The following is a 443406-nucleotide window of genomic DNA, read 5'->3' as shown; positions in this document are numbered from 1 at the left end:
CAGACATGCTCAAATAACCCCCTTTAGAGCTGGAGCCCCTTTATGGAGCAGGGTTGGCCCCACCCTCAGCCTCATTGGCCACACCTGGGGCTGCCCCAGCTGCAGTCCCACAGCACATCACCCCCTCCTCTGCACCTGTCCACAGCCATGGGTTCTGCATCCAGTGGCTACAAACTCATCCAGACGCGACAAAAAGTTTACTCATTTGTGCACATAACAAATCCCAGCAGCAAGCTGGCTACAAGGTTCGGTGCCCAAATGCAGCAGGAGACAGAGAAAGAAAAATCAAAAGCAGGAGGAAGGATAGAGGGACATAGAAAAGAGTTGTGGGACAGGGAGATGGAAAGCAGAACATTGCTAACAAGAGAGGAATTAAACCTGATATGGAGTTAAAAGAACCACACAGCCATTAGCTGGCTTGCTCCTCTCTAGTAAAATGGGGGAAGAGGATCAAAAAGAAAAACATAAAACTTGGTTCCGGGTCTCTCTGGAGGCACCTAGCCTGGGCTGGTCCTGCTGCTGCACCTGTCAAGTAAGTTCATTATACCTGAGACTCTGCTGTGCAAAACCTAAGGTCAAGCTTGAAAGAGGAGGAAGTGCACCCACGTGTGTGTGCAATGAATACGAGTGTGAATAATGCATGAATGCTCAGGCAACAGCTATTAAGGGCAAGGCAGGGGAGAGGGAGGAAGAGGGTCTGGGAACTAGTCAGAGAGATGGAGAAAGAGTATGTCAGAAGGTATGGGCTGCATGTAATAGAGGTACTAGGTGGACTCGGCTGTGCTAGGCTCACATTTGGACCTGATAATAAAGGTCTTTTCCAACCCTAACAATTCTAGGAGTTAATAAATAAATAAAAACAGGATCTTGAGCAACACAGAAGGAGAGAGATGGATAAAACAAAACCAGCCATAGGCAACAGGGCAAAGACAGAGGAATCAAAAGGTGGAGAGAGGGAGTTGTACTGGAGAGTAAGAGGAAAATGTGTCCTGATGGACTTCCACGGAGCAAGGGAGGAAATAGAAATTAGAGAGAGATGGACAGAGAAAGAGAAAGTTAAAACAGTGGTGGTTGACAGGGACTCAGAAGGGCAGAGCAGGAAGGAGAAAGAAAAGAAGGGACAGGCAATACAGCAGAGAGGAACAAAAAAAAAAAAAGAGAAAGGGATCCTGACAAACTGAGAGGGGAAAAGAAAAATCTAGCAGTGGGCTACAGATTAGAGGGGAGAGGCTTTAGAAAAACAGGGACAGGGAACAAGACAGGGGGTGCAACAGAGAAAGGGGAAAATAGTGACGGGACAGAGAGGAAAGAATTAAAAATGAGGGGCAGAGAACAAGATCAAGAGAGACAAAGAAATTGAAATGGGGTGTTACACTCTCAAACAACAGGAACACTGAGCCAGACAGAGCCAAAGATGGCAAAAATACCAACGGGCTACAAGGGAAAACGCAAAAATAGTGGCTGAGGGCCCTACGTGACAGAGAGAGGGAACCAGAGAGAGATGGAAAAAGAAAAAAAGACCCCTTTCTTTGGCTCAAAATACTTGCCCATGTCAACTGTTGCTTCCAGGGAGGGGGGTGGCCAGCAGAGCTGGTGTCTGTGACAGACCTGCCAAAACAAAATTACGTCCCAGACCAAAATGCCCCCGAACTAATCACACAGTCACAGTATCCAGGCAGCATTCAGGGACCGTTGCATTTCATTGGGGTATTTCATGCTCCAAATTTTAATCTTTATGGTATTTCAATGGTAAAATAGTCCCTGGAGAACTTCCGACCATAAACACACACACACACAAAATCAAAATCTGCTATCTTGGTAGTTAAACGGCCTCCGGAGGACTTTCGGCCAGAGATGAAACTCACTGCGGCATTTCGGCGGTAAAATGGCCGCCAGAGGACTTACGATCATAGAGAGGAAACCGCTGTGGCGCTTCGCCACTAAAATGGCCGCCGGAGGACTTCCGATCATAGAGGGGAAACCGCTGCGGCGCTTCGCCGCTAAAATGGCCGCCGGAGGACTTCCGATCATAGAGGGGAAACCGCTGCGGCGCTTCGCCGCTAAAATGGCCGCCGGAGGACTTCCGATCATAGAGGGGAAACCGCTGCGGCGCTTCGCCAGTAAGGTGAGGTTCCATCTTCTGTACGGTCAGGAATGTCAGTAAAATGCCACACACTTAGAACCAACGATCAATAGATAACCGTATAGCGTCATCTTACAACCCCCTAAAAATACAATACTAAATAAGTAAAATTTTTTTTTAAAACCCATATTTGGAATGAAAGACTGATTATCAAACCCCACAAGCAAGGGATGCCTGCAACCCTCACCTGCAACGCAACACTGGCCCGCTGGGAATGGCTCGCCTGGGCCGAGTTGCCTTCCCTGGAAATGGCCCCCTTTCCTCCTCGCTTTGCATCTTCAAAAGGGAAACTGCCACACACACAAAAATCTTACAAGGTGGCACAGAGCTGCGCACCATTTCATCACGCTGACACCACTGGCCAACCTACCTCCTTGGGGTCTTCCCCTCGACTCCTCTGTCGCTGCATTGGTATGCATCGCCTCTGGCCCCATCTGAAAAACCCAACAATTTATTAAGCAAGTCTCCATGATGCCAACTCATTGCTGCACCATTGCAGACCTCTCGCTTCCATTTAGGAACCCTATCTGGAGTCTAACTGCAAGCAGCCATTAAAACACAAACAGAAAAAAAACCCAGCCGGCATACCTCAGAGCCCCACAGCCTTACACCCCTGCAAAATCCCATCTGCTCCTTCCAACGCTGAAGGGTCCCACCCAGGCAGCTCCCATCATCTCCCAGGAACGGGACGGAAAGGACGGTCTGCACACCCTGCTGACGGTACCGCCTTTACCAAGGCCTCCCGGGCAGAATCCGGCATGCTAACCCTAGACTCTTACTGCTGTGCCATGTCACCCCGACTCCACAGCCCCGGGCAGAGCAGCTCCCAGCCAAACACGCACAGAATGACACAACACAGAACCCTGTGGACGATGCGACTCCAAGATGGCCAAAGACTGTCAGCAAGAAGGGCTCCTGCACAGGCAACTGTCAAACTACGCCACTGAGAGCGAATGGGAGGAAGCTTTATGGCAACCCCAGAAGAGGGGGGACTGTACAGTAAGTCCTTCCAGCGAGCCGTTCAAAATTGTGATGACGGATGCTCAAGAACACCATCTTCAAGACCTAACAATGGAAAGATGCAAGGAAAAAGCCTCGGGATGTGAGAATAGGTGACCAGAGAACAGAGCTCCCGCCAGAGCCTGCAATGATGCCCTAAGAGAGGACCGACCGGAAACTTCCAAGACGCAAGGACAAACCGTGCCATGACCCTGCCAGGCAAAGCAAGAAGAGCCCCATGGGCACTATGTTGATGAGCGAGCGTGGGCATCCGAGACCCTAGAGACTATGCCCAAGAGGCACGCTGTGCCCCTTTGAGCGCAAAGAGGATGCTGACACCCAGAGAGGGACTAAGACACAGAAGACACACAAGACACACCACACAACAAGAAGCGCACAGACAGACACGTGCTGGAGCTGCCCTGCCCGGCACACCCTGGCATTGTGCTGACAATTGACCTGCTCCTCCCCATGCAGCCTTACCCAGCCTCACCCCCACCCCTCCCATTTTTGCCCTCTTATCCGGCTCCTCCTACTTAGCTTTGAGGAGTCCGGAGAGCCAAAATCCTTTCTTGACAGGGTAAAACATCTACTGCATGTCTGCTTACTGGGACGCTTTGCTGTGTCAAGCCTCGGGTAGCTCCTGTAAAGCAAAAAGAGATGGTTAGAACTTCACAGGCACAGTCACCCCTGAAAAAGCGATTGCTGCTTTAGCCCGCTACTCTCAGCTCACCTGGCCGAGGTCACCGCTGGTGCTGACCTCTGGCTTTGCTTGGCAGTTTGAGAATTCAGACAAAAAAAATCAGACCCAAACGGATAAGCTACTCATACAGCCACCGGTGGCATCTTACCATGCGTAACATACGCTGACCTGCTTTCTTAGGGCGCTCCGCTCATCCTGCTGCATCTGCAAAGAGCATTGAGCGAGTCACCCGGATGCAGACCGACAGTTTACCGATTCCTCAGGTCTCCGCAGGAAGCCTCCCTTCCTCCCAGGCTCCAGTTCCCTCATTATTTATCTCCCTTGCTCCCCGGTCCCCAGTTGGCACAGTTCCCCAGAAGCCGCAATTGCGGGGCATACCTCATCTTTTGCAGGCAAGTGCTATGTTTGGTCTTCCACTGAACTCTGGGCTCTGCTACGGGCCTGTGAAATAAAGGGCTAATGCTTACAGTTCACGAGGGGCCATGGTTACCACCACAGGTAACGGCCGCCTCACCTTCTCTGTGTGCCATGGCCATGTCCCACCACCGCCTCCAGGGCCTGAAAAAGAAACAGGTTCCCACCTTCCATTACCATACCTTAACAAATCGCTCACCTGGCCCATGCCATTTACTGGTAGCTGCGCAGACGCTCAGGCCTGGCCTATAAACACACAAACAATGGATGCCTGTAACACTCACGTGCAACACAACACTGACCCGCTGGGAATGGCTCGCCTGGCCCGAGTCACCTTTCCTGGAAACGGACTGCTCTCCTCCTCGCTTCGCACCTTCAAAAGAGAAACAGACACACACACAAAAATCTTACAAGGTGGCACAGAGCCGCTGATCATTTCATCACGCTAATGCCACTGGCCGACCTACCTGCTTGGGGTCTTCCCCTTGACTCCTCTGTCGCTGCATCCGTATGCATCGCCTCTGGCCCCGTCTGAAAAACACTAGTGTCTATTAGGCAAGTCCCCCGATGCCAACTCATTACCGCACCATTCCAGACCTTTCGCTTCCATTTAGGAACTCCCGTCTCACATGGCACACGACAAGCGTAATACAGAGGCAGACGGCGCACAACAAGCGTAATACAGAGGCAGACGGCGCACAACAAGCGTAATACAGAGGCAGACGGCGCACAACAAGCGTAATACAGAGGCAGACGGCGCACGGTGAACACAATAGAGACACACTATGCATTATACCACCCCAATAGAGAGGCGCATGGCACAAGGCAAGCGCAATACAGAGGAACGCTATCCCTTAGACCACCCCAATACAGAGGCACACGGCGCAAGGTGACTGCGCAGCATCTGCAAAATCAGAGCCAAACGCTCCATCTACCTGCCATGTCATGCTTTGGTGTTAGACACCAACACAGACGACAACCGCTTCACCTTCTCAGTGCGCTCAGACACGTGGCTATGTCCCAACGATGCTCTCCATGGGGCCTGCAGGAAACAAAGCAGAAGGCCACATGCCAAGAGACCGCCCAAAACCTGTTCCCATCTCCCATTCCCTTACCTGACCGATTGCTCGCAGCCTCCGCCATTTACAGGTGCCTGCGCTGAGGTTCGTGCCGGGGCTATAAAATAAACAAGCGATGCCTATAACTCACCTGCAACGCAGGCACCCTCTCCATTGCCGCTCCCCATCTTGCCCTTTTCTCCTACTCCCTCGACTTAGCATTGAAAAGTCCAGGGATCCCAAATCCATTCTTGAGAGAAACGGAGATGCACACTGGAGGCGACCCTCAGGTGCCACCTGTAAAACGTAAGAAACAGCAGTTAGACCTTCACTGACGGGATCTGCTCAATGGAGCCACGCTTCGGGTATTGCGTACAACACCTTCCACCAAAGTCTAAAGCCAGTAACATGCCGTAGGAGAAATCAAGTCCCAATACTTATAGCCAACAAAGGACCTGCTGCAAACTGCACTGGTTCTAAAAGGATCACAGTTCTGAGAACAATGAGGAAAAGCCATAAACTGTCCCGTAACCCGGAAGAGAGTTGCCTTTGATACCCATGACTTTATTAGGAAATGCTAAAAGCCTATACGCAAGCAAGAAGCTTACTCAAGCCCTAGCCGGATAAGCTTATCATCAGACCTAGTAACAGAAGTGGTGCTAACGGCTTACAGTTTGAAGAGCAAAGCTGGTGAAATAAAACCCCAACAGTCCATCTTGTGCAAAGTCAGGAACGCCGGTAAAATGCTGTGCACCCAGAAGCAAAAGACCAACAGCTAACCTGATAGGATTGAGTTGCCCTGGCAAAGGCAACACAAAAGACACAAACTAAACGCAACTCAAGTTTCATCAATAAGTACATTTGACTAGGTAGACACTGGCCACACTTAGCTAGTTGCAAAACACTTACCTTGAATGCACGAACCAAGACAACAGCAGCAACTCCAATGCTTCAGCTGCAGAATGAAAACCAGAACACTATGACAGGAGACAGAGAGTAGAATGAGCTGCCAAAGGCAAGGCAGGTGCCTTATATACCCCAGGCTCCACCCACTGCCCTTCCCACAGTGGCCTGGGAAAGGGGATGATGCTGCCTGCAGAGGGATTAAAAGCAGCTGGAGGAGCAGGTGTGGCTCTTGTGACCCAAGTTGTTTATCAGAGAATCAATGCTGAATGGAGAAAAGGATTCTTGCTAAAAACATTCTCTACTCTGCCTTAATAAAGGGCTAATGCTTATAGTCCATGAGGGGCCTGCTGTGACCTCCAAATGAGCTAAAAAAAAAAAAAACCACGGTGCTCTGGGAACTGTTAGGAATGTCGTGAGCTGACCGGGAACCAGGAAAATGCTACGTATTTGGTCCCCGTTATTTTGTTGGGAAAGGCTAAGGCTCTACAGGCAGATAAAAGGCTCATCCTAACCCCACCTAGACAATCTCATCATTGTGCCTGCTAGGAGAAGCGATGCTCAGGACTTAAACATTACAGAGCAATGTTAGTTAATAAAAGGTGAGGTTCTATCTTCTGTATGGTCAGGAAAGTCAGTAAAACACCACACACTTAGAACCAAAGACCAATAGATAATTGTATAGGGTCATCTTACAACCCCCTAAAAATACAATACAAGATAAAACTTTTTTAAAACCCCATATTTGGAATGAAAGACTGATTATCAGGCAAAGTGGCACAGACAGATGTGGCAAGAGATTAATATTTAAGATTTGGGGAACCGGAAAGGTAGATGGGCTGGCAGAGAGAGCAAGAAAGAAGCAGATGATCATAGAATATCCTGAGTTGGAAGGGACCCATAAGGATCATCAAGTCCAACTCCTTGCTCCACACAGGACCAGCCAAGTCAGAGCATCTGACTCAGTGCATCATCCAGACACTTGACCTCAGTCGAGTGGGGTGCTGTGACCACTTCCCTGAAAAGCCTGTTCCAATGCCTGACCGTCCTATGAGTAAAGAGCCTCTTCCTAATATCCAACCTAAACAACCCCTGTTGCAGCTTCACAACATTCCCTCAGGTTCAGTCACTAGTCACCAAAGAGAAACCAGTGCCTCCCCCCATAAGGAAGCCATAGAATATGAGGAGGTCTCCCTCCTCAGTCTCCTTTCTCCATGTTGGGGAAAAAAAGAAAAAGGAATGGGCAGGAGGCAGGTAGAGATCTGCACGGCAGCAGAAAAAGCAACTCCCTACCAGCTTCTAACACCAGCAAGAGACCTTCACCACCTTGATGCTTCTCTCCACCTCCGCCCTTTCCTCCTCCATAGCGATGCCTGCCAGACCCTTACCTGGTCTGATGTCTTGATTGTCCTGTTTTACAAAACTTCCTCACTACACAGCAGCTTAGTACGTAGTCAACAGAGGCACTGAGCTCCTATCATCATGTGCTAGTCGACTACCTTGTAGGCAGCTTCAGGAGATTCTTCCTCACTGTGAGGACCAGCCGTCCTTTCCCAGAGGCAGCTGCATACCTGCAAGACAACAACACACAACACACACACCTTTTTGGATCTTCTCCTCAGCCCGTTCCCCCTTGTCAGCTCCCACAGACATGCTCAAATAACCCCCTTTAGAGCTGGAGCCCCTTTATGGAGCAGGGTTGGCCCCACCCTCAGCCTCATTGGCCACACCTGGGGCTGCCCCAGCTGCAGTCCCACAGCACATCACCCCCTCCTCTGCACCTGTCCACAGCCATGGGTTCTGCATCCAGTGGCTACAAACTCATCCAGACGCGACAAAAAGTTTACTCATTTGTGCACATAACAAATCCCAGCAGCAAGCTGGCTACAAGGTTCGGTGCCCAAATGCAGCAGGAGACAGAGAAAGAAAAATCAAAAGCAGGAGGAAGGATAGAGGGACATAGAAAAGAGTTGTGGGACAGGGAGATGGAAAGCAGAACATTGCTAACAAGAGAGGAATTAAACCTGATATGGAGTTAAAAGAACCACACAGCCATTAGCTGGCTTGCTCCTCTCTAGTAAAATGGGGGAAGAGGATCAAAAAGAAAAACATAAAACTTGGTTCCGGGTCTCTCTGGAGGCACCTAGCCTGGGCTGGTCCTGCTGCTGCACCTGTCAAGTAAGTTCATTATACCTGAGACTCTGCTGTGCAAAACCTAAGGTCAAGCTTGAAAGAGGAGGAAGTGCACCCACGTGTGTGTGCAATGAATACGAGTGTGAATAATGCATGAATGCTCAGGCAACAGCTATTAAGGGCAAGGCAGGGGAGAGGGAGGAAGAGGGTCTGGGAACTAGTCAGAGAGATGGAGAAAGAGTATGTCAGAAGGTATGGGCTGCATGTAATAGAGGTACTAGGTGGACTCGGCTGTGCTAGGCTCACATTTGGACCTGATAATAAAGGTCTTTTCCAACCCTAACAATTCTAGGAGTTAATAAATAAATAAAAACAGGATCTTGAGCAACACAGAAGGAGAGAGATGGATAAAACAAAACCAGCCATAGGCAACAGGGCAAAGACAGAGGAATCAAAAGGTGGAGAGAGGGAGGTGTACTGGAGAGTAAGAGGAAAATGTGTCCTGATGGACTTCCACGGAGCAAGGGAGGAAATAGAAATTAGAGAGAGATGGACAGAGAAAGAGAAAGTTAAAACAGTGGTGGTTGACAGGGACTCAGAAGGGCAGAGCAGGAAGGAGAAAGAAAAGAAGGGACAGGCAATACAGCAGAGAGGAACAAAAAAAAAAAAAAAGAGAGAAAGGGATCCTGACAAACTGAGAGGGGAAAAGAAAAATCTAGCAGTGGGCTACAGATTAGAGGGGAGAGGCTTTAGAAAAACAGGGACAGGGAACAAGACAGGGGGTGCAACAGAGAAAGGGGAAAATAGTGACGGGACAGAGAGGAAAGAATTAAAAATGAGGGGCAGAGAACAAGATCAAGAGAGACAAAGAAATTGAAATGGGGTGTTACACTCTCAAACAACAGGAACACTGAGCCAGACAGAGCCAAAGATGGCAAAAATACCAACGGGCTACAAGGGAAAACGCAAAAATAGTGGCTGAGGGCCCTACGTGACAGAGAGAGGGAACCAGAGAGAGATGGAAAAAGAAAAAAAGACCCCTTTCTTTGGCTCAAAATACTTGCCCATGTCAACTGTTGCTTCCAGGGAGGGGGGTGGCCAGCAGAGCTGGTGTCTGTGACAGACCTGCCAAAACAAAATTACGTCCCAGACCAAAATGCCCCCGAACTAATCACACAGTCACAGTATCCAGGCAGCATTCAGGGACCGTTGCATTTCATTGGGGTATTTCATGCTCCAAATTTTAATCTTTATGGTATTTCAATGGTAAAATAGTCCCTGGAGAACTTCCGACCATAAACACACACACACACAAAATCAAAATCTGCTATCTTGGTAGTTAAACGGCCTCCGGAGGACTTTCGGCCAGAGATGAAACTCACTGCGGCATTTCGGCGGTAAAATGGCCGCCAGAGGACTTACGATCATAGAGAGGAAACCGCTGTGGCGCTTCGCCACTAAAATGGCCGCCGGAGGACTTACGATCATAGAGGGGAAACCGCTGCGGCGCTTCGCCGCTAAAATGGCCGCCGGAGGACTTCCGATCATAGAGGGGAAACCGCTGCGGCGCTTCGCCGCTAAAATGGCCGCCGGAGGACTTCCGATCATAGAGGGGAAACCGCTGCGGCGCTTCGCCAGTAAGGTGAGGTTCCATCTTCTGTACGGTCAGGAATGTCAGTAAAATGCCACACACTTAGAACCAACGATCAATAGATAACCGTATAGCGTCATCTTACAACCCCCTAAAAATACAATACTAAATAAGTAAAATTTTTTTTTAAAACCCATATTTGGAATGAAAGACTGATTATCAAACCCCACAAGCAAGGGATGCCTGCAACCCTCACCTGCAACGCAACACTGGCCCGCTGGGAATGGCTCGCCTGGGCCGAGTTGCCTTCCCTGGAAATGGCCCCCTTTCCTCCTCGCTTTGCATCTTCAAAAGGGAAACTGCCACACACACAAAAATCTTACAAGGTGGCACAGAGCTGCGCACCATTTCATCACGCTGACACCACTGGCCAACCTACCTCCTTGGGGTCTTCCCCTCGACTCCTCTGTCGCTGCATTGGTATGCATCGCCTCTGGCCCCATCTGAAAAACCCAACAATTTATTAAGCAAGTCTCCATGATGCCAACTCATTGCTGCACCATTGCAGACCTCTCGCTTCCATTTAGGAACCCTATCTGGAGTCTAACTGCAAGCAGCCATTAAAACACAAACAGAAAAAAAACCCAGCCGGCATACCTCAGAGCCCCACAGCCTTACACCCCTGCAAAATCCCATCTGCTCCTTCCAACGCTGAAGGGTCCCACCCAGGCAGCTCCCATCATCTCCCAGGAACGGGACGGAAAGGACGGTCTGCACACCCTGCTGACGGTACCGCCTTTACCAAGGCCTCCCGGGCAGAATCCGGCATGCTAACCCTAGACTCTTACTGCTGTGCCATGTCACCCCGACTCCACAGCCCCGGGCAGAGCAGCTCCCAGCCAAACACGCACAGAATGACACAACACAGAACCCTGTGGACGATGCGACTCCAAGATGGCCAAAGACTGTCAGCAAGAAGGGCTCCTGCACAGGCAACTGTCAAACTACGCCACTGAGAGCGAATGGGAGGAAGCTTTATGGCAACCCCAGAAGAGGGGGGACTGTACAGTAAGTCCTTCCAGCGAGCCGTTCAAAATTGTGATGACGGATGCTCAAGAACACCATCTTCAAGACCTAACAATGGAAAGATGCAAGGAAAAAGCCTCGGGATGTGAGAATAGGTGACCAGAGAACAGAGCTCCCGCCAGAGCCTGCAATGATGCCCTAAGAGAGGACCGACCGGAAACTTCCAAGACGCAAGGACAAACCGTGCCATGACCCTGCCAGGCAAAGCAAGAAGAGCCCCATGGGCACTATGTTGATGAGCGAGCGTGGGCATCCGAGACCCTAGAGACTATGCCCAAGAGGCACGCTGTGCCCCTTTGAGCGCAAAGAGGATGCTGACACCCAGAGAGGGACTAAGACACAGAAGACACACAAGACACACCACACAACAAGAAGCGCACAGACAGACACGTGCTGGAGCTGCCCTGCCCGGCACACCCTGGCATTGTGCTGACAATTGACCTGCTCCTCCCCATGCAGCCTTACCCAGCCTCACCCCCACCCCTCCCATTTTTGCCCTCTTATCCGGCTCCTCCTACTTAGCTTTGAGGAGTCCGGAGAGCCAAAATCCTTTCTTGACAGGGTAAAACATCTACTGCATGTCTGCTTACTGGGACGCTTTGCTGTGTCAAGCCTCGGGTAGCTCCTGTAAAGCAAAAAGAGATGGTTAGAACTTCACAGGCACAGTCACCCCTGAAAAAGCGATTGCTGCTTTAGCCCGCTACTCTCAGCTCACCTGGCCGAGGTCACCGCTGGTGCTGACCTCTGGCTTTGCTTGGCAGTTTGAGAATTCAGACAAAAAAAATCAGACCCAAACGGATAAGCTACTCATACAGCCACCGGTGGCATCTTACCATGCGTAACATACGCTGACCTGCTTTCTTAGGGCGCTCCGCTCATCCTGCTGCATCTGCAAAGAGCATTGAGCGAGTCACCCGGATGCAGACCGACAGTTTACCGATTCCTCAGGTCTCCGCAGGAAGCCTCCCTTCCTCCCAGGCTCCAGTTCCCTCATTATTTATCTCCCTTGCTCCCCGGTCCCCAGTTGGCACAGTTCCCCAGAAGCCGCAATTGCGGGGCATACCTCATCTTTTGCAGGCAAGTGCTATGTTTGGTCTTCCACTGAACTCTGGGCTCTGCTACGGGCCTGTGAAATAAAGGGCTAATGCTTACAGTTCACGAGGGGCCATGGTTACCACCACAGGTAACGGCCGCCTCACCTTCTCTGTGTGCCATGGCCATGTCCCACCACCGCCTCCAGGGCCTGAAAAAGAAACAGGTTCCCACCTTCCATTACCATACCTTAACAAATCGCTCACCTGGCCCATGCCATTTACTGGTAGCTGCGCAGACGCTCAGGCCTGGCCTATAAACACACAAACAATGGATGCCTGTAACACTCACGTGCAACACAACACTGACCCGCTGGGAATGGCTCGCCTGGCCCGAGTCACCTTTCCTGGAAACGGACTGCTCTCCTCCTCGCTTCGCACCTTCAAAAGAGAAACAGACACACACACAAAAATCTTACAAGGTGGCACAGAGCCGCTGATCATTTCATCACGCTAATGCCACTGGCCGACCTACCTGCTTGGGGTCTTCCCCTTGACTCCTCTGTCGCTGCATCCGTATGCATCGCCTCTGGCCCCGTCTGAAAAACACTAGTGTCTATTAGGCAAGTCCCCCGATGCCAACTCATTACCGCACCATTCCAGACCTTTCGCTTCCATTTAGGAACTCCCGTCTCACATGGCACACGACAAGCGTAATACAGAGGCAGACGGCGCACAACAAGCGTAATACAGAGGCAGACGGCGCACAACAAGCGTAATACAGAGGCAGACGGCGCACAACAAGCGTAATACAGAGGCAGACGGCGCACGGTGAACACAATAGAGACACACTATGCATTATACCACCCCAATAGAGAGGCGCATGGCACAAGGCAAGCGCAATACAGAGGAACGCTATCCCTTAGACCACCCCAATACAGAGGCACACGGCGCAAGGTGACTGCGCAGCATCTGCAAAATCAGAGCCAAACGCTCCATCTACCTGCCATGTCATGCTTTGGTGTTAGACACCAACACAGACGACAACCGCTTCACCTTCTCAGTGCGCTCAGACACGTGGCTATGTCCCAACGATGCTCTCCATGGGGCCTGCAGGAAACAAAGCAGAAGGCCACATGCCAAGAGACCGCCCAAAACCTGTTCCCATCTCCCATTCCCTTACCTGACCGATTGCTCGCAGCCTCCGCCATTTACAGGTGCCTGCGCTGAGGTTCGTGCCGGGGCTATAAAATAAACAAGCGATGCCTATAACTCACCTGCAACGCAGGCACCCTCTCCATTGCCGCTCCCCATCTTGCCCTTTTCTCCTACTCCCTCGACTTAGCATTGAAAAGTCCAGGGATCCCAAATCCATTCTTGAGAGAAATGGAGATGCACACTGGAGGCGACCCTCAGGTGCCACCTGTAAAACGTAAGAAACAGCAGTTAGACCTTCACTGACGGGATCTGCTCAATGGAGCCACGCTTCGGGTATTGCGTACAACACCTTCCACCAAAGTCTAAAGCCAGTAACATGCCGTAGGAGAAATCAAGTCCCAATACTTATAGCCAACAAAGGACCTGCTGCAAACTGCACTGGTTCTAAAAGGATCACAGTTCTGAGAACAATGAGGAAAAGCCATAAACTGTCCCGTAACCCGGAAGAGAGTTGCCTTTGATACCCATGACTTTATTAGGAAATGCTAAAAGCCTATACGCAAGCAAGAAGCTTACTCAAGCCCTAGCCGGATAAGCTTATCATCAGACCTAGTAACAGAAGCGGTGCTAACGGCTTACAGTTTGAAGAGCAAAGCTGGTGAAATAAAACCCCAACAGTCCATCTTGTGCAAAGTCAGGAACGCCGGTAAAATGCTGTGCACCCAGAAGCAAAAGACCAACAGCTAACCTGATAGGATTGAGTTGCCCTGGCAAAGGCAACACAAAAGACACAAACTAAACGCAACTCAAGTTTCATCAATAAGTACATTTGACTAGGTAGACACTGGCCACACTTAGCTAGTTGCAAAACACTTACCTTGAATGCACGAACCAAGACAACAGCAGCAACTCCAATGCTTCAGCTGCAGAATGAAAACCAGAACACTATGACAGGAGACAGAGAGTAGAATGAGCTGCCAAAGGCAAGGCAGGTGCCTTATATACCCCAGGCTCCACCCACTGCCCTTCCCACAGTGGCCTGGGAAAGGGGATGATGCTGCCTGCAGAGGGATTAAAAGCAGCTGGAGGAGCAGGTGTGGCTCTTGTGACCCAAGTTGTTTATCAGAGAATCAATGCTGAATGGAGAAAAGGATTCTTGCTAAAAACATTCTCTACTCTGCCTTAATAAAAGGCTAATGCTTATAGTCCATGAGGGGCCTGCTGTGACCTCCAAATGAGCTAAAAAAAAAAAAAACCACGGTGCTCTGGGAACTGTTAGGAATGTCGTGAGCTGACCGGGAACCAGGAAAATGCTACGTATTTGGTCCCCGTTATTTTGTTGGGAAAGGCTAAGGCTCTACAGGCAGATAAAAGGCTCATCCTAACCCCACCTAGACAATCTCATCATTGTGCCTGCTAGGAGAAGCGATGCTCAGGACTTAAACATTACAGAGCAATGTTAGTTAATAAAAGGTGAGGTTCTATCTTCTGTATGGTCAGGAAAGTCAGTAAAACACCACACACTTAGAACCAAAGACCAATAGATAATTGTATAGGGTCATCTTACAACCCCCTAAAAATACAATACAAGATAAAACTTTTTTAAAACCCCATATTTGGAATGAAAGACTGATTATCAGGCAAAGTGGCACAGACAGATGTGGCAAGAGATTAATATTTAAGATTTGGGGAACCGGAAAGGTAGATGGGCTGGCAGAGAGAGCAAGAAAGAAGCAGATGATCATAGAATATCCTGAGTTGGAAGGGACCCATAAGGATCATCAAGTCCAACTCCTTGCTCCACACAGGACCAGCCAAGTCAGAGCATCTGACTCAGTGCATCATCCAGACACTTGACCTCAGTCGAGTGGGGTGCTGTGACCACTTCCCTGAAAAGCCTGTTCCAATGCCTGACCGTCCTATGAGTAAAGAGCCTCTTCCTAATATCCAACCTAAACAACCCCTGTTGCAGCTTCACAACATTCCCTCAGGTTCAGTCACTAGTCACCAAAGAGAAACCAGTGCCTCCCCCCATAAGGAAGCCATAGAATATGAGGAGGTCTCCCTCCTCAGTCTCCTTTCTCCATGTTGGGGAAAAAAAGAAAAAGGAATGGGCAGGAGGCAGGTAGAGATCTGCACGGCAGCAGAAAAAGCAACTCCCTACCAGCTTCTAACACCAGCAAGAGACCTTCACCACCTTGATGCTTCTCTCCACCTCCGCCCTTTCCTCCTCCATAGCGATGCCTGCCAGACCCTTACCTGGTCTGATGTCTTGATTGTCCTGTTTTACAAAACTTCCTCACTACACAGCAGCTTAGTACGTAGTCAACAGAGGCACTGAGCTCCTATCATCATGTGCTAGTCGACTACCTTGTAGGCAGCTTCAGGAGATTCTTCCTCACTGTGAGGACCAGCCGTCCTTTCCCAGAGGCAGCTGCATACCTGCAAGACAACAACACACAACACACACACCTTTTTGGATCTTCTCCTCAGCCCGTTCCCCCTTGTCAGCTCCCACAGACATGCTCAAATAACCCCCTTTAGAGCTGGAGCCCCTTTATGGAGCAGGGTTGGCCCCACCCTCAGCCTCATTGGCCACACCTGGGGCTGCCCCAGCTGCAGTCCCACAGCACATCACCCCCTCCTCTGCACCTGTCCACAGCCATGGGTTCTGCATCCAGTGGCTACAAACTCATCCAGACGCGACAAAAAGTTTACTCATTTGTGCACATAACAAATCCCAGCAGCAAGCTGGCTACAAGGTTCGGTGCCCAAATGCAGCAGGAGACAGAGAAAGAAAAATCAAAAGCAGGAGGAAGGATAGAGGGACATAGAAAAGAGTTGTGGGACAGGGAGATGGAAAGCAGAACATTGCTAACAAGAGAGGAATTAAACCTGATATGGAGTTAAAAGAACCACACAGCCATTAGCTGGCTTGCTCCTCTCTAGTAAAATGGGGGAAGAGGATCAAAAAGAAAAACATAAAACTTGGTTCCGGGTCTCTCTGGAGGCACCTAGCCTGGGCTGGTCCTGCTGCTGCACCTGTCAAGTAAGTTCATTATACCTGAGACTCTGCTGTGCAAAACCTAAGGTCAAGCTTGAAAGAGGAGGAAGTGCACCCACGTGTGTGTGCAATGAATACGAGTGTGAATAATGCATGAATGCTCAGGCAACAGCTATTAAGGGCAAGGCAGGGGAGAGGGAGGAAGAGGGTCTGGGAACTAGTCAGAGAGATGGAGAAAGAGTATGTCAGAAGGTATGGGCTGCATGTAATAGAGGTACTAGGTGGACTCGGCTGTGCTAGGCTCACATTTGGACCTGATAATAAAGGTCTTTTCCAACCCTAACAATTCTAGGAGTTAATAAATAAATAAAAACAGGATCTTGAGCAACACAGAAGGAGAGAGATGGATAAAACAAAACCAGCCATAGGCAACAGGGCAAAGACAGAGGAATCAAAAGGTGGAGAGAGGGAGGTGTACTGGAGAGTAAGAGGAAAATGTGTCCTGATGGACTTCCACGGAGCAAGGGAGGAAATAGAAATTAGAGAGAGATGGACAGAGAAAGAGAAAGTTAAAACAGTGGTGGTTGACAGGGACTCAGAAGGGCAGAGCAGGAAGGAGAAAGAAAAGAAGGGACAGGCAATACAGCAGAGAGGAACAAAAAAAAAAAAAAGAGAGAAAGGGATCCTGACAAACTGAGAGGGGAAAAGAAAAATCTAGCAGTGGGCTACAGATTAGAGGGGAGAGGCTTTAGAAAAACAGGGACAGGGAACAAGACAGGGGGTGCAACAGAGAAAGGGGAAAATAGTGACGGGACAGAGAGGAAAGAATTAAAAATGAGGGGCAGAGAACAAGATCAAGAGAGACAAAGAAATTGAAATGGGGTGTTACACTCTCAAACAACAGGAACACTGAGCCAGACAGAGCCAAAGATGGCAAAAATACCAACGGGCTACAAGGGAAAACGCAAAAATAGTGGCTGAGGGCCCTACGTGACAGAGAGAGGGAACCAGAGAGAGATGGAAAAAGAAAAAAAGACCCCTTTCTTTGGCTCAAAATACTTGCCCATGTCAACTGTTGCTTCCAGGGAGGGGGGTGGCCAGCAGAGCTGGTGTCTGTGACAGACCTGCCAAAACAAAATTACGTCCCAGACCAAAATGCCCCCGAACTAATCACACAGTCACAGTATCCAGGCAGCATTCAGGGACCGTTGCATTTCATTGGGGTATTTCATGCTCCAAATTTTAATCTTTATGGTATTTCAATGGTAAAATAGTCCCTGGAGAACTTCCGACCATAAACACACACACACACAAAATCAAAATCTGCTATCTTGGTAGTTAAACGGCCTCCGGAGGACTTTCGGCCAGAGATGAAACTCACTGCGGCATTTCGGCGGTAAAATGGCCGCCAGAGGACTTACGATCATAGAGAGGAAACCGCTGTGGCGCTTCGCCACTAAAATGGCCGCCGGAGGACTTACGATCATAGAGGGGAAACCGCTGCGGCGCTTCGCCGCTAAAATGGCCGCCGGAGGACTTCCGATCATAGAGGGGAAACCGCTGCGGCGCTTCGCCGCTAAAATGGCCGCCGGAGGACTTCCGATCATAGAGGGGAAACCGCTGCGGCGCTTCGCCAGTAAGGTGAGGTTCCATCTTCTGTACGGTCAGGAATGTCAGTAAAATGCCACACACTTAGAACCAACGATCAATAGATAACCGTATAGCGTCATCTTACAACCCCCTAAAAATACAATACTAAATAAGTAAAATTTTTTTTTAAAACCCATATTTGGAATGAAAGACTGATTATCAAACCCCACAAGCAAGGGATGCCTGCAACCCTCACCTGCAACGCAACACTGGCCCGCTGGGAATGGCTCGCCTGGGCCGAGTTGCCTTCCCTGGAAATGGCCCCCTTTCCTCCTCGCTTTGCATCTTCAAAAGGGAAACTGCCACACACACAAAAATCTTACAAGGTGGCACAGAGCTGCGCACCATTTCATCACGCTGACACCACTGGCCAACCTACCTCCTTGGGGTCTTCCCCTCGACTCCTCTGTCGCTGCATTGGTATGCATCGCCTCTGGCCCCATCTGAAAAACCCAACAATTTATTAAGCAAGTCTCCATGATGCCAACTCATTGCTGCACCATTGCAGACCTCTCGCTTCCATTTAGGAACCCTATCTGGAGTCTAACTGCAAGCAGCCATTAAAACACAAACAGAAAAAAAACCCAGCCGGCATACCTCAGAGCCCCACAGCCTTACACCCCTGCAAAATCCCATCTGCTCCTTCCAACGCTGAAGGGTCCCACCCAGGCAGCTCCCATCATCTCCCAGGAACGGGACGGAAAGGACGGTCTGCACACCCTGCTGACGGTACCGCCTTTACCAAGGCCTCCCGGGCAGAATCCGGCATGCTAACCCTAGACTCTTACTGCTGTGCCATGTCACCCCGACTCCACAGCCCCGGGCAGAGCAGCTCCCAGCCAAACACGCACAGAATGACACAACACAGAACCCTGTGGACGATGCGACTCCAAGATGGCCAAAGACTGTCAGCAAGAAGGGCTCCTGCACAGGCAACTGTCAAACTACGCCACTGAGAGCGAATGGGAGGAAGCTTTATGGCAACCCCAGAAGAGGGGGGACTGTACAGTAAGTCCTTCCAGCGAGCCGTTCAAAATTGTGATGACGGATGCTCAAGAACACCATCTTCAAGACCTAACAATGGAAAGATGCAAGGAAAAAGCCTCGGGATGTGAGAATAGGTGACCAGAGAACAGAGCTCCCGCCAGAGCCTGCAATGATGCCCTAAGAGAGGACCGACCGGAAACTTCCAAGACGCAAGGACAAACCGTGCCATGACCCTGCCAGGCAAAGCAAGAAGAGCCCCATGGGCACTATGTTGATGAGCGAGCGTGGGCATCCGAGACCCTAGAGACTATGCCCAAGAGGCACGCTGTGCCCCTTTGAGCGCAAAGAGGATGCTGACACCCAGAGAGGGACTAAGACACAGAAGACACACAAGACACACCACACAACAAGAAGCGCACAGACAGACACGTGCTGGAGCTGCCCTGCCCGGCACACCCTGGCATTGTGCTGACAATTGACCTGCTCCTCCCCATGCAGCCTTACCCAGCCTCACCCCCACCCCTCCCATTTTTGCCCTCTTATCCGGCTCCTCCTACTTAGCTTTGAGGAGTCCGGAGAGCCAAAATCCTTTCTTGACAGGGTAAAACATCTACTGCATGTCTGCTTACTGGGACGCTTTGCTGTGTCAAGCCTCGGGTAGCTCCTGTAAAGCAAAAAGAGATGGTTAGAACTTCACAGGCACAGTCACCCCTGAAAAAGCGATTGCTGCTTTAGCCCGCTACTCTCAGCTCACCTGGCCGAGGTCACCGCTGGTGCTGACCTCTGGCTTTGCTTGGCAGTTTGAGAATTCAGACAAAAAAAATCAGACCCAAACGGATAAGCTACTCATACAGCCACCGGTGGCATCTTACCATGCGTAACATACGCTGACCTGCTTTCTTAGGGCGCTCCGCTCATCCTGCTGCATCTGCAAAGAGCATTGAGCGAGTCACCCGGATGCAGACCGACAGTTTACCGATTCCTCAGGTCTCCGCAGGAAGCCTCCCTTCCTCCCAGGCTCCAGTTCCCTCATTATTTATCTCCCTTGCTCCCCGGTCCCCAGTTGGCACAGTTCCCCAGAAGCCGCAATTGCGGGGCATACCTCATCTTTTGCAGGCAAGTGCTATGTTTGGTCTTCCACTGAACTCTGGGCTCTGCTACAGGCCTGTGAAATAAAGGGCTAATGCTTACAGTTCACGAGGGGCCATGGTTACCACCACAGGTAACGGCCGCCTCACCTTCTCTGTGTGCCATGGCCATGTCCCACCACCGCCTCCAGGGCCTGAAAAAGAAACAGGTTCCCACCTTCCATTACCATACCTTAACAAATCGCTCACCTGGCCCATGCCATTTACTGGTAGCTGCGCAGACGCTCAGGCCTGGCCTATAAACACACAAACAATGGATGCCTGTAACACTCACGTGCAACACAACACTGACCCGCTGGGAATGGCTCGCCTGGCCCGAGTCACCTTTCCTGGAAACGGACTGCTCTCCTCCTCGCTTCGCACCTTCAAAAGAGAAACAGACACACACACAAAAATCTTACAAGGTGGCACAGAGCCGCTGATCATTTCATCACGCTAATGCCACTGGCCGACCTACCTGCTTGGGGTCTTCCCCTTGACTCCTCTGTCGCTGCATCCGTATGCATCGCCTCTGGCCCCGTCTGAAAAACACTAGTGTCTATTAGGCAAGTCCCCCGATGCCAACTCATTACCGCACCATTCCAGACCTTTCGCTTCCATTTAGGAACTCCCGTCTCACATGGCACACGACAAGCGTAATACAGAGGCAGACGGCGCACAACAAGCGTAATACAGAGGCAGACGGCGCACAACAAGCGTAATACAGAGGCAGACGGCGCACAACAAGCGTAATACAGAGGCAGACGGCGCACGGTGAACACAATAGAGACACACTATGCATTATACCACCCCAATAGAGAGGCGCATGGCACAAGGCAAGCGCAATACAGAGGAACGCTATCCCTTAGACCACCCCAATACAGAGGCACACGGCGCAAGGTGACTGCGCAGCATCTGCAAAATCAGAGCCAAACGCTCCATCTACCTGCCATGTCATGCTTTGGTGTTAGACACCAACACAGACGACAACCGCTTCACCTTCTCAGTGCGCTCAGACACGTGGCTATGTCCCAACGATGCTCTCCATGGGGCCTGCAGGAAACAAAGCAGAAGGCCACATGCCAAGAGACCGCCCAAAACCTGTTCCCATCTCCCATTCCCTTACCTGACCGATTGCTCGCAGCCTCCGCCATTTACAGGTGCCTGCGCTGAGGTTCGTGCCGGGGCTATAAAATAAACAAGCGATGCCTATAACTCACCTGCAACGCAGGCACCCTCTCCATTGCCGCTCCCCATCTTGCCCTTTTCTCCTACTCCCTCGACTTAGCATTGAAAAGTCCAGGGATCCCAAATCCATTCTTGAGAGAAATGGAGATGCACACTGGAGGCGACCCTCAGGTGCCACCTGTAAAACGTAAGAAACAGCAGTTAGACCTTCACTGACGGGATCTGCTCAATGGAGCCACGCTTCGGGTATTGCGTACAACACCTTCCACCAAAGTCTAAAGCCAGTAACATGCCGTAGGAGAAATCAAGTCCCAATACTTATAGCCAACAAAGGACCTGCTGCAAACTGCACTGGTTCTAAAAGGATCACAGTTCTGAGAACAATGAGGAAAAGCCATAAACTGTCCCGTAACCCGGAAGAGAGTTGCCTTTGATACCCATGACTTTATTAGGAAATGCTAAAAGCCTATACGCAAGCAAGAAGCTTACTCAAGCCCTAGCCGGATAAGCTTATCATCAGACCTAGTAACAGAAGCGGTGCTAACGGCTTACAGTTTGAAGAGCAAAGCTGGTGAAATAAAACCCCAACAGTCCATCTTGTGCAAAGTCAGGAACGCCGGTAAAATGCTGTGCACCCAGAAGCAAAAGACCAACAGCTAACCTGATAGGATTGAGTTGCCCTGGCAAAGGCAACACAAAAGACACAAACTAAACGCAACTCAAGTTTCATCAATAAGTACATTTGACTAGGTAGACACTGGCCACACTTAGCTAGTTGCAAAACACTTACCTTGAATGCACGAACCAAGACAACAGCAGCAACTCCAATGCTTCAGCTGCAGAATGAAAACCAGAACACTATGACAGGAGACAGAGAGTAGAATGAGCTGCCAAAGGCAAGGCAGGTGCCTTATATACCCCAGGCTCCACCCACTGCCCTTCCCACAGTGGCCTGGGAAAGGGGATGATGCTGCCTGCAGAGGGATTAAAAGCAGCTGGAGGAGCAGGTGTGGCTCTTGTGACCCAAGTTGTTTATCAGAGAATCAATGCTGAATGGAGAAAAGGATTCTTGCTAAAAACATTCTCTACTCTGCCTTAATAAAGGGCTAATGCTTATAGTCCATGAGGGGCCTGCTGTGACCTCCAAATGAGCTAAAAAAAAAAAAAACCACGGTGCTCTGGGAACTGTTAGGAATGTCGTGAGCTGACCGGGAACCAGGAAAATGCTACGTATTTGGTCCCCGTTATTTTGTTGGGAAAGGCTAAGGCTCTACAGGCAGATAAAAGGCTCATCCTAACCCCACCTAGACAATCTCATCATTGTGCCTGCTAGGAGAAGCGATGCTCAGGACTTAAACATTACAGAGCAATGTTAGTTAATAAAAGGTGAGGTTCTATCTTCTGTATGGTCAGGAAAGTCAGTAAAACACCACACACTTAGAACCAAAGACCAATAGATAATTGTATAGGGTCATCTTACAACCCCCTAAAAATACAATACAAGATAAAACTTTTTTAAAACCCCATATTTGGAATGAAAGACTGATTATCAGGCAAAGTGGCACAGACAGATGTGGCAAGAGATTAATATTTAAGATTTGGGGAACCGGAAAGGTAGATGGGCTGGCAGAGAGAGCAAGAAAGAAGCAGATGATCATAGAATATCCTGAGTTGGAAGGGACCCATAAGGATCATCAAGTCCAACTCCTTGCTCCACACAGGACCAGCCAAGTCAGAGCATCTGACTCAGTGCATCATCCAGACACTTGACCTCAGTCGAGTGGGGTGCTGTGACCACTTCCCTGAAAAGCCTGTTCCAATGCCTGACCGTCCTATGAGTAAAGAGCCTCTTCCTAATATCCAACCTAAACAACCCCTGTTGCAGCTTCACAACATTCCCTCAGGTTCAGTCACTAGTCACCAAAGAGAAACCAGTGCCTCCCCCCATAAGGAAGCCATAGAATATGAGGAGGTCTCCCTCCTCAGTCTCCTTTCTCCATGTTGGGGAAAAAAAGAAAAAGGAATGGGCAGGAGGCAGGTAGAGATCTGCACGGCAGCAGAAAAAGCAACTCCCTACCAGCTTCTAACACTAGCAAGAGACCTTCATCACCTTGATGCTTCTCTCCACCTCCGCCCTTTCCTCCTCCATAGCGATGCCTGCCAGACCCTTACCTGGTCTGATGTCTTGATTGTCCTGTTTTACAAAACTTCCTCACTACACAGCAGCTTAGTACGTAGTCAACAGAGGCACTGAGCTCCTATCATCATGTGCTAGTCGACTACCTTGTAGGCAGCTTCAGGAGATTCTTCCTCACTGTGAGGACCAGCCGTCCTTTCCCAGAGGCAGCTGCATACCTGCAAGACAACAACACACAACACACACACCTTTTTGGATCTTCTCCTCAGCCCGTTCCCCCTTGTCAGCTCCCACAGACATGCTCAAATAACCCCCTTTAGAGCTGGAGCCCCTTTATGGAGCAGGGTTGGCCCCACCCTCAGCCTCATTGGCCACACCTGGGGCTGCCCCAGCTGCAGTCCCACAGCACATCACCCCCTCCTCTGCACCTGTCCACAGCCATGGGTTCTGCATCCAGTGGCTACAAACTCATCCAGACGCGACAAAAAGTTTACTCATTTGTGCACATAACAAATCCCAGCAGCAAGCTGGCTACAAGGTTCGGTGCCCAAATGCAGCAGGAGACAGAGAAAGAAAAATCAAAAGCAGGAGGAAGGATAGAGGGACATAGAAAAGAGTTGTGGGACAGGGAGATGGAAAGCAGAACATTGCTAACAAGAGAGGAATTAAACCTGATATGGAGTTAAAAGAACCACACAGCCATTAGCTGGCTTGCTCCTCTCTAGTAAAATGGGGGAAGAGGATCAAAAAGAAAAACATAAAACTTGGTTCCGGGTCTCTCTGGAGGCACCTAGCCTGGGCTGGTCCTGCTGCTGCACCTGTCAAGTAAGTTCATTATACCTGAGACTCTGCTGTGCAAAACCTAAGGTCAAGCTTGAAAGAGGAGGAAGTGCACCCACGTGTGTGTGCAATGAATACGAGTGTGAATAATGCATGAATGCTCAGGCAACAGCTATTAAGGGCAAGGCAGGGGAGAGGGAGGAAGAGGGTCTGGGAACTAGTCAGAGAGATGGAGAAAGAGTATGTCAGAAGGTATGGGCTGCATGTAATAGAGGTACTAGGTGGACTCGGCTGTGCTAGGCTCACATTTGGACCTGATAATAAAGGTCTTTTCCAACCCTAACAATTCTAGGAGTTAATAAATAAATAAAAACAGGATCTTGAGCAACACAGAAGGAGAGAGATGGATAAAACAAAACCAGCCATAGGCAACAGGGCAAAGACAGAGGAATCAAAAGGTGGAGAGAGGGAGGTGTACTGGAGAGTAAGAGGAAAATGTGTCCTGATGGACTTCCACGGAGCAAGGGAGGAAATAGAAATTAGAGAGAGATGGACAGAGAAAGAGAAAGTTAAAACAGTGGTGGTTGACAGGGACTCAGAAGGGCAGAGCAGGAAGGAGAAAGAAAAGAAGGGACAGGCAATACAGCAGAGAGGAACAAAAAAAAAAAAGAGAGAAAGGGATCCTGACAAACTGAGAGGGGAAAAGAAAAATCTAGCAGTGGGCTACAGATTAGAGGGGAGAGGCTTTAGAAAAACAGGGACAGGGAACAAGACAGGGGGTGCAACAGAGAAAGGGGAAAATAGTGACGGGACAGAGAGGAAAGAATTAAAAATGAGGGGCAGAGAACAAGATCAAGAGAGACAAAGAAATTGAAATGGGGTGTTACACTCTCAAACAACAGGAACACTGAGCCAGACAGAGCCAAAGATGGCAAAAATACCAACGGGCTACAAGGGAAAACGCAAAAATAGTGGCTGAGGGCCCTACGTGACAGAGAGAGGGAACCAGAGAGAGATGGAAAAAGAAAAAAAGACCCCTTTCTTTGGCTCAAAATACTTGCCCATGTCAACTGTTGCTTCCAGGGAGGGGGGTGGCCAGCAGAGCTGGTGTCTGTGACAGACCTGCCAAAACAAAATTACGTCCCAGACCAAAATGCCCCCGAACTAATCACACAGTCACAGTATCCAGGCAGCATTCAGGGACCGTTGCATTTCATTGGGGTATTTCATGCTCCAAATTTTAATCTTTATGGTATTTCAATGGTAAAATAGTCCCTGGAGAACTTCCGACCATAAACACACACACACACAAAATCAAAATCTGCTATCTTGGTAGTTAAACGGCCTCCGGAGGACTTTCGGCCAGAGATGAAACTCACTGCGGCATTTCGGCGGTAAAATGGCCGCCAGAGGACTTACGATCATAGAGGGGAAACCGCTGCGGCGCTTCGCCGCTAAAATGGCCGCCGGAGGACTTCCGATCATAGAGGGGAAACCGCTGCGGCGCTTCGCCGCTAAAATGGCCGCCGGAGGACTTCCGATCATAGAGGGGAAACCGCTGCGGCGCTTCGCCGCTAAAATGGCCGCCGGAGGACTTCCGATCATAGAGGGGAAACCGCTGCGGCGCTTCGCCAGTAAGGTGAGGTTCCATCTTCTGTACGGTCAGGAATGTCAGTAAAATGCCACACACTTAGAACCAACGATCAATAGATAACCGTATAGCGTCATCTTACAACCCCCTAAAAATACAATACTAAATAAGTAAAATTTTTTTTTAAAACCCATATTTGGAATGAAAGACTGATTATCAAACCCCACAAGCAAGGGATGCCTGCAACCCTCACCTGCAACGCAACACTGGCCCGCTGGGAATGGCTCGCCTGGGCCGAGTTGCCTTCCCTGGAAATGGCCCCCTTTCCTCCTCGCTTTGCATCTTCAAAAGGGAAACTGCCACACACACAAAAATCTTACAAGGTGGCACAGAGCTGCGCACCATTTCATCACGCTGACACCACTGGCCAACCTACCTCCTTGGGGTCTTCCCCTCGACTCCTCTGTCGCTGCATTGGTATGCATCGCCTCTGGCCCCATCTGAAAAACCCAACAATTTATTAAGCAAGTCTCCATGATGCCAACTCATTGCTGCACCATTGCAGACCTCTCGCTTCCATTTAGGAACCCTATCTGGAGTCTAACTGCAAGCAGCCATTAAAACACAAACAGAAAAAAAACCCAGCCGGCATACCTCAGAGCCCCACAGCCTTACACCCCTGCAAAATCCCATCTGCTCCTTCCAACGCTGAAGGGTCCCACCCAGGCAGCTCCCATCATCTCCCAGGAACGGGACGGAAAGGACGGTCTGCACACCCTGCTGACGGTACCGCCTTTACCAAGGCCTCCCGGGCAGAATCCGGCATGCTAACCCTAGACTCTTACTGCTGTGCCATGTCACCCCGACTCCACAGCCCCGGGCAGAGCAGCTCCCAGCCAAACACGCACAGAATGACACAACACAGAACCCTGTGGACGATGCGACTCCAAGATGGCCAAAGACTGTCAGCAAGAAGGGCTCCTGCACAGGCAACTGTCAAACTACGCCACTGAGAGCGAATGGGAGGAAGCTTTATGGCAACCCCAGAAGAGGGGGGACTGTACAGTAAGTCCTTCCAGCGAGCCGTTCAAAATTGTGATGACGGATGCTCAAGAACACCATCTTCAAGACCTAACAATGGAAAGATGCAAGGAAAAAGCCTCGGGATGTGAGAATAGGTGACCAGAGAACAGAGCTCCCGCCAGAGCCTGCAATGATGCCCTAAGAGAGGACCGACCGGAAACTTCCAAGACGCAAGGACAAACCGTGCCATGACCCTGCCAGGCAAAGCAAGAAGAGCCCCATGGGCACTATGTTGATGAGCGAGCGTGGGCATCCGAGACCCTAGAGACTATGCCCGAGAGGCACGCTGTGCCCCTTTGAGCGCAAAGAGGATGCTGACACCCAGAGAGGGACTAAGACACAGAAGACACACAAGACACACCACACAACAAGAAGCGCACAGACAGACACGTGCTGGAGCTGCCCTGCCCGGCACACCCTGGCATTGTGCTGACAATTGACCTGCTCCTCCCCATGCAGCCTTACCCAGCCTCACCCCCACCCCTCCCATTTTTGCCCTCTTATCCGGCTCCTCCTACTTAGCTTTGAGGAGTCCGGAGAGCCAAAATCCTTTCTTGACAGGGTAAAACATCTACTGCATGTCTGCTTACTGGGACGCTTTGCTGTGTCAAGCCTCGGGTAGCTCCTGTAAAGCAAAAGAGATGGTTAGAACTTCACAGGCACAGTCACCCCTGAAAAAGCGATTGCTGCTTTAGCCCGCTACTCTCAGCTCACCTGGCCGAGGTCACCGCTGGTGCTGACCTCTGGCTTTGCTTGGCAGTTTGAGAATTCAGACAAAAAAAATCAGACCCAAACGGATAAGCTACTCATACAGCCACCGGTGGCATCTTACCATGCGTAACATACGCTGACCTGCTTTCTTAGGGCGCTCCGCTCATCCCGCTGCATCTGCAAAGAGCATTGAGAGAGTCACCCGGATGCAGACCGACAGTTTACCGATTCCTCAGGTCTCCGCAGGAAGCCTCCCTTCCTCCCAGGCTCCAGTTCCCTCATTATTTATCTCCCTTGCTCCCTGGTCCCCAGTTGGCACAGTTCCCCAGAAGCCGCAATTGCGGGGCATACCTCATCTTTTGCAGGCAAGTGCTATGTTTGGTCTTCCACTGAACTCTGGGCTCTGCTACAGGCCTGTGAAATAAAGGGCTAATGCTTACAGTTCACGAGGGGCCATGGTTACCACCACAGGTAACGGCCGCCTCACCTTCTCTGTGTGCCATGGCCATGTCCCACCACCGCCTCCAGGGCCTGAAAAAGAAACAGGTTCCCACCTTCCATTACCATACCTTAACAAATCGCTCACCTGGCCCATGCCATTTACTGGTAGCTGCGCAGACGCTCAGGCCTGGCCTATAAACACACAAACAATGGATGCCTGTAACACTCACGTGCAACACAACACTGACCCGCTGGGAATGGCTCGCCTGGCCCGAGTCACCTTTCCTGGAAACGGACTGCTCTCCTCCTCGCTTCGCACCTTCAAAAGAGAAACAGACACACACACAAAAATCTTACAAGGTGGCACAGAGCCGCTGATCATTTCATCACGCTAATGCCACTGGCCGACCTACCTGCTTGGGGTCTTCCCCTTGACTCCTCTGTCGCTGCATCCGTATGCATCGCCTCTGGCCCCGTCTGAAAAACACTAGTGTCTATTAGGCAAGTCCCCCGATGCCAACTCATTACCGCACCATTCCAGACCTTTCGCTTCCATTTAGGAACTCCCGTCTCACACGGCACACGACAAGCGTAATACAGAGGCAGACGGCGCACGACAAGCGTAATACAGAGGCAGACGGCGCACGACAAGCGTAATACAGAGGCAGACGGCGCACGACAAGCGTAATACAGAGGCAGACGGCGCACAGTGAACACAATAGAGACACACTATGCATTATACCACCCCAATAGAGAGGCGCATGGCACAAGGCAAGCGCAATACAGAGGAACATTATCCCTTAGACAACCCCAATACAGAGGCACACGGCGCAAGGTGGCTGCGCAGCATCTGCAAAATCAGAGCCAAACGCTCCATCTACCTGCCATATCATGCTTTGGTGTTAGACACGAACACAGACGACAACCGCTTCACCTTCTCAGTGCGCTCAGACACGTGGCTATGTCCCAACGATGCTATCTATGGGCCTGCAGGAAACAAAGCAGAAGGCCACATGCCAAGAGACCGCCCAAAACCTGTTCCCATCTCCCATTCCCTTACCTGACCGATCGCTCACAGCCTCCGCCATTTACAGGTGCCTGCGCCGAGGTTCGTGCCAGGGCTATAAAATAAACAAGGGATGCCTATAACTCACCTGCAACGCAGGCACCCTCTCCACTGCTGCTCCCCATCTTGCCCTTTTCTCCTACTCCCTCGACTTAGCATTGAAAAGTCCAGGGATCCCAAATCCATTCTTGAGAGAAACGGAGATGCACACTGGAGGCGACCCTCAGGTGCCACCTGTAAAACGTAAGAAACAGCAGTTAGACCTTCACTGACGGGATCTGCTCAATGGAGCCACGCTTCGGGTATTGCATACAACGCCTTCCACCAAAGTCTAAAGCCAGTAACATGCCGTAGGAGAAATCAAGTCCCAATACTTATAGCCAACAAAGGACCTGCTGCAAACTGCACTGGTTCTAAAAGGATCACAGTTCTGAGAACAATGAGGAAAAGCCATAAACTGTCCCGTAACCCGGAAGAGAGTTGCCTTTGATACCCATGACTTTATTAGGAAATGCTAAAAGCCTATACACAAGCAAGAAGCTTACTCCAGCCCTAGCCGGATACGCTTATCATCAGACCTAGTAACAGAAGCGGTGCTAACGGCTTACGGTTTAAAGAGCAAAGCTGGTGAAATAAAACCCCAACAGTCCATCTTGTGCAAAGTCAGGAACGCCGGTAAAATGCTGTGCACCCAGAAGCAAAAGACCAACAGCTAACCTGATAGGATTGAGTTGCCCTGGCAAAGGCAACACAAAAGACACAAACTAAACGCAACTCAAGCTTCATCAATAAGTACATTTGACTAGGTAGACACTGGCCACACTTAGCTAGTTATAAAACACTTACCTTGAATGCACGAACCAAGACAACAGCAGCAACTCCAATGCTTCAGCTGCAGAATGAAAACCAGAACACTATGACAGGAGACAGAGAGTAGAATGAGCTGCCAAAGGCAAGGCAGGTGCCTTATATACCCCAGGCTCCACCCACTGCCCTTCCCACAGTGGCCTGGGAAAGGGGATGATGCTGCCTGCAGAGGGATTAAAAGCAGCTGGAGGAGCAGGTGTGGCTCTTGTGACCCAAGTTGTTTATCAGAGAATCAATGCTGAATGGAGAAAAGGATTCTTGCTAAAAACATTCTCTACTCTGCCTTAATAAAGGGCTAATGCTTATAGTCCATGAGGGGCCTGCTGTGACCTCCAAATGAGCTAGAAAAAAACCCACGGTGCTCTGGGAACTGTTAGGAATGTTGTGAGCTGACCAGGAACCGGGAAAATGCTACGTATTTGGTCCCCATTATTTTGTTGGGAAAGGCTAAGGCTCTACAGGCAGATAAAAGGCTCATCCTAACCCCACCTAGACAATCTCATCATTGTGCCTGCTAGGAGAAGCGATGCTCAGGACTTAAACATTACAGAGCAATGTTAGTTAATAAAAGGTGAGGTTCTATCTTCTGTATGGTCAGGAAAGTCAGTAAAACGCCACACATTTAGAACCAAAGACCAATAGATAATTGTATAGGGCCATCTTACAACCCCCTAAAAATACAATACAAAATAAATAAAACTTTTTTAAAACCCCATATTTGGAATGAAAGACTGATTATCAGGCAAAGTGGCACAGACAGATGTGGCAAGAGATTAATGTTTAAGATTTGGGGAACCGGAAAGGTAGATGGGCTGGCAGAGAGAGCAAGAAAGAAGCAGATGATCGTACAATATCCTGAGTTGGAAGGGACCCATAAGGATCATCAAGTCCAACTCCTTGCTCCACACAGGACCAGCCAAGTCAGAGCATCTGACTCGGTGCATCATCCAGACACTTGACCTCAGTCGAGTGGGGTGCTGTGACCACTTCCCTGAAAAGCCTGTTCCAATGCCTGACCGTCCTAGGAGTAAAGAGCCTCTTCCTAATATCCAACCTAAACAACCCCTGTTGCAGCTTCACAACATTCCCTCAGGTTCAGTCACTAGTCACCAAAGAGAAACCAGTGCCTCCCCCCATAAGGAAGCCATAGAATATGAGGAGGTCTCCCTCCTCAGTCTCCTTTCTCCATGTTGGGGAAAAAAAGAAAAAGGAATGGGCAGGAGGCAGGTAGAGATCTGCACGGCAGCAGAAAAAGCAACTCCCTACCAGCTTCTAACACTAGCAAGAGACCTTCACCACCTTGATGCTTCTCTCCACCAGTTAAAAGCTGGCAACAGGAAAAATGAACAGACTAAAATACCCAAAGAACCCCCACAAAGCCCAAAACCCAAAGAAGCTACAAAACCCATTTAGAAACACCCACAAACCTCAGACCCCACAAGAAAAGTCACAAAACCCTGTGACTCTGGGAACATCCAGGAAAGCCATGAGCTGTCCTGAAACCCAGAAGATACTACACCTTTGATACCCATTACTTTATAGGAAAAGACTAAAACTCAGTACGTGGACAAGATGCTCGCCCTAATCCCAACTAGAAAAATCTCATCATTAGGCCTGTTAGAAACAATACTCACAGCTTACAGCATACAGAACAAAGCAAAAATAATAATAAAAAAGTCACTTTACAATCCCCTGAAAACATAAACACTCAAAACTACACACAAAGATGCTTTCCATTATATACATGCTGCTTAACCTGAAGTTCTTACCTCAGATATATCTCCCCAAACAGCCAAGCCATCGCAGATACACGTTCCTAAAAAGCCAAGCCAACTACAAAGCTCCATCTGCCAAAAGACAGAGAGAGCACTAACCCCAAAGAAAACCTTCAGGAAAGTAAGCAGCCTAGGCCAAGGCCAGCTGCTCATATACCCCTGGCCCCACCCACCACCCTTCCCACAGTCCCCTGGGAAAGGGGAGAGTCCTGTCTGCAGAAGATTCAAAGGCAGGAATGGGTTTTCTGACTTAAATTGATGGATTGCAAAGTGCTGAATGGAGAAAGGGACTCTTACTGAAACCAATAATTGCCACTTTTACTGCATCTGTCATATTGATGCTGCAACTTGGTATGTAAATAGTTTTTATTTGTACAGCTGGAGCCCCTTCATGGACCAGGGCTGGCCCCTCCCTCAGCCTCATTGGCCATGCCTGGGGCTGCCCCAGCTGTAGCCACACAGCACATCATCCAGCACATCATCCCTGCACCTGTCCACAGCCACAGGCTCTGCATCCGAGGGCTGCAAACACATCCAGAAGTGACAGGAAAATTTTACTCCTTAGTGCACATAACAAATCCTGGTAGTGAGTTGGATACAAGGCTCGGCACCCAAATACAGCAGAAGACAGAGAGAGAAAAATGAAAAGCAGGAGGAAGGATAGCAGGATGTAGAAAAGAGTTGTGAGACAAGGAGATGAAAGCAGGATGTGGCTAATGAGAGATGGATTTAACCTGGTAGAGAGTTAACTACACAGCCATTTGCTGGTTTACTCCTCTCCAGTGGGGGGGGGGGGGGGGGGGGGGGAAGCTGATCAAAAAGAAAAGCATAAAACTCATGGCTTGAGATAGAAACAGTTTAATAGGAAAAAAATTAAAGACAATAGTAATAATAAAAGAATGTACAAGCAATACACAGCACAACTGTTCACCAGCCAGAGCCAATGCTCCTGAGTTGCCTGCCCCCCTCAGTTATACTCAGAGTATGATATCATACACTTGGATTATCCCTTTGGCCAGTTCCAGGCAGCTGTCCTGGCCCTGTCCATTTCTGACTTCTCAGGTGCCCCTAACCTTCTTGTCAGCTAGCTGCTATGAGACACTCAGGAACCCTTGACTGCTTGGCAAGAACTAAAATACTAGTGATATATCACCATTGTTCTTATCCTAAATACAAAACATCACACTATACCATCTGCTAGAAAGAAAACTAACTCTATCCCAGATGAAAGAATGACAAATGAGGACACAAAAAATGAGATGCTGCAAACAAGAGAGGGAAAGAACAAGCAATTCATCCATAGAGAGGACTGTATCTCTCCTCAGACAACAATCCCATCTTCTGCCAGAGCATTTTGAGATGCCACTGTTTCCCCAATCGATGCTAATGACAACTGTAGCCCTTTTACAGAGAGGGGCCTTCTTCATCACCCTCACTGCCCACCCACCCCCTGCCAGGCTCCTCTGGCACCAGCCCACAGCTGCAGCAGTGGCCCTTATACTCACTGTGTAACCTGACTCTGTGACAGCTACTTGCAAGCACAAAGGACTACAAACACAGCCATGAGTGCAAAAAGGACAGCAAGTGGTTATTGATTAGTGTGTGTAAAGCCCAGAAGTGAGTCTGCTCTGGGGCTTGGTGTCTGTACAGTAACCCTTCCTTGAGGACAACTTGTCAGCTGTTACTGGAGCAGCAGACACAGAGAATGAAAATACAGCAACGGGGAACAAAACAGAGGAACAGCAGGAGAAAAAAAAATGAGCATTATTAAGGAACACATAAAGAGGTACAGGAGAAATGACAACAAGATGGAAAATAATTCAAAAGGCATGAGGAGACCTGCAGGGATGTGGCAAAAGAAAAACACGGTCAGAGAGCAGAAATGAGGGAAAGGAAATGACAAGAAGGGAGCAGAACACATAGATTAAAAAGAAAAGAAAGAAAAAAGGCAGGAAGAAGAGAAAAGTACAGAACAAGTCAGAAGGAGGTGGAGCAGGGAGGCGGTGCTGGGCGGAGAAGAGAGAGACAAATCAAACCAAAGAAATGGAAGGGAAAAAACAGTGATGAACTGTGGTAGAAGAAAAATAGACCAGGAAGCAGGACAGGAGGGAATAATGGGACAGTGAACTGGGCAGGAGGATATAGCAACAAATGATAGGACAGCCAGTGGGGTGGAAATGTACAGACATAAAGTTAGGGAAGAAAAGAAAATGGACAGGAAAGGCATTAGAATGAAATATTAGAGATGGAGAGAGAGCAGGACAGTAACAGGACCGAGGCAGAGAGATGGACAAAGGGGGGTGGGGGGGTGGGGGGGGGGGAGGATGAGGAAAAAAAACACATCACCATCACTGGCAGAAGGCCAGAGGGACAAGGAAAGACAGAAAGACACAACAAAGGGCACAGAAAACATGTGAGGGACAGGTAGATAAAAAGTGGGACAATACAAAAAACAGGTGGACTCAGAGGAGGATGCTGGGAGAGAGCCAATGAAAGTGCCAGTGAAAAATGACAGAAAGATGGAACAGGAGAGGAAAAAACAGAAACAGGAACAGAAAGCAGGACAAAGGCTCAGAGAGAGTAAGAGAGAAGACCAGTGAGATGCAGAATGAAAATGACACCAAACTGCAGAGAGAAGGATAAAGATAAAAATGAAAAGAGAAATTGAGGGCGGGGGGGGAGAGAGAGATAAAAAGCCAGGACATGGAGTGGCATGTACAGGTATAGAGAGGAAAAGAACAAGTAAAAAAAAAGGGTGGTAGGAGTGGTGGGGGATAGGGGGATAGGAGAGGGGTGCGGGGGAGGCAGGGGGATATGGAAAGGTGAGAAAGAGAAAAAGAAAAAAGAAGATAGATTGATGCAGTTCAGGGCAAAGAAATGGAAAAAGAAGAAACAATGAGCAGCTACAGGACCGAGATAGAGGATGAGGAAAAAATGCTGAGAGAAAGCAGGGCAAAAGCATAAAGGTTAAAATAAAAGGGAGAATGAGTACAAGAGGGATAGAGAAAGAGGAAGCAGGGCAGAAGAAAAGAGAGAAGAGAAAAGGTAAAGGGAAGCAAAGAAAATCACAGCAGCATGGGAAAGAGATGGGGGCAGGGCAGATGGGGCCAGTGGCACTGCCTGATCCTCAACAGCTCATCCCCTGGCCTCCCTCAAAGCCCTTTCCCCAGGACAAAGGACAAGCAGATGCAGCCAGGAGGTCAAAGGCTGCAGGTGTTTATTCAGCATGGAACCAGTCCTGGGAGTCACTTTGTTCCAGAGGCCACTCCAAGGTACCTCAGCACTCGTTCCCAGAGCTGTGCTCCGCAGTCCAGTGGGAAACGGACAGCTGGCCTAGCAGGCTGCTGGAGATATGGGCTGCTATGCCAAGGTGGAAGACGCTACCAACAATTGAGGAGCAGAACACTAGAGTACAGAATGTTAGAAAAGTGGTGCCAGTGTGATAGCTGGGCTGTAGCAAGAAAGCAGGACATGGGGAAGGGGACGGCCAGAGAAAGATGGAGACAGGGAGCTTGTCAGATACGGAGAAAGAAGCAGCAGGCAGATAGGAAGAGAGGCAGGAAAAAGTCCATACTGTCTTAGACAGGTAGAGGAAAAAATTAAAAAATAGGGACAGTCAGTCAGAGAGAGATGAACAAAACAAGTAAGCAAAAATAGCCACAACCAAAGTAAACCCTGTCCTGGTTCCAGCCAGGACAGAGTTAAGTTTCACAAGGAGCCAGCACAGTTGACCTGAGGTGGCCCAGACTGCTTTCCATACCACGTGACACTACACCACCCATAAAAGGGGCAGGTCAAGGAGGAGTGGGGCTGTGTGGTGCTGACACAGTCTGTGTGTGGTCCAGCATCCATGAAGTACTCTAAGTTATCAGAGGCTGATATGTTTTCTATGTTTGTCTATGTTTTCGGTCACAGACTCTGTTGTTGCTCCCCTCACTGTGCCGTGTCCGTAAACTCACCTTATCCCAGCCCGTGACGCCTTTGTGTGTTTCTCCTGGTTTAGTAGAGGACACGTATGGTTGGACTCCATGATCTCAAAAGTCTTTCCCAACCGAGTAATTCTGTCATTCCTGCTGTGGTAGGGGGGAGCGAGCGGCATGTGGAGATCAGCTGCTGCCTGGGGCTGAACCAGGACACCCTACAAACTGCCAAACCCCACAAGCACACACAATCCACCAAGGCAAAAACCAAAAACCAATTTAAAAAAAAAAAACAAAAAATTTACACAAACCCTAGACGCAAATAAACACACAACCCCCCAAAAAAACTCACAAACAACAAAAAAACTCCACACAAACCCTCAACTCACCTAAAAAAAAAAAAATTCAACCTCTCCCAACTCAACCTCGTCCCCGAGCACACACACAAAACAACTATGACATACTAAAGAGCAGAGAGGGAGCAATTGATGACTGGGAAAAAGAAGCTGGTAAGACAACATAAAACCCTACGATATCTCTCCAGTAAAATGGCCGTCAGACATCTTCCGAGCATAAAGATGAAGTTGTCTGTGGTACTTCGGGGGCAAAATGGCTGTCGGAGGACTTCCCGGAATAGAGAGTAAACTCTCGATGGTGTTCCATCGGTAAAATGGGCATCGGAGAACTTCCGGGGATGGCGGCGCCCATTTCCGTGCGTCTGCGGCGGAAAAATGGCCGCCGGGGGGCTTCCGGGCATGGCGGCGCCCATCTGAGTGCGGCTCCGGCGGAAAAATGGCCGCCGGGGGGCTTCCGGGCATGGCGGCGCCCATCTCCGTGCGGCTCCGGCGATTAAATGTCCGCCGGGGGGCTTCCGGGCATGGCGGCGCCCATCTCCGTGCAGCTCCGGTGGAAAAATGGCCGCCGGGGGGCTTCCGGGCATGGCGGCGCCCATCTGCGTGCAGCTCCGGTAGAAAAATGACCGAGGAAGGCTTCCGGGCAGGGCGGCGCCCACCTCCGTGCGGCAGCGGCGGAAAAATGGCCGCCGGGGAGATTCCGGGCATGGCGGCGCCCTCTTCATGCGGCTCCGGCGGTTAAATGGCCGCCGGGGGGCTTCCGGGCATGGCGGCGCCCATCTGCGTGCGGCGCCGGTAGAAAAATGGCCGCCGGGGGGCTTCCGGGCATGGCGGCGCCCATCTCCCTGCGGCTCCGGCGGAAAAATGGCCGCCGGGGGGCGTCCGGGCATGGCGGCGCCCATCTCCGTGCGGCTCCGGCGGAAAAATGGCCTCCGGGGGGCTTACGGGCATGGCGGCGCCCATCTCCGTGCGGCTCCGGCGATTAAATGTCCGCCGGGGGGCTTCCGGGCATGGCGGCGCCCATCTCCGTGCGGCTCCGGCGGTTAAATGGCCGCCGGGGGGCTTCCGGGCATGGCGGCGCCCATCTCCGTGCGGCTCCGGCGGAAAAATGGCCGCCGGGGGGCTTCCGGGCATGGCGGCGCCCATCTCCGTGCGGCTCCGGCGGAAAAATGGCGACCGAGGGGCTTACGGGCATGGCGGCGCCCATCTCCGTGCGGCTCCGGCGGAAAAATGGCCGCCGGGGGGCTTCCGGGCATGGCGGCGCCCATCTCCGTGCGGCTCCGGCGGAAAAATGGCCGCCGGGGGGCTTCCGGGCCCCCGTTTGGGGGCGCGAGCTTGGGGGGGGCTACACAGCACAGCTGCCCCGTTCGGGAAGCTAAGCAGGTACCAGCTCGGTCAGCGCCCGGATGGGCGACCTCACCCCGTCTTCGAATCCCCGCACATGACAGTGACACCCCCCCCCGCGCGCCCCCTCCCAAAATCTGCCCCCCCGAGGGAGTCCCATCGCCTTCGGGGGTTCCCCGGACCTGACAGTGCCCCGGCCGACCCCGCGACGGGCGGCGGAACCCCCCCCTCACCGGGAGGGAGCGGCCGCCCCGCAATGGCGGCGTCCCTCGTTAAAGCGCCCTGCCGCTCGCGCTGCGCCGCCCGGCCGCAGTCCGCACGCAGCGGGCTCTGCGCGCACCCGCGCAGGAACGCGGCGAGTGTGCACGGAGGCAGCAGAACGCGGCGGCTTCCGTGCGCTGCGCCACCCGGGCGCAGTACCGCTGCGTGTCCGCAAGGCGGCAGCACCGAGGACCCCCGTGTTCGAATCCCCGCTCGGGCCTTTCCGCCAGTGCTCGGGCCTTTCCGCCAGTGCTCGTATCTCTCCGCCTCTGCTCGTATCTCTCCGCCTCTGCTCGGCCCTTTTCGGCTCCCCCTGCCCCACTAATTACCCGTCTGCCGCTGACCTGCGCTCATTAACAACCCCCCATCTCCTCCAGCGAATTCAACCCCCCTCCCAACCCTACTGCGACCCCTCTGAGAGCCCTCGAACCCCAACATGGCCCCTGACCCCCTAGAAGACCCCCGAAGGAACCCCCAACACCCCAAAAATAGACCCTAGAGAGACCCCCCCAGAACCCCTCAGAGACACACCCCCCCCCAAAGAGCCCCCCCACGATCCCCTAAAAAGGCCCTTAGGGCCCCCCAACTCCCCAAAGCCCACAAAGAGCCCCCCCAAAAAACCCAGACCCCCCAAACAGACCCCATAAAGAACCCTAACCACCCCCCAAAAAACCTGAGACTCCTTAAAGATGCCCCCAAGCCCCTCACATCCCCCCCAAAATGAGACCCCATAAAGATCCCCTCAAAGAACCCCACACCCCCCCTTAGAGAAACCCCCCCCCCCCAAAAGCCCTAGACCCCACCAAAAAGAGACCCTGTAAAGACCCCATAGTCCCCCAAAAAGAGCCAACCGCCCTGACTCAGCTGCTGCCAGCCCCATCGATGGAAAGATGCCACAACAACAGTGGCCTTGGCCACGCTTTCTTGGAAACAACTGGTTCCCTCATCACCTCTGAATAATAAAAATTCGAAGGCATTTTACAACAATGTCCAATACAACAGTAAACTGCTGCCAAGTATAACCCAGAAAATTGTTAGCCGATTCTCCTCTGTCGAAACCGTTGCCAGCTTTGGGCTGAGATGCCTCCAAGGTTTGGTCACCTTCGTCTTCAGCCAACATTGCCAAGTCTCTTGGCTGTTCTTCTGGATCCCCTGGAAGAAGACTGGTGACTGCCTGGAGAAGTGACTCAATCTGCTCTTCTGTTAGTCTTTCCTCACTTTCTTCCACCATCTGCAGGTCAAAAACCAATACATTGTTATTCAATCCATACTTCCTTCCTCAGCTCCAAACAGGAAGACTCAGCCCCAGTAAATACTGCTTTCAATGGATGCAAGACGTAGCCTGAACTCATCACAAAAGCATTTTACAAAGTGGAACTCTTGTAATATTGATAACAACACAAAACAAAAAAGCTCCCTTGTTAGCCACGACAGCTGGCATGCCACAGTGAGACCCTGCTTCTGTTACAAGGAGAACACCACGCTCAGAACAGGCTTTCCTCCTAAAGCCTCTCAGCCTAAGAAAAACCAAACCAAAATACCCAAAGAATTCCCACAAACTAGAAACCCCCACAAAGCCCAAAAACCAAAGAAGCCACAAACCCCCATTAAAGACACACACAAACCCCAGACCCCACACGAAAAGCTGCGGGAACTCAAAACACCACAGAAGCCCCTAGCCCTCCCCCAAACCCGCAACCCACAGAACCCCAAAGCCTTCAAAAGGCAGAGAACCAAAACCCCCCCTTAGAACCCCAGTTAAAAAAAACAAACCAACAGAAAAACCTCACAAGCCCACACTAACCCCACAAATCCCAGACCCTGTCAAAAAACCAACCCACCCAACCCCTATAGCCACAAAAACCAGGAAAAAAAAAAAAAAAAAAAATCAGTAAAACTACAAACACCTTACCAACCTCCTTGGCTCATTTTCTGAGAGGAGCCTGCACCAGCAGACAGACTAACACATTTTAATCCGAAACTCGGTTCTCTGCGTTCTTTCTCTGCCCCTTCTCTACATCCTTTTCTTTCAACTTCCTCTTCCTACCCACAAGGCTGTCTAAACCAATGGATAGAAACACTAACCCAGGTAACAGCACATCCAGTTCAGATAAAGGCAATGAAATCACCAGCGCCAATACTACGACCTTCTTACAGGTACCACAAGCTCCCAAGAACTCACCTGTAACAGGAAAAGAGGAGAAACCATAGAGACCTTAAATGCAATACGCCAAAACCCGAAAGAGACTTATTCTTGTATATTGAATGTTAAAATCACATGCATAATTACTGAATTCTTTACAGCTGAAAAAATATTTTTAGAAGACGACCCTGACAGTCTACCTGCAACTGCTGCAAGATGTCTATAATAAACCCCCACAATTTTCTGTAATTAAAAACAAAACAAAACAAAAAAAAAAACCAGGAAAGAATGCAATCAATCATCCAGGTAATTCTGAGTTAACTGATGCCCTGAATGGGACAAGTCGAACCCAAGCTAACACCAGCCAGTTTACTGCAATGCTTGTCTAGCATACACATATATAAATCAAAATGACATGTGGCTAGAGGCCAGGTGCAAAAAAAATAAGACATTTGCACACCACAGCAGACAACCTGCCGAGGGCCACGATATGATATGCTGCAGCAGAGTCTTGTGGCTGTTGGCTCAAACACGCTGGTGGAATAGTCTGCATAACCGGCCCTGTGCACGATTTACATGGGGTTTTCTAAGCTATGCCTGATGTGGCTAAGGGATTTTTACTGGGCAATCCTGGTTTAAGACCAGTCTCGGCTCCTAAGGAATGCCAGCCAACAAAGATGTTTTCAGCCGTTAACAAGAGGAACAGAAATCCAACGACGAGCTGCTGCTTTTAAAACGTGGAGTCATCATTGTGACAAATGGCACCACACAGATCTCTGTTAACACATTTGTAGACAAAGTGGAAGACCTGGGGTTGGGGACAGCTGTGCAACTCAGCCTTCATTTCCCGAGGGCAGGTATGCTCCGTCAGCTGCTGCCAGGTGTCGTCGACAACAAGAAACGGGCTGCACTCTGCCGGCTTGTCCACCTCGAACTTCTCAGCGCAGAGCTGGCGAACATCTTCGGTGGTTATAGACAGTCTCACCAGGAAAGATCTTTCCTGTACACCCACAGTACACTCCCTGGAACGCAACATGAAGGTGGTTCTGTAGAATGAGAAAACACACATCAGCAACTCAAAAACCCCAACAGCTGAAGCGTCAGCAACAAACCTGTCCCCACACTGAGACTCACCCCCGCGATTCCCACGCCCGACAGCCACCTCGCCAACTGCAATACTGGTGGCAAAACTGTGGCAAGCGGAACAGAAATTCCTAAGCCAACACCCTCCTTTCCTCATATTACACTCTAACCCTGCAATTACAGCCAAACAGGACTTGTCCTGCCGAGCAAAACCAGGAAACAAAATGCAGTGAGGCTAAGCAATGTCTGAGGCAGCAGGGTCGAGAGATGGTGCCGCTGCACTACTGCCACAAAACAGGCACCTCCTATGGCCGTGTCAGTCAGAAGGAATAAGAAAAAAGCCTCTGCCAGTGGCAGCAAACGGTGCTGATCCCCAAGTTACTGCGTGATAAGCCATCTGCATTCTTATGCTGCAGCACGCAAAGTGTTTTAGGGTGCTTCAGTCCAGTCAGGACACTTTCATTGCATTAAACCGGTGACCATCTGGGGTCCGAGCCCGATTTAACCGGCTTTCCCATGACAGCTTTTTTTCTTTTTTACAGTAAGGCTTAGAGGGAAGCAGAAAGAAAGCTTCCTCGGCAACATTAGGCTAAACCCTAATGGCAAAAGCCTCGTGGCAAAAGCTGGACCTTTTTTCTGTGTTGAAACTGACATGTTCTTACAACTCCGATAACATGGAAAAAGTCTAAGTGCACCCTACAAGGAAATGCAGTTCTACCTTTCAGAAAGCATTTAAAGAGGAAAAAAAACCAAGCAACAACTGGGGGAAAAGCAACCACAAACATCTTTTGAACACATGAACAAAGCAAGCTGCTGTAGTGTGCTTTTTTTTAAAAAAAAAGACATTAACTGTGGTTACAGACTGAAAAAGATACAATTAAAGGAAGTGGAAAAATGGCACAGTGAGAAAGACCTGTTTATCAACTCAGCGGGTGCCAATGTCTGTATGCTAAACCAATCAGGCACGCTAAATCACAATGGCAAAGATGTACATTGCACAAAAGCAAGCCAGCAAAAGCTACCATTGAGAAGGCGGTTCTACCACTTAAGTTCCAAGAAGCACTCTTATCTTTAACAAAGTATTTTTACAGCTTGCAAACTGAAACACTGAAGCTTTGCAGCAGCATTTAAACGAGGTCAGGACTGACCCTGACGAAACAGGGCCTATCCGTTTCTGTTACCGGGGTGAAGCAATTATGAAAAATCAGCCCTAGAGGAGGAAAATCAAGCTGCAGTTTTAGTTCCTAATGTATGTAACACACAGATGTTTTTAAAAGCACGCGCTTTAGACAGACGGGACTGCTTCGAGAAGAGGCTGAAGCTCCCACAAGCACTCCTAACATATACTAAGTATCAAAGTTATTTATGGAGCGGCAGAAAATTGTACTCAATCATCCTCACAATATGGCATGTTTTGCCTTTTCATCCTAGAGACGGAGGGAGGATGAAGGCCTTCCGGGCTCCGATAGCTGATAAAACTGCAGGAGCCCATCACAAGTGTAGCTACCACATTGTTAAGTCACGATGACTCCCCCTGCTCGATCGAAAATATCTCACCTCATAAGGCAGAGTCCATCAGTAGATTCCCAGGTCACACAGGCCTGCACTCTGCGAGCTGAACAGCTTTCTGTACTTCCACTTTACAGCGGAACCATGAGACTCTCTTGTTATGCTACTGATGTTGCCAACTTTAGGACCACCCTTGGATGGATTTCTACTCCAACAATGTCATCAAAATCTGCGCTGTGAAGAAGAACCCAGCTTCCCTAGTCCTTTGCTTCATTTTAAGAAAAATAAACGAATGGCAGGTTACCTTCTCCATGCAGAAAACACAGATCCATCGATTCCACCACGTACTCAACTTCAGTATCCAGCTCCAGCACGTCACGCCTACTCACCCAGTGTGATAACACAGTCAAGAAGTCATCATTTTCATTCAGCCTCCCTGAGACAAAGGGAATAGAGACAGTCAGAGACAAACTGCGCTTTCCTTACCAGCCTCACCGTTTGAAAGGAAAGTGTTGCTTCGCTGCCTTCGCTGAGAAGTACATCTGTATTACTCTAGATCCTCCTGTAACCAGTGCGCAGCAAAGTGGGTGTCACCTGACACTGGCTGGACAGGACGCCAATGCCAGCTTCGTCCCATACTCTCTAGCGAGCGCAAATCTGACGATGCACACTTTGAGGCGTGCTCTCCTCAGGCAGCAACTCTGTCTTCTACAGGATCTGCTGGAGATGCCCCTCGTTTCATGAACTGCTGCCAACAGCACCTGCATTTATGGAGAATAAAGCATATTCAAGGGCCAGCTTGCTGCCTGGGACAGTGAGATATAGAATGAAAAAAAAAAAAAAAAGAACACCAGACAACAGGCTAGAGAAATTTTTGGAGAAAACAAGACAGGTGCAGATCACGACAAAGAGATGGAAAAGGAAAGTAACTGCAGTGGCCTGCAGGACAGAGATGGAAGACGAAAAAAGGAGGAAGAGAAAGCAGGAAAAAAGCACAGAGAGAAAAAGAAAAGGGAGAGGGAGATGAAGAAAGAGAAAGGGAGAGAAGAAAAGGGAGCAGGACAGTAGAATAGAGAAGTACAGGCAAGGGGGAAAAAAAAAAAAAAAAAAATCAGAGGAGTAGTAAGAAAGGGCAGGGGTCAGTGGAGGGCTGGGAAGGACCAAGACTCACAAGAAGGACAACAGGTTCTGGATGGGTAACCACCCAACTCTTAAACTTTTGGGGACTTAATGGGTACAAGGTATCCAAGAAGAAAGCTCAAATAGCAAGCCAAACAGTAATGTCTCCAATGGGCTTGGACATTTCACAAGGGCAACAAAGGCTGACAAGGAAACAAAAGGCAGAGCAGAACCTGTGCTCCATTTTCATTTACCATAAAAAATTATAGAAACCCTGCGAGCCACGGAACCCCCAAAAACCCAATTAAAACCACAAAAGAAACCCAAACCAGAAAACCAACAAAAGACCAGAGCAAAATAACCACCGAGCCGAAGAAACCAGCAAACCCGGAAACCCCAGACACCACAAGAACCCCCGATAACCACTGAACGCCACAGCAGCCACAAGAGAAGCCCTAAGCCCTCCTCTGCCAAAACAGCCCCGCGAGACAGAAAACCCACAAGCCGCAACTAGAGAGAGACACAGACCCACGCAAAGCCCCAAATCCCCCCAAACCTGCCAGCCCCGCGGCCCGGACACGCTCAGACTGACCGGAAGAGTCCAGTCGCGCCCCGCCCCGCCGGCCCCTTCGGTGCCCCGTGTCTCCCGTGCCGGCTGCTCGGGGAACGGGAGCTCTGGCCCGGCCGCACCCCCAAGCCCCCGCCGCGACCCCCTCCGCGCACTGCCCGCGCGGCGCGGAGCCCCCCCTCCCTGCCCAGACACCCCGCCGGACGCCGCGGAGACACGTCCCGGCACGGACCGGCGCCGGCAGAAGGCCGGCCGCGGCTGGGGGGGGGTGGAAGGCGCGGCGCCTCGCCGCCCGCGCGCCCCGCACCGACCCCCGGCCCGCCGCGACCACTCGCGCCGCGACCCGCCGACCGCCCGGCCCCGGCCGACCCCGCGACGGGCGGCGGAACCGGAGCCTCACCGGGAGGGAGCGCCGGCATCCCGACGGGCCCCCTCATCGCCGCGGAAAGCACGGGCAGGCTCCTCGTGGCAGCTCCGCGGTTATACTGCCCGGAAAGGAGCGGGGCATGCCGGGATATACTGCCCCGGAAAGGAGCGGGGCATGCCGGGATATACTCCCCCGCAAGGGAGCGGGGCATGCCGGGATACATTACAGTGCGGCTCCGGCGGAAAAATGGCCGCCGGAGGACTTCCGGGCATGGCGGCGCCCATCTCCGTACGGCTCCGGCGGTTAAATGGCGACCGAGGGGCTTACGGGCATGGCGGCGCCCATCTCCGTGCGGCTCCGGCGGAAAAATGGCCGCCGGGGGGCTTCCGGGCATGGCGGCGCCCATCTCCGTACGGCTCCGGCGGTTAAATGGCCGCCGAGGGGCTTACGGGCATGGCGGCGCCCATCTCCGTGCGGCTACGGCGGAAAAATGGCCGCCGGGGGGCTTCCGGGCATGGCGGCGCCCATCTCCGTACGGCTTCGGCGGTTAAAAGGCGGCCGGGGGGCTTCCGGGCATGGCGGCGCCCATCTCCGTGCGGCTCCGACGGAAAAATGGCCGCCGGGGGGCTTCCGGGCATGGCGGCGCCCATCTCCGTACGGCTTCGGCGGTTAAAAGGCGGCCGGGGGGCTTCCGGGCATGGCGGCGCCCATCTCCGTGCGGCTCCGGCGGTTAAAAGGCGGCCGGGGAGCTTCCGAGCATGGCGGCGCCCATCTCCGTGCGGCTCCGACGGAAAAATGGCCGCCGGGGGGCTTCCGGGCCCCCGTTTGGGGGCGCGAGCTTGGGGGGGGCTACACAGCACAGCTGCCCCGTTCGGGAAGCTAAGCAGGGACCAGTTCGGTCAGCGCCCGGATGGGCGACCTCACCCCGTCTTCGAATCCCCGCACCTAACAGTGCCCCCGCCACGTGCGCCCCTCCTCCCAAAATCTGACCCCCCCCGAGGGAGTCCCATCACCTTCGAGGGTTCCCCGGACCTGACAGTGCCCCGGCCGACCCCGCGACGGGCGAAGGAAACCCCGCCTCACCGGGAGGGAACTTTCGGAACGCTGCGGCTTCCGTGCGCTGCGCCACCCGGGCGCAGTACCGCTGCGTGTCCGCAAGGCGGCAGCACCGAGCGATCCCGCGAGGGCGGGGGGGGGGGGGTACCGGCGCCTCTCCGGGAGGGAGCGTCCGGTGACCTCACAGCTTCCCCGTCCGGGAAGCTAAGCAGGTACCAGCTCGGTCAGCGCCCGGATGGGCGACCTCACCCCGTCTTCGAATCCCCGCACATGACAGTGACCCCCCCCCCCCCCGCGCGCCCCCTCCCAAAATCTGCTCCCCCGAGGGAGTCCCATCGCCTTCGGGGGTTCCCCGGACCTGACAGTGCCCCGGCCGACCCCGCGACGGGCGGCGGAACCCCCCCCTCACCGGGAGGGAGCGGCCGCCCCGCAATGGCGGCGTCCCTCGTTAAAGCGCCCTGCCGCTCGCGCTGCGCCGCCCGGCCGCAGTCCGCACGCAGCGGGCTCTGCGCGCACCCGCGCAGGAACGCGGCGAGTGTGCACGGAGGCAGCAGAACGCGGCGGCTTCCGTGCGCTGCGCCACCCGGGCGCAGTACCGCTGCGTGTCCGCAAGGCGGCAGCACCGAGGACCCCCGTGTTCGAATCCCCCAGTGCTCGGGCCTTTCCGCCAGTGCTCGGGCCTTTCCGCCAGTGCTCGTATCTCTCCGCCTCTGCTCGTATCTCTCCGCCTCTGCTCGGCCCTTTTCGGCTCCCCCTGCCCCACTAATTACCCGTCTGCCGCTGACCTGCGCTCATTAACAACCCCCCATCTCCTCCAGCGAATTCAACCCCCCTCCCAACCCTACTGCGACCCCTCTGAGAGCCCTCGAACCCCAACATGGCCCCTGACCCCCTAGAAGACCCCCGAAGGAACCCCCAACACCCCAAAAATAGACCCTAGAGAGACCCCCCCAGAACCCCTCAGAGACACCCCCCCCCCCGAAAGAGCCCCCCCCCCGATCCCCTAAAAAGGCCCTTAGGGCCCCCCAACTCCCCAAAGAGCCCCCCCAAAAAACCCAGACCCCCCAAACAGACCCCATAAAGAACCCTAACCACCCCCCAAAAAACCTGAGACTCCTTAAAGACGCCCCCAAGCCCCTCACATCCCCCCCAAAATGAGACCCCATAAAGATCCCCTCAAAGAACCCCACACCCCCCCTTAGAGAACCCCCCCCAAAAGCCCTAGACCCCACCAAAAAGAGACCCTGTAAAGACCCCATAGTCCCCCAAAAAGAGCCAACCGCCCTGACTCAGCTGCTGCCAGCCCCATCGATGGAAAGATGCCACAACAACAGTGGCCTTGGCCACGCTTTCTTGGAAACAACTGGTTCCCTCATCACCTCTGAATAATAAAAATTCGAAGGCATTTTACAACAATGTCCAATACAACAGTAAACTGCTGCCAAGTATAACCCAGAAAATTGTTAGCCGATTCTCCTCTGTCGAAACCGTTGCCAGCTTTGGGCTGAGATGCCTCCAAGGTTTGGTCACCTTCGTCTTCAGCCAACATTGCCAAGTCTCTTGGCTGTTCTTCTGGATCCCCTGGAAGAAGACTGGTGACTGCCTGGAGAAGTGACTCAATCTGCTCTTCTGTTAGTCTTTCCTCACTTTCTTCCACCATCTGCAGGTCAAAAACCAATACATTGTTATTCAATCCATACTTCCTTCCTCAGCTCCAAACAGGAAGACTCAGCCCCAGTAAATACTGCTTTCAATGGATGCAAGACGTAGCCTGAACTCATCACAAAAGCATTTTACAAAGTGGAACTCTTGTAATATTGATAACAACACAAAACAAAAAAGCTCCCTTGTTAGCCACGACAGCTGGCATGCCACAGTGAGACCCTGCTTCTGTTACAAGGAGAACACCACGCTCAGAACAGGCTTTCCTCCTAAAGCCTCTCAGCCTAAGAAAAACCAAACCAAAATACCCAAAGAATTCCCACAAACTAGAAACCCCCACAAAGCCCAAAAACCAAAGAAGCCACAAACCCCCATTAAAGACACACACAAACCCCAGACCCCACAAGAAAAGCTGCGGGAACTCAAAACACCACAGAAGCCCCTAGCCCTCCCCCAAACCCGCAACCCACAGAACCCCAAAGCCTTCAAAAGGCAGAGAACCAAAACCCCCCCTTAGAACCCCAGTTAAAAAAAACAAACCAACAGAAAAACCTCACAAGCCCACACTAACCCCACAAATCCCAGACCCTGTCAAAAAACCAACCCACCCAACCCCTATAGCCACAAAAACCAGGAAAAAAAAAAAATCAGTAAAACTACAAACACCTTACCAACCTCCTTGGCTCATTTTCTGAGAGGAGCCTGCACCAGCAGACAGACTAACACATTTTAATCCGAAACTCGGTTCTCTGCGTTCTTTCTCTGCCCCTTCTCTACATCCTTTTCTTTCAACTTCCTCTTCCTACCCACAAGGCTGTCTAAACCAATGGATAGAAACACTAACCCAGGTAACAGCACATCCAGTTCAGATAAAGGCAATGAAATCACCAGCGCCAATACTACGACCTTCTTACAGGTACCACAAGCTCCCAAGAACTCACCTGTAACAGGAAAAGAGGAGAAACCATAGAGACCTTAAATGCAATACGCCAAAACCCGAAAGAGACTTATTCTTGTATATTGAATGTTAAAATCACATGCATAATTACTGAATTCTTTACAGCTGAAAAAATATTTTTAGAAGACGACCCTGACAGTCTACCTGCAACTGCTGCAAGATGTCTATAATAAACCCCCACAATTTTCTGTAATTAAAAACAAAACAAAACAAAAAAAAAAACAGGAAAGAATGCAATCAATCATCCAGGTAATTCTGAGTTAACTGATGCCCTGAATGGGACAAGTCGAACCCAAGCTAACACCAGCCAGTTTACTGCAATGCTTGTCTAGCATACACATATATAAATCAAAATGACATGTGGCTAGAGGCCAGGTGCAAAAAAAATAAGACATTTGCACACCACAGCAGACAACCTGCCGAGGGCCACGATATGATATGCTGCAGCAGAGTCTTGTGGCTGTTCGCTCAAACACGCTGGTGGAATAGTCTGCATAACCGGCCCTGTGCACGATTTACATGGGGTTTTCTAAGCTATGCCTGATGTGGCTAAGGGATTTTTACTGGGCAATCCTGGTTTAAGACCAGTCTCGGCTCCTAAGGAATGCCAGCCAACAAAGATGTTTTCAGCCGTTAACAAGAGGAACAGAAATCCAACGACGAGCTGCTGCTTTTAAAACGTGGAGTCATCATTGTGACAAATGGCACCACACAGATCTCTGTTAACACATTTGTAGACAAAGTGGAAGACCTGGGGTTGGGGACAGCTGTGCAACTCAGCCTTCATTTCCCGAGGGCAGGTATGCTCCGTCAGCTGCTGCCAGGTGTCGTCGACAACAAGAAACGGGCTGCACTCTGCCGGCTTGTCCACCTCGAACTTCTCAGCGCAGAGCTGGCGAACATCTTCGGTGGTTATAGACAGTCTCACCAGGAAAGATCTTTCCTGTACACCCACAGTACACTCCCTGGAACGCAACATGAAGGTGGTTCTGTAGAATGAGAAAACACACATCAGCAACTCAAAAACCCCAACAGCTGAAGCGTCAGCAACAAACCTGTCCCCACACTGAGACTCACCCCCGCGATTCCCACGCCCGACAGCCACCTCGCCAACTGCAATACTGGTGGCAAAACTGTGGCAAGCGGAACAGAAATTCCTAAGCCAACACCCTCCTTTCCTCATATTACACTCTAACCCTGCAATTACAGCCAAACAGGACTTGTCCTGCCGAGCAAAACCAGGAAACAAAATGCAGTGAGGCTAAGCAATGTCTGAGGCAGCAGGGTCGAGAGATGGTGCCGCTGCACTACTGCCACAAAACAGGCACCTCCTATGGCCGTGTCAGTCAGAAGGAATAAGAAAAAAGCCTCTGCCAGTGGCAGCAAACGGTGCTGATCCCCAAGTTACTGCGTGATAAGCCATCTGCATTCTTATGCTGCAGCACGCAAAGTGTTTTAGGGTGCTTCAGTCCAGTCAGGACACTTTCATTGCATTAAACCGGTGACCATCTGGGGTCCGAGCCCGATTTAACCGGCTTTCCCATGACAGCTTTTTTTCTTTTTTACAGTAAGGCTTAGAGGGAAGCAGAAAGAAAGCTTCCTCGGCAACATTAGGCTAAACCCTAATGGCAAAAGCCTCGTGGCAAAAGCTGGACCTTTTTTCTGTGTTGAAACTGACATGTTCTTACAACTCCGATAACATGGAAAAAGTCTAAGTGCACCCTACAAGGAAATGCAGTTCTACCTTTCAGAAAGCATTTAAAGAGGAAAAAAAACCAAGCAACAACTGGGGGAAAAGCAACCACAAACATCTTTTGAACACATGAACAAAGCAAGCTGCTGTAGTGTGCTTTTTTTTAAAAAAAAAGACATTAACTGTGGTTACAGACTGAAAAAGATACAATTAAAGGAAGTGGAAAAATGGCACAGTGAGAAAGACCTGTTTATCAACTCAGCGGGTGCCAATGTCTGTATGCTAAACCAATCAGGCACGCTAAATCACAATGGCAAAGATGTACATTGCACAAAAGCAAGCCAGCAAAAGCTACCATTGAGAAGGCGGTTCTACCACTTAAGTTCCAAGAAGCACTCTTATCTTTAACAACGTATTTTTACAGCTTGCAAACTGAAACACTGAAGCTTTGCAGCAGCATTTAAACGAGGTCAGGACTGACCCTGACGAAACAGGGCCTATCCGTTTCTGTTACCGGGGTGAAGCAATTATGAAAAATCAGCCCTAGAGGAGGAAAATCAAGCTGCAGTTTTAGTTCCTAATGTATGTAACACACAGATGTTTTTAAAAGCACGCGCTTTAGACAGACGGGACTGCTTCGAGAAGAGGCTGAAGCTCCCACAAGCACTCCTAACATATACTAAGTATCAAAGTTATTTATGGAGCGGCAGAAAATTGTACTCAATCATCCTCACAATATGGCATGTTTTGCCTTTTCATCCTAGAGACGGAGGGAGGATGAAGGCCTTCCGGGCTCCGATAGCTGATAAAACTGCAGGAGCCCATCACAAGTGTAGCTACCACATTGTTAAGTCACGATGACTCCCCCTGCTCAATCGAAAATATCTCACCTCATAAGGCAGAGTCCATCAGTAGATTCCCAGGTCACACAGGCCTGCACTCTGCGAGCTGAACAGCTTTCTGTACTTCCACTTTACAGCGGAACCATGAGACTCTCTTGTTATGCTACTGATGTTGCCAACTTTAGGACCACCCTTGGATGGATTTCTACTCCAACAATGTCATCAAAATCTGCGCTGTGAAGAAGAACCCAGCTTCCCTAGTCCTTTGCTTCATTTTAAGAAAAATAAACGAATGGCAGGTTACCTTCTCCATGCAGAAAACACAGATCCATCGATTCCACCACGTACTCAACTTCAGTATCCAGCTCCAGCATGTCACACCTACTCACCCAGTGTGATAACACAGTCAAGAAGTCATCATTTTCATTCAGCCTCCCTGAGACAAAGGGAATAGAGACAGTCAGAGACAAACTGCGCTTTCCTTACCAGCCTCACCGTTTGAAAGGAAAGTGTTGCTTCGCTGCCTTCGCTGAGAAGTACATCTGTATTACTCTAGATCCTCCTGTAACCAGTGCGCAGCAAAGTGGGTGTCACCTGACACTGGCTGGACAGGACGCCAATGCCAGCTTCGTCCCATACTCTCTAGCGAGCGCAAATCTGACGATGCACACTTTGAGGCGTGCTCTCCTCAGGCAGCAACTCTGTCTTCTACAGGATCTGCTGGAGATGCCCCTCGTTTCATGAACTGCTGCCAACAGCACCTGCATTTATGGAGAATAAAGCATATTCAAGGGTCAGCTTGCTGCCTGGGACAGTGAGATATAGAATGAAAAAAAAAAAAGAACACCAGACAACAGGCTAGAGAAATTTTTGGAGAAAACAAGACAGGTGCAGATCACGACAAAGAGATGGAAAAGGAAAGTAACTGCAGTGGCCTGCAGGACAGAGATGGAAGACGAAAAAAGGAGGAAGAGAAAGCAGGAAAAAAGCACAGAGAGAAAAAGAAAAGGGAGAGGGAGATGAAGAAAGAGAAAGGGAGAGAAGAAAAGGGAGCAGGACAGTAGAATAGAGAAGTACAGGCAAGGGGAAAAAAAAAAAAAAAAAAAATCAGAGGAGTAGTAAGAAAGGGCAGGGGTCAGTGGAGGGCTGGGAAGGACCAAGACTCACAAGAAGGACAACAGGTTCTGGATGGGTAACCACCCAACTCTTAAACTTTTGGGGACTTAATGGGTACAAGGTATCCAAGAAGAAAGCTCAAATAGCAAGCCAAACAGTAATGTCTCCAATGGGCTTGGACATTTCACAAGGGCAACAAAGGCTGACAAGGAAACAAAAGGCAGAGCAGAACCTGTGCTCCATTTTCATTTACCATAAAAAATTATAGAAACCCTGCGAGCCACGGAACCCCCAAAAACCCAATTAAAACCACAAAAGAAACCCAAACCAGAAAACCAACAAAAGACCAGAGCAAAATAACCACCGAGCCGAAGAAACCAGCAAACCCGGAAACCCCAGACACCACAAGAACCCCCGATAACCACTGAACGCCACAGCAGCCACAAGAGAAGCCCTAAGCCCTCCTCTGCCAAAACAGCCCCGCGAGACAGAAAACCCACAAGCCGCAACTAGAGAGAGACACAGACCCACGCAAAGCCCCAAATCCCCCCAAACCTGCCAGCCCCGCGGCCCGGACACGCTCAGACTGACCGGAAGAGTCCAGTCGCGCCCCGCCCCGCCGGCCCCTTCGGTGCCCCGTGTCTCCCGTGCCGGCTGCTCGGGGAACGGGAGCTCTGGCCCGGCCGCACCCCCAAGCCCCCGCCGCGACCCCCTCCGCGCACTGCCCGCGCGGCGCGGAGCCCCCCCTCCCGGCCCAGACACCCCGCCGGACGCCGCGGAGACACGTCCCGGCACGGACCGGCGCCGGCAGAAGGCCGGCCGCGGCTGGGGGGGGGTGGAAGGCGCGGCGCCTCGCCGCCCGCGCGCCCCGCACCGACCCCCGGCCCGCCGCGACCACTCGCGCCGCGACCCGCCGACAGCCCGGCCCCGGCCGACCCCGCGACGGGCGGCGGAACCGGAGCCTCACCGGGAGGGAGCGCCGGCATCCCGACGGGCCCCCTCATCGCCGCGGAAAGCACGGGCAGGCTCCTCGTGGCAGCTCCGCGGTTATACTGCCCGGAAAGGAGCGGGGCATGCCGGGATATACTGCCCCGGAAAGGAGCGGGGCATGCCGGGATATACTCCCCCGCAAGGGAGCGGGGCATGCCGGGATACATTACAGTGCGGCTCCGGCGGAAAAATGGCCGCCGGAGGACTTCCGGGCATGGCGGCGCCCATCTCCGTACGGCTCCGGCGGTTAAATGGCGACCGAGGGGCTTACGGGCATGGCGGCGCCCATCTCCGTGCGGCTCCGGCGGAAAAATGGCCGCCGGGGGGCTTCCGGGCATGGCGGCGCCCATCTCCGTACGGCTCCGGCGGTTAAATGGCGACCGAGGGGCTTACGGGCATGGCGGCGCCCATCTCCGTGCGGCTCCGGCGGAAAAATGGCCGCCGGGGGGCTTCCGGGCATGGCGGCGCCCATCTCCGTACGGCTTCGGCGGTTAAAAGGCGGCCGGGGGGCTTCCGGGCATGGCGGCGCCCATCTCCGTGCGGCTCCGACGGAAAAATGGCCGCCGGGGGGCTTCCGGGCATGGCGGCGCCCATCTCCGTACGGCTTCGGCGGTTAAAAGGCGGCCGGGGGGCTTCCGGGCATGGCGGCGCCCATCTCCGTGCGGCTCCGGCGGTTAAAAGGCGGCCGGGGAGCTTCCGAGCATGGCGGCGCCCATCTCCGTGCGGCTCCGACGGAAAAATGGCCGCCGGGGGGCTTCCGGGCCCCCGTTTGGGGGCGCGAGCTTGGGGGGGGCTACACAGCACAGCTGCCCCGTTCGGGAAGCTAAGCAGGGACCAGTTCGGTCAGCGCCCGGATGGGCGACCTCACCCCGTGTTCGAATCCCCGCACCTAACAGTGCCCCCGCCACGTGCGCCCCTCCTCCCAAAATCTGACCCCCCCCGAGGGAGTCCCATCACCTTCGAGGGTTCCCCGGACCTGACAGTGCCCCGGCCGACCCCGCGACGGGCGAAGGAAACCCCGCCTCACCGGGAGGGAACTTTCGGAACGCTGCGGCTTCCGTGCGCTGCGCCACCCGGGCGCAGTACCGCTGCGTGTCCGCAAGGCGGCAGCACCGAGCGATCCCGCGAGGGCGGGGGGGGGGGGGTACCGGCGCCTCTCCGGGAGGGAGCGTCCGGTGACCTCACAGCTTCCCCGTCCGGGAAGCTAAGCAGGTACCAGCTCGGTCAGCGCCCGGATGGGCGACCTCACCCCGTCTTCGAATCCCCGCACATGACAGTGACCCCCCCCCCCCCGCGCGCCCCCTCCCAAAATCTGCTCCCCCGAGGGAGTCCCATCGCCTTCGGGGGTTCCCCGGACCTGACAGTGCCCCGGCCGACCCCGCGACGGGCGGCGGAACCCCCCCCTCACCGGGAGGGAGCGGCCGCCCCGCAATGGCGGCGTCCCTCGTTAAAGCGCCCTGCCGCTCGCGCTGCGCCGCCCGGCCGCAGTCCGCACGCAGCGGGCTCTGCGCGCACCCGCGCAGGAACGCGGCGAGTGTGCACGGAGGCAGCAGAACGCGGCGGCTTCCGTGCGCTGCGCCACCCGGGCGCAGTACCGCTGCGTGTCCGCAAGGCGGCAGCACCGAGGACCCCCGTGTTCGAATCCCCCAGTGCTCGGGCCTTTCCGCCAGTGCTCGGGCCTTTCCGCCAGTGCTCGTATCTCTCCGCCTCTGCTCGTATCTCTCCGCCTCTGCTCGGCCCTTTTCGGCTCCCCCTGCCCCACTAATTACCCGTCTGCCGCTGACCTGCGCTCATTAACAACCCCCCATCTCCTCCAGCGAATTCAACCCCCCTCCCAACCCTACTGCGACCCCTCTGAGAGCCCTCGAACCCCAACATGGCCCCTGACCCCCTAGAAGACCCCCGAAGGAACCCCCAACACCCCAAAAATAGACCCTAGAGAGACCCCCCCAGAACCCCTCAGAGACACACCCCCCCCCGAAAGAGCCCCCCCCACGATCCCCTAAAAAGGCCCTTAGGGCCCCCCAACTCCACAAAGAGCCCCCCCAAAAAACCCAGACCCCCCAAACAGACCCCATAAAGAACCCTAACCACCCCCCAAAAAACCTGAGACTCCTTAAAGACGCCCCCAAGCCCCTCACATCCCCCCCAAAATGAGACCCCATAAAGATCCCCTCAAAGAACCCCACACCCCCCCTTAGAGAACCCCCCCCAAAAGCCCTAGACCCCACCAAAAAGAGACCCTGTAAAGACCCCACAGTCCCCCAAAAAGAGCCAACCGCCCTGACTCAGCTGCTGCCAGCCCCATCGATGGAAAGATGCCACAACAACAGTGGCCTTGGCCACGCTTTCTTGGAAACAACTGGTTCCCTCATCACCTCTGAATAATAAAAATTCGAAGGCATTTTACAACAATGTCCAATACAACAGTAAACTGCTGCCAAGTATAACCCAGAAAATTGTTAGCCGATTCTCCTCTGTCGAAACCGTTGCCAGCTTTGGGCTGAGATGCCTCCAAGGTTTGGTCACCTTCGTCTTCAGCCAACATTGCCAAGTCTCTTGGCTGTTCTTCTGGATCCCCTGGAAGAAGACTGGTGACTGCCTGGAGAAGTGACTCAATCTGCTCTTCTGTTAGTCTTTCCTCACTTTCTTCCACCATCTGCAGGTCAAAAACCAATACATTGTTATTCAATCCATACTTCCTTCCTCAGCTCCAAACAGGAAGACTCAGCCCCAGTAAATACTGCTGTCAATGGATGCAAGACGTAGCCTGAACTCATCACAAAAGCATTTTACAAAGTGGAACTCTTGTAATATTGATAACAACACAAAACAAAAAAGCTCCCTTGTTAGCCACGACAGCTGGCATGCCACAGTGAGACCCTGCTTCTGTTACAAGGAGAACACCACGCTCAGAACAGGCTTTCCTCCTAAAGCCTCTCAGCCTAAGAAAAACCAAACCAAAATACCCAAAGAATTCCCACAAACTAGAAACCCCCACAAAGCCCAAAAACCAAAGAAGCCACAAACCCCCATTAAAGACACACACAAACCCCAGACCCCACAAGAAAAGCTGCGGGAACTCAAAACACCACAGAAGCCCCTAGCCCTCCCCCAAACCCGCAACCCACAGAACCCCAAAGCCTTCAAAAGGCAGAGAACCAAAACCCCCCCTTAGAACCCCAGTTAAAAAAAACAAACCAACAGAAAAACCTCACAAGCCCACACTAACCCCACAAATCCCAGACCCTGTCAAAAAACCAACCCACCCAACCCCTATAGCCACAAAAACCAGGAAAAAAAAAAAATCAGTAAAACTACAAACACCTTACCAACCTCCTTGGCTCATTTTCTGAGAGGAGCCTGCACCAGCAGACAGACTAACACATTTTAATCCGAAACTCGGTTCTCTGCGTTCTTTCTCTGCCCCTTCTCTACATCCTTTTCTTTCAACTTCCTCTTCCTACCCACAAGGCTGTCTAAACCAATGGATAGAAACACTAACCCAGGTAACAGCACATCCAGTTCAGATAAAGGCAATGAAATCACCAGCGCCAATACTACGACCTTCTTACAGGTACCACAAGCTCCCAAGAACTCACCTGTAACAGGAAAAGAGGAGAAACCATAGAGACCTTAAATGCAATACGCCAAAACCCGAAAGAGACTTATTCTTGTATATTGAATGTTAAAATCACATGCATAATTACTGAATTCTTTACAGCTGAAAAAATATTTTTAGAAGACGACCCTGACAGTCTACCTGCAACTGCTGCAAGATGTCTATAATAAACCCCCACAATTTTCTGTAATTAAAAACAAAACAAAACAAAAAAAAAAACAGGAAAGAATGCAATCAATCATCCAGGTAATTCTGAGTTAACTGATGCCCTGAATGGGACAAGTCGAACCCAAGCTAACACCAGCCAGTTTACTGCAATGCTTGTCTAGCATACACATATATAAATCAAAATGACATGTGGCTAGAGGCCAGGTGCAAAAAAAATAAGACATTTGCACACCACAGCAGACAACCTGCCGAGGGCCACGATATGATATGCTGCAGCAGAGTCTTGTGGCTGTTCGCTCAAACACGCTGGTGGAATAGTCTGCATAACCGGCCCTGTGCACGATTTACATGGGGTTTTCTAAGCTATGCCTGATGTGGCTAAGGGATTTTTACTGGGCAATCCTGGTTTAAGACCAGTCTCGGCTCCTAAGGAATGCCAGCCAACAAAGATGTTTTCAGCCGTTAACAAGAGGAACAGAAATCCAACGACGAGCTGCTGCTTTTAAAACGTGGAGTCATCATTGTGACAAATGGCACCACACAGATCTCTGTTAACACATTTGTAGACAAAGTGGAAGACCTGGGGTTGGGGACAGCTGTGCAACTCAGCCTTCATTTCCCGAGGGCAGGTATGCTCCGTCAGCTGCTGCCAGGTGTCGTCGACAACAAGAAACGGGCTGCACTCTGCCGGCTTGTCCACCTCGAACTTCTCAGCGCAGAGCTGGCGAACATCTTCGGTGGTTATAGACAGTCTCACCAGGAAAGATCTTTCCTGTACACCCACAGTACACTCCCTGGAACGCAACATGAAGGTGGTTCTGTAGAATGAGAAAACACACATCAGCAACTCAAAAACCCCAACAGCTGAAGCGTCAGCAACAAACCTGTCCCCACACTGAGACTCACCCCCGCGATTCCCACGCCCGACAGCCACCTCGCCAACTGCAATACTGGTGGCAAAACTGTGGCAAGCGGAACAGAAATTCCTAAGCCAACACCCTCCTTTCCTCATATTACACTCTAACCCTGCAATTACAGCCAAACAGGACTTGTCCTGCCGAGCAAAACCAGGAAACAAAATGCAGTGAGGCTAAGCAATGTCTGAGGCAGCAGGGTCGAGAGATGGTGCCGCTGCACTACTGCCACAAAACAGGCACCTCCTATGGCCGTGTCAGTCAGAAGGAATAAGAAAAAAGCCTCTGCCAGTGGCAGCAAACGGTGCTGATCCCCAAGTTACTGCGTGATAAGCCATCTGCATTCTTATGCTGCAGCACGCAAAGTGTTTTAGGGTGCTTCAGTCCAGTCAGGACACTTTCATTGCATTAAACCGGTGACCATCTGGGGTCCGAGCCCGATTTAACCGGCTTTCCCATGACAGCTTTTTTTCTTTTTTACAGTAAGGCTTAGAGGGAAGCAGAAAGAAAGCTTCCTCGGCAACATTAGGCTAAACCCTAATGGCAAAAGCCTCGTGGCAAAAGCTGGACCTTTTTTCTGTGTTGAAACTGACATGTTCTTACAACTCCGATAACATGGAAAAAGTCTAAGTGCACCCTACAAGGAAATGCAGTTCTACCTTTCAGAAAGCATTTAAAGAGGAAAAAAAACCAAGCAACAACTGGGGGAAAAGCAACCACAAACATCTTTTGAACACATGAACAAAGCAAGCTGCTGTAGTGTGCTTTTTTTTAAAAAAAAAGACATTAACTGTGGTTACAGACTGAAAAAGATACAATTAAAGGAAGTGGAAAAATGGCACAGTGAGAAAGACCTGTTTATCAACTCAGCGGGTGCCAATGTCTGTATGCTAAACCAATCAGGCACGCTAAATCACAATGGCAAAGATGTACATTGCACAAAAGCAAGCCAGCAAAAGCTACCATTGAGAAGGCGGTTCTACCACTTAAGTTCCAAGAAGCACTCTTATCTTTAACAAAGTATTTTTACAGCTTGCAAACTGAAACACTGAAGCTTTGCAGCAGCATTTAAACGAGGTCAGGACTGACCCTGACGAAACAGGGCCTATCCGTTTCTGTTACCGGGGTGAAGCAATTATGAAAAATCAGCCCTAGAGGAGGAAAATCAAGCTGCAGTTTTAGTTCCTAATGTATGTAACACACAGATGTTTTTAAAAGCACGCGCTTTAGACAGACGGGACTGCTTCGAGAAGAGGCTGAAGCTCCCACAAGCACTCCTAACATATACTAAGTATCAAAGTTATTTATGGAGCGGCAGAAAATTGTACTCAATCATCCTCACAATATGGCATGTTTTGCCTTTTCATCCTAGAGACGGAGGGAGGATGAAGGCCTTCCGGGCTCCGATAGCTGATAAAACTGCAGGAGCCCATCACAAGTGTAGCTACCACATTGTTAAGTCACGATGACTCCCCCTGCTCAATCGAAAATATCTCACCTCATAAGGCAGAGTCCATCAGTAGATTCCCAGGTCACACAGGCCTGCACTCTGCGAGCTGAACAGCTTTCTGTACTTCCACTTTACAGCGGAACCATGAGACTCTCTTGTTATGCTACTGATGTTGCCAACTTTAGGACCACCCTTGGATGGATTTCTACTCCAACAATGTCATCAAAATCTGCGCTGTGAAGAAGAACCCAGCTTCCCTAGTCCTTTGCTTCATTTTAAGAAAAATAAACGAATGGCAGGTTACCTTCTCCATGCAGAAAACACAGATCCATCGATTCCACCACGTACTCAACTTCAGTATCCAGCTCCAGCACGTCACGCCTACTCACCCAGTGTGATAACACAGTCAAGAAGTCATCATTTTCATTCAGCCTCCCTGAGACAAAGGGAATAGAGACAGTCAGAGACAAACTGCGCTTTCCTTACCAGCCTCACCGTTTGAAAGGAAAGTGTTGCTTCGCTGCCTTCGCTGAGAAGTACATCTGTATTACTCTAGATCCTCCTGTAACCAGTGCGCAGCAAAGTGGGTGTCACCTGACACTGGCTGGACAGGACGCCAATGCCAGCTTCGTCCCATACTCTCTAGCGAGCGCAAATCTGACGATGCACACTTTGAGGCGTGCTCTCCTCAGGCAGCAACTCTGTCTTCTACAGGATCTGCTGGAGATGCCCCTCGTTTCATGAACTGCTGCCAACAGCACCTGCATTTATGGAGAATAAAGCATATTCAAGGGCCAGCTTGCTGCCTGGGACAGTGAGATATAGAATGAAAAAAAAAAAAAAAAGAACACCAGACAACAGGCTAGAGAAATTTTTGGAGAAAACAAGACAGGTGCAGATCACGACAAAGAGATGGAAAAGGAAAGTAACTGCAGTGGCCTGCAGGACAGAGATGGAAGACGAAAAAAGGAGGAAGAGAAAGCAGGAAAAAAGCACAGAGAGAAAAAGAAAAGGGAGAGGGAGATGAAGAAAGAGAAAGGGAGAGAAGAAAAGGGAGCAGGACAGTAGAATAGAGAAGTACAGGCAAGGGGGAAAAAAAAAAAAAAAAAAATCAGAGGAGTAGTAAGAAAGGGCAGGGGTCAGTGGAGGGCTGGGAAGGACCAAGACTCACAAGAAGGACAACAGGTTCTGGATGGGTAACCACCCAACTCTTAAACTTTTGGGGACTTAATGGGTACAAGGTATCCAAGAAGAAAGCTCAAATAGCAAGCCAAACAGTAATGTCTCCAATGGGCTTGGACATTTCACAAGGGCAACAAAGGCTGACAAGGAAACAAAAGGCAGAGCAGAACCTGTGCTCCATTTTCATTTACCATAAAAAATTATAGAAACCCTGCGAGCCACGGAACCCCCAAAAACCCAATTAAAACCACAAAAGAAACCCAAACCAGAAAACCAACAAAAGACCAGAGCAAAATAACCACCGAGCCGAAGAAACCAGCAAACCCGGAAACCCCAGACACCACAAGAACCCCCGATAACCACTGAACGCCACAGCAGCCACAAGAGAAGCCCTAAGCCCTCCTCTGCCAAAACAGCCCCGCGAGACAGAAAACCCACAAGCCGCAACTAGAGAGAGACACAGACCCACGCAAAGCCCCAAATCCCCCCAAACCTGCCAGCCCCGCGGCCCGGACACGCTCAGACTGACCGGAAGAGCCCAGTCGCGCCCCGCCCCGCCGGCCCCTTCGGTGCCCCGTGTCTCCCGTGCCGGCTGCTCGGGGAACGGGAGCTCTGGCCCGGCCGCACCCCCAAGCCCCCGCCGCGACCCCCTCCGCGCACTGCCCGCGCGGCGCGGAGCCCCCCCTCCCGGCCCAGACACCCCGCCGGACGCCGCGGAGACACGTCCCGGCACGGACCGGCGCCGGCAGAAGGCCGGCCGCGGCTGGGGGGGGGTGGAAGGCGCGGCGCCTCGCCGCCCGCGCGCCCCGCACCGACCCCCGGCCCGCCGCGACCACTCGCGCCGCGACCCGCCGACCGCCCGGCCCCGGCCGACCCCGCGACGGGCGGCGGAACCGGAGCCTCACCGGGAGGGAGCGCCGGCATCCCGACGGGCCCCCTCATCGCCGCGGAAAGCACGGGCAGGCTCCTCGTGGCAGCTCCGCGGTTATACTGCCCGGAAAGGAGCGGGGCATGCCGGGATATACTGCCCCGGAAAGGAGCGGGGCATGCCGGGATATACTCCCCCGCAAGGGAGCGGGGCATGCCGGGATACATTACAGTGCGGCTCCGGCGGAAAAATGGCCGCCGGAGGACTTCCGGGCATGGCGGCGCCCATCTCCGTACGGCTCCGGCGGTTAAATGGCGACCGAGGGGCTTACGGGCATGGCGGCGCCCATCTCCGTGCGGCTCCGGCGGAAAAATGGCCGCCGGGGGGCTTCCGGGCATGGCGGCGCCCATCTCCGTACGGCTCCGGCGGTTAAAAGGCGGCCGGGGGGCTTCCGGGCATGGCGGCGCCCATCTCCGTGCGGCTCCAACGGAAAAATGGCCGCCGGGGGGCTTCCGGGCATGGCGGCGCCCATCTCCGTACGGCTTCGGCGGTTAAAAGGCGGCCGGGGGGCTTCCGGGCATGGCGGCGCCCATCTCCGTACGGCTTCGGCGGTTAAAAGGCGGCCGGGGGGCTTCCGGGCATGGCGGCGCCCATCTCCGTGCGGCTCCGACGGAAAAATGGCCGCCGGGGGGCTTCCGGGCATGGCGGCGCCCATCTCCGTACGGCTTCGGCGGTTAAAAGGCGGCCGGGGGGCTTCCGGGCATGGCGGCGCCCATCTCCGTGCGGCTCCGGCGGTTAAAAGGCGGCCGGGGAGCTTCCGAGCATGGCGGCGCCCATCTCCGTGCGGCTCCGACGGAAAAATGGCCGCCGGGGGGCTTCCGGGCCCCCGTTTGGGGGCGCGAGCTTGGGGGGGGCTACACAGCACAGCTGCCCCGTTCGGGAAGCTAAGCAGGGACCAGTTCGGTCAGCGCCCGGATGGGCGACCTCACCCCGTCTTCGAATCCCCGCACCTAACAGTGCCCCCGCCACGTGCGCCCCTCCTCCCAAAATCTGACCCCCCCCGAGGGAGTCCCATCACCTTCGAGGGTTCCCCGGACCTGACAGTGCCCCGGCCGACCCCGCGACGGGCGAAGGAAACCCCGCCTCACCGGGAGGGAACTTTCGGAACGCTGCGGCTTCCGTGCGCTGCGCCACCCGGGCGCAGTACCGCTGCGTGTCCGCAAGGCGGCAGCACCGAGCGATCCCGCGAGGGCGGGGGGGGGTGGGTACCGGCGCCTCTCCGGGAGGGAGCGTCCGGTGACCTCACAGCTTCCCCGTCCGGGAAGCTAAGCAGGTACCAGCTCGGTCAGCGCCCGGATGGGCGACCTCACCCCGTCTTCGAATCCCCGCACATGACAGTGACCCCCCCCCCCCGCGCGCCCCCTCCCAAAATCTGCTCCCCCGAGGGAGTCCCATCGCCTTCGGGGGTTCCCCGGACCTGACAGTGCCCCGGCCGACCCCGCGACGGGCGGCGGAACCCCCCCCTCACCGGGAGGGAGCGGCCGCCCCGCAATGGCGGCGTCCCTCGTTAAAGCGCCCTGCCGCTCGCGCTGCGCCGCCCGGCCGCAGTCCGCACGCAGCGGGCTCTGCGCGCACCCGCGCAGGAACGCGGCGAGTGTGCACGGAGGCAGCAGAACGCGGCGGCTTCCGTGCGCTGCGCCACCCGGGCGCAGTACCGCTGCGTGTCCGCAAGGCGGCAGCACCGAGGACCCCCGTGTTCGAATCCCCCAGTGCTCGGGCCTTTCCGCCAGTGCTCGGGCCTTTCCGCCAGTGCTCGTATCTCTCCGCCTCTGCTCGTATCTCTCCGCCTCTGCTCGGCCCTTTTCGGCTCCCCCTGCCCCACTAATTACCCGTCTGCCGCTGACCTGCGCTCATTAACAACCCCCCATCTCCTCCAGCGAATTCAACCCCCCTCCCAACCCTACTGCGACCCCTCTGAGAGCCCTCGAACCCCAACATGGCCCCTGACCCCCTAGAAGACCCCCGAAGGAACCCCCAACACCCCAAAAATAGACCCTAGAGAGACCCCCCCAGAACCCCTCAGAGACACACCCCCCCCCGAAAGAGCCCCCCCCCGATCCCCTAAAAAGGCCCTTAGGGCCCCCCAACTCCCCAAAGCCCACAAAGAGCCCCCCCAAAAAACCCAGACCCCCCAAACAGACCCCATAAAGAACCCTAACCACCCCCCAAAAAACCTGAGACTCCTTAAAGACGCCCCCAAGCCCCTCACATCCCCCCCAAAATGAGACCCCATAAAGATCCCCTCAAAGAACCCCACACCCCCCCTTAGAGAACCCCCCCCAAAAGCCCTAGACCCCACCAAAAAGAGACCCTGTAAAGACCCCATAGTCCCCCAAAAAGAGCCAACCGCCCTGACTCAGCTGCTGCCAGCCCCATCGATGGAAAGATGCCACAACAACAGTGGCCTTGGCCACGCTTTCTTGGAAACAACTGGTTCCCTCATCACCTCTGAATAATAAAAATTCGAAGGCATTTTACAACAATGTCCAATACAACAGTAAACTGCTGCCAAGTATAACCCAGAAAATTGTTAGCCGATTCTCCTCTGTCGAAACCGTTGCCAGCTTTGGGCTGAGATGCCTCCAAGGTTTGGTCACCTTCGTCTTCAGCCAACATTGCCAAGTCTCTTGGCTGTTCTTCTGGATCCCCTGGAAGAAGACTGGTGACTGCCTGGAGAAGTGACTCAATCTGCTCTTCTGTTAGTCTTTCCTCACTTTCTTCCACCATCTGCAGGTCAAAAACCAATACATTGTTATTCAATCCATACTTCCTTCCTCAGCTCCAAACAGGAAGACTCAGCCCCAGTAAATACTGCTTTCAATGGATGCAAGACGTAGCCTGAACTCATCACAAAAGCATTTTACAAAGTGGAACTCTTGTAATATTGATAACAACACAAAACAAAAAAGCTCCCTTGTTAGCCACGACAGCTGGCATGCCACAGTGAGACCCTGCTTCTGTTACAAGGAGAACACCACGCTCAGAACAGGCTTTCCTCCTAAAGCCTCTCAGCCTAAGAAAAACCAAACCAAAATACCCAAAGAATTCCCACAAACTAGAAACCCCCACAAAGCCCAAAAACCAAAGAAGCCACAAACCCCCATTAAAGACACACACAAACCCCAGACCCCACAAGAAAAGCTGCGGGAACTCAAAACACCACAGAAGCCCCTAGCCCTCCCCCAAACCCGCAACCCACAGAACCCCAAAGCCTTCAAAAGGCAGAGAACCAAAACCCCCCCTTAGAACCCCAGTTAAAAAAAACAAACCAACAGAAAAACCTCACAAGCCCACACTAACCCCACAAATCCCAGACCCTGTCAAAAAACCAACCCACCCAACCCCTATAGCCACAAAAACCAGGAAAAAAAAAAAATCAGTAAAACTACAAACACCTTACCAACCTCCTTGGCTCATTTTCTGAGAGGAGCCTGCACCAGCAGACAGACTAACACATTTTAATCCGAAACTCGGTTCTCTGCGTTCTTTCTCTGCCCCTTCTCTACATCCTTTTCTTTCAACTTCCTCTTCCTACCCACAAGGCTGTCTAAACCAATGGATAGAAACACTAACCCAGGTAACAGCACATCCAGTTCAGATAAAGGCAATGAAATCACCAGCGCCAATACTACGACCTTCTTACAGGTACCACAAGCTCCCAAGAACTCACCTGTAACAGGAAAAGAGGAGAAACCATAGAGACCTTAAATGCAATACGCCAAAACCCGAAAGAGACTTATTCTTGTATATTGAATGTTAAAATCACATGCATAATTACTGAATTCTTTACAGCTGAAAAAATATTTTTAGAAGACGACCCTGACAGTCTACCTGCAACTGCTGCAAGATGTCTATAATAAACCCCCACAATTTTCTGTAATTAAAAACAAAACAAAACAAAAAAAAAAACAGGAAAGAATGCAATCAATCATCCAGGTAATTCTGAGTTAACTGATGCCCTGAATGGGACAAGTCGAACCCAAGCTAACACCAGCCAGTTTACTGCAATGCTTGTCTAGCATACACATATATAAATCAAAATGACATGTGGCTAGAGGCCAGGTGCAAAAAAAATAAGACATTTGCACACCACAGCAGACAACCTGCCGAGGGCCACGATATGATATGCTGCAGCAGAGTCTTGTGGCTGTTCGCTCAAACACGCTGGTGGAATAGTCTGCATAACCGGCCCTGTGCACGATTTACATGGGGTTTTCTAAGCTATGCCTGATGTGGCTAAGGGATTTTTACTGGGCAATCCTGGTTTAAGACCAGTCTCGGCTCCTAAGGAATGCCAGCCAACAAAGATGTTTTCAGCCGTTAACAAGAGGAACAGAAATCCAACGACGAGCTGCTGCTTTTAAAACGTGGAGTCATCATTGTGACAAATGGCACCACACAGATCTCTGTTAACACATTTGTAGACAAAGTGGAAGACCTGGGGTTGGGGACAGCTGTGCAACTCAGCCTTCATTTCCCGAGGGCAGGTATGCTCCGTCAGCTGCTGCCAGGTGTCGTCGACAACAAGAAACGGGCTGCACTCTGCCGGCTTGTCCACCTCGAACTTCTCAGCGCAGAGCTGGCGAACATCTTCGGTGCTTATAGACAGTCTCACCAGGAAAGATCTTTCCTGTACACCCACAGTACACTCCCTGGAACGCAACATGAAGGTGGTTCTGTAGAATGAGAAAACACACATCAGCAACTCAAAAACCCCAACAGCTGAAGCGTCAGCAACAAACCTGTCCCCACACTGAGACTCACCCCCGCGATTCCCACGCCCGACAGCCACCTCGCCAACTGCAATACTGGTGGCAAAACTGTGGCAAGCGGAACAGAAATTCCTAAGCCAACACCCTCCTTTCCTCATATTACACTCTAACCCTGCAATTACAGCCAAACAGGACTTGTCCTGCCGAGCAAAACCAGGAAACAAAATGCAGTGAGGCTAAGCAATGTCTGAGGCAGCAGGGTCGAGAGATGGTGCCGCTGCACTACTGCCACAAAACAGGCACCTCCTATGGCCGTGTCAGTCAGAAGGAATAAGAAAAAAGCCTCTGCCAGTGGCAGCAAACGGTGCTGATCCCCAAGTTACTGCGTGATAAGCCATCTGCATTCTTATGCTGCAGCACGCAAAGTGTTTTAGGGTGCTTCAGTCCAGTCAGGACACTTTCATTGCATTAAACCGGTGACCATCTGGGGTCCGAGCCCGATTTAACCGGCTTTCCCATGACAGCTTTTTTTCTTTTTTACAGTAAGGCTTAGAGGGAAGCAGAAAGAAAGCTTCCTCGGCAACATTAGGCTAAACCCTAATGGCAAAAGCCTCGTGGCAAAAGCTGGACCTTTTTTCTGTGTTGAAACTGACATGTTCTTACAACTCCGATAACATGGAAAAAGTCTAAGTGCACCCTACAAGGAAATGCAGTTCTACCTTTCAGAAAGCATTTAAAGAGGAAAAAAAACCAAGCAACAACTGGGGGAAAAGCAACCACAAACATCTTTTGAACACATGAACAAAGCAAGCTGCTGTAGTGTGCTTTTTTTTAAAAAAAAAGACATTAACTGTGGTTACAGACTGAAAAAGATACAATTAAAGGAAGTGGAAAAATGGCACAGTGAGAAAGACCTGTTTATCAACTCAGCGGGTGCCAATGTCTGTATGCTAAACCAATCAGGCACGCTAAATCACAATGGCAAAGATGTACATTGCACAAAAGCAAGCCAGCAAAAGCTACCATTGAGAAGGCGGTTCTACCACTTAAGTTCCAAGAAGCACTCTTATCTTTAACAACGTATTTTTACAGCTTGCAAACTGAAACACTGAAGCTTTGCAGCAGCATTTAAACGAGGTCAGGACTGACCCTGACGAAACAGGGCCTATCCGTTTCTGTTACCGGGGTGAAGCAATTATGAAAAATCAGCCCTAGAGGAGGAAAATCAAGCTGCAGTTTTAGTTCCTAATGTATGTAACACACAGATGTTTTTAAAAGCACGCGCTTTAGACAGACGGGACTGCTTCGAGAAGAGGCTGAAGCTCCCACAAGCACTCCTAACATATACTAAGTATCAAAGTTATTTATGGAGCGGCAGAAAATTGTACTCAATCATCCTCACAATATGGCATGTTTTGCCTTTTCATCCTAGAGACGGAGGGAGGATGAAGGCCTTCCGGGCTCCGATAGCTGATAAAACTGCAGGAGCCCATCACAAGTGTAGCTACCACATTGTTAAGTCACGATGACTCCCCCTGCTCGATCGAAAATATCTCACCTCATAAGGCAGAGTCCATCAGTAGATTCCCAGGTCACACAGGCCTGCACTCTGCGAGCTGAACAGCTTTCTGTACTTCCACTTTACAGCGGAACCATGAGACTCTCTTGTTATGCTACTGATGTTGCCAACTTTAGGACCACCCTTGGATGGATTTCTACTCCAACAATGTCATCAAAATCTGCGCTGTGAAGAAGAACCCAGCTTCCCTAGTCCTTTGCTTCATTTTAAGAAAAATAAACGAATGGCAGGTTACCTTCTCCATGCAGAAAACACAGATCCATCGATTCCACCACGTACTCAACTTCAGTATCCAGCTCCAGCACGTCACACCTACTCACCCAGTGTGATAACACAGTCAAGAAGTCATCATTTTCATTCAGCCTCCCTGAGACAAAGGGAATAGAGACAGTCAGAGACAAACTGCGCTTTCCTTACCAGCCTCACCGTTTGAAAGGAAAGTGTTGCTTCGCTGCCTTCGCTGAGAAGTACATCTGTATTACTCTAGATCCTCCTGTAACCAGTGCGCAGCAAAGTGGGTGTCACCTGACACTGGCTGGACAGGACGCCAATGCCAGCTTCGTCCCATACTCTCTAGCGAGCGCAAATCTGACGATGCACACTTTGAGGCGTGCTCTCCTCAGGCAGCAACTCTGTCTTCTACAGGATCTGCTGGAGATGCCCCTCGTTTCATGAACTGCTGCCAACAGCACCTGCATTTATGGAGAATAAAGCATATTCAAGGGTCAGCTTGCTGCCTGGGACAGTGAGATATAGAATGAAAAAAAAAAAAGAACACCAGACAACAGGCTAGAGAAATTTTTGGAGAAAACAAGACAGGTGCAGATCACGACAAAGAGATGGAAAAGGAAAGTAACTGCAGTGGCCTGCAGGACAGAGATGGAAGACGAAAAAAGGAGGAAGAGAAAGCAGGAAAAAAGCACAGAGAGAAAAAGAAAAGGGAGAGGGAGATGAAGAAAGAGAAAGGGAGAGAAGAAAAGGGAGCAGGACAGTAGAATAGAGAAGTACAGGCAAGGGGAAAAAAAAAAAAATCAGAGGAGTAGTAAGAAAGGGCAGGGGTCAGTGGAGGGCTGGGAAGGACCAAGACTCACAAGAAGGACAACAGGTTCTGGATGGGTAACCACCCAACTCTTAAACTTTTGGGGACTTAATGGGTACAAGGTATCCAAGAAGAAAGCTCAAATAGCAAGCCAAACAGTAATGTCTCCAATGGGCTTGGACATTTCACAAGGGCAACAAAGGCTGACAAGGAAACAAAAGGCAGAGCAGAACCTGTGCTCCATTTTCATTTACCATAAAAAATTATAGAAACCCTGCGAGCCACGGAACCCCCAAAAACCCAATTAAAACCACAAAAGAAACCCAAACCAGAAAACCAACAAAAGACCAGAGCAAAATAACCACCGAGCCGAAGAAACCAGCAAACCCGGAAACCCCAGACACCACAAGAACCCCCGATAACCACTGAACGCCACAGCAGCCACAAGAGAAGCCCTAAGCCCTCCTCTGCCAAAACAGCCCCGCGAGACAGAAAACCCACAAGCCGCAACTAGAGAGAGACACAGACCCACGCAAAGCCCCAAATCCCCCCAAACCTGCCAGCCCCGCGGCCCGGACACGCTCAGACTGACCGGAAGAGCCCAGTCGCGCCCCGCCCCGCCGGCCCCTTCGGTGCCCCGTGTCTCCCGTGCCGGCTGCTCGGGGAACGGGAGCTCTGGCCCGGCCGCACCCCCAAGCCCCCGCCGCGACCCCCTCCGCGCACTGCCCGCGCGGCGCGGAGCCCCCCCTCCCGGCCCAGACACCCCGCCGGACGCCGCGGAGACACGTCCCGGCACGGACCGGCGCCGGCAGAAGGCCGGCCGCGGCTGGGGGGGGGTGGAAGGCGCGGCGCCTCGCCGCCCGCGCGCCCCGCACCGACCCCCGGCCCGCCGCGACCACTCGCGCCGCGACCCGCCGACCGCCCGGCCCCGGCCGACCCCGCGACGGGCGGCGGAACCGGAGCCTCACCGGGAGGGAGCGCCGGCATCCCGACGGGCCCCCTCATCGCCGCGGAAAGCACGGGCAGGCTCCTCGTGGCAGCTCCGCGGTTATACTGCCCGGAAAGGAGCGGGGCATGCCGGGATATACTGCCCCGGAAAGGAGCGGGGCATGCCGGGATATACTCCCCCGCAAGGGAGCGGGGCATGCCGGGATACATTACAGTGCGGCTCCGGCGGAAAAATGGCCGCCGGAGGACTTCCGGGCATGGCGGCGCCCATCTCCGTACGGCTCCGGCGGTTAAATGGCGACCGAGGGGCTTACGGGCATGGCGGCGCCCATCTCCGTGCGGCTCCGGCGGAAAAATGGCCGCCGGGGGGCTTCCGGGCATGGCGGCGCCCATCTCCGTACGGCTCCGGCGGTTAAATGGCGACCGAGGGGCTTACGGGCATGGCGGCGCCCATCTCCGTGCGGCTACGGCGGAAAAATGGCCGCCGGGGGGCTTCCGGGCATGGCGGCGCCCATCTCCGTACGGCTTCGGCGGTTAAAAGGCGGCCGGGGGGCTTCCGGGCATGGCGGCGCCCATCTCCGTGCGGCTCCGACGGAAAAATGGCCGCCGGGGGGCTTCCGGGCATGGCGGCGCCCATCTCCGTACGGCTTCGGCGGTTAAAAGGCGGCCGGGGGGCTTCCGGGCATGGCGGCGCCCATCTCCGTGCGGCTCCGGCGGTTAAAAGGCGGCCGGGGAGCTTCCGAGCATGGCGGCGCCCATCTCCGTGCGGCTCCGACGGAAAAATGGCCGCCGGGGGGCTTCCGGGCCCCCGTTTGGGGGCGCGAGCTTGGGGGGGGCTACACAGCACAGCTGCCCCGTTCGGGAAGCTAAGCAGGGACCAGTTCGGTCAGCGCCCGGATGGGCGACCTCACCCCGTGTTCGAATCCCCGCACCTAACAGTGCCCCCGCCACGTGCGCCCCTCCTCCCAAAATCTGACCCCCCCCGAGGGAGTCCCATCACCTTCGAGGGTTCCCCGGACCTGACAGTGCCCCGGCCGACCCCGCGACGGGCGAAGGAAACCCCGCCTCACCGGGAGGGAACTTTCGGAACGCTGCGGCTTCCGTGCGCTGCGCCACCCGGGCGCAGTACCGCTGCGTGTCCGCAAGGCGGCAGCACCGAGCGATCCCGCGAGGGCGGGGGGGGGGGGGTACCGGCGCCTCTCCGGGAGGGAGCGTCCGGTGACCTCACAGCTTCCCCGTCCGGGAAGCTAAGCAGGTACCAGCTCGGTCAGCGCCCGGATGGGCGACCTCACCCCGTCTTCGAATCCCCGCACATGACAGTGACCCCCCCCCCCCCGCGCGCCCCCTCCCAAAATCTGCTCCCCCGAGGGAGTCCCATCGCCTTCGGGGGTTCCCCGGACCTGACAGTGCCCCGGCCGACCCCGCGACGGGCGGCGGAACCCCCCCCTCACCGGGAGGGAGCGGCCGCCCCGCAATGGCGGCGTCCCTCGTTAAAGCGCCCTGCCGCTCGCGCTGCGCCGCCCGGCCGCAGTCCGCACGCAGCGGGCTCTGCGCGCACCCGCGCAGGAACGCGGCGAGTGTGCACGGAGGCAGCAGAACGCGGCGGCTTCCGTGCGCTGCGCCACCCGGGCGCAGTACCGCTGCGTGTCCGCAAGGCGGCAGCACCGAGGACCCCCGTGTTCGAATCCCCCAGTGCTCGGGCCTTTCCGCCAGTGCTCGGGCCTTTCCGCCAGTGCTCGTATCTCTCCGCCTCTGCTCGTATCTCTCCGCCTCTGCTCGGCCCTTTTCGGCTCCCCCTGCCCCACTAATTACCCGTCTGCCGCTGACCTGCGCTCATTAACAACCCCCCATCTCCTCCAGCGAATTCAACCCCCCTCCCAACCCTACTGCGACCCCTCTGAGAGCCCTCGAACCCCAACATGGCCCCTGACCCCCTAGAAGACCCCCGAAGGAACCCCCAACACCCCAAAAATAGACCCTAGAGAGACCCCCCCAGAACCCCTCAGAGACACACCCCCCCCCGAAAGAGCCCCCCCCACGATCCCCTAAAAAGGCCCTTAGGGCCCCCCAACTCCACAAAGAGCCCCCCCAAAAAACCCAGACCCCCCAAACAGACCCCATAAAGAACCCTAACCACCCCCCAAAAAACCTGAGACTCCTTAAAGACGCCCCCAAGCCCCTCACATCCCCCCCAAAATGAGACCCCATAAAGATCCCCTCAAAGAACCCCACACCCCCCCTTAGAGAACCCCCCCCAAAAGCCCTAGACCCCACCAAAAAGAGACCCTGTAAAGACCCCACAGTCCCCCAAAAAGAGCCAACCGCCCTGACTCAGCTGCTGCCAGCCCCATCGATGGAAAGATGCCACAACAACAGTGGCCTTGGCCACGCTTTCTTGGAAACAACTGGTTCCCTCATCACCTCTGAATAATAAAAATTCGAAGGCATTTTACAACAATGTCCAATACAACAGTAAACTGCTGCCAAGTATAACCCAGAAAATTGTTAGCCGATTCTCCTCTGTCGAAACCGTTGCCAGCTTTGGGCTGAGATGCCTCCAAGGTTTGGTCACCTTCGTCTTCAGCCAACATTGCCAAGTCTCTTGGCTGTTCTTCTGGATCCCCTGGAAGAAGACTGGTGACTGCCTGGAGAAGTGACTCAATCTGCTCTTCTGTTAGTCTTTCCTCACTTTCTTCCACCATCTGCAGGTCAAAAACCAATACATTGTTATTCAATCCATACTTCCTTCCTCAGCTCCAAACAGGAAGACTCAGCCCCAGTAAATACTGCTGTCAATGGATGCAAGACGTAGCCTGAACTCATCACAAAAGCATTTTACAAAGTGGAACTCTTGTAATATTGATAACAACACAAAACAAAAAAGCTCCCTTGTTAGCCACGACAGCTGGCATGCCACAGTGAGACCCTGCTTCTGTTACAAGGAGAACACCACGCTCAGAACAGGCTTTCCTCCTAAAGCCTCTCAGCCTAAGAAAAACCAAACCAAAATACCCAAAGAATTCCCACAAACTAGAAACCCCCACAAAGCCCAAAAACCAAAGAAGCCACAAACCCCCATTAAAGACACACACAAACCCCAGACCCCACAAGAAAAGCTGCGGGAACTCAAAACACCACAGAAGCCCCTAGCCCTCCCCCAAACCCGCAACCCACAGAACCCCAAAGCCTTCAAAAGGCAGAGAACCAAAACCCCCCCTTAGAACCCCAGTTAAAAAAAACAAACCAACAGAAAAACCTCACAAGCCCACACTAACCCCACAAATCCCAGACCCTGTCAAAAAACCAACCCACCCAACCCCTATAGCCACAAAAACCAGGAAAAAAAAAAAATCAGTAAAACTACAAACACCTTACCAACCTCCTTGGCTCATTTTCTGAGAGGAGCCTGCACCAGCAGACAGACTAACACATTTTAATCCGAAACTCGGTTCTCTGCGTTCTTTCTCTGCCCCTTCTCTACATCCTTTTCTTTCAACTTCCTCTTCCTACCCACAAGGCTGTCTAAACCAATGGATAGAAACACTAACCCAGGTAACAGCACATCCAGTTCAGATAAAGGCAATGAAATCACCAGCGCCAATACTACGACCTTCTTACAGGTACCACAAGCTCCCAAGAACTCACCTGTAACAGGAAAAGAGGAGAAACCATAGAGACCTTAAATGCAATACGCCAAAACCCGAAAGAGACTTATTCTTGTATATTGAATGTTAAAATCACATGCATAATTACTGAATTCTTTACAGCTGAAAAAATATTTTTAGAAGACGACCCTGACAGTCTACCTGCAACTGCTGCAAGATGTCTATAATAAACCCCCACAATTTTCTGTAATTAAAAACAAAACAAAACAAAAAAAAAAACAGGAAAGAATGCAATCAATCATCCAGGTAATTCTGAGTTAACTGATGCCCTGAATGGGACAAGTCGAACCCAAGCTAACACCAGCCAGTTTACTGCAATGCTTGTCTAGCATACACATATATAAATCAAAATGACATGTGGCTAGAGGCCAGGTGCAAAAAAAATAAGACATTTGCACACCACAGCAGACAACCTGCCGAGGGCCACGATATGATATGCTGCAGCAGAGTCTTGTGGCTGTTCGCTCAAACACGCTGGTGGAATAGTCTGCATAACCGGCCCTGTGCACGATTTACATGGGGTTTTCTAAGCTATGCCTGATGTGGCTAAGGGATTTTTACTGGGCAATCCTGGTTTAAGACCAGTCTCGGCTCCTAAGGAATGCCAGCCAACAAAGATGTTTTCAGCCGTTAACAAGAGGAACAGAAATCCAACGACGAGCTGCTGCTTTTAAAACGTGGAGTCATCATTGTGACAAATGGCACCACACAGATCTCTGTTAACACATTTGTAGACAAAGTGGAAGACCTGGGGTTGGGGACAGCTGTGCAACTCAGCCTTCATTTCCCGAGGGCAGGTATGCTCCGTCAGCTGCTGCCAGGTGTCGTCGACAACAAGAAACGGGCTGCACTCTGCCGGCTTGTCCACCTCGAACTTCTCAGCGCAGAGCTGGCGAACATCTTCGGTGGTTATAGACAGTCTCACCAGGAAAGATCTTTCCTGTACACCCACAGTACACTCCCTGGAACGCAACATGAAGGTGGTTCTGTAGAATGAGAAAACACACATCAGCAACTCAAAAACCCCAACAGCTGAAGCGTCAGCAACAAACCTGTCCCCACACTGAGACTCACCCCCGCGATTCCCACGCCCGACAGCCACCTCGCCAACTGCAATACTGGTGGCAAAACTGTGGCAAGCGGAACAGAAATTCCTAAGCCAACACCCTCCTTTCCTCATATTACACTCTAACCCTGCAATTACAGCCAAACAGGACTTGTCCTGCCGAGCAAAACCAGGAAACAAAATGCAGTGAGGCTAAGCAATGTCTGAGGCAGCAGGGTCGAGAGATGGTGCCGCTGCACTACTGCCACAAAACAGGCACCTCCTATGGCCGTGTCAGTCAGAAGGAATAAGAAAAAAGCCTCTGCCAGTGGCAGCAAACGGTGCTGATCCCCAAGTTACTGCGTGATAAGCCATCTGCATTCTTATGCTGCAGCACGCAAAGTGTTTTAGGGTGCTTCAGTCCAGTCAGGACACTTTCATTGCATTAAACCGGTGACCATCTGGGGTCCGAGCCCGATTTAACCGGCTTTCCCATGACAGCTTTTTTTCTTTTTTACAGTAAGGCTTAGAGGGAAGCAGAAAGAAAGCTTCCTCGGCAACATTAGGCTAAACCCTAATGGCAAAAGCCTCGTGGCAAAAGCTGGACCTTTTTTCTGTGTTGAAACTGACATGTTCTTACAACTCCGATAACATGGAAAAAGTCTAAGTGCACCCTACAAGGAAATGCAGTTCTACCTTTCAGAAAGCATTTAAAGAGGAAAAAAAACCAAGCAACAACTGGGGGAAAAGCAACCACAAACATCTTTTGAACACATGAACAAAGCAAGCTGCTGTAGTGTGCTTTTTTTTAAAAAAAAAGACATTAACTGTGGTTACAGACTGAAAAAGATACAATTAAAGGAAGTGGAAAAATGGCACAGTGAGAAAGACCTGTTTATCAACTCAGCGGGTGCCAATGTCTGTATGCTAAACCAATCAGGCACGCTAAATCACAATGGCAAAGATGTACATTGCACAAAAGCAAGCCAGCAAAAGCTACCATTGAGAAGGCGGTTCTACCACTTAAGTTCCAAGAAGCACTCTTATCTTTAACAAAGTATTTTTACAGCTTGCAAACTGAAACACTGAAGCTTTGCAGCAGCATTTAAACGAGGTCAGGACTGACCCTGACGAAACAGGGCCTATCCGTTTCTGTTACCGGGGTGAAGCAATTATGAAAAATCAGCCCTAGAGGAGGAAAATCAAGCTGCAGTTTTAGTTCCTAATGTATGTAACACACAGATGTTTTTAAAAGCACGCGCTTTAGACAGACGGGACTGCTTCGAGAAGAGGCTGAAGCTCCCACAAGCACTCCTAACATATACTAAGTATCAAAGTTATTTATGGAGCGGCAGAAAATTGTACTCAATCATCCTCACAATATGGCATGTTTTGCCTTTTCATCCTAGAGACGGAGGGAGGATGAAGGCCTTCCGGGGTCCGATAGCTGATAAAACTGCAGGAGCCCATCACAAGTGTAGCTACCACATTGTTAAGTCACGATGACTCCCCCTGCTCGATCGAAAATATCTCACCTCATAAGGCAGAGTCCATCAGTAGATTCCCAGGTCACACAGGCCTGCACTCTGCGAGCTGAACAGCTTTCTGTACTTCCACTTTACAGCGGAACCATGAGACTCTCTTGTTATGCTACTGATGTTGCCAACTTTAGGACCACCCTTGGATGGATTTCTACTCCAACAATGTCATCAAAATCTGCGCTGTGAAGAAGAACCCAGCTTCCCTAGTCCTTTGCTTCATTTTAAGAAAAATAAACGAATGGCAGGTTACCTTCTCCATGCAGAAAACACAGATCCATCGATTCCACCACGTACTCAACTTCAGTATCCAGCTCCAGCATGTCACGCCTACTCACCCAGTGTGATAACACAGTCAAGAAGTCATCATTTTCATTCAGCCTCCCTGAGACAAAGGGAATAGAGACAGTCAGAGACAAACTGCGCTTTCCTTACCAGCCTCACCGTTTGAAAGGAAAGTGTTGCTTCGCTGCCTTCGCTGAGAAGTACATCTGTATTACTCTAGATCCTCCTGTAACCAGTGCGCAGCAAAGTGGGTGTCACCTGACACTGGCTGGACAGGACGCCAATGCCAGCTTCGTCCCATACTCTCTAGCGAGCGCAAATCTGACGATGCACACTTTGAGGCGTGCTCTCCTCAGGCAGCAACTCTGTCTTCTGCAGGATCTGCTGGAGATGCCCCTCGTTTCATGAACTGCTGCCAACAGCACCTGCATTTATGGAGAATAAAGCATATTCAAGGGCCAGCTTGCTGCCTGGGACAGTGAGATATAGAATGAAAAAAAAAAAAAGAACACCAGACAACAGGCTAGAGAAATTGTTGGAGAAAACAAGACAGGTGCAGATCACGACAAAGAGATGGAAAAGGAAAGTAACTGCAGTGGCCTGCAGGACAGAGATGGAAGACGAAAAAAGGAGGAAGAGAAAGCAGGAAAAAAGCACAGAGAGAAAAAGAAAAGGGAGAGGGAGATGAAGAAAGAGAAAGGGAGAGAAGAAAAGGGAGCAGGACAGTAGAATAGAGAAGTACAGGCAAGGGAAAAAAAAAAAATATCAGAGGAGTAGTAAGAAAGGGCAGGGGTCAGTGGAGGGCTGGGAAGGACCAAGACTCACAAGAAGGACAACAGGTTCTGGATGGGTAACCACCCAACTCTTAAACTTTTGGGGACTTCATGGGTACAAGGTATCCAAGAAGAAAGCTCAAATAGCAAGCCAAACAGTAATGTCTCCAATGGGCTTGGACATTTCACAAGGGCAACAAAGGTTGGGGACAGACCGAAAACAGGCAATTTGTGCTATTCCAGAGCCTCGGGCAGTACATGAACTGAGAGCCTGTCTGGGAATGGCGGGATGGTGTCGGGTCTGGATCACGCATTAGGGTCTAACAGACAAACTGTTATATGAAGACCAGAAATCTATCCCTTTGATATCTAAGGGACACCAAAAAAAGGCTTTTTGGAAACTTAGACTAAAGCCCAGGTCTGGAGGAGCATCGGAGAACTCAAGCCACGCGAAGCACCGTACCTGACTTATTCTCCAGAGCCCCTAAACCCGTCTGCAGACTCTCAGCAGCAGCAAGACTCGCTTTTCCAGTCAATGCTTCGAATCTGTTCGATGTCTGGCTGGGGAACAAGCACTCCCGGCTCCTGAGCATTCCTCTGCCGCACCAGCTGCAGGTTTTCCTGTAGCTCTTTCCAAGAGCCGTCTGCGGCATGAAACCCTCTCGACGGGGCTTCAGTGGGGCCCTTCAACGGCTTCAGAACGCGCTTGCGCACGGCCTTCTCCAGGACGGCATCTGCAAGGGCAAAGCACAAGTCCAGACCAGCTCCTCCTCTCCAGCAGAGCCGAGACCAACGCAACCATTCCCAGAACAGGCACTGGAGTGCAAGACCTACTTGCCAGGGCCCGTCTGTTACAGTAGCTGAGGCTGCACACGTTTGCTGACGAGGAAACAAAAGGCAGAGCAGAACCTGTGCTCCATTTTCATTTACGGTAAAAACTTTTAAAAACCCTGCGAGCCACGGAACCTCCAAAAACCCACTTAAAACCAGAAAAGAAACCCAAACCCGAAAACCAACAAAAGACCAAAGCAGAATAACCACCGAGCCGAAGAAACCAGCAAACCCGGAAACCCCAGACACCACAAGAACCCCCGATAACCACTGAACGCCACAGCAGCCACAAGAGAAGCCCTAAGCCCTCCTCTGCCAAAAGAGCCCCGCGAGACAGAAAACCCACAAGCCGCAACTAGAGAGAGACACAGACCCACGCAAACCCCCAAATCCCCCCAAACCTGCCAGCCCCGCGGCCCGGACACGCTCAGACTGACCGGAAGAGCCCAGTCGCGCCCCGCCCCGCCGGCCCCTTCGGTGCCCCGTGTCTCCCGTGCCGGCTGCTCGGGGAACGGGAGCTCTGGCCCGGCCGCACCCCCAAGCCCCCGCCGCGACCCCCTCCGCGCACTGCCCGCGCGGCGCGGAGCCCCCCCTCCCGGCCCAGACACCCCGCCGGACGCCGCGGAGACACGTCCCGGCACGGACCGGCGCCGGCAGAAGGCCGGCCGCGGCTGGGGGGGGGTGGAAGGCGCGGCGCCTCGCCGCCCGCGCGCCCCGCACCGACCCCCGGCCCGCCGCGACCACTCGCGCCGCGACCCGCCGATCGCCCGGCCCCGGCCGACCCCGCGACGGGCGGCGGAACCGGAGCCTCACCGGGAGGGAGCGCCGAGCCGGGAGGGAGCGCCCGGCACGCAGCCGGGACCGGCGGCGAGAACCGAGGCGAATTCCGCGCGCTCCGCGGCGGATGCCGGGACCTGGGCGAGCCTCACTGCGCGTGCGCACGGCGCACTTGCCGGCATCCCCACGGGGCGAATTTCGCGCGCTCCGCGGCGCGGGGGACACCTCCCGGCACGCACTTTGAACGGATCTGTTCCGCAACGCGCATGCACAGGGTTCGCCTTCCGGCATTCCGCGGGGCTCCACATCGCCCCAAAGCGCATGCGCAGGGAACTCCTGGCAGCTCAGTGCGCTGTACTGCGCATGCTCCTCGGTCCCGCAGCGCTACCGCGGCGCGGTCGCTAGGCAACGGCGGCGCCCGGCCTTGGAACGCTCCTCCTTTTTCTTTTATTTGAGCTGTTGCGAGTTTTCAACTTGCTGTAGTATTTGTTTGTGGTACAGCCGTGGGGTTAGCGATGTGGAAAAAAACATCACCTAATTTTCAGCTTTGTCTCATTTCTACAACCCAGTGCTCACTGGGGGGTGCAATGGCGGTGGGTGACTGTGCTGAGCACCCCTGTAGTTTATTACGGTGTCGGTAGCACGCAGCATTTCATAAAAGCATTAATTGTCATTTATACACACAAAGCCCAGCGCGGCAGCAGAAAGCAGCGCGGACCCGGCCAGGAAGTTTCTCTCCTCAGCTGCGCCGGCCCTTAAGGCGAGAGCAGCGCTGCTCACGCACCCCTGCTTTCACCTGCTGCCCAGCAGCCACACACTTGCCAGCTTCTCGTACTGCCCGGCTTCGGAACAGGCCGGAAGGCACCCAGGAAGCTGGCAGGGTACAGGGACAGGGCACGTCACCCAAAATAAGCAGAGGGCGACGCCACACCAATGACACCGTGCCCAGCGTAAAGGGAGGCTGGGGGAGGGAGGAGCGCACGGCTCCAGGATGTGCAGATTGGAGACAGGCCGGCTCTGGGGCAGCTCTGAGCTGTAGATCCTCAGCTGTGCAGTTGGGGGAGAAACTGCCTCCCAGCCCCAGCAGGGAGCCAGATGGGGAGACACGGCCAAATAAATGAAATCACGGGACAGGGAAAGGGACATTCAAAACGAGGGGCACAGAACAGGCTCAAGAGAGATGGAGAAAGAAATCGACTGGTGACAAGGTGCTACACCCTCAAACCCCAGAAACACAGAGCTGGGCAGAGAGAGAGAGACAGCAGCAATACCAACGGGCTACAGAACTGAGAGGGAGGAATGTAAAAATAGTGGCTGGTGCCCAGGCAGAGAGAGAGGGAGAGACAGATGGAGAAGGCAGAAAAGAGCCAGGGGCCATGGGGCAGAGAGAGCGGCAGGAGGATCTCAAAGACAGCAACTTGGAGCCCATCCGAGCGAGATGGAGAAAGCAGGAACGGGCATCAGAACGCAAGCCAAAACTTCCCACAGCAGCAGGGGGAGGAGAGGGGGGCAGGGGAGGGCTCAAGATACAGGAAAAGGGTGATGGGGTCCCAAGACTCACAGCAGCTCTTGCACTAGGTGCTGCCAACGCCTCTTTCTCCTTCTCTCCACCCTTCCTTTTTGATAACTCCAGAAGCTTGGCTCACAGCTCTGAGGAGACATGGCTCCACAGACGCGCAGCCTTGCTTGAGTGGTTCGCGGGTACAGACCTGGCAACACATGTGGCGGCAGCCTGACCTGCTGCAATCTGCGAAGAGGGATCCTTTTTCCCCCAGTGAGCCTGGCTCTCTCTCACCTGCAGCAGGAGCCAGCTGCCAGCCTGCCCTCCTTTCTTCTTCACCTTCCTCTGGCCTCTGCAGCTTCCCCTGCGGCCCACGGCTAGTACGTGCTCCTCTGCCCATCCCTATCCATGCACTACCATAGAAGACCTGCCAAGGGCTGAGGAGAGAAAACTATGGGCAGCATGCAATTCAATATGAATCAAGGTGAAGACATTTATTAAGAGACATCACAAACTTTATATGCTTTTTACTGCAAATGTAGCATTTAGATGACTGCTGACTGGTTACATATGCTAATCACAGACAATACATGCACTATGTCCATTAAGTTGATTGGTTAGTAAATATAGAAGGTTCTGATATGCATATTCTATACCTAAGCATTAATAGTTTCTCTTTGAGGTCTAAAACTATCTGCACACCTGCTGTGCCGACCATTCATCATGGCTGGTTCATGACATGTTCACTTACTCCCAAATACATTCCCACAACTCCTTCAACTCCTCCCTGGTTGAGGGCGGTCCGCAGCCCTGCCTTCAAAGCCACCGTGTCATAGAATCACAGAATCACAGGTGTTGGAAGGGGCCTTGAGAGATCATCAGGTCCAACCCCTCTGCTAAAGCAGCTCCCCAGCTCATATTGCACAGGGCAGTGTCCAGATGGGTCTTGAATATCTCCACAGAAGGAGACTCCACACCCCCTGGGCAGCCTGTCCCAGGGCTCTGTTACCCTCCCTGTGTAAAAGTTCTTCTGCATGTTGGTGCAGAACTTCCTGTGCTTCAACTTGCAGCCATTGCCCCTTGTCCTGTTCCCACAGACACTGAAAAGGGGCTGTCCATTTCCCCCTGCATCCCATACTTAAGATATTGATAAACATTAATAAGGTCCCCCCTTAGTCTTCTTTTCTCCAGGCTGAACAGCCTCAGATCACTCAGCCTTTCCTCATAGGGGAGATGCTCCAGGCCCTTCATCATCTCCATGTCCCTCCTCTGGACTCTCTCCAGGAGATCCCTGGCTTTTTTGGTGTTAGTAGTGACAAATGACCAATAGTACATGGACCCCCTACCATGGCAGATAGAAGGCCTGACCATGCCCATTCTCCACATATTAAAAACACCCCTGGGGGTAACCTCTGTGATGATGGAACTCCCAACATACCTGTTGTGCTACCACACGAAGCCGAGGCGTTACAAAACACCTCGGTACTTGGCGACACATCCTGTGTTGGCAAGGTGCGGCCACCCTTACAGCATGTCCCAGTGAACAGCACACACCAGAGGCTGTGTGTGCTCCCCAGAATCTGCAGCTCTTCTGGCTCTGCAGCCACAGGCAGCTTGGGGTAGTTGTCAATAAGGCTCCATAGACTGTTGGAAGAGCGATACCACTTCCCAGAACCACTGGTATTCACGTAAATCTGTGTGTTATTTGGAAGTGGAAGCCCCACCAGACACGTATGAAATGGCTGTTCTGGCATCGCCAGCGATGCACAGAAGGTTGTCTGGTTCAGTGCTCTAGACAGTCACCCATACATTCGTGCCGTTCCATGGCGTCAGATGGTGAGGGTGGTAAAAGGAGGAGCCACTCCCCACACTCGCTGCGTTATCAGGAGTGTCAGGATGCAGGTAACACTGGCTCCATGTTTTGTGCAGACACCCACTGTGGTCCACAATCCTTGGTCAGATAGATGTCGCCACTTCCCTGATCACAAACACAGGCGTATTCCAAGGACTGTCATATGGTTCAATGTGTCCCACAGCAAGACCCGTATTTCGCAGTGGTTGCACTTAGAACACTCAATTTTGGTTACTGGGACCAGGATCTAGTCCTGGTTCATGCAGGCTTGCTCTCTGCTGCAGCACAGCTTTATCCACTTGGTTCCTGTATCTGTAATGACACAGGAATATCCCCTTCCCCAAGTCAGTAATTTAATCATTCTTTCTCATGTACCTGTAATTTCACTTTTTACTAACACCTGACATCGACTTTCCTTGATCCCTTCCAAACCTCCTTTCAAACCCACTCCACGTTTCACCATCAGAGGTACCAAACTGTCCTATAGCAGACATAAATAGTTCAAAACACAGAGAGCTTTGCTAAGTCGATCAGCTGGGGAGATGCCCTTCTCTCCCCATTTTTTCTCAAGCAGACGCTTGAGAGTTTGATTCACACATCGCACCATGGCTTGGCCTGTAGGCAAATGTGGTGTCCCTGTGACATGGGTAATGTCCCACAGTTGGTAAAAGGTTTGTGTTGCCTGTGCTATATATCCCAGGCTGTTGTTGGGTTTGATTTCATGGGGTACCCCAAGGGCTGCTATGGCAGAGCATGACAGAGAGCCACAGTGTAACAGGCTGCAGGAGAGCCGGCGGGACGAGACACTCAGACTCCCGGCCGCGCGCTCACAGGCGCCGGAGGAATATTGTGCCTGACTGGCCCCGCGTGGGGCTGATATGGGGTTCTGCAGCTGCGCTGTGAGCGGCTGGGGGCCTTTTACTGGGCGTTCCTGGTTTAAGGCCCGTCTCAGCTTCCTGAAGGAAGCCAGCTGTTAACATGCTTGTAAGGCAAAGCCAAAGACCTGGGCTTGCGGACGGCCATGCAGCTCGGCCTTTGATTTCTGAGGGCAGGTATCCTCTACCAGTCGCTGCCGGGTGTCAGAAACAAGAATCGGGCTGCATTCTTCTGGCTCGTCCATCTTGAGCTTTTCAGCACAGAGCTGACAGACGTCTTCGGCAGTGACGTGCAGTCTCCCCAGTCAGGTCTTCCCTCTGCATCCATGGTCAACGCCCTGGAGCGCAACGCAAAGGAGGCAGCTCTGTAGAACGAGAAAATACACATCAGCAGCTCAAAAACCCAAACCTCAGCCTCTGCCAGTCGAAGCGTCAGCACCTGACAGCAAGCCTCTCCCTGTCCCCGTCCTGAAACTCACCCCGTGACTCCCAGACCTGACACCCACCTTGCCCATCACCACATCTGTCGGTGGCAAAACTGTGGCGAGCGGGACAGAAATTCCTAAGCCAACACCCTCTGCTCCTCGGCTCATGCTCTGACCCTGCCATTATGGGCACATGGGGACAGCCTTAACGCCCTAGGGGGCTAATGGGGAGGGTCTTCACGGGGGTCATCCTGTGGGACAGCACAGTTAGCAAACAAAAGGCACCAAGGCTGCAGCACTCTGATGCTGCGGCATATGAAGCGGAACCCCTTTGGGACGCTCCGGTCCAGTCAGGACACCGGCATCGCATTAAACCGATGGCGATTTGGTGTCCGAGCCCAACGTAACCAGGTATCCTGGGACAGTGCTTTCTTTTTTCTTTACCCCAAAAAAGGATGAGAGGGAAGCAGGAAGAATCACAGAATCACAAGGTTAGAAAAGACCTTTAAGATCATCAAGTCCAACCATTCCCATCCTGAGCCAAACCAGATCCCTAAGTACCTCATCAACCCTTTTTTTGAACACATCCAGGGAAGGTGACTCAACCCCCTCCCTGGGCAGCCTGTTCCAGCCCTGACAACTCTTTCAGTCAAAATTTTTTTTCTAATATCCAATCTAAACCTGCCCTGGCACAGCTTCATGCCATTTCCCCTTGTCCCATCTCCTGTCCCCTGGCTGAAGAGACCATTGCCCATTGCTCTACAACCTCCCTTCAGGTAGTTGTAGGTGGTAATAAAGTCTCCCCTCAGCCTCCTCTTCTCCCAGCTCAACACCCCCAGCTCCCTCAGCTGCTCCTCAGAGGATTTGCCCTCCAGCCCCTTCCCCAGCCTGGTTGCCATTCTCTGCACTTGCTCCAGGACCTCCATGTCCTTCTTATGGTGGGAAGCCAAGAACAGGATATGGTACTCGAGCTGCAGCCTCACCAGGGCACAATCCACTCCCCAGAGGGGAGGGCCACACTGTTTTTGATACAAGCCAGGATGCCATTGGCCTTCTTGGCTGCCCGGGCACACTGCTGGCTCATATTCAGCCTGCAGTCACCCAACACCCCCAGGTCCTCCTCTGCCTGGCAGCTCTCCAGACAGTCTCCTCCAAGCCTGTAGTGCTGCATGGGGTTGTTGTGTCCCATGTGCAGCACTCTACACTTGGCCATGTTAAACTTCATCCCGTTGGGCTCAGGCCATCGGTCCAGTCTGTTCAGATCCCTCTGGAGAGCCTCCCTACCCTCAGGCAGATCAACACTTGAAAGCTTCCTCTGCAACATCAGGCTAAACCCGGATGATCTTGAGGCGAAAGCTGGACCTTTTGTCTCTGTTGAAACCGAGGGGTGCGTGCCAATGGCTCTGATAACGTGGAAAAAAGTCCAAGTAGAGCCCACAAGGAAACGCATCTCAGCCTTTCAGAAAGCATATAAAGAGGGGATAAGAATCAAGCCAGGGCTGGGGAAAAAGCGACCACAACCAACCTCCGAATGCGTGAACAAGCAAGCTGCCCTCACCTGCTCTTTTTGAGAAGGAATTAACTGCAGTTATAGCCTAGAAAGCAGGACAATTCAAGGAGGCAGAAAAAAGTGACAGTGGGAAAGACCCCTTCCTCAACTCAGCTGGCACCCAGCGCTGTACGCTCAGTTGAGCACGCTGCAAACCCTCGGCAAACATTTACATTGCACAAAAGCAAGCTGGTAAAAGTATCTGAATGAGAACATGCAGAGATGCAGCCAGCCAAAAGCACCAGGGCAGAGGCTTCCTCACTCCCCTTATTAACAGTGGGCCCTGGCAGCCATCCTGCCACAAACATGTTACTGAGCTGCAACTAAATACAGGCTGTCCCCTCTGGTACCATTTGGGGAGAAACGCTCGCTTATAACCGGCGTCAGAGTCCAGCCTCACGGGACAGACGGCCTTTCCCACAGTGAACTGCAAAAGCTGACAGGCGAGAGGAGCTGGACATTTCCTAAGCTACTGCACAGCTCTGCTTCGCCCACGAGCTCTACAGTGCCCTGCCCAATGCATCACAGAGGGCAGGAAAGAAACAGAGAGAAAGAACTCCACGCAAAAGGGAGAATCAGGCAGCTTGGTTTCCTCCACCGAAAGGCAAAGCCCAGGTCTGGAGGAGCATCTGGGAACTCGAGCCACGCGAAGCACCGTACCTGACTTATTCTCCAGAGCCCCTAAACCTGTCTGCAGACTCTCAGCAGCAGCAGGACTCGCTTTTCCAGTCAATGCATTTTCTGCACGGTCACCGACTTGACTCGAATCTTTTCAATGTCCACAAAGTCTGGTGTGGGAACAAGCACGCCCGGCTCCTGAGCATTCCTCTGCCGCACCAGCTGCAGGTTTTCCTTTGGCTGACCTGCAGCATGAAACTCCAATTTCAATGAGTCTCTCTCCTCCTTTTTGTTTGTGAAGCAAAGGCTTGAGAGTTTGATTCACACATCCCACCATGGCTTGGCTCATAGCCAAATGTGGTGTCCCTGGAACTTGGGTAATGCCCCATAGTTGGAAAAAGGTTTGTGTTACCTGTGTTATATATCCTGGGCCATTGTCAGTTTTGATTTCATGGGGTATCCCCAAGTGCTGCTATGGCAAAGTGCATGTGGCATTGGACGTTTACTAGACTCCCCTGTTTGTGCAGTAGCCCCACACTGCCAGAGAAAAAGTATCTATACACGCATTGACATACTTTTGTCAAACAAACTCTGGGACATGCGCAACATCCATTCGCCAAACTTCCAGTGGACCTGTGCCACGAGGACTGACACCAGGGGCAAGGCCACTGGTGAACTGCTGAGAGTCCAGGCACGACTGTACAATCCCTTTAGTCTCGGCAACCAACAAGTGGTGTTGTCATTGAAGCACCTTAGCAGATTGGTGAAACAATTCATGCCACATTCGAGCTTGTGCAAAGCGGTTTGCTGAGGGAGCAGCCCATGCCGGTGCTCCTGGCCTGGCTGCTCTCTGGTTTCCTTTTGCCAGACCTTGAGTTAATCCAGTGTGGCTGCGAATATGGGTAATAAAATACTGATGCTGTCAGTTAGACATTAGGAGCCATAATTCCTTAAACAATCTATACAGTCTTTCATCTGAAATCCCTTTCAATAGTGCCCGTTCCATTCGGGTCACTATTCCCACCACACACAGTGAGTCACAGACTATAAGAACCAGTTCAGCTTTCTGCTTGTCACACACTTTCACAACTACCTGCAACTCCAACTGCTGAGTTGAGGCTTGGGCTCCTTTAAATATCAAATTCTGCCATTTCCCATTCTCTTGCCATGTCATTGCAGCCTTCTGAGTTCTGCCTCCTGCATCAGTAAATACTGTAACACCCCGAACTGGTGCTCCTTGCTTTAAAAAGGACAGGGATCTCCTGGAGAGAGTCCAAAGAAGGGCCACAAAGATGATTAGGGGCCTAGAACATCTCCCCTATGAGGAAAGGCTGAGTAAGTTGGGACTCTTCAGCCTTGAGAAGAGAAGACTAAGGGGGGACCTAATTAAAGTTTAGAAAGAAACCACACTGGTTTCTTTTGAATTTCCTCTGGAGCAATCTGTAACCCCTTGCTTTTCAAACACACTGTTAACTCATGAATCAAACTTTCTGTGTTCAAGTTTTTTCCCCCGCAATCAGTATATCATTCATGTAACAATAAAAGATTACATCAGGATGCACTTTTCATACTGGAGCAAGTGCCCAGGCTACATAAGCCTGGCACATAGTTGGTGAATTTCTGATGCCTTGTGGGAACACTATCTAATGATATCTTTTCATGGGTTTGTTTTTGTTTATAGTAGGGACTGAAATAGCAATTTTTTCATATGCATCAGGGTGTAAAGGAATAGTGAAAAAACAGTATTTTAGATCAATAATTAAGATGTCACAGTTTTTAGGTATCATATTTGGAGATGGCAACCCAGGCTGTAGAACTCCTGTATCTCCCATGACTTCATTGGCTTTTCTTAAATCATGCAACAGGCGCCATCTCCCGTCCTTTTTAGGAATGGTAAAAATAGGCGTGTTCCACAGACTGGTGGAAGGCTGAGTATGTCCCTTACTGAGTTACTCCTGTATTAAATCTTGTATGTGGGCAAGTTTTTCTTGAGGTAAGCGGCCACTGATCAGCCTAAACAGGGGTTTCTGTTTTCCAGGTCAATTTTAAAATGGGCTGCCCACTTTCAACGGCCGCCATCAGACATCCTTTTGCCTGGTAAACCAGCCTTGCTCCCAGTTGGCTGAGCGCATCCCTTCCCAACAGGGAAATAGGAACCTGCATCACATACGGACGAATGCTGCACACTGACCCATCAGACAAATGACACTGCAAGACATGAGCACTGACTTTTGTAGCCTGTATCCCCCCCACCCCCATGATGCTCGCCTCAGACATCTCCAAGGGCCAATGCGAGGGCCATAGGTCCAGACTAACGACTGTTACATCCGCACCTGTATCAACTAACATGTTAAAGGTACATTTTCCTCGTTCAGGATTAATCAGAGTTATTTTTTCTATGGGCTTTGCTTTGTTAATCTCCGTGGCCAAATTAATATTTGCTTGGCCCGTAGACCCACATGCCCCCTCTCCCCTACAGCGGTTTGCAGCAGTAGGGGCTGCTGCCCGAAACGGGACCAGCTGAACAACTTTCATCCCTTCTGGTACATGCATGGGGTTAGGGGTCCATACCATGGCTTGAATGTGTCCCGTAAAATCAGTGGCAATGACTCCGGGTAGCACAAAGAGTCCTTTGTTTGTAACAGACAATCTTCCAAATAATCGGGCGCTAAGGTTATGGCCCAGGGGTCCGTGCATGTTAGTGGGGATGCAGGTTACCTGAGAGTCGACCAAAGTTACTGCTGTTGTTGTTGCCACACCCTCCCTGGCACTGCCTGTAGTAGCGGCAGCGATGCTATCCAGGCAGCTAGAGACCCTCCTTGTGTCATCGTGCGGGGTCTCATCGCGCTCCGTCTCCAGTTTCCCAATGGTGTGTCACCTTTCACGAAGGAGGACCGGCATTCTGCTGCCTTGTGCCCTATCTTATGACAGCAGTGACATTCTCCCGTAAATGATTTGTTCTTTCTGTTATTACATCCCCTTTCTGCTCTGCACTGAGCTTTTAGGTGCCCAGGTTTCCCACAGTTATAACACCGCGGACCCTGATCTCCCTTTCCCTGTCTAGATCTCCCCTTTCCAGCTAGTGGATCTTCTGCTATCATAGCCACACCTTCAGCTGGCGTACCTATCCATTCACAAGCATCCATCACGTCCACAATACTTGCAGTGTGAGGAAGCGTCTGCAAAGCATGTTTGCAGGCACTGTTGGCATTCTGCACTGCAAGAGACATGAGCAGAAGCTTGCGTGCAGCCTCTGGGACACTGACTTTCTCAATGCTTTCTCTCAGGCGGTCAAGGAATCTGAGAAATAACTCCCCAGGCTCCTGGACTACTTTTGTATAGGGCGGCACAAACTTTACATCCTCTGGGAGTGATTTTAACGCCTCTCTGGCTGCTTGGGCTGACTGTCCTAAAATACGATCGTTTAATCGACTCTGTACATGGGCATCAGCATATGGCCCAGTTCCCAACAACATCTCCAAAGTGGCTGTCCTAAGGGGGTCCCCCTCAGCTCTATGTATATTTTGCACAGCGAGGGCAGTACAAATATCCTGCCAACGGGCTTGCCACAACATCTGCTGCATGGGGGTTAGTAATAAAGTCATTAACTGCCTTGAATCCCATGGAGTCATAAGAGTAAAGGCAAAGATATTATTAACAAAGGTTTGAGTGTAAGGATTTGTTAACCCATACTGCTGTGCTGATTTACAGGCTTCTTTAATAATCTCCCATCTTATTGGTTCCAAATTTATAGGCCTTCTACCATGGGCATGCAGTTTTCCCATTACTACTGGATGTGGGCTTGCATGAGGGATAAATTCCCCTTCAGTCAGCACATTTTGAATAACACCACTCCAGCGATTTGTGAATTCTGAATGTGGCATCAACGGTGTCCCATGCCCTCTGCCTCCCACTGCCCCACTATCAACCCTCTCCACCAACCGCTCGTCCCCACATAAATTTATCCCTGGTAATTTCCGCAACTGAGTAGGACTAGAGGTCCCTTCAGCTTGAATCAAAACACCCTGATTTAGCCATTTCTCCCGTTCTGACGCCACCTTACGATCCCAGGCTTCGTCGATCAGTCTCTGCAGAGTCTCTCGGTCGACGGGGGGCAGTGGTGTATCGTTGAGTTCGTTGGGAGGTGTGGGTGGTAGCTGTGGGTATAGAGACGAAGTGGGTGCCTGATCCAGGGGTTGGTGAAGTGGATCCTCTTCCATATCCATAAGACTCTTGTCCATGTCCACAGGCTCCAGAGGTGCTGTGGGGGTGACTCTGGCAGGTGCTTCAGTTGTTGATTCCTTATCTACGCAGTCTTCGTGTGGGGGGCTGGGTGGTCCTGAGAGTAGAGGCTCAAACACTTTGACAGCAGAGCATGCCATCGCCACGAAAGCCTTAGCAGCTCCTGAGGCAGTTGCCTGCTCTGTTTTTATGTCCTCCAGAGTGGAGGTCACGAGTCTCCAAGCAGTGGCAAGTCCCTTTGCCTCCTTGTCTCCCCTACTGACTGTATCCCATAACTTATCCCCCACCCCTTGCCAGGTGTTTACACTGAGCACCAAGTGTGGTTTGGTTGAAAATCCATGATCACGACACCACGGCAACAGATGCCTCAGTGTTGGCTCATTGTATTCTACACCTCTCTCTCAGAGGATTCTTACTAGTACCTTGACTATGGTCCCTTCTTCACTAGTTAAATGGTTCCCCACAGCTGCACCAGCTGCTCACCTTCTTAGGTGTAGCACTGCAGTGTACCTTTTTTCCTCCTCCCAGGGTTCTCTTCTTTTCCCCGTCTCTGAGCACAGTCCAGCCACCTCAGTGAATTTTCCAGCTGGTCGTCTCCTTCAGGGTTTCACTGACTTCTTCAGTCCCAGTTTCAGGATCACGTCGGGGTCACAATCTGAGGAGAGAAAACAATGGGCAGCACGCAATCAATATGAATCAAGGTGAAGCTGTTTATTGAGAGACATCACACAGATCTCTACAGTGCCCTGCCCAACGCATTGCGGAGAGCAGGAAAGAAGCAGATAGAAAGAACTCCACGCAAAAGGGAGAATCAGGCAGCTTGGTTTCCTCCACCGAAAGGCAAAGCCCAGGTCTGGAGGAGCATCTGGGAACTCGAGCCACGCGAAGCACCGTACCTGACTTATTCTCCAGAGCCCCTAAACCCGTCTGCAGACTCTCAGCAGCAGCAGGACTCGCTTTTCCGGTCAATGCATTGTCTGCACGGTCACCGACTTGACTCGAATCTTTTCAATGTCCACTAAGTCTGGTGTGGGAACAAGCACGCCCGGCTCCTGAGCATTCCTCTGCCGCACCAGCTGCAGGTTTTCCTGTAGCTCTTTCCAAGAGCCGTCTGCAACGTGAAACTCTCTCAATGTTGCTTCAGTGGGGCCCTTTGATGGCTTCAGAACGCGCTTGCGCACGGCCTTCTCCAGGACGGCATCTGCAAGGGCAAAGCACAAGTCCAGACCAGCTCCTCCTCTCCAGCAGAGCCGAGACCAACGTAACCATTCCCAACAGAGACACCCGAGTGGAAGACCTACTTGCTAGGGCCCGTCTCTTACAGTAGCTGAGGTTGCAGGTGTTTGCTGACAAGGAAACAAGAGGCAGAGCAGAATCTGTGCTCCATTTTCGTTCATGGCCATGTGGTAAACAAATTAAAACCCCCATCAAACACCTGAATCCACTGAGACCAGAAAAAAATAATAAAATTCAAAAACCCCAAGCCACAGAAACCCCCAAAACCCAATTAGAAAAACCCAAACAAACGCACCAAACCCGGAATCTCCAGACACCACAAAAACCGCAACAGAACCCCGCAGTGCTCTTGCACCAAAACAACCCCATGTGCCAGAAAACCCACAAGTAAAAAAAGAGATGTAAACCCACACCCCCAGATCCCCAAAATCCAAGAAAACCCACAAGCCCCACCAACCTCCCATATCCAACTATAAACAACCCCAGAAGCAATGCCTCAAAAAGCCGGAATCAAAACTCCCTGGCCTGGGTGACTGTTCAGCAGGATCCTTTATTGCAGCGCTGTGCACACGGGATGGATCGCTCCTCCCAATGTGTGTGCCCATTAAAGCCCAATTTCTCCTATTTATACAGATTAACTCTACAGATTCATTATCGTTTCTAGGAAAAGGCAGAGTTGTGCAAATTATTTCCAGGAAACAGTCTGTTCCCAAAACATTCAAATTCTTCTTATATTAAAGCTATATTAATTAATTGCCTCTTAAGCTACATCTGTATCAGTCTACTCAGCGTTATTATATTTCACTGAATCACAATCCTGCACCGACCCCACTCACCCCAGCCCCAACGCAAAGCCCCACAGAACCCCGATACCCCCAAAACCCAGCGAAAACCCACACGCCTGAAAAAATCCCGCACCGCCTCCTTCCCCCCCACCCCGACCCCGCCGGGCACCAAAGCCAAACCGCTGTGACGGGCCGCAGACAGACAGGGAGGGCAGAAAGCCGGCCCCGGCAGGGAGCCGGGCGGGGAGCCGCGGCCAAGGAGTGAAATCGCCAGAGCCAGCTGGTAAACGCTAAGGGGGAGAAGAACGTACCGGCCGGTTCAGTTCCAAGAGCGGGCTCAAGCCGTGACCTCAAGGAAAGGCTGCCTGGCCTCCCCTCCCCTCCCCCTGCACTTGGAGCGCTGCCCCAGGGATGCCGAGTCGGCATTTCCTTCGGACACGCAGCGACGAGGGGGTTGTGCAGCCCCAGGCGGGTGCCGAGCACCACACGCCGCTCGCTCGCTCCCGCAGAAGCGGCAGCCGGAGCCCCCGAGGCTGCAGATCAGGACGGCTAACGACAGGCACCCCGAGCACAGGGACCCGAGACAAAGCGCGCAGCCCCGGCGAGAACGCGGAGCGCTTCACTCGCCCGAGGAGGCGGGAACGCTGCTGAGCGCCGCCCCAACGCCAGCCCCGACCCCGCTGCCCTGAAGCACCCTGAAGCGCCCCTCCCCGCCCGGCCCCTTCGATGCGGGAGCGATGCCAGGCGGTGACTCACCTCACCCGTGCCGGCTGCTCGGGAAGAGGAGCTCTGGTCCGGCTGGATTGCCAAGGCCCCGGCGCGCAATGCCCTCGGAGCCCGGACACCCCATCGGGGCGGCGGAGGCGGCGCCTCTCCGGGAGGGAGCGCGGAGCGGGCGTCACGCAGCCGGGATCGGCGGCGAGAACCGAGACGAATTTCGCGCGCTCCACGGCGCATACGCCATTTACCCGCCAGAAAGCGCCTGCGCCGGGCACACTGCCCGGCATCCCGCAGGACCCCATGTCTCCTCAAGGCGCATGCGCAGGGTACACCTCCCGGCATGCACTAGGACATAACTGCGCCACAAGGTGCATGCGCAGGGTACTCCGGGCGGCTTCGGCGCGCTCTACTGCGCATGCTCCCCCGTCCTGCGATGCTACCGTGTCGCGGTCGCTAGGCAACGCACTCACACTCACACCAGCGGTAGCTCATTCCACTCACACAAAGAGTTCGTCAAATCTAAATCAATATGAAAAACTCAGTTCCTTGTAACAATACGCCAAGTCAGTATCAATACATCAGTGCCACCAGGGCAGCGACTCCCCTTGGGAAGCAGAGCCCAGCCTCCTGTGCGACAGGCAGCAGTTCTCCCTCTCTGACCAGTTTTTCTCACATTCACCACACCAAAAACCGTTTCGAAATTGTACAGCAACCCCCCTGTTTACATATAAAACATTCAAACACAAACAACAGTTTACACAGAAAGTTTTCAGAGTTTAAATCTGTCACACACTCTGTCCGTCTCCAGCCAGTCTCCTTGGGGAGATTCGGAACCGTGGAGCTGGACTCCACATTCGCTTCCCAGTCAGACTGTCTCTCGCTCACTCCAACACTCGAATCATTCAAACAACATGCTGTACCAGGCACAACAATTTCTTGCATATGCAAAGCGTAACAATGGTTATGAAAAATCCCAATTATAACCACAGTGATGTAAATTTCAATCCCTATGGGCTGCAGGATATTATAAATTATAGCTAGCCAAGTGGTAATTTGCCAAGAAGGCTTGCTTGTCCTTCCCCTGCTTCCTATACAGTCATTAGCAGGTCCACCCTGGATCATCCTGCATCAAGTTGCAGCGACAACCTCAGATTCACTTGCTTTACCAACAAGATCACTAGCAGCTGCTCTATCAGTCAGCAAATCCCAAAATACCACAGGGCCCAGACCACTAAAGGGACTCACCTATTTCCCTAGGAGATTCCTGCAAACCTTCTGTTGGGCAGAGTTGTGGACAGCCCTCAGAGATTCCCTTTACAGGATTCGAATGCACCCAGAGGCAAGCATTACACTCTTTACCATGTATAGGACATCTCCTTACAGCTTATAGGTAACCCCTCCCAAGTACAACATACCTTAGTCCCCTGGAAATGGTCCTTGGCTGTCCCCGCGGTGATCTGAATGAGTAGGGGAGTCCTCACAAGAAGTCTAGGGGATGCCCAGAGCAGTTCTGTCCTCAGCAGGTCCCGCAGCCAGACAGAGTGAGTCCCATCTGGGTCGCCAACTGAAGCACAGAAACCGACTTCACAACTCACAAGGAGTTACAAAGAAGGTGCATGGGGGAATCACTCCACCACAGACGAGCATCCCAAACACAGCAATTCACCGGAACTATATACAGTAGAACGTTACATATGCATGGAATTTTGCAATACTCTTATACATATTCATAGCCTGTCCCCGCTTCATATTAAAATTAGTCCAGGAAGTCATTTCCATAAACTCCTCCCAATTGCACCTGCGCATTGTCTCCTGGTGGTGGTCGTCAGGGGTCTCAGCGATGAAGGCTCAAAGTCTTCATCAGGTTGAACTTTTCACCTCCTCCCCCTGGCACATGCGTAGTTGTGATTGTTCCAGATGGGCACAATTATCCTTGGGATGTTTCCTTCTTATCTATCCCACGCACCACCTTCCTTGGGATGCTTCCTCCTTATCAGTCCTGGGTCTGCTTTAAATTCTTTCAAGAATGCTAATCACTCAAGAATAATTATACTAGAGTTGTTCAGAGGAGACATTGTTTATGCAAGCTCACCTCTGACATAAGGCACTTCAAACTATCCTGTTAGCCAGCCTCCCCTTCGTAAGCATCTTGTTAGCAAGCACCCTGTTTCAAGATCACTATGCTCAAAAACTTTTATGAAGCGTAAAGACTTGAAAACCAAGGCTAATTTCCCATCCCTATTTCAGCACTGCTTCCCTTCTGGCCACAGGGGAAGCGTTATCAGTTACACCTCCCAAAACGGGGACTTCCAACAACACACTCCTCACCAAGGGGCTTTTTTGGTGCAGGGGTTTGTGATGTGGTTTGGTTTATAGTGTGTGGGTTTTGTTGGTTTGTTTTTGATTTTTTTTTACCCCAGCCCTAAATCCTACCTGAAAATAGTCAGCTGAAAATCGTCCTGTGCCTTGTCCTCTTCTTGTGCCACTGCCAGAGAGTGTCTCTGCCTTCTGAACTGAGCAGTCAGGCAGCTTGTTCTTCCTGGGACTTCTCAATCAGCCAAAGTGAGCTCCTTAAGTGCTGGTCAAGCAGTAGCCTCCTGTGAAGGGCAGCAAGGGAAGAACTTTTCAGCGTGGTCACAAACACTGCCCTTTCAGCCAGCCGAGAGAGCAGGAATGGGAAACTTACACATAGACCTAAACTGATACCTGAGCTTGGCCACAACAGCCTTAAAACTTCCTCATAAACCGGTTGATTCTGAGGCCAACCAAGGCAGAACACCTCTTGGCTAAAACAGTCATGAAAACAAGAAAGCAGGGAGATTTCTTTGCCTCCAGCAGACTCCAGCTGCGGTTCAAGAACACTGCAGAAAGTATACCCCTCAGGCTCATCAAAATATATTCTCAGAAGAAAGTCCTGGTGAAAACCAAATACTATGGGGGTGAGGGGTGCAATATAGGGCACCCAATACAGTGCCCTATGTGCTTTTTCAGCTCTAACAGCATCCACTTTCAAAAATGCTCTGAGTCCAGCAATAGCTCCCAAACCAAACATACAAGCACTGAACGATGCTCCTGTTCTGAAACCTCCTCATGTAGCCCACAAGCACCCCTCCGACCCTGGGGCTCAGGGCTTTCCTAGCTGAGGGAATGGTCCTAACAGTGCCCTACATCATTTTGCAGCTTTACCAGCATCAACCTTCAAGAATGCTGTAAATCAGTGTCACCAGAGCAGTGATTCCCCACTAGGGAACGGAACCCCAGTCTCCCCTGTGAGAAGCAGGAGTTCTCCCACTCCACTGAACCACAGAGTAGTGTGTGGTTTCCAGTAGCCTGGAAAGAATACAGGGATGCTGTTCAGACTTGCAGAGATGGGATCAGGAAAGCTAAGGTGCAGATGGAACTGAACTTGGCAAGAGATGTTAAAAACAACAAGAAGGGATTTGACAGGTACATTGGCCAGAAGAGACAGGCCAAAGAGAACGTACCCCCCTTGGGAAATGAGAAAGGAGAATTGGCTGTGACTGATGAGGAGAAGGCTGAAGTACTGAATGAGTTCTTTGCCTCGGTCTTCTCTGGCAGCCAGGATTCTCATCATTCTCAAATCCCAGAACCTTGCATCCCTAGAACTCAAGGTGGGAAATGGGGGAGTAAATCCCCCCCCACTGTAAGAGCAGAGCAAGTCCCAGACCGCCTCATGAGACTGAATGTCTACAAGTCTCTGGGGCGGATGACAGGCATCCCAGGGGCCTGAAGGAGCTGCTGATGGGGTTGCTGAGCTGCTCTCCATCATATTTGAAAAGTCGTGGCTGTCAGGAGAGGTCCCTGGGGACTGGAAAAAAGGTCATGTCACTCCCATTTATAAAAAAGGGAACAAGGACGACCCAGGGAATTACAGGCCAGTGAGCCTCACCTCTGTGCCTGGGAAGATCATGGAACAGATCCTCCTGGACGACATGTTGGAGCACATGAGGGAAGAGCATGTGATCCGGGACAGCCAGCAGGGCTTCACCAAGGGAAGGTCATGCCTTACCAATCTGGTGACCTTCTATGATGGAGTGACAGCACTGGTAGATAAAGGGAAGGCGACCGATGTCATCTACTTGGACTTGTGCAAGGCCTTTGACACGGTCCCCCACCACATCCTTCTCTCTAAATTGGAGAGAAGTGGATGTGATGGGTGGACCATCCAGTGGATAAGAAACTGGTTGACAGACCGTAGCCAAAGGGTGGTGGTCAATGGGTCTGTGTCCAGGTGGAGGCCGGTGACAAGCGGGGTCCCCCAGGGGTCTGTCTTGGGACCGGTGCTCTTGAACATCTTTATCAGTGACATGGATGATGGAATTGAGTGCACCCTCAGCAAGTTTGGGGGTGACACCAAGCTGAGTGGTGTAGTCGACACCCCAGAAGGAAAGGAAGCCATCCAGAGGGATCCTGACAGGCTGGAAAGATGGGCCAGGGGAACCTAATGAGGTTCAACACTGCCCAGTGTCAGGTGTTGAACTTGGGATGGAAGAATCCCAGACACAGATACAGACTGGGAGAAGAGCTCCTGGAGAGCAGCCCTGCTGAGAAGGACTTGGGGATTGTGGTGAATGAGTAGCTTGACATGAGCAGCAGTGGCTCTTGCAGCTTGTAGGGCCAATGGTATCCTGGGCTCCATCAGCAGAGGGGTGGCAGCGGGGACAGGGAGGTGATTGTCCCTCTCTACTCTGCCCTCGTGAGGCCCCATCTGGAGTCCTGTGTCCAGATCTGGGGCCCTCAATACAAGAAGGATGTGGAACTGTTGGAGAGGGTTCAGAGAAGCCACAAGGATGATTAGAGGGCTGGAGCACCTGCCCTACGCAGAGAGGCTGAGGGAGCTGGGCTTGTTCAGCCTGGAGAAGAGAAGGCTGCGGGGGGACCTCACTGCAGCCTCCCCGTCCCTGAAGGGAGCTTATAGGCAGGAGGGGATTCGACTTTTTAAAAGAGCAGATAATGGCAGGACAAGGGGGAATGGACTAAAGCTAAAGGAGGGAAGGGTTAGATTAGATATTAGGGGGAAGTTTTTTACAGAGAGAGTGGTGAGGGGCTGGAAGGGGCTGCCCAGAGAGGGGGTGGGTGCCCCGTCCCTGGAGGTGTTCAGGGCCAGGTTGGCTGGGGCCCTGGGCAGCCTTGTGTAGCTCCAGGCCTGGAGGTTGGTGTCCCTGCCTGTGGCAGGGGGGTTGGAGCTCTATGATCCTTGGGGTCCCTTCCAACCCAGACCATTCTATGATTCTATGATTCTATGCTGTTATACACTGCAGCCCTCCCAATTCCCCTTCCCTTTTCCTCCTCTTTCTCCCCATGCTCTGAAGGCCGCCCATGTGCCACATCATGCTGACCCTGGGCTCCCATCAGATGGTGCCCCTGATTTACAGGGAGATGTCCCATAGCTCCTGTCCCAGATTCTCAGCCTGTGCCCTTCCCTTGCCCACGTTGGGCAGCCCTGCCTGCCGACCGAGGAGGGGCTGCTGCCTGTGGGTCCCACTGGCGGGGCCAAGCTGCAACAGGGTGTCTTCTCTCTCGTCCTCTGCAGGGAGAACATGGAGACATCGATCATGAAGCGCCTGTCCCTGTGTGCTCCACTGGCCTCCATGGACTCCCTGAGGGACAGCAGCTCCACTCTCTATTCCTTCCCAGAGCCCTGGCCTGGTGCATTGGCAGAGCTGGAAGCCTTCAACCGATCTTGAGCCCTCCAGAGCCATAAAGCTGTTGAAGGGCCAGTGACAGAGGCAGGGCCAGCCCTTGTCAGGGACCCCACTCTGGAGCTGCTGCATGAGACTATCCAAGAGCAGGTCCTTGGCCAGGTCAGAGGCAGAGTTCAGAGCTGCATGAAAGTGGAGCCTTGTCCCAGCAGACACCCAGCCATGGCCACGGACAAGGTGCAGCTGGTCCTCAAAGTCATATGCACTCTGTGCAACACTGAGGAGGGGACCTAAGAGTGCCACAAGGAACTGCAGAAAGCTCTATCCCTTTGGCAAGGAAGCACCTCCCTCCAATCAAACATGCAGGAGGTGTTGGCCCAGATGAGGCTGCTGTGGATCAGACTGTGTCCCCGGTGCCTTAGGAAGCTCCTCGGATCCCCTTTGTCAGCACCACCAATGGCTGTGTGCCTCCTGAGCTGCATCCTGCCCCATCCTCAGCAGTCTGATGGGCAGGGTCTGTGCAAGCCTTGGGCCCCGGATCAGCATCAGGTCCCATAGGACAAGGCAGAACCCTAGGCAGGACAGCACCTGCACCCAGGTCAAAATAAAGGCAACTTATCCAACGGGGGTTTCCTGGCCATCGCCTGCATCTGCGCTGCAGGGCGGGGGGGGGGAGCAGGTGAGCTGGGTGCTCAGGGGGTTGGATGTTAAAAATAACTGATGGGTGGGGGCTGGATCTGGGCCTGAGCAATCCTGGCCAGTACTGCTATAAAAAGAAAGGGCATCTGGTTATCATCTCTCCTGCCAGCAACGGGTGAGCACCAAGAGACTGGGTGCTACGGGAGCTGGAGAGCCGCACCCTGAGCCTGCAACGAGACACAGGTATGGCTTCTCACTGGTGTTCCTCCAGGGGTTTGCTTCTGTCAGGAGACACCACAGACCATCAGGCTGTCAGGGCTGTGGGACCAGGCACTAGGGACACCAGCCTCTTGGCAGGGTCTAGTGCAAGTAACGGTGTTGGGGGCTTGGCCAGTGCTGGGGTTGGGGTCTCACCCAGTGCCAGATGTGCGGCCGAGCAGGGTGCAACTGCGGGTGCTCGCCCCAGCCTGTGCTGCTTCACAGCCAGCCCCCTCTCAGGCAGTGGCCCCCCCTGAGCTGACCCTGCTCTTGCTCCCCCACTTCTCCAGCCACCTGTGGAGGAACCAGCTGCTTCCCTGCACGCAGCACTGCAGATTCTCCCAGGATGGCTCTGCCTGCCATGGAGCATCTGGCACTGGGCTTGGCACTGCTGTCTGGGATGCTGGCCACTGGCAGCACCCCATGCCGGCGGGACCTCAACCCAGTCACAGAGGTGGCACTGGACATGGCCCGCACCTCCTTTGATGACCAGTACCAGGGCTGCAGCCACATGATGGAGGAGGAGCTGGAGGAGCTCAATCGCACCGAGTTTGACACCAACAGCAACTATGCCAAAGCCTGGACCCTTGCTGCTGCTGAATGGCAGAGCCGGAGGGGTCACATGCCCCAGTCGCTGGTGCTGCGGCCGGCACAGGCCATCGCCCTGATGGCGTACACCCTGCACAACCCTCCCCTCTACCGGGACTTCAATGTGGCCGTGCGTGAGGCTGGGCGCTCCCGCGAGCAATACTTGGGCACCTTCCACTTCAAGGTGCTGCATTTCCTGCTGAGTGAGGCCTTACGTGCCCTGCGGGATGCCCGGCCCCACCATTGCCACCACGTCTACCGGGGTGTCCAGGGCATCCGCTTCACCGCCCAGCACCATGAATCCATCCGCTTCGGGCACTTCGCCTCTGCCTCCCTACAGAACAAGAGCACCCAGCACTTTGGCCAGGACACCATCTTCTCGGTGGAGACCTGCTACGGTGTCCCCATCAGGGATTTCTCTTTCTTCCCTGAAGAGGAGGAGGTCCTCATCCCACCCTTTGAGAGCTTCACGGTTACCAATGTCACCCGCAAAGGGAACAGAGCCCTCATCGAGCTCCGCTCCCAGGCCACACACAGCACCTACAACTGCGAGTTTGTGAAAGGTGATGTCCTGGGGGATGGTCCTTCCCCACCAATGGGGTGTGGGGGACAGTGTGGCCCCATTCCACCAAGTCTGCAGGGAAAAGGGGATGTTGACTGGGAGAAGAGTGATGGGAGCAGCTTGACCTTGGGCACACAGCCTGGTACATCTTCCCAGCTGCTCTCCCCTGAGGTTTGCAACAGGGCCCTTAGCGGCAAACGCAGTGCAGCGTGGCACAGCATGGTGCCACACAGTGTGGCACAGTACAGCATAGCACAGCACAGCATGGTGCCTGGTGAGGGGTGGCACAGGGCACTGCGTGCAGCAGCCATGCTAATGGTTGGTTTCTTTGGCAGAGAAGCGATGCAAGAACCAGCCGTGCGTCTTCAGTGCAGGTGAGCTGAGAAACCCCCGGCAGCTGTGGAGAGCAGACCCTGTCCGGGCACCCTGTGCCCCCCCAGCTGCTCCTGACGGCTCCTCTTTGGCACCCCCAGGCAAGAATGGTCCTGGGGACCCCCCACGCCTCTGGGGATTCCTCCTGGCAGCCACAGTCCTGGCAACCGCCGCAGGAACCTGAGCTGAGACACCACCACTCTCGGCACCACGGTGAGGGAAAGGTGTCCATTTCCACCGGCTTCATGGAGACGCTGGGACAAGCTGGGGCAGCCGGAGGGCTGGGGGCATGGGGACAGCCATGCTGCTCAGTCCTGCTGTGCTGCCATTGGCCCTGGTATGCCACAGCAGGGCCGAGACATCAGTGGAGCGGGCATGAGACCTTTCCCTGCCTCACAGAGCAATAAAGACTTGCTCCAGGACTGGGGAGTCTCCGGCTGTTTCCTACAGCACCCTGGCGGCACCCTGGGGGCAGCTGGGGTGGAGCTGCAGCCCACTCACATCCCCAGCCCTCCCACAGCCAGCGCATCCCACAGAGTGGTGCCCACAGTGCAGCTCTGCTCAGGGGGTGAGGGGGGCATCTCCAACTGGGGGTCTGTGCCCCTGCCTACCCGTGGCTGCCTGCAGACCAGGGAGGGGGGCGGTCACAGCCCCTGTCAACACCGAAGGAGCAGGGAGGGGTGGGCACCAGCAGAGCCCTGACAGGACAAGACGGGTGTGTGGCTGCCCCATGGAGCAGCACATGGGACTCAACAGCACCGTGCCAGGGGACAGCCCCAACCCCGCCAGATGCAGAGGGGGACATGAAGGGCCCTGCTCCCTGGGGTGTCCCTGTGCCCTAGAGCTCCCCACATTCCTCCTCCCCTGGCACAGGGTGCAGCTGTCACGCCAGGAGCCTCTGGGACAGCAGCAGTGAGGTGGCCAGCACGGTCAGGAGCAGTGGCCACAGCTCTGGGTACTGTAGGGTTTCATGGGTGACGTGAGTCCCCTGAGCTGCAGTGACAGTCAGACACTCATAGAATGCTCAGGGTTGGAAGGGGCCTTAGAGAGCACCTTGTTCCAACCCCCAGCCATGGGCAGGGACACCTCCCACTAGACCAGGTTCCCCAAAGCCCCATCCAACCCAGCCTTGAACACTTCCAGGGATGGGGCAGCCACCACCTCCCTGGGCACTCTGTGTCAGGGCCTCACCACCCTCACAGTGAACGATTTCTTCCTCATATCCAGTCTAAATCTACCCTCTTCCAGTTTATAGCCACTGTCCCTCGTCCTATCGCTCCATGCCCTCACAAACAGTCCTTCCTGGCTTTCTTCTAGGTCCCTTCAGGGGACACACCCCCCCCCCCCCCCCCCCAGGCAGAAAGGCAGGACACGTGCTACATGGTTTATTTCCAGCTTGTTGGATTTTTTGGGCTCAGGGTACAATGGGGGGGATGTGGGTGCACACCCTGGCACAGCTGCCCCGGGTTGGCTGGGACCCCTCAGCTCTGCAGCTGGAGTGGCCTCAGCCAATGCAGGGTTCCTGCTGTCAGGCTCCTGTCTCTCCATGGGGGACTACCCTCATGGGGCACCCGTGGACACTAACTGTCCCTGGGGAGTATTGTGGGCAGTGGGTGATTCAGGGTGGTGGGTTCACAAAGCCATCAGGTAGCTTTGCCCAGGACCAGCACACTCATCAGGAAGACCATGAGGAAGAAAACCCACATGAAGAAACGGTCCATCACTTTGGCCACCTTCTTCCACTCGCCGGTCCGGCGCTGGGTGGCTCGGTGGCGCCGGAAGCAGCCAGCGATGTAGCCAACATTCTTCAGCAGGCCATCGTGGTGGCACAGGCAGCGGTCCCGGGGGCAACCCTCTGCCTCAACACCCACCTCCCCTTTCCCGGTGCTCTCTCTCGGAATCTCGGCATCCTCCCTGCCCGCCCGCTCGCCCAGCACCCGCTGGGGACTCTTGCAGCTCTCGCCCACCTCGTAGACGCAGCAGAGCCGGGCCATGTGGTGGAGGATGAGCCGCCTGGCCCAGGGGGGCACAGGCCGGGCCCCGGGGCCGCAGTGGTGGATGTTCATAATGAAGATGGTCAGTGCGGTGGAGGCCGTGATCATGGTCATGGTGGCGATGTAGTATTTTCCTGCGTGAGCAATGGGCTGTGACACTGAGGCAGAGTGGGGTTAGAGACCCACAACCCTCCCCGCACCACAGCCACCCTGGTGTGGGTGCTGCCCGTGTCATACCGGCGCAGACCCAGATCAGGTCCTGGGTGCTGTCAAGGCTCACCGATGAGTGGGACGCTCTCCGAGGGGGGCATGCTCTCTGCCACCAGCAGCTGGAAGACAGTGAGGGCCAGCAGCACTGTCACCCCCAGTGAGACCTTCTCCCCCGAGTCAGCCGGCAGGTAGAAGCCAAGTGGCGCCAAGAAGGAGACCATGATGCAGGGCAGGAGCAGGTTGAAGATGTAGAAGGAGGCACGGCGGCGAAGGAGCAGGGTGTAGGTGACATCAGGGTAGGGCTCAGAGCAGCAGCCATATGTGATGACATTCCTTGTGGCCGGCATGCCCAGCACCTCCCACTCCACGTTCTCCACGAAATCTGTCAGGTCCCCGGTGTCCAGCCGGTTCTGGAGGTCAATCTGGTTCCCATTGTAGGTCCAGGAGCCAAAGGTGAGTCTGCACTGCTGCCCATCAAAGGGAAAGTAGGAGACATCCACCTTGCAGGAGCTCTTGGTGATGGCGGGCGAGTCCCACATGATGTGCCCATCGGAACGCAGCACCACGTTGGTCTCCATTGAGCCACCAAAGCGGTCGTCAGCACTGGAGAGGGACAGCTCTGGGGCTGGGATGGCCCCAAGCCCCACGTGGGGCAAGGGTCTTTGGGGCCAGGGCCAAGCATCAGCCCCTAAAGCCATGTTCCCTCCACAGGTCACCCTGCCCCTCAAAAAGGGGGCTCGGTGCCCTGGCTGTCCTCACATCCCAGCTGTCAGGTCAGTGCCAGGCACACCTCACTGCTGCAAATCCCCCGCACATCCTCTGACCCCCATGCATCACCCAGTCAGGGTGACCCATCTCCCTGTGTCACCCACACCGGGACCCCTCACTTGTGCAGCCATGCAGCCCCAAGGTTGGCGATAGGGGGGTGCAGGTGCGTCCCCCCCAGCTTGATTCCCCCCAGCTCCAGGAGCAGTGCGGGGGTCTGAGCACAACCCACTTGTTGTAGAGGATGATGTCCGGCCGCCAGACGTAGCTGCTGGGGATACGGATGCTGTCAATGCCGTCGTAGGCGTCCTTGTCCCAGGTAAGGTGGGCGTCCAGCCAGGCCTGGCGGACCCACAGGTAGGAGGTGAGGACCTGGTTCCTCTCATCCTGCCAAGGGAAGAGGGTGGGCACAGGAGATGGACCCCAGCACCACCCCCTGCCTCCCCTGGCCCCCAGCCCGGTGGCCTCCCTGAGTGTCTCTGGGGGCTGAGCTGCCTTTGAGGGGGCTGAGTTGGTTTGGGGGAATTGGAGAGGTCTGAGCTGGCTTCAAGTAGTCTGAACTCACTGAGGCAGGGGGAGCTGTTCTGGTTTTAGGGTGTCTGAGCTGACCTGGAGGGAGCTGGGCTGGTTTTGAGGGAGGAGCATCATCTCTGGGTTGAGCAGGATCCATGGGGGGAGCAGAGCCCAGTTAAGCTGCAGGAGGAGCCTGACTGGGATGTTTTAGTTTTGGATGAGCATGGGCTGCCAGTGCTGGTGCTGTGCCCAGTCACTCACCATGTCGATGATCTGGGAGAGGGTGACCTGGAGGGTGACATTGAGGGCCCGGTCCGTGTCGTCCACGGGGCGCAGGGCACTGGAGTAGTTAGCGAAGAGGTCGTGGAGCAGCTTGTAGGCAAACCGTCCCTGCGCTCCCTGGCAGCCTGTGGGGACCCAGACCGTGAGCACCAGCGTTGCAGCCGGGCCCCTCCCAGGGGACCCCCAGCACACAACTGTGGGGACCCACTGGCAGCAGAGAGGAGTGGGGGAGCACACTGGGACCCCCATCCCTCCTCACCGTCAGCTCAAGTCCCCCATCCCACCGACCCCTTTCCCCAGAGGGGACTGCTGTGGCTCACAGAAGGCTGGGGGACGCTCCTCTCCCTGCACCCAGGGCTGGGTGGGGGTCAGCGCCCCTCTCCACCCCTCCACCACTTACCTGGGGCCAGGAGGCAGCTGGCGAGGCAGAGGGCGAGCAGCGGGCGAGCTCCGGGCTCCATCCCGCCACGCTCCCGCCCCGCGCAGGTCCCAGGGGACACAGGGGGGCCGTGCTGCCTGCAAATGCCGGGGTGACGTCAGGGCTGGGACCTGGCGGGGGATGGGGGGGGGCACGGCCCCTCCCAGGGACTGACCGTCTCAGTGCAGCAAACCCCGTGGCGGGGGGTAAGGAGAGAGACCTCTGAGGGGCCATGGCTGGGTCCTGGTGGGGGCCGGGGCAGTGTTTGGGGGCAGCTGAGCCCCTTTGGGCTGGGTCTGGAGCTTCTGCCTGTCCGGAGCTGCCGATAGCTTCAGTCCCAGCCGGGGGCCTGTGGGGAGGGGAGGTCGCTCTGGAGCTGAAAGGGAGACGTCGGGGCACCGAAGCCCACCGAGTCCATGGCAGCAGGCGCTGGGAAGAGCTGAGGGCGGATGCTGCGGCCCCCAGGGTGGTGGCAGCACCATGCACAGCAAGGGGGATCCTGTTCTCCAGTCTGGGGAAAAGAGCAAGAAAGGGGAGAAGAGAATCCGGGGAGGTTAAGGAGAGACAAAGCAGCAAGTGGCAGAGATGTGCCTACACAGGGGCTCTGGAGCATCTCCCCAGCTCCGGCCATGCAGGAAGCCACCGGCTCCCACACTCGCACCTCTCTGGCACCTTTCCCACAACGATCCCTGGCAGCAGATGCCAAGCAGGGCACTGATCGGTTTTAAGGCTCAAGGTTTTGTTTCCAGGCAGTGAATTATTCATCCTCAGCCCAACGTCCCAGTCACACAGCTCCTCAGCCCCGGACAGCATCTGGGTTTGCAGAGACACAATTACAGTAATGGAAGGAGGCGAAGCCGGTGTGACCTGGCCCCCTGTGCAGCACGGCACAGCCGGTGTCATGTTTACCATGCAGCACAGGACAGCCACTCTGCATGGGCAAGAGACACCAATTGCTGCTGCTTTTACAGGGATTCCTGCCCAAGAGCTGGTCCTGGGGAGTGGGACCCCCCCCAGCCCCATTCTGCAAGTGACTGCCAGACTGCCGGCATCACCCACCTTGGGGAGAAGAGGTTGGGGTTTGTGCCCACATGAGGATCTTTATCTGTGGCTTATTTAACTCCTTTTTGAGCACACACATAGTCAGCTTTCAGCCCAACACCAGCCTATTCTGTGCCACCTTCTTCCAGAAATGCACCTTCAGAGGCATCTCCCACTCAGCACCATTCCTGGCCCTTCAGCCTCTGTCAGCCCCGCTCCTTCCACAGGATGTGATCCGTCCCTGAGGGAGCGGGCTGAGCCTGCAGCTCCCCCCATCCTCCTTGAAGCCAGGGGTGACTTTCTTTAGTTCCAGCTGTTCTTGGCTCCTTCCACAGCTCTGAAGGAACCTCCCCTGGTTGCCAGGACCTGTCAAAGGAGTCAGAATGGGCACACAGTGGCAGGGGCCGGGTCCCTCAGCCCTTAGAGCTGCACCCTACCGGGTCCACATCATACCAGTACAGACCAGCTGAAAAATGACATCCAGAACCTGTTCCCCATTCCCATTCCACACCAAGCCCCCTTGCCCCTGCTCTGCCAGCACTAACACCTTTCCAGCTGCTCTTTGCTTCCCTCAATAGACTCCACTCAGGGAGCAAGTCCAGCTGCCCCAGCACCATCCCTGCACCCTGGTCCTAAGAGCATTCCACCAACCCAGTGAGACAAACCCCGCCACCTTGTCAGCAGCGCTGACAAGGACCTGGGAGTGCTTGTGTCACCAAGCTCTCCATGCCCAGCAATATGTCCTCGTGGCCAAGGGGCTGATGGGACTTGGGAGCCTTGAGCAGAGCGTGGTCGGGAGGTCCAGGGAGGTTGTTCTCCTCGTCTCTGCTCAGCCCTGCTGAGCCAAGCTGGAGCTGGGTGTCCAGGGCTGGGCTCCCAGTTCAGGACAGACAGGGAGCTGCTGGGGAGTCTGGGGAGGGTACAATGTTGAGGAGGCTGGAGCATCTCTGGTGGGAGGGAAGGCTGAGAGAGCTGGTGAAGAGTGAGAGGGGATCCCATCAACACTGACCCATATCTAAAGGGGGTGTCAGGGCCCAGTGACAGGACAAGTGGCAACGGGCACAAACTGGAGCAGAGGAAGGTCCATCTCAACAGGAGGAAAAACTGCCCTCTGTGGGTGCCCAAGCCCTGGGCCAGGCTGCCCAGAGGGGTTGGGGAGTCTCCTTCTCAGCGGAGATGCCAGCCCCAGGATCCTGTGTGCCCTGCTCTAGCAGGGGATGGATGAATGATCTCCAGAGGTCCCTCCAAGCCCCGGGCCAAGGGTTCTGTGAATCCAAAGGACACATAAAACAAATTACCTTAAAAAACTAAAGGAAACAGCGGGAATACTATAAACATTTTATTTATTGTTTTCAAAAAGACAGGAAAATAATCTAGATCATTTATTTATAATTTTGTCTTTTTAATAAAAACCTTTACATAATCCTCATGCATAAAAGACCTTCCATGAGCCAATGCAGGGCAGCACTAGGCAGGCCAGAAGCTGTGCCTGCCTGCGGCAGGAGGTGCTGCAGCAGCCCTGAAATCAGAGCAGAGCCACAGCCAACTTCTCATCTTCTTCTTCCAAAAATAGTTGGTTTCTAAACACAGTGGGGGTAAAGACCGGACATGCCAGAGCACAGCGCTGCAGGCAGCTGTTCACTCACTGAACATTTGTGTGGTCCGCAGCCAAGACACTCCACTCGCCCGGGGCTGCCCGGCAGAAGCAAGGGGACAGCCCAAAGCGCAGGGCTCTGCTCCCTGGGCACCGGGTCTCTTCTGGCAGTTCTGCTTTCAGCACAGAATTTACCCCCTCAAGCAGCCTGGAGTCTTGGAACACGGTGAGGGTTGGGACAAGCTCCTCGCCGTAGCGGGTGCAGGTCCCTCCTCAGAGACCGGTGCGGAGCTGGCCGTAAGGCACACGCGGAGGTGCTGCCTCCCTGCTCCCCATCAGGGAGAGAGCTGCCTTCACTTTGGAGACAGAGAAATTAAACCACATTCGCAGCCTCCAAAGCAGCAACAGAACACAGGAAAAGACACTTCTGAATGTCAGTTCTTCCCCCCTCCTCCCCACCAAGCAAATCTCCAAGACAAAGCCCCAGTTAAAGCTTTTTGGGTGCTAAAGGTTCATCGTGTTGCCAAGTGCAGTCCCACCAAAGCGGGAGTCTGCAGAAACACCGCTTTTCCCAGGGAGAAGCGTCCCAGAACTTGCTTCACCATCCTCTGTGCTGCAACAGAAGGGGTGAAAAGGATCTCCCAGGAGATGAAGCCCACACCGCGCCCCCCTCCACAGGTACAAGCTCACCTGCAGACAGCTTCGGCAAGAGGCGCTTTATTGATTCTAAGAGAAGGTTGTGTGGTTGAGGGTGCCAGCCAGCAAGGTCCAACCAGTCCCAACGCTCCCCCAAGTTACAAAACTTTCTGCATCCCCCCACACACTAAAGCTGGTTTACACCTCTATACAACAACTTGCGTGGCTCAAGATGTTGTTCGCCCTCAGAAAAAGGATAAAGGTTAACAAACAGGAAAAGGTGTCCACCCGTGGAAGGGATCCCTCCTCAGTGAGTCTCGACTGTCAGCTCCCGCAGGTAAGACTGGGTGAGGCTGCGGAGCTCCTCCAGGGCGTAGTCCTCCGGCATGGGCAGCCGCCCGATGTGGGGAGCCAGCAGGCGAAGCGGGACACGCTGCAGGTCGGGCGTGGAGTCAGAGATGGGCTCTGGGGCGTGCTGCAGGCTGAGGACCACCCGCAGCAGGTTAGCTATGCGCTTGGCCATATCTGAAAGAGGAGGAAGAGGAGCCTTTCCACATGCTCTGGAGCGGGAGCTGACACACAGAGCACCTGAGCTCACCCTGCAGATCCTGAACCCTGGGGCAAAGGTGTTCTGAGCAAAGGATTGACAGAACCGCTTTCTCAGCTGCATACAGCCTTCCTCCACAAGCATCACTGAAATCTGGCCTCATTCATTAGCCCAGGCTGTTTTCTGCCAGCAGGCTCATGCTTTATTTGGCACCCGGTATGATGGACAGGACACTTTATGAGGCCAGACACTGGGTGCTGCATCAAGTGGGCAACAAAACCCACCTGAAACGGGGACCGGGTAGCGCTCCCAGAGCAAGAGGAGCCCACCAGCCACAGACCTCCCTCTCAGCAAAGGGACAGAGCCAGGCCCAGCCCAGCACTAGCTGGTATAAGCTTGGCTTCTCCCAGGGGCTGCCAGACACTGCTGCCACCATACCTGACTGCGCCAGGCGATCCTTCGCGTTGTGGCACTGGATCTGATCGATCCTGTTGCACAGCGACGTCACTTTGGTATGTAACCGCTCCAGCTCATAGGGGGAACAATCCAGCTGGGAACAAACGCAAGACTCAGTGCCCGAATCACTCGCAGCCTCTCTGACCACCAGCTCTGTCCCTTCTCCTCCTCCTCCTCCCATCACGCTCCACAGACCACGGCTGCAGCTTATTTTGACCAAACCTCTCTGTATTTTCAGAGAGGTACCATATCCTGTTTGTGCCCCAAGGGACACACGAACATTAGCACTACACAGTGAATAAGAGGTTAAAAAGCGGGACTGTGTGAGCTTCCAAACTGTAGGAAAACCCCCACAGCTGGTTTAGTTTATTACCTGTTGAATCCTATCAAGCATTTCAATAACATGGATGTAATCCAGGTAGACCAGCCCTGCCATCTCCCAGTCCTGGATGAGTGCACTGCGCTCTGGAGGGGCAAGATCTTCTAGGAATCCTTTCAGGTACTTGTAGTTTTCATTAATAATGGCATCTGAAATTAACACACATGTTACTAACAGAGCGGGAGTTTCTCACAAGTCAGGAACATGGACTGGTAAAGAAAAAGCAAGTACCAGACCGCACTCTCAGTCCTGTAACTCAGCCACGTCCGGAAACACTCCATTTATGACCCGAACAGCAGCAGTGCCCTGGTCCCTTGGGCACAGGAAGGCGGATGTGCAGAGGGCAAGTGCTGCCTGTCTTGCCTGACCATGGAATCGTCGTGCCAGGCACTAAGCAAGAGCTGGTTTGGAAGAGGCAGCCACTCTCCTGCTGCAGGAACATCCTCCTCCCTCATGCTACTTGCCACCCAAGGACTTTGGATCCTACCAGTACACATGCCATTCAGAGTGACAAAAATCAGGAGAGCAGACTGACCTGAGGCTAGGTGCCTGACAACCAGCCTGTGACACTGGTTCCAGTGCCCAGCCTTGAACAAGAAGAGGGCTTCTTTATGCTTGTCGCCTTCCATCCTCGCTCGAATGGCCTTTGCTTCATGAATCCACTCCGGGGGGATGCAGAGCCTTTGTGTCAGGAAAGTCTCCTTGGCCCAAGACTCTGGTGACTCGGCGAGGACGCAGTGCCGGTTTAGGAGCTCGCGCACTGCCTTCTCCCGCACGCTGGAGAGGAGAGGGGGAGGCGTCAGTCCAGCGATCAACCCTTCGTGTCACGCCACCACAACATGCCTCAACACAAGCAGCCAAGGACTAGAGGAGCAGCAGGGAATTTTTAGGAGAAATTTCTTTTCTGAAAGAACAGTTGGGCATCGGAAGGGGCTGCCCAGGGAGGTGGTGGAGTCACCGTTCCTCGGGGTGCTCAAGGAAAGGCTGAATCAGGCAGTTAGGGATGTGGGTTAGTGAGTGATAGAGGTGGGGCAGGGGGGATGGTTGGCCTGGATGATCTTGGAGGTCTTTTCCAACCTTAATGATTCTGTGATTCTACTTGCATTACCACTGGCCCCCAGAAGTAATACACAGGCTCTCTTTGGAGTGAGGGGCTGGAAAAGACCTCAGTCTAGTGCTATGTGTTATGGTAGCTGGAACCCTTAACTACAGAAGGCTCCTTCCACAGGAGTGTTACTTACAAGTTCCAGGTAATTTTCTAGTGACTAAGAGATCTGCTCCACAGCACTGGTCAGGAGTTGCAGCCACTACAACATAGCCCTATTCAACCTCCTGAAGATGTTTAACTAGCAGGATGATTCACTCCTTTGGCCATCTCAGCACACAATTTTTACGAGGGGGTTGAAGTTCACCAGCCCCACAGAGAAGCCAGGGTAGTTACAGTACCCACAGCACACCAATGAAACAGGCACCGTGCTATTTTTAAGGCAAAAACCACAAGCAGCTGTCACTCACTGCAAGTCAGGCTCGTGCAGCTGCACAAACACAGCCCATTCCCAAAGCCCCTCGCTCTCCAGCTGGGCAGCGTAGCTAGCGTTCAGCACGCCTCGGCTCTGCTTGAAGAGGTGGGTGTAGTTCAGGGTCCGGAGCACTTCCCACAGGTGCCAGCTCAGACGGTAGTCCAGAGGGTCGGATGTTATGCTCCTGGGATCGAGGAGCTGGTCAAGGTCATAGTGCCTGTAGGGGCAGATATCTGCAATGTAAACAGCTGATTATGTCTACATAACCCAGTCAGAAATGGGTGCTGCATAATTCCTTCCCTCCCCCACTCCAGTTATTCCACAGATGGGATTTACAGGGACAGGAGGCTTCAGTTTTGCTTTTTAAAAGCAAAGAGAGAGAAAAAAAAGGGGAGAGGGAAGAGGTGTGGGGAAGGAGGAGCAGCTGTTGAAACCTTTTGCTCTCCCTTTGAGTCTGTCACAGCCTTTTCTTTTGTATGTGTTCCTCCTGAAGAGCTCTCAGTGCCTTCCAAAGAGGCAGCTAGGGTAAAACACCATTTCCACACTCTTCAGACACAGGAAGCACCTTAAGAAAAACCCCACCATCGTGCTCCAAAGCTCAAGAGGCATCACCTAAACCCTTACCAGCCATGGGGGTGTCACCGCACCCTGTAAGGGTGTATGTGCAGGGAGGATTTCTGACAATGGTACGTGGTATGACAAACACTGAAGTCAATTACTCAGCCCTGCTTTGGGAACTCACAGATCAAGGCTTTTCCAAACAGTTTTTGAACTTTTTACCCATTTACCTGTCACTGTAGAGCTTTAACAAATGGAAACAGACATCTCTCAGAGGTCGCCCTGCGTTGTCGTCTTCCTCCATCACACAGCCAGAATCTTCCAGGTAAGGAGGCAGAGGGCAGCAGGCGTATTTCTGAGACTCTGATGTGTTCTAAAGGAGGAGTTGTACCAGTGAGGTTAAAAGACAGGACTCTGAACAAACCTGCGCTCCCGACTACACACAGCTCAGCTGCTTTCTGCTTCTACACACTCACACGACATTCAAAAGAGAGACCATAACCCCAAAACGCTTTGGCAGGCTTAACTTCACCTCATGCAGAGCTCTCAAAAGCCACTGTGTGCAGCGACAGTCAGTTCTCAGCCGGTATTCCACAGTGTCCAGTAGCTGGGAACCCCCACTGACCCCACGGCATCCCCAGCAGTGCCTCCCTGCAAGCCTCCTCCTCCTCCACACCTGAGCGAGCGGCACTGAACGCACCGAGTCATCAAGACCCATCGTACAGGGCCCTGAACTGCAGGGGAACTCGTGTCTTTCATCTCATCTCACCAGCCCAGGTCACTGAAACCCTCCCGACACATCGGCTGACGGACAGAGCAGCAGCCCTGAGTTCAGAGGAGCAATTCCACATCCTGCTGGATCCCAGTTATCCACCCTCCAGCCAAGCTCTGGAGTCAGGCTGCAGTGTGACCATCCCACTTCCTCAGTGTGAAGCACCACCTGAAGCTCAGTGCTTGACAGAGCTGCAGACTGGTACTCTGGAGCTCCAGACACATCACACTGACACAACTAACACAAGATACTCCTGTGGCGTTACACACACATCAACAGGGAGTTACCAGACATGATGCTGTGCTCGGGCTGCCTCAGGCCTACAGATCAAGGGCCAAACTATCATTAGTTAAATGATTAAAGGTTTTTTTTCACAGAATCACAACATTGGAAAAGTCCTTGGAAGATCATCAAATCCAACCAATCTAAACCAGATCCCTGAGCACCTCATCTACACTTTTTAACACATCCAGGGAAGGTGACTCAGCCCCTCCCTGGGCAGCCTGTGCCACAGCCCCACAACTCTGCCAGGGAAGAACTTTGCCCTCCCAGCTGAGCTGACCCTGCCCTGGGGCAGCTTCAGCCCATTGCCCCTTGTCCCATCTCCTGGCCCCTGGCTGCAGAGACCATCGCCCACCTCGCTGCACCCTCCTGGCAGGGCAGGGGAGGTGGGGAGGTCTCCCCTCAGCCTCCTCTTCTCCAGGCTCAGCACCCTCAGCTCCCTCAGCTGCTCCTCAGAGGATTTGCCCTCCAGCCCCTTCCCCAGCCTGGTTGCCCTTCTCTGCACTCGCTCCAGGACCTCAGTGTCCTTCTGATGCTGAGGAGCCCAGAACTGGACCCAGCACTCCAGCTGCAGCCTCCCCAGTGCCCAGTCCAGGGGCACAATCCCCTCCCCAGACCTACTGGCCACGCTGGGTCTGACACAAGCCAGGATGCCCTTGGCCTTCCTGGCCCTCTGGGCACACTGCTGGCTCATGGCCAGTCCCCCAACACCCCCAGGTCCTTCTCTGCCTGACAGCTCTCCAGACAGTCTCCCCCAGCCTGTAGCACTGCATGGGGTTGTTATGTCCAATGTGCAGGACTCTACACTTGGCTTTGTTAAACTTCCCAGCAGAACCCTTTGTCCTGCATACAGCAGCTGGGAGCTCTACACCCAAGGCCCTGCACAAGGCACACAGCCACGTGCTGCCTGCAGGGAGGTTCCCAGGTTTGCTGTGGAAACACCACGTACAACAGACGAGCAGTTTGGCAAAGGGCATTTTAGACACGGGGCAGCTGGGGATTAACATGACACTGGGAAGGCACACTGGCTGCCTAGCTCAAGCGGCCTTCCCACTGCAGCCACTGCCCATTGTCCTGATCACGTGCAGCCGTCAAACCCCTGCCAACACCCCATCATCCGGGCAGACAGGTTTCAAGTCAGCCCCTGCCAGACATCCTAAAGAGCAGGCCCTAAGCGCCTCGAGCCACCAGCATTACAGTGCTCTATTTCCATTCCAGAAGGGGGGAAGGTTCATTCCTATCAGAACAAACTGCTGCAAAAACTCATCAACAGAGTTGAAATAATGAACCCAGAGGCAATGCCACACTCAGCACCTCCACAGTGATACTGACAGCTCACAGAAGCCTGAGCGCAGCATCAGACTGTACCAAGAGAGATCTCCTTTCACCCAGGCGTGCCTGACCTACCTGAAATGCCAACTCATACATGGCAAGTGCCTTGGAAATGGAAGCTGTGGGAGGAAGCAGGTACCAGAGGTGGACAGCCACGCAGCGCTTCCAGTCCAGCAGGGAGCACACGTTGATGGATATTCTCTCTGATAACTGCCACACCTAAAGAAACATGTGGCTAAGTCAAACTTCACAGACAATGGTTGGTTCCAGACTTGTGACAGTGTGACATTGTGCTTTTCCTCCCGCTGGGATGGAGCTTCCCCTGCTCCAGTTTGTGCCCGTCACTGGGCACCCTGAGGAGAGTCCAGCCCCTGACACCCCCTTTAGATACGGGTCAGTGTTGGTGGGATCTCCTCACCGTCTTCTCTCCCACCAGAGATGCTCCAGGCCCTTCTCATCCTCGTACCCTCCCCAGCAGCTCCCTGTCTGTCCTGAACTGGGAGCCCAGCCCTGGACACCCAGCTCCAGCTGTGGCTCAGCAGGGCTGAGCAGAGGGGAGAACAGAACCTTCCTGGTGCTGCCAGCCACACTCTGCTCAAGTCCCCCAGGTCCCATTGGCCCCTTGGCCATGAGAACACGCTGCTGGGCATGGAGAGCTTGGTGACACCAGCACTCCCAGGTCCTTCCCAGCAGTCACCCCGACCTATCAAGATGGGGAAGTGATACCCATGACCCAAGAGCAGAGTAAGACAACTCACAGGCTTTCCTGCGAGCAGGGCAAAGATCCGCAGTCTCTCCTCCTGGATGAAGCAGTCTGCCTGCAGCCTATGCCAGTCCACAAGCTGCATGGTGAGGAGGTCCCGCACGGGCTGGCTGCCTGCTAGCTGTGAGAGGAGCAGAGCAAGCCTGTGGTCACCTGCAACGGGAGACAATGCATCAGGCGAGGCCTCCCACCCACACACAGGCTGCAGCTAGCTGCTTTGAGTTGTGGGATGCTCTCATCAGCCTACGGCAGCACAACTGGGGGCCCTGGGCAGTTTCTTATGAATTAAACCACTCCATAAACACCTACCAGGATGGTGGACGGGGGAGAAGACAGAGGAATGGGAAAGACAGACTCCCCTCTCCCCCCACCCCACCCCAAAGGATGTAAACGAATGGAAAACCTGTGAGATTTGAGCTGACCTAAGAGACTGAGCTGAAACTTGCTGTTAGGCTCTGCAAATACACAGTTTTAAAACAAGTGTAAAGCGCTGAATAGAAGCTTAATTTAAAATTGCAGTAATTAAAAACCCTTCCAAAGGAGATAGCATGCCAAAGAATAAAACCCCAAACCCCCCCAGTTCTAAAAGCAACACTGCACGCCGCCTAACTCCAGGAAAGCTGACAACTTAAGGCAACATGATAAGGCAACGTAAGTATCATGAGAGCTCAAGCAGCACAGCCACCAGCCAGTTCCCTCCTTCATCACCGCTTGGGACACCCCAAACTCTGAGCAGACAGTTACTAAGCACTCTCAAGGGTTAAATTCTCTTCAGGCCAGTCCCTTCCTCCTCCCCACAGAAAGCTGAGATTCAAGCATCTTACCCGACTGCTGGGCCAGCCTGCAAGCTTCACCAATTCTCTTCCCAGTCAGGCAGCTGAAGACAGCCTCCACATGATTCCCGTGTCGGGACAGAGAGACTTCCTCCTCGATCCGTCCCGCAGCGGTCTCGGACAGCCAGCGGGAGAAGGCTTTCCTGCGCTCCAGGGCCTGGATGTACTCACTGGGCTCCTCCAAGCCGGCCTCTAACTCCTTCAGGTCCCCCCAGATTGCTTCACACAACGTCCAGGTCAAGCACCAGTGCTTCACAACAGCTGCCAGGACAAAGTTAGTCAGAGACACACAGAAAGGACTGAGAGGGGACTCCTGTAAGACCACAAGCACAACCCTGCCGGCAACCTTAACAGATCCCCCGCTGCTAAGAGGGCCCCTCTTAACAGGGCTGCAGGAGGCCAGCCAGCTCCCCAAAGGCAAATCAAGCCACTTTCAGAAAGCAAGCCCGGTCCGTTTTCCTGTTTTATTCACGTGTCACTGCTCTGATGTGACCTCAAATCAATCCAAGAGGACAATCTCTCAGATGCATTACCATCACTGTGAAAGGAATTATTCCCCACTCACTCTGTGCCGCAGTGGGATCCTCAGATGCCTTCCGAACCCAGTCAGCATAGTCATGGATAGCAGAAACTCCCGGGTTGGGCGCTAGAAGAGGACAGGGCTCATCCATATGGACAGTGCTGTGTTTCAGCTTTATCTCCAGAGGGATGAGGTACAGCTGTTTGTCCACCTTCCGTTGTTCTAAGCTCAACTTCTCCACATACACCTTGAAAGAGGATTCTGAGAGTCTGGAGGGAAAAAGGAAGGTACAACCAGGTAGCAACATTCTGAACTCTTCTCTGTGCAAGTGAGCTGTGTCCACCATGGAGCAGCTGCACCGTGCAGCTTGTCCTAACTTTAACATCAAGACAGGGAGGCCTATGAGCCAAGATTCACAGCAAAGTACAAAGAACCTACTCACACCTCCTGGGATTCAGAGCCAGATTCTGGCAGAAAAGCTCACTGAAGCAGGTGCTTCCAGCTCCCAAAAGGCCTTCAGCACACCGTGCCACAGCATTCTGCGAGAGCTCCTTGACATCTCATCATCAGGTGTGTTGGGGAACACCAAACTTCATGAAACACTATAGCAGAACAGCTATATTCCAGCATTACACAGCCCAGGAAAGCTTTATGTACAAGCAGAATTCAAAGGCACCTGAATTCAGGAGCTGAATGAGAACCATTTCTGAGGTGGTGCAGGCAGATACCCTGGGGGGAGCTCAGCACCAGACGAGGGGCTTCCTGAACTTTAACCTGTTGCTGGGTGACAGTGCTATTTCCTTGTTACAGAAAATCACTGCTCTTACTCAGTATCCCAGCTGAGATACTGATTTTAAACATCAGCACCCCGAAGGGCACTTCACTGGCTGACCTGACCTCACCCCACACCAGTGCCACAGAAGGAACATTAGACTGAATTTAAAGAAGGTATCAACCTGCAGTCGAGATCCTTTCAAAAATGAAGGGAGTGTGTCAGAATCACCCTGAAGGAAATGACTACTCACAATTTTGGAGCAACAGGAGTTGGCAGGAACCCATATTCCATGGACTCACACTGAGGATCTTCCACATCACTCGATCTACTCAAGTGATCTCCACAATTGACCAGCGTCCAGTTGGGTCCCCACCCCACGCGGAACGAGCGCCCCATGAAGAGCGCCATGTCCATCAGCAGCTTCCCTCTCCCGTAGGTGACAGACTTCTCCAGAGGCACCAGGCCCTGCTGCCTGCGGACACCAACTGTTTTCATCTGCACCTCAGGGGCCGACAGAGGCACAGAGAAGGCAGATGCTATCGGGGAAGTCGATGGCCAAAGGGCAGCAGACGGGGGGCTGCTCAAAGTCCTCGGTCCCTTGAAATCTTGCAGAGCCGCGCTCGGTTGGAAGATGACATTGGCGAATTTGGATTGCAGCAGCCCACCCACTGGAGGGGAAAAAGCAGGAAGAATCATAGAATCGTAGGGGTTAGAAGGGACCACCAGAGCCCACTGGGTCGAAAACAGCTCCCCAGCTCATATTGCACAGGTTAGCATCCAGACAGGTCTGGAATCTCTCCAGAGAAGGGAGACTCCACACCCCCCTGGGCAGCCTGTCCCAGGGCTCCCTCACCCTCACTGGGTGGAAGTTCTTCCTATGGTCCAACTCGAGGCCATCGCCCCTTGTCCTGTCCCCACAGACACTGAAAAGGGGCTGTCCATTTCCCCCTGCATCCCATACTTAAAATATTGATAAACATTAATAAGGTCCCGCCTTAGTCTTCTTCTCTCCAGTCTGAACAGCCCCAGCTCACTCAGTCTTTCCTCACAGGGGAGATGCTCCAGGCCCTTCATCATCTTTGTAGCCTCCTTTGGACTCTCTCCAGGAATGGTTAAGTGAAGGATGTACTCTCTCTGCAGCACCTTTCCCATGCTTTAAGGTGCTTCCGGAGTGGTTTGTGATGCTAATGCATAGCTAAGTGCCATTTGCACCACAGAGAACTGCAAACCCCAATCAGCATTATGTAAGCTCCAGCACAGGGTGCTACACCAAGAACAGTACACTGTCTCAGTCTCACCCCAAAACTTGCAGGTCCTGCTACACAAGTCACTAATTTAATAGCTATTGTCACAGAAGAGCACCAGAACAGAACAGCAGCTTCTCAGAGAGCAGGCACCAACTGCTATTGACAGGAACAGGGCTGAAACTGTCCCCACCAACACCCCAGGTCTGCCTGCAGGATTCAGGAAGCGGCAGTGCCTCTCAGAGGTGTTACCCCTATGGAAATCCCCAGCCAAAGGACATACTGGGTGTAAATGGCAGAGTTTTGGGAGCAGGGGTAGTCTCTGGAAGGAGAGGCTGGGAGCTACCCTGTGCTGGACACAACTGTGTCCGCAACAGACCCACCATCCCAGCTCAGCCCCTTGGGGAGTTTCTCGCACCTCTGAACCCATCTGCAAAGCTGGCAGTGCCCCATGAGACCTTAAATGGCAGAAACTACAACACAGGCACAACAGAAAAAGAGGTAAAAACAGCAGTGCCAGCACCATGGTCAGAGGAGACAGTGGCACTGGAGCAGGTATTTTCCCACTTGTGCTGGAGCAGGGGAAAAGACAGGAGAACAGTGGGGAAGAGTCGCTGCGGACTGGCCACAAGCCCTGCTGGGGTGGGGAAGAGGTGAGAACGAAGGAGTCAAGCTGAGCCCAGCATATGGGGTGGTGGGAAATGGACAGTGGTGTTTTCATTTGGGTTCATTTCTCCCTACCCAAAACTAATGAACCATTTTACTGGAGATGAGCCTGCTCACCAGTTACTGCCATGGGCAAAACCACCTCCCCATCTCTCTCCACCCAGGAGCCTTTTTCCCCTCCAATTCTCTCTCCACCCTCACAGCGAGGAGGAGTGAGAGGTGGCACCTGTGTGCTGCTCACCACAGCCCACAACTGTTCTGCCATGTGCTCTGCCAGGGTGGGGTTTGTCTGTTAGCATTAAACACTGCACACGATCTGTGGTTTCTCACAGTACCTGAGTATCTTTTCTGTCCTTGTGATTTTGAAATAGGGAGCCTTGGAGAACAGATCTCCTGGGAAGTGTCTGCTTTTACAGGTTGCTTCCCAGGATAATGATCCAGGATCAAATCCAGGTCATCTTCATCAGCAAGGAAGGACGCTTTCATAATCTGAGGTGAGAAATCAAGGCTGCATATTAGCAATCACTCACAGCAGCAGCTAGCTGATCCAACCGGCTCCTTTCCTGGCCAAAATCACTTCTCCGTGTTGCCCGTGACCCAGCACCACACTCACGCTGCAACCACTCCAGTAAGGGTGAGGGCACACAGGTCAGGAGAGCTGAAAGCAAGCTTGTCTGCTGCTGCTGAACTCCTATAAGCTACGAGTTACACCAACATCACAGTACGTGTTAGTATGGGGGTGAAGTCCCCAAACAATCGTGTTTCTTAGTGTTTAGCTCAGTCTACATGTTTTCCAGCTTCAGTAACAGCTTTGTAACTCTTCTTTCCTTACAAAGGATAAGCATGGGTAGAAGCCCTATCCTTTGCCTGTACTAACACACGTCCCCCTGATCCAATGAAATGCAATCATGCTGAGTGGATTGATGTAGGTGTAGCTTAAGAGACAATTAACGTAACTTTAATATAAGAATTTTCATGGTTTTAAGAACAGATGAGTTTAAGAGAAAGCTGTAACTGTGTAAGCTGCTTGTGAGAGCAGCTGCAAAACTTAACCATAACAATGCAATAGTAACAGCCTTGAAGACAAAGTAAGAATTTGTGTGTTTTTAGGAGTAGATTAGTTTTGGAATTCAGCAGAATCTGGCTGTAATCACATAAGCTGTTTCATGAAAGCAGCTGCAAAACTTAACCATAATAGTCTAACAGCCTTGAAACTAGAGGCAGTAGGAGATAGGGGAGTCATAAATAATGAGACTAACGACCAATTAAGAGACAGAGTATATCTTGTTTTCAGCAAAAAGCTAAACTAGTCAGTGCAGGTGTTGGGAGCCCAGATAAGCATGGAGAGGAGAGGTGGGGAGTGTACGCTGAGAGGAGGGTGTTCAGCCTTCATCCCTGGGGACCACCGAGGGACCCCCTGGCTGTCACTGAGCATGCTCTATCTGTGGGGAATTAATATAAATTACTTCTTAGAAATAACTTGCACAACTCTGCCTTTTCCTAGAAACAATAATGAATCTGTAGAGTTAATCTGTATAAATAGGAGAAATTGGGCTTTAATGGGCACACACATTGGGAGGAGCGATCCATCCCGTGTGCACAGCGCTGCAATAAAGGATCCTGCTGAACAGTCACCAAGGCCAGGGAGTTTTGATTCCAGCTTTCAGAGGCTTCACCCTCACCACAACCCAAATCAACTTATCCTGTTACCTTGTCTCCCACAAACCGGGCCCACAGCAGTCCTGCCTGTGTGCTGCCCACGCTCTGAGATCTGGGAATGTGAATTCCAGCCATCAGAGGATTTTCATTTCTGCACTAAGCTGTCTGGAAAGGTTCACCACAGATACACACGTAGGTAATGCCTCAGTTTTAACCACACAACAGGCATGAGGTGTTGTTTGTGACATGCCAGTGTGTAAGTGCACTTGGGGAGGCAAACTGGGAATTCAGTGAGAGTTACCACAAAGTCCTCACTTTTAGGGAGGGGAAGCTGCAAGACACTGACCTGTAGGACGTGAGGGTTAATACCCAGGGTTGATGCGATGTGAGTTGAAGCAGGCACCACCTCCTGCTCTTTCATCCTGTTATCGTCTGCGAGGGGCTCCTGGGGGGGCTCCTGGGTGATGTCTGCCATATCGCTGTCCAGTTCCACAACCCTGCCCAGCTGCTCCACTTCTGGGCTCTGTGGACACAGGCAGAGGTCACATCAGATGGCAACAGACAGCAACAGCTTGCAGAAAGCATGTTTAATAGGTTCAACAATCACCTGCAAGCGAGGCGGAGCGCTCCCTTGCGTGTGTCAGGGCTCCACATTAAGTTTAGAGATGAATACACATAACCCACTCCCGTTCTCTTCAGAGTTGTAACGTAAGAGGGCACATTAACGTGAAGGAGAAGTCACGGTTTAGTGATGTCCTCCTGACGTTTGACAAGTGCTGCCATTCAGTTTAAGAAGCTACTCTCCAGCTTTCCATTTTTCAGGTGATCAAGAGAAAGGAAGAGTTTTGCACACCCCACTTTCCCCCCTCCTTCCTCAGAACGCATAAAGAAAAGTTCCCTGTGCCCCAGTTCAACCTGGAGCATTTTAGATGAAAGGGGGGCCAGGTTAAGAGCAGTGATTTTCCAGCACCAATGTGCAGTACCACTGGTGGGGGCTGAGCAGGAGTCTCCTGCCTCGTTTTCCTGGCTGTGATGTAGCACAAAGTAAAAACACTGAGTCCATGTTCCACGAAGAGCCCATCAAGAGGACAAGAGCTCCCTCACCATCACATATGGCTGGGACACAGGGGTGTGCACAGGTCAAATTGCTGTATTTTTTTTAAAGCCAGGACACATCTGTCGTTGGACTGGGAAGTTGTGGTGTTTCCCTGATGATACTCTACACCTATCCCTAGCACACCAGTGCTATGGAGTTAAGTACAGGGGCTCTCTTCCAACCCACAGCTACACTTCTCATCTCTGCTGCCAGCCCAGGGCAGGAGGAACAATCGATTCAATGGTTTTCCTGAGGGCAATCACAGTGCATCCCCTTTGTGAGGAGCCTGAGGTGATCTCCACTGGGCTCACACTCTGAGCAGGGCCAGGACAGCAGAAGTTAACTCTGACCATCACCACCACCTCCAGCTGTGCCCTGCTTGGTGAGAGCGACGAGGCCCTGTGCTGGTACCAAGCAGGAGCATGCCAGAGCCCTGCAATCCCTTCAACCATCTGTCAGCTCTGTGTTACCAGAAGCTGCTGGAAAGGACAAACCCCCTGAAGAATGACATTCACTACCAGCATTGTGTGGCTAACGGGCCTGCCCGAAAGCAGCGCCTGGCTCAGGTGTGGAGGGGCTCTAACCCCAAGCCCAGGCTCCAGTGCATTGGTTTTGCTCCAATTAAGCCATCCCCAGCAGAAGGGTCACAGGCACAGGCTGAAGCAGTACATAGATATGAGCAAGGGAACTGCGGCAGGCAGCGCACTGGAGGTCATGCCAAGGAGGCTCAGAGCATATTCATACTGAGCTGCTGCATAGCTCATTAGGGTCAGGCAAGGAACCCGATGAAGGTGATCAGATGAGGCAGATAAAATGAGCCAAGGGGGGCTGTAGAGACAGAGCTCAGTGGCAGCCACAGGAAGTGCCTCCGCCACTGGTATCCGAGTATGCGGAACAGATTTACAAGTCAAATATGGTTACAAACACAGCAGTTTCACTGCTGCCTTCATTGTGCTGTAATGCTGCCAGGTCCCTGGTGTAACTATTTCCTGGGGACCTTGAAACATTAACAAATTCATTAATAGTCAAGTTAGTGAGGGAAGAAAGAAACCCCTAAATGCTTCCTACAAACCAAAGTAGATTATTTTCAGATGCTTTATGCACCAAGACTTTGGTCAGTTTTTAAGCCCTGACATGTTGTTTCTCAGAGGTCTGGGAAGGGAAGCTAGAGGGTTTTCCTAGTCTCAGGGAAAAAACCCAACCCTGAGCTAATGGCATGCAAGTCAAAGAGGTTAATTAACCCAGAGCAGTTTTTGCTAGACACATTTGAATCCATAAAACAGGCCTGAATAAAGCACATGTATCCCTGCTATTTCTGACTGCTTAAAGCATCAGCTCTGGTCCCCATTAATCCAAACAAGAACAAAGGAGGAAAGCTGAAACACACTGTCAGCCAGCCACATCTGCATCTCCAATGAAACACAGCTACATACAGAGAGAACTTCACAGCAGCTCTTTGTTAGCCAGGAGGAGCAAGGAAGCAGGAGCTGGGCACTGCTTTGGGATTCCCTAAACCACAAGCTCACTTCATCATTTGTGGTACGGTGTTTCTACAGAGGCTCTAACTACATCAGGCTGCCTAAGACTGAAAGATTGAAAGCAATTCCCAGGTGATTTAATGTTTTCCTTCTACACCAGTATGGCCAACAAAGAGCAGTGCTGCTGGAACAGCTCCTGGTTTCAGAAAGACTCAGCCCAGCACAAAAACCCCAAAAAAATTCAAGAGGAAAAGAGCATCAATCAGCCTATCTGACAGTAATGCCTCAAGCCATTTGTCATGCTATGACTTCAAAGGCCAGAAATAAAACTCCTCCTCTGCTCCCCCGTGCTATGGGGCATCAGGAGTGTGGGCTGTGTGCCTGGCAGCACCTCAGCACAGGGTGCAGGCTGCAGAGCCTTTCACCACACTCTCAGATTACCCAGGGTAAACCAGAACACCCGCTTCTGCAAAGCCTCAAGAGCCTCTCCACACGTCCTGCCCCGCAGCTGAAGGCTCTGCACAGCCCTCCCACACCACCCCACTGCTGAGGGATTACTGGCATGGCTGGGCAACAGAGAACCCTAAAAATCCAATGTGCTCCTGGCACTTGCTTTGTTTCATGACAAGTTACTTCAAGAAGCTACAAGGAGTTCACCAACGTCTACCATTAACACCTGACAGAGTAACTCCAACCCATCAGCACCAAAATACCTTCCAAATGGGGTGTTTCACCCACAACGAGGATATCCATGCTAATTACATTTGGAAAGCACAAGTCTATCAGCTGCAACTAGACTGACCTTTAAACACAATTAAAGAAGTTTTTTTTGGAATTATGTTCCCATTAGAGCTCAAGAGGTTCCCAGAGAACTGGATGGAACGCTCCCCTCCTTCCGTCAGGCAGGGGAGTGCTGCTGGGGATGTTTTACAGAGCGTTAGAAGCAGTCACATCGAACCCAAATACACTTCAATACCCAGCGTGTAACCAGCCTTAAAAAAGTAATTTTAATAAAAATAGAGCACATTCTTAAAATATAAAGCGTACAGTCTTGCATACTAAATGATGGTCAAGGCAGCTTAATGCACACGGTCATTCTCAAGGCAGGCAGCACGAGGCGTTACCATGCTCTAGCACGTGCCCAGCGTTCACAAAAACAGCGCTTCTTCCCCAAGTGGGGCAGATATGCCAAACCCAATCTAGAGCTGAGCTTAAAGAGGAGACAAGGGTGTAAAGCCTTCCCAGCCCCACACATCCTCAATACAAAACGTCAAGTATCTTAACGAAAAGGAACATGCAAACACTCATCAGGAGGTCAGAAGAGCTACTGAGGAGATGCAAGTTTGCTCTTCGGTTTCCAGGCTACTGGTTAACGTCAACAACCCCTCCCTCGGCACCAGCTATTCTTCACATTTCCTTCTAGGAATCCCCTTTTAGTCACAGTCCTCCTTCTACCTGAGATGGGAGTGTTGGCTTGCCGTTCAGGGCCATTTGCTGGGGTGGCAGATGCCCTGGGGGTGGCATGGGTGTCGTTTTTAATTTCTTTGTGTCCACTTTTGAGGGATGCTCTTCCTCTTCCTCATCTGAATCCTGCAAGCCGTACTTGGAAAAGTGTACCACCTGTGTAACAAGAAGGGCAAGCACGTCATGCTTTGGAAGAAACATTTTGGGAGAGGGGAACTTCAGATTGCTTCTGACACTCTACAGCCAGAACAAAATCGTTACCTTAAACACCCAAGATCCGGTCTCCGGGCGGTATTCCTTGAACCGAGCGCCCTGCTTCCGAGACACAGACTCCAGTCTGCCTTCGTAATTCATCTCTGCCAAGCGCTCCGGGCTTTTTATGGGGCAACGAGATGTTTTATCCGTAGGCCAGACTCCATCCAAGGTAACTTCAGCTCGCCTGTTAATAACAGACAAAAGCATATAAGCTTGGCTTTGAGGCCAAGCTGCTGCGTGCAGGAGCTGAACACAAACTGGGCTCCTCACCATCAGAAGGACATGGAGGCCCTGGAGCGAGTGCAGAGAAGGGCAACCAGGCTGGGGAAGGGGCTGGAGGGCAAATCCTCTGAGGAGCAGCTGAGTGAGCTGGGGGTGCTGAGCCTGGAGAAGAGGAGGCTGAGGGGAGACCTTCTCCCCACCTCCCCTGCCCTGCCAGGAGGGTGCAGAGAGGTGGGCGATGGTCTCTTCAGCCAGGGGACAGGAGATGGGACAAGGGGCAACGGGCTGAAGCTGCCCCAGGGCAGGGTCAGCTCAGCTGGGAGGGCAAAGTTCTTCCCTGGGAGAGTTGTGGGGCTGTGGCACAGGCTGCCCAGGGAAGGGGCTGAGTCCCTACCCCGGGTGTGTTTAAAAAAGGGTAGATGAGGTGCTCAGGGATCTGGTTTAGCTTAGGATTGGATTGGTTGGACTTGATGATCTTCCAAGGTCTTTCTGAGAAACCAGCATCTAAATCCAGTTCCAGGCTCAGAAACTTGCAAGGACCTAGGAGCTGTATAATGCTGCAATCTGAACTCACTCCTCAGGTTTGGGTAGCTGCCCCTTCCCCCCGGCAGACAGACAGGACTCTCAAGCCCATCCCCACACAGCGCAGATTTAACCATTACCTGTTTAATCCTTCACCAACGGGTGGTTTTCTGTCGTCATCAGGGTAAACAATCACTTCTTTTCTACGGATATGTACGATGTCATCCAGGTTTAAGTTAGTCAGATTTACTTCTCCTTCAAAGTAAATTGATCCATAGCCTGCAAAACAAGCCAAAGCATCACAGCTTGTCCATGAAGAGGCCCACGTTCCTGTTATAACTCCTCTTCCTTTCCCCACCTTGCCACCTAGCTCTGTCACATCCCCAGAACAGCACATTAGTGACAACCTCACTGGTGCCAGAGTGCCAAAGGTGTGTTACCAACTTTGTTATACCCAGTTCTTTGGCACAGCCAGCCTTTTTGTTATTGCTTCACACTGCCAACACAAATTCCAAGTGGGCCCTCAGCAGATTTAGAAACCACCTGAAAACCACTGTGCACCAGATTATTATTCTTTCCTAAATAAAAGCAGGGAATAAGTCAGTTTGGGCTGAAGGTCCTTTGCTAGAGCTTGTCCCGCTCCAGCAGAGGCAGCAGCCAAGCCAGAAGCAGCAATGACCAGTTCTGCATCAATGCTCCACCAAGTCTGGACTTCCCAATCTTCACATTTAAGGACAGAAAGTGTCTTAAAAGCTACAGGCACCTGTGTTCTTATCAAGCTTCTCAAGTCATCCCACACCACAGGCAGTGCAAGCTGCCAATCCCAAAGATGACAAGCCTCAGATGCAAGCTGTTTGTGACAGCAGGGCACCGTTTGTGATCCCACAGAGTTCTGTGTGCTCAGACTCGGGCTGCCAAGCTCTGCAATCCCTGCTTCAGCCTGAAGGAGCGAAGCAGCTGCAGGCGCTCACCTTTGCGGCCGATGGTGAAGTCAGTCACCACACACTCGTTTCTGTCATTGGTGAGTCTCGCCAGCTCCTCCATGGACGGGATGGTGTAATAGCCGGCTCTGGTCAGGACAATTCCTGCAACAGAAGCAGCACTGAGAACTGGGCTGGCTGACAGTGGCCAGCTCCAGCCTCCCAGGAGTTTTACTCCGTTTCTTTTGCAAGCTCCAAGGTCCCAAAACAGCTGAGATTCAGGGTAATGAAAGCAAGGGTGGAAATGAAAACACCTTAATTCCACCACCCTCGTGATTGCTACTGCAGGCTCTCCCTGCCTAGCGACCTGCCATCAGAGATCAGCGGTGAATGGGTAGGTAAGAAGAAAAATGCAAACATATATAGCAACACCTGAGTGTCTCTGAGCTTTGATAACTTGGAAGCTCAGGCACCTGCTGACCAAGAGGCAGCAGCCTTTAACAGCTTCCAGTGTTTTTTCATCTACCGCATTGTCTAATGATCTCTTCACCATCTGCAGATCACTCACGAGTTTGAAAGCCTAACACACACCCTCACCTTTTCACCAGCTACAAACTCAGTTAAGGGAAAGGTTCTCAAGACCTCTCATTGTGTTTTCACACTTCTCTATCTTTCAGCTTTACTAAACCCTGAGACCAGCACTGAAGAGTGCTGAAAACAGATCTACACGGACTGCTATGTACAGTCTGTTCCCTTCCTGGTAAATTCTACAGTGTAGTTTGCATGTCAGTAACTCCTGAGCATCACATTTCTAACTCTAAGGTCTTGCTCCTGAGCAACAGGCAGTTACAGATTGGGTCCTCCTCTTTCTCTGCCTCACATATCTCACCACCTCAATCTAATATCAACTTGGGTGATGAAATTTCACTGCACAGCAGATAAAAAACAATCTGCACTAGGTAAGAGAACGAAGAGCAAGATTTGTGTTCTGAAGGAAAAGGTACAGAGAGGAGGCAGAGAGAAGCAGCCAAGGGTCCAAACCAGCCAACGACAGCACGAATGCAGTGTTCAGGAAGTGCTGCCAGGGGCTGCAGGTCTCCAGCCTCACACAGCCTAACCTGCAGGGTGCAGGTGATGCACAGTTTCAGGCTCCTCTTCCCGCTCATCCTGAAGGGAATCATCATGGAATGAGGCATCTTCACTGCTGCCTTCCAGACCGTTCCGCAACGCCACCCGCATGTTGAGAGCCACGATGGTATCGTCTGTGCTGCTGTTCTGGTGCCTGTGCACGCTGTTCTCTGGGGTCTGTGGGATGGGCTTGGCAATGGGGTTGGTGTAAAACCTTGTCACTTCATGATGATCCTCCTCCTCCTCTCGCTCGCCCTCTTGCCTGTGGTTTTCATCGGGAGGTACTGACAAAAAGAACCTGGAGAAATGAACAATCATCTGAATTTAGTACTCAGGTGTTGGGGAAGGCAGCGGGACTGCCAGCAGCTCTCCTCACAGCAGACACAGGCCCTGACAATACCCTCACATTCCCGTGAGACGGGAAAGTTCCTCATGCTGAGATGTTTTTGGTAATCACATTCTCAAAACACGGCGGCCTTGAAGCCAGGGGTACAGCTGCCCTGAACCAAGCAGGAGCTGTGGGAAGGGATGTGGGAGCGAGTGAACATGTCATGAACTAGCCATAATAAGTGGTCAGCACAGCAGGTGTGCAGATACTTTTAGACATCAAAGGTAAACTGACAATGTTTAGCTATAAGATATGCTTATCAGAACTCGTTATAATCACTAACTAATCAGCTCAGTGTGAACAGTGTGTGTAACCAATTAGTAGTTTTTTTAGCTTGCCACATTTGCAGTAACAAATGTATAAAATCTGTGTGATTTTGCTCCATAAATGGCTTCACCTTAATTCTTACATCAAGATAAAAAAATGTGGTGTCTTTTCAGATAGAAATCAAACAGGATCACCACACAAACCGCAGAGTCAGCGGATTGAGGGGAGCAATTGTTCTCCTTCACTCTGCCCTTGTTAGGCAGCTGCTGCCATTCAGCATCAAGCCAGGGCTCCACTAGTGCTCAAAGCACTAAAGCACATGCCCTGTGAGGAGAGCTGGAGTGGAATGGCTTGCTCAGCCTGGAGAAGAGGCTCATGGCAGGGTGCAATAACAGCCTTCCAACACCCAATTCAAAATCCAGGCTCTCCATGGATGTGTGTGCCAGAAGGCTGAGAAGGAACAATCAAGTTAAAACAGGGAAATCAACGAGGACAGTCAGGCACTGGAACAGGGACCCAGAGAGAATGTAGAACGTCTAACCACAGAGGTCTGAGCCCCACCAACTGGCCAAAGTCCCAAACAACCAGATCTGAGCTCAGTGTTGAGACTGCTTGAGGAACAGAGACGTCAACAAGGGTGCTTCCCATCTATAAAATCTAACAATTTGAACCAAGCTGTTCCAGACTTCAGTGCCCAGAACACAACCTGGTTTAGAAGAGGGTGAGGAAGTCCTGCAAGCACCAGGACCTCCCCAAACCTACTGAGACAGTCACTGCAAGGTGCCAGCTCCAGACAGCTGCTTGTACCTGGCTGCTGCCAAGACAGCTAACAAACACCTCTGCCCCGTCATTGTCTGTCCAGGTCAGGACTTGGGTCACCAGAAACAAGGTTCCCCACTTCCAGAATCAGTTCTTACTTGTAGTAGCTTTAAATAAAAAATCAAACTGTTGAGCTGGTGGGATTTTTTTCTCAGATAAAACCCACCCAAACCAGATGTTCATCTGAAATACAGATGCAGATTTTGAGAGGAAGAAATCATTCAGGCTGCTGGGGAAAAAAAAGAGACAGCCCTACAGACTCCTCATTTACCACACAGAAAATACCTTCCCACTACAAGACATCTGGATCAGTGGAGCTTCCCAGGGACACCCACATTAGTGAGGGCTAAACAGGTGGAGAGGTTGTGCTAACCTCAAGGTCAGGTTTATCACCTCCCTCAAAAAAGGGCCCATCTCTTGCTAGAGGGAAGAGAACCATAGCCCAAAGAGAGGCTATTCCTCTTTGAAGCCTGGAGTTTGGATGGAGTGAATGACCACCCAGGCAGAATACAAGCCTAGTTTAAGAGGAAATGAACCTTAGTAGGTCAACCTGCTTCCACCAAACAGCTAAGACATCCCTGTAAACAACAATGTATTCTATTTACAGTAACTTAGAGACTGGCCTAACCAGTTTGTGTGTCTCAAGCACCTTCATGACAAATCAACATACCCATCTCCGTTCTCTGGATACTCCGATGGAGAGGCCAGGTCTTCATTTTCACGGTTCACAGGTGAGAACAGATTGCTGCTGCTGAGATTCTTCAAAACCAACTTTTTGATGCTCTTCCTAAAAGAACAAACAATAAAACCCACCCCCAAGTGAAATCTGGATACAGAAAGGTGCTTTTCCAGCCGAAGTGCAGAACACCCAGCCCACAGATGCGGGTGGTTCTCCGCTACAGGGTCACTTCAGAAGCAGCTCCACGCCAGGCTAGGGCTGGCTGCCTGCACCCCAAGCCACAGTTACGCTCAGCCCAGGCACCCCTTTGCTCTCATCTTTTGTCCATTTGGTGCTTTTCAACAGAAACTGAGTAATTCCAGACTCTGCTCCCTCTCTGGGATGGGTACAGATGGTTCAGGCTCAGTTAAAGACAAACCATGTTCACAGGGATTACAGAATGGTTTTAGCACCCTGTGCTTGGAGGGATTTCTGTGACATGCATCTCTCCCCACAGGTTTGTGTTAACTGAACTCAAAGCTTTGCAAACCCCTTTCCAATCCAATTGCCGTGGATGCCCTCGAAAGCTGAGACTAAAAAAGCTTCAGCAGGGCAGATCCACAGCTTCATTATTAATTTCTCACAGAAAGATCTGTGTGCCTGAGAGAACCAGTGTCAGGCTATGAAAATGTCTGGCATCTGTCTTCATACCCACTGCGTTCACAAACCTAGTGTCACCTGTATTTTAGAAGTAGGAAGGATTGCACTGTACAAGCTTTCCTTGTAATATTCTTCACTGACCTTACAGAGCTTTGCTCCACTCTGGGGATGACCTCATTTTACAGCTTACTTAGCCCTAACAGTTTAAGCTGAACACTTTTATCTCCTCTGCAGAAAACTGTCCTATCCAGGTTTTACAGAAAACATGATTTTGTTATTCAGATTTAAACCAGGTGACAAAAAGAGCCCTGGGATTTAGGATACTGTACAGGAACTTACTGCACCCCACCATAAGATTCCTGCACCACCTCCCCCCTCAGACATACACAGCAGGAAAACTAACTTTGGCATGAAGGCGCCGTTGGACAGGGAGGGCTCATCGTCATCGAGACCATCGAAGAGCTGAGACTTGGCAGAGCCAGCTGACTGCAAAGCTTTGGGTCGCACTCTGGTTGCTGGACGCGGAGTCAGTTTGTAGTGGGTGGGTGTCGTTAGGGCCTTCTGGGCTGCTGGGTTAGTTGGTTTCAGCCTCTGGAACAGTAAGATGGAGACTTAGAATTCTCACACTACTTACGTGAGGGTTGGTGGAGAGTAAGAGCGCCTGCCACTGCTCAGGCTACCCACTCACAGGCCCTGAGCAGAGTAGAAGAGAAAGCAATAAACAAAACAGACATACAAAGCTGGTTGACAACCAGGCATGGAAACTGCCACAGCTCAGTGGCCAACAGGCCACTAAGAAACTACAGGAGAGGGCAACACAGAGCAGCCCTGGAGCCAAGACCAGGGATGTCAGCAGCCAGAGCGAGGGGAAGCCTCAGTGCCTGGGGCAGATGAGGGTAATCCATGAATGTGCAGTGACCATGTGTGCTTACACTAGGGAACATTGACCCTCACCCACCCAAGAGCAGGAAGGGGACTTGGCCGTGGGTCCTCATGTTTTACACGGGGTCTGGCAGCGTTACACTGAAGGCAGCACCTTGTCTGTGGCTGTGCAGCCAGCAGTGTCACTGTGCTCTGTGTGTGTGCACCACAACATGTGCTCAGCCTTGCTGACTCTGTCTGCCAACAGACACCTCAGCCACATCTATCAGGCTTGGAAGCAGACCTCCATGGATCCCCAGCTCCTGGAACTTCCTGGGCTCAGCAGCTGTGTATGACATCCCTTAACATGAAGCCTGAAAAGCTTTTTGTGGTCTTTTGTAACAAATCCCCAGTCATAAGCAAAGCTCAAGGCAAGCGGTGACATTTTTCCAAGCACAGGCCATGGCCCATGTTTATTTTCAGCTCACAGCAGTAAACTCAAGAGCTCCAAAGCTCCAACACTTGTAAAAGCAGTAAGCAAAGCCCAACATGAGCGGCCGGTCCTGGGGCGCAGGAAACCACCACGCCGCTACGAGGGAAACTTACTGTGACGCTGGCAGCGAGCACAAGAGTCATTTCAAACCACACCCAGAAAGCAAGCTTAATGTTTACGTGCATGCACCTCCTCTTTCTTCTTTGGGTCTGACATAGGGTTTCGGAAGAGTGGAGAATCTCCAAAGGGTGAGTAAGTCAGGGTATTGAGATGCTGCTGCAGGACGGCTTGCTGGGCGGCCGATGCATTTGGGTCTGTCAGCGCTAGAAAAACAACATCATGTTTTAGTTTTAACAGCTCTGATAATAAAACCAAGGTAGGAGATGCCATCCTTCCAGTCAGAGGAGCTCTGTGTGGGGATTCACATATCTGTACAGACATCAGCTCCTATCCTCCACTCTGTGGTCACCACTGCTGCTGCAGTCTGAAGGAAGAACTCAGATTCTGTTCCTTCACTAGAACGTGCAACCACAGGCAGCAGGTTTTTACCAGTGAAAAGCCCATGAAGAGCTGCATCAGTCCACTGAGCCTGGCCTGCCAAACCCTCTGACACATCTGACCTCTAAACTATTTTCCAAGGGCAGTGAGAGGGAAATAGGTCATGCACAATTTTGCCATTCACGCTGCAGCAACCAAACGTACAGCTCTAGCGTCCTCCCTACAGCGACCTCAACAGCGTCTCACCATGTCCCAGCATCAACTTTTAATGGCAACTAAAATACTCTAAATGTTCATGCTTCAAAGCGTCCGCCCAACCTCAAGCAGCTTCACTCTGATTCCAGAATTAACCAAACTGAATCCATGCACGCCCAAAGAACAACAAAACCATTCTCAGAAGCAACAGCCTACTGCCAGGCAGTCTGCCAGGAGAGGGACACCAAGGGAGCCCCCAGCATTGTGCCCTGCGTGTGTCCTTGTTCCCCTGCCCCAAGTTTAAAAGCATTTTCCTGGAACTGCAGCTTCAGGGGGCTAGAGCATCAGGTACACAAGTTCCTCTAAAGCCCTCAGATCTGCCAGGAAGGTGGACACTGCTACAAGTTGCAGGCATTTTAACTCAGAAGCTAAAGACCATTCCTTTTACAGCACACTCTCTGAGTCCCTCTAGCGACCCTGTCCACAAGCAGCAAAGAATCTAACCCTCCATCTCCCTCACAGTTTTCCTGGAAACACCTACTGCTGCTGCCCCAGATTTAGAGATGAGAAATATGTTAGTCACCCTGAAGACAAAGCTCTACAGTAGCCCAAACTACTACTGGTGTTAAGCAACTCTGAAGTACTTAAAAACCCCAACACATATTTAGCACCAGAAGTCATTAACATGGTCCCAGTGGTACCAAGAACAGAAGTGGCCTCAAACACACACTCTTCCCTTCCCTCCAAAGGACTCTGGTGGGACATGCTGCTGTGCCCAGGCATATCCAGAACACAGGGAGAAGCAGCAGTTGAGGTGAGGGTCCTGCACACTTACCTACAGCAGGCTGAGGGGCTCCAAAGCCCAGAGTAGCTGTCGATGTGTTGAATCCTGGTGCTCCAAACACTCCTGTTCCCAGTGTTCCACCCAGTTTGGGCTGGGTGTTTCCAAACAGCGAAGTCTGTCCTGCCCCAAGAGCTGCAGCAGGAGAGATGACTGTCATTTACTCCAAGACTAGGACAAACACACAACCCAATCCATCCCACAGCAACAAGTAACAGTTTACAAAACTCCAAGAGCCATTTAACGTGTCCACGAATGCTACAGATGCTCAAGACTCTGTGATCAGTCCAGAAGCTTCAAACACAGGGGACACAGTATTTGAGGAACAGGCTTAGGCTGACATGAAATAAGCTGGTAAAATGTTTACCTGTTCCAAACCCTGTCCCAAGTCCAGTTCCCAGGGTCCCAGTTGCAGGCTTATTTCCAAACAAACTACTCCCAGCATTGTTGGCACCAAAACCTTCAAGAACAGAAGCAGCATCTTGTTAATCTAACACTATTAATGATGAAATTAAAAGCTGTATTTAAACATACAAGTGTATCTAGCTTAAAGACAGCTCTGCCACCGGAAACAGACACAGAAAAATCCTGGTTTGCCTTTTTAAGCTTTTCAGTTCATTATGATCTTCAGCGTGTGACAAAGCCAGAAGAGACAGGATGATGCCTAAGAATAAAGCATGTGAAGTTTCTTCAACTGCCTGGAAGGAGCAATTCCCATTTTATACTGTTTATACCACACACATACTTCTCTGATTCCAACCAACCAAGCAGGTAACAAGTCAGCTTGGCATCAGCACACAGTTCAGAGACACATCTCAAACTGTACCTAAGCACCAACATTGGGCAGAGCAGCTCAATGAAGGCTGTGAAACCATCCTCTGGTTCGTTAGCATGCAAAAACAGGACTCAAGTAGAAAACCGCTGTCAGGGACCAACACCAGGAGCACCTTAGAACCAAGCTGTTTTTCCTCAACTGCACCACTGCAGGTAATACAGGCCAGTTAAAACTGCACTACAATCAGTATTGCTGACTAGGGCCATGAAGATGATTAGAGGGCTGGAGCAGCTCCCCTACAAAGACAGGCTGAGGGAGCTGGGCTGTGTCAGCCTGGAGAAGAGAAGGCTGTGGGGGGACCTCACTGCAGCCTCCCCGTCCCTGAGGGGACCCCAGGAACAGGAGGGGAATGGGCTTGTTAAAGGGCAGAGACTGGCAGGACAAGGGGCTGGAGTGAAGCTGGAGGAGGGAAGGGGAAGAGGAGAGACTGGGGGGAAGTTCTGTGCAGAGAGAGTGGTGAGGGGCTGGAAGGGGCTGCCCAGAGAGGGGGTGGGTGCCCCAGTCTGGGATTCTGTGACTGCTCAGTGTCACCACGCTAACTCCTGTGGTTGTGATGGTCTTAGAGAACAAAAGAACAAGGGACTTGGAAGCAGCTCTCATGAACGGCTGTGGTAATGGTTTGCTCAAGGCTCCTCACCACAGGGGAACTGTACTTGCTGTGGTGCTGCCCTGGCACTAAAAGCTTGTCAGTCTCTTCCCTCTGCCTTGTCCTGGCAGGCTAATCACACACTGGCCTTCGTTGCCAACACAATACAAACAGTTTTCAAGAGAAGTCCTGTGACAGAAGACTCATTTTCTTGGGTTGGTGTGTAGTGATAGCTCATCACACACCAACACCAGCTCTCCAACATTCCTGCCAGAGGCCAACATCAAGACCCAGTTCTTGTCACACCACCAAGGACAACCACCACCACTAAAACAGAGCTAAAATAGAACTGACTGTTTCACTTCACCCTCACTCCAGTGCACTACGCCTGCCAGCAAGGTATACAGCCTCTGGGTTTACCCTGCATCCTTCAAGCACTCCTCAGTCCATTTACAGCCTCTGAACAGACCTCTGTCTTCTGAATTCTCTGATTTCAATAGTTTTCAGCAACAGGTGACACCTGCTCTTGCCCACCCACTGAAAAAGCAGTACTTCAGCTCCTTTAGTCAGGAAGTACCCAAGAGTGAAGGCAGAAGCCAGCAGGCAGGATGTTTCCCTGCAGCAAGGTGCAGCAGGAGCGTGGCTTACCTGAGAATTTTAACATTCCCACTCATTACCACGCGGCATTCAGCAGCCAGGTGTGCAGTACAGGCAGTATAGTTTTAAGGGATGGAAATCCCACTTTTTGTGTATGTACCAAAAAGGGAAGTGTTTGTATTGGTTCCTAAAGTCAGGGTTGGTTTGTTACCAAAGAGCCCGCCGCCAGTGGTTGTACCAAACGAGGGAGCACTGGTCGTGGTGGTTCCGAATCCAGCAGGCTTGTTCCCAAACAGGGTCTGAAAGGAAGAAAACAAGGACGTGGAAACCTGAAAGAGTGGCACGCAAAGAACTGAGTGTTTCATGGGAAGCAAGAAAACAGAACCAAAGCCAAGCGCAGCGTAACCCAGACACCCAAGAGTGATGTGTTATTTGCAAGCCACATGCACTGGTGTTGGGCAAGCACCTCCTGGAAACAAGCATCCTGGCTGGACATGATTCTGAGGGTCTTTTCCAACCTAAACAAGTCCACAATTAAAAGCAAAATGACTGAAGATCAAGTTGATTTCTGGTGAGGTCAGACTTAAAACGCAGCCCACAGAGGCATCTCCAGCAGCATGTAGCCAGCAAGATACTCAGTCACTCTCACTGTCTGTTACTACTCAGGACATCCTGCAGCTCGAGTCCTGTTACACACGCTTACGCTGCACGCCTTGATCCACAAACCGCCACACCACCTTTGTATCCGGGGCATCCTGACTCTTAACACTACTCCCATGGAGGCCAACACCCAGGAACTACCCACCTCTGAGCTATCTGGGTTTACTTTCCTTTTCAAAATGTTTGTTGTATTTCTATTACTAAGGTGCAGACATACCGAACTGCCAACGCCAAATCCTGTGTTAGCTTGTCCAAAAAGTCCAGTTCCAGTCCCAAATCCTGTACTGGCGTTTGTATTGGCAGTGGTTCCAAAAAGGCCTCCGGGCTGTGAGGGCTGGGTTACCCCAAAGAGACCCTGCAAAGGAGAGCAAGGTTAGGAGAATGCAGCAATGCTTTTCCAAGCCTGGCACTGGTGATAACAGAATCGATGCACAAAGTCAGTTAATAAAGTGATGCTCAGCATCACCCCTTCTTCTGGGGGGAATCACAGGGGTTGGAAGGGACCTCGAGAGATCATCAGGTCCAACACCCTTGCCAAAGCAGCTCCCCAGCTCATATTGCAAATGATGCAATGGGGGATGATTGGAGAAAAGCATTTCAGCAGCTTTAGTCATTCTCCAAGATATTACTTACAAAAAGGAAATTAAAAAAAAAGCAAAGCATTTATGCTCCTCATCACTCTGAGGGAGATGCACACAAAGCGATTCACAGGCTCTTCTGGGAGAAGTCACAACTATCTCAGAAAGAATACAGCATACCTGGAGTCAAAGTCTCAAGCTACACAACAAGTTAGAGCTGTGCAACACCCTCCCCTCAAAGGGGCCCAGGAATGCTGCACCTGAGTCACCAGGAAGTAGAGCAGTGCTCCTGAATTACCACAGAACGATTGATGGAACTGTGTCAGCCCTGTGATGAGATGGGAAACGCGTGACCTGACAGAGCAGACTGCTCAGGGAAGAGAGGAGTTACTTGCTAAAAGCTGCATTGCTGCCCAACTGCCCTGAATGACTAATCCTGACTGGGAAGAAGTTGCTAGCTCAAGACAGCATCTTTGCATCCCGGATTTATGAAGGGACAATTTAAGGAAGATCTACATTTCTGTATCACAGCCTCTTTCCTGTGCATAGCTGGAGTAGGTATGTCACAACTTATACCTCTAAGGGCTCTCATAGTTTATCTTACCATTGTGTTGGTGTTTGGCTGCCCGAGGGTGCTGGTGTTCCCCAAAGAAAAGCCGGTGTTCTGAGTTGTTGTGGCTTGGCCAAACGGCTTGTTAAACAGACTTGTAGTCTGAGATTGCTGACCAAAGAGACCCCCTGTCGTCCCTGTTCCAAAGCCAGTTGTGCCTACAACACAAATACCCTGGTTAAAGCCACCCTCAAGTCTTTATCCAGACACACTACACTTCCACACTCAGCACGTTCAAACAGGGGAATAAAAGCAGCGTTAATTCCACAAGCAGCAAAACACCCAGTGTCATTGGTACAGCACAGCCTCTGCATCCAGATGAGGCAGGGCACACATGGTTATTCCATCAGGTTCTCCTTGTCCTGAAGTCAGTGTGAGGGTAACACATGAGAACATAGCAAGTTTACCTCACAAACCCACCAAAAAAGATATCAGCTTTGGTATGGCCAGTTTGTTCTCCCCTGCACCCAAAAAACATACCAGGAATACCCAAGAGCAGCACGTAGGGCCAGAGCTGGGCAGCAGCCGGCCCCCCCACAACCAGCTCTGTTCTGTAACCCACACAACTCCTACTCCAGGAACTCAGACACATCCTCCCTTTTCCTTCCCAAAGGCAAAGGGCCCTTTACACAAGAGCTTTTGCTCCTCACTACTACTGGTCCTGTCTCCGCAGAACCAGGGTCTTTCCTGGGCTGCAGAAGTGTGCGAGCAAAGCTGCCCAGGTGGGCAGTGGCTGTACCTTCAGCCATACCTTCACAGGGAGCAGAGGACACAGCCCCCTGTATGCTCATCTCTGTTCACAACAGACAATTCTATCCCCAGACAGTGCAGCTTTCCTTAGAGCAGCCAGTCATCTGTGTCTACAGACTGTAGGATTTTGATCTTCTGTTTACAGTCCAATTCCACAAATACAAACACCTCCTTGCTTTCTGTTAGCAACAGAAGCTAGGAAAAACAGCATTTGTATTTCACCTTTTCAGTCCTACTGCTTTACACCAAGTTGCAAAGGGTACCCAGACTGGCTAGCACAACTGACCTGCAACACCAGACATACAACCCCTTGTATGGGCTATTTCACACCTGGCTTTCACTCTTTGACCAAGGACGCTAAAATGGACAGTGTGAAACCAGGATGGCACATCCCAACCCTGATGCACTGTGGAGAAAACCTCCTGGCAGAGCCTCGTTAGAGGCTAGAATATCAGCTTGAAATCAGCTTGGCCCTTTCCAGGGAATTGATGTTTGCTCCTTAGCAGTATTAGCCACTTACGCAATCACCCTACTGATCATTAGCAACAGCCAGGTGGTTTTCCCTCACACAGCGTCACTGGCTCATGTGAACTAGCTGCTCAGCCAGACGCTCTAATAAACAGTCTTCCTGCAAACCTTGGGGGATGCAGAGAAGCCTGCAAGCCCTGAAGAGTCAGTGCACAGAAATTTCTATGGCAAAGAACCTGCTTATTCATTGCTGATAACCCAACTAGTAACACCAGTAGTAACCAGCTCACGCCAGCGTTCCTCATCTTTAATGACAGACTGTTGAAGAGCTGGACAGAGTATTCGCATAGCCAGCCACAGTACCAACAGGCAGCACTTACTGGTTCCAAAAGCAGTCTTGTTCTGCCCGTATGAAAAGCCAGTGTTGGTCGTAGAGCCAAACAGTCCCGTCGCCGTACTTGATGTGGCAGTGGAAGACCCAAACAAGCCTGCAGCTGCTCCGGCGCCAACGGGATTTGAGGGCCCTTTCCTGTTTGCCTGGTAGTCTTCCAAACGGAGTTCCTAGTGAAGGACAATCCAGTTCTCTTTACTCAGGTGAGGCCAAAGCAGTGTCATTAGCATGCTTACACAGCACTAAGCCAGCTCCAGGGTGAACCTGCAACAGCTGTATCTCTAACAAGGACACCATAAACAGGACCAAAGCTCAGAGGCACCTCAGCAGTTAAGGTCTGTGCATCTTTACTTCTACTTTTCAGACCTCTTGAGTGCAAGTCTGGTTTTGAAGCATCAAGCAAGCCATCCCTAATGGAAAGGCTTCGGGGTTAAATGCTTGGGAGCTCCAGCCTCCAGGACACATCTGAGTGTTGTTGTGCACGCCTCTGCCATGATGTCAGCAGCACAGGACTGCTCCTGACAGGGTCTCTCACCCTTCTGGTACAGGCAGAGATGGAATTTCAGCTTTTCAAAAACTGCAGTGGAGCATTTAGCAATAAATGACCTTAACATAGCAGTGCATTGCTGACAATGCCTCTCTTCTGCGAGCAACACAGACACCGAGGGCTGCACTCATTAATAAGCATACAAGATACTATAGTCAAAAAAAGGTCTTGTAAACCAGTGCTAACGAACAGCCAAACAAGGTAAACGAGTCTGAACACTCATCAACTGACCTCAAGGGATTTGCTTTCGTATTCTTTCATAGCAGTGATACACTGGTGCTTGGTATTGATGTTGGTGCTCACTCCAGATTTTACCATGGTATCTGTACCAGTTGGAGGCTGCAAGAGAATCACAGAATCACAGACTGGTCTGGGTTGGGAGGGACCCCAAGGGTCCCAGAGCCCCAACCCCCTGCCACAGGCAGGGACACCAACCTCCAGGCCTGGAGCTACACAAGGTTGCCCAGGGCCCCAGCCAACCTGGCCTTGAACACCCCCAGGGATGGGGCACCCACCCCCTCTCTGGGCAGCCCCTTCCAGCCCCCCACCACTCTCTCTGCAAAGAACTTCTCCCAATGTCTAATCTAAACCTTCCTTCCTTTAGTTTTAATCCATCCTCCTTGTCCTGCCATTGTCTACCCCTTTAAAAAGTTGAATCCCCTCCTGTTTATATGCTCCCTTCAGGAACTGAAGAGAAGAGGTTAGAATCCAGCCAGACTTTCGTTAACACCGTTCAGGTCCTGTGCTGAGGGACTGTGAAGCAGCGTGGCAGCCACACAGCCGTGGCCTCAGCCAGTGGCAACTGCAAAATCTACCCCAGTAACAACCACCCAGCTTGATTCCATCTTCAGTTTCACTCGAGGAGCAGTTACCTAAACTTGTGATAGGAACCCTCCAGTTATGCATGGACTTCGTTACATCCACTCCCCCTCCCCGGCCTGTTAACTTGCACCATGGAAGACTTGTACCATCAGACTGCCCAAGCTGCCACCACAGCCCTGGCTGCATCCCAAAATACCACACTGTGCCATATCAGGTCAGACTGGAAATGAAGAGGGACAGGATTTGCAGGGACAGGAGCTCTTCCCAGCAGGCAGCAGTTACCCTGTTTCCACGATGGCATCCTCTAGGAGCCAGCCTCCATCTTCAGCTGCCACAGAACTTTCCAGACAATAGTCAACCCCTTCTTAAAGGGGACTCAGCCAGGAAGTACATGTGGCATCAGCCTCCACGTCTCAGCTTACACCTCCAAAGCCATGCTGACTTATTAGAGAAATGCATTTATTTTGGCCTGTTCACCCCAACAGCTTGTTAGAAACCTTACATCGATCCCCGTGACTTCTGTGGCACTTCCCCCTGCCCAAGGCAGCTCGATTTTAAGAGCTGCTTGACCTCTTGGGGCTGTTACGCAGCTCTGAGCCCCACAGGTGCAGGCAGCTTGAGAAGCCTGACAAGTTCAGAGCGAGGAAAAGGCAAGCTCTCTGGCGTTAATGACACAGGCTATTTCCACCACAAGAGCTCCACTACAGGGGATGTTCCCAAATCTTTTCCCAACACCACATGCTTGCACACAAACCACTCATTCCTTCAGCTCGGTGACCAAGGCAGCACTCTACACGAGTAACTGCAAAGCACGATGCTTCCTACAGTAAATAGGCTTGGTTAGGAATGAAAACCAGAACTTACGTTAAACTTAATAGTCGTGCCAGTTGGAGCAGTGGTGAAACTAGTCGGGCCAAAGAGCGAGCCAGAGGTACTCCCAAAAGGATTGGAAGTAGTGTTAGTGGTTCCAAAGAGGCCCCCACTGCTGGTACTGGTGCCAAAGTCTTCAAAAAATAAAAAAATAAAAGGTCAGTATTAAACCAAACCTTAAACCCAAATATCTTACTCAAATAACAGAGTAGAAAGGGATTCCAGCAGTGCTGGAGCCCAACACTCTGCTAAGGTGAGACTCCGCTGCAGCAGACTGCCCCAACTCCTCACCCCAGGGAACACCAGACCCCCCCACCAGACCCAGCATTGGAGCAGATCGCTCCACTCCTGACAACGCCACAAGAACTACATGTGAGAGTGACATCCTGCTCTGAAGGGTCTGCAGAGACCTGCTGCTGCTTTGGGGAGTTACTGCGGTGTTTGAGGGGCGTTTCAAGCATTCCAGCACTGGCAGCAAACCCAACTTATAACTGCTCAACAACCAGTGCTACAATCAAGCTGCACCAACAGGTAGAGGACAACAGAAAACGCCAGCCAAGCACCTTCTCCAGCTTGTTCTAAAACTGACAGCTAGCATGGCAGCTGCAGGGTTTGCAGCTTGTCAGGCTCCCTCCTGGCTACCACAGTAACGCCACTCTGTCCTTCAGGAGAAAAAGCCAACACCAACCCCCCCAACAACACACGTCCTGCGCCCTCCCATCAGAGCAGACAAGAGAACTGCAGCAGTTCCACTCACTTCCGAACCCAGCAGGCTTGTTCTGAGCGAAGGCATTGCTTTGGGATGAGAAGAGGCCTCCGCCAGTGCTGGTGGTTCCAAACAGGCTGTTTGACGTCCCGGTTGATGTTCCAAACCCAAAGCCAGTGCTTGTGGAGGAGGTGGCTGGCTGATTAAATGTAGTTGAACCAAATAATCCTCCTGAAGACAGAAACAGGCTGTTAACCATTTGCAATCAATTACTTGGGTAGATTTTTTGGTTGTTTCCCCCCTGTTGTTTTTTGCATTAAGTTTATCTCTTCCCCCAATTCCTTAATACCATATTTCCCTCAGGATCACCTCCTGCACTGCAGCCCCAACACAGCGATACCTGGTTTTGTCTGTGTGCTCCCAAAGAGGCCTCCGGTGTTGCTGTTCGACCCGAAGGCCGATGTTCCAAACGCTCCTCCACTGGTAGTACCGAAGCCAGCATCTGAAACCCAGCGTTGCAGTTGAGAAGAAACCACATCCAAAACACACGCACCAGAAGCTAAAGGCTGGTGCTGCCCTGGTCACTCTCTGAAGGATCACAGAATCACAGGGGTGGGAAGGGTCCCCCAGAGCCCATGGGATCCCACCCCCTGCCCAAGCAGGGTCCCTAGGACAGGGTGCACAGGGTGGCGTCCAGACGGGGCTGGAATCTCTCCAGAGAAGGAGACTCCAGGGCTCCCTCACCCTCACTGGGTAAAAGTTCTTCCTGTGCTCTAACTCGCAGCAACCACCCCTTGCCCTGTCCCCACAGAGCACTGAAAAGGGGCTGGCCATTCCCCCTGCATCCCACCCTTAAGATATTTATAAACATTAATAAGTTCCCCCCTTTGACTTCTTCTCTGCAGGCTGAACAGCCCCAGCTCCCTCAGTCTTTCCTCCCAGGGGAGATGCTTCAGGCCCTTCAGCATCTCCGTCCCTCCTCTGGACTCTCTCCAGGAGATCCCTGGCTGTTTGATCCCAGGGAGCCCAGAACTGGACACAACACTCCAAGTGGGGTGTTTGTGCCCAGCTGCCTACAGATGGATGTCTGGGATATGTGCAGTGGTGCAATTCACACAGAGCCAGCCGAGCCGGGTGCTTCTCCAGCACGCAGACTCCCCCGCAAGGCCTCGGCCACATCTTACAGCCCCTGGAAGCTGTTCTGCTCACACCTTGGTGTAGGAGCAGTGTGGGCAGCATGACTGTGCTTCCTCCCTGACACACAGTCGTACACAGCACCTTACAGCTTGCCCAAACCCTCGCTCCCTGGGGTATTCACACCACCTATCTCTCAAAGCCACTCAGATCACAGGCTTTTTCCTCCTGTGTGTTCCCAACAAATCTACTCCCAGCTGAAAGGATTTCCCCACCGTGCCCTTGGAAAAACAGCCTTCATTGAAGTGTTTGAGCTTCCACTCTTTTTTAACAGGGACTAAAAGCTTGTGTTAAAGAAGCCCAGGGCTCCCAAACCCGATCCACAAACACTCCTCCTATCCCTGCAGAGCCGCCCTGTTCCATCACACACCCCTCACCCCCCAATTCTCTGGCTGCACCTTGAGGAAACCACAGAATAGTCAGTTTGGAGGCATTACTTACTTTGCCCAAAAGTTGAAGTTGTCCCAAAGCCGGTGCTGCCTCCAAAAGGCGTTCCAAAGGATTTGTTAAACATTTTCAGGATGTATCAGGTCTTCCCCAAACCTGGAAAGAAGTTTATCTTGAGAATTGATGTTTGCATCTTCCTCGTTGTTGGGGTACACAAGCTGAGTACATGAACCATAAAACACACAGCAGTGACATCACAAGTAAGCTGCCTTCCCCCAGGCATGCTCTGTGGTGGGGGACAGGCAGGAGGGACACGGATGTCCCCAGAGGGGCCTGGCCAGGCTGGAGAGGTGTGACTGTGGGACCCTCATGGGGTCCAGCAAGGCCAAGGGAAAGGTCCTGCCCGAGGGTCAGGGTGATCCCAGCACAGCGACAGGAGGAAGGCAGAACAGCCCCGAGGAGAAGAACTTGGGATGTAGTGGGGGATGAGAAGCCCAACCTGACCCAGCACTGTGCACTGACAGCCCCAAAAGTCCCCCGTGCCCTGGACTGCACCCCCAGCAGCGGGACCCTGGGCTGGGACAGGGGGATTCTGCCCCTGGGCTCCGCTCGGGGACACAGACCCCAGGGCAGCGCTGCCCCAGCTCGGGGGTCCCCAGGACAAGGGGGACATGGAGCTGTGGGAGCCAGTCCCCAGGAGATGATGGGAGGACTAGATCCCCTCTGCTCTGGAGCCAGGCTGGGAGAGCTGGGCTGGCTCAGCCTGGAGAAGAGAAGGGAAGACTGCTTGTGGGGAGAGCTCTGAGCCCCTTCCTGTCCCTCGAGGGGCTCCAGGAGAGCTGGAGAGGGGCTGGTGCCCAGGACAGGGAGGGCCAGGCCCAGGGGAACGGCCTCCAACTGCAGGAGGGGGATGGAGAGGGGCTGGGGGACAGAAATCCTTCCTGGGGAGGGGGGAGGCCCTGGCACAAGGTTCCCAGAGAAGCTGGGGCTGCCCCAGGACCCCTGGCAGGGCTCAAGGCCGAGCTGGATGGGGCTGGGGCCACACTGGGGGGGTGTCCCTGCCCATGGTGGGGGGGCGCTGGAGGCCTTGGGATCCCTTCCCACCCACACTTGTCAGGGGTTCTTACCCTCCATTATGGCCAGATTTTCTACACATCTCAGACCAGAACCAATTAATAAGCATCACTCCTCCCCTGACCCAGGCATTCTCAAAGCCCCTGGAATCCCTCACCCTAGTAGCACTTCCCACACCCGATCCTGCCCCTGCAATGCTCCCCAGACCCTCCATGACCCATCTGCTGTTAAACTGTTTGCCAGCTTCTCCAAAGCTGCAGGAATACATTGTGCATCTGCTCCCCCTTTGCTGCTCACAGGGTTTTCTTGACTTTCAGAAAGTTGTTGGGTTTAAATGGTTGTTCACTGAAGTTTTACCCCATTTACAATGCCCACCCTTTTACCTACAGATACCTTCAGTAACCCCACCTGCCCCAACCTCTCCTCCAAATAAAACCACAACGTTATAGCTCCCCCCCCCAGCCCAACAAAATAATTCCCTGAAATTAGTTGCCTGCAGATCCTCAGCTGTACTCCAGAGCAAACCGTGGCCTCTTCCTGTGTTGGGCTAACGGCTGTTGGCTCCACTCTTACCCAGAAAGAAATTACCTGTCAGCAGCATTAGCCAGCCCAGAGCAGCGCAGGGCTAACCTTTAGAAAGCTGTAAGACATGGCCCACCCTGAGGATATTTACAAAGCACTAGGTACTACCACACAGGGTAACACTGCTTTATGGGATGTCACACTAGCTTTGAGCACTTCAGCCTTTTCCAACCTCTGTGTAGGCTCTCCAGGACAGCACCACGTGCCTAGCAAGTATCCTCCATCCGATCCCCGATGACTGATGTGAAACTCCAAGCCCCACCTTCACCTCTGTCCAGGCTGACAGCTTCTCCAGAGCTTCCTACCCCCAGCCCCTTCTGTGCCCTCCTGACCAAACGGAAGCAGGGACAGCCCACACGTACTGCCCAGCACAGCCACTCCAGCCACTCCACCTATCCATCCACAAAGCCACATTTGTTCTCCCCAAAGCCCCATCCCACCTTCTAGAAACAGCCTGATCTAGATTTTGAGTGGCTGTAGCTACTCACCAGGGGCTACAACAGCAAAGAGCAAATCAGTATCCAACACTTCTAGTAAAGAGTAACTAAAATATACTTTGGGTAATTGTCAACCTCTCAGGACAACAGCACATGGCAAATCTGTGGCGTTGAGAGTCTCCCCACTCAGTCACACACACACGAGTCCTCAGGGACAGCCCTGTGCATGTTAAGAGCACTGTAAATATATTGTAAATATATGGTAAATATATTGTAGGAAACAAAAAGCTACTCTGAGAAACTATCAGAGCACCCAAAGCCTGGAGCTGCTTCCTGGAAGATCGTGCAACTGGACCCTTCCAGGCTGCATCCCGCAACATGAGGCAGCCCCTGCACCTGCACACCCCAGCTCTGCAGAAGGATGTGGCATTCACAGCACCAAGGATGTTTTCTGTCTTCCAGCAGGACCTGGCTTAGGTCAGCAGAGCAAAACACCTCCTCAAAATCCACCCTACCCCAGGATTTGCTCTCAGGCCACCCCAGGGACTGGGATGCCTTCAAAAGCCCCTCCTATCCTTTCACTCTCACACCATGAATTTCACCCTGACAGCCGAACCCAATGCCTCCTTAGGCTCCACACACCTACCTCTGCCAACATCCTTCTCCATGTCTAGGGGTGTTCTCAGCTCACTCTGCCCCCAGTGATCTCACCAGAGGCCATATACAGTGTCCACTCCTCTCAGCTTTGCTCCATCTTCCGACTCTCAAACACATCTGCAATTCACAGACCCCTCTTCTGCCACCCATCCCTTTATTTACACCTCTGACTGTTCAGTCAGCATCCTGAGGGTTGTTACACACCAGGTTCTATTACAGATGGAATTTGAAACATAATTTTCTAACCACAAGCAAGTTATTAAACCCCTCCCATGGAGTTTGAAGCTTCCTCATTTCCCTCTGGCACTCACCCCTCCTCACACACAGACCCTCAGCAGCTCAGGTCCAGTCAGCCCAGACCTTGGGCTTTCTCTAGTGCCCAATGCCATGGATGGGCTGAAATCCCTTTAACCAAGGCCAGCAGTCAGGGTTTGAGGTGGGGGTGGGTGGAGACAACAACACAGACTACATGCAGACCACTGGCTCACACCTATGCACAAGCTGGATGTGGAAGTGCCCTTGGAGCCCCTGATGGTGGGGACAGCAGCACCTGCCAGGGGCTGGAGCAGGATTAATAGAAGCTGAGGTATAGTACAGAATCAATCACAGAATCGCTGAGTTGGAAAAGACCTTTGAGATCATCGAGTCCAACTGTAGCCATCCCCTACTAAACCAGATTCCTCAGTACCTCATCTACCCACCTGTTAAACACACCCGGGGTTAGTGACCCAACCCCCCCCCCCCCCCGCTCCGGGCAGCCTGTTCCAGCACCCGATAACCCTTTTGGTGAAGAACTTTCCCTTCCTCTCCAGCTCCTTCGCCACCCCGACTGCCCTTCTCCAGCACCTCGACGTCCTTCCTGTAGTGAGGGGCCAAACGTGGACCCAGCACTCGAGGTGCGGCCTCGCCAGCGCCGGGCACAGCCCCTTCCCTACGAGACTCGCTCCCCCCGCCGGCCGCCACGCCCTCGCTCCCTGAGAAACGCACCCAGGCCGCTAACGGGACTTCCCCGACCCGCCCGGCCGGTACTCACCCCCCGCAACAAGAGCGCGGAGCCGGGCCCACCGTTACCCCGGCCCCGCCGCTCGCCGCTGCCCCCGCGCCCCGCCCCGCGGCCCAGCCCGGCCCCTTCTCCGTCAGAGCGCGGAACGCGAAACCAAAACGGCGCCGAGGCCGCGGTAACGGCCGGGAGGGCCGGGCCCAGCCCCGCGCGCCGCCGCGGCCCGCCCGCCCCTCCCGCTGGGGACTCGCGGCAGCCCCGCCGGGCCTGCGGCCTCAGCCCGCAGCGGCGCTACCGAACAAAGGCCGGCGGGCGGGAGGGCAGCCCCGCGGCGCCCCGGTACTCACCGCCGGGCCCAGGGCCGGAGGCCGCGCCGCGGGCGGGCGGGTTCTGCCGCCGCCTCGCGCAGGAGGGAAGCTGCGTCACAGAGCGCCGCGCGCGCCTCCCCGACGCCGCCGCGCGCCGCAACCGCCCACCCCAACGGCTAGCCCCGCCCCCGCGCGGCGCCCACCCATTGGCGGCCGCTCTTTGAAAACGAGGCGGCGCCACCGCTTCCGTTCGGGAATGCGGGAGCGCTCCACGCTCATTGGACGAAGCGGCGCCTGACGCCCGCCGCGCTCTTAGCGGCGATTGATCTGGAGCGGAGGAAGGGGTGGGGATGGAGGCCTGCGGAAGGGTCCTGAACGCCCAATCGCAGCACCGCTTCGCATCCGGGGCTTTGGGCGGGCGAGGCCTTTCCCGATCGGCCCAACCCGAGAGCGTTTAGGCGTTGGCGTGACGCAGCGCAGCGGGCGGGGCCGTGAGGGGGCGCGGGTGGTTTAGCGCCTGGGGGCGTCACCTCCCCCCACCCCCTCCCCGTGTCGCGACACTCCGCTAGCGAGCCGTTCCCCCCGTGTCGCGACACTCCTGTGCCGTGACCCCCCTGCTCCCGCGCCGCGGCGCCCCCGTATCGCGACATCCCCCGCCGCGCCCCGCTAGGGCTGCGAGGCCCCGGGCGGGGGAGCGGGGCCCGGCCGAGCGGCAGGAAGGGGCGGGCGGAGGCGGCCCCGGGCCATGGAGCCGCGCGGAGCCGGCTGAGCGGTGCGGAGCCGGGGGGCTCACGGGGCTGCGGTCAGGCGGGGGACGGGGGTCCTGGGGTCTGGGCCGCGGGGGCGGGGCAGGCTCGGGGCCGTTGGGGCGGGACCGCCGTGGGATGGGGCGCACCGGGGACCCCGCCGCCAGCCCGCCCTGCCCCCCCCCGCCGCGGGTCCGCCCCCGGCACCGGGGGAGCGCGGCGGGCTCTGACAGCCCCGTGCTGCCCTTCGGGAGCCTCCTCGGGGCTGGGGTCGCGGCGGGGGGGGCGGGGGGCGGAATCCTGGGGAGGCGAGCCTGTGGGGCCGGGCGTCCGTCCCGCTCTTCGGTCCGGCCGGCCGCAGGGTCCGGCAGGGGCTCCGGCAGGACCGGCCCGAGCTGCCGCTTTCCTCCGGCAGACACGGTGGCCCCGCGCTGCTGGGGCGGCTTCTGGCGCCTGAGCGGGGTTGGCGGCGCTGCCCAGCCTGCTGCCCTCGCCGGTACCCGGCCTCTGCCGCACTGTCCGCAGATCGGGGCTGCCCTGGAGCCGGCACGGCGGGTGAGGTGAGGCGAGGCGGGGACCGCCGGGCGCTGGCCAGGGCAGAACGGCGCAGCTCCCCGTTGGGGCTCGGCGCCCCTTGCCCCGGTGGAACCGGGAAGAGCTCGGGGCCGGGCGCGGCGGGACGAGGGCCTGAAGGAACACACCCGGCGTGATCCGGGCTGATTTAACCTGGGTCTGACCCCCTCGGCGGTCCGAGGGCAGCTGGGCGCGCCGGAAGGTCAAGGGGTGTGCGGCCGAGGCGGGTTCGGAGCCGGCAGGAGCCCTGAGCTGGCCGCGGGCCGCTGGGTTTGATGATCGGCGTGTCCTGGCTTGCCCGAGCCGATGAGCAGCCGCCTTACCGTGGTGCGAGGCGCCGGGCTTGCGAGGTCCCGGCCCTGCAGCCCGAGCCTTGCCCGGACGGTGCCGAGGGGCGGTGCTGGGTGCGGGACTGCGGAGTGAGGATGGTGCTGTGGGTGGCTGGAGAAGGGCCCGGCGAGCCGCAGCACCCTCCCCACGTCACCGCTGTCCTGGGCGGCAGCGCCGAGCGCGGCCCGGAACAGTCTGGATGGAGGTAGCCGGCTCACGTGCCCCTCCAAACAGACGGGTCTCGTGGTCCCCACACCATTGCTGCCTGCAGGCCGCTGCTCTGACTGCTCGCTGTTGTACGTGGGCCTCGGGCGTCCCACACCCCCAGGACGGCTCTTTTGGGCTGCCTGCCTTGGGCTGTGCAGGCCGTAATGCGGGTGTGAGGGGCTGCCTCTGCCCCGGTCCCCCTGCCTCCCCTGTGTGTGCAGCCCTGTGTGGGGCTGGACATTGCGGGAGGGTGGAAAATCCCTGTCAACCCTGTGCTTGTTGGCTTGTCCTCAGGTTCATCAAGATGTTGCAGGTGCCGCTGCCCCTGGATCGAGACGGGATCCTCTTCCGGCTCCGTTTCACCACGCTGGCCGTTGGGACTGTGCTTTGCCCGCTCTTTGGTTTCCTTTTCTGTGTGATCTGGTCACTGCTGTTCCATTTCCAGGAGACGACAGCAACTCACTGCGGGGTAAGTGACTCAGAATGTCCTCTGACATTGGGGCTGCTCAGCTGGGGTGGGTTGCAGGGTGGCAGGGATCCTCTCTTCGCCTGGGCTTTCCCACCAGACATGTTATGGGATCCTGAGCAAGCTGCTTTGTCGTATTCATGACGCCTCAGGACTGGCAACGGGAGGTTTTGGCTTTTTAAAAGGGGCCAGGGGAGGTCCACGCTGGTGAGGCTGTACCGAGCACGCTCGTGGGGACTGTGGTCAGGGATAAATCTGGTGAAGCTACAGATCAATATACTGTCTGGTACGAGGGTTGGCGCAGCTTTTAGGAGAGGACTCGCTGCCCTCAGGTCTGTAATTCCTCCGTGGAGTCACAAGCACGTGCCTGGGCAGCTCAGGTGGAGTGGGGCTACCAGGTGGCCTCTAGCCCAGCCCTCAGGTTCTACCTGAGGAACCAGCTCCTCCTCGGATGCCTCCAGAGCAGCCAACCTGGGGAAAGCGTCTCTGCAAGGCACTGTGGGTGCACGGGGCTGCCTGGGCTCCAGGCTGGACTGAGCAGGGCTGTGGAAGAGCGGCTTACCCAGTGTGTGGCTTGGGAGATGCCCAAGCTGTGAAACAGGTGATTGGGAGTTAACTTCTCCTGCTGCTAAGCTGCTCCCTGAACACCCTCTGCTGTTGCTGTCAGTTCTTCCCTTCAGAGTTTTTACTGAAAGAGTTGTCAGGGCCTGGCACAGGCTGCCCAGGGAGGGGCTGAGTCACCTTCCCTGGATGTGTTCAGAAAAAGGGGAGATGAGGTACTTGGGCATATGGTTTAGCTCAGGATGGGATTGGTTGGATTTGGTGAACTTCAAAGGTCTTTTCCACCTTGTGATTCTGTGTTGGGCTGACAAGACCTTGTGCCCTTCTCTCCTGGCCCAGACCCAGGGGCAGGGAACGCGTGGGGGAACGTGGCTGAGTAAAGGCGAGGAGTAAAGCTCGGGAGGAGCCTGAATGGGGCCCTGAGCTGGGCACCCTGCTGCCCGGGGACTGTCCCAGCAGGGCTGGAAGGCAGCGTGGATCTGGGGCATGAACCAGAGTTCCTCCCACCATCCATTCCCTGGCTTTTGTGAAGCCTCTGAAAGCTGGAATCAAAACTCCCTGGCCTGGGTGACTGTTCAGCAGGATCCTTTATTGCAGCGCTGTGCACACAGGGTATGGATCGCTCCTCCCAATGTGTGTGCCCATTAAAGCAAAATTTCTCTTATTTATACAGATTAACTCTACAGATTCATTATCATTTCTAGGAAAAGGCAGGGTTGTGCAAATTATTTCCAGGAAGTCATTTGCTTTAACTCCTCCCAGATAGAGCATGCTAAGTGACACTCAGGGGGTCTTCTGGTGTCTTCAGGGATGAAGGCTGGACGTCTTCCTCTCTCTCAGCGCCTCCTCTTTACAGTTTTCTCCATAGTCTCAAAAGCACGTTCCTGCCCAGACCATTAGGAACCCCTTTTTGCTGAAAACAAGGTGTACTCTGTCTCTGAATTGGCTGCTGGTCTCGTTAATTGTTACTTCCCTATCTTCACTTTACCTTCAAGGCTGTTCCACTGTTAGTGTGACATTTTGTACCTGCTCCAGTGAAACAGTTCACACGCTCACAGCCACGTTCTACTAAAATCCCAAACACACAAGTACTGTCTGTTCTCAAAACAGGCCAATTCTCCTTATATTAAAGCTATATTAATTAATTGTCTCTCAAGCTACATCACAGAATCATTTGAAATTGGAACAAATTTATGCAGCAAAAAAAGACACCCCCCCCACCAGTATTAGCATCAGGGAGGTACGCCAACGCTGCACAGTCCCTGTGCCCTTCCCCACGAGCTGCTGTCTCCCTCCCAGGTCCCTAACTACCTCCCCTCCATCAGCGCCGCGATCGGAGGCGAGACCCCGCAGCGCTACGTCTGGTGCCTCTGCATCGGCCTCCACTCGGCTCCCCGCTTCCTGGTGGCCGTGGCCTACTGGAACCACTACCAGAGCTGCCACTGCTCGCACCCTCGTTACCTGCGCTTGTGCCACTGCAACCTGCTGCTCAACCTGCTGGAAAACTTCGCCCTCCTCATCCTGACCTACGTGTCCTCGTCAGAAAACTATGGTAGGTGTCTCCTGGCGCGCGCCGCGCCAGCCGCCGAGCCCCGGGCTCTGTGCTTAGAATCACAGAATCACAGAATGGGCTGGGTTGGAAGGGACCCCAAGGATCACAGAGCTCCAACCCCCCTGCCACAGGCAGGGACACCAACCTCCAGGCCTGGAGCTACACAAGGCTGCCCAGGGCCCCAGCCAACCTGGCCTTGAACACCCCCAGGGATGGGGCATCCACCCCCTCTCTGGGCAGCCTGTTCCAGCCCCTCACCACTCTCTCTGTAAAAAACTTCCCCCTAATATCTAATCTAAACCTTCCCTCCTTTAGCTTTAGTCCATTCCCCCTTGTCCTACCATTATCTGCTCTTTTAAAAAGTCGAATCCCCTCCTGCCTATAAGCTCCCTTGGCTGCCAGGGCTTTGCATGCCTCTGCTGCTCCATGCCAGTGCTTTGGGAGGCGTCAGGTGGGAGGGAGGAAAGACGAAAAATAAAGAGGTTCTACTAAAATCAGTATTTACAGAGCAAAGTGAGGTCTGTAACATGCAAATAGCAGCCTTCTGCCCAGAATCCTGAGTTGCTGATTGTTGGCCAAGACCACGGGCTGAAGTTTTGGGTCGAGCCCAGGACTGGACCTCAGCGCTCGGTGCCCACTCGTGTGCCAGGCTGTGTCAGTGTGTCTCACCTCTCTACTGAGCTTTGGCCTTGGCTCTGAGCTGGCTTCCCAGCCGCACCTTGTTCCAGCTGCCTTTTAAACACCCTCTGACAACGCTGTTGGGGTGACATTTCCTGTGATGGCCTGAAAACCAAATCAGGATTTTTTTTTTAGGTTAAATCTGTGTGTGCAAAATGCAGTCATGACAGGCTGGGAGATGTTCTTCTGCCCGTGGTCTGGTCTGAGATGGGTTTAGGTGCCAGTGACGGTCCGCAGCGGCTGCGCGGGCCTGAGGTCTGGAGGAGGCACTGGGCAGTGACTTGCGAGGGCTCAGAGACCTGAGCCAGCAACGTGATGCTGTGTCAGCAGAAACAAACCCAATTCTGGGTCAGTTCAGCAGGAGAGTCGGGTGTCGGCTGCGCTCTGAGGGTGGCGATGATGGGCCTGGTGGAGGATGTGATTGTGCCCCCGGCCCGAGCACTGGTGGGGCTGCCCCTCGAGCGCTGGGGTCAGGGTTGGGCTCCTCACTCCCAGAAGGATGTGGAGGGGCTGCAGTGTGTCCAAAGAAGGGCAACGGAGTGGGGAAGGGGCTGGAGCACCAGGCTGATGGGAGCAGTTGAGGGACCTGGGGATTGGTCTGGAGAAGGCTGAGGGGAGCCCTGATGTCTCTCTGCAGCTCCCCAGAAGGAGGGGTACTGAGGAGGAGCTGTATCTTCTCCCAAGTAACCAGTGATGGGACGAGGGGAACCAGCCTCAAGTCAGGCTGGGGGAGGTTTGGGTGAGAGACTGGGGGAAATTCCTTCCCTGAAGGAGCGGTTGGGCATCGGACCAGGCTGCCCAGGCAGTGGGGGGTCCCCGTCCCTGGAGGGTTCAGACGTGGGGAGACATGGCACTTGGGGACGTGGGTCAGTGGTTATTGTGGTGTTGGGCTGGTGGTTGGACCTGATGGACGTCAAGGTCTGTTCCAGCCTTAATGATTCAATGGAGTCACAGAGTCTCACAAAGAGCCAGAGCTCCAAGAGAGAGTTGGAGCAGTGCTGGGAACAGGGTCCAACACAAGAGAGGTTGTCCCCTCATGGCAAGGGATGCATCTGGTTTTGTGCTGAGAGTATCTTCTACTTGCAGTGAGTGGGCAGATCCTCTCTTGAGTAGGTGCTTGCAGGGGGGACAGGGAGCCTGGGCAGACTCCCCAGTTCAGGACAGACAGGGAGCTGCTGGAAAGAGTCTGGGGAGGGTACGAGGATGAGGAGGGGCTGGAGCATCTCTGGTGGGAGGGAAGGCTGAGAGAGCTGGGCAAGAGAAGAGTGTGAGGGGATCCCATCAACACTGACCCGTATCTAAAGGGGGTGTCAGGGGCTGGACTCTCCTCAGGGTGCCCAGCAACAGGACAAGGGGTGATGGGCACAAACTGGAGCAGGGTAAGGTCCATCCCAACAGGAGGGAAAACTTCTTCCTTCTGTAGGTGCCTGAGCTCTGAGCCAGGCTGCCCAGAGAGGGTGGGGAGTCCCCTTCTCTGGGGAGATCCCAGCCCTGGGGTCCTGGATGGGATCCTGCGTGCCCTGCTCGCAGTGACCCTGCTCTGGCAGGGGATGGATGGATGGATGGATGGATGGATGGATGGATGGATGGATGGATGGATGGATGGATGGATGGATGGATGGATGGATGGATGTTGGGCCTTCTCCAGGACATGTGGTGGCTTCGGTGCTGCAGTGTGCTGAACAGAGTCCAGGGACGTCTCCAGCCTTCAGGATGAGGATGGAGACCTGCAACAGAGCCCGCTGACCTGACATCTAGGCGTGAACCTCCAGCCAATGGGGGTCTGTGGTCCCGGGGATGTTCCTGCCCAGCTTGCCCACCTCATCTCCTGCCAGCCCTCCCTGTTCCCACAGCAACTGTCACCGGAATGGCTCTGCCTGAGCTGCATTTCACAGCAGAGCAGCAGGGAGCTGAGGCTAACCCACTGCTCTCAGATTCCTTGTTACAGACTGATCTCAAGCTGGTGGGGAAGGTTTCAGACCGTAGCTGCCCTGCTGAGGATGAGCAGGGTCTCGGGGGAAATCATCTCAGCGGGATGTGGCTCACGTCTTCCCTTCTAACAGCTGCCTTTGCCATTGCTCCTCGCGTGGTTTCCCTTCCCCTGGCGTCGGGGCGGAAGCGGGGAAGGTCGTTTGCATTGGGGTGGTTGGGAATTGGGCCAGAGGTTCAGTTCCTGGAGAAGAGGCTGGGAAGCTCTTTTTAATATAACTACCTGGAGTTCATGGGCTTTGTGTGTGGCTTTGGGGGTTCGTGAGCTGCTCTGGCTTCAAGTTGTGTTTCCAGCCTGACCCTAAGTCCGTGCTGGCTGGGTGACATGGCTGCACTGCTGCTGGTGAGGCTGATAGCTGTTAATTGCCAGTAGGTAATACAGGAGGCTGGAGGACAGACCTTTCTGGATGTTGGACTGGCTCACTGTTCAAACCACCCTCGGTGCCTCAGTTTCCCTACCCCTGGATCAACGGTGGTGATGCTGAGCTGCTGGCGAGGGTGCCAGCAGCTTCCAGCAGTGTGAGGCAGTGGAGGCCCTCGCAACAGGTCCCAGAGCATGTAAACCCCCTCCTGGCACCTTTGGGATAGATTTCCCAGCAATGTGCTTTCCCCTCCAGTGCCAGGCTGACACGAGGCACACAGGAGCAAATCCATCATTAAATCCCCCTTCCCCTGCTCTGCGTGGGCATGGGGGGTACAGAGCCGTGCTGTGCCTGTCTCCTGCCAACACCCTGGTCCCTGGATGTTCGCGCAGCATCTCCCGCATACAGCAGTCCTCTGCCCTCACAAAGCCTGCCCCGCATTCCCCTGGTGCTGTTGGCTCAGCTCTAACAGGAAACCTGTTGTCTCGTTGATTCAGCAATCCACGAAAATGCCTTCATCGTCTTTATCACGTCGGCTCTGGGCCACATGCTCCTGACGTGCATCCTCTGGAGAATGACTAAGAAACACACAGTAAGTCCCGAGGTACAGAAACTTTCCTTTCTCCTCTCTGCGCAGTGCTGGGTGCTGGGGAGGGGACTGTGGGCTGTGGTGGGGGGCTTTGGCTGCCGCTCGCCATAGCTGGGCACTAAAGGAGTTAATGCCACCAAGTGAAACTGGGAAACAGGGTCACTGAAATTCATGGTTTCCCAAAGTGGGGAGGAATCTTTTCATTTCCTATTTGCTGGTTTTCACTTAGAGCTGATGTCTGAAACTGCCCCATTAGTGTCCCCTGGGTCGGGCTGGCCAAGCCCGTCTCCCTGCCCAAGATGCCCGTTTCCGAGCTGAAACTCTCTGTGCTGGGGAGCTGGGAACCTGCTGGTCCTGCAAACTGGGCAGAGCGGGTGGCGGGCAGCAGGTGCTGTGGTACCCCTTCCCCCAAGGGCTGCTGCACTGAGTGGGCTGGCTGTGGGGCTTCTCCCCTCCGAGGGGCCTGGTGGGCTCGGGACTCGCTAGTCATGCAAGTGGGGTCAGGCAGAAGATCCAGCCAGCAGCTTCTGGCTCTGTCTCCTGGACGCAGCTCTGGTGCCGCGCTGGTTTGTGGTGGGAAGGCGAGGCCGTGGGTACCGGCACAGCCACGGGCAGGCAGGGCTGGACATTTGGCTTTGCATGTGTGAAAGCTGCTTCTGCGTGCGTGTGCCTCTTGTGTGTGGCTTCGCCTGGGGCTCTGGGCTCCCTGGGCACCCCTGTCCTGACCTTTCCTCCCTGGACACACGTCTCACCCAGCTGACCCCCAGTCCAACCCAACCCAGAGTCCCCAGTATGAGATGGGGCAGGGTTCCCAGGGCTCCCTGGACTGTGTTGCCTCAGGAAGGTGATTGCTTCACAGAGCAGAGACCTTCAGGGGATGCGGTCAGAGGTGTGTGCCCTGATCCCAGGGCCGTGGCAGGGCTGGCAGTGAGCCTCTCCGAAGGCACGGTGCCTTTGCAGTCTGTAGCATGGCAGCACAGCCCCGAGTTCCGTGTGCAGTGTGTAGGCACAGCGCTGCTCTCAGCTCCTGGGAGCCCAGGGCTGGGCTGGGGCTGGGAGCTGGGCACGGCGGCTGTTCTCTGAGCTGGTTGCAGTGTGCGATGGGCTGTGGGCAGAGCACTGGGGTGACGCGCCCCTGACCCATCGGAGCCGGAGGATCAGGTCGGGGCAGAGAGCAGCCTGACACTAAGTGTCTGGCTCTTCTCTGGGTGGGTTTCCCCAGGTTCATGTTGGGGGACACCGTGAACATGGTCCTGCCAGCGGTGTTTTGTCCTGGTGTGCCCTGCTGCCGTCGGGCAGCACTTCTACCTGCCAGTTGCCCTCCTCTGCTATGCCACGTTCCTTACCCACGCCAGGGAGCTGAGCAAAGGGGGCAGGAGTGGCTGGAGGGGGTGGCATGGCCATCCCAAGCCCATCCCGTGTGCCTGCGCACCTGCAGCTGGTCTATGCAGCTGCTGTGGGGTGGTGGCCTTGCTAGGGCTCTGCTGGGGGAGCAGCCTGTGCCCACAGCTCCTCTGGCTTGGTGACGCTGGTGGCTGTCACCTGGGCCCTTGTGTGCCCACTGGCTCTGGAGCAGCCTGTGCATCTCCTGCTCCGGCACTGCTGGGAGGCTTGCTTTGGGTGTGGGGTGAGGGGCGCATCGAACCTGCCCCCATCCCTCAGGACTCTCTTGGGTTGGGGGCTGCTGTCAAGCTGCCACGTCTCCAGCCGTGTGCTGCAGTGGCAAGGTGGCAGCTTGTCCTAGTTACCATCTCCTGGGTGCTGCAGGGCTTGGGCTGTGCTGCTGTGCTCCTGTGTCCTGGCACACCATACCCCAGCCCAGCAGAGGAGCGTTTGCTCCCCCCGCCTCCTGTCTGGACACGCTGACCACCGCACATCCCTGGGTGGTGGTGCAGAGGGCACTGCGATGCCCTGGCTGAAGGTGCCACCACCACCCAGCATGGAGCCACCACCCAGCCTAGCTTCCTCCTCCCACCTTGTAAAGGCCCCGCTGATGGCAGGGAGCTGTCTGCAGGGGGACGTGGTGTCCCCCCAAAGCTGTGTGTCTCCCCACGGAGAGAGGACCCGACTGGGACCTGGAGCTGGGACTTGCCCATCCCTGCCCAGGAGCACGATGTCCCCTGCACCAGGTCGCTGCTGGGCCCCGTGTCAGCAGATGGAGCTGTCGCCCGAGGAGCGAGCGAGGGTGGCGGGCGACTTCCTGCCAGAAGGAAAGGGCCGTGCTGTGGCGGGGCGGCTGTGGGGCCGCGTGTGCCTGACCCAGGCGGGCCGAGGGCTCGCCGGGCGTGCAGCCATGGGCACCAGCCCTGGGTGCATCCAGCACCCCTGGTCATCACCATCTGCTCGTCTGTCGTGTCACTCTGCTGGTGTCCCCCCGATGCTCAGCTCTGGCTGTGAATGGCTCCCACGGGGCTGGGCAGGGGCTCCTGGGGCTTATCCCACCGTTGGCACTCAGCTTCCTGGGGGGCTCTGGGCTCCTGCACCGTGCAGGGGCTCGGCTCAGAGTGGGGGGGGGGTGGTGGGGCTGCACGAGGCCACGGCGAGCGTGGTGCTTCTGCCACATCCTCCTCGCCCCGAGCCGAGCCCATGGCTGGTGGGAACTGCTGCCTCAGCAGGAGCGGGGGAATTCGGGCAGTGCCTGCTGAGCTGGCTGGGCCAAAGGCTTTAGTGGGGTCTCAGTGAGCCCTTCTGCAGGTCACGGCATCTCAGCCCCCAATTCTGGCTCCATTTATGTCATTTGTGGCAGCTTTTCATTTGCCCTTGCTGCCCCCAGCCCTGGAGCCAGCGGTGGCAGGAGGGGATGGGCAAAGGGGGATGACTCTCTTCCCATGGTCCTCCCCCCTCTTTAGCAGGAGGTACCAGAGTGGAGGAACCCGCTGATGGTCCCCAGAGGGATTTAGGTTCTCCAGGGCCAAACCCACGACTTTTTTCAGAACAGACTCTGTGAGAGGGGCTGGAAGGCTTGGTCCATCCTTCCTCCTGCTCGGTCTGGAGTGGGGAGCAGGGAGTCCATGCACAGCCCTCGCAGGGAGCCGAGCTGGGGCTGGGGAGGGAGGATGGGGCCAGCAGAGCCCCTCTCAAGCCCCGTGTCCCTCCCCGGGGCTGGAGGGGGCAAAGCTCCCCAGGTTTGCTGGAGTTGTCAGCGTTTCAGCGTGTGAGTGACAGGAATTGGTCTTGCAAAAGCCTTGCGTTTGTGTTGCAACTGCTTTCCTGCAAGGGCAGGAAGGTGCTGAGGAACTTGTTTGTAATGGGGAAGTACAGGCGGTTTCCAGTTGCAAGGTGGCAAATTGTGCGAGAAAGGAAAATAAAGCTCTGCAGGAGGGAAGGAAGGAGAAAGGCAGCTGGGAGGAGGAGGGGAAGGGGCAAAGCAGAAGAAGCCTCAGGGGAAAAGGGAAATGGAGCTGGAGAGCCTCCCACTGCGGCCCCATCGTAGCCGACTGGAGGCAGCACACCGGGTTCTTGGTGCTCTGGGGTGGCGTTGCCGGCCCTGGCTGGCATCTCCGCACTGGTTCTCTGTGCCTGGCCGGCTGCACACCCTCTAAAACCCTCCACCACAGCTGCCTCTGCCGCGGCGGAGCTGGGGAGCGGTGCAGCAGAGCGAAGCAGTTTCACTTCTTGTTTGCAAACATCTCCCCCTGGCCCGGCGGCTGCTGGTGCCTTTGGCCAGGGTACGTGTGTGTCTGCGTGCGGCCCATGCCGGGCTGGCTGCGCCAGGCCCATCGGCAGAGCAGGTCCCGGGTGCTGCCGTGCTGCTGGCGCCGGGGAGGGGCCGCTCGGGTCTAACCCCATCTGTGTGCGCATGGGGGGTGACACCCTGCTCACTCCGCTGCCGTGCCTGTCCCCCTCGGCGCTGGTTAAGCCGTTTCTGGTCTGGAGCAGCACAGCTGAGCTGAGTTTCCAGCTGCTGCTGGAGCTCTGCTGGCACTGCAAGCAGACAGTGAACACACGGTTTCAGCCCGACTCCTCGGTCGCACTGTTGCCTAGCCAGTGGTCTGGTGAGAGCAGCCCATGGGGTGGTGGTGGTAGCTCACACAAGCCCTCTATAACTGTCACAGAATCACACAATGTTGGAAAAGACCTTTGAAGATCAAGTCCAACCATTCCCATCCTGAGCTAAACCAGACCCCTAAGTACCTCATCTCCCCTTTTTTTGAACACATTCAGGGAAGGTGACTCTGTCCCTCCCTGGGCAGCGTGTTCTTGGTGCAAAGCTCTTGGTGCTGGGGCAGTTTGTCTTTGGGTGCATGGCAGGGCAGCCAGGAATACTCAAAGGGAGCGGGGCCCCGTGTGCGGCACATCACCTCAAGGGTGCTGCCATCCTATGGGAAGGGATGGCTCCGTGACCAGCCCTGGTGCTCGAGCTGCCCCAGGAGAGCAAAGCTATTGCACTGTGAATTAATGTCAATCCACTGTCCCTTTGCCTGTCCCCACTGAGAACTGGGCTGGGAATTCTGCAGGGTCCCTCTTCTTGTTCCTCTCTGGAGGTGGTGGAAGAAACATGAGGCTCAATGCCTCCTTGCTGGTGTTTCCTACCTGCAGCCAGCCATCCGCCAGCCCTTGGAGCCCAGGTTTAGCGGGTTGGGGGCTCCCCCAGGACAGGGGATGGAGATGCCAGGTGCCTTCTGCAGGCTTGGAGCTGTGTCCCAGGCCAGGGCTGCCATCTCTCCTTGCCAGGCTGCCTTTGTGCAGCCTGTCCCTTCTCTTCACCTCCATCACCTGGCCTTCTGCTCCTGACTCACCTTTGTGTGCAGGGAGAACGTGCCTCAGCTCAGAGCCTGCCAGCTGCCACACCGAATATAATTTGCCTGTGGTTTTCTGGGCCAGGCGTGTATCCAGCGCCGGGGGGCTGTGAGACTGGGGTGGTTTGCAGGAACCCTGGCTGCCCAGGTCCAGCTTGCCAGGAGGAAGTTGCAATGCTGGGGTTGGCGCCGCGTGTTGCCAGCTGCAACTGTGGCAGCCCCAGCAAGGGCCTCTGGGAGCCCGAAGCCAGCTGAGCTTGGAGCATCCCATCCCCAGGTGGCTGATGCCTGTTGCCTGTGCCAGGCATGTGAGTGCCCTGCCCCAGCATCACCCTGCCCCGGCATCCCCTGCCCTGGCATCCCCCTGCCCTGGCATCCCCTGCCCTGGCATCCCCCCGCCCCAGCGTCCCCCCGCCCCAGCGTCCCCCTGCCCCAGCATCCCCCTGCCCCGGCGTCCCCCTGCCCCGGCGTCCCCCTGCCTGGCCCTGCAGGGGAGCAGGGTCTGTACTGCCCAGCGCTGGGTCAGGCTTAGCATCAGGTTTAGGGTCAGGCTTAGGGTGAGGGTTCTTCCTTCCCTGGGAGGAAGGCGTGCATGGCTCCCCCTCTGGGTCTGCCCGGCTGTAAACCATCCTCCCTGCTTCGCTGTGTGTCCTGAGCGTTTCACGGCCACTCATCCCACGTCCTTGGGATCTTCTCTTTCCTCACTGGGAGCTGGAGGCTGCAGGGCATTAATCTGAGGGTCTCCTGCCCACACTGCCCCTCCTCCTGCCACAGGACCCCTCTGGGTGTCCCGGTAGGGGTGACCACCCTGACCTCACTCTGCAGCACCTTGTGCTGCCCTCTGCTTCTCCCCAGGCTGGCCCAGCCTGAGCCAGGATTAGTGAGGTTGATTAGGCGCTAATCCCTCATGCCAGGGCATGTCAGGCTCAACCCGGTGCCCCGGGATTACGCCTTTGGGGTGCTCTGTGCCAGGGCCCTCCCTGCGTGCCCCCTGGGCAGATGCTGCGTCGGTGGGTTGAGGTTTCTCAGTGGCCACTGTCTTGGAGTCTGGCGCCGTGTGCTGCTCCTCAGGGAAGGTCCCTGCAGCAGCGTGGGCAGGACGCCCAGCCGCAGCGGGGAGGAACACGGGGACCGCAGGGGAGGTGTGGGTGCTGGAGCATTACGCCCTGGTGTGGGAGGAGAAGGAGGCAGGAGCCGTCCTGCCTGCACTTCAGGCAGCATGGTGGGAGCTCTGGTAGCTGCTGGTGCCCGATGGAGATGAGCTGCCTGTCTGCTCGCCCGCGTGGACCCAGGCAGTGCCGGGCGCTGTTGGTGCTGCCCACAGCTCCAGCTTTGCTGGGGTTCCCCCTCACGGTGCTCCCTGGAGATGTCCCGGGAGGTTGGACTGCCTTTGGTCACGGGGAGCCCCTTGCAAGGAATTGGGGGGTGCCTTAAATCCCCACAAGCAGCAGCCTCAGGCAAGGCAAGGATTCGGGGCTGGTGCCGCTCGGCGCAGTGAGTTGCTGTGTGGTGCAGTGCAGTGGCGTGGCACGGCGCGGCTCGGAGCACATCGCAGTGCCACGTGCTGCAGCGCGGTGTCCCGGGGTGCAGCGTGATGAGCACCACGAGGTGTGGGATGATGCAGGGCAGCACCACGCAGTGCCATTGGGCGTGGTGAGGCGCCGTGCGGCGCGGTGCAGGGAGCTGCCGCTCACCTTGCTGCCAGGAGCGGGACGCTGCTGCCGCTTCGTAGCGCAGCCGTTTCCGCCACCACAGGACCTGGATGAAAACAAGGCTGTTTTGTGGCCCGCTCTTCCGGTGTGAAACTTTACATAACGCCTCAGCCCCGCCGCTCATTGTTACTGAGCCCCTGCCCCACCCCGCGCCACCAGCCCTGCACCCTCACGGCTCAGCGCGCACGGGGCTGCCCGCTCCAGAGGGACCCTCGTCAGCCTGGGCACCTGCCCAGACCCCGTGGGGTGGAGGAGATGGCGGTGTCCCCGGATGGTGAAGATGCCTATGAGACTGTCCTTCCTCTCTGGGTTTTCCTCCCTGCCGTAACCTGCTTGCGCTCATGGGGCGGCTGGCTGCGCCTGCTGGCGTGCTTTCCGGGGGGTAATGGAAAGTGTGATGTGGTGGTTTAAATTTTCCTTATTCTCAGCAGTCCCTGAAAATGGAGTTTTTATCTCACGTTGAAACATCAGACAAGGGGGAAATTCCCCTCCCACCAGAAACGGGAATAACGGCTCGTGTCTGGGCCGTCCGTGGCATCCCCAGGCCCCCCGGATGGGGCTGGCCGCCCCCGGGCTCGGCACGCTGCCAGCCCAGCACTGGCATGGAGTCAGTGGGGTTTCCCCTGCCACCCCCCTTGGTGTTTGGCCGCAGTTTGGGGTTCCTCTGCCGCAGGTCTCCCTTCTCACCCCAGGGCTTCAGATCTCTCTCTCCACAGTGCTCTAAGCAATGGGAGAAAGAGAAGAAGGGGGCTGGAGGCAGTGCCCGCCGCAGCCCAGCTGTGCATGGCTGGGGGGCCACTGGGAGCAGCCCTGGGCTCCAGTCCCACCCATAGCTCTGTCAGGGGTGGTGCTGGCGGCAGGATGGGGCCCCTCCAGTGCCAGGGCGGCTTGCACGATGTCACCAGCACGGCGCCTGCCCCAGCTGCCAGCCCTTCATGTGGTTTCCTCCTCCCCGGTGCAGTTGTGAGCGAGGGGGTGCAGCCGCCTGCACACCCCAGTGAGTTCCCCGTGCCAGGGCGGTTGGGCAGCGCCCGAGGGAGCCGGGGCCACCTGCAGCTGCCCCATCCACAGCCAGAGGATCTACTGTCTGGTAGAGCCGTTGGCCTGTCCTGGGGGAGCGGCAAAGGCCCCGTGTGCGTCCCGGCACTGCTGCGGCCAGTTGGGTGCTCCTGCCTCTGGCCTCGCCCATGTTTGTTGGTGTCAGATGGTGCTGGAGGGTCTCATGGCTCCTGTCGCCCCTCACTCGCTCATGGCAGCGAGTCCCAGGGGGAGAAAAGCCAGGTGGGAGCTGGTGGCATGATGCAGCCCCCATGGCAGCCTGCCCTCGGGCAGCAGCTCTGGTGCTCTCCATGTAGGAAAGATCCCCTGCCCAAAGCAGCTGCTGTGGCCTGCGGTCCTCACCCAGGTGGCTCTGCAGAGGGGCTGCCTGTGCTCCTGGGGCTGCAGTGGGGCCAAGACAAAGCTTCCCCAGGGAGGGGGATGACTACCTCAGCATAGCCAGTGTCTGTGGGGGTGAGGGCTGAGTCCCTTGCCGTGCGGGAGGGATGGGGCTGTGACACAACTCTCGGCCTCTTCCAGGAGCGCAAGTCATACAAGTGGAAGCAGCTGCTCTTCTTCTTCACCTTCATCACATTTGCATTTGCCGTGTGTGTCTACTTCCACCACAACTGGTACTGCAGCCCCGGAGGTAAGGGGGCCGGGCTGCCATCCCCCTGCAGCTCAGCTGTGCTGGGGCTGGACGTGCCTGGGGAAGGGGCTGGGGTGGCACCTTGTCTGCCCAATCACAGCCTGAGGCCAGGACATCCCCCCAGGGGGGACGATGCCTGGCCGCTCTCCTGCCTGGGTCCAAGCAGGGGACGAGCCCCGGGCGAGCCCCCGGCCCTGATGCAGCTGCAGGTTCCCTTCCCTGCTGTGTTTCCTCCACCAGTGTACACCATCTTCGCCTTCCTGGAGTACCTGGTTGTCCTCTCCAACATGGCCTTCCACATGACTGCCTTCTGGGACTTCGGCAACAAGGAGCTGGTGGTGAGCTCGCTGCTGGAGGACAAGCACTTCTAGCCGGCCCCGTGCCGCTGCGTGCCACGTGCCGCCCCGGTGTCCCGCACGTCTCCGTGGGAGGTCCCTGCCAGCGCCTGGAGCTCTCTTTCAGGGGAGCTGGGGGCTCTTGCTGGGGACCCTGGGGGCCAGTTCCCCTGCCCTGGCTCCCTGACAGCCACCCAGGGTGGGCAGGGACCTGCTGCCTGTTTCTTTGGAGGATGCTCTGGGCAGGGCAGAGTTCTGCTCCCAGGGCTGGGGCATGGAGGGGGCAGCCCTGCCCTGCCCCAGCTTTGCCTGGGTGGGCACATGGTTCCTCCTCCAGGCTGGGGGTCCTTGGCCATGGCCTTCGGGAAGGGCTGGCAGCCTTTAGAGCCTCAGAAGAAGGAGCACTTGGTTCTCCCTCATCTCTCTGTTGCACCCCCAAGGCAGAGCAGAGGCAGCCGTGGCTGCTCAGGGAGACTTTGCCGCAGGGCTGGGGCGAGGGCCAGGCTCCTTGTGAGCACCAGCGCCGCGGGCTGGCCCCCGGCACTGCGCTCCCACCCGGGGCAGGGTCCCGGCACGGCCACGCCTGCGCTGCCGGGAGGGGAGCGTCTTTGGAGGTGCTGGCCCTGCGCAGCCTGCGCAGGAGCAAGGCAGGAGAGGACCCTGCTCCGCCTCTCCCAGAGCCCCCTCCAGCGAGCGATGCTGCACTTCAGTTCCAGCCCAGTTTGGGGAGGAAGAGCCAGTGGGATGGTGCTGGAGGTCCCTGATCTGATGTCTGTGTCTGCACGGCTTCTTCCTCACCATCAGGCTTGAGCTGGGAGCTACTGGGGTTTAGTGGTACTGCCCTGGGAGGAAGGTGCTGGTGGTGACTCCCCAGCTGTGGGCTCTGGCTGCTGGGGCAGTGTTGCAGTTGCGGGGGGGACAGAGCTGGGTGCTGGCAGCGTCCCCAGGCTCCTCCTGGTGCACAGTGCTGTTGGGGGGTGCTGCTGCTCAGCGCTGGAGGGGCTGTGGCTCCCGAGGGCTTGGTCACATCCTGCACCAGGCAGCACGGCACAGGGCTTGTTCCCTGAGGCTCTGGGGGCCAAGGGTGGTGGGCAGGACAGGGCTGAGGCCGTTGGCACCAGGAGCTCTGGATTTGGGAAGCTCTGGGCTCACTCTGTGCCACGCTGGGCTGTGAAGGGCCGACGGAGGTCCCTGCTGCTGCCCTTCCACCGCCACGCTGGGACATCCCAGCCGCGCCCCTGCAGTGCTGGTTCCAGAACGCAGCCCCCTGGCCAAGCCGGGCCGGGCTGCCTTGGAGCCGCTCCGTCCGTGAGTGGCCCCGCCTGTGACATCCCCGCTGCGCCGGGCTCCATCCATCCATCCATCCATCCATCCATCCATCCATCCATCCCTGCCTGCATGTGTGTGGTGTGCTGTCCGCCGGCAGCGGCTGCGCCTTGGGGTTGAGGCTGAAATAAAGCACTGAGTATTTTTGTGAGCTCTCCGCGAACTCTGTGGTGCTCCCACCCAGCTCGGCCAGTGCACAGCGCCCGCCCCATCCCTTCCCAGCGCCCGGGCTGGGATGCGGGACGTGGAGCCTGAGTGCTGGGGTGTGGGCTGTGGATCCCTGGGGCTGGGGTGCAGGATGTGGGCCCTGGGAGGGGGACATGAGTCCTGGGGTGCTGGGTGCAGGATGTGGACCGCGCCTGCTGGGTGAAGCCGGGGCGGGCTCGGGGGGCCGGAGGGAGCCGGAGGTGCCGCTCCCGGGCTGGGCCCGCCCCACAGCTGGCGGCTCCGCTCCCCGCCCAGCCCCGGGGGCCGCTGACTCGCTGCGGCGCCGGGGCCAGCGCAGCCCCGGGCCGGGCGGGTACGGGGCGAGGGGGCCGCCTGGGGCCGCGGCTTCTCCCTGCCCCGTGCTGGGGAGTCCCGCGGGCCCTGACCTCACAGCCCCGGGCCGGGGAGCGGCTGGGAGGGGACCAGCCGTGAGCTCATGGCGCTGCTCGGGGCCGGGCCGCATCCCGCTGCCTCCTGTCGCGTCCTGCCCCGGGTCCCCGCTCGCCCCCGCACCCCGCCGGGTGGCACCTCGCCCCGCGGGGGCCGCAGCCCCTGCCCGCACGCTGCCGGCCCGGGAACGGGGGTCTTCGTCGGTGCCCTGGCAAGAGACCGCCGGCGCCGGGGACATCCCTGCCGTGGCACCCTGGGCATCTCCCCAGCCAGGGAGGGGTCCCGGCGCCGCCCAGCTCTGCCCCGCGCAGCCCACACCGGGCACCCCCTTTTGCTGCCAGCGCTGCCCCCGGGAGCTCGAGGGGTGGCACAGCCCCTCAGGGCCCTTTGGGCCCTGGCCCCAGAGGAGGGACTCCCCAGCGCAGCCCCCCGGACAGTGGCGGGGACGAAGGTCGGATCCTGCTGTAGCGGGAGCTGGATAGAGCCCTCACGGGACCGGAGCAGGACGTGGCCGTGGGGATCCCCGGCGGAGGGAGCGGGATTTGGGGCAGCCAGGACCCACCAGCCCACCGGCGTGCAGCCCCCGGGGATGGGCTGTGTCACAGGCTCCCCGGCCGGGGGTCCGGAGGGGCCACGCTGTGCAGTGCAAGGCGCAGCCCTGGGACGGCCGGAGCCGCCCTGCCCCACGGCACCATCGCCCACGCCGGCCCTCGGCGGCCCCAGCTCCGGCCGGGAAATGGCAGCGGAGAACAAAGGCGGCTTGTGGCGGGTGCCGGGTCTCTGCCCTTCCTGCAGGAAGGCTCCGGGGCCGGACAAGGGGCCCGTGTGTGCGGCGGCGGGGGCCCTGCCAGGCCCGGCTGGATCCGGCCGCCGGCCAGCACGTGCCGGCAGCCCGCGGGCGCTGGCGAGGGGGTGGCGAGTGCGGCCGGGCAGCCGGAGCTGCGGCCGGGCGCTCGCTGCGGTCAGCAGCCTCAGCGCTCAGCCAGCTGAAGGACACAGGGTCCCCCCGGACCCCCCAGGACACCCAGCCCCCCGGTAACAGGGCTCTGGCTGCTGCCTGCAGCTCTTGAGTGGGGCAGGATGGGGCAGAGCCCGAGCTAGGGTGGCAAAGGGGCTCCCAGGGACAGGACCTGCCTCTACAGCCCCCTGTGCCCATCCCTGCCATGTCCCCATCCTCAATGTCCCCCTTCCCATCCCGTGCCACATCCCCACGATGTCCCCATTCCTATCCCTTGCAATATCTCCAGGGTCCCCAGAGGGGAACTCGGTGCTGCCCCTGAGGGGACATGGGGGCAGCTAGGTGTCAGGGCTGGCCATGGCAGGGGCACCCTGGCCTTCCCCGGGCACAGCCCCCCCCCCCAGGGCAGAGACCACCCCCACCAAGGTGGTGGCAAGGCCACCAGCACCCTCAGCTCAGCCCTGGCAGCATGAGGGGTCCTGGCCTCACTTGGGGGGGCCACCGTGTCACCCAGGGGTGGCTGCAAGGGTGTCCCCGTGCCTGGGGAAGGTGGGTGCATGTGGGAGAGCACAGGAGACAGGGAGCCTGGGCAGGTCTCTTTATTTAAGAAGAAGCAACTCGGGGAGCAGCTGGTTACAGGCGAGTCCCACTGCCCTGCAGAGCCCCGGCCAGCACGGGAACACACTCCTCCATCAGCGCCGGCTCTGCTCTCTCCAGGGCTGGACTACCCTGCTGCCATCCCTGGCGAGCCAGCCATGCCACACCAGGCTGTGCTTGCCATAAACACCCACCTGGGAGACCCCCAGTGCAGCCACCGGGACCCTGCGGCAGGACGTGGCCATGCCAGTGGGATGCTCGGAGGGGGCTAAGAGCCAGGCATGGCACAGAGAGGCTGAGGAACTTGCCTCACACCCCAGCTGGCACAGGGGAAGGGGCTGGTGGGTCCCCATGGGCTGCTCGGGGTGGGGGTGGAAGGTCCCTGTGGGGTGCTCAGGGCGGGGGGGAGTTCAGCCACCCTGGGTACCCCCTTCTCAGGAAGCGTTGCTCGGTGCTGGGACCGGAGAGGCATCACCCAAAAGCGAACGCTGACAGCCAGGGCTGGGATGGGGTCCCGCAGGGCTGGGGGAGCCCCGCTGCCCCCGGGGCAGATGGCCAGTTAGTGCAAACGAGGTCGGTATTATTAAAGCTGGTGGCTTCGGGCTGGTGGCCCCAGTCCCACCACCTCTGGGGGGGGCAGCAAGGCTCAGGGAGGTGTCGGGATGGGCAGGGGGTTCTGGCGGTGCCGGGCAGTGTCTTGGGGGGTGTCGGGGCCGGGGCAGGATCGTCTCTTGCTGGTTGCCGCAGCCCCGTCACAAGAGGACACAGGGCTTCTTGGGCTTGGCTGGGACGGGGTTGAGCACGGCCCTCACCGCCTCGGTGAAGACATCCTTGATGCCCTCCTGGTTGAGCGCCGAGCACTCCAGGTACTTGACGGCGCGGATCTGCTTGGAGAGGCTGATGCCTTGCTGGGTGGTGATGGGCACCTGATTCTGCTCCTTAAGCCGCTTCATGGTCTCAGGGTTGTTTCTCAGATCCTTCTTGGTGCCGACGAGGAGGATGGGCACGCTGGGGCAGTGGTGGCACACCTCTGGGTACCACTTGTGCTTGACGTTCTCATAGGAGGGAGGGCTGGCGATGGAGAAGCAGATGATGAAGACGTTGGTCTGGGGGTAGGAAAGTGTCCGGAGGCGGTCGTACTCCTCCTGGCCGGCCGTGTCCCACAGGTTTAAGTTAATAGTCCTGCCATCCACCGTGTTCTGGGCACTGTAGTTGTCGAAGACAGTGGGGATGTACTCCTTGGGAAAGGCGTTGGTGGTGTAGCAGATGAGCAGGCAGGTCTTCCCCACCGCCCCGTCGCCCACCACCACGCACTTGATGCTCTGCATCCCCTCGGCTCACTGTCCCTCGCGTCCCCCTTCAGCAGCCTGCGGGAGAGGAGAGAGGTCAGGGGAGGGGGATGCGCTGGGGATGGGGGTCACTGCGGCCCCCCCCCACTCCAACATGCTGAGGGGGTGAGGAGGGGAGGTCACACTCAGCTGCTCCTCCAGCCCAAAGCCTGGATGAACTATTCTATGATCCCCTGGCAGCCCCCATGGTGTGCAGCAGTCCAGACCCGCCCCCGACGGGGAGCTGCAGCCCCTGACCCAGGGCATACGTGTGTGCCACCATGGTTGCCAAACACAGGGACCGTGTCCTCTCCAGGACAGTGCTCCCCGGACAGCCAGGCTGCCGCAGCACCCTGTGCCGTGCTGTGCCATGCCCTGCCTGCAGCCCAGCATGCAATGGTGGGCAGGAGGGGATGCAGCCAGGGGCAGATCTGGGCTGGGGGAGCCGTGGGCTGCCACTGCGCACCGGTGCCGCACACACCACGCAGGGCAGAGCCAGGTCTGGTGCCAGAGCAGGGCTGGAGAGCAGCCCTGGCGCGGCCCTTCGGGCTGATGTCCGCTCCAGCAGCTGTGTTTATCCCCAGGCCCGGCACGCATTTCCCTGTTTGCCTTCCTCGGGTTCCCTCTGCAATTGCCATTAAGGGCTGCATCCTGCTCCCCTTCCTGCTGCGGGCTGGAGCCCGGCCGAGGCGTGGGGCACTGCACGGTGGTGGGGCGGGAGGGTGCCCGTCCGCGGGGCCAGGCTGGGGCCCACAGCCCCCTTCCCTGGTGGGGTCCGGCCATTGACGCAGCGGCTCAGGATTTATCACTGCCGGAGGGTTATCACGGCCGGGCAGCGGCTCACGTGCCGCAGTGATGGGGACGGAGCAGAAGCACTGGGGATGCTGCACTGGCCCAGAGCACCAGTCTGGGGGCACAGGCCCCTTCCTCAGAGCGGCAGGGCCTGGCTGGAGAAGGGAGAAGGGGCTCGGCCCCCCGTCCAAGCCCCTTCCAGGCCAGACCCTGCCCCCTCGGATGGGGAAGTCGCTCTTCCTCTTCCCGCCCTGACACCCGGCTTCCTGCCCACAGTGGGGCCGGGTGCGCTGTGACCCCCGCCCTGCCTGGCACCCTGCCTGAAAGCTGCACCCCTGTGGAGGGGCAAGACAAGCGGGACTTGGCCCGAACCCCCACCGAGGTCACCCAGCAGGGTTATGCCTCAGTTTCCCCACTGCAAAAGCGCTTCCCCAGCAGAGACGGGGGATCCCCGGCTCTCCAGCCTGTGAGCGCAGCTGCAGCAGCAGCAGGCCCATGGCAGGCAGCCCTGGCCGCAGCAGGAAGGCAGCTGGCCGCAGCAGCAGCGCCGGGGCTGCTCGCACAGCGTGGGATCCCGGACGGGTCACACGCGCACGCCCAGCCCTTGGCCTCAGGTTTCTCCTCGTTTCAGTGGCAAGCGCAGCCAGAAGGGTTCCCTCCCTCCAGGGGCTGGGGCCTCAGCAGTGGTGCAGGCTGGCAGCAGCAGGCAGTGAGATCCCGGTGGGGTCTGCGGTGCCTGGAGCTACGGTGGGGGGGTCAGGGTGGTGGGAGAAGGGGCGAGGGGCAGCAGCAGGGTGATGGGTGCAGGATTGGGGTGTTGGGCTCCAGAGCTGGGTGGTGGGAGACCTGTCTCTCAGGGCTGTGCAAGGATGCTGCCCCCTCACTCCTCTCCCCGCTCCCCAGCACCCCTGCCCCACTGCATCGTGCCTGAACATCGGCCGGGCACCTGTGGGACCATGTGTGTGCAGCAGGGCCATGGCACCCCACACCTCCCCTGCCCCTCCGAGCTGCAGCACTCCATCACTTTGCCCAGGGCTGGGGGTACGGGGTAAGGGGTACCCCGGGGCAGCCCCCAGAGCAGCACGTGGCCACTGTTGCATCACGGCAGGGGCCTGGCTGGCGCGGTTGGGGCCTGGCTGGCCTGGTTTCTGCCTGTTTCCCCCTGCTGCTGTCCACGAGGCTGGGGGGCACAGGCATCCCCCTGTCCTGCTCCCCTACAGGCAGCTGGCCACATGGGTTTGGCTTTTCCTTCCTGGTGAGTCCAGGCTGAAGAAGAACATCCGTCTGTCCGTCTGTCCTTCAGATGTACGTTCCTCATGCTCCCAGCCAGGTGCTGCGGGGGCTGAACCCAGCCAAAATAAACCCAACCCGGGCAAGACCAACATCTTTGTACATCCCAGCCTTTGATTTTCTTTGCAAATCCACCCCCAGGGTGGCTGGGGAGCAGCCCTGTCCCCAGGGACGCCATGGGGCAGGGCGGGAGGTGCACCGAGCAGCACTGGGCTCAGCTGGGCAGGGGGCAGGAGAATGAGGTGGGGGGAGCAAGCAGCAGGTTTAGAACCCCCCCAAACCCAGGGGTGCAGAAGCTGCAAAGTGTGGGTACAGCGTCCCCAACACAGGGTGTCACTGGGGGGTCCCAGCCAGGGGGTGCAGGATGAGATAGGTGGGGAGGGCAGGAGGTGGAGGGGTCCTGGGGGGGCAAGGGGCAGCACCCAGCAGCAGGAGCCACCCCGAGGTATCACTGCACCCAGGGGTGCTCTGTGAGCCCCCAGTGAGGCACGCAGGCCCCTTGGGCATCCCAAGGTCAGCGGTGTCCCCAGGGACACCAACCGTGCCAGCCAGGCCCCACAGCTACCTGCATGCTGGGCAGCCATCCTGCAGCACATGGTGGGGCTCGGTGGAGGGTCCCTGCTGCCCCCCAGGCTGGGGTCTCCTGGCTGCGACACAGGGTGTGGGGGGGATCCCCCAGGGTTAAGGGAGCGGATGCTGGGTGCCAACCTGGGTCACCCTGCTGAGCTGGGAAGGAGAGGGGTCCCGCAGCACCCCAAGACCCCAGGTCAGGGGTGTCAGTCTGCTGCTCTGAGAGGCTGCCCGGGCCCCCCAGGGAGTATTGGGGCCCTGGGGACACCCCGCTGGCAGAGCAACCAGATAGACACAGCCAGATCTCATCCCTGCCTGTAAATACCAGGGGAAGGACACGGGTGGAAGAGCTGCTGGATTCCCAGGACAGTGCTGGCAGCAGGACAGACAGACAGGAGCCGGCCCGGGGGGCTCAGGCAAGTTGCCACGGGCAGAAGTGGGGTGTGAGGGACAGCTCTCCTGGGGCATGAGGGGGAAGCAGTGACCCCCCTGCCTGCAGGTCCCCATCCTCTGGGGAGCAGGGTGGCCCCTGAGCACCAGCCAGGGCCCCACAACCACCCCGTGGTGGGACATGACACCATCACAGTCTGGTGGTGGGACTTGGCACACTGGTCACGCTGAGCTCAAGCCTCACACTCCCAGACTGGCTGTGGCCACCCTGGGGTGAGCTGGCACCTGTGGAGCACCCACCCCCATCCCATCCCAGCCCATCCCCGGAAAGGCCCAGGCAGAGTCAGCGGAGCTGCTAAGGAAGGGACAGGGCGCAAGTGGAACCACTCCTGCCCATGGGAGCATCGCTGCTGCAGGGGAATGGGGGCAGTGGGTGGGGGGCAAGGGGCACTTCTCTATGGTTTAGGGCCCCATGGGCTGTGACACAGGCAAGCAGTGAACGTGGGTGCACAAGCCGCCCGTGGAGGGGCCACGGCAAGATCTGGGTGCTGGTGAGGGACTGTGTTGCTCTCGCCATCGCGGCACCGCCAGGTGCGGGGCTGGGGCTGGTGGCACCGCAGACAGAGCCCAGGCACAGCCACCACCCTGCCCGGCAGGGACAGCGGCTTACCCAGAGGGGCTCAGGCAGGTCAGAGCCCCCACAGCAGCCAAAGCCCCGGTGCCAGGGACGGGGCTGTGCTGCCCCCCACCCCAACCCTTCCAGCTGCAGCCCCCAGCCCCAGCCGTCCCTCGGCTGCCCCGGGAGGGTGAAGGGTGTTGCAGGAGACACCCATATCCCCAACTGACAGCTGCATGGGCTCTGTGCCCCCCCCCACAGCCTCCACTGCAAGACACAAGAGAGGAGGTGGGAGCTGTGCGGACGGGGGCCAGGACCCCCCAGCCCTGAACTGGGGGTCACACGGTGGCATCTCTGCGGCTGGAGGTTGCCCACAGTCCCTGCAGCATCCCAACACCGGGGCACCCAGGGTTCCTGCAGCCCCCGGCCCCCAGCCGGGCCAGCCCCCGCCCTCGGCAAGCACAGACTGCCCACCCTGAGGCACTCGGGGGGGATTTGGGGTGCTGGGCAGAGGGCGCGGGCAGGCGAGCGGGGCTGCGGGTGATGCACCGCGACCTCTCCCCCATCACCAGCCCCGGGGACGGGAAAAGCGACTCATCTCTTCAGCAGAAAAGGGAAGCAAAACCCGCGCTCGTCTCTCGCAGGCAGGGCATCCCCCCGCTGGGTTTTTCCGCCGGGGGAGGGAGCGGAGCGGCCGCCCCCATGGGCTCCCCTTCCGCTGCCGGTCCTGCAGCACCCCAACCCGGCCGAGCCAAAGCGTGCGGCGCTGTGTGCCCCAAGCACCCTGCCCCTCACGTACCCCACACCCTGCACCCCACTACCCCACACCCTGCCCCCTGCCCCTCACGTACCCCACACCCTGCACCCCACTACCCCACACCCTGCCCCCTGCCCCTCACGTACCCCACACCCTGCACCCCACTACCCCACACCCTGCACCCTGCCCCTCACGTACCCCACACCCTGCACCCTGCACCCCACTTACCCCACACCCTTCACCCCATGTACCCCACACCCTGCACCCCACGTACCCCACACACTGCACCCTGCACCCCATGTACCCCACACCCTGCACCCTGCGCCCCACATACCCCACACCTTGTGCCCCACATGCTGTGTGGTGAGGCCCACGCTGCACCCTGCCCCATGCGCCCTGCACCCCGCTCCCCACCGCAGGCTCCCCACACCTGGCATCCCACCCCTCACGGGCCAGACATCGGGTCCAGCATGGACAGATAGACAAGCCCAGACAGACGCTGGACAGTGGGGCTAGGGTCAGCGCTGGGATGGCTCCTGCTGCATGGGGAGAGCAGCACAGCACAGCCCCCCCCCCCCCCGCCCCAGAGAGCAGAAAGAGGAAACTAATAAAATCTATAAATACCCCGAGGGACCCTGCGGGCTGAGCACACCGGACGCGCCGTGGGAGCTGGGGGGGGGGGGGCTTCAGCTGCACCGTGGGAGCTGGGGGGCAGCCACGGCTGGGATGCGGTGCTGGTGCAGCTGCCATGGGGCCCCCACCCTGTGGGACGTGTCCCCAGGAGCATGGTCACCGGTACCCCGGCTCTGCCCCGGGGCTCTGCTGGCGCGGCTAAAATAACTCCCATGCTGAGTCGCAGGATTCTGATTTCCCTCATTTTCCAGCTGCTGCGAGCTGGTCGTGACCAATTTCCTCATTTTATTTCCCTCCTGGTGAGCTCGGGCGCCGGGTCCCGCTCTGCCCTCGGCACAGCTGCTCCCTGCCCTCACCCCTGCTCCAGGCGCTGCCCAAGCCAGCAGCACAGGGGGCCCGAGCCGGCTCCAGACCCCCATAGGGTGACGACCCCCCCCCAGCAAACCCCCTCCCCAGCCCAGCAGTGGAGTGGGACCAGCATTGGCCAGGGCTGCTCCTGGTCAGACACAGGATGGACAGAGGGATGATGGAGAGGATGGGCGGACAGATGGACGGATGAGGACATGCTGCTTGACCTCAGCATCGCTTGTCACTCGCACCCACAGCCGAGGCATGGGGTGCTGAGCATACCAGCACGAGGCCGGTTTGGCACCTCTCGACTCCACCAAAGCCCAGGCGTGATGCCTGAGCCCTGCTCCCCACCCACGTGTCGTGCCATCACGCTGACACCCGCGGGCCCGCACCGCTGCTGCCATGAGGGTGCCGGCCCCTGGCACCTCCAGCATCACCAGAAATGCCTGCAGATGCTCCCAGAAACACCTCCCTCTCCCCGGTTACCCGTGCACTATGGTCCCAGCACCAGCCCCGCTGCCCACCCCAGCCAAAAGACCTGCTGGAGCTCAACCCCAGCAGTAGGGGCCGGGCAATGTCCTTCCCGTGTCACCGTCAGCTTCTCCTCGCACCAAGAGCAGTGATCCCAGTGGGACCCCGGCCCCTGCACCCACCCACCGGGCCGTGGCCACACCTTGCCCCTCAGGGGAGATGGTCTCCAGGCACTCAGGCACCCATGGGTGCCCCTGCTCTGCAGCCACAGGCAGCAGGACGGCACCGAGCTAACCTGGGAGCTGGTCCCACGGGCACAGCGCAGCCCCCTGCCCCGCGCCAGGAGGGGCAGCAGGGGAGGGCTCCCCAAAGCCCCTCCGAGGGTGACCCCGAGCCCAGGCGGGTCTCCCGGAAGCCAAGTCGCGGGGCCGCGGCACAGAGTCGCCTTCTGTCCCCGGGGGTGGCCCCGCGGCAAGTGTCCGCCACAGCCAGCCCGGGGCCAGCCCTGCCCCCCGGCTGCGCCCCCGCACCCCGGCACCCCGCGGGCCGGCGCCCCCCGCCCGCGGCAGCACCTCTCCACCCCGCAGCGTGTCGCAACGGGTGTTGCAGCGGGCGTGTGGCGCGACGCGTGTCGTAACGGGCGTGTGGCAAGGTGTGACGGGCGCCGGGCCCGCAGCGGTGCGGGGCGCGGCGGGGGACCCTGCAGCGGGGCTCCTGCGCCGGGCGCCGGGGCAGTGCCGTCGCGGGTCCCCGGGGCCGGTCCTGTCCCCGCTCCGCCCCGGCAGCTGCCGGCCCCGGTCCCGCCGGCAGCTCCGCTACCCCGCGAGCCCCGTTAGCGCCCGTCCCGCTCCGGGACGGTCCCGCTCCCGCCGCACCCGCCCTGGCCCCGGCGGGCGGCTCCTCCCACCGCCCCGACCCGGTCCCGGCCAGGGCTCCCGGCAGCGGGACCCCCGTCCCGCTCCGGGTCCCGTCGGCTGCCCCCGTCCCGGCAGCGGAACCCGCTCTCCCCCCACTCCCCGCTCGCCCGGACGGCGGCCCCCGCCCACCGGAGACCCCGGCCCCGCACTCACCCCGGGGCATGGCGCGGCGGACGCGGGGCTGGAGGAGCAGCGGCGGCGGCAGCAGGAGCAGCAGGAGCGGGAGGAGGAGGAGGAGGAGGAGGAGGAGGAGGAAGTCTGCGGCCGCCTCCTCTCGCCGCCCCGGGCGGTCCCGCGGAGAAACTTCCCCCGCCGCGCCCGGCCCCCGCCCGCCCCGCCGCTTCCTTCCTCGGCCCGGGCCGGGGGCCGGGGCCTTCCCTGCGCCGGGGCGCGGGGCCACGGGGGGGGGTCCTCGGGGGGCATCGCCGCGGGGCCGCCCCGCCCGGAGCGGGGTCCGGCTGCCGCCCGGGGAAGGGACGGGACGGGGCGCGGGGGCGGCGGGACACCGGGGAGGACGTGAGAGCCGGGTGGGGTGCAGGACCCCGGGCCGGGGTGCAGGAGCCCACCCCCTCTCCAGCGCCAGGCTGTGGGGCCGATGCAGGGGCTGTGGCAGGTCCGGGACAGGTCCCCAGAGCCCTGCAGCCCCTGGCCACTTTTGGCTCCAGCCCCTGGGACACGCTGCCCAGGGTGGGGGGCTGGCTCCTGGTGCTGGAGCTGTGCCCCCCCCCCCTCCTAGGACCACCACAGAACAGGGATCTGCAGCACCCCGGGGCCAAGCTGGAAGCAGAGACCCTGCCCTTGGCAGCCGGCCTGCCCCCCTGTGCTGGCACCCACCTGCTCCTGCCTTCCCCCTGCCCTACAGCTGCCTCTGGGCTCGGGTGCAAGTGGTGCTGGATGGCAAGGATGGGGACAGGGATGGGGACAGCAACGGGTGGGGCTAGGTGACTGCCAGCCCAAGGGTGGGGGGATGTATGGGGGGCTGAGGAGGGGGAGACCCCACACGGGCCATTCAGTGCTCCCTGGAGACTCGAGGGGGGAAGGCAGGTGGGGGATCTGGCAGCCCCTGGGGACAGGGACAGTGGGACCAGCTGCTGGGAGGGAACAAAGGCCACGCCACCGCTGCACGCTGAGGGGGAACAGCAGGGTCCCAGGGCTGCTGCAGGGACAGAGCCCCCCAGGCACCCTGCTGGGCCGGGGTCAGAGGAGACCTGGCTGCCCCAAAGGCCCTTGCGAGGGCCAAGCCCCCCAGGCTGGGGTCCCCTCAAGAGCCAGGTTCTCCCAGCAGCCTGGTAGTGCCTGCAGCCCATGAGGGTCACTGGCTGCTGGCTGTGGGGCAGGGGGGAATCAGGGCAGAGACGTGGCTGCTCAGGGTAGAGGCAAGGCTGTCTGGGGAGCAAGTGGGCCTGTCCTGATTCCGGGGACTCTGTGTGCACGGGACGCCTTGCCCACGCCCAGTACCTTCCCCAGGGCTGGGGCTGGACCCAGAACCCTCTGCCTTGCAATATCTGGCAGCTGTCTGTGGCTGGGGCTCCTCTCCTCCATAGCCAGCCCTGGTTTCCATCCCAGGACATGCCACGGCCAGGGCTCCCCGTGCAGCAGCCCCACACCCCTCGGATGCCCCTTGTCCTGCATCACCAGGACAGAGGCGTGGGGCGCTGCCCGGCTGGCAGATGCCTGCTCTGGGGCCAGGGGTGATGATGGCAGTGGGGCTGGAGCGGGAAGGGGGTCTGCTGCCGGGCTGGTGGCCCCGATGCTGTTCTGGGGCTGGATCCGATCCCCGCAGGGCGCGTGGCTCGCAGCCGCAGCGCCCGGGGAACGGGACGCATGGAGCCTTGTCCCCTGACCTCCCGCTCCGCTGGGAGGGCTGGCGGGTCGCGGCACCAGCCCGGCTGGGGTGTTGCAGGCCTTGGGGGTGTCGGAGTGTCACTGTCAGCCCAGGGCTGGCTGACACACGTTCGGGTGTCACCGTGGCTCTGCCCTGGTGCATCGAGGTGCTCCGCCGTGTCGGGATGCTCTGACGAGCCGGGCGCCCCAGTGAACCGGGGTGCTCTGACGGGCCTTCCCCGGGGCTGGAGGCGGTCAGTCGCCGCTGGGGACACCGATCCATCCGCTACACCCGCGCGCCCCGTTGGGCTCCGGCGCCGCGCCCGCCGCCCGCCCACGCCCGGGCAATGCCCACAACGGCCGCCAGAGGCCGCTGCGGCTCAGCGACGGGCGCGGGGAGCCCGGCGGAGGCGGGGACGGAGCGGGAGGGGGCGTGGTCACGCGCCCGCTCCGGATTGGGCGGGCGGCGGCGGCGGGGGGCGGCCCCGCCTCGCGGAGGGTCTCGCGCGGCGGGCGTTGGCTCCGCCCCCTGTCACCGAGCGCGCGGCGGCGGCAGCGGCGCCAGAGTCCCGTGCGCAGCGCGAGCGGAAGAGCCCACCGCGGCGGGGGGGGCCGGTCCGGCAGAGCCCGCCGCCGGGGAAGGTGCGGGAAGGAGCGGCCCGGCGGGGAGAGGCGGCGGCGGAGGGGTTGTCCGGGTAGAGGCCACTGCTTGGGGGGGGGGGGGGACGGGGGGACGGGACCGGGGCTGTCCCGGGAGAGACCACTGCGGGGGGGGGGGGGGGGCAGGGCTATCCCGGGAGAGACCACCGCTGCCTGGGGGGGAGGGGGGGGAGGCTCCCCGGGGCAGACCGCGGCGGGGGGGGGGGGGCGGGCCGGGACCGGGACCATTTCCGGGGGCGGGGGGGGGCCCGGTGGCTGTACCGGAAAGTAACCCGCGGTCCCTCAGCTGGTGGCGGCTGCCGCTGCCCCGGAGCGACCAGCGCCAGCGGCGGGGCCGATGCCGAGGAGGAGCTGACAGCGGCGGGGGAAGCGGACGCGGAAATGGATTTGCGGCCGGGAGTGGCCGTGTGGGTCCTGTGCGGCTTCCTCCTGCAGCAGGGCCGCGCCGAGCGCCCGCCCGGCTCCCACCTGGACGAGACGGCCATCGCAGGTGAGAGGCCCCTCCCGCCCGGCCGCCCCAGCCCCCTCCCCGCCGGCGCCGGCCCGACGCCTCCGCCACCCTCCCGGGCCCGTCGGGGCTGAGCAGCGCCCGGGGGATGCGCCTGGCGCCGCGTTCCCCGCCGGCCGGTCCCTCCGCAGCCGGGGTTGGGCTCCGCGGACCGGCCGCAGCTCCGGTCGGAGCCCCGAGCTCGGCCGGGCGGAGCCGCCGCCGAGCCCGGCCCGGCCCGGCCCGGGAGCCCCCGGCGCTGGGGGGGCTGGAAGCGCCCGGCCCTGCCGGGATGTGTCCGTGTGTCCGTGTGTCCGTGTGTCTGTGTGTCCGTGTGTGCGCGGCCGGTCGCTCCGGGCAGCGCCGGGGCTCGGCCCGGCTCGGCACCGCGTGCCGCCGGTGCGAGCCGGTCCCGCCCGGGCAGGGGCACCGAGGCCCAGCGGCCGGCCAGTCTCCCTCCTCCTCCGCGCCCGCAGCCCCCCAGAAGGAGGAGGGAGCAGCCCGAGCCCCCGGCGCGGCTGTGGGCGCCCCCGGGAGCCGCGCTTGGACGGTCCGTTGCTGCCGGGGCCGGGGGGGAACCGCCGTGGGCACCGGCGGGCGCCGCGTGTCCTTGTGACGGCCCCGAGGTCAGGGCCGCGGGCCCGCTCCAGACAACGAGCTTTAGCTGTCGGCCGCGGGACGGGAGCGCCCGGCCCTGCCCGGCCCTGCCCGCCGCAGCGGCGCGGGGGCTCTGCCCGCCCGCCCGGCGCCCGGCCCAGCCCTGGCCCCGTCGTGCCCTGTGGCGCGGCAGGTGGGGGGCGGGGGGGGGGGTTTGGGAGGTGCAGACTCCAGCTGAAGCTGAGGCAGGGGCGCGGGGCGTCCCGCCGGGGCACGGCAGCGAGTGGAGTGGGGGCGTCGGCACCTGGGCAGCTCTGCACCTTGGTCACCCGCAGCCTGGATCCGCTCCCCAGGGTCCTGCCTGGCTCGGGCTTCCACGGGGGAAACGTGTGGGACGAGGCGGTGAGCGCCCGGGGACCCCGCGGGTGGCCGGGAGGCGCCGTGCTGGGCGCGGGGCTCCTGGGGGGACCCAGCTCACGGAGGGGTCTGGTGAGGGCGGGCGGTGCAGGCGTTGGCGCGCAGGGACGGTGCCGTGGCGCCGCTCGGAAGGCGTTCCGCTTCGTGCGCAGGGCTGGCTGGTGGGAACAGGGCACGTCCCTGGAGCCACCGTATCGGGCAGAGGATCGGGAACTGGGTGTCTGGTTCCTGGGCAGGCAGATTGTTTCGGATTGTTTCATCTCGGTGATTTATGTGGCTTGCTTCTTTTCCCTTTCTTCTTTCCCCTTCCCTCTTAACCCTGGCCTGTGCCAGCTCCTCTCTTAGAAGTTTCTGGTTTGTATTTACATGCCATCTTCAAAGTCCTCAGGCCAGTTTGCATCCAGTCTGCTCCATTAAGGAAACTGGATCTCCGCAGTCCTGATGAAGCAAGGTTTATGCCTCCAAGGAATTTCCAGATGAGTTATTTTTGGAGGCCCTGCAGAAGTGTGGCAGCCCTGGTGATTCAGCTGCTGACTTGCTCTTCTCTGGGAGCGGAGACAGGGCAGGCGGGGAGCCGGCCACAGGCCCGGTCTCCTCTGTAGAAGTGGGCTGCTCCTGGAGAGGTGCCTTTCCTTACCCATGGGCTCTTGCAGCCGGAATGCTCTAGTTCTGGGTTGAAACCCCTGCAGAGCAGCACGTGTGCCCGTGCGGGGCGGTGGGTTGCAAGCTGAAAGCCCAAATGAAGGCGGTCGTCAGGAAGGGGTTTGCTCTGCATGTGGAGCTCATGGCATCTCTGCACTGCATCCCTTGCTGGGGTATCAGCGAGTTTGGGATGCTCCCTGCGCTCTGCTGACACAGCTTGAAGTTAATGTGTCCTCTGAGGTCCCTGGGCCGTGGGCTCTTCAGCAGGCAGAGCTGCCGTGTGCGGATCGGCGCGGTGACTGTCCCAGGCAGCGCCTGACGCTGTCCTGAGGGCTCCCCTGGAAGCGGGGCGGGAGGGCTGCTGGCAGCACGCGTGTCAGCAGAGGTGGGTGTGTGGCCAACGTGGAAAGCGAAAGGGTTTAGTTGTGATGGATTCCTGAAAAGGAAAGGGTGGCTCTCTTTGTTGGTTTTGTTTTGTTTTTCCTCTGACACGGCAGGATTTGAAGGGTGACAGACTTGACAGTGCCTGTCACTTGTCCCTGGCACGGTGACTTCTTTCAGGGAAGTGCTTGCAGGGAGCAGAAGCGTGAGGTTTGGTTTGAGTGGTGTTTGCTGGGTTGCCTGGATTCCTCTGCACGCTCAGGGGATGCAGTGGCGTGCTGTGCTGCTGAGTGTTCGCACGTCTTGCTGATTCCCAGAGGTATTACCTGTTGAATCATAGAATGGCACGGGTTGGAAGGGTCCCCAAGGGTCCCAGAGCCCCAACCCCCTGCCACAGGCAGGGACACCAACCTCCAGGCCTGGAGCTACACAAGGTTGCCCAGGGCCCCAGCCAACCTGGCCTTGAACACCCCCAGGGATGGGGCACCCACCCCTTCTCTGGGCAGCCCCTTCCAGCCCCTCACCACTCTTTCTGTAAAAAACTTCCCCCCATATCTAATCTAAACCTTCCTTCCTTTAGTTTTAACCCATCCCCCTTGTCCTGCCAGTCTCTGCCCTTTTAAAAAGCTGCATCCCCTCCTGTTCATGAAGCGGGTGCTTCTGTCCACGGAGGTGGGATGTAACCCAGGTTTTCTCCTGGCTCTGACTCGTTCCTAGGAAAGTGTTTGTGGTGCCTAATCTGTCTCTTCCTGCCCCTATCAGATGTAAGTCTGGTCGCTGAGCCATTTCTAAGGCCTGGGGATGTGTGTGTGTGTTCTGGAGCTGAGAGGGGACAGCCAGTCTGCAGCTGAGCCCCAGGGGAGCGCAGACCCCAGAGGGGCTCGACCTCCCTGCTGTCCCGGCTGCCTGTCTGTGCCCTGAGCGGTGTCGTGGGGAAGGTGGATGTGCTGACCGTCACCCAGCCGTTATTGTTCTCACCCGATGGCAGTTATTTTTAGCATGAACCTGTCTTGCTGCAGCTTCCAGCCCTGGGGTCCTTCCCCCCCCCCCCTCAAAAAGGGGCAAGAGGAGCTCCTGAGGGAATTGCTACAAACGCTGCTTCAGGGGATCGGTGTTTTCTCTGGGTTGATGTTTTCAGTGGGAGGAGGGCAAGGCAGGCTCTGCTCACCCTTCTGATGGCAGTATCAACGCAGCATTGGGGTTTGGAGCTCTATGATCCTCGGGGTCCCTTCCAACCCGTGCCATTCTGTGATTCTATGATCACCTGGGGTTGCATCAAGTGTTTTGTAAAAGTTTCACATGTGTCACCAGCTGGTTTGGTCCAAAGTTTCATGATTTACTCTCACTAAAACCAGAGAGCTTCCCTGACAGCCTATTTTCCATTAAAGCCCCTTAACTGGTACCAAGGAGGCCCCTGAGCTGTGTGGGTGGGCTCCTGGGTATAAAACAGCCAGGGATCTCCTGGGGAGAGCCCAGAGGAGGGCCAGAGATGCTGAAGGGCCTGGAGCATCTCCCATGTGAGGAAAGGCTGAGGGAGCTGGGGCTGTTCAGCCTGGAGAGAAGAGCCTGAGAGGGAATCTGATCACTGGTTCTCAAGAGCTGAAGGGTGGGACCCAGGGGGCCATGGGCAGCCTCTGCTCAGTGTCTGTGGGGACAGGACAAGGGGCGATGAGCTCAAGTTGGAGCACAGGGAGTTGCCCCCAATGTGGGGAAGAACTTCTTCCCGGTGAGGGTGAGGGAGCCCTGGGACAGGCTGCCCAGGGGGTGTGGAGACTCCTTCTCTGGAGAGATTCCAGCCCTGACCTTTCCTGAGGACCCTTCTTGGGCAGGGGGTGGGACCCCATGGGCTCGGGGGGTCCCTTCCCACCCCTGTGACTCTGTGATTCTATGATCCTCGGTGTTGTGGTGGCACAGGGCAGGGACTGGCATTTATTGAAGCACGGCACAACTGTTCTCCCTCCCTTTCTCATCCTCCCCACGCCTGTTCTCCTGCTTCCCTGCCTCCAGCACAGGCTTCCTGGAGTCTCAGTGTGCTGTTGAGCAGCAGGATTCTTACTGCAGCTGGGGATTCATTCCGTGCCACTGGAACTCAAGTCACTGAGCCAGGCAGGTGGTCTCAAAGGAAAACCCGTCTGTCTGTCCTCAGTTATCACCTTTGCCCAGAGTGCTCTGAGCCTGAGGAGCTTCGTGGGTGTTTAACAAAGCGACTGTGATCGGGTGAGGGTGTGGGGGGGCTGCAACAGCGAGGCTGCGACTGGCGATTTGTTGGAGCGGGGGCAAGCAGAGTTCTGGCTGAGGATGCTGTGTCCAGGTGCTGCAGTGGAGACTCCTGTCCTCCCCATTCCAAGTTGCAGGTTTTGTTTGTTGGAGGGGCTTCCTCTGTCACCCAGCCCCCACCCGGGGAAGGGGACCAGTGCTGGACTTTGTGCTTGTGGTGAGATCTTCTGGGGCCTGCAGAGGACGTGGGCTGGGTGGTGGCTTTGACACTCTGCTCTCTGCAAGGTGGGAACGCAGACGGTGGCTTCTTTATCTACCCGTTTGCATGTGTTCATGGCTGGTTGCTTAGTTAACCAGACGTTATCTTAGTGTGTTTGTTTCATGGTGCTGAAGTTTAGTCACCCACTGCCATGCCAAAATCCATACTTGTCCTCTGATTGCAGCCGCTTTTCCTGGGAAAAGCCTTATCAGTTGAAGTCAGGAGAGCAGCATAAAGTCAGTGCTGGTAAGATACCTTTGATCTGGCTGCTCTCTGCTGTTCATTAAGCTCCCAGAGCTTTGTAGCCAGATCCCTGGTGGGGTTTCACCTCCCTTTTGGGGTGCTGGAAACCTCCAAATCCTCCTGTAACCTGCTTAGGACTGCAGCCTCGAGGAGGCACGCAGTTCTGCGTGTGGGGACTCACCTTCCCTGTGGTAACTCACAACCCTGCCTTTCCCACAGAAACACTTTGTAGGCTTTATCTCCAGGACCAGAAGGAATTTGCTACTGTGCAACTTGCTTCAGGTGCAGTAAATGTGCTGGAGGAAGGTTTGCATGGGCAAGTAGTGGCTCAGGGCTGGGCGCTCACTCGTGGGGCTGGGCACTCAGAAGGAATCTCAGTGGAAGGGAGAAGTAGTTCTGGAGGATACTCAGGAAACTGCTGGGAAGCAGTCGGTGTTCTTGATTGGAAACCTTGGCAGAGTGCAGAGAATGTGTGAGAATGAATCTCCTCTTGAGGAGTCAGGGTTCTGAGACCTGAGCAATTGGGTTTTGATGGTATCCAAGTGCAGCCTCGTAGCAGAGGAGGATGGATGGATGGATGGATGCATGCCAGGGGCTGGCTGGCTGGCTGTGTGCTGGGTGGGGGCTGGCTGTGTGCTGGGACTGGATGGATGCATGCTGGGGCTGGTGGTGCTGCTGGGGCTGTTGGCCACCCCTTGGCTGACTGTTCCCTGTCTTGGCTCAGGAACTTGGAGCGATGCTCAGCTGGATTGGAGAGTGGATTTTTTAATTTCCTTTATTTATTACCTTGAAGAGCAGCCGTCTGCATGCCTGAGGTGCCTCCCAGGCAGCCCTCGGAAACAGGCAGCGTTGCTGGTGGGGCTCACGGTGCCGGAGAGCAGAGGCTGATGGCGGTTGTTGAGCCTTTTTGGCATCTTGGTTGCTTAATCCTCTTTTCTCAGGGCTGCGTCTTCCAACCCCACGTCTTTCCATCTGTGGCTGGGGCCCGGGGCAGCTCTGGCTGTGCCATCACATGCCGTGTGGATCGAGGTGTAACGGGTGGTCCTGGTATGAAGTCCCTCTGGCAACTGTGGCAGATGAATGTTCTTTGTGTCCCGCTCCAGAACATGCCTTTTGGGGGGCCCTTCCTGCAGTGAGGGGGACACATGTCCATACAGGCGGGCAGCCCCGGCAGCAGTCCTCGGGCTGTGCTGTCTCCTGTGGAGGGAATCGAGCTGGAAGTGTGTGGTGAGGCCTCCTGCCACGCTGCCACGCTGCGAGGGCCGTGCTGAAACGGCACCTGCCTCACCTGAAAGGCACCTGAAGCGCAGTTTGTGTTTGGCTCGTGGTGTATATTGGTCATCATAATTAGCTCATTCTGCGTGCTCTCCCTTTCCTCCAGGCAGGCGACAGATGTCTGTCTGTCTGGCACATGCTGGGCCTTAGGTAGATACCGCAGGGGATCTGCGTTACCGTGCTGGGAGTTTTAGGTCTGCCTACTGAGGTTTTTGGTGAGGGAAGTGGAAGGGCATTCTGGTTTGTCCTTTGAGAGAGCGTGCGTGGGGTTGAAAAGCAGCAGCCTTCCCTGGGGTCATCCCTCCGCTCCAGAAAGTCCTTTCTGCTCCTTCAGCCGCTGACGAGGCACCAGCGGTGGCACTCGTCCTGGGTTCAGCGCCCAGCCTGCTCGCCCCGTTGGTTCTGCTCACCCAGGCTGTTGCTGCCTCCAGCTCCTTGGAGGTAACTGACCGCGTGTTTGAGTTCTTTTGCACGAAGAAGGAAACTCCAGGGCGGGCAGAGCAGACTGGAGACTGGGGTGCTGTGGTTCATACTGGGGCAGCGCTGGGTTCCTGCTGGATGAAGCCCTCTTGTTCTGGTGTATATGTTTTCCTGGGCATCCCGGCTGTGTTGGGCCACACTCTGGGTACTGGTGCAGGGACACGGTACCCGAGCAGCTCTTTGGGTGCAGGTCTGCAGCAGGCAGACCCTCCAGGCTGTAGAGGGAGGTTCAGTCACCCTTTGTCACATCATAGCTGAGGGCTGTTAATGACCTGGCTTTTTGGCATCCCTTGTGCCCTCCCCTGTTGCGGAGGGCAGCCTTCACAGCCCTCTGTCCCCCACCACCTGCCCTGGGGACTTTAATTTGTGGCTAGAGCTCCAGAGAAGTTCTGTGCACGCGTGGGCACCGGCCGCCTCGCTGACCCATCTGTCTGTGTGATGGGATCCAAGTGGGTCTCCCCAGCAGGCTTTAATTTTGCTGTTACCTTCGTTTTAATCAGCCCCCGCAGTCCTGCCTGATTAATTTCCTGGCGCTGCCAGAACTCGGGTTCATTTCTCAGCGGCTGATGCTGGTCCTCAGGCAAGTGTCGCTGACGGACTCTAATGAAAGCTGCTGCTCCGTTACTCCTGCAGCGTGTGTGAGCCTTGAGAAGCTTCTGCCTCAGACCGGGAGTGTCTGCCAGCGTGGCCTGGGCACCGGGGTGGGCATGTTGCTGGTGTATGGTTCCTCTAGTTTATAAACCAAAACAAACCCCAGCCCCTGGGCACTGCAGTGGGGTCGGTGCTGAGGTGAGGCTTTCGGTGCCGTCCCTGCCACAGAGCTGCGTGATAACGGGGCCGTGGCCCAGTTGCAGCACTGGTTTTACTGGCAGGCGCAGGAGGAGGCACCCGCCTCGCCGGGCGATGGGAAGGTTGTGGGAGGAGCAGGAGGAAGTCATTAAGATAACCCTGGGTGGCTGTGCACTTGGATTGTCTGTGCCTGCTTGTTTTATCTTCGTGAAACAGCACCGGGCTGCTGGCTTGTTTGGATTAGGGAGCTATTTTTAAGTAACCTATTTTTCCCCCTTGGGAGAGGGGTTAGCTTGCTACATGTGGACATCTGTGAGAGCTGATGGGGAACCACTGAACCCGGGGCCTGAGGCTGCCCCTGCCCGGCAGGAACGGGAATGGGGAGGCTCTGCCGTGGGGGATCCACAGAGCCCCTGCTGAGCAGCGAGCTCTCCGTGGATTGAATCGTGCCGTCCCTTCACCTTCTTCAGAGCTGGGAGATGCCAGGTGGCTTCACGGGTCCCAGCCGGCCTCCGGGAAGCGGAAGCAGTGGAATAGGAAGCGGTGATGTTTGTTAACAAACAGACTCTCATGCCACGTGTGTTGCAAGAAAGGACATTATGTCTGTACCTAGGGATTTCTTACATCTTTTTCCCCCCAAGGGCTGAGTTTTTAGGGTCAGTTTAATTCATTCCTTCGTGGTTTGAGCTCCGGTGCCTGAAACTCTGCTTCTCCGAGGACAGAAACCTAATAAACAGGAGAACTTGAAGAATGTTCCTCGTCCGAGTTACAGATGAACAGCTCGCTTGTTTGCACAGCCTGCCCCGTGCTCCTGAGCAAAGCTTTGTGTGGCAGGAGAGGGAGAAATAATTGGGGATTAAAGCTCCCAAGCAGAGTGTGTGTTTCGGTCTGTACGCGTGCCAGCGCAGAATTAATGTGTGGGTAAGCCAGGGAAGAAGGGGGGGGGGGGATGTTTTTTCCCTTGACACAGGATTAAACTTTTTTTTTTCTCTTTCTGAAGGGGGAGAAGTGATTTCTGGAAATCTTCTGTCCCAAGTACCTGCTGCTTTGAACACTGCCTGGGTGGGTTTTGTTCTGGCTGCTGGGTGGTTTTCAGGCAAAGATCAGAGTGTGTCACCGTGTGCTCCTTCCTGAGGAGATGGTGGGTCTGGGAGGGTAACCCCAGAGCAGTCAGCCCTCCTCACCCCTTAACCCCACGGCCGCTGTTGCTGCTCACTGCTGAAGGAAGAGCAGCAGAGTTCAGGGTGTGCAGGGTCTCGGGCAGCCCTGGAGCTTGCCCTGCATCTCAGTGTCTCCAGCCAGGGCAGGGTCTGTCAGCAGCGGCAGCTTTAAGCTTGTAGGAAGGGAGGGGGTTGGGAATAAGGCATCTGTGGGAAAGTGGGTGTCTAAAGATCATCTCTGAGTGTCTGGTAGAGGACAGAGCGATCTGGTGCTGTCTGTTGTTATTTCACGGTGTGTCTGTTCCTCAGAATACAAAACGAGGAGCAGAAGAGGATTGTGTGTGTTGTAAAACCAGTGGGAAGGGTCTGAAAGGCACTTGTCTGTGCCCGTGCTCTTAGCTGCAGGATTTGTGACCCCCTGCACGCCCAGCTGCCCCCCTGCACAGGAGGACACGGGCCAGTGTCCCCTGGAGAAGCCCCAGCACCATAAACCAGGACGGAGGCACAAACACTTTGCAACTTGGTGAGACTGGAGGGGTTTGGTGGTGTAGGGTTGTGCTGGGCTCTGCCAGAGCAGCCCCTGGCCCTGCTCTGCAGCACAAGCCAACAGGCTCGGAGGGCAAGCATGGCTTTTTAGGTTCAGATGCTGTTTCTGTCAGCCAGGCTGCATGGTGGGGAACCCTGGGATGGCTTTGGCTGGGGGTCCCCAGAGGTTGCTGGGAAGATGAAGAGGTTCCTGATCCTCTGTCAGTGGTCACAGCTCAGAGCAGGACTTCAGGAAGCAGCTTTAGGAAGAGTCGTTTAATTAAGTGGTGTCCGGGAGGGCCCCTGAATACACAAGGAAATGCTCCAGAAGGAGGGAAACTGGGGAGTGTGAAAAACACAGGTGCTGACCTGTGGGGATTGTGATGGCAGCATGCCCGGTGGGCAGCGGGACCTCTCAGGATGGGGTGGGGACAGCAATGGGTGCTGCCTTCATCCCCACCTCAGGTGCTGTCCTGGCTCTGGCAGAGCACAGAGCTGCTGGGGCCACTGCACAATGGCTGGAAACTGGAGGGCGCAGCTGCTTCCAGTGCTGCAGTGTGTGCCCACCCGTGTGTGCCACCCGTGTGTGACTTCCTTCCGCCCTTGCCGAAACTGCTCCCAGAGGCTCCTGGGCGCGGTGGAGCGACCGATGGGTTTGATAGCATCACACAAACCTTGGGAAATCGCCCAGCCATCCAAAAAGCTCTCAGAGAGCAGGGAGGCTTCTGCAGCTGCAGGGCTCGGGGGTCTCTCCCTGCAGCCAGGGGGACACGGAGCACCGCAGCTGCCATGCGTCCTGTGCCGTGCTGGGGGTTGTGCTGCTGTTGTGGGCTGTGTGTCCCCTCAAGACTTGCCCTCTGTGTTTTCTACATGAGCAGGCTTTCCTGTTGGCCTTTGTGGCCTTAAACAAGAGGAGAGGTGGGAGGGGGTGTTTGGGACACTGGGTGCATGTCTCCACTCCGCACGCCGCAGGATGAGCTCCTCAGGCGTTTGTCTTGCAGCTCTTGGGATGGTGCGGGGGTGGGAATCTCTCAGCTTTTCTCCTGACTCTTTATTGCCCCCACCCTCCTTCTTGGGAAGGGAGAAATGCTGATTTGTGGCCCTGTGACTAAGGGTGAGGCTCAGCCCTTTGAGTCTGTTACTTAGAAGTTGTATCTTGATCTAAGATTGCTCTTGATCAAGACCTTGACGACTCTGTGCCGTCACCGCAGAGACGAGTGTCTTTGGACGGTTGTTCCAGCCGGCTGTGCTGGATGGGAGCTGCTGTCGGGAGAGGCCTGCTCCCTTCCCTGGGGTACAGAGGTGCTGGAGCAGCCGTCCCGTTGCAGAGCTGCCGAGTTCTGACGCCGCCGGAGCTGCGGCACTGCGAGTTGGCGTGGGGAGGCGGCTGGCTCTGGGTCCTGCAGCCTGCCCCAGCTCGCTGTTTGCTTGAGCGTTACCGTGCGGGTGAGTTGTCCAGCTGGCGTGGTTTTCAGCTCGTGGCTATTTTCAGCCGCTCGGCCTAACAAGGTGAAATGTTTGAGATGCTTTTCCGCTCCCTGTGACGGGTGGTGGGGAGGCAGAGCCTGACCCTGCCGGCCCCGCACCGGGAGCCGCTCTCTTGGGCAGATTTGGCTGCCCTCTGGCCTGGCCTGTGTGCTCCCCTCAGTCAGGTCTTTTCCAAGAGCAACAGTCTGTCTCTGCACAGACATCCTGAGCCCCAGGTCCTGGTGCTGTGGTCGCCTGGTCACCCCCAGGGAGGCTGAGACTGGGAGCGCTGGGAGGGTCTGGCAGCTCGGTGGGATCCGGCTTTGCCGGGCTCTATGTGGGAGAAGCAGCAGGAAAGGCTGGCTGTAACCACGTGTCGTGGGCTGTGTCTGTCCAGAGCATCTGCGTGGAGTGGGGCTTGCCCCAGGCACCAGGGGACCAGAGGTTTCACCTCTCCTCTTCCTCCTCCCAGCTGCAGCGGTGCAGGGTGTTCACTCTCACTTTGGGGCTGGGAGCAGTGCTCAGGCTGCCCTTCACTCAGGTGGTTAAACCAAACCCAGCTCTTGCTCCTTGTTAAAGCCCAGGCAGGACCTGCGAACCAAGGTGGTTTCTCTCCCCCATCTCCCAAACAACTGCACCGGGACGTCGCTTCAGACCCCTTGGAGTTCCTCGCGGTCCCTAGTAGATTCATTTACCCCCACATGGGATGTGGAAGTGTGAGTCTTCCTGTTTCAGATGAGGGATTAGAGTGCAGAGATGGCACTGCCGGACAGAGGGGACTTGAGCCCTCTCACAAATGTCAGCTTGGTGGCCCAGTCTGCAGGACATCCATCATCTCCTGGGCATGAGTGAGATGTGATTCTAACAGGGAACTCTGCTGAGACCTGCATTGGCTTGTGAAGTAAATCCAGCACCTTGATGTGAATCTGTTCATCTGCTGGCTCGGAGCCTCTCCCACCCTGTTGGAAACGGGTCCGGGTGGGAAGCGGCTGGTGTTTGAGAACAAACTGCAATGAGCTGCTGCTCCGCCAGTGTCTCTTCCTGGAGGCTGCAGCTCCTGGCACGGGGCATCCTGGGCCTGGTCTGTGTGTGCTGAGCTGGAAACAGATCCTGGTGGTGGGTGCCCCGTCCCTGGGGGTGTTCAAGGCCAGGTTGGCTGGGGCCCTGGGCAACCTTGTGTAGCTCCAGGCCTGGAGGTTGGTGTCCCTGCCTGTGGCAGGGGGTTGGGGCTCTGGGACCATTGGGGACCCTTCCAACCCAGACCAGTCTGATTCTATGAACAAAAGCAGGCTGCTTGGTCAGCCAAACTCTGGCTGTGCAGGCGGGGTGAGGTTTGCTTTGGGTGTGAAGGTGCGTTGGCCAGCAAGGACACTGGGATTGCTGGAGGCTCGTTCTGACTGATGAAGTGGTTGGCCTGTCCCTCTGGGATGCAAATTTCTGAGGGGGATGAATGTTTTGATGGCATTTTGTACCTGTTTTGTTGTTCCTTTGTACAAAGAGGGTGGCAGGTTGGGGTGTTGCAGAGCTGGGCAGCCCGAGCGTCTGCCGACGGGTGCATTAGGTGTGTACCCACGGAGGTACAGCCCTGCTGCCACGTCCAAGGAAGAAAATCAGCCATTCAGTGCCCCTTCTCATGCAAGTTCTCATCTGTAATAGCCTTAGAGGGTGTGTCTGTGGATGAGAACCACAGGAAGAGCCGACAGCTCGGACCTGTGTCCGCCCACCCTTCCTCCAGTGTGGCAGTGGGGACGCTCCTTGCGCACCGCACGCCTCCGGAGAAGGTCCTGTTCCTCACTCGTCCAGACCTGTCTCCTGCTTGTCATGCCAGCCTCAACCAAGATAAAGAACAAATTCCAGAGAAGGGTGACTAATGCAGGAGAGTGCCTTCACTTCGTTACCTTTAATTGCTGCCTCCTTCCAGCACTGTTTATTCAAACCCCAAGCGACCATGTTACCACCATTATAAACCCATTTTACAGCTGTCTTGTCTCCAGTTCCTGTCCCTATGGGCTGGTGCCTGTGGTATTGGTGCCGTCTCCTTGTGACAGCAGCTAAACTCTCCCCAAGCTCCTGAGTGCTTAATGAAGCTTTGCGTGGTTGAGGCGAGCCTGGGAAATGCTCAGAGGCAGCGGGTCCTTGCACCAGCGTACAGCTGTCATAAGGAAGAGGAAGTCTGTGTCTGAAAGAAGCATGAAAAAGGTTTTATTGCTCGACAGGGTCTTTGTGTAAGTGCTGGTGACAGTCCATGAAGGGCTTGGTGAAGAAGGTTGGGAAGAGGCATGGGGAAAGTCACCCAGTAGGAAAGGGAGGTGATGAGCTCGCTGTGCTGAAGAGCCTGTTCCCTCTGCTGATCCTGGAATTAGTGGGAGAGTATCTATTTCCCTATTTAATGAGGTACTAGGACAGAATCAGAGGGGTCCTGGCTCGTGTCCCTGAAACACGGATGTGTTTGTGACGGGGCCTGGCAGAGCGTTTGCTGGTAGCCTCAAAGAATTGTGTTTCCTAACCCTGAGCACAGCCGATGCTGGTTAATGCGTCGCTGTAACCCCGATCCAGGACAGCAGAACAGAAAGAACCCAGCACTAACAGATAAAGCACTAAGATTTTTTCAGCCTGACATTTCCACGTGTTCCTGCTCAGATCGTGGTGCTGCTGCTCCTCTGGTCTCCGCAGAGGCTGGGAGGGCTGCGAGGAGCCACCGCTCGCCAGCGAGGACTTGGAAGCGATGAGGTGTGGGGTAAAGAGCGATTTGTAGGTCATCCTCAAGCGAGCTCCTGTCATCGGATACGAAAAGCAGCTCTTACTTGTCAGCTGAAGGGAGAGAAGAGCAGCCTCAGCCTGCAGACAGCCGGATGTGGGTGCTGTAGCAGCCGGTACAGCTCCTGGCGAGTAAAAGCCGCTGAAATAGGCAGTTGTGCTTTGCTGGAGTTCCCAGCTCAGGTGATGAGTTCAACTGGACGACAAACAGGGAGGTTTATTGAAAGCCTGTGATGGCTAAACTTGATCCCTTGCTCGCTGACTGGGGCTCTGTGAAGTGCCGCTCCTGGGACCGAAGTATCACCAGTGTGTCCAGTGGCAACGGGCCTGTGCTTGTACCGGTCCAGTTTGGTCAGGTGGGGTTACCGGGAGAAACACAGGACATCTGGTTTCCTTTTGTCTTCCTGCTTATCAGTGATGGAGCCGGAAAAAATTAGACAGGCTCTTTCAGCCCAAATGCTGTTTTCTTTCCCCAAGTGAAGTTGCCAAAATGTTGGTGCATGGAGCTTCCCTGTTACAGCACCAGCTGGGGCACGGGAGTGGCTGGGGCGGCTCTGGGGGAACCAGCTCTCCTTCAAACAGAGATACAGGCTGTGGAGCGGTGCCTCTCCCCAAGGGAGAGGTGAAGGGGTGTCTGCTCATGTCCCCACTCTGTTACCCGTCTCTTGCAGTGGGTTTGGGGGATAAATGGGGGCAGTGGGCACCCACCAGCAGCATGGCTGGAGCTTTGCCGACCACTCGAGCAATAGGGCAGCTACAGGCGACTGGGGAGGGGTTGGGGAGCACTGGCTGTGGCAGCTGCTGCCGCAGGGGCTGTGGTGGTCCCACAGCCAGGGTGAGGGTCCCGTGCCTTTCTAAATCCTGCCTGGAGCACGGCTGCAGTGAGGCCGACACTTGGAGCAGGACCAGAAGCTGGTGGTGCTGCTGCTCCTCTGTAACTCTTGCAAGAGTGGAGACGTTCCCCACTGAATTGGCCAGCCTGTGTCCCTGAACCCCGTTCCTTACGGATGGAGTGGGGCGGTCACTCACCCCATGGCTGCTGCAGTCTCTCTCAAGCAGAGGCCAGATGCATGTTTCTGATAGGATTTAGCTCCTCCTGAGCTCTCTGTGGCAGCAACGCTGGGTTTTGGTGTCTTCATCATTGGGCAGTAATAATTGCAGTGGTTTTATTTCGGATCCCTAAAGCTGCTCTTCTCCTCTGGTTCGTGGTTTGTGCTGTACAGGAGGTTATGGTCCCTCCATCGGTGTTCTGAAATAATCCTCATTTTTAAAAGCAAGTGAAGACTGCTCTTTCTTGCTGAGAAATCCACAGCATAAACCGTCTTTCCTGCTGGTGGGGGCTGCAGAGCTCTGTGATGGAGTCAAACCTGAACTCTGAGCACAGCTGCCCAGCACTCAGATTGGTGATAAACCCTTACAGCCCTCTTCCATCCACTCAAAGCTCATACTGAGCATACAAACAGGAAGGGAGATCAACCTTTTAAAAGGGTAGACAATGGTAAGACAAGAGAGATGGATTAATGCTGAAGGAAGGAAGGTTTAAATTAGATATTAGGGGGAAGTTTACAGAGAGAATGGTGAGGGGCTGGAAGGGGCTGCCCAGAGAGGGGGTGGGTGCCCCGTCCCTGGGGGTGTTCACGGCCAGGTTGGCTGGGTCCCTGGGCACCCTTGTGTAGCTCCAGGCCTGGAGGGTGGTGTCCCTGCCTGTGGCAGGGGGCTGGGGCTCTGGGACCCTTGGCGTCCCTCCCAACCCATGCCATTCTATGATTCTGGTGTCCAGCCTCTTCAGCACTTGTGTGCTTGGGTTCAGGGGCCTTAAAGCTCAGAGAGACACCCTTGGTAAGAGCTGTGGTGCTTGGGGAGGGGGAGCCTGTAACATGCTGTCTCCATGAACCTGTGGGCAGCCCGGGGTGGGCGCTGGGGCTGTGGCGGGTGTGCCTGGCAAGATGGGGAGCACGGGCGCGGGTCGGGACACAGCGCATCCCGCTGGGGCAGCGAGCGGCCCCGGTGCCCGTGTGCGTCTCTTCCACTCCCCGTGTCTGAGTCAGCCGCCTGCCAGCCGCGAGCTGCGCCGCAGGCACCCGCAGGCGTGGGAGGGAGAGTGACTTCCCCCATCCCAGCCGAAGGGAACAGCTCTGCAGGGATCCTTCCTTCGCCAGAGGCCGGGCAGAGCGCCGCATGCAGAGGGCTGGTACCTTCCTCCCTGAGTCGTGGGTTCTGAGCCGTAAATGTGGCTGTGTGCAGGGTTTGTGGGGTGCTGAGGAACCAGCGTCCAGAATTTATGCGTTCACCCTCCTTATGCTGCCCCACACCCCCAGCACCCACCGTGCCCTTGGAAGCACACCCAGCCAGCCACTTGCTTTGGGGACCAAGCCTCTGGCATTTCTGGGCTCAGACTCCCCTGTCCCCTCCCGCTGAAACCCCGTGGGGTGAGTTTCTCCCCGCGTACGTGGTTGTGGAGGTGGTGGTGTTTGTTCAGCTGAAGCAGTGACGCACGGGACGAACCCGACTCCTGTCCGTTGGCGCTGCGCTCGGCGTGGCTTTGGATGGCAGTTCCCATCCGTGGGGTGGAGGAATATGGGGAGATCGATTGTGTCTGTCCTGCAACGAAGGCTTGTGGGGAGCTTGGGAGCTGGGGTTCAGCTGGCCCATGGGCAGGGTTCTGTAGCACGCCTGATGCCCACCTGCGTGCCGTGCTGTAGGTGCTTGTGTTACCATGGGGCAGCAGGAGGTTTGGGTGCATGTGACACGGAGCCATGACACGGAGCTTGCTCGGGCAGCTGGTGTCACCTGTGAGCAGACACCCTCGTGGAGAAGACAGAAGGTAAAGAGACAGCGGTGGCTGTGTGGGGTTGTGGGGAGCCTGAAAGGCGGGTGGGCTGGGGTGGTGGGACGCTCTCCTGGGCATTCTCTCTTGCTTCCTCTGGCGCTGCCGTGACTCCTGCATGCTCCCCACGTTACTGCCAGTGCACCTGGGTGTGTTTTTCTGTGGTCAGACATGGTGATTGTGGCTTTTGGGCTGTGCCAGCTGGAGCCTGGGTCTGGATTAAAGCCCTGAGTGCTGTGTTACCATGCTGCATGGTGCCCGTTGGGCTGCTTGTCTGACACCCCAGCTGACAGGTGCTCTGCACACCGCCTCTCTCCTGCTTTGGAACCTTGGAACCACGTCCTGTCCACACACACCGGCAGCAGCATGTTAGAAATCTTGGGATGTCACCTCTTGGCCCTGCATAGCAGGACACAGCAGGGCAGGCAGCAGCAAAATGTGGCTTAAACACGGTGCGGGGAAAGGCGAGCTGTGGGGATCCCCAATATCTGGCCAAACCCCAGTATCTGGCCAGACATACCAGGGTGGCTCATGCATTCAGCAGGTCCCACGCTGCCAGGTTGGAGTGCAGACATGGGGACTTTGGGTCAGCCTGGGGAGGATTTAACAAAGCCTCTGGGACAGGGGCTGTGTTGGCAACGGAGCTGTGCTGAGGAGGAATTGGGCATCTCTGGCCTCTTCCTTGCGTTATTCTCTTGTACACCGATGTTGCCTTAAAATGCAGCATGTCAGCAGGCGTTCACCAGGCTGAACCTGGTCCCTGCGTGTCGCTGAGCACCACGCTAGCCAGGGAGTTATAGAATCATAGAAGCATAGAATGGTCTGGGTTGGAAGGGACCCCAAGGATCATAGAGCTCCAACCCCCCTGCCACAGGCAGGGACACCAACCTCCAGGCCTGGAGCTACACAAGGTTGCCCAGGGCCCCATCCAACCTGGAGTTGTCAGCTTGCCTTTTAAAGCCATTTTCCTGCTGCAGGTAGCCTTGAGGACTGTTGAGGGGCTGCCTTTGGGGAAGGAGCAGAAGCGGTTTGTGATGGCTCTGCGATTGCTGCTGCTCAGAAGGTGCTGCTGGCCGTGCTATCCCTGGGTCTGCAGGCCAGCCAGGCTTGGCTGCTCGCCCCTTGGAGCCCTGGCCGCGTCTTTTCAAGCCAAGGGTGCGGTTTCAGCAGATGCTGAGCTGACTGACTAACAGCTTGCCGTTGCTGGACAACATTTCCTCCTTCCCTCCTGGCTTTGGCAGTGTCCGTTCTGCAGCCCCAGCAGTCTGGTGCTCAGCAGGAGTCGGGTCTCACTCAGCCCTGAGGCTGGGGAGGTCTTGGTGTGGTGGTCTTAGGTCTGTGAACAGGTAACACTGAGGAGGGTATCTCTGAACAACTGTCTGAGCTCTGTGTGCTTGGTGTGGCTGCTCGGTCAGGCTGGACAGACAGGCAGACAGTCTCACAGTCCTCTGCTGTGGTAGCTGGGAGGTGTTGGCAGAGGCGTTGGTGGGATGTGTGCCGCTTTCTGCTGCCCGGGGCTGAGGGACCCCCGGAGCCTCACAGTTCTTGTCTCTGTGCTCACCCCCGATCTCTGCAGTGAGTCATCACAAGGCTGCCTCAGTGAGGTGGGATCAGCTCTGCTCCCAGCCAGGCAGGACACATTTCCTGGCAGCCTGGTGCAGGCTCAGCGGCGCGGTGCCAGCACAGCACATGCCTCCCCACACCTACAGTGCTGCTTGAAGAGGGGGGTGTTATTTTGCCTCTGTGTTCAGAGGGGGCAGCTCCTACTTTGGGGCATGAGACCTCTGGCTTTAGCCTCCCTGCCCAGCAGCACGCTTGGGGTTGATGCTGTTGGCAGTAATTGCCTGACAGATGCTTTCCTCCTGGTTCTCCTTGGACATCCTCATCGCTGTGTGTGTTCTCGTTACCTGGGACTGGGATTTTTAAGGAGGGAGAAGGCAGCCAGGCACAGGGAAATGCAGCTCTGCCTCCTCCCTGGCCATCCCTGTCTCCTGCCCATCGCAGACGTGGTGTTTTCCAGCGGTGGATCCCCGTTGGGCAGAGACTGGGCTGGCAGTTGGCTTCCTCCCTCCCTGTGTCGCTCCTCGGGGTGAGTCCCGTTTGGGTTTATGGGGAAGCTGGCCTCTGAGCTTCGAGCATCCTGTGCTTGGGCAGCTGGCAGGCAGGATAAAAAAATAATGGAATAAAGAAAATATTGTTCCTCTGATGATCTTCACTCAGTAATAGAGATTTACTTTAACTTTTGCCACTGTTGCTCCTCCTAATTACTGCTTTTCTGCTGTGCTGGGCTGTGCACGGAGCATTGTTGCCTGGCAGTGACTAGTCACGGGCAAGTGAAGTCCCTGGGGATTCAGTTAATTAGCACAATTAGTGGGAGAGAGGTGTTTGGGAAGAGCCTTTCCCCAGCCCATGGGGCTGCCAGGGGTCGGGACCACAGAGGGACCCTCGTGAACGCTGTCCTGGCTCTTCACCTGGAGCGATGCCATCCCTTCTCCCTGTTCCTTGCCGGGAAGCTGTGAGGTGTGGAGGGAGGGGGCTGCTGAGAGCACTTCCCAGGCCGTGCCTGACACGTCAGGTCTCGCTCTGGTGCTGAGGTTCCCAAGTGCCGCCGTTGCGTGTGTAGAACCGAATGGGTCTGTGAGCACTCAGTGTTCCTGCAGGTTTGTGTCCCTGGTTCAGGAACCGTTTCCTCTTCCTCCTCCTGCTGCTTTCCTCACCCTCTTCTTCCCCTTCCCACCCTGTGCCGTCAGCTCCCTCCTCTGCTGCCTGCTGGGACTGTGGGTGGCTGTGTCCTGTCTGCCTCTGGTCCTGCCTTCACCAGCATCCTGATCCTGGAAAGCATTAGAAAACCACGGGAGCCGTTGCTTTGGTTGAGCTTGGGGAGTAGGAGGATGGCAGGACAACCAGGAAGGGTTTTTTCCAGCAGTTGAGCCAGCAGTTGCGTGTTGTCCCTGTGGTCTAATGATTAACATGTTTTCCTGCTGGGTCTGCTCGTGGGCGCCGTGACGGCGAGTGAGCAGCATCTCCCCTTGAGCATGGCCTTGCCCTGGCAAAGAGTGGTGATCTTAAACCAGGGGAGAAGGACCTGGCTGGTTTCTGAGGGCAAAACCCTCCTGTAAAGGAGAGGATGCTCTGTACTACAGGACGGTGCTTCCACTGCGCTGTGCGGTGGTGCTGTTATCCCACGGGTGGTTTGTCTGCAGCCGATGGCTCCTCGCTGTGGGAACGGCCCATGGTGTGGAGTGTGTACCATCCCCAAAAGGGCACCCTGAGCAAATAAGGTTAAAAGCAGGAGGAGCTGCTGTTGTCTGGCAGTGTGGGCAGGGGGATGCTCCGTTTCTGCAGGGACTGGGGAGTCCTGGATCGCTGGCTGTCAGGAGAGGAGGAGGATGGATGATGGGGGTGAGAGGTCCCTGTGTCCTGTAGTCATGACCTCTCCATTCTGGGGCAGGGTGCTCCTTCAGCCAGCCTCTGAGCCCCTGGAGATGAGAGATACAGGCTTTTGGCTCAGGGGCTGGGGGTCTGGAAGGAAGAGCTGAGGAGGAGGATGCCACTGGAGAAGCTGCGATTCAGGAAACGTTGTGTTGGCCCAGGGATTGAGGGCGGCTGCAATGCTGCTCAGCCAGAGCCCTGGCTGTGAGCCTGGCCTGGGGCTGCTTCCAAAACCCTCCACCCCACTCTGCTCCAGCTGGAGGTCTCCCTTGGAGTTCCTATGGAGGATCCCCAAAGTAAGGGACAGAAAATGGAACAAAAACTTAACAGGAATAGGTTGGTGTGAGCCACCTGCCCGAGGAGCTGGAGATGTCAGCCCTTGGCAGGAAGGAGCCCTGAAAGGAAGGCTCAGCTGGACCTGCTGCTCTGCTCACCGAACCCAGGCTAGTCCTGAACCCAGGGCTTAGTCCTCTGAGGGTAAAAGCAGCTTGGATCTCCCTGCCCTCCCTGCAGCAAGGGAGTGTTGGGCTGGAAGCAGTCTGTATGGCTGCACCGCTGCAGGCAATAAGGGTTTAATCCTGCTCTGAGCAGGCACATTTTACTTCAAGCTGCCTGAAATCTTCCTCAGCCTCTTTAGTTCCAGGGACCTGCCCAGGCAGGCGCTTCAGTAGCAGTCTGTGGTGATTTCCCCTTTCCTGAAGTCATCAGCTCTACTGCTTAAGGCATCCGGCTGCCCAGGAAATCTGCTCCTGGCAGCTGGGGAGACATGAATTGAGGATGCTCTTATCTCTCTTTCACCCTGTACACAAGCCCAAGCGAGAGATAAGAGGAAGAGAAGGATTGTTTCTATGGAGCAGGTGATTGCAGTGCTGCCTTGCAGTACTGGTAACTTACTCCTGCTCTGTGCTAGGTGGGAGCCGCCCCACGGACCCAGCCATGCCAGCTCAGTGAAGCACTGCTGATACCTGCAGCTCCTTTAGGGAAAGCTCCTGCAAAGAAAACATGACCCTTTTCCTGCTAGAAGTGATTTTAAGTTTGAAAAGTGAGGGTGTGGTAGCATTAAATGATGAAAGCAGGTCCCTGGTTTGTGTTGTGGGAGGATACAGGGAGGATGGAGTGAGACTTCCCAGGTTTGCAGGGCTGGGGTGTGAGGTGGTGAATGCTGACTGCGGTGGTGGCAGTTCTGCTTGGAGGCTGGGAGATCCCAGCAGCCTTTTTGTGCCAAAGCTTGCTGCTGCTGCTGCTGCTGGCAGCTGCTCTCCCTGGGCACGCTGTGCAGGTAGGTCTACAAGGGAGTGAATGTTTCCTCCTGGGAACCCAGCTGGAATGAGGGAAGAGCCCCAGACCTTTGCCCGTAACTCCTGGAAGCAGCTTTAGTATCAGCATGGATCTGGGACACACCCCTACTGCCCACCCAGTCCCACCCCAGCAAACGGGAGAGCTGGACCGTGCTGTGCCAGCGAAAGCCAAAGCTGAGACGCATCTTCACCCTCATTTGCTGGTGTGTTTGGTTCTGGCTTCGGAGTTGGTGCCGTGACGGGGTGGGTTGTGTCACCACCAGGATGACGTAATTCAGGAGACCACGTTCAGCCCCAGAAGGGTCTGAAGGGGAGGAAAGTTGTGTTGGGAGTGTGAGTGATGGGGAAAATGTTCACTTTGGGGAAAAGAATCAGTGTTTGGAGCAGGCTGGGCTGGCTGCAGGGTGTGTGTGGCGCTCAGGATGTGAGCTGCAGCCTGTCCCAGCCCCAGCACCCCAGGGCTGCTCTTCAGTGAGTGTATGTGGGACCCAGAGCCTCTGCCCTGGGGAAGGGGGGTGAGAGAGGAGAGGCTGTGTGTGTTGAAGGACTGTGTTGATGTGAGGGGTTCTGTTCAGCACCCGTGTCGAGTGATGCTCTGCTTTGCACTCAGTTTCTGGATGGCAGTTTTTAAAAGCCTCACAGCCAGGGTGCCTGCTGCAGCCAGCCTGCCCCGTGCCTCCCAGGGCACTGGTCAGTTGTGGGGCTCCAGGGAAGCTGCTGTCCGAGCCTCTGTGTCCAAGTGGGTCTGAGGTGGTTGCAGGGCCAGCCCGTGTCACGGTGGTGGCAGCAGGGTCTCCCCTGCTGGGACCCGTCTGACTGTGGGACCCTTTTGCCTTGTGTAGCTCCAGGCCTGGAGGTTGGTGTCCCTGCCTGTGGCAGGGTGGTTGGAGCTCTGTGATCCTTGGGGTCCCTCCCAGCCCAGCCCATTCTATGATTCTGTGATTCTATGACCCTCCCAGGGACCTGTGCTGTGTCCCTGTATCCGGTGAGTCACTGTGATTCTGCTGATTCTTCTGTCATGCATTTCTTTGCCTTCCTGGATGCAGGAGGAGGTGACCATCCCCCTGTGCTCTGCTCTGGTGAGGCTGCATCCTGAATACTGGGCCCCTTGCTCCAAGAAAGACGTTGAGGCCCTGAGGCTTGTCCAGAGAAGGGCAACCAGGCTGGGGAAGGGTCTGGAACACGAGTGTGATGAGGAGCGGCTGAGGGACCTGGCACTGTTCAGTCTGGAGAAGAGGACGCTCATGGGAGACCTTATTTCTCTCTCCAGCTCCCTGGCAGGAGGTTGTGGGGAGCTGGGCTCAGCCTCTTCTCACAGATACCCAGCGACAGGACGAGAGGGAATGGCTGTGAGTTGGGCCAGGGGCGGCTCAGGTTGGAAAGGAGGAGAAATCTCTTCTCAGAAGGAGCGGTTGGGCGTTGGAAGGGGCTGCCCAGGGAGGTGGTGGAGTCACCGTCCCTCGGGGTGCTCAAGGGAAGGTTGGGTGAGGCACTCAGGGACATGGCCAGCGAGTGCCAGAGGTGCTGGGGGGACAGTTGGACTGGATGATCTTGGGGATCTTTTCCAACCTGAATGCTGCTGTGACTGTGTTGAGGTGGGGACTGGTGGTACAAGCTCATTAGGCTTGGGATAAGACCATGTCCCACCTGGTTCTGTGCAGAAGCTGAGCTGGCTCCAAGCTGCTCTGGTGTATTTGCTGCTTGTGGGGACAGCTGCAGCACTGACAGGTTCCCCTGTAGCCTGCAGACATCTGGGGCTCCTCACACTCCCCTGAGCAGTGGGGTTCTTTGAAGCGCTGTGCCTCCTTTGTTTGTAGGGCTGGTGTCTGGAAGAGACCTCTGGTCAGGGCACATGGAACAGCTCTCAGATTTGGGTGCTGTGGGGTGAAGGGTGCTGCCCCCCCCATGCCTCCAGTGCTGCCCCTGACCCCCCATGCCTCCGGTGTAGCTCTGTGCTGTCGGGCAGCGGTGCGGTTCAACCTGGGAAGGAGCTGGATGTGAGTTGCTGCCATCTGTGCAGGTCTTATCTACTCCTGGGCAGAGTTGGAGAGCAGAGGTGTCCCTCCAAGGTGTGGTGCTGGGTGGGCAGGAGCCTCTGCCAAGCCTCAGTGCTACCAAAGGCAAACACAGAGTCTTGTGTCTGGGGTGGAATAGCCCTGCCCAGTGGTGTGGGCTGGGGTGGCTCCAGGAGGCAGCTTTGCAGAAGTGGATCTGGGGATCCTGGTGAAGAAGCTGCCCCTGGGCCTCGCACCCCTGGGTGAAGGAAGTGGGGATCCCTCAGGTCCAAGGAGGACATCCCTCCCTTTCCCAGGCAGTTGTGATGCTGTGCCTGCAGCCCTGCATCCACTTCGGGGCTCAGAGAAGGTGTGAGTGGAGCAGAGGCACCGCAGCAGCTGGAGCAGAGGGCAGGGAGACCTCACCACCATCTGCACCACCCCATCGCAGTGCCCAGAGACAGCCAGGCCCAGCGCTGGTAGGACAGCAGCAGAGACTGAAGTGGGAACCCCAATTTGTGGGAGTACTGCAAGAATAAATTACTGTGAGAGTGGTCAAATGCTGGAGGGGTCTGGGGAGGTGGTGGGGTCTCCATCCTGAGCGACCCGATGTCATCAGAGCCGCCTCGGGCAGGAGGTGGAGCCTGGCCCCTCCATCCCTGTGGTTTCCATGGTCAGGATTTCACTGTTCCATCAGTTTAATTGGCATCCTCGTTGAACAGGGAGCTGCTCTGGGGTTGGCTCTGACCACCTTGGCTGAAGGTCTGTTCTGGCCTTGGCTGGATTCAGAGATGTTTGGGTTGGGTGTGGGGTGCCGGTTGATGAACACTCCATGCGTGGGGGGGTCTGTATCCTGCTGCCTTTGAAGAGCTACTGGTGTTTTTGTGGTTGCAACACCACATTGTGTATCTCGGGCACTTCTTGCTCCCAGTACATCTTGCAGCATGTATCACATTCCGGAGTGCCAAGGGTGGGACTGGGAATTCCTGCCTCTGGGAAGCACCGATGTGGCTCACGTGGTGCAGGACAGAGAGATGCAGCAGCAGGAGGATCCTGGGGTTTCTTCCCTTCCTTCTCCAGAGCTTTCTTGGGCGTCTCAGATTCTTCAGGCACCAGTGACTCACTCACCCATTATGTGGTTTCCTGACTTTTAGCAATTTTTCTTTCACTTTAAAAGTAATAATTGCTAGCTTTGCCTCGCTGTGTGAGGCAGCCAGCCCTGAGAGCCGCGTGCCGCGGCTGGCTGGCACGGCTGACTCATGGCTCCTGCAGATCCACGGTGTTTCCTTCCCACCCAGCAACGAGTCTCTGTGTCTCAGGGTATCTGTTGAGCTGGTGCTGGTCATGTCACGACCTCCTTGTCTCCTCACAGAGCAGGAATGTTGATCCCAGGTCTTGGAGAAGGGGAGTGGGTACCACAAGGTTATCCAGCCCCCTTGATCCCCTCTGGCACAGGGAACCCAGTCCTGGTACTGCTGGGCATCGGAGGCTGCTGCCTGTCGCTCCCCAAAGCATCACCTCCCACAGTGCAGGGTGTGTCTCCTTTGTAGGCTCCAGCGCTGGGCAGACCATCAGTGCTAGGGCAGCTGGGGCAGGACAAGGGGCTGCAGTGCAGCTGGAGGGGGGAAGGGGGAGAGGAGAGACTGGGGGGAAGTTCTGTGCAGAGAGAGTGGTGAGGGGCTGGAAGGGGCTGCCCAGAGAGGGGGTGGGTGCCCCGTCCCTGGGGGTGTTCAAGGCCAGGTTGGCTGGGGCCCTGGGCAACCTTGTGTAGCTCCAGGCCTGGAGGTTGGTGTCCCTGCCTGTGGCAGGGGGTTGGGGCTCTGGGACCCTTGGGGTCCCTCCCAGCCCAGACCAGTCTATGGAGCTGGGGAGGGGTGATGCTTGTCAAGCTTGGGACACTTTGGGAGGTGGATGTGGGCTTTATCCCCTGTTGTGCCTCTCCCACTGAGAGCTGTTACTTCGGCAGCACCTGGTGCTGATGGTCACAGACAGCCGGTGTGCTGGGTGCTGGGTCCTGGTGTGGTGGTTTCTGTGCTGCCAGAGGTGGTTGGATCTGGTGTGGGAAAAGATCTGACCTCCCTGGTCTGGCGAAGGGGCACGATGGGCAAGGGAAAAGCTGGATTTGGTGTCTGGGTGCATCTTGAGAACAGCTTTGTGGCTGGTTTGGAGCCCTGGGGGAGGGGGGGGGGAATTGCTCTTGAGAAACCCGAGGCATTTCTAAAATATTTTTATACTGAGCAGTATTTACGCCTCAGAGTTGATAAACATCCGCTGCAGCTAAAAATAAGTAACAAATTTCAAGTGAAGAAGGTCACTTGTGCCTAAAAATGTTAACTGAACCTGCTGGTTGTGGCCAGGGGACGCGGAGGGGCAGGAGAGGACCCGTCCCCCTGTGACCCCTGCCTTCCTGCCCGGCTCCGGGGTGGAGAAAGGCTGCTGGGCTGGGGAAGCAGAGGAGTGATAAATCTCATATGTGACCCATGAGTTACATTTACAACTCCAGCTATAATTCGCTAAGCATGTTAGGAGTTTTTTGGGGTGCATTGAGCTGGATCCTGAGCTGGATCTGGAAGTGACAGATCTGCACATTGTGCACTTAAAAGCAGAAGTTAGGGAAAAAAAAAAACATAGTTGTGCTTGGTAACGTGTGTGTGGTGACTGGCAGCACTGGGAGGAAGCAAAGGTGATCAGAGGGCTGGAGCAGCTCCCCTACAAGGAGAGGCTGAGGGATCCGGGCAGGATCAATCCCTGTGTCTTGTTGGCTGAATGTGGGTCTGGGGCGCCAAGACAAGGAAGATGTGGGGCTGTTGGAGAGGGGTCAGAGGAGCCCCGGGGATGCTCAGAGGGCTGGAGCAGCTCCCCTAGGGAGAGAGGCTGAGGGAGCTGGGCTGGGTCAGCCTGGAGAAGAGAAGGCTGTGGGGGGAGCTCACTGCAGCCTCCCCGTCCCTGAGGGGACCCCAGGAACAGGAGGGGAATGGGCTTGTTAAAGGGCAGAGACTGGCAGGACAAGGGGCTGGAGTGAAGCTGGAGGAGGGAAGGGGGAGAGGAGAGACTGGGGGGAAGTTCTGTGCAGAGAGAGTGGTGAGGGGCTGGAAGGGGCTGCCCAGAGAGGGGGTGGGTGCCCCGTCCCTGGGGGTGTTCCAGGCCAGGTTGGCTGGGGCCCTGGGCAACCTTGTGTAGCTCCAGGCCTGGAGGTTGGTGTCCCTGCCTGTGGCAGGGGGCTGGGGCTCTGGGACCCTTGGGGTCCCTCCCAGCCCAGCCCAGTCTGGGATTCCATGATTCTGTGGTCACTCCCTTGATAAAAGCCGCGTGCTGTGTGGTGACGGGGATGTCAGTGGGTGTCGGGTCTGTCTGCAGCTGGTGAATCGTGGTGGTTTGCTGATAGCCAACAGTAGGAGCAGATTGACACTCTCCCTGTTCCCAGTGAAGGTGCTTCTGAAGAGCATCAGTTGTATTCAGTGAGGGATGCCCTTGAAGTCAGATCTGGATTCCTTCAGTTTTAATTGCTCATTTTTGTTCAGTGTGAAAGGGGAGGGATGTGTAAGCAGTTTGTTTTTAGTTTATTATTAGGAAGTAACCCAATCTCTAGTTATTTCAGCTCATCAGAGCCTTTTCCTGCCTGTGGGATGTCTCTGCTGAGTTCGGTCTGGAGGCTTTGAGAGCGGTGGGGTGGCAGAATTGTGCCCCCATGCTCCATGGGTGGTGTGGGCAGGAATTGGGCTGCTGTCTCATAGCTGGAGAAGTGTCCTGTGCTGGACACTTCTGGGACACCAGGTCCCCAGGGTGTGTGGGAGGGGTTGGCAAGAACCTCTGGAGACCATCAAGTCCAACCCCCTGTCAGAGCAGGATCCCCTCCAGCAGGCTGCACAGGATGGAGCCTGGGATCATAGAATTACAGACTGGTCAGGGCTGGAAGGGACCTTAAAGCCCATCCAGTCCCACCCCCTGCCATGGGCAGGGACACCTCTCACCAGCCCAGGCTGATCAAGGCCCCAACCCATCCTTGAACAGCTCCAGGAATGGGGCAGCCACTCCTGTGCCAGGGCCTCACCACCCTTGTAGGGAAGAATTTCTTCCTAATACCCAATCTAAATCTACCCCCTTCCATTTAAAACCATGTCCTGTCACTCCCTGCCTGTCTAAAAAGTCCCTCCCTGGCTTTCTTGCAGGCCCTTCAGGTACTGGAAGGTGCTGTGAGATCTTCTGGAGCGTTCTCCAGGCTAAACAACAGCAACTCTCAGCCTGTCTCAATAAGAGAGATGCCCCAGCCCTCCCATCATCTTTGTGGCTCCTCTGGACCCGTTCCAACAGCTCCATGTCCTGAATCACGGGGTTGGGATGGCTCCAGAGATGCAGTGAGACTCCCCAACCTCTCTGGGCAGCCTGGCCCAGGGCTCTGACACCCTCCCAGCACACAAGTTCCTCCTCAGGCTCAGGGGGAACTTCCTCTGCTCCAGTCTGTGCCCACGGCCCCTTGTCCTGTCCCTGGGCCCCCCGGAACACAGCCTGACCCCTCCTCCTGAGCCCACTCCTCAGGGGTTGCTCAGCACTGAGAAGATCCCCTCAGGCTTCTCTTCTGCGGGCTGAGCAGCCCCGAGTCCCTCAGCCTCTCTGCCCCAGAGAGATGTTCTGGTGCCCTCAGCATGCTCTGTAGGTGGTGTGGGAGGAGGGTGCTTACCACCTTGGTGGGGAAATACAGTGGTTGTGTGGGAGGGAACGGGTTCTGTGGTCTGAAACGGGCTGGAAGGGGCCCAGCACTTGAGGGGTGGGACAAGAAAGGCTTGGGGCAGAGGGGCTTGGCTGGAAGCAGGGGTTAAGAAACACTTGCTGTTGTGGGGAGGAATGAGGATGTCTGGAAAATGGGATGAAGCTTTGCTGGTGTCACATCAGGAAGTTGTTGCATGGGGAAGATGAAGAGGGCTAATTGCAAACAGTTCTGCGGGAATTAATGTTAGTAAATAAATGCTGGGCTCATGCCAAGGAGAGAGACCTGTCTGTGGAGGAGACAGCTCTGAACCCAGTAAGAGCCAGCAGCTGGGGAGCGCTTTGTGTCCCCTGGCTGCTCAGTGCCAGAGGGTGGGGATGAAGTGCCTGTGGTGCCAGGAGCCCGGCTGGATCACAGAGGGCTTCCTCCTTCAGCCCTTTCACCTTGAGTAGCTTTGTCATGCGGATGCAGAGAGATCTGGGGATGGGCATTTTCCTGAGCCAGTGGTTTGGCCCATGGATTCCCCATGGAATTCCCTGTTACTGGGTGGCTCGGCAGCTGCTGTGGTTGGACCTGAGGCACGGAAGGGCAGTGTTACTTTCTTTTCTGCCAGAGATCAGATGCTCACCTCTGCTTGTATTTACATTTCTTCCAGACTGATAATTGGAGCTGTGTATGGGGGAGGTTGCATCAATCCAACCCTTTCATTAGAGATACAAAGGGTATCTTTGAACTCCTGATCCTCCGCAGGGAGCACTGGAAGGGTTTCTGGGGAGACTCACTGGTTGGGTTACTGGTGCTCTGGGGAGGACCCAGGACCTCTGCTGCAGTTTGCAGTGTTTTGTGTCAAGTGGAGAGGAAAATGGGGTGACTGCAGTCAATTTCTGTTCAGCTGCACCCCTCCCCACCCCAGCCCCCACCCTTTCAGAGAGGATGAAGATATAACGCTGCGGAGGGAGGATGTGAATAATTTAGTGGTGGTGAGATAGAGATGGTTGCTTGAACACTCCCCTTTGCTCCCCATGAAGCTCCCTTCAGCTGGAGTCTGCTACAGACACCCTATGGAAGCAACAGATCGGAGTCCCCATGCTCCAGGGGACGGGGAAGCTGGATGAGCTCCGTGCTTGCAGTGCTGGTGAATTGTGGCCACGGGTCGTACTGCCTAAATGTGTAGTAACAACACGTTGTATGACAAGCCTGTGTGACAGTGGGAATGGCTGTGTGCTCTCGAGACTTTGCCAGGCTGTGTGGGTTGGTAACTGAAGCTGGAGATGGATCATGCCTGTGCCTTGCTCCCTGTGCCGCTCTGCTGTAGCCTTGCGGTGTCCGGGTTCCCCTTCCATGCTCCTTACCCCTCGGGGGGTGGCAGTCCCTGTTTGTGTCCCTTCCTCACCCTCATCAGAACTTAGGCTAAAGTTGTCCTGTGGTGTTGGGCTTTTTTAACTGAAAACCCGAGTTTTACAGGGAGGAACCCCGAGCAAGGAAGCTGAGCCGGGAAGCTGAGCCGAGCCCTTGTTTACATCAGTAAAAATATGTAAACGATCCTTTTCCCCAAATGTAGGGCTCCTCTTTGGCTGCCATTCCAGTGTTTATGGAAGCAAGTTATGTAAATGACAGTTCTTCTAATTAAACCCCTGTCTGATCCTATCCCCATGGCTGCTCTTGCTGTAAAGCCTGGCGCTGCCGGGGGCAGCAGTGGCAGCAAGGCCACCGTCGGCGTTGCTGCAGATAATGGGCCTGCCTAGAGGGAAATGGAGAGAACCTGAGATTAAACAAACAGTTTTCATCAGAGAGAGTCTCCTGCGAGACAGGAAAGATCTGGAATGCAATGCTCTGATGTTACAGTGTCGCTGGGCCTGGCAGGGCCTTGTGGAGATCCTCCTCTCCACCCCTGCTCAGGCCGAGTCGCTCGGAGCTGGTTGTCCTGGGTTACATCCAGTTGAGTTTCCACTCTCCCGGGATGGAGACTCCAGATGTGGCACCTCGTGCCAGTGCTTGGCCACCCTAAAATGCATCATTTGGCCATGAGCCAGCAGTGTGCCCTGGGGCTGAGAGAGACAATGGGATCCTGGGGGCATCAGGAGGAGTGTGGGCAGCAGGTGACAGGAGGGGATCCTCCCCCTCTGCTCTGCCCTGGCCAGGCCCCACTGGAGTGTTGTGTCCAGGTCTGGGCTCCCTGGGATCAAACAGCCAGGGATCTCCTGGAGAGAGTCCAGAGGAGGGACAGGGATGCTGAAGGGCCTGGAGCATCTCCCCTGTGAGGAAAGGCTGAGGGAGCTGGGGCTGTTCAGCCTGCAGAGAAGAGCCTGAGAGGGGATCTGATCACTGGTTCTCAAGAGCTGAAGGGTGGGACCCAGGGGGCCATGGGCAGCCTCTGCTCAGTGTCTGTGGGGACAGGACAAGGGGCGATGGGCTCAAGTTGGAGCCCAGGGAGTTCCCCCCAATGTGGGGAAGAACTTCTTCCCAGTGAGGGTGAGGGAGCCCTGGGCCAGGCTGCCCAGGGGGTGTGGAGTCTCCTTCTCTGGAGACTCTGGGGGTCCCTTCCAACCCCTGTGATTCTATGATGGATGAAAGGTTAAAAACCCCTTTCTGATGTTAGAAGCCAGATTTGCTTTATTCTGGTTTGTGGCCTTGGCTCTTGTCGGAGTGGGCTGGAGGCAGTCCCAGCAGGAGAAGGGAAAAGACTGGGAAGTGTCATTTTTGTGGGTAATTTTTGTCTCTTACTGTTCATAAAACCAGCCCAAACTGGTTTGGTGGTTGATATCTCTCCAGCTTTGCTTAGGCTCATCCAGCACTTAGGCCCAGGTGTCTCCTGGTGATCTTCTTCCATTGGGGTGGCTGCAGGGCCCTGTGAGTCCTTTGGAGGCCACTAAACACCTTCCCTGGGGGAGAGGGAGCCCAGGGGCTGGGTGGGGGGAGTCCAGAGCACTGGCAGCAGGGGGGATGTGATGGCGTGTGGGGGAAAAGGGGCTTTACCTTGGGAAAGGAAAGACTTAAGAGCTGATGGGGGTAGATAAAGAACAGGACTGGAGGCGGCAAACAAGGAGGACACAAAAGGCTCCTGATGACTGGGAGAGGTGGGGTGGGTGAAGATGATGGTGTTAGCCCTCAGGGGAGCAGCAGGCTCATCCCTAAAGCCTGTTGTGCTCTGCTGCCTAGGGACAAGCTGGGACAAGTGATGGGCACCAGGCTCTCTGTGGGAAGTGCTGTAGCTGAATCGGCCTTCTGGAAGAGGCAGAAGTTATGTAAACCCGATTTCTCACTCCTTTCAAGTTATTTAAACCCCATTTCTCCCTCATTTCAAGGCTCTAGCTCACTGAAGCTGCTGCCCACTGTGACTGGGTGGCCTGGCAGGGGGTGTCCAGGTGTGTGGGGTGGGAGTGGGGCAGGCAGGCTGGCTATTAAGCCCTCATTTACCTTATCATGGGTTGACCCGGCTCTTGAATAGGCTTTTTGTTAGTGGGTTTAGGGGCTTTTTGTCTCCCTTTCCGAGGCAGGGGTTAATATTGGTTAATCTCCCATAAATCTTAGGCAAGGGCCTGGCCCAGGTCTTTGTTTCTTCCCTTTGGGTATTTTCCCACCTGGGGCCTGTCTTCCCCTTGAGATAAGGGGAATGGCGAATGTTCAGGAGAAACATCAGGGCCATTCTGTTATCAGCGCCGATTAAATCACTTCATTCAGAGCATTTGTGCCCTAATTCAGGCCCTTTCTGACCTCTATGCGAGCGAATTCCTCACTATTTACTGGCTGGGTGGCTGTTGATGGCCGATATCAACACCCGCCCTTGGTGGGACCCTGGTTTGTGCTCCTCTTTGGCCTTTCTGTGCCCAGCACCCACCCTGGGTGTGAGAAATCCGGGCAGGATCAATCCCTGTGTCTTGTTGGCTGAATGTGGGTCTGGGGGCCCAAGACAAGGAAAATGTGGGACTGTTGGAGAGGGGTCAGAGGAGCCCCGGGGATGCTCAGGGGGCTGGAGCAGCTCCCCATGGAGAGAGGCTGAGGGAGCTGGGCTGGGTCAGCCTGGAGAAGAGAAGGCTGTGGGGGGACCTCACTGCAGCCTCCCCGTCCCTGAAGGGACCCCAGGAACAGGAGGGGAATCAGCTTGTTAAAGGGCAGAGACTGGCAGGACAAGGGGCTGGAGTGAAGCTGGAGGAGGGAAGGGGGAGAGGAGAGACTGGGGGGAAGTTCTGTGCAGAGAGAGTGGTGAGGGGCTGGAAGGGGCTGCCCAGAGAGGGGGTGGGTGCCCCGTCCCTGGAGGTGTTCAAGGCCAGGTTGGCTGGGGCCCTGGGCACCCTTGTGTAGCTCCAGGCCTGGAGGTTGGTGTCCCTGCCTGTGGCAGGGGGTTGGGGCTCTGGGACCCTTGGGGTCCCTCCCAACCCTTGTCATTCTTTGACTCTGTGAATGCTGGAGGGACGGACAGACCTTTTGGACAGACGTGATCTGGGCTGGAGAGTTCCCTGGTTATGGGAGCGTTAACAAGACGAAAAACACTCTTGTTATAAAACATGACCTCTCCTTCCTATAACTTGAACTTTGCCAGAGCCATGCTGGGTTCATGGCTACAATAACAAGCATGGGCTCAGAACAAGATGATCATGTAACATTTGGGGAGGTCTTTCAGCCTGATTTCACTTTCCTTCTGAAGTCGAGCCCAAAGGCAGTGTAAGTACAATGACCATGACGTGGTCTTGCTCTCTGGTGCTGAGATGGGCACGATGAATCGTTGCAGAAACGGCCCAGCCCAAACTTCTGCACTCATTTTGCAAACTCAGAGGGTAGGAGAGGAACACCAAACCTGCACCCATCAGTGTTGGGGCATCCTGAGCAATGTGGGGAGAGGGCAGCGGTGTGGGGAAGGGGAGAGCTTTGCTGGCTCGCTGACCAGTTTGCAGGGCTGCTGGACTCTCCTGCTGCAGGACACCCAGGAGTTGGTGCTGAATAAACTCCCTGAAGTTTGTGAAGCAGCAGGACACCAGCCCTGCCTCTTCAGGAATGCACTAGTGCTCTCCATCCCTGCCCAGGTCATGGTGCCTGATCTGTTGGGAGGAGCAGCGTGTCCCAGTGCTTATTTTCTCCTCCTTCAGCTAGTGAATGCTGAAACCTGACAGTGCCGATGGAGCCTGCTGCCTATCTGAGTGCTGCGCCCACTGGGAAGGGTCTTGTTCTGGCTTTGCTTGACTCATGGGAACTGGTGTGGGGATGCAGCTCCATCTCTGTTAACTGGGGCATGGCGCCTCAGCAGAGGGAGGAATCACAGAATTGTCTTGGATGGAAGGGACCTTTCAGATTTTTAAATCAACCCAACCTGCCCAACGCACCCCTAAGCCAAGCCCCTTGGCACCTGCCCATCTTTTAAATCCCTCCAGGGAAGGTGACTCTACTACCTCCCTGGGCAGCCCCTCAGATGCCTGACCACCCTCAGTTCTGGCTAATTTATATACTTTTTAAAGTCCAGGCCCACAAAGGCTGAATGGGTGGCGATGGGTGCATGAGGTAATTTGGAGGGGGGAGAGAAAACAGCTGTTCATCTGAGGTCGTTTGGTAGAGAGCGGTGAGCCTTTGCAACCAGCTCGTGGCTTAGTGCCCAGCAGCAGGGTCACATGCTGGGTCTGGACTCTCCAAAAATCAACTTTTTACATTTTTTCCTGGTTTGTTTTTTCTTTTTTTTTAATTTTCCTTTGTGGGTGTTTTTTTTTTTTTTTCAGCTGCACAAGTGGAAGGAGGAGAGCGAGACTGTAATAGCAGGAATAGTTATAACAATAATAGGAGCAAAAATTGTCTGTCACACAAAACGTGCTGTCATTGGTCACAGTGTCCTAAAGAGAATCATAGAATCCCAGACTGGGCTGGGCTGGGAGGGACCCCAAGGGTCCCAGAGCTCCAACCCCCTGCCACAGGCAGGGACACCAACCTCCAGGCCTGGAGCTACACAAGGCTGCCCAGGGCCCCAGCCAACCTGGCCTTGAACACCCCCAGGGACGGGGCACCCACCCCCTCTCTGGGCAGCCCCTTCCAGCCCCTCACCACTCTCTCTGCAAAGAATTTCCCCCCAGTCTCTCCTCTCCCCCTTCCCTCCTCCAGCTTCACTCCAGCCCCTTGTCCTGCCAGTCTCTGCCCTTTAACAAGCCCATTCCCCTCCTGTTCCTGGGGTCCCTTCAGGGACGGGGAGGCTGCAGTGAGGTCCCCCCACAGCCTTCTCTTCTCCAGGCTGACCCAGCCCAGCTCCCTCAGCCTCTCTCCGTAGGGGAGCTGCTCCAGCTCTCTGAACGTCTCTCTGGCTTCTCTGACCCCTGGGGGGCTGTGGGTGGCGGCACTGGGAGGCTGTGGATGCTGGAACCATGAGGCTTTGGCCGGGGCTCAGCCAGTGCTTTGCAAACAGGAGAAGCTTAGTGAGGAAACGGGTGGTTGTGCTGGGTGCAGCTGCCTAACCGTGGTGTTTGCTCCCCTCAGCAGAGTTCTGCCGCATCGACAGGCCCCTGTGCCACGATGAGGACGAGCAGCTCAGCTTCGAAGCCGTCCGCAACATCCACAAGCAGATGGACGACGATGCCAACGGCAACGTGGACGTGGAGGAGAGCGACGAGGTCAGTGCTTTGCTGTGCTCCAGGGCTGTTCTCTTAGGGGTGATGCTGCTGTGACGGGTGCCTCAGGGTCGGTGTGCGCTCTGAGGCTGCTGGCTGCCTCCTGCACCTGGGATGAAGCAGTGTGCTGTTTGGAGCCACGTGTCCGATCCACACAGTGTGTTTCAGTGCTGTAATCCCTGGTGCGTCCCCTGTTCTGGGGGCACCTACCCACTTAAACATTACTGACCCACAAGGTATTGCTGTTTTAGTCCAGCACTGAAAGACAAGGAGACCTGTCGAGGTGATTATTGTAATTACTGCTTCATCCCTCTGGTTTTTAGTTGTGGGGTTGGGAAACGCACCCGGTTCTGATCGAGCCCCCATGTCGTGGTTGAGCCAACACACCAGCTGCTGTACCCCTCACTTCCACCAGCCCCACAGTGTGTGTGTGCCTGCTGCAGAACAGGTTCTTGCTGCCTTGGACACAAAGATGTTATCATGTAACTCACCCAAGAGAAATAAAATGGGTGTTCTCTTGCATGAGCACTGATAAGAGCCTGCCAGGAGAGGGGAGGCGGGCTGCTCTGGGTACAGTTGCCTCAGTTCACAAGGCCAAGGTGATGAATTCTCTCTTACCAGCAGGCTGGTGAAATAAGAAACATGAAGTCTGGAAGCTGAAGGCAAGCAGGCTGGTGAGGGGATCCACTGTTGTCACGGGGTCCCAGTTCTCCCAGCCCCTCGATCCACAGCCCAACCAGTGCCCAACTGGGAGCACACTGCCCAGCCTGGGCTTGTGGCTGGGCTCAGGATTTCTTGAAGGTCCCCGCCACATCCAGGCCCTGTGGCTGAGCCTGGGAGCGAGCAAGGGCTGTCAGGTGATCGAATTCCTGACCCCGGGAGGCAGCGAGCCGGGAGCTGCTGAGCTGCTGCTGACCCCGTCTGCAGCGCGTGCCTGGCCAGCAGCACCCCGTTGTACGGAGCCAGCGGTGTTGTACGGAGCCAGCGGTGTTGGTGGGCTGTTCCCAGGTGCTGGTGTTGGTCCCTCTGCCCAAACCCCCTTTGTGGGGTCATTTAAAACAAATGAAAAGCTTGTTGTTGCTTTTCCCAGGCTGTGGCAGTGCCCTGTGCAGCTCTGCTGCTCCTGTTGGGTTCGACTCGGGCACCTGGATTCACTCAGTGCCTCCTACTCACCTCTTACTACAGTGAGTATGAGCCTCATGCTGTCAGGGCTGGGCACTAATGAGCAGGTTTATGTCTCTACTGGCTCCACAGACTAGTCAGGAGTTTGTTGTCCAGGCACTAGTGCTGTTACACCACACTGAGCATCATGCCCTCGTGTCACAGGTTAGCTCTCACCAGGGCCCGGGCACTACCTGGTGTTACCACAGCTGCCCCTTCCTGCTTCTGCCCCTTCAGCACCATTTCCTGTGCTCCCCAGGGCAGGAGCTGTGTCTGGTTGGTGGTTTGGGGGATTCTGCTGTTGTCAGAAGCTTCCCACCGAAGGGAGGTGGTGGCTCTCCCCAGGAGGGAAGGAGATGATGGTTACCTGTTGTTCGTGAAAGAAGCTTTCCTCTGCTCTGTCTGCAGTAAGTGCTGGGGGGGCAGCCTGGAGGAGTGGGACAGTGCAGAAGTGTTCATATAATGAAGTTTGGGGCTTGTAAAGCCTGGTTTTGGCTACTGGGGACAGCCTGTGCTGCTCAGCATCTCCCTGTCATGTGCAGCAGGACGGGTACCCAACCCGCTGATGCTGCGGAAGAGCATTTGCCCCTCCGGCCCCGCGTGTGGCAAACGCCTCCTGGCCGTCGGTGTGTGCCATGCCCTGGGATTCCACTGGCAGCGGGAGGAAGCCTGGAGCTTGGCAAGGGCAGAGGGGTGTTAAACCCAGCCTGGAGAGTGCTGAAACCCCGGTGAGTGCTACAGGCTGGGGGAGACTGGCTGGAAAGCTGTCAGGCAGAGAAGGACCTGGGGATGTTGGGGGACTGACCACGAGCCAGCAGTGTGCTCAGGGGCCAGGAAGGCCAAGGGCATCCTGGCTTGTGCCAGAGCCAGCGTGTCCAGTTGGGCTGGGGAGGGGATGGTGCCCCTGGACTGGGCACTGAGGAGGCTGCAGCTGGAGTGCTGGGTCCAGTTCTGGGCTCCTCAGCATCAGAAGGACATGGAGGTCCTGGAGCGAGTGCAGAGAAGGGCAACCAGGCTGGGGAAGGGGCTGGAGGGCAAATCCTCTGAGGAGCAGCTGAGGGAGCTGGGGGTGCTGAGCCTGGAGAAGAGGAGGCTGAGGGGAGCCCTTCTCCCCACCTCCCCTGCCCTGCCAGGAGGGTGCAGAGAGGTGGGCGATGGTCTCTGCAGCCAGGGGACAGGAGATGGGACAAGGGGCAATGGGCTGAAGCTGCCCCAGGGCAGGGTCAGCTCAGCTGGGAGGGCAAAGTTCTTCCCTGGGAGAGTTGTGGGGCTGTGGCACAGGCTGCCCAGGGAGGGGCTGAGTCACCCCCTGGGGGTGTTTAACAGAGGGGAGATGAGGTGCTCAGGGATCTGGTTTAGCTCAGGATGGGATTGATTTGACTTGATGATCTCCAAAGGTCTTTTCCAACCTGGTGATTGATGACCCTGGTGAGGGATCGGTGACCCCAGTGAGGGATCATCTGGGGGTTGGATGGCAGGAGTGGAGCTGCTGGGAAGTGTTGCAGTGGGCTGGTGTACATGGTGGTGAGAACAGGAGCATCTCTGGGATGGTTGTGAGGGCTCCTGTCCTGCTGCGTTTCGCAGGTGACCTGTGACAGTCCTTGAGAGAAGCAGCAAGTAAAATACAAACTGCAGTTCAGGGCACAACCTGGCACTTTAAATACACGTTTTTCCTGGGAATGGAAGGTAGATTTGGTGTGGCCTCCTGTTTGTGCCCGACACGCTCTGCGTGTCCTGCGCTGGTGCTGCTCTCTGGGGAGGGTGCTCGGTGCAGCTTATGGAGGTGTGGTGACCCTGGTGACATTGCCGTGGCACACGGTCGGTCTGGTGGCCTTGGCAGCATTGGGTTATGGTTGGACTCAATGATCTTAAGAGTCTTTCCCCACCTAAACGACTCTGGGACTCTGCCAGTACAGGCAGGAGCCTTGAACCGTGTGGGCAGAGGCTTTCGGGCGTCTCCAGCATCCTCCTGGGCGAGCCAGCCACTGCCGGGGCGCGGGGGCTGCACTGGGGGCTGCCGGCTGTACCGCCGTGCACACCCTGCTGCCACCACACCACCCTGCCCGTGCTGGTGCCACAGCAGCCAGAGGTGTTACCAGGTTCTAGAAGGGCCCGTGGAGGACAGGAGGCGATTCCAGACAGCCAGCACAGCTTCTCCAAGGCCAAGTCCTGCCTGACCAACCCGGTGGCTTTCTATGAGGGGGTGGCTGTGGCAGGGGACAAAGGATGCCAATGGATGTCATCTCTCCTGGCTTCTGCAAGGCCTTGGACATGGTCTCCCCAACGTCCTTCTCTTGGAGCTGGAGAGAGATGGATTTGATGGGCAGACTGATAAGGAATTGGCTGGGTGGTCGCAGCCAGAGGGGAGTGGTCGACAGCTCAATGTCCAGATGGAGAGGGTTGACAAGGGGTGTCCCTCAGGGGGTCCGTACTGGGACCAGTGCTGCTTAATATCTTCATCAGTGACACAGTGGGATCAAGGGCACCCTCAGCAGGGCTGAAGGTGACAGCAAGCTGGGTCGACATTACAGAGGGGTGGGATGTCACCCAGAGGGATGACCCAGATTGAGAGATGGGATTCTGCCCATCTGCTCTGCTCTGCTCTGCTCTGCTCTGGGGAGACCCCACCTGCAGTGCTGGGTCCAGCTCTGGAGACCCCAACACAAGGAGGACATGGACCTGTTGGAGTGAGTCCAGAGGGGGACACAAACATGATCCAGGGTCTGGAGCAGCTCTGCTGTGAAGCCAGGCTGGGAGAGCTGGTCTGGGTCAGACTGGAGAAGGGAAGGCTCCAGGGGGACCTTACAGCCCCTTCCAGTCCCTGAGTGGTGCCTGTAGGAAGCTGGGAAGAACTGTTCCCAGGGCCTGGAGCAAAGGGACAAGCAGGGATGGGTTAAACTGGAACAGGGGAGATTTAGGGTGGGTGTTACGAAGAAGTTCTTCCCTCTGAGGGGGGTGGGACACTGGCCCAGGGTGCCCAGAGAAGTGGAGGAGGCCCCATCCCTGGGGACATCCAAGGTCAGGGTGGATGTGGCTCTGAGCACCCTGCTCTAGTGAAGATGTCCCTGTCACTGCAGGGGGGACTGAGTGGGCTCGGAAGGGCCCTTCCAGCTTTACATATTCTATGATTCTGTGTCACCCAGAGGCATGGTATGTCACCCAGAGGGACAGGCTGCCACCCATTTCCCCGGTGTTTTTAGACCTCGATGTGGCTGATGATGCAGGAGGAGGAATGTGTCATGGCACAGTGCTGGTGCCTCCCTGGCAGACAGACCAGGGGAGCACCGGCTGTGCCGGCACGGCCAGAGTGGCTGCGCCACCTCCCTGCCTGGGAGTCAGTGGGCTCTGGGGAAGCTGGGGAGGGACTTGGGCTGGTACCAGTGCCCTATGGCAGTGCTGTGCCAACAGGAGTTGCTCTGAGAAGTGTCCTTATGGGACCTCGTTAAGGGTGGGATTCTGTCCCAGCCCCTTCCTTAGGCTGTCGCTGCATTTCCCCTTTGTGCAGTGAATTTTCAGTGCAGTTTGAGATGCCACCGGTGACCTCGATTGAAAGGAAGGAGCTGTCCCTCCTGGGGAGCTCTTCTAATTAGCGATCTATTTCTGCTCTTCACCCCGGCTGCACAGCAGCTCCAGCTGCTCTGGGCAGCTCCCACGTAGGCTCAGGCTGCCGGCGCTCTCGCCCGCCATTACCTGGTTTCCCCAGGTCGCCAGCTCCTCACGAGCCCCAATCCCAACTCTGATGAACAACACAGCTCAGGAAGCTGTTCAGGTTGTCTGGGAGCTGAGGGAATGATGCAAAGTGAACTCTGTCATCGCTTGGGTGGTTCTGGCCCCGGTGCACACCCATGTGTCGCTCAGGAGGAGAGATCCCGGGATGCAGAGGGCTGTAAAGCTTTGGGGTGATGGGGGATGTGGAAGCTGTGTGAATAGTTGCAGTTTCTCCTGGGGGGCATCAGGAGGAGTGTGGGCAGCAAGTCACAGGAGGGGATCCTCCCCCTCTGCTCTGCCCTGGCCAGGCCCCACCTGGAGTGTTGTGTCCAGGTCTGGGCTCCCTGGGATCAAACAGCCAGGGATCTCCTGGAGAGAGTCCAGAGGAGGGACAGAGATGCTGAAGGGCCTGGAGCATCTCCCCTGGGAGGAAAGGCTGAGGGAGCTGGGGCTGTTCAGCCTGCAGAGAAGAGCCTGAGAGGGGATCTGATCACTGGTTCTCAAGAGCTGAAGGGTGGGACCCAGGGGCCATGGGCAGCCTCTGCTCAGTGTCTGTGGGGACAGGACAAGGGGCGATGGACTCAAGTTGGAGCACAGGGAGTTCCCCCCAATGTGGGGAAGAACTTCTTCCTGGTGAGGGTGAGGGAGCCCTGGGCCAGGCTGCCCAGGGGGTGTGGAGTCTCCTTCTCTGGAGAGACTCCAGCCCCTGTCCTAGGGACCCTTCTTGGGCAGGGGGTGGGACCCCATGGGCTCTGGGGGTCTGTGATTCTATGATTCTGTGGGTTAAAAGACATGAGAAGACTCTGGAACACTTCACTTGGTGGAACCACTCATTTTTGAGCGTGATTTCAGCCGCTGGGATGTTGGATTCCTCCTGACTGAGACCTGTGCAACTCAGACCTCTCCCTTTTCCAGACAGGGAAGGGGGTGCTGGTCCCAGGGCTCTGGGGGGGACAGTAAAAATGCAGGTCGCTCTGCATCCACCTGCCAGGGTGGAGGGTCAGAGATGTGGGCGGCCTCATTGGGGATGGGATGCGTTCACTCTCGCCAGCACTGCTGCTCCCTCTGGGTCTGCACATGGACCAGCTCCTTGCTGCCCTGGGTCTGCCCAGGGACCCTCTCCTTGCTGCCCTGGCAGGGGTGCTGAGCCATGGATTGCTGTTTTGGAAGGGTGCTTTGCGTGCCTCGGGTTCTGGTGCCCCTCCTCACGTACAGAGACCCACCAGAGCATGAAAGGAATCCTGGCCTTGAGCAGCGTTTGGGTGCTGAGTCTTCTTGCAGCGATGCTGCCTCTGTCAGTCGATGTGGCCGTGGGTCCCGTTGCTTTTGGGGGTGTAGCTGTGGTTTGGTTTTCTCTCTGCTTGGTGGTGAGACTCTTGGCTGACTTAATTTCCTTCTGGTTTTGCTGTGGAGGCGCAGGCTGGAGGGGGTTGCTCAGGGGCTCAGTCCTGTGCACACAGGGCCACCCAGGGCTGGCTGCCTGGGGTTTGGGTGTCTCCAGGGTGGATCAGTGTGGTCTGTAATGCTTTGGAGTGCTGCTGCCTAAGGGCTTGCTGTTGGGCCAGTGGCTCTGTGCAGTGTTCCTGTGCCCGGTGTGTGGGAAGTACTGCTGCGCCCGTCATGTGTTGGGAGAGAGTCACAGAATCACCAGGTTGGAAGAGACCTTTGAAGATCATCAAGTCAAATCAATCCCATCCTGAGCTAAACCAGATCCCTGAGCACCTCATCTCCCCTCTGTGAAACACCCCCAGGGAAGGTGACTCAGCCCCTCCCTGGGCAGCCTGTGCCACAGCCCCACAACTCTGCCAGGGAAGAACTTTGCCCTCCCAGCTGAGCTGACCCTGCCCTGGGGCAGCTTCAGCCCATTGCCCCTTGTCCCATCTCCTGGCCCCTGGCTGCAGAGACCATCGCCCACCTCTCTGCACCCTCCTGGCAGGGCAGGGGAGGTGGGGAGAAGGGCTCCCCTCAGCCTCCTCTTCTCCAGGCTCAGTACCCCCAGCTCCCTCAGCTGCTCCTCAGAGGATTTGCCCTCCAGCCCCTTCCCCAGCCTGGTTGCCCTTCTCTGCACTCGCTCCAGGACCTCCATGTCCTTCTGGTGCTGAGGAGCCCAGAACTGGACCCAGCACTCCAGCTGCAGCCTCCCCAGTGCCCAGCCCAGGGGCACAATCCCCTCCCCAGCCCCACTGGCCACGCTGGGCCTGGCACAAGCCAGGCTGCCCTTGGCCTTCCTGGCCCCCCGGGCACACTGCTGGCTCCTGGTCAGTCACAGTCACCCAACAGCCCCAGGTCCTTCTGTGCCCTCCTGTGAACAGAAAGTGGGAGCTTTAGGCCTTGAGAAGTGGGCAGACACGGGCTCCGACAAGCACTGCGAGTGCCGCTGGCGTTGGGGCCGTGGGCGTGTTCTGGCCTGTGCAGCGGTTTGGGTTCCCATCAGCATGGGGAGGTTGGAGGAATCATCTTCAGCAGAGGTCTGTGGGGACCAGGCTGGAGCGGGCGGCACTCCGCTGGGAAGGCCTGGGTGCTGTAGTGGGGGTCAGAGGAGCAGAGCCGAGGCGCCCGCACGGCGCCGGCAGCGCGGCAGAAGCCGTCGCCTCCCTCCCAGGCCCTGCCAGGCGAGTTCGGCTGGCTCATGGGTTTGCCCTGTTCCTCTTCCCTGGGGCTCTGCCCAGGAGGTGCTAAGGGAAGATCTGCTTCGAGGGTTTCCTTGGGCTCTGGCGTGTGCAGCCCAGCGCCTCCCGCCGCATCCTCCTGCGGTGCAGTGTGCTCCCCGCAGGCAGCGCCGCCCCTCCGCAGCGCCCTTGGGGGTTGTTTTGGTGACGGTGTGCTGAAGCCGGCCTGCGAGAGATCACTTTCCCTCTCTGTGCTCCCCGAGCTAAATATACAGAGCAGCAGCTGATCCCCCGTCCCGGTGGGAGTTGGCAGCCGTGCGCCGGGTGACATTGCCGCGTTCCCTCCCGGTCACCAGCCGATGAGCCGGGAGGCCGACGGCGTCGCCTCGGGCTCAGCGAAGCTGCCCGGATGGTCCCGTTTCCTCCCGTTGATCTGCAGGATGGGGGAGCGCTGAGGCTTCGGGGGGCAGAGGGACGCCTGGCTCCGGCTGCGTGTGCCCCTGGGGCCTCGGTAGCGCCCACAGAGGGTTTGCAGAGAGCCGGGGAAGTTCAGCCTCACTCAGATCGTTTTGCTGCCCTGTCTGATAGTAAAATGCTCTCTGCTGACCTGGAGGTTACTTAGGATTTGGGGGATTCCCTTGCACACTTCAGAGACCTGTACTAAAGGCACGGTGTGTGCGTGGGGATGGGATGTCTGTGGGGGTTGACCTTTCATTTTGTTGTGTGTGTCAGGAACTGGGCTGTGAGCACTTCGTTCCCACGCATCGCTTGCCCTGTGGATCTCTCTGTTGCTCGGGGTGCTCTCAGATATGTCACTTCCTCACTCTCCTGTCATCATTACTTCTCCTGATACAATTTTCTTTGGCGTTTTCTGTTTCTGGCCCATCCGCTCCTGAGCTGGGGGAGGTGGTACCCCACCAGGGCACGTCACGGGGACAGGTGTGTTCACAGGTGGGTACAGTTCAGGGCTCACCAGCTGTGTCCATACCTCTGTGTGTGTCAGTGGCTCAGCCTGCGGCGGGCACGCCGGTGGTGGTTGGGTCAGCTTTGATTTGAAGGCACCGATACAGCTAGAAACAGAGGTGCTGTTGCCTACACACTCTACAGACACACACATAGAGACACACACAGACACACACACACACATGGTAGAGACACCTATAGCTTCTTCTCTGTACACACCCAACGCAGGGCTCCAGTTACCTACAGAGCTGGTGGTGCTGCCAGTGCCCTGAGGCCCCTCACCAGGCCCAAGGGACCTGGTGGTGCTGTCAGTGCCCCAGGCTGCTCGCCAGGTGCCCTCGGGCTGTCCCAGCTGCTGCAGCTGAGCCGCTTCCACTGCCCAGCGCTGCGTCTGAATTATATGGAATGATCCCTGGAAGAACCCCCATGGATGTGGCACTCCTGCAAACTCTGGGAGGGTGGAACTGGCAGCGCTGGGCTGTGAGAGGGGCTGTGAGGTCTGGCAGAGCCGGGAGGGTGCCCGCAGCTGGCACACTGCTGCCTGTGCTCCAGAGGTTGGGGATTTGCTGAACCCTGAAAACCTGTCAGGAAGCTTTGAGCAGGGAGCAGCCCGAGTGTTGTCAGGCCGCGCAGTGTCGGCTTTGGGGTGAACCAGGGTGACTCCCCCGAAGGCACACCTTTGCAGTAACGAAGAGGTTGACAAAAAGCTAAAACTCTTCTGTTTTATTAAACCCCCCCATGTTGCTGTGCGTGCACACAGCAGTTTGTATCTTGCCTTGTTTTCTGAGGACCTGGAGAAGGTTTGTGTGGCATCTCTAACCCTTACCTGGTGATTCCAAGGCGAGATCCCGGTGCTGGAGGTGGCTGCTGTTGGGTCTGCCCCAGCTCTCACAGATACCTGGCCCATGCTGGTGCCATCGGCTGGCTCTATGGATTCCTCCCGAGGAGAAGCCTCCTGCCCTGGTTCCTTAGCTGCTCTCTGCTTCCTAGCCTCTCCCCAGAGCCCAGGGATGGCACAGACCCCATCACTTGGCTTTCTTCTCTCCATCTTCCCAGCATTACTGGGCTGCTGTTTGTGTTGCACGCCTCATTCCCGGTACCCTGCCTGCCGGCACCGCGGGTCGCAGCCGTGTAGTGGATTTGTGCTGCTCGCTGTGTCCCCTGGCAGAGCCTGTCCTCTCAGTCCTCCCCAGACAGCTCACACTGTGCTGTAGCTACCAGGCTATTCGGGGGTGGGGGGTGGGGGGGAGATGCCTCAGGGAGGAGCTCAGAACTCCTCCCTCGTTGCCTGGATGATGAGGGATGCTCAGGGGTTACGGGGTGGGCGCAGGTGGCACAAGACCTGTGGTTGTTGCTGTGCCAGGAGAGGGGGGATTGCTGCTCTTTGCCTCGTGGCAGTGCTGTGGCTGCTCGTGCTGGGGTGTCAGGGGAGGACGTGAAGGCGGTTGATGGGAGCAGAGCAAGTGGACTGCATTGGGGTCTGGCTGCCCGAGCTGCTCCTTGTCAGCACGGCCCCAAGAGCCAAACTCCTGAAGCTGGAACTAAGAAGCAGGTGTCCAGCTGGAGGGAGGGCGCAGGTCTGTGCTCAGTGGGGTGACCTGGCAGAGCAACTCAACTGCTCAGGGGTCCAACTCCGGGGTCCCCAGGGCAAGGGGGACACAGAGCTGTGGGAGCCAGTCCCCAGGAGCCACGGAGATGATGAGAGGACTGGATCCCCTCTGCTCTAGAGCCAGGCTGGGAGAGAGGGGCTGGATCAGCCTGGAGAAGAGAAGGGAAGAGAAGGCAGCTTCTGGAGAGAGCTCTGAGCCCCTTCCCGTCTCTTGAGGGGGTCCAGGAGAGCTGGAGAGGGGCTGGTGCCCAGGGGAACGGCCTTCAGCTGCAGGAGGGGGGTGGAAAGGGGCTGGGGGGCAGAAATCCTTCCTGGGGAGAGGGGAGGCCCTGGCACAGGGTGCCCAGAGAAGCTGGGGCCGGTCTCTGGCAGGGCTTAAGGCCGGGTTGGATGGGGCTGGGGGCACCCTGGGCTGGGGGTTGTGTCCCTGCCCATGGTAGGGAGGCACTGGGGGGTCTGGGGTCCCTTCCCACCCACACCAGTCAGGGGTTTGGTGAACTTAGGGAGATGATGCAGTTTTAATCTGAGGGATTAAAGACTGGAGAGGCTGCATCTGAGACTTCTTAGGACTTTCCCATAGGCATCATTATGTGACAGTCTGTGGGTGCAATAGGATGGAAGTGGAAGATGTGTCTTTTTATGGCTTCATCTCTAAAAGATGGATCAAGGACTAATCTCCCTGTTTATTCCTCTCCTAGTTCTTGAGGGAGGACTTGAATTACCATGACCCAACAGTCAAGCACAGCACCTTCCATGGAGAAGACAAGCTCATCAGCGTGGAGGACCTCTGGAAGGCCTGGAAGACATCTGAAGGTAAGAGAGGAGTCAAAGCAGCCTGCTCCCTCTGCCTTGCCATAGAAGTGACAAACACTGGGGGACTCCTACAGCCTTGGCAGGGTGTGGGTACCTCCCAGGTGAGGCATGCTGCTCCTGCTCTGGCTGCCTTCTGTGATCCCAGCTTCCTTTTCCTGGGGGGCTCTTGCAGGATTCCTTTGGTCCTGGTACTTCCCGATGCTGCTAGCAGCGTGTGCTCGTGAAGGTTTTAGTTGGTTTTCTCTGCCTCTCAGTGTGCCATATCCCCTCCTGTGCCAGGTTCTCCTTCAGGTACCCAAACCCGGTGTTTTTATGGGGTAACAACATCCTGAATATTCAGGGAGCTCTGTGGGAGCTCCTCCACGTCGTGTTTTCCTTAGAAGAAATGTGCTGAACCACAAAAGCTCTTTAATCTGGCGAAAAGAGGGGAAGTTCCTGCAACTTCTGAATCTTGGGAGAAACTTGCACTTCCCTGCAGCGAGCAGTCAGCTTGTGCAGTGCCAGAAGGGGTCCAGGGGGTCAGGAAGGGGCTCAAGTTCCCTCCTGCTTTTTCCCCAACTGGAATTTGGGAATTTCTTTTTTGGAGAGGTCTCAGAAGGGATTTCTTCCTTTCTAGTTGGGCAGCTGTTTATCCCCAAGCATTGGGCTGTGTCACAGAGTGCCAGTCTGTCTTCAGACCGGTAGCTCCAGGCCTGGAGGTTGGTGTCCCTGCCTGTGGCAGGGGGTTGGAGCTCTGGGACCCTTGGGGTCCCTTCCCGCCCAGCCCAGGCCAGTCTGGGATTCTGTGATTCTATGAGATGTCCAATGTGGTGAGGACGCTGGGGTGTGTGTGTGTGTGTGTCTGTGTGTGTGTGTGTGTGTGTGTCTCTGTGTGTGTGTCTCTGTGTGTGTGTGTGTGTGTGTGTGTCTGTGTGTGTGTGTGTGTGTCTGTGTGTGTGTGTGTGTGTGTGTATGTGTCTGTGTGTGTGTGTGTGTGTGTGTGTAGAGCCCAGCGGGGCAGTGGGACTGTGCTGGTTTCCTCAGCGCTGTGAGTGGTGTCTTGATGTGGATCAGTCACATCGGTGCAGCGGGACGTTGCTGCTGCTGGCTGCCTCTTGTGCTGCTCTCCAGACCAGGAGCATCTCTTCTTCCAGTGCTTTTGTTGTGGCTTTTGTGGTGAGGTTCTGGTGGAGGAGGAGAGCTGCAGGGGTGGGTTCTGCAAGGAGCAGCCAGAAGCTCTCTGCAGCCCCACAGAGCAAACCCCAGCCGGCTCCAGGCCGGAGTCGCTGCTGACCAAGGCCCAGCCCATCAGCCATGGTCACAGCGCCTCTGGGAACCACAGTTCAGAGGAAAAACCCACCAGCAGCCGCTTTGTGCCCCAGAGAAGGGAGTGAGAAGGTGTGAGGAGCTGTGCAGGCACCAGGGGCAGGGAAGGGGGGAGGAGGCGCCCCAGGTGCCAGCAGAAAGATGCCCCTGAGCCCCTGGAGAGACCCATGGTGGAGCGGGTGTCCCCCCACAGCACGTGGACAAGGCCCAGACCCGACCTGCAGGGAGAGGGAGCTGCTCCTCTTCATGCTGTTGCTGCACACAGGGATTCTTCCCAAAATAAAGAGCTCTGGATGTGTACAGCCAGAAGGACAGAGCCCCTGCCACTCCGGAGCGCGCCGCCTGTCCTGCCGCTGTCCTCTGCTCTTGGGGCGCTGGGCTCCGGCTTGGTCATCGCTCCAAGGAAAGCTGGAGTGAGCTGGAAGATGTTTCTCATATTTGTGGGCCAAGTCACTGTTGACATTTAGGAAGTGGGACAGCGATGCAGCCCTCAGAGCCGGGGGCAGAGGGGCCTTTTCTCCCCTTGGCTGCGGGAACGGGCGCGTGGGAGCGGGCGGTGGTGATGTCAGCACTGCGTGCTGTCCTGCGCCGTGCTGGGCTGCTGAGCTGGGTCGGTGCTGCAAGAGCTCAGCCTGTGCTAAGCAAACCCAAGAAATCAATGAATTGAAGCGTAGCAGCTCTGTCTGGTGGGGAAGGTCAGTTGCAGGACGCTTGGCTTTCACACCCCTGCAGTAAGGACGACAAAGCGACCGAGGCAGCATCGTGTCCAGAGGTTTCCTTCCTTATCTGTGGCTTTGGAGCTGCACAATGGCCTGAATCCACTGATGAGACAGTAAGGACATCACCTGACTGACATGGTGCTGCAGCCACCCCGCCTCCTCCCGCAGGTCCCGCTTGGGCGCTGGGTGGACAGTTCCTGACAGAGTTTCTCCACTGAGCTTCCATAATCATAGAATCACAGAACCCCAGACTGGGCTGGGCTGGGAGGGACCCCAAGGGTCCCAGAGCTCCAACCCCCTGCCACAGGCAGGGACACCAACCTCCAGGCCTGGAGCTACACAAGGTTGCCCAGGGCCCCAGCCAACCTGGCCTTGAACACCCCCAGGGACGGGGCACCCACCCCCTCTCTGGGCAGCCCCTTCCAGCCCCTCACCACTCTCTCTGTAAAAACTTCCCCATAATATCTAATTTAAACCTTCCTTCCTTTAAACTGGTATCCATGTGGTCCATGGGCTTGGAGCAGGGGTGAGGTGCCCAGAGCCTGGCCAGATACTTGGGTGTCCAATGCAGGTTGCCAGGGGTTGGGCATGAGGGTGCATTGTTGGGAGTTCAGAGGTGTCAGCGTGGCTCAGGGACAGAAACCATGCTGATCTCCCTTGCCCACTGGCTGTGCTCCGGGTGTTGCCCTCAGCCCCGGGCCCTGCTGATGTTGCAGAAGGCCCTGGTGAAGCATCACCCGCTGGCTGAGGCTGTGCCTGTGTCTGGTGTGCCTGTTTGCCTTTGGTGAGCTGGAAGCACCATGTGAAACAACCGCCGGGAAACGCTTGTCAGAGGGGACAGCTCCGGCCCTTCGGTGGTGTCTGGGCAAACCCACTGCAGCACATTGTGTCACAGCCCATCGTGTGGTTTGCGTTTGCAGGGCAGGGGTTTGGGGGGTGGGCTGCAGGGGTGGCTTCTGTGAGCAGCTGCTGGAAGCTTCCCCGGTCCCAGAGAGCCAACACCAGCCGGCTCTGAGACAGACACACCACTGACCAAGGACGAGCCCATCAGTGACAGTGGCAGCACCTCTGGGGAGCAGAGTCAGGAGGAAACAAACCCACAGAGAAACTGGGGCCAGAGAGGAGGGGGAAGGTGTGAGGAGCTCTGCGGGCCCCGGGGTCGGTGCAGGAGGAGGGGAGGAGGCGCCCCAAGTGCCAGCAGAAAGATGCCCCTGAGCCCCTGGAGAGACCCATGGTGGAGCGGGTGTCCCCCCACAGCACATGGACAAGGCCCAGACCCCACCTGCAGCCCGTGGAGAGGCCCCACGCTGGAGCAGGGGGAGGCAGACAGGAGACACTGTGACCCACGTTGGAGCAAACCCCTGCCAGCACTTGCAGCCTGTGGGGAGAGAGAGAGAGAGACCAATGCTGGAGCAGGTTTGCTGGGGAGCTTCTGACCCCATGGGGGGCCAGGCTGGAGCAGTCTGGGCCCAAAGGTCAGCACCCCATGGAAGGAGCTGCACTGAGGCACGTGGTGAGGAGAAGATGCCCTGACCCACACTGGAGATGTTTGGGGAGGACTGTCTGCCGTGGGAGGGACCCCACAGTGCAGCAGGGGCAGGGGGTAAGGAGCCCCCTCCCCTGAGGAGGCAGGAGCAGCAGAGACAGCATGTGATGGACTGACCCCAGCCCCCATCCCCCCGAGTCACTGGGGGAGGAGGGAGCTAAGTGGGGAGTGCAATAGAGCCCAGGAAGAAGGGAGGGGTGGGGGAGAGGGGTGAGATTTGGTTCTATCTCATTATCCTGCTGTGATTTCATTGGGTAATACATCAGATGAATTTTCTTCCATGCTGAGTGATGCTAATTGCTGAAGGATCTCTCCCAGCCCTTACCCTGACCCGTAGCCGCTCGTTAGATATCTTCTCCCCTGCCCAGCTGAGGAGGGGGTGACAGAGCAGCTTTGGGGGCACCTGGTCCCCAGCTGGAGTGACAGAATCACAGAATCACAGCATCCCCAGTTTGGAAAAGACCTTTAAGATCATCAAGTCCCACCAATCCCTGAGCACCTCATCTCCCCTCTGTTAAACACACCCAGGGGGTGACTCAACCACATCCCTGGGCAGCCTGTTCCAGGCCCTGGGGAGTTAGCCCCCACAGTAGGACCAACTACCAAAAGTAGTCACAGGAGCAGCCAGGTGGTGGCTGAGGACCTGCAGGATTGCCTGGAGTGTCCCAGGGGATTGTTCCTGGTCTAACAGTCTGTGGCTGTAATGGCCCATCCCAGCTCCCTGCGTACATCTCAGCAGGGTGTTCAGCCTCCGCCGGTGTTTGCTTTTTGCAGGTGCTGGGGTGAGGTGTGTGCTGGAGTTCTGGCACAGCCTCTGGCTCGGTGGGGTTTGGTGCTTGGGAGGAATGTTAAAGCTGCCTCTTGCTCTCTGCCCCCCCTGCAGTGTATAACTGGACAGTGGATGAGGTGGTTCAGTGGCTCATCACCTACGTCGAGCTGCCGCAGTACGAAGAGACCTTCCGGAAGCTGCAGCTGAGCGGACACGCCATGCCCAGGTCAGTGCTCCCTGCGTGGTGCCTGTTCCTCTGGGACGTGTGTCCAGGTGACAGTGAGATCTGAGGCGGCTGATAATGTCCCGTGTGGTGCTCGGGACGCACGGAGCCACGTCCCGGTGCCACGTCCCGGTGCCACGTCCCGGTGCCACGTCCCGGTGTCACGTCCCGGTGCAGTTCCGCTTCGGGGATGTGCAGAGGCTTCAGCTTTGCTCTCAGGGGCTGTTGAGCCGTGAGTGTGTGTCTGTGGAGGGGGAATCACAGAATCACAGTGTCATAAGGGTGAGAAGGGCCCCCCAGAGCCCATGGGGTCCCACCCCCTGCCCAAGCAGGGTCCCTAGGACAGGTCAGGGCTGGAATCTCTCCAGAGAAGGAGACTCCACATCCCCTGGGCAGCCTGTCCCAGGGCTCCCTCACCCTCACTGGGAAGAAGTTCTTCCCCACATTGGGGGGAACTCCCTGTGCTCCAACTTGAGTCCATCACCCCTTGTCCTGTCCCCACAGACACTGAGCAGAGGCTGCCCATGGCCCCCTGGGTCCCACCCTTCAGCTCTTGAGAACCAGTGATCAGATCCCCTCTCAGGCTTCTTCTCTCCAGGCTGAACAGCCCCAGCTCCCTCAGCCTTTCCTCCCAGGGGAGATGCTCCAGCCCCTTCAGCATCTCTGTCCCTCCTCTGGACTCTCTCCAGGAGATCCCTGGCTGTTTGATCCCAGGGAGCCCAGACCTGGACACAACACTCCAGGTGGGGCCTGAGCAGGGCAGAGCAGAGGGGGAGGATCCCCTCCTGTGACCTGCTGCCCACACTCCTCCTGATGCCCCCAGGATCCCATTGTCTCTCTCAGCCCCCAGGACACTCTGCTGGCTCACGGCCACCCTGTCACCCACCAGCACCCCCGTCGTCCTTCTCCGCAGGGACAGGAGAGGCTGTGCTCTGATCGGTGTGGTTGTGAGCACTGTCCTTGCTTGGCTTCCCCAAAGCTGAGTGTTCAGAGCCAAAAGCCTGAGGGGAGCAGAGCAGGGGGTGCGCTGTGTCCTGGCTCTGCCGCACCCCACCCGCCCGGCCACGGAGCTTGCGTGTCACTGCTCATCGCCCGCAGCGAAGGAGCATCTCCCCTTTCCAGGCTGCACCCAAGCGACTCTTCACTTCCCAGTCCCAGGGCTCCTGGCTATGCACCTCCACACTGCCCAGCACTGGTCTGTGCTGGTGTTCGTTTCGCCCTTTGATGCTCAGCAGAGGAGAGGTCAGGCCTTGTGTTCCTCTGGAGGAACACGGGCTGTGAGTTGGCCTGAACTCATCAGGTCTGGAAGGTCTCAGGGCAGCTTTTTGGATGAAGGGTTTTGTCACTGCCAAGGGGGCTGTGAGCTGGCTGGGAGGGGGGAGCTGGGAACACAGAGAGGTTTCCTGTGCAGAGCGTGGTGTGCCCACACTTCCTCTAAGAGAGAAGTACAGTCTCACGGCCTGTGACCTGAGATGTCATGGTTTAAATTAGATATTGGGGGGAAGTTCTGTGCAGAGAGAGTGGTGAGGGGCTGGAAGGGGCTGCCCAGAGAGGGGGTGGGTGCCCCGTCCCTGGGGGTGTTCAAGGCCAGGTTGGCTGGGGCCCTGGGCAACCTTGTGTAGCTCCAGGCCTGGAGGTTGGTGTCCCTGCCTGTGGCAGGGGGCTGGGGCTCTGGGACCCTTGGGGTCCCTCCCAGCCCAGCCCAGTCTCTGATTCTGTGTCAAAGGCCAGTGGTGTGGATGTGATTAGTGAGGACACCATGAGATTGGACTTGATCTTCAAAGGTCTTTTCCAACCTTGTGATGCTGTGATTCTGTGAGATGGGTTTTGTTGGGAAAGCAGTAACTGAGGTTATCAGGGTAAATGAAATTGGCACAGCCTTGGCTTTTCCTTCTCTCTGAGTACAGCCAAAAGCAATGCTGCTTAACGCTTTCATAGAGGGGTCCTGGATCCAAGATGACAATATTTGGGGGTTTCTTTTGTCCTGGCAGCCTAAGCAGGGAGCTTTCTGGTTCTGCTCATCACTTTTCTCCTGCTGTAGTCTCCATGTTACTCATTCTTGGTGAGCTGTTAGCCCAGGTGGATGTGAGCACACCTCCATCTCTCTTCATGTCTCTTTCTTTACAGGCTAGCAGTGAACAACGTGACCATGATGGGAAGTGTTCTGAAGATGACAGACCGAAGCCACCGGCAAAAGCTGCAGCTGAAAGCCCTCGACACGGTGCTGTTTGGGCCTCCCCTCTGTAAGTACCCCCGTTCCCAGTCCTTTGGCTGCTTATCCAGAGGATCTGCCCCTGCTCAGTGTTCAACAGCAAAGGCAGCCCCCTGTGAGCCAAACTCGGCCCTACACAGCCTCCCCTGCCACAGGAACAGGATGCAGCTCTGGACCCGAGGCACATCCTGCCTACTCTGGCCCGTGTCTGCTGGGTAAAGCTCCCCCCATCCCCCTGGTCACTGTGGTGCTGAGTCCCTGGTGAGGGTTCGGCTGCCCAAAGGGGATCTGATGTGTCGGAGGGCGGCTGGTTGCAGCGGCTGCTGGGGGCCCGTCCGTGCCTCAGGCTGCAGATTGTCCATCTCTGGAGCAGGGAGATGGTGATGCGGGCTGGGTGGGAATGCTGCCCATGCTGTCAGGATGGAGGGGAGGGGGCACTGAGCTCCTTTGATGCTGGTTCTAGGCCTCTCTTGGCATGGTCTCAAATTCCTCTGATGTTTATCTCGGTGCAGCTGGAGGTGCTCCTTTTGCATTCCTCCCTCTGGCTCCTGTCTGCTGACTCTTTATTAGAGGTACTTCTGTCCCGCCCTCTTACTCACGTCTGTCTCATGAGCTTTTGATGCTTCAGTGAGGTGAACAGGAGCATCACTCCATCAGGGCCCGTCTCTGGCAGCGTGCAGGCGAGATGGGTTTTGAAGGCAGACTGTGTCGCCCGTACACAATCTGAGCCCTCTGACACCGTGCTCCTCTCCCCCTTCTAGTCAGCTCCTGTTCCCTGTGTGGGTGGGTTAAAATGAATGTGAAGGGGCACTTCATAGAGTCATAGATCACAGGATGGCGAGGGCTGCAAGGTTAGAGCTTAAAGCCCATCCAGTCCCACCCGCTGCCATGGGCAATGACACCTCTCCCCAGCCCAGGCTGCTCAGGGCCCATCCAAACCATCCCTGACACCCCCAGGGATAGGGCAGCCATCACCTCCCTGGGTACCCTGTGCCAGGACCTCATCACCCTTGTAGGGAAGAATTTCTTCCTAATATCGAATCTAAATCTACCCCCTTCCAATTTAACCCATTCCCTCTCATCCTGTCACTCCCTGCCCTTCTGAAAAGCCCCTCCCCAGCTTCACGTAGCCCCTTCAGGGACTGGAAGGGGCTGTGAGATCTCCTGGAGCCTTCTCTTCTCCAGGCTGAACAGCTCCTTCCCGGGGCTGCTAATGCAAAGGTCCTGGCATGGATTCTGGCTCAGATAGCTGGCAGCAGTGACAGTGCCACTTGGTGCTTCCTCTCCTCTTGACAGGGTGTTGGTGAGCAGCTGTGGAGCAGCGGGCAGCACGTCCCTCTGTGCTGCGGGACGGGGCGCGCAGGCTGGCAGAGAAGTTGGGGTTCTGTGGCCTTTCTCCCTGCCTGGGAGTGAGAAGCCGCTCCCATTACATCTACAAGTTGCATTAATTTCTAAGTCCCACTGTTGGCTGGTCCTGTCCTGGATTCAGTCTGTGCCCAGACACTGGCTGTGCAGTGTGAGGCGAGTGGAATGCCTGCGGCGTGGCAGAGGGAGCGTCGGGAGCCCTGGCTGTGCACAGCCAGCCCTTTCTTCACCCCAGTGACTAAGAAGCACAGGCTGAGCCGGGCACAGGGAGCTGGTTGTATGTAGCCTCAGCCTGTGTGGTGAGGCAGCTTGTGGTCGGTGCCCGGCGTGGCACAGGCTGGCAGAGCTGCTGTCGCTGCCTGGCCAGCTGGAGCCCAGTAACCCCGGTGCTCACAGGGGGATTATCCAGCCAGTTCCTTGGGGCTCCGTAAATGGCCAAGGAAGTGACTTCATGGCTGGGGATTAGTGACCATTCCCCCTGCTTGAGGTCCTGTTCTGCCACGAAACTCCTCGTGTCCCTCTGTGACCCGTCGGGGGGTTGTTTCAGGTCAGCGAGGGTCAGTCCTGGTGTTGGGATCTGCATCCTGTCTAACCATGTCCTGGGGCCAGGAAAGCCAACGGCATCCTGGGGGTACCAGGAGAAGTGTGGGCAGCAGATCAGGGGGGTTGTCCTGCCCCTCTGCTCTGCCCTGGGGAGGCCTCATGGGGAACAGGGTGTGTGGGGCTGGGCTCCCCGGGGCAGGAAGGACAGGGAGCTCCTGGGGAGGGGACAGCAAAGGGCTGTGGGGATGCTGAGGCCACCAGAACATCTCTGGGGCAGAGAGGCTGAGGGACTCGGGGCTGCTCAGCCTGGAGAAGAGAAGCCTGAGGGGATCTTCTCAGTGCTGAGCAACCCCTGAGGGGTGGGCTCAGGAGGAGGGGTCAGGCTGTGTTCAGGGGGGCCCAGGGACAGGACAAGGGGCCGTGGGCACAGACTGGAGCAGAGGAAGTTCCCCCTGAGCCTGAGGAGGAACTTGTGTGCTGGGAGGGTGTCAGAGCCCTGGGCCAGGCTGCCCAGAGAGGTTGGGGAGTCTCACTGCATCTCTGGAGCCATCCCAGCCCCTGATCCTGGGCGCTGTCCTGTGCAGCTCGAGGGGACCCTGCTCTGGGGGGTGGGACTGGGTGGTCTCCAGAGGTCCCTGACAGCCCCTCCAGTCTGTAGGTGTTGGGTGTGTGAACAGAGGACAGAGCCTGTAAGATCCAAGCCGCAGTGGAGGTGTAGTAGAGCTGGCTGCTCCCTGGGCAGCAGAAGGGGTTTCTGTGGGGTTCCTGCTGTGGGGGTGGGAAGGTGTTTGTGGCTCCTGAAGGCCCCGATGGTCCAGTGGCTGTTGGCAGCTGCCAGTCATGTTTGGGGAAGTGCTCAGTGACCTTTTACGCTGCAGAAGCAGCTGGGCTGGATCAGTTCAGTGTGTTCAGATACCTTCCTGACATGGTTCTTTCAGAGGGGCAGTGCTGGGGGTCAGCAGAAGGGGTCTCCCATCATCTGCCATGGGGAGAGTGAAACTGCTGGCAGTGGATGTGGCTCAGGGGCGCAGGAGTTTGAGGGCTGGTCCTGCCTTTTGACAGGGGTTTTCCTTCTCCCCTGAAGGTATCTTCTGTTCACTGCAGGTGTAAAAGCATGGATCAGCCTGCATGGGAGCACTGTGACTGCTTCCTGCAGGCAGGTACCTCCAGAGCCCTCTTGCTGTTGGTGAGATTGTCACACACGTGCAGAGGTGTCCATGTCCTCGCTGCTGTCAGAAGCTGGGGGAAGCCTTTTCCCCCCCTGGGGCTGGAGAGATGTTCCCTGAGCAGGAACATCCCCTTCGGGGAGCCGAGTGGGACACCGGCTGTTCCATGTGGCATGTCTTGTTTCCCATGCCAGGCTCCAGCCGTGCTGCTGCCTCCTCAGACAGCTCTGCCCCTCACAGGGCTGCAGCTCTGGAGTGAGATGAAGTGATCATTGCCGCTGTGCCCCCTTGGTGTGTCCCCTTGGTGTCCTGTTGCTGTGGTTCAGGAGTGTATCCAGCACAAAATGCCAGAACTTTGGGTGAAACAGGAGCAGGGAATTGAGGCAAACAAGCAGTGAAGTTCAGGAGGAGATGGGACATGTTTTCAGTGAGAAGTGGATTTAAATCTGTATGACTCTGAAGCGGTGGAGACCGAGACACATCTGTGTCCCCTCAGAGGTGGCTCCAGGCTCCGTCTGGGCTCAAAAGGGACAAGGTGCTGTGTGCGGAGTTCACCACCCTGGGGACTGCTGCCAGCCACTTCTCCCAAGGCCAGTGGAGACCTGGAGACTGATGTGGGATTTCAGGAGAGAATCACAGAATCACAGGGGTTGGAAGGGCCCCCCAAAGCCCATGGGGTCCCACCCCCTGCCCAAGAAGGGTCCCTAGGACAGGTCAGGGCTGGAATCTCTCCAGAGAAGGAGACTCCACACCCCCTGGGCAGCCTGTCCCAGGGCTCCCTCACCCTCACTGGGAAGAAGTTCTTCCCCACATTGGGGGGAACTCCCTGTGCTCCAACTTGAGCCCATCGCCCCTTGTCCTGTCCCCACAGACACTGAGCAGAGGCTGCCCATGGCCCCCTGGGTCCCACCCTTCAGCTCTTGAGAACCAGTGATCAGATCCCCTCTCAGGCTCTTCTCTCCAGGCTGAACAGCTCCAGCTCCCTCATCCTTTCCTCCCAGGGGAGATGCTCCAGCCCCTTCAGCATCCCTGTCCCTCCTCTGGACTCTCTCCAGGAGATCCCTGGCTGTTTGATCCCAGGGAGCCCAGCACTGGACACAACACTCCAGGTGGGGCCTGGCCAGGGCGGAGCAGAGGGGGAGGATCCCCTCCTGTGACTTGCTGCCCACACTCCTCTTGATGCCCCCCAGGTTTCCGTAGCTCCAGTTCCCAGGACAGAAGTACCCCAGCAGTAATTCCTTTCAGAGCCAGGCACCTTGTGCTGTGGCACTTGCCTGAGCAGTGTCTGCCCCAGGGAGGGAGCTGGCCTGGGAGTGGGGACCTCAGTCCCCAGGGACCACCCAGGCACCCTGATGCCCATGGCCCAGGTTTTGGTGCATGTCGGTGCCTCCTGCACTGCACTGAGCTGTGTGGGTCCTGCAGCACCATGGGACAGGGGCTCTGCATTCCCCCAGCCCTCCTCCTTTGCTGTAGCCTGGATGTTCCCATTTATTTTCTGACCCTCTGTGGGGGGATTAACAGAAGCGCCAGGACCAGGTGCCTGGACAGGGTGATGCTTCCCAGAGAGGAGCTGCCCCTTCTTGGAGGCTTCTGGACAAAGTGTCCTGCTCTGTGTTTCAGTAAGCATCTGCTCCTTGGTGCCCCCTGAAGCCGTGTTTCCTTTGCTCACAGCTTCCAGGATAGCTCTTTGTTTCCCGTTATTACAATTAAAAGTGTGTTTGACAAGCTCCCTGAGATCCGCTGAACCATTATTTGTTTAAAGCAATAGAATTCCTTAACCAAATACCAGATTAATTTATTGCTGGGACATTTACCACCCACTTTAAATATTTACACTCAGCTGGATTGTGTTTAGATTACGTGCACCTAGACAGGAAAGCAGCTCTGTCCCATTAACAGCCCTGATGGGCTCCGTTAGCGTTATCCTATAGCTTCCTCGTGCCGTGTGCCGGCAGCCGCGGGGCTTTGGGTCTGGGGGCCGCTGGGGGAGCATCCGAATCAGAGTCACAGAGTGGGGGGTTTGGAAGGGACTTTGAAAGATCATCTAGTCCAGATCATCATCCCTGAGCCAGGACAGCCAAGGAGTGGGTGATGCAGCGACCTGCTGCTCCTGGAGCCCCAGCACAGAGAGAGAAGCATCTCCCGGTGTTACCTGTGAGTGGATGGGGGGGAAGCACCCACAGGCAGACTGCAGGCCCCATCAGGGGAACTTGGGGAGATCTCACCTTGTTTTGGGGGCTTTTAAGAACTGAGGTGGTTTTGTGTTTCCTTTCACGCTCAGGGCAGCGCTGGAGGGAGCAGAGCCTGTCCTGGAGCTGTACCCCAGGCTTTTCTTCTCCCCTCTCTCAGGACTGGAAGCACGGGGAAACCAATGGGTTTGTGATTCCTGCTCCTGGGGGATTTTCCCTGATCTTTCAGTTTTAAGGTGCAGGATTTACTGAGACTGGTTTGATTTCACAAGGGCTTACAGGAGCTGCTGTAAAGCTGCTGCTTTTCCAATGGTCCAGCCTGGTTCTATTCCCAAAGTAAAACCTGGGGAGAGTTTTTGTTTGAGAATTGAGGCTTTGAACTGGCATCTTTCCCATCGGGACTGAGTTACTGATAAGTTTGCAGTGTGGCACAGCCTTCTGCCTTGCTGCTTGAAAACACAGACCAAGGTGGCGCCGCAAGCCTGAGGTGACGTGTCCTCGTCTCACAGTCAGTGTGTGACAACTGCTGTCCCTGGGAAAACTGCTCGTTTTCCCAAAAAGACAAAAACTAAGCCTAGAAATGAGCTTTCCCTGGTGCATGTCGCTTTTCCCATGGCTTTTGCAAGCGGGAGGCACGGCCGGGGCTGCCCGGTTGCCGGTCCCGGCAGCGAAGGGGTGAAGAGCAGAGGAGGCCCCAGGCGAGCAGGGAGAACAGGCTGTGCCAGCAGCGTGATTTAAGTTGTGATAAACTGGATGCAAACAGCCCGAGCTGTGGCTGTAAAACCTCTGCTCAGCCCCTGAGCCTCTGCTCTGCCCTGGGGCCTCTGCTCTGCCCTGGGGACTCTGCTCTGCTCTGGAGCCTCTGCTCTGCCCCGGAGCCTCTGCTCTGCTCCGGGGCCTCTGCTCTGCCCTGGGGCCTCTGCTCTGCCCTGGGGACTCTGCTCTGCCCTGGGGCCTCTGCTCTGCCCCGGGGGCTCTGCTCTGCCCTGGGGCCTCTGCTCTGCCCTGGGGCCTCTGCTCTGCCCTGGGGACTCTGCTCTGCCCCGGGGGCTCTGCTCTGCCCCGGGGGCTCTGCTCTGCCCTGGGGCCTCTGCTCTGCCCTGGGGACTCTGCTCTGCCCTGGGGACTCTGCTCTGCCCTGGGGCCTCTGCTCTGCCCCGGGGCCTCTGCTCTGCCCTGGGGCCTCTGCTCTGCCCTGGAGCCTCTGCTCTGCCCCGGGGGCTCTGCTCTGCCCTGGAGCCTCTGCTCTGCCCTGGAGTCTCTGCTCTGCTCCGGGGCCTCTGCTCTGCCCTGGAGTCTCTGCTCTGCTCCGGGGCCTCTGCTCTGCCCTGGAGTCTCTGCTCTGCTCCGGGGCCTCTGCTCTGCCCTGGAGCCTCTGCTCTGCCCTGGGGCCTCTGCTCTGCCCTGGAGTCTCTGCTCTGCCCTGGGGCCTCTGCTCTGCCCTGGAGCCTCTGCTCTGCCCTGGGGCCTCTGCTCTGCTTTGGGCCTCCCTGTGCCTCCCTGACGGAGCCTGAAGAGGGAAAATAACACCAAGTTCTGCTACAGCAAGTTAAAAAGCTGCAAGAAAAGGGGAAGTTCAAAGGTTGTCTGGTGTTGCTGTGGCTGTAAAACACCCAGCTGGCAGCCAGAGGCAGACGTAGATCGATGCCGCCGCAGGACTGCCCGGTCCCGTCCCTCCGCACGCCAGCAGTGGTGATGACAGGCGGACGTCACACATGGCAATGCTGTCGTCTTCTGCTCGATGTAGGGTTTTTGGACAGGGATCACAGGAGAGGGGCAGAGAGCTGGACATGCCCTGGTTCTTCTGACCCACGCCAGGCAGGGCAGGGCAGCCGCTGCAGCTCCTCGTGGGTGGCCTGTGCGTGGCGGGTCTGTCCCAGAGAAGGGTGTTCAGAGCCTCTCCTGCCCTCATCAGACCTGCCTGCTGTTCCCTGGGAGAAGAGGGGCCGGTCCTGCAGCGCTGCTCTCGCTGTCTCCTGACGCAGCAGCGGCACTTGCATCCATTTCCTCGCGCTGACGAGAACCCCACGTGATCTGCAGAGATGCGGGGGGTGCCCGTGGCTCTTAGAATGGTGCTGAGGTGGGGCTGGTCCACCTCGGGGAAGGAAGGAAGGAGGAGCTGGAGCTCAGACCAGTTGTGTCACTGTGGCGTTAGTGTGTGACAGGGACTCAGAGCTGGACATGAGGCAGCAACGGGCACTCGCAGCCCTGAGGGCCGATGGCATCCTGGGCTGCATCCCCAGGAGTGTGGGCAGCAGATGAGAGAGGGGATTGTCCCCTCTGCTCTGCTCTGGGGAGACCCCTCTGCAGTGCTGGGTCCAGCTCTGGAGCCCTCAGCACAAGGAGGACACGGACCTGTTGGAGAGGGGCCAGAGGAGCCACAGACATGACCCAGGGGCTGGAGCAGCTCTGCTGTGAAGCCAGGCTGGGAGAGCTGGGCTGGGTCAGCCTGGAGAAGAGAAAGCTCCGTGGGGACCTTACAGCCCCTTCCAGTCCCTGAAGGGGCTACAGGAAAGCTGGGGAGGGCTGTTTGTAAGGGCAGGGAGCTATGGGACGAGGGGCGATGGTTTAAGCTAGAGGACAGCAGGGTTAGATGAGATTTTAGGAAAAGGTTCTTCCCTCTGAGGGGGGTGGGACACTGGCCCAGGGTGCCCAGAGAGGTGGTGGAGGCCCCATCCCTGGGGACATCCAAGGTTAGGGTGGATGTGGCTCTGAGCACCCTGCTCTAGTGAAGATGTCCCTGTCACTGCAGGGGGGACTGGGTGGGCTCGGAAGGTCCGTTCCCACCCAGCACAGTCTGGGATTCCATGACAATGACCATCCTTGCCCCCTCCTCGGCGTGTGAGCGGTCACCTCGCTCTGTGCACCCAGCGCCTCTCCCAGCAGCCACTCAGGACCCCTCCAAGGTGATTTAAGCTGTTTGGAAACTACAGTAATTGTTGATTTCCCAGCTGCCAGGCACTGGGGTTACCCAATTCAGACCCTGGGGCTTGGTGGGTGTATTCAGGGTGGCTGGTGTGTTTAGGGTGGCTGGTGTGTGGGGCTTTGGAGAGGTTCCTGTTGTGCAGGACTGGGAAGCACCTCCCACTGCCTGACCCACCGGCTCTGTGCTGCTCGTTGCTGAGCTGGTTGATGGTGCTGAGAGGTAAATTTCCAGAAAAAACTGGCACATCTGTTTCTCCTGACCTTGAGTGCAGACTGCAACAGCTGTTACCAGCTGTACTTCTTCCTCCTGTCCTTTTTCCCCTTCTTTATCTTCCCGAAGTCCCTTTGGAAGTTGCAGGGCTCTGTCTGCCCTGTGAGGCGACGTGCTCGGCCCCGCGATGCCCGGAGAGCCTCGGCAGTGCAGGAGAGCACGTGCAGGGGGTACAGGGTCTGGGCTTCAGCCCCCTTGGAATTCAATTCACTCTTGGAATCGCTTGTGCAGAGGCAGAGACCGGGCTGGGTGTGGGAGTGGGAGCCCCGGTGCTGGCTGCCCTTGGTGGGAAGAGGCAGGTTCCTGGCTCAGAGCAGCCAGCTTCCTCCCAGGGTGAGGAAGAGCTCTTACTTGTCCTGGGAGAGGTAGGGAGAGAAGCCACCTCTGCTGAATTGAGCCTTTGTGGGATGACCTGCTGGAGAGGAGCTCTGTGGAGAAGGACCTGGGGGTGCTGGTGGGTGACAGGGTGGCCATGAGCCAGCAGTGTGTCCTGGGGCTGAGAGAGACAATGGGATCCTGGGGGCATCAGGAGGAGTGTGGGCAGCAGGTGACAGGAGGGGATCCTCCCCCTCTGCTCTGCCCTGGCCAGGCCCCACCTGGAGTGTTGTGTCCAGAGCTGGGCTCCCTGGGATCAAACAGCCAGGGATCTCCTGGAGAGAGTCCAGAGGAGGGACAGGGATGCTGAAGGGGCTGGAGCATCTCCCCTGGGAGGAAAGGCTGAGGGAGCTGGGGCTGTTCAGCCTGGAGAGAAGAGCCTGAGAGGGGATCTGATCACTGGTTCTCAAGAGCTGAAGGGTGGGACCCAGGGGCCATGGGCAGCCTCTGCTCAGTGTCTGTGGGGACAGGACAAGGGGCGATGGGCTCAAGCTGGAGCACAGGGAGTTCCCCCCAATGTGGGGAAGAACTTCTTCCCAGTGAGGGTGAGGGAGCCCTGGGACAGGCTGCCCAGGGGTGTGGAGTCTCCTTCTCTGGAGGAGAAGGGCTCCTTCTCCAGCCCCTGTCCTAGGGACCCTGCTTGGGCAGGGGGTGGGACCCCATGGGCTCTGGGGGGCCCTTCCAACCTCTGTGATTCTGTGATGATTTGTGAGCCACACGTTCCCTCCTGGGAGCAGAGCTTTGGAGTCTCCCCATCAGGCTGCACCTTGCAGAGCAGAGCTGTAGGAAGCAGAGAGGAGATGTTTGCATCCCAGCTGAGGCGGAAGGATGTTTGCCAGGCGCTGGGAGCAGGAGATGAATCAGCTCCAGGTGGGGCTGGCAGGGACCTGATTTCCCTCTGCAGCACCTGGCTTGCCTGGGGCTGGGGCTGGGGCTGGAGCTGGGCAGGGCAGGGCAGCGGTGGAGGACACAGGGAAGGAGGGGCAGCTCGATGGCTGGGGGTGGGCTGGGGGGGGAGCGGGTCAGCCAGCCCTGCTGTCCTCTCACTGGGAACTGAGAGAGATCCCAAGAGCTGGATGGGCAGCCCTGCGCCGTGGGAAGGGGATGCTGTGCCCATCCCTCCGGCACGGGGAGCGGGGCCAGCGCTGCGCCTGTTGATTTCCTGCTGTGCGACTCACAAGTGAAGGTTTTCTGAGGGGGCTGAACTCTGAGCGCCTCGGTGGGGGCCACGGGGGTTTGTGCAGAGATCAGGGGATGGTGCTGGGGGGTCTGCTGAACGCTTGGAGAGGTCCTGTCCCCCTCCCACTGTGCTCTGGGGACAGCTCCCCGTCCCTGCTCCCCGCAGGGCTGCTGGGCAGCCCCAGCCCCTTGCCCCACAGTTTGCTGTCCCTCACCAGGCCTCCACCTCCTGAGTGAACCATCTGTCCCCTCCTGCCCGTCCCACTGGCCCCAGCTCCACGATACGACACTCGGATTGTGGCTGTGATCAGAGGACCCCCAACCTGGGGGGTTGGGCAGGCAGGGACCTCAAAGCCCATCTCGTTCCCCCCAGCCAGGGGCAGAGACACCCCCCCAGCCCAGCGTGCCCCCAGCCCCATCCAACCCAGCCTTGAGCCCTGCCAGGGCAGCCCCAGCTTCTCTGGGCACCCTGTGCCAGGGCCTCCCCCCTCCCCAGGAAGGATTTCTGCCCCCCAGCCCCTCTCCATCCCCCTCCTGCAGCTGGAGGCCATTCCCCTGGGCCTGTTGCAATCCGTGACCCCAGTGAGCCCCTCCACTTGTCACCCCTTTGGTCGTCCCTCACACAGGAGGACCCCAGAACCCACATCCCCCCCACAGTCTGTCTGTCCAGTGGTGCTTCCCAGTGTGGGATCCCGCTGCCTGGGCAGGCAGGTTGGGTTCCCTTGTGTCGCTGGGCTCGGGGTGCTGCTGGGCTCGGGGTGCTGCAGGAGGGAGGGAGGGAGGACGCTGCAGGTCCCTGCTCCAGCCCCAGCTGCCCTTCTGCTCACTGCAGGGTGTGGAGCTCCTGGCCTGGGCCACTGAGCATCCGATCTGACCGCAGGACCCATCTGCTGGGAAGATGCTGCCAAGTCACGGCAGGAGTGTTCCCTGAGAGGGTGGCACTGGAATGGAGGGATGGGGATGCTGCCTGGGCTTCAGGCAGAGCAGCCTGCCTCACTGGGGAGCAGCCAGCGTTGGGAGACGAGATGGTGCTGGGCTATTTCATGAGCTGGGGAGCTGCTCTGGCAGGGGGGTTGGCCAACCCCTGTGATTCTGTGACCTGCTGATGGAAAAAAGGCAGCTCCCGGCACAGCTCGTTGGCAGCAGCGTCTGAGCGCGGGATCGCTGGAGAGCTTGTGCTGAGTGGCGATGCTGGGCCTCTCCTTCCCTGGGCATCTCCTTCCCTGGGCCTCTCCCTCCCTGGGCCTCTCCTTCCCTGGGCCTCTCCTTCCCTGGACATCTCCTTCCCTGGGCATCTCCTTCCCTGGCACGTGCATCCGATGCAGCAGCGGCCTGTGGGCAGGGTGGGCAGCCGTTCTGTCCCCGTGTTGGGGTGTGGGGTCCCTCCCTGAGCTGGAACTGTGTGTTCACAGGGTTATGTTTGCGTTGGGTGGGAGCTCTTCGTGCTGTGCTGAGGTGCTGGTGGGCTGGGAAGAGCAGTAGTGGGGCTGCATCGCCGCTCGCTGAGCGGCAGGTGGCACCGAGTCCTCTGCAGCCCTACGTTGTGTCCACCCCTGAGGGAAATGCCACCTTTATTTACAGCCCCCAAACTTCATGGTTCTAAGGTAGAAACACCACACGCTGCCTCGTAAGCTGCAGCGGGCCCCCAGGGCTCAGTCCTGGGTCTGGTCTTGTTCAACATCTTTATCCATGACCTGGATGAAGGGATTGAATGCTTCCTCAGTAAGTTTGCAGTTGACACTGAGCTGGGAGGAGGTGTTGAACTGCCTGAGGGTGGGGAGGCTCTTCAGAGGGACCTGGCCAGTAGGGCTGGGGAGGGGATTGTGCCCCTGGGCTGGGCACTGGGGAGGCTGCAGCTGGAGTGCTGGGTCCAGTTCTGGGCTCTCCACCATCAGAAGGACATGGACCTGGCACTGGGCTCCATCTCACCACCTTCAGACACAAGACAAGTGCAGGTGAGTCACGAAGGAGCTGGAACCATGAAGGAGCTGGAACCATGAAGGAGCTGGAGCGGGAGCCTGGCCGCTCTAGCTGCTGGCATCGGGGTCAGCAGCAGCTGCTGCAACACCCCGTGCCAAAGCCACCAGCTCCCAGGGAGGGAGGAGGAGAGTCAGAGTCACAGTCCCTCTGCAGGTCGGTCCTGCCCAGCATCACAGGCTTCTGTGCTTCAGTTCACCCTTGCAAAGTGCCCCAGAGCTGGTTTACCTGGGCTGGGTCCTGGCATTTCTCTTGTTCAGAGAGGAGCGAAGCCTCATAGCTGTAAAACTCGCTGTTGTCCTCTTCAAAGTGTTGGCTGTTGGCTTTTCCACATCTGCTCAGTCTGGAAACAAGGGGGTGGGATTCCTGTCCAACCTCCCCTCCCTGCTGTGATGTCCCAGTGTGGGGACACCCCTCTGTGCAGCGCTCATCGTGAGCCTGACGTGCAAGGAGCTCGGTTCAGGGCTGGTGAGGATCCGCAGCGAGGACTCGCTAAAGCATCTTCCTCTGAGCCTGGGTGCTGCTCTGGGTGCAGCCTGAGGTGTCCCCCAGGCCGGTGCGAGGCAAAGGGAGGGGAGGTGCATCACTTTGGGGCAGACAGCCTTTCAGACTCCTTTGGGCATCGCTGTGCAGGGCGTTCTGCACGTAGCGCTCGGCTCTTCATGTGGGGATGACCTGGCAGCGGCTCGGGGTTGGCACCCCTGGGGAGAAGCAGGTTGTGTACAAACGTTCCCATCTAATAAAACCCCCCCTCCTGCTTCAGGGGAAGCAGAGAGGTTTCTACAGGATGGCTGGGGGCTGCTGGCGCTGCCTTTGCTCTCTGTAAGCCCCCTCTGCTCCCCTGGGTACATGAAGGCGGATGCAGAAGCTGCCAGGACTTCAGTGCAGGTGCTGGGAAGCAGGGTTGGGTCACTGGTGAGGATGCTGCCTGCAGTGGCTGAGTGCAGCCCGTGCTGCTGGGGGCTGTGTCGGTCCCTCTGATGCACGTAGCTGGGGGTTGGCCTGCCTGGGCTGAACCTGCAGTTCAGTACCACAGAGCCATCAGCTCTGTGCAGAGTGCGAGGGGAAGGTTGTGCTGGGGGGTTACAAAGTGCCAGATCCCAGACTGGGCTGGGTGAGAAGTGACCCCAAGGCCCCCCCCCTCCAGTGTCTCCCCCTGCCACGGGCAGGGACACCCTCCCCAGCCCAGGGTGCCCCCACCCCATCAACCCAGTGTTGAGCCCTGCCAGGGGTCCTGGGGCAGCCCCAGCCTCTCTGGGCACCCTGTACCAGGGCCTCCCCACTCCCCAGGAGGGATTTCTGCACCCGCAGTGAAAACATTTCTTGTATCCAGCCTGGATTCTCTGCAGTTCCCCAGAAGGAGGGGTACTGAGGAGGAGCTGTATCTTCTCCCAAGTAACCAGTGATGGGACGAGGGGAACCAGCCTCAAGTCAGGCTGGGGGAGGTTTGGGTGAGAGACTGGGGGAAATTCCTTCCCTGAAGGAGCGGTCGGGCATCGGACCAGGCTGCCCAGGCAGTGGGGGGTCCCCGTCCCTGGAGGGTTCAGACGTGGGGAGACATGGCACTTGGGGACGTGGGTCAGTGGTTATTGTGGTGTTGGGCTGGTGGTTGGACCTGATGGTCCTCGAGGTCTGTTCCAGCCTGATCAAGCCTGATGCTCCGATAACATCCCCTCAGTTCCAACCCAGGAGGTGCTGGCTGGGCAGTCACAGCTCGTGTCACTCATCTGCTCCTTCTCTTCAGCTTCCCCTCTACGTGCATGTTTGAGGTTTCACTCAGTAAAAAAGCCTTGACCTGTGGTTTTGTTTTGCACCCCCTGAGCTGCTCTGGTTCTCGCCCATCCACGCTTTGTCGGTACCCGTGTCCTGCCTGTGTGAAGGGCGTTTCCACACCGACTTGTACTTCTGGTGCAAACTTCTGCAGCTGCAGAGTTTGGTACCTGCTCTGCCCCATCTCTACGATCACAGTGGTATTTTTTCATCAAAGTTATTTTCTTCTTATCTCTTGCACCTCCCTGCAGTGCTGGGGGTATCGTCCCGGAGGAGCCCCACTGCTCTGGGCTTCCCTGGGGTTCCTCCGTCCCATGTCCTGCCAGCAACTTAGATCTGGGAGGATTTGTAGTTTCATCTTCCTTTATTCTTTTCTCCCTTTCCCATTATAAGTGAATAAAACCTGTCAAAGTTCTTTGTCTTTTTCCCCCTTAAATACCCATGTAGCTGATCTCTTCCCTCTGCAATGCCTGAGCCACCATCCCTTCTAGCCCTGTCCCAGGTTCTCCTGCCCAGCTCCGCTGCGGGTGAAGCACCGTGGAGTAACCATCACGTTCCTCTGAGCTCAGTGCTGTCCCCTTCTCTTCCAGTGACCCGGCACAACCACCTGAAGGACTTCATGCTGGTGGTGTCCATCGTCATCGGGGTGGGTGGCTGCTGGTTCGCCTACATCCAGAACCGCTACTCAAAGGAGCACATGAAGAAGATGATGAAGGACCTGGAGGGGCTCCACAGAGCGGAACAGTCTCTGCACGACCTCCAGGAAAGGTGGGTTCAGCACTGGCTGGAGCTCCCAGCTGTGGGTCCGGTTACTCATTAGTTTCCCTTTAGCTGCCGTGCCCCGGGGCAGTGGTGACATGGGGCCACATATCCCAGCCAGCACCTTCCCATGGCAAGCCCACCAACCCAGCTGTCATCACCTGGCTGTGGGGCCAGGGGTGCACCCCAGCCAGGGAGCGAGTGCAGAGAAGGGCAACCAGGCTGGGGAAGGGGCTGGAGGGCAAATCCTCTGAGGAGCGGCTGAGGGAGCTGGGGGTGTTGAGCCTGGAGAAGAGGAGGCTGAGGGGAGCCCTTCTCCCCACCTCCCCTGCCCTGCCAGGAGGGTGCAGAGAGGTGGGCGATGGTCTCTGCAGCCAGGGGCCAGGAGATGGGACAAGGGGCAATGGGCTGAAGCTGCCCCAGGGCAGGGTCAGCTCAGCTGGGAGGGCAAAGTTCTTCCCTGGCAGAGTTGTGGGGCTGTGGCACAGGCTGCCCAGGGAGGGGCTGAGTCCCTATCCCTGGGGGTGTTTAACAGAGGGGAGATGAGGTGCTGAGGGAGCTGGGGCAGCACAGGACTCGATGAGCTGAAAGGGCTTTTCCAACCCTGTGATCCTGTGTCCAGCTCAGCAGCTCCCGCTCCAAGCTGGGCTCTGGTGCACGGCCCTGTGTGCTCCTGTGCAGTTTTGTTCCCTTCCCTCGTGGTTTTTACATCGTGTTTTGTCTGTTTGGGTCCAGTTCCACTCTTAATGGTCGTTACTGGTTGATAAAAAGAGTTTCTGAATGTCTGGGCAGACGTGGCTCTGCTCAGTTGTGCTGCTGGTGCTGCTCTCCTCCTCCTCCTGGCTCTGAACTGGCTGCGTTAAGGAGCAAAACATCCAGCTGGGTGGAAGGGATGGGAGTGCTCCCTCTGTACCTGCCTCCAACAGGTACTTCCCATTATTGACCACATTTAATTATAGAGCAGAGTGGTTTCTACTCCCAGTCTGACTCACACTGAAAGTATATCCAGATCCTCACCCCCCGAAATGAGGGTGTAAATCTGTGCCCAGGGGGGAGGAAGAGCCCCTCAGAGGGGTGTCAGGAAATTTGGCTCATATTGAATTGGTCTCCCAGGCTGATCGGGAGGTTTCACCCTGGCTTTTGGTGGGGAAACAGCACGTTGGTACAGTCCAAGCCTTCAGGAGAGGAATTACACATCCCTTCTTGAATTCCTCCAGCTGTATAGAACAGATTCAGTGAGACAGGGATGGGTGTGGGTGGGAAGGGACCCCCAGACCCCCCAGTGCCCCTCCCAACATGGGTAGGGACACCACCTCACCCCAGCGTGCCCCCAGCCCCATCCAGCTCGGCCTTGAACCACGCCAGGGATCCCAGGGCAGCCCCAGCTTCTCTGGGCACCCTGTGCCAGGGCCTCCCCCCTCCCCAGGAAGGATTTCTGCCCCCAGCCCCTCTCCATCCCCCTCCTGCAGTTGGAGGCCGTTCCCCTGGGCCTGGCCCTCCCTGCCCTGGGCACCAGCCCCTCTCCAGCTCTCCTGGAGCCCCTCGAGGGACAGGAAGGGGCTCAGAGCTCTCCCCACAAGCAGTCTTCCCTTCTCTTCTCCAGGCTGAGCCAGCCCAGCTCTCCCAGCCTGGCTCCAGAGCAGAGGGGATCTAGTCCTCCCATCATCTCCTGGGGACTGGCTCCCACAGCTCCATGTCCCCCTTGTCCTGGGGACCCCCGAGCTGGGGCAGCGCTGCCCTGGGGTCTGTGTCCCCGAGCGGAGCCCAGGGGCAGAATCCCCCTGTCCCAGCCCAGGGTCCCGCTGCTGGGGGTGCAGTCCAGGGCACGGGGGACTTTTGGGGCTGTCAGTGCACAGTGCTGGGTCAGGTTGGGCTTCTCATCCCCCACTACATCCCAAGTCCTTCTCCTCGGGGCTGTTCTGCCTTCCTCCTGTCGCTGTGCTGGGATCACCCTGACCCTCGGGCAGGACCTTTCCCTTGGCCTTGCTGGACCCCATGAGGGTCCCACAGTCACACCTCTCCAGCCTGGTCAGGCCCCTCTGGGGACATCCCTTGCCCTTTTGGCAGCGTGCTGAGGGTGCTCTCCATCCTGCTGTCCCTATGCAAAGGTCATGCTGCCCTGCCTGTGTGCTGACACCCAAACCCAGCAGTGTTGTCTGGGAATTTGTTGTGTACAGATCAATGTACATGATGCTCCTCTACGGAGAGAGGCTGGGGGAGCTGGGCTGGGTCAGCCTGGAGAAGAGAAGGCTGTGGGGGGACCTCACTGCAGCCTCCCCGTCCCTGAAGGGACCCCAGGAACAGGAGGGGAATGGGCTTGTTAAGGGGCAGAGACTGGCAGGACAAGGGGCTGGAGTGAAGCTGGAGGAGGGAAGGGGGAGAGGAGAGACTGGGGGGAAGTTCTGTGCAGAGAGAGTGGTGAGGGGCTGGAAGGGGCTGCCCAGAGAGGGGGTGGGTGCCCCGTCCCTGGGGGTGTTCCAGGCCAGGTTGGCTGGGGCCCTGGGCAACCTTGTGTAGCTCCAGGCCTGGAGGTTGGTGTCCCTGCCTGTGGCAGGGGGCTGGGGCTCTGGGACCCTTGGGGTCCCTCCCAGCCCATTCTATGATTCTCTGATGCCCTGGGGCAGGACACTGCAGCTGTGGGAACATGACCTCTACTCACAGCAGTGATTGCCATGGTCCTGGGAGAGGGGGCTGAGAGGAGCCTTCTGTGCAGACAGGACTCTTCCAGGAGAGGAGGGACCATCCAGGGCCGCCCGCGAGGCAGCGCTGCGGGTCTGTCCCTGCGGCGTGTGGGGCAGAGGCAGCAGATAACAGAGCATGGCAGCCTTGGGCTGCAGCTGGTGTTCCTTCACTCCAAGGGTCGTTACAGGGGATAAGCCTTCCCTTGGCTGCCACAGGAGATGGCAGTTCCGCTCCCAACGCTGCTCAGACAGTGGAGCCCAGTCCTGGCACGTGTCCTGCGTGCTCACGGGCGCTGCAGCGAGTGACTGGTGCAAACACCAGCACCAGGATCCCAGGGAGGTACATCTGCCATGGAGCTGAGTCCTGGGGAACCCACAGCACCCCCCAGAGCCACAGCCTGATTTCCTGCTCCTGACACCCTTGGGGACTCATCCCACCTGTGAGTGTTGCTCGAAAGCCTTTCCCCTTCACCTGTGACCCCATCAGCTGGTGTCCATGTGGAGGGCAAACACTTGAGAGTACCAAGGTGATGGTGCCAAACTGGGCATGTTCCCCTGGCACGGGTGCAGATCCGTGACCTGCTTTCTTTTTGGCATGGGAATAGAGTAATGGATGTTTCCTCTCTGCCTGCCACGGGGCTGGCCACGATCTGCAGCTGGTTTCACAGAGCTTTGTGGAATTTCACTTTGCAGCTCGGATGTACCCCAAGAAAAAAGGCTTGTTGGGGTTTTTTATACAGCCAGGAAGACACAGGAATTCCTTCCCAACTTCCATCCCCAAGCAGCAGAGCTGTTCCTGGGGTGGGACATGACACCAGAGGTCCAAACACTGGCTGCTGTGAATGTGCCATGTGGGGAACGACCTTGGGATCTGCTGCTGAGGGCAGAGCCCTGTAAACAACTCGATGTGCCTGGAAGTTCAACTAATGCTCTAAAGCCAGATAGGAAGAAACCCAAAACCTCGATCGCTCAGCATAGCTGGAGCCTTAAACCAGAGCAGCTTGTGGTGCTTTTGCAGGGTGCAGAGCTGGGGGGGCTTGTCCTCTGCAGAGGGACTTGCTTGTCCAGCTGCAGCTTCAGGAGAAGGACACGAATTCCTGGTGCTTGGGGGGCTCTTGGCAGAGGGTTGATCTGAGTCTCCTCTGAACAGGGGGATGGAGCTTTGCTTCTTCATCCTCAAGACCCAGCAAGGTTCAGCTGTGCTACTCTGCCAGGGTAGAGACAGCAGAACTACCTCCAGCCCATTCCCATGACTTGTTCTAAAGGCCTGCTCAGAGATTTCCCCTTCTGGAAGGTTCTCTGGAGCCTGAAGGAACCTTCTGCCCTGGCTCTTTGGACTTCAGGGCCGAACAGACCTCGGAAAGCACGTGGTGCCTCTCGGTTGCTGCTAGGGCTGGTCTTGGAGCAGCTCTGATGCCTTCTTGACACGTTGGGAAGGGAAGATTGATATAAAACACCTTTTTTTGGTTCATCTTCGAAATACTGTGAAATCCTCTTCAGCACCAGGAGGTCCAGGAGCGAGTGCAGAGAAGGGCAACCAGGCTGGGGAAGGGGCTGGAGGGCAAATCCTCTGAGGAGCAGCTGAGGGAGCTGGGGGTGCTGAGCCTGGAGAAGAGGAGGCTGAGGGGAGACCTTCTCCCCACCTCCCCTGCCCTGCCAGGAGGGTGCAGAGAGGTGGGCGATGGTCTCTGCAGCCAGGGGCCAGGAGATGGGACAAGGGGCAATGGGCTGAAGCTGCCCCAGGGCAGGGTCAGCTCAGCTGGGAGGGCAAAGTTCTTCCCTGGCAGAGTTGTGGGGCTGTGGCACAGGCTGCCCAGGGAGGGGCTGAGTCCCTACCCCTGGGGTGTTTAACAGAGGGGAGATGAGGTGCTCAGGGATCTGGTTTAGCTCAGGATGGGATTGGTTGGACTTGATGATCTTAAAGGTCTTTTCCAACCTGGTGACTCTGTGATGCTTTTTGACAAGTCCTTCAACAGGGACGCCTCCTAGTGAATCAATGACCCATCAAGATAAAAAGGTTGATGCCTTAGCACGTCCTGCTGATGACTGAAGATCGTATGAAGATCCATGTTGAGGATCTACTGATCATATCGAAGAACAAATTCCCCTGTGTCAGGGGGGTTGGGGCTCTGTGATCCTTGGGGTCCCTTCCAACCCAGACCAGTCTGGGATTCTATGATCTGCCCCTGAACTGTGAAGCCCTCAGATGGACCTCGCCTTCCCCTTTCATTGCAGGAAGCTCTGGAGGCACGGTGTCAGCTCTGGGAGCTCAGTGCCTGTGCAACCCTGGCTGGGTCCGACCGGGGCCGCACAGGCGAAGCGTTGCCCACAGCCAGCGTGGAAGGAACGGGCTCAGCTGCGAGGGGAAGCCAGCAGTGAGAGAGAAGGGGATGTCAGAGAGCCTTTTACAGTTATCTTAAGGATAAAATTCCTTCCCTCTTCTGCGTCACAGTATAGGGAATTTCTCCTTTAAACAGAGATATTTTGGTGGTTGGGGATGCTTGCAGTCCTAGTATGGAAGAGCTGCAGCACGGATGCACGGGGCAGAGAGCGTGGGTTGATCTGAGAACTCGGAATGCCTTGGCAGGAGGCGCTTTGAACTGGAAAGAAAAACACTTGAGTTTCTCAGCAGAGCTGTAAATTGGAAATGAGCCTTTTCCAAGGAGAGAGCCAGCATCAGGGCTGATGAGAGCCCAGCCCCTGCTCCCTGCTTTGCACTGCCAGCTGCATGCTGAGGCGGCAGAGGAGCCCTTGGCTGGGACGGCGAGTGGCGGCGCTCTGGACCCGAAGGGTGGCGGTGGGTCCTGCTGCCCACCGGCGCCTGGGCTGCACCCCGACCCCCTCGCTGGAGGCACAGCCAAGGGCCAGGCTGGACGATGGACGCTGCAGGGAGTGACCGGCGATCAGCTCTTCCCCTGGTCCGGGATGAGCGGGAGTCACACTGGACCATCCTCCTGAGACACATCACGTGTCACAGCCCTGGCACGGCACCCAGAGCCAGACCTCACTGTCACCTCTCCTCTCTCTCCCACACATCGCTCCCTTGGCTCGCTCTGCGGTTTGGATGTTGATGGTTTTGAGTGGGAGAAGGTTTTATGGCGTCATAACCCTTCGTTCTGGCTACGATGGTTCCATCTGGGGCCTTCTGGCAGGTTTCTTCATGTCATTTCACAGGTAATTTTACTTGTCCCTGAAAACCCACCTGCTGTAGGCTACTCCTGTTTGCTGCTGGCTCCTGCAGTGTGAGACACTGCACCTTGTTCTGCTCAGTCCAGCAGGGCAAGGGTGTGTCTGGAAGCCCTTCACACCTTGGTCTGAAGTGAGCCAGAGAGGAATGCACCACGCTCCTCAGAAACATCATCAAGGGTTGGACTGTTGCCAGCATTTAAAAACCAAAAGACCCCAACACCTCCCCCAAAAACCCCACCACAACCCAACCACCAACACTACACAACCCCAACAAGGAGACCTTTGCCTTTTGGACCAGCAAGCTGGCTCTTGCAAAAAGGCCTTTGATGCTCCTACTTCTCTTGGTAGTTCTTGCTCAACGTGGTGTCTGAACCTCCGTTACGATGTGACTCTTCATTCCATTTCACCAAATATTTCCCAGATTTTATTTCCCTTGTGCCAGGATTTTCCTTGGCCCTTGGAGGGCCGCAGCTTTCCAACCTGAAGGGCTGAACCTTCCCTGGTGTTACTGTTTCTTGTTGCCAGGTGTAATTCCTACCAGTTTAATCCCGTCCGAGTGAAAACTCATCACTGCCAGGAGGGATTAACAGACCTGGAAGTTGGGAGTGCTTTTCAGGTGGAGCACGGAGGCGTCCCATTGGGGTGGTCATACCTGGGTGTCACACCTGCACAGGCAGACCTTCTCTTTTGCATGTTTTATTTAAGGCAAAGGTCTTTGTTTTTATAAAAACACTGATAATTTGAGTTAATTTGGGGCTTAACAAAGGAGATCTTGATGTGCTGTGTGGAGTTAAGAAACTTAAGTGGTATGAAGTCTTATGGGCCTGGAGCATCTCCCCTGGGAGGAAAGGCTGAGGGAGCTGGGGCTGTTCAGCCTGGAGAAAAGAGCCTGAGAGGGGATCTGATCACTGGTTCTCAAGAGCTGAAGGGTGGGACCCAGGGGGCCATGGGCAGCCTCTGCTCAGTGTCTGTGGGGACAGGACAAGGGGCGATGGGCTCAAGTTGGAGCACAGGGAGTTCCCCCCAATGTGGGGAAGAACTTCTTCCCAGTGAGGGTGAGGGAGCCCTGGGACAGGCTGCCCAGGGGGTGTGGAGTCTCCTTCTCTGGAGAGATTCCAGCCCTGACCTGTCCCAGGGACCCTGCTTGGGCAGGGGGTGGGACCCCATGGGCTCGGGGGGTCCCTTCCCACCCCTGTGATTCTGTGAAGTCGAGACTCTGGAGCCACCTGTTTAATCTCTCCCAGGCAGGGTGATGCTTCTCCTTGGCCTCTCCCAGCACAGACCTGTGTTGATGCAGACACAGAGTACCTACGAGCAGGGCTGGCACTGAGCGTGTCTCTGTTGCAGGCTGCAGAAGGCGCAGGAGGAGCATCGCTCCGTGGAGGTGGAGAAGGTGCACCTGGAGAAGAAGCTGCAAGATGAGATCAGCATCGCCAAGCAGGAGGCTCACCGGCTGCGGGAGCTGCGGGAGGGCACGGAGAACGAGCTGAGCAGGCAGAAATACGCCGAGCAGGAGCTGGAGCAGGTACGGGCAGCCGTGCACACGCCCGGACACAGGGGCGGTGTCCTCGCTCTGCTTCACCCCCTGGGCAATCCCACCATGTTCTGCTCATAACGCTCCTCTGCCTTTGCATTCCCACTCCCGTTGGTAGGGGAAAAGACACAAATACTCCTCCACATTGTGTGTCCCCATCCTGGTGCTGCTTGTGCCTTGGGCAGTGGGGACCCGGGCGGTGCCGCCTGGGAGTGACGTGCTGCCAGCACACACCAGAACTCCCACCCCAACCCACAGGCACTTCCTTGTTTCTCTCTTCTACATTGGTTGGTTTAGGAGAGATTTGGGATGGCTTTGGTTGTACTCGTGGTGTTTTGTGTGGATCAGAGTTTGGGATGGGTTTGGTCGTGCTTGTGGTGTCTTGTGGGCACGAAGGAAGCTTCCTTCCAAGGAGAAGTGGCACTGGATCAGGAGCTGTTCACTGGAGTTCCCATGTGGTTCTCAGCATCCCCAGCTTTAAGGTTGGGCTGGCAGGAAAATATGTCCCCAGGTTACACATTGTAACGCAGAGCGCGGCACATAGTGCTGCCAAACAGAACGTGTCCTCTGCTGAGGGATACACAGAGCGTTTGTAAAACCATCTGCTGCAGGGCAGGAGAGGCTTTCCCAGTCCTACATCTCAGAACACTGAGACCTCTAATGAAAGCTCCAGGGCAGTCAGGGAAGTTGGAGGTGTCACACACGGCACCTGCCTGGGGTATCAGAGGGCAGAGAGCCTGAGAACTGCACCTCAAACCACCCATGCCCAAACCCACAGCTTCATCCCCACTGTTTCACCCACGGGACAATTCCAACACGACTTCAGTGCACAGATCAGGTGAAACTGAAGCCCTGAGCCAGGATGCAGGGGCTGAGCACCCTCACCAGGACAGGAAGGACAGGGAGCTCCTGGAGAGGGGACAGCAAAGGGCTGTGGGGATGCTGAGGGCACCAGAACATCTCTCTGGGGCAGAGAGGCTGAGGGACTCGGGGCTGCTCAGCCTGGAGAAGAGAAGCCTGAGGGGGATCTTCTCAGTGCTGAGCAACCCCTGAGGGGTGGGCTCAGGAGGAGGGGTCAGGCTGTGTTCCGGGGGGGCCCAGGGACAGGACAAGGGGCCGTGGGCACAGACTGGAGCAGAGGAAGTTCCCCCTGAGCCCGAGGAGGAACTTGTGTGCTGGGAGGGTGTCAGAGCCCTGGGCCAGGCTGCCCAGAGAGGTTGGGGAGTCTCCCTCCATCTCTGGAGCCATCCCAGCCCCTGATCCTGGGCGCTGTCCTGTGCAGCTCGAGGGGACCCTGCTCTGTGGGGTGGGACTGGGTGGTCTCCAGAGGTCCCTGCCACCCTCACCAGTCTCTGATCTTCTGAGCCCACCAGTCTCTGATCTCTGTTTTGCTGTCATGAAGGATGGGGAAGCAGATGAGATGAGGATCTGGGCTTTGCCCTGGCAGGCAGGAGGAGGTGTGTGCTGGGCTCTTGGGCCATGGGGCGCTGTGGCCAGCTGCAGAGAGCCAGCACAGAGCACATTGCAACCCCCTGCAGAACCTACTGCTTTGCTCCCTGACCCAACTTCACTGTCCACCCTGGTCCTCCAGCCTTTCCCCAGAGCCACGGAGCTCTGTTTCAGGGAACACATGAGGATGTCTGTGTGCACACATGCAGGGATCTAGTCAGTGTCTGTTGAGGGTGTGTAGGAAGGGTGTGTAGCCTCCCTCCTGTAACCCCCAGCCCTCAGACCAAACCTGCTCCTGGCTTTTGGAGAAGGCAGGGTCTCACCCATCCCACATCCCACCCCCTGCCCCTGCCCCCTCTTACGAACTGGTGACTTAATGGCTCTGTTGTTTTTAGAGGCCCTCGGGAGGGATGCGGTGCCAGGGTGAGTATTGGTGTTACCCCTGACCCACACCGTGTGAGAATAACACCGTCACCATCCCAGCGAGCTGTAGACCACAGATAACATTAACCAGCCACTCCCACTGACCATAAAGTCACCTGGTTTTGGGATAATTTGGGTCCCAGGGAATATTAAACCAAGACCTTCTTGAGCACTGATGCTGGAGGGTTTGGAAGCTCCTGAGTGTGGGGTGTGCGATGGAGAAGCAGTGTCTTTTGGGGGATGGGGTCATCTGTACCTGCCCTCTCCTCGCTGGGTCATCCTCCCCTAGGCCACGGACCCAGAAGGCATTCCTGGCTCTTAGGAATCGAAGTGGGATCTTGGGAATCTCCCCAGGAGAACGTAGGCACCCAGAGTAATTCCTCTTTCACTGATCCCCGCGGAACCAGAGGGTCTGTGTGTGGGACGCTTCTGGATGGTGGCTTGTCTCCACCTCAGCTGCTGCCCTGCACCACTTCCCTGTGCCTCTGTTCACACAGAATCACAGAGTCACAGAGTCACCAGGTTGGAAAAGACCTTTGAGATCATCAGTCCAACCAATCCCATCCTGAGCTGTCCCAGATCCCTGAGCACCTCATCTCCCCCCTGTTAAACACCCCCAGGGGTGGGGACTCAGCCCCTCCCTGGGCAGCCTGTGCCACAGCCCCACAACTCTGCCAGGGAAGAACTTTGCCCTCCCAGCTGAGCTGACCCTGCCCTGGGGCAGCTTGAGCCCATTGCCCCTTGTCCCATCTCCTGGCCCCCGGCTGCAGAGACCATCGCCCACGTCTCTGCACCCTCCTGGCAGGGCAGGGGAGGTGGGGAGAAGGTCTCCCCTCAGCCTCCTCTTCTCCAGGCTCAACACCCCCAGCTCCCTCAGCTGCTCCTCAGAGGATTTGCCCTCCAGCCCCTTCCCCAGCCTGGTTGCCCTTCTCTGCACTCGCTCCAGGACCTCCATGTCCTTATGCTGAGGAGCCCAGAACTGGACCCAGCACTCCAGCTGCAGCGTCCCCAGTGCCCAGCCCAGGGGCACAATCCCCTCCCCAGCTCTACTGGTCATGCTGGGTCTGGCACAAGCCAGGATGCCTTTGGCCTTCGTGGCCGCCGTTCCCGAAAAGCCCTGTCCCTGTACAGGCTCAGAGCACTCCCCTGCCCCAAATACCGGGCAGCAGATTTCCAGCCCACTTACTCCCCCTGTTCCTACATCCCAGATGTGGGTGGATGGTGGTCAGCACCGTGCCCGTGGTGGGAGCAGCACCCAGTGTCCGAGGGGTGAAACAGAGACTCCCTGGGCTCTGTGATTCTCAGTGTGTAACTTCTGAGTGGTGTAGCAATGTTCTGCTCACCAGGACAGCATCAGATGAGTGATGGAGCCGGCTTGTTCTGTGCAGTGCCTCCTGGCTGCTGCTTCATGGGATGAAACAGGGATTTCAGAGTATCTGAGTGTAACCTGGTGCTTTCAGCTCGCTGGACATCAGCCGGCTTGGTGAGACGTGCCCCAGGTACAGCACGTGCTGAGGGAGAAAGCCCAGGTTTGAATGATCTCAGCCTGACCTCAGCCTGCTTGGTGCCAGAGCTACCAGAGCAGGTGGGACAGGAGTGCTCCAGGCTCCTCCTGGCGCCACGTGCATCATCCCAGGGCCACATGCACAGTGCTGCCTGCGCGGCTGGACTCTCCTGCCAGCTCCACCTCACTGGGAGAGGCACAGCCAGCCTCACCAGGGGCTGGTGATGGGATCTGTGCTCCATCATCATCCTCCCTGGGCTGCAGGGGCACAGCCTGCCTCACCAGGGTCTTCTCCAGGGGCTGCTGGTGTGATCTGTGCTCCATCATCATCCTCCCTGGGCTGCAGAGGAATCTCTGTTCCGGCTGTCTCTGGGTGGAGCACACCCTCTCCCCTCCTGCACCGACCCCGGGGCCCGCAGAGCTCCTCACACCTTCCCACCCCTCTCTGGCCCCAGTTTCTCTGTGGGTTTGTTTCCTCCTGACTCTGCTCCCCAGAGGTGCTGCCACTGTCACTGATGGGCTCGTCCTTGGTCAGTGGTGTGTCTGTCTCAGAGCCGGCTGGTGTTGGCTCTCTGGGACCGGGGAAGCTTCCAGCAGCTGCTCACAGAAGCCACCCCTGCAGCCCACCCCCCAAACCCCTGCCCCGCAGACCCCATGGTTATTAATGTCCCTCCACATCGTGAGTGAGGGAAGAGAAGTGTTGCTGACACTGGTGTGCAAGGCGTTGGTGTCCTCGGCTTCCTCACACCCGCTTCCTCCTACCTCTGATGGCTCCTGGTGCTGCTGAGGTGAGAGGTGGCTGGAGGAGCCTGGGCGGGAGGCGAGTCCCCAGCAGAACCTGCTGCTTCCATTTCGTTCCCTGACCCAGCAGCACATGTTTTCTGTCTAAATATTTCCACCGTCCTGCTGCAGCGTGACAGTTGTCTCCTGACGAGCTCCCTCTGGTTGGCTCGGGTTGCCGAGGGGGCTCCTGCCTTGGGCTGAGAGTCGGGGCCCTGCAGACAGCAGCAAACTCCGCAGAGCTCTCCGGAGGCGACGCTGAGCCCCCAAACATCCTTCCCCAACGCCCGCTTGAACTCACGTGTCGTGCTGTGGGTTGACGTGTGGTTTGTGCTGCTGAGGCCGCTCCGGCTCAGCCCTGCTGTCTGTCCCTGAGAGCTGAGGCAGAGCAGCATCGCTGTGTCTGGAGATGCCTGAGGAAGGCACAGGCCTTTCAGTGGGAAGGGAAGGGAAGGGAAGGGAAGGGAAGGGAAGGGAAGGGAAGGGAAGGGAAGGGAAGGGAAGGGAAGGGAAGGGAAGGGAAGGGAAGGGAAGGGAAGGGAAGGGAAGGGAAGGGAAGGGAAGGGAAGGGAAGGGAAGGGAAGGGAAGGGAAGGGAAGGGAAGGGAAGGGCTGGGCTGCAGGCTCAGTCAGCCAAGCTGCAGCCCCTGTCACGTGGTGCCCTGCTCTGCTCTTGCCCTCACCCACAGCGCAGCGTGCCAGCCCCGCTCCTGACCCTGCTTCTCTCATGAGCAGCACTAAGTCACCGTGTAACGTTTCCCCCTCTATTTTCTGACACCTTAAAAATGCCGGGTCGGCAGCGGGCGGTTGGGGCGGCCTTGCCGGAGGGCACGCTGGGCCTTGTCAGAGGACACACTGGGCCTTGCCGGAGGGCACGCCGGGCCTTGTCAGAGGACACACTGGGCCTTGCTGGAGGGCACGCCAGGCCTTGTCAGAGGACACACTGGGCCTTGCCGGAGGGCACGCCGGGCCTTGCTGGAGGGCCACTGTCCCTGCCATCGCTGCAACAGCCTCCGGCCGGTTCTCTCGCAGGTGCGGATGGCGCTGAAGAACGCCGAGAAGGAGCTGGAGTCCCACTGCAGCTGGGCTGCGCCCGAGGCCCTGCAGAAGTGGCTCCAGCTGACGCACGAGGTGGAGGTCCAGTACTACAACATCAAGAAGCAGAACGCAGAGAAGCAGCTGCTGGTGGCCAAAGAAGGGGTGAGAACCTCAGTGTCCCCGGGATGAGTCTCCCCCTCGGGGGAGCCAAACCCGCCGGGTTTCTGTCTCTGCACCTTATTCCCCCTTTAAAGCCGAGATCGGTGGGGTTTGAAGCGCGGTCGCCCCTCGGGGCAGTGCAGGCTCTGGCCTGGGCGTGCTGGCAGCTGGCAGCCTGGGAGGTACAGAGAGCGGGGAGCTGCCTGTTCACCCCCTCCCCTGGGCAGGGGGGTGGCACCTCAGCCCCTGCTCGAGGGGCTTTACGTGCACGGGCAACCAGATCCCCAAGCCAGAGACGCCACCTGAAGCCATGAATCATTTCAGTGTTCCCAGCGCTTTGACATTCCCGGTGCCAGCCAGGGAGCGGTGAGCATGGGAAGCTGTCGTAACGTGTTTGTCTCTGTGGAGATCAAGAGCAGATGGAGCTGGCAGCATCCAAAAACTCGTCTGCCTTAATATGTTTTGCCTGTGAACATCTTTAGCGTTCACTGGTTTTCCCTTTGCTGGGCCAGTGCTCGTGCACGTCCCCAGTTTGCCACCTGAAAGCCCCAGGTCGGCGCCTCCAGATCTGCGAACCCCAGAGCTCGTTAATTAGGAATATGCACTGTGCCACAAAGGGAGGGCAAAAAACCCAGCCCCAACCCAAAAATCCTCCTCGGACCAACCCCCTCCCAGGGCACTGACAGTGTTTCCCTGAGCGTTCCCTCACGGGAGGGTTCAAACTGGACTGTGGGAGAGCCGCTGGTGGGGTGCCCTCAGGGGAAGGACCAAACCAGGCTGCAGGAGAGCCACTGGTGTGGTTCCTTCTGACTCTGGGGACATCAGGGGAAGGGCTGAGGAGGAGCATGAAACCCCTGACCTGTTCACTCGTTGCTGGTGAATTCCTCACCCGCCGTGTTAGGAAGAGCATCGTCCCACAGCACAAACCTGATTCACACTATTTATGTGCACATCAACAGCTGCAGGGACTATTTCTGTCCCAGCCCATCCAGGATGTGCTTGTCCTGGAGGAAACGTGAGGTCGTCTTCTTCCTGTGACCTTTTTCTGTTGATGTTCCAGGCTGAAAAAATCAAGAAGAAGCGAAACACCCTGTTTGGAACGTTCCACGTCGCTCACAGCTCATCTCTAGATGATGTTGATCATAAAATCTTAACAGCCAAGTGAGTATGTGCTTAATTCCTTCCCTCCTCCTGCCTCCTTCCCCCCAGTATTGCAGAGTGAGGGGACTGCAGCCCGTGCAGGGGCTTGGGGGTCTCGTGTTGCTGAGCGTTGGTGCTGTTGACTGGAATGAGCTGGGTTTGGACCCACTCCTGCTGCTCGACAGCTCTGTGCAACCTGTGTGCAACAAGGAGTGGCAGCTAAAGGTCCCATCAGAGTGAGGATTGGGGAGCTGCAGGTTTAAGTGGTTAATTATCTTCAGTCGTGTCCCTGGGGGGACTTAAATTCCTGTATTCCTGAGAGTGGAATGACAAATGTCTTGTGTATCAGGACACAAAGCTGAGCCTCTGAGCTCCCTGTTTCAGCCAGTTCATGGTTCATGGTGTGTTCTTCCTCCATTCCCAATGTTTTCCTTGTCTGTCCCTGTCTTTCAGGCAAGCGCTGAGCGAAGTGACGGCGGCGCTGCGGGAGCGGCTGCACCGCTGGCAGCAGATAGAGATGCTCTGCGGCTTCCAGATCGTCAACAACCCCGGCATCCACAGCCTGGCCTCAGCCCTGAACATTGACCCTGGCTGGATGGGCACCCCCAGGCCCAACCCCTCACACTTCATCATGACTGACGACGTGGATGATCTGGACGAGGAGATCGTGTCTCCCATGTCCATACAATGTACGTAGCCCCCCGTAGCCGCGCGTCTGCCGGGCAGCTGCTCCGGGCTCACTGGAGTTCGGAGGAGTTAAGGTGGTTTTCACATGCCCAAAGATCAGTTGTGAGCTCGTGAGGGTGGGGAATGCCCAGAAGGGCCAGTTGCTGGAGCCTGTTAATCATGGGTGTTGCTAATCACTGTTTAGTCACGTCTGCGCCTGGAATCCAGGCAGTTACAAAACCCCAGAGGTAGGGCTGGTCCCTGGATGGAGGAGGAAAGCAAAGCCTTTATATCCCTGGGCAGGCTGTGAAAGGCCCTGAAGACATCCCCTCCCGTGGCACAGCGTGGGTGTGGGTGGGAGCAACCTGTGTCTCTACCTCCTACTAAGCAAGGACAGACCCCCAGCACCCGTCTCCGTGGCTGTGCTGTCCTGGGCGTCCCGCCTCCCTCTTGCTGAGTGCTTGTACACAAAGCATCTGCGGGGAGGGAGGGGCCATCCTGCTCTCCTGAGCCCCTGAACTCAGCTTACTCCCACCCGTTGCAGAGCCCTGGCCCTAAGCACAGGCTCTCCTGGCAGACAGTTTGTGAGTGGGTCCTCAGTGCTGTTCCCATGGGCCATCGACCCGGGTCTGTCCTGGCTGATCCCAAAAACGCAGCGTCCAAGTGCAGTTTCCTGTAGTGTGAGAGAGGGGCAGAGCTGAAGAGCAGCTCCAGGCGCCGTGGGGTGGTCTGGGGGTGCAGGGAGTGGTCTGGGGTGCAGGGAGTGGTCTGGGGTGCAGGGAGCAGTGTGTGGCTAGAGCAGAGGGGAGCGGGGAGCCATGCTGCTGGCCAGAGCTGGAGCTCTCGCTTTGGCTGTGTCCCATCCTGGTAGCTTTCCCAGGGATATCACCAAACCCAGGTCTGTGTAGCTGGGCAGCCAGGGGGAGGAACAGGAGCGTTGCAGGAGGTGCCTATGGGGCCCATCACCATCCCTCCTGTGTGCTTTGGGGCTCTGGTTAGATGCTGTGGAGGTGGGGAGGCGAGTGCTGAGGCTGGGTGCGGGGTGATGGGGTGCAGGTGAGGGTCTGAGCTGCCTGTGGGTGGCAGGTGAGAGGAATGGAGTGTGCTTGGCACAGGCAGGGCTGTGTGCTCAGAACATCCCACAGACGGCAGAGTCCCTGGCTGTTGGGTACCATTAGGAGCCAAGCTCACCGGTGCTGGCAGACATGGCAGAGATGGGAGCGAGGTGTTAAGGAGCCTGAGGTCCCCCAGCACACCCAAAGCACGCTCCTTGGGGGATGAGGGCTGTACAGGGCACGAGCCTCCACCTGAGACATTAAGCTCAGCTTCTCTGTGCTGTGCTTGAGACCCCTTGAGTGCCAGGACGGCGCCAGCGGCGCCGGTCAGCGCCGCGGTGGGTGGGCAGCCTGCCTGCGCCGTGGGGTGGGAACTCCTCATAGCAAGCACCAGGCTCCCCGGTTCCCAGAGCAGCGGAGGTTTTGCCTTCCCCAGGGGATTCTTCTTCCTCTCTGTACAAATCCTGCTCCGGGAGAGGAGCACGGAGGGTCCCAGAGGCGCTGGGGGTGCTGGCTGCCTGTGAGGATTCTCCCAGTAAATCACACTTTTCTCTCTCCCACTCGGCCCGCCCCAGACGCCGCCTGGCTGTTCGGGCGCAGGTTCAGTGACCGCTCGTCTCTGTCCTCGGAGGATCAGTCCCTCTGGAAATACCCTGGTTTGGTTTCTTCAATTATATTTTAACTATTCGTTCTGCCCTGTTTCTGGACTAAAAAATCCATACACAGACTTTCCCACTTTCTGGCACGGAAAACTAATGAATGTACCTCTCTTCACTGAGCCATCAGCATCCGCACTAACCCGCGGGAAGAGCCCGGTGGGATGGAGAAGAATCACAGGTCGCTGTCATTCCCACAGGCTCCGGGGTTTTGCTTTTTTAAAAAACAAAAACCAAACCCTGGCTGGGAAATCTGGAGGGATGTGTTCACTCGGTGTTACCCCCGGGGTGGAGATTAGTGATTTAGGAGAGGGCGTGACGATGTTCCCTTTCCATCCCAGCTCCTTCTCCGCACAGGTTTTGCTGCTGGCCGTTGCTGACCCCAATTTCTGCACCCCCCACAGGGGCTGCTGCTGATTCCTGGCTTCCCTGGGGATCCTTAAATAAACAGCAGTGCCCCTGGATGGCCTGGTCTGTCCCCTGGGGCCATGGGACACACTTTCACCCCAGGAATGCTGAGCCTCCGGTGCTGGCCTGCAGCCTTCCCTTGGAGTGCTGCCCAAGGCTGGTGCAGTGGGCTGGAGGAGGAGTGTGCGTGGTGGCAAGCTGGGCAGCGCTGGCGTTGGTTAGGGCTGGCCTTGGTTAGGGCTGGCGTGGCTGCAGTCTTCCTGGAGGCAATGAGCAGGTCATTGGGCTGATGGCCACAGTGCCCATATGGGGTCTGGAGTGGGGTGGCATTTCGGGGGAGCGAGGGTCCGCTGTGGCCATGCAGGGAGGGGTCTCAGCCTTTGGTCTTGAGCAGGACTCTGCAAAAGGAGGAGGGTGCCTAGTTGGTAAGTCAGCAGTAAACCTGCCCAAACCCCGCAGGGAATGCAGCAGGGGCCGAGAGAGGAGACCTGTGATGCCCAGGCAGTGCTGGAGCTCGGGTCCCCGCTAGCCCCCAGCCCCAGGCCTGGTCCTGCCAGCCACAGGGACCGGCTCTGCTGTGGCGGCCGGGCTGCCTCGGCTGGGGCAGCCCGTGGTTCTTCCCTCTGGCACCCCCTGCACCTCCTCTGACCAGCTTTGTGCCGTCCCCACTGGAGTGAGGGATTTTTTCTCCACCTCGGCTCCGTGTGACTCCATTTCAGCTCAGTTCAGCTCTGCAGAGGACAAACAGCCCCGAAGCAGCAGGCGGGTGCATGAAGGGCTCCAGCGAAGGGCTCCCACACGGGCAGTGTGGTATAGTGAGGAGCAGCAAATCTGAGTGGCTGGGCCTGAGACAGACACGGGGTATCCTTGGGGGTGTGGAAACAGCAAAGTTGCCTGAACTGTTCTTGTTCCTTCTTCCACTGGAAATCCATCCCAACAGTGGTCCGAAGTGGTGGTGGCTGCAGGGGATGCGTATTTCCTGGCTGTGTGTCTCCAGAGCAGGGATTTGCTGGTTCTTCGACTCCCAAAGGAGCTCTCCTCCTGCTCCATCTCTTGGCTTCCCTGTCTGCTCACCCTTTTAACCATTTCTCCATTTATTTCTTATGCATATAAGAAATCCTGACCATTCCTGAACACCTTATCTCTTGCAAAAGAAGGAACAGCTTGTGTGGCAGTGACAGCCATGGGACTAGACACAACTGGTGATGCAGCCAGTGCATCCTCACCTTCATCGTGTAACGCTTAGCCTGAGGGAAGGGAGAGGGAAGGGAAAGGGAAGCGAGCGGGCCCCAAGGAGGGGCTGAGTCCCCACCCCTGGGGGTGTTTAACAGAGGGGAGATGAGGTGCTTATGGATCTGGGTCAGCACAGGACAGGGACAGTTGGACTCGATGAGCTTAAAGGGCTTTTCCAACCCTGTGACTCTGTGAATTTGCCACTGGAGAAAAGTGTTTTCCAAATTGTGCAGCTCTGATCAGGCAGCTGATGAGCTGGGGACACAGGATGCCCCTTTGGGCCGGATCCCCCAGGATCATCCTGTCGCTTGGGACCACAGTTACTGTGCAGCTGCCGTGGGTCCCAGCTGTCTGCCCCCCGGGAGGGGTCGGGGCTGGGGGCTTCTGCATCTCCTGTGCCTGAGCACCAAGCACAGCAGCACTTCATCACCTGCTTCTGGCCCTGTGTTCCTGCACTTCACTCTGGGAGTCGCAGCGGCACGGCAATGCTGGAAGCAGGAGCAGAGCGGTGCTGGGGCAGTGGAGCTCAGCTCCCAGCTCTAGGTGCCTGCATCTTAGCCCATCACCACAGGGTCCTTCTGTAGGCGCTGCAGGGATGCGGTGCGGCCGCGGCTCGGAGCATCCGAATGACTCGGGTGCTGCATGGGGCTGAAACACATCATGCCCTGGACATGCCAACATCCTCGTGGTTGCTGTGATGTGGGGGCAGCCTGGGCAGGAGCCGGATGGTGCAGGCAGTTTGTGCTTCAAGCAGGATGCTCAGATAAGGTGTTCAGAGAGCACCGACGTCAGGAGCGCCAGATGTGGGGGTCGTGGGCTGGGCATTAATCTGGCATGTGGAGCCTCAGCAGCGCCCGCTTCATGCTGCTTCTGCCTTAAACCAGCGTCGCTTTCGGCACAGGGCAGGGTGGCTGCTGGGGCCCGGGCAAGCATCTGGCCGGTGTCCGGACGGCGCGGCGCTGCGGTGCTTCAGCGCGTGGCCTGACCTCCCACCTGCCTTCAGCCCTCTCCCCTTTGTCTCGTTCCAGCTCCTGCCCTGCCCAGCACAGTTCGCCAGCGCCTCGTGGACCCGCAGCTCGCCCACGGATCTCAGAGGTTGGTAGAGAGTTACGCGCAAGGCCAGAATGAGTCGGGCCAGGCTGCCCCTTGCCGGGCAGGCAGGGTGTCTCTCCGCCGAATGCACAGCCTCTCCTCCGGACAGTCTTTCAGTTCCGACCTTCCCGGCACCAGCCCATCACCTGCTGCCGCCGCCACCTCTTGCTCCTCATCCGCCACCACTGCATCTGCTCCTGCTTGCCATGTCCACCCTACCTATTACCATCACACCACCTCCTCTTATTTCCTCCAGACGGACTCCACCCCTGATCTGCCCCCTCCTGATGTCACCTCTGGAGCTCGCTGTCGCACTGAGAGCTTTGGGTATATTGCCATTTCTTTTCTAGCTCCCTCTTGCCTGCCGTGTCTCGGAGCTGATGCTTGCTGGGGTTCTCTTTCTCCTATATCCCTTGTGCCCTTTCCTTTCGGGCCTCTGCTTCATGATTTAACCACGTGTTTGTTTCTTCACCCGCTCTGCCGTGCCAGTGGACCCTCTAAGGAGCACTCCACGGTCCATCCCAGCTCTACGAGCTCAGCGGGTGTAGAAACCCAGGAGGTGATGCTGTTTGACTGCAGCTGAGCAATGAGAATTCCCAGGTGCTCGGTTGTCGCTCAGTAGGTCAGTCTTTTGCTTGGGGAGTTGGCCCAGGAGAAGGAAGGTGACAGGACTAATCAAGCTCTGACCTTATTTGAAGCCTTGACTTACCTGGGGCCTTCACAAGCGAAAGGGGCTGGGACAGCGGCCGGTGCTGCCGGAGGGTTTGAAATTTGTGCTGTTTTCAAGAGGTGGCAAAAGGAGCATCTGGGGGTTGTGTGCTCCAGGGCCACGCTCCCTCTGCCCTGGTTGGGGGTGAGGCACGGTCACGTTCTGGCTGAATGCCAGGGAGGGAGCTGGAGCTTCTGCTGCCGGATCACTGCCTTTAGCTCGGTCCCTTTCCACAGTACAGCCGGCAAGCCACCGCTCCTGGGGGGCCCCGAGGGGCCGGTTATCACCCGCATCCCCAGATCCCTGACCCCTCCTGATTCACCGCACTTGCTGGAGAGAGGCGAAGGGCTGGGAGGGCTGTGTGGGAATCCAGGATGCTGCATGGGAGCCTCCAGCCTGTATCCCACACAGAGGGTCGCGTTCCCTGGGCATCCTTAGGTGGATTTCTTCGGAACCAGTCCCCTGGGCAGCAGCTGGAGGCCCTTGCCCCACACAGGTCACAGGGGACCCGTGGTGTTCAGATATTGGATTTAAAGCCCCAGCTGAGTGGGGTGTGTGGTCTGTGTGGTCCCCAGGTCAGGCAGAGTGCAGGTGGTTGATGCAGAGGGGTCGGTGCTGAAGTTGGCAGGGGAAGGGCTGTGCTGGGCCCTCAGGGAGTCCCAGCTCCCAGGGAGTTGCTTGTGACCGCGGCTGAGTCATTCCATCTCTGTCCAGCGCTCAGTGAAATTGGGAGCTGTCTCTTTGTCCTTGGGTACAGACCTGGTGGGAGCAGCTGGCAGCCCCCCGAGAGGGAGGCAGCAGGGCCACTGTCCCATCACGTTGGTTTATCCAGCCAGGACACCATTCAGGTTGCCACATCGCCACTCATCCCCACACACTGCACTGATATCCCTCTCTCTGCAGGTCCCTCTGCCCCTGATGTCACACATGATGTCATGTATGCAGGGCCCTGAGCTGCCCTGCACAGGGATGGTGGGTTCTGGGGTACTGGTGGCAGGGGAGTCGCTGTGCCTGCTCTGCGATGGGCAGTTGGAGAGCTGGATCCTGGTTAAATTAGTTGTGTTTGTTCTGGGATTGTGTGAAGCAGCATAATTAACGCTGAGGTTGATTAGTGCCCGTTCTGGAGTGGCCGTTGCTGCTGTCCTGTGGGGAATGGCTCTGGTAACCGCTGTGCCCCCGTCTGCCACTGACCTGCCCATCTCCACAGAGCAGGGCTCGTCCTGGGAGCTCGGGGGCCGATGTGCTGGTGACAGGCGCCTGTGGGAACGTGGCTGCCTTTAGCTGAGCCCCACGATGGCCAAATGGCCGAGCAGGGCGAGGTCTGGGTCCCGCTGGAGAGGGAACGCGCGGCATGACTTCGGCTCCCCAGTGGGAAGGGCCATGATGCTGAGAGGTCTGTAGGAGATGAGAACCAGGCCTGTCGTGTTCCCTGCCAGCACTGGGAAGCTCGTCGCAGCCCGGTCGGTCGGGGTTCGGTGGGGCAGGGCCGTGCTCTCCTGTTCCCACAGCAAACACAACACGTTGGTGCCGGGTAACTGACCCAGCCACGGCCTTACGCAGAGGAGGAACTTGCTGCCCAGGATTTGCTTCAGCTGCACCACAGCAGGCGGCTCCAACATCCATGCTCATCCATCCTCCGCTCATTCCAGGAAGCAGAAATGAAGAATCGGGTGCCCAAACGCCTTCTTAATTTGCTGCTTTTAATTTCACTCACGCTGCATCGTTAGCAGCTCCTGCTTAGATGCTCCCCAGCCGCCGCCGCCACGGCGTGCCGCAGCACGAGCCAACCTGTCGCTCTTTCTCTTCCATATCACCAGCCTCAGAGGCCTTTACGTGCGTCCTGCGAGCTCCACGGCCTCCCAGAGAGGCGGGCAGGACCGATGGGCCAGCCGAGGCTCGGAAGGGCCTTCGGGGGAGTCGGTGCCAAGGACGAAAGCGGAGCGCCCCAAATCCCCGGCTCCCTGGGCAGGAGGGGAGCGCTGCCTGAGCGAGCCTTAGCGCGGCTCCTCTCCAGATGCTGGCAAGACCTGACAAGAGAACCCGTCTCCAGGGAGCTGTTCCCCAGAGCCAGGCTCAGGGCTGCCCCTCGCCAGGCGGGCTGCACACGGTGCCAGAGTCTGCCGGGGTGACCTGGTAGGGACTGTCCGGGCCAGGCCAGCGCGTGGCCGGTGAGCTGCTCTCACCAACCCCTCACTCTTTGCTTCTCTTTTGCAATTGGCTTCAGAGGATCCAGTGCGAATAAGGTCAGAGCCGATGTGATGTTGAGGGCTGATGCTGGGGGGGTTGATGTCAATGAGGGGGATCCCCCAGGGAGGGGGAGGAGAGGGGCTGGAGGGTGCTGTGTGCACAGAAGTTTGTGCTGCCGGTGCCTGCTCCAGGTGGTATCCACAGATAAGCCCGATGCAGGTGGGAGTGTGCGGCTGAGTCCCAAGGCTGGCAGGGGCAGGCAGAGGCCAAAACCCGAGGAGGGGGGTGAGTGGCTGCCCATGCAGAGTCAGACGAGAGACCCCTGCGGCATTGTTGTGGGGGCTGTTCCTGCGCCTCCAGCGCTGCCCAGCCCAGCCCATGGCAGGCTTTGCTCTGCCTCAGAGTCAGGCTGTGCCGTGCTGGTGCCACACACTGACCAGGTACCACACGTACGGCCCAGCAGCTGTGGGTACTCTGGGCAGAGGGTCAGAGCCGTGGAGGCACTGAGCTCTGTTTGAGGCTGGTAGCCCCAGCCCAGCTTCAGTGTCAGGCGCCCTCAAGCCACGGCTGAGCTTCCCTATGCGCGCGTCCCGGCTGGGACAGACAGACAGCAGCTTGCTGGCAGAGCTCCTTCAAGGGGCTGCAGAGTTGAGGAAGGATAAATACTCATTACTTACCATCCTCCCGCCCTCTCCCCTCTTTCTCCACTGCTACCAGCCTTCCTTTGCTCCATACTTTGCTCTCTGCTGCTTTTGGTTGCAAAGCCCATTCCCATTGTCTCACCCTCGAGATCTCATCACCGGGGCTGGTTCGGGTTCGTGGCCGGGCTGGAAGTGCAGGTGAAAGCTGTTGGCTTTGGTCTTTGTAGAGGGTATGTGTGCCCAGCTGCACCGGGCAGCAGGGTGCGAGTGCTGCGGTAGCGCGTCCGGCTGAGGAGTGAGGCTCCAGGTACCTTCCTCCTTCAGCTGGTGGCACGATGCTGTCAAGCAGGATGGGTGTTCAGGTTGCCTGCTGCACCCCAGAAGTGCTTTCTCAGGAGGCACCTTCCTGGGATGCCAGTGGGGACCATGCCCTGGGCCCCTCCTGGAAAAGGGCTGTACTGGTGCAGCAGCGCCTGTCCATGACAACGAGCAGGAGACATGATGGCTCAGCCTCACCAGGACGACCAGCGACATCCCGCAGTGTTGTGCCCTCTGCTCTTGTCCTGGCCCTGGGCTCTGGAGTGGCATCTCCTCCTCTTCCTTCTCACTCTCCCTGGTGACGCTGGTGTGCTTCCCAGGAGCTGCAGACCTGTGACATGACACACAGCTCCTGCCAGGTGCTTCCAGGTGGGAACTGCTGGAGAGGATGGCTCGGGGCCATCAGAAGTCCCAGTGGAAGTGTCCAGCTGGAGGTCAGGTCTGAGCATGAGCCCCAGCCCGTGGGTGCCACAGCAAGGACGCAGGAGGGTTCTTTCTGCACAGCCTGGTCCCTCACCTGCCGTGGTGGATCCATGGCCCGGTGGTCCCTTGCCGTGGTGAGCACTCTGCTGTGTGCCAGCACATCACACCTGCAGCTTGGCTGCTGTGGGTTGGACTGCGGCTCCGCAGAGCGCCGTGGGACCTGCTGCTGCTGCTTAGGATCTTATCCACTGCCCACAGCTGATGTGCTGCTGGGTGTGCTGGTGTTGGCAGTCATGGTGCTTCTACCCTTTGGGAACGTGTTCCAGAGCTGGGCTGCATAGGTTATAACCAGCACAGGTTTGCTCAGCGGTGCTGAGATGCTTCAGCTCGTCAGCTCATCGCTCCTTCTGGACAGCAGCCCTGGAGCCCAGGGGGAAAACATGGTGGTCGGACGAGGTTGGACCAAGCCCAGCACCCTGCGCGATGCTGGCCGTCCGCCCTGGAGCAGGATGTCCCCAGGGAACAGCAGTGACAGCCATGCCAGCCTGGAGATACGACTTCGATAACCCACCCCTTGATGCCCAGGAACCTTCTGCTGCGGTGAGAGCTGCCCCAGGAGGAGACAGAATCCCAGACTCACAGAGTTGTAGGGGTTGGAAGGGACCCCCAGAGCCCGTGGGGTCCAACCCCCCTGCCCAAGCAGGGTCCCCAGGACAGGGGCTGGGATCTCTCTAGAGAAGGAGACTCCACACCCCCTGGGCAGCCTGTCCCAGGGCTCCCTCACCGTGAAGCACACAGCCGTGGTGGGAACCAAGGACCTGCACCAAGAACCTTCACTGAGGAGCCGCTCTGAGCTGCTTGCCAGCATCAGCTGGGGCATCCTTTTGCTTCCGCCTGCCCGGGGCGCAGGACCAGCTGTCCCAGGATCAGGTTCCCAGTGTTCGCACTCGGCAGGGGGGAGGGAAGAAAATCCTCCTGGACCAGAGGCCGTTTCTCCATCTGCTGTCGTCATTTTCTCCACAGGCAGCCGTTGCTTTTGTCTCTGTGGGACCTGGTGAGAGGGGGGAGAAGCTGGGCGGTCTCTGAGCTCCTGGGCATTTGCCGATCTCAGCGGGGACAAAACTGCCCTTCTTCACAAACAACGTGGCTCTGAAGTCACCTCAGTTAAAACAATTGATTTTTGCTGTATTTGCTGTTCTCTCAGGGGGGGTTAACAGGATTTCTTCCCACTGCCACCTCCCAGCCACCTTTGTGACGTGGCAGCAGGTAGAGAGCAGGGAAAGAGTGTTTGTTCCTCAGTCCCGGCTCTGGCTTCCTGCCCGCAGAGTGCCCGGCCCTGCCATGGGGGAAACTGGGGTAGCAGCTGCTCTGCTCTTGCCCTGGGGTCTGTAGGGGGTGGTCTGGTGCCCCCCCAGCAGCACAGTGGGGTCAGCAGCACCGAGTCCTCCCCGCAGTCGTCCTGCCTGCCCATGGTCCTGGCTCAGCGAGGACCAGCAGCAGCAGCATGTCCAGGGTGAGGTGCTGCCCTCACTGTCCTCACTGTGCTGGGACGGGGGACGTGATGGTGTCAGTCTGCAGGGCTGGTGCCCGACCGCAGCTGAGGCCGGCTGTGTTTTTGTGGGAAGGGGCACTGCTGGGTGTCGGGACATGAACAGGCACCTCCAGCACAGACTCGCCCGCTCAGCGTCTCTCGACAGTGCCGCTCGTGCCTGCGATGGCTTCTGCTGCCCCTTCCTGAGAGAGGTGACGTGAGGAGCGATGAGCAGCCAGGCAGAGGTTCCCCCTTCGCGGGTGTGCGAAGCACCAACACAGACAGGAAACTTCCAGGAAGGACAAGGGAGCACAGGAGCCCTGACTTTCATCCAGGATTACAGCTCCACCTGCCTTCAGTGATGCTGCTGTCCTGGACACAGACTGCCCATCACCCATCCCTGTCACCCCGTGCGAGCTGCGTGCCACGAGCCCTGACCGTGACCTTGCGCAGAGCCGCAGGAGCTGCTGGCAGGAGCTTCCCTCGCTCCGTATGGCATCCCAGAGCAGTTGTCTCCCTGGGACTGGCTCCAGGGCGCTGGCTGGGAACAGCTGGGGGTCACACCACCCAAATAGCGGGGTCTGGTTCTGCCCTGCTGCTGCTAACTGTGAGGACGTGGCTCTGTCACACCATTGTCGGGTGGGCTCAGTGGCACATGTGCCAAAGGCAGGGGGCTGTCCCAGGCTCAGTGCAGGGGCCATTCCAGTGCTGCCCAGTGCAGGGGCTGTTCCGCGCTGCCCAGTGCAGGGGCTGTTCCAGTGCTGTTCAATGCAGGGGCTGTTCCAGCGTTGCCCAGTGCAGGGGCTGTTCCAGCACTGCCTGGCACTGTTTTCTCCTGGCTAAGGGAAGGGAGGAGACAGCTGGGCTCTCCCAGCAGGTCTTGGGCTGCATCCTCACCCTGCACGAGGGTCTTTAATTCCCTTCCTGTGGAGCTGTTAGACAAGGGCCCGAGTTCCTGGTTGCCATTATGGGGGCAGAGATCTCTGGGAAATCACAAGCCCTGAGTGCTGATCATGTCGTGCTGGGCAGCCCAGAGCCCTCCTGCTCCTGAGCATCCTCCTTGCAGCACCTGGATGTCTCCTTGCACAGGAACTCTGCGCCACGGGCGCCTCATCTCGCCCGTTCGCTGCCTTCAGACTCGGGTGTTACTGGTGCCGTGAGAGGAACGCGGGGCTCTTGGCACGCTGCGCTCGGCAGGTTTGGTGCTGGGCAGGGGGCTGCAGCAGGGCCCAGGGAACCACTGAGCATCTCCCATCTCTTCTCATGCCCTTTTGCTTCTCCTCCTCTCTGCTCCTTTCCTCCATTCGCCTTTCCCATCCGCTCACCTGCCTCCAGCTGGTGCAGACCCTGTGTGAGGGTCCCCACGCAGCCCCTGCCAGGCAGGATGCCCCAGCTCAAGGCTGGTGTTAGCGGTAGTGAGAGGGGTAGTGAGAGCTCTGTCCGGCTGCACCGGCACGCCGGCCGGAACAGTGGGGACTTGGGGCTGCCATACGGCAGCATGGCAGCCATCCCAGTGGTTCTGGCTGGAAGGAGGGAGCTGTGGCTTGTCATTTCTCCCTTCCTCCCTCCAGAAAGGGAACTGGGAGCCCCTCAGGCCAGCACAGCAACACTCCAGCACCTTTCGGAGTCAGGAGCAGGCACCAGGCCAGGGCACAAACCCCTGTGCACCAGCGGCTGCGGGCAGGGTCTGTGGGCAGGGACTGTGGGCAGGGACCACTGGCAGCTGCGTGGCAGGAGCACGCTCGGGCATGGCTTCACGCAGGAAAGCTGAACCTCCAATTCCTCCCTCTGGGATTAGAGGTTTAGCACCAGCTGACCCAGGGAAAGGGGGAAACTCAGTCCCCAGCACGCAGCCGGGAGGGGCGAAGGGGGCACACACACCAGTGTGAGCTGAGCGAGTGCAGGGGGACTCTGGGATGCAGGTCCCCTGTGCTGACAGCCCCCTGCCCAGCTCCCACTGGGAGCCCGGGGAAGAAGGGGCCGGCTGGCTGGTTTTCAGGTTGCTGCTGAGCCTGGCAGCATCCGGCCAGCGCCACCGTGTCCAGTCGAGGGCTCCTGATGCCCCTGGAGCCGCGGCTGCTGCCTTTGGACCCCCGAGCTCAGGGCTGAGCACTCGCCTCTGCCTCATGGGTCGGGGCCTCGGTGCCTCAGTTCTGCCTCTGCGTAGGGCGCTGCCTTCCAGCTCCCCAAGGGCACAGAACCCAGGGGCACTGCAGCTCGCTGGCAGCGGGGGGCACTTTGCCCCGTCTGCCGGGCTGGTGGCACTGGGCTGGATGAGCCCCCTACCCCCAGGGTTCCCACTGAAGTCAGCACTGGTACGTAGGTGCAGAACTGGTGGGCAAGGCGGCTCCGGCTCCCCGGGACTCACTGCAATCCCACTGCCCAACCCACCGGCCCCCCTCAGCTGCTGCATCCGTGTGTGTGTGCGGGCGGGCGGGGGGCTCAGGCGCGCGTCCCCGTGCCGGGCGGGCGGTGCTAACCACCTCTCTCCACCGCAGAGACTTAACTCGCTGCGACTCCGACCCCTCCATCCCACACCTGAGCGACCACCAGCGTGTGCCCAGCTCTGCGCCCAAGCTGCTGGCTGCCCGGCCCAACCTGCTGACCAGGTCCATCGAGGAGGCTGCCCCCGGCCACCCTGCCATCGCTGCGCCCACCCCCAACGGCGGCAGCAGGCACGCGGAAGCCGCCGCGCTGGGGGCTTTTCCGGAGCGGCTCCCCGAGAGCCCCATGGTGATGAAGAAGATGATGATGGTGAACCACGGCATGGAGAAGTCCTCCAGCCTGGGGGAGATCAGCCACCCGACAGCCGGCAAGCACAGCCACTCGGATTCGTCCAGGTCCCACAGCCCCAGCTCCACCGACCCCGACACCCCCTCCCCCATCTCTGACTGCCGGCCCAGCGGCGCCAAGAGCACCCGCATCCCGCAGCTGGCCGCCAAGAAGAACCCGGGGGACGAGGACAGCAGCTTGACAGGCGATGAGGTTGACCTCGGCCAGAGCAAGAAAAAGTTCCCCCTAAAGATCTTCAAGAAGCCCAAGAAGTAGAGGGGGGGATGGAGAGGAGACCCACCCCGGAGTGCGACCCGCCGGGGCCGGGGTCGGCCGTGCCTCGGGAACGCAGCGCACCCGCCCGTCCCGGACCCTGCGGGCTCGGGTGCTGGCCAGCACCCACCGCCCTCCCCTCCGCACCCCATGAGTCGCCTCGTCCAACACCGGCAGCGGGAGGAGCTATTTAAACTTATTTATTTCCCGATCTCTGAGACAAAGAAGACGACCGCTCCCCCCAAGGAGAACAGCCGCCCCTTCTCCCCTTCCCACTGCTGCAGTCCCTGGCTTTGCTGTGCATGGCTTCCAGTTACTCCTGCCTCTGCTCAGCCACACGGCATTTGGGTTTGGTTTCAATGTGGTTTTAGGTTAATTTTTTTTTAATTAATTTTTTTTTTCCTCTTCCAACTTTTGCACAGGCTGTATGGAAGGTCGGGGTGGTGGGAGCCTGCTGGGGAACGCGTGGAGCGGGGCCGGGTGCTCCCTGAGGAGCCAGCACACTCCCTGCTCGGGGGGGGGGACTCGGGTGTGAGCCTTGGGGTGAGCTGCCTGACAGACTCACACCAGTTCTCCCTCATTGCCCTGAGTCACTTTCCACCCTCCGGCCCCCATCGCTAAAACGGTTGGGTGGGGAAACGCCCGTTTGTCTGCTCTTGATAAGCAAGAGCCAGTGAGCTGCCCTTGCGAGGGAGGGCTCTGCCCTCGACGGTACTTGTGCACCCTGGAGCTCTGCCCGCAGCCTGCCCGCTTCCCCGGGTTTGGGCGGTGGGATGGGGCCGCCCACCCAGCCCCTCTGCCCGGCCCCAAAGCTTGTGCTGGGCCAGGAGCTGCGGGAGCGGCTCCGTGGTCCGGACGCGGTGAGGGGCTGGATGGTGCTGTGGGGTACGGCTGCCCCGTCTGACCCCGAGCCCCCTGACCTGCCCGGGGGAGCGGGGCTGGGGCAGCTCCGCCAAACCCAGCTGTGCCCCTGGGACCCTGCTCGGCGGGACCGGGAGCACCGTGGGAAGGGCCGGTGCAGAGCCGGGTCCACAGGAGAGGGGTCCCGGTTCGGCAGGGCTGCAGGGGGAGGCGGGGCACAGTGGGGCTCTCCTTGGCTGGGGGTGGCAGGAGCCTGGAAATGTCCACCTGACCCCCTCCCCATGAAGCAGGCTGGGGGCAGGGGGCTCTGCAGCCTCCCCAAGGACCGAGGGGATGCAGGCGGGGATGGAGGTGGCTTACCTGGGCACCTGCTGCCCTTGGGGCCGTGCAGGCAGCGTCCCCCTGCCCTGTCCCCGTGCTCGGTCCAGCCAGAGGGCAGCTTCTGCCTGGCTGTGCCAGCCCGTGGCCCCAGCCCTGCCACCGCTCGGTGCCGGCACAGCCTGCGGCAGGTCACCGGGCAGCCCAAGCTGCTGCCCGGGGCTCCGTGGCTGAGGGTCACATCCTGCTGCTCAGAGCTCTTGTCCCGGTGTCCTTCCCCCATCGCAGCCCTGGCCGCTGAGGGGGGAGTCCCAAATTCAGGGCTGTGACTGTGGGCCAAGCCCTGCTCCGTCCCAGAGACGAGCCCGATGCCGGGGCTGAGCCTCGCCCCGTCCCCGGGCCGGGCCCTGCCCCCGCAGCTCTGCAGCCGCAGCACCGGCCGCGTCCCTCCAGGCTGCTGCGTGGCACGGCCCGGCCCCGCCGAGCTCTCCCCCAAGCCCGGGGTCTCTGCCCTGCCACCCTCTCCGTCCCAAGCCCCCGGATCTCCCGTCCCAGCCGCCCGTGACGCTGGCGGTGGAGCGGGACGCACGTCTGGCCGGGGAGGAAGAGGCGGCAGGGTGGGATGCCGAGAGCCCCCCGGGGCCAGAGTAGTACACACGCGTGTGGTGACAATACAGGAAGGGCTGTAACGGGGTTCTCTCCCTTTCTCGGTGGTAGTTTGACTGTTGCTTCGAGACAAGTGACAGATTCCTCTCATGACTAAGTGCCTGCATCGCCCCCGGCCGCTCCGGGCGCAGGGAGGGGGGCGGCCGGGCAGGGTGTGCCCGGAGCAGCCCGATGCCCCGGGACCAGCCCGGTGCCCCGGGAGCAGCCCGGTGTCCCGGGAGCAGCCCGATGCCCCGGGAGCAGCTCGGTGTCTCCGGGAGCAGCCCGGTGTCTCGGGGAGCAGCCCGGTGTCCCGGGAGCAGCTCGGTGCCCCGGGACCAGCCCGATGCCCCGGGAGCAGCTCGGTGTCTCCGGGAGCAGCCCGATGTCCCGGGAGCAGCCCGGTGTCTCCGGGAGCAGCTCGGTGCCCCGGGAGCAGGGTGACGGCGGTGGGGGGGGTCCCTGCGAGCGGGGGCTGCCCGGGGGGCCGGGCGGAGCTGCTTGTGGCGGAGGAGGGGTGGGGGATGCCCCAGCGCACCCGCTGTCGACGCATCGGCCAAATCTTGGGTTTATTTTATTTTATTTTATTTTTTCTGGTCATTTCATAAAACTTTTAAATCCAATAAAGCATGTAGTCTATTTTACCAGCCCGCCTCCGCTGCTCTCTTCTTCCTGCCCTGCCCAGGCTGTCTCAGCTTGGGGGTGCTTGCTGGGTGTGGGGGGGCTCCCAGGGCCCCAGCTCCCTCAGCCCGGGCAGCGGGGACAGACGGGTGCCCTGTAATCCCCCCTGCCCGGCAAGGAACCAGCTGCTGCCCCGGGCCAGGGCAACCTCAGCCCCGCCAAAGCCTCTCCCCACCCACCCATTCGCCCCGGGCAGCGCGGCCTGAGGGCAGCGGGATGGAGCCCGCGGGCCGGGCCCGCAGCCGGGCGGCACAGGGGCTCGGGCGGCCGGGTGCGGGGCAGCACCGGGTCCGGAGGGGCTGCTCAGCGGCGCTGCAGAGAAACCCCGCCGCCGGCCGGGATCCGCCTGGGGCCCGTCCCTGCGTGTGCCCCGGCACCGGCACGGGGCGTGCGGGGCTCCGGGCACCGGCGCGCCCCCGGCCCGCAGCGCAGCGCGGAGCAGCCCCCCTGCCCCGGGCTGGGGGCTCCGCATCGGCCGCGCCGGAGCTGCCGGTCCCGAGCTCCGGCCGGGAGGCAGCCGGCCGGGCCCGGAGCCCATCCCGGGGCTCAGCGTGCGGTTCCCGCTGCCGAGGGGCCCGGCCAGCCCGGCCCCTGCCCGCGGCGACTACTACAAGGCAGGGATGGGTGCTGCGGGCAGGGATGGGTGCTGTGGGCAGGGATGAGTGCTGCGGGCAGGGATGGGTGCTGCGGGCAGGGATGGATACTGCGGGCAGGGATGGGTGCTGCGGGCAGGGATGGATGCTGGCAGGAATGGGTGCTGCGGGCAGGGGTGGGTGCTGGCAGGGATGAGTGCTGCAGGCAGGGATGGGTGCTGTGGGCAGGGATGGATGCTGCGGGCAGGGATGGGTGCTGCAAGCAGGGATGGGTGCTGCAGGCAGGGATGAGTGCTGCAGGCAAGGATGGGTGCTGGCAGGGATGGGTGCTGCGGGCAGGGGTGGGTGCTGCGGACAGGCTGCCCGGCTGGGAAAGCGCCAGGTCGGGGCCAAGGGCACATGAGGCCGTCCCCTCACACGAGCTGTGACAAGCGCTCAGACGCTGTGGAAGGGCTGGAGCTTGGCCCGGGCAGCCGGTGCCGCCCGCAGCCCCCTAGAAACCCCCTGGGGTGTGCGGAAGGTTTCCAGGGAAAAGGGCTGGGAGCAGTGGCTGCTGTCGGCAGAGACAGGTGACAGGGGCGGCACGAGAGGGGCCACGTGCGCCAGCAGCCACCCCTGGGCAGGGGTCCCCATCGCCAGCATGTCCCAACTTCCCGGGGGGCTCCGGGCGAGGCCGTGGGGGGCCCTGGGGGTGGCATCAGTCAGCGCTGCTGCCGTGGGGTGATGATGTTGCTGCCGGTCAGGGTGCCGATGAATGACACATCCATGATGTCTCTGGCCACATCCCAGGCGGTGGCTGTTCCCCAGGCGCCCAGGGGCTGAGTGGTTTCGGGAAGCGCTGGGGGTGAGGAGGAGCAGGGGCTGCCCCGAGCCCCCACGGGGCAACGGGCCACGTCACCACAGAAAGGGGCAGCAGCTGCCGAGGGGGCTCAGACCCACCCTGCGGATCCACCTCTTCTCTCCCTTGGGAAGGGGTGGCTTCACCTCCACTCCACCCCTTGCCCAGGATGTGGGATGCCCAGGGCTGGGGGATGCTCAGGGATGTGGGATGCCCAGGGCTGGGGGATGCCCAGAGCTGGGGGATGCCCAGGGCTGGGGGATGCTCAGGGATGGGGATGCCCAGGGCTGGGGGATGCTCAGGGATGTGGGATGTGCCCCCAGCAGACCCCAGTGTTTCCTCTGGCAATACACTGACATGTCCATCTTTATGTGTCACCAAGAGTGTTCTCTGCAGAGGAAAGCCTGTTCCTGGCAGCCTCAGCCAAGCCAAATTTATGCTGGAAAAGGGACTTTTCCAGGGAAGAAATTGGCATTTCCCAGCTGGCAGCGAGCTGCAGCCCAGACCCATCCAGTCCTGGTGGCAAAGCTCTGGTGCCACGATCTCTGTTCCCTGACAGAGCAGATGTAGGTGTGGGGCTCATTAGCCCGGCACTCATTAGCGCAGTGCACTGCCTCTGCCTCTGCAGGGAATCACCAGCCAGCTCTGGCTCTGCAAGGCTCAGCCTGGGGAAGGGAGGGACCACGGTGGGTTTGGAGCCCCCCTGGGACACGGGGCCGCCCTGTGTGGCTGCTGGCAGAGGCCGGGTGTGAGGGGCGACGGTGCCCCAGTCCCACGGGCTCCCTGCAGCTGGAGCCACCTGGGGCCAGGGGACAGCGCTGGGAGTCGGTGGCTCTGGCTGCAGCCCAGCACAGCCCACGGGCACCGGCACTGCTGGGGTCCTCTGCAGGTGTCACACGGGGACAAACCTCCCCAGCTTGGGGACAAAGCCCCCCATACCTGCCTTCCCCCACCTCCCCTGGGGAAGGGGGCAGAGGGGCAGCAGCTCAGTTCCTCCTGCTGGCCCCAAGCCTCTTTGGTGGCTGCTGCCTGGAGATTGGGCAGGGATTGGCTTCCATGTGCCCCCCAGGCAGCGCGGGGCCCACACGGCCCCCAGCTCCTGCCCCAAGGGAGCACCAGCTGTGGGCACGCAGGGCCTGGTGCGGGGCAGGTGGCTGTGCTGGGGAGCGAAGGGTGCGTGATGGGTGCGTGATGGGTGTGATGGGTGTGATGGGTGTGTGATGGGTGTGATGGGTGTGATAGGTGCGTGATGGGTGTGATGGGTGTGATGGGTGTGATGGGTGCGTGATGGGTGCGTGATGGGGGGGGGGGGGGCACCTGCTGGGGGTGTCCCACACACAGCTGTGCCAAAAGCAGCCACGATGGGAGAGCACAGTGGGAGGGGATGGCTGTGTCTGCATCCCCAGTCCCTGGGGCACCCACTACCACCCCCACCCCCGTGGTGTGTTGGGGTCCCCAGCACCCCAGGGCATCTACAAGCGGCTGCAGCAGCTGCCATGGGGCAGCCCCTTCTCCCTGTGCCCCCTCCCAGCCCTGGTGACACAGGGTGGGCTGTGCAGCTGCTGGGGAGGGGGAGATGCTTCCCCAGGAGGATCTGCAGCCAGCCCTGCACCCCAGTGCCCACCCAGCAGCAGGCCCTGCCCCCAGTTAGAGCAGGATGCCCCCCAGTTAGGGCAGGAGCAAAGCTCAGCCCAGCACTGGGAGCAGGGTGAGCACGTGTGGGGCAGGGTGTTTTGGAGCCAGGCCTGCTCACACCAGCTCAGCCAGGGATGCCTGTGGTGTCAGGGATGGCTGGAGCCTGGGGCAGAGGTTTTGGGGGGCTGCGGAGCACGATGTGGGGTCCTGTGGCACCACACACCTGCCATCAGGCTGTGGGGCTCTGCGGAGGGGAGCGAAGCACCAGGACCACCAGCTGCAGCCTGTGATGGACACATCCCAGCACCCGCTGCTGCCACCCTCCTCTCCCAGTGAGCCCCTGGGCTCTCCCAGCAGACAAACAAGGTGCAGGAACAGCAGTGAGGGATTCCTGGGAGCCAGACTGCTGCCCCCTCACACAGGCTCCAGGCAGGAGCAGCAGCTGCTGAAAGAGCTCAAGTTGAAGCTGTGACCTGTCTGTGAGGAGTCAGTGCTGCTGCCCCAGCCCCGGTCCAGGACCGAGCCCCCTCTGCAAGCAGGGCTGCCTGCTCCCCCCTGCACCTTCCAGGTGCTGGGTTGGATCCCCCGTCCTCTGCTGCACACCAGCTTCTGCCTCAGTACATCAGAGGGGTTTTGCTGTGGCTGAATCACAGAACCCCAGACCATCAGGAATGCGAAGGGACCTGGAAAGCTCATCCAGTCCCACCCCCTGCCAGAGCAGCATCACCCAGACTAAATCCCGCAGGAAAACGTCCAGGATCACAGGGTTTGGATGTCTCCAGAGAAGGAGACTCCCCAGCCTCTCTGGGCAGCCTGGCCCAGGGCTCTGACACCCTCACAGGGACAAAGTTCCTCCTGACATCCCCATGGAGCTTCCTCTGCTCCAGCTGCACCCGCTGCCCCGTGTCCTGTCGCTGCCCCCCCTGAGCAGAGCCTGGCTCCAGCCTCCTGACTCTCCCCCTTTCCATGTTTATAGACAGTGATGAGCTCACCCCTCAGTCTCCTCTTCTCCAGGCTGAAGAGCCCCAGCTCCCTCAGCCTCTCCTCACAAGGAAGGGGTTCCCCTCCCTCCATCACCTTGGTGTCCCTGTGCTGGGCTCTCCCAAGGAGTTCTGTGTCCTTCCTGAGCTGAGGGGCCCAGAGCTGAAGCCCTGGCGCTGCCTCTCCTGGGCCACTGCCCTGACACTGCCCCTCAGGGCAGCTGTCCACAACCTCTGATCAGAGCCGGCCCCTCAGCCGAAGGAAACACCCCTTGAACCAGGACTATCCCCCACCCCTGGGGCAAGGAAAGGAGAGGGGAACAGACTCCAAGCACGGGTTCAGCAGAACCAGCTCTCTCCAGGGTGTGCTCACACAGGGTGGGTATGGGTCGTGAGCTGGCCAGGGAGCCCGTAAGCTGCTGGCCCTTCTGAAGGCCTGTACGGGGGTGGCAGCAATCGAATCTAAGCCAGGAGCAAAAAGGAAGCTCATCACGTGAGGAAACCACAGGAGGAGACTCTGGCTGTGGCTGCCTTCATCTCACGCCATCTGCCAGGGCGCTGCCACACTCCCAGGGCACTGCAAGGCCCCAGAGCTCTGCAGAAGGCAAATCAACCCCCAAGCAACCTCTTCACACAAACAGCAGAGTGTTTGGACAGATGCTTCTGGGTCACACAGCCAGCTGCAGCACCCGACAGAGGGACAGGGGAGAGCTGCTCTTAACGTGGGTAATTCACAGAACCACAGAGTCACAGGGGTGGGAAGGGCCCCCCAGAGCCCATGGGGTCCCACCCCCTGCCCAAGCAGGGTCCCTAGGACAGGTCAGGGCTGGAATCTCTCCAGAGAAGGAGACTCCACACCCCCTGGGCAGCCTGGCCCAGGGCTCCCTCACCCTCACTGGGAAGAAGTTCTTCCCCACATTGGGGGGAACTCCCTGTGCTCCAACTTGAGCCCATCGCCCCTTGTCCTGTCCCCACAGACACTGAGCAGAGGCTGCCCATGGCCCCCTGGGTCCCACCCTTCAGCTCTTGAGAACCAGTGATCAGATCCCCTCTCAGGCTCTTCTCTGCAGGCTGAACAGCCCCAGCTCCCTCAGCCTTTCCTCCCAGGGGAGATGCTCCAGGCCCCTCAGCGGCTGCTGTGGAAGAGAAGCCTGAATCTGCTCCCTGCCCAAAGGGAGCTCCGGCCTGTGGGTCCAGGAGAGGGGTCGGCATCCGGATATCACATGGCCATGGGATACAAGCAGCCTCTGCGGGCCCCACACCCTGGGCTCCCTGCTGAGTACTCCGGGGAGGAGGGACTCACACGATGCTCCCAGCTCCCTTCACGTGTGGACAAGAGGAAGGAGGCAGTCCCCTTGATCCACAGCAGGACCAGCCCCTTTGCTTTGTAGCTTCACACTGCTGAAGATAAGGCAGGGGAGCCACCCTGGTTCAGCTTGGGGTGCTGTCCCAGCCCAGTGCTCCTTTCCCACCTTAACATGAGCAGCAGTGGCTCCTGCAGCTGGGAAGGGCGATGGGATCCTGGGCTCCATCAGCAGAGGGGTGGCAGCAGGGACAGGGAGGGGATTGTCCCTCTCTGCTCTGCCCTCCCCAGCTGGAGTCCTGTGTCCAGAGCTGGGGCCCAACACAAGGGAGATGTGGGGCTGTTGGAGAGGGGTCAGAGGAGCCACGGGGATGCTCAGAGGGCTGGAGCAGCTCCCCTACGCAGAGAGGCTGAGGGAGCTGGGCTGGGTCAGCCTGGAGAAGAGAAGGCTGTGGGGGGAGCTCACTGCAGCCTCCCCGTCCCTGAAGGGACCCCAGGAACAGGAGGGGAATGGGCTTGTCAAAGGGCAGAGACTGGCAGGACAAGGGGCTGGAGTGAAGCTGGAGGAGGGAAGGGGGAGAGGAGAGACTGGGGGGAAGTTCTGTGCAGAGAGAGTGGTGAGGGGCTGGAAGGGGCTGCCCAGAGAGGGGGTGGGTGCCCCGTCCCTGGGGGTGTTCCAGGCCAGGTTGGCTGGGGCCCTGGGCAGCCTTGTGTAGCTCCAGGCCTGGAGGTTGGTGTCCCTGCCTGTGGCAGGGGGTTGGGGCTCTGGGACCCTCGGGGTCCCTCCCAGCCCAGCCCAGGCTGGGGTTCTGTGATTCTATGAAAAGCTGGATGGTGCTGGCTGTGTGTGCCCCTGGCTCCAGCGGGGGTTTGACTGAAGCAGCCAGGAAATGTCCCTGCAGATTTCACCAGCGAAGGGGTCACCGCAGGAACCCGTTTCTCAGGGCGCCGCTCCAGCCACCGCCGCCTCCGCGCTGGGTGGAGGTGAAGCAGCCGCAGGAAGCTCTTCGTTGCTGCATTTCCTTCCAGAGCTCACCTCTCAGACCCGGGTTTGTCTTGGCCATTCCGACCCCGCCACAGCCGTGCTGGAGGGCAGCAGGAGGCTGGTTTCCCTCGGCAGCAGTTGGGCCCAGAGAGTCACATCCTCCTGCAACGGAGCAACTGCCCCACCTACTCCCGGCTCTTTCACAAGAGAGTGAGAGCACAGAGACAGACAGCGTGGGCTGCAAACGGCTTTTCCCCTCCCTGAGCCTTTCAGAGAAGACCCCACGAGTTTATTCCCATTTCCTGAACCAATGGGGCACCCTCAGAGCAAACTTCATTACTGAGGAATCTGCCTGAGGGTGGGGAGGGGCTTCAGAGGGGTCTGGACAGGCTGGACCCATGGGCTGAGCCCAACGGGATGAGGTTTGACAAGGCCAAGGGCAGAGTCCTGCCCATGGGACACAACAACCCCCAGCAGCTCCAGGCTGGGGAGACTGTCTGGAGAGATGTCAGGCAGAGCAGGACCTGGGGGTGTTGGGTGACTGTGACTGCCCAGGAGCCAGCAGTGTGCCCGGGGGGCCAGGAAGGCCAAGGGCAGCCTGGCTTGTGCCAGACCCAGCGTGGCCAGTGGGGCTGGGGAGGGGATTGTGCCCCTGGGCTGGGCACTGGGGAGGCTGCAGCTGGAGTGCTGGGTCCAGTTCTGGGCTCCTCAGCATCAGAAGGACAGGGAGGCCCTGGAGTGAGTGCAGAGAAGGGCAACCAGGCTGGGGAAGGGGCTGGAGGGCAAATCCTCTGAGGAGCAGCTGAGGGAGCTGGGGGTGTTGAGCCTGGAGAAGAGGAGGCTGAGGGGAGACCTTCTCCCCACCTCCCCTGCCCTGCCAGGAGGGTGCAGAGAGGTGGGTGATGGTCTCTGCAGCCAGGGGACAGGAGATGGGACAAGGGGCAATGGGCTCAAGCTGCCCCAGGGCAGGGTCAGCTCAGCTGGGAGGGCAAAGTTCTTCCCTGGGAGAGTTGTGGGGCTGTGGCACAGGCTGCCCAGGGAGGGGCTGAGTCCCCAGCCCTGGGTGTGTTTAACAGGGGGGAGATGAGGTGCTCAGGGATCTGGTTTAGCTCAGGATGGGATTGGTTGGACTCCATGATCTCCAAAGGTCTTTTCCAACCTGGTGACTCTGTGACTCTGTGAATCACTAATTGACCGTTTTGCTGTGAGTCTGAAGGGAGTTCACACCCTCACGTGGGAGGTGACAGAATCACAGCATCACCAGGCTGGAAAAGCCCTTTAAGCTCATCGAGTCCAACCAATCCCATCCTGTGCCGACCCGGATCCCTGAGCACCTCATCTCCCCCTTAGACCCCCCCAGGGCTGGGGGCTCAGCCCCTGCCTGGGCTCCCGTACTAACTAAAGAAATGAGCTTCCAGCCTCTTCACGGCCCCAGGAGCTGCCGGGATGCCTGTGGGGGGCCCGCAGGCTGCAGCCCGCGGGGCGCTGGGTGCCGGTGCTCCCACGGTGCGAGGCCCGTGGCTTCCGGCGGTGCCGGGCTCGAGCTGCCAGTCCTCAGCGCCCTGCGCCGCGCACGGGGAAGATGCTGTCAGCGGTACGGCACCATGTTCTCAGGCTGTTACGAGCTCAGCGCCACCGCCCTGGCTGGCTGCAGTTTCCAGCAGTTCAGGGCAGGTTGGCAGAGGAACTCCTGACGCTTTGGGTCCTGTCACGCACGTACAGCTGTGGGTGCTGCTGCCCAGGAGCCTTGTCTGTGCTCCCAGGCTTTCCCCAAGCAGCAGGGGAGGAGCTGGGGGTGTCCCATGGGCGTGGGAGTCCCCTGAAGTGCCAGGGGAGGGTACCCCCTGAGCAGCAGTTTCAGTTTTGATGTTCTCAGGGCAGCCAGGGGCTTTCTGAGGTCTCAGATGCCTTTGTGGCAGGATGTGAGCTTCATGCTGCACCTGCCAAGGATGGTGCCTCAGTGTCCCCTGGCCCCGGCATTCAGAGCCCTCCTGGTGCTGTGTGTCCCCCAGGGGCCCTTCAGGTTTAGGTTAGAAAAACATCTTTCCCTGGCAGAGCTGTGGGGCTGTGGCACAGGCTGCCCAGGGAGGGGCTGAGTCACCCCTGGGGGTGTTTAACAGGGGGGAGATGAGGTGCTCAGGGAGCTGGTTTAGCTCAGGGTGGGATTGGTTGGACTTGATGATCTTAAAGGGGTTTTCCACCCTGGTGACTCTGTGATTCCCTGCATGGGGTGCATGCTGCCCCCAGGCCCCAGCCTCCGTCCCCTTGTGGGAGGCCTTGGGCTGGGCACCGTGCTGCTGCACAGGCACCATGCTCAGAGGGGCCTCTGTCCCCGGGGAGGGACGTCCTGTCCTGGGCTCTGGCAGGAGGGGAGACTTTACCCTCAGTGAGTTTGCAGACAGCACCAACTTGTGTGGGAGTGTGGATCTGGATGGCAGGAAGGCTCTGCGGAGGGACCTGGGCAGGCTGGAGCCATGGGCAGAGGCCATCGATGGGGCTCAACAAGGCCAAGTGCCGGGTCCTGCACTTTGGTCACAATAACCCCGGGCACTGCTGCAGGCTTGGGGCAGAGTGATGGGGAGCTGCTGGAGGAGAAGGACCTGGGGGTCACCAAGGTGATGGAGGGAGGGGAACCCCCTCCCTGTGAGGAGAGGCTGAGGGAGCTGGGGCTCTTCAGCCTGGAGAAGAGGAGACTGAGGGGTGAGCTCATCACTGTCTATAAACATGGAAAGGGGGAGAGTCAGGAGGCTGGAGCCAGGCTCTGCTCAGGGGGGGCAGCGACAGGACACGGGGCAGCGGGTGCAGCTGGAGCAGAGGAAGCTCCATGGGGGTGTCAGGAGGAACTTTGTCCCTGTGAGGGTGTCGGAGCCCTGGGCCAGGCTGCCCAGAGAGGCTGGGGAGTCTCCTTCTCTGGAGACATCCAAACCCTGTGATCCTGGAGCTGGGGGTGTTCAGCCTGGAGAAGAGGAGGCTGAGGGGAGCCCTCATCGCTCTCTGCACCTCCCTGCACGGCGGCTGCAGAGCTGTCGGGGTCGGTCTCTTCTCTGGGGTGACAAGGGGTGGGAGGAGAGGGAATGGCTTGAAATTGCCCCAGGGGAGAGTCAGGTGGGAGATCAGGAAGAATTTCCTCACTGAAAGTGCTGCCAGGGGCACGGGCTGCCCAGGGAGGCGGTGGGGTCACCATCCCTGGGGGGTGAAAGGCGTGTGGATGTGCGTGGGGACATGGCTGGCAGGGCTGGGCTCGGTGGGTCCCTCCCAGCCCCGGCGGTTCCGTGGCGCTGCGAGGGAGCCTCAGGGAAGGAGCAACTCCGGGCCCTGCTCTGCTCTCAGCGCAGCCGCAGCCACGGCCGCACAACGCCCGCGGCGGGGCGGAGGCGTTTGGTCCCTCCACGCGCCCCGTACGTCGCGCCCTCGCGCCGAGCCGCCCTTTCCTGTCCCAACGCCTCCTGCCGAGGGGAGGGGGGTCGCCGGCCGCCATCTTGGAAGCGGGCAGGGCGCCCGGTCTCCCCTGGCGGGATGACGTTTCGCGGGAGGAGACGGGGAGCGCTGGGTGCGGGGAGGGGCAGGTCTCCGGTAACGGTGGCGGACGGCGCTGAAGCCGCGGCTGCGGGGGGCGGGGGCGGCGCGGGAGGCGGTGCCCGGAGCCAAGATGGCGGCCGCAGCCTCAGCCGGAGGGGCGGTGCGCTACGGCGGCGCAGGGGGGTCAAGCGCAGTTGGCGGGAGCGGGAAGCGCTCAGACCGCGCTTGGCGCCCAGGAGCCGTTGGGAGAGTCGCCCGCCGGGACGCCGACCGCCGCCATGCACGTCGTGAAGCGCGGTGAGGGGGCCGGGCCCGGCGGGGGGACGGGACGGGACCCCCCGCTGCTCGGCGGGGCGGCCCCCCCAGGGCGCCCGGGGTGGGGGTGGGGCCGCTCCCGCCGCACGGGGGTCCCTGCGGGGTCCTGGTGCGAGGGGACGGGACCCCCCCCCCAGCTCTGGGGTCCCTGCGGGCTCCTGGTGCGAGGGGACGGGGGGACGGGACCCCCCCAGCTCTGGGGTCCCTCCGAGGTTCTGGTGCGAGGGGACGGGACCCCCCCCCCCAGCTCTGGGGTCCCTGCGGGCTCCTGGTGTGAGGGGACGGGACCCCCCCAGCTCTGGGGTCCCTGCGGGCTCCTGGTGCGAGGGGACGGGACCCCCCCAGCTCTGGGGTCCCTGCGGGGTCCTGGTGCGAGGGGACGGGACCCCCCAGCTCTGGGGTCCCTGCGGGGTCCTGGTGCGAGGGGACGGGACCCCCCCAGCTCTGGGGTCCCTGCGGGGTCCTGGTGCGAGGGGATGGGACCCCCCCAGCTCTGGGGTCCCTGCGGGCTCCTGGTGCGAGGGGACGGGACCCCCCCAGCTCTGGGGTCCCTGCGGGGTCCTGGTGCGAGGGGACGGGGGGACGGGACCCCCCCCAGCTCTGGGGGTCTCTCTTGTGACACCTCAAATGAGTAGACATCCCCTCCCCTCCTATTTTTGGGGTGTCCTCCGTGGCCCCGGGTGTGGCAGGATGGGGGTCCCTTCTGCTTTGGGGACAGCACAGGCACAGCAGTGGGAGACCCCGGAGGGAGGGAGGGATGAGACCCCCTCCATCTGCTTTGGGAGACTTTCCCCATGGCGGTGGGTGTTGGGCTTGGTGCCCACACGCTTGATCACAGGAGGGTGGCTGGAGGAGGGACCCCCAGCTTTTTGGGGGAGTGAATTGCAGTGGGGTGGGAATTCCTTGGCCCTGTAGCAGGTCTACTCACACCCCTCTCAAAGTTGGGGGGGAGCTCCCCTGTTTTTGCTGTGCAGAGGCCACCCCTCTGAGAGAGGGACCCCAGTGAGAGGGGACCACAGGATCACCGGGCTGGAAAAGACCTTTGAAGCTCATCAAGTCCAACCAATCCCATCCTGAGCTAAACCAGCTCCCTGAGCACCTCATCTCCCCTCTGTTAAACACCCCCAGGGGTGACTCAGCCCCTCCCTGGGCAGCCTGTGCCAGGCCCTGAATCGTGTGGCAGGAGCGTGTGGGGGCAGAGGGAGAGCCCTTCCCCTCCTTGGGCCTGAGCAGGGAGCCCAAACGGGGTGTCTGTGGTGATATCCACCCCACACTCCCCAAAACAGGGTGTGTGTGAGGTGCTGGGTGGGGGGACACTGCTCATGGTCTCCTCTCCCCTGACAGATGGACGCCAGGAGCGTGTCATGTTCGACAAGATCACCTCGCGCATCCAGAAGCTCTGCTACGGGCTGAACGCTGACTTCGTGGATCCTGTGAGTCTGTCATGGAACCCAGCCTGGGCTGGGCTGGGCTGGGCTGGGAGGGACCCCCAGGGTCACAGGGCCCCAACCCCCTGCCACAGGCAGGGACACCAACCTCCAGGCCTGGAGCTACACAAGGCTGCCCAGGGCCCCAGCCAACCTGGCCCTGAACACCCCCAGGGACAGGGTTGGATGGGTCCTGGGCTCTGAGAGACCTGCAGCTCCAGGGGACTGGCATTTAAGCAGAGCAGGGTCCCCTCGAGCTGCACAGAACAGCGCCCAGGATCAGGGGCTGGGATGGCTCCAGAGATGCAGTGAGACTCCCCAACCTCTCTGGGCAGCCTGGCCCAGGGCTCTGACACCCTCCCAGCACACAAGTTCCTCCTCAGGCTCAGGGGGAACTTCCTCTGCTCCAGTCTGTGCCCACGGCCCCTTGTCCTGTCCCTGGGCCCCCCTGAACACAGCCTGACCCCTCCTCCTGAGCCCACCCCTCAGGGGTTGCTCAGCACTGAGAAGATCCCCTCAGTCTCCCCTCCCTGTGCAGCAGTTGCTGTTCATTCTGCACAGCTCTGTGCTGGGGCCCTTCAGCCCTGGGGGGAGCAGCAGGAGGAGCACTGGGGACTCAGTTACTGAAACCCAGAGTACACCAGCTGGTTCTCAGTGACTCAGGGAGCTGATGGTCAGGCAGAAGCAGGATTCCTGTTCCTGCTGAGCCTTAATTCCCCGTTCCTAATCGTGAGGCTTATCTTACATGAAACACTGTGTTCTGTGGCAGTGTCTGAGATCTCTTCCTGGAACTGAGTTTCTCCTCTGGGACTTGGATCTCTTTGTGCTTTGCAAGCCAGTTCCAAAAATCCCCAACCTCAGGTGCTTGCTTTCAGGGAGTGAGGTCTGAAACCTACACCTGGGATTTGTGAGGCTGTTGGGACTTGAATGGTGTTTGACAGTTACTGTGATCACAGAGTCAGAGTCACCAGGTTGGAAAAGCCCTTTGAGATCATCCAGTCCAACCGTCCCTGTCCTGTGCTAAAACTCATCTCCCCTCTGTTAAACACCCCCAGGGGTGACTCAGCCCCTCCCTGGGCAGCCTGTGCCACAGCCCCACAACTCTGCCAGGGAAGAACTTTGCCCTCCCAGCTGAGCTGACCCTGCCCTGGGGCAGCTTCAGCCCATTGCCCCTTGTCCCATCTCCTGTCCCCTGGCTGCAGAGACCATCGCCCACCTCTCTGCACCCTCCTGGCAGGGCAGGGGAGGTGGGGAGAAGGGCTCCCCTCAGCCTCCTCTTCTCCAGGCTCAGCACCCCCAGCTCCCTCAGCTGCTCCTCAGAGGATTTGCCCTCCAGCCCCTTCCCCAGCCTGGTTGCCCTTCTCTGCACTCGCTCCAGGGCCTCCATGTCCTTATGCTGAGGAGCCCAGAACTGGACCCAGCACTCCAGCTGCAGCCTCCCCAGTGCCCAGCCCAGGGGCACAATCCCCTCCCCAGCCCTACTGGCCACGCTGGGTCTGGCACAAGCCAGGCTGCCCTTGGCCTTCCTGGCCCCCCGGGCACACTGCTGGCTCCTGGTCAGTCACAGTCCCCCAACACCCCCAGGTCCTGCTCTGCCTGGCAGCTCTCCAGACAGTCTCCCCAGGCTGTCGCTACTCAGGGTTGTTAAACCCAGTTAACTGAGCTCTGGAACTTTCCCTTTCCAGGCCCAGATCACCATGAAGGTGATCCAGGGGCTGTACAGCGGGGTGACGACGGTGGAGCTGGACACGCTGGCTGCCGAGACGGCCGCCACCCTGACCACCAAGCACCCTGACTACGCCATCCTGGCCGCCAGGATCGCCGTGTCCAACCTGCACAAGGAGACCAAGAAGGTGTTCAGCGGTGAGTCCCGGGGGCTCCTGCTCAGCAGGCAGGCAGAAGGGCAGTGGGAGGGCCAGAGGCTGTAAATATGGGAATCTCTTTCTTAAGCAGGGGTTGCTCAGTCCCCAGGCTAACTGAGAATGCCAGGGAGATGCAGAGCAAGAGTTCTAGGCATAGAATCATAGACTGGTCTGGGAGGGACCCCAAGGGTCCCAGAGCCCCAACCCCCTGCCACAGGCAGGGACACCAACCTCCAGGCCTGGAGCTACACAAGGGTGCCCAGGGCCCCATCCAACCTGGCCTTGGACACCCCCAGGGACGGGGCACCCACCCCCTCTCTGGGCAGCCCCTTCCAGCCCCTCACCACTCTCTCTGCACAGAACTTCCCCCCAGTCTCTCCTCTCCCCCTTCCCTCCTCCAGCTTCACTCCAGCCCCTTGTCCTGCCAGTCTCTGCCCTTTAACAAGCCCATTCCCCTCCTGTTCCTGGGGTCCCTTCAGGGACGGGGAGGCTGCAGTGAGGTCCCCCCACAGCCTTCTCTTCTCCAGGCTGAACCAGGGAAATGAAATCACCTCTTTCATGGGGAGTATCTGTGTAGAGAGACTGGTGAAAAACAACTGAGTGACGTTAGGTTGCCCCCACTTTCCTTCCCATTTACTATGTGTTATAAATACTATAAAAACCCATTGTAAGAGATGTGTGTGTGTGTGTGTGAGGAGAGGAGTGATGGTACCGAGCAGGCAGAAGAATGGTTGTGTGTTCCTGGAGTTGGAGGGGTTATTTTTGAGGCTGGGTGGTCCTGGCTGTTGAATCCTGAAAAACAAATGAGAGATGAGTGCTGCAGAGGTCTGAGGATGTCCCTCCTGTAAACACCTTTCTGTTGCAGAGGTGATGGACGATCTCTACAACTACGTGAACCCTCACAACGGGAAGCACTCGCCGATGATCTCCAGAGAAACCCTGGACATAGTTCTGGCCAACAAAGACGTATGTAATGGGGTGTTATTTTCACTTTAAAGTTTAAAAACTCAGTGAACTGGTTCAAATAACTTACTTTTATTATTTTTAAATGAGCTGTGTCTGGTTTAGGACAGAAAGCGAATGCAGAAACCAGTGCAGGTGTGAAGTGCTCTGTGCTGGAGAGGTAAAAGGAGGAATTCCCTTCTAAAAGGGTGTTTGTGGGGTAGAACCTGTTTCCTTGGATGTCCTCGTGGTCAGCACGACTAATGACTGTGAGGAACCTTCTGAGGTGGCAGTGTTTGTGTGCAAAGGGGGGAGAGAGGGGGTCTGCTTTCTGATTTCAAGTTGTTACAGAGTCAGAGTATCACAAGGTTGGAAAAGCCCTTTAAGATCATCAGTCCAACCAATCCCATCCTGAGCTAAACCAGATCCCTGAGCACCTCATCTCCCCCCTGTTAAACACCCCCAGGGGGTGACTCAGCCCCTCCCTGGGCAGCCTGTGCCACAGCCCCACAACTCTGCCAGGGAAGAACTTTGCCCTCCCAGCTGAGCTGATCCTGCCCTGGGGCAGCTTCAGCCCCTTGCCCCTTGTCCCATCTCCTGTCCCCTGGCTGCAGAGACCATCGCCCACCTCTCTGCACCCTCCTGGCAGGGCAGGGGAGGTGGGGAGAAGGTCTCCCCTCAGCCTCCTCTTCTCCAGGCTCAGCACCCCCAGCTCCCTCAGCTGCTCCTCAGAGGATTTGCCCTCCAGCCCCTTCCCCAGCCTGGTTGCCCTTCTCTGCACTCGCTCCAGGACCCCCATGTCCTTCTGATGCTGAGGAGCCCAGAACTGGACCCAGCACTCCAGCTGCAGCCTCCCCAGTGCCCAGCCCAGGGGAACAACCCCCTCCCCAGCCCAACTGGCCACGCTGAGCCTGGCACAAGCCAGATGCCCTTGGCCTTCCTGGCTCCCTGGGCACACTGCTGGCTCCTGGGCAGTCAGAGTCACCCAGCACCCCAGGTCTGGGCTCTTGCAAGGAGGTGTCACCTGTATTTCAGTTGCATCTGGTGTGTCTCTGTGTAGTTAGTGAGCTGCAGCCAACAGTTGTGTGTTGTACTTGGGGGGGAAAAAACCTGATAAATCAGTGCAGCTGCTGTTCCCAGCCGAGTGCTCTTCCCTGCTTATTCCCTCTGATCTGGTGTCTGTTTCACTAGACCTCTGAGGCTGGAAGTGTGCAACAGCAGCAGCTCTGTTACACCTCAGTGTGAGGCACAGGCTGCCTGGTCATAACTAGATGTTTCCCTGCCTTGTGTCCCCTCAGCGCCTGAATTCTGCCATCATCTACGACAGAGACTTCTCCTACAACTACTTTGGCTTCAAGGTAAGGAGCAGACATTGCTCATGGGACTGCAGGCTGCTGGTTTCATCCCTCTGGAGCTGAGTCTCTTGGGAAGGATGGGAAGCCTTGAGGAGTCATCTAGATTCAGGCACGGAGGGCACTGGAGTAGGTGGGGTGTTAGTGGCTTTGCGATGAACCAGGGAGGAGCTGCACAAGGCAGCTGCCAGGCTGGATGAACCATGTTCTCTTCATGTTCCTGACCTCCCTGTGCACCCTGGGCTGCTCCACGGTCTGGGAACCGTGGGGCTCTGAGTGCTTGACAGCAGAGAGCACCGAGTGCTGCCCCAGCTCGTGCCACTCCTCAAGGAAACTCTGATTTTAATAAAGCAAAGAGGGGGGGTTGTTTCTCCCCATTGTTCTGGGTAACAGTTGTTCTCAGTGTGTCAGCCCACACGTTTGTCATCCCCCACACTGCTGCAGCATCTCCCCCACAGCCAGCCCAGTCTCCTGCTGCAGCATCTCCCCCACAGCCAGCCCAGTCTCCTGTGCCCCCACCATCTGCTCCTCCTGCTGCCCTCGCAAGGCACCGTTCTCTTGGGGCACAGTGCAGTGGGCTCTGCAGAGGGTCAGCTGGAGAGGGTTTGGCTGGAGAGCACTGAGGAGTTCAGATAGTTCCTGGGAATCCCCCTAAGAGCTGGGGGTCGCTCTCTGGAGGTCCCATCTGTGTGCCTGTTGGGGTGTCTTCAGGTTTGGGGCGTTAGTCTGCAGCTAGTGAGCATAAAGGGCAGAGCAGCTGTGTGGGCCAGGATGGAGAGGGGACCTTGGAGGGGGCAGTGTTCCTCCTGTATCCAGGTGTGCAGCTCCTGTAATCGCTGCTGTGATCCCCTGGGATCTGCTCCAGCTGTAGGCTTGCTCTGTGTGTGTGTGTTCAGCACCAGCACTGCTGACTGGGGTACCAGTTGCCTGAGAGCATTGCTGTGGTGATACCTGAGGAGGGACAGGGCTGTGGGGAACAAGCACTCCCTGTCCTGTGGCCTTAATTCCCTGTGGGTGGAGATGTGGTGCCAAACCCTGGGGCTGTGTGCTCCCTGATGCTCTGTAGTTGGCCTTAGAGTCCACAGCACCACAGTCTTGCAGTGCACTTCTGGGTGTTCCCAGTCATTAGTCTCCTTGTGTCCGTGCCCTTAACGAGGAGGAGTGGAGTGCAGGGTGGCTGCTTCTGCTGCAGCTGGGAGGAGTGGGAAGACCTTGAGTTTGGAGTTAATAGAGTTGTTTGGTTTTTTTTTAAACTGAAATCCCCATGTTTACTAAAACACCTTCTCTCTCTTTTTAAGACTCTGGAACGCTCCTACTTGCTGAAAATCAACTCCAAAGGTAAGAACTGCCTGTGTCAGCCTCAAGGGTTATTTGAGAGTCAAGAGCATGGCTCAGAGCAGGGGCTGTGGAGGTAAAATGTAATGCATTCAGGTGAATGCTGGCTTAAAAACATAGCAGGGTGTTTGTGGTAGGTGTTCTCTGGGCATGTGCAACTCCTTTTCTGAGCCTGAGAACCCAGATCTGGTTGGTTTCTTGGCAGCAGTGTGCTTGCATGAAGAACAGTTGATCGTTAAAGAACAGTGCTGTGGCAAGTTTGCTTGGGTCTTCCAGATAAAGGTGGTGTGACTGCCTGGCTTAAGGGCCCCAGTGCTCTGAAAGCTGCCCTGGTGTCCAGGATTTAAAAGACAAAGCAGTTCCTGTCCACCTGATCATTGAGTCCTCAATGCCAAGTGCTTTTTAATAACTTTAATGTGAAAGAGATACCATGCTGTCAGTGCTGGTTACTGCAGGGCCTGAAGCATGGAAGTCCCAGGGCAGCAGCAGGGTGAGGGGTTAGTTGTAATTGAATAAGCCTGGAGAGCAGCTGGATGCTGGACTGGATATGTGATTGGAATTCCACTGCCAGTACAGGTGGGGTTTTGTTACTCCCCCCCCATGAGAACAGGTTGGTGAGAGGGGCTGTGTCAAAGACCCTGTCCTTGAGTGTTCCAAGCCCAGTTGGATAAAGTCTTGAGCAAACTGGTCTGATTCTCTTTGCTGACTCTTCTTTGGGGAGCAGATGGGACCAGACACCTCCTGAAGTCCCTTCCAGCCTGAATTATTCTGTGGCTTTCTGGACACTGCCCCCCGAGGGGCCCGCTGCTCATAGCCCCCCGTGTCTGTGCGAGCTCTGACGCTGCTCCCCTTCTGCTCGGTGCAGTTGCTGAGCGTCCCCAGCACATGCTGATGAGGGTGTCAGTGGGGATCCACAGGACCGACATCGACGCGGCGATCGAGACCTACAACCTGCTGTCGGAGCGCTGGTTCACACACGCCTCCCCCACGCTCTTCAACGCCGGCACCAACCGGCCCCAGCTCTCCAGGTACCTGGGCTTCCAGGCTCACTGAGGGACAACTCGACAGGGACAGAGGTTTGGAGAGTGGGTCCCTTCCAGTGAGGTGCTGTCCCAGCTTCTGAGGACAGCTGCTGTGTTTCTGTGATTGTTTTGAGAGTCACAGAGTCACCAGGTTGGAAAAGCCCTTTAAGATCATCAAGTCCAACCAATCCCATCCTGAGCTAAAGCAGATCCCTGAGCACCTCATCTCCCCTCTGTTAAACACCCCCAGGGCTGGGGGCTCAGCCCTTCCCTGGGCAGCCTGTGCCACAGCCCCACAACTCTGCCAGGGAAGAACTTTGCCCTCCCAGCTGAGCTGACCCTGCCCTGGGGCAGCTTCAGCCCATTGCCCCTCCTCCCAGCTCCTGTCCCCTGGCTGCAGAGACCATCGCCCACCTCTCTGCACCCTCCTGGCAGGGCAGGGGAGGTGGGGAGAAGGGCTCCCCTCAGCCTCCTCTTCTCCAGGCTCAGCACCCCCAGCTCCCTCAGCTGCTCCTCAGAGGATTTGCCCTCCAGCCCCTTCCCCAGCCTGGTTGCCCTTCTCTGCACTCGCTCCAGGACCTCCCTGTCCTTCTGGTGCTGAGGAGCCCAGAGAAGCTGCTGTCAAGTTTAACCTGACCTCTAGCATAGCCTTGGGGGAAAAGCACACAGGGTTCTGTAAGTGAAGCCAGTGGACATGCTCACAGGGGTGTGTCTGATTTTAGAGCTACTCATATGCACAGACTTGTGTAGGGTAAAAATGAACTGTGGTTGTACTCTGAAATACACCGAGAGTAGGAAGCATAAGGGGTAGGATCTGAATGTTCTGCTTTGCTCAGACAGGGATCAGGAGCACAACTGCTGTGATGTGCTCTGAAACTGTCCCCTGTTCCACTCTGCAGCGTGTGGTTTTGCCTCTTTCGTTTGCTTTACGTGGCGTGCTGCAGACTCAGTGTCTGCCCTTGTTATTCTGCAGCCCTGGGGAAATGTTTCTTGGCTTTTCCTTGTCTTAATCCTTGTCCACTAAAGCTGTTTGTCTTCATTAGCTGTTTCCTGCTGTGCATGAAGGATGACAGCATCGAGGGGATCTACGACACGCTCAAGCAGTGCGCCCTGATCTCGAAGTCTGCTGGAGGGATCGGCCTGGCTGTGAGCTGTATCCGAGCCACGGGCAGCTACATTGCTGGGGTAGGTGTGCAGGTGGTGTTCCCAGCAGAGGTTCACCTTCTCTCTGCAGCAGGTGCCTGTGTTCCCATTGCCAAATCAGTGCTGCTCCTGCCGAGCTGGTTCCACACAACAGCCAGTCTGGCTCTGTAGTCTTTCCCTTCTCAGTGTGCTCTGAGGCAGAAAGCTTGGTGTTCCTTGGGGTCTTTGCTTCCTCATAGAAGTCCTTCCAATACCAGGATCTTATTCCACTGTTTGGTTGGACAATTGATGTATTAGCAATGTACAAACATGCTCAGAGACTGGAGCATTAACCCTTTCCTCTTTGCTTGTCTGCCTGCTCACATGTGTTTAGTTCTGTAGTCATAGTGTATGTGACATCCACGAGCCTTTAGGTTACAGGATGTAGGGGAAGGAACTTAGAAGGGATGTTTAATTCACTCTGGGACCAGTAGCTGATAGGCACACCTTTGGTTACTTAAAGGAAAAGGTGGGGAAGGGGCTACCAAAGAGCAGGTTGGGGTGGTCAGTTCCCAGCTCTCAGGGCCGGAGCTCTGCAGGCTGCTGGAGGACTTACAGGAAATGTGGGGGGTTGTTTTTCAGTGCTGATGGTTTTCCTGTGCCTTTGCAGACAAATGGGAATTCCAATGGGCTGGTTCCAATGCTGAGGGTCTACAACAACACCGCCCGCTACGTGGATCAAGGTGGCAACAAGGTACCGGCTCTCCCGTGTGCAAGGGTGAAGAAGGGAACCCCAGGTCAGAGGGAGAGGTTCCACACCTCTGGGGACTGAGCCCCTGACATCAGTGAGCTGATGAAGTGGCTGTAGATGACACACAATTTCCCCCCTTCCTGCTGATGTTCTGGTGTTGCCCTTCCACTGTGCCTTTTGCCACACAGGTCTGTCTTGGGGTGTGTGTCTGCTGTGTGTTGCACACGCTGGATTGGCCTCTTGCACTCCCTGAATACCCTATAGTGAGCTCAGTGTAAGGCTGCAGACAGCTTCTTGTCTGTATAGTTTGCCTTTGGATAGCCCAGAGGTCAGTGGGCACCTGGCTCAAGGAGCAAGTCAAGCTGCTGCTGGCACAGGAAATGTGTTACTGGTTCTAAATAACTTCTACTGGGAGTCTGGCACCAGTGACACAGCCCAGTGCCACTGAGAGCCACAGTCACACCAAAACCCACATTACCATTGCCTTAACAGGGCTGTAAAGCTGGGCTCCAGGCAGGGTTAGGGCACTGGGCGTGCTCAGGAGCAGTGCTGATTCCATTTTCAAGGGAAGCTGGTTCTGGTCTTGACTGTGTTTTGTGATTCAGAGACCCGGGGCCTTTGCCATCTACCTGGAGCCCTGGCACCTGGACATCTTTGAGTTTCTTGACTTGAAGAAGAACACTGGGAAAGAAGAGCAGCGAGCCAGAGACCTTTTCTTTGCCCTCTGGATTCCTGATCTCTTCATGAAGAGAGTTGAAACCAACCAGGTAAGAAGCAGGACTGCTGCCCAGCAGGTCTGTTAGTGACCAACCAGCCGGGGCTGGGGATGGTGGGGGGCTGCAGAGCTCTGCTGGCAGCTGAGGGACTTCCCCAAAGGGCTGCTGCACACCAGTGGAGAACTGGGGCTGTGCAGGCAGAGAATGGAGCTGGAGAACCCGGGCAGGATGCTCTGCCTCAGTGGCTAATCTTGCAGCCTGTGACTTGTGCACTGATCCTGCTACCCTGAATTTTCACTCTGGAGTTTCCTTAAAGCATCAGAGTCCTGTCAGTAACTTGGCCTTGGCGTGGGCTACACCTTGAGAGCCAGTCACATCAGGGCTGAAAGCACCGTTGGGTCATTCTTAGAGAATTGCTTTAAAAATACATCTGGCTGGTCTGCTAAGCCCCTTCCCCACATCTGCTGGCTGGTCTGCTAAGCCCCTTCCCCACATCTGCTGGCTGGCCTGCTAAGCCCCTTCCCCACATCTGCTGGCTGGCCTGCTAAGCCCCTTCCCCAGGTCTGCTGGCAGAGTCGGTTCCTGGTGTTTGGGATGGGGTGTGCAGCTGCATGTTCCTGTTGTCAGCAGGACCTGCTGACAAAGTTGAACTCCTCTAGTTAACAAGGTGCCTAAAGATTTTCTCTGAATGTTTTTCCTTCTCACAGGACTGGTCCTTAATGTGTCCAAACGAGTGTCCTGGCCTGGATGAGGTGTGGGGAGAGGAATTTGAGAAACTCTATGAGAGGTAAGAAGAGTGGATGGATCTTTAGGTGCCCATTCATGCACAGAACTGCCCTTACCATGTGGCATCAGGGAGCCAAAGCACAGGTCTGTGTGGTGGCTCTGAAGTGCTCAGTGAGTTATCAGATTGATTAAGTGACAAGGATGGGGAAGGTCAGCTTGCTGATGCCTGGAACCCTGACCTACTCAAGGCAGAAGTACACAAGTGTTTGTTTCAGCTTGTCAGGGGAAGCTCTGCAGTGCTCCCCACTGGAAGTGCTGGGTGGGTTTGTTGTGAGCTGGTTGTGTAGGGTGTTGTGAAGTATTTCTGTTTCCTTTAAACAAGGGGAGTTGAGAGCTCAGGCTGTTCGGAGCTGGCTGGGGTCTCACTGCCTGAAAACCTGGTGGTGTGTTAAAAAGGATTGCCTTTCCCTGCTCATCTTGGAGAGCCTGGGATTTATTAAGTTGTTATTAACTTGTTCAGCCTGGAGAAGAGAAGGCTGTGGGGGGACCTCACTGCAGCCTCCCCGTCCCTGAGGGGACCCCAGGAACAGGAGGGGAATGGGCTTGTTAAAGGGCAGAGACTGGCAGGACAAGGGGCTGGAGTGAAGCTGGAGGAGGGAAGGGGGAGAGGAGAGACTGGGGGGAAGTTCTGTGCAGAGAGAGTGGTGAGGGGCTGGAAGGGGCTGCCCAGAGAGGGGGTGGGTGCCCCGTCCCTGGGGGTGTCCAAGGCCAGGTTGGCTGGGGCCCTGGGCAACCTTGTGTAGCTCCAGGCCTGGAGGTTGGTGTCCCTGCCTGTGGCAGGGGGTTGGGGCTCTGGGACCCTTGGGGTCCCTCCCAGCCCAGCCCAGTCTGATTCTCTGATGCCCTGGGGCAGGACACTGCAGCTTTGGGAACATGACCTCTACTCACAGCAGTGATTGCCATGGTCCTGGGAGAGGGGGCTGAGAGGAGCCTTCTGTGCAGACAGGACTCTTCCAGGAGAGGAGGGACCATCCAGGGCCGCCCGCGAGGCAGCGCTGCGGGTCTGTCCCTGCGGCGTGTGGGGCAGAGGCAGCAGATAACAGAGCATGGCAGCCTTGGGCTGCAGCTGGTGTTCCTTCACTCCAAGGGTCGTTACAGGGGATAAGCCTTCCCTTGGGGAAGGGACCCAGCCCACCTGGGCCCATGATTCTGAGTGACCTGTGTCCCGTTGCAGCTACGAGAAGCAGGGCCGCGTGCGCAGGGTGGTGAAGGCCCAGCAGCTCTGGTACGCCATCATCGAGTCCCAGACAGAGACTGGCACGCCCTACATGCTCTACAAAGACTCTTGCAACAGGAAGAGCAATCAGCAGAACTTGGGCACCATCAAATGCAGCAATCTGTGTACAGAGATAGTGGAGTACACCAGCAAAGATGAGGTAGGTGGGGAGCAGGAACCTGCTCCTCTCAGGGTGCGTCTGGCTGTTGGCTGGGGAAGGGAGCAGGAGGCTAAGAAAGGGCTGGGGGTCACAGAATCACAGCATCACCAGGCTGGAAAACACCTTTGAAGATCATCAAGTCCAACCAATCCCATCCTGAGCTAAACCAGAACCCTGAGCACCTCATCTCCCTCTGTTAAACACACCCAGGGATGGGGGCTCAGCTTTTTGACTCAAGTATGTGCAGCTCTTGCACTGACCCTGTGTGGGATTCCCCTCCCTGCCATCCCCCACAGAGGGAGTAAGTCTTGGTGTAAGACAAGGTGTCCATCAGATGAGCCTCTGAGGGAGCAGGGTTCCCTTTGCTGGTCCCTGCTGTGAGCACCCCTTCAGCTAATGGTTCAGTAAAACATCAGCTACGCTTCCATAGCAATTCCCCCCACATTCCCCATGTCCTCCCCTCATCTCAGGGCTCTGTGGATGCGCTGACTGAGGTGAGGGAAGCACACAGAGGTGAGTCAGAGTTAGGACAGCACAGGGAATCTCTCCTGCAGTAAAGCCCCTCAGGCTGCTGTAACTGAATGAGTGTTTCTGCTTATACTGAACAGCTGCTGGTTGTTCTTCAGCTTAGTTCTCTGATGCTCTTTGGCATATTCATAAAACCCTGAGTGGAGGAGATTCTTCTGGGGTTGGACATAGTAGCAGTGATAACAACTGGTCCAGAAAATGCCCTAATATAGTCTGGATGTCACTGAGATCAGCTGCTGGCTCTGGCAACACGAGAAGCTTGTGCTGAGGTCTGGGAAGATGGTGACAGGACTGGCCAAACCTGGTGATACTGATGCTTACTAAACCTTTCCCAGGTGTTCTTACCGTCTTTGCAGCTCAGTCCTGGGTCCAGTCTTGTTCAACATCTTTATCCATGACCTGGATGAAGGGATTGGATGTTCCCTCAGTGGGTTTTGGGGTGACACTGAGCTGGGAGGAGGTGTGGATCTGCCTGAGGGTGGGGAGGCTCTTCAGAGGGGTCTGGAGAGGCTGGACCCATGGGCTGAGCCCAGCGGGATGAGGTTTGACAAGGCCAAGGGCAGAGTCCTGCCCATGGGACACAACAACCCCCTGCAGCTCCATGCTGGGGAGACTGTCTGGAGAGCTGTCAGGAAGAGCAGGACCTGGGGGTGTTGGGTGACTGTGACTGACCAGGAGCCACCAGTGTGCCCAGGGGGGCAGGAAGGCCAAGGGCATCCTGGCTTGTGCCAGAGCCAGCGTGGCCAGTAGGGCTGGGGAGGGGATTGTGCCCCTGGACTGGGCACTGGGGAGGCTGCAGCTGGAGTGCTGGGTCCAGTTCTGGGCTCCTCAGCACCAGAAGGACAGGGAGGTCCTGGAGCGAGTGCAGAGAAGGGCAACCAGGCTGGGGAAGGGGCTGGAGGGCAAATCCTCTGAGGAGCAGCTGAGGGAGCTGGGGGTGCTGAGCCTGGAGAAGAGGAGGCTGAGGGGAGCCCTTCTCCCCACCTCCCCTGCCCTGCCAGGAGGGTGCAGAGAGGTGGGCGATGGTCTCTGCAGCCAGGGGACAGGAGATGGGACAAGGGGCAATGGGCTGAAGCTGCCCCAGGGCAGGGTCAGCTCAGCTGGGAGGGCAAAGTTCTTCCCTGGCAGAGTTGTGGGGCTGTGGCACAGGCTGCCCAGGGAGGGGCTGAGTCCCCAGCCCTGGGGGTGTTTAACAGAGGGGAGATGAGGTGCTCAGGGAGCTGGTTTAGCTCAGGATGGGATTGGTTGGACTGATGATCTCCAAAGGTCTTTTCCAACCTGGTGACTCTGTGATCCATGAGATGGTGGGAATGAGGAGTGGGGTTTCCCAGCCTTGCAGGCTGCTTGGCTCTTTGTTCCCAAACAGTTTGGACAGAGAGCCTGCTCTGGGTCTGAGGTGGTGGGTGTTGCAGGGGTTGTTTCTGGGATGCCTGTTCTCACTGTGTCTCCTGCACAGGTGGCAGTTTGCAATCTGGCCTCCATTGCCCTCAACATGTACGTCACCGCAGAGCACACCTACGACTTCAAGAAGCTGGCTGAGGTCACCAAGGTGATTGTGAGGAACCTCAACAAAATCATTGACATCAACTACTACCCCGTGCCAGAGGTGAGTGCTGTGCCCAGGGCAGTGCCACCAGCCTGGTGACAGAGGGCCTGTTGTTCCCCAGCAGCCCCAGTTTGGCCTTGGGCAGCAGCAGTCAGTGAACCCAGCCTGGCAGAGAGCTGGGAGCTGCACAGACTGCTTGTCAGCAGACCTGACCCCCTGTTAGTGCCTGGAGCTTCAGCTCAGAACGGCTCCTTAGAGAAGCAGGTGTAGGAGAAGCTCCTCCTTGAGATGGTTCTGGGTGGGTTTCCACAGAGCTCAGAACAGCAGTAGGATCAGAACAGCCAGAAGGGTCCTGGCAGAGCCCAAGGAGGTGTAGCTCAGTCCTGAGTCCTGCGTTCCTGGGAGGGTGCACAGACTGCTTCCTGGAGTTAAGGGTTGGTGCTTGCTGGAGAGGAAGGGCAGCAGGGTTTGCTGTGCTGGGAGGACAGAGGAGGGCAGGAGCTGGGTGTTGGAGGAGGGAATAGGCAAATCCCCAAACAAAGCCAGTCCTGAGAGGGGAAGATTTTTCCAGGATGGACAGTGTGGATGTTGGTGTTTCTGTCTCTCCCTGGGCTGGGTGGGAGCTTTTTGTGTGGTTTACTGTTTTCTGTATGTGGGGGGGGTTGTTTGTTGGTATTTTGTTCAGTTGGTTGGTGGGTTTTTTCCCCAGAAAGTGATGATTTTTCACTTCTGAGTCAAGGCTCCCTCCTGTGTGTCAGGATGAGTGATTAAAATCAGCAATTAAACTTTACCAGAGTCTTTCCCAAATTCCTGCCCCACCAAGCAGCAAACAGCAGGGCAGTGGGATGAATTGAGGGCTGGGTTGTGGCTGCAGAAGGGGTGGACCATAGAAGTTAAGTGGTGGGATGGATGAAAACTCCTCTTAGAGGATCCTTTTCTTTATCAATGGTTCTCAGTAGCTGAAGGGTGGGACCCAGGGGGCCATGGGCAGCCTCTGCTCAGTGTCTGTGGAGACAGGACAAGGGGCGATGGGCTCAAGTTGGAGCCCAGGGAGTTCCCCCCAATGTGGGGAAGAACTTCTTCCCGGTGAGGGTGAGGGAGCCCTGGGCCAGGCTGCCCAGGGGATGTGGAGTCTCCTTCTCTGGAGAGATTCCAGCCCCTGTCCTAGGGACCCTGCTTGGGCTCTGGGGGGCCCTCCCACCCCACAGCTCTGTGACTCTGTGACCCCAACCCAGTTTCTGCTTCTCTTTGGGGTGCTGGGCAGGCCGAGCGCTCCAACAGGCGCCACCGCCCCATTGGCATCGGCGTGCAGGGGCTGGCAGACGCCTTCATCCTGATGAGGTTCCCCTTTGAGAGCCCTGAGGCCCAGCGCCTGAACCAGCAGATCTTTGAGACCATCTACTACGGGGCTCTGGAAGCCAGCTGCGAGCTTGCCAAGGAGCAGGGGCCCTATGAAACCTACCAGGGGTCTCCTGTCAGCAAAGGGGTGAGTACCAGGGGCTGCCCTGGGCAGGGCCAGAGCAGCCAGCGGGACTGTGCCTGGCCTCTGACACAGAGGAGCAGTTGTGCTGGTCACACACCTCAGGCTGGTAATGTTGCAGTGGTATGGGGGCTGCTGGAGTTTTCCTGCATCCTTTGGCTTCTAAGCAAAAGTTTAAGCTGGGGTTTAGAGAGCAAAAGGCGACTCAGCCTGTGCTGGCTGCTGTTCACTGCAGTGAAAGGCCCAGGTGTTTGTATGGTGACAATGCAGGAGCTCCAGGGGGGCTGAGCTGTAGAGATGAGGGAATAGAAACCACAGGCCCATGTGCAGAGAGAGTTCTGGGGGGCTGGAGGGCAAATCCTCTGAGGAGCGGCTGAGGGAGCTGGGGGTGCTGAGCCTGGAGAAGAGGAGGCTGAGGGGAGCCCTTCTCCCCACCTCCCCTGCCCTGCCAGGAGGGTGCAGAGAGGTGGGGGATGGTCTCTGCAGCCAGGGGACAGGAGATGGGACAAGGGGCAATGGGCTGAAGCTGCCCCAGGGCAGGGTCAGCTCAGCTGGGAGGGCAAAGTTCTTCCCTGGCAGAGTTGTGGGGCTGTGGCACAGGCTGCCCAGGGAGGGGCTGAGTCCCCAGCCCTGGGTGTGTTTAACAGGGGGGAGATGAGGTGCTCAGGGATCTGGTTTAGCTCAGGATGGGGTTGGTTGGACGTGATGATCTTAAAGGTCTTTTCCAACCTGGTGATGCTGTGATTCTGGAACGTGGAGCAGAGATCACCCTGTCTCACCTGCACTAACCCCTGTTCCTCAGATCCTGCAGTATGACATGTGGAATGTCACCCCCTCTGACCTCTGGGACTGGAAGGCTTTGAAGGAGAAGATTGCCAGGTGAGTGGTCTCACATGGTTTGCATTAGGTGTGACACACGTTCACTGTGCTGACTGACCAGAACCAGCAGATAAGGGCAGGGGGGGGTGGGGGGTGTAGATGGTCCTTCAGAACAGTGTTGTGGAAGAGCCACAACACCCTTTAGGCTCTGATGGAGCTGAGCTCTCATTCCACCTCAGATGCCTCAGCAGGATGGTCCGTGTCCCAGTTAAACAGGTGTAGGGGTGAGTGGGACGGAGTCAGCTGACCTTGGGAGCTCTTCCCTGCTGACTGGGAAAAGCAGCTGAGCCTTGAGGAGAGGAATTGTTACTGCCTGAAGTGCCTGTGATCAACTTGTCCAGTTCACATGGGTCTAACTTTTCAGCTGGGTGACTCTGTCTGCTGGCTCCTGTTTGGAGAGGGCTCAGGCTCTTGGGTTTGGTCTGGCTCACGTGCTGTGGAGTTGTGTGTCTGAGGGGCTTTGTAGGTGACAGGGTGGCTGTGAGCCAGCAGTGTGTCCTGGGGCTGAGAGAGACAATGGGATCCTGGGGGCATCAGGAGGAGTGTGGGCAGCAGGTGACAGGAGGGGATCCTCCCCCTCTGCTCTGCCCTGGCCAGGCCCCACCTGGAGTGCTGTGTCCAGAGCTGGGCTCCCTGGGATCAAACAGCCAGGGATCTCCTGGAGAGAGTCCAGAGGAGGGACAGAGATGCTGAAGGGCCTGGAGCATCTCCCCTGGGAGGAAAGGCTGAGGGAGCTGGGGCTGTTCAGCCTGGAGAGGAGAAGCCTGAGAGGGGATCTGATCACTGGTTCTCAAGAGCTGAAGGGTGGGACCCAGGGGGCCATGGGCAGCCTCTGCTCAGTGTCTGTGGGGACAGGACAAGGGGCGATGGGCTCAAGCTGGAGCACAGGGAGTTCCCCCCAATGTGGGGAAGAACTTCTTCCCAGTGAGGGTGAGGGAGCCCTGGGCCAGGCTGCCCAGGGGGTGTGGAGTCTCCTTCTCTGGAGAGATTCCAGCCCCTGTCCCAGGGACCCTGCTTGGGCAGGGGGTGGGACCCCATGGGCTCTGGGGGTCCCTAATGACCCCTGTGATTCTGTGATTCTCTGCCCTCTTTCTCTTCACTGACAAACTTGGGACTCCTCCAATTCCAGATGAACACAGCAGAGTTCAGCTCCCATGCTGACCCACATCACAGGTTGTGTGGAGCTCCCCTTTTTCAGTGCAGGTTTGCAGGGCACCCCCAGGGGATGAGACTTCTGGGTGTGTGAACTGAGAGCTCCCTATAGCATCCCTCTGTCAGGCAGACCGCAGACTGTTGTCCTTGGGCTGTTCTGTCCTGTCCTGGCTGAAGCTTTCTACCTCTGGACTGTTGTTCCCAGGCACGGTGTCAGAAACAGCCTGCTCCTCTCTCCCATGCCGACGGCCTCCACGGCTCAGATCCTGGGCAACAACGAGTCCATCGAGCCCTACACCAGCAACATCTACACACGCAGAGTCCTCTCAGGAGAGTTCCAGGTGAGCAGGGCAGCTGTGGTTCCACAGGGCTGGTGCAGGGCTGCCAGACAGGCACCCCAAGCAGTCCCAGCAAGCAAATGCCCGTTGTTTATCCTCCCAGGTACACAGCTTGCTCCTGGCCTGTTCCTTCCCCTTCTGACCCCAGTCTTGGTGACAGTTCAGACCCTTGTTTAGCAGCTCAGACTTGGCCCCAGCAAGTCAGGATCTCTCCCTTTGGCATCCTGTGGCATTCCTCATGCCTGGGTGTTCCGTGTGCCCCCCTTTCATGTCTGTGATGTCTGGTGACTCCTCTCCTGCCTGTCCTGCTAGTTCACCCCTGGTTGGGGTCAGCCAGGTGTTGCAGACAGCCTTCCATCTGCAGCAGCCACCACTGGGTCGTGTTTGTCACCCTCAGTGTGACCTGGGCCCACTCTAACTGTCTGCACGTGAAGCTGACTGAGCTGTACAAGGTCCTGTTTAACCATTGGGGTGGGTTTGCTGCCTCTAGGAAGGTCCTTCTACAGAGGAAAAGGACCTGGGAGTGTTGGTTGACACCTGAACACAAGCCAGCAGTGTGCCCAGGTGGCCAAGAAGCCCAACAGCATCCTGGCTTGTGTCAGGAATAGTGTAGCCAGCAGGTCTGGGGAGGGGATCATCTCCCTGTGCTCAGCTCTGGTGAGGCCACACCTCAAATACTGGGTTCAGGCTGGGGCCCCTCACGCCAAGAAAGACATTGCGACCCCGGAGCGTGTCCAGAGAAGGGCAGCCAGGCTGGGGAAGGGTCTGGAACACGAGTGTGATGAGGAGCGGCTGAGGGACCTGGCACTGTTCAGTCTGGAGAAGAGGACGCTCAGGGGAGACCTTATTTCTCTCTCCAGCTCCCTGGCAGGAGGTTGTGGGGAGCTGGGCTCAGCCTCTTCTCACAGATACCCAGCGACAGGACGAGAGGGAATGGCTGTGAGTTGGGCCAGGGGCGGCTCAGGTTGGAAAGGAGGAGAAATCTCTTCTCAGAAGGAGCGGTTGGGCGTTGGAAGGGGCTGCCCAGGGAGGTGGTGGAGTCACCGTCCCTCGGGGTGCTCAAGGGAAGGGTGGGTGAGGCACTCAGGGACATGGCCAGCGAGTGCCAGAGGTGCTGGGGGGACAGTTGGACTGGATGACCTCAGAGGTCTTTTCCAACCTGAATGCTGCTGTGACTCTGTGTCTGTGCTGTATGAGGGCGTCTGGCCCAGCAGAACACCCAACGCTCTGTTCTTTGCCCCTGACAGGTGGTGAATCCCCACTTGCTGAAAGACCTGACAGAGAGGGGCCTCTGGAATGAGGAGATGAAGAACCAGATCATCGCCCACAACGGCTCTATCCAGGTATGATGAGAGACCAGGGAGCATGGGGGTCCTTCCAGGTACCCTGAGAGACCAGGGAGCATGGGGGTCCTTCCAGGAACCATGAGAGACCAGGGAGCATGGGGGTCCTTCCAGGTACCCTGAGAGACCAGGGAGCACAGCACGGGGTCCTTCCAGGTACCCTGAGAGACCAGGGAGCACAGCACGGGGTCCTGGGGGCTGGAAGGTGCTGGCTGGGGCTGGTTTGCCCCCAGTGCTGTGTGTGGTGACTGGTCCCAGCTCAGAGGGTGTGTTTCCATGAGCAATATGAGGAGAGGTGTCCGATCTGCTGGAACCTCCTGTGTCATTCCCAGTGGGATTGGGGTGCTGACCACTGCTAGAGCCAACACTGAGCCAGGCTGCTGCAGGCAGGCAGCTCCTGCAGCCTCTGGGTCTGTCATCCAGGCCCAGAAGTGACATGTAGAGCGTCCTGTGTGGGTTGAACTGTTTATCCTGTGGTGTTTGAGCCACTGCTGCGACTGTTGTGCATGGAGTTGTACCAAGTGCATCCCACTGGTGGTGAATTTTGGGGTGGGTGCAGCTTGCTCCTTGCCAGACCTCCTGGGTGTGTAGGACAGACGGGAACGGGGCTGTTGGCAAACAGACTCTTTCCCCTCAAACTCCCCCAAATAAGCAGCTGTCCTGTTCCAGCCAGGGAGGTTGGTGCTTTCAGGTACAGGACACTTTGCAGATGACACTGAGCTGGGAGGAGGTGTTGATCTGCCTGAGGGTGGGGAGGCTCTTCAGAGGGGTCTGGACAGGCTGGACCGATGGGCTGAGCCCAGCGGGATGAGGTTTGACAAGGCCAAGGGCAGAGTCCTGCCCATGGGACACCAGGCTGGGGGCTGGAGGGCAAATCCTCTGAGGAGCAGCTGAGGGAGCTGGGGGTGCTGAGCCTGGAGAAGAGGAGGCTGAGGGGAGACCTTCTCCCCACCTCCCCTGCCCTGCCAGGAGGGTGCAGAGAGGTGGGCGATGGTCTCTGCAGCCAGGGGACAGGAGCTGGGACAAGGGGCAATGGGCTCAAGCTGCCCCAGGGCAGGGTCAGCTCAGCTGGGAGGGCAAAGTTCTTCCCTGGCAGAGTTGTGGGGCTGTGGCACAGGCTGCCCAGGGAGGGGCTGAGTCACCCCTGGGGGTGTTTAACAGAGGGGAGATGAGGTGCTCAGGGAGCTGGGGCAGCAGAGGATGGGATTGGTTGGACTCCATGATCTTCAAAGGTCTTTTCCAACCTGGTGATCCTGTGACAGCTGGATCCAGTGGTGCAGTTCAGCCTCTGAAAGCTGCAGCTGTACTCAGGGCTGGTGAGCTCTCAGCAGTCAGTGGAGAATTTGGCTTTAGGAACAGGAAGTTTGGGCTGACACCTGGGAACGCTGCAGTGGGAAACTTCTGTTTGTTTCAGAATATTCCGGAGATCCCTGGTGACCTGAAGCAGCTCTACAAGACGGTGTGGGAGATCTCCCAGAAAACCATCCTGAAGATGGCAGCAGACAGAGGCGCTTTCATCGACCAGAGCCAGTCCCTCAACATCCACATCGCCGAGCCCAACTACGGCAAGCTGACCAGCATGCACTTCTACGGCTGGAAGCAGGTGCCGGGGCAGGGGCGCGTGGGCTGGCACGTCCTGTCCTGAAGGGCTTGGTCTTGCTGGTTCTTAGAAGGGCCAATGGCTGTTCCCTTCCAAGAATCACAGAATCACCAGGTTGGAAAAGCCCTTTGAAATCCAACCATCCCTGTCCTGTGCTAAAACTCATCTCCCCTCTGTTAAACACCCCCAGGGGTGGGGGCTCAGCCCAGAACTGGACCCAGCACTCCAGCTGCAGCCTCCCCAGTGCCCAGCCCAGGGGCACCATCCCCTTCCCAACCCTACTGGCCACGCTGGCTCTGGCACAAGCCAGGATGCCCTTTGCCTTCCTGGCCCCTGGGCACACTGCTGGCTCGTGGTCAGTCACAGTCACCCAGCACCCCCAGGTGTCAGTAGTGGGGTATCTCTAGAGCAGGAAGAGGCTTGCAGCGTTGAGTCCCCACCCCTGGGTGTATTTAACAGAGGGAGATGAGGTGCTCAGGGACCTGGTTTAGCACAGGATGGGATTGGTGGGACTTGATGATCTTCAAAGGTGTTTTCCAGCCCTGTGACTCTGTTGCTCCTGTTTGTTCTGGCTGCTCGAGGTGGCAGCGGGGCTGGGGCAGCGGTACAGGATGGGGGAGCAGCCTCAGCACCTCAGTCTGGCTGTGTGGCTTTCCCAACCTCTGGCTGGTTCCAGCTCATAGACTCAGCTTTACCTCCCCAGGGCCTGAAGACTGGCATGTACTACCTGAGGACGAAGCCAGCTGCTAACCCCATCCAGTTCACCCTGAACAAAGAGAAGCTCCGAGAGCGGGAGAAGGCCTCCAAGGAGGAAGAGAAGGAGAGGAATAAAGCAGCCATGGTCTGCTCCCTGGAGAACCGGGAGGAGTGTATGATGTGTGGCTCCTAATGCCCCACAGCACCAGCAAAGCCCTTCCTGCAGTCCCAGGACAGAGCATCCAGGCCTGGGGCTTTGCTGGAGCTGCGGCCGGGGCGGGTTGTAGCTTCCCCGTGCAGCTGGGGCTTGGGGCACGGGTGTGGATAGGGTGCTTGGGAAGTTTGTGTGGAGCTTTAGCAGCTGGGCTTTCTGAAAACTTAGTTGCTCTCACGTTGTCTTGTGTTGAACCCCCATGGCAGGGGAAGGTGCTGATGTCACTTACCCTGAAATCTGCCCTGGGGACTTCAGACAGTTCTTTTCAGCTCGTAACGACTGTTCTGTGTTCAGAGAAGGAGGGGGCCCTGATGGAGAATCGTTCCCTTCCCTGGGAGGGCAAGAATACCTCCTCAGCTGGGTGTTTGTGTGCTTGCTGTGCTGCCTGGCGTGGCAGAGGAGCCGAGCTTAGAAATGGAGCACATCTGCTGGTGAGACCCTTGTCCCTAAGCTCCTGCTCTCCTCAGGCCCTCCCCTTCCTTCTCTGAAAGGCTTCCTGAAGGAGCAGGCTGGCAGCAGGAGGTGTTCCCAGTGCAGGCTGGCGGGCAGAGCTGTGCTGGGGTTGCTCTCTGCTTCCCAGCAGGGAGTGTCAGAGCCGCTGCCACACCGACTGACCCGCCGGTCTGGTGGGGACAGGCGCCCGTGCTGCCTGTGGCCAGGAGCCTCCCCAGCTCCTCCCAGGAGCCACACTGTCCACCCCAGCTCCTCCCAGGAGCCACACTGTCCACCCCAGCTCCTCCCAGGAGCCACACTGTCCACCCCAGCTCCTCGCCCTCCCTCCAGCAGTAGCACGTGTCGCATCCCCGTTGCTCCCCGCTCTCAGGGGATGGGGCTTCACCACCCAGCTCTGACCTATTTATTGACTTCATGTACCAGACAACTCACCCTCAGTCCAGCCAACCCCAATAAAACGTGGAATGTCAAAGGGATGAGCAGTGGCCTGTTGGGGACACCTTGTTTTCTCTTGATTGAAAGGCAGTTGGAGCAGCCAGAGGCTGGGGCTTTGCTGCTGCTGCTGTGTGACAGGGCAGGTCTGGGCTGCTGCTCGGGCTGGTGGGTGGGATGAGTGACATGATGAAGGTGCTTGTGCTGGTCTGTCCTCTGCTGGAGACCCTGGGTGGGGACCCTTCCCCTCTGCTGCCTGGTGCAGACCCTGGCTGCAGGGGAGAGCGGATCAGGCTGTGGGGCCGTGGCTGCTGCCCAGACCAGCGTGGGGTGTCACACAGCTGAGAGCTGCACGGGGCTGAGCGTGTCTTCTGCAGCCAGGCCAGCAGCACAGCACCACGCTGGGGCTCAGTCAGACCAGCCTTTGCTTCCTGAGCCTCACAGGAGAGGTTTTGGGGTGGGTGTGAGCAGGTAACGTTCACCTAACTGGTGTGACTGGTGTAGCTCCCTGCAGTCGGGGACCCCCCCAGCTCCCATAGTTTGTTGCTGCCGGTGCCTCTCCTTGAGGCTCTTGACATGAGTGCTGTTGAAATCATCTCCTGCCTGATCCTGGCTGCTGGGGGAGGTGTGAAGAGGACTTGTGCTTCCTGAGCATCAGGAGAGGCTGCTGAGGGAGGCTGGAGTGGGGGGTGAGACTCGTGCCGAATGCTGATGCTGCATGTGTGGCAGCAGGGACAGGGAGGGGATTGTCCCTCTCTGCTCTGCCCTCCCCAGCTGGAGTCCTGTGGCCAGAGCTGGGGCCCAACACAAGGGAGATGTGGGGCTGTTGGAGAGGGGTCAGAGGAGCCACGGGGATGCTCAGAGGGCTGGAGCAGCTCCCCTAGGGAGAGAGGCTGAGGGAGCTGGGCTGGGTCAGCCTGGAGAAGAGAAGGCTGTGGGGGGACCTCACTGCAGCCTCCCCGTCCCTGAAGGGACCCCAGGAACAGGAGGGGAATGGGCTTGTTAAAGGGCAGAGACTGGCAGGACAAGGGGGCTGGAGTGAAGCTGGAGGAGGGAAGGGGGCCCTGTCCTGTCCCCACAGACACTGAGCAGAGGCTGCCCATGGCCCCCTGGGTCCCACCCTTCAGCTCTTGATCCCCAGTGATCAGATCCCCTCTCAGGCTCTTCTCTGCAGGCTGAACAGCCCCAGCTCCCTCAGCCTTTCCTCCCAGGGGAGATGCTCCAGCCCCTTCAGCATCCCTGTCCCTCCTCTGGACTCTCTCCAGGAGATCCCTGGCTGTTTGATCCCAGGGAGCCCAGACCTGGACACAACACTCTGGGTGGGGCCTGGCCACTGCCTTGAATGGTGTGACTGCTGGGGTGAAGAGACCCTGGCCCTGGACCAGCTCTGCAGAGCTCTGCCAGCACCCTGGCTGCTGGAGCAGCAGGTGGTTGGTGTGATTCTCCTCCATCCTGCACCTCATCACCCACCTCACACGTCCTGGGACACACATCACCTGACAGCAACAGCTGGGTGGGATCAGCCCTGTGTGCCTGGCTCTGTCCCAGAGAGCACGAGGCCTTCGTGGTGCCACCTCCCTCTCCTGCATCAGGTGGAGAGGAGCAGCCCTGGATGGGTGGAATCCCAGCTGGGTTTGTGGGAGCAGGCTGGCAGGAGAGGGGACAGGAGGTGTGGGGGGCACAGGGTGTGGGATGAGCAGGGACACCTGGGATCTGTATAGGAAACACCCACACAAAGCCCAGTCCTGGCAGCGAGGTGGTTCATCCCCACTTGCAGCCACAAGACCACAGTGGGAGGGGAGGGAATCCCAAATAAAGAGGTAAATAAGAATCATTTCGGGGCTGAGATCAAGACACTTCAATGGGATGGGAAAGGAAGGTGATGATGATGATGATGATGATGATGATGATGATGATGATGATGATGAGCACAGAATCCCTGGGTTGGAAAAGACCTTTAAGTCCAACCATACCCATCCCCTACTAACCCAGATCCCTCAGCACCTCATCCACCCAGGGGGTGACCCAGCCCCCTCCCTGGGCAGCCTGTGAATGATGGTGATGATGGTAAAGATGAAGGAAGCCACAATGCACAGCACATCTGCCCACCCCCTGCTAGCTGATGCCCAGCCAGTTCCTGGGCAGCTGTCACACCCCCAGCCAGCTTCCCCCTGGTACGCCCTGAGCAGGACATGGTAGGGTACAGAATACCCCCCGGGGCAGTTTGGGTCCTCAGGGGGAGGAGGGATGCCTCAGCCCACAGATCTGCTGGGCTCTTCATCCTCTGTGCCTCGGGACCACCACCCAGTTCAGCTTCAGTCCCCAAGTGCCAGGTCTCCCTGGGTCTGACCCCCCCCCAGAGATGGGGACCCCCCCACTGCCTGGGCAACCTGGTCTGATGCCAAATCTCCTTCAGGGAAGGAATTTCCCCCAATCTCTGACCCAACCCCCTCCCTGCCCCAACCTGGGGCCACCTCCTCACCTAGCTGCTGGTCACTATTCCCCTCTACTGGGAGGGCACAGAGCCCCCTCCCTTCCTGGCCCCCCCCAGGCTCTGTGTCAGGCTGTGGGGTGCAGCAGGGTCACCCCATCCTCGCAGGGCAGCAGGTTGGTGACTGGCAGGAGGTTGATGATTGGCAGCAGGTCGGTGCTGTCCTCTGCCACCGCCTGTCTGTCCCTGGCCATGGCCCCCAGCCTTCCCTCCCCACTGCCCCGCACCGGGCCGGGGGCACCAAACCAGAGTGACCACGGGCGTGTTTCTGGGCTGCGGGACACGGGGGTGCCGGGCCGGGCTGCTGTCCCCCTGCAGCACAGGGAGGCACAGCCAGCCCCCTGCCCGCCCGGACGGGCGGGGCTGCGCCGGGGGGGCGCTGGGACCCCACAGCACTGGCAGCGCTGGGATACTGGGAGGGTCAGGGGGTGACGGGGGTGGCGGGGAGCTGGTGGCATCGCGGGGAGGTGACAGGGAGGGTGCAGGGTGAAGGTGGCAGTGCAGGCAGGTGGCAAGGAGGTGGCAGTGTAGAGACACGGCAGGGAAGAGAGGGCAGCGCAGGGAGGTGGCACTGCAGGGAGGTGGCACTGCAGGGAGGTGGCACTATAGGGGGGTGTCAGTGTAGGGATGAGAGTGCAGGGATGTGGCACTACAGGGAGGTGGCAGTGCAGGGATGTGAGTGCAGGGATGTGGCAGTGCAGGGAGGTGGCAGTGCAGGGTGTCAGTGCAGGGATGTGGCACTACAGAGAGGTGGCAGTGCAGGAGTGTCAGTGTAGGGGTGTCAGTGTAGGGGTGTCAGTGCAGGGGTGTCAGTGTAGGGGTGTCAGTTCAGGGTGTCAGTGCAGGGGTGTCAGTGCAGGAGTGTCAGTGTAGGGGTGTCAGTGTAGGGGTGTCAGTGCAGGGGTGTCAGTGTAGGGATGTCAGTGCAGGGGGTGTCAGTGCAGGGGTGTCAGTGCAGGGGGTGTCAGTTCAGGGGGTGTCAGTGCAGGGGGGGTCAGTGTAGGGGTGTCAGTGCCGCCTCTGTCCAGGAGGTGCCCCCCGCGCTCCACGCTCGCTGCCGGCCCGGGGCGGGGGGAGCGGCTCGGGGACGCTGTCCCGTCCCTTCCCCGTTCCTGGGGCTCCGGGCGGTGCGGGGAAGGGGAAGGGGAAGGGGAAGGGGAAGGGGAAGGGGAAGCGGAAGGGAAAAGGAAGGGAAGGGGAAGGGGAAAGGGAAGGGGAAGGGGAAGGGGAAGGGAAAAGGAAGGGAAGGGGAAGGGGAAGGGGAAGGGGAAGGGGAAGGGGAAGGGGAAGGGAAAAGGAAGGGAAGGGGAAGGGCTGTCCTCTGGGATCGCTGCACCGGCAGCTCGGCAGGGCCGTGGGCCACCGGGCCGTGCGGGGCATCACCGGGACCCCCGCACCCCTCTGCCCCTCTGGCCCCGCCGACCCGGCGCTGGCGGGCTGGGACCCCTCTGCTCCGCACCCCCACACAGGGCCGAGCCCCTGGGGCAGCCCCTGGCCCCCTCTCCCCACCCAGCTGTGCCAGACCCGTGGAGGGGTAAACCCGCCCCAGGAGTGGGGAGCTGAGCAGGGCTCAGTGTCCAGGATGGGACCCCTGCCCACCCCCCGTCAGCAGGAGGGTCTGACAGTGTTGGGGGGTTGTAATGCCCCCCATGAATTCCCCACCTGAGTGTGGAAGGGGTTTCAGGGCGCCCTCCCAGCAGCAGGGGTGGCTCTGACACCCCAGGGCCCGTTTCACCCCGTGAGCTGGGTGTACAGGACCCCTTGGGGGCTGGTGGGACCCGGGACACCCCCCATCTCCTCTGCTGCCCATCGCCCTTGGGGTTCAGCAGGCAGCCCCTCTCCCGGCCTTGCAGCGCGCGGCTGGGGTGGGCTCAGCCCAGCGAGGCACCACGGGCCGGTCTGGGGGAGGTCGCTGCCGGCTCCTGCCCCACGTGTGCTGTGCTGGGGGCTCGGCTGGCAGCTCCCTGCAGCCCCCCCGGGGCCACCTGTGTGTGCAGACCACCCTCTGGATGCTGTCTGGGGTTCCCCCAGGGTAAGATGCTCCAGGAGTGCTCAGGACCCCCGTCCCCAGCGCGTCTGGCTCTGGGGTTGTGGCCACACAGGGGGTGCAGGAGAAGGGGGGGGGATGTTCACAGTCCAGGTGCTCTCCCTGGGCACTGCCAAACTGGCCCCATCTCCTTGGCCACCCCTCATCTGCCTGCACCTGCCAGGCCTTGTCCCAGCTGGGATGGGAGCAGGAGGCAGCAGTGGCCAGAGGACCCGTCACCAACATGCCCAGCTTCTGCCGCTGCCCCCGAGACCCTGAAGAAGCCCCCCCTGCCCTGCTGCACACTTGCTTTCTGCTGGCACCTGGCCTTGGGCCAGCTCAGCAAAGGCCTGATGCTGCTGGAGCTGCTGGAAGGGCTGTGGCACGGTGCTGGGACACCCCAGGGGCTGTGCCGACCCTGCCTGCAGCAGGGCACGAGCGTCACCCGCAGCAGGACACTCCTGCACCCTCCCCTCGGCCTGGGCAGGGGTTTTGGGCTGTGTGGCCTGTGCCACGGGGCAGGAACGTCCCTCCAAGAGGTCTCAGGGCTGGTCCCTGCTGCTCCTGGGCTTTCAGACAAGTTACCGTTAACAGCAATGGAACTTGGCTGGTTATTTTCCATCAGGCTGCCTTCCTGGGACTCATCCAATTAGTGCTAACGAGCTGGATGGTAATTACAGCACGGGGCCACAGGAGGATTGATTGCTGGTGGTAGAGCTGCTTCAGGCCCTGGTTCCCCCCCCCCCCAGTCGGCTGCTGAGGGGCCAATTAGCAGGTTTGCAAACGAAGATGCTTTGCTGGGGATTAGACACCAGTTTCTTGTCTGAAGCCAGAGCTGGTGGTGCTGGGCTGGGGTGACTGGCCCTGCACCCCCCCGGTCATCATACTGTGGGGACAAACCTGGCTGCAGAAGCCCTGTCCAGGTCCCACCCCCACAGCCCCCTCCCCAGCAACCGCCTCCTTTCCGCGACTCCCCCAGCCCTGCGCGGGGGCACTGGGGCCTCTGTGTCCCCACGGCTGGCTGTCCCCTTGCAGAGGGAGGTGTGTTTGGGCAGCTGCGCCTCAGTGTCCCCTGATGCTCGCTATGGCTGCACAGGGACTCTCCTGGGGCGTCCTCTGGGGACCCCCAAGTCCCCTCCTGGTGCCAGGGGGTTGCTCCAGTGCCCCACTCTTGGGGCAGCTGCAGACTTCAAGCAGCTCCCCTGGGTCTGGGGGTGGTGGGGGAAGCTGCCTACTACAGAAACCATCAGCCAACTCCAAACTTTTCTGAGGTCTGTGACAATCAGAGCCACCCCTCCCCAACCCATTCCCAGGGCTGGGACATTTTAGGGGCTGGAAATGCCCCAAATAGGAAACCTGTTCCAGTGGCACCCCCAGCACCCGCTGCCAGGAGCTGGAGCTGGGGTGGTGGTTCCAAAAGGGCCCTTTTGTGCTGCTGAAGGGTGTTAGCTTGGCTGGGATTACAACACAAATGCATTCTGAGGCTGGGCTGGGGAATGGGTGGTGGTGGGAAGGGCTGGTGCAGGCTCTGGGGTGGTGCAGGTGAACAAGGGAAGGGGCCTCTTCCCTTGGGAGTCCTGGGAGGCTGTTGGCAGAGGGACCCCACAGGGCTGGGCCAGGCTGCAGCCCCGGGTGCCTGGGACAAAATCAACCCATCCCTTGGGCACCCCTTCCCTTGGGCACCCCATATCTTGGACACCCCATCCCTTGGGCACCCCACCCCTTGGACACCCCTTCCCTTGGGCACCCCATCCCTTGGACACCCCATCCCTTGGGCACCCCACCCCTTGGACACCCCATCCCTTGGACACCCCTTCCCTTGGATACCCCATCCCTTGGACACCCCTTCCCTTGGGCACTCCATCCCTTGGACACCCCTTCCCTTGGACACCCCTTCCCTTGGATACCCCTTCCCTTGGGCACCCCATATCTTGGGCACCCCATATCTTGGGCACCCCATCCCTTGGGCACACCACACTGTACCACCCCATGCCACCCATGAGAGGGCAGCTCAAAGCATCTCCTTTGTTAACAAAGGGGGCTTTTGACCACCTTCACATGGAGCTGGTGCAAATGCTGTCCCCCAAACTCCCCAACAGCCAGGACCCCCGAACTGGTCAGGAGCTGGACCACCAGCCCAGTTCCATCATTGAGTTCCCCTCTGCAGTGGGCAGGTCCCTCCCTTCACACATCCAGTGCTGCGCACGGCCAGGTGGGTGGGGGTTTTCTCAGTGCAATGACAGGAGGAACGTCCTGATCATCCCCCATGAACATCCCCTGCTCAGCCAGGACCAACCTCTCCATGCTCCTGCTTGTAAAGCACAGGGAGAATTGGCTGGTTCACCTCATGGGTGGGCTGGTGCCCGGGGACCATGACACCAAGCTGAGTGGTGTGGGTGACACAAGAGAAGGACAGGAGCCACCCAGAGGGATCTTGACAGGCTGTAAAGTTGGGTGAACCGGATGAGGTTCCACACTGCACAGTGTCTGGTGTTGCACTTGGGCTGGAGGAGTCCCAGACACAGACACAGGCTGGGAGAAGAGCTCCTGGGGAGCAGCCCTGTGAGAAGGACCTGGGTGTGATGGGGGAGGAGAAACTCCCCACGAGCAGCAGTGGCTCCTGCAGCTGGGAAGGGCGATGGGATCCTGGGCTCCATCAGCAGAGGGGTGGCAGCAGGGACAGGGAGGGGATTGTCCCTCTCTGCTCTGCCCTCCCCAGCTGGAGTCCTGTGTCCAGAGCTGGGGCCCAACACAAGGAAGATGTGGGGCTGTTGGAGAGGGGTCAGAGGAGCCCCGGGGATGCTCAGAGGGCTGGAGCAGCTCCCCATGGAGAGAGGCTGAGGGAGCTGGGCTGGGTCAGCCTGGAGAAGAGAAGGCTGTGGGGGGACCTCACTGCAGCCTCCCCGTCCCTGAAGGGACCCCAGGAACAGGAGGGGAATGGGCTTGTTAAAGGGCAGAGACTGGCAGGACAAGGGGCTGGAGTGAAGCTGGAGGAGGGAAGGGGCAGAGGAGAGACTGGGGGGAAGTTCTGTGCAGAGAGAGTGGTGAGGGGCTGGAAGGGGCTGCCCAGAGAGGGGGTGGGTGCCCCGTCCCTGGGGGTGTCCAAGGCCAGGTTGGCTGGGGCCCTGGGCACCCTTGTGTAGCTCCAGGCCTGGAGGTTGGTGTCCCTGCCTGTGGCAGGGGGTTGGGGCTCTGGGACCCTTGGGGTCCCTCCCAGCCCAGCCCAGTCTGTTGTTCTGTGATTCTATGACCTGGGTGGGCTGGGTAAAGGGGCTGTCAGAACCTCATGAAGATCAAGGGCAAAGTCCTGCCCCTGGAGAGGAACAAGCCTGGTGCCAGCACAGGGGACACCCGGCTGGCAGAGGGGCCCTGGGGCTCCTGGTGGGCACCAAACTGACCATTTGCAAAGAAGGTGAATGGGACCCCGGGCTGCATCAGGAGAAGTTTGGCCAGTGGGTCCTGTCCCTCTGCTCAGCACCAGGGAGGCCACGGATGGAGTGCTGGTTCCAGTGCTGGGCTTCCCAGTATAAGATAGGAGGACATAACCCAAAGGGAAGGTGCAGAGAGGCTGGAGCCAGGGTCTTTCCAGTGCTGCCCCGTGCCAGTGGCTCTGGACCAAGCTCACTGTGCAGTTAGGAGGAGAGGAAACGGCCTCGAGTTGTCCCAGGGGAGGTTTGGGTTGGAGAGCAGGGAAGATGTCTTCCCCCAAAGGGCTGCCAAGCACGGGGCCAGGGTGCCCGGGGCGGTGGTGGGGTGACCATCCCTGGAGGGATTTAAAAGCCGTGTAGGTGTGGTGCTCAGGACACAGGTCAGTGGTGGCCTTGGCAGTGCTGGGTCACTGGTTGGACTCGGTGACCTCAAAGCTCCTTTCCAACCCAAACAATCCTGAGATTCTACAGTCCCACCTGTTGGTTTTTACCCCTTGGATACTGTGGTGGCTCAGGCGGCACATGGCTGGGAGCAGGGGCAGGGTGCCACCTCACCCCCTGTGTGGCAGGGGGTGCCCAGCTCTGAGCCCACCCCACGTTTCTCTTGGAACTCAGGCTCTGGGGTTTTAGATTTTTATTGGTGGAGATGTTCCCCAGGCAGAGAGGGGGGTGCAGAGACAGAACACGTTGCATTTAGTTGTTAGTCCTTTGCTTTCCCTGAGCCCTCCTGCCCCGTGTCAGACACCCATTGACTGCTGGAATCAGGACAGGCTGGGGGGAGCTGCTGGAGAGGAGCTCTGAGGAGAAGGACCTGGGGTTGCTGGTGGGTGACAGGGTGGCCATGAGCCAGCAGTGTGCCCTGGGGCTGAGAGAGACAATGGGATCCTGGGGGCATCAGGAGGAGTGTGGGCAGCAGGTGACAGGAGGGGATCCTCCCCCTCTGCTCTGCCCTGCTCAGGCCCCACTGGAGTGTTGTGTCCAGAGCTGGGCTCCCTGGGATCAACCAGCCAGGGATCTCCTGGAGAGAGTCCAGAGGAGGGACAGAGATGCTGAAGGGTCTGGAGCATCTCCCCTGTGAGGAAAGGCTGAGGGAGCTGGGGCTGTTCAGCCTGCAGAGAAGAAGCCTGAGAGGGGATCTGATCACTGGTTCTCAAGAGCTGAAGGGTGGGACCCAGGGGCCATGGGCAGCCTCTGCTCAGTGTCTGTGGGGACAGGACAAGGGGCGATGGGCTCAAGTTGGAGCACAGGGAGTTCCCCCCAATGTGGGGAAGAACTTCTTCCCAGTGAGGGTGAGGGAGCCCTGGGACAGGCTGCCCAGGGGGTGTGGAGTCTCCTTCTCTGGAGAGATTCCAGCCCTGACCTGTCCCAGCGACCCTGCTTGGGCAGGGGGTGGGACCCCATGGGCTCTGGGGGGTGGGATGAGTCACCTTCTGGTGGTGCCTCCCTCTCTCAGTGCCCGACCTGCCTCTGTCAGCCTGTGGGACACTGAGCCCTGCCCACTGGCCCAGCAGCTTGAAGATCCCTTCCTGGATCTGCTTCACCTTTATGCCATAAACGAGGGGGTTGACCATGGGAGGGACTGTCAAGTAGAAATCAGCCACCAGGACTTGGACGTGAGGGGCCAAGCCGAAGGAGAACATCTGCAGGTACATGGAGAGCAGCCCCCCGACGTAGAACAGCAGTATGATGCAGATGTGGGAGCCACAGGTGCTGAGGGCCTTGAGACGAGCCTCTTGGGATGGCAGCCTCATCACTGACCTGAGGATCATGCCGTAGGAGAAGGTGATGAAGATGGAGTCTGTCCCCACCAGGAGAGTTGCCACGATGAGGCTGTAGAGGTCGGTGAGGGATGGGTCGGCGCAGGCCAGCCCCACCACGGCCATGTGCTCGCAGTAGGAGTGGGGGATGACCCTGGTTTTGCAGTAGGGCAAGCTGGTGAGGAGGCACATTAAAGGCGTCATGACACCAGCGGCCCTGACCAGCGACAGCAGTCCAATCTGGACGGTCCTCGAGCTTGTCAGGATGGTGGGGTACCTCAGGGGGTTGCAGATGGCCACGTACCGGTCGAAGGACATGGCCAGGAGCACCCCTGACTCCACTGCAGTGGATGTGTGGATGAAGAACATCTGGATGAAGCAGTTCTCAAAGCCAATCTCTCTCCAGTCCAACCAGAGCACAGCCAGCATCTTGGGAACCACAGCAGTGGAGAAGACGAGGTCGATGACAGACAACATGGAGATGAAGTAGTACATGGGCTCGTGGAGGCTCCTGTCCAGCCTCACGGTGAGCAGGACCACGCTATTTCCCAGCAAGGTCACGATGTACATGAAGCAGAAGGGGATGGAAAGCCACAGGTGGAGACCTTCCAGGCCAGGGATGCCCGTCAGGAGGAAAGGCAAGGAGCCGTTGGATGGGTTGGCAGCTGGCATGGCACAGCTGGGCCAGGCCACATCTTTGTACCCAGCTATTCCCCTGCAACAGTGACAGAGTGTTTGACCACCAAACTCTGCATGCTGGGGTGGCTGAGCATCAGTCCTGTGGTGTTGATTTGGGGCAGAATGTCAGGGCCTGTTCCCCACAGGCAGCTTCTGACCGGGTGCTGTGCTCAGCCCTTGCAGAGCAGACATCACTGGAGAGCCCTGGATGTCCAGCGGCTCACGTGGGGCCACCTCCACCCCTGCTTCCCCTTCCAGCCCCACAGATTCCCCTCTGGCTTTGGCTGTATGCCTGTCTGTCTCAAGGCTGGCTCCATGGTGTCCTGCCCTGTCACAGCTTCCAGCCACTATTGTCACTACTGGTGGGGAGAACAGGGGCACAGTGACCTCAGGCTCTGCCCCTCGCCCAGCCTTCATGAGCAGTGCCACAACAGGACCTAAGGGCTTGCAAGGAGGTTGTGTTCCCCCCATCCACCCCCGAATCAGAGACAGGACTGGGCACATGGGTTCTTGTCCTGTGAGTTGTCACTCTGGGTCACCCCAAAGCTGCACTGAGAAGATCTGTCCTTGGTGAAACTCAGCTGGGGGGAACTGCAGCCAGAAAAACGATGCTCCAGCTGCCACCCAGCACTGGGGGGGCACAGGCATCACTGACAGCCCCCGACTGCTCTTCCACACTCATCCACCCTTGAGACTGAAGGCCAACCCAGGATGCAGGATGCTGTCCTGTCACTGGGGCTACACACACTGTACTGTTTCCTCTCCACAGCCCAGAGATGTTGGGCTCACTAAAACATCCTCTCCTGGGAGAAACTGTGGGCACGTGGAGGTGGAGAGCCTCCACCCCTTGGTATCTGCCCTGGATAATCATCCTCATGGTTGTAACCACATGACTTTTTGGACATTGCCTCTGTATTCCTCTCTGCACCCTGCTGTGCCTTCAGGTGCTTGCCCAGAGAGCACCTTCCTTGCCTGTGCTCCCCAGGACCAGGAGAAAAGACCTGAAGCTCCTCCTGCAAGTTCCCCACCTCTGCTCACCTGCCCCACTCTCTCCTTTACTGAGGGGGGGGGGGGGTGTTGCACAAATCCAACATTTCAACATCTTTTTTTTTGGGAGAAGCAAAGCTGCTGCTCAGCAGAGGCTGCGGGGGGGGGAGCTGCTCACCTGGCAGCAGCCTGGCAGAGGCACACACCTCTCAGCTGGCTCTGTGTGCTGTACCCAAGCACAGGGTGCATCCTGACTAACTGAACTCCCATCAGAGGGCGAGATGGGGTGTGTTTGGCAGGAGCTGCTTCCTGCAAGGCCACCTTGATTGCCCTAATCTGATTTGGTTCCCATCCTTTAAACCTTTATTGACCCAATCTCCTGTTAACCTGGGCATTCTGCTGGGTGCTGACGTCTGCCCAAGCAATTTGCAGCTGATCACATCATCTCACTGGCCCAGGAAGCATCTGCAGCCACCACAGCGTGCCAGGACTCATAGAAGTTTGGCAGAACAGACCCAATCCCTCCTTGGCCACCTCAGAGGTACTTTTCCCCTCATGCAAAGCGCCCAGACCTGCTGCTGCCTTTGGTTTTCATCCTTAGCAGAAGCTGTTTAACACCTTTCTCAGCTGCCATCAACTGAACAGCATCTAAAAATGAAGCTGTTGGGTTTCCTTTCCCTCAGGTGGGCGTGGATCTCTCTTCTCCGTGCAGAGGGGGTGATGCCTTCACCTCCTTTTATCTGGTTTCTCCACTTAACACCTCCTGTGCCCTGACCAGCTCCCCCACTTCTCTCTGTCCTGCACCTTGGCTGCTGCTCTCCCTGCCCCACTCACCTTCCCGACCGCCCCTTCCCACAGCAGCTGAGCTTGTTCAAGGCACCTCCTGGCTCACCCAGCAGCTGCCCTGCCCGAATTCCCTCTGCCCTTCAGTTCCCTCGGCTTTGGGAACGTGGAATGTCAGTGAAAAACGGGCACTGGAGGGTGAAAGACACCAGATCGGTGCCGCCGGGTCCTGGGCACCACCGGCTCTTTCCTTCTCGCAGGTTGATGCTTCGTTACTCCTCACAAGTAATTAGTGCTGGATGCAAGAACCCTTTGATTGGAGGAACAGTCCCTGCTCTCTCCTTACGCCCCCCACTCCTCACAGCCCAGACTGAGCCCCCCCTCCCCTGACCCCCCAGACTGAGCCCCCCCCCACACCCCCTCTCCCTCCCCACTGGGCAGCCCTGGGCCGTTGCCCACCGCAGCCTGGCCCACGCTTCCAGCATCCCTCTGGTGAGATACACAGGGTCATTTCCAGACACAGAGGCATCACTGGTCCAGGCCCTCACTCCTCCTCCACCAACTGCTCCATGGATGACAGAATGACAGCATCACCAGGTTGGAAAAGCCCTTTAAGATCATCACGTCCAACCAATCCCATCCTGAGCTAAACCAGCTCCCTGAGCACCTCATCTCCCCTCTGTTAAACACCCCCAGGGGTGGGGGCTCAGCCCCTCCCTGGGCAGCCTGTGCCACAGCCCCACCACTCTGCCAGGGAAGAACTTTGCCCTCCCAGCTGAGCTGACCCTGCCCTGGGGCAGCTTGAGCCCATTGCCCCTTGTCCCATCTCCTGTCCCCTGGCTGCAGAGACCATCGCCCACCTCTCTGCACCCTCCTGGCAGGGCAGGGGAGGTGGGGAGAAGGGCTCCCCTCAGCCTCCTCTTCTCTGCACTCGCTCCAGGACCCCCATGTCCTTCTGATGGGGAGGAGCCCAGAACTGGACCCAGCACTTCAGGTGCAGTCTCAGTGCAGGATACCTTCCCAAAACACCACTTTGCCCCCCTGGATGGGTCGGGATGCTGGTCCAACGGGCTGCCCACCTCCTCCTCCACACCCATGTGACAATATCCAGCCTATTCCACCACATTCTGCCTGTCAGTGACACTCCCCTGCCCCATGCCCGTGTCTTTCTGTGCCCATCCCTGCTGCCATGTGCAAGGGGCTGAGAACATTATCAGTGGTTGAAAACCAAGTTTGTTGTGCAGTAAATGCAGCTAATAATATAGCTAATTATTAATTAATTGATGCAAACAGAAACAAGCTGACTCCTTTGCAGCAAACACCTCCTGGGGTTGGTTAAAAGGTTTGGCATTTGTTTACTTTTTAAAGCTGAGGTCCTATTGTAACCTAAAAATACCTTTTAAAAATGAGGATTCTGCAGCCTGGGGTCTGCAGCTCCATTTAATAACAAAATTCACAGTCAGAAAAGTGGCTTTTAGAAATTTTTTTTCCCAGCAAAATTGCCTTTTCTTCCTACCCCACAGTCTGGATGCCCAAGTGCCACCAGCCTCCTGTCCTTGGGCACCTGGAGCAGCCTGCCCTGCCCTGACACTCACCTTGCTCTCTGCTTCCAGGCAGCTGCCACCCTGGGGGATGCTCATGCTGAGGAGAGAGACACGTCTCCTGTGTGTGAGGGAGGTGGATAAATCACGGTGGGTGATGCCGGTGGGAATCTCCTGGAGGGACATTCCCAAGAGCACAGGTACTCCCCAGGTATCTTCTGCAGCAACCTCAGCGAGGGGGCAGGGTGGCAAAAGCCTTAAATCCCAGGCTAATTGTCTCTCATCTAATTTATTTTACAAAAGAGATGCCAGGAGATGGCCAGGCCGGGCAGGAGGAGGCTGCACAAGCAGAATGAAGAACCTTCTCATGCTTCTGCTGGGAGTGAAGCCAGTGCACCTTCACTTCTGGCTCTGCTGGGCCAGTGGCTGGGACTCAGAGTCACAGGGGTGGAAGGGCCCCCCAGAGCCCATGGGGTCCCACCGCCTGCCCAAGCAGGGTCCCTGGGACAGGTCAGGGCTGGAATCTCTCCAGAGAAGGAGACTCCACACCCCCTGGGCAGCCTGTCCCAGGGCTCCCTCACCCTCACTGGGAAGAAGTTCTTCCCCACATCGGGGGGAACTCCCTGGGCTCCAACTTGAGCCCATCGCCCCTTGTCCTGTCCCCACAGACACTGAGCAGAGGCTGCCCATGGCCCACTGGGTCCCACCCTTCAGAGTGGGAGAGCCTTCTGGCTCTCAGTTCAAAGGGCAGAGCTGTCCTTGTCCCAGATTCCCTCCCTGAGCCCCAGGCAGCATGAGACTGAAATGTGGGAATTCAGAATAGCAAAAAATGCAAATTCAGGATATATAAACGTTCTGACAACTGTTCCTCTGACATCCCAGGGAAGAGCACAGCACGAAGTAGATGAACACCATGAAGAACAGTTTTTGAGGTGGGGAATGACACAATCAGGTTTGGAATGGAATGATTTTCTCTGAGCTTAATTTTAAATTAGTGGAGAAGTGGGGACAAACCATGAAGTTTTGGGTGGGATTCATCTGAAGGAACACAGGTGGGAGTTGTGGACGTGGTGTCAGGCTATAGCTGGAGCTAATACTCCGTGTCACCTTCACATCCATGGAGACAAAGAGTGGTTTGAGGGCAGTATTAATCCCAGCCCAAAGCTGATACCTGAAGCTGGTCAGAGGAATCATGCTGCACCTGCCTCTTCCATTGCCAGGGCTGTAAGGGAGATGTGGTGACCATGTGGACCTCAACGTGTCTGAACAGGGTGAGAGTTGTCCCCTTCCTTGGCTGTTGGAGGAAACCTGCCACCTCCAGAATGAGAGATGGCTTCCAGAAGAAGCTTTTCTCCTGAGCCCTTGTGCTGATGGCCAGTCCCCAGCTTCAACCCTCCTCTGCTCTCAGACCCAAGTGGGGTCATGGCTCCTCTCTCTGGATGACGTTCCACACTGCAAGTGGGACCATGAGCACCTGGAGACACGTCCATCCACCTCTCTCTGTTTCATCACTTGCTTATCTTGAACATCCTAATGGGAGCTGCCATAAAACCTTGGTAAAACACCCTGGGCCAATGCTTCTGTCCCCAGACAGTGGCTCTTCATACTTGGGTATGTTTGCTGGTGTTTGCACACTCATGTGTGCATGGGTTGGGCACAGGGCATGGACAGAGGAGGCACACGTGTTGACCAACAGCCTGTTTACATGTGACTGGAGTCCTCCCCCACATCCCTCTGTTTTCCCACACTTGTTGGCCCCCAACCCCCTTATCCTTCCCATTTCCAGCCTTTGGAAACACCCTGTGTCCGAGTGCCACACAGCCCCAACCTGCTCCTCCTGGCAGGCAGTACCCAGGAAGGGGACCCACTGCCACTGCCCAACTTGGAGGTCTCACACCTGGCCATGAGCTGAGCATCCCCCTGGGGAGCAGATGGGCCAGGGGTTCTGCTGGCTCTGAGCAGGATACTGGGGTTCCCCTGCCTGCCACGTTCCTCTGCTCCTTTGGGTTTATGGAGGTGAACCTTTAATCACACAACCCAACAGCACCAGCACCCAGCAGAGAGGTTCCTGCAGCAGGGTGGCACCTGTGGGGGCTGAGGTTTGACCCCAGGAGGCAGCTCAGGCCCACGCAGCCGCCCACCCACCCACTCAGCCCCCCACAGTGGGATGGGGGAGACAACTGGAAGGATAAAAGAGAGAACTGTTTGGCTGAGGTAAAGGCAGTTTAATAATAAAAATAATAATTACCCCCCCCAACCCAGAACCAACACCAGCAAAGAGACACAAGACCTGGGAAAAGAAATGATGCCAAACCCGCTGCTGCTCACGCCCAGCCAAGCAGGGCCCAGCCAGGCCCTGAGCAATGGCAGCCCTGAACCCACCCCCTCCCCCAGTTTTTATTGCTGAGTGGGATGTCATATGCTCTGGGAAATCCCTTTGGTCACCGGGGTCAGGTCTGTCCCCTCCCAAAGCTCCTCACTGGCAGCGCAGGGTGAGGAGCAGCAAAGGTCTGGATGCTGTGGAAGTGCTGCTCATCAGCGGCTGAACCATGGGCTCTCATCGACGCTGCTCCCATCCCAAGCCCGGAGCACAGCCTCTGGCAAGCCACTGAGAAGGAGCTCCACTCTATCCCAGGCCAGACCTGCTCCGGGGTGCATGGAGGGGGCTGCTGGAGCAGTGTCCCTGCACGGGGCAGAGCTGGGAGCAGTGGGCACCTTGGGTCTCTGCGCAGCCTCCGTGGTGCTTCTCCTGCACAGACACCGACTGCTGCTTCCACTGGGGAGTATTCACCTGCTAGAGCATGAAGGTGGAACAGGGTGCCCAGGGAGAGGGTGGCTGTCCCCTCCCCAGAGGTGTTCAGGGCCAGGTTGGACGGAGCCTTGAGCAGCCTGGGCTGGTGTGAGGTGTCCCTGTCTATGGTGGGGGGGTGGGACTGGATGAGCTTTAAGGTCCCTTCCAGCCCTGACCAGTCTGTAATTCTATGAAGTTGTCAAGGAGATGGCAACTGGATGCTACTGAGTGGATGCTCTGGTGTAGCCTCGTTGAGGGGTGGAGAACAGAGCCACAGAGGTGCTGGGGTAGTTCAACGTCTGTGCTGTGTTTGTGCATTTGAAGCGGTGGTGAATGTGTGTGGGTACCTGCTCCCCAGGGCTGAGGGACCTTCATGGAGAGAGGATGATGCTCTCAGCAACCTGGCCTGACCTCGTGAGTGGTCCTGCTTTGAGCAGGATGTTGGCCAAGAGACCTCCTGGGCCCCTTGCAGCCAGAGTCACCCCGTGGCCCTGTGGACCCGTCTCTGAGCAGGGCTCTACAGCACATGAAGTGGAATGTTGAGGGAACAGCCATCATCTGTGGTTCAGCTGCACTCAGTCATTTTGCCAGAGCAAGGTCCAGCAGTGGCTGCACCCCTCTTTTATGATGGGAGATCTGGGGGAGCGGTGCCAGCGTCACTGCCCGGTCCTTGGGACAGGCAGGAGGACAACCAGGCCGAGCCCTTGGTGCCGACCTGAGTTCAGTGGGTGCCACGACTTCCTGGGGCACCTGCTGCTCTGAATGGATGCTGGGAGGTACATCAGGGCGCAGCAGAGGTTTTTGGTCAGTCTAGGGGTTGGATTTTGTCTTCATAGAATCCCAGCCTGGTCTGGGTTGGGAGGGACCCCAAGGGTCCAAGAGCCCCAACCCCCTGCCACAGGCAGGGACACCAACCTCCAGGCCTGGAGCTACACAAGGTTGCCCAGGGCCCCAGCCAACCTGGCCTTGAACACCCTCAGGGACGGGGCACCCACCCCCTCTCTGGGCAGCCCCTTCCAGCCCCTCACCACTCTCTCTGCACAGAACTTCCCCCCAGTCTCTCCTCTCCCCCTTCCCTCCTCCAGCTTCACTCCAGCCCCTTGTCCTGCCAGTTTCTGCCCTTTAACAAGCCCATTCCCCTCCTGTTCCTGGGGTCCCTTCAGGGACGGGGAGGCTGCAGTGAGGTCCCCCCACAGCCTTCTCTTCTCCAGGCTGACCCAGCCCAGCTCCCTCAGCCTCTCTCCGTAGGGGAGCTGCTCCAGCCCTCTGAGCATCCCCGGGGCTCCTCTGGCCCCTCTCCACCAGCCCCACATCTCCCTTGTGTTGGGCCCCAGCTCTGGACACAGGACTCCAGCTGGGGGGGCCTCAGGAGCACCGAGCAGAGTGTCCCCGCCCTGTGTGCTGAAGGCCAGGCCCGCGGCCAGGCCCGACGCCTCCTGCCAGGGGTCTCCTCCGGGAGATCACCCTGTGTGCTCCGTCACGGATCTGCTTCGTCTTGATGCCGTAGATCAGGGGGTTGAATGCTGGTGGGATGAGGAGGTAGATATCAGCCAACAGGACCTGGACGTGCGGCGGGAGCTGCTGGTGGTACCTTTCCATGTACATGGAGAGCAGCCCGGGGATGTAGAAGAGGGCCATGACGCAGAGGTGCGACCCGCAGGTGCTGAAGGCTTTTTTACGTGCCTGTGGGGAGGAGAGGTCGAGCACAGCTCGGAGGATGAGCACGTAGGAGAGGGCGATCAGCAGCGAGTCCACGCTGCCCACGTAGGTGGAGACAGAGAGGCTGTAGGTGTTGCTGAAGGCGGCATCCCCACAGGCCAGTTTGAGCACCGCCATGTGCTCGCAGTACGAGTGGTCCACGACCGCCGGGCTGCAGAGGGGCAGGTGGCGAATCTGGACGGTGAGAGGGCTCATGAAGACCACGGCTCTGAGCAAGGCAGCCAAGCCAATGGCGGCCACGACGGGGCTGGTCAGGATGGACAAGTACCGCAGGGGGTTGCAGATGGCCACGTAGCGGTCCAAGGCCATCGCCACCAGCACCCCGGACTCCATCACAGAGAAAGCGTGAACAAAGTACATCTGGGCAAGACAAGCATCCAGGCTGATGGCAGTGAGGTGAAACCAGAAGATGCCCAGCATTTTGGGGGTGATGGAGGTGGACATCACCAGGTCGATGACGGCCAGCATGGACAGGAAGAGGAACATGGGCAGGTGCAGGCTGGGCTCAGCCTTTATCACGCACAGGAGGGTGCTGTTCCCAGCCAGCGTGAGGAGGTACATGATGCAGAAGGGGATGGAGATCCAGTGGTGCAGGTGCTGCAGCCCCGGGATGCCCGTCAGGTGCAGCTCCGACAGCGAGGTGTTGGTGGGATGCGAGTGGGGCATGGTGGTCACTGCAGGAGCCTGAGGGAGGAGGTGCCTGAGCCATACCCTGGGTCACACCAGAGGTCCATCCAGCCTCAGATCCTATGTCCAACATCAAAAGCAGACCCTTAGGGAAGAATAGCAGAAAGGGAATGGGATTAACTAAACCAAAGCAACCCCACATCCAGTCCAGGATCTCACTGTGCTTTCCCAGTTTCCCACGATCTGAAGCTCTGGGACATCCTGGAGTGGATGTGAGGTTGTTCTGTTTTAGTTAATCACATCCCAGAAACTCACCTGTGCAAAACTTTGGCACCCACACCCTCTTTTGGCAAGGAGTTCCACAAACTAACAGCACCTTTGGGGAAACAGCCCCTTCCCTGCCTGTGAGCCTGACATTCACTAGCCTCGTCTGAGGACCTGATCTACCAAAACAGGCAGAGAAGAGCTAGTCAAGCCCTTGTTCCTCCTACAAATGCCACCATGAGGCATGGAAGCAAATCTCAGATGATGGAAGTCTTATTCCAGACCCATGGGGGAATTTCTAACCCCTCCTCAGCACTGACTATTTGATTTCCCACCATCAGGACCCATTTGCCTCTCTCTTTGTCTAGAACATGGAGCTGCAAAGGACTTTCTGGATGTCCCAGCAGAGTGCCTGTTGCTTTGAGTCCATCAGCTTATCTTACACAGGAAAACTGGTACTCAGCATCCTAAGGACATTTTGCTTTGCTGCTGGAAGGCAGCTCCAACCCCCCATCCTGCTCCAGGGCTGGGGAATCTCTTTCCTCTCAGTGTGTGCCATGGTCACACAAGCAGGTTTCCTCTTTGCACCTTCTTTTAAGGCACATTTCTTGGCTGTGTCTGGCTAGAATCCCACAGAGGAGGTCTCACAGAGGGGGCTTGGATGATGCACAACAGCTTGCCCAGGACCAGTCTTCACAGAGCTCCACTTTACCTGTGGTTTTGATGCCTCCACACTCAGAACTCGTCCCTCAGCCCAATTAATTGCTGTTTTCCAGCAGGACCCTGCAGGCAGAGTGTGGCATGTCCAGAAAGCATCACACTATCAAGGGCAGGTCTTCCCAGGCAGCTCTGCTTGCTTGCAAATTGTACCCTTGTTCAGTGGGGCACTCTCAGGTGGGGTGAATCACAGAATCACAGGGTGGGAAGGGCCCCCCAGAGCCCATGGGGTCCCACCCCCTGCCCAAGAAGGGTCCCTAGGACAGGTCAGGGCTGGAATCTCTCCAGAGAAGGAGACTCCACACCCCCTGGGCAGCCTGTCCCAGGGCTCCCTCACCCTCACTGGGAAGAAGTTCTTCCCCACACTGGGGGGAACTCCCTGTGCTCCAGCTTGAGCCCATCGCCCCTTGTCCTGTCCCCACAGACACTGAGCAGAGGCTGCCCATGGCCCCTGGGTCCCACCCTTCAGCTCTTGATCCCCAGTGATCAGATCCCCTCTCAGGCTCTTCTCTGCAGGCTGAACAGCCCCAGCTCCCTCAGCCTTTCCTCACAGGGGAGATGCTCCAGCCCCTTCAGCATCTCTGTCCCTCCTCTGGACTCTCTCCAGGAGATCCCTGGCTGTTGGATCCCAGGGAGCCCAGCACTGGACACAACACTGCAGTGGGGCCTGGCCAGGGCAGAGCAGAGGGGGAGGATCCCCTCCTGTCACCTGCTGCCCACACTCCTCCTGATGCCCCCAGGATCCCATTGTCTCTCTCAGCTCCCAGATGAATGTGAAGGGTGGGGGCAAAGGGCTGAACTGCAGGTCTGCAGATTGTCATGGGCACTCAGTGGAAAATAATGGCAGAGAGAGTCCAGAAATAACAACAGAGGGGGCTGGCTCAGCTGGGGAATGGTCTTGAGAAGACCCTGAAACATGCAAAGGATACAGTGAAAAGGAGTAATTGTCCTACATGTCCTCTGCAGGGACGAGTCAGGGGTCTAAATCCCAGAAAGAGAAGGAGAAATCCAGCCTAGGCTTAAAGAAAAAATCCCTGATGGCAAATACCACCATCAGTTTCATGGTGGGAGCCACCCCATGCCCACTGTCTCCTTGCACTGATGGAAACAGAGCTGCTGTGCCCCAGGAGACCCACAGGACAGAAGACCAAGCAGGGCAAAATCTGTGAGGGCTGCCCCTGGGGCAGCCACCTTGTGTCAGCCAGGTTGGAGCAGGGGTTCCACACCTGCTCTGAAAGGCTCTGAAGATGATCCATGGAGTGATGGCAGAAACACCTCCGAGCCCACTCCCCCCACACTCCCTCCCCACACCCCCACCTAGGAGTTCCCCTTCCTGAAATCAAGCAGAGAGGAGGAGAACAAGAGCTGTGTGCTGGGGGACAAAGCCTGCCCTTCAATTTATCCAGCTCTGAAGCAAACTCCCCGAGGTGACCGTGTGCCAGCTGGGCTGAGCATGTCCTGCTGCAACAAGACAAGGGGGGCAACGGCTTTGTCAAAGCTCAGGGTGGGTTTTGCTTGTGGAGAAGGTGATCAAGAAGCCCAGGGCTGGAGGGGTCATGGGGACTGTTCCAGGGGAGAATGACCAAGAAGCCCAGGGCTGGAGGGGTCATGGGGACTGTTCCAGGGGAGAATGCTCAAGAAGCCCAGGGCTGGAGGGGTCATGGGGACTGTTCCAGGGGAGAATGCTCAAGAAGCCCAGGGCTGGAGGGGGTCATGGGGACTGTTCCAGGCTCCTCTCTTGTTTTGTAAGTTTATAAAGAGAAGTCTCCAGCAGCAGGTCCTCCATCTAAACCTGTGTACCAAGGGGTGACCTACCTGGCTGCTGCTGCGGAGTTGTCCAGTGTGTGCCCCCGGCTCAGCCCGGGAGCGATGCTGGCCCTGCATCCCCTGAGTGTGCCTGCTTTCAGCAGAGGAAGGGTTATGAGCCTGAGAGGAATCCCTGGGGTTGCCACACGTACAGCACGTGCAGCTGACGTGCTCATTTACTGACTAACCTCACTGAGTCTCTAATTGAGGAGGTAATGCTGCCAATCCCCGACGGTGCTGATGTCCCTTGAGCAGGCTGAACTCTTCCCCATCCCCTGACCCTGCAGCCTTCCAGCTCCTTCTTCTTGGGACAATGAGTCTTCCCAGGTGTGGGTGGGGTCTGGGTCTCCTTCTGTGGCTCTGTGACCATGGGATGGAGCTTCTAGTTGTCTCCATCCCATCTGAAGCTGCGAGCCAGGGCAGGGATGTCCTGTCCCATGTCTGTGCTTTGCATCACAGAATCATGGAGTCACCTGGGCTGGAAGAGACCCTTAAGATCATCGAGTCCAACCACAGCCTGACCCTGCCTGCTCCACCTCTAGATCATGTCATAGAATCACAGAATCACAGGCTGGGCTGGGTTGGGAGGGACCCCAAGGGTCCCAGAGCTCCAACCCCCTGCAGATCCTGCAGTCCTGGGCTTGGGAAAGGAGAGGGTTCAGAGGAGCCCCGGGGATGCTCAGAGGGCTGGAGCAGCTCCCCTATGGAGAGAGGCTGAGGGAGCTGGGCTGGGTCAGCCTGGAGAAGAGAAGGCTGTGGGGGGACCTCACTGCAGCCTCCCCGACCCTGAGGGGACCCCAGGAACAGGAGGGGAATGGGCTTGTTAAAGGGCAGAGACTGGCAGGACAAGGGGGCTGGAGTGAAGCTGGAGGAGGGAAGGGGGAGAGGAGAGACTGGGGGGAAGTTCTGTGCAGAGAGAGTGGTGAGGGGCTGGAAGGGGCTGCCCAGAGAGGGGGTGGGTGCCCCGTCCCTGGGGGTGTTCCAGGCCAGGTTGGCTGGGGCCCTGGGCACCCTTGTGTAGCTCCAGGCCTGGAGGTTGGTGTCCCTGCCTGTGGCAGGGGGTTGGGGCTCTGGGACCCTTGGGGTCCCTCCCAGCCCAGACCAGGCTGGGATTCTGTGATTCTATCAAAGGAAAAAGGAAGCAGCTACCTCCCTGCTCTTTCTCAGAGGTAACTGATCTACAGATGCTGCATCCCATGGCATCTGGGCAGCATCACCTGTACTCCATCTGGGGTAATGAAGCTGTCCAGGTTATTGGATGATGCTGCTCAACGAGCACCAGACTCAATCTTTACTGGTCCTCTTCATGGTCACAGTGCTGTGCCAGTTCTGTTCCCTCAGCAGGATGATTTCCTGGGCTCACATGACCAGATGAAGCACCACGGAAGCGATCTGAGCTCAGTCTCTCTCACCAGCCCTTTTGGTGGGTGCAAAGATGCTGCCCCCACAGCACTTCAGTTTCACCCCTGTGACACCCCCACCTCCCCTGCATTTCACGTGTCCTCCTCCTGCCATGCCCTGCAGCCTCAGTGCCCGCTGCCAGCAGCAAAAGGTGCCTCTGGACACCCAGCACACAAGGTGACAAGCACCCAGTGCCACATCCCACCTGTGCCCAGAGCATCTCACCCAGAGGAGCTCTTCCTTCACCTCAACTCCAGCCCAGCCTCACACAGACCCCTCACCTCCATCACCAGCCCCAGGAAGGACTGGGGGTGCTGAGCCTGGAGAAGAGGAGGCTGAGGGGAGCCCTTCTCCCCCCTCCCCTGCCCTGCCAGGAGGGTGCAGAGAGGTGGGCAATGGTCTCTGCAGCCAGGGGCCAGGAGATGGGACAAGGGGCAATGGGCTCAAGCTGCCCCAGGGCAGGGTCAGCTCAGCTGGGAGGGCAAAGTTCTTCCCTGGCAGAGTTGTGGGGCTGTGGCACAGGCTGCCCAGGGAGGGGCTGAGTCACCCCTGGGGGTGTTTAACAGAGGGGAGATGAGGTGCTCAGGGAGCTGGTTTAGCTCAGGATGGGATTGGTTGGGCTCCATGATCCTAAAGGGCTTTTCCAACCCGGTGACTCTGTGATTCAAGGTGTTCAGCACCTGCATCGCCCGTATCTGCGTGGTCCTGGCCTTCTCTGTGCCCCTGATCGGGCTGTCCGTGGTGCACAGGCTGGGGAAGGACCTGGCTCCACTGGTCCATGTCACCATGGGGAACATCCACATCCTGGTGCCCGCTGTGCTCAACCCCATCATCTGTGGGGGGAGGACCAAGCAGACACAGAGGATCCCGATGCCGATTAAGGTGACGACAGAGCTGCCCAGTGATCTGCACCCAGCTCTGGACCCTTCTCACCTCAGCTCTGGGGGTGGGGAACGTGCTCCTTCTCTCTAACTATGCAGCAGGCTGCCTTAGCCCTTGTCAGGCTCTTAGTCACTATCACCACACAAATAACAATGATTTATGGCAGCAAATTGCAGAGCAAATATACTCTGTGCAGCAGACACTAGTGCTGTGGTGAAAGGCTACTCAAGCTGGGGAGATTGATGGCTTTATGGATGCAGGCAGAGCCCTTCAGAGGATAACAGGCAGCTGGGACATGTTCCTCTCCCTCCAGTGCATCCCAGCGTGTCCCAGACAGGCACCAGGACAGACAGGCAGTGCAGAGACTTTAATATCAACACTTTCAGCATCTCCACTGTGTCTTTTTCCTTCATTAATTCCCTACCTGTAATTTAGAAGGTGACTTGTGTCAGGGACACACAGATGCCCCTTTGTGGGTGCAGAACCCAATGCAGACCCAATCAAGAGCCTCATTTCCTGTAATTAGAAACAAACTGACTCGTTATCCACACAGCACAAAGCCCAACAGGGTCTGTGAACAGCAGCTGAAGACACCTGTGGGGGGGTGTAGGGGGTCTGGGGGGTGAGGGTTGGGTCAGGCTGAGAGGAGTGAACAGAAAGGGTGGGGAATGGGGAGGGGACACCGAGATCAGAGATGTAGGAGCTGCATGTGGTGGTAGAAGCACCCCCAGCAAAGGGGCTGGGGGGGACCCATGCTGGGCTGCAGTCCCTCTGCTCTGGAGCCAGGCTGGGAGAGCTGGGATGGAGGAGAGGAGGAGAAGGCTGCTTGTGGGGAGAGCTCTGAGCCCCTTCCTGTCCCTCGAGGGGCTCCAGGAGAGCTGGAGAGGGGCTGGTGCCCAGGGCAGGGAGGGCCAGGCCCAGGGGAACGGCCTCCAGCTGCAGGAGGGGGATGGAGAGGGGCTGGGGGGCAGAAATCCTTCCTGGGGAGGGGGGAGGCCCTGGCACAGGGTGCCCAGAGGAGCTGGGGCTGCCCCAGGACCCCTGGCAGGGCTCAGGGCCGGGTTGGATGGGGCTGGGGGCACCCTGGGCTGGGGGGTGTCCCTGTCCATGGTAAAGGAGGGGCACTGTGGGGTCTGGGGTCCCTTCCCACCCACAACAGTCTGGGTTTCAATGGAAAGGACACCAGTCAGGAGCACCAGTGAGATGCAGCCCTGGCACTAGGGAAATGCTCTGAAATGGGTGATTTGGGGGAAATAGAGAATCTCTGCAGTGGGGGATGAGGTCGTACCCATCAGAGGGTGCTTCTGGTCTCATGCTGGGGAGGGGCTGTGGGCTGGTGGCTGCTCTAGCTGTCTCACACCCCCACACACAAGGGATGCTCCTGTCTCAGTGGGCTGTATGTGCTGGGCAGCCCTCAGCAGAGAGCTCTGGGTTTTCCACAGGCTCAGGCTGGTGGATTTACAGCCCCTGGGACTGGCACAAAAGGCCAAGAGCATCACATCTGGTAAGTGCAACAACTGGTCCATCTCTGAGCAGCAGAGCTGAGAGAAGTGATGAGGAAAGGGTTAAAATTTCCAGTGCCAGGATCTACTCCCTCCTCCCAGTTCAGGGAAGCTTGGCCAGCATGCCAGCAGACACCTCCACTCCTCTTGCCCTTTGCTCAGCAGCGAGATCCTTCTCTGAGGGCGTGTGGGTCTGTCCCACTGCTTAAGAACCAAGCATGGCACGTTTGCAGCAGACCTGACAGGGTACAGGGAGCCAGGGCGAGGTGCCTGGTAGTGCCACATCACAGGGGATGTGACAATCTTCTGGGCTTTGGCTGCTGCAGTGAGGAAAACTTGTCCCTTCACAAGCTACAGAGCTACTGAACTGCACATTGGCTGTTCCTGCCAATGAAGCACAAGGAGAATGGTGAGAAGCGTGTCAGGGGGCCTGAGGGCACTGCTCCCCTTGAGCAGCAAGCCCCGAAGTTCTGCTCCCACCCCTGCTGCTGCTCACACAGCTCAGGGATGCCCCAGACCACACTATCTCCCTGAGGTGCCATTGGTGAGTCGGCTGCAGCTGCAGCCACAGGCTTAGAAGGGCCAATGGTGTGTTTCGTGACAGGGTCTGGTGTTGGACCCAATAGGGCTGGAGGGATGCTTGGACTCTTGAGGGTCTTTTCCAACTGAAACCCTCCTGTGACTCTAAGGCTGGGAAGGGGCAGCCTCCTGCTCTCGTGTGATCTCCCTTCAGAGCAGAAGAGAGGTCACAGCATTGCTTGAGAACGTGGAAGAGCTCTCAGGAGTAACTTCTGGCTGTCTGCTGAACAGAGGCCCTTAATGAGGCATCAGAGAATCCCAGCCTGGTCTGGGCTGGGAGGGACCCCAAGGGTCCCAGAGCCCCAACCCCCTGCCACAGGCAGGGACACCAACCTCCAGGCCTGGAGCTACACAAGGTTGCCCAGGGCCCCAGCCAACCTGGCCTTGGACACCCCCAGGGACGGGGCACCCACCCCCTCTCTGGGCAGCCCCTTCCAGCCCCTCACCACTCTCTCTGCACAGAACTTCCCCCCAGTCTCTCCTCTCCCCCTTCCCTCCTCCAGCTTCACTCCAGCCCCTTGTCCTGCCAGTCTCTGCCCTTTAACAAGCCCATTCCCCTCCTGTTCCTGGGGTCCCCTCAGGGTCGGGGAGGCTGCAGTGAGGTCCCCCCACAGCCTTCTCTTCTCCAGGCTGACCCAGCCCAGCTCCCTCAGCCTCTCTCCATGGGGAGCTGCTCCAGCCCTCTGAGCATCCCCGGGGCTCCTCTGACCCCTCTCCAACAGCCCCACATCTCCCTTGTGTTGGGCCCCAGCTCTGGCCACAGGACTCCAGCTGGGGAGGGCAGAGCAGAGAGGGACAATCCCCTCCCTGTCCCTGCTGCCACAATTTTCACCTCCTGGACAGGCTCCTTGAGTCCCAGCAGAGAGAAGAGGCTGAGCTGCCCAACTCAGGGTCATGGCCAGTGGCACAAGTGGAGCCCAGTCATTACATGACTCCCAAGTCACTGCTGGGGCTGGTGCTGTTTGACCCCTTCATTAATGACCCATCAGCATCTCTGAAGGTGACACAGCTCCAGGGAGGGGTGGCTGACTGTGCCCTTCACCCTGCTTTAAGGCGGCCTCAGCAGTTCCTCTTCCAACTCTCTCCCAATTCGTGTAAATAATTTGGATGCACAGGAACCTTCAGCAAGGAGTTCCCCTGATCCCCCATTCCCAGCCTGGACACGTGGACACGCTCAGACCACACCACCCCCCTGCCCTCTCCCTCCTCACCAGCAGCCCAAGACTCTCACTGCTTTCCATAGGGATGTTGACTGAAGGGTGATGAAACATACACTGCCCCAATCCGTACCCCACCAGTGGTGGGGGACAGGGATCTGGGGGCTCCCTACAGCCATGGGCAATGGGGAGCACCCCAGCACCCTCCATCTGCACCCCTTCATCTGCACCCCTCCATCTGCACCCCAGCACCCCCATCTCTTCTGTTCATCACAGAATCAAACCCCTCTCAGTGTCTGTTAACCCACTGTCTGGTTCCTGAGGCTCGTGCTCCTTGTTGGGGACCCTTGGGGGTGTTTTCCTATTGTTCTTCTTTCCTTGTATTTACTCCGTCTACCTGTCTGTCTGTCTGTCTGTCTGTCTATCTACCTACCCATCCTCTCTCCCTCTCAGTGCAATACCCACCCCCACACAAACACCCCCCTGTAGTGTACCCATGTATAAACTGGGGAGCTGCACAGAGGCACCCCGGGGCTGGGCTCTTCCCTTTCCAGAAGGCACGACTCCCAGAGCGGGGCAGAACCAGGGAATTTTCTCTGAATACACCTCTTTTTGGCCCACAATCTGCCTCCAGTCCCACCTCTGCACCCCACTGTTTTGCAGGGAGGGCAGGGGAGCCTGCTGCCACGCCGTCCTGTGCTGCTCACACTCCCTGAGGAGCCCAGAAATGATGTGTGACCCGTGGGGTTTGCTCTGCCTGGGTTAAATACGGCATCTCAGCCCCCAGCCCGGTCCCTGCCTGCAGCCAGGCTGCCCCTGGCCCCCTCCCACACCCTCTGCCTGGGGTAAGTACCGGGGGGCTGCCTGGGGATGATGCAGTGTGGCTGCTCGTCCTCTGTGAGGACGATTTATGGCAGGGCTGGCAGCACAACGAGAATGTCCCTGGCAGGGACAAGGCAGCGTGTCGAGGGGTGCGGGGAGCAACCTGCCTTGCTGACTCTCACCTGTGGTCTGGCACACACAGGGGGGGTTGGTATGAGAAGCCACCCTAAATAATCAACAGTCAAGCATTCCCCTCCTCTCCTCAAGTCCTGCACAAGGAGGATGTGTGAGTTCATTTTGACAATGCCTTTGGCCCCCACAGGAGCCAAGGGGGGTCTTCAGCCCCTCAGCTTTAGGCTCTTTGCACCCTCAGTGCTGGTCCCCCCACCCTGCACTGCTCAGTTCAGTTTCAGAGGCTTTTCCCCTCCTCCCAGGAGCAGCCAGCTCCGACTTGCATCCCTGTGTGACTTCTCCCTAACCAGGGAATCAGGGTTCGATGCTTGGGGGGGCCCTGAGACATGGGCAGCAGGGAGGAGACCCTCACCCCCCGAGCTGAGCTGCAGGCAATGCTGCTCTCCCACTGCCCTTTGGGAGGTGAAAACCTCGTTTGTCAGATTTTTTTCCTCCTCCTTGGTAGCAGATGAGGTCTCAGAGAGAGTGTGTGTGTGACACAGACAAACCCCGGGCTGCCCAGGGGGTGTGGAGTCTCCTTCTCTGGAGAGATTCCAGCCCCTGTCCTGGGGACCCTTCTTGGGCAGGGGGTGGGACCCCATGGGCTCTGGGGGGTCCTTCCAACCTCCAGGGCTCCCTCCCCCTCACTGGGAGGAAGTTCTTCCCCACATTGGGGGGAACTCCCTGGGCTCCAACTTGAGCCCATTGCCCCTTGTCCTGTCCCCACAGACACTGAGCAGAGGCTGCCCATGGCCCCTGGGTCCCACCCTTCAGCTCTTGAGAACCAGTGATCAGATCCCCTCTCAGGCTCTTCTCTGCAGGCTGAACAGCCCCAGCTCCCTCAGCCTTTCCTCCCAGGGGAGATGCTCCAGCCCCTTCAGCATCTCTGTCCCTCCTCTGGACTCTCTCCAGGAGATCCCTGGCTGTTTGATCCCAGGGAGCCCAGCACTGGACACAACACTCCAGGTGGGGCCTGGCAGGGCAGAGCAGAGGGGGAGCCCTGTTGCCGAGCATCCCCTGTGCCCATCACCCGTGTGCCCGTCACCCGGTCACCCTGCCAGGAAAGCAGGCAGCTTCCAGAGGGCACAAATGGAGACCTGGTGTTTGCTGTTGGGTTTCTAATGGTCTCAGGCAGACCAAACACCGCTCCGGGTCCTTATTTGAGCCTCTGAGTTTCTTCCTTTCCATTTAAGCTTTTTGGCAGCTGTGAGGCACAAATCCATTTCCCTTCCATCAGGGCTGGTTTGGTTAATTGACCTGCAGGTTTAGCTGATAAAGCTGCCTAAAACATCTCACCACACTTAAACAGAAAGGGAAGAAATCGATAGAGAGCCGCAGATAATGGGGCTGCTTCTCCCCTGGGAGTGAGATGTTATCTCTCCTGGCCTGACAGCACTCGGTTCAGCACAAACATTGACCTTTCTCTGCCTTTGTCTCTCTCCCCCTCCACATCCTCCCCCCTTCCATCTCCTGTCTGGGTGCTTCAGCCTCGCAGGGACCAGCGTGGCCACGGCTGCTTCTCCTGCTGCTGCAGGGAGCAGCTGTCCCTGTTCCCAGGGGTGACATCCAGGTCCTCATCCCAGCTCTCCCCCTTCCCCAGGAGCACCAGGCTCTTGTCTTGCCTGTGCTGCAGGGAGGCTTTCAGGCACCCCCAAAGGGTTGAGCACCATATCTCCCAAAACCCTGGTTATTTAAACACTGGGGACTGCAACTGGGGGACACTAACCAGTGCACTGCTCTCTCCTTGTTACCTGCACAGCCCAGGCTGGGGGTTGGTCCACCGTGGCTCTTCCTGGGTTGATGTGATGGACAGGCATGAGGGCAGCTGCACAGGGGGTCCCTTGGCTCTCAGGACCCTGTCCTCCCAGCATCTCTGTAGCTGGGGTGCATGGTGGGGGTTGGTCTCATAGCAGGGCCTCCCAGCACCTCTGTAGCTGGGGTGCATGGTGGGGTGGTCTTATAGCAGGGCTTTCACTCCAAGACACTATTATTTCCAGACCCCTGGACCACCGGTGTGTGAGATGTCATCTCCCAATAGGACTGGGTCCAGCCCCCTGACCTTCATCCTCACCGGCATTCCCGGTCTGCCCGCGAGCAGCTCCTGGATGGCATTGCCTCTCTGCTGCCTGTACCTCCTCATGCTGCTGGGGAACTGCACCGTGCTCTGGGTAACAAGGACAGACCACAGCCTCCAGACACCCATGTACAGCTTCCTCTCCATGCTGGCCCTGGCAGACCTGGGCTTGTCTCTGTCCACCCTGCCCACCGTGCTGGCCGTCTTCTGGTTCGAGGCCACCTCCCTGCCTTTTGAGGCGTGCATTGTGCAGATGTACTTCATCCACTCCTTCTCTGCCATCGAGTCTGGGGTGCTGGTGGCCATGGCCTTCGACCGCTTCGTCGCCATCTGCCACCCTCTGCACTACGCCTCTGTGCTAACGAGCTCCCTGGTAATGAAGCTGGGGGCGGCGATCTTCGCGCGGGGCGTCTGCGTGGTGCTGCCCGTTGCCATCCTGATTCAGGAGATGCCTTTCTGCAGGTCCCACGTCCTGTCTTACTCCTTCTGCCTGCACCAGGACGTGCTGAGGCTGGTCTGTGGGGATGTCAGGGTCAACAGCGTGTACGGGCTGACGGCGGTGATCCTCACCAAGGGCCTGGACTCCCTGACCATCCTCTTGTCCTACGTGGTGATCCTCAGAGCCATCCTGACCATCGTCTCCTGGGAAGCATGAGCCAAAGCCTTTGGCACCTGCATCTCCCACCTCTGCGCCGTCCTCATCTTCTACATCCCGCTCATTGGCCTGTCTGTCATCCACAGGTTTGGGAAGCACCTGCCCCCCCTCTCCCACACGCTCCTGGCTGATGCCTATCTCCTGGTGCCTCCTGTCCTGAACCCACTGGTGTACAGCTGGAAAACCAAGCAGATCCGCAGGCGGATCCTCGTCCTGCTCTGTCAGAGAGGGACCCAGCATCAGGGCTAGCAATGCCCCGAAGCCCTTCTCCAACCTCCTCCCCATTCCAGGCTGGGTGCTCAGGGACAATAACTTCTTATCTTCTGCCACAGAAAGTGAGTCACGCCAGAAGAAACCTGTCTCCTCTTCTGCAGCACAGCTCTTTCCCCCTCCATGGTGGGTCTGGGTGAACCTAATGAGGTTCCACACTGCACAGTGTGAGGTGTTGCACTTGGGCTGGAGGAGTCCCAGACACAGATACAGCCTGGGAGAAGAGCTCCTGGGGAGCAGCCCTGTGAGAAGGACCTGGGTGTGATGGGGGATGAGAAACTCCCCATGAGCAGCGGTGGCTCCTGCAGCTGGGAAGGGCGATGGGATCCTGGGCTCCATCAGCAGAGGGGTGGCAGCAGGGACAGGGAGGGGATTGTCCCTCTCTGCTCTGCCCTCCTCAGCTGGAGTCCTGTGTCCAGAGCTGGGGCTCAACACAAGGAAGACGAGGGGCTGTTGGAGAGGGGTCAGAGGAGCCCCGGGGATGCTCAGAGGGCTGGAGCAGCTCCCCTAGGGAGAGAGGCTGAGGGAGCTGGGCTGGGTCAGCCTGGAGAAGAGAAGGCTGTGGGGGGACCTCACTGCAGCCTCCCCGTCCCTGAAGGGACCCCAGGAACAGGAGGGGAATGGGCTTGTTAAAGGGCAGAGACTGGCAGGACAAGGGGCTGGAGTGAAGCTGGAGGAGGGAAGGGGGAGAGGAGAGACTGGGGGGAAGTTCTGTGCAGAGAGAGTGGTGAGGGGCTGGAAGGGGCTGCCCAGAGAGGGGGTGGGTGCCCCGTCCCTGGGGGTGTTCAAGGCCAGGTTGGCTGGGGCCCTGGGCAACCTTGTGTAGCTCCAGGCCTGGAGGTTGGTGTCCCTGCCTGTGGCAGGGGGCTGGAGCTCTGGGACCCTTGGGGTCCCTCCCAACCCATGCCTGTGTGTGGTTCTATGATGGATTATAACCATCCACACTGTGGGGTGCCCGTTTCTCAGGAAGCCTGTGAGGGGGGAGAGCTGGTGGGGCTGTGGGGTGAAGCTGCCGTCCCGCATGCAGAGAGCAGGGTTCAGCCAAGGCACCCGCTGCCACAGCAGTTCCCATCTCTGAAGAAACACAGACAGTGTTGACAGACCTTTAACTGCCATATCCCTGTACTGGTCTGTTCTGAGACCGCTGGTTCCCAGCGTTGTGATGGTGGGAGACCCTTCAGCTCCCTCTACACAAGCAGGGTGGCTCGTTACCCCTGCGGAGGACGGACAGGTAGTGATGGCTGTGGGCTGCCCCTGAAGGACAGGGTCTGCAGGAGGGGGTGGGGTCTCCTTTCTGGCCCCCAAATAATTTTTACTGTCTCAGGTGATGTCTGCTCTGCCTGTAGCTCCCTGGGAACATCACAAACATCTCTCCCTGTGATGGATGTGACAGGCTCATACTGGGCTGGCTGAGCTGCCCCTCTCAGAGCATCAGGCTGCGAGGGTGGAGCCTCCATGCTGTCCCAAGGAAATTTACCTCCCGATTAACCACCCCTGTCACCCAGTATAATAACCCTCCCTGAAAGCCAAACAGGACTTTGTCGTGCCTGCAGCGTCACACCAAACCATCCTCTCCTTTCTGTCCCCAAATCTGTGCCTTCAGGCTTCCTCATGGGCTGTTGTCCTCCCCTGGGCTGTCTCAGCCTGGCTTTTGCCTCATCCCATTTGCCAAGTGGTCAAAAAGGAGGAAAAAGGATGAAAAAGAGGAGAAAGAAAAACCATGACATTGCAGGTGAGGGGGCAGCAGCCCATGGAAAAGCAGTTCATGGGAAAGAGTGTGCTGCTGTGATGCTGCAAGCAGCTGGGAAGGGATGAAGGCAGAGGGAACCACCAGCTTCAGTCCAGGCACCCTGGCAGGGCCAGTCTCCAGCTCTGTGAAGAGGAGCTGCAAGGGCAGGACCAGGACTGGAACTGGGGATGCCCTGGCCCTCTGGTGCCAGCAACCTGGGAGATGCTGTGTGCTGCAGGGATGTGCTGTGGAGCTGTTACTGAGGGAAAAAATAGTGTTTCTTTTTAGTTTAGGGGTTGGTTGATTGATTTGCTTCCCACACACCCCATACAGCTCCAACAGCTGCCTTGGTAAATGTTCTGGGAGCTTCTCCCAGCTGTCCTTGGGTGCTGCCATGGAGAATCCAAATGGGATTGGTGCTGTGAAAGGGAGCTGGTTAGGTGCTTGCTTTGGGGGTTTTTAGCAAGTGTGAGAGTTATGGGACAATTGTACCTGGGTTTTTCTTTTTCATCAGGGGAAGGAAATGCTCCGTGGGTACTGTCACAGGGAGGTGCCGAGCCATAAACCCAGCAGGAAGAGCGGGGAGTGCTGTGCGTGCTGCCGAGCGCCGTGCCAGCCAGGTGCTGGGACGGGACCGGGGTCTGCAGGAGGAAGGACGCACTCCAGGCAAAGCCAAAGGTGGATGCGCAGCAAGTGTGAGTGTTTAACAGGCAGGCGCTGGGCCTCCTGGCTGGAAAGCTGCCAGAAGTCCTTTCCCTGGGTTTTTCCAATGGAAATTCCGAAGAAAGGGAATTTTGTGTGTGTCCTTTTGTGCTCCAACCTGCCAGCAGGAGATCAGAAGCTGGGGACCCTGGAGACCTGAGTGCTCCTCTGTGTCGCACCGCAGGCAGCTGCCGGGTGAGCACACGGAGGAGCCGCGTGTCCCACGCTGGGGGGTTTTGCTGAACCCAGTAAGCCAGACTGGGCAGCACTGGGGAGAGCAACCGTCGCTGCCATCAGCTCCTGGACGGTGGTGAGCAGCTCCCTGAGGTATCCAGTGGCTCCCAGAGCTGATGCAGCTGGTGCGTGTTGGCTGCTGACAAACCCGTGGCTGTTCTGAAACAGGGACAAACGGGTAAAATCCGTGTCTGGAATAAACTGTCAGCACTTCTCTCATTGCAGCCGACCAGCGACTGATGACACCGTGGTGCTGTCACCCAAACAGCCCCTGCATCTTGTACCACCACGGGACCCCTGAATGGTGTGGGTGGGAAGGGACCCCTGAGCCCCCCAGTGCCACCTTGCTATAGGCAGGGACCCCCCCCCCCCCCAGCCCAGGGTGCCCCCAGCCCCATCCAGCCCAGCCTTGATCTCTGCCAGGGATCAGCCCCAGCTTCTCTAGGTACCCTGTGCCAGGGCCTCCCCCCTCCCCAGGAAGGATTTCTGCCCCCCAGCCCCTCTCCATCCCCCTCCTGCAGCTGGAGGCCGTTCCCCTGGGCCTGGCCCTCCCTGCCCTGGCCCCCAGCCCCTCTCCAGCCGCCCTCCTGCAGCTTCTCCTTCCAGGGACAGACATGACATGACAGTTTGTCCATCCGATGCTCATGGGGCTTCCCAGCCCCCCCAGGAGGTGGCCCTTCACCCCAGAATTAGAGTCCTGAAAGGCCTGTGCGGTGCCGGTGACGAGATCCACAGTATCATTAGTTCCTAATTACCCTCAGAGGTCTCACTGGCCGTACCGGGAAACGCGGCCTGTTCCCCGCTGCCCGTAGGCCGCTGCCTCGCGTGCACCGGCCCCCCCTTGTCTCCCCCAGGCCCGGCCATTCCCCAGCTGTCCCTGAGTCACGGTGCTTTGCCGCCTTCATTTAATCATTGACCCGGCCTCACGTTCTCCCAGCGCTGGCCGTTTGCTTTTCTCTGTTTGATTTTCCATCGATGGCGCCAAAAGCAATAACGTACACACCAATTTCTCTACAAGTGCTCTCCACCTGTCGATCCCGGCCCCTTATCGGCGTCTGCCCAGCCCTCTGCCTCCTCCACGCTGCCTTTGCCGTCACAGAATTCCTCCTGGCCAGGCAGCCGTGCGAGCTGTCAGCTGCAGGCTGCCCAGGGGGTGTGGAGTCTCCATCTATGGAGATGCCTGGACGCCTGTCTGTGCAGTATGAGCTGGGGAGCTGCTCTGGCAGGGGGGTTGGACCCGATGATCTCTCGAGGTCCCTTCCAACCCCTGTGATTCTGTGATTCTCCTCCCCACCAGCACCTTGGCAGCCTGGTGCAGCGGCTCTGAGGGCACTGCACAGGGGCACGGACATGAATGATGCCCAGACGCTGCCTCTCTGGCTTCTCCTTCTGACCAAAGTCTGTGTGTGTCATGTTTTAGCCGGGGGTGCAGCCCCTGCACCCCCCTTGCAACGGATCCCGCTGGCTTCACTGGTTTTGCAATATGAGCTGGGGAGCTGCTTTAGCAGGGGGGTTGGACCCAATGAGCTCTGGAGTTCCCTTCCAACCCCTGTGATTCTCTGGGTTTCCTTCCGAGAGCGTGAGAAGGCTCCTGCAGCAGCACAGCCTGTCCACTGGTGAAGCCTCATCTGCTCCCCAAGGCCTAAGAAAAGGGGGCTCAACCATGAAGTTAAAGGAATCTATTGGCAGACCCTGGAACTGGGTCAGCTCTGGGGCTCTCTGCTGTGTGCTGCAGAGATGCTGGGGGAGTTTTGCTTTTTATTGGTTTTAGTGCAATTAAAAATAACCACCCAGTTCCTCTGCTGAGGCGTCTTGGGATTTCACCATGACGAGGTGAAATTCCAGGGAACTTTGCTGTAAATCAACGTGAGCGGGGTGATGCTGAGGAGGATTAGATGTCCATTGGGAAAGTTTGTGTTATCTCTGGAGAGAGACACAGGCTGATGTTCTGACCTAGTTTAAGACCACAAAATCCTCTGTTTACACCTCCACATCCATATGTTTGCACATGGCCGGACGAAGCAGCTTTAGCTCTGTGTAAACAAATTCCATACATTAACATCAGCCTGGGGAATGAACTAGGTCATGGTTGAGGTCAGCATGAATCGGGCGTTTCAAGTACACAAACTGGGACACCATAAAAAGGCATATGGCTTTCCAAAGTGCCAAGGAATAGCTCCAAAAATCCAGCTTCTGGGTTTCCCTAGATTCAGCTCTGCATCCAGTGCCCCAAATCTGGGACTAAATGTGGGCCTGGGGCCCAGGGTCCCATGAGGGTCCGGGAAGGTTTGTCAATGAGTTCCTGGAGCCGTGCAGCTCGCCTGCTCTAAGGTGAGCTGAGATGATCTGTAGGTTCAGACATGGAATCTTCAATCTAAATGTCACCCCCAAAATCCCATCCCAAGCAGTGAACCTTTCACCTTAAGTTTCATCCCCTCTCAGGGGCGTTCATAGCTCTGTAGGTCATGTGTGAATAAACCCCCAGCTTTTGCCCCACAAGTGTCCTTCCAGAAGCTCAGGGTGGGTTGTGCTGGGTGGATTTAAGGGTTTGTGGAACAATCCCAGCCTCCAGCCATGGGAGAGAACCGGGGCTTGGTGGTCTCTGAGCCTGGCCTCGCTGCGTCACATGGGGACCTGTCCAGTCCACATCTGGGAGCTGGTGCCCACTGTCACCAGGGGATGGCTCTCCCATGTCCTCCTCCTCCTCCTCATCCTCCTCATCCTCTTCATCCTCCTTCTCTTGGCACTTCAAGGGGCCAAGTGTGGCTCTTGGCCCCACCGTTGCATCTCTCCTTGCAGAGAAGGGGGGTTATCCAGCCTCATTCAGAAACCTGTGAAGTGTGGTGGGTGGGCCAGATGATTTCTATTTCTTCCCATCCCTTTTTGACCAAATCACCTGTGATTTCTAGGAGATCAGCACAGAACAGGCAGCATGAAACTGCAGCATCATGGCTCTGGTGGTCGTTAGGGTGCTGGGGTAGGTATTCATCTCTGATTCTCTGGCAGGGTGCTGCAACAGCAGCATCTCTAATCATCAGACACCCATCCTGATGGGCGCCAGTGGCATTTCTGTCCAACCTCCATGGTCTAATCTCCTCGTTACTCACTAGAAACTACATCTTCTGTATTGCAAAGGGGGAAAGAAGCTTCCATGGACCCAGATCTATTCTGGGGGTTGTGCAAGTTCTTGCAGATCCAGTTGTACCTTTTCTGATGCCGCCATCCACCCTGAGCCTGACTCACCCTAATCCCATGGAAATTGCCTGCACACCCCACACCTTCCTCCTCAGTGAGGCTGGGTGGGCTGTGTGTCCCTGTCAGTGCTCTGATCAATGACCTCAGAGATTCACTCCATCCCTTGGTAATGGAGAAAGCAGGAGTGGTGACTTCATCTAGAAGTACCTGGATTGTCCTCTCAGCCCCTGACCTTGTTGAATAGAAAGCCAGAGGGCAGTGAAGATGTCCCTCTCTAGGCATGATGGCCAACGATCTGTGGGACCTGAGGATGGTACTCTGCAGCTGGCCCTGCAGTCCCTGTGGTGTGTCATCCTCTGCCCCATGGTCACATCCCAGGAAAAGCACCTCAGAGCCCCAAACTGCCACCTCTACCACCAGCCTGGCCTGATCCCCCCTTCCCCTTCTTCCACAGGGACTCGTGCTCACGTGCAGCCCTGGTGAGCCCACATAACAGCAGGCAGAACTGTGGGTCTACAGCCAGGCTGCTGGGCACAAAAACATTCATCAAGGAAACTGGAAGATTGATGGATGCAAATTCTAATGGAAACCCCAGAATCCCAGAGTCCCAGGGTTGGAAAAGCCCTTTAAGATCATCAAGTCCAACCAATCCCATCCTGAGCTAAACCAGCTCCCTGAGCACCTCATCTCCCCTCTGTTAAACACCCCCAGGGATGGGGAATCAACCACCTCCTTGGGCAGCCTGTGCCAGGCAATCTTTCCCTACAGCCCTTTGGATTGCATCCCTGGTGACACTGGGACCTTCTGTTGGCTTTGCTTCCCCCCATCTCTTGAAGAAATGCAACCAGTCTATGAGAGAAAGAACTAAAAAGGGGTCTGCGCATGCGATTCTGACTTCACCCCACATCAGAGCTGCTCATACAGCAGTTTCCAAAGCCTCCTGATCCTTCCCCTGGTCCCTTTGGAAAGCAGAGTCATCTGATAGCGCTTTCCCAATTGCCAGATCGAATTTTGACTGGTCTGGTGATGTCACAGTGATTTAATTTGAGGCAATCATTGCAGATTAGCAACACGACGTGGTTACTGTCTCTCCTCACAGCCCTGATCTCATTTCCTCCCCTCTGTTACTCAGATGCCTGATGTGATATATTCGTGAGTCTGTGATGTAAATCCAACAGCTGCTCTGCTTTTTGGGGGATGGAGTAAACCCACAGCCTCCCCAGCAGCACAGACACAGCAGTGAGCCAGAGAGGCTGGAGATGGATGGTTCTGATCAGCAACCTACTGAGTACAGGACATGGTGGTGAGATGTTGAGGGGGCAGCAGGGACAGGGAGGGGATTGTCCCTCTCTGCTCTGCCCTCCCCAGCTGGAGTCCTGTGTCCAGAGCTGGGGCCCAACACAAGGGAGATGTGGGGCTGTTGGAGAGGGGTCAGAGGAGCCCCGGGGATGCTCAGAGGGCTGGAGCAGCTCCCCATGGAGAGAGGCTGAGGGAGCTGGGCTGGGTCAGCCTGGAGAAGAGAAGGCTGTGGGGGGACCTCATTGCAGCCTCCCCGTCCCTGAAGGGACCCCAGGAACAGGAGGGGAATGGGCTTGTTAAAGGGCAGAGACTGGCAGGACAAGGGGCTGGAGTGAAGCTGGAGGAGGGAAGGGGGAGAGGAGAGACTGGGGGGAAGTTCTGTGCAGAGAGAGTGGTGAGGGGCTGGAAGGGGCTGCCCAGAGAGGGGGTGGGTGCCCCGTCCCTGGGGGTGTTCAAGGCCAGGTTGGCTGGGGCCCTGGGCAACCTTGTGTAGCTCCAGGCCTGGAGGTTGGTGTCCCTGCCTGTGGCAGGGGGTTGGGGCTCTGGGACCCTGGGGGTCCCTCCCAGTCCAGCCCAGTCTGGGGTTCTGTGACTCCACGATTCCATGGAAACCCAGGGTCTTTTTGAGCCTTTTCCACATGATGTGCTGGAGTTTCAGTGTCTTTAGACCTCGTGAAAGGGGGTGAATTCCTGCAGCGCGATCCAGCCGCCTCGGCCCAGGTGGGGCCAGACAAGGTGGAACCCTCTGGATCCATCGCTTGGCACCGCTCTTCCCTTTCCTTCTGCTAAGGAAGCCCTCCCACCGAGCAGGGCACAGCTGCCTCTGCCCCCAGCAAGCACCTCCATCCATCTGACCCTGCTTTAGGCACTTGGGGATGTGCTGAGAGGCGCAGTGTGGTTTCCACACACACTTTGCTGTTGTTCTTGGTCACTACAGCTGACACCATGCCCTCTCCCTCTGCCAGCCGTTCCTGGAGGAGCTGTGCTGTGGATGCTGAGCTGTGGAGGTAGAAACCGTCCTTTTAAGAAGTCCCTGAGGAATGATGCTTGTCCCAGAGCTGTGGCTTGTCCAAGCACTGGGGTTTGGAGGCAGGGCAGTGAGTTTCACAGCTCTGCCTTGGCATTCTTTCCCTCTCAGGTCAGGTTTATGGCACCCCAGATGTTATTTACAGCCTCGTGCTGCTGGGGAGGTTTTGGACACGCTGTACACGATGCTGCTCTGAGTTTGTCCTTTAGCAAACTACACACAGGCTGTGTTGACCCACGCTCACCTTCCTGCATCACCTCTACCCACCAGCCTGGCTTCACATGAGGAGATGAACCACGGGGCTCGGCAGTGTTTGCAGATTTCTCTGGGGTTATTTGATTTTCCACCCTGCACACTAAAAGCAGAGAGGCTGCTGCATCTGTGGCAGGACTCCCTGTTCTCTCTGCATTTTCTGAGTCCCCCCATTGTACTATTTACCCGGTGTACCAAGTCAGGCATTAAATATGTCAATGTTTGCCCCTACAAGAGCTCATTCACCTCTGCAGGATGCAGCGCCAGGAGCCGAGCAGCCCCTGCGTGTCACTGGTGGCAGCACAGGAAATTGGCTGACACCACTCCACTTCACCCAGCAGTTTTTTCTGCTGATGATTTCAATTAAAGACACTATTTTTCTGCCAAAGCCATCCTGGCCTCTGAACATCTCATCCCCCATCACACCCAGGTCCTTCTCACAGGGCTGCTCTCCAGGAGCTCTTCTCCCAGCCTGTATCTATGTCTGGGACTCCTCCAGCCCAAGTGCAACACCTCACACTTCCCAGTGTTGACCCTCATCAGGTTCACCCAGGCAACTTCTATAATGTCTTCCAAGTTCCAAGTTAAGGTCACCCTGTTGCTCATAAGGTGGCGAAGTTAAAGCAGACCAGCTTGAGGATGGATAACAGAGCTGGAGGCTCTTGCAGAGGACTGAATTCTATTAGCAGCCACTGAATGAGATTTTTCCCTTGAGCAGTGAGGTGATGAACACTAAACTCAGAGAGGCTGTGGTCAGAGGGAGGGACCTCCTGTCCCCTTTCCACGACACCGAGAGTTTCAGCATTGAAGTGATGCCATTTGCAGGGGTTTGTGTAGATGAGGTGTCTGCAGAGAACGGTTTCCAGGTCCAGACCCTGGTCCAGGGCCATGACTTAGGGCCATGCTTTAGTGGTGGACATGGCAGTGTTAGGTTAATGGTTGGACTTGATGGACTTCAGGTTCTTTTCCAGCTTAAATGATTTGATGATTCTGTGACTTCCCACCACAAATCAAAGCCTGTCCCCTTGGCATCCTTCCGCAGCATCTACCCACTCCTTCCATGGAAGGATTTTAGTTCATAGGATCCCATACTGGTCTGGGCTGGGAGGGACCCCAGAGTGTCACAGAGCTCCAACCCCCTGCCACAGGCAGGGACACCAACCTCCCCATCTACCGACCTCACCAGTTCCACCACCTTTACCCACAACCCTCAACACACCCCCAGGCAGCAGGGACCAGCAACGACTGACAAAGAGCTGCTGGGTGGCTGGTGTCCACCCCCCACTCCTGCCCGGGGTGGTGCTGGAGCTGGTGCTGCCAGCTCAGCAGGAGGGGGATTCCCCTGAGGCTAAGTCCCAAGGGAGGTCCCAAAGCCCCAGAGCTGCCCAGCCCTGGTGTTACACGGTCCTTTGGGGAATGTGTCATCACAGCAGCTGGTCTGTGTCCAGATCCCACCCGGCTCCTTTCCTCAGTGCTATTTTTGAGCCTCAGTGACTTGGAAACATGTTGCATCACTGCTGGAGATGTGGGAGATGCTGGTGCCAAGGCAGTCAGCTGCTCCTTCGGTGGCAACCGGCAGGGACAGCCTGCCAAGGAGAAGACACCCCTTCTCTGCTGCTCCTTCCAGGCAGCTGGGATATTTTTCTGCAGCTCAGCACAGCCAAAGAAATCTGGGTCTGATCAAACAGCCTTTGTATGTTTTACACTGTCCAGAGCAGAGAAGGATGGGTGACAAGCATCCCTCCTGCCCTGCCCTGGGTCTGCAGAGCCTGGAGCAACCCCGAGGGATGCTGCAGGGTTGGTGGGAGGTGAAACCTCCCCAGCAGCAGCCTTTGAGTCTCACTCCTTGGTCCAGGTCTGTGGGTGGGTGGACAGACAGTGGAATCCTGCCCCAGGAACCATAGAATCATAGAACCCCAGACTGGTCTGGGTTGGGAGAGACCCCAAGGCCTCTCCCTCTCCCTCTCCCTCTCCCTCTCCCTCTCCCTCTCCCTCTCCCTCTCCCTCTCCCTCTCCCTCTCCTCTGGAACTGCTGCCAACGGGGTGACTTTGCTCTCCTAGATCTTCCTAAACCCTTTCCTCATTCTTTATCTGCCTACGTGGGAGGACCAAGCCCCCACCTTCCCCTTCCCTCCTTGCTGCCCCTTCTCACACCCCTGTCAGCACTCTGAACTCTGTCCCAGTAAACAGGACTGGGACCAGCTGAGGCTGGAGCCGTAAACATTTCCAGCAAGCAGCCTGCTGTGTGCCAAGTGACGGCCCCGCTGCCCCCGGCTGTCGTTCTGGGAAAGCAGGGGGGGGTAAGAGGGAAAATAGATGAAGAGATCCTCACACCCCTCCCTGTCCACCAGCAGTACCTTTGCTCCTGGGAACAGAGATGAAGCAGACAAGCAGCAGGAAGGACCCAGTGGGAGCACAGGAGACAAACAGCGCTGCGGGAAGCGCGGTGCGACCGGGCGAGCCCTGAGACACGACTCAGAGGGAACAAGGACAAGTGTAGAGTCCTGATGGGACACAACAGCCCCCAGCAGCTACAGGCAGAGGGAGATGAGGTGTTCAAGGATCTGGTTTAGCTCAGGATGGGATTGGTTGGACCTGATGGTCTTCAAAGGTCTTTTCCAACCCGGTGACGCTGTGATTCTGTAGGGCTGATGATTGATTGATCTTTTCTCACACTATGTGACCTAGGAGGGGGACAGCACACCTTGAAAACACCAGGCAGGAGATTTCAAGCAGATAAAGGACTACAGAGTTCATAATAAACTTATAGAACCCATCACTGCAGGAGCCCATGGTGTAGGTAGGTTCAGAAAGGTATTAGAGGTGTCCATGGGTGAGAGGTTCATCGATTTCTCTTCACGGTGATGGCTGAGGTGCTGCCTCCTGTTCAGAAAGCCTCTCACTCGATCGCTAGGTGCTGGGACATGTGCCAAGGGAAGGATAAAGTGTAAATTACCTTCCTAATTGGCCTCTGCTAGGCTCTCTTCAAGGCAGGATGGAGGTACCTTTAATTTGATCAAGTAGAGTAGCAATGATGGTCTTCTGAGCAAACAAGCTTCAGGCAGAGAACAGGGAATTGTTGAGCAGAAAACCAGAGGGCAGTGGAGGTGCCTCAGTGGTGGGGTCAGAGCGGCTGCAATGCCGTGGTGCAGAGCAGGAGCAGAAGATGCCTTCAGGGGCAGCAGGGAGAGGAAAACATCCTGCAGCACAGCAGAGAGATGCTGCAGAGGGCTGGGAGCAACCAGGCTCTGGGGCTAAGGCAAAGCACCACGGGCTGACCTGGCAGGAGGGGACCCTGGGGGGTGGACAGTGAAACTGGGCAGCACATGGACACGGGGTCACCCCCAGAGATGGTTTTCTGCAGGTCTCTCAGCATTGGTTTCAGCTCAGCTGACCCTGTCCCAGGGCAAAGGGGGAGGTGGGACACCCTCTCCAGGCCCCCTCCAGACCTGTTTTTCCTGCAGTTCTCCAGAAAAGGTGTAACCTTGAGTCTTTCTGGACTCACCCATCTGTGGTACCTCTTTCCCTGCCCTGCTCACAGCCAGCTGGATGCACAAACTCATCTCCCACATTCTGGCACCTTCGGTTTCCCTCCCCTGGGACTCTCTGTGCTCGTTTTACTCTCTGGATCAGGCAGTTTCCAGCGCTGCTCCTTCAGCCTCCCACACAGGGAGGCTGCACACAAGCTGTGTTGAGCAAACCCTTGTCTGTGCAGCTGGAGGGAATGGTCTGGTTTGCAAACTGCAGCATCACCCCGAGGAGCTGCCAGGGAGAAAGTTCTACCTCACTGCCTGTCAGAATCAGAGAATCCCAGACTGGTCTGGGCTGGGAGGGACCCCAAGAGTCCCAGAGCCCCAACCCCCTGCCACAGGCAGGGACACCAACCTCCAGGCCTGGAGCTACACAAGGGTGCCCAGGGCCCCAGCCAACCTGGCCTGGAACACCCCCAGGGACGGGGCACCCACCCCCTCTCTGGGCAGCCCCTTCCAGCCCCTCACCACTCTCTCTGCAAAGAACTTCCCCCCAGTCTCTCCTCTCCCCCTTCCCTCCTCCAGCTTCACTCCATCCCCCTTGTCCTGCCAGTCTCTGCCCTTTAACAAGCCCATTCCCCTCCTGTTCCTCTGCTCCCTCTGTTTCTCCATGTCTGGCACATCTGGAGATAACAAACGTGTACCAGGACCCTTAAGCTGAGCCTAGAGAGGGAGGCACATAAGCCTGGCTGTGAGGTTTAACAATCAGGTAGGAGCAGGCAGCTGTATTAATTAAAATCAATTCTTGTAAATTAATTGCTCTTTGGCCACCCAGCACCAGGTGAATCAGGATCATACCCTCAGCACCCTTGTGTTCGCTTTGGCAGCAGAGATACTAAAATTGGGATGATACAGAGGAGATTAACACGGCCCCTGTGCGAGGATGACACACACATTCGTTAAGAGTGCCACTAAGACTTTTTCTCCTGATTCCCAGTGGAAAGATGGGGATGGGAAGTGGACTGAAGCCCCCATAATCCTGGGGAATTGGTGAGTGACCTGCTCAGCTGTTTAGATCCTGGTTGGTGTCAGGAATGGTGTGACCAGCAGCAGGGCAGTGACAGCTCCGTTGTGCTCAGCTCTGCTGAGGCTGCACCTTGAGTGCTGTGTCCCGTTCTGGCTCCTCACTACAGGAAGGATGTTGAGATGCTGAAGCGTGTCCAGAGCAGGGCAGTGAAGCTGGGGAAGGGGCTGGAGCACAAGTCCTGTGAGAAGCGGCCGAGGGAGCTGGGGGTGTTCAGCCTGGAGAAGAGGAGGCTGAGGGGAGACCTCATCGCTCTCTGCACCTCCCTGCACGGCGGCTGCAGAGCTGTCGGGGTCGGTCTCTTCTCTGGGGTGACAAGGGGTGGGAGGAGAGGGAATGGCTTGAAATTGCCCCAGGGGAGATTCAGGTGGGAGATCAGGAAGAATTTCCTCACTGAAAGGGCTGCCAGGGGCACGGGCTGCCCAGGGAGGCGGTGGGGTCACCATCCCTGGGGGGTTGAAAGGCGTGTGGATGTGCGTGGGGACATGGCCTAGAGGTGGGCTGGCAGGGCTGGGCTGTGGTTGGGCTTGGTGATCTCAAAGGTCTCTTCCAGCCAAGTGATTCCATGATTCTTTAAGTGAGGTGGCCACGTCCTGCAGCCTCCTGAGCTCCTGCCTGGGACTTGCAGAAGTACCAGTTGGTTCAGGGCAGCATCCCAGGGACCATGAGGATTCCCTGTGCCCACCGTGGGCAGTGTCCCAGCACAGTCTGGTTTGCCAGTGCAGCCGTGTCTCAAGTCCAGTGGCCACATTTCCTACAGACACCTCACAGGAGAACACACAAATCCATGAGCTCTCCTGTCGTGGTCTGGCAGCCAGAGAAATAGGGGCTAACAGTGATTTCCACCTCACAGCTGAGGTGGCAGAGACAAACACCTACGTACAACAGGCTTCTGGGTCACCTGAGAGGACATCCCCCGACGTGTCTGCCTGGCTTTGCAGGACTTTGCTTGGGTTTTATTGTGCAAGACATTCTGTTTTCAGCGAAACATTGTGTGTCTCGCTGGCCATGGAGGGGATAGCTGGAACTCTACCCCCACGATTCCCTCAGAGGGATGCTGAACAGCCCTTTCCTTGCAAGACTCACTATTGTTATTTGCACTACAGACCCATTCTCACAATAAAAGTGACGTGTCTCGCCAGCACGCTGCAGCATTGCCAGCCATAAATCACAGGGAGCCATAAACATGTCGCCCAACCAAGTATCAGGAAGAAACCCGTGCCTGCTGGGAGAGCATCATAAATGGGAACGATCATCTGCTTCACACACGGTTCCCTCCGGGACGCCGCACGCTGTTTGCGCACGGGGAGCGGGGGCTCCGCGCGGCTCCCGGTTGATTGGACAGGGTCAGTCCTCGGGGCGCCTTATAAGCGCTGCCCTCCCCACCCCGGGGACAGGGACGCGGGTTCTTCCCCTGCATTGCAACAGGATTGTGCTGCCTGCACAGGGCACGAAGCCCCCAGGACCCCACCACCACCACGCTGGGTAAGTACCCGGGGCAATCAGCGGCCCCTCCATCGTTTACTGGTGTGGCGGGGTGGTTTGTGGGGCTGGGCACCAGGGTGGGTGGGGAGCTGCATCTCCTCAGCGCTGCTCAGGAGGTCTGTGCCACTCTGTGGGCTGCATGTGCTGGAAGAAGGGGGTGATTAATTTCGGGCAGCTCTGGCACCGCGGTACTGCCAGGGAAGGTCTGGCCATGGCGGTGCCGCTCGTCGTTGTGCTGTGGGCTTAGTGCAAGGGTCAGCCTGCTCTTCCCCTCTCTGGTGGCCTGGTTGAGCTGGTGGGAATGGCACACTTCTTGTCCCTGCCTGTAAAGTCAATGGGAATTTGGCTCTGTGGGTGCTGCATCCCCAGAGCCCCTTTCCCAACCCTTCTCCCTTCGCTGAGCGGCTGAGCCCACGCTCGGACGCTTGAGCTGGCAGCGATGTGGTTGTGAAAGCAGCAAAGTGGTTGTGAAAGCAGCAAAGTCTGCTCTGGGGATAAAAGCAAATCTCTTGGTCTCATCATGCCCTCAGCCCAGCTCACAAGCCCTGCCTATGCTGAGGACTCTTAAACACCAGAGCTTCACTTTGGTTACTGGTACAACATCAGTCAGGTGCAGGCAAGAAATCAGGAGGTGGCTTTTGAGGGTTGGAGAAGGAGGGACAACCCCCTGTCCTCCATGAGGCATCTGCATTCGTGCCTGATCCCTTCCCTGTGCGCTCTGGAGTAGCTCTGGGGAGCAGGAACACCCGGGTGCTGAGCGGGACAGTTTTGTCCCCAGGGTCGAACGCCTTCTAGGCCAACAGCAAACCCTGCCCAAGTCCTGCTGCTAATCTTTACATTGATCTTCTCCTGCTGCTGTTCATCTTTAAATTGATATTTTCCTGTAACTGGGAATTTGGGTCTTTGTCAGGGCTGGAGTGGGAAAGGCGCAGTTGGTGTCCCACGATAGGCAGCTGGGCGGTGTAACACGTGTATGTGTGATATATGTTCTACATATACACACATGGATGTGTATAAACCTAGAGGAGTGTGGTGGGATGGCCCTGGCTGGACACCAGGTGCCCACCAAGCGGCTCCATCCCTCCCCTCCTCAGCAAGACGGGGAGGGAAGAAAGAGGAGATGGAAAAACTCCTGGGTCAAGATAGGGGCAGTTTAATAACGCAAAAGCAAAGGCCACATGTTGAAGCAGAGGGAACCCAGAAGATTTATTCTCCACTTCCCATCAGCAGGCGATGTCCACCCACTCCCAGGGAAGCAGGGCTCCAGGACACGCAGCGGTTACTCCTGAAGACAAACATCATAAATAACCAATGTCTCCCCCTTCCTCCTTCTCTCCCTCAGCTTTTAGGGCTGAGCAGACACACTAAATCTGAGCAGCAGACCTGGAACATCCCTTGGGGTCAGCTGTCCTGGCTGTGCCCCCTCCCCAGCTCTCACCCAGCGATGAAGGGGAGCGTTGGGGAGCGGCTCAGTGTGCAGCAGCACAGCCCCAACACGGGGTGGGGGGTCACAGCACCTCTCCCACCATCAAGGGGCTGTTAGAGGGGCGTGAACACCACCTCAGCCAGAGCAAGGCAATAAGCACATGTGCCTGTTCATGTATGACGTATGTGTTTGTATAGATACTGTTTATAGATGTACAGACACCCACACAAAACACGAAGGGTAAAGAACCAGCCCAGGGAGACACCCGTCTCTGTAACACACAGGGGTACCCAGCAAACCAGAGCAGCTCAGAGGGGACCAGCACAGTCCATTCCTAAATAGCCTCCTGGAGTGTGGTAGGAGTTGCTGGCGTCTCAGCGAAGTCGGGTTTGCACGGAGGTTTTCTTGCAGGAGGAGCTTCTCTTGCAGAACTTCTCACTGCTCCTTTCCTTCCCACTGTGCTCGACCCGTCTCTCCTCTTTACCCACCTCCACATCCCCAGAAACCTCTCCAATATCAGTGTCTTTGCTCTGGGTGTCTGCCAGGTGCTGCTGTGAGGGACACAGTCACACAGACACACACACACACACACACACACAGTTGGAGCATTTTTGGGTTTCCCAGCCTGAGAAGGAGTTTCAGGCGTCTCTGGGCAGTTCTGGCTGCTGGGATGCGGTTGAATTGGCAGAAAGGGATGGCTCTTACCTTTGGGGAGCTCCCGGCCGCCACCTGGGACCAGAGGTACCTCTGGATGGTCTCCTTGTGACACCGCAGACCACTGTGGGTGTCTGAAGGAAAGCTCCAGCTGTCCTTTGCCGGGCAGCTTTGTCCACCCCTGTGCTGCCAAGAAGGGCAGCGACTCGTCCCTTGGGGGCCGGGCTGCGTGCTGGCGATCCCTGGTCTCAGTGTGTAACCTCACAGTGAAGATAAAGCGGCCCTGCCTGCAGGAAATGAAATGACTTTGGGTCTTCCCCAGTTCCCATCAGTCATACGCTGCTTTTGCCCTGGAGCAGGACGATGTTTATCCTGGCTGAGCGCTGGGATTTATTGCCAGGTCAGACTCTCAAGCAGGCTGAGAGTCTTAATGGCATAAAATCATATTAGGGGCATAATAAATACATCAGGGGAGATATGTGTGTTTGTTCAAAAATTAACTGTGTTGGAGTAGAGCCTCTTGCTCATCGCTCAGGCACTCTCTGACCTGCACGTTTTGTATCCTGCAAAAGGGACATGAAGACTGAGGCCACAGACATTCTTTTGCCATTAATTAGCTCATGTTTTGCACATTTGGTGCTTTCCCCCCTCCATCCAGCTGGTCATTCTGTCACCAAAGGCACAGAGGGGGCCCAGGAACCCTGTCAGCCTCTCCAGCCCCTCTGTTAAGGTGACTGTCACATGCAGTATGGGGACTTGGATAGTGCTGAGACAGTTGAACCCTCCCAGGGGACTAAACCCAGTGGTGAGATTGCAGGATCACGGGCTCATTCAATAGTTTGGTCTGAAGAGACTTCAGAAGACCTTTAGTCCTGCTCAGAGGGACAGCTAGGAGGTGAGGTGGGGCCGCTCGTGGCTTTATGCACTTGGGACTTGAAACCCTCCAAAGGTGATTGCTCAGCCTCTCTGGGCAACCTGCTCCAACGCTGCACAGACCTCATGGGGAAACATTCCTCCTTGTATCCTGCCTAAACCCCCCTTGTTTCAACTTACACCCGTTGTCTCTCATCCTCCCACCACACATTTGCTGTGTGAGCCGGGCTTGGTCTTCCTGGTCACCTCCCTGTAGGTAGGGGAGGGCTGCTGCTGCATCCCTGAGAAGATGTCTCTTCTCCAGGCTGAACAAAACCTCTTCCCTTGTCTCTTACCCTGGGGCTTATCCAGCCCCAGCCATCTCAGTGGCCTTCTGCTGAACTCACTGGAGTGAACATCCAGTAGATTTATGTGGAAGTCTCACTCCCCTTCTGCTCGTGATCCCTGTGTATAAACCCCACCACATCTCTGCTCTACCCCCCCTCTGACTCAGACCCAGACACTCCTCTTGTGCTCGTGATCCCTGTGTATAAACCCCACCACATCTCCACTGAGCCCCCCCTCTGACTCAGACCCAGAGACTTTCCGCGGGCGAATCCCCCGTGTTTCTGGACCTGCAGCTTCCCGTGCTCCATCTTCCATCCCCCTGTTACTCACAGAAGTCACAGGCACCGCGCTGCTGGGGTCTTGCTCACCTGTCTCCCTTTGCCTCGGAGGAGATTATGAGCTGAGCATCACCTTGGATGGGAGAGCTGCTGAAAATCCACCTTCTCTCGTTCACAGTGACGATTGCTTACTCAAGGGCCAGAGAGAAATGTCCACCATTTCCACACCCCTCAATCCCCAGTTAGCATCAAAAAGACAGCAGCTGCTTAAAAGCTTAGTTTTGGCTGTAGAAAAGAGGAGTTTCTCACTCCACAGAGCACCTCAACCTGTGGAATCTGGGGACAATGTAAGACAGTACCACTCCCCAGGAAGGCTTTTGCTTTTGCTTCAAGAAAGAAAAGGGGGGGTTACAATTCTATTTTAAGAAAAGATGTCTGTCCTTTTACTTAATTTCATAGTTTACTGCATAAAAATGAGTGTGGTCATATGTGGCACCATGGTAATTAGTGTCCTAAACAGCATGGGGGCATCTGCACGGGGTGGTGGAGGGATGTGGTGCTTGTCATTGCCCAGTCCTGTACTCAGTGGAGAGTCCAACGACGTGGGGTTTCTGTTGTTGATTTGTTTTAGGTGTAGGTTGAGCTGGGATGGAGCACGACTCACGTGCCACGTTGGAATTCAATGGCTCCTTCTATCAGCCTTCAGCTTTCCTCATGATGGGCATCCCAGGGCTGGAAGCCCTTCACCACTGGATCTCCATCCCCTTCTGTGCCCTGTACCTTACTGCTCTCTTGGGAAACTGCTTGATCCTATTCATCATAAAGAAGACCCAAAGTCTTCACGAACCAATGTACTTCTTCCTCTCCATGCTGGCAGTCACTGACCTGGGCTTGGTTCTGTGCACGCTGCCTACTACTCTGGGCATCTTTTGGTTTAACATGCGAAGGATTGGGTTCGATGCTTGCCTCACCCAGATGTACTTCATCCACATCCTGTCCTTCATCGAGTCCTCTGTGCTCCTGGCAATGGCGTTTGACCGCTTCATTGCCATCTCCCATCCCCTGAGACACCCATCCCTACTGACCAAGGCAACGGTCATGAAAATAGGCCTGGCAATTATACTGAGGGGTGTGGTGTCCCTCCTTCCCATTCCCTTCTTGCTCAAGAGACTAACCTACTGTGGGAAGACTGAGCTCTCTCATTCGTTTTGCTTCCACCCTGATATCATGAACCTGGCATGTGCAGATATCAAGGTCAACGTCTTCTACGGGATGGTTATTCTCTTGTCAACGGTGGGGACAGACTTCATCTTCATTGTGCTGTCCTACATCCTGATCATTAAAACTGTCATGGGCCTTGGAACCAAGGAGGAGTGTCTCAAGGCTTTGAACACCTGTGTCTCCCACATCTGTGCCGTTCTAGTGTTCTTCATCCCAATGATCGGCCTGTCCATGATCCATCGCTTTGGGAAGAACGTCCCACCTCTGGCTAACACTTTGGTGGCCTACACCTACCTTATCATTCCCCCTGCTCTCAACCCCGTTATCTACAGCATAAAATCCAGCCATATCCGTGAGGCTTTGCTCAGGGCACTGCGGAGGAAGAGTGAATGGTAGCTTCCTCCTCCTTCTGCCACAACGTGCTGGTGGGCTGGGTTCTTGGTCAGAGCTGGTGGGCTGGTTCCTTGGTCAGAGCTGGTGGGCTGGTCTCTTGGTCAGAGCTGGTGGGCTGGGTTCTTGGTCAGAGCTGGTGGGCTGGTTCCTTGGTCAGAGCTGGTGGGCTGGTCTCTTGGTCAGAGCTGGTGGGCTGGGTTCTTGGTCAGAGCTGGTGGGCTGGTTCCTTGGTCAGAGCTGGTGGGCTGGTTCCTTGGCCAGAGCTGGTGGGCTGGGTTCTTGGTCAGAGCTGGTGGGCTGGTTTCTTGGTGCTCCCCTCACACAGGTCACTGCCAGATGAAAGCCCTGTAGATCCACCTGGATGCTGTTCCTCAACCCAGAGCTGTGACCTTCCCTGTCTTGTCCCAGCATGATGCTTCGTCCTTTCCAGCAGCCTGCTGCCCCCCTCAGCGCTCATATCAGTGGTGCCCACAACTGAAACCCCTTGCAGAAGAGTGGGCAGCATTACTTGGTCTTTTCAAGTCACACGATGGGGTGGATCAAGGAACCTCTATGACACAGGCCGTGTGAGCTCCATTAGCCAGATCAACAGCATGATCTCAGCTTCACTCAGACTCTTGTGCATGAGGTCATCGCTCTCACACCACATCTTACAGCATAAGAAACCCAGGCAGTGAGCTCAGCGGGACAGGGCTTGGGCCAAGGGTTTGGAGACACTGGATATCCCAGGCATCACTTGTTCAACTGGGAGCATCCCACAAGACTGAGCTTAGCTCCAGAGGCTGAGCACAGAGTGTTTTATGAAGATCAGGTCCTGCTAAGTGGGTCAGCAGCACTCACAGCCCTTCTAAAGGGAGATACAAGGCTCTGCCTTCATCTGTGTTTCTGAAGTGCCATACACAGCTACAGTGGTTGAAACAATGCTGCTTTTGCATCTCTTTTTGATGTCATTGAGCCTTACCTTGCCAAGTCCAGTGTTCCAGCCTCTTGTTTTGCACTGACTGTCGTGTATGTGTAGAGGATCTTCAATAAAAGGCATCTCTGTTGTCACAGGTGACAGGATTTGATCAAACCATTTTTAAATGTTTATATGATGCAGAAATAGTAGGTTGGAGTTGTTTTAAAACTTGAGTATTTGCTGTAGGTGGCACAGGATTGTGTGAACCAGGTGTGCATCAGGACGGAGCTGGGGGGGGGGTCTGCTGGGTCCAGCTCTGGTGTTAAACAGTGGGTTTCAGAAATGTAATAGGAATGGCCAAACATCCTGACCCTACGGGCCAGGCATGGCAATCTTCCAGATGGGATCTGGCAGGTTCTGTCTCCCTCCTGTTGCTCTGCTGTAGGGTGGGTCTCAGCCAGACATGGAGGAAGGTTTCATGGTTATAGAATCATAGAATGTGTCAGGCTGGAAGGGACCTTCAGAGCCCACCCAGTCCCACCCTGCAGTGACAGGGACATCTTCACTGGAGCAGGGTGCTCAGAGCCACATCCACCCTGACCTTGGATGTCCCCAGGGATGGGGACATCTGCTCCGCCCTGGGGAGGCCCCAGCTGGAGTCCTGTGTCCAGAGCTGGGGCCCAACACAAGGAAGATGTGGGGCTGTTGGAGAGGGGTCAGAGGAGCCCCGGGGATGCTCAGAGGGCTGGAGCAGCTCCCCATGGAGAGAGGCTGAGGGAGCTGGGCTGTGTCAGCCTGGAGAAGAGAAGGCTGTGGGGGGACCTCAGTGCAGCCTCCCCGTCCCTGAAGGGACCCCAGGAACAGGAGGGGAATGGGCTTGTTAAAGGGCAGAGACTGGCAGGACAAGGGGCTGGAGTGAAGCTGGAGGAGGGAAGGGGGAGAGGAGAGACTGGGGGGAAATTCTTTGCAGAGAGAGTGGTGAGGGGCTGGAAGGGGCTGCCCAGAGAGGGGGTGGGTGCCCCATCCCTGGAGGTGTTCAAGGCCAGGTTGGCTGGGGCCCTGGGCAACCTTGTGTAGCTCCAGGCCTGGAGGTTGGTGTCCCTGCCTGTGGCAGGGGGTTGGGGCTCTGGGACCCTCGGGGTCCCTCCCAACCCAGCCCATTCTATGATTCTATGGGGCCTCCACCACCTCTCTGTGCCAGTGACCCACCCCTCTCAGAGTGAAGAACTTCTTCCCAGCACCCACCCTAAATCTCCCCTGTCCCAGTTTAACCCATCCCCCCTCCTCCCATCGCTCCAGGCCCTGGGAACAGTTCTTCCCCAGCTTCCCACAGGCACCTCTCAGGGACTGGAAGGCTGATGTAAAATCCTTTCTTGCTTCCCTCTACAGACAGGATAAAATGGCCCAAAACCTTTTGTGCCTCCAAATTATGGAGCAGTATTTTGGTTGGTCTTGACCCATGTTTTGGCCAGTCTGGACCATGCTGGAGAACAGGAAGAGACGGTCGGTGTTCACCTGGGAAGGGTGAAGCAGCAGCAGGTGCTGGGACAGGACTGCAGACCAGGACTGGTGGGGTTCTGCCTGCTGCTGAGCACCCCTCACTTCACGCTCCCTTCTTTCTGTTCTGCTCTGCACATCACTGCACCCAGAATAAAGAGAGAGAGAAGAAGAATGAGGGAACACCTCTGTGAGGGGATGGGAAGGCAGAAGGGGAGGCTCCCAAGGGGGGGGTTCTCAGGACACCACTTGTTTTCTGTTGTGCTTGTTACTTTGCTGAGCATCCCAGCGGGCCCTTGGCAGGGGGTGAAGTACTGCTCACCTCCAGAGCCTCTGCCCGGGCACTGGCACAGCTGCTCTTGGGGTGGAGGTCCTGTTTGTGCTGAGATAGCACCTGATGGCACCACTCTTGGCTCTGAAGATCTAAGGTCTCTCCTGGTGAGTGCAGCCAGCTGTTACCAGAGGAAAGATTAACCTTGGGGAACAAGGAGGACTTTCAGCAGAGCAGCCTAGGCAAGAGGTTTGCTGGAGAGAGCTCAGCTTGCAGGAACCTTGCACAGCACTGGTCCTGTTCTGAAACCTTCCAGAGCTTCTCCCTGGACGTCTGTGCTTCCTGGCTACAGCCCTGCTCCAAGCCAGCACAGCCCCGAGGAGCCCGTGCCAGCCGGGGAGGGAATGTGTGGGAGGCTCATTAGCACCTTCATTAAGGTAGCTGGAGAGCACGGCTTGCAGAGCGCTGGGTGCATCTCCACCTCCCACTTCAGCAGAGCTGCAGGGGCTGCCCCGTTGCTGCGCAGCCCGAGGGTACCCAGCAGATGCCCAGGATTTGGGAGCTTCTACATAAGGTACTTGTCTTTCAGGAACAGATGCTGGAAATCCTTTGTGCCTCTGGGAACGGGCAACTTAATTGTGGCTTAGCCTCTGTGTGAGAGAAAAGAGAGAGAGATGAACCACTTAAAGCTGCTAATTACTCTTCTGCAGTGCCCTGAGCTCTCCACTTCACACCACGGAATCACTTACAGTACTTGCCCCTGGATTTATTTCCTGTGAGGCTCAGGAGGAGCAGTGTGGGACCTATAGAGGCATCTCTTAGTGAGAGAAGGGGAGGGGAAGGAGAAGGGGACAGGGAGACAGAAGGAAGGGAGGAAAGAAGGAAAGGAGGAAGGGAAGAAGGAAGGGAGGGAGGAAGGGACACGCTGTGCATGTCCTCAGCCCAAGGAAACCCTGTGACCCACGCAGAGCCAGGCTGCAGCCCCTGCCCAGCTTGGTGGTTCTGTCCATACTGGATTCAGAGGGGGTAAGTACAGTTCTCCATCCCAGAGACACCTGGTGCTTCTTGGCCACATCCATCCCCATCCCTTCTTCCTCCCTATCCAGGATGGTTTTCCTCCATGGCCTCATGGGCATTACTCCCTGGCTGGTGCTACCCCCTCACCCACGCCTGGGCACTGCAGGGCAAGCTGGCAGCATCCAGGAGCGTCCCTGGAGGTGAGGGACCAGCTAACCACACGACGGGATGAGGCTCCAGCCGTGTCCTGCGTGCTTTAGTACAGGCACAGCTTGTAGGACTCCAAATACAGGTGCCTGCACAGAGTGACTGGCTTAGCAGGGACCTGGGCTTATTATAAACCAGCAGCAGGTACAAACCTTCTGCTTACAGGTGATGGCAAACAACTGGGACCCACCCCCCAATCAATCAAAGCATCAAGGAGGATGAAATGTTAATGTTGGTTCAAAAACGCTTTGAATGTGAGTGGTGCCTTGGGGCTTTAATGCTTCTCTTCTCTTTTCCCCTCTGAAGTAACATTTTGGCTTGATGTATACTATTTTTTCTGGTGAGATGATATGGAAAAGTGCCTGCATGTTAAAAACGGCTCGCAGGGCTTTTGAGGGAGCGTATCTCTCTGTCTCTATATCTCTCTATCTCTGTCTCTATCTCTGTCTCTCTGTCTCTATCTCTATCTCTAATCATCTCTATCTCCTCTATCTCTATCTCTCTATCTCTACCTCTCTCTCTGTCTCTATCCATCTCTATCTCCTCTAACTCTATCTATCTCTCTCTGTCTCTCTCTCTATCCATCTCTATCTCCTCTATCTCTCTATCTCTATCTCTATCTCTATCTTTATCTATCTCCTCTATCTCTATCTCTATCTCTATCTCTATCTCTATCTCTATCTCTATCTCTATCTCTATCCATCTCTGTCTGTCTCTGTCTCTGTCTCTATCTCTGTCTCTATCTCTATCTCTATCTCTGTCTCTGTTTCTATCTCTATCCATCTCTGTCTGTCTCTGTCTGTCTCTATCTCTGTCTCTCTGTATCTCTGTCTCTATCTCTATCTCTGTCTCTCTGTATCTCTGTCTCTATCTCTATCTCTGTCTCTGTCTCTATCTCTGTCTCTGTCTCTATCTCTATCTCTGTCTCTATCTCTGTCTCTGTCTCTGTCTCTGTCTCTGTCTCTGTCTCTATCTCTGTCTCTGTCTCTATCTCTATCTCTGTCTCTGTCTCTGTCTCTGTCTCTGTCTCTGTCTCTGTCTCTGTCTCTGTCTCTGTCTCTGTCTCTCTCACTATCACTACCACTATTCTCTCTCTCCCTCTCTCTGCCCCTGGCCCTCTCGCTGCCACACGGCCGGAGGGCGCAGTGGAGAGATGGGTTCCGATGGCGAGGACAGTCCCACCGCCAGCTCCACCCAGGGAAGCCGATCTCGGGGCAGTTTTGACCCTGTGGGAAACCTGGTCAGTGTCCAGGGGTATTTATCCAGCTCAGCTGCTGCGGCTGCTGCCAGCAGTCCTCTGGCTGGGACGGTTTTACTGCCTGCATGGCCCCACCTCTTGTCAGAGGCACTCACTGGGGCTTGCTGCTGGGAAAATAAATCTGCATTTACTGGTGTTTTTATGGACACAGATCTCGTTTCCATCTCTAGAGAAAGCCAGCTCCTTACAGTCCCTGGTCATCACCCCACCAGCGATCCAAAATCACTGGTCTCCTGAAAACAGTGGTGCAGTTATCAGTGCCAAAGAGCTACAGATGAACTGAAACGCTGGGGGGGTGTTTACTCTGCCTGTCCCTGCCAGGCAGGGTCCTTCTGAAGAAGTTACGGGGGTGGCAGGCATTTTCCAGTGGGACACTCCAGTGGCTGCAGGTAGGGTGGCTCAGGGATGTGTTGGCAATCACTGCAGCACTTCGTTCATCCAGCATCTTAAAAGGGCAGATGATGGCAGGACAAGGGGGAAGGATTAAAACTAAAGGAAGGAAGGTTTAAATTAGCTATTAGGGGGAAGTTTTGTGCAGAGAGAGTGGTGAGGGGCTGGAAGGGGCTGCCCAGAGAGGGGGTGGGTGCCCCGTCCCTGGGGGTGTCCAAGGCCAGGTTGGCTGGGGCCCTGGGCACCCTTGTGTAGCTCCAGGCCTGGAGGTTGGTGTCCCTGCCTGTGGCAGGGGGTTGGAGCTCTGGGACCCTTGGGGTCCCTCCCAACCCATGCCATTGTGTGATTCTATGATGACTTTATGATTAATAGGAGTGGTTTGTTCAAAACCCCATCACCAGGGGAGAGCTCAGGCAGCAACAGGTCGCCCACACTGCTTGTAAACTGTATAAAAAGGTAGAGGATGAGGTTTACTTGTTAGAGACTCCGTGTGGAAAGTCCCCACATCAGGGGAGTAACTGACAGCTGCTGTTTTAGGGTAAAGGCTCCAGCACAGATGTCTGGTAACTGAATGTTACTGTAGAGTTATTTGTATAGAATTATTTGTATCTTCAGAGGGACCTGAACAGGCTGGACCGATGGGCTGAGCCCAAGGGGATGAGGTTTAACAAGGCCAAGGGCAGAGTCCTGCCCATGGGACACAACAACCCCCATCAGCAGCAAAAAGTTCTTCCCTGGCAGAGTTGTGGGGCTGTGGCACAGGCTGCCCAGGGAGGGGCTGAGTCACCCCTGGGGGTGTTTAACAGAGGGGAGATGAGGTGCTCAGGGAGCTGGTTTAGCTCAGGATGGGGTTGGTTGGACTCCATGATCTCCAAAGGTCTTTTCCAACCTGGTGATGCTGTGATCCTGTGTGTCTGCAGTGGCGGGTGGGAGCACAGCCAGATTCAGAGTGTTTCTGACAGGGCAGCACAGCACATGTGGAAAAACTCCATCAGAACTGAAGTTTAACAGGAAGCACTGCAAGTTTGTTTTCTTTCTTCTTAAATTCTGGCTTTAAAACAAGTTCAGCTGTCGGGTTTATGATTTATAATGTTGATTTTACAGTGTTCTGCATTTAAGAGGCTTCAAGCGATTCCTGTTCAAATTCAAATGTCACCATTTTATAACTCTGTATGTCTGTCTGTAGCTACAATGGGCTAAAGAAAAGAGCAGCTCTCCATATTGGTATGGAAACTGTAAGATTTGGTTCCTTTCACAAGCCCAGCCCCATGGGATTCGCAGGCATGGGAAAGGATTACTAAAGGGAACATACAAACAGGAGGGGAATCGACTTTTAAAAAGGGCAGAGACTGGCAGGACAAGGGGGATGGGTTAAAACTAAAGGAAGGTTTAGATTAGATGTTAGGGGGAAGTTTTTTACAGAGAGAGTGGTGAGGGGCTGGAAGGGGCTGCCCAGAGAGGGGGTGGGTGCCCCGTCCCTGGGGGTGTCCAAGGCCAGGTTGGCTGGGGCCCTGGGCAACCTTGTGTAGCTCCAGGCCTGGAGGTTGGTGTCCCTGCCTGTGGCAGGGGGTTGGGGCTCTGGGACCCTTGGGGTCCCTCCCAACCCAGACCAGTCTGGGATTCTATGATTCTCTGATTCTAAAGCCACTGTTTCTCTTTCTCTTGCAGCTGGGGATGTGCCATGGCATAGCATGACTGCTCTTCACCCCACGTGCCATGCCCTTCCCCAACAGCTCTGACCCCAGCCCATCCTCCTTCATCCTGGCCAGCATCCCAGGGCTGGAGGCTGCCCATTTCTGGATGGCCATGCTCCTGTGCTCCATGTACATCGTGGCAGTCACGGGCAACTGCGCGGTGCTGTTCATCGTGAAGACGGAGCCCAGCCTGCACGCTCCCATGTACTTCTTCCTCTGCATGCTGGCTGCCATTGACCTCGCCTTGTCCACGTCCACGGTGCCACGCATTCTCTCCTTCTACTGGTTCAACACCAGGGAGATCAGCTTCAGTGCCTGCCTTGTCCAGATGTTCTTCATCCACACCCTCTCGGCCATTGAGTCCACTGTGCTGCTGGCCATGGCTGTGGACCGGTACGTGGCCATCTGCCACCCTCTGCGACACGCCGCGATCCTCACCAATGCGGCAACGGCAAAAATCGGGCTGGCAGCCATGGCCAGGGGAGTGATCTTCTTCCTGCCTTTGCCTCTGCTGCTCCTGCCCCTTCCCTTCTGCGGCTCCCGGCTGCTGTCTCACTCCTTCTGCCTGCACCAGGACGTGATGAACCTGGCCTGCACCAACACCACCCCCAGCGTGGTCTACGGCCTCACTGCCATCCTGCTGGTCATGGGGCTGGACGCCATCCTCATCTGCCTCTCCTACATCCTCATCCTCAAGGCTGTCTTGCGGTTGGCGTCATGGAAGGAGAGGCTCAAGGTGTTCAGCACCTGCATCGCCCATATCTGCGTGGTCCTGGCCTTCTACGTGCCCCTGATCGGGCTGTCCGTGGTGCACAGGTTTGGGAAGGACCTGGTTCCACTGGTCCATATCATCATGGGGAACATCTACATCCTGGTGCCCGCTGTGCTCAACCCCATCATCTATGGGGTGAGGACCAAGCAGATACGGAGAAGGATCCTGAATTTAATTCATATATACAACAGAACTGCCCAGTGAATGGTGCTCATCTGCTGCCTCCTGTATCCTCACACCACCTCATCTTATTTTACACTTAGAGTCTTCGGTGCAGGACTGTGCAGCACCTATAGCACGTGGTAGGAGACTCTGAGGTGCTACCACAAGGCAAAAACCAAATATCAATTGTAAACTCCTTGCAAGGGTGTTTATCCTCACCAAACTCAGAGTCAACCTACTACAACGATCCAAATCCAACCCTGATCCAGCAGGTAGCACCGTGGGAAGGAAACATGGCTCAGCAAACTAATAAAGACACCCTGACATTGCAGTGCTGTGTTTCCATCTCACTGGTAACCATGGCAGAGCTTGGTGAAGGCTGCAGTGGTTTCTGAATGCTTCAGTTAATTCAGGGTTTCCACTTGTGGCACGTTCACCTTCCAAATGCACTTGAGCAAATTCTCTTTCAGAAACTCTGGCTCTGCCAACTTTGTCTCAGTAAAACCAAATACAGCAAGTTGCAGAAAGGTGCTTCAGAAGAGGTGCTCCACCTCTCTGGTCTTGTTCTGAGGTGCCGGGTGTTCAGGCAAGACAGCTCAGCCCTTGCTAGGAGCTGCTCTGGGAAGATTTCAGATGCAGAGCTCTTGGTAGCAATTGCAGACATAATTTCAAATAATAATTGTGTGTTTTCACCTCACAAGGGAGCAGCAGAAGGTGAATCACTAGAGCAGAAAACCTTGCACACCAGGACCCTTCAGCCTGGACTGCAGCAGCACCAGGCAGCATGACAAAGATTGTTGTGTGCTCTGTCAGGAGGCAGAGGCGACTGTGAACGCTGATGTCTCCATCAATAGATGATAATCACAGAACCACAGGGTATTTCAGGTTGAAAAGGACCTCAGGACATCTCTAATCCAACCTCCTGCTCAAAGCAGCTCTAGGCTTACTCAGGGCTTTATCCCATTCAGCACTGAAAGCTTCCACGCAAGGGAGGTTGTTGCACGACCTCTTGAGATCTGTAGAACAGTGCTGGCTTGTCCTTCCTGCTGAAACGTTTTTCTTTATATCCAGATTGAATCTCTCTTGTTGCAACTTGCATTTCTTTCCTCTCAGTCTCCTGCCACATTGAGAGGATCCCAGCTCCTTCTTCTTCAACACCTCCTCACGGGTGGAAGGCTGATCTTCTGCCAAGGGTGAGGTGTTGCACTTGGGCTGTAGGAATCACAGACACAGACACAGACACAGACACAGACACAGACACAGACACAGACACAGACACAGACACAGACACAGCCTGGGAGAAGAGCTCCTGGGGAGCAGCCCGCTGAGAAGGACCTGGGTGTGCTGGGGGATGAGAAACTCCCCACGAGCGGCAGTGGCTCCTGCAGCTGGGAAGGGCGATGGGATCCTGGGCTCCATCAGCAGAGGGGGGGCAGCAGGGACAGGGAGGGGATTGTCCCTCTCTGCTCTGCCCTCCCCAGCTGGAGTCCTGTGTCCAGAGCTGGGGCCCAACACAAGGGAGATGTGGGGCTGTTGGAGAGGGGTCAGAGGAGCCCCGGGGATGCTCAGAGGGCTGGAGCAGCTCCCCATGGAGAGAGGCTGAGGGAGCTGGGCTGGGTCAGCCTGGAGAAGAGAAGGCTGTGGGGGGACCTCACTGCAGCCTCCCCGTCCCTGAAGGGACCCCAGGAACAGGAGGGGAATGGGCTTGTTAAAGGGCAGAGACTGGCAGGACAAGGGGCTGGAGTGAAGCTGGAGGAGGGAAGGGGGAGAGGAGAGACTGGGGGGAAGTTCTGTGCAGAGAGAGTGGTGAGGGGCTGGAAGGGGCTGCCCAGAGAGGGGGTGGGTGCCCCGTCCCTGGGGGTGTTCAAGGCCAGGTTGGCTGGGTCCCTGGGCACCCTTGTGTAGCTCCAGGCCTGGAGGTTGGTGTCCCTGCCTGTGGCAGGGGGTTGGGGCTCTGGGACCCTCGGGGCCCCTCCCAGTCCAGCCCATTCTATGGTTCTATGATTCTGCTGCTGGGTGTTCCCCAAACCTTCTCTGCTCTAGGCTGAACAAGCCCATGTTCCTAAGCCTTCCCTCATGGAGCACTGCTCCAAGCCCAGCCACCCTGGGGAGCCATCAGCTGAACTTGCTCCACTTTCTTCATGCTCTTTTTGTTCGTACCACATCCCAAAAACCACAGGCAGCATCTCAGTGTGTCTCTACAAGTGCTGAGTAGTGGTGGGATACTCCTCTGGGGGCATGGCAGGTCAACCCCGAGCCCAAACCAACAGACATCAGGAGGGGCAATAAGAGGAGGAGGAAAGAGAAAAACAGAAGTCATGGAGCATGTAAATCCATGCTGATTCCCACCATGCAAGTGGAAGTTGTGCCTGATGGTCTAAACTTGTAGTGAGAAGTTTAATTTAGTTCTAGGCCAGTTTTCCCAGGGTTTTAGCCAGTTAGGCCCCAGAATCCTAAAAGAAGGAGAGGGCACAAGTCCTCTGGTCAACCATCCCTTGCTTGGCAGGTGCTCCTGTTGATCCCACACACCCTGGCTGATAAGCAAGTTTAGATGTGAAAAGGAAATAAACTGTTTGGGGAAAGCAGGGAAATGTGTGGGAAGCAGGAAATGAGCAGCAGGTTCCATCCGGGGGCACAGAGACAGGTCCAAGTGCTGCACTCAGGGGCTCCTGTGTCTCAGCTGTAACTGCTGGGGGTGTGTTGTGGGTTTGTGTGGTGAGGTTCTGGTGGAGGAGGAGAGCTGCAGGGGTGGGTTCTGCAAGGAGCAGCCAGAAGCTCTCTGCAGCCCCACAGAGCAAACCCCAGCCGGCTCCAGGCCGGAGTCGCTGCTGACCAAGGCCCAGCCCATCAGCCATGGTCACAGCGCCTCTGGGAACCACAGTTCAGAGGAAAAACCCACCAGCAGCCGCTTTGTGCCCCAGAGAAGGGAGTGAGAAGGTGTGAGGAGCTGTGCAGGCACCAGGGGCAGGGAAGGGGGGAGGAGGCGCCCCAGGTGCCAGCAGAAAGATGCCCTTGAGCCCCTGGAGAGACCCATGGTGGAGCGGGTGTCCCCCCACAGCACATGGACAAGGCCCAGACCCCACCTGCAGCCCGTGGAGAGGCCCCACGCTGGAGTGGGGGGACATATGGAACATGCTGTGACCTGCTTTGGTCACAGGACCTGCAGCCTGTGGAGAACGAGACTGATGCTGGAGCAGGTTTGCTGGGGAAGCTTACAAGGGGCAATGGGCTCAAGCTGCCCCAGGGCAGGGTCAGCTCAGCTGGGAGGGCAAAGTTCTTCCCTGGCAGAGTTGTGGGGCTGTGGCACAGGCTGCCCAGGGAGGGGCTGAGTCCCCACCCCGGGGGGTTGTTTAACAGGGGGGAGATGAGGTGCTCAGGGAGCTGGGTCAGCACAGGACAGGGATGGTTGCACTCGATGAGCTTAAAGGGCTTTTCCAACCTGGGGATCCTGGGATTCTGTGGCTTGTGACCCGGTGGGGGACCAGGCTGGAGCAGTCCGGGCCTGAGGGGCTGAGGGACACTGTGACTGATGGCTGCACCCACAGCAGGACCCACACTGGGGCTGAGGGGCTGAGGGACACTGTGACTGATGGCTGCACCCACAGCAGGACCCACACTGGGGCAGCTGGGGAAGAGCTGAAGCCCCGTGGGGAAGGACCCACACTGGAGAAGTTTGGGGAGGGCTGTCTGACATGGGTGGGACCCCACAGTGCAGCAGGGGCAGGGGGTGAGGCGCCCTCCCCCGAGGAGGACGGAGCGGCAGAGACATCTCATGATGAACTGTCCGAACCCCCCACTCCCCATCTTGCCCTGTGCCAGCCTGGGGGTCGGAAGGGAGAGAAACCATGAGTAGATTTGAGCCTGGGAAGAAGGGAGGGGTGGGGGAGGTGTGTAAGGTTTGGGTTTATTTCTCATGATCCCAGTCTGGTTTCAGTGGGTACTTTCTTGGGGGGGGTGGGGGTGGTAACAAATCAGATGCATTTTTTATTCCATGTTGGATCTGTCCTGCCCGTGACACTGACTGAGGAATGATCTCTCCCTCCCCTTACCTCCACTCCTCAGCCTCTCAGTATCTATTTTCTCCCCTCTCCAGCTGAGAAGGGCAGTGATGGAGCAGCTTTGGTGGGCGTCTGGACTCCAGCCAGGGCCAACCCAGCACAATGTGCTAAAGGAGGCATCTCACCACAGGCAGGAGCTGCCTTGTCCCAGGACAGGCAGCGTTTGGTGGAGTTTGGTGCAGTTTCTTCCAGTTGGCACCCAGAGTCACGGGGGTATCGTATCCTCTTTGTAGTCTGTGCTTGTGTGGCTCCAGTCTCCCTCTTGTTACCACCTTTTCTGCTAAATTAAAGCACATTCAATTTCAAAAGAAATACTTTCATTTAAGTGAGTTTCAAGTCGTTGCCGTCTGGGACTTAAAGGCAATTCTGCCCCCTCCTTCTTGTCCTGTTCTATTAGAGCTCAGAAGGGTAACAAATTTCCATGAAAATGAAAACACTCTGTACCTGTCTGATCCAATTTCCACGGTGGGACTGAGCTTTCCAGAGGTGCACTAGGGGTGTAAACTCTTTCCGGACAGCCACGGCGTTGAGCGACGGCTCCTGCTCATTCTCCATATGTTCTGTTCTTCTTTCCCCTTTTGTGCTGAGGAGAAAAATTAATACAGAAAAATGAACAAACCGTCCTGAAAATGCTGGATTATATGTCCTAGCCATCTGTTTCTCAGAAAGAGAGTTAATAGAGCCTCAGAGTTGGGGGGGGAGGGGGGCAGGCTGTTCTGAACACAATTCTCAACCCACCTCACTGTCCACTCATCTATCCCGTGCTCTCTCAGTTTTGTTATCAGGATGTCATGGGAGACAGTATCAAAAGCCTTGCTGAAGTCAAGGTAGAGGACATCCACTGCTCTCCCTCCATCCACCCAGCCGGTGATGAGATCGTAGAAGGCTGTGAGATTGGTCAAGCACGATTTCCCCTTGGTGAATCCATGCTGACTGCTCCTCATGACCTTCTTCTCTTCCAGTTGCCTGGAGATGGCATCCAGAACAAGCTGTTCCATTACCTTTCCAAGTCCTTCTATATCTATATTAACGGTCACTGAGAATCTCCAGCCCTTACTGCATGCAGAGGGAACATTAGTGAGAAGGGATGAGGACAAGGCTGAGGTACTTCCTTCCTTCTTTACCTCAGTCTTTAATAGTTAAGTTGGATGTTCCCTGCGTCGTCATCCTCATGAGCTGGCTGACATGGAGGGGAAGCAGAACAAAGCTCCCATGGTTCAGGAGGAAATGATTAGTGACCTACTTGGCCATTTAGAGACCCACAAGTCAATGGGGTGGGATGGGATCCACCTGAGGGTACTGAGAGAGCTGGCAGATGTGCTTGCCAACCCCCTTTCCAGGACTGGGGAAGTTCCACTCGACTGGAGCCTGGCAGACGTTACACCAATAGACAAGAAGGGCAGGAAGGAGGATCTGGGGAACTCCAGGCCTGTCAGTCTGACCTCAGTCCCAGGGAAGATCATGGAGAGAGACATCTTGGTGCTGTCATGCAGCACATGCATGATGGCCAGGGGATCAGGCCCAGTCAACATGGGTTTGCAAAAGGGAGATCCTGCCAAACTCACCTGATCACCTTCTATGACAAGGTGTCCACTTAATGGAGAAGAGGAAGGCTGTGGATGTGTCTACCTGAACTTCAGGAAAGCCTTTGGCAGGGTTTCTCACAGCATTCTGACTGAGAAACTGGCTGCCACTGGCCTGGACCCTCAGCTGGGTTAGAAACTGGCTGGATGGCTGGGCCCAAAGGGTGGTGGTGAATGGAACCAAATCCAGCTGAGGCCGGTCACGAGTGGCACCCCCAGGGCTCAGTCCTGGGTCCAGCCTTGTTCAACATCTTTATCCATCACCTGGAGGAAGGGATTGGATGCTCCCTCAGGAAGTTTGCAGATGACACTGAGCTGGGAGGAGGTGTGGATCTGCCTGAGGGTGGGGAGGCTCTTCAGAGGGGTCTGGACAGGCTGGACCCATGGGCTGAGCCCAGCGGGATGAGGTTTAACAAGGCCAAGGGCAGAGTCCTGCCCATGGGACACAACAACCCCACGCAGCGCTACAGGCTTGGGGGAGGTTGTCTGGAGAGCTGTCAGGAAGAGAAGGACCTGGGGGTGTTGGTGGACTGCGGGCTGAATATGAGCCAGCAGTGTGCCCGGGCAGCCAAGAAGGCCAATGGCATCTTGTCTTGTATCAAAACCAGTGTGGCCAGTAGGTCTGGGGAGGTAATTGTGCCCCTGGGCTGGGCATTGGTGAGGCCACACCTTGAGTACTGTGTGCAGTTCTGGGCTCCCCACCATCAGAAGGACATTGGGGTCCTGGAGCGAGTGCAGAGAAGGGCAACCAGGCTGGGGAAGGGGCTGGAGGGCAAATCCTCTGAGGAGCGGCTGAGGGAGCTGGGGGTGTTGAGCCTGGAGAAGAGGAGGCTGAGGGGAGCCCTTCTCCCCACCTCCCCTGCCCTGCCAGGAGGGTGCAGAGAGGTGGGCGATGGTCTCTGCAGCCAGGGGACAGGAGATGGGACAAGGGGCAATGGGCTGAAGCTGCCCCAGGGCAGGGACAGATTAGATATTAGAAAAAAACATTTTCCTGAAAGAGTTGTCAGGGCCTGGAACAGGCTGCCCAGGGAGGAGGTTGAGTCACCTTCCCTGGATGTGTTCAAAAAAGGGTTGATGAGGTGCTCAGGGATCTGGTTTAGCTGAGGATGGGATTGGTTGGACTCCATGATCTTCAAAGGTCTCTTCCAACTTCGTTGTTTTGTGATTCTGTGATTCAGTGTGGACACCAAGGCCGGGCCCGAGGGAGGGTGGGGGGAGAATGAGACACTCCCGCTGCCAGAGAGAGAGATTCCCCGGCAGCCCCTGGACACACCCACGGTGGAGCGGGTGTCCCCTCGCAGCCCATGGGTGAGGACAGGGAGCACAGACCATCTGCAGCCTGTGAGGAGACTGATCCAGGCCACAGCAGGTTTGCCGGGGCACTTGTGACTCCGAGGGGAACCAGGCCGGAGCAGTCTGGGCCCGAAGGTCAGCACCCCGTGGAAGGTGACCTGCTGAATCGTTCAGGCTGGAAAAGACCTCTGAGGTCATCCAGTCCAACTGTCCCCCCAGCACCTCTGGCACTCGCTGGCCATGTCCCTGAGTGCCTCACCCACCCTTCCCTTGAGCACCCCGAGGGACGGTGACTCCACCACCTCCCTGGGCAGCCCCTTCCAACGCCCAACCGCTCCTTCTGAGAAGAGATTTCTCCTCCTTTCCAACCTGAGCCGCCCCTGGCCCAACTCACAGCCATTCCCTCTCGTCCTGTCGCTGGGTATCTGTGAGAAGAGGCTGAGCCCAGCTCCCCACAACCTCCTGCCAGGGAGCTGGAGAGAGAAATAAGGTCTCCCCTGAGCGTCCTCTTCTCCAGACTGAACAGTGCCAGGTCCCTCAGCCGCTCCTCATCACACTCGTGTTCCAGACCCTTCCCCAGCCTGGCTGCCCTTCTCTGGACACGCTCCGGGGTCGCAATGTCTTTCTTGGTGTGAGGGGCCCCAGCCTGAACCCAGTATTCGGGGTGCAGCCTCACAAGACTTCTGATACTTCTGCAAGGGTTTACATTTACGTGGGACTTTGGGAATTTGCAGCCTGGGATTAGTGAAGGTTTTGGCTTTGTCGTGGTTTAGCTCTAGCTGGAGGCCAGACGTCCACCAAAGTCAATTACTCCCCTTGGTTGGACAGAGGAGAAAATACATATATTAAGAGGCTCAGGAGTCAAAATAAGGACAGTGAGAGATCACTCTGTCACCAACGACGTGGGCAAAACAGACTCAACACAAAGTGAAGAAGAGAAAAGCTACTCTACTTTATTACACTACACTACAACTACAACGAACAGCGAAGAAACCAGAGTTGAGAGCACGACCAGATCTTAAAACACTTTCCCCCTCACCACTCCCTTCTTAGCAGACTTTACTCAGGATTTTGCTCCCTTCTTCCCCCCTGTTCACAGTACAGGGGAGCAGGGACTGGGAAAAATGGGGTTCTGGGTTACTTCTTCATGAGCTGTTTTCCTTTTCCAGATCTTAAAACCCCTCTAACCTCCCTCCCTGCTCCATTCTTAGCAGACTTCACTCTAGTCATGGTTTCACTCCCTTCTTCCCCCGCTCGCAGCACAAGGGAGCAGGGACTGGGAGATGGGGGCTTCTGTCAGTCCCTTGCAAGTTGGTTTCCCTCTCAGCTCGGGGGTGGGGGGTGGCATTCATTCCACACCCTCCCTCTGCTGCACCGTGGGGTCTCACCCACAGGAGGCAGTTCTCCAGAAACTTCTCCAACGTGAATCCTTTCCCCAGGGCTTTATCTATTCACCAGCTGCCCTGGCGTGGGTCACTGCTATGGGTGCAGTCATCAATCAGTGTCTCTCAGTCCCAGTCCTCTGTGGGGTCACCAGCCTCCCCCTTCAAACCTGTTCTGGTGCAAATCTCTCTCTCACTCCTCTCTGTGTCTCTGTTTCTCTCCATGGCTGCAAGTGCTGGCAGGGGCTTGTTCCAACATAGGGTCACAGCGTCTCCTCTATGTCTCCACCTGCTCCATCCAGCGTGGAGCCCCTCCACGGGCTGCAGGTGGGGTCTGGGCCTGTTCCATGGGCTTGTCCAGGGGCTGCAGGGGCATCTTTCTCTCCGGCACCTGGGCCACCTCCTCCCCAGCCCTCCCTGTCCTTGGTGTCTGCACAGCTCGTTACATCTTCTCGCTCCCTTCACCAGTGGCAAAATGCAGCTGTTTCTGGGTTGTTGTCTCCTGTATGTGATTCTCAGAGGCGCTTGACTGCCTCTAGACACGACTTTGGCCTTGAATTGTTCGTTGTTTATAGTTCAGGCTGGCAGAAAACTCTAACTGCTGCTTAAAGAAACTGTCTCAGCAGCACAGCCTCACCGAAGTGCAACAGGCTTCCTTACCACAAAACGGGTAGTGCTTAAAGTTGAATTCTCCCCATTTCCTTCTACAAGGACAGTCACCATTCCCTTTGCAGCACTTTTCCATGGAATCATCCAGTCACTGTGGTTGGAAAACACCTCTGAGATCATTGAGTCCAACCGTCAACCCAGCAGTGCCAAGCCCACTGCTACATCGTGTCCCTAAGCCCCATATATACAGGTCTTTGAAACAGCATCCCACAGTGCAGGGAGCGCTCGTGATACAGGGGAAGCTGCTGCAGGAAGGTCTCTTGGAGACACTCAGCTGCACAGTGCAAACACCTTATGCATGTGTCACGATCCGCACCCGATAAACTGCTTTGGCAGAGGTTAAACCCCCTTGCGTTCCAACCGACCTGAGATTGCTCTGGGTGGCTGGGGGCGGCTGGGGTTAACCCCTGAGTGATGTCCAGTCAGGTGCTTTATCGTGAGGAGGTCTGCACAAGTCTCGGGAACAGAATTAAGACTCAAAACGGGGTCGAGGTTTAAGTCACTTTATTTAGCCTGCAACTAGTGTGCAGGAGAAAGGGGTGGGGGGTGAAAGAGAGAAGAGTGAGAGAGAGAGAGAGATTTCAGTATCTACCCCCACGGAGCTGAGGCGTCCCATCAGTCCGAATCGCCCTCACATCAGTGGGGGGTTCCGTTAGTTGCTGGTTGTCATGGTTCAGCGCTGGGTGCAGGGGGGTTGCTCCACTGCGGACGTGCACACTAAGGTGGCAGTTCTGCTTGGTTACATACAGTTCTATGATGCGTATTCATTAGGTGACCTCACACCCCTGTACATACTCATAACCTGTCCCGCTTCGTATTCAAATGAGTTCCAAGAGGTGATCTCCATCACCTCCTCCCCACTGCGCCTGCGCACTGCTGTTTGGGGGTGGTCGTGGAGGGTCGTGGGGATGAAGTCGGATGGCTCCTCTTCGTCACCACAAGTAACCTTCTGTCTTGTGCAGACTCAGCTACCCCTTGACTCTGATCCAAACTACAAGTTGGGTTTCAGCAGGTTTTGTGTACCTGCAAGGACAAGGGGGAGCTTGAACTAGTTACAGTGAAATGCTTTGCCTGCATGTGTGACCAATTAGAGACAAGCAAGGAATTCATGGACAGATAAGGAGGAGGTGGGGACTAGAACTTTTCAAAGAAGTCATTTTACATCCACAGAGCACATAGTCCTTGAGTGTGTCATTTACTCAAAATATGGTGTTAGCCTCAAACTTCTGTCCCAATTGGTGTTTCTTCTTTATCAGTGAGGCAGAGTCGTTCAAGTCAGGCATTGTTTATGGGAGGTCACCACTGTGGCACTTCAAGCCATCCTGTTAGCAAGTCTTCCTTAACCCTTTACAAGCCTCTTAATGCAATATTGCAGCAATGTTGAGACATGAGTCCACTGGTCCAGGCATTTGTTGACGGACACAGTACGTCAAAGCATGAAAGGATCGCTATTTTAATGAAAGGACATTTACTCCAGCAGTGAAAGTATTTTAACAGCAAGGAGTTTAACTTCTGGGGGGTGAACTCTCCATCTCCCAAGGGGCAGAATGTCTTTATGCCAAATTCCATCGGGCGGCAGATGGAACCCCCTGGTTGGGGATAACGGCAGGGACAGTCCAGTGATGTCTGCAAGGACAGAGCCTGAGCTCTGGCACTGGGGAAGGGTTTCTCCCTGAACAAACAGTCACAGCATTAACTCCTGCTGAACTTACCAGTCTGGGCAGCAGATGGAGAGCAGAGCCTGAGGCACCGGAGGGGGGGGGGTCAGTTTCCCTTCTGCTGGAAGAGGAGGAGCACCCTGTCCCAGATCTTTTTGGTTCTCACCCCGTAAATCACGGGGTTCAGTGTGGGGGGCACGAGCAGGTAGAGATTGGCCACCATGATATGGATGTGGGGCGGGATGCTCTGCCCAAACCGGTGGGTGAAGAAGGTGAAAAGGGCAGGGACATAAAAGGCCAGGATGACACAGACATGGGAGGCACAAGTGCTGAAGGCCTTGCGGCGTGCCTCTGCAGATGACTTCATCACCTCCCGCAGGATCATGGTGTAGGACACAGCGATCAGGAAGGTGTCTGATCCAGCCACTAGAAGAGCCACAAAGAGTCCGTAAATGGCATTGACTCTGGTGTCCCCACACGACAGCTTCACCACAGCCATGTGGTCACAGTAGGAGTGGGAGATGACGTGATGCTGGCAGAAGGGCAACCTGAGAAGGAGGAAGCAGGTAGGACTCACCAGGAGGACCCCACGTGCCAGCACCATGGTGCCCAGGGCCACCACCACCGTCACAGAGAGGATGGTGGAGTGAGACAGCGGGCGGCAAATAGCGACGTAGCGATCCAAGGCCATGGCCATGAGCACCCCCGACTCCACCATGGAGAAGGTATGGATGAAGAAGAGCTGAACAAGGCAGGAGAGAAACCCAATCTCCCCAGAGCCCGTCCAGAAGATGGCAAGCATTTTGGGCAGCATGGAGGTGGACAGGACCAGGTCGGTGAAGGCCAGCATGGCCAGGAAGAGGTACATGGGCTCGTGCAGGCTGGGCTCTGCCTTGATGATGAGGAGCAGGGTGATGTTCCCCAGCACAGCAATGGCATACATGATAAAGAAGGGGAAGGCAATCCAGAACTGCTCCTTCTCCAGCCCAGGGATACCAATGAGAAGGAAATAGGGAGGGTGGGAGGAGGCAGTAGAGTTGAGCGACATGAAAGCTGTCTTGTCTCCTGCCTGGGCTGGGGGCTCTCGAATCCTGTCACAAAGCACCCGATGGGGTCAGGGGCAAGCAGAGCCGGATGAACCCTTCCTGCAGTGCCGGGAGCGGGGGGATGAGCTCCCAGCACCAGCCCCACGGAACTCTCAGCGGCGCAGTGCTGCTTGCGGGCGGACACGGGTCGAGCCGCTGCTCGCCCCAGTCAAGAGACAGCCAGTTTCAGAGCAAAGCCCTGGGCCAGAGACACAGCACTGGCCAGTCCCCTGCCCCCCAGCACAGCCCTCCTGCGCTGAGCTCCCTTCTCCTCCCCACCCGCGCTGCAGCCCCCTCGCAGCCCGCACATCGCTCCGCCGGGCTCTTCTCCCTCAGCCCTGGGCACGCGGGTGCCCTGCAGAGCCCGCAGCGCAGAGCAGTCCGATGCGAGCGGAACGAGCCTTCCGCAAGCTTCCCGGGGCCGGCCGCCCCTGCGCTGGAGAGCCGCGGGGCCCCGCGGGACAGGGGCAGCAGCAGCAGCTTCCCCAGGGGCCCGGCGGGACTCGTGCCGGGGCGCTGCCCGAGCCCGCTGCAGCTGCGTGCGAGCCGGACGTCCCCGGCGAGCGGCCCGGCACGGCCACCGGCCAGCGGCCAGCGGCCACCAGCCGCAGCTGGGCTGGGGGCTGTGCCGGGCACCCTGCAGGCGCCTCTGGCTCAGGACGCGCCCTGGCTGCGCTGGGGGCTGCTCCCTGCCCGCGGCTGCAGAGGTGCCAGGAGCGGGATTCCCTGACGGGTTCCTCTCTCCATTCCAGCTCCTTCCTCGCAGCCGCCGCCGTTGGTGCCGCCGGACCTCAACCGTCCTCCCTGCGCGGAGCAGAGCGGGGCAGGGAGCGCAACCGGCGGGCCAAGGCAAGGTGGGAGACGCAGCGTGCCGGCGAGCCGGGCTACCGGGGGCTGCTGGCCGCTGGCTGCCGCCGCTGCCCACGAGGAGCCACGCCAGCAAAGGCTGCTGGCAGGGCAGCGGGCTGCTGCCCAGACCCCCGCTGCTCACCTGCCTCCTGCCTCTGGGCAGGGACTCTGCCCGCAGGCACCAGGAGGTGCTTATCTGACCAGAAACCCCAGCAGGGAGCTCTGCATTTCCCCTGCTGCTGCCCTTCTCACTAGAGACACAGGGACACAGGCAGCTTTTGAGCCCCTGCGCGCTGGGGACCTCACAGCCCCCGCTGCTTTGGCTCTGCGCTGGGCGCTGCTTTCCCGGGGAGTCTGTTCGGAGGGGACTGCACAGAGATGGGGCAGCTGGGGTTCAGTCACAGGGCTGGGGCTTCCCAATTACAACTGCAGCAGCACCAGTCACAGAATCACAGAGTCACCAGGTTGGAAAAGCCCTTTGAGATCATCCAGTCCAACCGTCCCTGTCCTGTGCTAAAACTCATCTCCCCTCTGTTCAACACCCCCAGGGCTGGGGCTCAGCCCCTCCCTGGGCAGCCTGTGCCACAGCCCCACAACTCTGCCAGGGAAGAACTTTGCCCTCCCAGCTGAGCTGACCCTGCCCTGGGGCAGCTTGAGCCCATTGCCCCTTGTCCCATCTCCTGTCCCCTGGCTGCAGAGACCATCGCCCACCTCTCTGCACCCTCCTGGCAGGGCAGGGGAGGTGGGGAGAAGGGCTCCCCTCAGCCTCCTCTTCTCCAGGCTCAGCACCCCCAGCTCCCTCAGCTGCTCCTCAGAGGATTTGCCCTCCAGCCCCTTCCCCAGCCTGGTTGCCCTTCTCAGCACTCGCTCCAGGACCTCCATGTCCTTCTGATGGTGGGGAGCCCAGAACTGCACACAGTACTCAAGGTGTGGCCTCACCAATGCCCAGCCCAGGGGCACAATTACCTCCCCAGACCTACTGGCCACGCTGGGTCTGACACAAGCCAGGATGCCCTTGGCTTTCCTGGCCCCTGGGCACACTGCTGGCTCATATTCAGCCTGCAGTCCACCAACACCCCCAGGTCCTTCTCTTCCTGACAGCTCTCCAGCCAACCTCCCCAAGCCTGTAGCGCTGCGTGGGGTTGTTCTGTCCCATGGGCAGCACTCTGCCCTGTGTCCTGGTTTTACCCCGGCTGAGAGTCAAGATCCATGCAGCTCCCTGCTCCGTAAAGGAAAAGAGCAGGGGAAGAGGGAAGGGGAGGTTGAGAGGCAAGGGAAGGGAAAAGGAAGGGGCAAATAACCCCAAAACCAAGAAACTAAGAGGCCCGTGGGTTGGGATAGGTATAGATTACTAAGATAACAGAATGATAAAATATAAGAATGATAACAAGTCTCTGGAGCAAAAATCTCTGAAGCTGTTGACACACAATGCAGTTTCTCACCGAACCCACAGCTCAGGCCGTGCCACCCAGAGCCGTCCCGGAACCCGACCGTCCCCCAAGAACTGCGCGTCCCGGAGCCGCCCCTGCTCCTCCTCCCATCAGCCCCCGATGTCCTGGGCAGGACGTAACTGGCTGGAATACTCTCCTTGGGCAGTTGGGTCACCTGTCCTGGCTTCACCCCTCCTTTCTCATGAGTAGAGAAATACAAAGAGCTGAGAAAGTCCTTGACTGTCTGACATAGAATCATCATAGAATCATAGAATGGTCTGGGTTGGAAGGGACCCCAAGGATCACAGAGCTCCAATCCCCTGCCACAGGCAGGGACACCAACCTCCAGGCCTGGAGCTACACAAGGCTGCTCAGGGCCCCAGCCAACCTGGCCTTGAACACCCCCAGGGACGGGGAATCCACTACCTCTCTGGGCAGCCTGTTCCAGCCCCTCACCACTCTCTCTGTAAAAAACTTTCCCCTAATATCTAATCTAAACCTTCCCTCCTTTAGCTTTAGTCCATTCCCCCTTGTCCTGCCATTATCTGCTCTTTTAAAAAGTCGAATCCCCTCCTGCCTATAAGCTCCCTTCAGGGACGGGGAGGCTGCAGTGAGGTCCCCCCACAGCCTTCTCTTCTCCAGGCTGAACAAGCCCAGTTCCCTCAGCCTCTCTTTGTCGGGCAGGTGCTCCAGCCCTCTGAGCATCCCCGGGGCTCCTCTGAACCCTCTCCAACAGTTCCACATCCTTCTTGTATTGAGGGCCCCAGATCTGGACACAGGACTCCAGATGGGGCCTCACGAGGGCAGAGCAGAGAGGGACAATCCCCTCGCTGTCCCTGCTGCCACCCCTCTGCTGATGGAGCCCAGGATACCATTGGCCTTGTGAGCTGCAAGAGCCACTGCTGGCTCATGTCAAGCTACTCATTCACCACAATCCCCAAGTCCTTCTCAGCAGGGCTGCTCTCCAGGAGCTCTTCTCCCAGTCTGTATCTGTGACTGGGATTCTTCCGTCCCAAGTGCAACACCTGACACTGGGCAGTGTTGAACCTCATCAGGTTCCCCCGGGCCCATCTTCCCAGCCTGTCAGGATCCCTCTGGATGGCTCCTTTCCTTCTGGGGTGTCGACCACACCACTCAGCTTGGTGTCACCCCCAAACTTGCTGAGGGTGCACTCAATTCCATCACCCATGTCACTGATAAAGATGTTCAAGAGCACCGGTCCCAAGACAGACCCCTGGGGGACCCCGCTTGTCACCGGCCTCCACCTGGACACAGACCCATTGACCACCACCCTTTGGCTACGGTCTGTTAACCAGTTTCTTATCCATTGGATGGTCCACCCATCACATCCACTTCTCTCCAATTTAGAGAGAAGGATGTGGTGGGGGACTGTGTCAAAGGCCTTGCACAAGTCCAAGTAGATGACATCGGTTGCCTTCCCTTTATCTCCCAGTGCTGTCACTCCACCATAGAAGGTCACCAGATTGGTGAGGCACGACCTTCCCTTGGTGAAGCCGTGCTGGCTGTCCCGGATCACATGCTCTTCCCTCATGTGCTCCAACATGTCGTCCAGGAGGATCTGTTCCATGATCTTCCCAGGCACAGAGGCTCACCGGCCTGGAATTCCCTGGGTCGTCCTTGTTCCCTTTTTTATAAATGGGAGTGACATGACCTTTTTTCCAGTCCCCAGGGACCTCTCCTGACAGCCACGACTTTTCAAATATGATGGAGAGCGGCTCGGCAGCCCCATCAGCAGCTCCTTCAGGACCCTGGGATGCCTGTCATCCGGCCCCATGGACTTGTAGACATTCAGTCTCATGAGGCGGTCTGGGACTTGCTCTGCTCTTACAGTGGGGGGGGATTTACTCCCCCATTTCCCACCTTGAGTTCTAGGGATGCAAGGTTCTGGGATTTGAGAATGATGAGAATCCTGGCTGCCAGAGAAGACCGAGGCAAAGAACTCATTCAGTACTTCAGCCTTCTCCTCATCAGTTGCAGCCAATTCTCCTTTCTCATTTCCCAAGGGGGGTACGTTCTCTTTGGCCTGTCTCTTCTGGCCAATGGACCTGTCAAATCCCTTCTTGTTGTTTTTAACATCCCTCACCAAGTTCAGTTCCATCTGCGCCTTGGCTTTCCTGATCCCATCTCTGCAAGTCTGAACAGCATCCCTGTATTCTCTCCAGGCTACACACCCTTGCTTCCAGAGCTCGTATTTGCCTTTCTTTTCCCTCAGTGTGACCAGCAGGTCCTTGCTTAGCCGTGCTGGCCTCCTGCCCCTCTTGCCCGCTTCCTTATTCAGGGGGATAGAGAGCCTTTGAGCTCTCAGAAAGGCATCCTTAAAGAGTAGCCAGCTGTCCTCAACATTTCTGTCTCTAAGGACCACCTCCCAGGAGATCTTGGCCAACAAGTCCTTAAACAGCCTAAAGTTTGCTCTCTTAAAGTTCAGTGTCCTGGTCCCACTTTTGGCCAGGTCCACACTCCTTGAGATCACAAACTCAACCAGGGCATGGTCACTGCAGCCCAGGCTGTCTCCAACCTTAAGACCTTTACTGATCTCCCCCACACTGGTGAGCACCAGGTCCAGCAGTGCATCGCCTCTGGTCGGTCTATCACTATTTGAACCAGAAAGTTGTCATCTACAGACTCCAGGAGTCTCCTGGACCTCTTGCAGCTCGCCGTGTGGTTTTCCCAGCAGGTATCCGGGTGGTTCAAGTCCCCCATCAGGATGAGTGCCTGTGACCGGGGTGCCTCCTGCAGCTGAAGGAAGAAAACAACTGAAAACATCTCCATCACCTCCTCCCCACTGTGCCTGCGCACTGCTGTTTGGGGGTGGTCATGGAGGGTCATGAGGATGAAGTCGGATGGCTCCTCGTCACCACTGCCCTCCAGCCCCTCTCTGTCCTTATCTCGCATCCTCAGCCTGCCAACATATATTTTCTCCCTTTTAGGATGAAAAGGGGAGAAAGCAAGTGGCTCTGGTGGACATGTGGCCTCCAGCCAGGTCCAAACTACCACAATGGACGAGGGAAAGGCTGTAGGTGGGAGCTGTCAGGAGAGCTGTCAGGAAGAGAAGGACCTGGGGGTGTTGGTGGACTGCGGGCTGAATATGAGCCAGCAGTGTGCCCGGGCAGCCAAGGTGGCCAGTGGCATCCTGGCTTGTATCAAAAGCAGTGTGGCCAGTAGGTCTGGGGAGGTAATTGTGCCCCTGGGCTGGGCATTGGTGAGGCCACACCTCAAGTGCTGGGTCCAGTTCTGGGCTCCTCAGCATCAGAAGGACATGGGGGTCCTGGAGCGAGTGCAGAGAAGGGCAACCAGGCTGGCGAAGGGGCTGGAGGGCAAATCCTCTGAGGAGCAGCTGAGGGAGATGGGGGTGTTGAGCCTGGAGAAGAGGAGGCTGAGGGGAGCCCTTCTCCCCACCTCCCCTGCCCTGCCAGGAGGGTGCAGAGAGGTGGGCGCTGGTCTCTGCAGCCAGGGGACAGGAGATGGGACAAGGGGCAATGGGCTCAAGCTGCCCCAGGGCAGAGTCAGCTCAGCTGGGAGGGCAAAGTTCTTCCCTGGCAGAGTGGTGGGGCTGTGGCACAGGCTGCCCAGGGAGGGGCTGAGTCCCCCCCTTGGGGTGTTGAACAGAGGGGAGATGAGTTTTAGCACAGGACAGGGACGGTTGGACTGGATGATCTCAAAGGGCTTTTCCAACCTGGTGACTCTGTGATTCTGTGACTGGTGCTGCTGCAGTTGTAATTAGGAAGCCCCAGCCCTGTGACTGAACCCCAGCTGCCCCATCTCTGTGCAGTCCCCTCCGAACAGACTCCCCGGGAAAGCAGCGCCCAGCGCAGAGCCAAAGCAGCGGGGGCTGTGAGGTCCCCAGCGAGCAGGGGCTCAAAAGCTGCCTGTGTCCCTGTGTCTCTAGTGAGAAGGGCAGCAGCAGGGGAAATGCAGAGCTCCCTGCTGGGGTTTCTGGTCAGATAAGCACCTCCTGGTGCCTGCGGGCAGAGTCCCTGCCCAGAGGCAGGAGGCAGGTGAGCAGCGGGGGTCTGGGCAGCAGCCCGCTGCCCTGCCAGCAGCCTTTGCTGGCGTGGCTCCTCGTGGGCAGCGGCGGCAGCCAGCGGCCAGCAGCCCCCGGTAGCCCGGCTCGCCGGCACGCTGCGTCTCCCACCTTGCCTTGGCCCGCCGGTTGCGCTCCCTGCCCCGCTCTGCTCCGCGCAGGGAGGACGGTTGAGGTCCGGCGGCACCAACGGCGGCGGCTGCGAGGAAGGAGCTGGAATGGAGAGAGGAACCCGTCAGGGAATCCCGCTCCTGGCACCTCTGCAGCCGCGGGCAGGGAGCAGCCCCCAGCGCAGCCAGGGCGCGTCCTGAGCCAGAGGCGCCTGCAGGGTGCCCGGCACAGCCCCCAGCCCAGCTGCGGCTGGTGGCCGCTGGCCGCTGGCCGGTGGCCGTGCCGGGCCGCTCGCCGGGGACGTCCGGCTCGCACGCAGCTGCAGCGGGCTCGGGCAGCGCCCCGGCACGGGTCCCGCCGGGCCCCTGGGGAAGCTGCTGCTGCTGCCCCTGTCCCGCGGGGCCCCGCGGCTCTCCAGCGCAGGGGCGGCCGGCCCCGGGAAGCTTGCGGAAGGCTCGTTCCGCTCGCATCGGACTGCTCTGCGCTGCGGGCTCTGCAGGGCACCCGCGTGCCCAGGGCTGAGGGAGAAGAGCCCGGCGGAGCGATGTGCGGGCTGCGAGGGGGCTGCAGCGCGGGTGGGGAGGAGAAGGGAGCTCAGCGCAGGAGGGCTGTGCTGGGGGGCAGGGGACTGGCCAGTGCTGTGTCTCTGGCCCAGGGCTTTGCTCTGAAACTGGCTGTCTCTTGACTGGGGCGAGCAGCGGCTCGACCCGTGTCCGCCCGCAAGCAGCACTGCGCCGCTGAGAGTTCCGTGGGGCTGGTGCTGGGAGCTCATCCCCCCGCTCCCGGCACTGCAGGGAGGGTTCATCCGGCTCTGCTTGCCCCTGACCCCATCGGGTGCTTTGTGACAGGATTCGAGAGCCCCCAGCCCAGGCAGGAGACAAGACAGCTTTCATGTCGCTCAACTCTACTGCCTCCTCCCACCCTCCCTATTTCCTTCTCATTGGTATCCCTGGGCTGGAGAAGGAGCAGTTCTGGATTGCCTTCCCCTTCTTTATCATGTATGCCATTGCTGTGCTGGGGAACATCACCCTGCTCCTCATCATAAAGGCAGAGCCCAGCCTGCACGAGCCCATGTACCTCTTCCTGGCCATGCTGGCCTTCACCGACCTGGTCCTGTCCACCTCCATGCTGCCCAAAATGCTTGCCATCTTCTGGACGGGCTCTGGGGAGATTGGGTTTCTCTCCTGCCTTGTTCAGCTCTTCTTCATCCATACCTTCTCCATGGTGGAGTCGGGGGTGCTCATGGCCATGGCCTTGGATCGCTACGTCGCTATTTGCCGCCCGCTGTCTCACTCCACCATCCTCTCTGTGACGGTGGTGGTGGCCCTGGGCACCATGGTGCTGGCACGTGGGGTCCTCCTGGTGAGTCCTGCCTGCTTCCTCCTTCTCAGGTTGCCCTTCTGTGAGCATCACGTCATCTCCCACTCCTACTGTGACCACATGGCTGTGGTGAAGCTGTCGTGTGGGGACACCAGAGTCAATGCCATTTACGGACTCTCTGTGGCTCTTCTAGTGGCTGGATCAGACACCTTCCTGATCGCTGTGTCCTACACCATGATCCTGCGGGAGGTGATGAAGTCATCTGCGGAGGCACGCCGCAAGGCCTTCAGCACTTGTGCCTCCCATGTCTGTGTCATCCTGGCCTTTTATGTCCCTGGCATTTTCACCTTCTTCACCCACCGGTTTGGGCAGAGCATCCCGCCCCACATCCATATCATGGTGGCCAATCTCTACCTGCTCGTGCCCCCCACACTGAACCCCGTGATTTACGGGGTGAGAACCAAAAAGATCTGGGACAGGGTGCTCCTCTTCTTCCAGCAGAAGGGAAACTGACTCACCCCCTCTGGTGCCTCAGGCTCTGCTCTCCATCTGCTGCCCGGACTGGTAAGTTCAGCAGGAGTTAATGCTGTGACTGTTTGTTCAGGGAGAAACCCTTCCCCAGTTCCAGAGCTCAGGCTCTGTCCTTGCAGACATCACTGGACTGTCCCTGCCGTTATCCCCAACCAGGGGGTTCCATCTGCCGCCCGATGGAATTTGGCATAAAGACATTCTGCCCCTTGGGAGATGGAGAGTTCACCCCCCAGAAGTTAAACTCCTTGCTGTTAAAATACTTTCACTGCTGGAGTAAATGTCCTTTTGTTAAAATAAAGATCCTGTCATGCATAAGGTGTTTGCACTGTGCAGCTGAGTGTCTCCAAGAGACCTTCCTGCAGCAGCTTCCCTTGTATCACGAGCGCTCCCTGCACTGTGGGATGCTGTTTCAAAGACGTGTAGATATGGGGCTTAGGGACACGATGTAGCGGTGGGCTTGGCACTGCTGGGTTGATGGTTGGACTCAATGATCTCAGAGGTGTTTTCCAACCACAGTGACTGGATGATTCCATGGAAAAGTGCTGCAAAGGGAATGGTGACTGTCCTTGTAGAAGGAAATGGGGAGAATTCAACTTTAAGCACTACCCGTTTTGTGGTAAGGAAGCCAAAACCTTCACTAATCCCAGGCTGCAAATTCCCAAAGTCCCACGTAAATGTAAACCCTTGCAGAAGTATCAGAAGTCTTGTGAGGCTGCACCCCGAATACTGGGTTCAGGCTGGGGCCCCTCACACCAAGAAAGACATTGCGACCCCGGAGCGTGTCCAGAGAAGGGCAGCCAGGCTGGGGAAGGGTCTGGAACACGAGTGTGATGAGGAGCGGCTGAGGGACCTGGCACTGTTCAGTCTGGAGAAGAGGACGCTCAGGGGAGACCTTATTTCTCTCTCCAGCTCCCTGGCAGGAGGTTGTGGGGAGCTGGGCTCAGCCTCTTCTCACAGATACCCAGCGACAGGACGAGAGGGAATGGCTGTGAGTTGGGCCAGGGGCGGCTCAGGTTGGAAAGGAGGAGAAATCTCTTCTCAGAAGGAGCGGTTGGGCGTTGGAAGGGGCTGCCCAGGGAGGTGGTGGAGTCACCGTCCCTCGGGGTGCTCAAGGGAAGGGTGGGTGAGGCACTCAGGGACATGGCCAGCGAGTGCCAGAGGTGCTGGGGGGACAGTTGGACTGGATGACCTCAGAGGTCTTTTCCAGCCTGAACGATTCAGCAGGTCACCTTCCACGGGGTGCTGACCTTCGGGCCCAGACTGCTCCGGCCTGGTTCCCCTCGGAGTCACAAGTGCCCCGGCAAACCTGCTGTGGCCTGGATCAGTCTCCTCACAGGCTGCAGATGGTCTGTGCTCCCTGTGCTCACCCATGGGCTGCGAGGGGACACCCGCTCCACCGTGGGTGTGTCCAGGGGCTGCCGGGGAATCTCTCTCTCTGGCAGCGGGAGTGTCTCATTCTCCCCACACCCTCCCTCGGGCCTGGCCTTGGTGTCCACACAGCTTGTTACATCTTCTCACTCCCTCCTCTGCTGGCAAAATGCTCCTGCCTGCAGGTTTTTTCCCATAAGTGTGAATCCCAGAGGCGCCGTGACCATCGCTGATGGGCTGGGCCTTGGTCAGCAGCAACTCTGGCCTTGAATCGGCCACTGGCCTGGACAGGGGGACCCTCAGCTGGGTTAGAAACTGGCTGGATGGCCGGGCCCAAAGGGGGGTGGTGAATGGAACCAAATCCAGCTGGAGGCCGGTCACGAGTGGCACCCCCAGGGCTCAGTCCTGGGTCCAGTTCTGTTCAACATCTTTATCCATGACCTGGAGGAAGGGATTGGATGCTCCCTCAGTGGGTTTGCAGATGACACTGAGCTGGGAGGAGGTGTTGATCTGCCTGAGGGTGGGGAGGCTCTTCAGAGGAGTCTGGACAGGCTGGATCCATGGGCTGAGCCCAGCGGGATGAGGTTTAACATGGCCAAGGTGTCCTGGTTTTGGTCAGGGTGGAGTTAACTTCATTTGTAGCAGCGGATGGAATGCTGTGTTTGAGAGTTAAAATGAACACTGGGCTGATAACACCCTGATGTTTTTAGTTGCTTTCTTCCTTCAGCTGCAGGAGGCACCCCGGTCACAGGCACCCGTCCTGATGGGGGACTTGAACCACCTGGATACCTGCTGGGAAAACCACATGGCGAGCTGCAAGAGGTCCAGGAGACTCCTGGAGTCTGTAGATGACAACTTTCTGGTTCAAATAGTGATAGACCGACCAGAGGCGATGCACTGCTGGACCTGGTGCTCACCAGTGTGGGGGAGATCAGTAAAGGTCTTAAGGTTGGAGACAGCCTGGGCTGCAGTGACTGTGCCCTGGTTGAGTTTGTGATCTCAAGGAGTGTGGGCCTGGCCAAAAGTGGGACCAGGACACTGAACTTTAAGAGAGCAAACTTTAGGCTGTTTAAGGACTTGTTGGCCAAGATCTCCTGGGAGGTGGTCCTTAGAGACAGAAATGTTGAGGACAGCTGGCTACTCTTTAAGGATGCCTTTCTGAGAGCTCAAAGACTCTCTATCCCCCTGAATAAGGAAGCGGGCAAGAGGGGCAGGAGGCCAGCACGGCTAAGCAAGGACCTGCTGGTCACACTGAGGGAAAAGAAAGGCAAATACAAGTTCTTGAAGCAAGGGTGTGTAGCCTGGAAAGAATACAGGGATGCTGTTTGGACTTGCAGAGATGGGATCAGGAAAGCCAAGGCGCAGATGGAACTGAACTTGGCAAGGGATGTTAAAAACAACAAGAAGGGATTTGACAGGTCCATTGGCCAGAAGAGACAGGCCAAAGAGAACGTACCCCCTTGGGTAATGAGAAAGGAGAATTGGCTGCGACTGATGAGGAGAAGGCTGAAGTACTGAATGAGTTCTTTGCCTCGGTCTTCTCTGGCAGCCAGGATTCTCATAATTCTCAAATCCCAGAACCTTGCATCCCTAGAACTCAAGGTGGGAAACGTGGGAGTAAATCCCCCCCCACTGTAAGAGCAGAGCAAGTCCCAGACCGCCTCATGAGACTGAATGTCTACAAGTCTCTGGGGCCGGATGACAGGCATCCCAGGGTCCTGAAGGAGCTGCTGATGGGGTTGCTGAGCTGCTCTCCATCATATTTGAAAAGTCGTGGCTGTCAGGAGAGGTCCCTGGGGACTGGAAAAAAGGTCATGTCACTCCCATTTATAAAAAAGGGAGCAAGGACGACCCAGGGAATTCCAGGCCGGTGAGCCTCACCTCTGTGCCTGGGAAGATCATGGAACAGATCCTCCTGGACGACATGTTGGAGCACATGAGGGAAGAGCATGTGATCCGGGACAGCCAGCAGGGCTTCACCAAGGGAAGGTCATGCCTTACCAATCTGGTGACCTTCTATGATGGAGTGACAGCACTGGTAGATAAAGGGAAGGCGACCGATGTCATCTACTTGGACTTGTGCAAGGCCTTTGACACAGTCCCCCACCACATCCTTCTCTCTAAATTGGAGAGAAGTGGATGTGATGGGTGGACCATCCAGTGGATAAGAAACTGGTTAACAGACCGTAGCCAAAGGGTGGTGGTCAATGGGTCTGTGTCCAGGTGGAGGCCGGTGACAAGCGGGGTCCCCCAGGGGTCTGTCTTGGGACCGGTGCTCTTTAACATCTTTATCAGTGACATGGGTGATGGAATTGAGTGCACCCTCAGCAAGTTTGGGGGTGACACCAAGCTGAGTGGTGTGGTCGACAGCCCAGAAGGAAAGGAAGCCATCCAGAGGGATCCTGACAGGCTGGAAAGATGGGCCAGGGGAACCTAATGAGGTTCAACACTGCCAAGTGTCAGGTGTTGCACTTGGGACGGAAGAATCCCAGACACAGATACAGACTGGGAGAAGAGCTCCTGGAGAGCAGCCCTGCTGAGAAGGACTTGGGGATTGTGGTGAATGAGTAGCTTGACATGAGCCAGCAGTGGCTCTTGCAGCTCGTAGGGCCAATGGTATCCTGGGCTCCATCAGCAGAGGGGTGGCAGCGGGGACAGGGAGGGGATTGTCCCTCTCTACTCTGCCCTCGTGAGGCCCCATCTGGAGTTCTGTGTCCAGATCTGGGGCCCTCAATACAAGAAGGATGTGGAACTGTTGGAGAGGGGTCAGAGGAGCCACAAGGATGATTAGAGGGCTGGAGCAGCTCCCCTACGCAGAGAGGCTGAGGGAGCTGGGCTGGGTCAGCCTGGAGAAGAGAAGGCTGTGGGGGGACCTCACTGCAGCCTCCCCGTCCCTGAAGGGAGCTTATAGGCAGGAGGGGATTCGACTTTTTAAAAGAGCAGATAATGGCAGGACAAGGGGGAATGGACTAAAGCTAAAGGAGGGAAGGGTTAGATTAGATATTAGGGGAAAGTTTTTTACAGAGAGAGTGGTGAGGGGCTGGAACAGGCTGCCCAGAGAGGGGGTGGGTGCCCCGTCCCTGGGGGTGTTCCAGGCCAGGTTGGCTGGGGCCCTGGGCAACCTTGTGTAGCTCCAGGCCTGGAGGTTGGTGTCCCTGCCTGTGGCAGGGGGTTGGGGCTCTGGGACCCTTGGGGTCCCTTCCAACCCAGACCATTCTATGATGATTCTATGTCAGACAGTCAAGGACTTTCTCAGCTCTTCGTATTTCTCTACTCATGAGAAAGGAGGGGCGAAGCCAGGACAGGTGACCCAACTGCCCAAAGAGAGTATTCCAGCCAGTTACGTCCTGCCCAGGACATGGGGGCTGACGGGAGGAGGAGCAGGGGCGGCTCCGGGACGCGCGGTTCTTGGGGGACGGTCGGGTTCCGGGACGGCTCTGGGTGGCACGGCCTGAGCTGTGGGTTCGGTGAGAAACTGCATTGTGTGTCAACAGCTTCAGAGATTTTTGCTCCAGAGACTTGTTATCATTCTTATATTTTATCATACTGTTATCTTAGTAATCTATACCTATCCCAACCCACGGGCCTCTTAGTTTCTTGGTTTTGGGGTTATTTGCCCCTTCCTTTTCCCTTCCCTTGCCTCTCAACCTCCCCTTCCCTCTTCCCCTGCTCTTTTCCTTTACAGAGCAGGGAGCTGCATGGATCTTGACTCTCAGCCGGGGTAAAACCAGGACACAGGGCAGAGTGCTGCCCATGGGACACAACAACCCCACGCAGCGCTACAGGCTTGGGGAGGTTGGCTGGAGAGCTGTCAGGAAGAGAAGGACCTGGGGGTGTTGGTGGACTGCGGGCTGAATATGAGCCAGCAGTGTGCCCGGGCAGCCAAGGTGGCCAGTGGCATCTTGGCTTGTATCAAAACCAGTGTGGCCAGTAGGTCTGGGGAGGTAATTGTGCCCCTGTACTGGGCATTGGTGAGGCCACACCTTGAGTACTGTCTGCAGTTCTGGGCTCCTCACCATAAGAAGGACATTGGGGTCCTGGAGCGAGTGCAGAGAAGGGCAACCAGGCTGGGGAAGGGGCTGGAGGGCAAATCCTCTGAAGAGCGGCTGAGGGAGCTGGGGGTGCTGAGCCTGGAGAAGAGGAGGCTGAGGGGAGACCTTCTCCCCCCTGCCCTGCCCTGCCAGGAGGGTGCAGAGAGGTGGGCGATGGTCTCTGCAGCCAGGGGACAGGAGATGGGACAAGGGGCAATGGGCTCAAGCTGCCCCAGGGCAGGGTCAGCTCAGCTGGGAGGGCAAAGTTCTTCCCTGGCAGAGTGGTGGGGCTGTGGCACAGGCTGCCCAGGGAGGGGCTGAGCCCCCAGCCCTGGGGGTGTTTAACAGGGGGGAGATGAGTTTTAGCACAGGACAGGGACGGTTGGACTGGATGATCTCAAAGGGCTTTTCCAACCTGGTGACTCTGTGATTCTGTGACTGGTGCTGCTGCAGTTGTAATTAGGAAGCCCCAGCCCTGTGACTGAACCCCAGCTGCCCCATCTCTGTGCAGTCCCCTCCGAACAGACTCCCCGGGAAAGCAGCGCCCAGCGCAGAGCCAAAGCAGCGGGGGCTGTGAGGTCCCCAGCGAGCAGGGGCTCAAAAGCTGCCTGTGTCCCTGTGTCTCTAGTGAGAAGGGCAGCAGCAGGGGAAATGCAGAGCTCCCTGCTGGGGTTTCTGGTCAGATAAGCACCTCCTGGTGCCTGCGGGCAGAGTCCCTGCCCAGAGGCAGGAGGCAGGTGAGCAGCGGGGGTCTGGGCAGCAGCCCGCTGCCCTGCCAGCAGCCTTTGCTGGCGTGGCTCCTCGTGGGCAGCGGCGGCAGCCAGCGGCCAGCAGCCCCCGGTAGCCCGGCTCGCCGGCACGCTGCGTCTCCCACCTTGCCTTGGCCCGCCGGTTGCGCTCCCTGCCCCGCTCTGCTCCGCGCAGGGAGGACGGTTGAGGTCCGGCGGCACCAACGGCGGCGGCTGCGAGGAAGGAGCTGGAATGGAGAGAGGAACCCGTCAGGGAATCCCGCTCCTGGCACCTCTGCAGCCGCGGGCAGGGAGCAGCCCCCAGCGCAGCCAGGGCGCGTCCTGAGCCAGAGGCGCCTGCAGGGTGCCCGGCACAGCCCCCAGCCCAGCTGCGGCTGGTGGCCGCTGGCCGCTGGCCGGTGGCCGGTGGCCGTGCCGGGCCGCTCGCCGGGGACGTCCGGCTCGCACGCAGCTGCAGCGGGCTCGGGCAGCGCCCCGGCACGGGTCCCGCCGGGCCCCTGGGGAAGCTGCTGCTGCTGCCCCTGTCCCGCGGGGCCCCGCGGCTCTCCAGCGCAGGGGCGGCCGGCCCCGGGAAGCTTGCGGAAGGCTCGTTCCGCTCGCATCGGACCGCTCTGCGCTGCGGGCTCTGCAGGGCACCCGCGTGCCCAGGGCTGAGGGAGAAGAGCCCGGCGGAGCGATGTGCGGGCTGCGAGGGGGCTGCAGCGCGGGTGGGGAGGAGAAGGGAGCTCAGCGCAGGAGGGCTGTGCTGGGGGGCAGGGGACTGGCCAGTGCTGTGTCTCTGGCCCAGGGCTTTGCTCTGAAACTGGCTGTCTCTTGACTGGGGCGAGCAGCGGCTCGACCCGTGTCCGCCCGCAAGCAGCACTGCGCCGCTGAGAGTTCCGTGGGGCTGGTGCTGGGAGCTCATCCCCCCGCTCCCGGCACTGCAGGAAGGGTTCATCCGGCTCTGCTTGCCCCTGACCCCATCGGGTGCTTTGTGACAGGATTCGAGAGCCCCCAGCCCAGGCAGGAGACAAGACAGCTTTCATGTCGCTCAACTCTACTGCCTCCTCCCACCCTCCCTATTTCCTTCTCATTGGTATCCCTGGGCTGGAGAAGGAGCAGTTCTGGATTGCCTTCCCCTTCTTTATCATGTATGCCATTGCTGTGCTGGGGAACATCACCCTGCTCCTCATCATCAAGGCAGAGCCCAGCCTGCACGAGCCCATGTACCTCTTCCTGGCCATGCTGGCCTTCACCGACCTGGTCCTGTCCACCTCCATGCTGCCCAAAATGCTTGCCATCTTCTGGACGGGCTCTGGGGAGATTGGGTTTCTCTCCTGCCTTGTTCAGCTCTTCTTCATCCATACCTTCTCCATGGTGGAGTCGGGGGTGCTCATGGCCATGGCCTTGGATCGCTACGTCGCTATTTGCCGCCCGCTGTCTCACTCCACCATCCTCTCTGTGACGGTGGTGGTGGCCCTGGGCACCATGGTGCTGGCACGTGGGGTCCTCCTGGTGAGTCCTACCTGCTTCCTCCTTGTCAGGTTGCCCTTCTGCCAGCATCACGTCATCTCCCACTCCTACTGTGACCACATGGCTGTGGTGAAGCTGTCGTGTGGGGACACCAGAGTCAATGCCATTTACGGACTCTCTGTGGCTCTTCTAGTGGCTGGATCAGACACCTTCCTGATCGCTGTGTCCTACACCATGATCCTGCGGGAGGTGATGAAGTCATCTGCGGAGGCACGCCGCAAGGCCTTCAGCACTTGTGCCTCCCATGTCTGTGTCATCCTGGCCTTTTATGTCCCTGGCATTTTCACCTTCTTCACCCACCGGTTTGGGCAGAGCATCCCGCCCCACATCCATATCATGGTGGCCAATCTCTACCTGCTCGTGCCCCCCACACTGAACCCCGTGATTTACGGGGTGAGAACCAAAAAGATCTGGGACAGGGTGCTCCTCTTCTTCCAGCAGAAGGGAAACTGACCCCCCCCTCCTCCGGTGCCTCAGGCTCTGCTCTCCATCTGCTGCCCGGACTGGTAAGTTCAGCAGGAGTTAATGCTGTGACTGGTTGTTCAGGGAGAAACCCTTCCCCAGTTCCAGAGCTCAGGCTCTGTCCTTGCAGACATCACTGGACTGTCCCTGCCGTTATCCCCAACCAGGGGGTTCCACCTGCCGCCCGATGCAATTTGGCATAAAGACATTCTGCCCCTTGGGAGATGGAGAGTTCACCCCCCAGAAGTTAAACTCCTTGCTGTTAAAATACTTTCACTGCTGGAGTAAATGTCCTTTTGTTATAATAAAGATCCTGTCATGCATAAGGTGTTTGCACTGTGCAGCTGAGTGTCTCCAAGAGACCTTCCTGCAGCAGCTTCCCTTGTATCACGAGCGCTCCCTGCACTGTGGGATGCTGTTTCAAAGACGTGTAGATATGGGGCTTAGGGACACGATGTAGCGGTGGGCTTGGCACTGCTGGGTTGATGGTTGGACTCAATGATCTCAGAGGTGTTTTCCAACCACAGTGACTGGATAATTCCATGGAAGAGTGCTGCAAAGGGAATGGTGACTGTCCTTGTAGAAGGAAATGGGGAGAATTCAACTCTAAGCACTACCCGTTTTGTGGTAAGGAAGCCAAAACCTTCACTAATCCCAGGCTGCAAATTCCCAAAGTCCCACGTAAATGTAAACCCTTGCAGGAGTATCAGAAGTCTTGTGAGGCTGCACCCCGAATACTGGGTTCAGGCTGGGGCCCCTCACACCAAGAAAGACATTGTGACCCCGGAGCATGTCCAGAGATGGGTAACCAGGCTGGGGAAGGGTCTGGAACACGAGTGTGATGAGGAGCGGCTGAGGGACCTGGGACTGTTCAGTCTGGAGAAGAGGACGCTCAGGGGAGACCTTATTTCTCTCTCCAGCTCCCTGGCAGGAGGTTGTGGGGAGCTGGGCTCAGCCTCTTCTCACAGATACCCAGCGACAGGACGAGAGGGAATGGCTGTGAGTTGGGCCAGGGGCGGCTCAGGTTGGAAAGGAGGAGAAATCTCTTCTCAGAAGGAGCGGTTGGGCGTTGGAAGGGGCTGCCCAGGGAGGTGGTGGAGTCACCGTCCCTCGGGGTGCTCAAGGGAAGGGTGGGTGAGGCACTCAGGGACATGGCCAGCGAGTGCCAGAGGTGCTGGGGGGACAGTTGGACTGGATGACCTCAGAGGTCTTTTCCAGCCTGAACGATTCAGCAGGTCACCTTCCACGGGGTGCTGACCTTCGGGCCCAGACTGCTCCGGCCTGGTTCCCCTCGGAGTCACAAGTGCCCCGGCAAACCTGCTGTGGCCTGGATCAGTCTCCTCACAGGCTGCAGATGGTCTGTGCTCCCTGTCCTCACCCATGGGCTGCGAGGGGACACCCGCTCCACCGTGGGTGTGTCCAGGGGCTGCCGGGGAATCTCTCTCTCTGGCAGCGGGAGTGTCTCATTCTCCCCCCACCCTCCCTCGGGCCTGGCCTTGGTGTCCACACAGCTTGTTACATCTTCTCACTCCCTCCTCTGCTGGCAAAATGCTCCTGCCTGCAGGTTTTTTCCCATAAATGTGAATCCCAGAGGCGCCGTGACCATCGCTGATGGGCTGGGCCTTGGTCAGCAGCAACTCTGGCCTTGAATCGGCCACTGGCCTGGACAGGGGGACCCTCAGCTGGGTTAGAAACTGGCTGGATGGCCGGGCCCAAAGGGGGGTGGTGAATGGAACCAAATCCATCTGGGGCCGGTCACGAGTGGCACCCCCAGGGCTCAGTCCTGGGTCCAGTTCTGTTCAACATCTTTATCCATGACCTGGAGGAAGGGATTGGATGCTCCCTCAAGAAGTTTGCAGATGACACTGAGCTGGGAGGAGGTGTGGATCTGCCTGAGGGTGGGGAGGCTCTTCAGAGGGATCTGAACAGACTGGACAGATGGGCTGAGCCCAGCAGGATGATGTTTAACAAGGCCAAGGGCAGAGTCCTGCCCATGGGACACAACAACCCCCAGCAGCGCTACAGGCTTGGGGGAGGTTGGCTGGAGAGCTGTCAGGAAGAGAAGGACCTGGGGGTGTTGGTGGACTGCGGGCTGAATATGAGCCAGCAGTGTGCCCAGGGGGCCAGGAAGGCCAGTGGCATCCTGGCTTGTGTCAGACCCAGCGTGGCCAGTAGGTCTGGGCAGGTAATTGTGCCCCTGGGCTGGGCACTGGGGAGGCCACACCTTGAGTACTGTGTGCAGTTCTGGGCTCCCCACCATCAGAAGGACATGGGGGTCCTGGAGCGAGTGCAGAGAAGGGCAACCAGGCTGGGGAAGGGGCTGGAGGGCAAATCCTCTGAAGAGCGGCTGAGGGAGCTGGGGGTGCTGAGCCTGGAGAAGAGGAGGCTGAGGGGAGCCCTTCTCCCCACCTCCCCTGCCCTGCCAGGAGGGTGCAGAGAGGTGGGCGATGGTCTCTGCAGCCAGGGGACAGGAGATGGGACAAGGGGCAATGGGCTGAAGCTGCCCCAGGGCAGGGTCAGCTCAGCTGGGAGGGCAAAGTTCTTCCCTGGCAGAGTGGTGGGGCTGTGGCACAGGCTGCCCAGGGAGGGGCTGAGCCCCCAGCCCTGGGGGTGTTGAACAGAGGGGAGATGAGTTTTAGCACAGGACAGGGACGGTTGGACTGGATGATCTCAAAGGGCTTTTCCAACCTGGTGACTCTGTGATTCTGTGACTGGTGCTGCTGCAGTTGTAATTAGGAAGCCCCAGCCCTGTGACTGAACCCCAGCTGCCCCATCTCTGTGCAGTCCCCTCCGAACAGACTCCCCGGGAAAGCAGCGCCCAGAGCAGAGCCAAAGCAGCGGGGGCTGTGAGGTCCCCAGCGAGCAGGGGCTCAAAAGCTGCCTGTGTCCCTGTGTCTCTAGTGAGAAGGGCAGCAGCAGGGGAAATGCAGAGCTCCCTGCTGGGGTTTCTGGTCAGATAAGCACCTCCTGGTGCCTGCGGGCAGAGTCCCTGCCCAGAGGCAGGAGGCAGGTGAGCAGCGGGGGTCTGGGCAGCAGCCCGCTGCCCTGCCAGCAGCCTTTGCTGGCGTGGCTCCTCGTGGGCAGCGGCGGCAGCCAGCGGCCAGCAGCCCCCGGTAGCCCGGCTCGCCGGCACGCTGCGTCTCCCACCTTGCCTTGGCCCGCCGGTTGCGCTCCCTGCCCCGCTCTGCTCCGCGCAGGGAGGACGGTTGAGGTCCGGCGGCACCAACGGCGGCGGCTGCGAGGAAGGAGCTGGAATGGAGAGAGGAACCCGTCAGGGAATCCCGCTCCTGGCACCTCTGCAGCCGCGGGCAGGGAGCAGCCCCCAGCGCAGCCAGGGCGCGTCCTGAGCCAGAGGCGCCTGCAGGGTGCCCGGCACAGCCCCCAGCCCAGCTGCGGCTGGTGGCCGCTGGCCGCTGGCCGGTGGCCGGTGGCCGGTGGCCGTGCCGGGCCGCTCGCCGGGGACGTCCGGCTCGCACGCAGCTGCAGCGGGCTCGGGCAGCGCCCCGGCACGGGTCCCGCCGGGCCCCTGGGGAAGCTGCTGCTGCTGCCCCTGTCCCGCGGGGCCCCGCGGCTCTCCAGCGCAGGGGCGGCCGGCCCCGGGAAGCTTGCGGAAGGCTCGTTCCGCTCGCATCGGACCGCTCTGCGCTGCGGGCTCTGCAGGGCACCCGCGTGCCCAGGGCTGAGGGAGAAGAGCCCGGCGGAGCGATGTGCGGGCTGCGAGGGGGCTGCAGCGCGGGTGGGGAGGAGAAGGGAGCTCAGCGCAGGAGGGCTGTGCTGGGGGGCAGGGGACTGGCCAGTGCTGTGTCTCTGGCCCAGGGCTTTGCTCTGAAACTGGCTGTCTCTTGACTGGGGCGAGCAGCGGCTCGACCCGTGTCCGCCCGCAAGCAGCACTGCGCCGCTGAGAGTTCCGTGGGGCTGGTGCTGGGAGCTCATCCCCCCGCTCCCGGCACTGCAGGAAGGGTTCATCCGGCTCTGCTTGCCCCTGACCCCATCGGGTGCTTTGTGACAGGATTCGAGAGCCCCCAGCCCAGGCAGGAGACAAGACAGCTTTCATGTCGCTCAACTCTACTGCCTCCTCCCACCCTCCCTATTTCCTTCTCATTGGTATCCCTGGGCTGGAGAAGGAGCAGTTCTGGATTGCCTTCCCCTTCTTTATCATGTATGCCATTGCTGTGCTGGGGAACATCACCCTGCTCCTCATCATCAAGGCAGAGCCCAGCCTGCACGAGCCCATGTACCTCTTCCTGGCCATGCTGGCCTTCACCGACCTGGTCCTGTCCACCTCCATGCTGCCCAAAATGCTTGCCATCTTCTGGACGGGCTCTGGGGAGATTGGGTTTCTCTCCTGCCTTGTTCAGCTCTTCTTCATCCATACCTTCTCCATGGTGGAGTCGGGGGTGCTCATGGCCATGGCCTTGGATCGCTACGTCGCTATTTGCCGCCCGCTGTCTCACTCCACCATCCTCTCTGTGACGGTGGTGGTGGCCCTGGGCACCATGGTGCTGGCACGTGGGGTCCTCCTGGTGAGTCCTGGCTGCTTCCTCCTTGTCAGGCTGCCCTTCTGCCAGCATCACGTCATCTCCCACTCTTACTGTGACCACATGGCTGTGGTGAAGCTGTCGTGTGGGGACACCAGAGTCAATGCCATTTACGGACTCTTTGTGGCTCTTCTAGTGGCTGGATCAGACACCTTCCTGATCGCTGTGTCCTACACCATGATCCTGCGGGAGGTGATGAAGTCATCTGCGGAGGCACGCCGCAAGGCCTTCAGCACTTGTGCCTCCCATGTCTGTGTCATCCTGGCCTTTTATGTCCCTGGCATTTTCACCTTCTTCACCCACCGGTTTGGGCAGAGCATCCCGCCCCACATCCATATCATGGTGGCCAATCTCTACCTGCTCGTGCCCCCCACACTGAACCCCGTGATTTACGGGGTGAGAACCAAAAAGATCTGGGACAGGGTGCTCCTCCTCTTCCAGCAGAAGGGAAACTGACCCCCCCCCCTCCGGTGCCTCAGGCTCTGCTCTCCATCTGCTGCCCGGACTGGTAAGTTCAGCAGGAGTTAATGCTGTGACTGTTTGTTCAGGGAGAAACCCTTCCCCAGTGCCAGAGCTCAGGCTCTGTCCTTGCAGACATCACTGGACTGTCCCTGCCGTTATCCCCAACCAGGGGGTTCCATCTGCCGCCCGATGCAATTTGGCATAAAGACATTCTGCCCCTTGGGAGATGGAGAGTTCACCCCCCAGAAGTTAAACTCCTTGCTGTTAAAATACTTTCACTGCTGGAGTAAATGTCCTTTTGTTAAAATCAATATCCTGTCATGATTAACGTAACATTGAACGAGCTGCCTGAAGAAACCGGTGGGAATGTCAGAGAGTTCAGTCCCCACCCCAAGGACACACACACCCTTTTTCTGAGTCTTTCTGTCTGGCTGTGGGTGGTGCTTTTAAATCCAATAGCAACAAACGGTCCCTGTGGTGGTTTAGGCCTGGCTGGAGGCCTGAGGCCTAAACCTGACTGAAGTCTATCACTCCCTTGCTCAGTTGGTCAGGGGAGGAAATATCTATTGAGAGGCTCAGGGGTCGAGATAAGGACAGGGAGAGACCTTTCCCCAATCAGTGTCATGGGCAAAGCAGGCTCAACACAGAGTGAAGGATATAAAATGATCTGGTGTATTACACTACACACCCAGTGACACCAGAGTCAGGTAATGAGAAGCGCGACCAGATCTTAACGCACCTTCCCCCCACCCCTCCTTCCTCAGCAGACTTCTTCTAGTCAGGATTTCGCTCCCTTCTTCCCCCCATTGTGGCACAGGGAGGGGCAGGGACTGGGGGAATGTGGCTTTGGCCAGTTCTTTGCAAGTAGGTTTCCTTCTTGGTCAGGGAGAGCATTCCACACACCCTCCGCTGCTGCACCGTGGGGTCCCACCCGCGGCACACAGTCCTTCACCAGCTTCTCCAGGGTGGGTCCTTTCCCACAGGGCTTTGCTCCAGCTGCCCCAGTGTGGGTCCTGCTGTGGGTGCAGCCACCAGTCACAGTGTCCCTCAGCCCCTCAGCCCCAGTGTGTGTCCCTGCTGTGGGTGCAGCCACCAGTCACAGTGTCCCTCAGCCCCTCAGCCCCGGTGTGGGTCCTGCTGTGGGTGCAGCCATCAGTCACAGTGTCCCTCAGCCCCTCAGCCCCAGTGTGGGTCCTGCTGTGGGTGCAGCCACCAGTCACAGTGTCCCTCAGCCCCAGTGTGGGTCCTGCTGTGGGTGCAGCCACCAGTCACAGTGTCCCTCAGGCCCAGAGTGCTCCTGCCTGGTCCCCCACAGGGTCACAGGCCCCCCATGACAATCCTGCTCCGGAGTGGATCTCTCTGTCTTGCTCATCTCTGTGTCTCTGTCTCCACAGGCTACACGTGCTGGCAGGGGTTTGCTCCAATGTGGGTCACAGCATGTTCCATATGTCCCCCCACTCCAGCGTGGGGCCTCTCCACGGGCTGCAGGTGGGGTCTGGGCCTTGTCCATGTGCTGTGGGGGGACACCCGCTCCACCATGGGTCTCTCCAGGGGCTCAGGGGCATCTTTCTGCTGGCACCTGGGGTGCCTCCTCCCCCCTTCCCTGCCCCTGGTGCCTGCACAGCTCCTCACACCTTCTCACTCCCTTCTCTGGGGCACAAAGCGGCTGCTGGTGGGTTTTTCCTCTGAACTGTGGTTCCCAGAGGCGCTGTGACCATGGCTGATGGGCTGGGCCTTGGTCAGCAGCGACTCCGGCCTGGAGCCGGCTGGGGTTTGCTCTGTGGGGCTGCAGAGAGCTTCTGGCTGCCTCTTGCTGCAGCCATCTCTGCAGCCCCCTGTTCTCTACCAACACCCAGCTATGCAACACTGTGACAATCCCATTGCTGGAGAAGGCCAAACCTGAACGTTTTGACAGGTATCTCAGCGTTTTCAGGAGTTTCATCTCCTGACTGTGGTGCCTCAGGCCACAGCTGCCAGGGAAAGATCTTGCCACCATTGCTCTCTCCTCTTGTGAGGTTCACATCTGTCTGCAGAGGATGTCACAGAATCACAGAGTGTTAGGAGTTGAAAGGGACCTCGAAAGCTCATCCAGTCCCACCCCTTGCCAGAGCAGCATCACCCAGACTAAATCCCGCAGGAAAACGTCCAGGATCACAGGGTTTGGATGTCTCCAGAGAAGGAGACTCCCCAGCCTCTCTGGGCAGCCTGGCCCAGGGCTCCGACACCCTCACAGTGACAAAGTTCCTCCTGACATCCCCATGGAGCTTCCTCTGCTCCAGCTGCACCCGCTGCCCCGTGTCCTGTCGCTGCCCCCCCTGAGCAGAGCCTGGCTCCAGCCTCCTGACTCTCCCCCTTTCCATGTTTATAGACAGTGATGAGCTCACCCCTCAGTCTCCTCTTCTCCAGGCTGAAAAGCCCCAGCTCCCTCAGCCTCTCCTCACAAGGAGGGGGTTCCCCTCCCTCCATCACCTTGGTGTCCCTGTGCTGGGCTGTCTCAAGGAGTTCTGTGTCCTTCCTGAGCTGAGGGGCCCAGAGCTGGATACAATATTCCAGGTAGGGTCTCACCAGGCAGAGCAGAGGGACAGAAGGACCTCTCCTGACCTATTAACCATCCCCCTTCTAATACACCCCAGGAAAGTTCCTTCCTGTCTGATGTCTCCGTGTTGAAGGTGGAGTTACCACCACATTCACATCCTGCTTTGACTTCACAACCAGTTTCCAGTCCTGTTTGGCTTCTGGTGCTGCACAGAAGTCTCCCACTTGACACTGGGATTCACTGTTAATAGCACGTTGCCATCATCTCCTTTGAGATAGTGGATCAATGAAAAGAATAAACAGAAGCAGGAAGCGTGTGGTGAGCCTGGCAGACCTGGGGGGCCTCGTGGAGTGGAGATACACAGATCATTCCCCAGCAGCCCATGAGCTCAGGCACCTCCTGTTCAGGTTTTCCTCCTTATTGAAGGCAGTGTTATGCATTTTTTCAGGCTGCTTTTCACACATCAGCTGTTTGGTAATTTCAGGTAACTCATTAGTGACAAAGTGATTATTAGTTTTAAAGGGAGGATGGGCATGTAAACAAAGAGTCACCTGGGATGGGAGAGACCCTTTAGATCATCGAGCCCAACCACAGCCCAGCCCTGCCAGCCCACCTCTAGGCCATGTCCCCACGCACATCCACACGCCTTTCAGCCCCCCAGGGATGGTGACCCCACCGCCTCCCTGGGCAGCCCGTGCCCCTGGCAGCCCTTTCAGTGAGGAAATTCTTCCTGATCTCCCACCTGAATCTCCCCTGGGGCAATTTCAAGCCATTCCCTCTCCTCCCATCCCTTGTCACCCCAGAGAAGAGACCGACCCCAACACCTCTGCAGCCGCCGTGCAGGGAGGTGCAGAGAGCGATGAGGGCTCCCCTCAGCCTCCTCTTCTCCAGGCTGAACACCCCCAGCTCCCTCGGCCGCTCCTCACAGGACTTGTGCTCATAGGACCTTGTGACCCCTTTTCCTGTACTCCCTGTTTATCTGGCCGGGGTAGGACAAACTGCCCTCTGGCAGTGCCTGCTTCCCAGTGAGGTTGATGGGGTCCAGACCACCAGATGACACTGGAAGAATCCCAGACACAGATACAGGCTGGGAGAAGAGCTCCTGGAGAGCAGCCCTGTGAGAAGGACGTGGCTGTGCTGGGGGAGGAGAAACTCCCCACGAGCAGCAGTGGCTCCTGCAGCTGGGAAGGGCGATGGGATCCTGGGCTCCATCAGCAGAGGGGTGGCAGCAGGGACAGGGAGGGGATTGTCCCTCTCTGCTCTGCCCTCCCCAGCTGGAGTCCTGTGTCCAGAGCTGGGGCCCAACACAAGGGAGATGTGGGGCTGTTGGAGAGGGGTCAGAGGAGCCCCGGGGATGCTCAGAGGGCTGGAGCAGCTCCCCTATGCAGAGAGGCTGAGGGAGCTGGGCTGGGTCAGCCTGGAGAAGAGAAGGCTGTGGGGGGACCTCACTGCAGCCTCCCCGTCCCTGAGGGGACCCCAGGAACAGGAGGGGAATGGGCTTGTTAAAGGGCAGAGACTGGCAGGACAAGGGGCTGGAGTGAAGCTGGAGGAAGGAAGGGGGAGAGGAGAGACTGGGGGGAAGTTCTGTGCAGAGAGAGTGGTGAGGGGCTGGAAGGGGCTGCCCAGAGAGGGGGTGGGTGCCCCGTCCCTGGGGGTGTCCAAGGCCAGGTTGGCTGGGGCCCTGGGCAACCTTGTGTAGCTCCAGGCCTGGAGGTTGGTGTCCCTGCCTGTGGCAGGGGGTTGGGGCTCTGGGACCCTTGGGGTCCCTCCCAGCCCAGCCCAGTCTCTGATTCTGTGATTCTATGACATGCTGATACCTGGGAACTGCATCCAGGTGCAGTGATTGTGTCCTGTAAGGAAGGACAATCCTTGCCTGCATCACAGTTTGGCAAAGTGGCACCAAAATCTTCTCTTCTCAGTGTGCAGAAGCGTTTCCTGTACCCCACAGGGAGCTGCCAGCCCTCTCCTCCCTGCGAGAGGCTGGTTTGGTTCTTGTTCCCCTCATTCATACTGGAAAACAGCCCTTGCTGTTGCACCTACAAGAATATCTCAGTCCAAATCTTTTGTCCTTGAGCTAGCAGATGTTCACAAGGCTGCTTTTTGGCAGCACGCTTGTCAGCTGGATTGCTGCACTGTCTGGATTCCCAGCTGCTCACAGCTCTGGAAGAGGCAGACACCACTTGGTGCAGAGGCATTTATACCCAGCCTCTGCTGCAAAGGTTATTTTTAGGGAAGGGAAAGATGACCAAGTCTGATATTCATTCAGGGAAAGGAGGAAAGTAGAGGTGCAAAGAATTAAAACAAAACACAAACTGCAAACCAAAAAAGAACTGAAGTGAGGATGCAGCTGAGAGCCAGCAGAGCAGATGTGAGCTGCAACACCCAGACAGAAGGGATATGGGGATATGGGACTCTCATTCATAAAGGGCTGGAAGCCACACTCAGATATCGTGTGGGGCAGTCACCTGGCAACGTCAGAACAGCCCTGGGTATCTGCATGGTGCTTATTTTCATAGAATCCCAGACTGGGCTGGGCTGGAAGGGACCCCAAGGGTCCCAGAGCTCCAACCCCCTGCCACAGGCAGGGACACCAACCTCCAGGCCTGGAGCTACACAAGGGTGCCCAGGGCCCCAGCCAACCTGGCCTGGAACACCCCCAGGGACGGGGCACCCACCCCCTCTCTGGGCAGCCCCTTCCAGCCCCTCACCACTCTCTCTGCACAGAACTTCCCCCCAGTCTCTCCTCTCCCCCTTCCCTCCTCCAGCTTCACTCCAGCCCCTTGTCCTGCCAGTCTCTGCCCTTTAACAAGCCCATTCCCCTCCTGTTCCTGGGGTCCCTTCAGGGACGGGGAGGCTGCAGTGAGGTCCCCCCACAGCCTTCTCTTCTCCAGGCTGACCCAGCCCAGCTCCCTCAGCCTCTCTCCCTAGGGGAGCTGCTCCAGCCCTCTGAGCATCCCCGTGGCTCCTCTGACCCCTCTCCAACAGCCCCACATCTTCCTTGTGTTGGGCCCCAGCTCTGGCCACAGGACTCCAGCTGGGGAGGGCAGAGCAGAGAGGGAAAATCCCCTCCCTGTCCCTGCTGGCCATGAAAAGCAGCAGGGTGAGGCCGTACAGGCTGTTCAGGGTGGTGTCTGCACACACCAGCCGTGTCAGGCCTTGGTGGAGGCAATAGGAGTGGGACAGCACGTGGGACCTGCAGAAGGGCAGTTGTGTGAGCAGGCAGAGGAGTGGGAGCCGGGTCAGGGCTCAGACCATCCCCACCCCGATCCTTGCGATCCTGGCACTGGTGAGGATGGAGTAAGTACCCCAGCAGGCAGCAGATGGCCATGTAGCGATCAAAGGCCATGGCCACAAGCACTGAGGACTCCTTGAAGCAGAAGGCATGGATGCAGAGCATCTGGGTGAGGCAGAGAGGGAAGCTGATCTGCCCGGTGCCGAACCAACAGATGCACGCGCCATGGGCAGAGTCAGAGTCAGGCCCAGGCCGGGGGTGGCCAGCATGGAGAGGAGGGACTACACGGGCTGGAGGAGCCTTCGATTCGCTCTCACCACAAGCAGGATGGTGCCATTTCCCAGCACGGAGAGGGGATACATCAGACAGCAAGGGAAGAAGACCCAGCGCTGGGAAGGACCTGTGCTGGTCAGCAGGAAAGCCAGGGCACTGCTGCTGTTCCCTGGGGACATGCTTGCTTCCAGATGATGTCCTGCCTTCCTTAAAGGCCTCTTTTCATTAGCCACTCACATGCCATGCAGGATTGGATGTCGCAGGGCAATGAAAACAGTCTGGTGTCTCTGCCTGAAGGTCTCAGTTCTTGTCTCCTCCCTGACGATGTGCCGGAGCAGAGACAAGCACTTTGCAGTGCTGGTTCAGCCCTTCTTCCTGCTTTATTTCCCCCAGACTCCTCACCTGTAAAGAGTAACACAATTTATTGCACTGGGCATACGTCCTGCTTGCTGGATTTTCAGATTCTCACCTTTCACCCCATGAACTTCATCTTTCACTCTGCCCAGAGCTCCACCGACCACCCGCTGCTGAGTTGGGACCAACGCTTGGCTCTCAGGAGGTGCATCCCTTCCTGCCCTCCTGTCACCTGCTCCCTTCTCCACCACTTAACCCACCCATCAGTGGAGAGGCAAGGGGAAAGAAAGGTGCAGTTCCATCCCTGGTTCATGCCTGTGCAGCACCCAGCACCGTGGGACTGTGCTCCTTGACAAGGGTCCCCGGGAGCTACAGAGGCAGTCGCAGTTACTGAACTTTATCTGCCACCCACTCTGACCCCTGAGAGGACACAGTCACTGCAGCAAATCGAGGCCACTCTTTGGCAAATGTAGCCCATCAGCACTATTTACCACTCTAATTGCTGCTGCCACTGCAGCAGTTCTTTCTTTGGCCCGTGGAGCGACCCAAAGTGACAGGTACGTCGGCCGATGTGCGCGCTGGGAACATAAACCTGTTTAGTGATGCCATCACAGCCAACAGTTTTGAGCAAAATTAAGCAATTAAAATGAAAATTAAGCACTGTGTACACAAACACAGCTCTCATTTCTCCCACAGAACTGCCAACCAGCCCACGTTCCCCCAGATTCCTCAGGGAAACGCTGTGGTGAGAAATAAAATCCTAAAATAAAAGCTGCTCTTAAAGTGCCAAAGCTTTGGACAGAGGGAAGGACCCTTCTGGGGGTCCCAGTAAAAAAAGCCACGTGTAAAACACTCATCAAGCTATGCTAATTATTTTCCTGTCTTGCCTGCTGCTCTTTTCAGGGGCTGGAAGAAGTTAAACCTTTCCAGCCATCAGCACTGAAGGAATTCATGCTCAATCAAATTAGAGGGCTGGAGCAGCTCCCCTATGGAGAGAGGCTGAGGGAGCTGGGCTGGGTCAGCCTGGAGAAGAGAAGGCTGTGGGGGGACCTCACTGCAGCCTCCCCGTCCCTGAAGGGACCCCAGGAACAGGAGGGGAATGGGCTTGTTAAAGGGCAGAGACTGGCAGGACAAGGGGCTGGAGTGAAGCTGGAGGAGGGAAGGGGGAGAGGAGAGACTGGGGGGAAGTTCTGTGCAGAGAGAGTGGTGAGGGGCTGGAAGGGGCTGCCCAGAGAGGGGGTGGGTGCCCCGTCCCTGGGGGTGTTCCAGGCCAGGTTGGCTGGGGCCCTGGGCAACCTTGTGTAGCTCCAGGCCTGGAGGTTGGTGTCCCTGCCTGTGGCAGGGGGTTGGGGCTCTGGGACCCTTGGGGTCCTCCCAGCCCAGACCAGGCTGGGGTTCTGTGATTCTATGACTCTGTCTGTGTGAACAGGGAACGTTGTTTAATTGGGGGGGCTCATGGCTGAGCTCATTATCATGCCAAGAAAAATGGAATGAGTCTGTTTCCAACTGCCCCACTTCTCAGACACAGCTCCAGACAGCTGTGCCTGCACTCCTCACTTCCCAGATAAACCATTTGCTCTGCTAGTTAAATTAGCAGGCAGCTCTCTAGGGTGCTGTGATTATCTCCACATGAAAACACAGATTGTGTACTGCACCCTCCTTGTCTCTGAATGCTCTTTGCATGTCCCACAACCATGAGACGGTTGCTCTGTCCTGTCTGTGCCTCATGGGCTGCTCTGGCCAGTATAAATATTGATTAAATTGAGAAAAGTCCCATCCTCCACCCATGGGGCTGCCCCAGGCTCTGGGCATCCTGCTCCCCCATCCCCATGCCCCTCCACAGTGGGCCTGGGGAGGGAATATTCCTTTCCTGCTCTTCCCTTCCTCCTGTTACTTTTGTCCTTGTCAAGACACATAAGCAACGTGTCTGCACACAGAGGAAGGAAGGATTTCCACAGCCCAGCTGGGTGCTGTGCCATGGGGGGGGGGGGGGGAGTGGGTGCTCTGGCTCTGCAGGATGCTCAGCTTCTGCCCAGGAGGATGAACACGGAGCCTGTAGACAGAGCGTGAGCCTCACTCCATCGTGCTTCGTAGCACCATCTGTCAGGCTGTCCATGAGCAGGGACCAGAGGAGCTGGTTTGTCATCTCCACTTGTGCTCAGCACCAGCCACTCCAGAGACAGGAGTGAAACATCGTCCCATCGCCCCATGGGTTATAACCTGTGTCTGGAGAAAGTTCCCAGGAGAAAACACGGCACTTGAAGCTTGACTTCAGGGCTTTAAATCCTGCCTGGAATATGCTGCTGTAGAAACGTCCACTCCCCCCTCCACTGGGAATATTGTCCCAGCAGCTCCATCCCTGCAGTGCCCCCCGGTTGCAGCAAGAGGCGCCCCGACCCCAGAGAGTGCAGCGAGGAGACTCGGGTGGGAGGAAATGGGGACAGCTGATAGATGAAGGAGTGTGTGGGCAGGTGAGCAGGCAGCCCAGGGGTGTGCTGGCTCCCGGGTGCTGAGGGGATGGGGCTGGACCATGTGCTGGTTTTCACTGGCATAAAGTTAATTTTCTTCATCGTTGCTCACTTGGGACTGGGGTTTGGGGCTGTGACCCAAACACCGTGGGCAGAAGGCTGATGGTTTAGTTATGGCTGAGCAGCCCTTGCCCAGCATCGAGGGCTGTTCTGCTCCTCACATCCCCCGCCAGTGAGCAGCAACAGCGAGTTGGGAGTGGGTGCAGCCAGGACTGCTGACCCCCACGACCAGAAGGGCATCCTGTACAGCACAGGGAGCAGGGGGAGAAGGAAGGTGCAGGGTGTTCAGGGCCAAGGTGTTGGTCTTCCCAAGAGCCTGCTGTGTGATGGAGACCTGCTTTGTGGACATGGCTGAAGATCTCTGAGCTGAAATCACCACAGAGAGGGACACGTGGGTGGGTGGGTGGGTGGGTGGGTGGATGGATGGGTGGATGGATGGATGGATGGATGGATGGATGGGTAGATGGGTGGATGGATGGATGGGTGGATGGATGGATGGATGGATGGATGGATGGATGGATGGATGGGTGGATGGATGGATGGATGGATGGATGGGTGGATGGGTGAATGGATGGATGGATGGATGGATGGATGGATGGATGGATGGATGGATGGATGGATGGGTGGGTGGGTGGATGGGTGAATGGATGACATGGGCAGCCTCTGCTCAGTGTCTGTGGGGACAGGACAAGGGGCGATGGGCTCAAGCTGGAGCCCAGGGAGTTCCCCCCAATGTGGGGAAGAACTTCTTCCCAGTGAGGGTGAGGGAGCCCTGGGACAGGCTGCTCAGGGAGTATGGAGTCTCCTTCTCTGGAGAGATTCCAGCCCCTGTCCTGGGGACCCTGCTTGGGCAGGGGGCGGGACCCCATGGGCTCTGGGGGGCCCTTCCCACCCCTGCAGCTCTGTGACTCTGTGATCTCTGCTGTATGGATGAGGGTGGTATTTCTGCAGCCTTGGACACTGTGGATTTATCTAAACCACGTTTCCCTCTGCAGCTCCTGTTACTGCGCAGGGATCGCGTGGGGCGCAGGGATCCTTCATCTCTGTGGGGTGGGGCATGGGGATCTGCCTGCACAGCATGGGGGCAGAGAAGGATTGTGGGGAAGACGTGGTAAAAGGCTGCCAGCAAAACCAACCTCCACAAGAAAGAGAATAATTCGGTTTGAGTTCACCTTGTGCCAGGCAGAGGGAGGTCCTGCGCTGCTGGCCGGATGGGTCTTTGGGATCTGAAAGAGAAACTCATCATCATCCCCTCAGAAACACTGTCCCTGCCACTGCTGGCTTGGGATGCAAAATGAGCCCTTGTCTGACTCTCCTACTGAAGCGAGTTTGGGCTGGAAGGGCACTAAACCAGCGTGGGAGGCGGTGAGGGGGCGGGTAGAAGGTAGGAAGAAGCAGATGAGCTCTGACAAGTCACACCAGGGTTTGAAACCTTCGTTCCTTCACGATTACCCAGGGGAGGTGGATCAAAAGTCTCTTAATATCCAAATGATTTTTTTTCTCCAAGGTTTTTCAAGCTGTTGCCATGACATCAGGTTTTGCAGAGGAAAAGGTTGCAGAACTGTTCCCAGCCAGAAGAGCACAATGCAGATTATAGAGTCGTGGAATCAGAGAATCCCAGCCTGGGCTGGGTTGGGAGGGACCCCAAGGGTCCCAGAGCCCCAACCCCCTGCCACAGGCAGGGACACCAACCTCCAGGCCTGGAGCTACACAAGGTGTAAAGGGACAATCCCCTCCCTGTCCCTGCTGCTACCCCTCTGCTGATGGAGCCCAGGATCCCACTGGCCACCACGGGCACCAGCCAGGGGAGCTGGCCCCATCCCCCCAGCCTCACCGGTGGGGCTGCTGGTGGCCATGGAGATCACAGCCCTTTCCTATGGGGTAGCCAAGCTGCTGGGGATCTTTTCTGTCCAAATATCTCTGCAACAGAAAGCACAGTGTGAAGAAACAACCAGGAGTGGTTTCTGCAGGACCAGGGAGCCATGAGGCAGCTTGGGGATTTCTTGGGGAAATCAACATCCTCCTCCAGTCCTCAGAGGCAGGAAAGCATCTTGTGCGGGGGGACCTCACTGCAGCCTCCCCGTCCCTGAAGGGACCCCAGGAACAGGAGGGGAATGGGCTTGTTAAAGGGCAGAGACTGGCAGGACAAGGGGCTGGAGTGAAGCTGGAGGAGGGAAGGGGGAGAGGAGAGACTGGGGGGAAGTTCTGTGCAGAGAGAGTGGTGAGGAGCTGGAAGGGGCTGCCCAGAGAGGGGGTGGGTGCCCCGTCCCTGGGGGTGTTCCAGGCCAGGTTGGCTGGGGCCCTGGGCAACCTTGTGTAGCTCCAGGCCTGGAGGTTGGTGTCCCTGCCTGTGGCAGGGGGTTGGGGCTCTGGGACCCTTGGGGTCCCTCCCAGCCCAGACCAGTCTGGGATTCTGTGATCTTCTGCATCACCATCCATCCTCATGTCAAGCAGTGTGGGAAAACTCATCACACACATCCCGTGGATCTTTGTTATGATCATATTCCAGTCCCAGCAGCTGCCTGACCTGCCTTAGGAAACTCTGTGTTACGCTGATGCTCCTGACAAGAGAATTCCCTCTGGAGGCATAAAATCCTGCCTTGCACTATATATAACTCCAGCTGGGGCAGCGCAAAGTCAGTTCAAGAGTATTTTTGGCTTGGGCTGGAAAGTGAACTCCTTTGGTTTTGGGGTTTTGGGGGTTTTGTTTTCTTCTCCCATCAGTGTAGGAATCAGTGATGGTACCTGACCATCCCCTGGCCAGCTCCTTAGACTGACACAGAACCTCAAACAAGAATTCCTTAAAGGGCTGGAGGGTTTGGTTAATTCATTACATTTTTAAGCAGGAGTTGTTAAGGCTTCATTTCTAGGCTGTGTGCCAGGGCAGTTAGCAAGAAGGGAAGGTGTTGCACTAGGGCTGGAGGAATCCCAGACACAGACACAGCCTGGGAGAAGAGCTCCTGGAGAGCAGCCCTGTGAGAAGGACCTGGGTGTGATGGGGGATGAGAAACTCCCCAGGAGCAGCAGTGGCTCCTGCAGCTGGGAAGGGCGATGGGATCCTGGGCTCCATCAGCAGAGGGGTGGCAGCAGGGACAGGGAGGGGATTGTCCCTCTCTGCTCTGCCCTCCCCAGCTGGAGTCCTGTGTCCAGAGCTGGGGCCCAGCACAAGGAAGATGTGGGGCTGTTGGAGAGGGGTCAGAGGAGCCACGGGGATGCTCAGACCAGTCTGGGATTCTGTGATTCTTCACCATGGGTTCAGACTCCTCTTCATTTTGCGGTCTCCATCGTGGTCCTCGTGACATCTCCCAGGAGGCTCTCAAACACTGCCTGAAGGTTGTGTGGGCCCAGTCTTCTTCATCCCAGCACTCAGCAGGTCCATCCTGCACAGATCCGGGTAAGAGGCACCTTCGACTTCCATACAGTGATGGGCAACCTCTCCCTCCTCCTCCCACTCCCCATCAATCTTGTCTTTTACAGCACCCACACAGGGCAGGTTACAAAGCCCCTTTGGACTCATTTCTTTATGGAGCCCCTCAAAACTCTTCACACTCCTGCTTGTGCAGAGCCATGGGGTGAGTCGGGTGGGAAGGGCACTCCAGGGAGCTGATGCTCTGCTGGAAGCTGCTCTGCTTCTGCCTGTGCAGCATTTCCAGCACTGCACCAGGACCTGCAGATTTGTCGCAGGGGTGAAGCCAGCTGAGCCCAGGGGAGGTGGAAGGTTACAGCCCAAAACAACAGTGTTCTCCCTGGTAACCCCAGAAACTTCTTCCAGCCAGGACGCTGCTGAGAACAGCACTGGCTGCCAGCCCCTTGTGCCAGCAGTTTCCAGGGTTTAAGATAAGAGTAAAAGTCAGATAAACACAGTCCTGACCATGTTATGTGGGGTTTGTCCTGCTTTGTGTAATAAAATAGATTTTACTTGTCATAGGATCCCAGAATCACAGGGGTCGTTAGGGACCCCCAGAACCCATGGGGTCCCACCCCCTGCCCAAGCAGGGTCCCTAGGACAGGTCAGGGCTGGAATCTCTCCAGAGAAGGAGACTCCACACTCCCTGGGCAGCCTGGCCCAGGGCTCCCTCACCCTCACTGGGAAGAAGTTCTTCCCCACATTGGGGGGAACTCCCTGGGCTCCAGCTTGAGCCCATCGCCCCTTGTCCTGTCCCCACAGACACTGAGCAGAGGCTGCCCATGGCCCCCTGTGTCCCACCCTTCAGCTCTTGAGAACCAGTGATCAGATCCCCTCTCAGGCTCTTCTCTGCAGGCTGAACAGCCCCAGCTCCCTCAGCCTTTCCTCCCAGGGGAGATGCTCCAGGCCCTTCAGCATCTCTGTCCCTCCTCTGGACTCTCTCCAGGAGATCCCTGGCTGTTTGATCCCAGGGAGCCCAGACCTGGACACAACACTCCAGTGGGGCCTGGCCAGGGCAGAGCAGAGGGGGAGGATCCCCTCCTGTCACCTGCTGCCCACACTCCTCCTGATGCCCCCAGGATCCCATTGTCTCTCTCAGCCCCAGGACACACTGCTGGCTCATGGCCACCCTGTCACCCAGCAGGACCCCCAGGTCCCAGTGACTGAACAGCTCAGCCCGACCCACAGCTCCATTCAGCCCCTTCAGCACGAAGGGCCCCTGTACAGGAGAGGTTGGGCTGGGCATGGCAAAGCCCAGGAACCAGTTATCAGAGTGGGCTGGTTCACAGGGAGCATTGGAAACCGATTGCCCTCAGTGTGGTGGGGAGGGGGTCTTTGGGACTGTGCACACCTGGGGAATGACAACCCCCCCTTGGGGAAGCAGCATCTCCTGCTAGGCCAGCTGATACCTCTAGAAGAAGTGGGCATCTCCTGAACCTCAGAGAGGCAGAGTGGAAAGGTCTTCTCCTTTCTCAGCTGTCAAGGAGACTGTGCATCCCCCTCCCCAGAGCAGCAGGGACTTGGCTGGGAGCTCTGCACAGTCCTGGCTGCACCCCATCCCAGTACTGCTGAGCAGGGACAGCAGCTGTGGAAGCTTTGCAGCCCCTCATCCTCCCCTTGTGTCACCTCCCTCAAACACCAGAGTGCCAGGGCCCCTTGCTGGGAGTTCTCCTCACTGGCAGGAGTTACAGGGAACTGTCTGCCAACCAGAAATACACCCACACACCACACTGACAGCTCAAAATCCACTGCCCTCCCCCCCCTTCCCCCAGCACAGAGACAGGGATGCTGCAGACATGGTGCTGGGACACATTTATTTGGTGGTTACAGCCTGTTGATGCCAAGGGGCATCTCCTTGTGCCCCGAGGTGCTCAGGGTGACCCAGGACCCCTCGTCGTGTCACCGGCCCCAGGCTGCTCAGTGGTACTTGCGGGCCAGAGCGTGAGCCACGACACCCACCAGCTTCTGCCAGGCGAACTGGCAAGCGGGCGTGAAATCCCTGGCGAAGTGGGAAGCCAGGACAATGATCAGGATGTCCCCGAGGAGCTGGGGGAGGGAGAGGGAAACGGGGTTAGTGCCGCTTGAACCGCTGCGCTGACCCGGAGCAGGGAGCTGGGAGGGGATGTCTCTGAGCTGGGGACGAGCTGTCGGACTCACAACCTCCCAGGAAAGGCTCCTGCTGCACACACCTCAGCCAGTCCTGCCACGTCTTTAGCTCTAAGCAGCTTCTCCCTTCACGCCAGCTCTGCCTCCCTGGCTTTGCTGATACAGACTTGCCTCCATTTCCAGGTCTGTGCCCCTCTCCTCCCACCACCCTGTGACCCCCAGGGTGAATTTCCATTCTCCTGGCTTCCCCCTTGGGCTGAATTCCCCTCCTGAAGGGTTCAGGATGCCGTGTACTCCTCCTCCTCCTCAGCCCCCCTGCCCCACTGCATGGCCCTCGGGCTGCGGGCTGGCTACGGGGACCGGTCCCTCTCTGTTCCCTGGGACTGCTACAAGAGAATGCTCAGCCTTCCTGCAGAAAGCAGAGGGCTTGGGGAAAACAAGAGCTGCTTCATTTGGGAAAGAAAGAAAAAGAAGAAGAAAGAGAGAAGCTTGAGAAGGTTTGAGCAGGGTGACGGTGTCACAGCACCTTCCCCTCCCCGTTGCTGTGCTGGTGCTAAAAATGTGAGTTCTTAGTGTGAAAGTTACCCCAACTCCTGCAAACAGCTCTGGCTCTGCCTCCACCAGCCCAAGTCAATAACCCTGGGTGGAGGCAACACCCCCCATCTCAAAGCAACACCTGACTTTCCCCACGCTGCATAGGGGAAGGGTCTGGGACTTCCAAAACTGCTCACCCTGAAGTTCTCGGGGTCCACGTGCAGCTTCTCACAGTGCAGCTCAGACAGCTTGGAGTAGGTCACCTTGATGTTGTCCAGGTTCTTCACAGCTTCCCCGAAGGAGGTCAGCACTTTCCTACCATGGGCACGGACCTTGGGGTTGCCGAGGATGGCGGTGGGGCTGGAGAGGTTCCCGAAGGAAGAGAAGAACCTCTGGGTCCAGGGGTAGACGATCAGCAGCCTGGGGAGAGATGGAGGCACAGAGGGGACACAGACACGCTCAGGCTCCGGGTTTCTCCACGCAGGCTGCAGCTGGGCAGGTGCCCAGGAGCTGCACCTACCTGGCCAGGGCCTCGGCTCCGCATTCCTCCACGTTGACCTTGCCCCAGAGGCTGGCGATGAGCTGCTTCTCCTCGGCTGACCAGTGCACCATGGTGTCGGGCAGGCGGCTTTGCTGCGAGCTGCAGGAGGACACAGACCCCGTAGCTGAGCCGCAGACCCCAGTGAGGCTTTTATGTGCTGCCAGCAGCTCCTCCCCGCCCCGCGCCGCGGGGTCATTGGCTGCGGCCGGGCTGGGGGTCCGCAGCCCCGGGGGAGCAGCGGGGATGGCCAGGGTGTGGCACACTGAGATGGGGCCTCTGGTTATCCTGAGCCCTTTATCCCTTCCCGTCTGTTCTCTGTTTCACCTACCAAACCCGGCCCCTGTGCAGAGAAAGGGCTGCAGAAGCCGCTGTGCACGGGTCCATCGCGTGTGTGGGGCTGCGGGGGTCAGCCCCGTGCCCTGGCTCTCCAAGCGCTGGACACCACCTTGCCTGAGCCTCAGAAGTGATCAGTGCCCCTGCCAAAGTGCAGCCTGAGGCACAGCAACCCGGAGGGGGTTGTCATCAGCAGGTACCTGCCTTGCAGGAGGCCCTGGGGCTCCTCACACCACCAGCAGCTGTGGGCAGTGCTCAGGGGATGCTCAGGCTTTGCAGCCAAAATCAGCATTGAGCCCATTGTCCTCCTTCTGTGCAGAACTTGACCTGCTCGATTTACTGGTCCCTTTTGGAGCAGGAACAAATTCACCCAAACATTCACCCTCTGGCATGAGAGGACCAGCCAGAGCTGGATCTCTCCAGGAGATCCCTGTCCCTTTTATCCCAGTGCTGCTGGGCAGGGAGCAAGTATCAAACAGGGTCACCCTTTCCACCCCATTTCTGCCTTCATCCCCATCCACGAAGGGCAAGCGACAGGGGCTTTGACAGGCTGGGCCCTGGGGGATCTGCCCTGGGCTCCAAGAGCAGCACAAGCTCAGCTCAGGGATGTCCAGTCCGGGAGGACCCCGGTGCCCACCGCTTCCGAACCTGCCCTGACAAGGCTGCCACTCGCCCAGGCTGTGTCCAGCCTCCCTGGCACAGGGAGGGGTTTGAATTGCTCCCCCTGGGACACCTCTAGGCAGACAGGGGTGATGCCCCCTCCCCAGGGGTGATGCCCACACATGGGGGGGCTCTCCTGTGCTATTTTCTGCAGGAAACCCCAAACCCAGCCTTGGGGAAAGCAGGGGTCTGTAAGCCTGTCCTGAGGCGATCCCACCTCCTCCTCTGGTTTTCCATGGGATTTGGACCAGGCTAAGGAAGAGGCACAAAGTCTTGTGTCAGGGATGGGATGGGAGGTGGCAGGGTAAGAGCTGTGCTGTGTCGGTGGCTGGGCTGGGGAGAGCCCCTCTCCAGACACGGGGGCTTGGCTTCCCCCACGGGCCACCTCCTGCCACGCATCTTCCTGGCCTTTTACTGGAAATACAGGAATAGGGGGGAAAATCCATCACAAGGGAGAAAATACCAGGGGAGAATTTCAGCCTGATAATATCCCTGTCCCCCATCAGTGGTAGATTTCCTTTCCCCAGTGGGATGGGAGTGATGAATCCCCGTCGGAGTTGCCCACATCTGCCTTTTCTCAATGAAATCCAGCACAGGCTGCCCAGAGCGCTGGGGCAGGGTGATAAATCAAGCTGAGCTCTGCCTGTGCACAGGGGAGGGAGCACATGATGGCAAAATGCTGCCAGGCTGCCCCCAGTGCCCCCCCCTCCGGCATCACCTTATCGGCCCGTGCAGGACCCTGCCAGCGCCGGGCTGCACCGGGCACCCCCGGGCTCTGCCCCAGCAGCACGCAGGGGGTGGAACAGAGCAGACAAAGCAGCGTGGGGGGGGGATGGTGTCTCACAGGACACGTTTTCTGGCGGCACAGGGAGCGGGGTGATGTCCCCTGGCTGGGGAAGGGGTCTGAAGCCGCAGGCTGCACCCATCCTGCCACGCTGCCGGGTGCAGGGCTTGGAGACCCCCATCCCTCTCCTGGGAAGGGGTCCCCCAGCCTGCCCCAGTGCAGGCTCCAACCCAAGAGCTCTGCTTGCCAGGTGAAAATGGCTAGTCCAAATGATTGCAGTGTTTCTCTGAGGTGTGTGAGCAGCCCTGCTCGTAACAGGTCCACAAGGACGGACCACGAAACCAGGGAGAAACCACACAGGAGTCTCTGTCCCATGCGACCTGCCCAGGCACCCCACAGGGAGAGAAGCGCTTTGGGATTCCCAGGAATCACCTCCTGCCTTGAGCCCAGAAACAAAACGCCTCTTCCTCCGAGAAGCACGTGTGAGGAGGGGGGGTTGTGGGTCATGGGGGGCTTGTTTTGTGTTTGCCAGTGGGTCAGGGGTGGGAGATGCCTGTGAGTGTGGAGGAGGCAGGGATGGGACGCGCTGCAGGAGACACTGGGGTGTACAGCTATGGCTTCTTTTTTCCCTTCAGAAAGGATCACAGAATCACAGGGGTGGAAGGGCCCCCCAGAGCCCATGGGGTCCCACCCCCTGCCCAAGCAGGGTCCCTAGGACAGGTCAGGGCTGGAATCTCTCCAGAGAAGGAGACTCCACACCCCCTGGGCAGCCTGTCCCAGGGCTCCCTCACCCGCGCTGGGAAGTTCTTCCTGTGCTCCAACTTGCAGCCATCGCCCCTTGTCCTGTCCCCACAGACACTGAGAATCATAGAATCATAGAATCCCAGACTGGTCTGGGGTCTGGGTTGGGAGGGACCCCAAGGATCATAGAGCTCCAACCCCCTGCCACAGGCAGGGCCACCAACCTCCGGGCCTGGAGCTACAGGCCTGTAGAAGAGGCTGCCCATGGCCCCTGCATCCCATACTTAAGATATTTATAAACATCAATAAGGTCCCCCCTTAGTCTTCTCCAGGCTGAACAGCCCCAGCTCCCTCAGTCTTTCCTCACAGGGGAGATGCTCCAGCCCCTTCAGCATCCCTGTCCCTCCTCTGGACTCTCTCCAGGAGATCCCTGGCTGTTTGATCCCAGGGAGCCCAGACCTGGACACAACACTCCAGTGGGGCCTGAGCAGGGCAGAGCAGAGGGGGAGGATCCCCTCCTGTCACCTGCTGCCCACACTCCTCCTGATGCCCCCAGGATCCCATTGTCTCTCTCAGCCCCAGGACACTCTGCTGGCTCATGGCCACCCTGTCACCCCCCAGCACCCCGCAGATCCTTCTCCCCAGAGCTCCTCTCCAGCAGCTCCCCCCAGCCTGTCCTGATTCCAGCAGTTATTCCCTCCCAGAAAGCGTCCCCTTCCAGCTGGCCGTCGCCTTTACTGCGTCGTGCTCGGATCAGGCCAAGAACAAACTCTACCCAAGAGACTCCTGCTCTGCCAGCCCCCAAAACACTCTGTGTGCCAACCATCGATCCACGATTGCACCCAGGATATTAGTAATGGCCACAGCTAACAGCAGGACTGCCCCCCCCCCCCCCATTCTGCCCCCCCAGATTGCAGAACGGGCGGCGCAGGGAGGAGCAGCAGCACATAAACAAAGTCTGGATGGGGCTTGATAGCCAAATGCTTATCTAAAGCCTGCCCCCACCCTTCTGACTGCTGGGCCAGTATGACTCAGCGCGTTTCTGATGGGCTTTATGCCACGGATGGGACAGGGAGGGGGGATTAAAGTCTTTACACTTTGTTTACCCTCCCTAAAAAATATGACCCCTCTGAGCAGACGGGCTCTGTGCTGAGACCAGGCCAGCTCCTCACCCAGGCTCGGGGCGCAGGGCCCACAGGCCTCAGGGCAGCCTCTGCCCGGCTGCTTCCAGAGGCACATCCCACCCAGCACCCTCCCAGACAGGCAGAGTGACGGCCGGGGGGTCTTTTCTGGGAGCAAAGCACCCGTCCTGCTCAGCCCTGCACCCCGGCCTGCACCCCGGCCTGCACCCCGGCCTGCACCCCGGCCTGCCCAGCGTCCCCGTGCCCCCGACCCCTCCGCCTCGCAGGGACACACGGGCTCAGACACGGACTCAGCAGCCGCTTCACAGGATGATCTTTATTTGAGTGTTACAAGCTCTCAGCTCCAGGCGGGCGCGTCGGACGGGGCACGACGCGCGGCTGGGGCTGCCCTGGGGCTCTCCTGCTTTAGTGGTACTTGCGGGCCAGAGCGTGGGCCACCACACGCACCAGCTTCTGCCAGGCAGCCTGGCAGTCGGGAGTGAAATCCTTGGCGAAGTGGGCGGCCAGGACGATGATCAGGATGTCACCCAGGAGCTGGGGGGACAAGAGCAACCCCAGGTTAGCAATGCAGACCCCCACACCAGCACTCCCATCAACCCAGGGAAGCCTCCAGGCATGTTGTGGCCGTAACAATCTCCCTGGAGTCCTCTGAAGATCCCCCCTATGCTTGTTCTCTGCTCGAGCCCCAACGGTGCTGGCTCTGCTGCTGCAGTGGGAAGACTAACTGAAAACCCTCCAGAAGATTGTGTTGATTAAATGTCTCTTTCTCCCTCTTGGCTCCGTTGGGGAGTTTCTCCCGAGCAGGAGACACAGCTCAGCATCTGCCACGCGGCAGGGAGCTGAAACGCGGCGCTGCAAAGCGCCCGGGCACGAGGGGCGAGCTGTGCTGGCGTGAGGGGAACTCTGCCATCCCTGGTGATAAATGCCAAGGTTCCTTCCCTGCTAGGAAACTCGGCTGCACAGACACGGGAGCCAAAGCTTCCTGCCCCTCAAGGTCCTGTTCCTCTCCTGCTTTTGGGATCTAGCTGCTGTCTCTTGCTCATCCCCGCTCTCTCCTCCATGCCAGGCTTCACTCTTGCTCCTTCACTTCCCCCTTGGCTCAAACCTCTTCCTGCTCAGCTCTATTCTCCTGCTCCCTCTCCGTGCCCAGAGCACTTCCTGATCGCCTTCCCCATGCATGCTAACCTGCACCCTCCCTCTCCATAACCATCACCTCTCACCAAGCCGCAGAGTGGTCTCTTCCCTCTCTGTACCCCCCTGCATCTCCCCCTCACCCCAACCACCAGCCCCTCTTCCTCCTGCACTGTCGTGTCTAGGGCAAACCCCTCAGGGTTAGGGGAGAAACTGCCTGTGGGGACGTGGCGGGGAGGACAAGTCCCCTGGCCAGGAGAGCCCAGCTCACCCTGAAGTTCTCGGGGTCCACGTGCAGCTTGTCGCAGTGCAGCTCGGACAGCTGGGCGAAGGTGTTCTTGATGTTGTCGAGGTTCTTGACGGCGTCCCCGAAGGAGGTCAGCACTTTCTTGCCATGGGCACGGACCATGGGGTTGCCGAGGATGGCGGTGGGGCTGGAGAGGTTCCCGAAGGAAGAGAAGAACCTCTGGGTCCAGGGGTAGACGATCAGCAGCCTGGGGAGAGATGGAGGCACAAGAGCAGACACGTTAAGGCTCCAGTCATTGGGCTGGTTTCTCTACCCAAGGTGTGGGTGCCCAGGAGCTGCACCTACCTGGCCAGGGCCTCCGCGCCGCAGTCGGCCACGTTGACCTTGCCCCAGAGGCCGGTGATGAGCTGCTTCTCCTCAGCTGACCAGTGCACCATGGTGTCGGGTGGAGGGTAGCGTGTGGCTGCCGGCGGGTACGGAGGAAGTCTTGGCTCTTGCTCCCAAGGGGATCGCACGCTGGCGAGCGGCTCTGCCCGGCCCCGCTTTTATACGCTACTCCGGGCCCCTCCTCTTCCCCCTGCACCCCTCCATTGGCTGGGCGCCGGGGGGGCCCCACAGCCCTGGCACCCCAGGGTGGGGCCGTGGGGCAAGATGCCCAGACGCTTGGCTGGGACAGCTGGTGGGACGCCCTCCTTGTCTTTGATTTCTGCTCCTCCCTGCTTGAAGGCAGCATTTATCTCCTCCCAGCCTGAGCGTGGCACCTCCTGAGCCCGGGGGAGCCCTCGGGGACGGAGCGGGCAAGGCTGGGTGCCCCTCGTGATACACGGCTGCGGGCGGCTCAGGATCAGGGCTGTTGGGTCCTCCCCCTGAACGCACCAGCGACCTGTGACCAGTCTCCCTTGGTCCTCTTCTTGCAGGACGGGCCAGGCTTTGGGTGCTCCTTGTTCTTTCCTATCGGCTACACGACAGTTCACTGACTTAAGGGAGCCTGGAGCATCTCCCCTGTGAGGAAAGGCTGAGGGAGCTGGGGCTGTTCAGCCTGCAGAGAAGAAGACTAAGGGGGGGACCTTATTAATGTTTATCAATATCTTAAGTATGGGATGCAGGGGGGAATGGCCAGCCCCTTCTCAGTGTCTGTGGGGACAGGACAAGGGGCAATGGCTGCAAGTTGGAGCACAGGGAGTTCCCTCCAATGTGGGGAAGAACTTCTTCCCAGTGAGGGTGAGGGAGCCCTGGGCCAGGCTGCCCAGGGGGTGTGGAGTCTCCTTCTCTGGAGAGATTCCAGCCCTGACCTGTCCTAGGGACCCTGCTTGGGCAGGGGGTGGGACCCCATGGGCTCGGGGGGTCCCTTCCCACCCCTGTGATTCTATGAACACTAAGACAGCCCCAGGCAGCGCCTTGCAGCTCTTCTCTCAAAGAGCCCATTGGCAGAGGCCAAGCAAGGCTGGAAGGGAACTGTTACACTGGGCACACCGACTGTCAGTAGGGCGTCTGCTCCGGGGGCCCTGGGAGAGGAGGGGGAGACGGGCTGTGCCGGGCTCTGTGCAGATGTGCAACAGGACACAGCTGGAGGAGAGCGGTCCTGAGCGCAGGGGAGGCAGCGGGGTCTGCTGGGGCTGCACCCACCAGTGCAGGATGGAGCTGAGGTGGGATGCAGGAGCTGGGACTGGGGATGGAGCTGGTGGGGCTGGACCCAGGCAGCACACAGCAAGCCAGCGTGTCCGGCGTGGCCACGGAGCAGCGTGTTTGCCTTGGCCATGGGCTGCCAGCCTTCCCACACCAGCTCTCCTCTTCCTGCTCACGTAGGAGGGGTTTGGGAGAGGGACCCTGGGGCCAGGCCTGGGGGTGACATTGCTCTCCAGCCCCCCCATGCTAAAGAGTGCAGTGTTATTGTGGTCCTGCTCTGGAGCCGTTCGCTCTGCCTTCTCCCTGATAAGGGAATTCACCATCCAGCAACCCCAAATGAGCCCCTGAGCTGCACTGGGTGCTGTGGGGATGCTGCGAGTCTGAGGGCAGGGCAGGAGGTCAGGGCAGGAGGGGAGGACAGGAGGACAGGGCAGGAGGACAGGACAGGAGGACAGGACAGGACAGGAGGACAGGAGGCTGGTGTCCCCCTGTGTGGCACGGAGACTGTTCAGAGAATTTTGCTTTGTTTTTTCAGAGTCAGAGGTGGGGTCCAGGGAGCCCAGGCACTGTCTCTCCTGCACAGGACACCACCTTTCGTGCTGTGTGTTTTGCCATAGGGTGTAGTCATGCCTGTTGCCATCAGCCTGAGAACAGCAGCGATTTAGACAGGGAGATGGAAGCGTTTTTCCTTCCATGAAGGAGGTTGCGACCGGCGGACCTGGTCTCACTGCTGCTTCTCCCACTACCCGCCCTTGTACAAGGGTTTGTTCCTCTTAATCTGTGAAAGACTCAAAACACGAGACCCAGAGGTGTTGCCTGAGGTCCCAGGAAAGCTCTGGGCTATTCCCACGTGTGCTTTGGGGTCTGTTGGGTTGGGTTGGTCATCAATGACCCCCCTGTCTCTGGCTTAGAGCAGTCTCACTTGCCTGAGTCCATAGCCAGCACCATGGCTCGCGTTAGCCCTCGTGTGTGAGCCCCTCGCTCCCCCTCCCAGCGCCCCAGGGGGGTCCCCCTCCCCACTCCCACAGAGAGGCAGAGACCCCTTCACGGCTGAAGCAGTCGGTGTTTATTTGCCAGTCAGAGCCCCGCGGGCCGGGCGGTTCCCCCGCGCGCCGGGGCTCAGTGGTACTCGTGGGCCAGCGCGTGGGCCACCACACGCACCATCTTCTGCCAGGCCGACTGGCAGGCAGGGCTGAAGTCCTTGCCGAAGTGGGCAGCCAGCACCACGATGAGGATGTCCCCCAGGAGCTGGAGAGAGGGAGAAGCTGTCAGCCCGGCGCTGCCCCCGCCTCCCTCCCCAGCACCCGGCTGTTCGTGTCCGGACACCGGGCAGCTCATCGCAGAGCAGGGGATGGGTTTGTCACAGCCCAGTGCTGAGCTGCAGGCTCCCTGCACAGCTCCCACACCTTGCACTCCCTGGGATGCTGGAGCCTCCCTCCCAAACAGCTTCCCCTGCCTGCTGTGCCAGTGCCCTCTCTCTCCTCCCTTTTCACTTCCCTACCTGCTCTTGCTTTCCCTTGGCTCAGACCCTCTCCTTCTGCTCATTTATTGTCTCTCCTGGAGTAACAGCTCCCTCAGAGCACAGCTCAGCTCTTCCCTCCAAACCCCATCTCATTCTCTTCCCTTCTGCCTGTTCCAGCCCAAGGTCACATCCTACCAGCACGCATCCTGCTCTGTGTCCAGTGCTCATCCACCTCACCTGCCTGTGTCCCTCCTCTCACAGGTCACATACCCATCTGTTCTCCCCAAATACACCCGTCCTCACCCCGTGCCTCTCCTCTGCCCCGGCCCTCAGCAGGCTCCCCAGCTCAGGCAGCCTCAGGGTTTTTCTCCCCGGTCTCACTGACTGTCAGAGACCCCCAGAGCCCTCTCCAGAGAACAGACACCTCGGACCCCCCACGCCCAGCTCACCCTGAAGTTCTCGGGGTCCACGTGCAGCTTGTCGCAGTGGAGTTTGCTCAGCTGAGCAAAGCACTTCTTGATGTTGTCCAGGTTCTTCACAGCTTCCCCGAAGGAGGTCAGCACTTTCTTGCCATGGGCACGGACCATGGGGTTGCCGAGGATGGCGGTGGGGCTGGAGAGGTTCCCGAAGGAAGAGAAGAACCTCTGGGTCCAGGGGTAGACGATCAGCAGCCTGGGGAGAGATGGAGGCACAAGAGCAGACACGTTAAGGCTCCAGTCATTGGGCTGGTTTCTCTACCCACGGTGCGGGTGCCCAGGAGCTGCACCTACCTGGCCAGGGCCTCCGCGCCGCAGTCGGCCACGTTGACCTTGCCCCAGAGGCCGGTGATGAGCTGCTTCTCTTCAGCTGACCAGTGCACCATGGTGTCGGGTGGAGGGTTTGCCTGGGGTTTCCCTGAGCAGTGGTGAGGAAGTGGAGCCCAGGTCTGCCCCAGGCATTTTTTATACACCGGGTAACAGCCTGTCCTAATCTCAGTTCACGTGGCTATTGGTTGGGGCTGGGGAGGCAGCGGGGCTGCACAAGGAAAGATAGTGGGTTTGGATGCTGTCCAAGGGGAAAAGAGGCCCTTTCCCCCTCTGCCTTGGAGTGGACAAGCATCATCTGGCACCCACGTACGAGTGTTCGCAGCCCCGGGCGCCGGAGGAGCGGCACCGCGGGGGGTTCAGCGCTGGGGCCTGGGGGCCGGACCCAGACGACAGGCAATGAGCATCAAAGCTTTGCAGCCTTTGCCTTGACCATCTTCTCAGGCTCAGAATGGTGTGGTGCTGCCATGCTGTCCAGGGACTCATCCTGAACAACGCTGAGCATCATCCAGCCCGGCTCTAAGGGACCAGAGGTTTGCCGGGGAACGGTGGCTGAACCATCCCTCCCAAGTCTGGGCCCCACATGTTAAATGCAGGAGATTCCTGCATCCCTCCATTCCCATCGGCCCCAGCAAAGGGCTTCAGCGTTGTCATCCATGATTATTGTCCATCCTTGTCATCCATGATTATTGTCCATCCTTGTTATCCATCACTGTTTCCCGTTGTTGTCCATCACTGTTGCCCATCATTGTCCTCCATCCCTGCCCTCCATCTCTGTTCTGTCCCCCATCAGTGTCCCCCATCCCTGTCCTCCATCTCTGTCCCCCATCACTGTCCCCCATCACTGTCCTCCATCCCTGTCCCCCATCGCTGCCCACGCTGTTCATGATCTAAGCTCTCCTGCTGCCCACCCCATTGCAATTCCTGCCATCAGAGTCCATCTCAAAGGCACAACCCTGGGTTACGAGCCTCAAGAGTATGGTGAGTCGGTGAGTGCCCCTGTGCTGGGCATTGGGGAGGCTGCAGCTGGAGTGCTGGGTCCAGTTCTGGGCTCCTCAGCACCAGAAGGACATGGAGGTCCTGGAGCGAGTGCAGAGAAGGGCAACCAGGCTGGGGAAGGGGCTGGAGGGCAAATCCTCTGAGGAGCAGCTGAGTGTGATTTTACAGTGCTCAGGTCTCTTCCCCTGAGCATCCTTCCAGCCAGCTGCTTCCACTGCCATGGGTGGACATGTCCTGGCCCCACGCTGGGCAAGGCTGTTTCCATGGGTGGGAACCTTCCCTGTTGATAGATGAACCATCCCCGTGGTGGCAAAAGGCAGCTGCAGGGACAGCACTTGTGAAACAAGCAGAATTTATTGGTCACTCTGATTGCAGCAGGCAGTGTCCCCTGCCAAGTTCACCAGCCCCTTATCAGCAGGAATGGCAGCTGTACCCAGCCTCTGCTGCCCTGGACCCGGGCCAGCTTCTTCTCTCTGCTCTGAACATGAGATTTCTGGTCTTCAGTGTCTCTTTGTTCCCATTTTATTCCCTGTGATCTTCCCTCACCAGCTCTCCAGGCTGATCCCGCTCTGTGCCAGCCAGCCGAGGGCAGGAGCTCACTCCTTCTCCCTGGGTTGGAAGCAGCAGACAGTGAAACAGGACTGTGGGTCGGCCTTGGTCAGGCCGTGGGGGGCTGGCACCCCCTCAGAGGGACTGGGGGCTCCAAAAGGCTGTTTGCACCAGATCCTGGGGCTCACAGGGAGCACTCAGGGCTCACTGAAAGGGTGTGGAAGGGCCGGGTCCTCAACGTGAGCCAGCTGCTGTGAGCCAGCTGCTACAGACCAAGCCAGTGGCTCACTGTTCCCTGGACTGCCAGCATCCCAATATCCCAGCATCTCAGCATCCCAGCATCCCAGCATCCCAATATCTCATTAAGTCAGCACCCCAACATCCCAGCACCCCAGCATCCAGCATTCCAGCATCCCAATATCTCATCATCTCAGCACCCCAGCATCACAGCACTCCAGCATCTCAGCACCCCAGTACCTCAGTACCCCAGCATCCCAGCACCCCAGCACCCCAGCATCCCAGCATCACAGCATCCCAGCACCCCAGCATCCAGCATCCCAGCATCCCAGCACCCCAGCATCCCAGCACCCCAGCATCCAGCATCCCAGCATCCCAGCATCCCAATATCTCATTAAGTCAGCACCCCAACATCCCAGCACCCCAGCATCCAGCATTCCAGCATCCCAATATCTCATCATCTCAGCACCCCAGCATCACAGCACTCCAGCATCTCAGCACCCCAGTACCTCAGTACCCCAGCATCCCAGCACCCCAGCACCCCAGCATCCCAGCACCCCAGCATCCCAGCACCCCAGCATCCAGCACCCCAGCATCCCAGCACCCCAGCATCCCAGCATCCCAGCATCACTCTGCACCACCACTGCAGAAATGCCCCGATGGATGATTTGGGGGTGAAACACCAGCGCTGCTTTTGCCCCCTGTACTGTGCTGCAGGGGCTGGGTGCCCCTCCTGAGGGGTGCTGCCTGCACAGTGTGACAGCCTGGAAGTGAACCCTGGATTCCTGCTCTCCCACCAGCTGATGGGGCAGCTCTGGCGGAGCCACTTCCCCTGTGCTGCTCCAGTCCCTGGCTGCAGGGAAGGAGGAGCTGCTGACCCACTGATGAAGAGCTGCTGGACCCACTGATGAAGAGCTGCTGGACCCACTGATGAGGAGCTGCTGACCCACTGATGAAGAGCTGCTGGACCTACTGATGAAGAAGAGCTGCTGACCCACTGATGAAGAGCTGCTGGACCTACTGATGAGGAGCTGCTGACCCACTGATGAAGAGCTGCTGGACCTACTGATGAAGAGCTGCTGGGCCCACTGATGAAGAGCTGCTGGACCTACTGATGAAGAGCTGCTGGACCCACTGATGAAGAGCTGCTGGACCCACTGATGAAGAGCTGCTGACCCACTGATGAAGAGCTGCTGACCCACTGATGAGGAGGTGCTGGACCTACTGATGCAGCACAGCCAGGACTCGAGATCTTCTGAGGTCCCTTCCAGCCCCTTCAATTCTGTGACTAGGCAGTGTCATCTCAACACCCGGCTTGCCAAGGAGTTCATCTCTCCTGCCCCCCAGGGCTCACCACTAACCCCACCTTGGGCTCCAGTGAGCTGTTGGGCTCAGCTTTGCTCTGCAGCACCGTCACCGTGTCTGCCCCTTGCCAGCACCTCCAACTGCAGCTTAAGGCTGGCAGGACCATGGCATGGCCAGGGTGTGGGACACGCTCTGCATCCCCACAGGGATGTGGGATGTGCCCATGGCACAGGGTGGGAGCAGAGGATCAGACCACTGGGCCCACCACAGTCACTGTCCCGTGCCCTGAGCACAGGACACCTCTCCTGATCGGAGCTGCCCCTCCGTGCTGGCTGCACAAGGCACCCAGGACAGCCTCAGCTCCTGAAGTCAGGCTGAGGTGCCGGGTGGCTGTCAGGAAGGAGAGCAGCAGGAGAGGAACGCTGAGCTGCTTTCTGGGGCTCGTTTTCTCTTCCCCCCCCAGCCCAGGATGTTCCCAGCGCTGCCGGCGAGGCCGGATCCTTGGCCGGTGGGACAGGCTGTCTCTGTAGGGCGGGGGGGTCACGAGTGCAGATCCTGCTTCATCAGGAGAAAGGCAGAAAATTTACAGCTAAATCCTGCAGAACAAGGATTTCATCATCCTGAGACACCAGCGTGCCTGTCCCTGCTGCTTCTGAGGTTACTCCTGGAACAGCCCATGCAGAATCCTTCCAGAAACACGTGGAGAAAAACACCATTCTCCAAAAAAGCTCTGATGGGTCCTGTTTAACAGCTGCCCTCCTCCTCCCCTGCCACCTTGGGATCGCACACACTTTCATAGACACAGACTGGGCTGGGCTGGGAGGGAGCTCAAGGGTCCCAGAGCCCCAACCCCCTGCCACAGGCAGGGACACCAACCTCCAGGCCTGGAGCTACACAAGGTTGCCCAGGGCCCCAGCCAACCTGGCCTTGGACACCCCCAGGGACGGGGCACCCACCCCCTCTCTGGGCAGCCCCTTCCAGCCCCTCACCACTCTCTCTGCACAGAACTTCCCCCCAGTCTCTCCTCTCCCCCTTCCCTCCTCCAGCTTCACTCCAGCCCCTTGTCCTGCCAGTCTCTGCCCTTTAACAAGCCCATTCCCCTCCTGTTCCTGGGGTCCCCTCAGGGACGGGGAGGCTGCAGTGAGGTCCCCCCACAGCCTTCTCTTCTCCAGGCTGACCCAGCCCAGCTCCCTCAGCCTCTCTCCATGGGGAGCTGCTCCAGCCCTCTGAGCATCCCCGGGGCTCCTCTGACCCCTCTCCAACAGTCCCACATCTCCCTTGTGTTGGGCCCCAGCTCTGGACACAGGACTCCAGCTGGGGAGGGCAGAGCAGAGAGGGACAATCCCCTCCCTGTCCCTGCTGCCCCCCCTCTGCTGATGGAGCCCAGGATCCCATCGCCCTTCCCAGCTGCCAGAGCCACTGCTGCTCATGGGGAGTTTCTCATCCCCCATCACACCCAGGTCCTTCTCACAGGGCTGCTCTCCAGGAGCTCTTCTCCCAGCCTGTGTCTGTGTCTGGGATTCCTCCAGCCCAAGGGCAACACCAGACACTGTGCAGTGTTGGGTGTATTTCATTGTGTTCTCCTCACAATCTGCCCTCTAAGAGCTTTTCGTCCCTGATTCAGAAAATGCTTTTGATCAGCTTCATGAAAATGCATCAGCTCTGGGATGCAAAGGGCTGAATTCCTGCCTGCTCCAAGCTGGATTCCGTGAAACTCAAGGATCTCAACCTTGAGCACATCACAGGCTGGGAGGTTTGGGGTCTGGGGAGCTCTTCCTTGTGCTGCAGCCCAGCCTCCTGCGCAGAGCAGCTCAGAAATCCCCCCTGTCCCCAGTGATTTGGGCAAGCTCAGAGGTGCTGGGTGGGCTGGGATGTGTCCATCACACATCCCACCGGAGCTCTGTGTCCGTGGGGCATCCCAGTATCACTCTGAATGTGGAGCTCCAGGACCAGCCCCGCCAGGTAGGCAGCAGCAAGCAGGATGATGCCTTTCAGGTAGAGCCCAAATCCCCCAAATCCCCAGGGAAAGGAGCTTTGGCCCGTTGGCCAGCCCAACTGCCTTCCTGGAGCACGATGGTCCCAGCATCCCTGAGCCCATCCTCCCCTTTCCCTGCCTCCCACTGCCCCCCCCACCCTCCAGAGTCAGAGCAGCACGCTCAGAGCCTGAGGAAATGTGGATGTCTTTATTGAGTGCAACAGGCAGAGCTGCCCCCACGGGGTTTAGTGGTACTTGTAGGCCAGAGCGTGGGCCACCACGCCGACCAGCTTCTGCCAAGTGGCCTGGCAGGCAGGAGTGAAGTCCTTGGTGAAGTGTGTGGCCAGCACAATGATGAGGATGTCTCCCAGGAGCTGCAGGGGAAAAGAGAATCAGGTCAGTAGGTGCTGAGCGCTGTGCAGGACGCAGGGAACAAGGGCTGGGGGAGCCCAGCAGCTCTGGTGGGTCCTGGTGGGACCCAGGGAAGCTCTATTAGCCAAATTGTGTGGGAAAATATCCCTGTGCTGACCACAAGCACCTGCTCTGCCTCACACCCACTTCTCCAGCCTCCTGACTTCATTTCCAGGCACTTTCTGCCTTTTATTTTTCTTTTTTCTGCTGTGGAACCCCATACCTACTGAGCAGAGGGTCAGTGTGAGGTCTGCCTGGCTCATCCCCAAAGCCAGGCTTAAAGAAAGGCTGAAACAGAAGCCGTGAGTCACACCCAGCCTGAACCACTCCATCTCCTCACCCACAGAGCCTTCTCACCCCCCTTTTGCTTCCTTCACCTCCTGCTCCTCATCCGCGGCCCTTGTCCCCGTGCTCAGACCTCCCAGTCTGCACCCCTTCCCATCAGTGCCCAGTCCCTGACCATCCCACACTGGCTTTTCCCTCTCCCACATCCACCAGTCATGAGGGGAGCCGAAGCGGTCCCTGTCCTCGGGGCCAGGAGGTGCCAGGGCCCGTGGCACCAGGGCAGCGTGTCCCTCCATGCTCTCACTCTCAGCCCCTTTGACCTCCCTGCATCCTTCTCCCACTTTCTCTGGGCTTCCAAAGCATCTCCCCTGTCTGTCCCCAAGCCCCTCAGAGCCTGGAGCCCGGCACTGTCAAATGCCCACCCTTCCCCTCTACCCAGACCCACCCAAGATACCCCCTTTTCCACTCTTTAACTAAAAACTATGCCATTTAGGCTTCTTTGATACCCTCCAGGCACTGAGGTGTTCTTCAGGACGGAGGGACAGAGGGTCAGCCCCCCAAGCCCAGCTCACCCTGAAGTTCTCGGGGTCCACGTGCAGCTTCTCACAGTGCAGCTCAGACAGCTTGGAGTAAGTGGCCTTGAGGTTGTCCAGGTTCTTCACAGCTTCCCCGAAGGAGGTCAGCACTTTCTTGCCATGGGCACGGACCTTGGGGTTGCCGAGGATGGCGGTGGGGCTGGAGAGGTTCCCGAAGTTGTCAAAGAACCTCTGGGTCCAGGGGTAGACGATCAGCAGCCTGGGGAGAGATGGAGGCACAGAGGGGACACAGACACGTTCAGGCTCCGGGTTTCTCCACGCAGGCTGCAGCTGGGCAGGTGCCCAGGAGCTGCACCTACCTGGCCAGGGCCTCGGCTCCGCATTCCTCCACGTTGACCTTGCCCCAGAGGCTGGCGATGAGCTGCTTCTCCTCGGCTGACCAGTGCACCATGGTGTCGGGCAGGCGGCTTTGCTGCGAGCTGCAGGAGGACACAGACCCCGTAGCTGAGCCGCAGACCCCAGCGAGGCTTTTATGTGCTGCCAGCAGCTCCTCCCCGCCCCGCGCCGCGGGGTCATTGGCTGCGGCCGGGCTGGGGGCCACACCAGCGCTGGGTCGGGCTGTCCATGGGGTGGTCAGCCCGCAGCGAGGTGTGGTCTGGCTTAACCTTGGGGCTCCACAGCGCCAGGGAGGACAAGCACCCTCTTATCTCCCTCTCCTTCCCCAGGACTGTGTGGGCCCACTGCCCCATGCCCTGCAGCCCGCACACGAGGTCCTTAACATCGGCCTCGTGCCCCCTGCTCCCCACCTTCGGGTTGGATCAACAGGTTCCCGAACTGTGAGGGGTGTTTTCTGAAGAGGCAGATGACCTGAGTGATGGGCTCCAGGCTCCACACGCCCTTCTGCACAGGGGGGCTCTCCTGGGGATGCTGAGCGCTCGCCCTTGGCCGCAGCTCCGCACACACAGGCTGCAGAGAAGCCCTTTCTGCTCTCCTGAGCTGGCACCTTCCATCAGGGGAACTGGGAAACATCAGGCTGTCAGCTCAGCCCCGCTGCTCCATGCCCCATCCAGGGGCTGGAGACCCAGGGATGCTCATTAAGGCGTTAATGACGCAGAGGCACCCTGCCTGTGCTCCAGGTTTGAGGAGCCCCCGGTGCTGGGACAGGCTGTGAGGGGGGTGCAGGCTCCTCTGCTCTGTTAACGAGGGTACGGTGTTAATGAGTCAGGCTCTCCCAGATCCCTGCTTGGAAATGAAATGCCTTGCCCAAGGAGAGCAGGACCTGATGTGCTACAGCTGGACCAGCAGCATCCACTTCCATCAGGTCACGGTGTGACCAAAGGCTTTGGCTGGGCCCTGGGTGTCACCTTCCTGGTGAAATACAGGGGGGATTCCCTGTTTCTCAGCCCTGGGTGAAGCTGTGCTCCCACGCTCAGAGGAGGTGCAGAGCATCCTGACAACACCCCAGGGCTGGCTGTGGGCAGCCTCGGAGGTCTGGATGACGCAGAGGCACCCTGCCCGTGCTCCAGGTTTGAGGAGCCCCTGGTGCTGGGGCAGGCTGTGGTGGGGGGTGCAGGCTCCTCTGCTCTGTTAACGGGGGTACAGTGTTAACAAGGTCTGGATGAGACCTCCAAGGCTGCCCACAGCCAGGCCTGGGGTGCTGTCAGGATGCTCTGCACCTCCTGCATCACCAGTCACAGACTGATGCTGGTCCATCGATCTCATCGGAGCTGCACTGGGCAGGGGCACAATCCCACTGCCGTGATCCAGTGGGGATGTTTGGCATCCATAGTGGCGTTTCAGCTCCCTGCCACAGGCTCCTAGGAGGCACTGCTCATTTTTTTACATTGCCCAATCCGAGGCAGGGCCCTCAGGCCCCTTTCTGCAGGAGCAGGTTGCTGCAGGGGTCTGATAACAGGCTGTGGAGCAGAGGCTGCTCAGCACCGATAGTTGTATCGCAGGGGTGGCCAGCGCTCGCTTTAGTTCCTCACCTAAGGAGCAGACACACAGTCACACACCCTCCATCCTGGAGGAGATCTGAAGACGTCAGAAGCTCTCGGTTTTCAGTAAGAAAGAGCTCAATGGGTGAAATCAAATGTGTACAACCCTAAACCCACAGGCAGATGTTCCCATCGCCAACCACGCGACTGAGCAGAGCGCCGACCGAAGCAGCTGCACACCCAGCTGTGGGGTGGCATCACACGACCCAGCATGGCCATTCCACCCATCCCCTCCCTCGTCCTGCATGTCCTGGCAGGCACACATGGGAAACAAAACCCAAGCTGCTCCTGGGGCTGTTGTGGGTAATGCCTTCGCCCCATCTGTGGCCAGAGTCTCCCTGCCAGCTCTGCAAAGCTGAACTTTGAAAAAGAAAAGATAACGATGCTTTTCCTCTGCGTTTGAGCCAGCAGCCTGGAAAAGGCTCAGGGAGGGGTGAGGGTGAAGCAGGGACAAGCAGGACATCAGTTGCAGAGGCTGAGAGTACGGTATTAGCAAGAATCTGCTGTCCTCCTGGACTCTGGGAGAGCAGCAGTGAGAAGCCTGGAGTCCTGGTCCTGTGCTTTGATCTCGGGTTCTGGTCCCATCCTTTGACCCCTTCAGGGGCTGGTTCTGCTGGTGCAGATGTGGGAGCAGGACCATCCTTCACAGGACGGTCAAGAATGGTGACAAACTGCTGCAGGGAAGGGGGGAGGATGAGGAAACAGCAGAGGAAGAGATGCTGAAGTCCTTCCAGCTGCTCTGTCGGGGCAGGCTCGCTTGGCACTGATGTCCTGTGTTGATCCCTTTTACTGGCTTCTGTTACACCCACAGTAACTCTTTAAACTCCCTGAATCCCATAGGATGGGCACTGGTAGAAAAGGAGCCACAGCAGGTGAATCATCTGGCTGACCAGGTCAGGGCCACGTGGGAGACTTGAACCCCTCTGGATGCAGAGAGCCCGTGGTAGGAATGACCTTGCGCCGCTGTAAAATTCACAGGAGCTCCAGCCCAGTCCGACCCACCAGTCCTTCTGGCCGAGTCCAGTCTAGCACTGGTGCCTTGACCTAGCTTGAAGGCCAGAGCTGACTTAGCCGATGGTGCTGGTGCCCAAAAATGGTGCTTGGGGAAAGAGGGGACACTGTCCCGGGGAACCCCGAATGGGCCATGGCAAAGCCTTCCCAAATGCCTGCAGAGAAGGAGGAAACGGGCACAGAATCAGAGAGTCACAGGGCTGGAAAAGACCTTTAAGATCATCAAGTCCAACCAATCCCATCCTCAGCTAAACCAGCTCCCTGAGCACCTCATCTCCCCTCTGTTAAACACCCCCAGGGCTGGGGGCTCAGCCCCTCCCTGGGCAGCCTGTGCCACAGCCCCACCACTCTGCCAGGGAAGAACTTTGCCCTCCCAGCTGAGCTGACCCTGCCCTGGGGCAGCTTGAGCCCATTGCCCCTTGTCCCATCTCCTGTCCCCTGGCTGCAGAGACCATCGCCCACCTCTCTGCACCCTCCTGGCAGGGCAGGGGAGGTGGGGAGAAGGGCTCCCCTCAGCCTCCTCTTCTCCAGGCTGAACACCCCCAGCTCCCTCAGCTGCTCCTCAGAGGATTTGCCCTCCAGCCCCTTCCCCAGCCTGGTTGCCCTTCTCTGCACTCGCTCCAGGACCTCCCTGTCCTTCTGGTGCTGAGGAGCCCAGAACTGGACCCAGCACTCCAGCTGCAGCCTCCCCAGTGCCCAGTCCAGGGGCACCATCCCCTCCCCAGACCTGCTGGCCACGCTGGGTCTGACACAAGCCAGGATGCCCTTGGCCTCCCTGGCTCATGTTCAGCCGACAGTCACCCACCTCCCCAGCTGCTGTCAGCCCTTTCAGGTGTGGTCAGTGAGGAATGAGGGGCAGTGCGGGGCCGCCGCGGGCCGGGCTGAGGGGGCACGAGGCCTGGTTACCATCCTGAGCATGAAAGCAAGGAGGGTGTCTGCAAACACAGGCCTTTGCCTTCAGAGAGACAGGAGAGCAGGAAAGCCCTCAAGTTGAGGAGGTGCAGAGTCGGAGCTGATGGGGTTTGTGGTGAGCAGGCAGGGCCTGATGGCATCACCACAAGGAGCTGGATTTGGTTTGCCATGGCTCATCGCCTGCAGCCCTCTGCTTCCAGAGCAGAGAGATTCGAAACTGCTTCTCTGCCCTAACAATAAGCCAAGGGAAAATACAGCTGCAGGGTAAAGGAATGGCTCTCTGCCCCGGATCTCTCAGTTCAGAGCCAGGTTTAACCCTTCGCACTCCTTAGGCCTGGCTCTAAGAGGTGCAGAGCACCCCTCACCGTGACTGAATGTCATGCCACACAATGACTTACCACACAAACATGGTGCTTGGTGTCTGAGTTGGCTTCCAGCCTTTTCATAGGCACCTCAAAGCCCATCCAGTCCCAACCCTTGCCGTGGGACACCTCTCCCCAGCCCAGGCTGATCAAAGCCCCATCTAACCCCCTGGCACCTCCACCTCCCTGGGCAGCCTGTGCCAGGGCCTCATCACCCCCCTAGGGAAGAATTTCTTCCTAATATCCAATCTAAATCTACCCCTTTCCAATCTAAACCCATTCCCCCTCATCCTATCACTCCATGCCCTTCTGAAAGGTCCCTCCCCAGCTTTCTTGTAGCCCCTTCAGGGACTGGAAGGTGCTGGTGAGATCTCCTGGAGCCTTCTCTTCTCCAGGCTGAACAAGCCCAAAATGCTTTTACAGCGCTGCTTTAATTCCATGGGACATCTCCTGTGCCTGATGTGACCCTGCCTGGATGCTGGGTCTGCCTACAGGACACCAGGGCACAGCCTGACTCTGCTCACACTTCCCCAGCCCTGAAGTCAGTCCCATGTCACAGGCCAAGGGGGTTCAGAGCTGAGAAGGGCAGAGAGGCACAAGGGCAGGCCCAGGAGCCTGGATATTCAGGGAAAAGCGAAAGGTTTGAACAAGCAGCTTCTGAGTTACCCCTCAACACAAGAACCTGGGCAAAAGCAATCCAGAAATAGGCAAAAACAGCTTGTTTTTATTCCTGACCAGCTGTCTCGAGGCAGCTGCGCTTCCCCTGCCCGTAGCCGAGCGGGTTTGCTCTCACCCCACACCCTCGCTGGGCTCACGGCACAAGAAGGACACTGGCTCCAGGCAGGAGGGTCCAGCCTGTGTCTTCCTGCCAGAACCTCTGCTCTGGGCCACACCACGAGCCCACGCGAGCTCTGGGCTGGAGGGGACACCCGGGTGGGACAGCTCAAGCCAGGGCATGGTTGTTGTGCTGGTGGGGCAGGGTCTGAGGGAGCCGGGGGCTGTCTGGCTGCAGCCAGGCGTGTGACAAGTCTGCACCACGGACACGGCCGCTGCAGCTTGTCCCAGAGCAGGGCTCTGCCGTGCTGGGTCGGTACAGCATCCCCGGCAGCGCCGCAGCGTGATACCCAGCTATCGGGCCGAGAGGGGCCGGCCCAGGCCCCACCGCCCCGGCCGTGCCCAGCTCCCCCTCTATCACCGGCGGGCAGCCCATCGCCGCCCACGCCCTGCGAGCCCCAGGCCAGATAGCTCCTCGCTGCAGCCCAAGATAAAGGCCAGCGCCCAGCAGCCTGTTTTCTGCCCCTGGATTTAGCAGAAATGGGCGGCATCGTCCGTGGGGCTGGAGTCTGGCTCTGGCTCAGCACAGCAGTGCGGGTCCAGCCAGAGATCAGCTGCCACTGTTTGTGGGACACCACACACCGGGGTGCAGCCCTGGTACCACGGGGTAGGCTGAGTTTTCCACCCTTTTCCTCCCTTAGGGCGGGTGAGAGGTGTTACAGGACCACAGGGACCGCTGGACATCCCTCACCGCTGCCAAAGGCAGACCCCACACCAGAGCAACGTGTACCAACGGGTGAGGGGGACAGGGCCTGACTGGGTCACCGAGCCTCCCCCTCTGCCCCTCTAAGCAAGGTGGGCATCCCTAAATGTGTGTCCCCCAGGAGCCCTGCCAGAGCAGGAGGCGAGCTGAGGAGTGGGAAAGGGATGGAAGAGCAGGCCTGCAGAAGACATCCTCCTGAGCTGTGGCTAATCCAAAGGTGCTGATCCAAGGGGGTGTGCAGTATCCCTGCGGATCTGCAGGCACAGGCAGTGTCCAGGGCTGGGGTCTGTCCTGCTGCCCGTGTCCTGCTGAGTCTCTGCACTCCGGCAGGTCAGTGAGGAATCACCCTGGTCTCAGCTGCTTTCCCCAGTGCAGTTCTGCTGACACGGGGGTCAAATCACAGTTGTCAGTTCAGGAGAGCAGAAAGTGGCCAGAAAGAACCCCCTGCCCAGGGCTGGGCCCTCCTGGGTGCTCCACAGGCCCAGGATGGGAAGAGGTGCAGAGGGGGTCAGGATCAGTCCATGGAGCAGAGAGGGTCCGGGATGCCCTGCCATGGGATGGGACAGGGAGGGAAACCCCCACGGGAGGGAGCCCAGCAGTGCCAGGCAGGTCACAGACCGTCCTTGGGGCTGTAAACAAGGGGCATGAAAACAAATCTGGGGGCTTGTGCAGTGTCCTCAAGGCACATGTGGCTCCGACTCTGGGGAGCCAAGGGTGTCCAACGTGGCCTTCCTCCACCTCTCCCCAGCCCTGGCCCATGGGGAGCGCACTGGGAGGCCGGGCTGCTCCCTGCTGCTCCCCACACCTTTCCTTGCTGCTTGGGCAGAGTCTTGAGGCAGGAAGCAGAGGAGCCCACTGCTCTGGGAAGAAGCTTGGCTGTCCTGGAGCAGGCAGCACTCCAGACATCAAACCCCACAGACCACAGCGTGAGGGCAAATGGCCTGTCCTCACCCCGAGCACCCTTTAGTCTGAGGAGCAGGTTAGCTCTGAGGGACCTAGCCAGTCCCACACCAGCTGCAGGTCCCTCAGCTGCAGCCCCCCCAAAAAGCCCCTGGCACTGGGTCACAGAGTCATGGAATCACAGAGGTGGGAAGGGACCCTCGGAGCCCACCCAGTCCCCCCTGCAATGACAGGGACATCTTCACTAGAGCAGGGTGCTCAGAGCCACATCCACCCTGACCTTGGATGTCCCCAGGGATGGGGCCTCCCCCACCTCTCTGGGCACCCTGGGCCAGTGTCCCACCCCCCTCAGCATGAAGCACAGAGCCGTGTCCCAGTGCCAGGGCTTCAGCTAAGGCAGGATGATGCCCTTGGGGGAGGAAGGCTGCAGAAGGAGGGCATTGCTCCAGGGGCTGCAGAACTGCACTGCTGAGCTCTGACCGGGACTTCCCTCCTCCTCTCTGTGGCAGGGGACCAGCTGGGCCAGGAACACACTTTCTCCAGGGGTTATGTGCTCCCCTGATGCTTCCCAGGCCCTTATCCCTGGCGAGGGACAGAGCCAGACCTGTCTGTGTTGGGACTTGACTTTAGGAGGTGAGAACTGACCCCAACTCAGCACCTGCTACTCATTCGAGTCTCAAAAGTGGCTCTGAAGATGGGGGGGACACCTGGGGACACCCCTCTGCAGCCGCTGAGCCGCTGTTGGAGGGCCACCCACACCACGTACCCTCACAGGGGAGAGCAGCCCCTGCCCCAAGGGATGCGCCAGGTCCCTGGGGGGGGCATCAGCTGTCCCACCGGCTGTCCCACCACCCCTGCAGCCCTGGGGCTCGTGGGTGAACCAGGGTCTGGCCTGAAGGTCGTTCCCAGCTTTCCCCAGCACCAATCCAGCACCCCAGCATCGTCCCCAGTCCCAAACAACCCCATCCCCTCGGAGCGGAGACAGAGCTCAGGGAACATCCCACAGACCCTCCTTCCCCCCACCCCAGAGGGATGCTTTGTCTGGAGGCTCCCCCCAGACATCCAGGCAGCGGGTCAGCCCTGAGCCCAGCATCACATCCTCATCCTGGCAGAGCCGGCTGCGAGCCCCCTCCCCTGCCCCGGACCCCATCCCGCTTCCCTCAGCGGGGTGCTCCGGCCCTCCCTGCCCCAGATGGGGTGCTGGGTGCCCGTGGCAGGGTGCTGAGTCACGGCAGCCCGGCCCGGGGCTGGGGTGCAGCGATAACCGGGGCGGCACAAACAGGCGCCCGGCTGCGGGGCGATAACCAGCCCTGATCCCCCGGGCTCCCGTTCTGCTGTGTCAGACTTCTGACGAGGCAGAAAATGCTTCTGCTGAGGCAGGGCAGCACCCAGATGGAAAATATTTAGTGGGTTTGGGTTTTTTTTTATTTATTTTTCAGTTTTCCTTAGCGAAGGTGGTGGCCAGAGGGTGGCCCTGGGCCGCTCACCACAGCAGCAGCGTGGTTCTCCTGCCCTCCATCCCTGGGGCAGAGCCCCTGGCAGTGACCCCAAAGGGATGGCAGGACGTGTCCTGGCAACCAGACCCTCTTCTTCATCCTCCCCTCTTGCCCTGTTGCAAGGGGGGTGGGCGTGGGGGCTGGTGTGTGTGTGTGATGGGACCAGTGGGCTCCCCTCCGGTGAGGGAAACTGAGGCACCAAGCATGGCAGCTGCACCCAAAGTACCACAAAACACCCGTGGCAGAGCAGGACCCCCCTGAGGAAAGGGGGGCAGTTGCTGTCCCGTGCTCTGCTCCTTCACCAGCCGTGCCACAGGCTGTCATCTTCCTCAGACAGGAGGGTCTGGTGTGGGTGGGACTGAGCGGGACCCCGTGCAGGTGGGTGCTGAGCTGGTGGTGCCTGGGCCCTGAGGAGCCTTTGGGTGAGCACGGTCTGGGGGTGATCCATTCGTGATCAGGAGCCCTGCACTGCCTGGGCTGAGCTCCCCAGGACGAAATTCCCCTCCCGCTGTCCTGGGGTCCTGGTGTTTTACGTCAGCCCCTCCCGAAGAGGCACGTGGGATCCAGAGGCACCATTGCTGCCCTTTTCCCCTCATGTCTGAAGTGTGGGGTGCCTGGGGCAGCCCCTGTGTCTCCTCAGGAGAGAACAACAGACCTTTGGGCTGACACAAGGGAAAACAAACCCACAAACCCTCTTTTTCCAGGCGGGGAAACTGAGGCACGGGGGGGGGGGGGGGATATAAAAAGCAGGGTTGTCCAAGCGAGAGTCGCTGGGCACCGTGTGAGGTGTGTGCGGCTTTGCCCAGGGGAAGGTGCATCAGGGCTGAGGGACCCACAGACCCCCCACCCTGTGTGGGTCCCCAGCCGGGTGCCTCAGGAGGCAGCAGACGCCCTGTCAGAGCCCCAGCGAGCACCGAGCGGCCACGGGATGGATCCTGCTCCCTCTAGTGTCAGTGAGACCCCACAGCATCCCAACGCCGAACCAGGGGTGAGGGGGGAAACTGAGGCACGGCCCTGGACACACGCCGTGCTGCCAGCCTGCCCAGTGGCTGTGTCCAGTGGTACCCAGCTCTCACTGGCCCATGCTCCCATCAGTGACTGGGATTTCTAGAGCAGGTGGTGGGATTCGGGGGTGGGGGGGGGGGGTGTCTCACTGCAGCCTCCCCGTCCCTGAAGGGACCCCAGGAACAGCAGGGGAATGGGCTTGTTAAAGGGCAGAGACTGGCAGGACAAGGGGCTGGAGTGAAGCTGGAGGAGGGAAGGGGGAGAGGAGAGACTGGGGGGAAGTTCTGTGCAGAGAGAGTGGTGAGGGGCTGGAAGGGGCTGCCCAGAGAGGGGGTGGGTGCCCCGTCCCTGGGGGTGTCCAAGGCCAGGTTGGCTGGGGCCCTGGGCACCCTTGTGTAGCTCCAGGCCTGGAGGTCGGTGTCCCTGCCTGTGGCAGGGGGTTGGAGCTCTGGGACCCTTGGGGTCCCTCCCAGCCCAGACCAGTCTGGGGTTCTATGCTGTTCTGGCTTTTCTGGCCAGGGAACCAAGTCCCTTCCCACTCCTTCTGGGTCTGAAGAGACGCACAAGGACAGACTTGGTGGATGAATTTCCTTGCTTCTCCCTTTTCCTCCTCTGCACCCCTGTCACCCCTTGTCTCAGGGACTCTGACACCCACCTTTTCAGTGGGAATCCCACAGGCACAAGCCTTGGGACAGATGATACTTCCTCACAGAGGCAGCAGAGCCCCTTGGAGCTGGGCTGGGAAGGCTCTAAGGTCACCCCTGGGCTCCTGGGTTTGCAGGAACGGGCTCATCCAGGGAAAACGCCTTTCCCAGCGTATCCCCTGGCACAGGTTAGGGTTAGGCTTAGGGTTAGGCTCTTGTGCCTGCAGAGAGTTCATCTGCCACCCCTAACCCTGCCTCTCAACTGGAGGAACTGGGAGCAAGGTCTGTGCAGTGGGGTGAGATCCTGGCTCTGTGTCCTAACCTGCAGCAGAAGTTACGGGCTCTGCAGGGAGTCTGAGGTCAGCCTGGGCTGTGCTGGGTCTGTGTGGGCTCTGCTGGGCCAGGGCAGAGGGAGGGGGCTCTGCACCCCTTTGCTGGCCCCTGCCCAGAGCCCCTGCTGGAGCCTGAGCCAGCAGCCAGCAGAGCTCCCTCTCGGCACTCCACGCTGAGCAGAGAGAAACCCCAGCTATCCAGAACGGGGGTTGGGTCTGCTTAGCCCCCCCCCAAAATAAGGCACCTGCCCCAATCCTGGGCCAGGCGCCTCCCAGGCAGGACCAGATCCAGCTCCTGGGCTCAGAGAGCTCCAGCTCGGTGCTTGAGCAGCAGAGCTGCTGAGGCTGCTGCCCCCAGCCTGGCTGGTTCCCCCCAGCCAGCCAGGAGCTCTGACACCTGGGGTAAGGAAGCTCCATCAGGGTGACAGCACAGACACAACGGTTTGGGTATCAAAGGGACCATTTCCCCAGTGCAATTCCTCCTCACCCTACAAGTGCACCCATCACGCCCCGTGCAGCACATCTCTGCGTCGGAACCGTAGGCTGAGGGGAGGTTGGAGGGGACGTGGGCTGGTGTTGGACATGGGAGGGCTGGAGAGGTGGTTGGACTCGAAGATCTTGAAGGTCTTTTCCAACCAAAACCATTCCATGATTCCAAGGCCACCAGTCCCCCCTGCAGTGACAGGGACATCTTCACTAGAGCAGGGTGCTCAGAGCCACGTCCACCCTGACCTTGGAAGTCCCCAGGGATGGGGCCTCCACCACCTCTCTGGGCAGTCACCTCTCAGGTCTCCTTCCCCACCCACAGAACTGAGGTGGGGCTGGGAACACCCCGGAGGACCCATCTGTCCATCCCCCTGCCACGGAGCAGGAGCTCCTCACCCAGAGCACCGCCGGCCTGACTCTGGGGAGCGGGATGCTGGCAGGAGGAGGATGGGGGCTCTGGGAGGGGTCTCCAGGGTGCATCCCCTGGCAGGGACACAGAGCTGCACTGCACAGGGGTTGATCCATCTTCCCTGAGCCCTGAGCAGCAGGGAGCCCTCCTGCTCCCAGGCCACTCCTGCTGCCAGACCAGCCCTCTCCCACCGGGACCGCTCAGCCTCCTATAACTGCTCCGCTGCTGCCGGCCCCAGGGTCTGGCTGGTCCCTCACAGCAGAGCTGGAGGGAAGCTGGGGGTGGCTGTGGGTGCAGCGGGTGAGTGGGCGCTGGGCTCCCTCGTTGGAGATCGCCCTGTGCCGCTGGTGAGGGCTCGGCTGGGTCCTCGCTCCTCCCAGGTGTGGACAGTGACACCGGCCCCGTTCACCCTCCTGCGGACCCGCCCGTCGCAGCTCCCCGAGGTGGGTGTCGCTCCAAGGAGCCGCGACCCCTCCCCAGAGGGCTGGCACGGAGATGGGGGGACCTCTCCGGGACCCCAGACTCCTGTCCCCCTGCTTGCAAAGGGGAGTTGCTGCTGGCTGTGCAGCCCCTTGCCCAGCGCAGCCGGGGGAGGTTGCTCAGTGCCAGGGAAGCGCCGGGGTCCCGCAGCTGAAAGGATTCGCCCCTGTTGTGCTCTTCCTGACAGGCTGAGGCATGTGGGAGCTCAGTACTGGCCTGATCTGAGGTCTGGGAGGGTTCCCCCCACCCCCCCCACCCACCCCAGCCCTCGCTCTGCCGCTGCAGAATCAGTCCAGGCTGGGGGGAGCTGCTGGAGAGGAGCTCCGGGGAGAAGGACCTGGGGGTGCTGCTGGGTGACAGGGTGGCCATGAGCCAGCAGTGTGTCCTGGGGCTGAGAGAGACAATGGGATCCTGGGGGCATCAGGAGGAGTGTGGGCAGCAGGTGACAGGAGGGGATCCTCCCCCTCTGCTCTGCCCTGGCCAGGCCCCACCTGGAGTGTTGTGTCCAGGTCTGGGCTCCCTGGGATCAACCAGCCAGGGATCTCCTGGAGAGAGTCCAGAGGAGGGACAGAGATGCTGAAGGGCCTGGAGCATCTCCCCTGGGAGGAAAGGCTGAGGGAGCTGGGGCTGTTCAGCCTGCAGAGAAGAGCCTGAGAGGGGATCTGATCACTGGTTCTCAAGAGCTGAAGGGTGGGACCCAGGGGGCCATGGGCAGCCTCTGCTCAGTGTCTGTGGGGACAGGACAAGGGGTGATGGGCTCAAGTTGGAGCACAGGGAGTTCCCCCCAATGTGGGGAAGAACTTCTTCCCAGTGAGGGTGAGGGAGCCCTGGGCCAGGCTGCCCAGGGGGTGTGGAGTCTCCTTCTCTGGAGAGATTCCAGCCCTGACCTGTCCTAGGGACCCTGCTTGGGCAGGGGGTGGGACCCCATGGGCTCTGGGGGCCCTTCCCACCCCTGTGATTCCGTGATCTCCTTACAGCGAGGGGAAGGCCTCTCTAGATGACGTTAGACAGCTGATGTGGACCAGACTGAGCCGACCTGGGGCTGTGGAGACCTCGGCACCCCTCGCTGGGGTATGTGGTGGATGGTCCTTCACAGGCAGGTGTGAGGAGCCCAGTTGGAACCGTAGACTCAGAGGATACATTAGATGGGAAGGGACCTTCCAAGGCCATCAGCCCTGCAGTGACAGGGACATCTTCACTAGAGCAGGGTGCTCAGAGCCACATCCACCCTGACCTTGGATGTCTCCACCACCTCTCTGGGCACCCTGGGCCAGGGTCTCACCCCCTCATAGCAAAGAACCACGTGCAGAGA

The 443406-nt window shown here is 57.4% G+C and overlaps 21 protein-coding genes and 5 long non-coding RNA genes across 33 annotated transcripts in view; 11 read left to right on the top strand and 15 right to left on the bottom strand.

The window, feature by feature from the left end:
• Nucleotides 1-38411: 38411 nt before the first annotated feature.
• On the bottom strand, nt 38412-44405 carry LOC311189220. The gene is made up of 5 exons (XR_014617155.1): nt 44327-44405; nt 42544-43000; nt 40456-40693; nt 39590-39686; nt 38412-38735 (listed from the first exon to the last, which is right to left on the bottom strand). It is a non-coding gene; the product is annotated as an uncharacterized lncRNA (long non-coding RNA).
• Nucleotides 44406-46685: 2280 nt separating this feature from the next.
• On the bottom strand, nt 46686-52666 carry LOC311189227. The gene is made up of 5 exons (XR_014617156.1): nt 52588-52666; nt 50809-51265; nt 48721-48958; nt 47856-47952; nt 46686-47009 (listed from the first exon to the last, which is right to left on the bottom strand). It is a non-coding gene; the product is annotated as an uncharacterized lncRNA (long non-coding RNA).
• Nucleotides 52667-54945: 2279 nt separating this feature from the next.
• On the bottom strand, nt 54946-60930 carry LOC311205071. The gene is made up of 5 exons (XR_014618130.1): nt 60852-60930; nt 59069-59525; nt 56981-57218; nt 56116-56212; nt 54946-55269 (listed from the first exon to the last, which is right to left on the bottom strand). It is a non-coding gene; the product is annotated as an uncharacterized lncRNA (long non-coding RNA).
• Nucleotides 60931-63277: 2347 nt separating this feature from the next.
• Nucleotides 63278-69251, bottom strand: LOC311192749. 2 transcript variants are annotated; one of them, XR_014617354.1, is made up of 5 exons: nt 69173-69251; nt 67145-67857; nt 65313-65550; nt 64448-64544; nt 63278-63601 (listed from the first exon to the last, which is right to left on the bottom strand). It is a non-coding gene; the product is annotated as an uncharacterized lncRNA (long non-coding RNA). The 2 variants fall into 2 exon arrangements; XR_014617355.1 differs by having other exon boundaries at nt 67401-67857.
• A 2279-nt stretch (nt 69252-71530) lies between these two features.
• LOC311202945 lies at nt 71531-75978 on the bottom strand. 2 transcript variants are annotated; one of them, XR_014617945.1, is made up of 4 exons: nt 75654-75978; nt 73566-73803; nt 72701-72797; nt 71531-71854 (listed from the first exon to the last, which is right to left on the bottom strand). It is a non-coding gene; the product is annotated as an uncharacterized lncRNA (long non-coding RNA). The 2 variants fall into 2 exon arrangements; XR_014617946.1 differs by lacking the exon at nt 75654-75978 and having other exon boundaries at nt 73566-74854.
• A 22360-nt stretch (nt 75979-98338) lies between these two features.
• ART1 (ADP-ribosyltransferase 1) lies at nt 98339-100372 on the top strand. Of its 2 annotated transcripts, XM_084279618.1 has the most exons (5): nt 98339-98414; nt 98720-99580; nt 99915-99953; nt 100053-100164; nt 100300-100372. In XM_084279618.1, the coding sequence occupies exons 2-4, from the start codon at nt 98776-98778 to the stop codon at nt 100133-100135; spliced, it is 927 nt and encodes a 308-aa protein (XP_084135744.1). In that variant the 5' UTR covers nt 98339-98414; nt 98720-98775; the 3' UTR covers nt 100136-100164; nt 100300-100372. The 2 variants fall into 2 exon arrangements, with proteins under 2 accessions (XP_084135744.1, XP_084135743.1); XM_084279617.1 differs by having other exon boundaries at nt 100053-100367.
• Nucleotides 100373-101594: 1222 nt separating this feature from the next.
• On the bottom strand, nt 101595-104176 carry CHRNA10 (cholinergic receptor nicotinic alpha 10 subunit; the record flags this gene model as incomplete). Its single annotated transcript, XM_084260587.1, has 5 exons — nt 101595-102079; nt 102226-102758; nt 103153-103307; nt 103695-103840; nt 104116-104176. The coding sequence occupies 5 exons, from the start codon at nt 104174-104176 to the stop codon at nt 101595-101597; spliced, it is 1380 nt and encodes a 459-aa protein (XP_084116713.1).
• Nucleotides 104177-106500: 2324 nt separating this feature from the next.
• On the bottom strand, nt 106501-146813 carry NUP98 (nucleoporin 98 and 96 precursor; the record flags this gene model as incomplete). The annotated part of the gene is made up of 32 exons (XM_084260575.1): nt 106501-107929; nt 108390-108501; nt 108781-108935; nt 109322-109563; nt 110302-110523; nt 111095-111237; nt 113326-113469; nt 114009-114166; nt 114838-115107; nt 115412-115635; nt 116392-116809; nt 118387-118540; nt 120057-120233; nt 123740-123904; nt 124010-124187; nt 124888-125026; nt 125719-125832; nt 126786-127093; nt 128940-129056; nt 129991-130178; nt 131131-131264; nt 132470-132610; nt 132843-132935; nt 134705-134792; nt 135371-135508; nt 136336-136499; nt 137940-138120; nt 138729-138836; nt 140184-140323; nt 140947-141126; nt 141296-141397; nt 146738-146813. The coding sequence occupies 32 exons, from the start codon at nt 146811-146813 to the stop codon at nt 107712-107714; spliced, it is 5391 nt and encodes a 1796-aa protein (XP_084116701.1). The 3' UTR covers nt 106501-107711.
• Nucleotides 146814-147202: 389 nt separating this feature from the next.
• On the top strand, nt 147203-164537 carry PGAP2 (post-GPI attachment to proteins 2). Of its 2 annotated transcripts, none has more exons than XM_084270302.1 (6): nt 147203-147306; nt 148685-148859; nt 150717-150969; nt 154496-154602; nt 162617-162725; nt 162966-164537. In XM_084270302.1, the coding sequence occupies exons 2-6, from the start codon at nt 148695-148697 to the stop codon at nt 163094-163096; spliced, it is 765 nt and encodes a 254-aa protein (XP_084126428.1). In that variant the 5' UTR covers nt 147203-147306; nt 148685-148694; the 3' UTR covers nt 163097-164537. The 2 variants fall into 2 exon arrangements, with proteins under 2 accessions (XP_084126428.1, XP_084126427.1); XM_084270301.1 differs by lacking the exon at nt 147203-147306 and adding an exon at nt 147830-147840.
• Nucleotides 164538-166530: 1993 nt separating this feature from the next.
• On the bottom strand, nt 166531-174841 carry RHOG (ras homolog family member G). Its single transcript, XM_084271699.1, has 2 exons — nt 174807-174841; nt 166531-167905 (listed from the first exon to the last, which is right to left on the bottom strand). The coding sequence occupies exon 2, from the start codon at nt 167864-167866 to the stop codon at nt 167291-167293; it is 576 nt and encodes a 191-aa protein (XP_084127825.1). The 5' UTR covers nt 167867-167905; nt 174807-174841; the 3' UTR covers nt 166531-167290.
• A 2180-nt stretch (nt 174842-177021) lies between these two features.
• On the top strand, nt 177022-271689 carry STIM1 (stromal interaction molecule 1; the record flags this gene model as incomplete). Of its 4 annotated transcripts, none has more annotated exons than XM_084264478.1 (13): nt 177022-177119; nt 177424-177627; nt 211543-211673; nt 222419-222533; nt 226987-227098; nt 229223-229338; nt 243658-243835; nt 251044-251221; nt 256418-256585; nt 257643-257743; nt 258176-258411; nt 262769-262835; nt 271140-271689. In XM_084264478.1, the coding sequence occupies exons 2-13, from the start codon at nt 177519-177521 to the stop codon at nt 271687-271689; spliced, it is 2061 nt and encodes a 686-aa protein (XP_084120604.1). In that variant the 5' UTR covers nt 177022-177119; nt 177424-177518. The 4 variants fall into 4 exon arrangements, with proteins under 4 accessions (XP_084120604.1, XP_084120602.1, XP_084120603.1 ...); XM_084264476.1 differs by having other exon boundaries at nt 262769-263159; XM_084264477.1 differs by having other exon boundaries at nt 211540-211673.
• A 12633-nt stretch (nt 271690-284322) lies between these two features.
• Nucleotides 284323-307749, top strand: RRM1 (ribonucleotide reductase catalytic subunit M1; the record flags this gene model as incomplete). The annotated part of the gene is made up of 19 exons (XM_084279565.1): nt 284323-284341; nt 285704-285792; nt 287472-287649; nt 288514-288614; nt 289889-289948; nt 291241-291280; nt 292143-292305; nt 293343-293484; nt 294092-294175; nt 294778-294939; nt 295596-295675; nt 296849-297050; nt 299035-299184; nt 300389-300610; nt 301407-301483; nt 302841-302976; nt 304221-304316; nt 305731-305919; nt 306620-307749. 19 exons carry the CDS (start codon nt 284323-284325, stop codon nt 306803-306805), a joined length of 2376 nt encoding a protein of 791 aa, XP_084135691.1. The 3' UTR covers nt 306806-307749.
• A 2521-nt stretch (nt 307750-310270) lies between these two features.
• LOC311188981 (olfactory receptor 52K2-like) lies at nt 310271-318085 on the bottom strand (the record flags this gene model as incomplete). Its single annotated transcript, XM_084260564.1, has 2 exons — nt 310271-310514; nt 317157-318085. The coding sequence occupies 2 exons, from the start codon at nt 318083-318085 to the stop codon at nt 310271-310273; spliced, it is 1173 nt and encodes a 390-aa protein (XP_084116690.1).
• A 7473-nt stretch (nt 318086-325558) lies between these two features.
• LOC311188971 (olfactory receptor 52K2-like) lies at nt 325559-326578 on the bottom strand (the record flags this gene model as incomplete). Its single annotated transcript, XM_084260552.1, has 1 exon — nt 325559-326578. The coding sequence occupies one exon, from the start codon at nt 326576-326578 to the stop codon at nt 325559-325561; it is 1020 nt and encodes a 339-aa protein (XP_084116678.1).
• Nucleotides 326579-337861: 11283 nt separating this feature from the next.
• On the top strand, nt 337862-338818 carry LOC311188963 (olfactory receptor 51H1-like; the record flags this gene model as incomplete). Its single annotated transcript, XM_084260541.1, is given in 2 exon segments — nt 337862-338566; nt 338570-338818. Coding segments are annotated over 2 exon segments (954 nt in total).
• Nucleotides 338819-357522: 18704 nt separating this feature from the next.
• On the top strand, nt 357523-358491 carry LOC311188953 (olfactory receptor 51G2-like; the record flags this gene model as incomplete). The annotated part of the gene is made up of 1 exon (XM_084260528.1): nt 357523-358491. One exon carries the CDS (start codon nt 357523-357525, stop codon nt 358489-358491), a length of 969 nt encoding a protein of 322 aa, XP_084116654.1.
• Nucleotides 358492-365742: 7251 nt separating this feature from the next.
• Nucleotides 365743-366696, top strand: LOC311205020 (olfactory receptor 51E2-like; the record flags this gene model as incomplete). The annotated part of the gene is made up of 1 exon (XM_084279309.1): nt 365743-366696. The coding sequence occupies one exon, from the start codon at nt 365743-365745 to the stop codon at nt 366694-366696; it is 954 nt and encodes a 317-aa protein (XP_084135435.1).
• Nucleotides 366697-377403: 10707 nt separating this feature from the next.
• On the bottom strand, nt 377404-378345 carry LOC311205023 (olfactory receptor 52R1-like; the record flags this gene model as incomplete). Its single annotated transcript, XM_084279312.1, has 1 exon — nt 377404-378345. The coding sequence occupies one exon, from the start codon at nt 378343-378345 to the stop codon at nt 377404-377406; it is 942 nt and encodes a 313-aa protein (XP_084135438.1).
• A 7360-nt stretch (nt 378346-385705) lies between these two features.
• LOC311205021 (olfactory receptor 52R1-like) lies at nt 385706-386647 on the top strand (the record flags this gene model as incomplete). The annotated part of the gene is made up of 1 exon (XM_084279310.1): nt 385706-386647. One exon carries the CDS (start codon nt 385706-385708, stop codon nt 386645-386647), a length of 942 nt encoding a protein of 313 aa, XP_084135436.1.
• A 7189-nt stretch (nt 386648-393836) lies between these two features.
• Nucleotides 393837-394778, top strand: LOC311205024 (olfactory receptor 52R1-like; the record flags this gene model as incomplete). Its single annotated transcript, XM_084279313.1, has 1 exon — nt 393837-394778. The coding sequence occupies one exon, from the start codon at nt 393837-393839 to the stop codon at nt 394776-394778; it is 942 nt and encodes a 313-aa protein (XP_084135439.1).
• A 4061-nt stretch (nt 394779-398839) lies between these two features.
• Nucleotides 398840-399781, top strand: LOC311205022 (olfactory receptor 52R1-like; the record flags this gene model as incomplete). Its single annotated transcript, XM_084279311.1, has 1 exon — nt 398840-399781. One exon carries the CDS (start codon nt 398840-398842, stop codon nt 399779-399781), a length of 942 nt encoding a protein of 313 aa, XP_084135437.1.
• A 14146-nt stretch (nt 399782-413927) lies between these two features.
• Nucleotides 413928-415368, bottom strand: LOC311205028 (hemoglobin subunit epsilon; the record flags this gene model as incomplete). Its single annotated transcript, XM_084279317.1, has 3 exons — nt 413928-414162; nt 414954-415176; nt 415277-415368. The coding sequence occupies 3 exons, from the start codon at nt 415366-415368 to the stop codon at nt 414034-414036; spliced, it is 444 nt and encodes a 147-aa protein (XP_084135443.1). The 3' UTR covers nt 413928-414033.
• Nucleotides 415369-419247: 3879 nt separating this feature from the next.
• On the bottom strand, nt 419248-420861 carry LOC311205025 (hemoglobin subunit beta). Its single transcript, XM_084279314.1, has 3 exons — nt 420681-420861; nt 420360-420582; nt 419248-419491 (listed from the first exon to the last, which is right to left on the bottom strand). The coding sequence occupies exons 1-3, from the start codon at nt 420770-420772 to the stop codon at nt 419363-419365; spliced, it is 444 nt and encodes a 147-aa protein (XP_084135440.1). The 5' UTR covers nt 420773-420861; the 3' UTR covers nt 419248-419362.
• A 2156-nt stretch (nt 420862-423017) lies between these two features.
• LOC311205026 (hemoglobin subunit beta-like) lies at nt 423018-424321 on the bottom strand. The gene is made up of 3 exons (XM_084279315.1): nt 424194-424321; nt 423873-424095; nt 423018-423209 (listed from the first exon to the last, which is right to left on the bottom strand). Exons 1-3 carry the CDS (start codon nt 424283-424285, stop codon nt 423081-423083), a joined length of 444 nt encoding a protein of 147 aa, XP_084135441.1. The 5' UTR covers nt 424286-424321; the 3' UTR covers nt 423018-423080.
• Nucleotides 424322-429536: 5215 nt separating this feature from the next.
• On the bottom strand, nt 429537-430974 carry LOC311205027 (hemoglobin subunit rho; the record flags this gene model as incomplete). Its single annotated transcript, XM_084279316.1, has 3 exons — nt 429537-429665; nt 430560-430782; nt 430883-430974. 3 exons carry the CDS (start codon nt 430972-430974, stop codon nt 429537-429539), a joined length of 444 nt encoding a protein of 147 aa, XP_084135442.1.
• Nucleotides 430975-436119: 5145 nt separating this feature from the next.
• The window catches only part of LOC311188947 (uncharacterized protein), a gene marked incomplete at both ends in the record, with an annotated part of 20052 nt that continues 12765 nt past the window's right edge, over nt 436120-443406 (top strand). Inside the window, 4 exons of the mRNA XM_084260520.1 lie at nt 436120-436201; nt 436281-436375; nt 441995-442057; nt 442282-442291. Coding sequence (XP_084116646.1) covers nt 436120-436201; nt 436281-436375; nt 441995-442057; nt 442282-442291 — 250 coding nt within the window. The remainder of the gene's footprint in view (nt 436202-436280; nt 436376-441994; nt 442058-442281; nt 442292-443406) is intronic.

The sequence above is a fragment of the Gallinula chloropus genome (assembly GCF_964237585.1).
Source record: "Gallinula chloropus genome assembly, chromosome: 1".
In the NCBI taxonomy this organism is placed as follows: Eukaryota; Metazoa; Chordata; class Aves; order Gruiformes; family Rallidae; genus Gallinula; species Gallinula chloropus.
The sequence above is the reverse complement of the archived record's forward strand: the minus strand, read 5'-3'. Positions and strand labels throughout refer to the sequence as shown.

What these genes read in the sequence shown, in the direction of transcription:
- PGAP2 (XM_084270302.1), top strand. Translation starts at nt 148,695, where the DNA reads ATGTTGCAGGTGCCGCTGCCCCTGGATCGAGACGGGATCCTCTTCCGG. An exon ending in CGACAGCAACTCACTGCGGG is followed by an intron (nt 148,860 to 150,716) that starts GTAAGTGACTCA and finishes TCTCCCTCCCAG; the next exon opens with GTCCCTAACTACCTCCCCTC. An exon ending in GTCCTCGTCAGAAAACTATG is followed by an intron (nt 150,970 to 154,495) that starts GTAGGTGTCTCC and finishes TCGTTGATTCAG; the next exon opens with CAATCCACGAAAATGCCTTC.
- RHOG (XM_084271699.1), bottom strand. Translation starts at nt 167,866, where the DNA reads ATGCAGAGCATCAAGTGCGTGGTGGTGGGCGACGGGGCGGTGGGGAAG.
- LOC311205026 (XM_084279315.1), bottom strand. Translation starts at nt 424,285, where the DNA reads ATGGTGCACTGGTCAGCTGAAGAGAAGCAGCTCATCACCGGCCTCTGG. An exon ending in GGCGCGGAGGCCCTGGCCAG is followed by an intron (nt 424,096 to 424,193) that starts GTAGGTGCAGCT and finishes ATCTCTCCCCAG; the next exon opens with GCTGCTGATCGTCTACCCCT. An exon ending in TGGACCCCGAGAACTTCAGG is followed by an intron (nt 423,210 to 423,872) that starts GTGAGCTGGGCG and finishes CCCTCTCTCCAG; the next exon opens with CTCCTGGGGGACATCCTCAT.
- LOC311205025 (XM_084279314.1), bottom strand. Translation starts at nt 420,772, where the DNA reads ATGGTGCACTGGTCAGCTGAGGAGAAGCAGCTCATCACCGGCCTCTGG. An exon ending in GGCGCGGAGGCCCTGGCCAG is followed by an intron (nt 420,583 to 420,680) that starts GTAGGTGCAGCT and finishes ATCTCTCCCCAG; the next exon opens with GCTGCTGATCGTCTACCCCT. An exon ending in TGGACCCCGAGAACTTCAGG is followed by an intron (nt 419,492 to 420,359) that starts GTGAGCTGGGCT and finishes TTGTCCCCCCAG; the next exon opens with CTCCTGGGTGACATCCTGAT.
- ART1 (XM_084279618.1), top strand. Translation starts at nt 98,776, where the DNA reads ATGGCTCTGCCTGCCATGGAGCATCTGGCACTGGGCTTGGCACTGCTG. An exon ending in CAACTGCGAGTTTGTGAAAG is followed by an intron (nt 99,581 to 99,914) that starts GTGATGTCCTGG and finishes TTTCTTTGGCAG; the next exon opens with AGAAGCGATGCAAGAACCAG. An exon ending in GCCGTGCGTCTTCAGTGCAG is followed by an intron (nt 99,954 to 100,052) that starts GTGAGCTGAGAA and finishes TGGCACCCCCAG; the next exon opens with GCAAGAATGGTCCTGGGGAC.